At 43.9% G+C, this 487,587-nt stretch overlaps 6 protein-coding genes, 1 non-coding gene and 1 pseudogene across 15 annotated transcripts; 3 read left to right on the top strand and 5 right to left on the bottom strand.

Annotated features, from left to right (window-relative positions):
• Positions 1-292: 292 nt before the first annotated feature.
• dcun1d3 (defective in cullin neddylation 1 domain containing 3) lies at positions 293-52,300 on the bottom strand. 2 transcript variants are annotated; one of them, XM_078240855.1, is made up of 4 exons: positions 51,788-52,300; positions 19,378-19,462; positions 10,361-10,902; positions 293-3,089 (listed from the first exon to the last, which is right to left on the bottom strand). In XM_078240855.1, exons 3-4 carry the CDS (start codon positions 10,792-10,794, stop codon positions 2,567-2,569), a joined length of 957 nt encoding a protein of 318 aa, XP_078096981.1. In that variant the 5' UTR covers positions 10,795-10,902; positions 19,378-19,462; positions 51,788-52,300; the 3' UTR covers positions 293-2,566. The 2 variants fall into 2 exon arrangements, with proteins under 2 accessions (XP_078096981.1, XP_078096982.1); XM_078240856.1 differs by having other exon boundaries at positions 19,378-19,488; positions 51,788-52,282.
• Positions 52,301-52,505: 205 nt separating this feature from the next.
• lyrm1 (LYR motif containing 1) lies at positions 52,506-72,171 on the top strand. 6 transcript variants are annotated; one of them, XM_078240851.1, is made up of 6 exons: positions 52,506-52,595; positions 61,747-61,905; positions 65,537-65,597; positions 65,690-65,721; positions 67,744-67,853; positions 68,935-72,171. In XM_078240851.1, exons 2-6 carry the CDS (start codon positions 61,747-61,749, stop codon positions 68,978-68,980), a joined length of 408 nt encoding a protein of 135 aa, XP_078096977.1. In that variant the 5' UTR covers positions 52,506-52,595; the 3' UTR covers positions 68,981-72,171. The 6 variants fall into 6 exon arrangements, with proteins under 6 accessions (XP_078096977.1, XP_078096980.1, XP_078096978.1 ...); XM_078240849.1 differs by having other exon boundaries at positions 52,550-52,851; XM_078240850.1 differs by lacking the exon at positions 52,506-52,595 and adding an exon at positions 52,979-53,099.
• On the top strand, positions 56,205-56,276 carry trnag-ucc (transfer RNA glycine (anticodon UCC)). Its single transcript has one exon. It is a non-coding gene; the product is annotated as a tRNA-Gly (tRNA).
• Positions 68,990-255,241, bottom strand: dnah3 (dynein axonemal heavy chain 3). The gene is made up of 60 exons (XM_078239899.1): positions 255,132-255,241; positions 246,589-246,867; positions 241,269-241,394; positions 239,926-240,106; positions 237,325-237,514; positions 236,143-236,338; positions 232,490-232,615; positions 228,609-228,804; positions 227,610-227,789; positions 225,851-225,987; positions 224,138-224,243; positions 221,093-221,271; positions 213,381-213,565; positions 210,617-210,740; positions 199,778-199,931; positions 195,846-195,990; positions 192,024-192,235; positions 190,427-190,518; positions 186,525-186,639; positions 183,745-183,861; positions 182,571-182,750; positions 179,757-179,893; positions 176,801-177,002; positions 174,518-174,610; positions 168,637-168,747; positions 166,021-166,135; positions 163,237-163,435; positions 159,185-159,293; positions 152,422-152,535; positions 147,528-147,704; positions 146,360-146,451; positions 144,494-144,713; positions 142,799-142,933; positions 140,310-140,421; positions 138,618-138,859; positions 133,430-133,530; positions 133,231-133,336; positions 130,675-130,804; positions 124,181-124,417; positions 123,996-124,096; positions 121,360-121,654; positions 119,798-119,977; positions 111,570-111,693; positions 110,494-110,650; positions 107,837-107,980; positions 103,943-104,609; positions 100,389-100,554; positions 99,093-99,309; positions 96,235-96,417; positions 94,800-94,998; positions 91,037-93,178; positions 89,051-89,276; positions 84,651-84,895; positions 83,928-84,044; positions 83,615-83,772; positions 80,526-80,693; positions 76,096-76,238; positions 72,424-72,628; positions 69,714-69,851; positions 68,990-69,343 (listed from the first exon to the last, which is right to left on the bottom strand). The coding sequence occupies exons 1-60, from the start codon at positions 255,239-255,241 to the stop codon at positions 68,990-68,992; spliced, it is 12,291 nt and encodes a 4,096-aa protein (XP_078096025.1).
• Positions 255,242-280,788: 25,547 nt separating this feature from the next.
• LOC144510858 (lipid droplet assembly factor 1-A-like) lies at positions 280,789-303,016 on the top strand. Its single transcript, XM_078240844.1, has 5 exons — positions 280,789-281,093; positions 291,467-291,594; positions 296,347-296,515; positions 299,056-299,194; positions 302,230-303,016. The coding sequence occupies exons 2-5, from the start codon at positions 291,499-291,501 to the stop codon at positions 302,318-302,320; spliced, it is 495 nt and encodes a 164-aa protein (XP_078096970.1). The 5' UTR covers positions 280,789-281,093; positions 291,467-291,498; the 3' UTR covers positions 302,321-303,016.
• A 4,533-nt stretch (positions 303,017-307,549) lies between these two features.
• LOC144510456 (melanin-concentrating hormone receptor 1 pseudogene) lies at positions 307,550-308,962 on the bottom strand (annotated as a pseudogene).
• A 9,602-nt stretch (positions 308,963-318,564) lies between these two features.
• wdr90 (WD repeat domain 90) lies at positions 318,565-397,863 on the bottom strand. 3 transcript variants are annotated; one of them, XM_078240846.1, is made up of 44 exons: positions 397,742-397,863; positions 394,460-394,595; positions 392,096-392,193; positions 391,181-391,357; positions 387,141-387,279; positions 384,482-384,652; positions 382,401-382,524; positions 379,985-380,055; positions 379,374-379,483; positions 375,388-375,618; positions 374,591-374,653; positions 373,928-373,996; positions 371,825-371,935; positions 371,328-371,473; positions 370,063-370,120; positions 368,900-369,018; positions 368,352-368,513; positions 367,587-367,714; positions 363,698-363,814; positions 362,281-362,516; positions 361,618-361,757; positions 361,179-361,309; positions 358,945-359,075; positions 355,209-355,370; positions 354,510-354,638; positions 352,985-353,112; positions 352,655-352,692; positions 350,693-350,821; positions 348,746-348,925; positions 347,522-347,619; positions 343,768-343,864; positions 341,817-341,938; positions 339,067-339,223; positions 333,625-333,815; positions 330,745-330,913; positions 330,554-330,665; positions 329,869-330,040; positions 328,577-328,699; positions 327,669-327,849; positions 327,096-327,226; positions 326,453-326,596; positions 323,792-323,917; positions 322,840-322,924; positions 318,565-319,158 (listed from the first exon to the last, which is right to left on the bottom strand). In XM_078240846.1, the coding sequence occupies exons 2-44, from the start codon at positions 394,476-394,478 to the stop codon at positions 318,968-318,970; spliced, it is 5,616 nt and encodes a 1,871-aa protein (XP_078096972.1). In that variant the 5' UTR covers positions 394,479-394,595; positions 397,742-397,863; the 3' UTR covers positions 318,565-318,967. The 3 variants fall into 3 exon arrangements, with proteins under 3 accessions (XP_078096972.1, XP_078096971.1, XP_078096973.1); XM_078240845.1 differs by having other exon boundaries at positions 397,708-397,842; XM_078240847.1 differs by lacking the exons at positions 382,401-382,524; positions 387,141-387,279; positions 391,181-391,357; ... (1 more) ...; positions 394,460-394,595; positions 397,742-397,863 and having other exon boundaries at positions 384,482-384,509.
• A 9,214-nt stretch (positions 397,864-407,077) lies between these two features.
• cfap70 (cilia and flagella associated protein 70) lies at positions 407,078-479,109 on the bottom strand. Its single transcript, XM_078239898.1, has 28 exons — positions 479,098-479,109; positions 477,288-477,377; positions 473,822-474,005; positions 470,202-470,300; positions 470,018-470,097; positions 466,640-466,813; positions 463,698-463,871; positions 462,127-462,221; positions 458,707-458,812; positions 453,111-453,245; positions 451,551-451,673; positions 448,225-448,305; positions 444,971-445,062; positions 443,268-443,328; positions 441,938-442,132; positions 438,372-438,503; positions 435,232-435,357; positions 432,748-432,881; positions 432,107-432,222; positions 425,994-426,164; positions 425,078-425,221; positions 421,156-421,406; positions 419,221-419,373; positions 416,972-417,142; positions 415,174-415,263; positions 413,989-414,090; positions 410,477-410,524; positions 407,078-407,366 (listed from the first exon to the last, which is right to left on the bottom strand). The coding sequence occupies exons 1-28, from the start codon at positions 479,107-479,109 to the stop codon at positions 407,286-407,288; spliced, it is 3,420 nt and encodes a 1,139-aa protein (XP_078096024.1). The 3' UTR covers positions 407,078-407,285.
• Between the last annotated feature and the right edge of the window lie 8,478 nt (positions 479,110-487,587).

Genomic DNA, 487,587 nt, shown 5'->3' with positions numbered 1-487,587 from the left:
TGATCACAATCCCACCCAGGCCCTATTCCTGTAACCCTCATTTACCCTGCTAACCCCGACATTAGGGTCAATTTAGCACGGCCAATGCACCTAGCTCGCACATCTTTGGAGTGCGGGAGGAAACCCACGCAGATATAGGGAGTGTCTGCCAACATAATGCAAGTCTTTCTTTAACCTGCCAAACATTCCCACTGGCATCTTTACATGCATAGCAAAAACAAATCTACAGCAACTATCTGCGGAAGCAAGATAAAACTGTGGAATTAAAAAGTAAGTTATGGACGATCAAAGCTATAAAGAATGCAATTGACTCTTTTAATTGGAAAATAATCAGTACGTAAAACATACAAAGCATTTCAACTTTAAATAAATCCATTATTTATACAATATCTGAATACATAAAATGTACAATTGATGGTAACAAGACAAGTGTATTGGTAGAAACACCATTAGCAGAACATTGTTTATTTCAGTAAGTTACCTACAAGTGAAGTAAGGAGAAGATAGAAAATTAAGTGTAACACAACTAAACAAACTAACAAGACTCACAACAACCCCACTGAATTGCAGCCCAGAAGTGTAAGCACCAAAACTTATTCTATAAAATATACATGTAGCACAAGCTAAATGCACAGATTATATATCAGAGGTTTTTTTAAGAATTAAATTTGCAATCCTGCTATAGAAAATTCAGGGTTGTCGTTTTTTGTGTAAAAATCCAAGGAAGGAGGAACTTGCAATCCAAAAGGACAGTACAGGCAAGGTTCAAAGTCCGAGAGCAACTTCGAATGAGGGGAAAATTAAAATGTTAGAAAAATGTCATTCTTTTCTGTTTGAAGCTGGAAATCATTCATTTGATGCATTTGTTAAAAACAAAATTGGCGTATCACACCAAAAGTTGCAGAATGCAATGACATGGAGGGCAGAAGCAGACTTTTCCACATATCACAACTATAAATTTCTTTGTAACAAAAATACAGTAAAATGGACATTTTTTGAATTTTTCACAAAACCTTGAATGGACACCAGAGGGAAAAAGGGCTGAACCTCATCAGATTAATAAAAAGTTGTAGTTCAGTAATAAATTCAAGAAAAAAATAAATCACATTTCAGTTGATTTTAGTTAAGGCAACAGTATTTGCAGGACTGATCCCATTCCTTTATGCCCTGCTGCCTATTGCTTTTCGAATACTCTTGGTGTTAAATCTGTGCCGAGACTCTGAATATAGTGCAATGAGCTTTGTCAACAGGCCACCTTGACACACCCCGGTAGCAATGGTGCTCCCTCCAGTGAGATGCTAAGGCAGCCGTAAGATTTGATTTTATCTAAAAAGGTAGGTCTTTGAACTCACTAGTAATCGAGGCAAAAAATCATCAATGGGGCTTTTATGGTACCTGCAGGTGCAAACTACATCAATGCACGTTTTGTGCCCCAGTGGACTGGGTTTGGTGAATATGATCATGTCACAATGTGCACTTTCTAAATTGGAACAATGGACTGTCGCAAGTTGAAACACATCAATGCTTTTAGATACAGATTCCAGATCACCGGTGATTTTATCAAGGGGAATTCAAAATAACCCATATGTTTATTAGGTGTACACAAGGATACAAACTTTACAGAGATGAGGCCACACGTGAAATGTGTGTACATGTACTGCAAACCCTGGAACCTTGTACAGTGTACAAGAGTACAGTGTACAAGAGTACAGTGTACAAGAGTACAGTGTACAAGAGTACAGTGTACAAGAGTACAGTGTACAAGAGTACAGTGTACAAGAGTACAGTGTACAAGAGTACAGTGTACAAGAGTACAGTGTACAAGAGTACAGTGTACAAGAGTACAGTGTACAAGAGTACAGTGTACAAGAGTACAGTGTACAAGAGTACAGTGTACAAGAGTACAGTGTACAAGAGTACAGTGTACAAGAGTACAGTGTACAAGAGTACAGTGTACAAGAGTACAGTGTACAAGAGTACAGTGTACAAGAGTACAGTGTACAAGAGTACAGTGTACAAGAGTACAGCGCTAACACAACTACCAGTTAGATTATACTGAAAGACGGCGTGGCTGCTTGAACTGTAGGAGTCTTGCACTTTGAACATCGCGACACTTCTCCAATTCTTGATCAGTAAACCGGTAAATGTTTAATACTGTCTTTCATTTGATACGACTCCCATTGCTACAAGCAGCATCACACACACACCAGCCTCTTCATCGTTCAATTTGCTGAAAAAGTGAGCTCGGGCACTGTTCAACTTTTTTTAAACCAAGGAATTCCATAACACCACAATTAAAATAGCAAAGACAAAACTCTGCAATAACAATGTCAGATTACTTCACACTAGTAGTATTCAAAGGCTGAAACGGATGCTGCTTTTTATTAGGGCAACTAGTGAATTACTGCATACTTTTGTGAACAAGCATCTTAAAAAAAGTATTACCCAATTGCTTAAAAAGTGCCTATAAATTATTACAGCATCTTGGAGCCCTTTTAGCAACAAGGCAATTGGAGGTGGTGAGGAGCAGTAACCTACATACGCTGTCATTATCAGTTATTGCTCACTACTCATTATCTGTTACTTGGTAGTCTGTAGCAATTTGTCCTAACATTTCCACGTTTGCAGCAGCCTCGGTAACTAAATGCAATGCTTCTTCAGCAAGAACCTCCTTTCTTCTTCTTTCCATTTCCCATTCTACAAATGTGTCAAACAGACTCGGCCAAGCCTCATCCTCGCTGTAGTTTGTTAGATCGGGACCTATCACCTGAATAAAATTTAAGAACATGTTCCACGTATCCCGAGAGATTCCCTTTATTCCAGGCGGGTTCTCAGTTAAGAAGCTCAGCCACTGGTCCAATATGAAAGGAATGTTCTGTGTGAACACCAGTTTCCAAAGAGCAACAGCTATTTCCCTCCGTAGCGATCGTTGGCCTTCCTCAGAATCTAGCCCAAACTGAAAGGTAAATCGATACAAATCTTTGAACTTGTCTTCAACTTTGGCTTCATTCATAAGGCTTGGGAATCTGGCACGGATTCCGTCAATACTGTCTGCATTTAATGCCTTACATCCTTCCACAAATTCTTTCCTATAGCACAAGAATAAAAGAAAATCAAAAGGCTTGAACCACACGCAAAATTTGGCTGAAGTAAACAAAATGTTTCTGATGCAGTTATTTTAGAAAGTTAGAGACAGGACACTCATTCAACTCAAGTGACAACCATTATGTACACAATTAAGTTAATTAACAGGATGCTTTTAACCCAATATTCAGAGCAACATACATTTCAGCAAACTAATAAAAGAATCCATTAATATAATGAGAATGCAAGTTTCAGTGCTCTGAATACAACTCTGGCTGGTCCAATGATTGAACTCATTGGAATGTCCATCACACTTTACTTATTCGTGGGACATGGGCATCGCTGGTTGGCGAGCATTTATTGCCCATCCCTAGTTGCCCTTGTTCAGAGGGCAGTTGAGAGTTAACCACATTGCTGTGGCTCTGGACTCACATGTAGGCCAGACCAGGTTAGGAATTTCCTTCCCTAAAAGGACATTTGCCAGAATGATCAATGTCAATTTTTAAAAAGCTGTGCCAGACAAAACTGCCCCTGCAGTGGAAGATAACGACAAAGGTGTTACAGCCAATCAAAATGTAAAAACCTGTTCATCCTCTTCGACTAGTTTTTATAATTCTCTGCTGCGCTCAAAATCGCAAAAATAAAGTGACTTGGTGAATTATGCAAAAACTAATGCAAGCTTTTCTCCGTAATACATGGCCGGGTCTCACTATACAGTTGATTATTTTGATGAACTGGGTCGCCACAGAAGGCAGGTCATTGAGTGTATTTAAGGCAGAGATAGATAGGTTCTTAATTGGTTTGGGGGATCAAAGGGGAAAGGTGGGAGAATGGGGACGAGAAACCTATCAACCACGATTGGATGGAGGAGCAGACTCGATGGGCCGAATGGCCTAATTCAGCTTCTATGTTTTATGGCGTTCCTCCCTCCGTACCCCCCCCCCCCCCCCCCCCCCACCCACCCACACAAAAAAAATTGAACTCCTGTCACCTTCAGATGGTGGTGAAAGATATTTAAAAGTTACTGGATTGCGGGGCTGAATGAAGTTTGCTTCAAATCTCAGTACAGATGATCGAACCTGCATTTATGTAGCACCCTTCACAACTATGGGAGTTCAGCTAATGAAGCACCTTCGGAAATATAGTCACTTGTAAAATAAGCAGCCAATTACGTGCACAAGATCACAAAGAGAGTGGTGAAAGAAACATCAGTTGCAGGTATTGATTGAAGGATAAATGATGCCCCGAACACTGAACTCTCGATTGTTTTCAAATAGTGCGAGGATCTTTCACAACAACCGCAGAGGATGGACAGGGTCTCCGTATAACCAGGGATCATTCAGACACTCAAGCCTACTCTTGCATTCATTCAATTAGATCATGGTTGATCTAAAGCTCAACTCCATCCACCCATCTTGCTTTCCTAACTCTGAATATGCTTGCTTAACAAAACGCTCATCAATCTCAGTTTTAAAACCCACAGCTTGGTTTAAAACCCAGCCTCAAGAGTTCCAGACTTCCAATACCCTTTGTATGAAGCGCGCTTTGTGAATTCAACCCAAAATGAGCCAGCACCAATTTTCAGGGTACACCCCCCAACATGACTGAATTTTACATCCAGATTGAAAGGAAGGGTGGGTCTAAGATTGGTATTTCAAACTTAAATAAGGGCAATTATGTAGGCATGAAAGTTGAGCTACGTGAAGTGAGCTGGGATACTAGGCTAGAGAATAGATCAAGAAACAGTGGTAGGCTTTTACGGGGATATTTCAGAATACTCATTGTATATTCCTGAGCCATTATCCATGGTTAACTGAATTTAAGGCAAGCATCAAACTTAAGAAAAAACATGTAACTGTGCAAAAGGTGAGTGGTGGGTCAGAATATAAAGAACAGCAGAGAATGACTACAAGGTGAATCAGAAGAAAGAAATTAGAGTGAGAGAGGAAGCTGGCTCAGGATGTGAAAACTGCAAGTGTTTTTACAGGTATTCAAACAGGAAGAGGGCAAATGAATGTTGGTTCTCAGGAGTGTGAGAATGGGGAGGTAATAGATAAAGAAATGGTGGATGAAATGAACAAATATTTTGCTCCAAATTCACTACGGAGGATACAAGAGGCATTGCAATAATAGGTGTAAATCAGGATGCGGAGGGGAGAGGGGAACTTGGTGAGGTTACAATCATTAGGGAAGCAGGTACTGAACAAACTGATGGAGCTGCGTGCAAGCTGACAAGTCCTGATGGACTTCATCCTAGGCTCTTAAAAGAGGTGGCTAATGTGTTGTGTGTTAGTTCCTAAAATTCTACAGATTTTGGAAAGGTTAATCAAACTTGGTAGTAAATGTAACCCAGGAGACAGAAAACAGGAAATTAGATGCCAGTTGCTTAGCATCTGTCATGGCAAAGGTATTATTTTTATTTATTAGTCACAGATCGGTTTACATTAACACTGCAATGAAGTTACTGTGAAAATCCCCTCGTCGCTACACGCCAGCACTTGTTCGGGTACACTGAGGGAGAATTTAGCACGGCCAATTCACCTAACCAGCAAGTCTTTTGGACTGTGGAAGGAAACCGGAGCACCCGGAGGAAACCCACGCAGACACGGGGAGAATGTGCAGATTCCACACAGACAGTGACACCAGCCGGGAACCAAACCCGGATCCATGGCACTGAGAGGCAGCTGTGCTAACCGCTGTGCCACATTAGAACTGATTAAAGAAGATATGGATGGGCACTTCTAAAAGCTAAAGGTAATTGGGAAGAATCAACATGGTTCTATCAAAGGAAAACCATTTTACTAGAGTTCTTTGAAGGAGTAACATGTGCTGTGGATAGGGGGAGCCTGTAGATGTACTTGGATTTCCAGAAAACATTTGATAAGGTGCCACATCAAAAGACATTGCAAAATATAAAAGCTCATGGTTTAGGGATAGTAGATTAGCATTGGATAGAAAGTTGACTGGGCTGGCAGAAAACTGTATACAAAGAAAGAGTCTTCGTCTGATTGGAAGGTTGCGATGTGTGGAGTCCCGCAGGGGTCTGTGCTGGGGCATCAACCTTTTACAATTTACGTCAATGACTTAGATGAGGGCAGCAAAGGCATGGCAGCCAAACTTGGAGACAGCATAATGATAAGTAGGAAAGTGTGTTGTGAAGGAGACATATGGAGTTTGCAAATGGATGTAGATAGATTTAGTGAGTGGGAAAAATCTCTTGACAGATGGAGCATAATGTGGTAAAGTACAAAGTTGTTCACATTGGCAGGAAGAATAAAAAAAAAGCAGAGTATTATTTAAATGGAGAGCAGCTGCAGAATTCCAAGGTGCAGAGGGACCTGGGTGTTCTAGTGCATGAGTCACAAAAAGTTAGTCTGCAGTTGCAGCAAGTAATCAAGGCGGCTAATGGAATGCTATCTTATGTTATGAGAAGGATTGAATATAAAAGGATATCATGCCTCAGTTATACAGAGCATTGGTGAGAAAAATCTTGAACACTGTGCTGTTATGGTCTCCTTATTTAAGGAAGGATGTATCTGCATTGGAAGTGGTTCAAGTGAGGTTTATTAGATTAATACCGGGAACAAGCGGGTTGTCTTAATGAGAAAAGGTTGGACACAGACTGGGCTTGTTTCCACTGGAGTTAAGAAGAGTGAGGGGGTGACTTGATTGAAGTCTATAAGATCCTGAACAGTCTCGACAAAGTGGATGTGGAGAGGATGTTTCCTCCTGTGGGTGAGTCCAGAACTAGCGGGTACCGTTTTAAAATTAGGTTTAGGACAGGAATGAGCAATTCTCTCTGGGGGTTGTGCGACTTTGGAACACTCTGCCTCAGAAGGCAGTGGAAGAAGGATCATTAAATATTTTTAAAGGCAGAGGTAGATAGATTCTTTGCGGGCAAAGGAATCGATAAAGGCTATCAAGGGTAGATGGAGAATGTGGACTCAGAGCCGCTATATTATTGAATGGTGGAGCAGGCTTGAGGGGCCGAATGGTCTACATTCTGCTCCTATTTTATATATTCAGGATCATCCCCCCCACTGGAGGAAATAGTTTCTCTATACAATCACAGGATGGTACAGAACAGAAGGCCCTTCAACCCATGTGTTTGCGCTAGTTCTTCGGTGGAACTGACCAATTAGCCCCACTCTTTTCCTTATGTTTTTCCCTTTAGCTTTTTATCTAATTTTCTTTGTGTGTTACTTTAATTATTCATTTGTGGGACGTGTGTGTCACTGGCTGGGCCAGCATTTATTGCCCATCCCTGGTTGTCCTTGGAGGGCACATTGCTGTGGCTCTGGAGTCGCATGTAAGCCAGATCGGGTAAGGACGGCAGATTTCCTTCCCTAAAGGGACATTAGTGAACCAAATGGATTTTTCCGACACTTGACAATGGTTTCATGGTCATCAGTAGATTCTTAGTTTCTGATTTTTATTCTGGACTATTAAATCTGCTTCCCTCACTCTTTCGGGCAGTGCATAACCAGAGTAAAATAACTTGCTCAGTTAACAATTTCCTCATGTTGCCTCTGATTTTTCTGCCATTTGCATTAAATGCCTGTTCTCTGCCGAACGGACCCAAGATCCCTTGGGGACGAGTGACCATAATATGATAGAATTCTTTGTCAAGGTGGATAGTGATGTAGTTGATTCTGAGACCAGGGTCCTGAATGTCAATAAAGGTAACTATGATGGTATGAGGCATGAATTGGCCATGAGGGACTGGGAAACATTACCGATAGGAGAGACAGTGGACAAGCAATAGAAGGCATTTAAGGAACAAATAGGTGAACTCCAAAGTTGTTTATACCTGGTTGGCGCAAGAGTGATAAGGGAATTGTGGCCAAACCATGGCTGAGGGAAATTAGAGACAGTATTACATTCAAAGAAGCATACAAATTTGCAAGAAAAAGCAATAAGCTTGAGGATTGGAACAGTTTAAAATTCAACAAAGGCAGACCAAGGGATTGATAAGAAAGGGAAAATAGAGTATGAAAGTAAACTAGCGAGAAACAAAAACCTGATTGTAAAAGTTTCGACAGGTACGTAAAGAGAAAAAGATTGACAAAAATTAATGTAGGCCGCTTACAGACGGAAACGGGAGAATTCATAACAGGGGACAGAGATTGGCTGAGGAACTAAATTCATACTTTGGTCTATTCTAATGTATCAGAAGTTCTGAGAAAGTTTTAGTGAGGAGCTGAAGGAAATCGGCATCAGTCGAGAAATGGTTTTGGGGAAATTGATGGGATCGAAGATGGATAAATCACCAGGTACTGGTAATCTTCATATTAGAGCACTTAAGGAAGTGGCCCTGGAAATAGTAGATCCATTGGAGTTCATTTTCCAAAATACTTCGGACTGGTTCCTACAGATTGGAGGGTAGCTAATGTAAGCCCACTATTCAAAAAGAGGTAGAGAAAGAAAACAGGGAACTATAGATCAGTGAGCCTAACGTCAGTACTAGGGAATCAAGGATTTTGTAACTCAGCATTTGGAAGGCAGTGGTATAATCAGACAAAGTCAGCATGGATTTACAAAAGTGAAATCATGCTTGACGAATTTATTGGAATTCTTTGAGGATGTAACTAGTAGAGTTGACTGAGGAGAACCAGTGGATGTGGTTTATTTAGACTTTCAGAAGGCTTTCGATAAGTTCTTACATAGCAGATTACTATATAAAGTTAAAACACATGGGATTTTAAAAAATAACTTTGTGTCACAAGTAGGCTTACATTAACACTACAATGGAGTTACCGTGTAAATCCCCTAGTTGCCACACTCCGGCGCCTGTTCGGGTGCACCGAGGGAGAATTTAGCATAGCCAATGTACCTAACCAGCAAGTCTTTTGGACTGTGGGAGGAAACTGGAGCATCCGGAGGAAACCCACGCAGACACAGGGGGAACGTGCAAACTCCACAGAGTGACCCAAGCCGGGAATCAAACCCAGGTCCTTGGTGCAGTGATGCAGCAGTGCTAATCACTGCCACCATGCCGCCCATCGCAGGTATTGTCTTGAGATGGATAGAAAGCTGGTTCGCGGATAGGAAGCAAAGAGTGGGCATAAATGGGTCTTTTTCCGATTGGCAGGCAGTGGCTAGTGGGGTTCCGCAAGGATCTGTGCTGGGACCCCAACTGTTCACATTACATATTAATGATTTGGAAGAGGGAACTAAATGTATTATTTCCAAATCTGCAGATGATACAAAGTTGGATGGGAGGGTGAGCTGTGAGGAGGATGCAGAGATGCTTCAACATGATTTGGATTGGCTGCGTGAGTGGGCACATGCATGGAGGATGCAGTATAACGTAAATGTGTTATCCACCTTGGTAGCAAAAAGAGGAAGGTAGGTTATTATTTGAATGGGTATAAATTGAGAGGTTGATACTCAGTGAGACTTTGTGTCCTTGTGCATCAGTCACTGAAAATAAGCACGCAGGTACAGCAGACAATAAAAAAGGCAATGGTATGCTGACCTTCATAGCGAGAAGATTTGAGTATAGGGATAGGTATGCTTTACTGCAATTGTATAGGGCGTTGGTGAGGCCACACCTGGAGTATTTCGTGCAGTTTTGGTGTCCTTATCTGTGGAAGGATGTCCTTGCTATAGAAGGGAGTACAGCGAAGGTTTACCGGGCTGATTCCTGGGATGGCAGGACTGATGGATGTGGAGAAATTGAGTTGGGTTAGGATTATATTCGCTGGAGTTCAGAAAAATGAGGGGGGGTCTCATAGAAACTTATAAAATTCTAACAGGACTGGACAGGGTAGAAGGATGTTCCCGATGGTGGGGGTATACAGAACCAGGGGTCGTAGTCCAAGGATACAGGATAAACCAATTTAGGGCCGAGATGAGGGGAACTTTCTTCACCCACAGAGTGGTAAGCCTGTGGAATTCACTAACACAGAAAGCAGTTGAGGCCAAGGAGGAAGTAGATTTAGCTCTTGGGGCTAAAGGGATCAAGGAATGGTGGTGGGGGGGGGGGGGGGGGGGGGGGAAGGAAAGAGAGACAGGAACAGGTTACTGAGTTGGATGATCAGCCTTGATCATTATGAATGGCGGAGCAGCCTCAAAGGGCCGAATGGCCTATTCCTGTCTCTTATTTTCTATGTAATAAGAGAGGGCCTTATTGCAAGTGTCCTTTCAGTCAGAGTGGAATATTCCATCTCGTCCAGACTGATCCCATCAGTGAGCTGTCTGCACTGGAATCATTGCAACCTTAAAAACAAACTTGCTGCAGTGATCATTTTCAAATGTCACCTGAACTCCTTACCTGGTAAACTTGCACATAGTGGCTGCTTGAAATTTCCACGCTAATAACAACACTATGAATTCAGTAGGATCCACAGAAAGGTCGTTGCAAAACCACTCCATTCCCTCCTCTAAGATGGCATCCTCATGTGTGTCCTTATACCTGCTAAACAATTCTTCAACTCTTTTAAGTGAGAATTCCTCGCGATATGAAAAGGATTCTTCTTTTTTACTGTCTCCAGAGTGAGCAAGTTGGGGCTGGGTTGATTCCACTATGTCAGTTTTCTTTGTTCCATTGGCAAGTATATCGCCAGAAGCCTTTGCACACATTGAGCTAAATTCTTCACCAGGGCTGGCAGTTTTCTTAACGTGTGATTTGCTACCAGATTCTTTATCTCCAGTTTTACTACCCAGAGAAGAAGGGGGGTTTTTGCACTTGGTGACACACTGGCCCATGTTTCTTAACTGCAGCTCTAAAGCAGTCCCCTTCCTGTCACACTCCCTCTCTGCTCCTGTTGCTCCATACACTTCAACTTGCCATCAGGAATGCTGTTTAAAAAGAAACTGGGGAGGAAAATAAAAATGAACATTAATTAGTATTTCACTATTAAGCTAGAATTACCATCTTAATCTTGTAGTGGGCATTAAAACAGTTATCAAAAACATACTGTGGCCAGAAGTATAAAAAGCTCGATACAATTGAAATATAGTTTTTGACACAGACCCAAATCTAAGATTCCCTCACCTACCTATCCTTCAAAGTTAAATCTTGGATGACTGGAATTTTGGCCAAGTTCATTCTCAATATATAGAAACCCTACAGTGCAGGAGGCCATTCGACCCATCAAATCTGCACCAACAATAATCCCACCCAGGCCCTATCTCCGTAACCCCACATATTTAACCCGCTAATCCCTCTAACCTATGAATCCCAGGACACTAAGGGGCAATTTAGCATGGCCAATGCACCTAACCTGCACATCTTTGGACTGTGGGAGGAAACCGGAGCACCCGGAGGAAACGCACGCTGACACGGGGAGAACGTGCAAACTCCACATAGACAGTGACCCAAGCCAGGAATCGAACCCAGGTTCCTGGAGCTGTGATGCAACAGTGATAACCACTGTGCCACCATGCAATCAGAAATAACATTTTTTTTTTAAAAAAGACCGTATCTCAAAGAATTTATTCAGTCTAAATAAACAGATAGAGAAGTTTAAATGTGGCAAATGCTGAATTAAGATATCTAAATCATAGAAACCCTACAGTGCAGAAAGAGGCCATTTGGCGCATCGAGTCTGCACCGACCACAATCCCACCCAGGCCCTACCCCCATATCCCTACATATTTACCCGCTAATCCCTCTAACCTACGCATCCCGGGACACTAAGGGGCAATTTAGCATGGCCAATTATCCTAACCCGCACATCTTTGTACTGTGGAAGGAAACCGGAGCACCTGGAGGAAACCCACGCAGACACGAGGAGAATGTGCAAACTCCACACAGACAGTGACCCAAGCCGGGAATTGAACCCAGGTCCCTGGAGCTGTGAAGCAGCAGTGCTAACCACTGTGCTACCGTGCCACCCTCAGTTGATTAGTTGATAAAGTTGATTAGAGTGAAAATTTCAATTAGGCAGTAACTTTTTTTAAAATTGTGGTTTGTTTGACAATAGATTGGGAGTTTTGACATGTGGCACAGTGGTTAGCACTGCTGCCTCACAATGCCAGGGACCCGGGTTCAATTCCGGCCTTGGTCACTGTCTGTGTGGAGTCTGCACACTCTCCCCGTGTCTGCATGGGTTTCCTCCGGGTGCTCCAGTTTCCTCCCACAGTCCAAAGATATGCAGGTTAGGTTGAATGGCCATGCTAAATTGACCCTAGTGTCAGGGGGGGGATTAGAAGGGTAAATATGTAGGGTTACGGGAATAGGGCCCGGGTGGGATCGTGGTCAGTGCCGACTCGATGGGCCGAATGGCCTCCTTCTGCACTGCAGGGATTCTATGATCTACAATGATTGTCAGTATCTGGAGCAGCAATCAACATATCACAAGGATCGTTTTTAAAGTGGGTAGCAAAGAATATTGTCTCAAGGTTGATTGTTCCATTTCTTCCTTTGCAGCCGAAAGCGCACAGCTCAATGTAACATTACAAAGTGTAGAGCTTGGTGTAGCTGCCAGGCTGCATTGACGCTAACATCGATGTACAAATACATGCACATCAATACAAATGATTTAATCAGATCACAACTTGTGTATCAACAATCTGTACATAATGACTGACAATGAAATGATTGCTGGTCATTTTGTCTCAAGAATCTATATTTATCAAAATTCACACAACATCCTACGAACTTTCCATTATTTCTACCGTTTCAATGTCCTTTAAGTTTATTAGTGTCACAAGTAGGCTTACATTAACACTGCAATGAAGTTAGTGTGAAGATCCCCCAGTCGCCACACTCCGGTGCCTGTTCGGGTACACTGAGGGAGAATTTAGCACGGCCAATGCACCCTAACCAGCACGACTTTCAGACTGTGGGAGGAAACCGGAGCACCCGGAGAAAACTCATGTAGACATGGGGAGTATGTGCAGGCTCCGCACAGACAGTGACCCAAGCTGGGAACTGAACCCGGGGAACAGTCCCTGGCGCTGAGAGACAGCAGTGCTAACCACTGTGCCACCCCAACTGAAGCATGTAGGAACATTGCAGGCAAACTCAAGGACCATAAGAAAAAGCAGAATTAGGCCATTCGGCCCATCGAGTCTGCTCCGCCATTCAATCATGGCTGATATGATTCTCATCCCCGTAACCCTTGATCCCCTTATCAATCAAGAACCTATATTTGCATTAAAGACACTCAATGACCTGGCCTCCACAGCCCACCGAGTTCCACAGATTCACCATCCTCTGGCTGAAGAAATTCCTCCTCATCTCAGTTTTAAAGGAGCGTCCCTTCACTCTGAGGTTGTGCCCTTGAGTTCTCGCCTTACACTAACACAGCCGTGTCACATTTCTTCCTTCTGCAAAGTTAGTTCCTGAAAGTTAACAGTGAACACAACTGCGACAACCCTTCCCTCACGTTAAAACTTTAGATCAACGACCCTACCTGCTCATTTCGTTGGTAACAGTATACCATCAATTGCACGGTTAACCACTTGGATGGAGTTGGGTGTACTTTAGTTTATTTCTTTACCACGAACAAGCGAGTGGATATCGTGTTACTTCTTTTGACACAACAACAAAGACAAATTTTCACATTCACAAGATGGGACTTGTCTCCCGTCTTGAATAGATCAGGTTAGATACCACGCCAGACTGAAATCACGGTCCAAGAACTATTTCCTTTGCCCAGTTTGCCCAAAAGCTGACCAGCAAATTGCAAATGCAGCTCCCTAACTTGCACCACATTCAGACCTTAGCTTTCAACGTTCATGCCTAGCTCACTCCAAATTTTATTCAAGTTGTGACACACTACTGACTTACGACAAAACTCATCTATTCACATTTAAACGGTCAAGTATGTTCACCACAGTCAATACTATATTTCTAAAGGTGTAATTAAAATAGCAACAAGTGCCATTGATCTGGGTTTTAGACACGAAACTCATTCTGAGCTGAACTGAGTATCAGCCTAACCTGCTCAACCTTTCCTCGGGTTGTCCCTGGACAAGCCTCGGTGAAGAGAATCTTTTCACCCTGCTCTGGAATGTTCTACCAGAAAAGGTGATGGACAAGAATTCCAGAAATAATTTTAAAACGTTGAGTTGAAGAGAATAATAAACATACAGGGTTATAGACAAAAAGCAGGGGGTGTGGCATTAAGGATGACTGTTCGTTCTAAATGCTAGCACAGGAACAATGGGTCAAATTGCCTCTGCGTTGCAAGTGGAGTCTACTTGTACTATGAAAATATAGAACAAAGGACAAAGAAAATTACAGCACAGGAACAGGCCCTTCGACCCTCCAAGCCTCATGCTGCCCGACTGAACTAAAACCCCCTACCCTTCCGGAAAGAACAAAGAAAAACATTTTTAATTCCAGATTTTTTTTATTGAATTCAAATTTCACCATCTGCCAAACCTGGGTCCCCAGATCTAGGTCTCTGGACTACTAATCTAATGACTATATCACTATGCCACCACATATCCAATTTATTTTACTGCCATTAAATCGAGGGAGTTCGCCGAGTACTGAGGCTCCAATTTCCAATGAGTTAATCTAGGTGCTGCCAAAGCAGCAAAGAAACATAGAAACATAGAAGACGGGAGCAGGAGGAGGCCATTTGGCACTTCGAGCCTGCTCCGCTATTTATTACGATCATGGCTGATAATCCAACTCAATAGCCTAATCCTGCTTTTTCTCCCCATAACCTTTGATCCCATTTGCCCCAAGTGCTATATCCAGCCGCCTCTTGAATACATTCAATGTTTTGGCATCAACTACATACTGTGTTAATGAATTCCACAGGCTCACCACTCTTTGGGTGAAGAAATGTCTCCTCACCTCCATCCTAAATGGTCTACCCTGAATCCTCAGACTGTGCCCCGTGGTTTTGGACTCCCCCACCATCGGGAACATCCTCCCTGCATCTACCCCGTCTAGTCATGTCAGAATTTTATAACTTCCTTTTGCGGAATGAAGAAGCATTATTCTCTTATTTCTCAGCCAAACTGATTACAGTGTCAACTGCAATAGTTTTGCCATGACGTAGGCAACACCTGGTGTTACTCAATACAGGTTGCTGTTGTGATTCAGGTCAATTTTCTTCAATCCAGCCCTCAAATCTCCTGTTTTATTGTGCAATCTCACTCCTCCCACTAGGTGTGCTAACGCTTTCTCAGAAATTCCACTACAGGTTTGCAACACCAGATACCTCTTTTCAAAATCTCACACCTTTACTTTCCAAACCAGGTAAATCCACAGCAGCTGACTACAGGTGAGTCACTTGCTGCAGAATACCCAGTTTCTAACTTGATCTGGTAGCCACAGCATTTAAGTGGCTCATCTAATTGTGTTTCTGGTCAATGGTAACCCTGGGATATGGATGGGAGGAGGACTGGACATTGCAAAGGCCATGGAGAGTCTCTCTCCTAATGGAGATTGATGGGTACCTGGCTCTTGTGACGTGAATATTCCTTACCTACACCAGCCCTAACCCAAACGCTGTCGCTGTGTTACTGCATGTCATGACGTGAAGATGCCGGCGTTGGACTAGGGTGGACACAGTAGGTCTCACAACACCAAGTTAAAGTCCAACAGGTTTATTTGGAATCATGTGCTTTCAGAGCACTGCACCTTCATCAGGTGACTCACCTGAGGAGGGAGCAGCACTCTGAAAGCTCATGATTCCAAATAAACCTGATGGACTTTAACCTGGTGTTGTGAGGCTTCTTACTGCATGCGGGCAAAGACTGTTTCAACATTTAAGAAATTGCATATGGAGTTGGACACTCCACTAAGGGCAGCACGGTGGCACAGTGGTTAGCACTGCTGCCTCTCAGCACCAGGGAGCCGGATACAATTCTGGCCTCAGGTCACCGTCTGTGCGGAGTTTGCACATTCTCCCCGTGTCTGCATGAGTTTCCTCCGGGCGCTCCGGTTTCCTCCAACAGTCCAAAGATGTGCGGGTTCGGTTGATCGGCCTTGCTAAAATGACCCTAGTGTCAGGGGATTAGCAGGGTAAATATGTGGGATTACAGGATTGGGGCCTGGGTAGGATTGTGGTCGGTATAGACCAGATGGGCTGAATGGCCTCCTTCTGCACTGAGGAGTTTCATAGAATCCCTACAATGTTCTCAGACTCTGACAATGGGCCTCAAACATGGGCCATGCTAAATTGCCCCTTAGTGTCCTGAGATGCGTAGGTTGGAGGGATTAGTGGGTAAATATGTAGGGATATGGGGGTAGGGCCTGGGTGGGATTGTGGTCGGTGCAGACTCGATGGGCCGAATAGCCTCTTTCTGTACTGTAGGGTTTCTATGATTTCTATGAACAGCCGGAATCTTCCTGTGTTCTACAAAGGACACAAGCCAGTGAAGAAATTTCTCCAGCGGTCAACATGGATTTCAGTTTCACTCGCCTTCTTGATAACAAAGTCAGGCAAATCTGGAACAGCCCGATTAGTTTTGGAGCACCAGAGCTTCACCAGTACAGGCAGGATATTGTTAGGACTCTAGCCCTCGCTATATCCAGTGCATTTAGCAGATTCCCAATGACACAGAGCGAATCGGATTGGCTGCAGAGTGTGATGGCGGGGATCTCTGGGAATCGGATTGGTTGCACAGTGTGATGACAGGGATCTCCGGGATGGGAATCAGACCTTTAACACTTCTGGTTGAGGTTTTGTAGTTCAGGCTGCGGCCCACCATCGCTGAGAATGGAAAAAGCTCCTGGAGCTTCCTCCATCTGTTAGTTCATTAACTGTCCACCACTATTCACAACTGACCCTTGGCCTGATCCGCTGGTTGTGAAATTGCTTGGCCTGCTTCAGCTTGCTAACTTCAGTTTAGCCCAAATACAGTCCTGTGCTCTAGTTCCACCAGGTTTGCATTTCGTTTTCAGGAAGCCCAAATATGCCTCCCAGAATGCCCTTCCCCCATTTCAGTGTTACGATCCCAGTTGATGTTACTACTGGACAAGTCAAGTCACAGGTTGGAACCTGGCTCGATAGATCCTAACTATTTTTTGTTTTGAAACATGGAAAGCAGCTACTGAACAGAGTCACAGGAGTCAGCTAATGCACTCTTAACAAAATAATAAAATCACTAAACAAGATAAACTACAACACTCCTTCACTGCACATACACCTTTACAGAGGAAGACACAATTACAAAATCTAGCCTAAACTTCAATGTTCACAGCAAGTACACAGTCCACATAAACCAGGTACCCCACACTGAAACCAAATGACAAATGCCACCTGAAACAACTCCTACAGATTTCCCACCAAATCCTCCAGGCGCTTATCACACCGAGAGCAAACTGGTCTCACCAAAACTGACTTTCATATGAGGATTTCCAACCTCCAATCAAAGAACACAACTTGGAATTTTCTCCTAAATGGCACTCTCTCTCAGATGTCTTCACCAAGGATCCACCTCCAGGGTTTCAACCTCTCCTTCCGATGTTCTCCTCCCCAAGAGTGCCATGTGCATTTAAGCTTCACATCCACGAAATCTTTCTATTACCCAGCTGTGCCAACAGAAAGCATGGCTTCACAGGCCCATAGTAAGGATTCATCAGCCTTTGGCTGTCACCTGGGATTTTCTGGCTGTTCACAAGCCCATGTTATTCCAGGTCTGCACCCTGCAGCCCTGTCTTTTAACTTGGTGCCTCTGCGCCCCACCCTTAACTTCACTCAACAGAATCTTTTTCCAGATTCCTGAACTTTCCCGTTGACTAGGTGGTCTTCTTGGAACTTCTTTCTGTCCCTCTCCCTGGTTTTGAGATTTTGTATTTGGTTTAGGACCTGCTCTTTGCAGCTCCTGCTCACATCCACCTTCTTCTGGCACCTTCTGCCGAAAGGCATTTTCTTCTGGGTCATCTGATCTTTTGCTGTGTTTCATTTTTGATTCTTTTGCCCTCTTGCACAGGCGTAGGGCTTGCTTTAAATCTTTTTTAAAAATGGAAAAAAAACAAGCCACGTGTGTAAGACCATGTACTAGTTTTTCATCAAGGATCCCTACCAACTGCGCATGTGTGGCCATACTCCAAAGGTTTCCAGACTGGCACATGCGCAGAGATTGCTGAGGCCTACTGGGACTTATATTTCCCAGTCTCCAAGGCCTGGTCTCCATTTTAAAGGAAAGTATTTCTTTTTTTCCTTCTGGAGTCTGTAACAACTGAACCAGAGTTGGTCATCCAGCTTGACATTGGAGAAGCAAGAATAACTAGACCAAGAGCTTAAAGATTGAGGTGATGTATAATGTTACTGGCAGCCGACAGCTTATCATAGATGTCCAGCTCTGAGCTGATAGATCGGTTCTTAATCTAATGGTGGTAGTGCCACACAGTGTGATGGAGGACATCCGCAGAATGGAGATAGGTGTGGTCACAAAGCTGTGGAACATCTGTAATAGGTAGATTGGGGAGGACAAGACCAAGCCATGCCCTTGCGTTGGCTCTTTTACCAGACTTGGATAATTGCAGCATCCCAATTACCCTTAAAAAAAAATGACCAAAGAATACCCACATAAGCATTAAAGCAGGACAGTAAGAGAGAATTTAAAACTGTAAATTGACCTGGGAGACTCAAAGCAATGCCATTAAGTGACCTGAAATTAGTGTGCGGGAAGCAACTGTTGGCAACCACATCAAAATTACACAAAATCATGGTTACAAAACCATATTTTTAATGGGAGGTGGGCACCGCTGGCCAGGCCAGCATTTATTACCCAGCTAAGACCACTTAAGGATCAACTACAATGCTGTGGATCTGGGGCCATATGTAGGCCAGACTAGATAATGACAAAGGATTTCCTTCCCTGAAGGACATTAATGAACCAGATGGTTTTTTTTTAAAAAAACGCAATTGACAATAGTTTCATGGTTATCATTAGACTTTTTATTGAATTCAAATTTCACCATCTGACATGGGTGGGATTTGAACCCGGGTCTCCAGACCATTACCCTGAGTCTCTGGATTACCAGTCCAGTGATAATACCACAATGTCACTGCCTTCCCAAGGTTCTGTTAAGTGTGGAGAGAGAACTGTGCCATTGGATATGTATTCAGGCGTCACAAAAAGCATTGTTGAACGTATTGATAGATTCCTAAAAGGGGAACTGACTGCTCAATATGTAACTGTGAAATTTGTTTGAATATTTGGGGGGCGGTGGGGGAGAGAGAGAAGAGAATTCAGACCCCTGAATAATATCACAGAGTTGGCAGAGAGGAACACAAACCAGCTTTGTACTTGCCTGAACAACTTATCCATATGACTTTAGTTAGCTGAAACTTACTGACATACCAGAATAAGCAGCTCGGGACAAACCAGTTGGAAAGCAGATTACAGAAGACATGCTGCGGTACTTACAGAAATAAATGCTGCAGTTCCTGCTGGTCTCTGTAGCATATCGGTTCGCTGTACACGCAGAGTTATGACGTCAGCACATGCAATGCTGTGAAACACAAGTGGAGAAAGAAACTTTTCAGTACGAACGCAACACTAAATAGTGCCCCATTCTTATTTTAGTAAAGAGGTGTATTTATTTACATTAGATTTCAATCTCAGCATGCTTAGTTTTGTCACAGAATCAATTCTGCTGCAGGACCTTTTGCACAAACATTTGAAAAAAATGTGCATAATCTTCATTTTCCCTTTTCTATTCTTCCTTTCACCATTTATTATCAAACTATTAATGATGTAACAATTGAGAACCATTTAGTTGCAACTAATTTGGACAACAATCCATGTATAGGCAATTATGTCAATACCTCCTGAACCTTGTTAAAGAAAGTTTAATTAGTGAATGTTCCCCGATATTTATAGAAAGACCACACTCTGCCAATAGCTCAGAGGGTGGTTAAGACAAGGATTACTGATTAGGCAAGGTACACATTCAATTCCCTGCCAAAACAGATTTCAACTGAGCAGCATTCGGGGAGCTAAAATTGACCCAGCATGGCCAGTCTGAGGAAGTGGGTTGGGGGGGAAAAAAGAGGAAGGAATTGAGTCATGGTTCTGCTCCTAATTGGTAGCCAGTAACCCCCATCCCCACCACTGAAAGTACACGCATCAGAATCATCATCCAAGGACAAGCTGGTGCTCAGTTGTGATTCCCACTGCAGCTACATAGCGTTCTCACACTGACTGTCCAGGTTCAACACAAGAATAATAATTGGGGTGAAAAGGGGACAAGTACCAGATGATGATCAGTGCCCAGGGAACTGTGTCCCAATAAGGAGTCAACATCTGTGTTAGAACGAGAAAAAGGTGAAATTGGAGCTAAGTTAAAAGCAACAACTCCAGCATAAAACCAAATCATTTCACACAAGCTTTTCATCCTGAAGCAACAGGTATTCATGCTGGTTTTACACAAAATCTCAAGTCTCTTTAACTGAGCATTTAATTTCCTTAACCTATGCCCTCTAGTTTTAGACTCTGCTACCTTTGGATTAGCTAGATAGTCAACATCTTTTCCCAAAGGTAGGGGAGTCTAAAACTAGAGGGCATAGGTTTAAGGTGAGAGGGGAAAGATACAAAAGTGTCCAGAGGGGCAATTTTTTCACACAGAGGGTGGTTAGTGTCTGGAACAAGCTGCCAAAGGTAGTAGTAGAGACGGGTACAATTTTGTCTTTTAAAAAGCTTTTAGACAGTTACATGGATAAGACGGGTATAGAGGGATATGGGCCAAACGCGGGCAATTGGGACTAGCTTAATGGTTAAAAAAAAGGGTGACATGTACAAGCTGGGCTGAAGGGTCTGTTTCCATGTTGTAAACCTCTGACTCTGTCGAACTGGTGGACTTCCATTTATCAAAAGCAGGTCATGTCTACAAATCTCTCAGGTTCTAGAAGATATCAACATAGATCCATTTAACACCATTGTATGCTATGCAATGCTGCACAAATTAGGTTTGAAATATATTATGAAATGAAAACCTGTATCACATAGGAAGTAAAAAATACTAAGTGACAGGGTTTCACACAAAACGTACAGTTCCTGGAATAATTAATTCAAGCACTAACATTGGTTTTTAAATAATACATTTGATTCAGTTAGTACCTTTCCCTTAATTAATTCCAAGATGAAATTGATAGAAAGTAAACAGAATCCAATCAATACATTCAGGGTTCAAGGTTGGTACCATAGTCAACAAGCTAACGCTGTTTCAGAATGAGCTTATTATTTTTATTCAATCGTTTGTGGGACATGGGTGTCGCTGGCTGGCCAGCATTTATTGCCCATCCCAAGTTGCCCTTGAGAAGGTGGTGGTGAGCTGCCTTCTTGAATCGCTGCAGTCCATGTGCTGTGGGTTGACCCACAATGACATTAGGGAGGGGCTATATTCATTGGAATTCAGAACAATGAGGGGAGATCTTATAGAAACATATAAGGTTATGAAGGGAATAGATTAGAAGTAGGGAGGTTTCCACTGGCGGGTGAAACTAGAACTAGGGGACACGGCCTCAAAATAAGGGGGAGCAGATTTAGGACTGAGTTGAGGAGGAACTTCTTCACACAAAGGGTTGGGAATCTGTGGAATTCCCGGTCCAGTGAAGCAGTTGAGGCTACCTCATTGAATGTTTTTAAGGCAAGGATAGATAGATTTTTGAACAGTAAAGGATGGGCTTCTTTTGTGCAGTTACGATTCTATGATTTTATTCTAAGTTTAAAGAATATTTATTAGTGTCGCAAGTAGGCTTGCATAACACTGCAAAGTCCTGTAGTCGCTACACTCCGGCGCCTGTTCGGGTACCCCGAGGGAGAATTTAGCACGGCCAAAGCACCTAACCAGCACGTCTTTCGGACTGTGGGAGGAAACCGGAGCACCTGGAGGAAACCCATGCAGACACGGGGAGAACGTGCAAACTCCACAGAGTGACCCAAACGGGGAATCGAACCCAGGTGCCTAGCACTGTGAGGCAGCAGTGCTAACCACTGTGCCATCCTAAGAAATTAGTAGGGTAGATAAAGGGGAACTAGCAGAATGTGGGATTTCCATACACAAGGTTTTAGATGTGATTTGTCACATGTATTAGTATAGAGTTAAAAGTATTGTTTCTTGCGCGCTATACAGACAAAGCATACTGTTCATAGAGAAGGAAAGGAGAGAGTGCAGAAGGTAGTGTTACAGTCATAGCTAGGACGTAGAGAAAGATCAATTTAATGCAAGGTAGGTCCATTCAAAAGTCAGATGGCAGCAGGGAAGAAGCTGTTCTTGAGTCGGTCAGTACGTGACCTCAGACTTTTGTACCTTTTTCCCTACGGAAGGTGGAAGAGAGAATGTCCGGGGTGCGTGGGGTCCTTAATCATACACAAGATTGGAACTCATGGAATTAGGATGACATATTAGCCTGGATAGAGGATTTGCTGACAGACAGGAAGCACAGTAAGGATAACTGGGGCATTTTTAAAATGGCAGGCAGTGAAAAGTGGAGTGCTGCCAGGATCAGTGCTGGTGTCTCAGCTGCTTACAATCTATATTAATGACTTGAGTGAGGAGACAGAGCACTGTCTGTAAGATGATGATGATGATACAAAGCTAGGTGGAAATGCAAGCTGTGGAGCAGGACGCAGACTGCAAAGAAAAGCAGACAGGTTAAATGAGTGGGTGCAAAGTGACAGAGTATAATGGAGTGTGAGGTTACTCAATTTGGTCTAAGAATAGAAACGCAGCATTTTCTTTAAAAAGGTGCAAAACGTGTAAATGTTGAACGTTCAGAGGTACTTGGGTGTGCATGGTCAAGGAATGCAGAAAGTTAGCATGCAGGTACAACAAGCAATTATCAAGCAAATTGTATGTCGGCCTTCATTGCAAAGGAATTCAAGTACAAGAATAAAGAAGTCTTGCCACAATTGTAAGGAGCTGGTGAGCTGCAGCGGCACAGTGGCACAATGGTTAGCACCGCTGCCTCTCAGCGCCAGGGATCAGAGTTCAATTCCCGCCTCGGGTCACTGTCTGTGTGGAGTTTGCACATTCTCTGTGTCTGTGTGGGTTTCCTCCGGGTGCTCCAGTTTCCTCCCACAGTCCAAAGATGCGTGGGTTAGGTGGATTGGCCATGCTAAATTGCCCCTTAGTATTAAGGGGATTAGCAGGGCAAATACATGGGGTTACGGGGAAAGGGCATGGGTGGAATTGTGGTCGGTACAGACTCGATGGGCCAAATGGCCTCCTTCTGCACTGCAGGGATTCGATGATTCTATGAGACCACACCTGGAATACTATGCGCAAATTTTGTCTCCATATTTAAAGGAAGAATAGACCTGCGTTGGAGACAGTACAGCAAAGGCTCACCTCACTGGTTCCTGCTCAGGGGGTTATCCTTTAATGAGAGATTGGGTAAACTGGGTCTATATTGTCTGGAGTTTAGAAGAATGAGAAATAATCTGATTGAAACAGTCTTTTAATGGAGGGGCTTGACAGGATAGATACTGATGCATTGTTTCCCCAGGCTGGAGAAATCGAGAACGAGGGGGCCACAGTGCAAGGCAAGTGTTTTTTTTTTTTTACGCAGACGGTGGTAGGTGCCTGGAACTCACTGCCGGGGAAGGTACTGGAAGCAGATACAATAGTGACTTTTAAGGGGCATCTTGACAAATACATGAATAGGATTGGAACAGAGGGATATGGTCCCCGGAAGGTTGGGGTGTTTTAGTTTAATCGGGCAGCATGGTCGGTGCAGGCTTGGAGGTCCGAAGGGCTGTTCCTGTGCTGTAATTTTCTTTTGTTCTTTGAGAACAAGGGGACCAATCATTTTGGACTGGAGGAGGAGAAATTTCTTCACTCAAAAAGGTTTGTAAACTTTGGAATTCCCTACCCCAGAGGGTCATGGATGTGCCATCATTGAATAAATTTTAAGGCCATGAGAAAGAGATTACAGAGAATCAAGGGATATGGGGAGCGGGCAGGAAAATGGAGTTGAAGCTCAAGATCAGCTATGATCATAATGAACAGCAGAGCAGGCCCTAAGGCTTTCTCCAGCTCCGATTTCGACCATTCTTATTAACACAAGCCTTGGTTTTTCAGAGCACAGGAAAGGGAGGGATGACACCTCGATTTCAGTTCCTGATCATTCGCCAGCAGTTCCCATCATTAGAACTCGCGTTGTGATTCAACCAGGAGTTGAAAAGTCTGCTAACATTCGGAATTAAGCTTACACATCGAAAAAAAATCCAACTCTGCAATGTTAGATCAGTCTCTCCGACATCACATACACAATAATCTTCAAGTTTAGCAACTTACTTTGCACACAGCAACATTCCACAAATAAAAGCAAGATGAATAATCAGTGTTTGCCTTATTGGTGGTGTTTATCGAGGGAGGAATGTTGACTGGACTGCAACAAAATTCTGCTCTTCAAATAATACCCTGCAATTTTTACATTTACACTGGAACCAACAACAGTTTAGACTGCAGCAGGATGATGGTACCTCTGAAAATAAAACACCCCCCTAGTACTGTATTAAAAAGGTATGGGGGAGGGAGCCAACTGGTGGTGATTTAACCTGATCATCACATCTCACACACCCGTCCAGCCATGAGGCAAGGTTGAGAAGGCAGGGCCTCAAGAGTAACCTCAGGTAGCACAGTGGTTAGCACTGCTGCCTCACAGCTCCAGGGACCCGTGTTCAATTCCCAGCTTGGGTCACTGTGTGGAGTTTGCACATTCTCCCCGTGTTTGCGTGAGTTCCCTCTGGGTGCTCCGGTTTCCTCCCACAGTCCAAAGATGTGCGAGTTAGGTGGATTGGCCATGCTAAATTCTCCTTCAGTGTACCGGAACAGGCGCCGGAATGTGGCAACTGAGGGATTTTCACAGTAACTCCATTGCAGTGTTAATGTAAGCCTACTTGTGATTGATAAATAAACTTCAGCTTAAAAAGCCAGTACAGGAATTGAACCCACGGCATCGTTCTGCATCACAAACCACCCGTCCAGCCACCTGAGCTAAATGTCTCCCTGCACTGGAATATATCAGTGCTGAACCCGGGCGTTGGGGTTCAACTCAAGAGCCTCCTGACCAAGTGACAAGAATGCTACAAGAAAATTTGGATAAGCAACAGAATGCTACCAAGACTTGTGGATTGCTAGCTCGGAAAAGCAGCCAGCATAATCAAAGACCCCACACACACACTCTTCCATCAGGAAAAAGATACAAGTCTGAGGTCACGGACCAACCGACTCAAGAACAGCTTCTTCCCTGCTGCCATCAGACTTTTGAATGAACCCATCTTATATTAAGTTGATCTTTCTCTACACCCTAGTTGTGACTGTAACACTACATTCTGCACTCCTTTCCTTCTCCCCATATACTCTATGAACAGTATGTTTTGTATATGGCACAAGAAACAATATTTTTCACTGTGTACTAATACATGTGACAAAAGTAAAATCAAAGCAAAATACCTTTAGGAGAAAGAAATTGTCAGAAAAATTATGAAAGGAAAACCTCAAAAGGATTACTCAAAAGAAAGACTGTTTTCCTGTTTGCCCATACCATTCACTGCTAAATATCAGCAATGGACCAATAGATTACATTTTAAAACCTTTAAAGACTTTACAATATTTGGTGATATTATAGTTTCTAAGCACATTATTCAAAGACTTCTTACATAACGTTTTTCCAAATAATCTAGCTGACGACGAACAAATTTAAAAATACTGTTCAGCTTACACACGATTGCCATAAACTGACACAAAAAGATGTTATGATAAAATTTAACACAACATCTATACCACAGCATCGGACTAAAACTACTCCTTTCTTCCAAGGAACCGTGGTCATTTGGATTGTTCAAGTGCTTTAGACTAATGCATTAATAGCCTACAGGTGAAATATTATTCAAATGACGTGTTTTCCCTTGCAGCAGCTGATGACAAATTTAGCAACAGGTTCTGATTTCTGTCAGACTGGCTCCGTGACTCAATTAAGAAACCATATTTGGAACTGAAACAGTCATGTGAATTGCTATACCGCATCTTTGCTGACAGATTTCCAATATTGCAGCGACTTCAAGCGAGGAGGTCAAATGACACAAGTCCTTTTAACCACAGTGTAAAAGTTGAATCAGAATAAAACTGCACCTACATCTGCTCGTTGTGCAAAGGGAAGCAGCAGCAGCAGTGACTAATCTCATTTATTCTGAACGATAGCTCGCATAGTTTCTCACGGGATAAATAGAATATTCCACAGTGTTATTTTTCTAATGAAAAATCATACGCTGAGGCTTCAATATTTTCATAGTTGGATCCACAAGAGTCCAGAAAGAGGCCATTCAGCCCAACTGTTGCATGCTGCCACATGAGCCTCCTCCTATGCTTCTTCATCTAACCAGTCAGCATAACCTTCTGGGCCTTTTCTCTTATCTGGTTTTCCTTTGAGGAGTGCCTTCTGTACAGAATAAGCCAATTAATTACCGACAGTTACAATTAGTCATAATTTATCCAGGCTATTTTTTTGACGAGAGGGTGGCTTTTATACTAGAGAATGATCCCTATTGTAATGTTCTCCATATAAATTGTGAATTGCTTGGTTGTAACTCATTTGCACAGTGTAAGCATCTGAAGTACAGCTATAATCCACAATGGGGTGTTTTTCTATTTAAAAAAACCTCATTTATCAGGTTAACTAAGCAAAATTAAATTTTATGATGGTCAAATTATGCATCATTTCCTAATCCAGTGGATAACTTTCACACCCAATTGTTCAATCTGGAACAAAAATAAATGCATTGCTATAATCTGAACCAAATACCTTGCTCACTTGACTAAAATTCAAAGCCAGAACTATTTTGAACCGGAAAACATATCACCCAATAGCTGTTCACATTATTTCCTTTTTAACAGGCTTCAGTACCTAGTAAATTTTGAAAGTTGGTCATGTTTCCTTCTTTCACAGGCACCTGCTTTAGGGGGTATCTAAATACAGGTTCAGATGCTATTTGAAATTGTCTTTGTTTTGAAGGTCATTCCCCAGCAGAATGCCAAAGCTACCACTACGTCAGACTCATTTAATGGTACGTATGTAACCTTTCTTCATTCTGGATGAGAGTTTGGAACAAAATGAGATTTTTCCTAGAGTAAAGGAACATATTTGTTTTGTGAGACATGAGCACTGCTGGCACGGCTGGCATTTGTTGGCCATCCCAAATTGCCCTCCAAATCCCAATTGCTTTTGAATTGACCGGCTTGCTAGGCCATTTAGGAGGGCAGTTATGAGTCAACCACCTTGGATGTGGAATCACATGTAGGCCAGACTAGGTAAGAATGGCAGATTTCCTTCTCTAATGGAGATGAATGAACCAGTTGGGTTTTTTTTGACAGGTGTTGATGGTCACCATTCCTGTGACTCTCAATTCTAGATTTAACAACTAAATTTAAATTCCACCAGATACCGTGGTGGGATTTGAACTCTTGTCCCCAGAGCATTAGTCGGCAACTCTAGATTACTTCTGACAATACCACTATAGCTATGACTGTAACACTACATTCTGCACTCTCTCCTTTCCTTCTCTATGAACGGTATGTTTTGTCTGTATAGCGCGCAAGAAAAAATACTTTTCACTGTATGCTATACATGTGACAATAATAAATCAATTATCTCCAACAATGCACAAACTCTGGAGAAAACACAGATTTTTTAGTGCAAAAAAAATGCAGTAAAACTGAAGACACCCAGCCCACTGACTAAATCAGTTGAAGAAATGCTACACAAATTGGAAGTTGGACACAATGCAAAACAGAACTTTAAGTGAGCAGTGATATTTGAATTCAATCACTATTGAAATTACAAGTTTCACCCAATTATTGCAGGGATGTTACCACTACAATACCATATTTTGCTAAATGGGGGTAATTGCATGAAGGGACCATATCATGGTAATTAAAGGATCCTCGTAATATTTTCTGCAATCTAACGCTAATCATTTGCGTAAATATTTAAGTTGAGACTGCCTGGCTGTTTGAGATTATAAAAGCAACATTTCTGTCTCAATCGTGATGCTTGTAAATGAAGGTATATAAAAAATAAAGTCAGCAAAATCTGGAAACGCACAAGTCAGCTAGTATTGATGGAAAGAACAGAGAAGTTTGTGTTTCAGGTGAGGGCCCTGATTCAGCATTGTATATCAAATCCAAGAGAAGCTATTGGCTTTTGCTAAGTAGTGCTAGAAAATTATGTAATGATGTAAACCCTTCTCAAAGACGATTAGAGATGAATAACAAATGCTGGATCTGCCAAAAACATCCACATCCCGTGTAAGAATATATATGTGTATTTTTAAATTCACATTTGAAACTCATTCCTGGGTCACTTTAATTCTCCATAATCTTCATCTGGTGTAAGTCGCCTTACCCTCTTACCACTTTGCATGTATTCCTGATGCATCATTAAAATCTACTATCATTGTTGAAAAATGCTCTTGCCTTTTGAAAATTGCCCCATTGTGTTCTCTTTCTAGCCCCGTCAAATTTTGAGAGAATGCCATTATAGGTGGATGCCATAAAATTAGCAGTTACACGTAGCTGACCAGTTTAAAACTTCTCAAATTAGCTCTGCATCAGCTTTTGACAAGTTGAACCCAAAGGTTTAATGACATCCGAATGGTACACTGAACTTTTAAACTGCAACCAAAATACAAATTCTAGCAGAATACACAGAAAATACTGCAGATGCTGCAAATCTGAAACAAGGACAGAGAAAGCTGGAAAAAAAACTCAGCAGCACTGGCAACATCCATTGGGAGAGAAAACAGTTGATGTTCGAGTCCGCATGATTCTTCTTCAGAACAAAAGAGAGGGGAAGATGTTGGATTATATATTGTATGACAGGGAGTGGAACAGCGATTAGTGGGAGCTGGGCAAGATTGCAACAAAGATGTAGCAACATTTAAGAACAAGTGACAGATGGGGATGGGGGGGGGGTGGAAAGAGGGTTTTTGCACAGAAACAAAAATGTTTGGGATATTAAAAAAAAGTTAAGATGGAGGAGAAAGGTCAGAGTTTAAAGTTGTTGAACTTAATGTTGAGTCCTGAGGGCTGTAACGCGCCAATCGGAAGATGAGTGCTGCTCTTCCGGTTTGTGTTGGGAAGTATTTACGGATTCTGGGGAGGGACTGGAACCTGGAGCTTCTGGCTCCAAGATCGGAACGCCACCCACTGCACCACAAACCCCTGCTCCAGTTACGCGTAGCTGATGTCAAGAGTGGGAGAGAATTCTGGTCAGCCACGTGATAGAAGAATATTGAAGCCGCTACCATCACTATCCATAGCTCCAGACTATAACATGTAGGAAAAACAAAAAAAAAGTGCCCACAGCAACTTTGACTGAGAGTGAACTATAACACACCGCCAATACCTACAAATAATGGAAGTGCAACAGCCCAGGCACGGATTCATGGCGATACATACAGCTTTGTAAAACTTTAGTAGCAGAAGGCAGAGATTCAGACTTCACATAGCTCTTTTTTATAACTCTGCAACAATCTTTGACCCAGAAGCAGTACAGAAAGAAAGAATTGCAATTTATTTTTTAATCATGCTGTAATTGGTTTTAAGAATGTTTGAAAAGGACTATTAAGAGTTTGCACCAATTGTTATGGGATCAATTGTAATTTTCTTGTATAATAGGTAATACTAGTGAACTGGCAACCCTTGACCTGGAAACAATAACAGGGAGGAAGTTCACATATGAAAGCTAAACACAAAGGAGAGCTGCAGACAAAGGAGAACTGCAGGAGAGGGGAGAACACAGAAGGCATATTTGCAAGCAGTGTACCACAGGACAGAAAGCCAAAGACAGGGTTTAAGGTTAGAGCAGAGATTGTGAATGGGGTTAGTTCTGATTTGTTTTAACGCAAAAATTACAAAAGAAAAATCATTGGCAATTTCTTCATTTGGGATTTATATTTTTGGTAAATTTAGTTTTCAGTTCCTCTATAGGGATTGTAACAGTCATGCCTAGCCTGTTATGATCACCATTTTGAGATCCTTGCATGCTGTGATATCATACGGCATTTTACACACATTTATTTAAATTCAGCCTGGCTGTGTTCAGTGCAATCTGGCTGCCACAGGAGGTCTGAAATCATTGACTGTGGGAAGTTTCCAATCTAAAACCACATTACAACAAAGTCAAATTTATTTTTTGCCTTGTCCCATTGCCCGTCTTTTCATCTCTTCCATTTCTGTATTGTTAGAAGTCTCACAACACCAGGTTAAAGTCCAACAGGTTTATTTGGTAGCACGGGCTTTAAGAACGTTGCCCCTTCATCAGGTGAGTGCTGCACTCACCCGACGAAGGGGCAGCGCTCCAAAAGCTCGTGCTACCAAATAAACCTGTTGGACTTTAACCTGATGTTGAGGCTACATGCTGTGCCTACCCCAGTCCAATGCCGGCAACTCCACATCATTTCTGTATTGTCAGAGACCTTCCCTTTTGCTCTCCTCCGCAATTGCTTCAACATGTTACATCTTTAACCACTTCTGAAGATCATCAACCTGAAACATTAACTCTTGTTTCTCTTCACAGATGCTGCCTGACCTACTGAGTATTTTCACCATTTCCTGTTTTTCTTTCAGATTTCCAGTAATAATACTTTTTTTTAAAATCGTATTTATCAGATTGTTTGTTTGTTCCTGCATTATTACAAAGAGGACACAGAGTTTTGGATCAAGAAACAGTATAACAATTGATAAAAAGCTTTTGTTATAAAGGAGGAGATGAAAGCAGAAAGATTCGATGCCAAACCAAGCAAGAGTAGGACCAAATAAACCTGTTGGACTTTAACCTGATGTTGAGGCTACATGCTGTGCCTACCCCAGTCCAATGCCGGCAACTCCACATCACATCACAACTATTGGTGACCATAAGCTTGGTCAAGGGGATGGGGAAAATCTTACAGGAGGCGAGGAAGGGAGAGAGGAGAGAGACTTCAGAGTTTGGGGCCCAGGGGGCTATAAACAAGATAATGAACGCTGGGTGATGGGAGCAAGATGTTTGCAAGATGCCAGACTCAGCAAACTGGAGCATTCAGGGCTACTGTCACTTACGTGGATAGATGAGGGCAAGGTCAAGGATTGAGACATGAGTAAGAATGTTAAATTGGAGCCATCTCATGATTGTAAGTCAGTGAGGAGCGATGGGTGAGCAGGACTGGATGTGGGCAGAGATACATGGAGTTTTGCAAGAGGTGATATTTACAGAGTGCAAGATTGGGAGGTCAGCCAGCACAGGAATTAGAATAATCAAGTCAAGATGACAAATCCATGAGAAACAGTCTTTGTAATGGAGAGGATATGGGGTCAGAAGCTTGGCTCAGGGTTAATTTGGAGCATACAGCTATAAATGGTCAGTCAGCTTCACCCTGAGGCTGTGGCCAAGGAGGGGGATGGAATTAGAAGTTATGATGTGGCATTTGTGGCCTGGGCTGAAAACAATGGATCTGGTTTTACAAATGTTTAGCTGGAGCAAAGTATGGCTTATCCAAGGCTGGATGTTAGACAAACTCAGTAAGAAGTCTCACAACACCAGGTTAAAGTCCAACAGGTTTATTTGCTAGCACAAGCTTTCGCAGCACTGCCCCTTCATCAAGCGAGTGGGAGTTGTGTGACAAACGGACAGACAACAAAGTGGCGGCAGAGGGGGCAAGAGATGGAGATCTGGGTATCATTAGCATTCATGTAGAAAAAGTGATGCAAGTCTGTGGATCATGTCACTAGGGGCAGTTAAAGAGGAAAAAGTGAAACTACACTTTATTCCCAACCAGTATAATTTCCTACTAAAATTCACAAACATCTTTGCTATCAATTTGATATAACGATACAGTATAGAATGTGGGAGTGTGCAATTAACTAGATACAGAAACATGATTAGAGACAAAATGAATCAGAACAAGCTACATCATGAAACAGGTATTTCTGAATCAGATATCCTTTGGTAGTTATATCGCAGGCACTGGCAGATCTCATTTATCTCACCTACTGAATTGTAAGATCTAATCCTCATTTTTACAGTACCACAATGTTAAGGGACTCAGAACAAAAAAGGCCACAACAGAGTGATCCAAAATTAGTTCCTCTTTACAGCTTCCATGTAGCAACAAAAAAAAAGCTCAAATAAATTCTCACTTTCCCCATCCTTGGAATACATTCAACACTTTTCACAAAGGGTACACAAAGGCTAAAATTGTTTAATATAAATTGAAGGTCAAGGTTTGTACAGACTCTGAAGTGAAACCGAGTGAGACTCTCACATCCAGGGAGTCTCATCCTGTTTTGTTCCAAGATCAGTCTGAGTCTCAACTTTGGTTTCAATCTACACGATAACTACAGTAACAGCACAAAGAGAAACCATTCCCCACTGGCACCTCAGTTGTCATGTGAAAACACCATTAGACTCTTCTGGAGACTGAATACAAATGTGACTCACTAACAGTCACTTCATCCAGGACTGCTGTTTCACTGCACCAGGGGTATTGAGATTCCAGAGTTATTTTGATCCTCAAGTTCTTCCTTTAACACAAGCGGAGAACCTGAGTGACCATCGAGTACCTCGACAGTCTATGTTCCCTAAATTCTCCCCCAAATAAACATATTGTAACATGAAAGATAAAAGATATACACTTGTCAATTCCACATCACAAAAGCACTTGGTGAAAACATTCTGTCAATAGTACCGCGACTATTACAATGTGATTAGGATCTTCTGAAAATAGCTATTTTCTCCTGGTTAGGATGCTTCGGAGCAGTGAGACGCTCTAAAAATTGAGATTGCTGTGACAAGCATAAAAGCATAAGAAAAATATTAACAAGTTAATATGACAGATCTGGTTTGTGATGTACAACACTAATTTTCCAGGGCCAAATCTGATTTACAGAATTCAGAGTTGACTCGTTTGCATTCCAAACAATTTCCAGCACTGGTGTAAACAGGGTGCAGTCAAACCAAGAGTCATATTGATGCTTCTGACATTAATTAGATTGCTGGTCCTCAGAAGTGTGAAATATTTTAACTTGTTTACTCTCTTAGGCTGCCTTAGAGTATTGCGTTCAATTGTGGTCGCCACATTACAGGAAGAACGTGGAGGCTTTGGAGAAGGTGCAGGAGAGGTTTACCAGGATGCTGCCTGGATTAGAGGGTGTGAGCTAGAAGGAGAGGCTGGACAAACTCGGGTTGTTTGCTCTGGAGCGACGGAGGCCGAGGGGGGACCTGATAGAAGTCTATAAAATTATGAGGCGCATCGATAGGGCTGACAGTCAGAATCTTTTTCCAGAGTTGAAGTGTCGAATACTAGAGGGCATGTGCTTAAAGAGAGAGAGGGGAAAAGTTCAAAGAAGATGCGAGGGACAAGTTTTTTTTACACAGTAGGTGGTGTCTGGAATGTACTGCCAGATGCAGGCAGATCTGATAGAGGTGTTTAGATAAGCACATGAATATGCAAGGAAGAGAGGGATATGGACCAAGGGCAGGCAGAAGGGGTTAGCTTAATTTGGCACCCATAATGTTGTGCCAAAGAGCCTGTTCCTGTTCTAAATTCTAGATCAAAGGCAAAACAATCAAAATGAAACTAGATGGACAAGATCAGCCTGACCACAAAATAAAAGTTGCACTATTCCTTCTGTTCAGGATATCCCCACCTTACTGGCAACACCATCAAGAGGAGACTGGCAAATAGGAAGATCCTAATCGCAAACCTAATATTTTTAGTATTTTGTTCCAAGATGGATGTAGAACTACAATTTAAAAGGGACCACACCTTGTGACGGAGCGAAAATGCACACAGACAGCAAGTGACATGCTTGCCTTTCATATCCTCTTGTAAGGCAAGATATTATTCATATGCAAATACTGCTGATTTCAAAGCAAACCAAAAACACAAACACAAACTGACTTTAATCTTGAAAACTGCTAATTCATGGCCAATGACTTGGAACACTTGCAAATTGAAGCTTGTCTGGCAAGAAACCTGAACCTGAAGAAGGGGCTTGGAGCTCCGAAAGCTTGTGTGGCTTTTGCTACCAAATAAACCTGTTGGACTTTAACCTGGTGTTGTTAAACTTCTTACTGTGTTTACCCCAGTCCAACGCTGGCATCTCCACATCAAGAAATCATCCAAGTTTGATAAGATTTACATCAAAGGGCACAAGAGGTATATTTCAAGCATTGTGCTTCAGAGATTACTGAGGTAGACATATACCAGCTCACTCCCTTGAAACAAATTAATCCAAGCTAAGATCAAGTGTAGTATCGATGTGCTGCACTTGTTTGAAGTCATGAGGTTACACTAAGGCTTCATTTGAAGCAATTTTTTAAAGCGGCATCTCGGCCTTTTGGCTAAGTTGCAAATGAGATCAAGCCTTGGAGAGGGTGCAATGCCTGCCCCAATCAGCTTGGACCATGTAGATCAAGCCCCAGACAGGAAGTGAGGCCTGTCTTGTCAGCTTGGATCGGGAATGTCTCACTTGCTGAGACTGATTGTATTGAATTGGATATATAAACAAAAAAAATTAATCCAAGCGTTGGATCAAGCCCAAGATGGGGTGCAAAGCTTATATGGTCAACTTGGATCTTGTCTGTTTCTCTTGTGGGGACCATGAATTGGATTCAAATTGAATTTGATTTTTGCAGCAAGCAGGGAAATGAATTCGGGCTGGTCCAGTCCATTCAGAGCATTGGCTCTGTAACTTTAAGAATGGAGAAAAATATTTTTTTAAATAAAAAATTAGTCCTCAAAAATATATATATATATTCATTGGCACTACAGACTGGAGTCTGAGGGGGTGAGAAAAGCACCATGCCTTATATTTTTATCAGTAAAGGAAATAGATGCTAACACTTCTACAAACAAGAGAATCTCCCGATGTTGATTTTCATTTATTGCCTACTTTGCAGGATTATCATAGAATCCCTACAGTGCAGAAAGAGGCCATTCGGCCCATCGTGTTTGCACCGACAACAATCCCCCCCACTCCCTAGTCCCATAACCTCACGCATTTACCCTGACACTAAGGGGCAATTTAGCATGGCCAACTAACCTAACCCCACATCTTTGGAGTGTGGGAGGAAACCGGAGCAACCAGAAGAAACTCACCCATTAGTTACAAGTAAGGCTTACATTAACACTGCAATGAAGTTACTGTGAAATTCCCCTAGTCGCCACACTCCGGCGCCTGTTTGGGTCAATGCATCTAAGTAAGAAGTCTCACAACACCAGGTTAAAGTCCAACAAGTTTTTTTGGTAGCACAAGCCACAAGCTTTCGGAGCACTGCTCCTTCATCAGGTGAGTGGGAGTCGTGTTCACAAACAGGGCATATAAAGACACAAACTCAATTTACAAGATAATGGTTGGAATGCAAGTCTTTACAAGTAATCAAGTCTTAAAGGTACAGACAATGTGAGTGAGAGAGGGTTAAGCACAGGTTAGAGAGAATGTCTTCCCTTATGTGTGTTCTCTTCCTGTTGGGGAACACTTCAGCAGTCACGGGCATTCAGCCTCTGATATTCAAGTAAGCGTTCTCCAAGGTGGCCTTCACGACACATGACAACGCAGAATCGCCGAGCAGAAACTGATAGCCAAGTTCCACACACATCAGGACAGCCTCAACCGGGATCTTGGGTTCATGTCACACTATCTGTAATCCCCACGACTTGCCTGGGCTTGCAAAATCTCTTTAACCTGTGCTTAAACCTCTCTCCACTCACATTGTCTGTACCTTTTAAGACTTGATTACCTGTAAAGACTTGCATTCCAACTATTATCTTGTAAATTGAGTTTGTGTCTATATGTGTCCCGTTTGTGAACACGACTCCCACTATCCTGATGAAGGAGCAGCGCTCCGAAAGCTTGTGGCTTGTGCTTCCAAATAAACCTGTTGGACTTTAACCTGGTGTTGTGAGACTTCTTACTGTGCTTACCCCAGTCCAACGCCGGCATCTCCACATCAATGCGTCTAACCAGCACGTCCCAGACTGTGGGAGGAAGCCGGAGCACCCGGAGGAAACCGACGCAGACACAGGGAGAATGTGCAAACTCCGCACAGACAGTGACCCAAACCAGGAATTGAGCCCAGGTCGCTGGCACTGTGAGGCATCAGTGCTAACCACTGCCACCTAGGTTTAACTCAGTTTGGAGTTGATATATTCTGGTTGTGCTCATTCTTCCAAATTTTACAATTGTACAGAGGGCTGTGTTAATTAAGGGAACTGAGTAGCTGAGTGTTTCTGTTTCATTCATGAGCAACATGAGAACACTGCATTATTTTTGACTTAATTAAGCTCATCCTTTGTCCTCCTGCGATGGAGGCAGTGGAGAGAAATGGCCAGAGGTGTGCTGTGCAGGATCTAAGAACACTTGCTTAGTGTGACATTGAGAGGCAAGCAAGAACAATCTGATAACAATACTGGCAACTGGTAAAGAATTTTGTGGCACCACCAGTCCGTGTGAAATAGCACTCGCTTATTTTGTACTTCTTCCCCTTGGTGCTACTTTATTCATCCAAAAAACGTGGAATTTCAAATGGAAGTCATAAATTATGAAGATTGGATAAATGATTACAGTTCCTCACTTTGCAGAGATACAACATTTGGATAAGTATAAAATAATTTCCACTCGCATAACTTTTCAGATAAAGTTAGATAAAGATAGTGAATGAAGCCCAATCCATCACGCAAACCAGCCTTCCATCCATCGACTGTCTACATTTCCCGCTGCCTCGGCAAAGCAGCCGGCATAATTAAGGACCCCACGCACCCCGGACATTCTCTCTTCCACCTTCCGTCGGGAAAAAGATACAAAAGTCTGAGCTCACGTACCAACCGACTCAAGAGCAGCTTCTTCCCTGCTGCCGCTAGACTTTTGAACGGACCTACCTTGCATTAAGTTGATCTTTCTCTGCACCCTAGCTATGACTGTAACACGACATTCTGCACTCTCTCCTTTCCTTCTCTATGAACGGTATGCACGCAAGAAACAATACTTTTCACTGTATACTAATACATGTGACAATAATAAATCAAATCAAAAAAGAAGAATGTTAATGGCTAAGGACAGGAGGCTATTCAGCCATTGTGTCTGTGCTGGCTCGATGCTAGAGAAATTCACTTGGTGCCATCCCCTGTCTAAGTCCGGCAAAATTAAAACTTGTAAATTTAGTTTCATTTCTGCACTGCAATCAGTGCAACCCCCTAACTGAGTTAATCACAGCACATTCATAGCAAGGAAGTACAATATTTATATCAGTAAATAGCTGCAAGTAAACATCCTGTTATCTTGACAATCAGTTTTACTTCTGCTATCTTTGTAATAGTTATGACATTTTACACACAGTGCGAGGACGACCTCTGAAGCTAAGCCTTAAGGAATTTTGAAAGGAGTATCTTAAAGTAGCAGCAAATGCCAAGGGGTTTATTGACTGAATTATAGGGCTGAGGACCCAGGCAACTAAGGCATGACCACCACTGACACAGATCAAAAAGTTCAGAATTGGAGGAGTGCAAAAGTTCCAGAGGGGTGAAAAGCAGATAGAGGGAAGGGTAAAGTCACAGAGGATTTGACAACAGGGTTAAGAATGTTAAAAATCAAGGCATTTCTGGGAGCTAATGTGGTCAGCGAGCATAGGGGTAATGAGTGAATGGGGCTGCAAAAATCAATTGTTAAATTAAAACTAAGATTGATATATTTTTTGTAAGCAACGCTATTATGGGATATTGGACAAAGGCAGGTATATCTAGTTAAATTGTAGATCCGCAGTGATCCGTCTCAATAAATTAACTGGCCTACTTGTGTTCCTAGTTCCTCAACACAAGTTTAGGATATGGATAGCAGAGAGTTAGATGATTTCAAGCTTATTGACAGTAAAATATAGGAGGCTGGTCAGGACAGAATTGAAACAGACTTGGATGAGGGCTTCAGCAGTAGAATAAAGAGGCCGGGCTGGAATCAGGCAGAGCTACAGAGGTGGAAACAGGAAGTCTTAATAATGATAGAGATATGTGGGGTCAAATTTGATACCAAGGCCGCAAACAGTCTAGATCAGTCTCACACAGTTGCCAGAGAGAAGAATGGAGTTGGTGACTAAGGAATGGAGTTCGTCAGGAACTGTGAACAGTGATTTCAGTCTAATATTTAGCTGGAGGAAATCTCCACTCATCCAAAGATGTGTGGGTTTGGTGGATTGGCAATGCTAAAATTGCCCCTTAGTGTCAGGGAGATTAGCAGGGTAAATACATGGGGTTACAGGGGTAGGACCTGGGTAGAACTGTTATTGGTGCAGGCTTGATGGGCCGAATGGCCTCCTTCTGCACTGTAGGGATTCTATGATTTCAGCCATGATCTTATTAAATGGCAGAGCAGACTCAAGGGGCCGAATGGCATCCTCCTGCTCTTTGTTTAGAAGTTCGTATTCAGTACTTGTTGGACAAGCAACCTGATAGAGCTATTGGAGGTGGAGAGAGGGGTGCTGTGTTCGCAGAGCTAGATGTCATCAGATTTCTAAACTCCTCTGACCAGCCATCGAGATACATTTCACATTTTAAATTCATCTCCATTTAATTTCCCTATTGATAGCCGCACTGCAGCGTTCCCCCATTTGGCTCTAAACGGTGTGGGAGATCCAACCTGTACCCTTTAAAGTAAACTAAAGCAGCTATGGACAAATAATTTCTAATTACAAGAAGATTCTCATGAATAACACTTAACAGATGTTTTGAATGATATCCATAATGGTACTTTTGTATCGTATCCAACTATTCTCAATGTGCTGGCTTCAACTGAGAGCTCTATTCCATGTGTGATTGGTACTCCATCACCCAGTGTTACTGCGCACGTGATATCAACAATTACAATTCACAATTCAACAACAGATAATGGTTGGCAGTAAAAGGGAGTGCACAAATTAAAGATGTGGTTATGATCCCTCTGAAAATCATGTGACTCCAAAAACAACACATTTCAGCAGGCTAGTATTTTTATTTTCTGGATACTTTCACTATTTTTTTTGCCCCAAAAACATTGATTCATATTAGATTCACAACAAGTTTGGGGCTAGTTGAATAATTTTTGATCCTATCAGTTGAGAAGTCAAAAAATCTAAAATATTATGCACAGAATTCACCATCCATAAATCGAGGAGTATTAAAGTCTACTTTAGTCAAACTGAAACCCTGTAACAATTTGCGTTTTGCCCACCTTCCCTCAACGTGTTACTGTCACCGACCAGTCCTGTAAACAGGCTACATGGGGGCTGTGATTTTTACTACCAAGTGACTTGTTAAATAACAGCATGGCCCAAGAATCATTAGAGAAGCCCTATTTCAACAAACTTCTGAAATATATAAATGAACTCGTGTGTGTGTGTGTGTGTTGGGGGGGGGGGGGGGGGGGAAGCTAATTTTTTAATACAAAATATGTAAATGAATAGAGTGTAGTTCTCACATCAGGAACAGTTAATTTCCTAAGCTCCTCAGTTACATAAACAACTTGCACTTATTTAACACCTTTCAATGTCCCAGCACATTTCACGTAGGTGCAATCAGATAAAAACGGATGCAAAGGCAGAGATGATCAAGGCGGTGACCAAAAAGCCTGGTCAAAGAGCTAGATTTCTAAGAGAAGCTGGAGCAGGGATGGCAATGTTTAATAGGGAATTCAGGATGCTAAGTGGTTGAAGGCATGGGCTTTCAACAATGGGGCACAACAAATCATGGGTGTACACAGCAAGTCCAAGCCACAGTGTGTGTGTTCTGGGGAGGGGTGGATTGGAAGGCAGGAGTAGTTTACAGAGATGGGAAGGCAATTAAAAACAAGTGGATATTTTTCACTGGCAGCAATGGGAGACCAGATACAAAAGAGTGCAAGTGAGGAAGCAGTTAAAAGAGCTGGCACGAGAAAGCAAAAAGAAACATGCATGCACTCCCCAAGACACCGACCTCCTCAGAAGACAAACACGGGACATGGCGGAAAGAGTACCCTTCGTCGTCCAGTACTTCCCTGGAGCAGAGAAGCTACAACATCTTCTCCGGAGCCTTCAACATGTCATCAATGAAGACGAACATCTCGCCAAGGCCATCCCCACTTCTTGCCTTCAAAGAACCACATAACCTCAAACAGACCGTTGTCCGCAGCAAACTACCCAGCCTTCAGGAGAACAGTGACCACGACACCACGCAACCCTGCCACAGCAACCTCTGCAAGATGTACCAGATCATTGACACAGATGCCATCATCTCACGTGAACACCATCCACCAGGTACACGGTATATAATCTTGTGACTCGGCCAATATTGTCTACCTGATAGGTTGCAGGAAAGGATGTCCCGAGGCATGGTACATTGGCGAGACCATGCAGACACTACGACAACGGATGAATGGACACCACTCGACAATCACCAGGCAGGAGTGTTCTCTTCCTGTTGGGGAACACTTCAGCAGTCAAGGGCATTCAGCCTCTGATCTTCGGCTAAGCATTCTTCAAGGCGGCCTTCATGACACACGACAACGCAGAATCGCTGAGCAGAAACCGATAGCCAAGTTCCGCACGCATGAGGACGGCCTCAACCGGGATCTTGGGTTCATGTCACACTATCTGTAACCCCCATGACTTGCCTGGGCTTGCAAAATCTCACTAATTGTCCTGGCTGGAGACAATACACATCGCTGTAACCTGTGCTTATCCCTCTCTCCACTTGCATTGTCTGCACCTGTTAAGACTCGCATTCCAACCATTATCTTGTAACTGAATTTGTGTCTATGTATACCCTGTTTGTGAACAGAACTCCCACTCACCTGATGAAGGAGCAGCACTCCGAAGGCTAGTGGTACCAAATAAACCTGTTGGACTTTTAACTTGGTGTTGTGAGACTTCTTACTGTGCCTCCCCAAGATAGGAATGAGGTTTTACCCACCAAGCCGTTAATTAAGATACAATCCTAATTAAAATGCCTCCTCTGTAATGGGGGTGCAAATGTCTGCCCTAGCTAAGCCTGGCTGTGCAAATGGAATGATTTGATTTATTATTGTCACATGTATTGTGACACAGTGAAAATTATTGCTTATCGTCTGCTGTACAGACAAAGCATACCGTTCATAGAGAAGGAAAGGAGAGAGTGCAGAATGTAGTGTTACAGTCATAGCTAGGGTGTAGAGAAAGATCAACTTAATGAGAGGTATGAAATGAAATGACACCTGACCCCGAGGTATCACAAGGACACCAACTTCTCAATCTCGAGAAATGTTTGAGATGGAATGTTTGCCAGTCCACTGAAACCAAATTTAATGAGATTACTTATGAAGTTTGTTTCAGTTAATAATACCATACATAACACACACAAGATTAAACTTTTATATTAATAGCCAAGATGGAGCATATTAGTAAAGTGATCTCAGTTGATCTAACATTTGCAGTTCTAATACTAAGCTATGGTGTAGATTAGAAACATTAGATTTTTTTTCAATCCTGTCCCTGTTTCACATTCCACATAGTCCTTCACATCTGCAAGAGAATAGGCTTATTAGCAATAGGCAGCATGGTTTTGAGAAGGGGAGATCATGTCTCACAAACTTGACTGAGTTCTTTGAGGAAGTGACAAGAAATATTGACCAGGGCAGGGCAGTAGATGTTGTATACATGAGCTTTAATAAAGCCTTCGATAAGGTTCTTCAGAGTCAGAGGTGTACAGCATGGAAACAGGCCCTTTGGCCCAACTTGTCCATGCCGCCCTTTTATTTAAAACCACTAAACTAGTCCCAATTACCCGTGATTGGCCCATATCCCTCTATACCCATCTTACCCATGTAACTGTCTAAACGTTTTTTAAAAGACAAAATTATACCCACCTCTACTACTACCTCTGGCAACTCGTTCCAGACACTCACCACCTTCGGTGAAAAAATTGCCCCTCTGGACACTTTTGTATCTCTCCCTCTTACCTTAAACCGATGCCCTCTAGTTTTATACTCCCCTACCTTTGGGAAAAGATATTGACTATCTAGCTGATCTATGCCCCTCATTATTTAATAGACCTCTAAGATCACCCATAAGCCTCCTATGCTCCAGGGAAAAAAGTCCCAGCCTATCCAGCCTCTCCTTATAACTCAAACCATCAAGTCCCGGTAGCATCCCAGTAAATCTCTTCTGCACTCTTTCTAGTTTAATAATATCCTTTCTATAATAGGGTGACCAGAACTGTACACAGTATTCCAAGTATGGCCTTACCAATGTCTTGTACAACTTCAACAAGACGTCCCAACTCCTGTATTCAATGTTCTGACCAATGAAACCAAGCATGCCGAATGCCTTCTTCACCACTCTGTCCACCTGTGACTCCACTTTCAAGAAGATATGAACCTGTACCCCTAGATCTCTGTTCTGTAACTCTCCCCAATGCCCTACCATTAACTGAATAAGTCCTGCCCTGGTTCAATGTACCAAAATGCATCACTTCGCATTTATCTAAATTAAACTCCATCTGCCATTCGACAGCCAAATGGCCCAATTAATCAAGATCCCATTGCAATCCGAGATAACCTTCACTGTCCACTATGCCACCAATCTTGGTGTCATCTGCAAACTTACTAACCATGCCTCCTATATTCTCATCCAAATCATTAATATAAATGACAAATAACAGTGGACCCAGCACCGATCCCTGAGGCACACCGCTGGTCACAGGTCTCCAGTTTGAAAAACAACCCTCTACAACCACCCTCTGGCTTCTGTCATCAAGCCAATTTTGTATCCATTTAGCTACCTCACATTGGATCCCGTGGGATTTAACCTTATGCAACAACCTACCATGTGGTACCTTGTCAAAGGCCTTGCTAAAGTCCATGTAGACAACATCAACTGCACTGCCCTCATCTTGGTTACCCCTTCAAAAAACTCAAATTTGAGACACATGATTTTCCACTCGCAAAGCCATGCTGACTGTCCCTGATCAGTTCTTGCATCTCTAAATGCCTGTAGATCCTGTCTCTCAAAATACCTTCCAACAACTTACCCACCACAGATGCGAGGCTCACTGACCTGTAGCTCCCAGGCTTTTCCCTGCAGCCCTTCTTAAACAAAGGCACAACATTTGCCACCCTCCAATCTTCAAGCACCTCACCTGTGACTATCGATGATTCAAATTCTCCGCTAGGGGACCCACAATTTCCTCCCTAGCCTCCAACATGTCCTGGGATACACTTCATCAGGTCCCGGGGATTTATCTACCTTGATGCGCCTTAAGACTTCTAGCCTTCTCTGTAATATGTACACTCTCAAAGCACCACTATTTATTTCCCTAGGTTCCCTAACATCCATGCTTTTCTCAACAGTAAATACTGATGAGAAATATTCATTTAGAATCTCACCCATTTCTTGTGGATCCGCACATAAATGACCTTGTTGACCCTTAAGAGGCCCTACTCTCTCCCTTGTTTTTTTTTCTACTCTCTCCCTTGTTACTCTTTTGGCCTTTATGTATTTGTAAAAGCTCTTTGGATTCTCCTTTGCCTTATCTGCCAAAACAATCTTGTGTCCCCTTTTTGTCCTCATGGCAGGCTGGTACAGAAGGTGAAGTCATGAGATCCAAGGTGAGCTAGTAAGATGGATACAAAACTGGCTTGGGCATAGAAAGCAGAGGTCTAACTGGAGGTCTGTGACAAGTGGTGTTCCACAAGGATCAGTGCTGGGGCCTCTTATTTGTAAAATATGTAAATGATTTGGAGGAAAGTCTAGGTGGTCCGATTAGTAAATTTGCAGACGATACAAAAATTGGGCGTAGTAGTGGATAGTGAGGAGGATTGTCAGGGGATACAGCAGGATATAAATCGGCTGGAGACCTGGGCCAAAAGATGGCAGATGGAATTTAACGCGGACAAATCTGAGGTAACGTGATTTGATAGAACCACTGCAGAAAGAAAGTATACAGTAAATGATGGAGCCCTTAGAAATATTAGCATACAGAGGGACCTAGGTGTGCAGATCCACAGTTCCCTGAAGGTGGCAACTCAGGTGGACAATGTAGTCAAGGAGGCGTATGGCATGCTGACCTTCATCAGTTGGGGCGTTGAGTATAGGAATTGGAAAATCACGTTGCAGCTTCGGTTTGGAGTATTGTGCACAATTCTGGTCGCCACACTACCCAGAAGGATGATGATGCATTGCAAAGGGTACAGAAGAGATTGTCCAGGATGTTGCCTGGTTTGGCGGATATGGACTATGAAGAAAGGCTGAACAAACTTGGGTTGTTTCCGTTGGGGCATCGAAGGATGAGGTTTACAAGATTATGTCAGGGTTGGATAGAGTGGATAGTCAGAGTCTTTTTCCCAGGGTCGAAGGGTCAATTACTCGGGAGCATAGGTTGAAAGTGAGAGAGGGAAAGTTTAAAAGAGATGCAAGGGGCAAGGTTTTCCACACAGAGGGTGGTGAATGCCTGGAACGCGCTGCCAGAGGTGGCGGAGGAAGCAGATTCTATAACAACGTTCAAAAAGCATTTGGGTAGATACACGAACAGGCAGGGAATAGAGGGATATGGACCATGTAGAGGCAAGAAAATATTAGAGGGACATCTGTGTTGGCACAGACTTGGTGGGCCAAAGGGCCTGTTCTTGATCTGTTCTTTGTTCATCAGTTTAACAGAAACAAGTATTCTCAGTATTGATTGCTCATTTACAGCATTTAATTTCTTCTTGCACTCCTGAGAAATCTCAAGACATAAACTCGAGTCCTACACTTTCCTGAATGAACTTTTGTTTTGTATTAGTTTTTCCATTACTGTTTAATGCGTCACAATTAGCCTCTGAACAAACAAAACAATTACAAACTCTATAGCATAATAAATGGAGAAATTGGCTTGCTTTTCTGCTACAATCAGATTTTTTTTTCAATTAGTGCTCAAAAGTGGGTGGTAGAGATTTTCACTTTGGGTACTTGCTGCTACATCGAGCAATCCCAGGTTAAGAAAAGCATGGGATAGATAGGTCAGAATAAAGCTTTGCTCCCCTGTCCCTTAGCCCCAATCTAAAGAACCCCCAACTGCAAAGTGAATTTTCCATTTCCACACCTGCCATGCTTGGGAGTCTCAGTACAGTTGCCACTCAATCATAGGTTTAGTTCAGTGAACTTGAATCCAGGAGTTTTAAGATTAACATTAATATTCAATTACTTAACATCCCACTGTTCAAAGGTGCATTCAAACCCAGATACCCAAGAATACAACGATTTACAAATACATTGTCCCCTAGTCCCCACTCATAAAAGTAGTCGCAATCTGCATTCACATCCATTTCTTCAACATCACCCTGGAAGCCCTTCAAGATTGCCTTCAGTTGATCTCGTTATTAATTGTCCAAGGGCAGAAAAACATAGCTCAAGAGGGAGTCAAAAGTTTGAGACTTTGAAGCCAATTGAGATTTGGGTTTAATCTAATATCCTGGCATCAATTGCGCACACTATGAAAAGTGTGAGGTAATGTATTTTGGGAGAACTGGCAAGGGAATAATCAATGAATGGTCACAGGATATACAGAGGATCAGAGGGAATTTGGTGTGCATGTCCATAGATCTCTGACCTAGATAAAGGTGGTTAAAAAGGCAAATGGGATATTGGCCTTTATTAACTCAGACATTGAATACAAGAGCAGGGAGGTTATGATGGAGCTGCATAAAACATTGGTTAGACCACAGCTGGAGTATTGTGTGCAGTTCTGGTCACATTATAGGAAGGATGTGATTGCACTAGAGAGGGTGCAGAGGAGATTCATCAGGGTGCTGCCTAGGCTGGAGCATTTTAGCTATCAAGTGAGACTGGCTAGGCTGGGGTTGTTTTCCTTGCAGCAGAGAAGGCCGAGATATATAACATTATGAGGGGTATAGAAAATGAGGGGCATAGATAGGGTGAATAGGAAGGAATGTCTCCCCTTAGTAGAGGGGTCAAAAACCTTTTTCACCAGAGGGTAGTGGGAATCTGGAACTCACTGCCTGAAAGGGTGGCAGAGGTGGGAATCTTAATAACATTTAAGTATTTAGACAAGCACTTGAAATGCTATAACATACAAGACCACAGACCAAGTGCTAGAAAATGGGATTAAAATAGATAGTGCCTGTGCCGACTATGAAGCACTTATGGGCTGAAGGGCCTCTTTCTGTCCTGTAAAACCCTATGACTAATTTCCAAAATGCAAACTTTTACTTATACATGTTCAATAGCAATGAGAAGCATCATCACAATATATTAATTCCCAGAAGAATCCAGAAGATTTTATTGAAATTTGATTCTACTGCATAAAATATTGTAGCACATTTAACACTTCATTGGAAAGATATCTTAAAATCCACAAAATGAATTTATCATACCATATACACTTTACTGATACTCAGTGGTAGCGCCTACACCAAGGCCATCTACACAGACATGCATCATTTGATAACATCACAACTAATTCTTGACCTAAACTCTACATCCCCATCCAACACCCTTAATTTCCTTATAAGTCCAAAGTTCTATACATCTCAACATTGAATATATTCAACAACCAAACATCCAAAGTTCTCTGGGATAGAGAATTCCAAAAATTCACAAACCGAGAGTGAAGAAATTTGTCCTTACTTCATGCTCCATAAATCTAAACACTCATCTTGAGAAACAGCCTCTACCATATCAAACAATCGCACATATTTCAATGAGATCACCTCCCATTTCTGAGCTTCTTGATTTATTATTGGCACATGCATCAGGATGTAGTGAAAAGTATTGTTTCTTGCGCGCTATACAAAGCATACCATTCATAGAGAAGGAAATGAGAGCGTGCAGAATGTCGTGTTACAGTCATAGCTAGGGTGTAGAGAAAGATCAACTTAATGCGAGGTAGGTCCATTCAAAAGTCTGACAGCAGCAGGGAAGAAGCTGTTCTTGAGTCGGTTGGTACATGAGCTCAGACTTTTGTATCTTTTTCCCGATGGAAGAAGGTGGAAGAGAGAATGTCCGGGGTGCATGGGGTCCTTAATTATGTTGGCTTTGTCGAGGCAGCGGGAAGTGTAGAGAGAGTCAATGGATGGGAGGCTGGTTCGCGTGATGGAAAGCTCCAGAGAGTAAGGCCCAATCTACTCAATCGCTCTTCATAGGACAACTCTCATCCCAGGAATCAATCTAATGAACCATCAATGTACCCTCGCTTAAGGCAAGAGATCAGAACCATACACAGTATTCCAGGTGAACTCTCACCAAAGTCACCAATTGCAGCAAGAAAATTGGGCAGAATGTTAAAAAAAGCAAAGAATGACTCGGAGATAAATATGGAAGGAAAAATTAAGAGTGCGAGAGAAAACGAGCTGGAAACATAAAGAAACACAGTAAGAGTTTCTGCAGATTTGTAAAACAGAAAAAAAAAGTTAAAATGAGCAGTGATCCTACAGAAATCGGGTTTGGGGAGTTAATGGAAAACAAGGAGATGTCAGATGAATTGAATAGGTATTTTGCATGGTTTTTCACATTTTGGATACAAGTAACATCCCAGGAATCATTGTTAAATCAGGAATTAGAAGGGAGAGAGGAACAAGAAATTGCAATCACCAGGGAAATGGCACTTGGCAAATTGTTGAAACTGCGAATCTTAAAAAGTGGTGTTAGCAAGGTTGTTGGTTTTAATTTTCCAAAATTCCCTAGGTTTGAGGAATCATAGCATCCCTACAGTGCAGAAAGAGGCCATTCAGCCCATCGAGTCTGCACTGACAACAATCCCACCCAGGCCCTATCCCCGTAACCCCAATATTTACCCCGCTAATCCCGACGCTAGGGTCAATTTAGCATGGCCAATCAACCTAACCCACACACCTTTGGGAAAGCTCCACGAGATCGGAAAATAGCCCAAGTAACTCCTTTAATCAAAAAGGGAGGGAAAGCAGGAAACTGTAGACCAGTTGGCTTAACATGTCATGTAAAATTGTAAAGTTAAAGCGGATTGCGGATAGTGTCTTGAGATGGATCGAAAGCTGCTTAGCACATAGGAAGCAGAGAGTATTTTTCTGATTGGCAGACAGTGCCTAGAGAGTTTCCGCAGGGATTTGTGCTCGGACCCCAACTGTTCACATTATATATTAATGATTTGGAAAAGGTAACTGAATGTATTATCTCCAAATTTGCAGGTGATACAAAGTTGGATGGAAGGGTGAGCTGTGAAGAGAATGCAGAGATGCTTGTGATTTGAATAGGCTGTGAGTGGGATATGGATGGCAGATCCAGTATAATGTGGATAAATGTCAGGCTATCCACTTCAGTAGCAAAAATAGGAAGGCAGATTATTTGAATGGGTGTAAATTGAGAGAGGTGGATACTCAGCGAGGCCTTGGAGGACTCGTGCATCAGTCGCTGAAAGTAAGCACGCAGGTACAGCACACAGTAAAGGCGGCAAATGGTATGGCAGCCTTCATAGCAAGAGAATTTGATATAGGAATAGGGATGTTTTACTGCAATTGTACAGGACGTTGGTGAGGCCACATCTGGAATATTGTGTGCCGTTTTGGTGTCCTTATCTGAGGAAGTATGTCCTTGCTATAGTGGGAGTACAGCAAAGGTTTACCAGGCTGATTCCTGGGATGGCAGGTCTGTCATATGAGGAGAGACTAAGTCGGTTAGGATTATATTCACTGGAGTTTAGAAGAGTGAGAGGGATCTCATAGCAATTCATAAAATTCTAACAGGATTAGACACGGTAGATTCAGAAAGAATATTCCCGATGACGAGGGAGCCCAGAACTAAGGATCATAGTTTGAGGATAAGGGCTGAGGTGAGGAGAAATTTCTTCACCCAGAGGGTGGTGAATATGTGGAATTCACTACCACAGAAAGTAGTTAAGGCAAAAGCTGTGATTTCAAAAAGGAATTAGATAGAACTCTTGGAGCTAAAGGGATCAAAGGATATGGGGGGTGGGAGGGGGAGGACATGATCGAAGGGCCAAATGGCCTATACCTGCTTCAGTTTTCTGTCATAGGGATAATGCTGGAAGTTGTTATTAAAGATGTTATAAGAGGGCACTCATAATTTCAAGGTAATCAGGCAAAGTCAACATGGTTTTGTGAATGGGAAATCATGTTTAACCAATTTATTGGAGTTCTTTGTAGTAGTAACAGGTGCTGTGGATAAAGGGGATCCAGTGGATATATTGTACTTAGATTTTCAGAAGGTATTTGACAAGGTGTCTCATCAAAGGCTGAGAAAAATAAAAGCTCAGTGTAGTGGGGAACGTATTGGCATGGATAAAAGATTGGCTAGCTGACAGGAATAGGCATAAATGGGTCATTTTCTATTTGGCAAGATGTGAAGAATGGTGTGCCACAGGAATCAATGCCGTGGCCTCAATTCATTGCAATTTATACAAATGATTTGGATGAAGGGACCATGGTATGATTGCCAAATTATCCAATGACATGTAGTCAGTAGAAGTGCAAATAAGGGTATACGGTGGTTAGAAAAGAATATAGATAGGTTAGGTGAGTGGGCAAAGATCTGGCAAATGGAGCATGATGTGGGAAAATATGAGACTGTCCTTTTTGACAGGACAAATGAAAAAGCATATTATCTACATGGCGAGAGATTGCAGAGCTCCGAGATGCAGAGGGATCTGGGTGCATCAATCACAAAAGGCTGGTATGTAGGTGCAGCATCTAATTAGCAAAGCTAACAGAATATTATTGCAAAGGGAACTAGATACAAGAGAAGGGAGGTTATACAGCACATGAATAAGACCACAACTGGAGTACTGTGTACAGTATTAGTCTCCTTATTTAAGGAAAGCTGTTAATGCATTGGAAGCAGTTCAGAGAAAGTTTACTAGATTAATACTTGGAATGGGTGGATTGTCCTACAAGGAAAAGGCTGGACAGGTCAAGCTTGTATCTGCTGGAGTTTAGAAAACAGAGGCAATTTGATTGAAAAACAAGATCCTGAAGGGACTTTGACAGAATGGACTTGGAAAGGATGTTTCCACTTGTGGTGGGAGTATCTAAAACTAAGGGCCACTGTTTAAAAATAAAGGGTCACCCATTTAAAACAGAGGAAGGAAAAAAAATTCTCAGATGGTTGAGACACTTTGAAATTCTCTTCCTCAAAAGGTGGTTGAGGCAAAGTCTTATAATACCTTTAAAGCACATTGACAGAAGTAGATAGATTCTTGATAGCAAAAGGGTGAAAGGATATTATAGATAGGCAAGAATATGAAGGTATGGTTAAAATTAAATCTTATTGAATAATGGAACAGGCTTGAGGAGCCAAGTGTCTTACTCCTGTTCCTAACTTAAATATTTTAGTCGTCCAACATCCTTACAAAAAATTGTCAACACAATTAGGCTTCATAATCGCTTGTTGTACCTGTATGTTAACTCTGTGGTTGTTGTACAATGGCACACAAATCCCTCTGAACAACGATATTTAATAGGTTCTCATCATTTGAAAAAAAATCCGTTTGCTATTCTTCCTACCAAAGTGAATAACTTCCAATCATTATACTCCATCCCCCATCTTCTTTCCCACTCACTTAGTTAAACCTTTGCAGACTTTGTCCTCCTCACTGTTTACTTTCCCACCTAGCTCTATACTGTCAACAAAACGGAATAGATTACACTCAAATGGTATGGAACAGGCCCGAGCAATGATCATTGTGGGCCTTCTAGAGCAACATTCTGCCAACCTGAAAATCACCCATTTATTTTTATTGTTTGCTGTCCCTTAATCAATCTGTAACGTTCTAATACATTCCACCAACCCTATGAGCATTTATCTTGTGCAACTCTAAACACGTGACACTTATCAAACAAGAAAATCCAAACATGCCACAAGGGCTTGGGGAATTCACCTGGTGTTCAGGCTACTATTTATTCCCTTACACCACTTAAACAGATCATCTGGTCCTTAACACACTTCTGATTATGGGACCTTGCTGCATGCAAATTGGGCACTGAACCCACTGCATTACAAAAATGCACTTTAAAAACAATGCGTTGCCTGTAAATTGCTTTGGGGCACCCTGAAGTTGTGAAAGCTTTGCATTTCTATAACCTCTCATTTTCAACGATGTCTACGGCACACATTTATAATCTACATGAAAGCAGATTTGAACTACTTTTAAAATACAATTTTGAAGCTTCAGCAACATACTGTATGCAGAACATTTGCAATATGAATTATATTATCCACCTCATGGCAATATGAATGACAGGGATCAATAATCCCAGGAGTGTTAAATTCTCATCTGTAGTATAGGTGTGGTCAGGGTATTATACAACTTGAAAATAAACTGCTCAACATCGTTTGCTCTCCATCCCCTCCCCCAAACTTCCATCTTCATTTTAGTGTTGGTGCGTGGGACCATTGTTTATGCCTAAAATCGATTACAGTCATGAAAGATAACCCACCAAATGATCTATCTTGGAAGTTCTCTATATTTTTTTTCCCCAACTGAAGAATCTTCAAGAACCAGAGCTTAGAGAAAGGTGCAATTTCTGATGTTATTTCTCTGTGCCGTTCCTTTTTCATTGAAAGGAAAATTGAATCCCTCCGATTTCAGATAAAACACTAAAAAATTAGGCCAACATTTAGCACACAGACCGAATTTCGATGCCCAGGAGCGAGAGAAAAGTTGCCAAATCACATAGATTAGATTAAAAATGTGCCACGTTTAAGGGGGCTCATTTGTGACCCAGGCTGGTGTTAATGGCTGAGATGGGGGGGGGGGGGGGGAAACAATTGTCATTGCTACCCATGCAATAATCTAAGTGGACATTAAAATCTGGGAAAAGCAGGAAACTTACAAATAATGTGAGCGTAATCAAGTCATCATCCTGTTTGCTGGAAGAGCGAGCGAAAGGCCGATGGTTTTAATTGTGTTGCGGGTTCAGAGTCAGAGAGGGTTGGTGCGCAGGCACCGAAACAACGACAGGCTTCCCTTCGCCCCTGGAGAGGAAAGGCAGGCAGGCAGGCGGCCTAGGCCTTCTTTACGCCATCACGGCCCATAGACCCGCTCCCTTCAGCGACATGCCGCCCCGCACGGCCACCAACCGACAGTAACGCGACCACCGATCTCCAGAAACGCACGGACGATAAAAAGCTCCAGCGCCGTTCCGCGGATAATTTAAGGAGACAGAAACTTCCCCTCATCACTTCCTACTGCGCCGGCCACCCAGCTTTTCGCCTGCGCATTACCTCATCAAACCTGGCGGTCAGACAACAGTGACGCGCCGGCGCTTGTTCCTGGGGAAGGGAAAGTGAAAACACCGCCCTCCCTTACTCACCGCTCACTCAGCGGCCTTTACCCACTGCGGGGCGGAACGCCGGAGCGGCGCATGCGCCAGCCCCCCCCCCCGTCATCATCGCCATCTTCGATGGAGGTGCGCATGCGCGGTGAGTCCTGGCGTCAAGCCCCCATCCGTCGCGGCTGAGGTGTACGCATGCGCATTAGTCGAGCCGCCAATGGCGGTGGAGGAGAGCGGGTGAGGGGAAACCTGAGGTGCGCGTGCGCAGTGCGACCCTTTCGTCGGGAGAGTGAGGTGTGCGCCTGCGCAGCAGCCAGCCGAGCCGCCCATAATTGCACTCTGACGAAGGGTCGTCCAGACTCGAAAGGTTGGCTCTATTCTCTCCCTACAGATGCTGTCAGAGCTGCTGATTTTCCAGCATTCTGTTTTCTTGTTTAAGATTTCAGCATCCGCAGTATTTTGCTTTTATCACCAATAATTGTGGTGGGGAGAAACGTAAGAGATTCGCGTGCGCAGTTGGATGTGTCGGCTGTGGGGTGCGCGCGCGTGCGCACTAGAATCTGGAGCCACGGCGGGGAGGAGAGGTGCGCCTGCGAAATCTGGAGCCATGGAGAGAAGGAGAGGTACGCGTGCGCACTGGAACAGAGCAATGGGCGGGAGATGTGAGGTGCGCGTGCGCGGTGTTCAAATCCGAGCGCGCTGGAATGGTGCCATGGAGGGGAGAGATGCGCGCATGCGCGGCGCTCGCCGCCAGGCTGTTGTCCGTTGACTCATCTTCCCCTTCAAGCTGAGAGCGAACCGCCGCCTCGGTTCAATATATTCGGCTTGTTTTTAAATCCGCGGCCCTGGGGCGCAGTCGGCCACCTGGCAGGTTAATCTAGTTGTTTATTTAAATTGAAATGAAGCGCGGCTGAATGTCTGGACAGCGACTAATGCTTCATCTGAAAGGCCGGGCTGCGGGAGAAGCGAATCCAAGTGTTGTGGCTTCTGTTTTTAACACCACTGTTAAAGCTGAGCGTGTCTTTACATTCCGGGTTTAACCCCCCCAGGATGTACCTGGCTGTACTCGGGCCTGAATGAGGCTAAAACCACCCACACCCAGTGTATAAATCATGATTCATAAATAAAATGCTGCAAAAGCTCAGGAAGTCAGGCAGCATCTGTGGCGAGAGAATCAGAGTTAACCACACCTTTAACTCTGATGCACTTGGGGAGGCTAATAAAGTAAAGGTAATGGGTGGCACAGTGGTTAGCACTGTTCCCTCACAGCGCCAGGGACCCGGGTTCAATTCCAGCCTCGGGTCACTGTGGAGTTTGCACGTTCTCCCCGTATCTGCATGGGTTTCCTCCGGGTGCACCGGTTTCCTCCCACAGTCCAAAAGACATGCTGGTTAGGTACATTGGCCATGCTAAATTGATGTGTAGTGTCCAAAGATGTGGCGGGGTAAATGTGTGGGTTACAGGGATAGGGTGGGGAGTAGGCCTGGAAAAGTAGTTAAAGTAGAAGTTTATTTATTAGTTACAAGTAGACTTACAATAACAGTGCAATGAAGTTACTGTGAAAATCCCCTAGTCACCACACTCCCACGCCTGTTCGGGTACAGAGGAAGAATTTAGCATGGCCAATCCACCTTGCCTGCACATCTTTGGAATGTGGGAGGAAATCGGAGCACCCAGAGGAAACCCATGCAGACATGGGGAGAATGTGCAAATTCCACACACAATGATCCAAGCTGGGAATTGCTGTAAGGCAGCAGTGCTAACCACTATGCCACCAAACAATTGGTCTATTGGAGGGTTGGTGCAAACCCGATGGCCTCCTTCTCCACTGTATGGATTGTATGATTACACCCTGGATCGTAGGGACCTTGGGGCGCATATCCACAGATCCCTGAAGATGGTAGGGCTGGTAGTTAAGGTGGTTAAGAAGGCATATGGGATTCTTGCCTTTATTAGCTGAGGTATAGAATACAAGAATAGGGAAGTATAGGTTAGGTTACAACTGGAGTACTGTGTGCAGTTCTGGTTATCAGAAGGATGTGATTGCACTGGTGCAGGTGCAAAGGAGATTTACCAGGATGCTGCCTGGGTTGGAGGGTCTGAGCTAAAATAATTTGATAGGCTAGGGCTGTTTTCCTTGGAGCAGCAAAGATTGAGGGGGGGTCTGAAAGAAATGTGGTTATGGCTTAGGGTGGATAGGAAACCCTTTTTCCATTATTAGAAGGGTCAATAACCAGGGAGCATAGATTTATGGTCAGGGGTGGCAGGCTAAGATGGGCATTGAGGAAAAGCGTTTTCTCACACATGGTGTGGAAGTCTGAAGCTCACGGCCTGAAAGGGCAGTTGAGTCAGAAGCTCTTACATAAGAACATAAGAAATAGGAGCAGGAGTAGGCCATCTGGCCCTTCGAGCCTGCCCCGCCATTCAACAAGATCATGGCTGATCTGAAGCGAATCAGTTCCACTTACCCGCCTGCTCCCCATATCCCCTAATTCCCTTATCGATCAGAAAACTATCTACCCGTGATTTAAACATATTCAACGAGGAAGCCTCCACCACTTCAATGGGCAGAGAATTCCAGAGATTCACCACCCTCCTGAGAGAAGAAGTTCCCCCTCAACTCTGTTCTGAACCGGCCCCCCCTTATTTTGAGGCTGTGCCCTCTAGTTCTGGTTTCCCTTCTAAGTGGAAAGAATCTCTCCACCTCTACCCTATCCAGCCCCTTCATTATCTTATATGACTCTATAAGATCACCCCTCATCCTTCTAAACTCCAACGAGTACAGACCCAATCTGTTTAATCTCTCCTCATAAGCTACACCCCTCATCTCCGGTATCAACCTGGTGAACCTTCTCTGCACTCCCTCCAAGGCCAATATATCCTTTCGCAAATAAGGGGACCAAAACTGCACACAGTACTTCAGTTGCGGCCTCACCAGTGCCTTGTACAGTTGCAGCAAGACCTCCCTGCTTTTATATTCTATCCCCCTCGCGATAATGGCCAACATTCCATTCGCCTTCTTGATCACCTGCTGCACCTGCAGACTGAGTTTTTGCGATTCGTGCACAAAGACACCCAGGTTCCTCTGCACAGTCGCACAATGTAATTTTTCTCCATTTAAATAATATTCCAATTTACTATTATTTCTTCCAAAGTGGATAACCTCACATTTGCTAACGTTATATTCCATCTGCCAGATCCTCGCCCACTCGCTCAGCCTATCCAAATCTCTCTGCAGACTTTCCGCGTCCTCCACGCAATTCACTTTCCCACTCACCTTCGTGTCATCAGCAAACTTGAATACCCTACATTCAGTCCCCTCCTCCAGATCTTGTAGCTTTTAACAAGTATTTAGATATTCGCTTGCAATGCCATAGCCTCCATTTAGGCCACACGTTGGAAAATTGTGATTAGTCAGATCTTTGACTGGCGTGGACATAATTGGCCGAATGGCCTGCTGCTGTGCTGTAAACACCTATGAATCTAAAAGCATAGGAGCAGTAGGCCATTCAGCCCATCGAGCTTGCTTTGTCATTCAGTATGAACAGATTCCAGCATCTGCAGTAATTTGCTTTTACCAGGATACTGTATGCTTTATTAGCTGTTCTCTCAACCTGTCCTGCCACCTTCAATGATTTATGCACAAATACACCCAGATCCCTTGCTTCTCCATCCTCTTTAGAGTTGTATGCTTTTGTTTTCTATTGCATCTTCGTGATCTTCTTACCATAATGAATCACTTTACATTTTTCTGCATTGAACTTCAACTGTCATCTGTTCACCCATTCCACCAACATGTCTGTCCTTTTTGAAGTTCTTCATTGCCCTCCTCACAGTTCACAATGCTTCCAAGCTTTCTTTCATGTGCAAACTTTAAAATTGTGCCCTGTACACCAAGGACCATGTTATTAATATATATCTCTGAGGAACACTACTGAAAACCTTACTCGAACACGAAAAGCATCCTATTGCACAAGCGATGGTGGTATAGTGGTGAGCATAGCTGCCTTCCAAGCAGTTGACCCGGGATCAATTCCCGCCCATCGTATTCATCATTTGTCACCTTATCCACGGCTTCTTGCGTTTCAAAGCATGTGGGCACAAACAGTTCGAAAGCAATGTTTGCCGGTTGTGAATTAAAATGGACCACTACCCTCTGTTTCCTATCACTGAAGCCAACTCCATATCCATGTTGCTACCATCCCTTTTATTCTATGAACTGTAATTTTGCTCACCAGTCTGTGTAGCATTTTATCAAATGCCTTTTCCATGCACACCCACATCAACAATATTGCAATCATCAACCTTCTCTGTTACCTCTTCAAAAAAACTCCAGCTAGTTGGTTAGACATGATTTTCCCTTAAGAAATTTATGCTGGCTTTGCTTAATTAACCTGCATTTGTCCATGTGATTTTCATTTTTTCCCAAATGATTATTTCTAGAAGTTTCTCCATCACCTAAGTTAAACTGACTGGTCAGTAATTGTTGGGCTTATATTTATTCCCTTTTTTTGAAGACGGGTGTAATGTTTGCAGTTCTCCAGGACCATGGCCAGTACCTCTTCAATTTTCATTCTCATTTCTTTGGCTGCATCTCATTCAGTCCAGGTGCCTGATCAACTTTTAAGCATATTTAGCCTGTTCAATGCCAGGATCTTTTCAATTTTAAGCCCATCTATTGTCTGAATTGCCTTGTCTTTTATCATGGCCAAGGTATTTTCATCTTCCTTCGTAAAGATAGATGCAAAGCGGGAGGCAATGGCCTAGTGGTATTATCGCTAGACTATTAATCTAGAAACTCAGCCAATATTCTGGGGACCCGGGAAGGAAATCTGCTGACCTTACCTGGTCTGACTACATGTAGCCACAGCAATGTGGTTGACTCTCAATTGTCCTCCAAGGGTAACCAGGGATGGGCAATAAATGCTGGCCAGCCGGCGACACCCATGTCCCACGAATGAATAAAAGAAAAAGCATTAATTTAGTACCTCAGCTATGCTTTCTGCCCCCATGTCTCCCATCCCTAATCTGCTTTTACCACCCTTTTACTAGCTATGTGCCTATAGTAGACTTTGGTTTTACTTTTCTGCCAGCTCCCAGTCTCTTTTCATATTTTCGCTTTGCTTCTCTGATTTGCTTCTTAACCTCTCCTCTGAACCTTTTTTATTCAGCTTGGTTTTCAATTGTATTTTCTACCTGACATTTGTCATTAACACTTTTGCTTCATAATTTTAAATTCTATCTCCTTTTTCATCCAGAATTTGTTTACCCCATCTTTCCCTTTCGAGGGAGTATATCTTGCCTGTGCCCAAACCATCTCTTCTTTGAAGATAGTCCATTCATCAGCTATCGTTTTCCTCCCAACCTTCGACTCCAATTTATTCAACCCAGATCCATTCTTGCCCTATTGAAGTTGGCTTTCTCCCAGTTAATTATTCTTACTCTGGACTGTTCTTTCCCATTGTCCACCTAAAACACATGATACAATGATCACTGTCCCCTAAGTATTCGCTTATTGACATTTGATCTACTTGGTCCATGTCATTTCCAAAACCCAGTGTCAACCAGTGCCTCCTTCCTCATTGGACTGGAAACACACAGCTGAAGAAAATTTTCCTGAACATACTCTGGGAACCCTTGTCCCTCTCTGTCCTTGACAGTACAATTAGTGAAGGTTATGGCCGACTATGGCAAGGTTTGCAAGACATAGCAGGCTACAAGATGAAGGCAGGCAAAATCGCTGACTCCAATGCACCCCTCCCCCATGATCTCGATGCATTTTATGCCCGTTCTGATCAAGAGGTCAGCAGGAGGACGCCCTTCATCTCGGAGGCCTCGGACCAATCTGTATCCGAGATCATCATTGCTGATGTCACAGCCTTCTCAAAGGTCAACCCACGGAAAGCAACTCGCCCAGTTGGGGAACCCAGATGAGCACTCGGATCCTGTGTGGACCAGCTGGTGGGGGTATTAGCAGATATCTTCAACCTCTCTTTACACCAATCTGAGGTCCCTACCTGCTTCAAGAGGACGACCATCATCCCGGTACCAAAGAAAAGCCAGGCAGCATGTCCTAGTGACTATCGTACGGTGGCTCTAACATCCATCATTATGAAGTGCTTTGAAAGGCTAGTCATGGCACAAATCAATTCCTGCCTCCCAGACTGCCTGGATCCACTATAGTTTGCCTATCAACGCAACATGTCCCCAGCAGACACCATCTCCCTCGCCCTACACTCAAACCTGGAACACCTCGATAACAAAGACACTTATGTCAGACTCCTATTCATGGACTACAGCTCCGCCTATAACACCATTATTCCTACGAGACTCATCTCCAAACTTCGTGACCTGGGGCTGGATCCTGAACTTCCAAACCCACAGACCGCAGTCAGTAAGGATAGGCAACAACACCTCCACAATCGTCCTCAACACCGGGTGCTCCGCAAGGCTGTGTCCTCAGCCCTTTAGTATACTCCTAATACACCTCTGACTGTATGGCCAAATTCCCTTCCAACTCGATTTTCACATTTGCCCATGATACCATTGTTGTGAGTCAGATCTCAAACAATGACGAGACACAGTACAGGAAAGAGATCGAGAATCTGGTGAACCGATGCGACGACAGTAATCTCTCCCTCAATGTCAACAAAACAAAGGAGATGGTCATCGACTTTAGGAAGCATAGTGGAGGGCATGCCCCTGTCTAAATCAATGAGGACGAAGTAGAAATGGTTGACAGCTTTTTAGATGTCCAAATCATGAACAACCTGTTCTGGTCTGTCTGTGCGGATGCTATAGTGAGGAAAACCCCACCAATGCCTCTATTTTCTCAGGAGACTAAGGAAATTTGGCATATCCACTACAGTTCTCACCAATTTCTACAAATGCACTATAGAAAGCATTCTTTCCAATTGTATCACAGCTTGGTGTGGCTCCTGCTCTGTTCAAGACTGCAATAAACTACAAAGGATTGTGAATGAAGCTCAGTCCATCACTCAAACCAGCCTCCCATCCATTGACTCTGTCTACACTTCCTGCTGCCTCGGAAAAGCAGCCAGCATAATCAAGGACTCCATGCACTCCAGACATACTCTCTTCCACCTTCTTCCATCAGGAAAAACATACAAAAATTTGAGGACGCTAACCAACCAACTCAACAACAGCTTCTTCTCTGCTGCCATCAGACTTTTGAATGGACCTACCTCACATTAAGTTGATCTTTCTCTGCACCCTCGCTCTGACTGTAACACATTCTGCACTCCTTCCCTATGTACGGTCTGTATAGCGTGCAAGAATCAATACTTTTCACTGTATACTAATACATGTGACAATAAATCTAATCAAATTATCCCAGTCTATGTTTAGATAATTGAAGCTCCCCCCATTATAAATACTGTATAAATTTTGCACCTCTCTGCAAATTTGTTCCTCTCCATCCTTACCACTAGCTGGTGGCCTATGGATTACACCGAGCAATGGAATTGCAACTTTTTGTTCCTGACCTCTCACCAAATAGATTCTGTTCATGATCCCTCTGGGACATCCTTTTTTTCCAGCACTGCAATATTCTCCTTTATCAATACCATCAGCCCCCTTTGCTTCCTTTCCTTTCTTCATGAACACTTTGGGTGGGATTCTCCAGCCACGTGTGCCCCAAGACCAGAAATTCCCACCCGAGCTCAACGGGCCTTTAAATGGTCAGCCAAATTCTCTGTCTCGCCTGTTATGATTCCCACAACAGGTGAGACAGGAGAATTCCGGCTCTTGTATCCTGCAATATTTAACATCCATTCTTTGAGCTAGTTTTCTGTTATAGCCACAACATCATGTTTTTAAGACTGTACCATGTACTGCTAATTACATGGGAGATGATTTAACATTTTTGACAATGGCTTCATTGTTCCTCTTGAGCCAGTAAACTTGATAAATTTAAAAGAACCAGATATGGCCACTGTTGGCTGAGCAGCAATGATTCGCAATTGTATGGCATCTTTAACAAAATAAATGTCTCCAGGCAAGACAGAAACAGATGTCAAGTCTTCAAAGGGAGAAATTAGTAATGACTTTTAATGATAGATAGATGTAGAGGAAATACAAAGAGGTAAATTAACATGGGTCGTCACTGGGATTGAGTGGGGGACATACGTGGGGAAAATGGTTGCATCATAGGGCCAATCAGAATGAGGGGAGCATAACCAAAAGAGAAAACGCTGGAAAATCTCAGCAGGTCTGGCAGCATCTGTAAGGAGAGAAAAGAGCTGACGTTTCGAGTCCAGATGACCCTTTGTCAAAGCTTTGTCAAAGGGTCATCTGGACTCGAAACGTCAGCTCTTTTCTCTCCTTCCAGATGCTGCCAGACCTGCTGAGATTTTCCAGCGTTTTCTCTTTTGGTTTCAGGTTCCAGCATCCGCAGTAATTTGCTTTTATTTTATGAGGGGAGCATAAAGCAGCAGGAATAGAATAGGGAAGCATAGAGTGGTTCATATATGACTTCCAGTTTCATGGGTTTAATGGTGGATTTGATGGGTGAGCAGGATTTTATAAAGAATAGGAAATGTGTGGCAGATTTGAAATTGGGAGATTTCAGTAGATGAAAGACCAGGATTCAAGCCTTGGCTAAACTAAGTCTCGACTGGACAAAGTTATGGGGATGATGGAATCAATGGAAGCTCATGGGCGGCACGGTAGCACAGTGGTTAGGCACTGCTGCTTCACAGCTCCAGGGACTTGGGTTCGATTCCCGGCTTGGGTCACCGTCTGTGTGGAGTTTGCACATTCTCCTCGTGTCTGCTTGGGTTTCCTCCGGGTGCTCCGGTTTCCTCCCACAGTCCAAAGATGCGCGAGTTAGGTTGATTGGCCATGCTAAAAATTGCCCCTTAGAGTCCTGAGATGCGTAGGTTAGAGGGATTAGCGGGTAAATATGTAGGGATATGGGGGTAGGGCCTGGGTGGGATTGTGATCGGTGCAGACTCGATGGGCCAAATGGCCTCTTTCTGCACTGTAGGGTTTCTATGATTCATGCTTTATTGAAAGAATCACTGACAGTCAAAGGCAGTTATGGGGTCAATGTGGAGAGGTGGGAACTGGGTGTTAGTAGCATATTGTGTTTACATAAAATGTCAGGGGTGATTGGAAGGAAGCATATCCTAGATAAGTTAGGCAAAATTTCTTGGATGAAGGGTGAACAGTTATATTCGAAAGAATTTATTTCTAGTCTTGTCATTCTAATATGTATAAAGGCATTCAGCAGCCGTTTTCAATATTCAGTTTTTGTTTTCCCCTCTCCTGCAAGCATGTGCAGAGAAATATTTAGCTTAAATATTGTATGCTCATTTGATGATAGTGGAATGTAACTTGTGTGATCTGACAAAGTTACTAATTACATAGTGTAACCACTGAATCAGATCAATTAGCACAATTGGTTATGTGCCTGTCTGAACTTTGACCTGCCCCTTTTCATCTAACTTTCAGCATAATCTTTGAAATTATTACTGATTGTCTCTTCATTTCAACAGATGACAGTGGCAACAAGATGTGACGTGCTTGGTCTTTATCGAAGAATCTTCAGAATAGCAAGGACGTGGCAGTCACTGTCAGGCGTAACAGAGGACACTTTGAAAGAAAGGGACTACATCATTACAGAAGCCAGAACATTGTTCAGAAAAAATAAAAATGCAAGTCACAATGTTTTAATTTATGACAAATTTATTGCATTTTTGTGGGTAAAATATGTAATCAAGATATTTATTAGCAACGTAACAGATAGTGTTGCTATTGGTGCCTCTTCAGACAAAATAAAAAAAAGCATTATCTTACTCAGTCTTCAATTTCTATTTATTGAGATATTTTTGTTTTAAACCAAAGTGCTGACAGAAATCAGTGGAGTTAGTTGGAAGAAGTTATTTAACCTGGCCATAGGTGGTCATTAATACAAAGTGTTACTTCTGTCACAGATTTTAATTTCATATTTAGCCTCACAACTCCTTTTTAAAGGCAGTTCTGACATGATGGCTTCAGAACTGTTGAGATTACATTAATATAAATTGCTAAATGCAATGATCCAGATTGAAATTTAAAAAGATGCTGTAAATATTCAGGTCAGACAGTATCTGTTGACAGAGTTAACATTTCAGGCCAATGACCTTTCATCCAAACTTGGAAAAGTTAGAGGTGTAATAGGTCTTGATCAAGATATTTCAACCAATGCCCCTGTAAGACTTTTTGTCATTTAATCTATCCCATCTTCCACATGATCACAAATCTTTGTTTTGTTACTTGTCCCACCCATCCCTTGGTCTCTGCTTTTTCCCAGCTTTGATTAAACATTATTGACCAATACGTTGGCTGGAATTCTCTGACCTCGCCTGCGGCTGGGATTCTCCAGTCTCGCTGCAGTGAATGGAGATTTGGCTGAGTGCCAAATTCTCCCTTCTCGTTGACAGCGGTAGCGGGGTGTCATAACTGGAGAATTCCAGTCGTTAACTCTGTTCTCTGTCAACAGATGCTGCCTGACCTGCTGAGTATTTCCAGCGTTCTCTGTTTTTATTTTGGATTTCCAGAATCTACGGTATTCTGCTTGAATGTCAGATTGAACTGGCAAGTATTGCTGTACTTAGAGGACAGACATTTCAAAATTTTATCTCTGGAACTTTTATTTATTTCTTTTACAATAAAGTTGATGTACTAAATGAGTCGTTGCATCTGTCTCACTAGAAAAGTGGTTGCGTAGTAAAGGAAGAATCATAGAATCCCTGCAGTGCAGAAGGAGGCCATTTGGCCCATCAAGTCTGCACCGACCACAATCCCATCCAGTCCCTATCCACATAACCCCATTTATTTACTCTGCGAGTCTGCTGACACTAGGGGACAATTTAGCATGGCCAGTCCACTTAACCTGCACATCTTTGGACTGTGGGAGGAAACCGGAGCACCTGGAGGAAACCCACGCAGACACGGGGAGAATGTGCAAATTCCACACACTGACCCAAGGCCGGAAATGAACTTCGGTCCCTGGCGCTGTGAGGCAGCAGTGCTAACCACTGTGGCACCCTAGAGGCAGTAGCGATATTGACTAGGATAAAGAGGAAGTACTTCAAATGTTGGCGATCCTCAGAGTAGAAAAATCACCAGGTCCAGATGTGATATCCTTTGGATTACTAAAGGAAGTAAAGGTGAGAAATTGTGGAGACTGTGGCTACAATCTTCCAGTGTTCCTTGGATATGGAGATAGTGGCAGAGGACTAACTTGTTGCAAATGGTACACCCTTGTTTTAGAAAAGGGGAGAGTGGTCAACAGTTGATGGATTGATCCATCAGCTTAATGTTGGTGGTAAGGAAACTTTTAGAGATAATCTGGGACAGAATTGACACCCAGGAAAGTAGAAGGTAATAAATGAAAGTCATCATACAATGGACTTGTTAGAAAAAAATAATGCCCATGAGATTAAAGGGACTGTAGCAGCATGGGTACAAATTGGCCAAGTGACAGAAATGTGAAGTAGTGAAACATTTCTCAGACTGAAGGGAGGTATATATAAACTGTTGTATTCCTAAGGGGTCAGTATTAGTAAAGATGCCCTTTTTGATATATTAAATATTCTGGACTTGGATATAAATGGCATCATTAGAAATAAGGTATGGATTTAAGTGGGTTTAATTTAGTGGTTGTGTGTAAGAAGAGTAACTCTAGTTAGATTCAGCTTACCGAATCTACTCCACCAACAGCTACCACTAAAGATGGGTTAACCCCATTTTCCTACAGGAGTTCCAGAACACGGAATATTAAGAGATCTCAAAGGACCACTCAAATATAACCTGAAAAGTGGTAAGACTTTAGGCCTCATTTACCTCCCCAAGCAGTGCATTCCAGATAGCCACCACCCTCTGAATAAAAAAGGCCTTTTCTCAACTCCCTTCTGAATCTACTGACCTTTATCCTAAAGCAATGCCCTCCCGGGACGGACCCCCCAATGAAGGGAAACAACTGCTCCCTACTTGCCCTATCCGGGACTCCCACAGTCTTATACACCTCAATCATGTCCCTGAGGGAAACCCAAAAGAGAAGTACTGACGCATCACCCTCACAATACTTGGCGCACTCTCACACACGGATAACCTCCCCCTCCAGTTCCCAAAGGGCCTGAACGTCTCCCTTGTTAACCACTACCACTCTAGGCATTTACAGAATATGTAGGGGTTCTACCCAATGCAGTACACAAGCCCCCCCTCCCTTAGGCCCCCTGTTTACCTCCTCGAGTGTCTCAGCCCCTCTTTTTGTTTTTTTCTCCACACAAATACACCCTCATCCACCACTCCGCACAAAAAAAAGACTAACAAGAATAAAAATAGAAAAGCTCCAGGGAACAAGAAGACAACAAGCGACAATATAAGGGCAAGGCATCACAAGGGGCAACAAAGGTTGGACGTAAGCCAAACTAAAAGTGGCAGAGTAAAAAGAAAAGGGGACATATCCTCTCTCTGTCCTACCCCAAAAATCTAGTTAGATTCATGTTAGACAAAGATATTTTTTGTATGTGTGGGATTTTGATCCATTCAAACTCTGCTTCTGCTGTGCTTAGAGAAGTTTACAGCATGAAAAGTAAACATGAGGTTAGAGAAATAATGAGCCATTGCTTAGCAACCAGGGACACCTTTAGGGCAGGAAGGCTTTCTGAGTGTACTTTTAGCTGAATTCCTAGCAGTTGGTTATGGGAAGCTTTGCTCGAAGAAAACCTAGAGCTTGATTCCTTATCAAAACAGCGGAGCGGAAGCTTTGTTTGAAAGGATAGTTGGGGACCTGGAGCTGGATTCTTAATGAAACAAGATTTGAAAGCGTGATTTTTTTTTTTGGGAGTGGAGTTTGGAAACACTTGTGTGACAATCACCTGGGAGGATTGTGAGAAGAAATCCGTGGAAGATCGGTTAAGTGGTATCAGCCATTTGGTTCCAGAGTGGGATGTTATTTTTGAAAACTGGTATACATTTGTGAACCTAGGGGACAGTAAAGGAGTCTTCTTGTATTATAATTAAACTTTTTATGTTTAATAAATGTTTTTTTTCTTGTTGTTAAAAACTAATTAGCAGTCCTGTGACTCTCTTCCTCCTCTTCTTAAATAAGTAAAACCTTTATGGTCTTCTGAGTCAGGGTTCCATTCTGGGACCTTCCTGTCTACTAGTAACACCAACTGGGATTGTAACATCTCTCTGACCTACCGAATTATTTCTAGAATTTTCTTTTATGGTAGCATACGTTATATGCTTTGGTTTTTATTAATTAGCTGTGGTATTAATAAACCTATTTTGTAGTTAACAGATGTAGAAGCAATTAAAATCTGCATACAGGAATGCCAAGCAAGGATAGAAATGGGTAAGAATCTTAAAACTCTATCAATGTTTTACTGTAATTTCTTAACGAGTGAGTATAACATTTGGTTTTTAAATTGGTTATTGCTTTTGCAGGACTACATTACAAAATTCCTTACCCAAGACCAGTAAGTTACCATCTTTATATTATAAACATGTTGTAAAATGTTTGCTCTTAAGTTTTGCTTTCATTGAGCACTGACCTGTCTCCTATTAACACATTCTACTATCTTACCTTCATGCCAATATCAGCACCTTAACACTGCCTTAACGCTTCCTTTGTCTTGTGCCCTAAGCATCTTTGTCAGATCTTTAGTTCACACCAATCACTGACATTCTACTTTGCCCCACCTCTCTCATACTGCAGAAAAACCATCACATTAACTCTGAGGAAGATTCGTATGGACACAAAACATTTCTCTCTTCACAGATGCTGCCAGGCCTGCTGAGACTTTGAAGCATTTTCTGTTTTTATTTATGTTGTAAAACTGGTTTGTTAAATAGATCAATGAAGTTAATTATCACACTGCTGAACGTTCAGTATGAGCCACTAAATAACTGAGCATTGTCTTTAGAGTTTCCTTTGCTAACCTTGCAGTTACAAACAAAGAAAAACATCTGTCGATTACAACTGGAATTGACCAGGATTGTTTTTACACACAATTAGTATCTAATCATCCTGAACACTGCAATTTAATGGAGAAATAATCCATTTGCAATGTAGTATGTAACTATCCTCCACTGAATGCATTTTGATGGAGAAGTTGCTTCTATCAGGACAAATGGAGATGGGACAAATTGCTGTAGTTTTTCTTGTAAGTTCTGTACTTCCAAGAAACTCCTTTGAAATTGACTCTATAATGTACTATTTAAATAGACTCTGAGCAAGTCGATTTTGTTTGCTGTGCAGTTAGTTAGTAAATCAATGTTGAAGCCTAAAGTTAATTTATTAGTCACAAGTCAGCTTACATTAACACTGCAATGAAATTACTGTGAAATTCCCCTAGTCGCCACAGTCTGGCACCTGTTCAGGTCAATGCACCTAACCAGCACATCTTTCAGACTGTGGGAGGAAACCGGAGCACCCAGAGGAAATCCATGCAGACACGGGGAGAATGTGCAAACTCCGCACAAACAATGACCCAAGCCGGGAATCGAACCCAGGTCCCTGGCGCTGTGAGGCAGTAGTGCTAGTCACCGTGTCTGCCATAAGTCCCACTCTGCCTCCAACTCGTTGAACACAGTGATGTTAATACTGATATGTGTTGGTGCTAAGCCTCTGAATCTCCTTCTAAGCGTATACTTTGGTTCCTTTGTAGCAAATGTATAAATAATGATATGGGTAGGATTGTAGTGCAATGTGTTTTATCGTGTGTACAATATACACCAATTAGAGCATTGTCCTGAAAATCTCTGCACTTGAACAATTTGCTTTCCATGTACAAATTTGCATAAGAACCCCAAGGCAGTGAGGGTGCACATCTGAGCAGAAAGAAAACAATTGCCACAACAAATCACTTACCTCATTAAGTTCTACATGTGATCCTAAAGGCTTATAGTAATGGTTAAGATTACCTCACACCTTTGTTGTCATAGGTTCAATTCCCAGCACAGAAACTCAGTTCATTAGGACTGTTATTTTACAGCCATACTGTTGTTTCAAGAACATTGACTTAATTGCTGACATTGACTGATAATCAAACACGCTGAATCAGAATGCCACCCTTTTCGTTTCAGGCTTGTACAATGATAAGGAAATGGTGATTTGAAATAAAATAAAAAGCACTTTATCAAATGCAAGATTGAAGAGGGCTGTAAAAATTGGAATATATTTTTGATTAAATTTGCTGATCTTGTGCTACCAGAAGGAAGAAGCTGTGTTTTAACAGAGTATGGGTCAGAAATGAGCTATAACACTGTAACCTCAATTTTCTGACCTTTTGCCCCTGTTGAATAAGGGGAACACTGGATGTACTATTATTCCTTAATTCCATGTGCTTAGGTGCCAAATGTATCAGTCAAAATGCTGAATTGAAAAACATGCAGCTGATTAGTACATAAAATGGACAGGATTATTTGTGAATATGATCTACTTTTTGAAATATAGTTTCATCTCAATATACTTTTAACTTGCTCCATATTATCTACAGATTCATTTACCTCCAATGGGGCTTGCTGATAAAAAAGGACGCAAGTTTAGAATGCAAGAAAGACTGAGGAAAATTGCCAAACCGGTGTATCTACAATCACATGAAGAGATGTAATGATGACTGTGGTCAAAAACCCTTGAAACAATTTTCTTTGATCACGTAAACACAAGTTGTTATTTAAATGGTTCACGTTGTATTTCTGTTATAAAGTTCCTGCTATAAAAAGAAAACAGCTTCCAGCAAACTGAATTAGGAAATTTATACGTTATAGGACTATCCTGGGAGAGAATTATTTGAACATAGTTTATTGGAGAATATTTTCAATACCAAAAACATTTTGAAAAATGGGCCAAATATCGAGTTCCTGTGCTACACTATGGGCTTTGCCTCAGCATCTCTGGGTTTGTTATGTTCTTGTTGCATGTACATTATATAATAATACAGTGGGAAAATTCAGATGGCACTGAGGATTTTCGCAATGTTTGTGGGTCAACCTCTTTAAGGTTTAATTTTTTTGTGCAAAATATACTTTAAAAGTGCATATTGCATCACAGTATAGTATTTGCCTGACTTTGCTTTTCCTTCCTTCCTTGCTTTATTTGTATTCACTTTCAGGGGGTTAGCATCGTTGGTAATACCAGCATTTATTTCCATCCTTGGTTGACCTTCAGAATGTGATGGACGGCCTTCTGTTCGAGCAGTTGCAGATTGACTGGTCACAGACTCGGTGGTTAAGGTGCCCCCACAATGCTGTGGGGTGCTGAAGGTCTTAGAGCACTACCAGCAGTTGCCATCACTCCCGGTTGCGCTGCCAGCAATGGAGAGCTGCTGGTGGGATGTCTGCCCTACTCGGGCCTTGATCGTTGGGAGACCTGAGGCTGCCCAGATAAGTGCTTAATTGCACTTAAATAGTGCACTCAGAGAGAAGCATTTCAGAGCTCCACTGGTTCTCCAACTCAGGGAGGGGGCAGGGAGGGCAGTGCACAAGCTAAATTCTGCCCAATCCATTATTATGGTCTTCAGAATTTTGTTACACATCCATCTTTTTCTCATGACTTTTGTCAAACGTTAATCATTTTAGTATTTTGTTATCAAAGATAAATCATTGTTGCTTTGTATCTGAGTAAATGAACTGTGTGCAAAAAAATACTTTGACATAAAATTATTTACTTCTACTTCCTAATTTCCAAGGTGCATATACATAATCACTTCGCAAATTTGGACATTCAAAGATTAGCAAGACATTCTAGTCATCCAACTGACAAAGAGCTGCCACACCACGATTTATCCAATGCTGTTCTGGTTTATCGGATGAAATCTCTATTGAAAGAACATAATTTGTTGAGTGACCAGTTGTGGATAAGGTACCTCTGCGAGCACTGGTTTTATAGACTGGACAGTAATAGATTTTTAGATGCAGAAATGTTGCACTGACTCCTGGTTTAAGCCAGATAATGGGCAGAGAATCAAACAAAATTTTGGGAAGTGATTCCCCAATAACCATATTTTCTCTATCCCAACGCGCACCTTCCAAAAACAGACCCTTAACATAGGCTCCATCTGCTGGTTTTTTGGCCATATCATTTTCTTCCTTCATGACCTAGAAAATATAAAGGAAACAAGTCTGGGGTAATCTACTTCTGCAGAAACAAACTACTTTGGCTACATGCCAAGAACAACAATCTTGCGTCAGAATAGGAAAACTTCAGAGCAAAGAAAAACAGGATCACTGAACACTTCAATTTAAAAACATGTTTTGAATAAGGACACAGGTTTTAAATGTAAACATGCTATCAAAACTGCAAATGATCAAATATCCTATTCTTATTCACAATTAGACTCCTATTGACAAGTGACTCCAGCAGAAGCATACTCAAGAAAGGAATCATGATGTCACGGAGCTGTGGGTTGAGGGAAAAGTACAGGGACTGGAGGGGAAAATCCTCAAACAAGTAGAATACCTTTCTTACCTCAAATTCAAATCCAATGTGATCAATGGGTATGGTATATTTTCTTGCATAATTCTGTGAGACACCAGTCAAAAAAGATTGAGTGAAATAGAATCCAGATAACCAAAATACATTGGGCGGTCCTCGATTGATCCATTCCTATAGACAAAAGACATTTAACAAAATGGCACTATTGTTACATTTATATCAAATGACAAAGTGAAGTTTTTCCACAAAAACATTTTTACTACTTCACATGCTAGAATGCACATGCACAAAGGAAACAAGAACACAAGAAACAGAAGCAGGAGTGGGCCACCAGGCCCCTCAAGCCTGCGCCACCATTCAATACGATCATGGCTGATCTATGCTAGCCTCAGCTCCTTTTCTGTGCCAATTCCCCATAGCCCTCTATTCCTCGATCTAGCAAATATTTATCCACTTTAAATACTGCCAATGATCCAGCCTCCACCACCCTTTGGGGCAGAGAATTCTGGAAATTCACCATCATCTGCGAGAAGAAATTTCTACGACCTCTGTTTTAAATGACCGGCCCTTTATCTTGTAGCTATGTCTCCTTGTTCGAGACTCTCCCACTCATAAAACATCTCACCATCTATCCTGTCAAGCCCCTTCAGGATCTTATATGTTTGAATAAGGTCACCCCTCACTCTTCTAAACTCCAAGGAATACAAACCCAGACTATTTAGTCTCTTGATAGGACAACTCTCTCATCCCAGGAATTAGCCTGGGGAATCTCCATTGGACTGCCTCCAATGTTCTATATTCTTTTTAAGGTAAGGGAATCAAACTGTACGCAGTATTCCAGGTGAGGCCTCACCAAAACCCTGTACAATTGCAACAAAACTTCTCTACTTTTAAATTCCAAACCCTTTGCAATAAAAAACAAAATGCTGTTTGCCTTCTTAACTACTTGTTGGACCTGCTTGCTAGCTTTTTGTGATTCATGCACTAGAACAACCAGATCCCTCTGTACTTCACTTACCTGCAATCTCTCTTCATTTAGATAATCTGTCTTTTGATTCCTACCAATGTATGACCTCACACTTCCCCACATTAAACTCCATTTGCCAGGTTTTCGCTCAGTCACCCAATCTATCTATATCCTGTTGCAGAATCACAATATCCTCATCACAACCTGCCCTTCCACCTATCATTGTATCATTGGCAAATTTGGAAACCTTACATTCTGCTCCTTCCTCCAGGTCATTCATGTAAATAGTGAACAATTGCAGGCCAAGAACTGATTCCTGCAGTATTCCACTTGTTACAACTTTCCACTCTGAAAAGGTACTGTTTATTTCCACCATCTCCATTTTCAATCCATGCTAACACACTTCCTCCAATTCTGTGGGATTTTACTTTATGTACCAGCCTCTTATGCGGCACCTTGTCAAATGCTTTTTGAAAATCTAATTACACTACGCCTACAGGTTCCCCTCTATCCTCTCTGTTACATCTTCAGAATTTGAGCAAATTTGTCAAACATTCTGTCCCTAGTTTTTTAAATTTCACTCAGCCATATTGGCCTACATTAGGAAGTAAGTCTTCCTGGAGAAAGGTATTATTTCTTTAAAGGAATGCTTTTCCATTAAATGGTGCATTCTGCAGAACTGAAATTGTATTAACATAATACAGTTGCTCTCATTTACCCTGGCTGTTTCAGCGATTATATGAATTCAGCTTCTTGAACATAATCCCAGTCATTATTCCAACCCAGTTCCACTACTATTATCTTCTCCTGCCCAAAGAAATTTATTCAAAATATTTACATATATATGGGAAACAAAACAAATATCTATTAATTTAACTTTATTTGAATTTTTTTTAAAAGAGCCTTGGTGAGAGTATTTCCCTCTATTCCTAAGTTCTCACTAATCATGGAAATCCATCCATTTCAGGTTGAAAAGGAGTTAGTCTATGATCGTTGCTTTCTTTCTCATTCCCCCCCCACCCCAGACAAAATACAATGGATACACAATGGATAAAAAGTAGTCGTTTATAATACCTTTAGTTGTGTATCTCACAAATCCTCATTAAAAATCTTGATCTGCTTCTTAATTTGCAATAAATATTCAATGTTTTATACAAAGGATTTATTGTGCTTGGCAGGGCAGCAAAATTATATTCTAACTACTAACTACATTATGTTTGAAGCAAACGGTGCGGGGAGTGGTGGCACAGTGGTTAGCACTGCTGCCTCACAGCGCCAGGAACCTAGATTCGATTCCCAGCTTGGGTCACTGGTCACTGTCTGTGTGGAGTTTGCACATTCTTCCCGTGTCTGCGTGGGTTTCCTCCCACACTCCAAAGATGTGCGTGTTAGTTAATTGGCCATGCTAAGTTGACCCTAGTGTCAGGGGGGATGAACGGGGTAAATGTGTGGGGTTGCGGGAGTAGGGTCTGGGTGAGATTGTGGTCGGTGCTGACTCGATGGGCTGAATAGCCTCCTTCTGTACTGTAGGGATTCTATGATTCTATTCATGATTCATACTATATCTGTATACATTTTAGAGTAAATTGTACATTTATATTAAAATATACCAATGCGTAGACAATTTCTGTTCATGGATTTGTATTTATGAAGGCAATTTTTTTCTTCAGATAGTTAGCGATGTGAAACAATTATCTAAGCCTATCTCGATATGAAGATAGAGGTCATTCACTCAAGTGAGATATTCTGCTATAGTTTTAAGTAAATATATTATACCTGGAGGAAATTTAACCTTGCAAGAAGGTCGACCATATAACTGCCAAGGGGTTTCAGAGATGGATAGGATTTAGCTGCCCACATGGCTGGAACTTTGCCCACCAGCATGCTGTCAAACACATTCTCCAGTTCAGCAGACATTACCACAAGACCTTTAATGGCTTTGCGTATGTTTATAAGACTGCTGTGTACAACCTGGGTAAGCCTGAAAAGGAAGATACTGCAGTTAGTAAAATATTTTCACAAAATATTTCAGCTCAAATGTTGAATATTCTTATTAAACCCTTCATGACAAATATTTAATTAATTCTTAGCAGAACTTTTAAAATTTCTTAACATCCATTTCCGATACTGCGTGGTACGATGGATTTTGTCCGCATTTTTCTTTCCTTTTTGCCTGAGGAACCACATTCCTCAGGATAATAGAAGAAAAACCCGCCTTTCAGTGTCAGTGTTTCCTTTCTTTGGGTGACTGGCACATACTATCCTTGAAGGTATTCCAATCAGCCAGCGCAGCTAAGGACTATTAATAGTACAGTGATCATTTTAATAATTGAATAGCATGCAGTATAAAACCACCTTTTTCACCCAAATCATCTAGATTACCAGAAAAAGACATGGGGCTGGATTTAATAGTGTCTGTAGACTCATCTGCCGGCAAGAGTCCTGCTCCACTTCTTTTTGGGAAGGCCAGCTACATCATGCCACTCAGGCACTGAACGGGGCTAGGCGCACCTTCCCTGCAATCAAGGGCCTCCAGGGTGGAAGTCTCACCTGCCAAGAGGTGCTGGCCAATCTAAGGCCAACAGCTCTATTGAACAGTGGTGCTGCTAAGGAGACAGTGGTGTACACGGACTTTCAAAAGGCATTCGATACAGTACCACAGAAAAGCTCTAGCTCATCAAATAAAAGGGTCAGTAGCAACATGGATATAAAATTGGCTGACTAATAGGAAACAGAGTAATGGTCAATGGATATTTTTTGGGCTAGAGGAAGGTTTGTACTGGAGTTCCCTAGGGGTCGGTATTTGGACACTTTTCCTGCTGTAATTGATCTAGATCTTGGTGTGAAGGGCACAATTTCAAAATTTGTGGATGTCACAAAAATTAGAAGCATTGGAGACTGAGGAGGACAGTGTAGAACTTCTAAAGGACAGGCAAGTTGGTGGAGTGGGCAGATGGTGGCAGATGAAATTCAATGTGGAGAAGCGAGAGGTGATGCATTTTGATAGGAAGAACATGGCCAGACAATATAAATTTAAGGAGTAAAATTCTTAAGGGGGAGCGTAGGAGCCTGGAGATATATGTGCATCATTGAAGGTAGCAGGACAGTGGAGAGAGCAGTCAGTAACATACTGTATCCTGGATTTTATTAATAGGGGTATAGAGTACAAGAGCAAAAAGATTGTGCTGAACTTATACAAGACACTAGTTAGGCCTCAGCTGGAATACAGATTATCTAAATGAAGAGAGATCGCAGGTAAGTGAAGTACAGAGGGATCTGGTTGTTCTGGGCACCCCACTATAGGAAGGATGTAAATGCATTGGAGAGAGTGCAGAAGAAGTTACAAGAATGGTTCCAGGGATGAGAAACTTCAGTTAAGAGGATAGATTGGAAAGGTTGGGACTGTTCTCAAAGAATAAAGAAAATTACAGCACAGGAACAGGCCCTTCGGCCCTCCAAGCCTGCACTGACCATGCTGCCCGACTGAATTAAACCCCCCCCCTACTCTTCCAGGGACCATATCCCTCTATTCCCATTCTATTCATGTATTTATCAAGACGGCCCTTAAAAGTCACTATCATATCTGCTTCCACTACCTCCCCCAGCAGCGAGTTCCAGGCACCCAACACCCTCTGTGTGAAAAAAAAACTCCTTGGAGGAGATTTGATAGTGATGTTCAAGTTCATGAGGGGGCTGGATAGAGTAGATGGGAAGAAACTGTTCGTAAAAGACTCCAGAACGAGAGCACAGATTTCAAGTGATTTGCAAAAGGAAAAACATGTTGATAATTTTCTTTCCACACAGTGAGTGGTTTAGGTCTAGAATGTTCAGCCTGGAAGTGTGGTGGAAGCAGGTTCAATCGAGACATTCAAGAGGGCATTAGATGATTATTTGAATAGAAACAATGTGCAGGGGAAAGGAGAACGGCATTGAGTCATGATACTGATTTGGAGAGCCAGTACAGGCACAGTGGTCTAAATGGCCTCCTCGTGCACCATAACAATACTGTGACCCTGCAGCTTGTAATCTTAACCTGCAGATTCACTCTGGTAGTTGATGTACTCATTCAAAGTGGGAAGAGGGTTCATATATTCATAATCAGGGTCCTATTTCACTAATAGGTTCTTAGTTGCAGTTTAATCCAGCCTTGGGTATCAAGCTGCTATGGCATGTTATTAATTGCTCTCTCCACCTGTCCTGCTACCGTCAATGATGCACATATATCTCCAGGCTCCTATGCTCCCCCTTAAGAATTTTACTCCTTAAATTTATATTGTCTGGCCATGTTCTTCCTATCAAAATGCATCACCTCTCGCTTCTCCACATTGAACTTCATCTGCCACCATCTGCCCACTCCATCAACTTGTTTGTCCTTTAGAAGTTCTACACCGTCCTCCTCAGTCTCCAATGCTTCTAATTTTTTTGACCATGTAAAAGCAGGTGGTTGACTCTTAAATGCCCTCTGAGATGTCCGAGCAAGCCACTCAGTTCAAGGGCAATTAAGGATGGGCAACAAATGCTGGCCCAATCAGCAATACCAACCTCCCATGAACAGAAAGAAAGATCTATCAGGAAGGCTATTGAGCCAAGAGGGAGCCAGGGTGCTCCTCTGGGCCTCACAAGGACAGTCACATCCTTCCCTGTTGTAGAACGTGCCTGAAATCCCTGCACAGTCAATAACCTGCAAGCGAATGGTTGGCCAAGGCTGGCCTGTCTTCAAAGATGAAAGCCCCTCTGGTCTCTACACTCTACACCCGAGCAGCAAGTGGATTAACATTTAAAATTGCCAACGACCTGCCATTGCCAATGCGGGATGGGAAATTAACTCACTGGAGTGGTTTCCCCATCCCATTCAAATCCCTCAAATATCAGCCTACATTCCAAACTGTTGTGTACTAATTAGTAGTTTGTTTAACATTTGCTCATAGTATTTACACAAATGTGTCACATTGAGAAGAGATAAAGAATGAATTTCAAACAACATCTCTCAAACTTGTGTGGATTGATGAGGATATTTTACTCATAAGTGATAAATCATCACCTTGATATAATGCTCCAATTAAGTGCAGCATTAGTTCCTTTGTTCTGAATGTCATATCTCTATACAAAAAGAATTTGGGACTACAGTTCACTGGATAATAAAGCCACCACCTTGAGATGAAAAGGCCATATTAATAAAACGAACAGATTTGTACATTTTGATCACAAGGTATAGGAAGTAAAACCAACAGCTGATAGTATAAATCCCTAATTGGATCTCAATATCGGCCCCCATACGAGAGAGTATATCCTGACTCTGGAGAGACTTTAACACAGATTCACTCGGATTCTGCCCGATAGAAAGAAATACACATATTAATTTTTTTTAAAGCTAGTGCTTTCTTCTTGAGAACAACGGCAATTATAGGGAAATGGATAAATGTTTAAATGTTTATTTTTGTTGCGCACCTGTTGAATCTAATAAGTTCTTGTCTGAGTACCGTGTTCATGGACTCCTCATACACCACTGGATATTTATTCATCACATCTTCCAAATTAAACTCATCAGGTAGTTTGGACATAATGTCTGCAGCAAGGTCTTCAACAACTTCCTGAAATTATGTCGATACGTTAGAAGATTTTAAAAAAGTTTCAATGTAAGTATGACATTGTAGCAGGTTTTAAAAAATATATTTTTGATATTAAATTTGGAAATGTATATCTTCAGACCATTTGTTCAAACATTTTATAGGTTGCATATTGTACCCCAAAATAATACAAAATAAAGCTACTTGACTGTTAAGAATAGACCTATTACAGTAAGATACACCTATAAGATAGTCAAAAGAAAGAACTTGTATTCCTAAAGATTACATCTCAAGGTGTTTGAGAGACAAGAACTATTGTATCATTAGTAATATTGGAAATTGTAGACATTGGGTGGAATATTCCTGCCATTCCCGTTGGCGGGATATTCTGGTCCTGCTGCAGTGGCCAAAGATTTGGCTGAATGCCAAATTCTCCATCCTCGCTGGCAGTGGTGATGGGGCATGAAAGGCTGGAAAATCCCAGCCAATATTTTGATTTCACTTCATTTTTCTATAATATACTCCATTCGGAGTATTGGCACAGTGTCAGGGACCTGGGTTCAATTCTGGCCTCAGGTGACTGTGGAGTCTGCACGTTCTCCCCGGGTCTGCGTGGGTTTCTTCCGGATGCTCCGGTTTCCTCCCACAGTCCAAAGATGTGCTGGTTAGGTGCATTGGCCGTGCTAAATTCGCCCTCAGTACCGAACAGGCACCGGAGTGTGGCGACTAGAGGATTTTCACAGTAACTTCATTGCGGTGTTAATGTAAGTCCACTTGTGACACTAATTTGATTTGATTTATTATTGTCACATGTATTAACATAGTGAAAAGTATTGTTTGTTGCGCGCTATACAGACAAAGCATACCATTCATAGAGAAGGAAAGGAGAGAGTGCAGAATCTAGTGTTACAGTCATAGCTGGGGTGTAGAGAAAGATTAATTTAATGCAAGGTTAAGTCCTGGCAGCAGCAGGAAAGAAGCTGTTCTTGAGTCGGAATACTTTACTTTTTATAGTCTTTATGTTTTTAAGTTTAGTCATTTTCTTTTGTCTCCCATGTATTATTCATCCACAATGAACAAACTGCACCAATTGACGTTAAAATGTTACAGGTTTTTTTTTAATTGGCATAGCTGGGCCATAAGGATAAGTCAAGTTAATCATGGATGCAATGCTTAGTGCCAGTCTAACTAAATGGATATGAGCTTGGTGCTGGGAAGAGCAGTGGAATTTGGGGCTACAGTTTACTGGATAATAAAGCTGGCACCTTGATATGAAAAGGCCATATTAATAAAACTAACAGATTTGTACACTTTAATCACAAGGTGTAGGAAATAAAACCAACAGCTGATAACAACTATGTATAAATCCCTAATTGGATCTCAATGTTGGCCGTCATACTAGGGAGAATATCCTGGCTCTGGAGAGACTTTAACACAGATTTCACTACGATTCTAGATCAATTGGGCCAGTGGGCTGATGAATGGCAGATGGAGTTTAATTTAGACAAATGCGAGGTGATGCATTTTGGTAGATCGAACCAGGGCAGGACTTACTCAGTTAATGGTAGGGCGTTGGGGAGAGTTACAGAACAAAGAGATCCAGGGGTACATGTTCATAGCTCCTTGAAAGTGGAGTCACAGGTGAACAGAGTGGTTGAAGAAGGCATCCGGCATGCTTGGTTTCATCGGTCAGAAAGTTGAATACAGGAGTTGGGACGTCTTGTTAAAGTTGTACAAGACATTGGTAAGGCCAATTGGAATACTTTGTGCAATTCTGGTCCTATTATAGAAAGGATATTATTAAACTAGAAAGAGTGCAGAAAAGATTTACTAGGATGCTACCGGGACTTGATGGATTGAGTTATAAGGAGAGGCTGAATAGACTGGGACTTTTTTCTCTGGAGCGTAGGAGGCTGAGGGGTGACCTTATAGAGGTCTATAAAATAATGAGGGGCATAGATCAGCTAGATAGTCAATATCTTTTCCCAAAGGTAGGGGAGTCTAAAACTAGAGGGCATAGACAAAGAACAAAGAACAATACAGCACAGGAACAGGCCCTTCGGCCCTCCAAGCCCACGCCGCTCCCTGGTCCAAACTAGACCATTCTTTTGTATTCCTCCATTCCCACTCCGTTCATGTGGCTATCGAGATAAGTCTTAAACGTTCCCAGTGTGTCCACCTCCACCACCTTGCCCGGCAGCGCATTCCAGGCTCCCACCACCCTCTGTGTAAAATACATCCTTCTGATATCCGTGTTAAACCTCCCCCCCCCCTCACCTTGAACCTATGACCCCTCGTGAACGTCACCACCGACCTGGGAAAATGCTACCCACCGTTCACCCTATCTATGCCTTCCATAATTTTATACACCTCTATTAGGTCACCCCTCATCCTCCGTCTTTCCAGTGAGAACAACCCCAGTTTACCCAATCTCTCCTCATAACTAAGCCCTTCCATACCAGGCAACATCCTGGTAAACCTCCTCTGCACTCTCTCTAAAGCCTCCACGTCCTTCTGGTAGTGTGGCGACCAGAACTGAGCGCAGTATTCCAAATGCGGCCGAACCAACGTTCTATACAACTGCAACATCAGACCCCAACTTTTATACTCTATGCCCCGTCCTATAAAGGCAAGCATGCCATATGCCTTCTTCACTACCTTCTCCACCTGTGACGTCACCTTCAAGGATCTGTGGACTTGCACACCCAGGTCCCTCTGCGTATCTACACCCTTTATGGTTCTGCCATTTATCGTATAGTTCCCCCCTACGTTAGTTCTACCAAAATGCATCACTTCGCATTTGTCTGGATTGAACTCCATCTGCCATTTCTTTGCCCAAATTTCCAGCCTATCTATATCCTTCTGTAGCCTCTGACAATGTTCCTCAATGTTTAAGGTGAGAAGGGAGAGATATAAAAGTGTCCAGAGGGGCAATTTTTTCACAGAGGGTGGTGAGTGTCTGGAACAAGCTGCCAGAGGTAGTAGTAGAGGCAGGTACAATTTTATCTTTTAAAAAGCATTTAGATAGTTACATGGGTAAGATGGGTATAGAGGGATATGGGCCAAATGTGGGCAATTGGGATTAGCTTAGGGGTTTAAAAAAAAGGGCGGCATGAACAAGTTGGGTGGAAGGGCCTGTTTCCATGCTGTAAACCTCTATGACTCTATTCTGCCTGATAGAAATACATATATTAAAATTTTTTAAAGCTAGTGCTTTCTTCTTGAGAACAACACCGATTATAGGGCAGTGGATAAATGTTTAAAATTATGAAAGGATTGGAGAGATAAAAGCAGACTGTTTTTGATAATTGAGAGGTCTAAAACAAAGCGTCAGCGTCATAGATGCAGTCCATTTAGAACCGAGAGCAAGCACCTCTCTTCAGTTCTGAAGAGGAGTCATATTTGGACCTGAAACATTAATTTTAAGTCTCTCTCCACAGATGTTGCCAGACCTCTTTAGCTTTTCCAGTACTTCCTGTTTAATTTCAGATCTTCAGCATCCGTAGTATTTTGCTTTTAAATCAGGGAGCAAGAGAACTTTGTTACTAAGGTGAGGAATTGGAATTCAGTTGCAGGGGTTAGTGTTTGAGAAAGAAACTAGGCCACTGCTGATTTTGCGATCAACAGTGAAAACAGCCTCACTGATCCACCTAGTGGTGTCCCTCTAAACTTTATTTATTAGTGTCACAAGTAGACTTACATTAACACTGCAATGAAGTTACTGTGAAAATCCCCTAGTTGCCACACTCCAGCGCCTGCTCAGGTACACTGAAGGAGAATTTAGCATGGCCAATGCACCTAACCAACATGTCTTTCAGACTGTGGGAGGAAACCGGAGAACTTGGTGAGTCCATCTCATAGAATCCCTACAGTGCAGAAGGAGGCTATTCGGCCATCAAGTCTGCACTGACAATAATCCCACTCAGGCCCTATCTCCGTCACCCCCATATTTACCCCTCTAATCCCCCTGACACTAAGGGGCAATTTAACATGATCAATCAACCTAACCCGCACATCTTTGGACTGTGGGAGGAAACTGGAGCACCCGGAGGAAACCCACGTAGATATGGGGAGAACGTGCAAACTCCGCACAGTGACCCAAGGCCAGAATGGAACCCAGTCCCTGGCACTGTGAGGCAGCAATGCTAACTACTGTGCCACCCAGTAAATTCAAACTTTTACAGTGTCCATTTACAAGCCATTAACTGGTTAGTAAATATATTTTAATTATAAACAATTAAAGCCAAATATGTTTTAAAACTTAAAAACATCAAATCATTGATCGTGCGGCTTCTAATTTGATTGTCTTACTTGAGGAGATTTACCAGCTCCACCTCCTTGTCTAGGGAGAGTGAGCAACACCCCTTCAAAAAGCTGATTTGTCTCCTGGTTATCTTTAGTGATATCAGCATTCTCATGAAGTCCAAAGACCTCCGGATGGGCTATGGTTGGTAGACTTCGTAAGTAATCAACGTACGACTGAAAATCAGAAACAAAACAAATCATTAAAAGCATTGAAATGGAGGTACACATGGCCATCTAAAATAAAATGATCAAAAACATTTTACTCAGTGCAGTATGTGTAACTGAAACAACTATCTCCTTCGTTTTGTTTAAATTGAGGGAGAGATTATTGTCATCGCACCAGTTCACCCAATTCTCTATCTCTTTCCTGTACTGTTTGAGATCCGACCCGCTATGGTGGTGTCATCAGCAAACTTGAAAATCGAGTTGGAGGGGAATTTGGCCACACAGTCAGAGGTGTATGAGGAGTATAGTAAGGGGCTGAGGACACAGCCTTGTGGAGGACCAGTGTTGAGGACGATCGTGAAGGAGGTATTGTTGCCTATCCTTACTTTTTGTGGTCTGTGGGTTCGGAAGTCTAGGATCCAGTTGCAGAAGGAGGAGCCAAGCCCTTGGCCACAAAGTTTGGAGATGAGTCTCGTAGCAATAATGGTGTTAAAGGCGGAGCTGTAGTCCATGAATAGGAGTCTGACATAAGTGTTTTTGTTATCTAGGTGTTCCAGGGTTGAGTGTAGGGCCAGGTAAATGGCGATAGATAGGTACTTGATCAATAAGGGGATCAAGGGTTATGGGAAGAAGGCAGGAGAATGGGGATGAGAATAATATCAGCCATGATTGAATGGCAGACCAGACTCGATGGGCCGAATAGCCTAATTCTGCTCTTATTTCTTATGGTCTTAACTTTGTGACCTTCTAATATTCACTCCCCCTCTATATAGTTCTCCATTTTTGATGGTCTTGACATAGCCACTTTAGCCAAAAAGTTTTAAGTCCCAGGCAGTAAATTTTGCTTACTGGTCTGCCAAACAGTCTTGACTGGGGACTTTCCAATTTCTTACATTCAAGGTTTGCAAACTTCTTTGTGTTTTTATACATTATTTTATGGGATATTGTGCTTTTTTTGTAGCATCATAGTCCTCTATCTTTTGTCTATTTGACCTAAGGCTTGTACAAATGGTCTGTTCCACAAACACTACCAGAACCAAGAGAAAATGCGGGCGTGAGAACCTCCCCTCCAATTTTTCTCGTGCTCTGCACAGAGCTTCCTGGAGTTCAGTTCCACTAAATAGAGCTAAGATCTGAACTAAGCAGGCTGGGACTTAAAAACCTCCATCTTTCTCCACTTGTGACCTATGTTTTACTAAAACTAACCTTTTAACTGCAAATTTTAATATTAAATGTGTGGATCAACTGGACAACAGTGCTAATAATTAAAGGTAATAATTGCATAGAATTGTAGAATGATTACAGCACAGAAGGAGGCTATTCAGCCCATCACATCTGTGCTGGCTCTCTGAAAAAGCAGTGCACTGAACATCGCTCCCCTTTCTTCTCCCCATTGTCCCATGACTTTTTCCTTATCAGATGATCCAATTTCTTTTTGAAAGCCTCAGTTGACCCTGCCTCTGCTGCACGCAGACAGTGTATTCAGATCCTAACCACCCTCTGCCTGGAAAGGTTTTTCTTCACCTCAGCATTACTTCTTTTTTAATTATCTTAAATCTGTGCCCTCTATTTCTAGAACCTTCTGCCAATGGGAACAATCTCTCTCAATCTGCTCTGTCCAGACCTGTCATGATTTGAGTAACTCTATTAAGCCTCTCAGCTGCTTCTTCTCCTAGGAGAACAGTTCTAACTTCTTTAATTTCCGTATCCCTGGAACCATTCTTATGAATCTCTTGGCATCTTCTCTAATGCCTTCACATCCTTCCTAAAGTGTGGTGATGTAATCTTCTATTGGAGGCTGAACCACTGTTTTATACAGTTTTAACACAAGTCCCTTATGTCCATGTGCTCTATGCCCCTGTTGATAAAGGCCAGATGCCGTATACTTTATTAACTGCTCTCTCAATCTGGAACTCACTGTCTAAAAGGGTGGTGGAGGCAGGGACCCTCATAACATTTAGCAAGCATTTAGATATGCAACTGTGATGCCAAGGCACACAAGGCAATGGACCAAGTGCTGGAAAATGGGATTAGAATAGTTGGGTGGTTTGTCTTTGACCAGTGCAGAAGTGATGGGCCGAAGTGTCTACCTCAATGACTCTATGCTGACTACCTGGAGATTGAAGGGAAGTACACTTGAAAGATGCAAGTTCAGATCATAAGAAGATGCTATTGTTACATTTTCTATATTACACAGTGAGTACAACACGTACATTACCCGTTGTAAAGAACTTTTGAGATACCAAAGGTGTTACATGATTGTAAATTAATTCTTTCTTTACATCCCTAGGTTTTGCTATTGTGCAAGTAGTGCAATGTATCAATTCCCATAAAGTTCAGAGCATCCAGGGAGTGACTGAGCCCAGTTATCCTAAGGAGGTATTTGTGGCAGTCCTTACTTGCCTACCCTTTTCTCCTCAATTCTCTTACAGGACAAGGAAAGGAACAGTTTTATTTTACAGCGCCATCTACACTTTCTCATCAGAGGAAGGAGAGCCAGGGATACTGCATTATAAAGTTATGATGTGTAACTAAGAAATAACAAAGAACAAAGAAAAGTACAGCACAGTAACAGGCCCTTCGGCCCTCCAAGCCTGTGCTGATCATGATGCCCTAATTAAACTAAAAAAAAACTTTTACCCTTATTCGGTCTGTATCCCTCTATTCCCCCCCTATTGTACACATCCAGATATCTCTTAAATGTTGCTAATGTGCATTAGGGTTAGGGCCAGGGTTAGGGAGGTGCTTCCACCACCTCCTCTGGCAGCGCGTTCCAGGCATCCACTATTCTCTGCGTGAAAAACATCCCCCCACACATCTCAAACTTTCCCCTCTCACCTTGAACGTGTGCCCCCTTGTAATTGACACTTTTCCCAAGTGTTTGCCTCAAGTTTGAGTAAATAAGAAAATTCTTTCAGTGGATTGCTTACCTGATATGAACCGTGTGGTGGGACATAGTAAATCTCACCCGGTGCAAGCTTATATTTGTCTTCGGATATTACGTCTTTATTGTAGATAATGGACAGAAGTGACAAAAGCAAGCGTCTGTCTTTGTCGTCTGTAACTCTACCTCCATAGTTACATTCACCTTTAGAAGTTGAGGAATGCACAAACGTTGATGAAATTTGTGGAATGACAATAACGTCACCAACCTCTATTAATTAATTTAAAATAGATTTTCAACCATAAAATGCTTGAATGAATATTAGTGAAGGAGCCGATTTATCTGTTGTAATCGTGTACCTGTTAAATATGTGAGAGCTTCTAATGGTACATCTTCATATTCGTTCAGAAACATTTGGATCTGTCTCATGCTTATTCGGAGATCAGACTCATTAAATTCATAAGGGATATTCCAACCTGTTAAGAAATTATATTGCAAAGCAACAAAATATCTATCGTGGTAAAGATTGAAATCATCATACACCCTAAAGATGTAAATGCTTAAAACTGATAAATATTAGCTCCTTTACATCTAGATTGAGTATTGCATAGAAAATTGACAATTATACAGTTTATTCATAGAATCATAGAAATCCTACAGTGCAAAAGGAAGCCATTCGGTCCATCGAGTCTGCACCGACCACAATCCCACCCAGGCCCTATCCCCATAACCCCACATATTTACCCGGCTAATCTCTCTAACCTATGCATCCCGGGACATGAAGGGGCAATTTAGCATGGCCAATCCACCTAATCCGCACATCTTTGGACTTTGGGAGGAAACTGGAGTACTAGAACCTAAAACATGTTAATATATTAATCTTGGGGAAAGACATATTTGTCAGACATACAAATTATGTTATCCTTTGGAGATATTTTTAAAAATGTTTTTATTAATGATTTTCAACTTTATATTCAGTACGATACACAACAAATTCCCAGGATTCAGCATATTCCATATATAAACATATAAAAATATGAAGATATTTTTAACTATCTGTTTCTGTAATAGTGGAGACTCACCTAAAGGACCAAAGTTCCTTCTCTCTTGAACTAGAGCATGAAAAAAGCAAAGCCCAAAGAGCAGTTTTTCCCAGATTTCAGGTTTGTCACAACTGCTAAAGAAGGTGGTATCTGAGATTGGATCATTGAGGTATGAACGCAGCATGTTTGCCCTCAGGCCCTTTGGAGGCTCATTTGTCATCTTCACCCCATTCTGAAGAATGCTGACAGGAAACTTGTCTGATGGGTAACTGGTCAACCACAATCTGAAAAGCCAAGTCTTGTTAATTGGCGCATGTATCGTAAAATATTTTGAATTATTCACACAATAAATGCATAATAACCCGCATCTTGAGAATTTATAGCCATGAATTTCCGGCCTCACCGCGCCAGGCGCACATTGCGCCAATCCCAGAAAATTGCCCGTGGGCCTAAAACCGGATTTTGGGCCCAGCGTCAAACAGTTTGCAATCGTCCCAGTCCCTTCCTGCTGGCCCAAACCAGATCTCACCCAGAAAGGCCGCAGGGCTGATTAGCAAGTTTAGCACATAAGACCATAAGACCAACAGACACATGAGCAGAATTAGGCCACTCGACCCATCGAGTCTGCTCCGCCATTAAATCGTGGCTGATATTTTTCTCATCTCCATTCTCCTGCCTTTTCTCCATAACTCCTGATCCCCTTATTAATCAAGAGCCTTGATTAATAATTATTATTATTGTTAACCAACACATGATCATCCCCCCTCCTCCACCCCCTCCAGGAATGCTCCCACCTCCCCAGCAATAAGTCACATGGGCGCGAATCACTACTGGTCCCTTGAAGCATAGCTCAGGATTGTCATGGAGTGTGAGGGCATGAGCGAGGAGGTGAGTACCGCTTAGCACTAACCTCCAGGGTGCAAAAGGGCAAGTCAGCCACTGCCATGGGGTGGGCTGGGGGTTGGGCTCGGCCAGAGGTCCTCAGGTCGGGATTCGCCGCCGGGTTGGGGCTCGTGTGGGGGAGCATTCTCTCTGCCTGACAGAAGACCTTTGAGGGATTTCATATGAGGTCAAGTTCAAATCCCACTAACGTCGCACTGGTTACTCTGCTATCTGTCTGCCTAAAAGGCTGTGCGGTTTATTTTTGACATTCCATCCCAGGCCCCGCTAACAGATACAAGCACAGGCATGTGACGGCCATGTACGGGGGTGCTCAAAGGCCATGGGGATATGGCTGGGCATTGCCCACCTGGCAGTGCCAACCGATACCTTGGCAGAACCAGATGGGCAATGCCAGGGTGGCAGGGGGCTGTGTCAAGGAGGTGGGGCCTGAGTGGGGGTCATGAAGGTGAGGTCATGAAGGCATGGGCATAACGGGAGGGCATGCCGGGGGGGGGGAGGGGGGGTCATGAAGGGGGATCCTTTGGGAGGGCCCAATGCCAGCACTCCATGTTGGGGTGGGGTGGGGAAACATGCTGTTGATACGGGTGGGGGGGTCCCAATGTCAGTGGGGGGGGGGAAGGAAGGGGTTTTCATGTGCACTGTGAGATCAGAGTGCCCTTCCAAAGGTCCCTGATCACTTTGCAGCCGGGTTCACAGGCGTATTTAGGCCCTGCCCCTCCTAGGACCGGCACGAAACTCACCACTCTCCCAAAAAATGACTTTTTAAAGTTTATTTATTAGTGTCACAAGTAGGCTTACATTAACACTGCAATTAAGTTACTGTGAAAACCCCCTAGTCGCTACACTCCGGCACCTGTTCGGGTATACTGAGGGAGAATTTAGCACCTAACCCGCACATCTTTGGACTGTGGGAGGAAACCGGAGCACCCAGAGGAAACCCACAGGGAGAACGTGCAGACTCCACGCAGACAGTGACCCAAGCTGGGAATCAAACCTGGGTCCCTGGCGCTGTGAGGCAGCAGTGCTAACCACTGTGCCACCATGTTGCCCTTTTTTTGAAATGACAGTTTTTGGGAAAATTATATATATATATGGCATTCCAAAAAGCCGAAAATCACGAGCTAAAGTTTACATCTCTGCATTTAATAATGGACACACTTCTCTGAAGAGAAATAGGCCACTTCAAGCCTGATCCAACCATTCAAGTAGATTATACCTGCTCTGTGCATGGCCAACGTAATTATAATGTGGAGATGCCGGCGTTGGACTGGGGTAAGCACAGTAAGAAGTCTCACAACACCAGGTTAAAGTCCAACAGGTTTATTTGGTAGCAAATACCATAAGCTTTCGGAGCACTGCTCCTTCGTCAGATGGAGTGGATATCTGCTCTCAAACAGTGCACAGACACAGAAATCAAGTTACAGAATACTAATTAGAATGCAAATCTCTGCAGCCAGCCAGGTCTTAAAGGTACAGATAATGTGGGTGGAGGGAGCATTCAACACAGGTTAAAGAGATGTGTATTGTCTCTAGACAGAACAGCTAGTGAGATTCTGCAAGATCAGGGGGAAAGCTGTGGGGGTTACTGATAATGTGACATAAATCCAACATCCCGGTTTAGGCCATCCTCATGTGTGTGGAACTTGGCTATCAGTTTCTGCTCAGCAACTCTGCGCTGTCATGTGTCGTGAAGGCCGCCTTGGAGAACGCTTACCTGAAGATCCAAGGCTGAATGCCCGTGACTGTCACGGGCATTCAGCCTTGGATCTTCAGGTAAGCGTTCTCCAAGGCAGCCTTCACGACACACGACAGCGCAGAGTCGCTGAGCAGAAACTGATAGCCAAGTTCCACACACATGAGGATGGCCTAAACTGGGATGTTGGATTTATGTCACAATATCAGTAACCCCCACAGCTTTCCCCCTGATCTTGCAGAATCTCACTAGCTGTTCTGTCTGGAGACAATACACATCTCTTTAACCTGTGTTGAATGCTCCCTCCACCCACATCGTCTGTACCTTTAAGACCTGGCTGGCTGTAGAGATTTGCATTCTAATTAGTATTCTGTAACTTGATTTCTGTGTCTGTGCACTGTTTGAGAGCAGATATCCACTCCATCTGACGAAGGAGCAGTGCTCCGAAAGCTTATGGTATTGGCTACCAAATAAACCTGTTGGACTTTAACCTGGTGTTGTGAGACTTCTTACTGAACGTAATTATACTCAGGATATCTTTAAGGCAAGTTCACTATTCAATAATGCTACCAAAAACAAAATGTGTAAGATTACAGAAATGTTTCCTGAGCTCTGGAAGATCAGGCAAACAGGCGGTCGCTGAAGCCATAAAATGGTAAAGCTTCAATGAACCTGGACTATTGAACTTTCGACAACTTGAAACAGATTGATCCTATTTACCCTGCCCCACTATTACTATATCACTTTGAGCTGTACCTGTACAAGGTATTGGCGAGGCCACATTTAAAATACAGATTTGGTCCCTTTATTTAAGGAAAGATATAGTATTATTGGAAGCAGCACAGAGGAGGTTTATTGGGATGATCCCGGGAATGGAGGGACTGCCTTACGAGGAGAAATTAAACAGGTTGGGTCCGTACTCCTTGGAGTTCAGAAGAATGAGCAGTGATATGATTGAAGTATATAAGATTCTTAGGGGGTTAGACCGGGTAAATGTTGGAAGAATGTTTCCACTCATGGGAGAGTGTAGGACCAGAGGGCTCAGTCTCAGAATAAGGGGGTGCTCACTGAATGTTTGAGCCTCTCAGTTGCAGTCCAACAAAGGAAACACAAGTCCTGCTTCTTCATAAACTCACTTTACTTTCTGATTCAACTCCACATACACATCTCCAACACCCAGTGCCCACCTGTAACCTCTTTATATATCTTAATGACTTCCATTAAATGATTAACATCCAGTTTAGGACTTAAGTGGACGGTAACTGTTAACCCATTCCTAACATTTAGGATGGATTTCTTCGCTCAAAGAGTTGCGAATCTTTGGAATTCTTCACTCCAGGAAGCTGCGAAGGCCCAGTCCTTGAACACTTCCAAGGCTGAGATCGATAAGTTTTTAATCAGTCGGGGAATTGAAGGTTACAGAGATAAGGCAGGAAAATGGACTTAGTATGTGTTATATCAGCCACGATCTTATGAAATGGCGGAACAGGCTTAAAGGGCTGAATGGCCTCCTCCTGTTCCTATCTCTTATGATAATCTGCAATGTTCTGATAAAAGGTCTAATTATCAATTCCTCATATTTGCATTTCTTCAAATGAAAGCAAGTTCTTCCTTTGCAATTTGTTTTTTGAAAAACACACTGCTATCCTACATGTCCATGTCACATTTCCACCTCCCCTCAGCTAGCACCGCTCAGTCTTCCTAAATCTAATCTCAAAATGCAATAAAAATCGTTCTAAGTATCAGATTAGCTCAACACTTTACAGGGGAAAGCATTCACGTTTATGACAGTGATAACCAATATTAAATTATGAAGGCTCGACAGAAGGAGAAACATTTGGACCTGAAGTTCTTGTTGGTGTTTTCTGGTATTATCACCTCCTCACAGATTTTCTCCAAAGTTGGCATCCAGCTAGTTGCAAGGTGGCAGTTCTGTAATACGACCCAGGATCCACTCTCCAGAGCACCTTCTATCATTTGTGCAGCAATAGGTCCTTGGCCCTGGCCCAGTGATATCGTCTGAGTGTTTTCTCCACCCATGCCAATATCATCTGCAAACTTAAGCAAGCCTGTGAGCACGCAATAAAACATTGATGAACATAACGGCGAGAAACTGTACCCTGTACACCACTAACATTCATAGAATCCCTACAGTGCAGAAGGAGGCCATTTGGCCCATCGAGTCTGCACCGACAATCAATCCCATCTAGGCCCTATCCCCGTAACCCCACATATTTACCCCACTAAACCCTCTAACCTACGTATCCCAGAACACTAAAAAGCAATTTAACATGGCCAATCAGCCTAAACAGCACATCTTTGGACTGTGGGAGGAAACCGGAGGAATCCCACGCAGACACGGGGAGAATGTGCAAACTCCACACAGACAGTCATCCGAGGCCGGAACTGAACCTGGATCCCTGGCGCAGTGAGGCAGCAGTGCTAACTACTGTGCCACCAAATGTCCACAAGTTTGAAAATTGTATTAAGTGTTTGGAGGCAATAGTCCCTTCACCAAAATCCCTTTATTTACAATTCCAACAGCCGTACGCAGAGTGCTCGCAGTCAGCAGTCTACCTTCAGGAGTGCCAGAGGAACTGACACTCCCGGTTAAATACAAGCAGAAGACTCTCTGATTGGCCCATCAATTGACTCCTTAATCAGGGAGTTCATATTCCATTAGGCCAAACTCAATGGCCCGATTGAAGTCATTACAAAAATTTGTACGTTTTTTTCTCAATTGTGCAACACACACATCGCTGACATTAGAACATGGGCAGAATAAATAAAAGGGATGAATTTCCACCGGGATCCTTCCGTTTGCACAAGTTTTGTGGGAGTGTCGTGGAAATCTCAAGAGATGGCGTAAGACCTTTATATAGTTTCTCTGGAGTTTCGATAGCATTCTGATCTAAAAAAACTACAGAAGCGCTGAGGAAATTCGACCCCAGAGATGGAAGTTATCACTCAAAGCAAAACGGGAAACTGAGCTTAAAAACAATACACTACATCAAAACCTATATAATTCATAAATGAGCACAAAATTACAGTTTAAGTTTATTTATTAGTGTTACAAGTAGGCTTATATTAACACTTCAGTGAAATTACTGTGAAAATCCCCTGGTCGCCACACTCCGGCACCTGTTCGGGTAACACTGAGGGAGAATTTAGCACAGCCAATTCACCAAACCAGCACGTCTTTTGGACTGTGGGAGGAAACCGGAGCACCTGGAGGAAACCCAGGCAGACACGGGGAGAACATGCAGACTCTGCACAGACAATGACCCAAGCCAGGAATCGAACCTGGGTCCCTGGCGCTGTGAGACAGCAGTGCTAACCACTGTTAGTTTGCTATTTACATTGTTTTTTTATTCAATCTTGGGATGGGAGGTGGGGGAGAAGTCGCTGGCTCATTTCTGTGAGGACATTTAAGAGTCAACCACATTGCTGAGGCTCTGGAGTCACATGCGGGCCAGGCCAGGTAAGGACGGCAGGTTTCCTTCCCTAAAGGACATGGGTGAACCCGATGAGTTTTTAAGACAATCGACAATGGTTTCATGGTTATCATCAGTCTTTTTATTGAATTTAAATTTCACCATCTGCCATGGTGGGATTCGAACCCAGGTCCCCAGAGTCTGGATTACTAGTGCAGCGACCATACCACTATGCCATTGCCTCCCATAAAGTTTTTCAATATTACTTACCAGTATAAAGAAAACATTACTCTGATTGGATTAAAAGACTAAAATATTTTTCCTTTGAATCCAATGTAATTGTTTTCCCAAAAGTGTAACAGTTAATGGATGAATGATTAAACTAACCAGGTTACCTGCCATGGGGTCAGCTCCAGGGGAAAGAATGAATATCAGAGGTGCACAGCAATGGGAATCATTGTAACTGCCACCAAGATCAAACGTTGGAGGTTCAACAAATGTCTTTCCCATCGTATTGGCAATAAACTGCTGCACTGCTGGAATGATCTTGTCTGGTCTGAAGCATCGGATAACAACCAAGTGATCCATTCCTTTCAGGGAACTCCATTCATCTGGGAGGGCTGCTTCGTGAGGTTTGGCAGAATCATAAATCTCCTTCCACTTTTCTACATTGAGAACCACATGATCCGTTAGACCATCCAGGTTTGGCAGACTGGACGCTCGGACGATCTCTGACCAGCATTTTTCAGACAGCCACTCAGGAGCTGGGTTAGAGTACGGATTATCAAGGGCTACACCACCAGTCAGCAGAAAGCGCCATAGCTCCTCGTCCACTTCCCCGTTCCCTTTCATGATCCCCACGTTAAGGAGCAGCGAAAAGAGCAACTTGTCCTTTTCGAACAGCGAGCGACAAATATTGTTGTAGATGCTCAGTGTGAAGTGTTCCATTATAGCCAAGATTCTCTTGGCCACATTTTCACTCTTTTTACTGTTTGCGATCGACTGCACGTACAGGTTAATGAACCAGGTTAGTGAGTACTGATACATCGACTCGATGTGAGCCAAGTCAGAGATGCAGAAAAAGACAATGGATGAGTGGACGGCAACGGGCTTGTAGCCCATTCGCGTGATATCGATTTCTTTCTCTGTCGCAGTTGCAATTTGTTGCTTTTCAGATATTTCCTCCGAGAGCAACTTGGAGGAAGATAACACTTTAATGGCAGTTTCGTCTTCCAAGATGTTTCCCTGCGACGAGGACAAGACCTCAAGGATTTTGTCCTCTATCTCCTTGAGTTGTTTTTTGTTTTGCGCGCTCTCCAAGATCAACATGTTCTTCTTTTCTTCCAACTCAGGCTTCTCTTTGGCAGCCACGATGCCCAGCAACTGATCTTCCAGGCCCAGGGGGGTAATCATGAAGTTTAAAAGACAAACCTTTACTGCTACCTCTGGGAGGTAATGTGGACTTCTTAGGCGGGTGGTAATGTAGAATTTGAAATCATGTGAATACTCAATTACATTTTCCCCCAGCTTCATGACCTCTACTCCATGTTGCTTATACGTTTGTTTCAGCAGTACCGGCTCAAGCATGGGATCCAGCTCCTCACCGATATTTTCTAGTAACAGTGGGGTGCCAAATTGGATGGCATTCTCTAAAATCCTTACATAGTTGGAGTCTGACAGTTTTATCACTCCAAGTCTGTTGTTTTTTTCCATATTCTTGACCCATTTGTTAGCTTGACCTTGAGGATCAATCATTAAGGGCCACCTTCGTGAGTTGGAAGTGATTATCCCATTGTCAATGGAAAAAGCATCAACTGGGAGCCCGGCAATTTGCCAAGCGCGGATTTTTACAGGATCTCCTAATATGCCACTCAGGGAGAAGTAATCAGAACAAGGGATTAACTTCTCCTTGCACAGGAACTGCCACTCACTTTGGCATTCGTGACGGTAATCAACGGTGAAAGCCCCTAGATAGGCGACAGTGCCTGATGACAGGAGGACATCACCAGTTAGATCTTTGTACTTTATTCCCAAAAGTCGGGCAGCTTCGGTCCACCTGTCTTTCTCTCCACCCAGCCCGCCGATCAGTTTCTCCGCACGCACAAGTTTCTGTGAGCACAGCTCTATGTTGTCTTCCAGATCCTTCTTTCTGTTATTCATAATTTCAAAGTCATCATTCAGTGCCTGCAGTTTGTCCTCCAAAGCTTTCAACTCTCCACGTTTAACATTCAACATCTCCATCTGCACAGCAAATTCCTCCTCGGCTATCCTCAGCCGCTCTCGCTTTGGACCAACCACCTTTATGACCCGTTCATACACCTCCATGGCTCGAATCCATTTACACAAACCTTCACAGGCCGACGATACGTTCTTAATGACGGACGGCTGAAAGTCCGGATGGTCGATAAACCTTTCTCTGATTCTCTTCATGATCAGAGGCGAAATGTTGTCCTTGTCAAATGACTTCAGGCTTTCAAGGAATTTAAGATCACCTAGAAGTTTCTTAGACGGGCCCCAATAATCCTCAATCATTTTGCCTGTGTGGAAATTAGGAAGAAATAATCAAAACCTAAGAATCGTACTCTCAATTATTTTTTGTCTTCATATCTTGTAATAATTTCAGCTTGTTCCAACTTGAGGAATCACTTAACTATAATAATCAAAACCTTAATCTGCATCAATGCAAACACAGTGGCTACAAGAGCAGGTCAGAGGCTAGGAATACTGCGGTGAGTAACTCACCTCCTGACTCCCCAAAGCCTATCCACCATCTACAAGGCACAAGTCAGGAGTGTGATGGAATACTCCCCACTTGCCTGGATGGGTGCAGTGCCAACAACACTCAAGAAGCTTGACACCATCCAGGGTAAAAACAGCCCGCCTGATTGGCACCACATCTACAAACATTGAATCCCTCCACCACCGACGCTCAGTAGCAGCAGTGTGTACTATCTACAAGATGCACTGCAGCAATTCACCAAAGATCCTTAGACAGCACCTTCCAAACCCATGACCACTTCCATCTAGAAAGACAAGGGCAGCAGATAAATGGGAACACCACTACCTGCAAGTTCCCATCAAAGACACTCACCATCCTGACTTGGAAATATATTGCCGTTCCTTCACAGTTGCTGGGTCAAAATCCTGGAATTCCCTCCCTAACGGCATTGTGGGTCAACCCACAGCATGTGGACTGCAGCGATTCAAGGCGGCAGCTCACCACCACCTTCTCAAGGGACAACTGGGGATGGGCAATAAATGCTGGCCAGCCAGTGACGCCCATGTCCCACGAATGAATAAAAAATATATATTATTACCAGTTTGTCAGAGAAATATATCTGGTGGGGTGGGGGGAATGTTTGTAAAATCGCCTAGGTTGCAAACACTTTTTAGATAAATACGTATTTGCCACTCCAATTGAAGGGTAAAAGGTGGAATAATTGTTCCGACTTGAGGAATCACTTAACTACAATAATCAACATCTTAATCTGCTTGGGGCTAAAGGAATCAAGGGATATGGGAGGGAAGGGGGGGGATCAGGATATTGAATTTGATGATCAGCCATGATCAAAATGAATGGTGGAGCAGGATCGAAGGGCTGAGTGGCCTCCTCCTGCTTCTAGTTTCTATTAATACCACTCATCTTCAAACTAACAGCCACCAGCTCAGATATTGAGACTGCAAATAACTTAGAGAATACCATAGAAGCATTAGCTGCATATGCAGGGCCACCCATTGACTGTAAAATACTTTGCGGCATTCAGTGTTGATGAAAGGCACTATATAAATGCAAGTCTTCTGTTCCCCAATGTAGAACAACACATGCCACTGAGCTGGGCCATCACCACTGTAGACAAGGGGTGGGATTCTCCGACTTCCCAGCTGCATGTTGCTCAGCGGTCGGAGGTGGTGCGCCATTCGTGGGTGGTAAGATTCTCCGGTCCCGCCGCGGGACTGGAGAATCCTGCCAGCGTGAACGGCCAGAGAATTCGGCCAAGGTTTTTGCCGTCCAGTTTCAAGAGCTGGTTCAGTGGATTCAAATCAGATCTTCCGGGACAGCATTCCTTAGGCTTCCCTGACTCCAAATATCATTCTGTTAATGTAAAACAGTTGCGATGAGAGGGGTAAATTAATGTTATGATGAAGTAAATCCAATACCTGATCCAGTTGGATCTGGTTTTCGTTCTGGCTTTATCCCTTTGATCACACAGATACTTTCCATCACCAGCTTTATGGGACCCGGTGGATTTTGCATAGTCTTCACAACTGTGATATCAGCAGGCTTCAAAGTATCGAGGGCAGATACAGCAGCCTCCAGTGCTGGCATGGCTTCTGCAAGATCTCCCTCACATTCATCCTGCCATGAGAAATTCCAAAAGAAATAAAGTAAAACATTATATTCAAGTGAAGAATATCTTGCTGGTGATGTGTTAAATACCCTGTGTTTCAGAGAAAAAGACAAGCTCCACTACAACCCCTACAGTGCAGAAGGAGGCCATTCAGCCCATCGAGTCTGCAACGAACACAATCCCACACAGGCCCTATTCCCATAACAATATGCATTTACCCTAGCTAGTCCCCCTGACACTAAGGGGCAATTTAGCATGGCCAATCCACCTAATTTGCACGTCATTGGACTGTGGGAGGAAACAGGAGCACCCGGGGGAAACCCACACAGGCACAGGGAGAATGTGCAAACTCCACACAGACAGTGACCCAAGCCGGGAATCAAACCTGGGTCCCCGGTGCTGTGAGGCAGCAGTGCTGACCACTGGGCCACCGTGCTGCCACAATGAACACAGAAACATCAGCAAATACTTCTCATCAGCAGTTCATTTCTTAGAACATAATTTCAGTCCCCAGTTTGCTTCCTACATCACAATAATGTGTTAACCCCATTCAATTAAGTCTGCAAAATGCTTAGTATCACTAAACAAAGTAAAATAATCAATGATTCCTTAATTTAAGCATAATTTACCATTTTGTTTTAATAACTGATTGATTAAGTTAGCTGCTTACCCATTAACTTATCTTTAGATCTAATGGGCACATCTTTAGGGAAGGCGATGACCTAGTGGTATTATTGTAGACTTATTAACCCAGAAATTCAGCTAATATTCTGAGGACCCAGGTTTGAATCCTGCCACAGCAGATGGTGGGATTTGAATTCAATAAAAAATATCTGGAATTAAGAATCTACTGATGACCATGAAAGCGTGGTCGGAAAAACCCATCTAGTTCACTAATGTCCCTTTAGGGAAGGAAATCTGCCGTCCTTACCTGATCTGGCCTACATGTGACTCCAGGACCACAGCAATGTGGTTGACTCTCAACTGCAATTAGGGATGGACAATAAATGTTGGCGACGCCCATGTCCCACGAATTAATTTAAAAAAATCTTGACAATCCTATTTAATATCCTGGGCTAAACCACAAATTTAAGTGGCATGTCACAGAAAACATTTGTATTTAATGACATTTTTCATGACTATAGCAACATCCTAGAAGGTAACTTGGAAAATCCCAGTTAAGATCAGCCTTGTGTGAAGGAGATTAGTAGTGATTAATAACAGGAAGGCTGGCTGTGTCGCACCTTAATTTCCTGTGCGGCAGCGGCAGCCTCGTTGGCCACTGCTTCATCTGCTGCGACCAACTCCCTTGCGGCATCAACTTCAACCGTCTCCTCTTCAATTTTTACCATCATCTTGTCAGTCTCGGCGGAAGTCTTGATCAACTCTGGCTGCAGGTCTGTCAATTCCTTTTGCATCACAGACACCTAATGGCGGGTCACAATTCTCTCTGCGTTACTGATTTCTAATAGAACGTGACAACTGGAAATAGCCACGTTATATATTCACAAGGTCATATACGATTGTATATGAAACATAATGCAGTACAGCGACCCAGTATGATGGGGAAATAATTAACCAGTCCTTTCTTAAAGGTGATGTTTCGAGTCCAGATGACCCTTTGTCAAAGCTTTGACAAAGGGTCATCTGGACTTGAAACGCCAGCTCTTTTCTCTCCTTACAGATGCTGCCAGACCTGCTGAGATTTTCCAGCATTTTCTCTTTTGGTTTCAGATTCCAGCATCTGCAGTAATTTGCTTTTATCCCTTCTTAACGGTAATTTAAAGGTAAAGTCGCCATTGTCCCAGATGACCATAGGCTGCTCTCCTCTTTTGGAGGGGGAGAGCTGACTGGCGGTGATTTAACCTGAGGGTCACCGCACCTCAGGCGAGGGGCAAGGTTCAGAAGGCGGGGACTTCATGAATAACCTCAGCCGGTACGGGAATCGAACCCACTCTGTTGGCGTTGCTTCGCATCACAAGCCAGCTGTCCAGCCAACTGACCTAAACCAACACTCCCACTGGGCAGTCAGTGGATAAATAATTGAGAGACCCAGGTTCAAATCCCACCCCGGTCGATTGTGAAATTTGAATTCAATTAAAATCTGGAATTAAAAATTTCTGAGGGGTATAAAATGCAGGAGACCCAAGGTTTCTCGACCTGAGTTAAAATAATTGACTTTCACCTTCACCACAGAGGTACCTAACTCGCTGGCCAGAATTCTCCAACCCCCTCGCGGCTGGGATTCTCCAGTCCCGCTGCAGTAAATGAATATTTGGCTGAGCAGAAAATTCTCTGTTCTTGCTGGCAGCAGGTACAAGACCGAATAATTCCAGCCACAGAGCATATTTCAAACCTCTTATAAAAAGCACCAATTTTAATTTTTATTGATTTAGAAATGAACCAGGTAGTCTATTTACATAAAAACAGGAAGTGCTGGAAAAACTCAGCAGGTCTGGCAGCACCTGTGGAGAGAGAAACAGAGTTAGCAGGTGGAAGTATCCAGGCCCCAGTGGCTGGTGTCCCCACTGCTGAGGCAGCTCCCATCAGCCGCTGGCAGGATCCCCTGGTCCCGCCAAAGTCAATGGCGGTTTACATTCCTTACCCGTGCTGCCATTAGTGAACCCAGTTTGACTTCGATGGGACCAGGAAGTGCTGGAGAAGCCCCCTCCCCCACTAGCGTTTCAAGTCCAATATGACTCTTCAGTTCCAAAGATGAATCACATTGGACTCAAAACATTAACTCTTGTTTCTCTCTCCACAGACGCTGCCAGATCTGCTGAGTATTTCCAGCATTTTCTGTTTTCATTTTGCATTTCCACTGTTTGCAGTATTTTGCTTTTGTTTTAATCTATTCACATCATCTCTCTTTCCCCCGTTATACCGTTTTAGCTTCCCTCTGTGCTTTCTATATTCAGCTGCTTCTCCACAGTTTTAAGAACCTTACAGTTGTCATAAGTCCTTTTTCTGTCCATTTTAACCTCTATATGTAGTCAAGCTCTAGCTTTGGCTGTTTTGTCTGGACCCCTAATAAGAATGTGCTGACTCCATACCCAAGCCATCGCCTCTTTGAGGCTGCCCAATTAGTGTTTTGCCTAACAAATTTGATTTGAATCTACCTGGGCCAGGTCCCTTTTCAACTCACTGAAGTTAGGCCTCCATTTTTATGCTTTATCGCTATGAAGACCAACATTTGCCTTCCTTACTGCCTGCTGTACCTGCGTGCTTACTTTCAGCGACTGATGCACGAGCACTCCAAGGTCTCGCTGAGTATCCACCTCTCTCAATTTACACCCATTCCAGTAATAATCTGTCTTCCTATTATTGCTACCAAAGTGGATAACCTCACATTTATCCACATTATCCTGCATCTGCCATGCAGATGCCCACACACTCAGCCTGTCCAAATCACACTGAAGCATCTCTGCATCCTCCTCACGGCTCACCCTCCCACCCAATTTTGTATCATCTGTAAATTTGGAGATAATACAGTCAGTTCCCTCTTCCAAATCATTAATATATAATACATAATGCTAGTAATCTAGCCTTGACCTTCCTTCGTTATTGGGCTGGCAACATAATATTCATGTCCAGAAGCGGCACTGTCACTATCCCAGTCCATATTAGGGTAATTGATTATCACTAGTTCTCATATCTTTCTGCAATTTGCCTGAAAATTGCTCCACTATTTCTTTCCCAATATGTCGCACCATCCAAACGCCCAACAGCTCCCCAACTGTTCTTTATTCTAACCAAATAAACTTTAGTCGTTAACCCCCTCAACAATCTCATTCCTCACCAGTGCTGCAAATGGCATTTTTTATCAATACTGACATCCCCTTATTTCCTTATTAACCAGGTCTGATGCCGCACTAGAATTATACATCACTGCTAATCCTAGGTTCCTTAATTACGCTCCTATTTTCACATCACTGCAAAGTACATCCCTCCTGTGCCAGGAGTAAAATCAGTAATTTGTTTTCTCTGCATTTTGAATGTTCTTCTCAAGTCCTTGTCTATAGAAAATAAAATCAGTCATTTCAAGCGACCCTGGTAAAATAATCAGAAATGGAACGAGAGACTGCGTCAAAAGTAAACTCACCTGTGAAGATGCAAAATCTAGTTTCTCTAGACCAACAAGGTAACGATTTCTCATCAGATCAACTTCCTGCCTCTTTTTATTAAGCAGAACTTTGAAGGTCAGGATTAATTCCAGGTAGGAAGTGGGTGTCACATAGTTATGTCTCCTCAACGTTGAGAAATATTTAGCCGAAAGGTTTCTTGCACTCTCTTGGAAATACTTGCATAGTGCAACAACTCTGCAAAAAACATGGGCATCTTCAAGATTCATGTTTACAGTGTACTTGTCTCTGTTTCACATCACATGTACTTACAAATGATGAACTATTTTATGCACAGATTTATAAAGTGATTATTATATTACCACATTGTTGATTAATCACAATTTTAAAAATGTTTCTAAAGTAGCCTTTGCATTTCTTTCTGACGGAATGGCACACTTTTAAAAAAACTACAAATGATCACGCAACAGAAAATTGTGCGAGATCTCCATGAAATAGGTTTACTCTGGAAACTGTGGGTTGAACTATGGCAAAAGTATGGAGCATTATAAATTAACTCAGCAGAAATTTAACTTCCGACATCAACTGAAACACTTTAAGGCAGGGAAGTCAATTTCTTTGCATATAAACTAACTTAGAACATGTGTGAAAAATGCCAATGGTTGTAGAGATATCTGTGTGACTGCACAATGATGAGTGACATCCACACTGCAGTTTTCCCTAAACACCGCGAGTTCTTTTTAAAAGCTAAAAAACTTGCTGTAACTTTTGCAAGCAGAACTTCATAATCAACCATGCAATACTTCCATCTGTATTGCTGGAGATGCCGGCTGGGGTGGGCACAGTAAGAAGTCTCACAACGCCAGGTTAAAGTCCAACAGGTTTATTTGGAATCACGAGCTTTCGGAGCATTGCTCCTTCGTCAGATGATGAAGGAGCATCTTCACCTGATGAAGGAGCAGCGCTCCGAAAGCTCGTGATTCCAAATAAACCTGTTGGACTTTAACCTGGTGTTGTGAGACTTCTTACTGTGTCCATCTATATTGTAACTTATTTCTGTGTTATCCCGTCAGTCTTCATTGAGAATATGATGCAGAACATGCCATAAGTGGCCATTACAAAACCACCATCTCTTCATTGATCTCATACTTTAGTTTGCTTTCCACCATCAATGAATTTTCGGTATGAATTGTCAGCTGTGCATTGTGCAGCATTCGCTATGACTTAGTACAAAGGCTACGTGGATGGACAAATCAAAATGCTGCTGTATAGAAATGTGTTGCTGCAATGAAATTAAATGTCACCTGCTGACTTACTCTTTCCTGACTTCATATTCCAATTCTACATCTTCCAAGAACTTGTGTGCCACCATTTCTAAAGCATCACTCGGCCAAACTTTGAACCAATCAATGGTGCAGCAATTTATAAGTGATGGGAACATTCGCAGACGATTCCGAAAGGCATCTCCAATTGGACTCATGACTGCAAAAAGAAATTTTCCCATAAGGCATTTCAGGAAAAGCACGGCAAGAACAAAAATATGATGGACTGAGATCTTGGTTGGAATTCTTTGATCTCATTCGCCCCGCCAGCGAGTGCGGAGAATTTGGCGCTCAGCCAAAATTTCATTCACTGCAGCAGGACCGGAGAATCCCAGCCACGGGTGAGGTTGGAGAATTCCAGGCCTTATGGTGCGAAAATAATTTATTTTGAATCCGAATACTGATTTCCCCACATTGTTAAATCCATAGCTGAAAAGTAAGAGATTAATTCAGACAGGAAAAGCATCAGTTTTAAACAAGCAGAGTAAGAATACAAAGTACAGTAAAAGTAAAGTTTATTTATCAGTCACAAGTAAGACTTACATTAACACTACAATGAAGTTACTGTGAAATTCTCCTAGTCACCACAGTCTGGCGCCTGTTCGGGTCAATGCACCTAACCAGCACGTCTTTCAGAATTTGGGAGGAAACTGGAGAACCTGGAGGAAACCCACACAGACACGGGGAAAACGTGCAAACTCCACACAGACAGAATGTTCAGAACAGATACAGAGAGGAACCATGTTTGACTAATTTGGTGGAATTCTTTGAGAACATTACATTTGCAGTGGACAATGGGGAACTTGTGGATGTGGTGTATCTGGATTTCCAGAAGGCATTTGACAAGGTGCCGCACCAAAGACTGCTACATAAGATAAAGGTGCACAGTGTTATGAATAATGTATTAGCATGGATAGAGGATTGGTTAACTAACAGAAAGCAAAGAGTGGGGTAAATGGGTGTTTTTCTGGTTGGCGATCAGTGACTAGTGGTGTGCCTCAGGGATCAGTGTTGGGACCGCAATTGTTTACGATTTACATAGATGATTTGGAGTTGGGGACCAAGTGTAGTGTGTCAAAATTCACAGATGACACTAAGATGGGTGGAAGAGCAAAGTGTGCAGAGGACAGTGAAAGTCTGCAAAGGGATATAGATAGTCTAAGTGAGTGGGCGAGGGTCTGGCAGATGGAGTACAATGTTGGTAAATGTGAGGTCATCCATTTTGGTAGGAATAACAGCAAAATGGACTATTATTTAAATGGTAAAAAATTGCAGCATGCTGCCGTGCAGAGGGACCTGGGTGTCCTTGTGCAGGAATCTCAAGGAGTTGGTTTGCAGATGCAGCAGCTAATTAAGAAGGCAAATGGAATTTTGTCCTTCATTGCTAGAGGGATGGAGTTTAAAAACAGCGAGGCTATGTCGCAGCTGTATAAGGTGCTGGTGAGGCCACACCTGGAGTACTGTGTACAGTTTTGGTCTCCTTACTTGAGAAAGGATAGGCTGGCACTAGAGGGGGTGCAGAGGAGATTCACTAGGTTGATTCCGGAGTTGAGAGGGTTGGCTTATGAGGAGAGACTGAGTTGACTGGGCTATACTCATTGGAATTCAGAAGGATGAGGAGAGATCTTATAGAAACATATAAGATTATGAAGGGAATAGATAAGATAGAAGCAGGGAAGTTGTTTCCACTGGTGGGTGAAACTAGAACTAGGGGGCATAGCCTCAAAATAAGGGGAAGATGATTTAAGACTGAACTGAGGAGGAACTTCTTCACACAAAGGATTGTGAATCTGTGGAATTCCCTGCCCAGTGAAGCAGTTGAGGCTACCTCATTGAATGTTTTTAAGGCAAGGATAGATAAATTTTTGAAGAGTGAAGGAATTAAGGGTTATAGTGAGCGGGCAGGTAAGTGGAGCTGAGTCCACGAAAAGATCAGCCATGATCTTACTGAATGGCGGAGCAGGCTCGAGGGGCCAGTTGGCCTACTCCTGCTCCTAGTTCTTATGTTCTAGACTCAATATACTGGGGGGAGTAATTTTCCCATCACACCAGCCACAGGAATCGTAGTGGGTGGGGGGACGGACCAAGCAACGATCCGTTGACCTCGGGTGGGATTTTCTGGTCTCTGGGTGAGCGCGGCCGGAAAATCCCCCCCATCAACTCTGTTTTGCTCCCCATAGATGCTGCCAGAGCTGCTGAATGTTTCCTGCAGTTTCTGTTTTTATTAAGGATTTTCATTCATCAGATAGTTGAGCAGCCCAAAATCTTTCCTTATGAAGTCGATTTGTTTAAGTAATGATCCTTGGTCAAATGAGGTATTGGACTGAAATCCAACAGTACATTTTAATTATATGGTGCTTTATCACCATCGGTACTTAGGTTTGTGGAAGATGCTTGTCTTTAACAAAAGGAAGAGTGAAATAGGCTGCTACCCAATCTCAGAGCAGGCTGCTCATTCCAATAAACAGCTCTTGCCAAGTTACCTTAGGTTGATCTGAACGAGATTCAAATTGGAACTGGATCCACTCTTGTGATACCAGCAGTTTTAATTTGGAATTAATTGAAGCTATCAATGTAACCACATTGTATATCATAACTGAATTAACATTTAGAACACTCCAAACTGAGAGAGATATTGATGGACAGAAAGAAAGATTACACATATTTAGCACCTTTGGGGTGGCACGGTGGCACAGTGGTTAGCACTGCCGCCTCACAGCACCTGCAACCCGGGTTCGATTCCAGCCTTGGGTGACTGTGTGGAGTTTGCATGTTCTCCCTATGTCTGTGTGGGTTTCCTCCGGGTGCTCCGGTTTCCCCCCACAGTCCCAAGATGTATAGGTTAGGTGAATTGGCCATGCTAAATTCTCCCTCAGTGTACCTGGACAGGTGTCGGAGTGTGGCGACTAGGGGATTTTCACAGTAACTTCATTGCAGTGTGAATGTAAGCCTACCTGTGACGAATAAAAAAATAAAATAAAAAAATAATAGAATCATAGAATTCCTATAGTGCAGAAGACTTGGCCCATCGAGTCTGCATGGACCCCCCTGAAACAGCACTCTGCCTAGGCCCAAAGTTTGCGCATTCTCCTCGTGTCTGCGTGGGTTTCCTCCGGGTGCTCCGGTTTCCTCCCACAGTCCAAAGATGTGCGGGTTAGGATGATTGGCCAGGTTAAAAATTGCCCCTTAGAGTCCTGACATGCATAGGTTAACGGGATTAGCGGGTAAATATGTGGGGGTAGGGCCTGGGTGGGATTGTGTTCGGTGCAGACTCGATGGGCCGAATGGCCTCCTTCTGCACTGTAGGGTTTCTATGATTTCTATGATTTCTAACCTGCACATCTTTCAGACTGTGGGAGGAAACCAGAGCACCCGGAGGAAACCCATGCAGACACAGGGAGAGTGTGCAAACTCCACACAGACAGTGACCCAAGCTGGGAATCAAACCTGGGTCCCTGGCGCTGTGAGGCAGCAGTGCTAACCATTGTGCCACCATGCCGCCCCGTGAAGTGTAGTCACTGTAATAATGTAAGAATATGAGATCTTACCCAATACAATGTGCAGGTTAGCTTTTACTTTTTCAATAAAGTAATTATACAATGAAAGTGGAGTGGCTTCGATTCTCTTCCCATCCGTCCTAGCCACACTTTGCATCTTCTCAAGGAGTTCAGCTTTCTCGTCTGCTGGGAAGATATTGGGTACATCTCCTGTGTTCAACAACATGTTGATGTCTTCCACGAATGACTCATCTTTAATTTGGCTGTCATTGAACATAAAGACAGTCTGTTTGCCATCAACTCCAGTCTTGATCATGATCTTTTTAACGTCATCCCTCCATTCACCTTTGCCATAGTTCTTTGTAATTTCAATTTGGAAGAGGTTAAATTCATTCATGAACGTGGACAGTTTGGTAGCACTCTGCCTGCCACTCCCACCAACACCAACCAGGAGCAAGTGGCCATTGTCCTGCTTTAGTACTCTGCATATTCTGGAGATGTGCTCTATAGCAAAGCGGAACATAACCAGGGACATTGGAGCCTTACTGACATTGTTGTACTCTGACAGGTAGTGCTCCATGATTGATGTAAGTTGCTTTAAGTCTATAATCTCATCATAAGCCTTTATACTGGCATCTGGCTTTAGATAATCTCCAAAAAACAGACTGCGGATATTGTCATCAGTAACTTTTCCCGATGGAGTTAAATGGCTCAAAACCTAGAGGGTGCGGATGGAAACAGATTGCATTAGGGTTTGGTTGTGTGTTTTTCATTTGGATTATTTTCACAGTACACTCATAAAACAAAGGTGCCAGGGGCAAGTTTTAAAGGAGATGTATGAGGCAAGTTATTTACACAGAGGGTGGTGGGTGCCTGGAGCTCGCTGCCGGGGGAGGTAGTGGACGCAGATACAATAATGACTTTTAAGAATATAAGAAATAGGAGCAGGAGTAGGCCATCTAGCCCCTCGAGCCTGCCCCGCCATTCAATAAGATTATGGCTGATCTGAAGTGGATCAGTTCCACTTACCCGCCTGATCCCTATAACCCCTAATTCTCTTACCGATCAGGAATCCATCTATCCGTGATTTAAACATATTCAACGAAGTAGCCTCCACCACTTCAGTGGGCAGAGAATTCCAGAGATTCACCACCCTCTGAGAGAAGAAGTTCCTCCTCAACTCTGTCCTAAACTGACCCCCCTTTATTTTGAGGCTGTGCCCTCTAGCTCTAGTTTCCTTTCTAAGTGGAAAGAATCTCTCCACCTCTACCCTATCCAGTCCCTTCATTATCTTATAGGTCTCTATAAGATCACCCCTCAGCCTTCTAAATTCCAACGAGTACAAACCCAATCTGCTCAGTCTCTCCTCATAATCAACACCCCTCATCTCTGGTATCAACCTGGTGAACCTTCTCTGCACTCCCTCCAAGGCCAATATATCCTTCCGCAAATAAGGGGACCAATACTGCACACAGTATTCCAGCTGCGGCCTCACCAATGCCCTGTACAGATGCAGCAAGACATCTCTGCTTTTATATTCTATCCCCCTTGCGATATAGGCCAACATCCCATTTGCCTTCTTGATCACCTGTTGCACCTGCAGACTGGGTTTTTGGGTCTCATGCACAAGGACCCCCAGGTCCCTCTGCACAGCAGCATGTTGTAATTTCTTTCCATTTAGATAATAATCCAATTTGCTATTATTTCTTCCAAAGTGAATAACTTCGCATTTGTTAACATTATACTCCATCTGCCAGATCCTCGCCCACTCACTCAGCCTGTCCAAATCTCTCTGCAGGCCTTCTATGCCCTCCACACGATTCACTTTTAAGGGGCTTCTGGACAAATACATAAGTAGGATGGGAATAGAGGGATATGGTCCCCGGAAGGATAGGGGGTTTTAGTTCAGACGGGCAGCATGGTCGGTGCAGGCTTGGAGGACCAAAGGGCCTGCTGTAATTTTCTTTGTTCTTTGTTCAAAGAGAAAGGAAAACAATCAAACCAAACAATTGCTCTGGAACTGGACTGCTTTCTAGCCTTTTTAAAGGGCTTTGAGGGATTAACCACATTGTTGCTCTGCCACTTAATACAATCATGGCTCACCGGACACTCCAATACCTTTTACACCCACTAATAGGAACCAAGACCGAAATTCTTCCCAAAAAAATTCTAAATGTTGAATTCATGTGAAAACTGGAGTAATTCACGTAGGTTTTTTCAGTGTGAGTTCAGGGAAGAATCTCCCACACTTTGTGCACTGCAGAGGCCGCCAGCATGAATATCATTATAAAGCTGTGGGCGGACCTATTCCCGCTGGAGAAGCCGGCAGCATAGTGCTGAGTGGGCCACTGCGCATGTGACGATCTGTCAGTGCCGATATGTGCAGTGGCCCCGCACCGCCGGACTCCCGATTGTTAGCCAGCTCGATCGCTGACCAGACACGTGACCCCCCCTGTATTTCCAGCTCTCCGAGCCCCCCCCCCACGGCCTGATCGCTGGCCCCCTGACCATTCCCAAGCCAGCCCCGAACCCCCCCTCCCAGCCTGCCCAGATCTCCAGCCCTCGCCCTCCCCTGACAGTTATCCCCCCATGCAGCACCGACCCCCCCAGCAGGCTGACCCCTCCCACCCCTCCAACCGCACCCCCACCCCAGATCGCTGGCCACCCTCCTTCCCCCACCGATCCTGTCAGCAGAGTGGCAGCGGGACTCCCCCACCCCCACCGATCACCCCACAAGACCCGCCCCCATCAGGCCCCATCCCCATTAGACCCCGCCCCCTTGGCCCTGCCCCATGTCCGATGGACAATGGCAAGATGCCCCCTGGGCATTTTCATTTTACCTCTTGGACAGTGCCAGGTGGCTCAGGCTGGCACTGGAGTTGCCAGCGGGCCCAGAGATTTCAATCCTGGGCCCACTAATCAGATTTAAATGAAATTCAAATGAATATGTAAATATTTTCCGCGTCTTCTCGTCGATTTCCGGTGTGGAGTTGATGGCGCCGGAAATCCGGCGCTGGGAGACGCTATCGTGGCGGGAACACATGCGTGAATCTTGCAATCAGCCGACAAGAATCTCCCGGTCCGCTGCGCTAACAAATGAGTGCGGTGGGATTGGAGAATGGCGGCCCTAGCTTAAATTGAAGGCTAAACTGTAAATAATAACGCAATTAATAATATAGTGGTCAAATAATTTTGTGTCACAATTGTTGGATAACTTTGGGGAAATTGGCTACAACCAGGGCAGCATCCTTCTCTCTCTGTGCCAGTTTACGTTTCATCGTTCTATGGATTACCACCCTGGCATGGCAGAAAGACTTGTGCGCTCCGACAATTCCTCCAGCAATGCCATTGGGAGCTCTTCGTTCCTCATAGAGCCAGCCATGATGGCAAGGTTGGAGTGAGCTGCTAAGCAAAGTGCGATCCAAATGTCCTTGACAGCGGAACAGATTTAAAGATTCAGTTGATGAGATTAGGGGGTAAGGAATGAGCAGAGATTTGTGGTGAAGTCCTCATTCCTGCTCTTTGTTTTAGTTTCCCCAAGTAGAATCATAGAATCCCCACAGTGCAGAAGGAGGCTATTCAGCCCATCAAGTCTGCACCAACTCTGACAGACGCCCTCTTCTCCCACCCTATCCTTGGAACCCCACACATTTACCATGGCTAATCCATCTAACCTACACATCCTTGGACACCAACGGGTAATTTAACATGGCCAATCCACCAAACCTGCATATTTTTGGAATGTGGGAGGAAACCGGTCCTCCCGGAGGAAACCCACGCAGACACGGGGAGAACATGCAAACTCTGCACAGTCACCCAAGGCCGGAATTGAACCTGGGTCCCTGGCGCTGTGAGGCAGCCATGCTAACCACTGTGCCACCCCAGTAATACCAGTGCAATTTCCAACATCTAGGAAACAAAATCATAAGAAGCACTCGCAGTTACCTTATCGACAGATTGTTTGAAGAAATTTGATGTGGTTTCTTTAATTATGTTGAAGAATGTCTGCCTATCATCATCCGCTATCAACCTGTCATAAAACACCCTGTAAACTTCGTGAATCCAGAGACGAATCAGTTTTTCCCCCTCCTGGAAAAGGAAATTATTCACAGCATTTAATTAAAACACTTCATTAGATCCACGTTATAGGAGGGATGTGCAAGCACTGGAAAGGGTGCAGATGAGATTTACCAGGATGTTGCCTGGGCTGGAGAGATTTGGTTATGAAGAGAGATTGGATAGACTGGGGTTGTTTCCCTTGGAGCACAGGAGACTGGAGGGGGGGAGTTGGGATTAGAATAGTTAGGTGGTTTGTCTTTGACTGACATGGACGGGATGGACTGAAGGGCCTTTTTCTGTGCTGTGTACGTCTATGATTCTAAGAATTGTTCAGAGTAAAAGCTTCAGTATTGAAAAAAAGCAGTACACAAGATAAGTGCTGCTGTAAAAGTAGCTAACATGTTGTGTATCACACAGCTTTCGTGTTTGAGGGACTCCAATCTTTGCAGAATAAATGCTTGCTAAAGGACCCCTTATAAAGCACAGAAACTAATATTGCCTCAAAGCAGGCTTGCTCTTATGGCATCAGATATGAAGTTCACATGACACTGAATCCACTGCATGCTATTCCATATGGCTTCCCCTCTGAGTCACAAGATTCCTGGTTCATGTAGTACAGGAATAAAGGCTGACGCTCCAGTACAGTACCGAGGGAATACAGCTGTCCAAAGTCCCAGCTTTCGGACGAGACATTAAACCTGCCTCGAACCATCTGCCAACAGAGTGAATGTAAAAGATCCCATGGCACTATTCCAGAAAAGAATAGGGGAGTTACCCTCGGTACCTTGGCCAATATTTCTCCCTCAATCAACATCACAAAAACATATTATCTGGTCATTATCACAGATTTGTTTGTGGGAGACATCCACCTGGTGGTCGTGAAAAGAGCTATATAAATGTTATATATTATATATATTAAATAAAGCCCTTGCTGCATCTACCTCTGTAGAAAAGCTTATCTGAGGCTGTGCCAAATACTGGGCCTACTCTACACAAAAAAAATCAACCTTGACAATTTCTGAGGGGACAGTCTATATATTGTCCAAACAAGTGCATTTTATTTGAGAACAGGTTGGGATCCTCCATTTTGTTTCAAAGCACTTTAATTTATTCTACCTAGGTAGAAACATCTTCAGCATGTGGCACAATACTTTTGTGAGGATTTTAAAAATATTTTGGGGGAGAAATGGTAAAAAAGGCTGTGTGTGTATAAATGGGTTAATTAAGTTGGGGAGAAAGGTTTATTGAGACAACTTGTCTGGGAGAGTTGGGAGATAAAAGGTGCTAAATACATGCATTTGTAATAAGAGGCCATGGTGAAGTAGATTTATAAATAAACAAGTTAGGCTCAGAAATTTGCATTAGGAGATAGATAGGGACTTGGTTCTCAGCTGTTAAATTTCAAAGGATGGTAAGGGATTTTTACAATTTATAAAGATTTTATAAGTAAACAAGGGAAGTTTATTACATTTTATTTGGCCTAAAGGGAGAGGCATTGGAAAAACATGAAATATTTTATATTTTAGAAAAGTTGAGTTCAACGAGGTGCTGAGGACAATAGGATTGGAGATAAAAGGGAAAATGATATTTAAAGAAAGATGTTGAGCTGAGTTCTGTTGAGAGAAGGTGAGAAATCTGTAGCAACCATCCAGAAACCAGGGAAGTTTTTGTTTCAGAACACATTCTTGCTTCTGAATTTTCTTGGATTTCCACAACAGGGTGGAAGCGAGTGAAAGGTGGTGTGGTGTAGCTTTACTAAAGTGACAGCAGTTTTGCCTTGGGTAATATTACTGGAATTTTAGAGAGAAAGATCTATAAGGGTGTGTTGCCAAGAAGGTGATTACTTGTGTGTTCTGACCAAGTGGGTTTTTTCGGGGCGATTTCATAAGACTATTTTAACTGTATAATTTTAACCTTGAGTGCATAAGTTTTATTTTCTTCTTGTTATTCAATCCTTTAATTTTTAGAATCCTAAAAGTGTTACTGGAATGCTATGCTTCTGGGATCTGTAGATTTTTCCTCATATGTAGAATACAAAAAAAGGTTATGATTAGTTACTCAGGTTTCCCTCTGGGATTTGGCCTGCTAAGCAAAAAAAAACATCTGTTATGGTCATATCACCTTTTATGTCACTTCAAGCTATAATTAAGTAATCCTGCCTCTCAAATATGGTACTGCTCTCTTTTGATTAGGGTCTTTTTAGCACTGGCATGATGGGCCGAAGGATCTCTTTCTGTGCTGTAAACTCTATGGGGGGAATTTTCCCGTACTGCCCACCACCGGGAATCATAGAGGGTGGGGGGAGGGACGAACCGTGGAAAGGTCCGTTGACACGGGTGGGATTTTACGGTTTCGGGTCGAGCGAGGTTGTAAAATCCTACCCTGTGACTCTATGACATTTTTAATTGTAATTCTGTAGGTGGCTGGTGTATTTTTGTAAACTGCGCAGTTGCCTTTTACTTTACATAATAATGACTTGCCTCAAATCCAGTTCAAGTTTTACCATGTGCTTTCAAAGACTGTAAAAGAGTTTCATCACCCACCTTCAGATGAGTGCTTGGACACAACAGCACTCCTTTGATCACTCGAGAGAAATCTCGCAGGTTGAATATATAATGAGATTTGGAAGGAGTGGGGAGAAAATTATCCACTGCAGCCTTATACACTGCCATGGTAGCTTGTACCATCATCTTGCCCATTCTAAAATATAAGAGAATTCAACTTTAAACTCATGCTCCCAGTCAACATCAACAAGAACAACAAATATTGCACATTTAATGCTTATAATGCCCCAAGGCACTTCACAGGAGTCTTTTAAATAAAATTTGACACCAAGCTGCATAAGGCAATATCAAGTCAGATGGCCAAAGTCTGGTCAAAGAGGTAGCTTTTTAACAAGTGTCTTAAAGAAGGAAAAGGGAGTTGCAGCAATTCAAGAAGGAAGCTCACCACCACCTTCTCAAGGGCAACTAGGGATGGGCAATAAATGCTGGCCAAGCCAGTGATGCCCATGTCCCATTTGTTATAGAAAAAAAGGTGGAGAGGCAGAGAGGTGTAGGGGCCTAGGCAACTGAAAGTACAATCAGCAATGGTGCAGCGATTAAAAGCAGAGAATCTGACGAGGCCAGGATTAGAGGAATGTGGTTACCTCAGAGAGCTGTGGGACTGGAGGAACTCACAGGGATTGCAGAAAGGCAAGTTCAAGGAGAGATTGGAAAACAAGGTGAGAATCAAGACTTTGCTTGACCAGGAGTGGGCTAACAAGCGCAGGGGTGATAGGGGAATGGAACTTAGTGTGAGTTAAGGCACAGTGTGCAGAGTTTGAAATAGCTCACGTTTATGGAGGGTGAAAGGTGAGAAATAGCCAGGAATGTGTTGGGATAGCCCAGAGTCAATCAAGGCATAAATGAGAGCTTCAGCAGCAGACGAGCAGAGGCAGGAACAAAGTCAATATTTAGCTGATGGAATTGTAACTTATCCAATACTGGATTTTAGTCTGACGGCACAGGAACACTGGAGTGACTGACAGAGGTCTAAAGGAGTTGAGTGCCATCGGCTCACATGCAAAAGCTGAAGACCCCCATTCCATTTTGTTTCATTGAACGCTGTTGATTCTTACCGTAGAAAGGTGTTTTCAAATCCTTTTTCAAAATGCCAATCCGAAATGGAAGTAAAAATCTTCATCATGGTGTCATCATCAAATGAATCAATGGAGATGATATTCAGATGGCGAGTAAATCGCCCTGTCAGGTAGAGCAGAAGAGAATGACTTCAAAATGTCCGGAGAAATTGGCGGACAGCAAGCTGAATTTTATGGTTTGTAATTTGGAAATACTGCTTTGAGTTGTAGTTTATATCAACACGGTCTTTTAATTGGTAGGAAACTCGATACCTATAAATCAAATGTCAAAGTCCACCACTGATTTTGTGCACCCATTATTTTTCAGTACCCCAATCACATTTTTACTACTATTTTCCCATGGAAAGTATCAACATACATAGTTAACACTTGCTGCCTCAGAGCGCCAGGGACCCGGGTTCCATTCCAGCCTTGGGTGACTGTCCGTGTGGAGTTAGCACGTTCTCCCCGTGTCTGTGTAGGTTACCACTGAATGCTCCAGTTTCCTCCCACTGTCTAAAGATGCGCAGGTTAGTGGATTGGCCGTGCTAAATTGACCTTAGTGTCCAAGGTGTGTAGGTTAGGGGGATTAGTGGGGTAAATGTGTGGGTTATGGAGATGGGGTGGGGAGATGGGCCTGGGTGAGATGCTATGTCGAGAGACAGTGCAGACTCAATGGATCAAATGGCACTGTAGGGATTCTATGATTCTATTCTATGATACATGGGAAGACGGTGGTGTAATGGAATAGTAATTCTGAGGCTCAGGGTAATGCTCTGGGGACCCATGTTCTCATGGCAAATGGTGGAATTTGAATTCAATAAAAATCTGGAATTAGAAAAAAGGTCAAATGTAACCATTGTTGATTGCTGTAAAAACCCAACTGGTTCACTATCCCTTTAGGGAAGGATATATGCCATCCTTACCCTACATGTGACTCCAGACCCACTGTGGTCGACTCTTAACTGGTCTCTGAATTGGAACGACAGGGGTGGGCAACAAATGCTAGTCCTTCCAGCAACGCCAACAGAATAAAGATTTTTTTAAAAATGGGAATTATTTTTAAATGGGCTGTTAACTTAAAACTTGCATCGAAGCGGTTAAATTGGGAGCACAGTGGATCTGACAGCTGTGTACTGAATGCAGGCACGGCCTTTGAAACATTAATTCAAGGAGAGACTCACTCATTGTCACTGCAGCAATCATAGAAATTTAAGACAAGTGGGTTGCACTCTGAGGGAGGCAGAGAGGGTAGGGTAACATTGTCTAGTCTGAAAGCTGACTCTGGAGTCAGGCTTTTCAAAAGGAGAGAGTAAAGGACACGGACAGTAAAGCAGCAGAAAGCTGCGAGAGGATGAGAAAGGGACAAGAGATGGAAAGAAAATAGGGTCTGCCTTGGGATGCTGAGAAACGATTCTGTTTCAGTAAGACAGGCTGGCAGGATGGATAACCTTGTTTGTTTTTGTACTGTTGTGCAAACGTGTGTTATACCATTAACTTAGTTGAATTGTGACTATGCCTCTGTCATGTCACCTTTTAGTGGTGCTTACATTTTACAATTCCATTTAAACTTTCTCCATCTAATATTAGCTCGGTCCACATTGAGAAAGATTGAAGAAACTTCTGTGAAAGACACAGGGCAGAATTTTACACTCCCTATCTGTAATTTCACGGGGTTACAATCCCCTGGGTGACCTTCCCATTGCCTACCTGCACACCCCCAACCTGTTTGGAATTTTCCAGGGGGGGCAGGTGAGTGAGGCCTCGGGTGTCCAGACTGCCCTGATCCCAATTAAAGCCCATTAGGTAGCCAATTATCGACCACGAAGGGCTGCTTCCTGCCCAGTCGCAGTTTTGAGGCTGGCAGGAGGTCGTCGTTGGGGGGAGGGGAGTGCGAGGGAACCCGCAGGTTACACTGCTCATGTTCTGGCAGAAAAGGAAGGGGGGGAACCTCCTCATAAGCCCCCTTTCCTAATCAGCATTCCCCCCCACATTTCCCCTCCAAAATCTTCCCACACCAAATGCTTCCTCCACCTGGCCTTTCCAACCTGACCCCTCCCGGATACCCAGGGCCTCTCCTCCAGTCACCACAGCTGGAATCCTGGCACTTAATTTAAGCCTGGGCCCTGGCACGTAGAATCTGGGGGCTACCTGTAATCCCAGCAGTGGCCACGACTCCGGTTGGCGCTGCTGGGACTGCAGAGCTGTTGACCAATCAGACTGGCTGGCAACTCTTTGAAGCAGGACTTCCTCCTGAGTGAAGGAGAAATCCCTTCTTCAGCCAATTATTGCCCCTCGGAGTGTTAAATGGATGTAGATTGCTGGGATTTGCAGGGATGCTGACTTTACCAGTGGCAGAACAGGTCCCAACAGCTGAAATATCAGTGATGCTGGCCAAACAGTACAGAATGGGTCCAGTCAATTTGTGCAAGATGTGCAATAGTCTGCCAAAATGGGGCAGCACGGTGGCACAGTGGTTAGCACTGCTGCCTCACAGCGCCAGGGTCCCAGGTTCAATTCCGGCCTCGGTCACTGTCTGTGTGGAGTTTGCACATTCTCCCTGTGTCTGCGTGGGTTTTCTCTCACAGTCCAAAGATGTGCGGGTTAGGTTGATTGGCCATGCTAAATTGACCCTTAGTGTCAGGGGGATTAGCAGGATCAGATGTGTGGGGTTGCAGGAATAGGGCCTGAGTGGGATTGTGGTCGGTGCAAACTCGGTGGGCCGAATGGCCTCCTTCTTTACTGTAGGGATTCTATGATAATCAAGGTCATTGAACCCGATAAGGTATCTACATCAGACCGTTTAACTACATATTTCACTTATTTTTGACTGAATGAAACAAAAGGGTATGCTTGTTCCTCTAGGTGGGACCAACATGCACTTTTTGTTGGCCTGTTAACCCTTGTGCATGATAGACATCTTGCACACAATGAAATACCCAGAGGTGGACATACAATAAAACACACCGTGTTTAAGCAGTGGGTTCGGCCTTTTGGCTAAGATAAGTGTAGTATTGACATGCTGTGCTTGGTTGAAGTCATTAGGTTACATTTTAGCTTCATTTGAAGCAATTTTTAAAAGCGGTATCTCGGCCTTTTGGCTAAGATGCAAATGAGATCAAGTTTTGGAGGAGGAGCTATGCCTACTCCAATCAGCTTGGATCATGTAGATCAAGCCCAAGACAGGAGGTGAGAGCCCTGTCTTGTCAGCTTGGATCAGGAATGTCTCAACTTGTTGAGGCTCTGAATTGGACTTGATTTGATTGAATTGGAATAAAAATACAAAAGAAAAAGCAGTGGGCCCTCAATCAGTGGGGTGTCCTGTGTTAGCCGGTGTCTATGGGGAACCAATCAGAACGTGAGAGCTCTGAATGTTCTGATAGGCTCAAAATGAGCCTATCAGCAGGCAATGCAGAACAATGTTGGGCTCTGATTGGTTCAATTGTAAAATCCCTACAGTACAGAAGGAGGCCATTCAACCCATCTAGTCTGTACTGACAATCCCATCCAGGCACTATCCCCCGACCCACACATTTACCCTGCTAATCCCCCTAAGGTGATTTAACAGGGCCAATCAACCTAACCCACGCATCTTTGGGCTGTGGGAGGAAACCGGAGCACCCGGAGGAAACCCATGCAGACACGGGGAGAACGTGTACACTCCACACAGACAGTGACCCGAGGTTGGAATTGAACCTGGGCCCCTGGCGCTGTGAGGTTAACCACTGTGCCACCGTGCTGCCCTGAGTCTACTTAGACCTGGAAACGCTGATCCAAATTCACTGAGGTGACTTTTTTCAGGATAAATATTTTTCCACGGCAATTTTAAATAACAGTTGTGTTATTTATGTTGAAACCCTAAAGCAATCGTTTATACTGGACTTTGTATTTTAAAAAAGACAAAATTCTGAAAGTCTGCTGAGGAAAACCTCAGGACGGAGAAGTCGCAGCAGAAGAGTGGGTACAGCATGTCCCGCACGCGCCCCTCCCCCCGCAGGCTCTCGGCATTCCCAGGTAAAGGGCCTGCCACTTGAGCCTGGGCAGGTAGAAGATCGTGGGCTGTTGGTTAAACAGCACAACGGCAAACAAGAAGCCCGCTCCGCAGCTGGTGTGTGAGCAAATGTGCAGCTCGCTCTTACCGCCCCAGGTCCCGCTGTCGCATTGCCCCCGGCACCGAAATCCACTTCCAAATCCCTCCCCCTCTTCCCCTCCAGGACATCGGGGCCTGGGCATCTGAGCACTCCCTGGGAAAGGGCTGCTCCCCAGGACAGTGGCAATCTGGGACAGTGGTTTACAACCAGCGTGAGAACCTTGCAAATGTACCATGAGGGAATGCTAGGTTTGGAGGCGTTCTTCATTTAAGTAGTTTGTTGCAGGAGAATGTGTCAGTATTTTCGCTGCCCCATAGCGCGGTGGAGTCTGAATCATTAAATGGTTTCAAGAAGGAGATAGTGAAGGGATATGGGGAACAGGTGGGGAGGTGGATTTGAGACCAGAGAGAGATCAGCCATGATCTGATTGAATGATGGAGCAGGCTCGAAGGGCTGAATTTGCCAACTTCTGCTCCTAATTCCTATGTTCCTATGTTGCTTCTCTTAGAATGAGTTGGGCCTTAGATTTTGATTTCCAGAGAATGTGTCAGTAGTCAGAGATTCTTCCCAGAGAATGTGTCAGTATTTACATTTTGTTTGAAGCAGAGTGTGTCAGTGTTTGGAAAGTATCCCTCGAGGATGTGTCAATATGTAGAAGAGATTGCCCCATGGTAATTGCAATTATCACCCCAGGAGAATGTGTCAGTATTTAAGGATTGTTTCCAGAAGAATTTTCAGTATTTCGAGAATGTTACCCGGAATATTTTGCGGTATATAGAGGATTTTGCCAGGGGAATACTCAACAGCTTTGACCTTTTTAGCAAAAGAATGTGCCAATGCTCAGAGATTGTTTCCCGGAGAATGTGTCAGTTTTAGGAGATTATCCCACAGAATGCGTCAGTATTCTGAAATTGTTCCCCACAGTATTTTTCATTATTTAGAGATTGGTCCCTCGTGTCAGTGCTTCGAAATTGTCCTAGGATATTCTGGTCACCCTATTATAGAAAGGATATTATTAAACTAGAAAGAGTGCAGAAAAGATTTACTAGGATGCTACCGGGACTTGATGGTTTGAGTTATAAGGAGAGGCTGGATAGACTGGGACTTTTTTCTCTGGCGCGTAGAAGGTGATCTTATAGAGGTCTATAAAATAATGACGGGCACAGATCAGTTAGATAGTCAATATCTTTTCCCAAAGGTAGGGGAGTCTAAAACTAGAGGGCATAGGTTTAAGGTGAGAGGAGAGAGATACAAAAGTGTCCAGAGGGGCAATTTTTTCACACAGAGGGTGGTGAGTGTCTAGAACAAGCTGCCAGAGGTAGTAGTAGAGGTGGGTACAATTTTGTCTTTTAAAAAGCATTTAGACAGTTACATGGGTACGATAGGTATAGAGGGATATGGGCCAAATGCGGGCAATTGGGACTAGCTTCGGGGTTTAAAAAAAAGAGCGGCATGGACAAGTTGGGCCGAAGGGCCTGTTTCCATGCTGTAAACCTCTATGACTCTATGGTATGTAACTTTGAGCTTGCTACCAGAGAACGTATCATTATTTACAGTTTGATTCCGGGGTGCCATGTCAATATTTCCAGTTTGCTGCCCAGAGACATTTCATTCAGTCTCTCACAACAGCAGGGATTTGGTCATTTCAATGAGCAGCAAGAACTAAGAGTTTGACCTCACTTGATCAAAAGCAATGGAGCAAAGTTTGTAAGAGATACATCACACTATTTGAAAAAATATACTTCTTTTACTGTAAATATTTACTGAATTGTCCCTGATGTTAATTGAGATTTTCATATTTATATTCTTATATAGTCCCCCTCTGATTGAAATAAAACCTGTGAGGAGGAAGAAGGTGGATAAGCTTGGTCTGCTAAAAAAAACATGTTTATTCGCAATTTGGGAGCTGCACAGCAATGTATCCGTGACATTTCTCCTCAGAATGTAACAGTTATTGTGTTGCATTCCCAGTTCTGTTTTTTATTTGTTTCTATTTTGTGTTGTATTAAGTGTGGCGCTGGGTGTTATTTTACAGTGAAATGTATCCAGTTTGCCACCTTGCTCTGCAGAAAGCCACGTGAAAACTGATAACCAGGTGTTTACACTTCATTAAGGATAATTGCCTTGTCGGAGTGTTTTAAACGGTTTGAGTAATGTCCAAGAGACTTTACAATAAAAACAGTGCGTGTGAGTTAGGGATCGAGATTGAGAAAAGTGTGTGAGTCACTGACTGAGTGTGTATGTGAGGGCAGAGATTGGGTGGAGAGTGTGTGCGAGGGAGATGGAGGGTGATTGGGGGGGGGGGGCGGGTATGCATGTGTGTATATGTGTGTGTGTGTGTGACTACATGAAAGAGGTGGAGGAGTCTGTGTGAGTGTGACAGAGTCTGTATGTGAGTGAGGGATTGAGAGAATTGTGTGTGTGAGGGAGAGTTTGAGCATGTGGGAGATATTAGAGCGTGTGAGTGTCATAGAGTCATAGAGGTTTACAGCATGGAAACAGGCCCTCCAGCCCAACTTGTCCATGCCGCCCTTTTTTGAAACCCCTAAGCTAGTCCCAATTGCCTGCATTTGGCCCATATCCCTCTATATCCATCTTACCCATGTAACTGTCAATGGAGATTTTTATGGATTGAGTGACTGAGAGTATGCAGAAAAACTCAGTTGATTGTGGTCTAAAGTTTGTACAAACATTGCGTCAAGTTCTGGATTGATTTTTAAAAAAACACAGGACCAAACTCTGAGCCAACAGCAACGTCACCCGAATAACAACATGATTAAACAACGGGGAGGTGTGAGATGATGCAAGATTCATGGCCTGACGGTGAAAGTAGAGAGTGGTCTGGTTTGAAATCTTCCAGGAGGTCGTCCTGGCTTTCAATTTCATTTGCAAGAGACTCAAGATTATTTTAAGTTTACATTGACTTGTAATGCTCAAGTGCATCTTAGTGCAAGGGTGGATAGAAACCGAACAGCATTTTATTGTTCCTCAGCTCTCTGCATTGTATTTCTTGAGGATTAGTGTTTGTGTCACAGAGGAAAGGACCAGCCAATTATATATAATCATGAGGGGGCTCTTTGTGTCAATCTCGTTACTTTTAAGGCAAGCTGAGTAAGTGATTGGCTACCCTGTGCTTCAGTGTTCTCTGATGATATGTCAGACTAACTCCCGCAATATTATCGCTGTTGATTAGGTAACTGTGCTGAAAGGTCAGGAACTATCATGTTAGCAGAGAACTACAGGCTCTGTGTGGGATCACAGTATCATTTTAAACTAGCATTTTCTGTCTAATGAAATCTGACATGTTCAATCAATGTTGATTCTTTTTTAGAAACTTAAAAATAACCTTCATCCAGAGCATGTACTGAATTCTCCTTAGATATTCTGGCATAATTTCTTCACACCAGGGGTAAACATTGACTAACTAAGACCAACAACTATTGTATATTTGAAAGGCAAATGTTATTGGGGGCGAGCTGTTACACCATGGGGGGTCTCCAGAAATGAAGATGAGCACGGGATCCCACAGAGTATAAGTCCGTCACAGGAAATACCAAGCTTCCTTTAGACAAGGGCACAAATTGTGATTTGGTTCAAAACAACTCATGTATTTTTCCTTTTGCTACCTGTTAAATGGTTGTGGCAGGTGTGTACAGAACAAATATCCCAATATTAACCATGTATATGTGAATTCAGTAAGAAGTTTAACAACACCAGGTTAAAGTCCAACAGGTTTATTTGGTAGCAAAAGACACACAAGCTTTCGGAGCTGCAAGCCCCTTCTTCAGGTGATTGTTCACTCACCTGAAGAAGGGGCTTGCAGCTCCGAAAGCTTGTGTGGCTTTTGCTACCAAATAAACCTGTTGGACTTTAACCTGGTGTTGTTAAACTTCTTACTGTGTTTACCCCAGTCCAACGTCGGCATCTCCACATTATGTGAATTCAGACAGGAGAATCTACCTGCTCCCAAAATCAACCCATGAGGGAGTTCAGATGCACTTTTACAAATATTATCCCAGTTTGCAAAATGATTCAATCTTGTCATTAAGAAGCCAAGGAACTAATGCTACATTCTGTTTAAAACCAAAACATTTGCCATAATCCTCCAATACAGGATGTGCATTACAACTTTCTTACCTGTTATGTCATTCCTTCCTCCACCAGGAGGCCCCATCGCTGAGAGAAGCAAGACGTTGATAATGGTCAGCTTTGATGTATCCTTCTTATCATACCAGTGACCATGATCGATCAATTGTCGAAGGAGCTCGATTGGTGGCTGGGCTCCATAGATTTCCTTTGCAGGCATATTGAGATCATCTGGAATCAACACATGAAATACTTGAGTGGGAATCTTTTTTATAAAAGGGGGAAAAAGTGTATTCATGCAGTATCTCCCAGCGCATCCCACACCTTGCAAAATCCATCCGAGCGAACCAGGATTTAGGACAGCACTATTGACAAAGCGACACTCCCCCAGACCTCCCATAGAAACCCCGATTTACACTCCACTCCGGGAGTGGGAGTTGAACACATACAGTTCTAATTTGCTGGGGGAAAGTTCTGTACCATTTGAGTTAAGCTACCAAAATGAATGAGAAAAATAAAGAGAAAAAGGTTGACAAAAACGAATGTAGGCCCCTTACAGTCAGTCCTGATCGCTGGGCCTGATCCATGGTTTTGGGTCATCTGACACCACACCCCTCACCTCCAACCTGACACCTGGACCCACTTTATGAGACCATAAGACATAGGAGCAGAATTAGGCCACTCGGCCCATCGAGTCTGCTCCGCCATTCAATTATGGCTGATATTTTTCTCATCCCCATTCTCCTGCCTTTTCCCCATAGCCCCTGATCCCCTCATTATTCAAGAACCTATCTATCTCTGTCTTAAAGACACTCAATGACCTGGTCTCCGCAGCCCTCTGCAGGAAAGAGTTCCACAGACTCACCACTCTCTGGCTGAAGAGATTCCTCCTCATCTCTGTTTTAAAGGATTGACACTTTAGCCTGAGGTTGTGCCCTTTAGTTCTAGTTTTTCCGACTAGTGGAAACATCCTCTCCACGTCCACTCTATCCAGGCCTTGCAGTATTCTGTAAGCTTCAATAAGATCCCCCCTCATCCTTCTAAACTCCAACCAGTACAGACCCAGAGTCCTCAACCGTTCCTCTACAACAAGCTTTTCATTTCAGGGATCATTCTTGTGAACCTCCTCTGGACCCTTTCCAAGGCCAGCACATCCTTCCTTTGGTACGGGACCCAAAACTGCTCACAATACTCCAAATGGGGTCTGACCAGAGCCTGATGCAGCCTCAGAAGTACATCCCTGCTCTTGTATTCTAGCCCTCTCGACATGAACTTTACTGAAAGGTGCCGCAGAATGAACAATGCTGAGCCTATGACAATGAGGGTCCCCAGAGCATTACCCTGGATCTCTGTATTACCAGCACAGTGACAACATCACTACGTCACTGGCTCCCTCTAATGGTGGTGAACCACCTTCTTGAACTGAATGGCCTTGCTAGGCCATTTCAATGATAGCAGTAATATTAATGACAGCAATAGTAATTTTAAAAATCTCAAATTTCCATTATTAAGCAGAAAGTAGACGGAGCAATCTACTTAGTATTCAGTAGATAGATTCTCAAGGAAAGAAAGATTTTTATGGCATCAAGCCGACTTAAAATTTAAACCCTCACCGACAAACACAATGGACTCCTTCCCGATGGGCGGACCATAAACTCCCTTTCTCCTCCTGTCCAGTTTGGACATGATGATATCTTGCGTTTGGTTGGCTGAGGTCCTGGCGGAGAGGCTGATGCAGTTGGGGATGTAATGGTCTTTGGGAAGCTGCATGAGGAAGTTGTTTGTAATGGCGGATTTGCCCGTGCCAGTGGGCCCCACAATTAGCATGGGCACTTTGTGTGAGACAAAAGTGTGTAGGAAGAAACTTTGCCGGGCAGTTTCCATAGTGGGAATGATAAGATCAGAAACCTGTAAACCGAGAGAAATTAAAGAAATAAAAATCTAGAATGTTACAGCTATATCCTAATAAGGTGAGGTATTACAACATTTTGATTTCATCATTTAACCAAAACTCTTAATGTATTTTTTATGTTTGGGTTTTTTTAATGTTTGGAGTATCTCAAGTAAAGGCCAGATTGTAAGATTTAAATGCTGAGAAGACCATAAGAAATAGGAACAGGAGTAGGCCATTCGGCCCCTCAAGCCTGCTCTGCCATTCAATAGGATCGTGGCTAATCCAACATTCCTCACGTCCACTTTCCTGCCCTTTCCCCACAACCCTTGATTCCCTTACTCATCAAAAATCTATCTCAGCCTCAAATACACACAAGGACTCTGCCCCCCACAGCTCCCTGTGGCAAGAGTTCCAAAGACTCACAACCCTCTGAGAGAAGAAATTCCTCCTCATCTCAGTCTTAAATTGGCACCCCTTTATTCTGAGACTGTTCCCTCTGGTCCCAGACTCTCTCATGAGGGGAAACATTCTCTCCGCATTTACCCTGTCAAGCCCCTTAAGAATCCTACATGTTGCATTGAGATCGCCTCTCATTCTAAATTCCAATGAGTAGAGTCCCAATCTGTTTAACCTTTCCTCATGAGACAATCCCTCCATACCAGGGATCATCCTAGTGAACCTTCTCTGAACTTCCTCCAATGAAATAATAGCTTTCCTGAAATAAGGGGACCAAAACTGCTCACAGTGCTCCGGATGTGGATTCACCAGTACCTTGTACAGTTGCAGCAAGACTTCCCTACTTTTATACTCCAACCTCCTTGTAATAAGGGCCAACATTCCTTTGCCTACATGAGTACCTGCTGCACCTGTGCTAGCTTTCCGTGTTTCATGCACAAGTACCTCCCAAGTCCCTTTCTACAGTTTTTCTCCAAATAAGTAATACTCTGTTCTTTTGTTCTGCCTTCCAAAGTGAACAACTTCACATTTTCCCACATTGTACTCCATTTACCAACTTTTGCCCACTTACTTAACCTATCAATATCTCTTTGTAAACTTTCTGTCCCTCTCGCAACTTGCCTCGATATTAGCAAATTAGATGGCCAAAACCTGAGGAGCTATATCAATGAATCGGGCTAACTGGCCCAGCCTTTACAAGACTTACCCCCCCATAAGCTAAAATGCTTTCAAACTAAATTGTTCCCTCTTATGGATCAAAAGAGATGATTCCCATAAGATTTCTGGAGGTTTAACAATATAGGATCAGCAATGATCAGAGAGGTTCAGGATCAGCCAGATTTAGAGCCTTTATGAACTCTTTATTGAGGTCAAAAATGTTTTTTAAAGTTTGGATATCAAGGAAAGGGGAGAGCTTGTGGTGCAGTAGACGGTGTTCCTAACTCTGAGCCAGAAATTCTGGGTTCAAGTTCCACTCCAGGACTGGATCGTCACAGAAATTATGTTCGTAACTTGATCAAACAGATTAGGTATCAATCTGTAAACCTTCCAATGGATGCCAATGACAGGTGGTAAAAGGGGGAGAAAGATCTAAAGGTGTGCAGGTTAGGTTGATTGGCCATACTAAATTGCCCCTTAGTGTCAGGGGATTAGCAGGATAAATGTTGGAGTTGCGGGGGTGGGGCTTGGGTGGGATCATTGTCAGTGCAGGCTCAATGGGCCAAATGGCCTCCTTCTGCACTGTATGGACTTTATGATTCTAAATGTTGTGGAAAGAAATATGATCAATACCCATAGCCCCAATCGACAAGGCGCATTTTAAAAAGTATGTTGTCATGGCAACTCCTTGAGGTGGGGGAGGTTTGGCTCCGTTGGCTGTGTGGCCAGTGAGCATCAGATTGGTGAACAAAGCACGGGAGGGTTTGACCCCTGTTCCTTCTGGGGTGGATTTGGGACCTGCGTCTTTGCCCTACTCAAGCTGGAGATGGTGACGCTGTGGGTTTGAACTGCCCTTGGGCAAAGAACTCAAGAAGGTTGCAAGGAAAGTCTAAATATGGGTGCAAAAATATACCAAGAATAAGTGTAACTATAAATGAGGCAGCTTTGCCAGAAGTATCTGAAAAAGCAATAAAAAAATCAATTGGCCTGTGGTCATGGAGACCATCAAGGATTATGCTGATCTCAGCCAAGAAAAAAGATAATTAAACTGTTATTTTCTTTTATTTATTCATTCATGGGACGTGGGCATCGCTGGCTGGCCAGCATTTATTGCCCATCCCTAGTTGCCCAAGAGCAGCTGAGATTCAACCACACCGCTGTGGCTCTAGAGTCACAAGTAGGTAAGGACAGCAGATTTCCTTCCCTAAAGGACATTAATCCCCCAAATCATAAAGATCTAACCTTGGCTCCAGCAGGAATGTCTTGGTCTTTTGAGATGTAATCAGTCCACAGTGTCCACTGCCCGCTGCCAGTCTTTTTGAAATAGTAATCATAAATACTCCCTGTGACAGGAAAAAAAAACATTAGCCTCTCAGCCACGCTGTTTTAATTAGGGTTCCTGCATTTGACAAGTTTTATATTCTAACCTCTTTCAGGAAATATGTTGTTTTTTGTCAGTTTGACACTCTTTGGACGGGGATTGTGGTCGTCCATTCCCAAAATCAAATTACGGAAGAAAACATCAAATTTCTTGCGGCTTTCCCCATTGATGGTGGCACCAATAGCCCACACAGTCGCAAAGAGAAATAGGCCCTGTAGCCAGAGTGTGATTTGCTGACTTGACATTTCTTCATTGTCATCTTTTCCTGATTGAGCTATTTCATCTGTAGGTGAGAAAAAGACACGCCGATTGTTAGCAACATATTTCTCAATTGACGTTTGGTTTAGCCATAGAACCTGGAGAAAGAGAGAGAGAGTGAGAGGTGGACCACACACAGAGCACAGTAACTGGAGGTAGAAGGAATTCAGGGAAGAAGAGGAAAGTGGTTTCTGATGTCCAACTCATAAAAGGGTTTGACCCCTGTTCCTTCTGGGGTGGATTTGGGACCTGCGTCTTTGCCCTAGATTCCATAGAGGAGGTGGTGGTGTAGTGGTATTCTCACTGGACTAATCATCTAGAGATCCAGAGTTATGCTCTGGGGATCCAGGTTCAAATCCCACCACCGCAGATAGTGGAATTTGAATCAAAAGTCTAATGATGACCATGAAACCATTGTCGATTGTTGTAAAAACCCATCTGGTTCACTTGCGTCCTTTAGGGAGGGGAATCTGCCGTCCTTACTTGGTCTGGCCTACATGTGACTCCTGTGGCTGACTCTTAAGTGGCATCTGAAATGGCTGAGCATGTCACTCAGTTAAAGGGCTGTTAGGGATGAGCAACATATGCTGGCCCAGCCACCGATGCCCACGTTCCATGAAAGAATAAAATAAAACCTAGGCGTATTTCATTTCTTTGCATTTGGTGATTTAGTGGCAGCACCTCCAAGAACATCCCCATCCTCAACAGAAACATAGAAAATAGGTGCAGGAGTAGACCATTCGGCCCTTTGAACCTGCACCACCATTCGATATGATCATGGCTGATCATGCACTTTCAGTACCCCACTCCCTCTTTCTCTCTACACCCCCTAATCCCTTCAGCTGCAAGAGCCACTTCCAGCTCCCTCTTGAACACATCTAATGAACTGGCCTAACTGCTTTCTGTGGTAGAGAATTCCACAGGTTCACAACACTCTGAGTGAAGAAGTTCTTCCTTTTCTCAGTCCTGAATGGCTTATCCACCCTTATTTTCAGACTGTGATCCCTAGTTCTGGAGTTCCCAAACATTGGGGACATTCTTCCTGTCTAGTCTGTCCAGTCGCATCAGGATTTTTATGTTTCTATGAGATACCCTCTCGTTCTTCCAAATTCCAGTGAGTACAAGCCCATGATAGCAGAGTGAGTGCAAAACACAAGGGTGGGCGATTCTCTCAGTCTGCTGCGCTGCTCGAGTAGCACAGCGGGCCAGGGACATCAGTCAGGGTTGTCTTGCAGGCCTCCTATTGGCCATCACGGCCTCTGTGCGTAATCAGCCGGCGCAGGGTTGATTATCATTTTGAAATCACTATTTCAGTATGATTCGCGGACCCAGGACGATACTCTCCTGGCCCGCTAGCGTCTCCCCCCTCGCCAGGGGTGGTTCATCCCAGCAGGGTTTACTCCTGCTCCCCACTAATGTGGAACAGGTGCCCTGACCCTGCTGAAGGGAAGAGAGGCCATAGAGGCTCACCTGGGAGGTCAGGGGCAAGGGGAAGTGCCCCTTAATCAGTGCTAGCCTGGCAGTGCCAGCCTGGCACCTTAGCACTGCCTAATGGGCAAACTGTAACTGCCCACTAGGCACCTACGTATTACCCACTGGGGATCGGGCTGTGCCAAGGGGGCAAGGCAGAGGGGGTGATCGGTTGGGGGGGGGGGGGGGGAACTAGCATTGGGATCATTGGGAGAGGGAGGGAGTGAGGGAAATTGGGGCTGCGGGGGGGGGGGCGGGGGGAGGAGGCGGAGGAACATCAGAGCTGGTCAGCGGGACCGGGATGGGGGGTTCGGGGAAATCAGGGCTGGCCGGGTGGGGAACATAGGGACTGGTCCGGTGGGTAACATGGGGACTGGCCCGTGGAGGTCCAGGAGGCCAGCGATCAGGAGGTGAGGGGAGGTGGTCAGAAAATCAGTGATGGGGGGTTGCAGGGCTGTCCAGTGAACGGGGCTGGCAATGGGGGGGGGGAGGGGGGTGGAGACAACACTACGCATTCGCCAATTTCCACTCTAACAGATTGGCGCATGCGCAGTGGCCCGCTCTCTGGCGGGAATAGGCCCCACCCCTATATTTTCAGAGTGAATCCTGCTAAGGTGGAGATTCATCCTGGAAATCACGCTAAAAACCCAACGGGATTTACTCCTATTTTCTCACACGTTGAGAACTTAAGAATTTTTTTGTGAGAATCCCGACCAAGAAGTCTTTGAAACCATCTTCAGCCAATAGCGACAAGTGAATAATTAATCTCAGCTCATTCCTGTGAACCCCAAAAACACAGGAGCCAGTCTTCAGCCAATTGGATTCACTCCACGTGATAGCAAGAAATAGTTGATCATGTTGGGTACCGATAAGGATATTGCCCCTGACAACATTCTGACTGCTTAGCTAAAGACTTGTGCTCCAGAATTATCTGCGCCTTTGGTCAAACTGTCCAATTGCAGCCACAATACAGACATTTAACTGACAGAGCGGAAAATTACCCAACCAAATCCTGTCCTCAAAAAGCAGGACAAATCCAATCCAGTAAAGTAACAGGTCGTGTTGTCAACAGTGTCAATTGTGATTAAGCACAATTACTCACCAATAGCCAGGTCTCCAGTGTTTTGTTTTGCTTCAGGGCAGGACCATTCAGTTCCAGGTTTCACTGCAGCCTTGACCCAAAGGTGGACAAAAGAGCTGAATTCCAAAGCCTATAACTTCCCTTGATATCAAGGCCACCATTGACTGAGTGAGGCACCAGGAGCCTAGTAAATTGAGATCAACAGGCATCAAGGGGAAAACTCTCCACTGGTTGGAATCATTCCCAAGCACAAAGGAAGATGGTTGTGGTTGTTGGAGACCATTCATCTCATCCACTGGTCATCATTGCCAGCGTTCCCCTGAATAGTGTCCTAGGCCCAACCACTTCAGCAATGACCTCCCATCCATCAGAAGGTCAGAACTGGGGAGTGTTCCCTGATGACGCCACAATGTACCATTTGCGACTCCTCAGATACTGAAGCAGTTTTTGCGCGTATCCAGCGAGACCTCAGTTTGGGTCGATAAGCGGCAAGCAACATTCGTGTCATAACAGTGCCAGGCAATGACCATCTCCGACAAGATGTCAACGGCATTGCCACTGCTGAATCCCTCAGTGTCAGCATCCAGGGGGCCTCATCATTGACCAGAAACATAACTGGATCAGCCACATGTGTGGCTACAAGAGCAGGTCCGAGGCCGGGTCTTCTTCAGGGAGTGACTCGTTGACTTCTCAAAGTCTTTCCACCACTTATAATCCACAAGTCAGGAGTGTGATTGAATAGTCTCCACTTGCCTGGATGAGAGCAGCTCCAACATGTCCTGGACAAAGAAGCCCACTTGATTGGCACCCTGTCGGCCATGTTAAACAATCACCTCTGCCTTCGGCACTCTGTAGTCGCAGTGTGTACCATCCACACAATCAATTGCAGAGATTCATCAAGATTCTTTGGCAGCATCTTCCAAACACACAACTTCCACCCCCTAGAATTAAAAGGGCAGCAGGCACATGGAAACACCATTAAGGGTATGATGCCATCCAAGTCACACAGCACCCAGACTATGTTTGGAAATATGTTTCCGGTCCTTCATCTTTGCTGGGTCAAAATCCAGTAACCATTTCCCTTGCAGCACTGTGATATACCGTCATCGTATTAACATCCACGGTTCAAGAAGTTTTTAAGTTTAAGTTTATTTATTAGTGTCACAAGTAGGCTTACATTAACACTGCAATGAAGTTACTGTGAAAATCCCCTCGTCGCCAGACTCCGGTGCCTGTTCGGGTACACTGAGGGAGAATTTAACACGGCCGATGCACCTAACCAGCACGTCTTTTGGACTGTGGGAGGAAACCGGAGCACCTGGACGAAACCCACGCAGACATGGGGAGAACGTGCAGACTCCACATAGACAGTGACCCAAGCTGGGAATTGAACCCGGGTCCCTGGCACTGTGAGGCAGCAGTGTTAAGCACTGTGCCACCGTGCCGCCCTTGGTGAAGGCTCCTCACCTCAACCTTCTCAAGTACATTTGGAAATGGGCAATGAATAGCCCAGTGATGCCCATTTCCCGTGAATGAATTTAAAAAAATCTCTCAATATAAAATGCTACCAGCCTGACGACCTCATTCCAGCATCATCAGTAAACCCGGGATATAATTTGTATTAATTTAGTCTGGAACATTTTTCACCTCTAGAATTCTCAGGAAATATGGAATGAATTGTAAATCAGATTACATAAAGGGAAGACATTGGTCTCCAATGTGCCAGGTAACTGAATAAAAAGAGTCGGACAGTTTCTGGGTGTCACCTCCCAACTGCCGGATGCCCATCTGAACCAGGCTTCAGGCCTCTTGAAATGTCAACCATGGGACTGATGCCTGTAAGACCCTAATGCCAAATTCAGCAACTACTGGATAGCTTACACACCTCACACGTTTCACTTAGTGAGTCCAGATCAACAGCAGCAGTCCTTAAAGGGGCAACTGGAGGCTGCCAATAAAAAGGCAAGTTTTGTCTCTTATACTTTAAGATAGAGTCAGCACTGTAACACTGTGGCTCCTTCTGGCCCCTTCTCTCCCCTATCTATTCAGGACAAATCATCCCGGACAAAGCAGCCCGCTTTATTGGCACCCCAACCATAAACATTTCACTCCCTCCACCACCAACATACAGTGGCAGCAGTGTGTACCATCTACAAGATGCACTGCAAGAGCTCACCAAGGTTCCTTAGACAGCACCTTCCAAACCCATGACCATTTCCATCTAGAGGGACAAAGGCAGAGAAACCACCACCTTGAGGTTCCCCTCCAAACATATCACCGTTCCTTCACTGTCACTGGGTCAAAATCATAGAACCCCCCTCCTTATAGAGACATATAAGATAATGAAGGGGCTAGACAGGGCAGAGAGATCCTTTCCACTTAGAAAGGAAACAAGAACTAGAGGACACACCTCAAAATAAGGGGGAGTCAGTTTCGGACAGAGTTGAGGAGAAACTTCTTCTCTCAGAGGGTAGTGAATCCCTGGAATTCTCTGCCCATTGAAGCAGTAGAGGCTACTTCGTTAAATATGTTTAAGTCACAGGTAGATAGATTTCTGATCAATAAGGGAATTAAGGGTTATGGGGAGCGGGCGGGTAAGTGGAACTAAACCACTATCAGATCAGCCATGATCTGATTGAATGGCGGGGCAGGCTCGAGGGGCTAGGTGGCCTACTCCTGCTCCTATTTCTTATGTTCTTATGTTCTTAACACCTCAGGTAACTACACCTCAGGGACTGCAACAGTTCAAGGAGGCAGTTCACCTCCACTTCCCAAGGGCAATTAGGAATGAGCAATAAATGCTGGCCTATCCAGCGATGCCCACATCTCTTAACTAATAAATTTTAATAAACTGCCACATCTCTCCCCATTATCCCCAGGACTTAATTGCTTATGAATAATTCAAAAAATATTACTTTTACAATATTACAAAATATACTCTTTAGTTTTTCTTTCCTGCTCTCAAGTCTATAATAATTAAAGTGAATATAATATTTACCAAATCATGATTTTTTTTAATACTTGGTTTTAAAAATTAGCATGTGGATAAATCATTGCCTCCCTAATTTCCACAGCTCCAGAAATTTATTGGACTCTCTGTGAAAATTAAGTGACTAATCCTTAACACACTTGTACACAATTATTACCAACACATTTCTGACTGTCTCACAGAATTGTTACAGTGCAGAAGGAGACCATTTGGTCCATCATGTCTGCACCAGCTCTCCAAATGAGCATCGTGACTCAGTGCCATTCTCCTTTTCCCTGTACCCTGCACATTGTTTCTATTCAAATAATCATCTGATGCCCTCTTGAAGGCCTCGATTGAACCTGCCTCCCCCACATTCCCAGACAGAGCATTCCACACCCCAACCACTCACTGTGTAAAGAAGTTTTTTCTCACATCATATTTGCTTCTTTTGCAAACCACTTTGATTCAGGGCACTGAATCCTTGTACGATCCTTGTACGATCCTTGTACGAGTGGGAACAGTTTCTCCCAATCTACCCTGTTTGGCCCCCTCACGATTTAGAACATTTCTATCAAATCTCAAATCCCCTCTTCTCTCCAAGGAGAACAGTCCCAGCCTCTCCAATCTACCCTCATAACCTGACTGCAACCCGTCGAAAAATTCTAAAACAAAGGCATTTGGCGGGTAGCTGAAATTCAGGCAATGCTGGAAACGTGCTACACCACTGCAGTAAGATCCAGATTTAAATAAGGACACTCACCCATTAAACATGTATAGAGCCTCATCATACTGTAGGCAAGGTGCATCGGAGATGTCTGCACAAAGAACTTACAGTGCAGTCGGGTAAAATCCAAAGAAGGCTGGATCAGCCAATGGAACATGTCATTGATCTGAAAATGAAACATCTCAGCTGTTTATCTGGAATATATTTGCAATTTAGAAAACCTTCAAAATAACTCCGCAAAGATCAGCTTCTTATCTATTGATTCAACTTTGCATGATGGATGGAATCTCCCATTTGAGATGAAGATCATAGAATCATAGAAACCCGACAGTGCAGAAGGAGGCCATTCGGCCCATCGAGTCTGCACCGACCACAATCCCACCCAGGCCCTACCCCCACATATTTACCCGCTAATCCCTCTAACCTACGCATCCCAGGACTCTAAGGGGCAATTTTTAACCTGGCCAATCAACCTAACCCGCACATCTTTGGACTGTGGGAGGAAACCGGAGCACCCGGAGGAAACCCACGCAGACACGAGGAGAATGTGCAAACTCCACACAGACAGTGACCCGAGCCGGGAATCGAACCCAGGACCCTGGAGCTGTGAAGCAGCAGTGCTAACCACTGCGCTACCGTGCCGCCCTGATGAGGAGGAAATTCTCCTCTCAGAGGTTGGTTAGTCTTTGGAATTCTCTTCCCCAGAGAGCAGTGGAGGCTGTGGTTCACTGAGTTTATGCAAGGCTGAGTTAGACAGATTCTTCATTGACAAGGGAGTCCAGGGTTATGGGGACAGGAAGGGGAGTATCATTATGGTCACAATCAAATCAGCCGTGGTCTTATTGAATGGCAGAGCTGACGCGATGGGCCAAATGGCCTACTTCTCATAGAATCCCTACAGTACAGGCCCATCGAGCCTGCACCACAATCCTTGGCTTGGGTCACTGTCTGTGTGGAGTTTGCACGTTCTCCTTGTATCTGCATGGGTTTCCTCCGGGTGCTCCGATTTCCTCCCACACTCCAAAGGTGTGTGAGTTAGGTTGATTGGCCATGCTAAATTGATCCACGTGTCGGGGTTAGTAGGGTAAAGATGTGGGGTTACAGGAATAGGGCCTGGGTGGGATTGTGGTTGGTGTAGACTCGATGGGCCGAATGGTCTCCTTCTGCACCGTAAGGATTCTACGATTCTATGTCCTTTTGAAGTTTAATACTAACCTCCTCACAGTTCACAAAACTTCCAAGTTTTGTATTATCAGCAAACTTTGAAATTATGTCCGGCATACCAAAGTGTTTAATATAGTTTAAAGTTTATTTATTAGTGTAACAAGTAGGCTTACATTAATACTGCAATGAAGTTACTGTGAAAATCCCCTAGTCTCCACACTCCGGCGCCTGTTCGGGTACACTGAGGGAGAATTTAGCGTGGCCAATGAAACTAACCAGCACGCCTTTCAGACTGTGGGGGGAAACTGTAGCACCCGGAGGAAACCCACGCAGACACGGGGAGAACGTGCAGACACCGCACAGACAGTGACCAAAGCTGGATATAGATCCCATCTATAGAATATCCAATAACTTCAGAGGGAATTGGATTGCCTAGTTTACAATCCAGTTCAAAATCATTAAACTGCACTGAATTTTGTAATCGGAGGTTTGATGTATTGTGTGAAGATGTTGAACAGCAGTGAGTGAATTGCATAAATGAAAGAAATTGGGGAGTTACAACTGACACCGGGGGCTCAAAAATCTAAGGATACGGGTAAACTTTTTAGGACTGAGATGAGAAGAAATGTCTTCACCCAGAGAGTGATGGAATTCGCTCCCACAGAAAGCAGTTGAGGCCAACATGTTTTCAAGAAGGAGTTAGACACCTTAAATGGTGTAAGCTACAGAGCTATGAACCACGTGCAGGAAGGTGGGATTAGAAAGGACACCTGGGTGTCCATGGGCTGGCATGGGCAGGATGGGCTGAATGGCCTCCTTCTGTGCTGTAGTTTTCCTGTGGTTCTATGATTCTATAGCTCTTGAGGCGAAAGGGATCAAAGAATATTGGGGGGGAGGGGTGAGATCAGGCTATTGAGTTGGATGATCAGCCATGATCATACTGAACATCAGAGCAGGCTCAAAGGGCCAAATGGCCTTCTCCTGCTCCTATTTTCTATGTGAGAATTACAGGTAAAGGAAAAGTTTAAATTTATTTATTAGTCACAAGTAGGCTTACATTAACACTGCAATGAAGTTACTGTGACAATCCCCAAGACGCCACACTCCGGCACCTGTTCGGGTAACACTAAGGGAGAATTTAGCACGGCCAATTCAACTAACCTGCACATCTTTGGACTGTGGGAGGAAACCAGAGCATCTGGAGGAAACCCACGCAGACACGGGGAGAATGTGCAGACTCTGCACAGACAGTGACCCGAACCAGGAATCGAACCCGGGTCGCTGGCGTTGTGAGGCAGCAGTGCCAACCATTCACATTTGCTGATTTACCACTTGTGGTATCACCGATTGCCGTCGACAACATTGAGCTGGACAAATTCTGTTGGCATTTATCACATCAAATTTAGATATTTTAAAATATCGAGTTACCAGTTCTTTATGTTCCGCGGTGACGGTTGGAGGTAGAGTATCCATATAAGAATCTTTCAGTGGTGCCCAACCCAGCTGATGAGGCTCCAGGTAAATCATGCCACACCTGTTAAAAAGGATAGCACTTTAATGCTCGACAACTGTGGTGGGATTCTGTGCCGAGTACTGAGGCTTTGATAATCGCACAGCTCATCATTACCTGCTGACAGTCGCTGGGGAGGCCTGCTCCAAATCTGCCGGCTCAAATATCAAATTCATCTTGGGACTCATCTGGATAATTTCGCCACTCATCAAACACAACTGGAAGACAACATGGAGTGTAAACTATAGAGAGCCACACACAAGTGTAGTTCCTGAGGCAGCCAGATGTGCTTCTGGTTATCATTTGCATTTAGTGACAGACTTGGCTGGCTTATGGCAGATGTATTTTTTATTCATTCAAGGGACATGGGCGTCGCTGGCTGTCCAACATTTATTGCCCATCCCTAGTTGCCCTCAGAGGGCAGTTGAGAATCAACCACATTGCTGTAGGCTCTGGTGTCACAGGTAGGCCAGACCAGGTAAGGACAGCAGATTTTGTTCCCTAAAGGACATTAGTGAACCAGATGGGTTTTTCCGACAATGGTTTCATGGTCATCAGTAGATTCTTAAGTCCAGATATTTATTTTTTATTGAATTCAAATTGCACCATCTGCCGTGGTGGGATTTGAATCCGGGTCCCCAGAACATTAGCTAAGTTTCTGGATTAATAGTCTAGCGATAATGACACGAGGCCATCACCTCCCCATGGAAATTAATGACATAATCTAGAAGGAAAGAAACAGTTTGGTCCAGTATTCTTATTTCCCCATTTTTCCTTCTGGAAATGAATTCAGCTTCTTAAGCAAGGAGTAAGAAGAGCTAAAAGGGGTCACGAAAAAGCATTGGCCAGCAGGATTAAGGTAAATCCCAATGCTTTTTATACATATATAAAGAGCAAGAGGGTAGCCAGGGAGAGGGTTGGCCCACTCAAGGACAAGGGAGGGAATCTATGCGTGGAGCCAGAGGAAATGGACAAGGTATTAAATGAGAACTTTGCGTCAGTATTCACCAAAGAGAAGGACTTGGTGGATGATGAGTCTGGGAAAGGATGTGTAGATAGTTTGGGTCATGTTGAGATCAAAAAGGAGATATTTGGGTTATTGAGAAACATTAAGGTAGACAAGTCCCCAGGGCCTGATGGGATATACCCCAGAATACTGAGAGAGGCAAGGGAGGAAATTGCTGGGGCCTTGAGAGAAATCTTTGTATCCTCACTGGCTACAAGGGAGCTCAGTAAGAAGTCTAACAACACCAGGCTAAAGTCCAACAGGTTTATTGGTAGCAAATGCCACTAGCTTTCGGAGCGTGCTGCTCCTTCATCAGGTGGAGTGGGAGATCTGCATTACAAGGGAGCTCCCAGAGGATTGGAGAATAGCCAATGTTGTTCCTTTGTTTAAGAAGGGTAGCAAGAATAATCCAGGTAATTACAGGCCGCTGAACCTTACATCAGTGGTAAGGAAATTATTGGAGAGGATTCTTCAAGACAGGATTTATTCCCACTTGGAAATAAGTGGACGTATTAGTGAGAGGCAACATGGTTTTATGAAGGGGAGGTCGTGTCTCACGAACTTGATCGAGTTTTTCGAGGAAATGACGAAGATGATTGATGAGGGTAGGGCAGTGGATGTTGTCTACATGGGCTTCAGTAAGGCATTTGACAAGGTCCCTCATGGCAGACTGGTGCAGAAGGTGAAGTCGCATGGGATCAGAAGTGAGCTGGCAAGGTGGATACAAAACTGGCTCGGTCAAAGAAGACAGAGGGTAGTAGTGGAAGGGTGCGTTTCTGAATGGAGGATTGCATCAAGTGGCATTCCTCAGGGATCAGTGCTGGGACCTTTGCTGTTTGTAATATATATGTAAATGATTTGGAGGAAAATGTAACTGGTTTGATTAGTAAGTTTGTGGACGACACAAAGGTTGGTGGATTTGCAGATAGCAATGTGAACCATCAGAGGATACAACAGTATATAGATCGGTTGGAGACTTGGGCGGAGAGATGGTAGATGGAGTTTAATCCTGACAAATGTGAGGTAATGCATTTGGAAGGTCTAATACAGATAGGAAATATACAGTAAATGGTAGAATTCTTAAAAGTATTGATAGGCAAAAGGATCTGGGTGTACAGGTACACAGGTCACTGAAAGTGGCAATGTAGGTGGAGAAGGTAGTCAAGGAGGCATACGGTATGCTTGCCTTCATCGGCCAGGGAATTGAGTTTAAAAATTGGCAAGTCATGTTGCAGCTTTATAGAACCTTAGTTAGGCCATACGTGGAATATAGTGTTCAATTCTGGTCGCCATACTACCAGAAGGATGTGGAGGTTTTGGAGAGGGTACAGAAAAGATTTACCAGGATGTTGCCTGGTATGGAGGGCATTAGCTATGAGGAGAGGTTGGAGAAACTTGGTTTGTTCTCACTGGAACAACGGAGGTTGAGAGGCGACCTGATAGAAGTCTACAAGATTATGAGAGGCATGGGCAGAGTGGATAGTCAGAAGCTTTTTCCCAGGATGGAAGAGTCAATTACTCGGGGCACAGATTTAAAGTGCGAGGGGCAAGGTTTAAAGGAGATGTACAAGGCAGATTTTTTACACAGAGGGTGGTGGGTGCCTGGAATCCGTTGCCGGGGGAGGTAGTGGAAGCGGACACGGTAGTGACTTTTAAGGGGCATCTGGACAAATATATGAATAGGATGGGAATAAAGGGATATGGTCCCCGGAAGGATAGGGGGTTTTAGTTAAGTCGGACAGCATGGTCGGTGCAGGCTAGGAGGGCCGAAGGGCCTGTTCCTGTGCTGTAATTTTCTTTGTTCTTTCTTTTACTTCATAGAATCCCTGTAGTGCAGAAGGAGGCCATTCAGCCCATTGAGCCTGCACCAACAACAATCCCAACCAGGCCCTATCCCCATGATCCCACGAATTTACTCTGCTCGTTCCCCTGACACTAAGGGGCAATTTAGCACAGCCAATCAATCTAACTTGCACATCTTTAGACTGTGGGAGGAAACCCAAGCAGACACGGGGAGAACGTGCAAACTCCACACAGACAGTGAACCCGAAGCAGCAGTGCTAACCACTGTGTCACTGTACTGCCTGCCTGACAGGCAAAGTTAGAGAGACCGACGATTAGAAAGTTAGAGATTCCTGCAGCGTTTGGAATGTGTCACAATGATGACCATTAAAATGGCCGCTTAGGACATGAATGTGAATCAGCTGTGATGTCTTCCACAGAGCTGCAGCAGGCTCTTTTGACTTCACGCCTGTGGAAATCCTTGATGGGAAACTCGGGAAAATATTAGGAGTACAGTTTTTCCTGATCTACTGGAAAGTATGGGACTGAACAGAATTCACTTGGGCCCAAACTCCAACCTTGGCAATGCCTTTTTCATGGAACTCACACTCACATCAGTTAATGGGATAGGAGGGAGCCTTACTGGAGGGATGGGCCGTACCAGAACCAGAATGAGATCAGTGTCCAAGCACAAACAGGGCGATGGAAAATATTTTAAACTAGCAAGACACGGGGAAGGAGCTGTAAGAAATGAGATGACACAGTGGCACAATGGTTAGCACTGCTGCTCCACAGTGCCTGGGGACCCAGGTTCAATTCTGGGCTTGGGTGACTGTCTGTGTGGAGTTTACATGTTTTCCCGTGTCTGCGTGGGTTTCCTCCGGGTGCTCCAGTTTCCTCCCACAGTCTAAAGATGTGCAGGTTAGGTTGATTGTCCATGATAAATTGTCATTTAGTGTCCCAAAATGTGTAGGTTAGGTGGATTGGCCATGGTAAAGGCACTGGGTTGGGTGGAAAGTTGGGCCTGGATAAGGTACTCTGTCAGAGAAAGTCAGTGCAGACTCGAAGGACTGAATGGCCTCCTCCTGCGCTGTAGGAATTCTATGATGAACAAAACAGGAAAAGAGAGCATCTGATAAGCAGATGGAGGACATAACCCAAACAATGGGACAAGAGTTGTAAAAGGTGGTTAAAAATACAATGCGAGGAACTGCTAATAAAGATAAGCTAAATTGTTTGAATAGCAATGTACACAGTGTCTGTAATGAAACAGGAGAGTTGGAGGCAATAACACAAAGAACCAGTTGTGAAGAGATTACTGATACATGGGTATAACATATTTAGATAAGATAGGAAGGGTAAAAGGAGAGGTGAAATAGTTATGATTATTAGGGATAATATGATGATACAACTATTAGTAATAGACAGAAATAGAGATAATGTGGATAGAGATAAAAGATGATAAAGGATAAAGCCGTGAATAGGGCTAGTCTACAGACCATCTAATAGAGGAGAGGAAGTCAAGAGAAAATATGTGGGCAAATTAGGGAACTCAGTAAAAAATATAGGGCGGAATTTTTCAGCCCCTAGCTGTGGCCCATATCCCGGAAGTGGAGATAGCCTGCCATCGGCCAGATCTTCCAGTCCCGCCAGTGTCCACAGGGCTTTGTATGCTCTCACCCTCTGCCACTAGGGGATGCACCGCAGGGGAATCGCCACCACCAGGACCACAAGATCCCGCTCGTGGGAAGGGCTGGAAAACTTTGGCCCTGGAATAATAATCATGGGGGTTTAAATTACCCCAAAGTTAATTGGCTGGAAAAGGCAGGTAAAGAAGATAATGGAATTGAGTTCCTACAGTGTGTCCAATACGCCTTTCTAACCCTGTATAGAAGGAGTCATAGAATCATAGAATCCACAGTGCAGAAGGAGGCCATTTGGCTCATCAAGCCTACACCGACAACAATCCCACCCAGGTCCTATCCCCGCAACCCCACACATTTGCCCTCCGAATCCCCCTGACACTAAGGGGCAATTTATCATGGCCAATCCACCTAACTTGCGCATCTTTGGACTGTGAGAGGAAACCGGAGCACCCGGAGGAAACCCATGCAGACATGGGGAGAACATGCAAACTTTACACAGTCAGTGACCAAGATCACAATTGAACCCGGGTCCCCTGGTGCTGTGAGGCATCAGTGCTGACCACTGGGCCACCGTGCCGCCCAGCCGTGAGTCCATAAAGGAGGATTCATAGCTGGTTGTAGCAACATTGGATGAAGCAGAACACACAAGGAAAGTAAAAGAAGGGAAACATCTGGGCACGGTGACCATAATATAACACACTTCAAGTTAATAACTGAGGACAGAATAATCAACTGGAAAGAAGTTGATTTTGAAGGACTGAGACTAGAACTTTGGATAACAAAATGGACCACAACATTGGCAAACTATTTCTCTGCAATTCTATAGGATTTCTTCACAAGCTCTCAAACTCTTCCAGAAATATCCACCTACTTTCTTGTTATCATCCAATGCGGTATTCATATTTTCAATCCAAACAGCATCAACCGGTCCATCAAACACAATCCACTTTCTTGAGTTGGTGACAGATGTAGCATGCAAGCGGAAGGTTGTGGCGAGAATCCCATCTGTCCACTCATGGCTCACAGGATCGAAGCAGCCATACAGCTGGCCCATGGTCACCGCCTTAGGGTTTATTATAGCATATTCAACAGCAAACTCATTCATCAACTGAGCTAAAAAAATAAAACAAATCAAACATGTAAGAGCTATTAGGAATAGGCAACAAATGCTGGCCTGCCAGCGATACTCACATCTCACATAACATTAAAAAGGAGCACCAGGAGATAGAGAAGTGGGTTACGTATAGAAGTATTTCAATCTGTAAAGGCCCTAAACATTCCCTTGCATCTACCTCTCCTTAACCACCGCCGACAATAATTTTGTTTTATTCATGGGACATGGGCGTCACTGGCTAGGAAGCATTTATTGCCCATCCCTAGTTGCCCTTGGAGGGCAGTTCAGAGCAAACCACATTGCTTTAGCTCTGGAGTCACATGTAGGCCAGACCAGGTAAGGACGGCAGATTTCCTTCCCTAAAGGACATTAGTGAACCAGATGGGTTTTTGCGACAATCGACAGTGGTTTCATGGTTATCAGTAGAATCTTAATGCCAGATTTTTTTTTAATTGAATTCAAATTCCACCATCTGCCGTGGTGGGATTCGAACCCGGGTCCCCAGAACATTAGCTGAGTTTTCTGGATTAATAGTATAGCAATAATACCACTAGTCCATTGCTTCCCCCAGCACTGTCAGAGTGCTGAGCAAAATTGAACTTGTAAGCGTGGTTCTAATATTCGACACCCCTATCGTCACCACCAAGACGTTGCCCTCCAGGCCACTCACCGTCCTGACTTGGAAATGTATCGGCCGTTCCTTCACTGTCGCTGGGTCAAAATCCTGGGATTGCCTCCCCAACAGCATTGTGGGTGTACTACACCGCATGGACTGCAGCGCTTTGAAGAAGGCAGTTCGCCATCACCTTCTCAAGGGCAGTTAGGGATGGGCAATAACTGCTGGCCAAGCTAGCAACGTCCACATGCCATGAATGGACAAAAAAAAGTACTAGTGACGGTGCCAACATGTGCAAAATGGTAACTGGGAACTCCCAGGGCTTAGTTCTGCCTTAGTGCCTTTACATAGAGCTTATACATTGTTTGAATGTCAGCAATTGTACTTTTATCAAAAGAAGCTGAAAGTTCCTTGCAATATAGAACAGACTGAAACCGAGAATTGTGGTATTACTAGTGCATTTTTAAAAATTAATTCATGGGTACCGGGCATCGCTGGCTGGGCCAGCATTTATAGCCCATCCCTAGCTGCCTGAGGGCAGTTGAGAGTCAACCACATTTTGCTGTGGCTCTGGAGTCACATGTAGGCCAGACCAGGTAAGGACAGCAGATTTCCTTCCCTAAAGGACATTAGTGAACGAGATGGGTTTTTCCGACAATCGATAATGGTTTCATGGCCATCAGTAGATTCTTAATTCCAGAAATTTTATAAACAACTGTCACACAAGGGAACACAAAATATTAGTTATGTAACTGTTAGCAGCGCAGATACTGATCTTATCTTGCAAATATTTAACGAGTCATTTGCTATATAAGTATCTAATAAATTGTTACCTGCATATAAATCACCAAGTGCTGCTGCTAACACTTTGAAGGCACAAGTTTTACCACCCAAAGGATCACCAACAATCATAAATCCATGACGCACCAGCATCATCTCGTAAATCTGATGGAGCAAAGTAGAAATTAACAGATCACTTCATTTCAGTCACTGGGTTAAGCCTCTTATTGGAACACTATTTTCAGGAAGAAGGGAGACCTACACAAGGATACAGATGCTATTTATAGAAATGTTGAGCGAATATTTGTTGAATTAGAGTCAGAGTCATAGAGGTTTACAGCATGGAAACTGGCCTTTCGGCCCAACTTGTCCATGCCGCCCTTTTTTTTTAAAACCCCTAAACTAATCCCAATTGCTCGCATTTGGCCCATATCCCTCTATACCCATCGTACCCATGTAACTATCTAAATGCTTTTTAAAAGAGAAAATTTGTACCTGCCTCTACTACTACCTCTTGCAGCTTGTTCCAGACACTCACCACCCTGTGTGTGAAAAAATTGCCCCTCTGGACACTTTTGTATCTCTCCCCTCTGACCTTAAACCTATGCCCTCTAGTTTTAGACTCCCCTACCTTTGGGAAAAGATATTGACTATCAATGTTCTGACCATATAATTTGAAAACAATATATTTGCAGCACAATTACTGTACCTCACATTGTAAGACTTGGGAATGAAATGTTTTCAGGCATTGAGGGTGGGCACGGTGGCGCAGTGGTTAGCACTACTGCCTCACAGCACCAGGGATTCTGGTTCAATTCTGGCCTCGGGTCACTGTCTGTGTGGAGTTTGCACATTTCCCTGTGACTGCATGGGTTTCCTCCGGCTGCTGTGGTTTCCTCCGAAAGGCGTCTTTCCTCCGAAAGACGTGCTGGTTATGTTGATTGGCCATGCTAAATTGACTGAGGATTAGCAGGGTAAATATGTGAGGTTACGGGGATAGGGCCTGGATGGGATTGTTGTTGGTGCAGGCTCAATGGGCCAAATGGCCTCCTTCTGCACTGTAAGGATTCTCTGATTATCAATTATTTCTTTCATAGTCTGATGCAACATTAACCTAACCCATTATTGCAGAAACATTAGGGTTGTTTAATGCTGCAAATGTATCTCTATCACGTTTTCATGTTTTTGCTTTCAGACAGAGCTGTTGATTATTCTGCCATTAACACTCATTCTGGACAACTGATAGTTCTTCATTAGAACATTCACTGCTCCCCTTTGCCTTTTGTTCTGTGACATCTTTCTTGTTTAGGGCTAGAATTCTCTGACCTCGCCCACGGCTGGGATTCTCCAGACCTGCTGCTGTGAATGGGAATTTGGCTGAGCGTCAAATTCTCCATTCTTGCCAGCAGCGGCAGCGGGACAGGAACGGCCAGAGAATTCCAGCCTCAATCTCTCCCTCCCTCTACCTAATCCCAGACCTCCCCTGTGTTCCACCTCCCTGTCTCCCTCTCAACAGCATAAAACCCATCACGGCGGACGGCACGGTGGCATAGTGCTGCCTGCTGCACACTGCTGCCTCACAGCGCCAGGGACCCGGGTTCAATTCCGGCCTTGGGTCACTGTCTATGTGGAGTCTGCACGTTCTCCCCGTGTTTGCGTGGGTTTCCTCCGGGTGCTCCAGTTTCCTCCCACAGTCCAAAGATGTGCAGGTTAGGTGGATTTTTTTTTATTCATTCATGGGACATGGGTGTCGCTGGCTGGCCAGCATTTATTGCCCATCCCTAGTTGCTCTTGGAGGGTAATTGAGCGTCAACCATTGCTGTGGCTCTGGAGTCACACGTAGGCCAGACCAGATAAGGACAACAAATTTCCTTCCCTAAAGGACATTAGTGAACCAGATGGGTTTTTCCGACAATCGACAATGGTTTCATGGTTTTCAGTAGATTCTTAATTCCAGAAATGTTTTAATGAATTCAAATTCCACCACCTACCGGGGCGGGTTTCGAACCTGGGTCCCCAGAACATTAGCTGAGTTTCTAGATTAATAGTCTAGCGATAATACCCCTAGGCCATTGCCATTACAATGGCCATGCTAAATTGCCCCTTTAGTGTCAGGGGGATTAGGAATGTAAATACATGGGGTTACAGGGATAGGACCTGGGTGAGAGTGTTGTCAGTGGAGGCTCAATGGGCCAAATGGCCTCCTTCTGTACTGTAGGAATTCTATGATTTCGACCTCCCGTAGTTCCAAAGAAGACTCATTCGACTCGAAACATCAATTCTTGTTTTGGCTGCCGGACCTGCTGAGCTTTTTTCCAGCACTTTCTGTCTTTATTTCAGATCTCCAGCATCTGCATTATTTTGCTTTTATTAAAAAGGGGGAAAGAAACTACTTTACCATCTGAAAGTGTCTGAGTGAGGGAGGGGTTAGAATTGGAAAAGGAGATAATAATCATTAAAAAATCAGCAGGATACCAACTTCTCCCTCCTGGAAAGGACAGACCAACAACCAGACAACAGCTCAAAACCATTTCCAAGTCACCTGAATAATCTTCTCAATAAACCAAGGTACAGGCTGAAGCTTCATTTTCTTGATGTTGGTCCTCAGTGCAACAAGGAAGACCTCACGTTCTGGTGTCGGTAGTTCCACGCCAGGGAACAAGTCTGATATAATTCCCTAGAGCAACAAGTCACAGAGATTGCATTTTAGCAATGATGGCATGGCTGCTTTGTTAGAACTCTGATTTGATTTGATTTATTGTCACATGTATTAGTATACATAGAGTCATAGATGTTTACAGCATGGAAACAGGCCCTTCAGCCCAAATTGTCCATGCCACCCTTTTTTTAACCATTAAGCTAATCCCAATTGCCCGCATTTGGCCCATATCCCTCGATAGCCATCTTGCCCATGTAACTGTCTAAATGCTTTTTAAAAGTCAAAATTGTACCCGCCTCTACTACTACCTCTTGTTCCAGACACTCACCACCCTCTATGTGAAATGTATTGTTTCTGGCACGCTATACAGACAAAGCATACCGTTCATAGAGAAGGAAAGGAGAGGGTGCTGAATGTGGTGCTACATTCATAGCTAGGGTATAGAGAATGATCAACTTAATATAAGGTAGGACATTCAAAAGTCTGATGGCTGTATGCTGATCCTCAGAATGCTACCAATGTTTTGACTTGAACACCTAGGCTTGGGCTAAAAGCTGAAAATGTAAATAATGCATTGGCTAGTCGACTAATACACAGGAACAGGAGCAGGCCATTCAGCCCATCGGGCCTGCTCCATCATTCAATACAGTCATGGCTGATTGAACACTTCAATTCCTTTTACACTCACTATTCCCATAGCCCTTCATGTTATTGTTAATTAGAAACCTATCAATCTCTACCTTAAACAGACTCAATCACTGAGCTTCCACAGCCCTCTGGGACAGAGAATTCCAGAGATTCACAACCCTCTGCGTAAAGAAATTTCTCTCATCTCGGTCCTAAGTGGCTTCCCCTGATTTTGAAATTGTGCCCGCTGGTTCTAGACTCCCCAACCAAGGGAAACATCTTATCTGCATCTACCCTGTCTATTCCTTTATGTATTTTGTAGGTTTCAATGAGATCAACTCTCATCCTTCAAAGGTCTGGAGAATACAGGCTCAGTTCACCCAATCTCTCTTCAGAAGACAGTCCCCCAATCTCCAGAACAAAAAACAAAAGCTAATTTGTCTTTGGGATGGCACGGTGGCACAGTGGTTAGCACTGCTGCCTCACAGCACCAGGGACCCGGGTTCGATTCCGGCCTCGGGTCACTGTCTGTGTGGAGTTTGCACGTTCTCCCCGTGTCTGCGTGGATTTCCTCCGGGTGCTCCCGCAGTCCAAAGATGTGCAGGTTAGGTGGATCAGCCATGCTAAATGAGCAGGATTACGGCGATGGGGCAGAGGGGAGGGTCTGGGCGGGATGCTCTTTAGGAGAGTCGGTGCAGAATCAATGGGTCAAAAGGCCTCTCTCTGGACTGTAAGGATTCTATGGTTTCAACCAAATTGATATCTTTACATTTGGCATTATCAATTTTAAACCTGAACATTGGAAATTGCCACTTCCATTTACCCGCACTATTTTCTTTTTACGTGTTAAATGATCACTTTCAGAGTTTTGCTCACATTTAATAAGTTGGCACACTAAGATTCAATTCCACTTGGCGGATTTTGATTCAAAGTTCTCTTCTTCAAACATACCTGAAATAGGGGAACATCCTGGGACAAGAACTTGGCCAAGTTCACATCCAGCAGGGCACGTAACAGCAGCACACTCTCATTTTCTTTTGGGAAATTCAGCTTCAGGTTGCCGGCTGCCGTCAGGACTGACTTCACTGCGCGCATTCCGTAATCATAGTGATGCTGCGAAGACAACTGTTCCGAGCACAGACGGTAGGTGGCCACAATCTTCTGGGAAAGACTAGAAGGTGAGGAACAAAAGTGAGGGGAAGAGTGTAACAAAAAAAACCCAGTATCCTTGCTGCAAATTCTACTTCATTTTATTTGAAACTATTATTTAAAGCCCCAATAGGACACAGTGGTTAGCACCGCTGCCTCACTCGGGTTCGATTCCCGGCTTGGGTCACTGTGTGTGCGGAGTCTGCACGTTCTCCCCTGTGTGGGTTTCCTCCAGGTGCTCCGGTTTTCTCCCACACTCCAAAGACGTGCTGGTTAGGTGCAGTGATCATGCTAAATTCTCCCTCAATGTACCCAAACAGGTGCCGAGTGTAGTGACTAGGGAATTTTCACAGTAACCTCATTGCGGTGTTAACGTAAGCCTACTTGTGACTAATACATAAACTTTAATATAAAACAGAATTAGGGGCAAGATAAAGAAGCACAACAGGCTTGTCAGCATCTTTTGCAGAGCAATTAGGGATGGGCAATAAATGTTGGCCTAGCCAACAACACCAACATCCCATGAATGAATTTTTAAAAAGGGCAATCCATTTGACAAGAGGGTTACAGCACCTTCAAGATTTAGGGCAGGATTTTATGGCCTCACTCGTCCCGAAACCATAAAATCCTGTCTGAGGTCAACGGATTTTCCCATTGTCCGCCCCTCGCCTGCTCCGATCCCCGTGGTGGGCGAGTGGTAAAGTTCCGGCCTTAATACGACAGATCCCTCCATTTGCATTGTAAGATTTTGTCATTACATGCTAGGATTTAAGTACCCCCAAGTTTATTTTTAAGTTGTAATGCCAGTCTCTCTGTGGAGCAGAAGTAAACTGTGCTCTGAGGGTAAAGTGCGGGTTATGGGAATATCAGCTTCGGGTTTCCAGTAATGTCCAGACTGACAAACTGACCACTTTTGACAGGCAACATCATCAACCATCGACACCATGGGCTGAAACTTACGGGGCTGGGGGAAGGGTTGGACATGTTGCTCCAACCTCCCCCGCCCCCCAGAAGGAGGGTTGGTGCTGCACTGCCCGACATTCAACAAGGGCAGCACGGTGGCACAGTGGTTAGCACTGCTGCCTCACAGCGCTAGGGACACGCGTTTGATTCCCAGCTTGGGTCACTGTCTGTGCGGAGTCTGCACGTTCTCCCTGTGTCTGTGTGAGTTTCCTCCGGGTGCTCCGGTTTCCTCCCACAGTCCGAAAGACGTGCTGGTTAGAGTGCATTGGGCCATGCTAAATTCTCCCTCAGTGTACTCGAACAGGCACCGGAATGTGGCGACTAGGGGATTTTCACAGTAACTTCATTGCAGTGTTAACGTAGGCCTACTTGTGACACTAATAAATAAGCTTTAGAGCTCAACAAGGCTACACTACAGCAATAATACAGGCAGCCTTAAGCAGGTGAGGGCCGGGCATCCGCCCCTCAGTGGCAGGAAGTCCCACCCTCGAGAGCTGATGGGCAGCCTAACAGTGCCAGTGTCGGAGCTCGGTAGTTTGCACTGCTGGGGTTGCAATGGGGCAGAGCACAATGGATCCTGGGCCTGTGAGTGGGATGTCCTCTCACTCATGTCATAAGAGCAGGATCAGCACTGCAGGGCAGATACCAATAAGGGATATTTAGGGCTACAATTTTTAAAAAGCCAAAATTAAAATTGCCTTTTACCTTCTTGAGTCAATAAACCCCATTGAATAAAGAGAAATTTCACCAATCAGAGCGTAGTCTGGAACCATCATAGCAACTGTACGGAACAAGGCCTGGAGAAATTAGAGCACCAAGTGAATTAGAAGAAACACAATTGAAAGATAAGTTATTAATACCCTGTGAAGAAAATAAACTCAATCATCAGTTTGATCCATCCAAAGGGCTGTTGTATTTTTGTACAATGTCCAAAAACAACCTGGATATGGAGTTCGTTTAGTTAATTGCAAATTCTTACTCCAAAAACAGCTAAAGAGATCGCACCAAAGATACTTAACATTAAACCTCAGCTTTAGCTTGTAGCTATCTTTAGCTCTAAGGAAAAAAAACTTCCATTGGGGACAAATGGGAAGGATTGTCATCGGGCGGAATTTTCCCATCCCACCCACGACGGGAATCGTAGTGGGCGGGGACGGACCACGCAAAGATCCATGGACCTCGGGCAGGGATTTCCAGCCTTGGGGCAAGCACGGCCAGAAAATCCTGCCCATAGAGTCATACAGCACAGAAAGAGGCCCTTCGGCCCATCATGTCTGCACCGGCCATCAGGGAAAATAACTTCCAAATGTGCAGCACATACTTAAAAAAACACACACACAAAATGATTGATTTCAATCCTCAAACAATTAGGAACACATTTTCATGAAAAATACAGTTAGAAAATCAATCTGTACAGTGTAATGTTTATAAATGCTTCTTGAACATCGCTATTGGGTTTATTTTTATGTATACTATATGCTACCATTTGCACATTTGAGTTAGCTACCAGGATTTGTTCAATCATAGAACCCCTACAGTGCAGAAGGAGGCCATTTGGCCCATTGAGTTTGCACCGACCACAATCCCACCCAGGCCCTGTCCCATAACCCCATGCATTTACCCTAGCTAGTCCCCCTGACACTAAGGGGCAATTTAGCATGGCCAATCCACCTAACCCACAGATCTTTGGACCGTGGGTGGAAACCGGAACACCCGGAGGAAACCCATGCAGACACAGGGAGAATGTGCAAACTCCACACAGACAGTGACCTAAGCCAGGAATCTAACCCGGGTCCCTGGAGCTGTGAGGCAGCAGTGCTAACCACTGCTACCGTGCCGCCCATAAAGTCAGAAATAAATATTTGAGTGGTACCTTAAGGTTGTCTGGAAGTTCAGCTCGACCTGCGTACCCAGGATTCATGGTAATAAAGACCGAGCATGTTGGGTTGAGAGATATTTCCGTCCCCTCAAAGTAAAACGTTTTCAGATGCCGTATGATCGCTTGTTGGATACTGAGAATCTGCTGGGCAACGACAGACAGTACTTCCACCTGGAAATCAAAATAACAATCCAACATTGTTATCACTGAGATTTTAAAACTCTGCACTGCTTCCTTTTTGGGTGGCACGGTGGCACAGTGGTTAGCTCTGCTGCCTCACAGCTCCAGGGACCCAGGTTTAATTCCTGGCTTGGGTCACTGTCTGTGTGGAGTTTACACGTTCTCCCTGTGGCTGCGTGGGTTTCCTCCGGGTGCTCCGGTTTCCTCCCACAGTCCAAAGATGCGCGGGTTAGGTTGATTGGACATGCTAAAATTGACCCTAGTGTCAGGGGGAATCAGTAAGGTAAATGTACAGGGTATGGGAATAGGGCCTGAGTGGGATTGTGGTTGGTACAGACTTGATGGGCCGAATGGCCTCCTTCTGTACTGTTGGTCTTCTATGATCCATCATGAGGATTGACCATAATTATTATTATATTGGAGTATTTCAGCTATGAAGAGAGGCTGGTTAAGCTGGGGTTGTTTTCCTCAGAGAAGGCTGAGGATGGACCTGATAGAGGTGTACAAAATTACGAGGGACGTAGATAGGGTAGATTTTCTCCTTAGTAGAGGAGTTAATAACCAGATTTAAAGTAAGGGGCAGGGGATTTGGAGGTGATTTGAGGAAAAAAACTTCTTCACCCAGAGAGTGTTGGGAATCTGGAACTCACTGCCTGAAAGGGTGGTAGAAGTGGGAATCCTCACAACTTTTAAGAAGCATTTAGGTGAGCATTTGAAACGCCATAGCATATACGGCTATGGACCAAGTGCTGGAAAATGGGATTAGAATAGATAGGTGTCTGATGGCTGGTGCAGACACGATGGGCCAAAGGGCCTCCTTCTGTGCTGTAAAGCTTTATGATATCCAAGGCTGGCCCAGGCACGATGGGCCAAAGGGCCTCTTTCTGTGCTGTAAAAGTCTATGGGTGCAATTTTACCAGCCGTTCAAGCCAAGTTCCCACTGCAGCGAGGTTGGAGAATTTGGCATCCGGCCAAATCTCCCTCCATTCACTGCAGTACGTTGGGAAAATCCCACCGGTGTGGATGTCTGTAACAATCCAGCCGATGACTCTACAAACACACGAACAATGTTGTTTTATAACAGGCTGATGCTGTTTTGAATGATCAGGACAAGTTCAGGAAGAGCAGAGAGCAGACTTGGGATCCGCTCTTCAGCCTGATATTGGGGTCCCGTGGTCCGCAGTAAATTAATATCGCTTTAATAGCACACCAGCAGGTATTTTTAAAAAATCTCCATATATCTTTAATTCATTCATGGGACATGGGTGTCACTGGCTGGCCAGCATTTATTACCCATCCTTAGTTGCCCTTGGACTGAGTGGCTTACTCGGCCATTTCAGATGGTAGTTGAGAGTCAACCACATTGCTGTGACTCTGGAGTCACATGTAGGCCAGATCAGGTAAGGACAGCAGATTTCCTTCCCTTCTAAAGGACATTAGTGAACCAGATGGGTTTTTCCAACAATCAACAATGGTTTCATGGTCATCAGTAGATTCTTAATTCCAGATAATTTTTATTGAATTCAAATTCCACCATGGCAGGATTCAACCCTGGGTTTCCAGAACATTGATTGAGTTTCTGGATAAATAGTCTGGTGATAATACCACTAGGCCATCGCCTCCCCTAATAAAGTAGCTAAAACTACACACATGGTCTGACCAGTGTTCTGTATCAATGTATTATCACTTTGCGTTGTTGCAGTCTGACCCAGTACATACGGCTAAAACCATTGAGAAGGCCAATAGCAGTTTCAGGGAATTATGTGTTTAAGTTTTAGTTTATCTTTGTATATCTTCATCCTTCAATATCTTTACATTAAGTGTTGGCGACCATTCACTGTTTATCCTCCTAAGGTATTGTCTTACGTGTATTCACATTATAGAAACATAGAAACATAGAACAGTACAGCACAGAACAGGCCCTTCGGCCCACGATGTTGTGCCGAGCTTTATCTGAAACCAAGATCAAGCTATCCCACTCCCTATCATCCTGGTGTGCTCCATGTGCCTATCCAATAACCGCTTAAATGTTCCTAAAGTGTCTGACTCCACTATCACTGCAGGCAGTCCATTCCACACCCCAACCACTCTCTGCGTAAAGAACCTACCTCTGATATCCTTCCTGTATCTCCCACCACGAACCCTATAGTTATGCCCCCTTGTAATAGCTCCATCCACCCGAGGAAATAGTCTTTGAACGTTCACTCTATCTATCCCCTTCATCATTTTATAAACCTCTATTAAGTCTCCCCTCAGCCTCCTCCGCTCCAGAGAGAACAACCCTAGATCCCTCAACCTTTCCTCATAAGACCTACCCTCCAAACCAGGCAACATCCTGGTAAATCTCCTCTGCATTCTTTCCAGCGCTTCCACATCCTTCTTATAGTGAGGTGACCAGAACTGCACACAATATTCCAAATGTGGTCTCACCAAGGTCCTGTACAGTTGCAGCATAACCCCACGGCTCTTAAACTCCAACCCCCTGTTATATTGTATCTGTCTCTTGTTTGCCCAATCCACCCCCAAAGTCCCTTGTGGTCTTACTTTTGTGTGACCAGTTTTTTGAGATTGTGTTCTCTATGTCTACACTTCCCGCTGCTTCGGAAAAGCAGCCAATATAATTAAGGACCCCACGCACCCCAGACATATTCTCTTCCACCTTCTTCCATCGGGAAAAAGATACAAAAGTCTGAGGTCACCTACCAACCGACTCAAGAACAGCTTCTTCCCTGCTGCTGTCAGACTTTTGAATGGACCTACCTTATATTAAGTTGATCTTTCTCTACACCCTAGCTGTGTCTATAACACTACATCCTGCACTCTCTCCTTTCCTTCTCCCCTATGTACTCTATGAATGGTATGCTTTATCTGTATTGCACGCAAGAAACAATACTTTTCATGGTATCTCAATACATGTGACAATAATAAATCAAATCAAATGTTTGTGTTCCCTTAGATTTGATAGAGGAATTCAAAATCATGAGGGATAGAGTAAATCGGGAGAAACTGTTCCCATCGGTGGAGGAATTGTGAGGGATGGTGGAATGATTCCAGGCGAGATTGGTGATGGACAATTAAGTAACTAACAGGAGGAGAAGGCTCCACAAATATCCCCAACCTCAATGTTGGAGGAGTCCAGAACATCAGTGCAAAAGAAAAGGCTGAAGCATTCACATCAATCTTCACCATTGATCCATCTTGGCCTCCTCTGGAGGTCCTCAGCATCACAGATGCCAGTCTTCAGCCAATGTGAATGAATATTTATTAATGCAGAAGGTTATAAATTCAAAGCCTGCTGCAGGAGTTAAGCATAGATGCTCGAGTGAAGTTGTGAGAGAGTGCTGCAGTGTCACAGATGCCAACGTTCAGGTGAAACTGGAGACCTTAAACTCCACCCTCTGCAAATTGCAATTCAGTGAGAATGTCTGAACCCTGATAAACAAGGAAAATGATCCAAATACAACATCTAGACATTGGCCAGAATTTTCCAGCTGTTCACAGTGGCAGGAAACCTTTGAACTTATATAATGTTTAAAACGATACTTGAAGCTTGTACATCTGATGTGCTAAATGGGTGGCATGGTGACACAGTGGGTTCAATTCCCGGCTCGGGTCACTGTCTGTGCGGAGTCTGCACGTTCTCCCCGTGCCTGCGTGGGTTTCCTCCAGATGCTCCGGTTTCCTCCCACAATCTGAAAGACGTGTTGGTTAGGTGCATTGGCCATGCTAAATTGCCCCTTACTGTACCCGAACAGGTGCCGGAATGTGGCGACTAGGAGATTTTCACAGTAACTTGATTGCAGTGTTAATGTAAGCCTACTTGTGACACTAATAAATAAACTTTAAGTGTAATTTTACCAAGGTGTAAATTTTAAATTTAAACTTTACATTTTGTAACGGTGGACCCCTGCCGCAGGTTTCCCGGGTGACGTGGGGTGGAGTCAATGGGAGATCCCATTGACAGTGGTCCCAGCACGGCCTCCTGTGGGGAGTTTAGAAAATCACCCCCTTATCTTCATATGTTTTTTGCAATTCCTTTGTGGGATATGGGCATTGGTGGTTAGGCTATTGTTTGTCCATCCTTAATTGTCCTTAAGAGCAGTTAAAACTCAACCACATTGTTGTGGATCTGGGGTTCCATGCAGGCCAGACCAGGTAAGGACAACAGATTTCCTTCCCTGAAGAACATTAGTGAATCAGATGGATTTTTAGTGACAATCAAAGATAGTTTCATGGTCAACTTTGCTAAGACTAGCTTTCAAATCCAGAAATATTAATTAATTGAATATAAGTTCCCCCAGCTGTCATGGTGGGATTTGAACCAGTGTCCCCAGAAAGTTGGCCTGGGATTCTGGACAATTTGTCCAGTAATCATAGAATCCTCACAGTGCAGAAGAGGCCATTTGGCCCATCGAGTCTGCACCGACTCTCTGACAGAGTATCTTACCCAGGCCCTCTCCCTCACCCTATCACTGTAACCCTACACATTTACCATTTACCAATCCATCTAACCTGAATATCTTCGGACTGTGGGAGGAAATCCGTGCAGACATGGGGAGAATGTGCAAACTGCACAGCGACAGTCACCCGAGGCCGGGATTGAACACAGGGCACTGGAGCTGTGGGGCGGCAGTGCTAACCACTGTGCCTCCTGTTATCCCTACATGTGCATTGCCAAGTATCATCTTCCCCACCAAGGTTTAATTACCTCTATTCTGTTGAACTCATCAAAGCAGGCCCAAGCCCCAGCTTGAGCAAGACCTTTGAAGAATTTCCCCATGGCTTTGTAATCCAGGCCATCGGAGCAGTTGAAAACGACACACTGTAAAGACACAGAACAAAGTGAGTGATGTAGAACACCAAACTAAACAACAACATCCAAAATAGGAGAGCTCTACGATTGAGATCAGTAGAAAAGGCACAATTACAGAGAGTTAATGGCACAGAGTTTGCTGGAAGAATAACAGCGAGTTAAACTCTGTCATTAGTATGTCAAAACAAATAGTACTTTGTGGTGAGGTAGAGATACCGCACAAATTGGAGATCACCACAGATTACTGGACAATTTGTACCACTGCCATTAAACTCGCCTGCCATCAATTTTCCATAACTTTGTGCTGTTAAAAACAAATTAAATTCATTGCTGACAATTAGGGCTCCTATTTAATGATGGGATAATGAGGTTTATGTTACTGTAGTTTTATTTTAGTTTATTTATTAGTGTCACAAGTTAGGCTTACATTAACACTGCAATGAAGATACTGTGAAAATCCCCTAATCGCCGCACTCCGGTGCCTGTTCGGGTACACAGAGGGGAAATTTACCATGGCCAATGCACCCAACCAGCACGTCTTTCGGACCAGTGCACCCAGAGCAAACCCACACAGACACGGGGAGAACATGCAAATTCCACACAGACAGTGACCCAAGCCGGGAATGGAACCTGGATCTCTGGTGCTGTAAGGCAGCAGTGCTAACCACCGTGCCACCCTAAACCTCCAAGACCTGAAAGGGAGCAATTGAAACAGTGAAACTTCACTCCTGTTGGATGTCAACCATCCCTAGAGAATTTTGTTTTTGAAAGTTTAGATTTTTAAATTCTGTTTTTTCTAAATTTTCCTTTGACAGGAAGAGAGATGGTTTACCCATCACTGACTAATGTGCCAATGTTTTTCAGAGCTGAAGGGACATGAGTTTTGCAGATTTGGGACCACTGTGAATCCAGTCAGTTTGTAGCTTGCACTGTGTTAGTAATCATCTTACTGTGATACAGATTGCACATAAGCACATGGGGTAAATGTTTGTCTTCATTGCCTGGGCAGTTAACTGCAAGAGCAGATCACCTGTCTGTTTAGAACTTTATTCTACAATGTTTTATTCTTTAAACTTCCCCAGACCACCATCCAGTTGGTCAACAACAACCACTATTTATATAGCACCTTTAACACAATGAAACATCCCATGGTGCTTCACGGGAACCAACACCAAACCACATGAGGATATATCCATGACCAAAGGTTTGGTCAAAGAGGTAGGTTTGATGGAGTGTCTGAGAGGAGGAAGGGAAGGTAGAGAGAGAGGGTTGGAGGGAGACAATTCCAGAGCTTGGGGCCCAGGCAATTGAAGACATGACCACCAATTATGGAGCAATTATAATTGGCAATGCACAAGGGACCAGCGTATGAGGATCATAGAATCCCTACAGTACAGAGAGAGGCCATTCAGCCCATCGAGTCTATGCCAACCACAATCCCACCCAGCCCCTATTTTCATAACCCCACACATTTACCCTGCTAATCCCCCTGACAATAGGGTCAGTTTAGCATGGACAATCAACCTAATCCGCACATCTTTGGAGTGTGGGAGGAAACCGAAGCACCCGGAGGAAACCCACGCAGACACGAGGAGGACGTGCAAACTCCACGCAGACAGTGACCTGAGACAGGGAATCGAACCCGGGTCCCTGACGCTGTGAGGCAGCAGTGCTAACCACTGTGCCACCGAGCACACATATCCTCTGGAGATTACAGAGATGGGGAGCAAATTCCCCATGGAGGAATTTTAAATCAAGGACGGAAATTTTAGGATCAAAACATTACTGACTGTGAAAATAAACATTTATCCCAGGAATGTTAGACAATGATCTTTCTCTTCTCTGTTCATTTTGAAATGAGGAGTCTTAGAAATCTTAGAAGAAATCTTAGAAACCCTACAGCACAGAGAGAGGCCATTCGGCCCATCGAGTCTGCACCGACCACAATCCCACCCAGGCCCTATCCCCATATCCCTACATATTTACCCATTAATCCCTCTAATCTACGCATCCCAGGACACTAAGGGCAATTTTAGCATGGCCAATCAACCTAACCCGCACATCTTTGGACTGTGGGAGGAAACCAGAGCACCCGGAGGAAACCCACGCAGACACGAGGAGAATGTGCAAACTCCACACAGACAGTGACCCGAGCCGGGAATCGAACCCGGGTCCCTGGAGCTGTGAAGCAGCAGTGCTAACCACTGTGCTACCGTGCCGCCCACCGCCCTCCGAGTCATCGAAAGAGAACACGTGAACTAACTGTGCCCCCCCAGCATGGGCTGGGGGGGCACATTTCATAACCCCTCTCACTCAAGGGGCTGATAACCAAATTCTGGAAAGGGAAAGTTAAATGTGAATTTTACGATGATATTGTGCTATTGTGATATATTTAACGTTTAAGGGGGGACTGCTTTAAAGGGCAGCATTTTTTTTCCAGTCAGTTTGGCTGGAAGGAATATAGCAGATGCTGGAAAGCAGGATACTTTCTCATTTTAGCTATGGAAGTGTTTGTTTAGCAGAAGGCTTAATGAGCTTTTGTTTAGCAAAGAGGACCCTTGGGGTGTTTTCTTGTTTAAAGTAATGGAAAGGTGGGTTCAGTGTACAGGGTCATAAAGATGTGTTAGACTGTAATGGGGTGAAAGTGTGTGACCGACTCACCCCTAATCTCAGGGTGCTCACTCACTCACCTTCACCTACTATGAGAGTGGTGAGTGTGTGAAAGTGAGTGAGAACCCTGATACTAGGAGGGAGCCAGCCATACGGACACTTCTCACCCTCACCACTCCCTCACTACACCCATGCTCTCTCATCTCAGTGCCCCCCCACTCTCTCACCTCACTGCCCCCCCACTCTCTCACTTCGCTGCCCCCCCCACTCTCTCACCTCACTCCCTGGAACTGTCTCACCTCTTCCCCCACCCCTCCTGCACACTCTCTATACCCACCACACTCTTTCCCCTCACTCAAACTCTCACTCACTCGCACATGCACACACACATGCACACACGCACGCACGCAGACACGTGGCACTGCTCCTGCTGCCTCGTGCTCTACTCTGGACACCTGGGCCCCTTTCTGGACAACAGGCTCCTGCTCCCTGGCACTTATTCGCTGGGCCCCCGCGCTCTGGCGCCTCTCCTCCTCAGGCCTTGCTGCCAGCCCTCCGTTTCCCAGCCCAATCTCCGCTGGTGTCCGTTGCTCCTCCAATCACAGATTGTTTCTCTCCCACATTTGCTGCTGATAGGCTCACTTCCTGTCAGAAGCAAACATGGGAAAGAAGTGGCCTGTGATTGGAGGAGCAGCTCCATGCAGATTCTTCTATTCAAACCCAGCCTACCTGTAAAACATCCTTTACAGTAAGTTCCCACTTAGCTGCGACTCACTTAATGTTGTTTCATTTCAATGTGTCAATATATCCCGGCTTGGGTCTCTGTCTGTGTAGAGTCTGCACGTTCTCCCCATGTCTGCGTGGGTTTCCTCCGGGTGCTCCGGTTTCCTCCCACAGTCCGAAGATGTGCGGGTTAGGTGGATTGGCCATGCTAAATTTACCCTTAGTGTTAGGGGACTAGCAGGGTAAATGCATGGGGTTATGGGGATAGGGCCTGGGTGGGATTGTGGTCGGTGCAGACTCGATGGGCCAAATGGCCTCCTTCTGCACTGTAGGGATTCTATGATTCCATCCATTTAACAATAGCGTCGTTTGCTTGCCTGTTCACGTGACCTTTCCTGTAGTGTTTTTGCCCTCGCCCTCAGTCCCTCTCCCTCCCTTGCCTCTCCTGCCTTTCCTCCCAGCTCCTGTTTTGACCTCACCCCCGGAGTCTATTCTCCAGCTGCTCCTCTCCTGGCTCCTGGCTTCAGCTGTGAACTCACACTGAGCTCCGTCAAGTGGCACAGGTTGGTCGGTGCAGGTAGTCCCGGGACTTTAGCTGCTCCCTCACCTACCAGCTTGATGGAGCCTGGTCAATCTAACAGTACTGTACTGGAGGTGAATGTAATCCTTTTAAAACAATTTACATTGCATTGTATATTGTATTCCCTTTATATTTAGTGATGTATTTTGTTTTGCGAGTTATTTCAGCTGGGAATGCACAGTGCTGCAAATGTATGGTGAAGTTTGAGAGGCATCTTGAAAGATACATGAATAAGCAGGGAATTGAGGGAGGACCTCACAGAGGTTTACAAGATTATGACAGGTTTGGATAGAGTGGATAGTCAGAGTCTTTTTCCCAGGGTCGAAGGATCAATTACTCAGGATCATAGATTGAAACTTTTCACAATATACATTAACAATTTGGAAGAAGGAACTGAAGGCACTGTTACTAAGTTTGCCGATGATACAAAGATGTGTAGAGGGACAGGCAGCACTGAGGAAGCAGGGATCTGCAGGAGGGCTTGGGCAGGTTAGGAGAGTGGGCAAAGAAGTGGCAGATGGAATACAATGTGGAAAAGTGTGCACTTTGGAAGGAGGAATGGAGGCATAGACTATTTTCTAAATAGGGAAATGCTCAGGAAATCAGAAACACAAAGGGACTTGGGAGTCCTTGTTCAGGATTTTCTTAAGGTTAATGTGCAGGTTCAGTCATACAAGAGCAGGGATGTACTTCTGAGACTGTATAAGGCTCTGGTTAAACCCCATTTGGAGTAGTGTGAGCAATTTTGGGCCCCGTATCTAAGGAAGGACATGCTGGCCTTGGAAAGGGTCCAGAGGAGGTTCACATGAATGATCCCTGGAATGAAGAGCTAGTCGTATGAGGAACAGTTGAGGACTCTGGGTCTGTACTCGTTGGAGTTTAGAAGGATGAGGGGGGGATCTTATTGAAACATACAGGATACTGCGAGGCCTGGATAGGGTGGACGTGGAAAGGATGTTTCCACTAGTAGGAAAAACTAGAACCAGAGGGCACAACCTCAGGCTAAAGGGACAATCCTTTAAAACAGAGATGAGGAGGAATTTCTTCAGCCAGAGAGTGGTGAATCTGTGGAACTCTTTACTGCAGAAGGCTGTGGAGTTCAGGTCATTGAGTGTCTTTAAGACAGAGATAGATAGGTTCTTGATTATTAAGAGGATCAGGGGTTATGGGGAAAAGGTGGGAGAATGGGGATGAGAAAAATATCAACCATGATTGAATGGCGGAACAGACTCGATGAGCCGAGTGGCCTAATTCTGCTCCTATATCTTATGATTTTATGGAGTGAGAGGGGGAAAGTTGAAAAGAGATGTAAGGGGCAAGTTTTTCACACAGAGGGTGGTGAATGCCTGGAACGCGCTGCTGGAGGAGGTGGTGGAAGCAGATTCTATAACAACGTTCAAGAGGCATCTGGGTAAATACATGAATAGGCAGCGAATAGAGGGAATTGGACCACGTAGAGGCAAGAAAATGTTAGATTAGAGAGGCATCTATGTCAGCATAGACTTGGTGGGCCGAAGGGCCTGTTCCTGTGCTGAACTGTCCTTTGTTCTTAGAATTACCACTCATACATTCCGGGTAAAAGAAAAAATGCCCAAAAAGAAAATGCTTCTGGCTTTACGATTCACTTCAAGTCACTTCTCTTAACATCGCGATTTTCAAGAATGGAATCACAGTGAGGACTTACTGTGGTTCATTTAACAGCATCTCAATAGGAGCATTTCTTCCACGAACCAGGTCAATTAAGATGGCAGTTTCTTTAAAATTCAGCTCCATAAGCAACCCGGGTGGGGTGGGGGGATATGTTGGGGTGGGGGGGGGAATGTGTTGGCGGGGGGGAACATGTTGGATCAGGGCGGAGGTATTGGGGCAGAGCAGGAGGTAGGGGGGAGATGTTTTGGGGCAGGCCAGGGGGTCGGGGGGGATGGCGTTTGTGGCTGCTGCACTCAAGGAATGGGAAGCAGGATGAGTTGCAGCTGCAAAAAAACAACAGGATCACCAGATCAATCGGAACAGAAGACATTCCCGATCAGCTGTACAGGAAACAACAGTAACACTGGGAGTAAAGAAACCACAGCCTGAGTGGCCTTATTCTCTGAGCTAAATGAGGAGACATACTGCCCCGCCCGTCACGGCAATCAGAACGGGCGAGGGGGCGAACCATGGAAAGGTCCGTTGAACGCGGGCAGGATTTTATGGTTCCGGGACAAGCGAGGCCATAAAATCCCACCCACTGAGTGCCTGCAGCAATAATGTGCGGCACGGTGGCACAGTGGTTAGCACTGCTGCCTCACAGCGCCAGGGACCCGGGTTCGATTCCTGGCTTGGATAACTGTCTGTCTGGAATCTGCACGTTCTCCCCGTGTCTGCGTGGGTTTCCTCAGGGTGCTCCGGTTTCCTCCCACAGTCCAAAGATGTGCAGGTTAGGTGGACTGGCCATGCTAAATTGCCCCTTAGTGTCAGGGGGACTAGCTAGAGTAAATACATGGGGTTATGGGGATAGGGCCTGGGTGGGATTGTGGTCAGTGCAGACTCAATGGCCGAATGGCCTCCTTCTGCACTGAAGGATTCTATGAAAATGAAACGATAGACAGTGATGTGAATACATATGAAAAATAGAAATGAGGGTGCGGGTAATGGGTCAAAGTTTAAACAAATGGAAATAGGAAATGGGTACATTCAAATTTTTAAAAACTGGTTAAAATAAAATCATAAAGCAGCAATGTAACATCCCATAGTCATAATTACCTGCTTGGCCACAGCTTTTGCTAAATCTTTTGTTGTTTCTGTTTTGCCCGTTCCGGCAGGTCCTTCAGGTGCTCCCCCAAGGTTTAACTTTAAGGCTCCCATCAAAGTCCTGAATGTATCACAGGAAAAGTATAACCAGGTGACGAAAGATCACTTAATATGTGAAACTCACAACACCGGGTTAAAGTCCACCAGGTTTATTTGGTAGCACGAGCTTCCAGGGTGCTGCCCCTTCATCAGGTGAGTGGCTGAGGGGCCACTCACCTGATGAAGGGGCAGCGCTCCGAAAGCTCGTGCTACCAAATAAACCTGTTGGACTTTAACCTGGTGTTGTGAGACATCTTACTGTGCCCACCCCAGCCCAACACCAGCATCTCCACATCATGTGAATCTCAGTGATGCTCGAAATTACCCACACTGCGTCATTTTAAAGGAGATTTAATTTCGCAAGCTTCAAGCTGCAACAGTTTTAGAAAGAGATTGTTAATGATTGGCAAAGGAAGAACAGGCTTCTATTTATACGATTTTATATTACGTAATTGAACTAATTGACACTGAATCTGTTCTATTTATACGGTGCTGCTTTGAATGACTGGCACTTGCAGAATATTCTGCCACCGACTGTCAAACTCCAAATACCAGATATTCTCTTCTGATACTTATATTTGTCATTAGTTGCATTGTTGGTGAGACACAGTGAGAGAAAACCTTGTTCCAGGAGGTCTTTCCTACCTCAGAGGGCAAAAGAAGAACTGCACTTCTTGTGAACTGTCCCTGGCATTCCCTCTAATTCCATCTTTTACTCTTGTTCTACGCTCTTAAAACTGAACTCCAATTCTTTTAAACTTTCGAATAATGCTCATATATTAAGCTGATCTTACCTGTAACTGCAACACTATATCCTGCACTGTCTTTCTTTATTTTTCTTTCCCCTCCCCACTCTTTCCCCCTATTTTATCCCCCCTTTCCTTACCTTTTCTCCCCCTTTGCTTCCCCTTCCCCCCACCCCCCTTTCTCAATTTTCCTTCTCTCCCACCCATCTCCTCCCTCCCCCCACATCTTCACCTGTCACAGTTTACCTTCTGGTTTCAGTTTCTCTGGCGTTTTGGCCATTCACACCTTCTATTCTCTCTCTGGACTGCCATTAGCAGCCTTTCCCCTGGTTTCTGTGGCTATGACTCATCTTTCATTCCCTCCCCCTGCAGTATAAATATCTCCCACTTTCTCTGCCTTTTAGCTTTGACAAAGGGTCATCTGGACTCGAAACGTCAGCTCTTTTCTCTCTTTACAGATGCTGCCAGACCCGCTGAGATTTTCCAGCATTTTCTTTCGTAAAGATTCCAGCATCCGCAGTAATTTGCTTTTATACTATATTCTGTACCCTCTCCTTTCCTTTTCCCCTATGTACTCTATGTATGGTATTTTTTGACTGTGTATAGTGCGCAAGAAACAATACTTTTCACAGTATCCCAATACATGTGATAATAATAAATCAAATCAAAACAAACTGCTGCCATTAGAAATTAAACCCCAGAGTGTAGAAAGGAACATTAGTGACTACATAACGCATCTCTCAGTACACATACAGTGAAAAAAGGAATTGATGTTGTTCCTATAATCACCTTTGCCCTTAGTCTCAGACTGAAAACTTACAATCATTGCAGAAAGATTGCCAAATATTGACAAATTTGCATCAACAAGAACTGAACTGAATCTTGCCAACATTGGTTCAGTTGCCACTTGTTATCAGGAGGAGACCGACATACCCTGACAGCTGAAATTGTTCCAATTTCTCAGATGGTTAATGAATGCATTGAAATGAAACATCTCCACATCGGTTGCCTGGTTTTGAGTTAAAGCCACAACCAAAAATAAAATGAGTTGAATCCAATCGACATATTCCATGAAACCGCATGAATTTTGGAAAGGTTCGATATTTCTGAAAGACGTTTTTGGAGGGTCTCCTTTCGGTAGTTTCAAACTAGAGTTTAAACAGGAGGAAAGTTAGGTGTGTCCCTTATTTAAATAGGACTGAGGTGGGCTTATCGGTAGATTAGCCAGTTTTAAACCTGCACACCACATGGTGTGAATCTTCCTCAATGACAGACTTTGTGAAGGTGCAATGGACCGCAACATCTGAGCTCCAGGACATTGAGGGAGCTAGGGCTGTTCTCTCTGGAGCGGAGGAGGCTGAGGGGAGACTTAATAGAGGTTTATAAAATGATGAAGGGAATAGATAGAGTGAACGTTCAAAGACTATTTCCTCGGGTGGATGGAACTATTACAAGAGGGCATAACTATAGGGTTCATGGTGGGAGATATAGGAAGGATATCAGAGGTAGGTTCTTTACTCAGAGAGTGGTTGGGGTGTGGAATGGACTGCCTGCAGTGATAGTGGAGTCAGACACTTTAGGAACATTTAAGCGGTTATTGGATAGGCACATGGAGCACACCAGGATGATAGGGAGTGGGATAGCTTGATCTTGGTTTCAGATAAAGCTCGGCACAACATCGTGGGCCGAAGGGCCTGTTCTGTGCTGTACTGTTCTATGTTCTATGTACCTGAGGGGTGCCCAGTGTATCTGAGGGGTGCCCAGTGTATCTGAGGGGTGCCCAGTGTATCTGAGGGGTGCCCAGTTTATCTGAGGGGTGCCCAGTTTATCTGAGGGGTGCCCAGTTTATCTGAGGGGTGCCCAGTGTATCTGAGGGGTGCCCAGTGTATCTGAGGGGTGCCCAGTTTATCTGAGGGGTGCCCAGTTTATCTGAGGGGTGCCCAGTGTATCTGAGGGGTGCCCAGTGTATCTGAGGGGTGCCCAGTGTATCTGAGGGGTGCCCAGTGTATCTGAGGAGTGTCCAGTGTATCTGAGGAGTGCCCAGTGTATTTGACGGGTGCCCAGTGTATCTGAAGGGTGCCCAGTGTATCTGAGGGATGCCCAGTGTATCTGAGGGGTGCCCAGTGTATCTGAGGAGTGCCCAGTGTATCTGAAGGGTGCTCAGTGTATCTGAAGGGTGCCCAGTGTATCTGAGGGGTGCCAGGGAAACCACGCACCCCCCCCTGCCCCCGCCCCACACCCTGGGTGTTACCAAGTGAGGACTGCTTGACATTTGCTTGGGAATTTCAAACTTTCTTTGAGTAATTGCCTTACACTGGAAACCATCCGAAATTGTGATTTAAATCGCAACTTTGGATCGTCCCAGCCGTCTCACCGCAATAGTTACCAGAAGAATCAAAACCACTTCTCACTTCTGGGTAACTATAGCAATGACCTTCCCCAATGAGCCCCCATGGGACTCCTCCCCTCCCCCCCCCCGCCAACAGAACTACTCCCACAAACACCCCCACTCCCCACAGAACTCCCCCTGCCCCTTCCCCCACTGACTGCCCTCCCCACACCCACCAGTTAGTGATGTAAAAAAGGGAAAATATCCTGCTTACATCCAAAGCTGTTGCCCTGGACAGAGGAACATGGAAACTCATTGTGCTGCTCAGATCTCGCATCGGAAATGTTTTTTAAAAGTTTATTTATTATTGTCACAAGTAGGCTTACATTAACATTGCAATGAAGTTACTGTGAAAATCCCCTAGTCGCCACACTCCGGCACCTGTTCGGGTACACGGAGGGAGAATTTAGCATGGCCAATGCACCCTAACCAGCACGTCTTTCAGACAGTGGGAGGAAACCGGAGCACCCGGAGGAAACCCACGCAGACACGGGGAGAACGTGCAGACTCCGCACAGAAGGTGACCCAAGCCGGGATTTGAACTCAGGTTCCTGGTGCTGTGAGGCAGCGGTGCTAACCACTGTGCCACCGTGCCACGCTCGGGCGAGATAGGAAAAGCTGGATTCCAAAGTGAGTGATTATGAGTCGCTTGGCAATCCGACTCAATTGCCACTCCACCAGAAGTTACGGGGCCAATTAAACTGCCTTGTGAAATTTACTAATCTTCCCTGTCGGCTGTTTCTACATGAGAAGCCCAAAAATCCCTCTGCGTCAATATGTAAATGTAAGTTTCTGTTTACTTGTGAAGAACAAAGTGTGCTTTGTTGTACCTGTAGCATCGGTCAGTGAGAGGTGTTATAACGAGTCTTGCAGAATTACCCAGGTATTCATAACCATAGGTTAGAACTGTCGTGATCATTCGCACAATGACATCATTCTCCTCCCAGTAATATCTCAGCTGGGAAATCCACATGAAATCGTTCAGACTTGTTACTTTAGCATCCGCCAGTTCAGAAACCACGTCACGTGCTGCAGGAATAGAACATCCAATCAGATAGGTCAGGCACCATTTAAATATGATTTTCCCCTCATTCTCTCCCTTCCTTTCCTCTGCCGAGCCTTGGGATTTATCCTCTGGAATACATTTCCATAGAAGTGCTCACACCCCAGTACGTTACTCCCATGGTTTCCAATGTGGGAGCCTCAATAAGAGTCTGTACTAACTCACCCAGGCAGAATCCTGTCCTCACTGGGCCATTATATACATGACGCCTATCAGGAGGAGTTCCTGTAAAGTAGTCCTGGCAATCTCGGCGCGTGAGTGGGCCGCGTGAGTGGCCCTCCTTCATCTCAGTGGGCCACAAGATTGAAATCGGGCTTGTTCGCTAATCATGACCCCATAAAAAAAGATTGAAAACATTTAATACATTCCAAATATTGCATAATAGGTTATAAAAAATGCTTAATATATTGATTAAGAGGTGTCACTGTGGCACGGTGGTTAGCACTGCTGCCTCACAGCGCCAGGGACTCAGGTTCAATTCCAGCCTAGGGTGTCTGTGTGGAGTTTGTACGTTCTCCCCATGTCTGCGTGGGTTTCCTCTGGGTGCTCCGATTTCCTCCCACAGTCCAAAGATGTGCAAGTTAGGTTGATTGTTCATGTTAAATTGCCCCTTAGTGTCCCAAGAGGTGTAGATTAATGGGGTAAGTATGTGGGGTTACGCGGATAGAGCCTGGAAGGATGCTTTGTCGGACAGTTGGTACAGATCCGATGGGCTGAAAGGCCTCTTTCTGTACTGTAGGGATTCCATGAATGCACAACTCTCATCAACTTCAACTGGTAAAAACAAAATAAATATTTACAGGTTTTTTTTTATTCATTCCTGGGACAAGGGCGTCGCTGGCTGGCCAGCATTTATTGCCCATCCCTAGTTGCCCTTGAGAAGGTGGTGGTGAGCTGCCTTCTTGAATCGCTGCAGTCCATGTTCTGTGGGTTGACCCACCATGCCATTAGGGATGCCAGGTGGTCCGTCCGGTTTCATTTCTTTGTTGAGACTTTGTAGTGATTGTTACAACTGAGTGGCTTGCTAGGCCATTTCAGAGGGCAGTTGGGAGTCAACCACATTGCTGTGGCTCTGGAGTTTGGACACAGAGAGAGCGCACGGCTCTCACCGTCAATGTTGTGAGCAATCAGCACTCACCTCACTTCACTTGCCTTTGCTTTACGTGCATCACTTCAATCAGACTGGTAGGAAAAAAACTATGTGGATGGAAAACAGCGGAATGTGGCAACGTTTGGGTAACGGTCAACGAAATGTCTCGTGGTCCACACTCAGAACCCAGGGCCGCATGTGGCACCTGGGCTGTCCACCACTGCTGAAAAGCATTCAGGGGCAAAGGCCAGTTCTGCTTCCCTAATCCACTGTGGCTGGTTATTGCTGTTTATTGTCACCCAGGGAGGGCGAAGGGTCCAGGAATCAAACCTAACCTGAAACATTAGTAATTAGCAGCAAACTCATGGGAACACCACCAACTGCAAACTCCCCTCTAAGGTACACACTATCCCGATTCAAAACTTTTATCATGTTACTTCACTGTTGCTGGGTCAAAATCTTGGAATCACCCCTCCCCCACCACCCCCCCCCCCCCTCCCTCCCCTCCCTAACAACACTGTAGGCATTGCTACACTCAGGTAGACTGCATCAGCTCAGGAAAGCACCTCAAAGGCAATTAGGGATGAGTAACAAATGCTGGCCTCGCTATCAACACTCATAACATCCGGAAAAATTCAAGAAAGTTGCAAGCCTCACAGAAGAAGCAAGCTCAGAACAGTAGCAGGTAAGTGTCGTTGTGGTTATAACACTGGACTTAACAGCCCACAGGGAAGAAACTCAAATTATATTGAAACTGGTTCAATAATTACCATCAAACAAGGGAGCTTGCTCTGTTCACAGTATGTTCCAATTCTCTTCCCGCACCGAGTGGTGCACTAAGGCAGACTTCTGTCTCTTTCTGTAGCTAGTTATTCCTGGAACCGGTCGCTAGTCTGTCACAAGGGGGCTTATAGTTTGAAGGGTGCCACTCCACATCAAGTGTGGCTGACCAGGAGTCTCTCCCGTTCTTACCGCCAGTCATTGGCATGTTTGGAAGGATTTGCAGGCGGACACACTCAACTTGTTTGGCCGCATTATGAACGCACCTTCCTTGGCCATCAAGTCCTGGGGTGGGACTCGAACCCAGAGCTTCTGGCTCAGAGGTAGGGACGCTTCTCACTGTGCCACAAGACCTCCACTCACAGTGTTTTGCTGACTCCCAATGCCCTAGTTGTCAGGCAACTCAGAGCAATAAATGTGGTTTTCCCAGTGCTGCCCCTATCACAAGAACACATTAGAGAAGGAATTCCTTTCATGCAGAGCTGCAAAATGAGCCGTCTGATCTACACAATGCCTGATATTCAGCTCCACTGCAGTCAATGGAATTAAATGTCAGGTGGCATCCAAGCCAATACTCCACATTTTGCTCCACTACACGAGACCTTTTTTTTAATATAATGTGACATTATTGAAACAAGCACTCACTGTTATGAATATGAGAGAATATAAGCGGTTAATTACCATGTACATCAATGACAGTGAGTGCTCCCAGAGTCATGCGCTCTCCACTCGATAGCTTTCCTCTCACGAGTTCCACAATTTCATTGATCTGTTCGTTGCTTTTATTCAGATAATCCTTCAAAACAATAAAGACATTTTGAAGTTCTGATCTAATAATTGAGAAAAAAATGCAGCTTTAAACAATAACTCAAAATTTCAATGATTTTATTCCTTCAGCTTTCATTCCCTGAAGAGGATAGCTTAGTCTGCATAGACTTCATCGAATCTACAGTGCAGAAGGAGGCCATTCAGCCCATCGAGCCCACACCGACAACAATCCCACCCAAGTCTCATCCCAGTAACCCCACACATTTACCCTCCTAATCATCCTGACACTAAGGGGCAATTTAGCACGGCCAATCAACCTAACCCGCACATCTTTGGACTGTGGGAGGAAACCAGAGCACTCGGAGGAAACCCATGCAGACACGGGGAGAAACTGCAAACTCCACACAGACAGTGACCCGAGGCCGGAATTAAACCCGGGTCCTTGGCGCTGTGAAGCACCACTGCGCCACCGTGCCACCCCAAGCAAGTCAGGCCTCTTGCTTCCAAGATTCCTCCAACTTTACTATAATATTGCTGTCAAAAGTGCCCAAGAGTCTCAATTATTTATAGATAGAGAATTTATAGAATCATACGTGGGCGGCACGGTAGCACAGTGGTTAGCACTGCTGCTTCACAGCTCCAGGGTCCCGGGTTCGATTCCCGGCTCGGGTCACTGTCTGTGTGGAGTTTGCACATTCTCCTCGTGTCTGCGTGGGTTTCCTCCGGGTGCTCCGGTTTCCTCCCACAGTCCAAAGATGTGCGGGTTAGGTTGATTGGCCAGGTTAAAAAAATTGCCCCTTAGAGTCCTGGGATGTGTAGGTTAGAGGGATTAGCGGGTAAAATATGTGGGGGTAGGGCCTGGGTGGGATTGTGGTCGGTGCAGACTCGATGGGCCGAATGGCCTCCTTCTGCACTGTAGGGTTTCTATGATTCTATGATACAGTGCAGAACAGGCCATTCGGCCTATAAAATCTGCACCAACAACAATCCCAGCCAGGCCCTATCCCCGTAACCCCAAGTATTTACCTTGCTAGTCCCCTTGACACTAAGGGACAATTTACCATGGCCAATCCACCTAATCCGCATACCTTTGGACGGTGGGGGGAACCAGAACACCCAGAGGAAACCCACGCAGGCACAGGGAGAACTTGCAGACTCCGCACAGACAGTGACCCAAGCCGGGAATCGTACGTGGGTCCCTGGCGCTGTGAGGCAGCAGTGCTAACCACTGTGCCACCATGCCACCCATTTACTGATACATCTACACCGTAAGTTTAAAGCTGGCATGAAGCAATTTTAGCTTTGTACCAATGCTAAATCTGTGCGTTGGAGCTCAGGTGTTAAAACCCAAACTGACTCCAAAGATTCCTCCCTCCAGTGAATCGGAATTAATTTTGTTCCACCGTCAGGTCAGGACCCAGCCACCGAATTCAAGCTAATTTAGATGTCCGGCATCTATTATTATAATTACTTTGAATCCACAATGCGTGAGAATGTACCCGATTAAAATGTTGATTTTGTGATAGTCGCAAAGCTTTGTTGTCGATACAGCAAACCTGTTTATGGTGACTACCATTCACAGGTTATTGAGGAGGTCGGGTGTTGCACAGACACTGCATCTCCAGGTTCTGTTTATCAAAACACAAAATCAGCTTCACAACTCCTGTCTGTTTGCAAAGGAGTTTGCAAACCTCTGTGGCAAATTCAGCGTAAACTTTTCCAATTGGAAATTGGCGCGCGTATTATGAGGGCTGTTTGTCTTCAGCTAGTGGACAAACATGGAAGGGAACAATGAAGTCCAGAAATTCCAATGAGGGCGGGGCTGAATTATTAATGGGAAAATGAAAAGTTAGTGATTGTTCTGCTGCTTTTATATTTCTCAATATAGAAATTCCAATCAGGTGCCGTCTTTACCACATTGTCCGCTAAATGTCACCCCTGCAGCTTTCCTGCTTCCTTCCACATTATGAAAATGTCACTGTACTACCAGGGTGGCATGGTGTCAGAGTGGTTAGCACCGCTGCCTCGCGGCGCCCAGGACCCGGATTCAATTCCAGCCTTGGTGACTGTGTGGAGTTTGCAGATTCTCCCCGTGTCTGCGTGGGTTTCCTCCGGGTGCTCTGTTTCCTCCCACAGTCCAAAGATGTGCGGGTTAGGTGGATTGACCATGCTAAAATTGCCCCTTAGTGTCCCAAGGTGTGTAGGTTAGGTGGATTGGCCATGTTAAATTACCCCTTAGTGTCCAAACATGTGTCGGTTAGGTGGATTAGCCATGCAAATTGCCCCTTAGTATCCAAATATGTGTTGGTTAGGTGGATTAGCCATGATAATTTCGCGGGGTTAGAGGGTAGAGTGGGGCAGTGTGTCTAGCTAGAGTGCTCTATGGAGGGTCAGTGCAGACCCAATGGGCCGAATGGCCTCCTTCTGCACTGTAGGGATTCTATGGATTTGAAACAATTTGTGCCTTGGAAAACAACAAGCATTTCCAGATATATACACACATAGGAACATGAGTTTGCTTCAGCTTACTGGTAAAGTTCCATCTCGAATTGCCTCAGAGACCTCACTTGTCCAGTAGACTGTGGACACTGATATCACCACCTGGCCAGGCCACTGAAGAACCCATTTTCTACGAGCCAGCTACAAATCCAGAAAATAAAACACACTTAAAATATTTTCAATCACCGGTGAGAGGTGCTATTTATGTTTGTGGTGCACAGAACACTTCTCAAAATTCAAAGTCCAGCCAAAACTCATTTTCTCAGACATACACAATATTTTTTCTCAAACTCCAACTGTGTGCAACTAGTTGGAGCTACTGTAACTCTCTATAACACATGACCAGTAGCACAGATACCACCACTCACACTCATTTGCTGAATCATCAAGAATCATACAGTTCAGAAGGTGGCCACTGGGGGCAGGACAGAGTAGATAGGGAGAATCTGTTCCTGTTCATAAAAGGATCATGAACGAGAGGGCACAGAATTTAAGTGATTTGCAAAAGAAGCAAATATGATGTGAGAAAAATCTTTTTTCACACAGCGAATGGTTGGGGTCTGGAATGCACTGCCTGGAAGTGTGGTGGAGGCAGGTTCAATTGAGGATGTTCAATTAGATGATTATTTCAATAGAAACAACATGCAGGGGTACCGATAATGGCACTAAATCATGATGCTCATTTGAAGAGCCAGTGCAGACACGATGGGTCAAATGGCCTCCTTCTGCGCTGTAACAATTCTGTGATTCATTGTGTGTGCTATATTGTTGAGCCTCAATTAGTCAGTAAGTTAATGATAAGGGAATACTGTTACAATCCCAATAACTGATAACTTTAAAAAAGAGATGTATTTCCCAGTCACCGACTCAAAGGACATGACAAGATTTCACATTTTGAGACTGTAACAAACATTTTAAAATCAACACAGACCAAACATTATTTCACAGGCAATTCAGAATTAAGAAAATAACGAATTAGTGAATTAATTAAGAAACAATAAGGAGGGCAGAACAAGTGATGTGCAGCGACTGTAGGATGTGAGAGTTCCTGGCTGCCAGTGTGATCCAGGGCAAAACATGCTTGCAGTAAGTATCTGCGTCTTGAGGTGTTCAGACTCAGGGCCTTTGAGCCATGGGGCAAATTGTGAACACTGCGACATATCAGGGAGGGGAAATGTTACGTTGCTCCGGGAGGTTATCAGGTCTCTTTTGTCAGTGGGCAGGAAAAGGAGGGCATGACTGCAAGAGAGGCAGGTAAGGGGATCGAGGAGGTAGAAATGAAGGAGCTTCAGTGCTTACGGTGCTTACAGCCTGTGCGGACAAGAGTGTCCTTTTCAAAGCTCCTTTTGACAGTTCCGCTGACTTTGGCAGCTCCAGTGAGCTTCAGAAATTTTTACACACATTGATGTCTAATTTTGAGAATCCAAAGGACACCTGACTTCCTGCAAAGTTGCCTCAGTATCCAGAGTATTTTAACTCTCCAAAATCCTCTGGCAGCTTTAGACCTTCTGCTGCTAGGTCTAAAACGCACAACTTGTATTTTTGACATCCCAGTAACGAAAATAAGATCAGCCTGAAGCAACTTCACTTTAACAGAAAAGATTTATTAGGATGCTACCGGGACTTGATGGTTTGAGTTACAAGATGTGGAGATGCCGGCGTTGGACTCGGGTGAACACAGTAAGAGTTTTAACAACACCAGGTTAAAGTCCAACAGGTTTATTTGGTAGCAAATACCATTAGCTTTCGGAGCGCTGCTCCTTCGTCAGATGGAGTGGAAATGTGCTCTCAAACAGGGCACAGAGACACAAAATCAAGTTACAGAATACTGATTAGAATGCGAATCCCTACAACCAACCAGATCTTAAAGATACAGACAATGTGGGTGGAGGGAGCATTAGGCACAGGTTAAAGAGATGTGTATTGTCTCCAGACAGGACAGCCAGCAAGTCCAGGAGGCAAGCTGTGGGGGTTACTGATAATGTGACATAAATCCAACATCCCGGTTTAGGCCGTCCTCATGTGTGCGGAACTTGGCTATCAGTTTCTGCTCAGCGACTCTGCGCTGTCGTGTGTCGTGAAGGCCGCCTTGGAGAACGCTTACCTGAAGATCAGAAGCTGAATGCCCGTGACTGCTGAAATGCTCTCCCACAGGAAGAGAACAGTCTTGCTTGGTGATTGTCGAGTGGTGTTCATTCATCCGTTGTCGTAGCGTCTGCATGGTTTCCCCAATGTACCATGCCTCGGGACATCCTTTCCTGCAGCGTATCAGGTAGACAACGTTGGCCGAGTTGCAAGAGTAGGTACCGTGTACCTGGTGGATGGTGTTCTCACGTGAGATGATGGCATCCGTGTCGATGATCCGGCACGTCTTGCAGAGGTTGCTGTGGCAGGGTTGTGTGGTGTCGTGGTCACTGTTCTCCTGAAGGCTGGGTAGTTTGCTGTGGACAATGGTCTGTTTGAGGTTGCGCGGTTGTTTGAAGGCAAGAAGTGGGGGTGTGGGGATGGCCTTGGCGAGATGTTCGTCTTCATCAATGACATGTTGAAGGCTCCGAAGGAGATGCCGTAGCTTTTCCGCTCCGGGGAAGTACTGGACAACGAAGGGTACTCTGTCCACCGTGTCCCATGTTTGTCTTCTGAGGAGGTCGGTGCGGTTTTTCGCTGTGGCGCGTCGGAACTGTTGATCGATGAGTCGAGCGCCATATCCTGTTCTTATGAGGGCATCTTTCAGCGTCTGGAGGTGTCTGTTGCGATCCTCCTCACCCGAGCAGATCCTGTGTATACGGAGGGCTTGTCCGTAGGGGATGGCTTCTTTAACGTGTTTAGGGTGGAAGCTGGAGAAGTGGAGCATCATGAGGTTATCCGTGGGCTTGCGGTACAGTGAGGTGCTGAGGTGACCGTCCTTAATGGAGAGCCGTGTGTCCAAGAATGCAACCGATTCCGGAGAGTAGTCCATGGTGAGTCTGATGGTGGGATGGAACTTGTTGATGTCATCATATAGTTGTTTCAGTGATTGCTCACCATGACTCCAAAGGAAGAAAATGTCATCGATGTATCTAGTGTATAGCATCGGTTGAAGGTCCTTCAACCGAGTTTTGAGTTTCATTTGCATATGGATTTGGTCATTGGTAAGTGATCCGTTTTGATTTGATTTGATTTATTATTATCACATGTATTAGCATAGAGTGAAAAGTATTGTTTCTTGCGCGCTATACAAAGCATACCGTTCATAGAGAAGGAAATGAGAGCGTGCAGAATGTAGTGTTACAGTCATAGCTAGGATGTAGAGAAATATCAACTTAATGCGAGGTAGGTCTATTCAAAAGTCTGACAGCAGCAGGGAAGAAGCTGTTCTTGAGTCGGTTGGTACGTGACCTCAGACTTTTGTATCTTTTTCCCGACAGAAGAAGGTGGAAGAGAGTATGTCCGGGGTCCTTAATTATGCTGGCTGCTTTACCGAGGCAGCGGGAAGTATAGACAGAGTCAATGGATGGGAGGCTGGTTTGCATGAAGGATTGGGCTACATTCACGACCTTTTGTAGTTTCTTGCGGTGTTGGACAGAGCAGGAGCCATACCAAGCTGTGATACAACCAGAAAGAATGCTTTCTATGGTGCATCTGTAAAAGTTGGTGAGAGTCGTAGCTGACATGCCAAATTTCCTTGGTCTTCTGAGAAAGAGAGGCATTGGTGGGCTTTCTTAACTATGGTGTCAGCATGGGGGGACCAGCACAGGTTGTTGGCGATCTGGTCACCTAGAAACTTGAAGCTCTCGACCATTTTTACTTCGTCCCCGTTGATGTAGACAAGGGCATGTTCTCCTCTACGCTTCCTTTGCCTCCGGCTTCAGGGATTGAGAGGACGGACTGTGGCCCAATGGCCTAAATAGATTTAACTTTTAATATGCTGAAAGATCTTCAATGAAGCAAACCTGATTTTGGGCCAGAGTTGTTTTAAAAATGCTGGGATTTCCTGTCGACAAGCTGGCCTGAAACTTATCAAAGGACACGAGTGGTGGGATTTTACAACCTAGTAAAATCCCGCCTGAGGCCAACAGAGATTTCCACTCTGGGGCAGGCGAGGTGGTAAAATTCGGGCCAAGGTATTGATAGTAACAGCTTGTCTCCAGGAGAGGGATGTGGTTACACAATGTTTGGAGCCAGTGTTTCCTTATATGGGCATTGGAATGTAAGCTTTATGTAATAAGGCTTAAACATGATGAGGTCTGGAGGGTCCAGAGCCTGTGTTGACTCTATTTGATTGGCCTAATCAAACGATGCAATTGGGTTTCTGATCAACCCACTGGCCATTTGCCAAGGAACTTTTGGGGTATAAGAATGCTAACACAAAGAGCTTGAGTTCTGTGTGAGGAACACAGGGACCAAGCTCACAGGAAGAAGAGACAACGTCTGGAAAGAAGAGAAAGGCTGACATCCATGAAGCAAAATCCTGGTCGGGTTTCATATGCAAGTGGAAATCAACCTTAAGTTAAATAACAGATTGTGAGTATTTGTTAATGCATTGCAAGTATTTACCATTTTCTTAAGTAGCTACAAAGTAAAGGAAATTGTGTTTAAGTGTCTAAAGTTGACTTTTCTTTATTCACTAGTAGAAGTTAAAACACACAGGTTTGGACAACAAAAGTCATTGGTGAAGCAGTTGAAGATGGTTGGGCCTAGGACACTACCTTGAGGTACTGCGGAAGTGATGTCCTGGAGCTGAGATGATTGACCTCCACTAACCATAACCATCTTTCTTTGTGACAGGTATGATTCCAACCAGTGGAGAGTTTTCCCCCTGATTCTGATTGACTTCAATTTTGCTGGGGCTCCTTGATGCCACACTCGGTCAAATGCACCATTGATGTCAAGGGCAGTCACTCTCACCTCTAAAGTTCAGCTATTTTGGCCATGTTTGAACCAAGACTGTAATGGCCCTGGTGGAACCCAAACTGTGTGTCAGTGAGCAGGTTACTGCTGAGTAAGTGCCACTTGATAGCACTGTTAATGTCTCCTTCCATCACTTTACTGATTGAGAGTAGACTGATGGGGCGGTAACTGGCCAGGTTAGATTTATTCTACAACATGACCAATCAGCAGCTGACATGGGATTCAATTCGGAAGTCCACTGACTTAACATTTGCCTTGTTCTTGGTAAGACCAATTATTATCTCGGCAAAATCAAGGCAATCATTAACTCTGGCTGCGTTTCAGTTTTGAAACCTCTTAGCCAGCTCCAGTTTTCAGCCACAAGGTTGTGAAGATGCAGTGTGGGATGTGTAGTGCTTCCTTAGTAGTAAGTTTTTTACACCGAGGGTGGTAAGTGCTGCCAGAGGAGGTGGTAGAAGCAGATACAACAGCAATGTTTAAGAGGCGTCTTGACAGATACATGAATAGAGGGATACGGACTGTGTAGAGGCGAAAGGTCTTGGGTTGAGAAAGGCGTCATGTGTCAGCGCAGGCTTGGTGGGCCAAAGGGCCTGTTCCTCTGCTGTACTATACTTTGTTCTTTTTTAGTAGCAAGGAAAAAAACCGATGGTTCACCATCCCTCCGGTTATGTTCGTAAACCTTGTAGCTAATTCAAGTGTGGGAAAGGCAGAAGCAGGGAAGCAAGCAACAATGGATTGCTAGGTTTGTGTTTATTTTGATTTTGCACATTTATTGTGGAATTATTGTAATTGACTTTGATCAAACAAGTACATCATGAGTATCAATCATAAAAAAATGAAACTGGATAAACAAATGGTCAAACAAAAATTCCATGGAAATAATAAGAATTGAAAGCAAAGTCAAGCCAGTTTGCCATATTAATATGAATACAACAAACATACATTTGCAAGATTTGGTGCCTTAATCTTATAAAACTGTATAAACAAAATGGACTAATAGTCATTGATGGTTAAGTCCTATTACCTGAACGTAGTTGGCAATACCTTCATGAATGACATGCTTTATGCTGCTAAGCATCATCTCTTCAACTTGCAAAAGCCATTTTTCCACCATACCCTAAAATCGAGAAACCACACAAAAGAAAGCTTCACTTTTATGAGATTAGAGGCAATTCAGTACGTATTGATTTTATAAAACTGATTGTCTGAAATGCACATCAGGAAATTCACGGGGACTGTCTCCACAATTTACTGACCAATAAATTTAATGGGGAACACACTGAAATGTTCCAATATGCGTTCTCAACAGGTGAGGTTGACCTCCGCGGGCACAATCTTGTAGAATCGACCCTTGGGTTTTCATTTCAAGAAAAATTAGGTATAGCTCTTGGGGCTAAAGGGATATGGGGGAAAGGTAGGATCAGGATATTGAATTTGATGATCAAAATGAATGGTGGAGCAGGTTCGAAGAGTTGAATAACCTACTCCTGCTTCTATTTTCTATGTTTCATAGTCAACGGGATGACATTGTGCAAATTACTGTTAAAATCAAATTAATAACCAGTCACTCACTGACTGCAATCTGGTTCCTGCAAATTGTGAAAATTAAGGGCCAGGTCAATTTCAGAAGTGGTGTCATGTAACTCAAAGCAACCTTCGCATAGAACCATAGAAACCCTACAGTGCAGAAAGAGGCCACTTGGCCCATCGAGTCTGCACCGATCACAATCCCACCCAGGCCCTACCCCCATATCCCTACATATTTACCCACTAATCCCTCTAACCTACGCATCTCAGGACTCTAAGGGGCAATTTTTAACATGACCAATCAACCTAATCCGCGCATCTTTGGACTGTGGGAGGAAACCGGAGCACCCGGAGGAAACCCACGCAGACACGAGGAGAATGTGCAAACTCCACACACAGTGACCCAAGCTGGGAATCGAACCCGGGACCCTGGAGCTGTGAAACAGCAGTGCTAAGCACTGTGCTACCGTGCCGCCCTCGGAGCTCGGAGCAATTTAATTGTTTTATTTTAAAAAGTAAACAGTGCCTGGGCTAGCACGTTATCTATTCATTCATTTTGAATCCAGCTTTGTGGATCCATATTCGGACCACCATTCCCAAGTTAAAACTTCAAGAAGAGTCATAGGGAAACATAGAAACCCTACAGTGCAGAAGGAGGCCATTCGGCCCATCGAGTCTGCACCGACCACAATCCCACCCAGGCCCTACCCCCACATATTTTTACCCGCTAATCCCTCTAACCTACACATCCCAGGACTCTAAGGGACAATTTTTAACCTGGCCAATCAACCTAACCCGCACATCTTTGGACTGTGGGAGGAAACCGGAGCGCCCGGAGGAAACCCACGCAGACACGAGGAGAATGTGCAAACTCCACACAGTGACCTGAGCCGGGAATCGAACCCGGGACCCTGGAGCTGTGAAGCAGCAGTGCTAACCACTGTGCTACCGTGCCGCCCCAAATTGGTGGACTTGAAACGTTAACTCTTTCTCCCTCTGTGGATACTGCCGGACCTGCTGAGTTTCTAGAAACATAGAAATTAGAAGCAGGAGTGGGCCAATTGGCCCTTCAAGCCTATTCCACCATTCAAGATAGAGTCAGAGGTTTACAGCATGGAAACAGGCCCTTTGGCCCAACTTGTCCATGCCGCCCAGTTTTTACCATTAAGCTAGTCCCAATTGCCTACATTTCGCCCATATCCATCTATACCAATCTTGCCCCATATCCCTTGATCCCTTTAGCCCCAAGAGCTATATCTAATTTCTTCTTGAAATCAGACAACGTTTTGGTTTCAACTACTTTCTGTGGGAGTGAATTCCACACATTCACCACCCTCTGGGTGAAGAAATTTCTCCTCACCTCAGTTCTAAAAGGTTTACCACTTATCCTCAAACTATGACCCCTAGCTCTGGACTCCTTCACCATTGGGAACATTCTTTCTGAATCTACCTTGTCTAAACCTGTTAGAATTTTGTAGACTCTTTCCAGCATTTTATTTTTTTTAATTGTTTTTAAAAACCCTGTTTTAGCAGATACAAGGGAAAAACAAGATGCCTGGAAATTGTCAATAACAGGGTGGTTGAATAAGTATTAATCAAATACTTTCATTGAGAAAATTAAGTGATATTTAAGGATTGATTTAGTTATTGTTTAAAAAGGTTATTATTAAACCTTAATCCTTAGTCCTCCATTTTGTAAAGAATAGCGAACCATGTCTATATTTTGGGTTGTTGTGTTATCTTGAACAGCAATAAAGACTCACGGGGAGCAATTATGTACCTTTGCTTTTGCAGGGTAGATAGCTTTGACAAATGGAACAATTTCATTCTCTGAGCTGATCATCCCCACTATTTGAAGCTGATCAGTGAACTGAAGTCTTGCTATCCCTTCAAAGCACTTCTTCAGATGTGGCTGGACTCGGAGTGGGTCTTTAGTCTCTGAAAGAATCTCCAGCAGCTCATCATTGGACAGGAAGAAGAACCTGGAGTGAAAAGCAATAGCACGACAAAGTGTACCAGCAAATTAACTCACCCTGATGATGCGAATGGTGGACTTTAATACAAAATGCAGAGTGCAATCGAGCTTTCATTTCTATTTTGTAAATTAAGGAAACTGCATTTTGCAATGAATTGTAATTATTTGCATGCCAAAAAAAGTCATAATTGTGCAATCCTTTTACTATTTTCTACTTTAATTGTAATGACGCTCTATAATATGCCGAGTTATGATTTATTTGTTTCATTCATATCGTCATCGCAATTTGCCTCCTACTACCATGATGAATTTGATCCATCCATCTATCCACCCACCCATCCGTCTGTCCATCCATCTATCCACCCACCCATCCGTCTGTCCATCCATCTATCCACCCAGCCGTTCCACTGTCCATCCATCTATCCACCCATCCATCCGTCTGTCCACCCAACCATCCATCTGTCCGTCCACTGTCCATCCATCTATCCACCCACTCATCCATCTATCCGTCCACTGTCCATCCATCCACCTGTGTCTGTCTGTCCATCCATCTACCTACCCACCCACCCACCCATCTGTCCGTCCATTGTCCATCCATCGTCTGTCCATCCGTCCATCTACCCACCCACCCATCTGTCCGTCCATTGTCCATCTATCGTCTGTCCATCCGTCCATCTATCCACCCATCCATCCGTCTGTCCATCCATCTATCCACCCAGCCGTTCCACTGTCCATCCATCTATCCACCCACCCATCTGTCTGTCCACCCAGCCATCCATCCAGCTATCCACCCAACCATCCATCTGTCCGTCCACTGTCCATCCATCTATCCACCCACCCATCTGTCTGTCCACCCAGCCATCCATCCAGCTATCCACCCACTCATCCATCTGTCCGTCCACTGTCCATCCATCCACCTGTGTCTGTCTGTCCATCCATCTATCTACCCACCCACCCATCCATCTGTCCGTCCAATGTCCATCCATCATCTGTCCATCTGTCCATCTACCCACCCAGCCATCCGTCTGTCCATCTACCCACCCAGCCATCTATTGGCAATCTGATAATTTAACTACCTGTTTTTACCAATGAACTCTCCCACTCTACCCAGCACTCCCATTTCTGACCCAAGGGAGTCCATGAGATATTTACCAGGGGAATGTCTCACTATGAAAATCTTCTGAGGCAGATACAAATGAACTACAATAGAACACATTTACACCTTAGTATTGTTGTAGTAGCGCAAACCAGAGTGAGGCCATAATGGCTCCTGAGGTAAGCAAAACTGTAACTAATTCAAATGTTTAACAAAAAATGCAGATGCTGAAGTCTTGCAAAGGCACAAGGACATCAAATTTAACGGCCTGAAAATCCTAATCCCAAGAGAGGGTGGCAAAACGGTGAAATGGTTAACTCGGCCGTTGGAATTTGAGGTAGAGTTCAGCTCCTCCTTCATTTAAATTCTTGCTCAAATTTCAAATGAGTGCTGGGTGGGTTATTGAGGGGTGATCTTCCCAAGAAAAATTCTAAATACCGAACGATCATGAAAAGGAGAGTTTCAGATTCATTTTTTTCGGCGAGACCAAATCTCATACCACTTTGTACAAAAATGATGCACAATCTGTTTCCCACCAGCAGGGGGAGGGGATGGAACCTAAGCTTGTCAGAAAGCTGGCTGCTTTCATATCAGTGGTAGGGAATCTATTGGAGAAAATTCTGATGGAGAGCATCTATCTCCATTTGGTGACGCAAAACTTGATCGGGAATGGTCAGCATAGCTTCGTCAGAGGGAGGTCATGCCAAACAAATTTGATTGAATTTTTTGAGGAGATGATCAGTGTGTAGATGAGGGTAGTGCAGTCGATGTAGTTTATATGGATTTCAGCAAAGCTTTTGACAAAGTCCCACATGGGAGACTTGTAAAGAAAATACATGCACATGGGATACAGGGTAATTTGATAAAGTCGATTTAAAATTGGCTCAGTTGTAGGAGAGGGTGATGACAAGTCTGCTTTAATGGCTGGAGCCAGTGTCCAGTGGCGTACCACAGGGATCTGTGTTGGGTCCCCTATTATCTGCCATTTATATAAACAACACAGATGTCTATGTGGGGGGTAAGATAAGTAAGTTTGTGGATGACACAAAGATTGGCCAGGTGGTTAACATTGAGGCTGTATGTCTTGGGCTACAAGAAGATATAGATGGAATGAGCGGATAAGTGGCAGATGGGATTTAATCCTGAAAAGTATGAGGTGATAACTTGACAAGGAAGTATTCAATGAACGGTATGATACTAGGAAGTTCTGTGGAACAAAAGGACCTTGGCATGTTTGTCCACAGATCTCTGAAGACGGAAGGGCACGTTAGTAGGGAGGTGAAAAAGGCAGATGGGACACTTGCCTTTAGCAATTGAGGCATGGATTACAGAAACAGGGAATAGCAGTAAACAGAATAGTTAACAGCAGATTTGAGTTTCAGTGAGACAAGGAGAACAGGACACTAGACACTGCTTAGTTAGGAATCAGTTACTGTATCAAAATCGTTCAATATTCTCTTCTGTGGAAGTGAGTGTTATTTTTATATAATTGCTAAGATACAAACAAAAAATTACAGAATATCCAAAAAGTATCTGCATATTTGTATTGTACATGAAAAGTTACAGTAAGATTTTCCCCCATATCTAACATACTGCCACTTATTTTAACTTAAAACACAAACTGCTGGAAATGCCATTTATTTTATTATCACCGTTTATTTTTACCTTGGGAAATAGAGTCTTTTCTTCTCCAGATATAAATTAAGTCCTTTCTGGATGTCCTCCAGCAGAACATTAGCCTCTAGCAACCTTTCCAACATGTTTGGCTGAGCTGTAGCCACTAAAACCCGGGTATCTTTTACCTGGGAATAAAACAGACGCGGTGTGAGAGGGGGCAGCTCTTAAATTCCTTGTGACTGTGCCTCCTTGTCAACACATTGAGGCTGGGATTCTCCTGTCTCGCACATCTCGTTACCGCTGCCAGCGGTGCTGAGTCAAATCTCCATTCACTGCCGCGGGCGAGGTCAGAAGATCCCGGCCTAAATGTTATACATGTGCAGGAGGGAGAATTTACTCTTACACAATGGGCGGAATTCTCCCACCCTGTCTGTGGTGGGTTTGGTGGTGGGTGGGAGGGGAGAATCCAGTGGGAGCCGAAAAGCCGGAATCCCACCAGCGTCCAAACAGGTTGCAATGCACCCAATGGCTGGTGAATGGTGAGTCAGTCTTCCCGCAGCTTGGTGGCGTGAATGCCATATGTATTCATCTGCATCTCATAAATACTCATTAACACAGCTGATTGCCGAGATCTCATCAGGCCTTCCAATCTTGTGTCATACCAACGGGTGATCATGGGTGGGGTTTTACAGCCTCGCTCGGGCGAGACTGGAAAATCCCGCCCGAGGTCAACGGAGGTTTCTGTTGTCGGACCCTCGCCTGTGGCGATTCCATGGTGGGCAAGGTGGTAGAGTTCTGGCCCATATGTTGAAAAACCCATTCCAAAAAAAGTGACATGCACAAGTCAGACCTTAGCTCATTGAGACTTTGAGGTGAGTGCAACTCACATAGCCTACTTGCCATAGCATTGCACTGCTCCCTCCTTTATGTCTGAATGCCACTCTCTTGGGCAGACAGATTCATGCTCTCCAACTCCATGCCAAGCTGGTCTTTAAGGACAGCACCATCAGGGGGGACCAAAGTTCGACTGGAAGTGGGGTGTGAGGTGAGTGACTGACGAATACAAGAAGGGCAATGTGGAAGGAGCACTCTGCAAAAGGGGGGTGGAAGCACAAGAGGGCAGGCAAAGGGGCAAAGAGATGGATGAGGATGACTGTGATGATATTTATTTTTACGTTTAATGGGAATGTTTAAAATTCAGCTTTATTCTACAGACAGTCAGTATGTCAGGAATGCAGCCCAGATTTTGGGAGCACAGGATAATTATTCATTTTAACCATGTAGTATTTACTTAGGATAGTGCTAATATTTGTTTATTTATAGATGGAGATTTCCCCTGAGGTTTTATAGAATTTATAGAATATAGAAACCCTACAGTGCAGAAGGAGGCCATTCGGCCCATCGAGTCTGCACCGACCACAATCCCACCCAGGCCCTACCCCCACATATTTACCCGCTAATCCCTCTAACCTACGCATCCCAGGACTCTAAGGGGCAATTTTTTTAACCTGGCCAATCAACCTAACCCGCACATCTTTGGACTGTGGGAGGAAACCGGAGCACCCGGAGGAAACCCACGCAGACACGAGGAGAATGTGCAAACTCCACACAGACAGTGACCCGAGCCGAGAATCGAACCTGGGACCCTGGAGCTGTGAAGCAGCAGTGCTAACCACTGTGCTACCGTGCCGCTGATTAGGCTGATTGATAACTCATGACCCATTCAATCAGATGCGGGTGTGGTAATGGGAGGAGCTAGGTCTGTAGCAGGGAAAAACTGAGTAGTTGCTGTTGGAAGTCTGCTGAAGTCAGAGGCATGTGCAGACTGTTTCAGAGAATTCACTCTCTCCATAAAATTGCTCTCTGAAAGCTTCAATACTGTTAACACAATTTATAGCAAGTATGCCTGGGTTTGCTAATTGTACTTATTTGAAAGTGGTTTTGCTCTATGTATGAATGGGGCTTATTTGGAACTGGAACAGTGATGTTAGAAAATAAAATTGTTTCCTTTCATTTTTAAATATTCAACCGTTAATGGTTAAGCTGCTTCATTTGTTAGAGCTATATTTAAACCGTGTTATTAAATGAAGTATGTTTTACTATAAAAGATCCTAAATTTGTCAGTGGAATCACTCCTGATAAAAACATCCTATTCTCATATTTATGCCAAAAATGAAAATTTGTTGGGGTCTAGTCTGGCTTCATAATGTCCCTTGGGGTTCTGATCCGGGACCCTAACAACGATGAACTATGGAAGACAAAGGGGAGACTGAAGGGAAGGATGATGGACCTTGACAAGGCTGCATGAAATGCTCTCAAACAGGAAGGTCAAAGGGATACCACGTTATTCACTGTAAGGGGATGCACAGAGACTTCGGAGGCAGTACGTAGAGGTCCAAGTGGGGCATGGGCACCTCACAGGCGATGGTTGGGGGAAGGGTGGTTGAATCGAAGAACAGATTTCTTCCAGATGCTGCGAGCCTTTTGCCAACGGGATCAGACATCCTTCAAAGTCTCGTGAGGACCAGGTGAAGGAGACAGCAATATGAGTGTGCTAGACTGGTGTTTATGTATGGCACCCAGATCTTCTAACCTGCTGACTGATGACACTGGATAAACCAGCTCCTGACCAGCCAGGTGTCCTCACGAGACCATGCAGGATGTCCGGATCCCAGAGGCAAAAGGCTTGCAGCCTCAAGAAAAAGTCTGTTTCTCGATTCAAGAGAAAAGATGCATCCATTGTTAGTTTGTATTATGATGCAGAAGAACCTGGAGATCCAGTCACTGGCCTAATTCCTAATTCAGCATTAATTTTCTTGTGTCCAAACTGAAGTTTCTAAAGTGACTGAGTGATTTACTTACTGCTTCCAACATAATGTCTTTCCAGTAGCCATCGACAATACCAAATTTCCGACCCTCCTCTGGCATCTGAGCAATGATATCCTCTGAGCTAAAGATAGGCTCCAGGTACAACCAGGTGGCCTGGCATTTTAACCAGGCATCTAGAATATTCTGCATCAGGACCAACTTCTCCTCCCATAGCTAGAAAATGGCACACAACATAAAAAACATCATTAGGAATAGTTAATGGAACGGTTAAGTAATGAACAGGACTCTGTCCCATCCACAATTCTTGTAGGAATTAGGATTTTGTAGAATCATAGAAACCCAACAGGCTGGCACAGTGGTTAGCACTGCTGCCTCACAGCACCAGGGACCCGAATTCAATTCCGGCATTGGGTCACTGTCTGTGTGGAGTTTGCGCATTCTCCCCGCGTCTGCATGGGTTTCCTCCGGGTGCTCCGGTTCCCTCCCACACTCCAAAGATGTGCGGGTTCGGTAGATTGGCTAAATTGCCCCTTAGTGCCAGGTGGACTAGCAGGGAAAGTGCGTGGGGTTCCGGAAATAGGGCCTGGGTGGGATTGTTGTCGGTGCAGGCTTGATGGGTCGAATGGCCTCCTTCTGCACTGTGGGGAGTCTATGATACAGAAGAGGCCATTCAGCCCATCGAGTCTGCACCGACTCTCTGACAGAGCATCTTACCCAGGCTCTTTCCCCCACCCAATCCCTGTAACTCTAATCCATCTAATCAACACATCTTGGCCAATCCACCAAACTTGCACATCTTTGCACTGTGGGAGGGAACCAGAGCACCCGGAGGAAACCCAATTCTTCACAGAATACATTTGTCAACAAAATGAAATTTGTAAGTGATTGCTGCTGTCCGGGCAAATTATTAAAAAAATAACTTTGATCAGTAGTTTGTTACAAAAGTAAAAGAAAAGAAAAAGAAAAATGGGTTTCTGAAATTACCTTTTTAATAGTTTCATGTATTTAAAGTGGTTCCTAACTCAATTTCACCCACGCTGTGAATCCAAATCTGAAATTAAGCTAATCAGCAGATATGGGTTTATTTTTAGCAAAAGGACATGCATTATTTCAGAGATCTTCATGTCGAGTTAGATAAACATTCACAGCGCATGTTGGGTTCTCATATTTAGCGTTTGTGCGCTCCTCCCCATCACTCTGCTCTTACCTTGCACTCTTCTTCAATAGGTTTGATAAATGGGGATCCACGCATAGTCTGGGTTTTAATGACATGATCATCCAACAGGACCTGAATATCATCCACTGCGGACAGGATGCTGATATTCTGGAAACACCGAGAGGTGACATTACAACATCTTCTCAGTAAGTGATAGATTCAGCACAGCTACACCACCATTACACTCACTTGAAGGCGATAAATAGCTCATAAGCTGCAGGCATGAGCTCAAATCACAGTAATGCTGATAATCTAAATCTATGGCAATGTCACGAAAACGCCTTTGCTTTAAAACAAAACGTAAGTTTGAGTTTTAAAATATACAGTAAGTTCGCCATTCAAGGTCCTCCCTCAGGAAGGGGATTCACAGACCATGGGGGCAATCTTACCATCTCGTTTCCCCACCCGCCCCGCAGTCAATGGACGGGGTGAGCCGGTAAGATTGCGAGAGAGGCGAGAAATTATTTTTCAGCTCTCGCAATCTTACCGGCACTGGATATCCGGCGAGGTCAGCCTCGCACCTGAGAATAGAATTTAAATATTACAAGTGAGTCATGGTCGCAATTGTCCTGGCTCACTTGTTTTTATGGAGGTCCTCGCCGGCGGGAATTATGCATAGTCCAGATCAACACGGATCTGTCATGATGGCCTCACCAGTAGGACCGGAGGCCATCGTGGCCCACTCAGGAAGCTGGGGGCAGGGGATGCCCCTCAGTCTGGCACTCTGGCTGTGCCAGCCTGGCACCCTGGCACTGCCCACCAGACCCACTGGCACTGCCCAGGCACCAGGCAGTGCCAAAGGGGTGTGGTTTGAAAGGGCAGGGTCTACTAGGAGGGGAGGGGCCTGAAGGGGTGGGACCTAAGGTGGAGGATGCTATGCAATCTGCAATTGGGATCTGGGGGGGAACAGTGCAAACTTTGCAACAGGCGATCGGTTGGTCCGTGTAGGGCTGGGGGGCGGGGGGGGGGGGGGGGGGGGGGGGGGGTGGTCGGAGCTGGTCAGCCCATGCAGAGGGCAGTAATTGTAGGGGGGTGGGGAGGGAAATGATTGGCAGACCAGGGGTAGCTAGGAAAAGGTGACTGACAGATTTCTCTGTTCTTGCACAGAACAGAGATATGCACATGCACGATTGCGCCCTCTGCTGCTTGCTGCTGGCCTCCCCTGGTGGCAGGAAACAGATCTTGCTTCATTTTTTCTTCAAAGTGAGGTAAGATTCAATTTTCAACACACCCAAAAAGGTCTTCTGTTTTAACGCTCGTTTGGCACTTAGAAATTTTTTTTTTAAGATCGCCACCCCCCTCCGCCTCCCCTTTTATCATCTTATGCTGAGAAGCCCATTGCACTGAAGGCAGTGGAAAATTTCACACTGAGCTTTGGCAGCCTATATACGTACTAATTCTGTTCTCACCTAACCTCCAAACATATAAGGTCCATTTCAACTTTTGAGAGGGCGAAGGGGCCACTGTAACTTTGAGACCCCGGTCTCAGTTGAATTTTGCACACAAGCTGTGAACACCAAACATGGGTCCCGAGTGCAGCTCATGGCAGACACAGGGGTTTTATTTTCTCTGTAGACCTAGGAGGGAGTTTTTCTGGTCTTTCTAACTCCACACATATACACAAAAACACGCTCAAACAGTTTTAAGCTTTCCTGACCATTTGCAGGTGAAAATCAGTACAGGTGGTCAGAGTACTCATATCGCAAACTCTGCCCTTTTATTCCTAAAGATTGCAATTGAGGTCCTAACTGTGTCAGTTTACATAGTAAAAGTTGCTGAGAACTTGTTTCAAACGGGTGATTCAGCTGCCCAGTGGCAAACCTCTGTGAAAGTTGGAGTGAGACAGTCAGAGTGAATGGCTATTTTTAAACCCTTGAGTTACTGGATAGCAATGCAGAATGCGAATCCTGATTCATTGTTTTCACTACTCCAGCCCAGGGTCATTGCTGAAGATGATAGAGTTCTTGAGGGTAAGTGTTCTGGTCCTGCCTGGCCGGGCAACTGTCACGGGCAGGGTGGACAATTTGACGGACCATTGAAAGGTCCATTGACCTCGGGTGGGACTTTCCATCCAACCCCCACCGTGTCTTTGGCGGCAGAGGCGGCCTGCCATTGGCCAGAAGATCCCGCCACTGTCAATGGCTTTTCCTGTTGTTTGCGCCCTCTGTTGCTGGGGAACCTGCAGCAGGGGTTTGCCAGCAGAATAACCAGAAGATCCCACGGGTGGGAAGGACCTGAAGATTTCGGCCAAGAGATCCAATTGTGACTGAGTTGAGCAAAATCTAGGCCTCACCAAAAGGAGCACTTACTGGACTACTGAAACTCTTCTAGTCTAAATAGAAGTTGTTTATAGTTCATTTTATTATTTATAGCTGGTGGAACTCATTACTTTTTGATTATTTCTTGACTTTGCACTATTGTTTTAATGTATACAATCTACAAAGATAAAAGAGACAGAGAAACACACACACTCACACTTCCAACACTTTTCAACTAGAGTCAATGGGCGGGAGTCTTCGGCTGCATTTGCCCCAAGACCGGAAATTCCCAACCAAGCTCAACGAACCTTTAAATGGTCCACTGAACGTTTAGTCTTGTCCGCTACAATTCCCGCGGCAGGCGAGACGGGAGTATTTCGGCCAATACAATCGCCAATATAATTCGGGATTTGGGAAAATTGTGCAGGATTAACAACCAAAACTTAAATGGTTGCCCCGATACAAAGTGAAGTGGATAATATCCCGAATTCTCTTGCTTTAAAAAATACTTACTGTGTCCCTGTACTTGGTAAAGTTGAAGACCAACTCAACCCATTCTGTTTTCATCTTGGCAAGTGCTTTCTCCAGTGAATACTCCTTGCTGGCTGCTACACCAATCTCTTCCAATCTAAATAGAAGTTGTTTACAGTTCATTTCATTTTTTATAGCTGGTAGAACTCATTACCTTTTGGTTATTTCTTGACTTTGCACTATTGTTTCAATGCATATAATCTACAAAGGTAAAAGAGACAGAGAAACACACTCATACTTCCAACCCTTTTCTTCCCAGGCCAGTGAATTCCATTTAGTACATTAATAATGTCTTTAAATCTCATTTATCTCCATAATTATTTTTAAATGTCCATCATATGTCACTCTATCACGATACAAATGTCTCTATAACACTTTAAAAAAGGGTAGCCAGTCTGACCTCTAATGGGCCTGAGAATCGGATAATAGAAAGGAGTACCCGATTCACCTGAGAGTACGAATTCAGGGGTCAGTTTAGTGCACTAGTGGGCATTCTGCCACCCAGGGGCCACCTGCGGCCCATCATGGTTCTGCATGTGGCCCATGAGACATTATGTTGACCATTGCCCATGCACAGGGTTGCCACATTCTGCTGGTTTCCATCCGCGTAGTTTCTTTCCTACCGGTATGACCAAAGTAAAATGCACGTAAAGCAAGGGCATGTGAGGTGAGGTGCGCACTAATTGCTCACAACATTGACTGTGAGAACAATGCGCTCTCTCTGCATCCAATCTAAGGTTAATGCTTCTTTTGCTTTCACCATTTTAAGTTGCTGACAGTTCTATTAATCAAAGGATCATAGAATCCCTACAGTGCAGAAGGAGGCCATTCGGCCATCAAGCCTGCACCGACAACAATCCCACTCAGGCGTTATCCTCATAACCCCACATATTTACCCTGCTAATTTCCCTGACACTCAGGGGCAATTTAGCATGGCCAATCCACCTAACCCGCACATCTATGGACTGTGGGAGGAAACCGGAGCACCCAGAGGAAACCCACGCAGACACGGGGAGAATGTGCAAACTCCACACAGTCACCCAAGGCTGGAATTGAGCCTGGGTCCCTGGCGCTGTGAGGTGGCAGTGCTAACCACTGTGCCATTGTGCCACCCCTATATAATAAGATATGAACGATTAACCATTTTCTATAACGCATCATGAAATATTAAGTGTATTCATGGGATCATGGTTGGTGAACAAGCCGTATTTCTACCTTGCGGCCCACTGAGATGAAGGAGGGTCACTCATGCAGTCCAGTCACTAGCCCAGGTTGCCCAGCACTGGTTTAGTAGCTCCCCTCTGCATTGCCTTCAGAGGTTGCATACTTCCCTTGCGTCTGAGTGACCAGAACAAGCAAGGATGCTCAAGGACGCAAAAATAGAAAATGCAGGAAAATCTCAGCAGGTCTGTCAGCATCTGTGGAGAGAGGATAGAGCCAACGTTTCAAGTCAGGATGACCCTTCGTCAGAGCTGAAGACAAGGAAAATCGGACAAGATTTATACGATGAGGCTGAAGGGTGGGGTGGGGGGTGGGGAGTTGGGGGGACTCTAATTGATACGAATGGCATAGACAAAAAGACAAAGGGAATGTAAATAGTGATGATAAAGGCTGAGAATGGTGCTGATAGCGTCCATTAAGAGATCGGAATATGTGAATGTTAGAACAAAGAAGCAGAGTGTCAAAGGACAATCTGAGGAATGTGGTAGTTGGCCCGAGTGGGGTGGGGAGTTGGAAAACTAAATGGAAAGTGAGATTATGGAAATGGGAAAATAAAAATAAGAATATAAAGTAATAAAAATGGATGACTTCTTTGCGCCTTGTTCATCCATTTTTATTACTTTATATTCTTATTTTAAATAAATATTCAGATTTATTTTGAATACCAGCACTCCAAATTAAGGAGCATCTTTTGAGCAGAACTCTATCTTGCAGTCCGCAACCATGTCCCTGAGCTTCCATTTGCTTGTCCTTTCAATTCTCCACTTTGCTCCCACTCTGACCTTTCTGTCCTCAGCCTGTGACAGTGTTCCAATAAAGCTCATACCCTCTACGCCAACCATGGCACTTTCATGCCCATACAATCTGTACGGAAACAATGAACCAAACACTCTGTACAGAACCAATGATGTGGAGATGCCGGCGTTGGACTACTCCGGAAGCCAGTGCTGCCAAATAAACCTGTTGGACTTTAACCTGGTGTTGTAAGACTTCTTGCTGTTCAGAACCAATGAACCAAGGACATATGGAAAAGTTTTAAAAAGCCAGTCATTCATTTAAAACTTCATTTGAAATCAAGTTTTCTCCAGCTCTATAAAGTGTCAATCATCTAGACCTTTAAAGTATCGATAGCAGAGACTGTAAGCACTTAACACCTCTTTATTTTGTATAAATTAAAGTTGAGCAATTGAGAAAATACATCTAAAAGCAACGGTTCACAAGCAACGGTTTCCCTTGGGTGCAGCTGATTCAACAAACTAATGCATGTCTGCGCTCTCGGGCAAGCCTCATTATGTATTCACAGTGGAGGGATGCCGGGAATGGGGCTGAAAATCCCGGAATCTGGTCCTGTGTGCCATTTTCAAAGCTCCAGCCATTAACTCTGCCTGACCTGCTGAATATTTGCAACATTTTACATTGTACATTGTCCTTTCCAATTTCCAGGATATATAGTATTGTGCTTCTTTATCAAAGGGGGTTTGTTGCCCTAGGTATGCCCATCCAACAAGGAATTACACAACACCAGACAAATTAATGTAATTTCAGTTCAATTCATAGAAACCATAGAAACCCGACAGTGCAGAAGGAGGTAATTCAGCCCATCGAGTCTGTACTGACAACAATCCCACCCTATCCCCGTAACCCCACATATTCACCTAACTAATCCCCCCAACATTAAGGAGTAAATTAGCATAACCAATCAACCCCAACCTGCACATCTTTGGAGTGTGGGAGGAAACCCACGCAGACACGGAGAGAACGTGCAGACTCCACACAGACAGTGACCCAAGCTACGAATCGAATCCGGGTCCCTGGAGCTGTGAGGCAGTAGTGCTAACCACTGTGCCACCCTCCACTGTGCCATATTAATTAAATAAATGTGTAACAAAACCTAATTTTACTAATGGTGTCTGCGTAACTACTTGTCATTAAAACTCCCATCTGTTTCCCTTACATCCTATACCAGGGCCAGATCGTGGCCCCAAGTCCACTGTTCAAAATGCTGGCAAGACAGGAAAGTGTAGTTGAAGATTCTGCAAGGGACAGCTCCTCCAATCACAGTCTCTTCCTCTCTCATACTTGCTGCTGATAGGCTCACTAATGAGCCTACCGGCAGCAATGTGGAGGGAATGGGAGAGGCTTTCAGGAGGGGGAAGAGATAGAGAGACTGAGGTGCGTGTGGGGGGAGAGAGAAGCTGCTGAGGTGTATGAGGCCCGAGGAGACTGCAGGGCCAGGGAAACTGCGAGGCTGCGGGGGGGAGAGAGTCTGTGGAGCTGCATGGGAGGAGGTAAAGAGAGGCTGTGAGGGGGTGGCAGGGGGTAGTGACTGATCGTGAGGTTCAGATGGGTGTGTGTGTGTATGTGTGGGAGAGGAAAAGAAAAAGAGCGTGTGTGTGTGAGAGAGAAAGAGAGTATGCATGTGTGTCTGACTCACTCCCAGTCTCAGAGTTCACACTTACCCTCACACCCACACGCTGACACTTACTCTCACCCATGTTCACAGTGGTGGGGATGAGTGAGTGAGCACCCAAGCCTGGAAGTGAACCAGACATACCCACTATCACCTTCTCACACTCACCTTTATTAATTAAAAGTAAAGTTTATTTATTAGTCACAAGTAAGGCTTACATTAACACCGCAATGAAGCAAACACATTTGCTCACCTCTCGCTGAAATTTGCAAGTCCAAATTCTAACATTTGTTGCAAGGTGGTGTCTTTATCTGGTTTCACCTCAAATCCAACAATTTCACTGATCTGAAAATAAACCGTCGGTCAGCACAGATTACAAACCCAAATACAAATTGTGTTTTTTGTTAAATGATTAAAATCTGCCAATTCTGAAAATGTTTTCATTTATCATTCAATCGGGCCCCTCTGTCCTGTGGAGGAGATTGGCTTGGGGAGATTTGCTCCTTTGGGGTATGTGTTTCATGTAATTATAAGTAACGTGGTGATTATAAATTGCTTTAGATCCTGGATCTTGTTCTTCATTAAACTTTTGCCTACAGCGCTCTTAAAGATAATTGCAACTGCTTACAACCTCCACAGAGGTGGAGTTTGCATTAGTTCATAAGTTCATAAAATGTAGGAGCAGAATTAGGCCATTCGGCCCATCGAGTCCGCTCCGCCATTCGGCCCATCGAGTCCGCTCCGCCATTCGGCCCATCGAGTCCGCTCCGCCATTCGATCGTGGCTGATAAGCCCCTCATCCCCATTTTCCTGCCTTCTCCCCATAACCCTTCAACCCATTACCAATTAAAAATCTGTCTCACTCCTCCTTAAATTTACTCACTGTACCAGCATCCACAGCACTAGGGGGTAGCGAATTCCACAGATTCACAATCCTGATTTGATGGTCTAATCATGATTCAGTGGGTCACAGATACGGACATTTCAATTTTCAGCAACAACGTGAATTATTGGTTCACTTAGGGATGATGGTGGCGCAGTACAAATGTCATTGGACTAGTAACACAGTAAGGAGTCTAACAACACCAGGTTAAAGTCCAGCGGGTTCATTTGGTAGCAAACGCCACTAGCTTTCGGAGCGCTGCTCCTTCGTCAGATGGAGTGGAAATCTGCCATTGGACTAGTAATCCAGGGACCCAGGCTAATGCTCTAGGGGCGTGGGTTCAAATCCCACTATGGCAGCTCGTGGAATTTAAATTCAATTAATAAAAATCTGGAACTGAAAAGCTAATCTCAATTGTTGTAAAAACCCAGCTGGTTCACTGCTGTCCCTTTTAGGGAAGGAAATCTTCCGTCCTTACCCAGTCTGACCTACGTGCGACTTCAGACCTACAGCAATGTGGTTGACTCTTAAATGCCCTCAGAAATGGCCTCGTACGCTGTTCAGTTCAGGGGGAATCAGGGAGAGACAAGATGTGAGTGTAGCCTTGCCAGCTACACTCACATCCCATCAAAGAATAAGATCATTATCAGGCTTGAATTTCGCTTTCAATTGCTTACATAGAAACATACATAGAAATTAGAAGCAGGAGTAGGCTATTCAGCCCTTCAAGCCTGCTCTGCCATCCATTATCTTGGCTGATCAAAATCAATATCCAAATTTCCCCTTCTCCTCAATCCCTTTAGTCCCAAGAGCTATATCTAATTCACTTCACTTTACACGACTGATGGAAGCTGAAATTCTGGCCGTGTGTGTGATTAAAATGGTCATGCATTCTTGGTCAGATAACAGATCCATGCATTCATCATGGTTTTGTATAGCCATGGTTTCCCAATTTCAAAAGTATTACCTCTTCCCAGTGCCTCTCCTTGATGCCAGGATTACAAATGATTGCGATGATAGGTAGATGAGGTTTAAATTTCTCAATCTTAAGTTTTGCATTTTCTGCCACACGCTTAGGCCCTGAGATGTCTACAAAGGTCTTGGTCAGTTTATACATTGTCCTCCACATAATTGAAACGTCATTAGCGATCTCTTCAGAGTCCAGGCCTTGAAAGGATCCTATAAAATGATGGGGATAGAAATCCCAGCAGAAGAATTATTGGAATGATCAGAACTATTCCAGTCATAATCCAAAGCTAGGCCACGAGCACTCCAGTCCATCTCAAAATTCAGATCTTACCAACACATTGGCCAGAATTTTCCATTCCCGCCAGCAGCGAATCCCTGCTGCAGGTTTCCCAGCAGTTGGGGGGGGGGGGGGGGGGGGGTGCATAGAACGGGAAATCCTGTTTACAGGGCGGGATCAGAAGATCAGAAGCCTTCACTGCTGCGAAACACACCACTGGGGTGCGTGGAAAATTCCACAAATAGGATGGAATTTTCCATTTTTACTTCCAGGTGCTGGAGCAGGAGGGAAAAGTGGTGTATAGCTCACCAGCTTTTAAACCATAGAATCCCTACAGTGCAGAAGAGGCCATTCAGCCCATCAAGTCTGCAGCGACTATCTGAAAGAGCATCCCAACCAGGCCCTACTCTCTGACTTACCCCTGTAACCCTGTGCATTTACCATGGCTGATCCACCTAACCTACACATCTTTGGACACTAAGGGCGTGATCTTACCAGCTGTTCATGCCGCCCTGCCACTGCAGCGAGGATGGAAAATTTGTGTTCAGCCAAATCTCTGTTCACTGCAGCGGGACCAGAAAATCCCCCCTGCGTGAACAGTCGGAAAATTCCACCCTCAGAGGCAATTTACCAGAACTAATCCACCTAACCTGCACATCTTCGAACACTGAGGGGCAATTTAGCATGGCCAATCCACTTTGCCATACTGTCCAGCACTTAAGAAGAAAAAAGTCCTGGAGGTGCAGCAAACGCGGGCGTGATCAGGAACCGAGCTGGGGACTCACTCAGACTTGCCTGGGCTTGTTCCAGCAGTCGGAGTTTTGGACCCGATGGAGTTTAAGACCTTTTCCCTTTCTCTGGAAGGTGCATAGTTATTGTTAATAAACCTTTGTTAGTTCACCGACCTGAGTTCGAGCCTTACCTCGCTACACTACAGACTAAAGGCAAAGTTAAAATTTCCCACCATAATAAACAAAATACTGTGGATGCTAGAATCTGAAACAAGAAGAGAGGATGCTGGAATGACTCGGCAGGTCTTCCAGCATCTATCAGGAGAGAAACAGCGTTAATGTTTCAAGTCATAGACCCTTCATTGTCCATAGACGGTTCTGACAAAGAGTCTGTGGATTCGAAATGTTGGCCAGAACTCTACATCTTGCCCGCCACAGATTCGGAGCGGGCGAGGGTCCGACAATGGAAATCCCCATTGATCTCAGGTGGGAATTTCCGGTCTCACCCGAGCGAGCCTGTAAAACCTCGCCCAATAACTCTGTTTCTCTCCTGATGGATGCTGGCAGACCAGCTGAGTTTTTCCAGCATCTTCTTGTTTAAAATTTCCCAAATTCTGGAAGGCATTGGGAAGTCTAGGACCCCTTTACCAGGCTCAGCCTCTCAGTGCCCCTTCGAACTGCATCTTCCATTGTAGGCTTACGGTTGACCCCATCCTCACCTCCATCGAGCGGCTCTGATTCCTGGCAGCTTGCTAACCTGGCTAAAAATTATAAATCATACTGGGGACGGGCTCCTAATGACCCCAAAATAATATTAGGTACCTCGTTAATAACAGCGGGTCTGTTCCAAATCCCGCTCCATCCCCACCCTAAGGAAAATGGCAAAGGGCATAAACATGGATGGAAGTGCTGGCCACAACACCTTAGCGACCATTGATTTCACTGTCCTGCTGCCTTCCCATCTCATCAGGATCAGGGAAATCTGGCTCTGGGAATTTTTAAAGCCTCTTTACTCAAATGTAAGTAGAATTTTGTACATTTGATTTCAACCAACATACGAACAGGAGCAGGAGTAGGCCCTCAAGCCTGCTCTGCCATTCAATAAGATTGAGGCTGATCTGTTTGTAACCTCAACCCCACATTCCTGCCTACCCCCAATAACTTATCACTCCCTTGTTTATCAAGAATCTATCTCGCTCTGCCTTCAAAATGTTTAAAAATTCTGCTTCCACTGCCTTTGAGCAAGAGAATTCCAGAGACTCATGACCCTCAGAGAAAAAAATCTCCTCATCCCTATCTTAAATGAGTGACCCCTAGTTTTAAATTATCCAACAAGAGGAAACATCGTCTCCACATCCACCCTGTCAATGCCCCTCAGGCTCTTATAGTTCTCAATAAAGTTGCCTCTTACTCTTCTAAACTCTAGTAGATGCAAACCTAACCTGCATTTCATATAGTAAACCATCTCTTATATACTACTAATGCATTTACATCTTTCCTGAAATAAGGAGACCAATATGTACTCACCCACGCTCTGTACAACTCCCTACTCTTTTCTCTAACTCCCCTCACAATAAACAATAACATTCTATTGGTTTTTCTAATTACTTGCTGCACCTGTACACGAGCTTTTTGTGATTCATGCACTAGGACACCCAGATCCCTCTGCACCTCAGAGCTCTGCAAGCACTCACCATTTAGATAATAAGCATTCTTCTATTCTTCCTACCAAAATGGACAGTTCGACATTTGCCCACATTATACCCCATTTCATATTGTTTTAAAATTATGCAGGGTTCAATAAATGGGATTTTCTTTAAATAGGAAAATGTCTGAATAAGAGAAAATGTCTACATCAATGGGGACAAAGTAGAAATGGTCAAGGGTTTCAAGATTTTAGGTGTCCAGATCACCAACAACCTATCCTGGTCCCCCCATGCTGACACTATAGTTAAAAAAGCCCACCAATGCCTCTACTTTCTCAGAAGATGAAGGAAATTTGGCATGTCAGCTACGACTCTCACTAACTTCTATAGATGCAGCAAAGAAAGCATCCTTTCTGGATGCATCACAGCTTGGTATGGCTCCTGCTCTGCCCATGACCACAAGGAACTGCAATGGTCGAGAATGTAGCCCAATCCATCACGCAAACCAGCCTCCTATCCATTGACTCTGTCTACACTTCCCGCTGCCTCGGGAAAGCAGCCACCATAATTAAGGACCCCCACACACCCCGGACATTCTCTCTTCCACCTTCTTCCATCGGGAAAAAGTCTGAAGTCATATACCAACCGACTCAAGAACAGCTTCTTCCCTGCTGCTGTCAGACTTTTAAATGGACCTACCTTGCATTAAGTTGATCTTTCTCTACACCCTAACTATGACTGTAACACTACGTTCTGCACTCTCTCCTTTCCTTCTCGGTAAACACAGTAAGAAGTCTCACAACACCAGCTTAAAGTCCAACAGGTTTATTTGGTATCAAGAGCTCTCGGAGAGCTGCCTCTTCATCAGGTGAATGGCCAGTAAATCAGTGATTTACTGTGCCCACCTTAGTCCAATGCCGGCATCGCCACATCATTCTCTATGAATGGTATGCTTTGTCTGTATAGCGCGCAAGGAACAATACTTTTCACTGTATGCTAATACATGTGACAATAATAAATCAAATCAAACCAGTGTTTGCATGGCAACTTTAAAATGATGGTGGTTTACCTTTTTCTTTGTATTGCTCTGGGAAAGAGACACTATTTGGCCCATGTTTTAACCAGGTTCCTTTTGTTAGTCATCCATTTTATCTGTCAAAACTCACCATTCATCCACATGTCTGACTTTGTGTAGAAATTATATGCTGTGTTCCACAGCTGTTCGTAAGGCTGCTTCTGTCCGACTGTGGTCAGTAATTGAGGGAACTGGGTCATCTTGTGTTCCAACAACTCCTCTTCTCTGTTTATAGCCTTTCAAGAGAAAGAGAGAGAGAGGGTTCATGGTTGACATGGCTGACACCAGATCTTCATTGATTAGGTTTTGATCTTTAAGTTATTCACAGAATAATAGAGTTAGATAGGAGACGATCAGCATCCAGAAGATGCAATGGAAAACACTGATAGAGTGTAAGAAAAGATTGAAATGGATCTGGGTCACAGGACAGCTTGGAATAGTAAATATAGCACTTAAGAGCAGGAGCCATTCGGCCCTTCGAGTATGCCTCGCCATTCAATAAGATTAAGGCTCATCTGGTTGTGGTTGCAACTCCACCTTGCTGTCTGCCCCCTATAACCCTTGACTTCCCTATCCATCAAAAATCAGCCGAACTCTGCCTTGAATAATTTCACTGATCCAGCCTCCACTGCTTCCCAGGGAAGAGATTTCCGTAGGCTAATGACCACCCACTGAGAGAAAAGATTTCTCCCCATCTTCATCTTAAAGGCAAGGCCTCTTATTCTTAAACCACGTTCCCTAGTTTTAGTGGAGTAATGAAACCTAATCTGCGCAAGGGGACCTTTTAAAAGATAAGTTCAAACGGCCCCCTCATGCCAGCTCCACCAAGCTTTGCCCTTCAACACACCCCTCATGCTACACCACATGATGCACCCATACACATCTTATGTCATTCCTCATGGCCCCTGTGCCAGGTTCTGCCCTTCCACACACCCCCATGGGCACCTCACACCCCCTATGAAAAGCTCTGCCATTCCACCCATCCCTACATCCTCGCATGCCAAGTTTTGCCCTTCCACTTTCTCCCTATGGTCCTTCATGCTCCCTATACCAAGTTCTGTCCATCCACTCACCCCATGATGCCACATGCCCCCATGCCAATCTATGGCACTGCCATCCTCATTGACCCATTATACACTTTGGAGAATCAATGAACCCTATAGTGTAAAGTGGGATGTGTAAACAAAAATCCTAAAAAAAAATCATTCATTGAGAAGCTTCCCCTCTTGAAACAAAGTCTGAAGTACAAGTTAATAAAAGTGTCAATCACCCAGGTCCTTTAAAGTTTACAAAACCACAAATCCTTGAAACCACTTAACTTGTCTAAACAAACATAGTGAAAATTACCACAGAGATCAGAGAGTATATTTTAATAGCTGCCAGGTGTCTCAGCCAAGCCTTGGGCAATTTCTCTCAAGGTAGGCCCTGTCGGGAATTTTCCCAGCTCCCTTTATTCATCTCAAGGATGAAAGTCCAGGCCACTGAGTCCCCTCGGGATCTTATAGGTTTCGATAAGACAAGATACACGTTCATCTTGGAGATCAGTGTTTCAACCTGAGTTTCACATGAGATGCTTTTATGTTACCATGTTAGTTTGAATCATGTAGGAGCAACATGTGTGTATCTGCTCCCTGTGCTCGTACTGAGAGAACTGGCTTCCTAATACTGCTGCTAAAACTCCATACCCACAAAAATATCCAAAATAGGAGCACGGATTTGATTTCCCTGAAGCTGAAATTGAACGATCGGTAAGATGGAGCATCCTTTACTGCTGACTGGAGGCTGCCAGATGAAGTGAGTTTAAGCTGTGTAAATCCAATAATAAAAATGTTGAGAACATAGAGAAGCAACACTCCATTTCGTGGACTCCAAATATCTGTTTAAACCTCTGGGGGGAAAGTTCTGCATAAATGGCCTCATATTGTGCACTATCTAGAATGGTTAATTGAATAGTTCCCATGAAAAACATATGACTGTGAACTCTCTCGCATAGCTTGCATTGAAATCAGCAATCTTTTACAGACAGGATAAGGAAACCCAGTTTAGGAAAATTCTCATCAAAGGAAAGCAGCCATGAACAGGCCTTCTTGTCCAAGCACGTAGTCCACTACCAGCCGATTGCAGAGCATGTAAATAGTATTAAATATTTTTTCCGATGAAAGAGAACACATGGTGCTGGGATGTGTGATGTTGTTGAATTCTGAGACACTGACCTATGCTTGTGACCATCTACAGGGTGGCACGGTGGTTAGCACTGCTGCGCCAGGGACCCAGGTTCAATTCTAGCCTTGGGTGTCTGTGTAGAGTTTGCACATTCTCCCCGTGTCTGCGTGGGTTTCCTCCGGGTGCTCCGGTTTCCTCCCACACTCCAAAGATGTTCAGGTTAGGGGAACTGGCCATTTTAAATTTCCCCTTTTGTCTCAAAGAAATGTGTAGGTTAAGGGGATCTGTGGGCTAAATACGTTGGGTTATGGGGATGGTGGGTGCGCCTGGGTAAGATGTTCTGTCAGAGAGTTGGTGCAGACTCAATGGGCCGAATGGCCTCTTTCTGCACTGTAGAGATTCTATAATTCTACAAGTTAAGTTCCTGATCTCTCCAGTACTTGAAAAATTCAGACGGGGAAGGAATGGGAATTCCAGGGCACTGTAACATATTATGTAGTGGCTGAACAGGATGCAATGTGGGCAGTTACTTTTCACCATACCAGTCGGGGATAGTGTAGGTAGTAGCAGCAATATTCTTCTCGTTGTTTAAGTTTGTCCAAATTGTAAGTGATTTCGAAGGTGACACTTTTTACACCTGAAACTGCATTAAGGAGTTTGATTATCGTGGGGCGAGAGTGCATGCTGCCGGCCCCCACTCTATGGTTAGCTTGGCAACTGGTGTGGGCGCACAGCACACGGTGTTTCTTCTATTTTCGCCCTCTGCTGCAGTCAACTCAGGATTCCCAATCGTGGCTTATGCCGTGATATTATGAGGGGGCAAAATGAGGAGGCAGGTCTTGAGAACTACCTCAGCCAGTCCACCACCTGGAAGTTCCCTCCAAGCAATTCCCGCCCCGACATGGAAATCTATCGCCCTTCCTTCACTGTCGCTAGGTCAAAATATTGTAATTCCCTCCATAACAGCACTATGGGTGTACCTACACCTCGGAGACTGCAGCAGTTCAAGAAGGCAGCGCACGGCCACCTTCTCAAGGGGCAATTGAGGATGGACAATCTGCACCACACTATTAGCCAACTGAGCTAACTGGTCCCTGATGGAGGAAAAAAAGGGAAGAAGAAATGGATCAAGTCACTAAATTGAACTCAATAATATTTGTTCCAAGGAGATGGGTGGCACAGTGGCACAGTGGTTAGCACTGCTGCCTCACAGCTCCAGGCACACGGGTTCGATTCCAGCCTTGGGTCACTGTCTGTGCAGAGTTTGCATGTTCTCCCCATGTCTGCATGGGTTACCTCCGGGTCCTCTGGTTTCTTCCCACAGTCCAAAAATGTGTAGGTTAGGTGGATTGGCCATGCTAAATTGCCCTGTAGTGTCCCAAGATGTGCAAGTTAGGTGGATTAGCTATGCTAAATTGCCCCTTAGTGTCCAAAGATGTGCAGGTTAGGGGGATTAGCCATGGCAAATGTGCAAGGTTACACGGATAGAGCAGAGTGGAGGGCTTGGGTGGGATGCTCTTTCGGAGAGTCGGTGCAGACTTGATGGGCTGGATGGCCTCTTTCTGCACTGTAGGGATTTTATGGTTGGTTCAAAAAGGACATGATTAATATTCTGCCATGGACATTCTACAACAGCAAGCTAAATGTCTGTGCGTGGTTGGCAATGCTGGGCAGAGCTGGGCAGGTCTTGTAAATAAATCGGCTCAGTGCGCACAAACGACCGAAGCCACGAGAATGGATTATTGTGGTTTTGGCTAGTTCCAAAAGCCTCTCCACATCAGAACGAGTTGCAAAATGTGCTCCTGAATAAAGAAGATGGACAGAATAATATGTAATTAGCTGCACTAAAAGGTTACGCACATCTGCCTCATCCATGGCTGCATCCAGATTGTTAGTTAATTCACTGAGCTTTTCCACATTATTCCTCATTTCGTCAATAGTTATAATTTCTTTCTTCTTGAAGCTGTCTACTTCTTTGCCATACGCCACCACCTTCTTTTGAAATTCTTTTATTCTAAAGAAAAACACAACAAATTATATTAGCAGAGATTATTTTTCAAAGCGTCATTTGAAATTCTGGGACATAAGAGAGTTTAAATGCAATAGCACCCTGAAAACAGCTGAGCAGATTACGATGTGTGATTAAGCTGCGCCTATTGACTACAAAGCAAGCAGCAGGTCGGCATGGTGGCACAGTGGTTAGCACTGCTGCCTCACAGCGCCAGGGACCTGGGTTCGATTCCCAGCTTGGGTCACTGTCTGTGTGGAGTTTGCACGTTCTCCCCGTGTCTGCGTGGGTTTCCTCCGGGTGCTCCGGTTTCCTCCCACAGTGAGAAAGACGTGCTGGTTAGGGTGCATTGACCCGAACAGGTGCCGGAGTGTGGTGACTAGGGGAAATTTCACAGTAACTTCATTGCAGTGTTAATGTAAGCCTTACTTGTGACTGTTAAATAAACTTTAAAAAAGGTCAATTACATCCTGGGACCCAAGCAGCAGCAAGCTCTGTTGTTTATTGGTCAGACACCTAAGCAAGGGACCAATGTCCCTTGAGTAGGTATAGCATCTCTACAGTGCAGAAGGAGGTCTTTCGGCCCATCGAGCCTGCACTGACTCTCCAACAGAGCACCTTACCCAGGTTTTATTCCTGTAACCCCCTTGTATTTAACCTGCTACTCCCCCTAACCTACACGTCTTAGGACATTCAGGGGCAATTTAGCATGGCCAATCCACCTAACCTGCACATTCTTGGAGTGTGGAAGGAAACCGGAGCACCCGGAGGAAACCCACACAGACACAGGGAATGTGTGCAAACTCTACACAAAGAGTGACCCAAGTCAGGAATCGAACCCGGGTCCCTGGCGCTGTGAGGCAGCAGTGCTAGCCACTGTGCCACTTGGACTGGAATCATGCATTGTCAGGCTGCTGCAGTCATAGCTGTAGATTGCAGCTAGCAAACAAGCTGGCAGGGTGTTGCAATCCTCCAACACCGTATTGCTTGTATTATTGAAGCGCTACCCCAGGGAAGTGGAAGTGTTGTCACGCAGCACGGATCGGCTGACCTCTCTCAGGAAGACAGCGTTCTTTCTCCTCTCCCCCGAGCCCACACTGCTGTCACGTTGCTGCAGTCGGGTCTAAGTCTGGAGTTGCTCCAGATCATCCTGCAGTTTCCCCAGTGAAATTCAGCAGCTGGCCACCAGCCATTCTGCAACACTTGGTCGGCACTGGGACAGCCAACCAAACACTCCAGATAGACACCATGGGAATGCCACAAGGATCATTCGTTCGGTTTTGTATCTGGAATGTTTATTTTATTTCTTATTTGTGACCCAGTGAATACGGAGATGGTTAATAGCAAACGATAGGGTGTGTGGGACAGTTTGTGAATGGGGAATTGGAATTCCAATACTGGTATCGCACTTGCGCGAGTTTTTCAATGCCAGCTACAAAGGCAGGGGTGATCCAAGCTGCCTCCCGCTCCTATTTTGATTTGATTTGATTTATTATTGTCATGTGTATTAGTACACAGTAAAAAGTATTCTTTCTTGCGTACTATACAAAGCATACAAGCATAGTGAATGAAAGGAGAGAGCGCAGAATATAGTGTTACAGTCATAGCTAGGGTGAGAGAAAGATCAACTTAAGTAAGTTTTAGAAGCATAAAAAGAGAGTAAAAGATAGAATTAGAAGGTGTGCTGGGCACAGCTTGCAAGAAGTCACCTCACTCCAGCACCATCTATAGCTTCCATCTATGCAGTTTGCTATATGGTTGGTGGCATGGACTGTCCTCCCATGATGGGCGTGAATCTTGACACCTACTCTACCAAGTACTCCTCCTGAACAGCCAAGGCCCCAGAAATGTTTTAGAATGCTAATTGTCTAATCTATTACATTATCATAGAATCACAGAATTGTTACGGTGCACAAGGAGGCCATTTGGCCCATCATGCCTGTACCGGCTTTCCAAACGAGCATTATGACATCATGACTTAGTGCCATTCCCCTGCCCTTTCCCCGAACCCCTGCACATCGTTTCTATTCAAATAATCATCTATTGCCCTCTTGAATGCCTCGATTAAACCTGCCTCCACCACATTCCCAGGCAGTGCATTCCAGATCCCAACCACTCACTGTGTGAAAAAGTTTATTCTCGCATCACATTTGCTTCTTTTGCAAATCACTTTGATTCTATGCCCTCTTGTTCCCGACCCTTTTAAGAGTGGGAACCATTTCTCCCTATCTACTCTGTCCAACCCCCTCATGATTTTGAACATCTCTATCAAATCTCCTCTTAACCTTCTTCACTCGGGCGGCACGGTGGCACAGTGTTTAGCACTGCTGCCTCACAGTGCCAGGGATCCAGGTTAGATTCCTGGTTTGGGTCATTGTCTGTGTGGAGTCTGCACGTTCTCCCCGTGTCTGTGTGGGTTTCCTCTCGGTGCTCTGGTTTCCTCCCACAGTCCGAAAGACGTGCTGGTTGGGTGCACTGGCCATGCTAAATTCTCTCTGTGTATCTGAACAGGCGCCAGAGTGTGGCGACTAGGGGATTTTCACAGTGACTTCATTGCAGTGTTAATGTAAGCCTACTTGTGAGATTAATAAATAAACTTTAAACTTTCCAAGGTGGACAGTCCCAACCTCTCCAATCTATCCTCATAACTAATGTTTCTTGTCCCTGGAACCATTCTTGTAAAGCTCTCTGCACTCTCTCCAATGTGTTCACATCCCTCCTATAGTGTGGCTCCCAGAACTGTGCACAATATTCCAGCTGAGGTCTAACTAGTGTCCTGTACAAGTTCAGTATAACCTCATTACTCCTGTACATAGCATCCCAGATGTTTTGATGTCAGACAACAGTCCTCAGTTTGTTAATAAGCCGGGCAGGAATCATGTGACCAGTTCACCTGGCTATCCTCAGCCGAAAGGAGAAACAGAAAGAGGCATTTGAACAATCAAAGAGTTGATGAAAAAGAATGAAGATATTAACTTAGCCCTTCTTAACTACAGAGCGTCACTGCTAGAAAACGGGTTCTCACCATCAGAACTATTGACGGCTGTGAACACAAAACTTCCAACTCTACAACAAACACTACAGCTTAACATTACCTCAGATGATTGTGAGAAAGTTAGGAAACGTAAGGATAAGTAGAAAGTCACACTTGTAATTTTAACTTCCAGCGCAGAGCACAAGGCTTGAAACCTACAGCCCAGGAGAAAGCATGGGCTCAACAAAAAGAAGGCATTGTAATAGAAAGAGTTTCAAGCCGAGATCTTATAGAATTGAGACCAACCAAAAAAATATCAGAAATTATGTGTGGCAGCATAGTGTGTGTGTGTGTGTGCGTGTGTGACTGAGTGAGTGTGTGTGTGAGTGTGTGTGTGTGTGTTGGGAGAATGGGGTTGGTACACTGGAGGCATCAGTCATGTGGTCAGCAGATAGCCCTTGTCACCCAGTAGCCACCCACTGGTTGGCCACGGTGGCTCAATCACAAACTGATTGATTGACACAGAGGCCGAATTGTTACGGCCATTCACATCGACGAGATTTTCCCATCCCGCGGCATTGGACAGAGATTTGGCTGGGTGCCAAATTCTCCGACCTGACTGCAGCGACAGTGTGGCGTGAACGGTGGGTAAGATCACGCCCAGAAAAAGGACGTCATGACTTCTGCCAGGGTACCGTGCACTGCCCTGCATGATTCTCTGTCCACGATCACATGCCAGCAATTCATAGAGAGTGGAATACAAACATACATACAAATTAGGAGCAGGAGAAGGCTTCTCGGCCTACTCAAGCCTGCTCCACCATTCAACAAGATCATTGCTGATCTGATTGTAACCTCAACTCTACATTCCTGCCTACCCCCGATAACCTTTCAGCCCCTCGTTAATCAAGAATCTATCTAGCTCTACCTTAAAAACATTTAAGGATTCTGCTTTTGAGGAAGAGAGTTTCAGAGACTCACAACCCTCTGAGAAAAAAGAAATTCTCCTCATCTCCATCTTAAATGAATCACCCCTTATTTTTTAAACAGTGGCCCCGAGCTCTGGACTCTCCCACAAGAGGAAACATCCTCACCACATCCACCCTGGCCACGCCCCTCAGGATCTTAAAAATGAAATAAAAATTGTGTTAAAAGCTCTCCTAAAAAAACATACACACACACACACCTCACACAAAAGTGAAAGGGCTCAGAGCAGAGGAATGCAACATGGCCGCATGTGATGTAGCAACTGCTTTTAATTTAGTGTTTGCATAATTTCCAGTGCAGGTGATTTAACGTTGACCCTCGCTACACTGTGTAATGAGGGTCAACTGCTGAGAATGTATTCTGGGCATTATATGTCACCAAAGAACACATTTTGAAGAGAAACTACATCATTATCACAGTACCAGCCCAGGAATGCGCCAAGACTTCAGGCCTTATATCGCCTCTGTCGCACCATTGTTCTGCATCACTTCATCCCAGGCAAGGTCAGAAATTTAGGTGGAAGGTTAGGTGCATTGACCCGGACGGGCACCGGAGTGTGGCGACTAGGGGAATGTCACAGTAACTTCATTGCAGTGTTAATGGAAGCCTTACTTGTGACACCAATTAATAAACTTTGAAAAAAAAATGCTCTGAGCTCCGACAAAGGGTCACCCAGACTGGAAACATTGGCTCTATTTCTCTCTCCACAGATGCTGTCAGACCTGCTGAGATTTTCCAGCATTTTCTGTTTTTGTTTCAAAAATCGACCTTCTTTTAAAAAAAAGCTGCACTTCATAAAGAAGGACAGTTATCTGGCAACAAATTTAAGGAAGGAATTAACGAGTAGATTCTGTTGATGTCAGAAAGCACTGGGAGGATTATCATTGCGATTTGCAATGTCTGAAACCTGATATATCATTGCTTCATAATTTGCTAACGTCCAACAGGTTTATTTGGTAGCACAAGCCACAAGCTTTCGGAGCGCTGCTCCTTCATCAGGTGAGTGGGAGTTGTGTTCACAAACAGGGCATATAAAGGCACAAACTCAATTTACAAGATAATGGTTGGAATGCAAGTCTTTACAGGTAATCAAGTTTTACAGGTGCAGACAATGTGAGTGGAGAGAGGGTTAAGCACAGGGTAAAGAGGCGTGTATTGTCTCCAGCCGGGACAGTTAGTGAGATTTTGCAAGCCCAGACAAGTCGTGGGGTTACAGGTAGTGTGACATGAACCTCATGAGGATGGCCGCAACCAGGATCTTGGGTTCATGTCACACTATCTGTAACCCCCCACGACTTGCCTGGGCTTGCAAAATCTCACTAACTGTCCTGGCTGGAGACAAGACACGTCTCTTTAACCTGTCCTTAACCCTCTCTCCACTCACATTGTCTGTACCTTTAAGACTTGATTACCTGTAAAGACCCGCATTCCAACCATTATCTTGTAAATTGAGTTTGTGTCTCTATATGCCCTGTTTGTGAACACGACTCCCACTCACCTGAAGAAGGAGCAGCGCTCCGAAAGCTTGTGGCTTGTGCTACCAAATAAACCTGTTGGACTTTAACCTGGTGTTGTGAGACTTCTTACTGTGCCCACCCCATTCCAACGCCGGCATCTCCACATCATAATTTGCTGCCAGCTATCACTCCCTGTCCGAATTGAAGTTTTACAATAAAAGAGATTATTGTGACTCAGTTTAGCTCTGACGAATGAAAGTAATGCGGGAGAGTATCACACATAATTTCTTGAATCTTTATAAAGCCCTGTATCTAACAAAGAATTGTTTCCCTATAAAGGTTAATTAGCTGCTGCTGAAAAGGCTTCTTACACTCGGATTACTGAAAAAACATCATGTACTGTTTGACATCAGGGCGTGTTGCTAAGCACACATTTGATGTTCTCACAACGCACCTTGTAACCCGGATTCAAAGGCCTCGGATAACAAATGTTTGCAAAGGGTCATCTCTTTAAAGTCTATCAATCACCATATTGCTTTCAATTTTTGAAAAGATTTCAATTAAAGCCAAACTAAATCTGAAACCATTTAAACTGCACAATAAGAGAAAAAATATTGACATTTCTGAAATGGTGGCTCCAGGTCTGAGCACAAAACACCTATTATCAGCAAGTGATAAAAATCAGACAAAAATATGAAATCAATTCAAAATGAGCGAGGTTCATGCATCTTTCTTCATCAGCAGCACATGAATGAAGGCCAAAATCTGCTGCCATGCCCTTTTCAAAAAGATACACAGCAATTGTATTTGATAGTTCAATTTTACGGGTCATCAGTGGGTAGGAAAATGGGTGGATGGACTCATAAATTAGGGCACCATGCCAATGGTGGCGTACCCACTGTCAGCCATGAGTGTATGGACGGTGAAGAAGGTGTCACCCGCCTGTGGCCCAATTAAAGGTCTCATCCTGCCCTCTGCTCCCATTTAATGAGGTGCACCCAATGTGTAGCCTGGCAGGTCTAAGCCTGCAAACTCCTGGTTCATAAAAAGGAAGGTGGGGGAGTGGGAATACCACCTTCCCGGGCTCCCTGTACCAATTGGAGGCCTGCCCCCATGGCATTGCTTCCCCATGTTTGCCTTCCCAGGCCCCTCCTCAGTCCAACACGGCCCACACAACACTCTCTCCATCCCTCACTGGAGCCTGTCAGGACTTTCCTCAATCCCTGTGTCCATTGCTGAACTCTATTTCCTTGGCCAATCTGCAGTACCAATAATGGCCATCTGTCCTGTCAGGCTCTGCCAGTGTACAGAGCTGCTAGCCTCTGGTTGGCCAGTGTACAGAGTTGCTAACCTCTGATTGGCCAGTGTATAGAGCTGCTAGCCTCCGACTGGCCAGTGCACTGAGTGCTAACCTCTGATTGGCCAATGTACAGAGCTGCTAGCCTCTTATTGGCCAATGTACAGAGCTGCTAGCCTCTGATTGGCCAATGTATAGAGCTGCTAGCCTTTGAATGCAGTAAGAAGTCTCACACCAGGTTAAAGTCCAACAGGTTTATTTGGTAGCAAACACCATAAGCTTTCGGAGCGCCGCTCCTTCGTCAGATGGAGTGGAAATGCTGGCCTTTGAATGGCCAGCAGCTCTATGATTTGCAACTTCATATTAATTGAAAGGCTGCTGCATGAAAAATTAAAGTGGGTGGAGCCAGTCAAGTGGAGGTGGGCTTGTTCCTGGAAATTTACAATGGGGTGTGAGGAACCTGCTCTCAGAGTAAAACTCAGCCCAAACTCTTTGCTAAGTTGCTATGTAGCAAGATATCTAAAGCACTTTAGAACTTAAAGCCCACCAATTTTACGTCTAATATGGGTTTCTTTAAAAGATTGCCTGTACATTAAAGGAAGGGCATTCTAAAATAAAACTGAGGATGGAATTCTACCCTGCCCCGGCTCCCACACCAGCAGGTTCTGAGGCAGGAAGAAATAGCAGGGATTGGATTCCCCCCGCGATCCCACCCACCCCAACATGGTGGTGATTTTATGGTAGACCAGGCAGGACATTGGACAGGAAGCCCAACCTTGTCCTAGTTAAGGTATGGCTATCTGGCTATCTGGCTGCATGGCTATTTAAGGGCCTTTTAACGCCCAGCCTCAATTTTAGGCTGGTGGGCAGATGACAGTTATTTGGTTTCAGACAGGAAGGGGAAGAGGGATGCCACCATCAGAAGCACCCTTTTGAATGGGGGCACCCTCCCTTTAAGGCCTGGTAATCTCCAGATCTCCCTCCCTCCCGGCCTATCCCCTGAGATCCCCATCATGACTGCACAGACGTTCCTTGGACAACAGTGGTTAGCATTGCTGCTTCACAATGGAGTTTGCATGTTTCCTCCCACAGTCCAAAGATGTGTGGGTTAGGTGGATTGGCCATGCTGAATTGCCCCTTAGTATCTCAAGGTATATAGGTTAGGGGGATTAGCGGGGTAAATATCTTGGGTTATGGGGATAGGGCCTGGGTAAGTTAAAAAAGGTGGTTTGGTGCAGACTCGATGGGCTGAATGGTCTCCTTCTGCACTGTCGAGATTCTATGATTACCTTCCCCACCCTTGGATACCATGTCCCGAAATTTGGTCCTAGGCAGTTCCCTGCAATGCCTCTTCCGGCCACTGCTGTGCTGTGCCTGGAGGGACTGGAGCACTGTCAGCCAATCTGATTGGCAGGACTGCCTCTTAATGATTGGTGGAAGTACTGCCTTCTGCCAATCAGAGCTCATTAGAGCTCAAATTGGCAGCGGGGCTGCTGGAGTCAGCAGGGATGAATTCCCCACCGACTCTTTGGATAGAGGGGCCCCGAGTCAATCAGTTCCTGCTGGTAAAATGTGAACATATAGACAAGGCGACATTATAGAGAATATACCCACTTAGAGCACATTTTGTATATTTACAAACTTCAACCTATTCAGAATTAACACAAGAACACAAGAAATAGAAGCAGGAGTAGGCCACCAGGTCCCTAGCCAATCTTGCCATTCAAGGGCAGCACGGTGGCACAGTGGTTAGCACTACTGCCTCACAGCGCCAGGGACCCGGGTTCAGTTCTGGCCTTGGGTCACTGTCTGTGTGGAGTTTGCAAATTCTCCCCATGTCTGTGTGGGTTTCCTCCGGGTGGTCCGGTTTCCTCCCACAGTCCAAAGATGTGCAGGTTAGGTGGATTGGCCATGTTAAATTGACCCTAGTGTCAGGGGATTAACGGGGTAAATATTTGGGGTTACGGGAATAGGGTCTCAGTGGGATAGTGGTTGGTGCAGACTTGATGGGCCGAATGGCCTCCTTCTGCACTGTAGGAATTCTATGAATATGATCATGGTTGATCTGTGCCAGCCTCAGCTCCTTTTCTGTGCCATTTCCCCATCGCCCTCTATTCCTCAATCTATCAAATATTTATCCACCTCCACTTTAAATATTTTTAATGATCCAGCCTCCACCATCTTTTGGGGCAGAGAATTCCAGAGATTCACCACCCTCTGCGAGAAGAAATTTCTACGCACTTCAGTTTTAAATGACCAGTCCTTTATCTTGTAGCTTTGTCCCCTTGTTTAAGACTCTCCCACTAATGAAAACATCTCACCATCTACCCTGTCAAACCCCCTTCTGTTTGAATAAGGTCACCCCTCACTCTTCTAAACTCCAAGGAATACACACCCAGACTATTTAGTCTCTCTGGATAGGACAACCCTCTCATCTCAGAAATCAGCCTGGGAATCTCTTTTGGACTGCCTCCAATGTTCTACATCCTTTTAAACGTAAGGGGACCAAAACTGTACACACTATTCCAGGTGAGGCCTCACCAAAACCCTGTACAATTCCAACAAAACCTCTCTATTTTTATACTCCAACCCCTTTCCAATAAAGACCAAAGTACAGTTTGCCTTCTTAACTAATTGTTGGATCTGCTTGCTGGCTTGCGTGATTTTTTTCTTTATTTATTAATTGTGGGACATGGGTGTTGCTGGCTGGCCAGCATCTATTACCCATCCCTAGTTGCACTAGAATACCCAAGTCCCTCTGTACTTCACTCACTTGCAGCCTCTCTCCATTTAGATAATAATCTGCCTTTTGATACCTCCTCCAAAATGCATGACCTCACACTTCCTCACACTAAACTCCATTTGCCAGGTTTTCGCTCAGTCACAATATCCTCATCACAACCTGCCCTTCCATCTATCTTTGTATCATTGGCAAATTTGGAAACCTTACATTCTGTTCCTTCCTCCAGGTCATTAGAGAACAATTGCGGGTCAAGAACTAATCCCTATGGTCCTCCACTAGTTACATCTTTCCACTCTGAAAAGGACCCATTCATTCCAATTTTCTGTTTTCTATCTGACAGCCAGTTTTCAATCCGTACTAACGCATTTCCTCCAATTACATAGGCTTTTACTTTCTGCACAAGCCTCTTATGCAGCAGCTTTCAAATGCCTTTTGGAAATCTAATTACACTACATCTACAGGTTCCCCTCTATCTAATCTCTCTGTTAACATTCTCAAAGAATTCGAGCAAATTTGTCAAACATGATTTATCTTTCAAGAAACCATACGGACGAGGTTTAATTATATTCAGCTTTCCGAAATGATTAGCTATTTACTCTTTGATTAGCCATAGAATAGAATAGAAGTTTCATAGAATCCCTATAGTGCAGAAGGAGGCCATTCGGACCATCTAGCCCGCACCGACAACAATCCCACCCAGGCCCCATCCCCATAACTCCATGCATTTACCTTGCTAGCCCCCTGACACTAAGGGACAATTTATCATGGCCAATCAACCTAACCTGCACATCTTTGGAGTGTGAGAGGAAACTGGAGCATCTGGAGGAAACTCATGCAGACAAGGGGGGAACGTACAAACTCCACACAGACAGTCACCCAAGGCCAGAATGGAGCCTGGGTCCCTGGTACTGTGAAGCAGCAGTGCTAACCACAGTGCTGCCCCCCAGCATCTTGCCAGTAGTCGATGTCAAACTAACTGGCCTATAGTTCTCTACCTTCTGCCTTTCTCCCTTTTTGAACAAGGGAGTCACATTGCTGTTTTCCAACCTTCTGGTACCCTCCCTGAATTTAGCCAGATATGAAAAATTTCAACCAATGGGTCCACTATCCCTGCAGCCACTTCCATTCTAGGTTTTATTGGCACTTTTCCCTGTTACCTTGCTACAATGTCACCTCACAGAGGATAACTCTTTATTTCCCAAGTATAAGTAAGAAATGTTTACAAATACAGACCGGTTCCTCAAATCCTCTTCTACGTCATCTCTCTTGTTCAGCAGCCGGTCCCGATGTAAATCCAGCATCAGTACAATTTGTTCTGGCCAGTTGAAGACCTGACTGTTCAGCCTTAGATCATCATCTTTAAGATAAATAAAAATCTAACAATCAGAAAAGGGTCAACCAAAACACAACCAGGAAAAAGTCACAGAGCTGAAAAGAGGCCATTCAGCCCATCGTGTCTGCATGGGCTAAGAAAAGAAACAAGTCCGTCATTTCAATCCCACTTTCCAGCAGCTGGTCTGTATCACCTGATGAAGGAGCAGCACTCAGAAAGCTTGTGAATCACAGAATCATAGAAACCCTACAGTGCAACAAGAGGCCATTCGGCCCATCAAGTCTGCACCACCAGCTATCCCACCTAGGCCCTATCCCCATAACCCCACATATTTCACTCCACTAATCTCTCTAACCTACACATCCTGGAACACGAGGAGCAATTTAGCATGGGCAATGCACCTAACTCATACATCTTTGGACTGTGGGAGGAAACCGGAGCACCCAGAGGAAACCCACGCAGACACGGAGAGAACGTGCAAACTCTACATAGACAGTGACCCAAGCCGGGAATCGAACCCGGGTCCCTGGAGCTGTGAGGCAGCAGTGCTAACCACTGTGCCACGGTGCTGCGCCATGTGAGTTTAAATAAACCAGTTGGAATATAACCTGGTGTCGTCTGACCTCTCGTCTGGTCTGTATCCTTGCAGGTGTCTCAGATGAATGACATTGACTTATACTGGTGTCAGCATCGGGTTTCTGAGACTAAAGTATTAGCCAAAAAGTAGAGGGTCGACATTTTCGTGAGTAATATTTTGGAGGGGTTGAAATCCGCCCTCTCCCATCGTCCCACTATCACAGACTTGCTAGGTCAGAGACTGTGCCAGCCAGTCCCACACCCAAAAGTAGCACAAAAGGGACCAAAATTATCACCTGTTGACATATGGCATGGGTGGCATGGTGGTTAGCACTGCTGCCTCACAGCGCCAGGGGCCCAGGTTCAATTCCAGCCTCAGGTCACTGCCTGTGCGGAGTTTGCACATTCTCCCCCTGTGGGTGGGTTTCCTCCAGGTGCTCTGGTTTCCTCCCACAGTCCAAAGGTGTGCGGGTTAAGTTGATTGGCCATGCTAAATTGACCCGAGTGTCAGGGGATTAGCAGAGTGAATATATGAGGTTGCGAGAATAGGGCTTGGGTGGAATTGTGGTCGGTGCAGACACGATAGGCCGAATGGCCTCCTTCAGCACTGTAGGGATCCTGTGATACGCGGGCATGAGGAGCCTTCAATGGTGTGTTATTCTATCAATCAGTAGGTTTGCACCTGGGGCAAGTTTCACTTCAGCGGCACCAGAGTGGTAAGTATAAAGAGTTTGGGAGTCAAATTATACACAAGATCGGCCGTTACTTCAGTATATACCACATATTCACATCGGCTTGCATGGGTTCTCAAAGCAGCTACTGGAGTGTAGTGTCGAATGTGCAGCTTAACATGGCGAACATTCTGCACCGGCACCATTCCACAAAATCAATGTTCGAGTGGGGGATATTCCAAGTATAAAGGCAGAACTAATTGCCCATCAACTAATAGTGACACAGGATCAGTAACGTATACCTGACCAGGCAGATGGAGATTTAATTTTAACAAGAAACCATATTTGGATAGTGGTACCCAAGGCAGTAGAATTGGAAAAGGCAGCTCTGAAGTGACAGAATGAGTTGAACAAAATGAGGTAGATTTTTATGCCCCTCCCTAAACTGGGGAATCAGGCAGGTTGAAGCACACGCCAGTAAAGGAATCCATCTACCTGCCCACTGTTCCCAGGCACCTGAGAACACCACCACCTGAAAGCTTCACTTTGAGCTACTATATCGCCGTTCCTTCACTACTGCTGGGTCAAAATCCTGAAACTCCCTCCCTAACAGCGCTGTTGGTGTACCAACACCACATGGGCTGCAATGGTTCAAGAAGGTAGCTCACCCACATCTTCTCAAGAGGCAATTAGGGATGGGGTAGAGACAACATATCAATGAGTGAATAAACAAAAAAAAGTTCAATACACCAAAAATCCCTTCTAATACATCGGTGGGCAGAATAACGGTAGATGAAATAAACTGTGGGACATGTAGTGTACTGCATATAGGAAGGGAAATCAGATGAAACACATCTATTTTATTTATTCATGGGACATGGGTTTCGCTGGCTGGCCAGCATTTATTGTCCATCCCTGCTTGCCCAAGGGCAGTTAAGAGTCGCCCACATTGCTGCGGCTCTGGAGTCATTCGGCCTATCGAGTCTGCACCGACCACAATCCCACCCAAGCCCTATTCTCACAACCTCACATATTCACCCTACTAATTGCTGTGGCTCTGGAGCCAGACCAGGTAAGGACAGCAGATTTCCTTTCCTGAAGGGACATTAGTGAACCAGATGGGTTTTTCTGACAATCGACAGTGGTTTCATTGTCATCAGTAGATTCTTAATTCTAGATATTTTTTACTGAATGCAAATTCCACAATCTGCCGCGGCAGGATTCGAACCCAGGTCCCCCAGAACATTAGCTGAGTTTCTGGATTAATAGTCTAGTGATAACATCACTAGGCCACCGCCATGAAACAACTCTAGCCCATGAAACAGCTTTAGAAATGGCTACGTTAATGTAGAATCGATGGCTAAAAGAATGCAAATACTCAAATAATTCTCTAAAAGGAGCCAAACATGTAATTTACCTGATAGTGTGGCATAGTCTAACAAAAAATCCAATCTGTCTGCTGCTTCAAAGATTTCCTCTTTCAGTTTGGTAATAGTCACCTCGTTGGATTTTTTTACAAAACTGTCAAGATCCACCAGCTCTTCTGTGGTCTCAGGTATCTCACTGATCCGATCTGATATTTCTTCGTAGCGATGACAAATACTGGAGAGGAGAAAACAGCATTCTTTACACTTGGCATTAAAAGGTCACATTGTTGTTCCTTTAAATATTAACAAAAAAAACATAAACAGTAGTTAAACTATTTGAAAGTCTTCTTTTCCCATCCTGTGGAGTCCACTTCTTATAAGGACCAAAAATCTGTGGAAGACATTTTTAAAGTAAAGTTTATTTGTTAGTCAAAAGTAGGCTTACATTCACACTGCAATGAAGTTACTGTGAAAATGCTCTAGTCGCCACGCTCCGGCACCTGTTCGGGAGCACTGAGAGAGAGAATTTAGCATGGCCAATTCACCTAACCAGCACATCTTTGGACTGTAGGAGGAAACCGGAGCACCTGGAGGAAACCCATGCCGACACGGGGAGAACGTGCAAACTTCACACAGTCAGTGACCCAAGCTGGGAATTGAACCCAGATCCCTGGCACTGGGGCAGCAGTGCTAACCACCGTGCCACCCACATTTGCTGGAATAATAACAAGTATTTCTACTTCTTTGTATGATTCGTGTTTGGAGTTCTCGTGGTGCAGTGGTTAGTGTCCCTTTCTCTCAGCCAGGGAGTCCCAGGTTCAAGTCCCACTCCAGGACTGTAATGACTTAAGGATATTATTAAACTAGCAAGAGTGCAGAAAAACTTTACTAAGATGCTACCGGGACTTGATGGATTGAGTTATAAGGAGAGGCTGGATAGACTGGGACTCTTTTCCCTGGAGCATAGGAGGTTTAGGGATGATCTTATAGAGGTCTATAAAATAACGAGGGCCATAGATAAGGTAGATAGGCAATTTTTTTCCCCCAAAGGTAAGGGAGTCTAAAACTAGAGGGCATAGGTATAAGGTGAGAGGAGAAATACAAAAGGGTCCAGAGGGGCAATTTTTTCACACAGAGGGTGGTGAGTGTCTGGAACAAGCTGCCAGAGGTAGTAGTAGAGGCGGGTACAATTTTGTCTTTTAAAAAGCATTTAAACAGTTACATGGATAAGATGGGTATAGAGGGATATGGACCAAATGCAGACAATTGGGACTAGCTTAGTGGTAAAAACTGGGCGGCATGGACATAAGACCATAAGACTATAAGACATAGGAGCAGAATTAGGCCACTCGGCCCATCGACACTGTTCCACCATTCAATCATGGCTGATTTTTTTCATCTCATCCCCATTCTCCTGTCTTTTCCCCATAACCCCTGGTCCCCTTATTAATCAAGAACCTATCTATCTCTGTCTTAAAGACATTCAATGACCTGGCCTCCACAGTCTTCTAGGGCAAAGAGTTCCAAAGATTCACCACTCTCAGGCTGAAGAAATTCCTCCTCATCTCTGTTTTAAAGGATCGTCCCTTTAGCCTGAGGTTGTGCCCTCTGGTTCTAGTTTAGTTTTTCCTACCGGTGGAAACATCCTCTCCAAGTCCACTCTATCCAGGCCTCGCAGTATCCTGTAAGTTTCAATAAGGTCCCCCCTCATCCTTCTAAACTCCAACGAGTACAGACCCAGAGTCCTCAACCGTTTCTCATACAACAAGCTCTTCATTCCAGGGATCATTCTTGTGAACCTTCTGTGGACCCTTTCCAAGGCCAGCACATTCTTCTTTAGATCCATCCAAAGATCTGTGGGTTAGGTTGATTGGCCAGGCTAAAAAATTGCCCCTTAGTGTCCTGAGATGCGTAGATTAGAGGGATTAGCGGGTAAATGTGTAGGGATATGGGGGTAGGGCCTGGGTGGGATTGTGGTCGGTGCAGACTCGATGGGCCAGATGGCCTCTTTCTGCACTGTAGGATTTCTATGATTCTATGTTATGGGGACCAAAATGCTCACAATACTCCAAATGGGATCTGACCAGAGCCTTATACAGCCTCAGACGTACATCCCTGCTCTTGTATTCTAGCCCTCTCAACATGAATGCTAACATTGCATTTGCCTTCCTAACTGCCGACTGAACCTGCACGTTAACCTTAAGAGAATCTTGAACAATGACTCCCAAGTCCCTTTGTGTTTCTGATTTCCTAAGCATTTTCCCATTTAGAAAATAGTTTATGCCTCCATTCCTCCTTCCAAAGTGTATAACCTCACACTTTTCCACCTTGTATTCCATCTGCCACTTCTTTGCCCACTCTCCTAGTCTGTCCAAGTCCTTCTGCAGCCCCTCTGTTTCCTCAATACTACCTGTCCCTCCACATATCTTTGTATCATCTGACTTCAGCTCCTTCCTCCAAATCGTTAATGTATATTGTGAAAAGTTATGGTCCCAGCACTGACCCCGGAGGTACACCACTAGGCACCGGCTGCCATCCTGAGAAAGACCTGAGGCGGATGGGCCTTTTTCCATGTTGTAAACCTCTATGACTTCAACGAGGCCCATGAAGTTGGTCTCTTGGAGTATGAGCTCCCTGATTGAGGTCATAATTGCCTGCCCAATCAGGGAACTGATACTCCAAGAGCCCAACCTCATGGGCCTCGTTGAGGTCATTACAACAACTTGATGGCCAAGGAAAGTGTGATCATAACATGGCCAAATAGGTTAAGCATCAACTTGTAAATCCTTTTAATGTACATCAATGGCAGGCGCTAAAAACAGGAGAGATTCCTGGTCAGCCATATGATGGAAAGAAAATTTGAGCTGCTACCATTGCTCCAGACTACAACACGCATAAGAAAAATGCATGTTGCTACTGGAGTGAATTTGGGACCTCCCTCCTTGCCCTATCCCTGGTAGACATCACGGCACTGTGGATCGGAGGAGCCTTTGGGCAGGGAAGTGAAGAAGGCCCCATGACCTGCCGGTGCTCTCTGCAATACAATTATTTCATCACTTCTAAAAAATATCAAGCTATGTGACAAAGGAATTTTCTAGCTCTGCAGTTGGAGACAAGGAAAACACATTGCAGTTTTCATTTGTGATTCTGCTTTGTAATCTGAAAATACATTTCAATAAATGTTTGCTGATGCTTCATCCTGAACCACTTTGTTGGAGTTTTCGTCAGTGGTGGTTTGCTATTTGTGAAAATCCGAAGGACTTGCATGGGGAATCACTGATTGACCTCCCTGTATTTCTTTCGACACCAATCAAGTAAACAAACTCAAATTAACTTAGGGACAAAGTAAAAGGGGCGGCTCCCCAAAAGGAAGGGGGGAACAGCCCGAACCAAAATCAAAGTCGAAAGGAGACTTAAAACGTCAAACCAAAAGGTGATTATCGGGGTCGATAATACACCCCAGCCCCTGCGGCGCCGAGCGGCCGCGGAAGGCGTCAACCGCGCCCGTGGACACCGCATGCTCCCTCTCCAGAGACACCTGGCCGCGAATGTAGCCGCGGTAGAGAGGCAGACAGTCGGGATAGACGGCCCCGTCGATCGCCCGCTGCCTGGACCTATTGATGGCGCGTCTCGCCAGGCCCAGGAGCAGGTTACCTCCCTGTAGGATTGTTGAATATGAACTCCCTGGAGATTGGTAATTAACTAACCAGGTGGAGCTCATATACAAAGCTCTGTATAAAGCAGGCCCCTGAGTGGGTCCATTGTGCCTTTTGTCTTGATTGGGACCTGTTGTATTCACCACAGGCTTGTGGTTTTTCTTTACTTTATTTTGTGCAATAAAGCAGTGTTCCTTTACAGCAGATAACTCCTGGAGTTGTTATACCATTGCCTTCCAATCTCCAGGGCAGGGCAGGGCAAGAAGGCAGATCCCAAGTCTACCTCATCCGAGCATGAATCAAACTTGCGCGGTTGGCACAAAACTGAACCATACAATAGCTATATAGTCAACTGAACTAACTGGTCCCCTTTAGGAAAAGTATAGGTTCACCCAGACTACGGCCGGAATCTTACCACAGTTCAGACCAGCGGGATTTTCCCATCCTGCCGCAGTGAATGGAGATTTGTTTGGCCGCCAAATTCTTCGACCTCGCTGCAGCGGGAGTGTGGCATGAATGGCAGGTAAGATCAAACCCTACTTTGGCATTGTTAATCAAGGATAGTTTAACGGCTGCGGAAAGGCACTTCGTGGGGGATCTGCACACTGAGGTAATATGGGCTGAAGTTAGAAATAGGAAAGGAGCGGTCACGTTGCTAGGAGTTTACTATAGGCCCCCAAATAGTAATAGAGATGTGGAGGAAGAAATTGCTAAGCAGATTATGGATATGTGTGGGGGTCACAGGGTAGTTGTCATGGGGGACTTTAACTTTCCAAATATTGATTGGAACCTTTGTAGGTCAAATAGTTTGGATGGGGCAGTTTTTGTGCAGTGTGTGCGGGAGGGTTTCCTGACACAATATGTGGATGGGCCGACTAGAGGTGAGGCCACATTGGATTTGGTACTGGGAAATGAACCGGGCCAAGTGTTAGATTTGGTTGTGGGAGAGCAATTTGGAGATAGTGACCACAATTCGGTGTCTTTTGTTATTGCAATGGAGAGGGATAGGGCCGTACGGCAGGGCAAGGTTTACAATTGGGGGAGGGGTAATTATGATGCGATTAGGCAAGAATTAGGGGGCATAAGTTGGGAACAGAAACTGTCAGAGAAAGGAACTAATTAAAAGTGGAACTTTTTCAAGGAACAAATACTGGATGTCCTTGATAGGTATGTCCCTGTCAGGCAGGGAGGAAATGGCCGAGTGAGGGAACCATGGTTCACAAAAGAGGTGGAATGTCTTGTGAAAAGGAAGAGGGAAGCTTATGTAGGGATGAGGAAACAAGGTTCAGATGGCTCGATTGAGGGTTACAAGTTAGCAAGGAATGAGCTGAAAAAGGGGCTTAGGAGAGCTAGGAGGGGACATGAGAAGTCCTTGGTGGGTCGGATCAAGGAAAACCACAAGGCTTTTTACTCTTATGTGAGGAATAAAAGAATGACCAGGGTGAGGTTAGGGCCGGTCAAGGACAGTAGTGGGAACTTGTGTATGGAGTCAGTAGAGATAGGCGAGGTGATGAATGAATACTTTTCTTCAGTGTTCACCAAGGAGAGGGGCCATGTTTTTGAGGAAGAGAAGGTGTTACAGGCTAATAGGCTGGAGGAAATAGATGTTCGGAGGGAGGATGTCTTGGCAGTTTTGAATAAACTGAAGGTCGATAAGTCCCCTGGGCCTGATGAAATGTATCCTAGGATTCTGTGGGAGGCAAGGGATGAGATTGCAGAGCCTTTGGCGTTGATCTTTGGGTCCTCGCTGTCCACGGGGATGGTGCCAGAGGACTGGAGAATGGCGAATGTTGTTCCTCTGTTTAAGAAAGGGAATAGAAATGACCCTGGTAATTATAGATCGGTTAGTCTTACTTCGGTGGTTGGTAAATTGATGGAAAGGGTCCTTAGGGATGGGATTTACGACCATTTAGAAAGATGCGGATTAATCCGAGATAGTCAGCACGGATTCGTGAAGGGCAAGTCGTGCCTCACAAATTTGATAGAATTTTTTGAGGAGGTAACTAAGTGTGTTGATGAAGGTAGGGCAGTTGATGTCATATACATGGATTTTAGTAAGGCGTTTGATAAGGTCCCCCATGGTCGGCTTATGATGAAACTGAGGAGGTGTGGGATAGAGGGAAAGTTGGCCGATTGGATAGGTAACTGGCTGTCTGACCGAAGACAGAGGGTGGTGGTGGATGGAAAATTTTCGGATTGGAGGCAGGTTGCTAGCGGTGTGCCGCAGGGATCAGTGCTTGGTCCTCTGCTCTTTGTGATTTTTATTAATGACTTAGAGGAGGGGGCTGAAGGGTGGATCAGTAAATTTGCTGATGACACCAAGATTGGTGGAGTAGTGGATGAGGTGGAGGGCTGTTGTAGGCTGCAAAGAGACATAGATAGGATGCAAAGCTGGGCTGAAAAATGGCAAATGGAGTTTAACCCTGATAAATGTGAGGTGATTCATTTTGGTAGGACAAATTTAAATGTGGATTACAGGGTCAAAGGTAGGGTTCTGAAGACTGTGGAGGAACAGAGAGATCTTGGGGTCCATATCCACAGATCTCTAAAGGTTGCCAGTCAAGTGGATAGAGCTGTGAAGAAGGCCTATAGTGTGTTAGCTTTTATTAACAGGGGGTTGGAGTTTAAGAGCCGTGGGGTTATGCTGCAACTGTACAGGACCTTGGTGAGACCACATTTGGAATATTGTGTGCAGTTCTGGTCACCTCACTATAAGAAGGATGTGGAAGCGCTGGAAAGAGTGCAGAGGAGATTTACCAGGATGCTGCCTGGTTTGGAGGGTAGGTCATATGAGGAAAGGTTGAGGGAGCTAGGGCTGTTCTCTCTGGAGCGGAGGAGGCTGAGGGGAGACTTAATAGAGGTGTATAAAATGATGAAGGGGATAGATAGAGTGAACGTTCAAAGACTATTTCCTCGGGTGGATGGAGCTATTACAAGGGGGCATAACTATAGGGTTCGTGGTGGGAGATACAGGACGGATATCAGAGGTAGGTTCTTTACGCAGAGAGTGGTTGGGGTGTGGAATGGACTGCCTGCAGTGATAGTGGAGTCAGACACTTTAGAAACATTTAAGCGGTTATTGGATAGGCACATGGAGCACACCAGGATGATAGGGAGTGGGATAGCTTGATCTTGGTTTCAGATAAAGCTCGGCACAACATCGTGGGCCGAAGGGCCTGTTCTGTGCTGTACTGTTCTATGTTCTATGTTATGCAATGCACTATGTTAGAGTGCTAGACCAGAACCCCAAGGCACATTATGAAGCTAGGCTAGACCTCAACAATTTTTCGATTTTGGCATAAATGTGAGGAAAGAATGATTCGCCTCAGGACTAATTCCACTGACACATTAGGATCTAATAAAAGTCAACCATATTGCTGTACTTCTGGAGTCATATGTAGGCCAGACCAGGTAAGGATGGTAGGTTCCCTTCCCTAGGGTATTAGTGAACCAGATGGCGTTTTATGAGAATCGACAATTCATGGTGGTCATCAGCGTTTTAATTCCAGATTTTTATTGAATTCAAATTTCATCATCTGCTGTGGTGAGATTCGAACCTGAGTCCCCAAAGCATTAAGCTCAAGGGGCCCTTTAGTTTGTGAATCTGTGGAATTCCCTGCCCAGTGAAGCAGTTGAGGCTACCTCATTGAATGGTTTTAAGGCAAGGATAGATAAATTTTTAAACACTAAAGGAATTAAGGGTTATGGTGAGCGGGCGGGTAAGTGGAGCTGAGTCCACGAAAAGATCAGCCATGATCTTATTGAATGGCGGAGCAGGCTCGAAGGGCCAGATGGCCCGCTCCTGCTCCTAGTTCTTATGTTCTTATGTTTTACTGGTGGCAATCAGGTTTCTCATTCCTTCCCCTCTAGCAGGCCATGTGAATATTGCAAGCTGTCCCAGAGGTGGTGGGATCAAGTGCCGCCCTCCTGTAACACAATTTTCAAATCGCAGCCCCGTCATTCCCCCCCCCCACTGGTAATTGAAAGTCCAGCCCTGGGGGCCTCTGAAATTTACTCACATGCAATTTATACAGTTACACCTTCTTCAAATGCAGTCAGTCACGACCGTGTGAAAAGCCAAGTGAGAAATTCAGCTGTTACTGTACCTCATGTTGAGATTCCGATTTTCCTTCACCACTGACTCAATTAAAGTTTCCTTCAGCTTCATACTGCGAGCACAGAGGTCTGCATTCAGGCTGACAGCATCCAGGCAAAACATAGCAAGTGGCACTGTGATGTGCATTAAAGCTATTTCATCGCACAACTTCTGCAAGCCCTCTATTTTCTAGCAGCAAGAGACAGTAGTTAGCGAAAGTGTATGACATTCATAGAATCATACAGTGCAGAAGGAGGCCATTCGGCCCTTCGCATCTGCATCAACCACAATCCCATCCAGGTCCTATCACGTAACCTCATGTATTTACCCGAGCTAGTCCCCCTGACACTAAGGGCAATTTAGCATGGCCGATCAACCTAAGGTAAGAGGGGAAAGGTTCAGTGGAGATGTGGAGAGTAGTGGGGGCCTGAAATGCACTGCCAAGTGAGGTGGTTGAGGCAGACACGTTAGCCACATTTAAGGCTTATCTGGATAGACACATGAACAGGTGGGGTATAGAGAGATACAGGGCCTAGATAGGACAACGTGATCGGGGCAGGCTTGGAGGAGCGAAGAGCCTGTTCCTGTGTTGTACTGTTCTTTGTTCTTCTTTGTTCTTTGTTCCAACTCGCACATCTTTGGAGAGTGGAAGGAAACCAGAGCACCTGGAGGAAACCCACGCAGACATGGGGAGAATGTGCAGAGTCCAGACAGTGACCCAAGCCAAGAATCAAACCCAGGTCTCTGGCATTGTGAGGCAGCAGTGCTAATCACAGTGCCACTGTGCCACCCATTCTCTCAAATTCCAGCTCAGGGTTTGGGGATGAGGTCAGTATATGGCGCCTGTACGGGTACACTGAGGGAGAATTTAGCATGGCCAATGGACCTAACCAGCACGTCTTTCAGACTGTGGAAGGAAACCGGAGCACCCAGAGGAAACCCACGCAGACACGGAGAGAACATGCAGACTCCACGCAGACAGTAACCCAAGCCGGAAATCCAACCAGGTCCCTAGAGCTGTGAGGTAGCAGTGCTAACCACTGTGCCACCCTTGGTAGTAGTATTCAACAAACAACAAATATTACAAGTTGATATATAACATCAAATATTGAACATTGCCCAATGAAGCAGTCTGGCAGATTATCTGCGCCCAGGAACACTTCAAAATCTGACCATTAGGATGTACACAGAAGCAATTTGGGAAACTCATCCACTGATCCTGCCCCACCCTTTCTCAGGTGGAAAAGCATTTCATTTCCATTTGTGCCCCACAGCCCATGACCTAGCCAACATTGTAAATCAGTTAGCCTGATTCTCCAAGTTAAAGAAACCCAAAAATAAAGGGCGGGATTTTCCTGCTGCATTCGTCCCAAAACCGGAAAATCCTGCCTGAGGTCAACAGACCTTTATATGGTCCGCTCCCCCCACCACCCCCCACTCCAATCCCCTCCCCCCCCCCACCCCTCCCACTACCACCACCACCACCCCCACCCCCCCTCCCACCATCCCCAACCATGATTCCGGTGCTGGGCAGGATGGGAAAATTCCACCTAAAGTCTCATTCTGGACTAAGCCGATGGATGCAGGTGACATCAGCACTTGCTGTTTGCACTGGTTCATTCCCTACATTTTAGAATGCATTGGAATTCAGCAAATGTAACTCCACTATTCAAGACGGGAGGGAGAAAGAAAAGAGGGAACTGCAGGCCAGTTAGCCCGTCATTGGTAAAATACTAGAACCTATTTTTAGCAGGTCTTCACAATACATTTAGAAAATCATAGTATGACCAGACAAAATCAACATGGTTTTACAAAACAGAAATCGTGTTTGGCAAGTTTATTAGGGGTGGCACAGTGGCACAGTGGTTAGCACTGCTTCCTCACAGCGCCAGGGAGCTGGGGTTCAATTCTGGTCTCAGATGACTGTGTAGAGTTTGCACATTCTCCCCATGTCTGCATTGGTTTCCTCCGGGTGCTCCAGTTTCCTCCCGCATTCCAAAGATGTGCGGATTAGGTGGATTGGCCATGCTCAATTGCCCCTTAGTGTCAGGGATTAGCAGGCTAATTACGTGGGGTTACGGGGACAAAGCTGGGGCTTTGACAAAGGATCATCGAAACGTCAGCTCTTTTCTCTCCTTACAGATGCTGCCAGACCTGCTGAAATTTTCCAGCATTTTCTCTTTTGGTTTCAAATTCCAGCATCCACAGTAATTTGCTTTTATTCTTATGTGTCCATTTTACTATGTGTTTTTTTTCTGGGAGTCTCCTTGTTCCCAGTTCAGTTGATTTGCAAGGTTAATCACTTGAGAGTGAGTAAAAAAAAACAAGAAACCTGCTCCTCTTTCGTCTGAAATGCGGGAATATACAAAACACTTGCAAACTCATCATTGCTGCATCCTGTCTAATGTCACTCTGAATGTCAGAGAGCGCAGAAGATCGGGTGTGTGCAGTGTAACCCAGCCACGTATCATTGGCTTACTTACTGATAAGCCTCTCAGGGTTTGGTTCACGCTAACAGAGCGATACAGGGCTGACGTTGGTTCATGTCTCCCTGCTATCACCCCAATGAGATATATTGGATTCTGTTCTGCTTATCCTCATTGTTTGACCAAAACTGAGACAATGCTCTTGTCAAATGACATAAGGAGACACCAAACCACAGAAGGGAGCGGTGCAGGTATGATTTTATCCATCTATACTGTTCCGTGCATTAGATGCAAATTGTATAGAAGAACAAGAGTCAAGTCAAACTAAATCCTGCCGAATTTCTAAAGTATTTTCTAAAACAGAAACCCATAAATGTATATGTACCCAGTTACATGGGTACGATGGGTATAGAGGGATATGGGCCAAACGCCGGCAATTAGGACTAGCTTAGGGGTTAAAAAAAGGGGCGGCATGGACAAGTTGGGCCGAAGGGCCTGTTTCCATGCTGTAAACCTCTATGACTCTAAATAGAATATTTGTTGGCTCTGTTTTTGGAATAAACTATGAGCTGAAACCATGTAAGAAGCTACATATTTACAGAGGTTTCAAACAGGAGCAATATATTTACCGTTATGAATGCATCCATTGAATGTTTTTCTGACAAAAAGGTAGTAATTTCTTGTTCTGATTTGTTGTTCAGAAGATCATTGTATATTTTATACACATTGAGGTAGCTAAAAGAAAGAGAAAATAAAATATTTAGAGTACATAATAAAAGTTATGTAGAGTTAAATATGGTGAAGTAAGCTTGTATTTTACATGGCATAATGGGATCACAGAAGGGAAAGATACAGATATGATATTACATCTATGTGCTTAAATATTTCAAATTCAGACAGACTACTTTGTGTTGTTCCATACAGATATCCCTCATTTAGCACGGTTAATATAGTCCTAAATAAAACTGTGTACTAAATGAAAAATGTGCTATCCAATGAGAAAACATTTAATAAGGGTAAGTTACATCCTGATCTGTAATTTCTACTTTATAAACCTATTGACTGCCTCGAATCATACCAGCCCAAACATCCTCTTACTAATAACTTACTAACACTTAACATAGCGATAATTAAACATTCCATCACTACATCTCCACAAGTAAGTCTTAACATGGCGATAGTTAAATATTCCATGACACCTTGTGATGATAGTAGGCAGTTGCTATAGATATATATATATATCTTTTATGTTTAAGGGCACTGTTTACAAATTCGGCTCTATTCTGCAGGCAGTCAGTGTATCTGGAAAACATTTGGCTCAGATGCTGGGAGAGCAGGATAATTACTTATTTTAGCCATGTAGTGTTTACTTGAGATCAAGCTAGTGGACTTTTGTTTATAGATGGAGATTTCACCTGGGTTTTTGATTAAAGGACTGGAATGTGGGTTTAGGTATGCAGGGTCATGTGATGATGTGATTAATGGGGGAGCTAGGTCTAGCGCAGAGAAATAACTTTTCTGGCCGGGATTTGTTTGAAGACAGAATTCTACAAGCTGTTCTGAAACACATTTTCCCCTTAAAAGCTTCAAGACTGTCTACACTCATTATAGCAAGTACGACTACGTGTGCTAACTGTATTTAAAGTGGCATTTTAAGTCTGTAAGAGGAATGTCGCTTATTTGGAACAGAAACAATGATACGTTAGAAATTTAACTTGTTTCCTTCCATTTTTATATATTGTTCAACTGTTAATAGTTAACTTGCTTAATTTGTTATAATTATAGTTAAATTGTGTTATTGAGTCATGGAGTCATAAAGGCATGGAAACAGGCCCTTCGGCCCAACTTGTCCATGCGCCCTTTTTTTGTAAACCCCTAAGCTAATCCCAATTGCCCGCATTTGGCCCATATCCCTCTATACCCATCTTACCTATATAACTGTCTAAATGCATTTTAAAGGACAAAATTGTACCCGCCTCTACTACTACCTCTGGCAGCTTATTCTAGACACTCACCACCCTCTGTGTGAAAAAATTGCCCCTCTGGACACTTTTGCATCTCTCCCCTATAACCTATGCCCTCTAGTTTTAGACTTCCCTACCTTTGGGAAAAGATATTTGAACCCGGGTCCCTGGCGCTATAAGGCAGCAGTGCTAACCACTGTGCCACCATGCCACCCCAAGCAGGGCAAGCCTTGTCCAATGGCAATAATGTGGGGCTCTCGCCAATTCTCCAGCCGGTGGGCGAGACCCTGTCATTAATGTTAAATTCCGCCCATATCGTTAATAACGGTGGACTATTTGTCTTGTTTTCAAATATACAAACAAATAATGCGGGTTTACCTTTGTGGCCCAATGATATTCGCACTAAAGATTTCATGTGTTTTGCCGATAATTTCACTGACTAATAATTCCTCTTCTTTGACTGTGTGAATGGTGAGATTTCTCTCTCTAATGTCTGGAAAAAGTTCACACTCCACCTGTCACAGAAAACAAAAATAATGCACCAACAACTTAGTCTGATGTCATGAACATTGTCTATCATCATTAAAATGTTGAACAGCCCTGTTATTCCTGATGACAGATCACAAGCAAAAAGGGGAAAGGGTTTTTTTAAAAACACAATGAGCAAATCTTCCTTGTAATGACTTCAATCGAGCCATTGAGGTTGGCCTATTGGAATATGAACTCACTGATTAAGGATCTAATTGGTGGGCCAATCAGAGAGTCTTTGCCTTGTACTTAACCAGGAGTGTCAGTTCCTCTGACACCCATAAGACCATAAGACCTAGAAACGGAATTAGGCCACTCAGCCCATCAAGGCTGCTCCGCCATTCAATCATGGCTGATATTTTTCTCATCCCCATTCTCCTGCCTTTTCCTCATTACCCCTGATCCCCTTATTAATCAAGAACCTATCTATCTCTGTCTTAAAGACACTCAATGACCTGGCCTCCACAGCCTTCTGTGGCAAAGAGTTCCACAGATTAACTACTCTTTGGCTGAAGAAATTCCTCCTCATCTCTGTTTTAAAGAATCATCCCTTTAGCCTGAGGTTGTGCCCTCTGGTTCTAGTTTTTCCTACCAGTGGAAACATCCTCTTCACATCCACTCTATCCAGGCGTTGCAGTATCCTGTAAGTTTCAATAAGATACCCCCCTCATCCTTCTAGGTGCCAACGAGTACAGACACAGGGTCCTCAACCGTTCCTCATATGACAAGCTCTTCATTCCAGGGATCATTCTTGTGAACCTCCTTTGGACTCTTTCCAATGCCAGCACATCCTTCCTTAGATATGGGGCCCAAAACTGCTCACAATACTCCAAGTGGGGTTTGACCAGAGCCTTATACAGCCTCAAAAGTACAATCCTGCTCTTGTATTTTAACACCCTGAGGTAGACTGCTAACTACAAGCACCCTGTGTACTGCTGTTAGAGTTGTAAATAAAGGGATTTTGGTGAAGGGACTTCTGCCTCCGAAGACTTATTACATCCCTGCAACTGACTACTAAACAGTTTGACACTGGAATAGAAGAGATTATCTGTCTCCTCTCTCTGGCTGATAGTGTTGGGAGAACCCAAAGGTTGAAAAGGCTACAAAAAAGGACAAGTTTCTAAGAACTGGTGTAACAGTCCAAGGGAAAATTAGAGGGGAAAAAGCATTCCTACTTTGTACAACAGAGGCTAATTTCCAGTGTGATTAATTTTCAATGTGAAATGGCATAGCTGCTGCTTTGCCCATGTGAAAGACCAGTGCTCACCCCACTCATTCCGAGAGTATGATTTCACTGTTACATTGGTGATTCCCCAACTTTCCGGAAGTCATTTCATCTTCATTGGTCTTTACTCACCAAGACAAGATCTTCCCTGCTGTCAAACCTTCAATGCACCATGGGAACAGCTTATGCAGCTGTAGCATTGGACCATCGGTGAGGTACAAGAGGATCAGCCACACAAACACACATTTTAATCTCTTGTATCTGTACACAAACAGCAAAAGCTGTATATCTAAGAAGTAGGAACAGGAGTCGATTCACCAGACAGAGAATCGAGCACATTATTAGCTTCTTTAAACAAAACCAAGGACTAAGATCGTTAGATACCTTAATAATCCCATCGGAGCTTTTAAGAATTTCCTTGAAGCAGCGATCAATTAGATCCCAGCACTCATCCAGACTTGGTTCAAAAATGATTTTAGGTTCTTCCACTTTCAGTTTGAGGATCATGATTTGTGGCCTAACATATCGCATCTCATTGTATTCTTCTCCAAAATCGTTTCCATCCTGTCAGTAGCAATAATTGCCGTTACCAAAGGCCTGTACTAGCATCTGCAAAAGATATTGCTAGCGCTTCCCGGGAAAATGCATTTTTTGATTAAGTTTTCGAAACCTAATAAGTTTACAAAGAAACTACTTATTGCCTCGTAATTTTTAGGGTGTTACCACCCTATTTACGCAGGCGGGAAACCAGAGAGTCTTTCGCTACAGCTTTGCATCATATCTGGTTATTCCTGACTGAAGTTCTCTTTATGCCTCTGGGTCGCTGTGGAGATGTGCCACGCATTCCACCCACATAGTTGAATGACCTTTTAATCAAAGGATTAGATACACACTGACTCATGACCCCGCAAATGCCAGTGTTGACAAACAATAGTCTGTATTTAGGAGTAAAGATAGGCATCAAGATATTGCACTATGCATCTTTTAGCTGCAGTACATCAATCTTCTAGTATAAATGCAAATTCTTCTTCAAATATTAGATTTAAATTCATGGCAATCCCCTAAAGGGAGGATAGGGTTCAGTCTCATTTATACAGTGAGCAGCTGAAAATGTACTTGCTGTGATGTCAAATTACAAACAGAACCACAAAGAAACTACTTATTTAATGTAGAGTTTCACCAGACTATCAAAGCTGAACAGTATAGCATTTGTTACAATTATATACTTTACACATAATATGACCTAAATAGACAAATATGACTATAACACTACGCCTGTTCAGCTGAACAAAACCATCCCTAATATTTGTTCAGTAAATTGTGTATTTTAATGCCCATTAATTCATGCATATCTCACGTAATTCAAGAAAATTTCTATAGTACCTTGTGTACGGTAAAAAAAGCGAGGAGATCCTCCAGAGAGTTGACAACGTGCTCCCTGAGTTGCAAAGACATGATAGCAGCAGCACATGAAAAGAATTCTCTAACCCGTTGAGTGGAATCGCAATCGTTCTGCGGCACCAGGTGCATCCACTTCTCTTTGTGAGTAAGGAAGAGAGAAGCACAGGTTGGAACCCACCTACAAGCACAAATTAACCAGTTTGTTTAAGCTCCAAGGCAAAGGAATGACTGTATGTCCCCCACAGACACTGAATTCTCGAAAGAGCGCAAGCAAATTCCCGATTAAATAAAGTCTTGATTAACTTCTCTTCCGGAAAGCTCAGACAAACCAATCCCTAGGGCTCTGTCTGGTAAGGTTTCAACAGAGGCTCAAGCCAACTTCATGGTCAAGCCACACTAAAGTAAGAGTGAGCTTCGATGGGCAGCTCACAGGTTGGATGGTGCAATCGAACGGCTCTTCCATGACAAGAATTAGCAATTTCATCTAAAGGAAAAGCTAGGTTTTTAAAATTCATTCGTGGGACATGGGCATCGCTGGCTGGCCAGCATTTATTGCCCATCCCTAGTTGCCCTTGAACTGAGTGTCTCACTCGGCCAAATCAGAGAGCAGTTAAGAGTCAACCACTCTGGCTCTGGAGTAACATATAGGCCAGACCAGGTAAGGATGGCAGATTTCCTTCCCTAAAAGACATTAGTGAACCAGATGGGTTTTTCCATCAATCGACGGAATGGTCATCAGTAGATTCTTAATTCCAGATATTTTTGATTGAACTCAAATTCCACTATCTACCATGGTGGGATTCGAACCCGGATCCCCAGAACATTAGCTGCTGTCAATCAGAGCAGTGGAAGGACAGGAGAGATGAGGACCGTGAATTGCACAAGCAGCAGCTTGTCCTTTCCTCCTGCTGATCCCACAAAAACATTTGAAACTTCTCACCTTCAGTATTTTTGTTGTGGTCACCAGTGGCCTTTTTGAGTCTTTGAGTCATAGAGGTTTACAGCATGGAAACAGATCCTTCAGCCCAACTTGTCCATATTGCCCAGTTTTTATCATTAAGCTAGTCCCAGTTGCCCAAGTTTGGCCCATATCTCTCTATACCCATCTTACCAATTAACTGTCTAAATGCTTTTTAAAAGGCAAAATTGTACCCGCCTCTACTACTACCTCTGCCAGCTTGTTCCAGACATTCATCACCCTCTGAGTGTCAAAATTGCCCCTCTGGACCCTTTTGTATCTCTCCCCTCTCACCTTAAACCTATGCCCTCTAGTTTTATACTCGCCTACCTTTGGGAAAAGATATTGACTATCTAGCTGATCTATGCCTCTCATTATTTTATAGATCTTTATAAGATCACCCCTCAGCCTCCTATGCTCCAGGGAAAAAAGTCCCAGTCTATCCAGCCTCTCCTTATAACTCAAACCATCAAGTCCCAGTAGCATCCTAGTAAATCTTTTCTGCACTCATTCTAGTTTAACAATATCCTTTCTATAATAGGGTAACCAGTGATCCTACTGCCCCATGTGCAGTGTCAATGGTGGGCCCTGCGTGTTCCAGCCTCAACGCTGCATTGTGTTCCATTGCTTGATTGGCAAGAATTAATGAAGTTCCTGCCTATATCTAGCGTGATCCTCGGATGCCTACATCCAAAACTACTCTAAAATTGTGGCAAACTGTACCTTGGCAACAGAGTGGCAAGTCCTCCACTGTGACTTTGGCCATTATATAACCCTTCACCCAACAGGAAATGGGGGAGGTACCAGGAGCAAAATTAGCCCCATTGCAAACTCCCTTTATTTTACATTTCAAGCCATGGAAATTTTTCAATCACTCTGCGACAATTATTAACAGCCAGCCAAGTCTGATGGGGTGCAAGTCTCCAATATCTGTTGGCTGCAAAACGTCAGATTAAATGAGTCTGATCATTCTCACAGCATTTTAAAAACATTTTCATGGGTTATGAGTGTCTCTGGCAAAGCCGGCATTTGTTGTCAATCCCTCATTGCCCTTGAGGAGAGCAATTAAGAGTCAATCACATTGCTGTTGGTCTGAAATCATGATGTGGAGATGCCAGCGTTGGACTGGGGTGGGTACAGTAAGAAGTCTCACAACACCAGGTTAAAGTCCAATAGGTTTATTTGGTAGCACGAGCTCTCGGAGCTTGAGGAAGGAGCAACACTCTGAGAGCTTGTGCTACCAAATAAACCTGTTGGACTTTAACCTGGTGTTGTGAGGCTTCTTACCGGACTGGAGTCACACATCAGCCAGACCTTTAATCACACTTTGTTTTGATGTTTTAAATTTCCTTTTTTGATTTGATTTGATTTGATTTATTATTGTCACATGTATTAGTATACAGTGAAAAGTACTGTTTCTTGCACAGACAAAGCATATCGTTCAGAGAGAAGGAAAGGAGAGTGCAGAATGTAGTGTTACAGTCACAGCGAGGGTGTAGAGAAAGATCAACTTAGTGTGAGGTAGGTCCGTTCAAAAGTCTGATGGCAGCAGGGAAGAAGCTGTTCTTGAGTCGGTTGGTACGTGACCTCAGACTTTTGTATCTTTTTCCTGAAGGAAGAAGGTGGAAGAGAGAATGTCCGGGGTGCGTGGGGTCCTTAATTATGCTGGCATAATTTGACATTCTGTTCACTTTGATGTAGTATCCCTTTAAGAAATTGAATTTTTAATTTATCCCACGATTAACGAAAAGAAGCAAATAGGTTACACCAGATAAGAATGGAAACTTTCCTTCCCTAAAGGACATTAGTGAGTCAGATGGGTTTTTACCAACAATCGATGGTAGTTTCATGGTAACAATTACTGGGGCTAGCTTTCAATTCCAGATTTCTTTTATTAATTAAATTTTATTAATTGAATTTACATCCCATCAGCTACCATGGTGAGATTTGAACCCTTGGCCCCAAAGTAAAAGCCTGTGATTACTAGTTCAGTGCCATTACACCATCATCCTGCCCGGTTTTCCCTGCTAGTGTGAGTTTATAATAAAGAATCTGCCGGCCAAGGCAACAGCTATTGCAGAAAACAAAAAGATTACAAGGTTCCAGTCAGGGTTTACTTTTGCATTTGGGGTAATAGTATAATTTCAGGCAAAATAGAAGGAACTTTAACTGATCATTCACTTCACCACAACTACATGAGGATGATACTAGATTGGTAATGTTAAAAAAAAGTTTTTATTTCGCTGGGACCCCTTACCTCAAAAAGCCCCAAGAGTCATCAATAAGGCTCCTTTGACAGCACCTCCCAGCCCACGATCTCTACCAACTAGAAGGACAAGGGGAGCAGATGCATGGGAACACCACCACCTGGAGGTTCCCCTCCAAATCACTCACCACCCTGACTTGGAAATATATCCCTGATGCGGAGATGCCGGTGTTGGACTGGGGTGGGCACAGTAAGAAGTCTCACAGCACCAGGTTAAAGTCCAGCAGGTTTATTTGGTATCACGAGCTTTCGGAGCGCTGCTCCACCATTAGGTGAGTGGGCCTACTCACCTGATGAAGCAGCAGCGCTCCGAAAGTTCGTGCTTCCAGATAAACCTGTTGGACTTTAACCTGGTGTTTTGAGACTTCTTACTGGAAATATATCGCCATTCCTTCACTGTCGTTGGCTCAAAATCCTGGAACACCCTCCCTAACAGCACCCTGGGTATCCCTACACCACGTGGACTGCAATGGCTCAAGAAGGCAGATACTCAAGGGCAATTAGGGATGGGCAGTAAAAATGTCAGCCTAGCTAGTGACACCCACATCTCACGAACGAATAAGAAAAAGGATTGTAATGATGAAACGATTATTGTGGTTTTACATATTTTTACCTACATATAAAACATACTATACTGACATGTTTTCAAGGATACTACGAGCCTCTGCACACTGCTTCTTTACAAGATCTTCAAACTCCTGAGGGAGCATTGGGAGGTCTTCATTCTTTATTTCCTTCAGACGAACAAATCGCAGATTATCGAATCTGAATGAAGCAGATGGTTGATTTATTAAAACAGGGCAGCTTCAAGTTCAATTGTACCTTCCCATTACCATTTAAGTTCAACTGTTTGATAGTTATGTCGAGTGACCAAAAGAAATTCCCTGCACATTTATTTCCTTGGCGTCAATTGCAGGGTGTCATGATCCAGTTAGGGATGGTTAACATTTAAAGAGAAATCCAAATACTCTGTTTTAACCAATAGGACTACACCACAATATTTCACTTCCATAAAAACAAAATAACTTTATTGTATATAAAACAAATTAAGCAAAGCAAGCACTATTAACTTAATAATATGGTTTGTCATTATGTATATTATGCATTCAGGTTTGCTTCCTGCACTCCCCAAGAAGACACATCAATCTTAAAGTGGTGTCCTTCTATATAGGCCACCCATAAGTATACCACAGTCCTCTGGAGATTTCTCCTTAGCTCCAGTTATTCACAGAGGTAAAACTTTCATTTGCCATCTCTTGACTTTGGAACCCCCTCAGTCCCTTGTTCTATTTAATTTTTAATACTTCTAAGCTAGTCTACTTGTTGCTCTCCTTGGCACAAGACTCCAGAGGAACACTGTAGATGCTGCCACTTGTTTCAAACTAGCTAATTTTCCAGCTTCTGATTCCTCACAAAATCCAAACTAAAATTAAAGTTTCACCTGCATTCCACAGGGTTAATGATGAAGTTAGTTTTTTTAACTCTGCTTACACTGCAGGCCTAAGCAACTAACACTTACTTTGGTTATCTCTTGGTGAGATGCAAACCCCATAAGGTCCAAACTGCAAATAAATATTTTCAGCAATAATACCCAGATAAATCGAAATCAAAGATCTTCTCTAGACTCCACCCATTTCCATCGTGACATTGCCTGCTCTGGGCTGTCCTCATACCAACCATTAGGTAAATTATCTTTCATTTACAATTTTTTCTTTGGTCTGATGAAGTAAATGTTTTTTACAACCTTTGAGGTTCACTGAATGCTTTTAAACTAATTTAGCTCTAATTCCCAAGACAAAACATCTCTCTGGACTGCCATTACTGCAAAGTGTGCAGATGTCATAGACATTCTGGGAGTAGGCCCCATGGCAGGGTGGGAATATTGAATGTTTCCCGTCACGGAGGCCGGCGAAAAAACATGCAAAAACTTCCAGCCCCAACCTCATTAATTATGCAACTGGGTGTTTGCACCATATTCCATGGTAGGGCAGGACTGATGGTTCATAGTCACTGTCGTATCTGGATGCCATAGTGAAAATGTGCCCAACATCCACTGACCCACTAACAAACAAAGAAGGTGGACTCCCTGAAAATGAACATGTATCCCAGGAACATTCTGAGGCTCATAGATGGACCCCCACCAGGACACCGAATCTGGAAGGTCCACCTCCAGATGCTCCCCTGACCCACTGCTGTGATGTTCCGAGGTCGAGGCGGTCTCCATCCTGAACTCCAGACACAGCCCCAGGCATTGCTCAGGGCGTGACTCGACTTCTGTACGCCACATTGTTCCAGAGGTGTTTCACGCCAGCGTTGTTTTCCTGCCAGTGTTGTGGGAAAATGGGTGTGTGTGAAAGGTTCTGGTTGGGCCTTCATCTGCATCCTATGAGCAGGATGTAAATTAGTTTCACGTTGGCCACCAGCGGGTTTTCTGACCCACCACAGCGGGCACCAGCGGAGGATCCGACAGGAAATTCACACTAGCATGAAACTGATGGGCAGAGGTTTCTGTATTTTTAACTAAGTATCAACTCAGATGGGAAAAGAGATGCACTGACCCTTGGCGTCACCACCGGCTATTCACACCATAGCTGGAATTTTACCGCCCCCCGCCCACCACGGCAATTGGAATGGGCGAAGAGCGGACAATGGAAAGGGCTGTTGATCTCAGGTGCAATTTTCCGTTTCCAGGATGAGTGAGGCCATAAAGTCCCACAACATATTTTTTGAAACTTAGTTACAAACATGCTGGGGGCGGGTCCCACAATATCACACTGGAGCCATTAATAGATTGGAGTGCTATTTTTAAAGCTCACCCCGATCTAACAAAAATAAAAATATAAACAAGGATCCCCCCACAGCGACCCATCCCCCACATGCAAATGGAGAAATCCCCCCAGTGCACATTGGGACCAACACCCCCATGACACGGGGACATCCCCCCATGGACACGGGTGACCCCCATGCCCACAGACATGAAGACCCCTCCTGTCCCCATGGTCCTTCCCAATGGAAACCCCCCATGGAACTGCCCCCTTGCTGCCAGGACATGACTCTCCCTCCTGGGAGCTGTACTTATGTATGTGCTCCGGCAGCGATGTGATCGTTTTACAAAACCTGGAGTAAACCCCTTCTATGTGAAGTCAAGCTCGTAGGGAGGGAGGGTGGGGGAAAGGGGTATCCTTAAATGGGTGGACAATGCAGTGGGGAGACCCGCTAAGTAAATGTTAATGTATGGTAATAGGGTTCCCAACCTTTCATGGCAGGAACCCCATTACATCATTGGCAAGGGGCGGAGCCATTCGAGCGGGGAAATCTTGCCGCGTGAAGGCTGTTTTGGGAGCCCCCCCCCCACTCCAATTCTCCGCTTCCACCACCATTCCTGCCTGCCAAAAACATCACCAAAATTGAACAGTTTGGGCAATTGTTAGATTGATATAACTGCTGATTTATGTTACTTGTAAAGTAATTTGGATAAAAGGTGAGCAAAAAGAGTAATAGAATGTTATTGTTTATTGTGAGGGGAATTGATTACAAAAGTAGGGAGGTTATGCTTCAGTTGTACAGGGCAGTGGTGAGACCGCATCTGGAGTATTGTGTACAATACTGGTCTCCTTATTTAAGGAAAGGTGTAAGTGCATTGGAAAAAGCTCAGAAAAGGTTTACTAGACTAATACCAGGAATGGGCGTGTTGTTTGATGAGGAAAGGTTGGAGAGGTTAGATTTGTATCCACTGGAGTTTAGAAGTGTAAGAGGTGACTTGATGAAACCTTTAAGATCCTGAGGGGTGACTGGGTGGTAGAGGAGAGGATATTTCCTCTAGTAAGAGAATCTGGAACTGTATAAAAGTAAGGAGGTCGCTCATTTAACACAAAGATTAGGCCTGATAAAAGGCTCAGTTAATGAGTTCCAGCTGGCCAGGCCACTGCCTGTTACCAGGCGAACTCATACTCAACGATCCCACCATTTAACACAAAGTTTCATTTAAGACAAAGATTAGGCAAAATGTTTCTCTCAGAGGGTCGTGAGTCTCCGGAACACTCTTTCTCAAAAGACAACGGAAGCAGATCTTCGAATGTTTTTAAGACAGAGTGAGATTAACAAGTGGGTGAAAGGTTATCAGGAGTAGGCAGGAATATGGAGTTGACATTACAAACAGATCAGCCATGACCTTATTGAATGGTGGAGCAGGCTGGAGGGGCCGAGTGGCCTACTCCTGCTCCTAATTTGTATGTTGGTATGTAAGGATTTCACAATCAAACTCAAAGTCGGCCGACAGTTGATTGTCTTACTTTGTATCCCAGAGCTCCTGGAGTAAAGTCATCATTGGATTGACTATGAAGAGATGAGATTCATTCCAAGTCTTTGCTTTGAGGTATGCATTGTGCCAAGGAACCGGAGCACGAATAACTCGATGAGGAAAGGGCCGAGGCACAGATGAAACAAAAAGCCGCATGCGCTCAGAAGGATCCTTTAAGATGTAGTTAACTGAAAAGAATTGCAATAAGCATTGAATTAATTTCACAGACATCTATCCACTGTGATCAAAATATACAAGTTGAAGTAAAATTTTTCACCAGATTCCACTCGGTGTCGAAGTATTTCTGGTCTTTGAAAATTAATTCCTTTTATATGGAAAAGACGAAGGAGACCTCTAAAAATCCGGTTCTCCAACTCAAAGTAATGTTGGGTGAAATTCTCCCATTTTGAGACTAAGTATGATGATGGGCAGCTCCCACAGTGCCTGTCCCGCCAACCAGAATGGCGGGATCATTGAGTTTGAGTTCCCCTGGGTACAGGCAGTGGCCTGGCCAGCTGGAACTCATTAATTGAGCCTTTTATAAGGCTGGCCCAGGACTGTGCCTGCTGAATGGTAGTCCCTGGCAGGGACTAGTGTGTGTACACCACTGCAGTGGTTTTACCTTGCATTCTGTAACAAACTATGCTCCTTTCCAGTCGGGTTTCCTGAGTCATTCCACCATCATTGGAGGAATTGCAAGGGATTTTACGCCATCAGGTTTCTGACTTTTTGGCTCCCGCCAACTTCACCATGCCGGTCACCAAGCCCACCATAGGCAGGTTGGGAGAATGATGCCCATTATTGTGGCGCCATTCATTGTTAGTCAAATTCTGTTTAGATCGGTTTTTAGGTGTTTTTGATGCTAATTTCCATAGTGTCTTGCAATTTAACGCAATTGTCACACTGGAGACGATTCAGGAACAATGTGGAAATTATTTAGGTAATTCACACACCCAGCTGGTGACAGAAGCATAATGGCCAAAATTCTCCGATGTCACCCACCCCGCCACCAGTGCCAGCGAGAACGGGGAATTTGACGCTCAGCCAAATCTCCATTCACAGCAGCGGGACTGGAGAATCCCAGCTGTGGACAAGGTCAGAGAATCCTGGCCAGAGGATTTTATTGACTTGTAATAGGTGGATTTTATGCATTTGGGAATTAAGGTTACCTTACCAATGGCTTTCCTAAGGCTGCTGTCATAGTCATTGTGAACCTCCTCGAGCAATTCATCGCGTAGCTCTTGCAAATCCGGAACACTTCGAAGCTCCTTTGGCAAAAGTTGTTCTATTCGGTCTATTTGTTCAGGTTTCTGTGGCTCAATCATATCAGGCTGGATGCCATGGTCAATGTAGTAGATGTATCTCTGTGAAAAATATCAAGGAAGATTAACTCTTCTGGTGTCAAACACCATGGTTTCTTCATTCATTCATAGGAAATAGAAATTCTTTGCAAATCCTCACCCATTAGTGAAGGGTATGGCTAACACTTTCAATGAAACACTCTCTTGTTTACAATACAGTACAATTTAACTTTCCTTATGAGCAATGGGTGTATGGCACAGAAACTGGCATTTGGCCCAACCAGTCCCTGCCAGTGCTTGTGCTCCACTCGAACCTCCTCCCATCTTTCCTCATCTAAATTAATTACCTATTCCCTTCTCCATTAAATGTCTGACTGGCTTCCCCTTCAATGGCCGATACTCTTCATGTCAACCACTCGCAGTGGTAGAGAGTTTCCACATTTTTACCCTTCTTTTGAGTAAAGAATTCCTGATTGGATTTCTTGGTGACTACCTTGTATTGATGGCCGCTAGTTATGCTCTTCCTCATGAGAGGAAACCTTCATTCGATCAAAAATGTCATAGATTTAAGTATCTCTATTGGATCACACATCAGTCTCCTCTTTCCAGGCCCCCTCCAAGAGAAGAGGTCCAGCCTGCCACTCCTTTCAATGTTATATTAACCTGTGCATTTCTGGTATCATCCTTGTGAATCTTCTCTGCACCCTCCCCATTGCCTATATATCCTCTTCATGGTATACTGACTGGAACTGCACACGATACTCTAAGTACGGTCTTAACCTTGATCCATGGACTGGGGTGGGCACAGGAAAAAGTCTCACAACAGCAGGTTAAAGTCCAACAGGTTTATTTGGAATCAGGGGCTTTCATCACTCACCTGATGAAGGAGCAGCGCTCTGAAAGCTCGTGATTCCAAATAAACCTGTTGGATTTAACCTGGTGTCGTGAGACTTCTTAATGTGGTTTGATCCAGGTTTAGCGCAACTTCCCTATTTTTCAAGCCTATTCCTCTAGAAATAAAGTCTAGTCTTTACTTTGTTTTTTTAAAATGGCTTTGTGTACCTGGGGCATGCCAGCTCTAAGCACACTGCTGATTGGCTTACGTAGCTCAGCATGGGGGGTCTACCTATTGGCAAGGCTGGCACCATTTAAAGCTAACCTGCAATACCTGAAGTCAGTTAAACAGAGAGTAAATTTTGGTTGGAACAGCTGATGCAACTGGTTCAAGAAGAATCTCTAAGCACGAAGAGGTGTGAAAACAGCACAACAGCCCAGAGGGCATGCTCTGAGTTTCTCCAGTGCTGTACTGTACGCCTTGGGGCAGGACAGGAAGAGGAGGAGAGCAGTCTCTCTCCCTCAGGGGAATAGGAGATCCTCCAGATGGATATTATGGCATTATTCTGGATCTCTGGATTAATATTCCAGTGACAATACCACTGCACTACTGCCTCCCCAGTATCTGCTGTCTATTCTTTTATGTATTTTGTAGGTTTCAATGAGATCAACTCTCATTCTTCAAAAGTCTAGAGAATACAGGCTCAGTTTGCCCAATTTCTCTTCATAAAACAGTCCTGCCATCCCTCGAACAAGTCTGGTGGATCTTCATTGCATTCCCTCTGTAGCAATAATATCCTTTCTGAGGTAAGAGGACCAAAACTGCACATGGTACACCAGGTGCGGTCTTACCAAGCTCCTATACAATTGAAGCAAGACCTCATCACTCCTGTACTCAAATCCTGTTGTGATAAAGGCTAACATTCCATTAGCCTTCCTAATAGCTTGCTGCAATCCATGTTAGCCTTCAGTGACTCATGGACAAGGACACCCAGATCCCTTCATACATCTACACTTTCTAATTTCTTACCATTTAGGAAATACTCTGCACATCTGTTCCTTCTACCAAAATGGATTACCTCACATTTTTCCACGTTATATTGCATGTTCAGGCCCACTCACTAAGTCTGTGCAAATCCTCTTTACATCTTCCTCACCAAACACATTCCCTCCTAACTTTGTATCATCTTCAAACTTGGAAATATTACATTTGGATTCCAAATTATTAACATATATTGTGAACAGCTGGGGCCCAAGTATTATTTCTTGCGGTACCCCACTTGCCATAATCTGTTAATGTGAGAATGACCCATTTATCCCTACTCTTTGTTTTCCTGTTAGCCAATCCTTAGTCCATGCCAGTATGTTGTCTCCTATGTGCTTCTAATTTGCCAACAACCTTCTGTGGGGGTATTTATTATTTTGTACCTTGTGGACAGGCTCTGGGGAATATTTTTTTTTAAGTTAAAATTTATTTATTAGTCACAAGTAAGGCTTACGTTAACACTGCAATGCAGCTACTGTGAAATTCCCCTATAAATTCCCCTATAAATAATGCTGATGCTTTCTCATTTCATTCTATTGCTGGTTCAGTAAGAGAACGCTAATCCCTCTTAAAAAGTGTGTACATAAAGAAAAACCTCATAGTCTCGATCAGAAGGCATTCCTTCTAGCTGAGTGGTCTCTTCCTCCTGTTCAACTATTAAATTAATTTGTTCCACTGGCGTCATAGGTCGGCTTCCAGGAAATTCCTCCCCTGTTGAAGGTGTCAGACCCGATGCTCCAGGGCGACCCAGTCCTCCAGGCTTGTGTGTTGAAACTCTGAAATGAAAAAACAGTTTTATAATTTCGACATTCATTGCCATTTACCATCGCGGGTTCAAGTGCCTATGGTTGCCATCTCAGACCCATTTCTTGTCTCGACTCCCAAACTGGCTAAAGGTCCGGCCATCTTAGAATCATAGAATCCTACAATGCAGAAGGAGGCCATTCGGCCCATCGAGTCTGCACCATCCACAATCCCAACCAGGCCCTATCCCCATAACCCCATACATTTACCCTAGCTAGTCCCCCTGACACTAAGGGGCAATTTAGCATGGCCAATCCACCTAATCCGCACATCTTTGGACTAGGAGGAAACCGGAGCACCCAGAGGAAACCCACGCAGACACGGGGAGAATGTGCAAACTCCACACAGACAGTGACCCAAGCCGGGAATCGAACCCAAGTCCCTGGCTCTGTGGGTCAGCAGTGCTAACCATTGCGCCACCGTGCCGCCCATAAACTAGAACTAGGGGGCATGGCCTCAAAATCTTCAGACCACCTATCAGTGAACCCTGTCTTTATACTGGAATCCGCGTCCCATATTTTGTTGATTTCAGAACTTGGCTATCGCGGAATCCTTCATCCTTTGCTTTCGTGCAGAGTTGCCTGTGTTTGTTAAGGAAGTAGTTGGAAACGACAGTCCTCCCAAAGATATTTTAGGGAAGCAGCCACTTGGTCTGCTAGTGAGTCTTTGCCATGGAATTGAACCCCCATCAATATTAGAAGTCTATCCACATGCGAAATGCATGCACAGTCAAGTAACTTAGATGCTAGTACAGGCACCTGGATTTCAAAGTTAAATATTTCCACTCTCTTATAGTATTTATCAAAGTCCATAATACATTCCTTCATGGACCGATCGTTTGTTTTCTTAAATCTATCAAAGGTTGACCTTCTTCATATGCTTTCAACAAATGATCCTTTCTGTAAAATATCCAAAAACTGTAATAGAAAGATCAATTTCTCATCAGTGTCCACGTCATCCACATCCAAATCTGAAAATAAAGGCAAAATACTGCGGATGCTGGAATCCGAAACAAAAACAGGAAATGCTGTACGAAGGGCCACCCGGACTCGAAACGTTGGCTCTATTCCCTCGCCACTGAGACCTACTGAGTTTCCTCAGCATTTTCTGTTTTTGCTTCAAATCTGAAGATACTTTACTCCGAATCTTACTCCTTTGTTGGTAATGACAAAACCAAAGCCATACATTGCTTCCTTCAGGGCAAAAAGAAACCCTTGCCCATACCGTGACTTCACTTTCCCATTGCTGATGTGGTTCCAGCTCCCAAAAAAAAGCAGTGGATAGTTAAAAACCTGAAATTTTGCAATATCTTTCAGCCGTTCTATAACTGAGTTTTTCAGCAGAAGTTTGCATCCTTTTATCACAATGAATGGAGGTGAGAAACTTCTTATTCAGCAACCAATCACCAAAACTTAATGTTCATCCTCTGCTACCATGTTAATTCCAATAATTGTATGTTGAGGAAGAATGGGCGGAATTTTACCGGCACGTCCGCCCGAGGTTGGTACGATCCCGTCCACGGCCAACGGAGAATGCCGTTCTCCGAGCCTCGCCCACCCCCGGAATCGGGGCAGGTGTGCCAGTAAAATTCCGGCCAATGAGTCTGAAACTAGCCTGTACTTTAAAACAGGTTTATTTTCAAGACAGCAATGCAAAGTAACAGACTCTCCCACTTCCTCCTCCTCCCCTTGGTGTTCCAGATTTTATTGAATTCAAATTTCACCATCTGCCATAGTGGGATTCGAACCTGGGTCCCCAGAGAATTACCTTGGGTCTCTGGATTATTCGCCCATGACAATATCACTGTGCCAATGGGTCTATTTGGGTCTCAAGAAGTCCAGTCCAGTCCAGTCCAGTCCAGTCACTGCCTCCCCGCTGCACCCCCTTGATGTTCCAGCTGTCCCCAGGACAGGTTGTTGGTGATCTGGACACCTAGAATTTAGAAGCTCTCGACCATTTCCATTTCATCACAGGGGCATCTCCTCCACTACGCTTCCTGAAGTCGATGACTATCTTCTTCGTTTTACTGACAATGGGGGAGAGATTATTGTCGTCGCACCAGCTCACCAGATTGTCTCTTTCCTGACCTCCTGGCTCCCCCCACCACCAATCACATTATGAAGGTTCCTCCTTCAGACCCTCTAAAAAGTGGCATTAAAATTTGTTCGGGCTCCTACCTGTCACAGGTAATGAGGTCCACGGCCCAAAATTCCTGGGCTCCATGGACCTCTCCACTTGAGTGCGATCTGTTACCACACTGCTCCCAAATTTCTAGACCTCGGTAACTGCGACACTTCCCATTTTTTAAATTGTCGTCTTACGAGTCAAGTCTAACAGTAAAAAGATAAAAATCCCTTCGGACCACGATCTGCAGCATTTTGTCAAAATTGTTCCTGAGTACCAAGCAGATATAGACTTTAATAATGGAAGAGGAAACATTACAAAGAACAAAGAATAAAGAAAATTATAGCACAGGAACAGGCCCTTCGGCCCTCCAAGTCTGCGCCGACCATACTGCTCAACTTAATTAAAACCCCCTACCCTTCCGGGGACCATATCTCTCTATTCATGTACTTGTCAAGACGCCCCTTAAAAGTCACTACCGTATCCACTTCCACTACCTCCCCCGGCAATGAGTTCCAGTCATCCACCACTCGCTGTGTAAAAAATCTGCCTCGTACAACTCCTTTAAACCTTGCCCCTTGCACTTTAAGCATGTGCCCCACAGTAATTGACTCTTCCACCCTGGGAAAAAGCTTCTGACTATCCACTCTGTCCATGCCTCTCATAATCTTATAGACTTCTATCAGGTCGCTCCTCAACCTCCGTCGTTCCAGTGAGAACAAACCAAGTTTCTCCAACCTCTCTTCATAGCTAATGCCCTCCATACCAGGCAACATCCTGGAAAATCTTTTCTGTACCCTCTCCAAAGCCTCCACATCCTTCTGGTAGTGTGGCGACCAGAATTGAACATTATATACCAAGTGTGGCCTAACTAAGGTTCTATAAAGCTGCAACATGACTTGCCAATTTTTAAACCCAATGCCCCGGCCGATGAAGGCAAGCATGCTTAATGCCTTCTTGACTACCTTCTCCACCTGTATTGCCACTTTCAGTGACCTGTGTACCTGTACACCCAAATCCCTTTGCCTATCAATACTCTTAAGGGTTCTGCCATTTACTGTATATTTCCTATCTGTATTAGACCTTCCAAAATGCATTACCTCACATTACAAAAGCTCATCAAAACCAGATTAAATTCAACAGTCATTTGAATTCCTAATCTCGATAGATACAAAAATACCTGTCCTTAATCCATTCTGAACTCATTGGGCAGGATTTTATGGACTCGCTCATCCCGAAACTGTAAAATCCCGCCAGAGGTCAACGGACCTTTCCATTGTCCACCCCTCGCCCGCTCCAATTCCTGCGGCAGGCAGGGTGGTAAAATTCCGGCCAATAAGTTTTCTTATGGTGTTGAACAGTTGACTGATAAGGGACACTGGCGCCAGAATGGAGTCTCAATGACGGACACAGATTGCAGAATCAGGCCTTGTCCTTTAAGCTCTATCCCAACCATCGCAGTTGCATTGTTTGTAAGTACAAGAAATTATTTGTAGTTTTCAAAACAAAAGCAATAAATTTGCATTTAAGGAAATTTTAGTCAGAAGCGAAAGGACAAATTACCTTTCACTGATACTCTTGCTTCTTTGTGAAAGTTTTTGTCTTTTCTGAGCAGGTTGATATGCTCTTGTAGCTGAATGCATCAGTTAAGGTCAATCCAGGAAAATATTTTACCACAGCGGCCATTATCCCTTCAGTGGAAGCTAATGTTTCAGAAATTACCCATGGGGCAGCATTTTCTGGCCGCGCTCGCCCCCGAAACCAGAAAATCCTGCCCGAGGTCAAAGGACCTTTCCATGGTCCGCCCCGCCGCCCACTTCAATTCCCTTGGCAGGCGGGATGGTAAAATTCCAGCCATAATGTCTTGAGGAACATTAATGAAAAATAATGAAAGCTTCTCCCCTTTAAAAGACTTTGGCTAGGAATTCCTTCAGGGATCCTCCCAATTAACCAGTAGATCAGCAAATACCCTGTTTCCGTACATAAAGGGGATCCATCTTGATCTTCCAAGATAGCCAAAACTGAGAAAACACGCTCCCTATCGGTACCTTTGCTCACTCGTATCCATAAGTTTCCCCTTTCCATAGCAGCTTCTGATTGGTACCACTGACATGTCCAAAGGACTGGATGCACTGTGAAGCTAAGGTCAGCTGCTGTGCAAATTCCATGCTAGCCCTAAGTTCCAGTGAGGTAACAACTCAGCATTTACCCAGCACCATCATGTAACAAGATAATCTGAAGCACCTCACAGATAAGGACTGGTCACCAACAGTAAAAGATGAATTAGAAGCAAAAGTTTAGTTGATTAGATTGCTTTTGAGAAAGCTTTCAAAGAATAAAATAGAAGATGGAGGGTGCTGGAGAAGCATTTCCGATTGGTAGTAATCTTGTGTGAAGGTCTTGGGGTGCAATAGGTAACATCTCTGTCTTTGAGCCAGAAATTCTGGGTTCTGACTCCCACTCACGACCTGATGGCCACAGGAAGCGTGTGTACAGCATGGCCAAACAGATTGATTATCAACCTGCACATCCTCCCACCATGCCCAGGGCAGTCAGGAAGAGCAGGGGGGTTTTCTGCTCAGCGAGAACCCCACGTGTGCACACTAACCTCCCCAAGTTTAAGGTTAAGCTTATTTAATAGTATCACAAGTAGGCTTACATTAACACTGCAATGAAGTTACTGTGAAAATCCCCTAGTCGCCACACTCCGGCGCCTGTTCGGGTACACTGAGGGAGAATTTAGCATGGCCAAATCCACCTAACCAGCGCATCTTTGGACTGTGGGAGGAAATCGGAGCACCCGGAGGAAACCCACAGACACGGGGAGAACATGCAGACTTCACACAGACAGTGACCCAAGCCTGGAATCGAACCCAGGTCCCTGGCGCTGTGGTACCCTGGTCAATATTTATCCCACAATCATCATAAAATAAACAGTCTCTCTGCCTATTATCACCTTTCAGCTTGTGGGAGCTTGCAGTGTGCAGATTGGCTACTGTGTTACCTATGCTACAACACTGCCTACCCTTCATTAACTGTGAAGCGCTCTGGATGGACTGTGGTAATGAAAGGTGTTATGTAAATGCAAGTCTTTCTTTTTTTCCAAAGGGTAAGGCTATGCTGTCTCAAAGTTGTATTATTGATAGTGGAACTAAGTGTGAGGGCAACATATACAAATCGAAGAACCTGTTTGAGGTTTTAGTTTGTCAAAGCTGGTATTTTCTCTTTCACTCAAAGAGTGACACTCTACATGCAACTTTCAGGAAATTTCTGGCATTAATAGCTAACATATAAGGTATCCCTCTGGCAATGATGTCAACACCTTCCTTAGCTATTGTGGTACTTTCATCTATTTGTTGTCGATGGTGACTTATTTGATTGATGAACTATCACTGTGGGTCAACCCACAGCACGTGGACTGCAGCGATTCAAGAAGGCAGCTCACCACCACCTTCTCAAGGGCAACTAGGGATGGGCAATAAATGCTGGCCAGCCAGCGATGCACGTGTCCCACAAATGAATTTTAAAAACTTATTCTGATGGGATTTACTTTAAGCTTCTTATTCATAGAATCTCTACAGTGCAGAAGAAGGCCATTTGGCCCATCGAGTCTGCACTGACCACAATCCCACCCAGGCCCTATTCACATAACGCCTCATATTTAAAGTTAATTTATTTGTCATTAGTAAGGCTTACATTAACACTGCAATGAAGTTACTGTGAAATTCCCCTGGTCGCCACACTCCAGCACCTGTTCAGGTCAATGCACCTAACCAGCACATCTTTCAGCCTGTGGGAGGAAACCAGAGCACCTGGAGGAAACCCACGCAAATACGGGGAGAATGTGCAAACTCCACAGGGGCAGTGACCCGAGGCCAGAATTGAACCCGGGCGCTGGGAGGCAGCTGTGTTAACCACTGTTCCACCATGCTGCCCACATTCAAGAAAGGATAAATGGCCTTGCATTCTTTGTCCTTCCAGTTTTCGTTCAATGTCATTGAATATTTTTTTTGCTTTTCCCTGACATAGCACACAAATGTGACGAGGGCTGCTTGAAAAGAAGCAGTTTCTGTACATGGTATGTGAAGGCAAAAAAATTGAAGAAACCTATAAATAAACAAGTCCCAAAACTGGAGCGTTCCGTATATTGTCCCTTCAAAACAAAAGTGTTCAACGTATATTTTCATCATTAAATATGATGACGCAATTATGACGCAAGCTCGCATAAAAACATCCCATTGACCTTTTAAGCCACTCTGCCAATGATGAATCATGATTTGTATTTCTCAGGGATAAAGAAAATGTATCTACTGACATGGCATTTTGGTACTATTTCTCCGTTTGTGAAAAGATACGATAATATTTCGTTGCGCAGGACGGCATTGTTGTAGCTGTCTTGTCAGCTCGGAACGCATTCTTCAAATTTTTAATTTTCAGGTTGCTTGCTGTCGGTGTGTAGTTATTGCCGATTGATTCACTTGGACTTCGATAGTAGCGTTGCTCTTTGAATGGAATTGCCAAAGGCCATGATATATCCTGCATTATAGGAGGATGACGGCTGTGACGCAATACAGTCTTGAAAAGAAAAAAAGGTTGTAGATTACAGAACCTTCAATAAAACCGCATGCCATTAACATTTTCAAATGCATCCCACATAAACAAATGTTATGAGCCACACACTGGTCGCTCTGTTTTGCTGTACAAGATTTTATGCAAATATGAAAATCTATTCAGAAAAACATTACTGTCACCCAATTCTTGTTAAGTATGACAACCGGTGATTACATAAACATCCATCTAAAGGTCTTCAAAGTTTACTTATTTATTAACACTGCAATGAAGTTACTGTGAAATTCCCCTAGTCGCCTCAGTCTGGCACCTGTTCGGGTCAATGCATCTAACCAGCACGTCTTTTAGACTGTGGGAGGAAACTGGAGCACCCGGAGGAAACCCGTGCAGACATGGGGAGAACATGTAAACTCCACACAGACCCAAGCCGGGAATCGAACCCAGGCTCCTGCCGCTGTGAGGCAGCAGTGCTAACCACTGTGCCAGCGTGCCACCCATGTCTTCCGGGTTACCAGTAGAATATTAAGAGAGTGTGCTAAGAGTTACACTAACATCTAATTTAAGATTATCAGTTGAGTTTGCAATGTGGCTCACTTACATTTGCTAGAAGCTACGTGTATTTATAAGCAGGGACCTGTGCTCTGCAGGCAAAAGGAACATGTCCCGGGTTGGGGCCTTTTTTGAATTAAACAAAAGTGTGGAGACAAGAGTTCCCTGCTAGTTCTCCATGGCAGTGTTTCAACCAATCAGAGTCAACTTGACAATCATTCAGCACCCTTTTCTTATGCAGTATAAATTGTTGCTCCTTTTGAAATTTGGCATTCTTGCATCTGTCCTGATGAGTGCACAATGAAAAGCTTTAACAGCATCACTTTTCTCAGTAATTCTCAAGTTTTGTACTGCCGAGCAACTAAAGATCATTGTAGCAGTAATGGATTTGTTTTTCATCTATGGGATGTGAACGTCGCTGGTTAGGCCCAGCATTTATTACCCATCCCCAGTTACTCTTCAGAAGGTGAGCTGCCTTCTTGAACCACTGCAGTCCCCAATATTAAACCCAGTCCTAATGGATCGTGGAAAGGGAGTGGTCATGACCGCAGCAGCAATTTGAGGTCAATCAATTATGTACCTCAACTCTAAGTCAAGATATGACTCCAAATAATCTGCTCAATTTAAGTTTCAAATTGTCAGTCATGATTATGCATGGTTTGGTGTTGGCTGTAGACAGCAGCAAGCCACTGGAGCATGTCTTTGTGGCTACGCTGCGCCTCATTGGCCAAATCCTGACATCAAACATCCTCCCACAATCATTTGACCGTAGTTCCTGATGGATAGTTTCAAAACAACATTAATGGCTGCCTCTGTTCTCACAGTCTAAATGGTTTATGGAGAAGCCGGTCAGATGGACGAACTGCAAGGTCACCTTGTGTTGCTGGCAACTTTCCATGGGGAACATGATAGGAACCAACTGACCCGGCTCTCTGTATAACCCTTCATAAACTGGTTCAAAGTTGCTGTTGTGTGAACTGACTTCAGTGACTGGCTGTGAATCATACAGTAAATAAACCTTTTGGCAATTTAGCCTTCTGAAATGACAGAGAGACAGCATCGTGAAGGTTCTGAGCATACTCCCAAAATTATTTGCCCAAGGCGCGCCGGACTAAATTATTCTCATAATAGGGCAAAAAACCCCAAAACAGCAACCACTGCAAAGAAAAACAGCAGGTAAAATAAACCTAAAAAAACCCAAACTCCAGTATTCAAAATTTCCGCACAAATACTGCCAATCACTACTCCTTCTAACTACTGTATGTAATTCTTGGTGAAACATACAAGACATGCTGGAACCAGGTGATAATGTGTTTAATTCAGGACTGAAATATTTTCCAACGCTGCAAAGTCATAATAAACCAAGTATAAGAAACAATACTAAGGCCTATTTGTCTGTTGATGTCCTCTCATATTTCTTTACGATACCATGCGTGCCGTCGTAACAGTGATGTGTCAGATGGTTCGATCCTGATTCCTGGCTTTTAAAGAAAAACAGTGAAACGTAACGGACAGCAGTATCGTAAACACTTGAAACAGGAATTAAAAAGCACAACTAATGTCACAAATAAAATTCTGGCTGGTTCTCACATATCAGATGCTTCTATACAGTCAAGGTGTGGGTTGCAAGGTTTAATAAGTATTTATTTCCTCTGTGTGAGATGATAACCTGGCCAAACTACTTTCTTGGCTGTCTGTCGCTATGACTCTCAGCAGTAATGAACTTTGGCTGCGGCCATAGCAACTTGCATCTAATAAATGCAACTAAGCTGACTGCACCGTTGATATTCATAGACTCATAGAACCATACAGCACAGAAAGAGGCCCTTTGGCCCACCGTGCCTGTACCGGCCATCAAGCCCCTATCTATTCTAATTCCATTTTCCAGCACTTGGTTTTCCAGCCTTTTATGCCAAGGCATTTCAAGTGCTCATCTAAATGCTTCTTATATGTTGTGAGGGCTCCCACCTCTAGCACTCTTTCAGGCAGTGAGTTCCAGATTCCCACCACCCTCTGGGTGAAAAGAAATTCCTCAAACCCCCTATAAATCTCCTGCCCCGACCTTAAATCTATACAAAGGGGAAAAGTTTCTTCCGATCTACTCTATCTATGTCCCTCATAATTCTGTACACCTCAATTAGGTCTCCCCTCAGCCTTCTCTGCTCCAAGGAAAGCAACCTGAGCCTAGCCAGCCTCTCTTTGTAGCTGAAATGCCCCAGCCCAGGCAACATCCTGGTGAATCTCCTCTGCTCTCTTTCTAGCGCGATCACATTCTTCCTATAGTGTGAGACCAGAACTGCAAACAATACTCCAGCTATGGCCCAACGAGCATTTTATGCAGATCCATTATAAACTTCCCACTCTTATGTTCTATGCCTCAGCTAATAAAGGTAAATATCCCCTATGCCTTTTAACCATCTTATCTTCCTGTCCTTCTGCATTCAGGGACCTATGGACATGCACCCCAAGGTCCCTCTGATCAAAGTAAAGTTTATTTATTAGTCACAAGTAGGCTTACATTAACACCGCAATGAATTTATTGTGAAAATCCTCTAGTCGCCACACTCTGGTGCCTCTTTGGGTACGCTGAGAGAGAATTTAGCACGGCCAATGCACCTTAACCTGCACATCTTTGGAGTGTGGGAGGAAACCGGAGCACCCGGAGGAAATCCACGCAGACACAGGGAGAACATGCAGACTCCACACAGACAGTGACCCAAGCCGGGAATTGAACCTGAGTCCCTGGAGCTGTAAGGCAGCAGTGCTAACCACTGTGCCACCGTGCCACCCTGCTGCTCTGCCTCTGTACTTCCTGTGTATTCCTTTGGCTGGTTAGTCCCCCCAAAAATCATAACCTCACACTTTTCAAGGTTAATTTCCATTTGCCGCTGAACTAAAAACAAAGCACATCGGTGCTACACAATGGACACTGGATACTAGTAAATTCCATAGGAGCCACTCAGTTCACTGAAAATCCTTCATGCCAAACCGAAAGCTTTGATCGTTCCTATTTTCTTTTGTTCAAACGTTCCTGAGTTCATTTGATAACATGATTGTTTTGCGTTCTGAAAAGACTAAACATTGACTGATACAAAAAACTTCAAACAAAAGAGCAAAATAAACCACCATTGTGCCACATTCCTGAAGAAACTAATAGGTTAGTGACTGCTTTGAAAAGTGCCACATTCTTTTTGTGAGTTTCGCTGAGGCTTACATTGGAATTTACGAAAATACCAAGTAAGTGATTTGTGTCTGAATGCACTAAGGTCTCCAATGAGCCTGAATCAGCAGCACTGGAGGATTGAACATTATCATAGAAATCATAGAAACCCTACAGTGCAGAAGGAGGCCATTCGGCCCATCGAGTCTGCACCGACCACAATCCCACCCAGGCCCTACCCCCACATATTTACCCGCTAATCCCTCTAACCTACGCATCTCAGGGGCAATTTTAACCTGGCCAATCAACCTAACCCGCACATCTTTGGACTGTGGGAGGAAACCGGAGCACCCGGAGGAAACCCACGCAGACACGGGGAGAATGTGCAAACTCCACACAGACAGTGACCCGAGCCGGGAATCGAACCCGGGACCCTGGAGCTGTGAAGCAGCAGTGCTAACCACTGTGCTACCGTGCCGCCCGGTAGGGGTGTGATCTTACCGGCTGTTCACGCCCCGCTGCTGCCGCAAGTGAGGACGGAAAATTTGGTGTTCAGCCAAATCTCCGTTCACTGCAGCAGGACCAGAACATCCCACTGGTGTGAGTGGCCGTAAAATTCCCCCCTAAACCTCAAAACAAAGTAAGATAGCTTGATGGTACATAGGATGGGTGCATAAACACAGCGACATTGGGGGATTAGAATGTATTGACAGGAAACAGGGATAGTTTTAAGTGATCTATATTTTTATTGTTGAATATTAGAAATAGGGTATAGATATATGTGAGTTTAATTTAGCATTTTTGTGTAAAAAAGGGTACAACTTTCGTTATATTCACATTAAACAAAGGTGTTTGCGTGTATGGGGTTTTTTTTAAGAGTCATAGAAATAGAAATCACTACAGTGCAGAAGGAGGCCATTCGGCCCATCAAGTCTGCACCATCAACAATCCCACCCAGGTCCTATCCCCACAACCCCACACATTTACCCGCTAATCCCTCCAGCCTACACATCCCGGGACACTAAGGGACAATTTAGCATGGCCAATCAACCTAACCTGCACATCTTTGGACTGTGGGAGGAAACCAGTGCACCTGGAGGAAACCCACACAGACATGAGGAGAATGTGCAAACTCCACACAGACAGTGACCCAAGCCGGGAGTTGAATGCACGTCCCTGGAGCTGTGAGGCAGCAGTGCTAACCACTGTGCCACTGTGCCGCTGCTTTGTTTCAGTTCAAACTGTGTTGCTATTCTGCTGAAAGTTTAAGATGGGAAATGTAAACATAAGCTTGTGAAAGAACGAGAGATGATGCTTAGCAACCAGGAGTCACTTTCAGGGAAAAGACCTTTTTGAGTTTAGTATTAACTGAAAACTAGAGTAGAAGGAGCATAGCAGTGAGAGAGGGAAATCTCTCACAGCTTTGCCAGAAGAAAAGCTATATAATGGAGTAAGAAGCAGGAAAGCAAGTGCCAGAAATCTAAACAGCAGCTGGTTAAGGAAACTAGAGAAATGAAGAGAAATTTCCAGGAAGTCTGAAGTTAAAGCAAGGGGAAACTGGAATTGGAAGTGTTCACTGAAGTTTCAGACTGAGCTGAGAAGAAATTGGCCAGCAAGAAGCCAAAGATATCTAAAATGATCCAAGGGTTTGTGATATTTTACTACAGCCTGTAAAGCGATAGTTAAAGCAATTGTGAAGTAATTAGTGACTGGATTTCTGTGGGTTTGTGAAAAAACTTAAAAGCATTCAAGACAACAGGAATACTGAAATGAAAGTTGGAAAACCTGGAGGTGGATGCTTGTTAAAACAGTGGAGTGGAAGCTTTGTTTGAAAGGATAGTTGGAAAACCTGGAGGTGGATTCTTGATGGAAACAGCTGAGAGAAAGCATCGTTTGAAAGAAGATTTTAAAGCATATCTTTTTTGAAAGGGGAGCTTAGAAATGCTATGAGGGGGAATTGGAAGATAAATCTACTGGAGATCAAGTGGGTGGCATCTGCCACTTGGTTTCAGAGTGGGGTGTTGTCTGACCACAGTTAACCTGTTGAATTACAGGGATTATGGCCAGAATATGGCCCTGGAATCGGGGCGGGTGAGGCTCGCAGAACGACATTTTCCATTGGCCTCGGGTGGGATCTTGCAAGCCTCAGGTGGGCGAGGCGGTAAAGTTCCGGTCTGTGTGTTCACTGAAAACATTATTGTATGAGGTATATTCTGTAACCCTTAAGATCTTTGTACATTTGTGAAGATGCAGGGGAATTAAGGAGCATTGTATTATAGTCAAACTTTTTATGTTTGATAAACGTTATTTTTTGTTAAAGCTAAATGGTAGCCCCGCGACTCTGTTCATCCATGTTTTCAAAAGAAGGGTAAAAGTTACGGTCTTTTGAGCCAGGGTTCCATTCTGGGATCTTTCCATCCAGTAATAACATCAACTGGGATCGTAACAGTATATTTGCGTTGAAGATTGTAAACATGGATCACCAGAGGAGATGTTAAGAATGGAAGTAAAGATTATGAAAGACAAGTTGATTTCTCCAAGGTCAGAAACTGAAAGTACATGTGGTCACAATGGTGTCATATAAAATGCAAAGAAAAATATGTCAAATGAAGTTATTCCTCTCATCTACTAGTTCATAGCAGAGTCTAAAGGTAGGTGATGGTGTAGTGGTGTTGTCAGTGGACTAGTAACCCAGAGTAATGCTCTGGGGACCTGGGTTCGAATCCAGCCACGGCAGATGGTGACATTTGAATTCAACAAAAAAAAATCTGGAACTAAAAGTCAAATGATGACCATGAAACAATTGTTGTAAAAACTCATCTGGTTCACTAATGTCCTTTAGGGAAGGAAATCTGCCACCCTTACCTGGCCTGGCCTACATGTGACTCCACAGCAATGTGGTTGACTCTTAACTGCATTCTGAAATGGCTTTGAAAGCTATTCAGTTCAAAGGCAATTTGGATTAGGCAATAAATGCTGGCCAAGGCGGAGACATCCACATTCCATGAATAAAGAAAAAATAATAATACAACTTTTCATCAAAAGATTTTGTGTTCCTCTGTTCTAACGACACAAAGCACTGGAAGTCTAGACAAATCCTCTTTTTGTAAGCCATACATATCTGAAGTCCAGAAATCCAGCAATCGGAAGATATTCATATCCTTAAGCACAATAAAGGTATTTGAAATGGTGGTGGATTTCAATTGCATGAATGCCTTTTGTTTCCAAGTACTTTCTACCAAATGTAATAGATTTCCTTTCCTAAGATCAGGCTAACCTGTCCAACAAATATATTTTGTCAATGTTTTTGTTGACAACGAGGGTTATGGGGCACGTCAGCCCCAAAGCAGGCAGTGCAGTGGACAGCCTGGCCAATCTTAATGGTCAACACCTGCCCGAAGCCAGCCCTATCCAATTCTTGGCCAGTCGGCAGAAAGAGGAACTTGGTTGCACAAAGTCACAGTTGTGGGAACTGTCCCTGAGTTGGTTGGGTGGGATCAGGAGAAGGGGGCGGAGCTGAATAAGGGAGGTCAATGACTCCCAAATCACCTCCTAACTTCTGCTGCTCCTCAACTATTACTCTGTTCCCAAACCAGTTGAAGTGACAGGCTAGATACTAATTATAGAATCATAGAATCCCTGCAGTACAGAAGGAGGCCAGTCAGCCCATCGAGTCTGTACCGACCACAATCCCACCCGGCCCTATTCCCGCAATCCCACACATTTACCCTGCTAATCCCCCTGACACTATGGGCAATTTAGCTTGGCCAATCAACCTAACCTGCACATCTTTGGACTGTGGGAGGAAACCGGAGCACCCGGAGGAAACCCATGCAGGCACGGGGAGAATGTGCAAACTCCACACCAACAGTGACCGAGGCTGCAATTGAACCTGGGACCCCGGTGCTGTGAAGCACTGTGCCACTGTGCCAGCCCTAACGCTGATCGTAATAATAGGTTTATTTACAAAATGCATCATTACCTATGTCTGTTTCCTACCTACTACTTCAGGGTTCCAGCAGTCTTTCTTTATAAGTGCTCTAAGTATTCAGTTAAACAATCCCCTTCATCTCTGTCTTTTGGATAAGTTCATGGAAGTTAGTAAGATAGAGGGTTATAGGTAAGCCTAGTAGGTAGGGACATGTTCGGCACAACTTGTGGGCTGAAGGGCCTGTTTGTGCTGTAGCTTTTCTATGTTCTATCTCTTAGCAATATAATTAAAAGTTAAAGTTTATTTATTAGTCACAAGTAATGCTTACATTAACACTGCAATGAAGTTCCTGTGAAATTCCCCTAGTCACCACACTCCGGCACCTGTTCGGGTCAATGCACCTAACCAGCACATCTTTCAGATTGGAGAGGAAACTGGAGCACCCGGAGGAAACCCACGCAGACACGGGGAGAATGCGCAGACTCCACACAGACAGTGACCCAAGCCAGGAATCAAACCAACGTCCCTGGCGCTGTGAGGCAGTAGTGCTAACCGTTGTGCCACCGTGACACCATTAACAACAAAGAACCTAAAATAGCAGCCAGAAAGATACACCACTCCTTCATACATGTTGCAAGTCCTGCTTAACAGCAGCACAACTTACCAGCTTGCCAATAAGCCATTCTTTGGGTTTCTCTCATGGCCACTGGGCAGCTGGTGCTTTCTGCCCATCTTAGGTGGGTGGCTAACTTTGGCAGATAGGGAAGACGCCATGCCTCAAGCTGCGGCCAGCAACTGCAATTTCCATTTGTCCCACCCCCAGGCATCTTGGTAAGGGTTAAAATTGCTCCCATGTGTTTCAGAAGAAACAACTGTCAGCAACCGTTTAACCACGCACTATTATAAAAATGCTGCTAAATAAGGCACTGTTGTCAAGCTTAATCCATCATATTCAGGTACATTTTATAACATAGAAGGCTAAAAGAGATACCTTTGATCAACATGATTCCTCCGTTCTGTCAAGGGGATTGGAACACATGTCCTCATTTGATGCATCAGTTTATTTATGTTTAAGGCCAAAGTTCTTATTTCACCCCCAAAACATGCAAAAACATGTGTTACACATACAGGTTTAACATATATATGTTTGCTCTCGGTACTTTCTCTTCACTGACACGCCCATGAGTAATTTATATGGGATAAAAGCAAAATAATGTGGATGCTGGAATCTGAAACAAAAACAGAAAATGCTGGAAAATCTCAGCAGGTCTGACCGCATCTGTGGAGAGAGAATAGAGCTAATGTTTAGAGAATATTGACTCTATGCTCTCTCCACAGAGGCTGTCAGACCTGCTGAGATTTTCCAACATTTTCTGTTTTTGTTACTTAAATGGGAGTTGTCTCAAACTGCGAGTAGCACAAAGTAAGGTCGAGGAGTAGAACAATTAAATTCCCTTGTCAGCCCATGTACCTCTTCAATCTCTCCAAAGGCAGACGAGAGTAACACCAGTTGAGATGAGATTAACACCGATTGAGGCTGAACTGGGTTTGTTTAATTTTTCATTCCACAGCGAGGATAAACATACTGGATAATAGGTTCTGACTGAAGCTGCATAGTTCGATTGGCATACTGTACATTCACATAATAACACAAGGAACACTTGGTGCTATCAAAGTTCGGTGGGTCATCTTACTTAGCTTAAAGAGAATAACATTTCTCTGCATTTCTGTTGTAAAACACAATGATTAAACACCTCTCCTTTCACAGACTCCTGCAGAGTCTGTCTAACTGTTTCTGCGACTCTGTTCCCAGAACCCGACAGACTTCCTTTCTGGTCTTTTCGCTCCAACTTTTGAAAGTCTTTCCCACAGACTAATACAAAGGTGCACGGAGTCTTTCTGAAAATCAGGAAAAACCATTGAATCATGCAGATAGTCCAGGCTGTGAAAGGAATAACCTCCTGTTTAGTATATTGACTGCCTTCTGTCTGGTTGCCCCTTCTTTGAAACTTGTGAGAGTACCCCTCAGCTTTTGATTAAAAGTAAATTTTCCAAAATCCCTTCGCTGGAAAAATAACCTGAAAACTCAGAAACACAGTGGGGTGAAGAGTGGATTGTGAGTGGGGGTTGGATCATGAATAAAGCTGCCTGAAAACATTGCTAAAGCACCAGTGGATCAGAGTCAGAACCAGCATTCTGATGTGGTTTTCATCAATTCATTTTTAGATAGTAACTTTAAATAATTAAGTATAAAGCACTGTACCCCATAATATCCTTGCAAGTTATTTCTAGAAATTGACTGATCTTCACTTATGATAATAAAATGACATGTCTGATAGCTAAATCATAATCTCACTACAAAAATTATTTTACCTTATACAACTCTGAAGTTTCGCTACAGTGGTCGGGAGGCAGAGGTGGTAACCCAGGCAACCCTCTCGTATAACTACTGTGAAGTATAGGAAGTTCCTGTGACTAAAGTCAATAACAGAGGATTATTTGCTTCTCAACAATTCAGTACATGAATCTTCACTAATAAATCTACTCTAGTAAAACTCAACTTAAGAATGAATAAGACAGAATTGTTGATACAATGGCTGATCTTTGGTTCTAAATTGATAACTTTCAGTGACAAAAGATGAGGAGCTATTACATGAGGCATTTTATGAGTCTTGACCTCTGAACATACAATTTATTGGTTTTCCATTAGCTTGTGACAAACCAGTCAGTCAGTTTGATAACATATGGGTATCCATGGGTAGGATCTTACAACCCCTCCCACAAGTGGGATCTTACAACCCTTCCCACTTATGGGACCCCACTGGTGGGATCCTCCGTTCATGCCAAAGTCAAGGGACTTCTGAATGACTCGCCCTCTTGCAGCCCTGACCCCACCACGAAGGGAGCGTACAATTCCATGCCGGGGTCTTTTTGCAAATTATACTTCAGAGAAACTTGAATTGGCAGAAAATCAATAGGGAATGACTCCCTGCCAAAAGTCCAGTGAACTAAACAATTGCACATATATATCTGTCTTCTTTTGTCGATTTTCCCCTTAAAAACAGCATCTGTGTTCTTCAGTGAGATGGCTCCAGGGTTCATCCCTCTACCCTCGGGCCTGAACATATACAATTGGCGATCCATCCAGTGCAGACCCCTCTAACTGATTCTCTAAACTATATGGATTGACAATTTCTGAACAGGTGCCTGAAAGTTTAAGGTTGAGTGATCATGGGGGCTCAGGATAGCTCTTCTCCTCTTCCACTGTTACCTATTATAGACCTGAGCAGAGAGGTGACGGACATGATTCGCAGTTAGTGGCAAAGCGTGGTAGTGGCAGATGAGTGGGAGTTCATTCAGAGTGTATGAGGGAGACATTTCTGTAAGAAAAGAAAAACAAGAGGACGAGATGAGAAAACACCAAGAAGTGTATCCTCCAGCCTTTATTCTTTTGAGTAGTGAGGATTTGCTTGAATTGTATAGAAGCTTGGTCAGACCGCACCTGGAGTACTATGTGCAGGTTTGGTTCCCTTACCTCAGAAAAGGTATTATTGCCATAGAGGGAGTGTAACGAAGATTCATCAGACTTGTTCTGGGGAAGGGGGGACTGTCTTGTGAAGCGAGATTGGGCAAACTGGGCCTGTATTCTCTGGAGTTTCGAAGAATGAGAGTTGATCTCATTGAAATCTACAAAATACTTAAAGGAATAGACAGGGTAGATGCAGATAAGATGTTTCCCTTGGCTTGGAAATCTAGAATCAAGGGGCACAATTTCAAACTCAGGAGGATGTCACTTGGGGCTGAGATGAAGAGAATTGTTTTTACAGGGGATTCCGAATCTTTAGAATTCTCTACCCTGAGGGCTGTGGATGCTCAGTCATTGAGTTGTTTAAGGTAGAGATTGATAGATTTCTGATTAACAATCACATAAAAGGTTATGGGGAGAGTGGGTGTAAAAGGCAGTGAAGGTGAATGGGTCATGGTTCCCTGATATGTGTGTGAGCCTTCTTTGGAAGAAGGAAGTGTGCCAGTGGTTGGGTGCTTGGTGAAATTCGTGAGCATATGTGTGTCAATAGTGTGTGAAAGATGGCAGAATTATAATGACAGTAGCAGGCACACCTGGAATACTGTGAACAGTTTTGGTCCCCTTATCTAAGGAAAGATATACTGGCGTTGGAGGCAGTCCAGAGAACGTTCACTAGGTTGATCCCGGGTATAGATGGAGTTTCTTATGAGAGGAGGTTGAGTAGGTTGGGCCTGTATTTGTTGGAGTTGAGAAGAATGAGAGTAAACTTTATTGAGACATATAGGATTCTCAGGGAGCTTGACTGGGGAGATGCTGAGAGGTTGTTTCCCCTTGTGGGAGAGTATAGGACCAGAGGACATAATCTCATAGTAAGAGGTCACTCATTTCAGACAGAGATGAGGAGGAATTTTTTCTCTCCGCGGGTAGTGAATCTGTGGAGTTCTTTACTGCAGAGGGCTGTGGAGGCTGGGTCATTAAGTATGTTCAAGGCTGAGATAGACAGATTTTTAACCAGCAAAGAAATCAACGGTTACAGGAATAAGGTGGGAAAATGGAGTTGAGAATTATCATATCAGATCAGTCAAGATCTCATTGAATGGCAAAGCAGACATGAAGGGTCAAATGGCCAATTGCTGCTGCTACGTCTTATGGTCTTATAATGTAGCTGTAGCAGCAGTAGGAGGTTCAATGAAGTGTGCTGCTGAGGTTACAGGAAAGTGATAGGAAACAACTGAGATCAGACTTGTTGGGCCACAGGAAGTGGAGGGCAAGGGGTAAAAGAAGGGAGTTGGATCCTTAACTTTGCAACCCTACTCAGGTCATAAAATTTCCTTCAACTTTGCAGCCAGATCCTAGGTATAATACCCCTCACACTGACCTCTGTCCATTAATGCTTAGCAAATTGCCTTGATATTCCTCTGCCTCCCCGTTGGAAAAAGCACTTCCCAGTTACCTCCTGAATCCCACAACAGCATCTGAGATTCAGAGAACTTTGCTGCCCCTTGCTTCATTTGAGACTGAATCACAAGTAAAAGCACAAAACACAGGCTGCCTTTAAATAGCATCGTAGACACACAATATCCCATGTTGACAGTAAGTGAGTTGATTATAAAGCAGCACAGGATAGCTTACCAAATTTAAACCAACAAGGTACGCACACCCATTATACACGTCCTCCTCGCTAATGGAATATCAGTTGCTACACTTGTTTTCTCCCCATTATGTTGAGCACATTCAAGCTTTGGCAAGTAAATCAAGAGCAAATCAACCTCAAGTCCACTTCTAGTCTGGGAAGCCAATTTATATACAGACACCTCTGAAACAAGAGCTGCATTTGTTGCATTTCAAGGGATTCAAAGCCTGACGCATTTCAACATCATTATGTGTGCCTGATAATGTCACGATGCATCAAATCCATTCACAAGCATAAGAAAACTTAAAGCTTCCAGATTCATTTCAGCGATAATGCAGAAATAATAGCCTAGGAACCAGAATATTGCAGCTTCTAAAAAGAATCAAGATATCTGGTTTTAGCAGTCAGAGCAGAAGAACTGACTTCCAATGTCATGTGCATTCAGAAATCCTCCTTCTGTTTATAAGGAGTGGTAATCTCACAATTACTTTAAAATCTTAAATGGCTTCTATTGCCTGCTGGGCGATTGAGTCAAAAGTCCTTGCAGTAGAAACTTAACCCCACAGAATCAGTCGACGGTAATGCTTCCTCTGTAGCCTATCATTTTCTTAATAAAAGCGTAGTCAAGCAACAGCCTTAATCCAATTCCGTGGAGTTGAAAACTTTAGGAAATTAAGCAAAATGACAAATGTACAAAGCCCAGCAGTTCTTTGATTGCTGCTTCCATATTTGCTGCTATTAACCTCCAAGCCTTGAAATCACAAACAAATTATATTAAATTGCAATTCAAGTTTGAAAAATGATTTGCTTGCATAGTTTGTGAAGAAAATTATATTTCAATCAACTCCTTGATTTGTTCTGCAATCACTTTGTACTTGCAATAATTTATTTAAACTAACGTTGAAATGTTGTGATTTCCTAACGGGGGAAATTAAATTGATCAGAAAATCCCATGAAAATAATATTTCAATATTATAGAATATATTATAGAAAGGATATTATTAAACTAGAAAGAGTGCAGAAAAGATTTACTAGGATGCTACCGGGACTTGATGGTTTGAGTTATAAGGAGAGGCTTGATAGACTGGGACTTTTTCTCTGGAGCATAGAAGGCTGAGGGGATGATCTTATAGAGGTGTATAAAATAATGAGGGGCATAGATCAGCTAGATAGTCAACATCTTTTCCCAAAGGAGGGCATAGGTTTAAGGTGAGAGGGGAGAGATACAAAAGGGTCCAGAGGGGCAATTCTTTCACACAGAGGGTGGTGAGTGTCTGGAACAAGCTGCCAGAGGTAGTAGTAGAGGCGGGTACAATTTTGTCTTTTAAAAAGCATTTAGATAGTTACATGGGTACGATGGGTATAGAGGGATATGGGCCAAATGCGGGCAATTGGGATTAGTTTAGGGGTTTAAAAAAAAAGGGCGGCATGGACAAGTTGGGCTGAAGGGCCTGTTCCCATGCTGCAAACCTCTATGACTCTATGACTCTAATATGCAATGAACGGGAATGATTTCAAGCTTGCAATCTTATCTCCCAATTCTAATTACTACCATAAATCACTTTAGCCTCACTCTCAAGTTTGCTATTTGAATCCACATTGCTTTTGTGATCATTCCCAGGTATCAGTTTCTCTAAATAATTGAACAGTCTGGCAAAGAAGTGGAAGGCAGATGTATTACAGTCTTGGTCGCAATAGATGATATACTATTATGCAGGCAAAGAGGCCACTGAATTAGAGTTTTCCCAGGGCTCAACAACAGCAATAACTTCAGCATGCTAAAACAACTCAAACAGGAGGCCACAACCTGTTGTGAATCTGTGGAATTCCCTGCCCAGTGAAGCAGTTGAGGCTACCTCATTGAATGTTTTTAAAGCAAGGATAGATACGTTTTTGAACAGTAAAGGAATTAAGGGTTATGGTGAGCGGGCGGGTAAGTGGAGCTGAGTCCACGAAAAGATCAGCCATGATCTTATTGAATGGCGGAGCAGGCTCGAGGGGCCAGATGGCCTGCTCCTGCTCCTAGTTCTTATGTTCTTATGTTCTAACCTGGCATTAAGCCACGTAAAGAGATAGATTGGGGCTAATGAAGGTAGGTTTTAAGCTGCATCCTAAAAGGAGCTGGATCAGAGGAAGAGAGGCAAAGATTTTAGGGAGGGAATTCCAGAGTTCAGGGCCTTGACAGCTGAAGACCTGACTGCCAATGGTGGAGTGATTAAAATCAGTGATCTTCAAGAGGCCGGAGTTGAAGGAGCAGAGATAACTTTGAAGGATTATGTGGCAGGAGGAGGTTACAGAGATGGTGAGGCCATGGAGGGATGTGAAAGCAAGAATGAGAAAATCAAGGCATTGCTTAACCGGGAGCTAAAACAGGTCAGCAAGTGCAGGGCTGGGAGGTGAACATGACTTGGTGTGAGTTAGGACCCCAGTAGCAGAATTTTTGGATGACCTCAAGTGTACAGAATGCAGAATGTGGGAGGCTGGTCAGACCAGGGGTGTTTTGGAACAGCTAAGTCTGGAGGTAACAAAGGTATACAGGGTGGACTTGCTAGATGGATACAGAACTGGCTTGGTCATAGAAGACAGAGAGTAACAGTGGAAGGGTGTTTTTCGGAATGGAGATCTGTAGCTAGTAGTGTTCCGCAGGGATCAGTGCTGGGACCTCTGTTGTTTGCAGTATATATAAATGATCTGGAGGAAAATGTGGGTGGTCTGATTAGTAAGTTTGTTGATGACATGAAGATTGGTGGAGTTGCTGATAGTGCCGGGGATTGTCAGAGGATACAATAGGATATAGATAGATTGAAGAGTTAGGCATAGAAATGGCAGATGGAGTTTAATCCGGACAAATGCGAGGTGATGCATTTTGGAGGATCAAGTTTAGGTGTGAATTATACTGTAAATGGCAGAACCCTGAGGAACATTAACATACAGAGGGATCTGGGCGTTCATGTCCGCAGTTGCCTAAAAGTGGCAACGCAGGTGGCCAAAGTAATTAAGAAGGCATATGCCATGTTTGCCTTCATCGGCCGGGGCATTGAGTACAGGAGTTGGAAAATCATGTGGCAGCTACATAAAACCTTGGTTATGCTGCATTTGGAGTATTGCGTGCAGTTCTGGTCGCCACACTACCAGAAAGACATGGAAGCTTTGGGGAGAGTGCAAAGAAGATTCACCAGGATGTTGCCTGGTCTCAAGGGCATTGACTATGAGGGGAGGTTGAATAAACTAGGGTTGTTTTCACTGGAAAGATAGAACTGAGACCTGATAGAGGTCTACAAAATTATGAGAGGCATAGACAGGGTGGATAGTCAGAGGTTTTTTCCCAGGGTGGAAGTGTTAATTCTAAAGAGGCAAAGGTTCAAGGAGAGAGGAGAAATGTTTAAGGGAGGTGTGCGGGGCAAGCATTTCACACAGAGAGTGATGGGTGCCTGGAACATGCTGCCAGAGGAGGTGGTGGAAGCAGGCACATTAGCAACATTTAAGAGGCATCTGGATGGATACATCAAAAGGGAGGGAATAGAGGGATAAAATCCGAGTAAAGTCAGAAGGTTTTTTTTAGTTTAGTTAAGGCATCATGATCGGCACGGGCTTGAAGGGCCTGTTCCTGTGCTGTACTTCTCTCTGTTCTTTGTATGCATGGCTGAGGGTTTCAGCAGCAGATAAGCTTAGGCAGGAGTGAAGGGAAGCCATATTACAGAGCTGAAAATAGGTGGTCTTAATGATAGCGTGGATATGTGGTCAGAAGCTTATCTTGGAGTCAAATGTAACATCAAGGCTGCAAACAATCTGGTTCAGTTTCAGAACATCGCTGGAGCAGGGATAGACTCAGCCACTAAGGAATGGAGTTTGTGGCAGGGACCAAAGATGATTTCCTAGTTTTCAAGGGGGCAGTTCGTTATGGATGTCATGTCAAAGTGTTGCATCTGCTCCAGTGTAATTATCAGTAATGCAGTTTGCTGATCCACCTCATCTTACCCACAGCACACAAATGTTATATTCCCATTCACACTGTTGGTGCCACTGTGTTTAAAACATAGCAAAACATTGAGCAGGTTGTCTATCCTTTACTTTAAAGAGGCACTAGCCACATTGTGACATCAGTCACATTGCTTCTAACACACTCCTGTGTGGATCCTTTAAGGATCCATCTGCAAAGTAAGGGTCACATGATCCAAGGAACTAATTGGGGAGCAAGGTGTGGGATCACCCTGGTGAGCTCAGGTTTCTGTTCCAGAAACTTCTCAGAAGTTGACTGGCAGCCATGATGCTGCAAGCCTCTGTATTATAGTTGTACATAAATAAACCTTGCAGTTGTTAATATGTAACTGGTGAATGGGAATTATTGCATTGGCAATTAGGATGAAGGAAAAAAAGCGGTCCCAAGATCGTGAGTACAAAGTCACGTTGAAGTTTGGTTCAAAGTTGAGAAACGTGTTTGCAGATAATGCCCCTATTCAGATGGATAGACCCTTTTGATGCCTGGGAGCATTGGACACAATACATTGAATGTTTGGGCTACTATTTTCAGGCCAATGGAATAGAGAAGGAGGGGAAGAGAAAGGCAATCCTTCTGAGTGCATGTGGGACCCAGGTCTACAATTTAATACTAGCCTAACTTTCCCAAACACACCCAACTCCAAGTCATTCATTCGAGTTGATTTGGTGAAAACACACTACCACCCAAAGCCATCGGTAATATTGCAGTGATTAAAGTTTAACTCAACTGGGAGAGCCTCTGGGGAAACTATTGCAACTTATGTTACCAAGTTAAAACAGATCTCAGGGCACTACGATTTCAGAGTCACTCTCAACGAGATGCTGCGGGACCATTTAGCCTACGGGGTAAATATTGAGACCATCCAAAGGAAGCAATTAGCTGAGATAAATTTTAAGAAGGCGCTGGAGGTAGCGCTGGGATTGGAGAGTGCTGAAATGGGTGCACAGGAGCATCAGAACACGCAAAATGGCAAAGTTCACCAGTTAGGGCAGGAAGCTACAGTGGTATCAAAAATGAAGATGTAATTTTAACACAGGAAGCAAATGCAGCCACGAATAGAGCGAGAAGATCTAAAAGAACCAATTAGTTGCCTAGGATCAAAGTGTTACCAGTGCAGGGGTAATCATTCCCCTGAAACTTTCAGGTTCAAAGAGACAATGTTTTTTCTGCCATAGGAAAGGTCACTTAAGGCACTGATATAAAGGTAAGTCAAGTCTATCCAGTAACAGTTAGTAATACATCAGAAGTGCAGAATATGGAAGAGTCCAGAACTAAGGATTTAAATGTTCACTCATTGTTCAATGTGAAAGTGGGCAAGATAACCCCCATCACTGTGAGGCTTGTGGTAAGCGGTAGGCCCTTAAAGATGGAAGTTGATACGGGAGCCTCTGCCACAATGATAGGAGAACATACATTTCACTATTTACAACGAGTCCAGCTGTTGAGTTTGAAAGGTCCTGCAGCAAAACCAACAATTTACACAGGAGAAGCCAAGGGTACTACCACAGCACCTGTAAGCTATCGGCAGTAGCGTCAGGCCAAGAGCCAAGTCTTTTTGGCCATGACTGACTCAAGGTAATCAAGTTAAACTTGATGGAGATCTACAAAGAACAGGAAGGGAGACTACCTGAATTAATGAAAAAGTATGAGAACACAGTTTGCGAAGAGTTTGGTAAAATAAAGTGCTTCCAGGCAACACTCGTCATTTTTTTAGAGCAAGACCAGTACCAAAAGCCTTGCGCGAAAAGTTGACAGGGAATTGGAAAGATTGGAAAAACTGGGCATTATCCGGCCAGTTCAATTCACGGAATGGGCAGCACCCATAATCCCCACAATAAAGGCCGACAAGACCGTCCATTTCTGTGGAGACTAGAAATTAACAGTTAATCAGGCAGCCAAGTTAAATCAGTATTCAATCCCGAAGATTGAAGACTTGAATGCAAAGCTGACTGGAAGTCAGTGCTATGCAACACTGGATATGAGCCACGCAAATCAGCAGCTTGAGTTAGACGATGCTTCCTGAGGTTATGTGACAAAAAATACGCACAAAGTTTGTTTCGGTATAGGTGCCTACCTTTGGTGTGTCATCGGCATGTACTATTTTCCAGAGAACAATGGAAAATCTTTTGCAAGGACTGCCACGAGTTGTAGTAAACCTGGATGTTTTGATAACTGGATCAACAGAAGTTGAGCATCTAGCTAACTTAGAGCAGGTGCTAAAGAGACTGCAAGAAGCTGGACTTCATCTCAAGAGGAGAAATGTACTTTTCAAGCCACTGATGAAGCCTAAATTGGGTGTCACATAGGTGCACAAGGATTAAACCTCATGGAAGACAAGGTCAGAGCAATAAAGGAGGCACTGGCCCCCAGAAACCCATCTGAGCTCAAGTCATTTTTAGGAATGGTGAATTACTATGGGCGTTTTCCATTGACTCCTTTGCATATGTTGCTACAGAAGCACTAGTGCTCGTTTTGGAAGACACCCCAGAGCGAAGCTTTTAACAGAGTAAAGCAATTATTACATTCATTGAGTTTATTGGTGAATTGCGACCCATCTAAGGAATTGGTGTTAACCTATGACGCATCTCCACTGCATTGGTGCAGTGTTGTCCCATGATGGATGATGGATCTGAAAGACCTGTAGGGTACATCTTGAGAACCCACTCAGAGGCGGAAAAAGGCTACTCTCAGTTTGAAAAAGAAGGATTGTCAATAGTATATGAGATAAAGAAGATTCACCAGTATGTGTACAGGAGGCACTTTACTATTGTAACAGACCACAAACTACTCTTGGGTCTTTTTAAAGAAGATAAGGCTATTCCACCAATCGCATCAGCAGGAATTCAGTGTGGGGCATTTATTCTGTCCGCCTACAAATACACATTCAAGCAGCGACATATCGCGAATGCTGATGCGTTTAGTTGTCTGCTTTTACCAGAGAGTGTAGTACCTTCTCCATTACTGCAGCAAATAGTTATGGCATTGAATTTCTTGGACAGGTTGCCAGTTTAGGCGCAACAAATCAATTATGAACTGATGTCTCCAGCGAAACAGATAGAGCTAAATTGTCTGTGCCTGAAGAGGTGCATGTCATTGTGGTTTCAGCTGACAGCAATCCTGTGGAAGTGCCCCAGACAGAGGAGTTATGCTACTCTAAAAGGATTTGGAAACTCCCTAAAAGCCTTAATTTATAATTGACTAAGTTCATGTACTAGATGTGTAATTATCTTGGACTGTGTAAATTGAGTATTGGCATTTGTTTGAAAGGACATAAAGGGGGAGGGATGAGGTGATTCTCCCTTTAAGGATCCATCTGCAGAGTAAGGTTTATATGACCCAGGAAACCAATCAGGGAGCAGGATGGGGGATCATTCAGAACCTTCTTGGAAGCCATGAGGCTACAAGCCTCAGTATTATGGTTATATATAAATAAACATTGTAGTGGTTATTCACCTAACCGGTGGACAGGAATTATTACACCTTAGTCTACAATTTTCACATCCATTTTTGCTCATGGAGACGGGTCCTGGATGGATGGTGGCTCCATATATGGTGTGTCTACTTGACTTATAAGAAAGAAGGAAGTATGTCTGTGCATGCCTGTGAAAGTTTACGGGATGTCTGGGCCAATGGTGAGTTTTTGTAAGGTGGCTCAGGTTTAATCATAGGATCATAGAATCCTACAGTGCAGAAGGAGGTCATTTGGCTTATCGAGTCTGCATCGACCACAATCCCACCCAGGCCCTATCCCTATAACCCCTTGCATTTACCCTAGCTAGTCCCCCTGACACTAAAGGGCAATTTATCATGGCCAATCCACCTAACCTGCACATCTTTGGACTGTGGGAGGAAACCGGAGCACCCGGAGGAAACCCACGCAGACACGGGGAGAATGTGCAAACTCCACATAATGAAGTAATTGGGGCACAAAGTGTGCCAGTAGCAACAGAAGGTGATTCAATTAAATGTGTTAATGTGACTGCATGAAAGCGATGGGGAGCAATAGAGGGAGTGTGTCCGCTGTACATCTCGTGCAAGGTAGCAGCAGGAATAGGAGTTGGGAGTCTGCAGCTCTGCTCGGATCATGACACTTCCCCCAACACTACAGCCAGATCCGAGGTTCAATGCTTCTCGTGTGGATCTGTTTGGCCGGTTCTGCCCGCTGGGGCCAAGCAACTTGCTTGTTACTAAGTTCCCCTATAATTACGAGTATGGATGCATCAACATTCTAGATGCACTCCCCGACATTGTATTGGAATATATAAACAGATACAAAATACGAAGAGTTAACAAATGCAGATTTTTTAAAAACTGAGTGTTTTTTTCAGGGAAACACCTAATTACATTCGCAATATTGTTACTTTTACGTTTAGGAAATCCTTTACAATGCAATTTTGAATATACTGAAATGATGTGTTATAGATTGAGACATGTTATACAATAAATTCCACCCTATGCATTGATGCAATTTTGAGATTGACAATTTAGTTTGCTGCAATTATATTTCATTTTCGCCATTTGAAAGCGCGAATTTGCGTGACATTCAGAATTAAAACGTTAGCTGGCAGAAACATTGCTGAGAAAAACAACAAGCAAAGGAAGTCGTGCACAAGGGGTTTAGGTTCCTACCTCCTCATCTTCCATCTTTGGAAGCAGCAATTGAAGAAATTAATTTCTTCCAACAAAACTCAGTCCCTGAATGAAGATTTCAGTCTATTAGGTCACCAATACGTGGGACAGTCGCCGTTTTGTTTCGTCACAGAAAGTTGTAGCTGTGTGTCTTTCTGACGGCTCAGTGTGCACACTCTGCAGCCTCTCAAGCTGGGAAGCAACTTTTTCCAAATGCCTCTTTTATCCAACTTACTGAACGGCCAGAATTGCATTGTCAGGATATCTGCTCTGAATGAACCGTTTCGTGAGTATTTTGTTTTGCCAACTTTCTGATTGTTTTTAATTTTAAAAAGAAAAGTTAACTTCAATGTATTTCACCAAAGTTGTGGTCTGTACCCCAAGGTTGTCCCTGTATCGGAATCCCAGCCCTGCACTGTGTAACATCCGGGCACACAGTTGCTATTTGTTACTGCGTCCCTGTTGCTAGGTTCCCGGGGATGTTACATATTAATACCTTCGTCCTTGTTCTGAAGAGGTGATTCCCAAACTTTTCGTAGATGCATCCCTTTGCAACTGGTAATCGAGGACCCACCATCGAAATTATAAAGCGTTATAATACTAACAATATGAACGCCATTGATGTAAAGTGTGGTTTAAGAAAACAGGTATCACTTGTAGATTATCAGTGAGCTGGCTGTGACCCTCCTGCTCATTGAACAGTGAGATGTTTCCCTCACCTCTCAGCGGGCAGCAAGCCAGCCTCATAATTACTTTCACATTATTTCCTGGATCATCTCTACAGAACGCCTTCCCCACCCCCCGCCACTTTCCCAAAGAACATGGATCAGTTAAAGCCACATGTGTCTAAAATGAATACAGCTATACATATACATGCTCCAACTGGCATTGGTGACGCAGCCAATAAATTAGGAGGGTTCTTTCTGTATTCACATAGGACAATGTGGTTACAGTCTGCATAAAATTCGTGATAATGACATTGCCTGTGCCTGCTAAAGTAACAAAACAGCTTTTTTTCAAAGTCAAAATGCCGGTGGCACAGTCGTTAGCACTGCTGCCTCACAGCTCCAGGGACCCAGGTTCAATTCCGGCCTCGGGTTATTGTCTGTGTGGAGTTTGCACGTTCTCCCCGTGTCTGCGTGGGTTTCCTCCGGTTTCCTCCCACAATCTGAAAGGCGTGCTGGTTGGGTGCATTGACCCGAACAGGCGCCAGAGTGTGGCGACCAGAGAAATTTCACTAACTTCATTGCAGTGTTAATGTAAGCCTTACTTGTGACTAATAAATAAACTTTACATTACATCCTACATTATGTGAAAAAGATGAACTTTTTCTCATCTTCCTTCAGCTGTCTGCAGCATTTGACATGGTCGGTCACACCATCCACCTCCATGTCTTTCCACTGTTGTTCAGCTGGTTCCATTCTCACACGTGCAGTCAAGGTCAGAGATTCAGCTGCAATGGCTTCTCCTCCTGCTTCCACACCATTACCTCTGGTGATGCCCAAGAATCTGTCATTGGCCCCATCCTATTCCTCGGTGATATCATATGAAATTTGTTTTTTTCCACATGGAGGCCAATGACACTTGGCTCAGCTTCATCACCACCTCTCTCAACCCCTCCACTAGCAGAGATTTCCTCCAACAAAATATTGGGAAGATTGAAACCATTATCGTTGTCGCCTGCAGCAAACTTCACCGACTCCGTCGCCCCTCCCTGCCAACTGTCTATGGCTGAATCAGTCATATTTGCCTCCAAGATAAGCTTCTGGCCACACGTCCACACCATCACTAAGACCACTATATCCATCTCTGCAACATCGTCCAATTCTGCTCCTTCCTTAGCACATCCGCTGCTGAAACTCTAATGCATACTTTTATTACCACTAGACTTGACTTACTCCAACACACGCTTGGCCCAACCTCCCATGTTTGAATGTCTGTAAACTTGAAACCATATTAACACTGCTTCTTGTGTCCTAACTTACATCAAGTCTCATTAATTCATGCCCCTGTTCTTCCTAGCCTACATTGGCTCCCTATGAAGCAATTCCCCAATTTCAGAATTCTCATCTGTTTTCAAATCTTTCCAAGGTCTTGCCCTTCCCTATCTTCACCAGCTCTACAACCCATCTGTGCTCCATCTAGCCTCTTGAGCATCCCCGATTGTAAGCTGTTTGTTTTGCGGAGGGGGGGGGGGGGCGGTTCTGAACCTGTTATTATTATGGGAATGGGCTGACCAAAAGTTCAGTCATGAGGCTAGTTTGAGATAAAGTCAGAATAAGTTTATTAAGTTTTCAGGTAAACTAAAACAATAAATGCAGGCAGTGATTTACAGTCTAACTCGGGTTCTATGCTTTCTGTATTGACTTGACAGCAAGTACATGACGATTCGTTTCTCGCAGCTTTTAGTCTTCAGATTCTTCTCTGTTTCTCTCTCCCTCCTTTGTCTCATGATTTGTTCTTGTCTTGTTTTCCAGGTTTGTCCAGCACACAGAGACAAAGTCAGGATCTCTTTTATCCTGGCTCTTATCCAATTAACCCCTTCCTCATTTGAATCATCTTCAACCTAGTGTTCCTTGACCAACCTAATATCTTTCATGTGAACTTCACGCCATTACATAATGGGGCAGGGGGATTCTCTGGGTCCATTAGCTCCCGGCGAGTGTTGTGATGGCAGCAGAGGGGTGGGGGTTTTCTACGGGTCGGCTAGCTACCTGGCCCGGAGAATTGGGAGACGGCGGAAAACGGGTTCCGCGTCAGTCACCAAAGCCATTGCGACCCTCCCAGGCCTCGCTGCTGGCCCCAATCGGGTTCCCAACCACAGTGGGCGGAAAGCCTAGAAATATTGAAATAGCCTCCTTAGCATCTCATCGGCTAGGATGCCGATTTCAACGGCCGTCAAGATGCTCGCGCCCCTTCAGCTGGAAGTCATGCGGGCAGGAATTGATACAGGTCCTGAAAAGCCTGAGCACTGAGGGGGTGCAGGGAGGTAAGACGCCGCTTGAAACTTATAATGGGGCGCACAGGGGGCCTTACAAAGCACCTGTGGGTAACGGTGCCCATACTGGTGGCTCGGGGGTTCTTCCCCCCCCCCCCCCGCTCCATTCCCACAGGAGTGTCCTGGCTGAATGTCCTTGTGCTGTGGGGGAAGAGTTCAGAGAAATCACTAAAATGCCACTCTCAGGCAACTGACCGGTCATCCAGACTTGAAATGTTGGCTCTCTTCTCTCTCCACTGATGCTGTCAGAGCTGCTGAGATTTTCCAGCATTTTGTTTCAGATTCCAGCATCAGATTCCAGATATTTTGCCTTTATCTGACCTGTCATTATGTAGCTTGCTGTCAGTTGCATCTTTCACTTGTGATGTTTTCCACCCCAATGATAATGTCATGCACCCGTCCATCTGCGAATCTGCATTACTCTCAAAGGAAATCATGGGTACACTGGGCTTGCCCATGATTCAGTCAGCTGAATCATGACCTGCTGGCACACCTCCATGGACTACTCATAGTCAGTGGGGTTGTCAAGCACATTTGGAATCTTTGATTTGATTTATTATTGTCACATGTATTAGTATACAGTGAAAAGTATTGTTTCTTGCACTATACAAAGCATACCGTTCATAGAGAAGAAAAAGGGGAGAGTGCAGAATGTAGTTACAGTCATAGCCCTTGCCCTCTCACATTAAGTAGTAAAGGCAGTGTCAGTAATCCTAGTACCCGACAGATCCGGCAAAAGCAAGACAGAGAGCAAGGGAAGTCCAGATTAAACTGCATTTATTTCAATGCCTGAGGCCTGACGGGCAAGGTCAGGGCATGAATGGGTACGTGGGACTGGGATATTATAGCAATTACCGAAACATGGCTAAGGGAGGGACAGGACTGGCAGCTCAATGTTCCAGGGTACAGATGCTAAAGGAAAGATAGAACAGGAGGTAAGAGAGGAGGGGGAGTTGCACTTTTGATTAGGGAAAGCATCATGGCCGTACTGATAGGGGATATATCCGAGGGTTCGGCCACTGAGTCTATATGGGTAGAACTGAGAAATAAGAAGGGGGAAATCGCTTTGATAGGGTTGTACTATAGGCCCCCAAATAGTCGGCAGTAAATTGAGGAGCAAATATGTAAGGAGATTACAGATAGCTCCAAGAAAAATAGGGTGGCAATAGTTGGAGATTTTAACTTTCCTAACATTGACTGGGACAGCCATAGTATTAGAGGGTTGGATGGAGAAAAATTTGTTGTGTATTCAGGAGGAATTTCTCATTCAGTATGTGGATGGCCCGACTAGAAAGGGGGCAAAACTTGACCTCCTGTTGGGAAATAAGGAAGGGCAGGTGACAGAAGTGTTAGTGAGAGGTCACTTTGGGACCAGTGACCATAATTCTATTAGTTTTAAGATAGCTATGGAGAATGATAGGTCTGGCCCAAAAGTTAAAATTCTAAATTGGGGCAAGGCCAATTTTGATGGTATCAGGCGGGAACTTTCAAAAGTTAATTGGGGGAGTCTGTGGGAAGGCAAAGGGGCGTCTGGTAAGTGGCATGCTTTCAAAAGTGTGTTAACCAGGGTTCAGGGTAAACACATTCCTCTTAGAGTGAAGGGCAAGGCTGGCAGAAGTAGGGAACCTTGGATGACTCGGGATATTGAGGCCCTGGTCAAGAAGAAATAGGCACATGACATGCATAAAAGCAGCTGGGATCAAGTGAATCCCTTGAAGAGTATAGGGGGTGTAGGAGTTGGGTTAAGAGGAGGGCAAAAAGGGGACACGAGATTGTTTTGGCAGATAGGGCAAAGGAGAATCCAAAGAGCTTCTACAAATACTTAAAGGGCAAAAGAGTAACAGGGGAGAGAGTAGGGCCTCCTAAGGATCAACAAGGTCATCTATGTGCAGATCCACAAGAGATGGGTGAGATCCTAAATGAATATTTCTCATCAGTATTTACTGTTGAGAAAAGCATGGATGTTAGGGAACTTGGGGAAATAAATAGTGATGTCTTGAGGAGTGTACATATTACAGAGAAGGAGGTGATGGAAGTCTTAAAGCGCATCAAGGTAGATAAATCCCTGGGACCTGATGAAGTGTATCCCAGGATATTGTGGGAGGCTCGGGAGGAAATTGCGGGTCCCTTAGCCGAGATATTTGAATCATCGATAGTCACGGGTAAGGTGCCTGAAAATTGGAGAGTGGCAAATGTTGTGTCTTTGTTTAAAAAGGGCTGCAGGGGAAAGCCTGGGAACTACAGGCCAGTGAGCCTCACATCTGTGGGGGGCAAATTGTTAGAAAGTATTTTGAGAGACAGGATCTACAGGCATTTAGAGATGCAAGGACAGATTAGGGACAGTCAGCATGGCTTTGTGAGTGGAAAATCATGTCTCACAAATTTGATTGAGTTTTTTGAAGGGGTAACCAAGAAGGTAGATGAGGGCAGTGCAGCTGATGTTGTCTACATGGACTTTAGCAAGGCCTTTGACAAGGTACCGCATGGTAGGTTGTTGCATAAGGTTAAATCTCACGGGATCCAGGGTGAGGTATCTAAATGGATACAAAATTCACTTCTTGACAGAAGCCAGAGGGTGGTTGTAGAGTGTTGTTTTTCAAACTGGAGGCCTGTGAGCAGCGGTGTGCCTCAGGGATCAGTGCTGGGTCCACTGTTATTTGTCATTTATATTAATGATTTGGATGAGAATATAGGAGGCATGGTTAGTTAGTTTGCAGGTGACACTAAGATTGGTGGCATAGTGGACAGTTATCTCCAATTGCAACAGGATCTTGATCAATTGGGCCAGTGGGCTGACGAATGGCAGATGGAGTTTAATTTAGATAAATGCGAGTGATACATTTTGGTAGATTGAACCAGGGCAGGACTTACTCAGTTAATGGTAGGGCGTTGGGGAGAGTTACAGAACAAAGAGATCTAGGGGTACATGTTCATAGCTCCTTGAAAGTGGAGTCACCGGTGGACAGAGTGGTGAAGAAGGCATTCGGCATGCTTGGTTTCATCGGTCAGAACATTGAATACAGGAGTTGGGACGTCTTGTTGAAGTTGTACAAGACATTTGTAAGGCCACACTTAGAATACTGTGTGCAATTCTGGTCACCCTATTCTAGAAAGGATATTATTAAACTAGAAAGAGTGCAGAAAAGATTTACTAGGATGCTATCGGGACTTGATGGATTGAGTTATAAGGAGAGGATGGATAGACTGGGACTTTTTTCTCAGGACCGTAGGAGGCTGAGGGGTGATCTTATAGAGGTCTGTAAAATAATGAGGGGCACAGATCAGTTTGATAGTCAATATCTTTTCCCAAAGGTAGAGGAGTCTAAAACAAGAAGGCATAGGTTTAAGGTGAGGGGGAGAGATACAAAAGTGTCCAGAGGGGCAATTTTTTCACACAGAAGGTGGTGAGTGTCTGGAACAAGCTGCCAGAGGTAGTAGAGGCGGGTATAATTTTGTCTTTTAAAAAGCATTTAGATAGTTACATGGGTACAATGGGTATAGAGAGATATGGGCCAAATGCGGGCAATTGGGATTAGCTTAGGGGTTTTAAAAAAAAGGGCAGCATGGACAAGTTGGGCCGAAGGGCCTGTTTCCATGCTGTAAACCTCTGTGACTCTATGATTCAATGACTCAAGACTGACTTACCTGGTGAAGGAGGGGGTTAGCCAAGGAGCATTAAGTGAACGAGCACATTAGCCAGTATCAGCTGATTCAGTGTTCGCCAGTCAGCCCATGTGACATAGAAGAATTGCTTGTTGAGTCAATCACTCAAGGCCCCACTACGTATCCCGCTCTTCTGTTTCAGCCCCATAATTGCTCAATCTGGCCACATCTACAGGGCAGTGGATTTCTAAACCCACAGCAAACCCGCTTCTCCCCCCACCCCCCAAGACATGAGGTGCTGCATGACAGCCCATTGCTCCTCGGCAGTGGCTATGCTTCCCCAGCATACAAGTTCCTGACACAGCTCATACAGGAAGGCGCCACGGTCCCTCCTGAGACACCCTCCACTGCGCGCCCAGGCAAATGAAGGAGCTCAGCGGAGCCCATCATGGGCACCTCGCTGCTGCACATACGGGCTCTCCATGTGGTTGGGAATGTGAATGATATCTGAGTTGAAGCACCAAGATCATCTGCCAGGTTACCCGGCGGGGCGAGTGGGTTGTCAAGTGAAGTAGGAGCGCTGGAATGCCCTGGCATTCTTGGGGGAGATGGGGTGCTTATCAGCCAGGCATGAGTGGAAAATTTCCTGTTCCTGGTGTGACCCAAACTGCAGTGTGGAGTTTGATAACATCTAGTAAGGTTAGGGATCACCCAATCCAGAGGCGGGTCTGAGGGAGCAGGGGTCAGTGTCTGTGACCCTGCCATCTCACTCTTGGAGGAAGCAGCTCCTGCAAGCTGTGTTGGTCAGCTGCAATGGAGAGAATCATCAGTCTTCAAACACTATATGAGTCAGTGATAAGGGAGGACTTGAGGGCAACGGGGTATTTGCCGCCGAAGACTGCACCTTCATAGGGAGATGGTGTAGCACCGGTGCCAGGCTTTAGCTCACCTGGCACCTAGAGGAGGGGGAGGACACCCACTCCCAGTGGCCGTGAAGGTCATGGCTGCCTTGAACCTTTATGCATCTGTATTGTGAAGTGACAGATGCTTTGTATGCCCGGGCAGGTGTAGAAGCTTCATTGCCCAGCAGCCCCCCTGCCTCCCTCCGATCCACATACTTGGAGGACCCTTGATTTCCGCCCCCCCCTCCTCATTCTGAGCTCCTTCCCACTCCCATCTCCCAATCCTTTGGCCTCCATCTCTCCCGCTCCCACAACATTCCTCCCACTCCCCCCACCTCCAAGGGTCAGCATGACATCACACCAGGATGATGGTCCTGGGTTGCAGTGTTAGCAGTTCTCATCGCAAGGCTGGAGGGTGATGACAACTTGCTGTGAAGAAAGCTGTGGTGCTCCTCAGCATTCAGCATCTGAAGTTTGACTCCAACCTTTCTGGTGACAGCACACTTACCTCCCAGCTCATTGATAGAATGAGGGATTCGCTCAATTCCACATAACAGTAAGGAGGTGGGAATGGGGGTGAGGGTGGGGAGGCTCAAGGGTCAGATGGTCAGAGTCCTGGACTGGTGATGCTGCCAAAGGCGGGTGTGTTGCTCTCAAATACACCCAATTAGAATGAGTGCGGAGGCCTTGTGAGAAGATCAGAGGTCCAAGCAGTCAACATAGCGCCCCCTCCCTGATTCCTTTTCCCTTAAGAGACAGACATTACATTGATAGGCCAGTCGGTATGTTGGTGACGTGTGTTTATTAGTTACAATGTACAAGTGGTGTCCCCTTCTCCCCAATTACACTTGTGACACTTCATCCGTGCCTACTTATTGGTCCTCTATCTTCCTCTTCGTTTGTTCCCTCTCACTCTCCTGGACCATGAGGGGCCCGGCTGACTTTCGGGTGTCACAGGTGACAATATGCCACCCTGTTCTACCCACTGCTCAGGAGAAAAGCCACTGTCAGGAAGGGGGATTTAGAACGACTGGTGACGGCTTGAGTCTCCATGGTTGAAGGCCCCGGGCTGGGCTCCAGCACTTCCTCTTCCCTCGGGGTGCTTGTTAACCCCTGGGTCACTCCTTGCAATGGAGGGGCAGTTAGAATGAGCTGCAGAAGCCTCTCCGTCATCCAGCACTGCCAGTCCTGGAGGCTCACCATTGTCTGCCCCATGGTTCTGATGCCTTCAGCCATGGTCCTTAGCGATTGGGCAATGTTGTGGATGGCCTCAGCCATGGTCGTGTGTGACCGGGCCAAGCTCTGATGCCCATCAGCAATCTCCCTCAACGCCAGCGATATGTTCGTATGTGACCGGGCCCTGGTGTCCTGGGCCAAAGCCATGGACATCACTGAGTGGGCCCCACCTTGGAAGTTATTCATCATGGTACGGACATCTTGGCCCAGGCTTTCCACTGCGGACGCCACCCTTGCAGTTTGCCTGGGTACCACTCAATGCTGGCACAATCTCCTGTGAGATGAGGCTGCTGGACGAGTCCAGTTGTGCCTGCATCTGGTGGAAGGTCGCTGACATCCCCTCCTGTAAAGCCTGGCTCTGCTTTTACATATTGACCATTGCTGGGATAAACTTTTCCAGAGGCTCGACATCTGTCTTGAGACCAGCAGTTCTCTGGGAGACATCAGCCTTCCAACTGGCCTCTTCCTTGGATGTTCCAGCCTCCACCCAATGTGCAATAGCAGCAGTGTGCTGCTCACCAGACAGTGCCACAGAAGCCTGTCCATGAACATTTTCCACCGAGGTGAGTGTCTCTGCGCTGGTGCATGGTGCTGGTGAACGCAGTGACAGGATGTCTGTGGCCCGCAGTGCTCGCTGGGATGGGACGACAGGATGCAACCCCAGATGGCCTGGCCTCATCCGATGGAGATTCTGCAAGACAAAGGACATGGGGTCAGCTGGTGAAGATGTCAAGGGTGTAGGAGATGACAGACTCACTTTTTTTTTAACCTGGCCAATCAACCTAACCCGCACATCTTTGGACTGTGGGAGGAAACCGGAGCACCCGGAGGAAACCCACGCAGACACGAGGAGAATGTGCAAACTCCACACAGACAGTGACCCGAGCCGGGAATCGAACCCGGGACCCTGGAGCTGTGAAGCAGCAGTGCTAACCACTGTGCTACCGTGCCGCCCCGGCACGGTAAACATGCAAAACTCTGCTAGCCAGCAGCTGGACGCCAGTAGATTAGCGTAGTATTCTGGGCTTCCTTTCTTTGTAACATTAGAAATGTGAAGGCAATCCAGCTAATACTTGGAAACTATATATTTTTAAAAATGCTTTGCATTTTATATTTATTTGGCAGTAAGTAGGAAATTGAAATGGTGTGAAGTAGCTTCCTGAAGCTGCTGTTATATTCTAAGCTGTCACGGCGCTGGTTTATGTGGTGTGCAGCTAGCTATAGTGCATACTTTGTGTCGTCGTCAAACCAAAATGAAACTGCAGCAACATAAAATGTTGGTCTATTATATATTTTTTAATCTTGAGGTTTGGCTATACAGTTCTTATCTTAATTACACATAATAAAATAATGAAGATCTACAGCATATGATTTATATCCCATAAATTATTGTGAGTGCAACAAGTACATGAGATAAAAATAATGTGCGTATTGTTATCATGAACATAGTGCAATATACTAATGTTAATTAGGTAAAGAAGTAGTATTTAATGATCTATTATATGCCTTTGTAATTTTGTTTCAGAGCAGCTGAAGGCAGTGAGACTGTTTATTGTGGGTTGTGAGTATTGAATGTTTATGTTTTGATCATTTTCTTTCATTTGATTTTTTCTTAGTTACAGCACACCTCATACATAGTTGGTGTAAGGTATAGTACATCCACTTCCACCGACATCATTCAGATACAAAATAAACCTCTATCAATCTTTCATTTCCTTCACGTTTTTACGTGTCCAGATCACCAACAATCTGTCCTGGTCCCCCCCATGCCGACACTATAGTTAAGAAAGCCCACCAACGCCTCTACTTTCTCAGAAGACTAAGGAAATTTGGCATGTCAGCTACGACTCTCACCAACTTTTACAGATGCACCATAGAAAGCATTCTTTCTGGTTGTATCACAGCTTGGGATGGCTCCTGCTCTGCCCAAGACTATCCATCACGCAAACCAGCCTCCCATTCATTGACTCTGTCTACACTTCCCAATGCCTCGGCAAAGCAGCCAGCATAATTAAGGGCCCCACACACACCCCGGACATTCTCTCTTCCACCTTCTTCTGTTGGGAAAAAGGATATAAAAGTCTGAGGTCACGTACCAACTGACTCAAGAAAAGCTTCTTCCCTGCTGCTGTCAGACTTTTGAATGGACTTACCTTGCATTAAGTTGATCTTTTTCTACACCCAAGCTATGACTGTAACACTACATTCTGCACTCTCGTTTCCTTCTCTATGAACGGTATGCTTTGTCAGTATAGCATGCAAAAAACAATACTTTCCACTGTATACTAATACATGTGACAATAAATCAAATCATTGTATTCTGTTACAATGTGATAATCTGATAAATGCTTTTGGGCAATTAATTCCAGAATCTGTTATACAAGGATTGAATATTCCCAAATTATTTGCCTGACGCTGTATTCTGAAAGGACTGGTAGTGTTAAGCGTTTTCAAATCAGTTTTTTCTCTCTGAAAATGTCCACAGCTGCAATTAAGATGGAAGAACTTTCATTGTTATAGAACCCTTCAGAACCTCAAAGTGCTTTATAGCTATTGAAGTCCTTTTTGAAGTTGGTTGCAATTTGGCAAAACATTGAAGACAATTTGTGCACAAAACTGTCTGACAAATAGCAAAGAAATGAATGAGATCATCTTTTAGATATCGGTTGAGGAATTGGCTAGGACACTGGGAAAATTTCTCTGCTATACCTTGAAAATTCCAAGCAATCTTTAAAGTCCACCTGAGAGGGAGAAGTAGGGCCTCCACTTAAAGTCTTTTCCAAAAAACAGAACCTTCAACAGTGCAGAACACCCTCGGTACTACACTGAAGCACCAACTCTGATTATGTGCTCAAAAATTTGGAGTTGGACTCCAACCTATGGCTTTTTGACCCAGAGGCAAGGGTAATGCCATTAAGCCAGGACCAACAGTTTTGGATAACAAAATAGAGAAGCACATACGATGGGCTGAACTGATTGCTCGGGTTTCTATAGGATCTACACAACTCATGCTCACTCATCACAGAAAATTTTAAGTCTAATGGGAGTATTTCAAGTCTGAGGTTTTTTCCTGTATAGAAAATGCAGTTTCAAAATTTCCAGACCATGATGACTGTGGATTCCCACTACACCAAGTAGAAATCCTGTTGCTGTCAGGCGTGGGTATACATAGTTCCCAAAGGTTGCAATGGCCAGACTTTAGCTTGGCCTGAATGGATCAGGAGGTGCCCAACTTAGAAAGTCAGTAATTTCTATCAGTAATTGCATTCTAAAGATGCAAGGTAAGTGAACTGTAGCAATTCCAATATCTAACAGGGTCCATGATTATCATGACATCTTATGCTAGCCCAAAGGTGATGTTGCCACCTCCTTTGTGGTGGACAATTGGCGGAAACAGGGGGAATTGAGAGTGAGAATCCTCAATTGGAAGAAATGAGAGTGAGAATTCTCAAGTGGGAGGAAATGGGGGATGAGAGTGAGAATCCTCGAGTGGAGGGAAATGAGAGTGAGAATTCTCAATGGAAGGAAATGAGACTGAGAATTCTCAAGTGGAAGGAAATTGGAGGGGAATGAGTGAGAATCCTCAAGTGGGAATAAATTGGGGAGAAATGAGAATGAGAATCAAGTGGAAGGAAATTGGGGAAAATGAGGGTGAGAATCCTCAAGTGGGAATAAATTGGAGGGAAATGAGAGTGAGAATCCTCAAATGAAAGGAAATTGGGGGAAATGAGGGTGAGAACTTTCAAGTAAAGTACAATCTTGTCTCAGTGTTTTCGGGGGAAAGTGTTTCCTTTATTGTGAAGAGGGACACGGCTCCTGGGGAAGGAGACTGTACCTCAGCTGGAGATCCCCGCTTCCTCTCTGACTGATGTCCATCAGGCGGCGAAGACACATCCCTCCCGATCCCGGAACAACCGCCGCGGCTTCCGGCACTCGGCCTTTCTCTCGGGAGGAGAGTGAAGTTTGCGGGGGAGGGGAGGTGATTAAAGCGGGACTGTCGCCCCCTCCTCACCTACCGCGGCCTCCATTAGCGGAGAGAGAGAGGGGGGAGGGAAGGAAGGAAGCCCGGCCTCCCCGGCACGGCAGCAGCAACAGCAAGGTGGGTCAAGATGTCGGATCTCGGGTGAGGAGTTGGCGGGTGACTGTCTCTGACAGGAACGGGCGGGATTGCGGCTTTCGGAGCCCCCCCTCCGCCATTGCCCAAGGGCCCGGACTGCAGGCCCTGAGGCGGTTGGTTGCTAAGGGGATCTCGAGCGCTCCTCTCCCCGTTGCTATGCGGGGCCCAGTGATGATGGAAGCTGCCTCCCCCTGAAGGAGCTGAACAAAACTAAACCACAACAAACTCTCCTCAGACCCAACCATCATCTGTGAAACGTGAAATGGACTGGTGGGGAGTTGACAGGAACAAGTAAAAGTTTATAGTTTATTTATTAGCGTCACAAGTAGGCTTACATTAACGCTGCGATTAAGTTACTGTGAAAATCCCCCAGTTGCCACATTCCTGCGCCTGTTCGGGTACACCGAGAGAGAATTTAGCATGGCCAATCCACCTAACCAAGACTGTGGAAGGAAACCGGAGCACCCGGAGGAAACCCACGCAGACACAGGGAGAATGTGCAAACTCCACACAGACAGTGACCCAATCGAACCCAGTTCCCTGGTGCCGTGAGGCAGCAGTGAAGGAGATGAACCTGATTACAAAATTAAACCACAACAAACTGTCCTTGGGTCCAACCATCATCTAAAATATGAAATGGACTGGTGAGGAGGTTGGCACAAACAAGTAAAAGTTTAAAGGTTTATTTATTAGTGCCACAAGTAGGGTCACATTAACACTACTAAGGGTGGCACTGTGGTTCGCACTGCTGTCTCAGAGCGCTAGGGAGCCAGGTTCAATTCCAGCCTCGGGTGACTGTGTGGAGTTTGCACGTTTTCTCCATGTCTGCATGGGTTTCCTCCCACAATCGAAAGATGTGCAGGTTAGGTTGATTGGCCATGTTAAATTGCCCCTTGGTTTTATTGGGATTAGCAGGGCAAATACGTGGGGTTACCGGGATAAGGCCTGGATAATATTGTGGTCGGTGCAGGCTCGATGGGCCGAATGGCCTCCTTCTACACTGTAGGGATTCTATGATTCTACTGTGAAAATCCCCTAGTCGCCACATTCCAGTGCCTGTTCAGATACACTGAGGGAGAATTTAGCATGGCCAATGCACGTCTCTCAGACTGTGAGAAGAAACCGGAGCACCCGGAGGAAGCCCATGCAGACATGGGGAGAACATGCAGACTCCGCACAGTCACCCAAGCCGGGAATCGAACCCGGTTCCCTGGTGCTGCGAGGCAGCAGTGAAGGAGGTGCATCTAATTACAAAATTAAACCACAACAAACTGTCCTTGGGTCCAATCATCACCTGTAAAATATGAAATAGACTGGCGGCGAGTTGACAGAAACAAGTACCTGGTACCCCCCACCAATGGCAAAATAGGTGGTAGCCATCCCATCAAGCTACAAAGGTCATCCAGACTCAAAACGTTGGCTCTATTCTCTCTCCACAGATGCTATCAGACCTGCTGAGCTTTTCCAGCATTTTGGTTGTGTCAACATCACAGACTAACATCCGCATTCCGCCAACGTTTATATGATTAGTGTGAGCTGAATCAGGCATGACCCACTGATTTGGCAATCATGATAGTGAAAAATTTATAAATGGAAATAATCCAAAGATGTCCCTGATGCTGTGAAGCAACAGTGCTAACCACTGTGCCACCGTACGTGTAATTAGGTTATGATGTGAATGTATGAATGAAAATCTCACTTTTTAACCCTGTGTATGCTTTATCTATACAATGGCCACCACTGAGTTGTATACTAGCTGTGCTTTCCAAATATATTAGTGAGACTGTTACGCAGGGTGATAATTCCTTCAGTCCAGCAATGCACATTGAAATTGGTGGGCTGGACAGAAGAGAATAGGAAATTTCCCAATTCGACAGACCTGCCTTGTTAGAAGGGTGCAATTTGGATGGAGTTGGGCCCTTTGGCCCCACAAACAGTGTGTGGGTAGTCACAGTGGTAGTCGAGTGTTCAGGCAGGCTTCTGACTTGCATTGTGACATTTTAGTTCTCTCCAAAATGTACGAAAAGCTTCTTTACCAGAGGCATCCATGTGCCAAGAAAATCTTTCATGAAGTGATTAATAGAGATTATTACATTGAATAATTGTCCACCACTGGCAATAGTCCAACCCAAATCCCCTAACATCTTATTTCTCCAATTATAGGCAAGCTTATGAAACATTCTCCATAGAGAGTCACCTCCTCACCACTTTCACACCCCTCCACATGATCCCTTATACCCTTCATGCCAACTTGTGCCAACCCTTCCACTCTGCTTGACCCTTAAACCCGAGATACCAGCTCGCTCCGTATCCACTCTCAGCAGATTTCAGAAGCCATGTTGAGATGAAATCAAATAAAATTCTAAAACTCTAATACAGCCTTCACTATATCAAAAAAACTCACATTCTTGAAAACCCATTCAAAGCTTTTAAATCTCAAGTGGCTAATCTCTCCTAAAAACAAACATACTTGGTTTCATATCACACCAAATGCAGCTAAAACCTTAATAGGCTTTTTAAACTGTCAATCAGACTGTGAACATCGGCCACTGCTGAGATGATTATAGCATTTGGAAGTAGCCCTTAGAGAAATGTCAACAAAGAAATACTGAAACTGCTCCGACAGATGCTGCATCACCTATCTAGCTGACTGTTTTTAAAACTCTCACTGTCAGCTGCAGCCAGGTTTTATTTTGAAGATTAAATAATGGGGGATTTAAAAACCTTCGGGTCATGACTGTTATCTGCCCAAAAAGAGCATTTACATTTACTCCACACATTTGTTTGAAGGTTAAGGCCCTTGCAGCAGCCAAAATTGCATCGGTTTGAATTCAGTATTGAGTTCGAATGGCCCTGCTGAGTTCAGGTGACTATTAGTCTGCGTTAAGGAAGTATTAAGCATTGTGGATTAAGGGGAACCTGTGGATATGGCATACATAGATTTCCAGAAGGCATTCGACAAGGTGCCACACCACAAGTAACTACAGAAAATAAGAGGTCATGGTGTAGGGGGGGTAATATATTAGCATGGACAGAGGATTGGTTAGCTAACTAGAGTAGACATTAGGTCATTTTCGGTTTGGCAGGACATAATGAGTGGAGTGTCACAGGAATCAGTGTTTGGGCATTACCTATTTACAATTTATATTAATGACTTGGATACCGGAACTGAATGTACGGTTGCAAAATGTGCTGATGCCACAGAGATAGGAAGGAAAGTAGGCTGTGACGAGGACATAAGGAGTCTGCAAAAGTGTATAAATAGTTTTAAGTGAATGGGCAATAGTTTGGCGGATAGAATATGGGAAAATGCAAACTTGTCCACTTTGGCAGGAATAATAAAAAAGCAGCATATTGTTCAAATGGGAAGAGATTCCAGAACTCTCGGGTACAGAAGGATCTGAAAGTCCAGGTACATGAATCATAAGATGTTGGTATGCAGGTACAGCAAGTAATTAGGAAGGCAAATAGAATGTTGGCCTTTATTGCGAAGGGAATAGAATATAAAAGTAGGGAAGTTTTGCTACAGTTCTATTGCTGAGATTACATTTAGGGTACTGTGTACAGGTTTATTCTCATTTAAGAAAGGACATAGTTACATGGGAAAAAGTTCAGGGTAGGTTCACTCGACTGACTCTGGGATGGGAGAGATTATCTTATGCAAAAAAGTTGGACAGGTTGGGCCTCTATTGGAGTTCAGAAGAATGAGAAACAATCTTATTGAAACATAAAATCCTGAGGAGATTTGACAGAATGGATGCTGAGAGGACGATTCCCTTGTGAGAGCAGATAGAACCAAGGGACACAGTTAAAATATGGGGGGGAATTTTCCCATCCTGCCTGCCACAGGAATCATAGCGGGCGGCGGCGGACCGTGCAAATGTCCGGTGACTTCGGGCAGGATTTTCCGGTTTTGGGGTGAGTCGGAAAATCCTGCCCAAGGTGTCTTCCATTTAAGACGGAGATGGGAAGAATTTTTTTTCTCTGAGGATCTTGAGTCTGTGGAACTCTCTTTCTTAGAGACTGTTGGAAGCTGGGTCATTGAATATCTTTAAGGCTGAGTTGGATTGATTCTTGATTGACAAGGGAATCAAAGGGTATCGGGGTAGGGAGGAAAGTGGAGATGAGATCGCCATCAGATCACCAATGATTTTATTGAATGGCAGAGCAGGTTTGAGGGGCTGAATAGCCTACTCCTCCTAATTTGTATGTTTGTATGTAGGCTTTCCTTGTATGTGAATCACACCCTGCCCCCTTTCCCCTATAGTAAAATGGGTTTTTGATTTATTATTGTCACATGTATTAACATACGGTGAAAAGTATTGTTTCTTGCGTGCTATACAGACAGAGCATACCGTTCATAGAGAAGGAAATGAGAGAGTGCAGAATGTAGTGTTACAGTCATAGCTAGGATGTAGAGAAAGATCAACTTAATGCAAGGTAAGTCCATTCAAAGGTCTGACAGCAACAGGGAAGAAGCTGTTCTTGAGTCAGTTGGTACGTGACCTGAACCTTTTGTATATTTTTCCCGATGGAAGAAGGTGGAAGAGAGTATGTCCGGGGTGCGTGGGGTCCTTAATTATGCTGGCTGCTTTGCCGAGGCAGCGGGAAATGTAGACAGAGTCAATGGATGGGAGGCTGGTTTGCGTGATGGATTGGGCTACATGCATGACCTTTTGTAGTTTCTTGCGGTCTTGGGCAGAGCAGGAGCCATACCAAGTGTGATACAACCAGAAAGAATGCTTTCTATGGTGCACCTGTAAAAGTTGATGAGAGTCATAGCTGACATGCCAAATTTCCTTCGTCTTCTGAGAAAGTAGAGGCGTTGGTGGGCTTTCTTAACTATAGTGTCGGCATGGGGGACCAGGACAGGTTGTTGGTGATCTAGACACCTTAAAAACTTGGAGCTCTCGACCGTTTTTACTTCATCCCCGTTGATGTAGACAGGAGCATATTCTCCTTTACACTTTCTGAAGTCGATGACAATCTCCTTCGTTTGTTTGCTAGAAATGGGAGTGTGACTTCCACGTCCAAGGCCAGGTTGCCATTTTGGAAGCTCCGTCGAGTCTCCAGCACTGCAAAAATCCAGGCTTATGATATAGAAATATTTCTGTGGTAATTATTAGTGATTCTATTACCACCAATTCTAAATTTAAGCACATGGTTAGTGATATTATCTAAAGTGGCTGCAATAAAAAAACAGGGGAATTCTAATGTTAAATAGTTACCCAGCAATTATTTAGTTGTTCAACAAAATCAAAGGCTTGGAGTTTGCACAAAATAATCACAATTTGGAGAACACCCTGAAGCTAAAAGCAATACTCAATTACTTATTATAATGTAATCCGAGATGAGAGATTGTGTTACAGCTTTGTGGCGTAGTGCAATTATCACTCTCCATAACGGATAAAAGAGAATATCACACAAATTGTAGAATAAAATTTAAACTGCGATTGGGCACAGCCATAAAAAAGCTCAAAGGTAATAAAGTTGATTGTGTGTTGATCCTATTGGAATCACAGGTAGAAAGAACAACAAACAAAGAACAGTACAGCACAGGAACAGGCCCTTTGGCCCTCCAAGCCCGCGCCGCTCCCTGGTCCAAACTAGACCATTCTTTTGTATCCCTCCATTCCCACTCCGTTCATGTGGCTATCTAGATAAGTCTTAAACGTTCCCAGTGTGTCCGCCTCCACCACCTTGCCCAGTAGCGCATTCCAGGCCCCCACCACCCTCTGTGTAAAATACGTCCTTCTGATATCTGTGTTAAACCTCCCCGCCCCCCCTCACCTTGAACCTATGATTAATCTTAAAATTTGAAAAGCATGCATGTGAAAGAACTTGAGGCACTGAATTGTAGATGACCCTGTACTGACAGTCAAGAGTTGGATCTTTATGAATGAATGTTGCGGGCACTTCTCCTATATTGTTCATGAAGAGTTTATGTTTTGTCTTTTTAATGGAAGGAGAATGGTGGTGTCACTACTGAACTCGTATTGTTATGTTACATCTTAGATTATACGTTCTTGTGAAGATCAGAAGCATGTAACAAAGGCAAAACAGTTAATGAAAGATTTGAAGTTTCTCTCACACTGAGATATGCAAAACAGCTCTGTTGTAAAGCCAGTGAATTTCTAAAGTGTATCTAGAACAGTTTTCTGACAGGTGGAATTTTTCATTACATATTGATTTGATTTATTATTGTCACATGTATTAACATACAGTGACAAGTATTGTTTCTTGTGCACTATACAGACAAAACATACCGTTCGTAAAGAAGGAAACGAGAGAGTGCAGAATGTAGTGTTACAGTCATAGCTAGGGTGTAGAGAAAGATCAACTATATAATGCAAGGTAGGTCCATTCAAAAGTCTGACAGCAGCAGGGGAGAAGCTGTTCTTGAGTCGGTTGGTATGTGACCTCAGACTTTTGTATCCTTTTTCCTGATGGAAGAAGGTGGAAGAGAGAATGTCCGGGGTGCGTGGGGTCCTTAATTATGCTGGCTGCTTTGCTAAGGCAGCGGGAAATGTAGACACAGATGTGAGGCTGGTTTGCGTGATGGATTGGGCTACATTCACGACCTTTTGTAGTTTCTTGCGGTCTTGGGCAGAGCAGAGCCATACCAAGCTGTGATACAACCAGAAAGAATGCTTTCTATGGTACATCTGTAAAAGTTGGTGAGAGTCGTAGCTGACATGCCAAATTTCCTTAGCCTTCTGAGAAAGTAGAGGTATTGGTGGGCTTTCGTATAGTGTCGACATGGGGGTCCAGGACAGATTGTTGGTGATCTGGACACCTAAAAACTTGAAACTCTCGACCCTTTCTACTTAGTCCCCGTTAATGTAGACAGGGGCATGTTCATCTTTATGCTTCCTGAAGTCGATGACAATCTCCTTTGTTTTGTTGACATTGAGGGAGAGATTATTGTTGCCGCACCATTCACCAGATTCTCTATCTCATTCCTGTATTCTGTCTTGTCATTGTTTGAGATCCGACCCACTACGGTGGTGTCGTCAGCAAACTTGAAAATCGAATTGGAGGGGAATTTGGCCACACAATCATAGGTGTATAAGGAGTATAGCAGGGGGCTGAGAACACAGCCTTGTGGGGCACCGGTGTTCAGGTTGATCGTGGAGGAGGTTTGTTGTTTATCCTTATTGACTGTGGTTTGTGAGGTAGGAAGTTCAGGATCCAGTCGCATAGGGAGGTGTCGAGGCCCAGGCCATGGAGTTTGGAGATGGGTTTCGTGTGAACAATAGTGTTGAAGGCTGAGCTATAGTCAATAAATAGGAGTCTGACATAGGTGTCCTTGTTATCTAGGTGTTCCAGGGTTGAGTGCAGGGCCAGGGAATGGCATCGGCTGTGGACCTGTTGCGGTGGTAGGCAAAATGTAGTGGATCCAGGTAGTCCGGGAGGCTGAAATTGATTCGTGCCATGACTAGCCTTTCGAAACACTTCATAATGATGGATGTCAGAGCCACCAGCTGATAGTCATTAAGGCACGCTGCTTGGTTTCTCTTAGGTACCGGGATGATGGTCGTCTTCTTGAAGCAGATAGGGACCTCAGATTGTTGTAAAGAGAGGTTGAAGATGTCTGTGAATATCCCCGCCAGCTGATCCGCGCAGGATCTGAGTGCTCGTCTGGGTACCCCATCCGGGCCAGTGGCTTTCTGTGGGTTGACCTCGAGAAGGCTGCTCTGACATCTGCAATGGCGACCCCAAATACAGGTTCATCTAGGGCTTCCAGGGTGGAGGGCATGCTCTTGCTGACCTCTTGCTCAAAATGGGCGTAGAATACATTGAGCTCATCAGGGAGGAGTGCGTTGGAGCCGGCGATTTTACATGCCTCCATCTTGTAGTCTGTTATGTCTTGCAGACCATCTTGTAGCCTGTTATGCCTTGCAAGGTCTGCAAGACATAACAGGTTACAAAATGAAGGCATGTAAAATCACCAGCTCCAACGCATCCCTCCCTGATGAGCTCAATGCATTCTTCGCCCGCTTTGAGCAAGAGGTCAGCGATGCGGCTGTGCTAACTATGTTAGGGGTTGTGGGTTTTACACAAGAAGAAAGGACATAGTTTGCTCATGTCGATTCAAACTAATAACAACAAATTTATTCCAGGAGGTCTTGCCTTATCAAAGTACTGAAAGTAAAACAACAGTTTGTGGCAACACCCTAAGGACATCACCATCAAATCAATTGATCAGGTCTCAAAGCAACCTGCAACCCTTTTAAATATATAACACATTAATGATGCTAGATGCGAATGATGAACAGTTTCAGTGGTGCTCATCCAGCTGGCTGGAATGGCGGGAACTCACGTCCGATTCAGTGCTCGGAAGCTCATTAATTATGCACATGCGAATATCGTGCTGAAGCAGCTGGTGTGTTGGCAGCTAATTCATCTGCTCACTGTCAGCTGGCAGGTTCGAAGATCCAGGCACAATATTTAAACTCCAGTCCAACACACACATCTTGATTTCTCTCCAGTCCACCTGTCTTCGGGAGACTGCCGCAAATGTTTGGCGACCAGAAGAACAGGGCTTGCAGTCTCAAGAAGAAGGCAGCACCACGCTTCGTCCACCTGACCTTCGAAGCCTTCATCAAAGGACTGCGGGTGCACAGGCATGTCCTGTATCCCAGGGATAACTCCAGGAAGAACACCAACCTCACATCCCTGGCATGGGGGGCTGTCGCAGAACAGATCGGTGCAGCTGGCAACTGTACCCAAAGTGGGGTCCAGTGCAGGAAGAGGATGAATGATCTCATCCGCTCTGCCAGGGTAAGTCATCCTTCAGCTCCCTCCACTATCAAACTCTCATCACGGCACCAAGCACTCAAATGGCTATTCTCTTCACGGATCTCTCACAACCATTAGTGGGGGACACGTATCAACGCTCGCTTTGATTTGATTTATTATTGTCACATGTATTAGTATACAATGAAAAGTATTATTTCTTGCGCGCTATACAGACAAAGCATACCGTTCATAGAGAAGGAAAGGAGAGAGTGCAGAATGTAGTGTTACAGTCATAGCTAGGGTGTAGAGAAAGATCAACTTAATGTGAGGTAGATCCATTCAAAAGTCCGATGGCAGCAGGGACTTTTGAGTCGGTTGGTACGTCACCTGGGACGTTTGTATCTTTTTCCCGACGGAAGAAGGTGGAAGAGAGAATGTCCGGGGTGCACGGGGTCCTTAATTATACTGGTTGCTTTTCTGAGGCAGCAGGAAGTGTAGACAGAGTCAATGGGTGAGAGGCTGGTTTGAACTTTCACATCACCACCAACCCATCTATCACATTGCTCGCACTCCACCCTCTGACCCTTCTGGGGAGGACTCGCCACACACATGCATCTTATCTACTTCTGCTCCATCCCTTCTCATCACATGCCTTTCGTTCATCTTCATATTGGGCAAAATGCCACACAACATAAGGAAATGAGCACAGACCTGAGGAAAAGGAAGGCCAACATCATTGTCCTCAATGAGTTTGAGGAGTTCGCAGCCAAGCTGGCTGGCGAGTAGAGGATCAGATCACAGCTCCATTACTTCATCAAATCCTGGCAGTTCCAGTTTTGCCACTTCTCAGCTTGATTCGGGCCTTCCACATTGTTGAAGTACCTGGTAACGGTAGGATTTTTTTCCAGGTCTTCCTTTTTAATGTTGATCTTACTGGAGTTCCATTGGCGATATTCCCTTGCTGTCCTTGTCCTTCAGTTGTTTCACTTGCTACTCCTTGCAGTCACTGGGCTTTTCACTTCTTGCTGCTTTGGTCGTGGTTTTCCATTGCCACCATCTGTTATTGTCATTGTGAATCTTGGATATGGTCATCATGGGGCTAGATTTACAGATAATACTCGTGGTGATGCTGTTGGTAAACTCTCCCTTTTATTGAACATTAGGCTAACAATGTACAATATAAACTCAGTACGAGGCTCTATATAGAACCATCTCTTGCCATGCTCTGCTGTCATGTGGTCTTGTGTCACTCATGATGTAAAATATATTTACATATTTCACATTAACTCCTTATACAGCAAGAATTAGTCTTTTGGATGGTTAGACGTGTGCCTGATCCGATGGACATGCCTATATTTTGAAATACTTTTTACTTCACCATTTTATTGTAATCAGGCAAGAGAGAAATGTAATTACATGAAATTCCCAATTAATAGTAGTTCAGAATGTTAGTTGGTGTGAGTTATTTATGTTTGCTCTGGTACTAAAATTTTAGCAGAAACCATAGCTGCGCATTTCAAGCCACCTATAATCCCAATCCATTTTATTGTGTTTAACAAATGAGATCTATGCATTGCTTTTTTAAAAAAAACTCCTTTCTTCTTTCTGTACAGATTCATCCTGCTGGAAATAACTGCAGGGCAAAATGTCAAATTCTGAAAGGCTACCACTATCAAGAGAAATGCAAGACCTACAGAATCGATTCAATACAATGATGCATACAATCAACAGCAACTCAAAGGTATGATGCCCTTCATGTATATCTTCATAACTTCCAAACTAAGAGCAGGAACTAAGGGTGATTCAGACAACATGTATAAGTATTAAGAGCATTGTGCTATTGTTGTGATCCCGTGGAGGTCAATACTTTTAAAGAGATATGAGTTTCCCTTGACTGACTCTAAGGATCACATGTGATTTTAAGATTTTACTGTAACCCATACATAATCACCATAGGCTAAACATTACTTAGTAGGCAACCTCTTTAACCCTCTCTCCACTCACATTGTCTGCACCTGTAAAGACTTGATTACCTGTGAAGACTCGCATTCCAGCCATTATCTTGTAATTGCGTCTGTGTCTATATATGCCCCGTTTGTGAAACAAATCCTGCACTCACTTGATGAAGGAGCGGCGCTCCGAAAGCTCGTGCTACCAAATAAATCTGTTGGACTTTAACCTGGTGTGGGACTACTTACTGTGCCTACCCCAGTCCAACGCCGGCAACTCCACATCCTCTGATTGTGACTGACTTTTCTCTACACGTTTATTGAATCAGTATATTCAACATCTTTATTTATGGTGAGTACAAATTCAGAACAGGAAACGGGAGATGGAGAATTAGTGAGTGGCTCTGAAAGGCAGAAGCAGCACCGGTTATAAAGTGTACAGCGCAGGAACTTGACAGTGTTAAAAGGTACATATGTAAATGCAATGATAGTAAATAAAGCCAATGAGCTGAGGGCACAGAGACACATGGCAGCATAATATCATAGGTATGACAGAAACTTGGCTTAAGGAGGGGCAAAAGTGGCATCTCGACATCCCTGGATATAGAGTTTTCAGGCAGGATAGGAAGGGGGATAAAAAAAGGTGGAAGTGTAGCTACGCTTAACACTGAATTTAGGGTAATCAGTCAAGTTCATAATGTGGCAGGTTGAATCCAAAATTAGCTCAGTGACAGGAAACAGGATAATAGTCAATGGATGCTTTTGTGAATGGAAAACACAAATTCCAACAACATTCCTTATCAACAAACCCAGAGCTTTTTGGTCTTCCATTCTCTCTGTCCCAGATCCAAGCAGCCTAACCTATCTATGCGATAATCACTGATATTCCGGGAAGCCTGTGACCAAAACATTATAATGGCTTCCTCTACATCCTTCTCCATGACAGCATGAATCACATGGGCCTTGTGTCCAAGTAGAAATGCCAATTAGCTATTTTTTTAGACCCAACTCTATCCTATCCTGGAATCAAAGAGACAGTTCAAAGTGAGCCCTTTTATAATCTGACATTCTTATCACTTCCCTGGAACTTTGAGGTTCACAATCTGTCCACTGACTTCACAGCTATATTCGCAATTGTCCACAAATATGAATACCTTGCACCTTTCTTCCCAGTAACACAATCCAGACCTTTCTTTAATTGCCCTAACCCAGGCTTTCCTTTAATCGCCCTATCAGCCAGGCTTGTTGTCAGGAAGACTTCAGCACAGGTCACATGACCCCCTTCGTTTTATCCTAAATTAAAAATACAGTCCCAAAATATGAGACCCTTATAAACCCAGTGAGGGTAACACAATGTAGACTATACCAAACTTTTGATTTGATTTAATTTATTATTGTCACATGTATTAACATACAGTGAAAAGTATTGTTTCTTGCGCGCTATACAGACAAAGCATACCGTTCATAGTGAAGGAAACGAGAGAGCGCAGAATGTAGTGTTACAGTCATAGCTAGGGTGTAGAGAAAGATCAACTTTAATGCGAGGTAAGTCCATTCAAAAGTCTGACAGCAACAGGGAAGAAGCAGTTCTTGAGTCAGTTGGTACATGACCTCACTCTTTCAGACTGTATCCTTTTTCCCGAAGGAAGAATGTGGATTGGAAAATGTCCGGGGTGCGTGGCGTCCTTAATTATGCTGGCTGCTTTGCCAAGGCAGCGGAAAGTGTAGACCGAGTCAATAGATGGGAGGCTGGTTTGCGTGATGGGTTGGACTACATTCACGACCTTTTGTAATTTCTTGCAGTCTTGGGCAGAGCAGGAGCCATACCAAGCTGTGATACAACCAGAAAGAATGCTTTCTATGGTGCATCTGTAAAAGTTGGTGAGAGTCGTAGCGGACATGCCAAATTTCCTTGTCCTCCTGAGAAAGTAGAGGTGTTTCATAACTTTCATAATCTTGGAGATCTTTATCAGGTCATCTCTCGGTCCTTTTCAGCCTGTTGAATCTTTTCTGAGCATTAATCTCTTAATTCTGACCTGATCCTGGTAAATCTTTTCTGCACCGTCTCTATTTAATACTATTCACAGTATAACCAACTTACCAGCGCAGAGTCATATTGGACTCAAAATGATTATCTCTGTTTCTCCCTGGACCAGCTGGAGTCTTCCAGAATTTTATGTTTCTATTTATGCTGTAACCAAGGTTTTATACAGGTTGAACATAAATTCTTTGCTTTTCAAAATTTTGCTGCAGAAATGAATCGCAGTGCTTTGCATGATTTTTTCCAATTCCATTTCCATTCCAGCACCCACTGGTGCGCTGAAGCAGAATCTTGTCTATTGCCATAGCTAGTAATTCCTGAAACAGGTTGCCAGTCTGTCACCAGAGGCTTATAGCTTGAGGGGTGCCACTCCACACCAAGCGTGGCTGACCAGGAGTCTCTCCCGTTCTTATCGCCAGCCACTGGTGTGTTTGGAAGGATTTACAGATTGATGCACTCAACTTGTTCAACGGTGTCATGAATGCACCATCCTTGGCCATCAAGTCCTGGGGATTCAAACCCAGAGCTCCTGGCTCAGAGGCTGGTACGCTAACCACTCCATCACAAGACCTCCCTTTGCATGCTTCTTTATGGTCTTTTAATCTGTGTCACTACTTTTAGTGATTTGTACATGCTAACAACAGTGGGGTGGCGCGGTGGCACAGTGGATAGCATTGCTGCCTCACAGCACCAGGGTTCAATTCCGGCCTCGGGTCACTGTCTGTGTGGAGTTTGCACATTCTCCCCGTGTCTGCATGGGTTTCCTCCAGGCGCTCCCGTTTCCTCCCACACTTCCAAGATGTGCGGGTTAGGTTGATTGGCCATGCTAAATTAATTCTAGTGTCAGGGGGGATTAGCAGGGTAAATATATGGGGTTACAGGAATAGGGCCTGAGTGGGATTGTGGTCGGTGCAGACTCGATGGGCCAAATGGCCTCCTTCTGCACTGTCGGGATTCTATGATTCTAACTCTGATTTATATGCCAAAATTGTTTTGTACCAACGTTTTAATAGGTCGAGGAGGTAATTTTACAGTTTTTGCTTTTCAATTTTTATTCTGAGCTAGTTAAATTAATTAGGAAGAAGATGCTGCAATTAAATATAGTAAGTTGAAGCTTCATTATGGACTAATGGAATATGATTTCATCCTCATGCTTCTCCAATTTAGTGAGTTCTGCTTCTTAGTGGTACTGTGTGGGCCGTTGTCAGTCGAGGGCTTGGTACTTTACAGCAGAATAAAAGGAATTGCCACTGAACTGCTTTTATTTATAAGTTAATGGTTCATCCCAAAGTAGTATTGCAGAGAATTGGGAATATGATATCCGTGCACCCTTTCAGCCACAATTGGTGCAGGCAAGGGGAAGATAAGTTGAGGAGTTGAAGATAGAGGCATGTGAAATCAGTTAGAGATAATCTTTTTTAGTGCAGGTAGTCATGATGTGGAGTTGCCGGCGTTGGACTGGGGTGGGCACAGTAAGAAGTCTCACAACACCAGGTTAAAGTCCCAACAGATTTATTTGGTAGCACGAGCTTTCAGAGCATTGCCTCTTCATCAGGTGAGCTGCCCCTTCATCAAGCACTCACCTGATGAAGGGGCAGTGCTCCGAAAGCTCGTGCTACCAAATAAACCTGTTGGACTTTAACCTGGTGTTGTGAGGCTTCTTAGTGCAAGTAGTACACAGGGCCTTAGAAGAGCAAACCAAAGGGAAAAATTACCTTTTCTCATTCCTGCAATCTTTATTCTTCTGTCTTTTAACTGCAATTTGATATTTCTTCACCCTACCAGAAGGACATGGAGGCTTTAGAGAGAGTGCAGAGGAGGTTTACCAGGATGTTGCCTGGTATGGAAGGGCTTAGTTATGAGGAGAGATTGGGTAAACTGGGGTTGTTCTCACTGGAAAGACGAAGGATGAGGGGTTACCTAATAGAGGTGTATAAAATTATGAAAGGCATAGATAGGGTGAACGGTGGGAAGCTTTTTCCCAGGTCGGTGGTGACGTTCATGAAGGGTCATAGGTTCAAGGTGAGGGGGGGAGGTTTAACGCTGATATCAGAAGGACGTATTTTACACAGAGGGTGGTGGGGGCCTGGAATGCGCTGCCAGGCAAGGTGGTGGAGGCGGACACACTGGGAACGTTTAAGACTTATCTAGATAGCCACATGAACGGAGTGGGAATGGAGGGATACAAAAGAATAGTCTAGTTTGGACCAGGGAGCGGCGTAGGCTTGGAGGGCCGAAGGGCCTGTTCCTGTGCTGTATTGTTCTTTGTTCTTATGTACTTTGTGTATAACTTACATAACTTTTTGAAAATACATTATTATTATTAACAAGTGCAAGAAAATGAATTAATCCTTAGCCTTTTTGGAGAAAGTCAAAATTAAGTTGGAAACCAATCACGCAAATGTTTTACTTTGCTAAACTAAAATTATGCCATCTCAATTGTACAAAGAGTGAATTCACACCTTTGCATTCTAATCTCTGTTCTCCCATGTTTGTTTTGTAGGTTGCAGCTTTCATGAACTCCTCTGTGGGTCAGTACCTGGATGACCACCCTTTCCTTGCCTTATTACTACTAGTTTTTACCATAATGTCAGCTGTGCCAGTTGGTTTGTTCCTGATCTTTGCAGTGGTTACATCACTTTTGGCCTGCATTGGTTTCATTGTGATGGAAGGTACTGAAAGTTTCATGAATATGTTACGATCCAGTGAGGGACCAGTAACGATTTGTAAAACAATTTACAATATATAATTTATACTCTAATAGTCTGAATTAACATGAGGTAAATATGAAATAACAGGTAAACTGTGATTGCACACACCACACTGCACATTTAAAGGGCAGGTGCGACCAACACAGATTCCATGCATTTCTCAGCAACTTGTCCAGATGTCAACAATCAGTGTTACACTTAATCTTGTCAATCTCAAAAAGTCTTGTTAAAACTCTCTGGGCGGGATTATGTGGTCTCGCTCAAGCAAGACTGGAAATTCCTGCCCGAGGTCAATGGACATTTCTGTTGTCCGCCCCTCGCCCACTCCGATTCCATAGCAGGCAGGGTGGTAGAGTTCCGCTATCTAACTCCCTCATGAAGGACTGCAACGCTTAACTTTTGAAGATTTTGTCTCCGAGTCCCCTCTCCAACCTGGATTGCCTCAATGACTGCTCACCTCCCGATGGTTCAATCTCTTGTTCTGAGACTGCATTCCGTAGGATTCACAAAGCTGCGTCCCTACCTCTAATTATTGGCTCAATTCCTTTCATTCATGGGACATGGGCGTCGCTGGCTGGTCAGCATTTATTGCCTATCCCCAGTTGCCCGAGGGCAGTTCAGAGTCAACCACATTACAGAGGCTCTGGAGTCACATGTAGGCCAGACCAGGTAAGGAAGGCAAATTTCCTTCCCTAAAGGACATCAGTGAACTAGATGGGGTTTTCCGACAATCAACAATAGTTTCATGGTCATCAGTAGATTCTTTCAGATATTTTTTATTGAATTCAAATTCCACTCTCTGCTGTGGCGGGATTCGAACCTGGGTCCCAGAACATTAGCTGAGTTTCTTGATAGTCTAGTGACATCCTTGACCCCAGCACTAAGGAGCCAGCATCCCATCCTGGAGACATGTTTATGGCCACAGAAACGCCTGCCTGTTCCCGTAACTAACAAATCCCCTGTCACTACTGCTCTTCCCCTATTATTTCTCTCCTCCTGTACAGCAGAGCCTTCTCTGATGCCACAAATTTGCCTCTGATGTCACTACCCTGAAGAACCAACACCCTCACCAGTATCTAAAAGGAAAACTGATTGGTGAGCGGAACCCCAGGGGGCTCCTGCACTACCTACCTAATTTTCTTGGTGCCTGGTGGTCACCCATTCCCTTTCTGTCTCCAGGCTCCTAAGCTATGATGTGATCACTTCTCTGAACGTGTTATCCAAGTAGCTCACAGCTTCACGATGCACCATAGTGATCCCAGCCTCCACTCGAGCTCCGAAACCCAGAGCTCTAGGTTCTACAACTGGTGACACTTCCTGCAAATGTTGTCGTCTAGGACACCAGAACCATCCGTGACTTCCCACATACTACAAGACACCCACTCCACATGACAGAGCTGTCCTGCCATAACTTTAAGTTGCTTCCCTTACATTAACTTTATTTTACATTGTTTTATGTATGCAACTTTATTTTACCTGCCTCGACTTTATTTCCCGATTGCTTGTGTTTCTTATTTAAATGCAACAAGCTCCTTCTTTTGAAAGCAATGTGTTTTCTACATCTCAGCTCATGATAACTCTCCCAAACGGCAGTTTCTCAACAACTAATGAACTTGTGTTCCTCTTGTGATGTTAGGTTCTAGGTGCTGCTGACTGCCTGTCCCAGGGTCCTCCGCTCGCACTCCCCTCTAGGTGCTGCTGACCGCCTGGCTTGGTGTTCTCCATTTGCAGGCTCCTCTGTATATATTCATATTGTGGAGATGCCGGCGTTGGACTGGGGTAAACACAGTAAGAGTTTTAACAACACCAGGTTAAAGTCCAACAGGTTTATTTGATAGCAAATGCCATTAGCTTTCGGAGCCCTGCTCCTTCGTCAGATGTGAGTGGATATCCATTCCATCTGACGAAGGAGCAGCGCTCCGAAAGCTAATGGCATTTGCTACCAAATAAACCTGTTGGACTTTAACCTGGTGTTGTTAAAACTCTTACTGTATATTCATATTCTGACCACAAAGGCATCAGAGCAGCACCCTATTGTAAATAATTGTAAATAATTTTTATTCTCTGTTAATTAGTTGCTTAATTCTAGATACAGTAATTACTGAGATAAGGGCAAAATACTGTGAATGTTGGAATCTGAAACAACAGAAAATGCTGGAAAACTCAGCAGGTCTGACAGCATCTGTGGAGAGAAAAATAGAGTCAATGTTTCTAGATCAACCTCGAGGGTCTATTCTGTCTCCACAGAAGCTGTCAGACCGGCTGGGTTTTTTCAGCACTCTCTGATTTTGTACTGTAATTACTGCTTTGCATTTAAAGCAAAAATACATCTCCCTAACATGAAGATAAACATTTGATCAAAAATGAAATCCAAATTGTGAGTCCATAATATCTGCAACAAGTGGAAAAAAACAAAAGTTTAGTTCTCAAGTCTCCCACATTGACGGATTGTCATTGTAAAACATTCAGTACCCTGTATAATTTAGTTCTTTGTCTGCCAGGCCTGTTGCTGTCAATAGGAGGAGTTGTCCTTCTTTGTTTTCTGTGTGGGCTGGTTCTCATTTCATTGGTCATCACTTCTTTCCTGGCGATCTGCATTTTTACCTTTTCCACGACAATGAATTATTATCACCATTCAAGGTAAGGGCGTTTCACTAATACTATTTAATTTCTAGTAGAGAATTTACTGTATTAACTTAACAATGCACTTATCGAAGCAAGGTGGCACAGTGGTTAGCGCTGCTGCCTCACAGCGTCAGGGATCGATTCCCGGCTTGGGTCACTGTCTGTGTGGAGTCTGCACGTTCTTCCCGTGTTTGCGTGGGTTTCCTCCGGGTGCTCCAGTTTCCTCCCACAGTGTGAAAGACATGCTAGTTAGGTGAATTGACCATGGTAAATTTTCCCTCCGTGTACCCGAACAGGCGCTGGAGTGTGGTGACTAGGGGATTTTCACAGTAACTTCATTGCAGTGTTGGTGTAAGCCTACTTGTGACTAAACTTAAAATAGCTCAAAACATAAGTTAAGTTTAATTTCAGATAGGCAAATCTCACTCGTGTTGCTACTGCAGAGTAGCAGCGTCATCTAGCTTCACCTATTGCTTAAATTTTGACACACACATATTGCAGGATTCCGAACGAGCTGTTTGATTTTCACATGCAAGGTGAATGTCTTAGAGCATTGCAGGGTTTTGGACCAACCCAGACATACACACCAGTAAACCTGACAAAGGGATAGGCAAACAGGAGCAGAAAATAATCAAGAAGGCTAATGGAATGCTGGCCTTTATATCTCGAGGACTGGAGTACAAGGAGGCAGAAGTTATGCTGCAGCTACACAAAACCCTGGTTAGACCCCACTTGGAGTCACTGTGAGCTGATCTGGGCACCACACCTTAGGAAGGGCATATTGTCCTAGAAGGGAGTGCAGTGTAGGTTTACAGGAATGATATCTGGATCTCAGGGTTTAATTATGAGGGGAGATTATACAAATTAGACCTGTTTTCTCTGGAATATAGAAGGTTAAGGGATGACCAGCTCTAAGATACTAACAAGAAAAGACAGGGTAGATAATGATAAACTATTTCCACGTTTTGGAGATATTGCATAGTCTAATAATTAGGGCCAGACCATTCAGGAGGGATGTTAGGAAGCACTTCTATACACAATTGGTTTGGAACTCTTCTCCACGAATGGCAGTTGATACCCGATCAGTTGCTAATTTTAAATCTACGATAGATACATTTTTGTTAAGCAAATGTATTAAGGGATAAGGGCCAATGGCAGGTACATGGGGTTAGGCTGCAGATCAGCCCTGGTCTCATTTGAATGGCGGAATAGGCTTGCGGGGCTGAGTGGCCTATTCCTGTTGGAACAGTCATCCTTAACAAGCATGACTATATCAACAAAACATATATCATTCTTAATGACAGGTCCAAATTTATACCCATGGGACATTCTGCTCAAAATGAGCGGACAGCCTTGCTCGAAGGTAAGCTTGCTGGACTTGTGTAAGAGCAATGAACTTTGTTTTTCTGGCCAACAGAGAGATCTAGCGGGTAGATTAGCGGGTAGGGCCTGGGTGGGATTGTGGTCGGTGCAGACTCGATGGGCCGAATGGCCTACTTCTGCACTGTAGGGTTTCTATGATTCTATGATTCTATCTGATGTCAGTAGGAAGGGAAACTGGACAGGCTGTGGAAACAGGCTAGCATTTCACTATCACTCATTTGGAACTAATGCCCCAAGAATAATTTTGTCCCCACGATGTAGGCAACTGCTCTCTGTCAAGGTCTGAGGTGAAAAATAAAGGTATCACAGTCCAATCCACTGGATGGAATAATTTGGATCAAACTAAGTTCCAATTTTTAAATTGATTCACTACGGACAAACAAAACACTTTGGAAAGTAGGGGGAAAACCTATAGCAGATAACGGGATTATAGGAAAAGGAGTAAGCCATCAAGACCCTTAAGACTGTTCCTTCATTCAGTGAATTCACAGCTGATTTGTGACCTAGCTCCATATACCTGCCTCTTCCCTGCATCCAGTAATATTTCATGGTTAACAAGAATCTATCAATCTGTTTTAAAATTAACAATCGATCTCGCACCAGTTGCCATTTGAAAAGAGCGCCAAGCTTCAACTACCCTTCGTAGGTAGAAATGTTCCCTAATGTGAGGAAAATGGAAAAGTCGAGATCCCCCCCCCATCCTGCCTTTACTTCCCTCTGGCCTAGGATCCATCCCTGGACCTGGATCTCGGGTGGCTGCAGTGCTGCCAGCAGCAGGTGGCACGAGGGACTGCTGGCCTCTGATTGGCCGGCAGGTGGGTCTTTCTCCTCCCAGAGCCTCAATCGCTGGGAATGCCCGAGGGTGACCAATTCAGTGCCCGAGGGTGACCAATTCAGTGCCCGAGGGTGACCAATTCAGTGCCCGAGGGTGACCAATTCAGTGCCCGAGGGTGACCAATTCAGTGCCCGAGGGTGACCAATTCAGTGCCCGAGGGTGACCAATTCAGTGCCCGAGGGTGACCAATTCAGTGCCCGAGGGTGACCAATTCAGTGCCCGAGGGCACTTGATTCCATCAGGCCTCTCCCACGGAATTGACAGGATTCCCTGCTGGTTCTCCCACTGAGTGAGGGCCCTGTCAGCTGACAAATTCATGGTCATGTTTCTCACGTTTCCTGTTTTTGTTTTAGATTTCCAGTATCTGTATTGTCTTTTTTATGTGTTTGCAATGTGGAATAATATGCATTTGTTCCAGATCTACTGTTGAAAGCACTAAATTCTTAAAGTAAAAAGTTTTAAAAGTTTATTTATTTGTGTCACAAGTAGGCTTACATTAACACTGCAATGAAGTTACTGTGAAATTCCCCTAGTTGCCACACTCCGGCGCCTGTTCGGATACACTGAGGGAGAATTTAGCACGGCCAATGCATCTAACCAGCACGTCTTTTGGACTGTGGGAGGAAACCCACGCAGACATGGGGAGAACATGCAAACACCACACAGACAGCGACCCAAGGCCGGAATTGAACCCGGATCCATGGCGCTGTGAGGCAGCAGTGCTACTGTGCTGCCCTCCCCCAGGTGTAATTTTAGTTGCACAGATTAACACAGCAAATGTATTTGGATGAAACAGTGCAGATTATTATTAATGTTTTAACCTTCTCCCAAGCACTCCAAGTAAGGAAGAAGAAACTGCTGACTACTCAGCGATTTCATATCCAGATGACCCTGAATCCAAATCCACCCTGAAGAAGGAATAGATTGCAAAGTAACACTAGAATTTCTGTGGGTAAACTGTATTTATGTAAGAATTATTTTCACTTATTTTCCTTCCGTGAGAAATGCTTTATTTTACCTTCGAATACCCTCACATCTTTGTTAACAGCGGGTATAAGTCCTCACAATTTGTTCAACAATTTGTTTATTCTCATTATGAATGGGAACCTTTGTACACTTTAAACTTTAACCTAATATTTTAATATTACAACTTAATGTGGAAATGTAGTTCTTGGGCACAGTACGCCATGTGTTGTATCTGCACCAGCGATGATTAAGGTCATACCTGTGGGTTCTAACTGCTGTGTGATAATAACATTTTCAATGTTATTAATAGAACAGACGCACAAAGCAATATTAATGCACTTGATCCACGATAGCTTCCTTTATACCTTTTGTAACAATAGACTTGTTAAAAATACAGTTGTTTAGTAAATATTAACAAGTTAGGTTGTAGTTTAAAAATTAAGAATTGTAGGTTGGAGGGAGAGCGTTTCTGCTGTTTGGATGCAATAATATGAGAATTCTAAAGTTAGGGGGATTGAGGAAATGGTGTGAATGCAGGCAAATACATACAAGCAAGACCTGTTGCAACTAATATCTCAACTTTTGTAATCTCTTTTCTTGGTAGAGGTCAAAATCCAAACAATAAACTGACTATTTTCAGTCTTTTGCATGTTTGTTATTGTTCTGTATAACTTGTTGAAACGGATGTATTTATATATAACTTGTTGAAACGGATGTATTTATATATGAAACTGTTTCATGATTTTCACATGTGATGAAATCCGTGGTAATGGAGCACTGGGAGGCCCAGATACACGAGTGTAAAGCCATCTTTGCCTTTGACAGTGAAACCCCTACCAGCCAGACGCCCCTGAAGAGCTGGGAACTCGTTCCATTCTCAGTCAGTAGAATTAGTGCCTGTTCCAGTGCAACACGAGGGAAGGCTGTTCATACAGGGCCTAGCAAGCAGCATAGAATAGAGAAGGAATATGTGGTACCATTTTGTAGAGCTGGGTTTGTGCGAGGTCCTTGGAATTGGGAGCAACCAGAGACAGCCCAGCATTAAAAGTGCATCATGGTTCCTTTAGTCTCAGACTCTCTGCTACTGCTCGCAGACTCCTGGTGCAATTCGGCACGGTAACTTTAAGTGAACAATATGTACATATTGCAATTTCAAAACTCTCCAACACCATTTGGGCTATAACTTCTTTGGAGTGGCAATCAACATCAGATTACCATTCTGCGTCCAATTACCTACACAATTACTTCCATCCCTTTCTTGACTTTCCAACTGTTGGGTGAGATCCGGGCAGCATAGCAGCTTCCCAGCGTGGCGGTCCAGGAGAGTCGGACTGAAGGAGCACATGCCCTCTTTTTTAGGGCACTAGTTGTCATAAACCAGGTAAGCTTAAAGGTTTCATTGAAATTGACAGGCCAAAAGGTAACTGGATAGGATTGGGGTGTGGGGAGGATGGAGATTGCATTTGAATATCAGGGTGGGGTTAGACATTGGGAGAGTGGGGCGGATGAGACCTTAGGGTGGATGTGTTGTTGGAGGTGGGGTCCAGTCAAGTCGGGCCTGTGGGTGGGGTGGGAATGGATCAGGTCACGTTGGGGGAGGAGGGGGCAGGAGGTGATCCCATTGAGTTGGCGTGTGAGAGTCGGGCCGGCAGGGGAAGGATGTGTGGAATTTTGTCTGGATGGGAATCCAATGGCAAAGTCAGGTTGTGCGGGTGTCCTGTGAGGGGTGGGGTCGGGGGTCTGAGGGGTGTCCCATGGGGGTGGAGGAGTCGGGCTGGGTCTTTACATTAGTTAGCCAGAAGTTAGATGAGGTTTTACTTCTAACTATTTCGGAGTGACTGTCGATGTAACCCTGGAGGAACCATCCCATGTTTGCAATTTAAGTTACATTTTCGGATGGTCCCTAGAATTATTGCCCAGAAGAAGTTTGGCTTCTGGGCAATTGTGAAGTTCCAAGAGGGATTCCCCAGCGTACCTTTGAGATCTCTCCCCCCTCCCCTCCACCCCCCCCCCCTCCCAAATTTGACGCTGGGAGTTCGGAAGTTACATAGTTTGTGGACACCCTCCCCCTCAAAATTCCCAGTAATTATTGCAGTCAAAATGAGCACAAAACGTCAGTGTCTTTCATCCAGACCCTGTTATTTTAGGTCAGAAAATGCACGTAGATCAAAGATCTTAAAGAGGAGAAGCAGAGAGTGAATTAAATATGCGGCATAATACGCACAAGCATTGTGCCAAATAATCCTTACTTCCAGATCTAATTGGACCTGTAATCTTGTACCAGGGAGAATTATATCATAGAATCCCTACAGTGCAGAAGGAGGCCGTTCGGCCCATCGAGTCTGCACTGACCACAATCCCACCCAAGCCCTATCCCCACAAGCCCATGCATTTACCCTAGCCAGTCCCCCTGACACTATGGGGCAATTTAGCGTAGCCAATCCACCTAACCTGCACATCTTTGGATTGTGGGAGGAAACCGGAGCACCCGGAGGAAAGCCCATGCAGACACGGGGAGAATGTGCAAACTCCACACAGACAGTGGCCGGAATTGAACCCGGATCCCCGGCGCTGTGAGGCAGCAGTGCTAACCACTGTGCCACCTTGCTGCCCCTACCCGCACAATTGTAACTACTATCTCATTTTACTCTAATGGAAGAAAGTTACAGCTTAAGTTTTAATAATATAGCTCGCTGACTAAATTACCGGTAAATGAATAACTAGCCAATAGTCAACAAATTATGGTTATTTACCATTAACATTTTATTAATCAGCAATTGAAGACCCACTAATACTTGGCTATCACAAAGAATCAGAGAAATTACACACAATACGGGGAGATTATTCAGTGTCTGTGATGACGTTCTGCAAGAGCAACCCTTCTAGTCCTTTTCCCCATGGCCCCGCCATTTAAAAAAATGGAATATTAATTTATATTATTTGTCATGTTCGTTTATAAATGATGTGGAGATGCCGGTGTTGGACTGGGGTGGGCACAGTAAGGAGTTTCACAACACCGGGTTAAAGTCCCACAGGTTTTTTTGGAATCACGAGCTTTCGGAGCACTGCCCCTTCATCAGGTGAGTGGAGAGGTAGGTTTCACAAACAGAGCATACATAGACAAAGATAATGGTTGGAAGACTGAGAATTGAATAGTTTTAAACTATCATATTCAAAGTACTTAACAGCATATGCCATTACATAGAAAAGTTGCAAGTAGCACAGTGGTTAGCACTGCTGCTTCACAGCTCCAGGGACCTGGGTTCGATTCCTGGCTTGGGTCACTGTCTGTGTGGAGTTTGCACATTCTCCTCGTGTCTACGTGGGTTTCCTCCGGGTGCTCCGGTTTCCTCCCACAGTCCAAAGATGTGTGGGTTAGGTTGATTGGCCATGCTAAAAAAAAGTGCCCTTAGTGTCCTGAGATGTGTTGGTTAGAGGGATTAGTGGGTAAATATGTAGGGATATGGGGGTAGGGCCTGGGTGGGATTGTGGTCGGTGCAGACTCGATGGGCCGAATGGCCTCTTTCTGTACTGTAGGGTTTCTATGACTTCTATGATCCATTGTATGGGTAACATCTGATATATATAAAACAGCATTCTTACTGGGACTCAAAGTAAAATGCCAATACAGTTGCTGCAATTTTCTTGCAATTATGTCTTTGTCTATATATGCCATGTTTGTGAAACCTACCTCTCCACTCACCTGTTGAAGGAGCAGCGCTCCGAAAGCTTGTGATTCCAAATAAACCTGTTAAAGTCTATCATGGTGTTGTGAGACCCCTTACTTTGTTTATAAAGATGCATAAAATGAGTAGGACTCAGGCAAAGGGTAAATTTCCACTAATACAAAGTGCTTCAGCTTCCAAAATTAAGACTCAACCACTTGCTGGTGTATGTTTTAATATGCAGTTGATAGAATTGATAGTTTAAAACTATCATATTCAAAGTACTTAACAGCATTTGCCATTACATAGAAAAGTTGCAAATATACATTGTATGGATAACACCTGATATTTACAAAACAGCATTCTTACTGGGAGCCAGAAAGTAAAATGCCAATACAGTTGCTGAATGATTTTAGGTTTCAGTTTGGCCAGAGTGAGTCTAATCACTGTGATGGAATTAACATTTTAAGACCAATTTACCAGCACATTGGACTTGATATTGAACAGAATTTGATTTACCCAGGGGTATATAGTCAGCTTCATGCACGCAACTGGGAATGATGAAAAATAAATAAATCTACAATGAACAAACACATTGGAATTAATCTCACTGGTTGGAATTGAAGCAGCCTTTGACTTGTCCTCCTCCCATTGCATTCTGCTAATCTTTTCTAAAAATCTGTAACTCATCGATTTTTACACTTCACAAAATATAAAGGTAAAGTTGCCATAGTCCCAGATGAGCATAGACCTTTGATGGAGAGAGCTGACTGGTGGTGATTTAACCTGAGGACATTAATGACCCAGATGTAATTTTATGATCATCGATGATAGTTTCCTGGTCACCGTTACTGACAGTACCTTTCAATTCCAGAAGCAGGGCCTTCATGAATAACCTCAGCCGGTACGGGAATTGAACCCGTGCTGTTGGTGTCACTCTGCATCACTAACCATGCGTCTAGCCAACTGAGCTAACCAACCCCCATAGTTAAGTATTACTTTTTGTTTAACTGCTGCAGTTTACATTGTGATTTCCAGAATTTACTGATTGAATTCAAGGTTGAATTAAATTCCACCGGCTGCCATGGTGGGATTTGAACCCATGTCCCTAGACAATTAGCTTGGGCCATTGGATTATAAATTCAGTGATATTACCATTGGATCACAATCTCCCACATGCTGTGACCCTACAAAGGTAGCAGCAAGTGAAACACAACAGACTGTATCTGTGAGGAGAGGGGGTTCAATAAAAAATCTGAGTTAAATGTGGTAGGAATAGAAAGGGTTGTGGGCAATAGTATGGAACAGTTACCAGCGAAGTCTCCCCATCAACAACTGTTAACTCAATTGGATTCAAGTGAATACAAATCTGGAAATGTAAAACAACTTGCGCTTCCGCCCACTTCACCTCATCGCCCGGAGTCCACCTCCAGAGAGAGCTGCAATGTTGCAGTGTGATTGGGAGGATTAATTGAGTGAAGAAGACCTATGGCTGCAGCGCCGCTGTCCATGGTGCTGATCTTAGTGGCACGCTGCTTCTTTCCCAACCCAAGCCACCGCCGCGTTGATGCCCTTGGGTCCGGCGTGCGGCCGCACTGAGATGACAAAACTCTTCCTAAAGTTGCCACAGAGGATGATGTAGATGAAAGGATTGAGGCAGCTGCTAGCATAGCCCAAGCCCACGGCCGCGATGTAGGCGTAGTAGAAGGGCACAGAGGTCTGCCCCTGAACGAGAAATGTCAACCGCAGCAGGTACAAGGGAGCCCAGCAGATGAAGAAAGCCAGGCAGATGACGGTGGCGATTCGAGCCACTCTCCTGCTCCGCAGCCTGGCTGTCTTGTGGGAGATGAGAGCCCCCGGGGAGTTCATCTTGAACAGGATCCTCCTGTAGGCTATTGCGATGACAGCAAAGGGCAGGGCGAATGCCAGCAGGAACTGGTAGGGGATGAACCAGTAGATATCAGTCTTTGGCTGGGGGAGTTGGATCACACAGCCTGATGTGCCCCCCGGTTGCCGGATGAGCCTGGTGTACATCCAGACCGGGGTGCCGCTCAGTAAGGACAGCACCCAAAGGAGACAGATGGTCAGCAGGGCGATGCCAGGTCTCCGGAATCGAGTCGATGCCAGAGGGTGGACGATGGCCAAGTAGTGGTCAATCGTCATTGCGGCGAGGATGTAGGCGCTGGCAAACTGGGCATTACAGTCCAGGGCTGACATGATGACACACATAAACTCTCCAAAGCACCAGCCCCTGTCCCCCAGCAACTGGGGGGTGAGGAAAGGCATCCCCAAGATGAAGAGCAGGTCGACCGCCGACAAGTTGATGAAAAAAATATCTGAAACCCTGCTGCCGGCGGATTTCAGCTTAAACCTTTTAGTAGCAGTGTAAATAACAATTCCGTTCCCAATTATCCCAGACACCCCGATTATAGCGAAAATCGGTGGCACGATGATGCTGGAGTAAAGGGGATTGGTCTCATCTGAAATAAAACACAAACACGTTACAATCCAGAGTTTGATATTTAGATCAGGGAGCGGGATATCAACTCATGTTGGTTCGTGAGATTAGCAAATCATTCTGCTTTACTCAGTGCTCCCCTAACTCCAGTTGCCCAAATCCAAAGGCCAGATTTATAATTTAGAAATTTAACAATTAAGAAAAACTATTCCTAAAAAACGCACAAAACGATTTTCTCGATAAGAGCCGGGATCACTCCGGGGATTCGAAGCACTAAATGTTTTCCGAACTACTCCAGAAACAGCGAGGATAGAAATCAGTGTGCATTGAGTTGTAGCGACTGACACTCAAGACAAAAAACTCCGAATTATGTCTCATTATTTCATGGAAGGAGTGTTAAATTTTAAAAATAAAACCTTCTTACCTCGTGTTGTGATGTTGCTGTACAAAGTATCTGAACTGTTTGATGTAGCCATTCTGTTAAAAGGCGCTTTCTCCTCTCTAAGTTTCCCAGGAGACGGATATTTGATACTTCACCATCCGTTTTTTTTTGTATTTTTATTCCAATTCAATCAAATCAAGTCCAATTCAGAGTCTCAACAAGTTGAGACATTCCTGATCCAAGCTGACAAGACAGGGCTCTCACCTCCTGTCTTGCGCTTGATCTACATGATCCAAGCTGATTGGAGTAGGAATAGCTCCTCCTCCAAGGCTTGATCTCATTTGCATCTTAGCCAAAAGGCCGAGATGCCGCTTTTAAAACCCATCCGTTTAGACAAGAGTCCGCGTTACTCTCTGACAGTTCTCTATCAATGGGCTCCCCAGGGTTCGGCTCCACATTTCTATTTGTACTTGTATCCTTGCGTAACTGTATTTAGATTTGGAGACCTTTATTCTGCCTTGAACAGGAAAGGTAGTCTAGATTAAATTTTTATTAACTCACAGGATGTGGGCGTCGCTGGCCAGACCAGCATTTATTGCCCATCCCTAATTGGCCATGAGAAGATGGTGGTAAGCTGCCTTGAACCGCTGCAGTCCCTGTGGGGTAGGTACACCCACTGTGTTGTTAGGGAGAGGGTTCCAGAATTTTGATCCAGTGTAGGAACTGCGATATATTTCCAAGTCAGGATGGTGAGTGGCTTGGAGGGGAACTTGCAGGTGGTGGTGTTCCCATGTCTCTGCTGCCCTTGTCCTTCTAGATGGTAGTGATTGTGGATTTGGAAGGTGGTGAGTTCCTGCAGTGCATCTTGTAGATACACACTGCTGCTACTGAGCATCAGTGGTGGAGGGATTGAATGTTTGTGGAAGGGGTGGCAATCAAGTGAGCTGCTTTGTCCTTGATGGTGTCAAGCTTCTTGAGTGTTGTTGGAGTTGCACCCATCCAGGCAAAGTGCATAATATTCCATCACATTCCTGACTTTTGCCTTGTAGATTGTGGAGAGGCTTTGGGGAGTCAGGAGGTGAGTTACTTCCTGCAGGATTCCAAGCCTTCGACCTGCTCTTGTAGCCACAGTATTTATATAGCAAGTCCAGTTCAGTTTCTGGTCAATGGTAACTCCCAAAATGTTGATAGTAGGGGATTCCGTGATGGTAATACGATGGACTGTCAATTAGTGACAATCATCCTTGTATTGACTTGTATTTCAGGGACTCAGGAATGCCATGGACAAGACGGGTTTGGATCAGACATTAGGAACCAACCTGAAGAAATTTGTCAGCTCAAGATTAGGACAACGCAGATTAATGTGTGTTTTTTGTATACAGGAAATAGGAGCAGGAGTGGACCACACAACCCTTGGAGCCTGCTCCACCATTCAATATGATTATGACTGATTGGGGCTTCAACTCCATTCTCCCACTCACTCCCCATATCCCTTAATTCCCTGAGAGAAACCAAAGATCTGTCGATCTCCACTTTAAATGTATTCAACCATGAAGCATCCACAAACCATTGGGGCAGAGTTCCAAACGTGGACAACACTTTGACTGAAGTAATTTCTCCCCATCTCAGTCTTAAACGATTGACCCCGTATCTTGTCATTGGAAGTGAGGGTGGAGAAGGCAGTGGTGAGGGGGTTAAAACAGATAGTTGATGGTGAAGAAATGCCATGTATGATCTTGGATCAGTGCTTTTCATAAAGAGAGACTGGATAATGTTTTTTTATTCATTTGTGGGACACGGGTGTCGCTGGCTGGCCAGCATTTAATTGCCCATCCCTAGTTGTCCTTGAAAAAGTGGTGGTACAACTAAGTATCTGGCTCAGCCATTTCAGAGGGCAGTTGAGAGTCAACCGCATTGCTGTGGCTCTGGAGTCACATGGAGGCCAGACCAGGTAAGGACAGGAGATTTCCTTCCCTAAAGGACATTAGTGAAACAGATGGGTTTTTCCAACAATCCGCAATGATTTCATGGTCATCAGTAGATTCTTAATTCCAGATGTTGTTTATTGAATTCAAATTCCACCACCTGCCGTGACGAGATTCGAACCTGGGTCCCCAGGATATTAGCTGAGTTTCTGGATTAATAGTCTAGCGATAATACCAGTAGGCCATCACCTCCCTGATCACAATGGATTGCTACTCTAGTTGTGTGCCAGTTTTTTGATCTTCCCCATCCCTTAGACTTTAGGGAACAAACAAATAAAAATCCATTCAACCAAATAAAATAACAAATGAACCAAGATAATAAATGAAGTTTAGGTTTGAAATCATCATTCTTGTATGACAACGGAACAGGTTAGGAATAGGTCTTTCTACCGATGTCATTGGTACTGACATGTTCCATTACCTCATTATTCAAAGCACAGAAATAGAATTTTAGTGGCCTCCATTGATAATTATTTATCAACTTTAATATATAATTATGACCAGAGTATTAAGGTGCACCTAAGCTCCATATGTATTCAAATTATTTTTCTAATAAAACAAGTCTATTAACTTAACCCTTCAATTCAACAGCACTAAACTTTGACATCCTCTCTCCCTCCACACCCATCAATTTTCACTCAAATCACACAAAGTCTAAGACATTAAACTGGGTCACACCTTGAAAAGGTTTGGGAAGCACTGTGATAAAGGGTTCCCTCATCCAGTTAAGGGATTCCCTCTATCAAAGATTACTTGTGATTGTTAGGAACACAAAGGTAGGTTTAAGGGATTTCTATTTATTGTGGTAAACATTAGAAATAAAGTATAGTTTTAAGTGTGTTCAATTTTTATGTGGAAGGAAGGATAAAATCTACAGTTAGATTCATGCTGGACAAAGGTGTTTGTATGTGTGGGGGTTGGTTAAGTACCAACTGTATTTCTATTGTGCTTCGAGAGGGCTACGGCGTGAACAGTAATTAAGCCAGCGGAAGAATGCAACTGTTGCTCAGCAACTAACGGCTCCTTTTAATGGAAGAAAGCTTTTTAGTTCTTAGTTTAGCTGAAGGTGTTGGCAGTTGATGGACACCAGGGAGCGAACATCTCTCAGCTCGGCCAGAAGAAAGAGTGGACAGAATGGGAGCTGCAAAGAGGCAGGCTCCCCAAAGAACCAGTTACTCTCTGGATAACTAGGGAATTGGAGCAGAAAGAGTGTCTTAAGATGACTGAAGTTAAGAAACGAGTTAACAAACCAAGGTATTGCTCAGAAGATTCAAGAGTAAACAAAGTGTTCAGAGCTAAAGGGGCAATTGCAGTAACCAGATTGAAAGTGGGAAATCAGACTTCAAAGATTACAGAATACTACAGTGCAGAAGAGGCCCTTCAGCCCATCGAGTCTGCACCGAAGGCTGAAAAGCCCTGATCTACCCACCTAATCCCATTTGCCAGCACTTGGCCCATAGCCTTGAATGTTATGGCGTTCCAAGTACTCATCCAGATACCTTTTTAAAGGATATGAGGCATCCCGCCTCCACCACCCTCCCAGGCAGTGCATTCCAGACCATCACCACCCTCCGGGTAAAAAGGTTTTTCCTCAAATCCCCCCTAAACCTCGTACCCCCTCGTAACTGACCCTTCAACTAAGAGGAACAGCTGCTCCCTATCCACCTTGTCCATGCGCCTCATAATCTTGAGCACCTCAAATCAGGTCACCCCTCAGTCTTCCCTGCTCCAGAGAAAACAACCCAAACCTATCCAACCTCTCTTTATAACTTAAATGCCCCATCCCAGGCAGCATCCTGGTGAATCTCCTCTACACCCCCTCCAGTGCGTTCACGTCCTTTCTATAATGTGGCGACCAGAACTGCACACAGTACTCCAGCTGTGGCCTCACCAAAGTTCTATACAACTCCATCACAACCTCTCTGCTTTTGTAATCTATACCCCGATTGATAAAGGCGAGTGTGCCATATGCCTTTTTCACCACCCTATTAACCTGCCTTTCCGCCTTCAGAGATCTATGAACAAATGCGCCAAGGTCCCTTTGTTCTTTGGAACTTCCCAGTGTCAGACTTTTCATAGAATACTTCCTCGTCAAATTACTCCTTCCAAAGTGCATCACCTCACACTTTTCAGGGTTAAATTCCATCTGCCACTTGTCCACCCATTTGACCATCTCGTCTATATCTTCCTGTAACCCAAGACACTCAACCTCATTGTTAACCACCCAACCAATCTTTGCATCATCGACAAACTTACTGATCCTACCCCCCACATAGTCATCTATGTCATTGATATAAATGACAATCGGGGGCCCAGCACGGATCCCTGGGTACGCCACTGGCCTCCAGTCACTAAAGCAGCCATTTGTCACCACCCTCTGTCTCCTATCACTAAGCCAATTATCAATCCACCTTATCAGATCACCCTGTATCCCATGTACCTTCTTAATGAGTCTCCCATGTGGGACTTTGTTAAAGGCTTTGCTGAAATCTATGTAAACTACATCAACCGCACTACCCTCATCTACAGACTTAGTTACATACTCAAAAAATTCAGTCAAATCTGTGAGGCATGATCTCCCTCTGGCAAACCATGCTGATTATCCCTGATCAAACCTTGCCTCTCCAAATTGAGATAGATTGTCTCCTTCAGAATCTTCTCCAGTAGCTTCCCAACCACAGACGTGAGACTTACTGGTCTGTAGTTCCCTGGCTTATCTCTACAACACTTCTTAAATAATGGGACCACATTAGCTGTTCTCCAGTCCTCTGGCACCTCCCCGGTGGCCAGAGAGGAATTAAAAATTTAGGTCAGAGCCCCTGCAATTTCCTCCCGTGCCTCCCACAACAGCCTGGGACACAATTCATCCAGACCTGGAGATTCGTCCACTTTTAAGACCACCAATACTTTGGCACTCCCTATGACAATTGGCTCTAGAACCTCTCAGTCTCTCCTCCCGAGTTCCATAACTATCTCCTCATTCTCATGGTTACACTTGTAAGTTTTAGGGCAAATCCTCCATGATTAAAAAACCCAGAGATAAGGAAAATGGCCGACTGGTTGTCAGGCCACATGAATATGCAAGAGGCTGGGAATAACAAGAAGGTCGAGACAGGGATAATCTAATCAACAGGAAACAAAGGAGAAACCATGACCAGCAGACAAGAAGTAAATAGCCCAGCAGAAGGACAATTAGAACAGAGATCATTCCATCCACAGACAACATCAATGACTCATCTCGCTGATGGGATTCCAATCAGGATGACTCAGAGAACATTTAAAAGACATTACAATGTCAATTAAGGGCGGTCCCGACAGTTCCGGCCTTTTGTCCCAGTCAATCGAAACTATCAATGATCAGAAACTGTTTTTGTGTGAGAAAATCACTGGTTCAGGTTTTAAAAAGGGACAAGCAAGCTCTGGTCTCGCTCTCTTTTCTCTTCGGACCAGCATGGCAGCACTCTTCTCTCTCTTCTCCTGTTGCTGCCTGCCTCTCGTTCATCTCCAGCACGCAGCCCGAAGCCCACTGAGCAATTTAAACTAGGATTGTGAGTATCCACTGGTAATTCGCAAAATTCCCGAGATCATCATAGTGGATGAGGCTTTGGGGAAAGGGGGGGGGGGGTCTTTTGCATGCACCTTTCATAGTTTAAGACACTGGTAAACTTGTGTAAAGTAAGCATTCCGTTGTGTCCGTTTTAGTATCCCTTCCATAGCTATAGTCTTATAGATCATAAGGCATTGTGTGTTACTTTCCTGGTGTTTGGTGATCTTGACACACAAATATATATATATCTTTGACTTCCATTGGAGTCCGTTTTGATCTTTTCAATTTCTCACCAATGATCTCTGACCAAGTCACCATATTAAATATCCCTTACCATAATTCCGGAGTCTAGAACTGAGGGTACCCTGGGCGCTTCGAAACCGCCCACTCAGGAAAGGCTGCCAGGTAGTGGATAGGCAGCAGTTTCCTTTTCTCTCTCTTGGGAGCGCTACTCTAGTGAAGTAGGCGCAAGGTGGCCGTTGTTCCATCGGCGAGAGAGAGAATCACTCGGGCATTGGTGGGGTTTGGGTAATGGAGAACCAAACCTAAAATAAGCCCAGTGGAGTTACAAAGAGGGATCCCGCTACACACTGTGTCCCTATTCTGCTAACAGTCTGGGCCACCTCCCCTTGCCAAACCAGTTTAAACTCTTCCCAACACTAGCAAAACCACCAGCAATGATGTTAGTCCGGCTCTGGTTCGGATGTAGGCTGTCCCACTTGTACAGTCCCACCTTCCCCAAAAACAGTCCCAGTGGTCCTGGAATCTAAAACCCTCCCTCCGGTACAAACTCTTAAGCCACGCATTCATCTGTGCTATTCTCTTATTTCTGTACTCACAAGCTCGTGGCACTGGGAGTAATCCAGAGATTACAACCCGAGAGGTCCTTTTTCTTAGCCTATTGCCTAACTCCCTGAATTCTTGGTGCAAGACTTCATCTCTCTTTCTACCTATGTCATTGGTACCAACATGTACCATGACCTCTGCCTTATCACCCTCCCCCTTCAGGTGCCAGATCCTGGCACCAGGGAGGCAACACACCATCCTGGAGTCTCTTTCACGCCCACAGAAGTGCCTATCTGTGCCCCTGACTATGGAGTCCCCTATGACTATTGCTCTTCTGCACTTTGACCCTCCCTGCTGAACAACAGAACCAGCCGTGGTGCCACTGCACTGGCCTCTGCTGTTGTTTTCCTCCAATAGGCCAACCCCCTAACAGTATCCAAAGCGGTATACCTGTTAGAGAGGGGACAGCCACACGGAATTTTGCATTGACTGCCTGCCCTTTCTAGCAGTCGCCCATCTATCTTCCTGCACCTTGGGTGTGACCACGTCTGTGTAACTCCTGTCTATGACACTTTCCGCCACCGTCAAGATAAAGAAGTCCTAAAGGGGTGGTGTAAAATCTGGATACTGGATCTACTGTTAAAAGTGGAGCAGAAGTTTTGTTTAAGAGTCAGATGGAAAACCTGGATTGGATTTTGGAATGCAAACCACGAATGGTAAACATTATTGTGAAATGCTATGGAGATGTCGGCGTTAGACTGGGGCGGGCACAGTAAGAAGTCTCACAACACCAGGTTAAAGTCCAACAGGTTTATTTGGTAGCACGAGCTTTCGGAGCGCTGCTCCTTCATCAGGTGAGTGCAGGATTGGGTTCACAAACAGGGCATATATAGACACAAGGGAGGCAATGGCCCAGTGGTATTATCGGTAGACTATTAATCCAGAAAACCGGATAATGCTCTGGGGACCTGGGTTCGAATCCCACCACGGCAGATGGTGGAATTCGAATTCAATTTTAAAAATCTGGAATTAAGAATCTACTGATGACCGTGAAACCATTGTTGATTGTCAGAAAAACCCATCTGGTTCACTAATGACCTTGAGGGAAGGAAATCTGCCGTCCTTACCTGGTCTGGCCTACTTGTGACTCCAGAGCCAAAGCAACGTGGTTGAGCCTCAACTGCCCTCTGAAATGGCTTTGCAAGCCAGTCAGTTGTAACAATCGCTACAAAGCCTCAACAAAGAAATAAAACTGGACTAACCATCTGGCATCGACCTAGGCACCGGAAAAGACAACTGCAAAACAAACAGCCCTGTCAACATTGCAAAGTCCTCTTTACTAACACATGTACTCTGTCGCCCTCATAAGAACAGTATGGCACTCGACTCATCGATCGACAGTTCTGAAGTGCCACAGCGAAAAACTGCACTGACCTCCTCAGAAGACAGACATGGTGGACAGAGTACCCTTCGTCATCTAGTACTTCCCCAGAGTGGAGAAGCCACGGCATCTTCTCCAGAGCCTTCAATATGTCATCGATGAAGACGAGCATCTAGCCAAGGCCACCCCCACATCCCCACTATTTACCTTCAAACAACTGCGCAACCTCAAACAGATCATTGTCCGCAGCAAACTACCCAGCCTTGAGGAGAACAGTGACCATGACACGACCCAAACCTGCCACAGCAACCTCTGCAAGACGTGCTGGATCATCGACATGGATGCCATCACCTCACGCGAGAACACCATCCACCAGGTACACAGTACTCTTGCAACTCGGCCAACGTTGTCTGCCTGATACACTGCAGGAAAGGATGTCCCAAGGCATGGTACATTGGCGAGACCATGCAGACGCTACGACAATGGATGAATGGACACCGCTTGACAATCACCAGGCAGGAGTGTTCCCTTCCTGTTGGGGAACACTTCAGCAGTCAAGGGCATTCAGCCTCTGATCTTCGGGTAAGCGTTCTCCAAGGCAGCCTTCACGGCACACGACAGCGCAGAGTCGCTGAGCAGACACTGATAGCCAAGTTCCGCACACATGAGGACGGCCTCAACCGGGATCTTGGGTTCATGTCACACTATCTGTAACCCCCACGACTTGCCTGGGTTTGCAAAATCTCACTAACTGTCCTGGCTGGAGACAATTCACATCTCTTTAATCTGTACTTAACCCTCTCCACTGGCATTCCAGCCATTATCTTGTAAATTGAGTGTCTATATATGTCCTGTTTGTGAACCCAATCCTCCACTCACCTGATGAAGGGGCAGCTCTCCGAAAGCTCGTGCTACCAAATAAACCTGTTGGACTTTAACCTGGTGTCGTGAAACTTCTATTAGTGAAAGATTTTAAAGTGTGTTTTTTTTGGGGGGGGGGAAGTGGAATTTGGAAACCCTCAAGTGACAATCATCTCGAGGAATTCTGAGGAGACATGCACACACGTTTACTTGGGGTTCAGAGTGCAGCGTGTATTTGACCACAGTCATCATGTGCTTAAAAGGATGTTTGTTTTATTGAGACCGTCTAAGATGTACTTTGTAATCCGTGTTAATCTTAAAATCTGCGTATAATCGTTAAGCTAAGGGGGAGTAAAAGAATCCAACATTTTCATGCTTTTTTTTCTTGTTAAAACTAAAGGGAGGGGAGGCGATGGCCTAGTGATATTATCGCTAGACTATTAATCCAGAAACTCAGCTAATATTCTGGGTTTGAATCCCACCACGGCGGATAGTGGAATTTGAATTCAGTAAAAAATATCTGGGATTAACAATCTACTGCTGCCAGTTGTCAGAAAAACCCATCTGGTTCACAGATGGCCTTTAGGGAAGGAAATCTGCCATCCTTACCTGGTCTGGCCGACAGCCACAGCAATGTGGTTGATTCTTAATTGCCCTCAGAAATGGGCCAACAAGCCACTCAGTTCAAGGGAGACTTGAAGGGATGGGCAATAAATTCTGGCCAGCCAGCGACACCCATGTCCCACAAATAATATTTTAAAAAGCAGTCTTGTGATTCCACATTCTATGAAAATAAAAAGTAAAAGCTCCAGTCTTTTGAGCCAGGGTTTCATTCTAGAATCTTCCCGTCCAGTTGTATCAACCGGGATCTTAACATGATGAAGGGGTCCTTGTGATTTTTACCATTTGTTCATTTTATGGTTCACAAGTGGAGTGTGATCTTTCTGCTCTAGCCCACTGAACTGCACAGTAAAGACAACTTGCCCCATGAACCGCACAGTACAAATGATATTCCCTGTAGGCTGGCCAACATTTTACTACAGAACCGTAAAGAACATATGCACTTATTTTCACATGAGTAAATAAATACAATTAAGCAGAACTGTTAATCACAAAGCCCGACTCGACACCCATATTGTAAATCAATAAAAAGTTTTATTCATGGATAGTACAAAAATCACTTTATAATAAAAATATTAAATGATCGGTGTTACTTCACAAGTAGAATCTCACAATAAAACTTTACCTGGCTAAACAATTTTTAAAAATCTCAGTGCAACCATTTATTAAAAACTTCATGTGAACAGTGCACCAATTACACCATTTCAGAATGATTTTAACATTAATATTTTACATTGCTTAGTATTTTCTCCTGTAGTAGCAGATGCCCTTTCCTAAGCAATCTTGAACACTGTAAAACTGCATTAGAGTTGAACTACATTACAAGTGATTTTATCATTGAAACCTGTGATATCAGATAGCTTTATAAAGGGGTTCTATTTGTAACAGCAGTGAAACGCTCAGGTTTGCTGCGGGAACTCAGAGATATTGTACTAGGGTGAAATTGCTATTTTGTACGTTCTGGACCTCCCAGACCAGCACCTCGTTGTATGCAACAGACAGGAGGAATTTCCCAGATGGTGTGAATCGACTGAAGTGAACGGTATCATTATGCGCCGTGAAATCCTGGCATTTTCCAGATGGGTATTGAATTAGCTTCAGAAGTCTCCCTACACAAAACCAGAAACATGAAGAATAACTTTAAAATTCTAGAATGTGTAACAACATCGGCACAAAATGTATTAAAAAAGAAAAGTTTCGGCTTCAAATAACTTCTATTTAATGCACCAATCACCTATTGGTATCGCAATCTCCTCTACGCTGAAACAAAAAAAAACACAATTTTTAAACAAATCTTAATACATTTCAGTTTAAATTGCCCCATTCCCATTAAAATGACGAAACAGAACAGGACTGATCCCAGTTCTCTGCTGAATTGGCTGACTGACACAGGCCATTAGAATTGGTCTGTATGCCCAGTCTGAGAGGGGAAATTTTAAAAAATTCCCATCTTGCAGATGACACTAAGATTGGTGGCATAGTGGACAGTGAAGAAAATTATCTCCAATTGCAATGGGATCTTGATCAATTGGGCCAGTGGGCTGACGAATGGCAGATGGAGTTTAATTCAGACAAATGCGAGGTGATGCATTTTGGTAGACTGAACCAGGGCAGGACTTACTCAGTTAATGGTAGGGCATTGGGGAGAGTTACAGAACAAAGAGATCTAGGGGTACATGTTCATAGCTCCTTGAAAGTCGAGTCACAGGTGGACAGAGTGGTGAAGAAGGCATTTGGCATGCTTGGTGAATATAGGAATTGGGACGTCTTGTCGAAGTTTTACCAGACATTGGTAAAGCCACACTTGGAATACTGTGTGCAGTTCTGGTCACCCTATTATAGAAAGGATATTATTAAACTAGAAAAAGTGCAGAAAAGGTTTACTAGGATGCTACCGGGACTTGACGGTTTGAGTTATAAGGAGAGGCAGGATAGACTGGGACTTTTCTCTCTGGAGCGTAGGAGGCTGAGGGGGTGATCTTATAGAGGTCTATAAAATAATGAGGGGCACAGATCAGCGAGATAGTCAATATCTTTTCCCAAAGGTAGGGGAGTCTAAAACTAGAGGGCATAGGTTTAAGGTGATAGGGGAGAGATACAAAAGGATCCAGAGGGGCAATTTTTTCACACAGAGGGTGGTGAGTGTCTGGAACAAGCTGCCAGAGGTAGTAGTAGAGGTGGGCACAATTTTGTCTTTTAAAAAGCATTTAGATAGTTACATGGATACGATGGGTATAGAGGGATATGGGCCAACGTGGGCAATTGGGATTAGCTTAGGGGTTTAAAAAAAAAAGGGCGGCATAGACAAGTTGGGCTGAAGGGCCTGTTTCCATGCTGTAAACCTCTATGACTCAATGATTTCTAATTCCTAGGCACTTGCAGCATTTAAAATGGAACTGCATTACATGTGCCTTGTCGGGTCTTTTTTTGTGTTTCGGGGGCATTTGCAGAGGTGCAATAAACCAGAAACAGGGGTAAGATAGAAGTTCATAGAATCCCTACAGTCTAGAAGGAGGCCATTTGCCCATCGAGTCTGCACCAACTCTCCAACAGAGCATCTTACCAAAGTCCTCTCCCCTGCCCTATCCCCATATATTTACCCCACATATTTACCCCGCTAATTCCCCCTAACCTACACATCTTAGGAAACAAAGGGGCAATTTAGCATGGCCAAACCACCTAACCTTTGAACTAGATAGGCTAAAGATAAATTAGATTATTGGAGGTAGCATATGCTCCAAGTCCGTACCAAGTTGTAGTAATTTTATTATTCATGCCAATGAAGCAATTTGGCAAACTGCATGTTAACACAGACCCTGTGCTAGCTATCAGTTTGCTCCTTGGTCTCGCGCTGCTTTGCCTCCTAGTTTGCAGCGAGCTGTGAATAACAGGATAAATATTCAAAGGGATAGCAATCTTGCAGGGCCATGGAAAGGCGCAAGTGTGAAAAGGGGGCTCATTTCACAGCCTTCTCTCAAACGCTCCCCCCCCCAGCGCGGCCAGCCAGGCCCCTCCCCCCCAGCGCGGCCAGCCAGGCCCCCAGCGCGGCCAGCCAGGCCCCTCCCCCCCAGCGCGGCCAGCCAGGCCCCCAGCGCGGCCAGCCAGGCCCCTCCCCCCCCAGTGCGGCCAGCCAGGCCCCTCCCCCCCCAGTGTGGCCAGCCAGGCCCCCAGCGCGGCCAGCCAGGCCCCTCCCCCCCAGCGCGGCCAGCCAGGCCCCTCCCCCCCAGCGCGGCCAGCCAGGCCCCCAGCGTGATGGGCTAACTAGCCTCCAGTGCTGCAACATTTCATGATTTCTAGAAGGAGGTTTTGCACCATAGCTTTAAGGTTTAACTATAAAACAGCAAATATTTATATCATCGATATTTAGAACTAACAGGTTGGAAAGACATTTAAAGCAGCCTGGAACTGGTTCATCGGACAGTAAAGCAGCTGAGACAAATGAACAGAAAGCAGTCGGCTGGTCTGATGGGAAAGTGCTCTATACATCAGAGCCATCCCATGTAGGCATCAAGGTTACATATTTCCATTTATGTTAAAACCACGTGTTTGTACAAGGTAATATCTAATAGAGGTGTACAAGATTATGAAGGGGATAGATAGGGTGAACAGTGGGAAGCTTTTTCCCAGGTCGGAGGTGACGATCACGAGGGGTCACGGGCTCAAGGTGAGAGGGGCGAAGTATAACTCAGATATCAGAGGGATGTTTTTTACACAGAGGGTGGTGGGGGCCTGGAATGCGCTGCCAAGTAGGGTGGTAGAGGCAGGCACGCTGACATCGTTTAAGACTTACCTGGATAGTCACATGAGCAGCCTGGGAATGGAGGGATACAAACGATTGGTCTAGTTGGACCAAGGAGCGGCACAGGCTTGGAGGGCCGAAGGGCCTGTTTCCTGTGCTGTACTGTTCTTTGTTCTTTGTAACAATAAAATCTATTTAAAAATGTCACACTGGATCACTATATTACCAATGGGACTACCAAAATGATATTCAATCTTGAGACTCTTTCTGAACCAAGCACTGGAGATGGCTGTTGTGTGTTCAGTACTTTAATCCTCCATCAATTCCATCATGGAAAAGGCAGGGGAATGGCATTAAGACACGATGTTCGTTTGGAGTCAGCACAGACACAATAGGCCAAATGGCCTCCTTCTGCGATGTATCTGTGATGTAGAACATTTTCTTCCCGACTACATTCTGATCTCTCTATGCCCGTGAAGCATGCACAGCAGCTGTAAACAAACCCAGCTCTGCCAATGCCATTCTAAATCCAGCTGATAGGAAATGCTGTAAATTAACTCTCGCCTGTAACAGAATTCTTCAGTAACTCAGCATGGTTTAAATTCCCTTTCCACCATAGTGTTTTGCTGGGCCTTACTGAAGGCTTATTTTTCCTTTGCCTTGCTTTGTGCAAGTCAGGGCGGCACAGTGGCACAGTGGTTAGCACTGCTGCCTCACAGCTCCAGGGACCCAGGTTCGATTCCTAGCTTGGGCCACTGTCTGTGTGGAGTCTGCACGTTCTCCCCGTGTCTGCGTGGGTTTCCTCCGGGTGCTCCGGTTTCCTCCCACAGTCCGAAAGATGCGCTGGTTAGGTGCATTGACCGTGCTAAATTCTCCCTCAGTGTACCCGAACAGACGCCGGAGTGTGGTGACTAGGGATTTTCACAGTAACTTAATTGCAGTGTTAATGTAAGCCTACTTGTGACACCAATCAATAAACTTATTATCTGGGTGGAAAACGATCTGCAAGCACCCCTGGTTCACATAATTACAGAACAAAACTCGCTCTTACCATTGGTCCCAACAGCAATAAGCTGCCCTCCCGGAGAGAGACTCAGACTTGTAGCCCAGTGAGGCAAAGCTATCTTTTTAATTGTCTGCAAAGAGATATAACAAAAAAAAGAGACTTTTGGTTATACAACGGGTGATGAGGCAACAGCTTAGGCTGAAGAGTTTCCAGAAACCTGGTCTTTATTACTGTAGGCATTGGAACTACGTTTTCCCATCTCTGTTTCTATTTTTTTTCCGCCTGAATGTTGGTTCAACTGTCTCCCCTGACAGCAGTCTCCAACCCAAAGGGAAAGTGGCCTATTCCAAGAATCTACAGCGTATTGCGGGCCGAATCATGTCCACATTATAACGCAAAGCAGCAAAGTCACTGCAGCGAGGGGCCGGAAAACTATAGCATTTATAATTGCAGTGAAACGCTAGATGCTTCATGACCTCTTCAAACAGGTGGAAATATTGGACCTAAAGCGGGTAGAAATATTAGTTTTTCCTGTTTACCTTCTATTACATTTAAGACTGTGGACCAAAGCACTTGTAATTAAATCACCGAAGTGACCTCAGTATTTCAATATTTGATGCAGTTACTGAAGGATACAAGGTCTATAACAACAGCAGAACGTAACCCTGTTGCATTTGTTTCATGTGAAGTAAAGTTAAGGACTATAGAGGAGGCACCTCCTCTACAGTCCTTAACTTTGCTTCACATGAAATTAATGCAACAGGGTTACATTCTGCTGTTGTTATAGACCTTGCATCCTTCAGTAACTGCATCAAATATTGAAATACTGAGGTCAGGAACATATTTCAAAAAGCAGAATTCCCACCACTGCATGTGGGCAGCCAGTTTACATTTCCAAACTCCTTGGTACTGACAGTCAGTGCAGCCGTAGCACAGAAGAGACCACAGGGTTTTGTTTCAAAAGGTAGTTTAGATAAACAATTTTGTTGACATATACCTGTTTCCTATACAGACTGTACAAGATAATCTCTGGCTTCTCTCCAAATCCCACATATACCACTGTACCACTCTGACTGGGTGAGAAGGCAGCCAGGCTTGGGGGGAGGCTACTTTTGTCTGATACCTGAAAGAAATTTTTAAAGTAGTTAAAAATCAGTGTACATCATAGAAACTAGAAGCAGGAGGAGGCCATTCGGCCCTTCGAGCCTGCTCGGCCATTCATTTTGATCATGGCTGATCATCAAATTCAATGTCCTGATCTCCCCCTTTCCTTCCCATACCCCTTGATCCCTTTAGCTCCAAGAGCTATATCTAATTTCTTCTTGAAATCACAAAATTTTGGCCTCCACTAGATTCTGTGGGAGTGAATTCCACCCATTCACCGCCCTCTGGGTGAAGAAATTTCTCCTCATCTCAGTTCTAAAAGGTTTACCCCTTATCCTCAAACTATGACCCCCTAGTTCTGGACTCCCCCACCATCGGGAACATTCTTTCTGAATCTACCCTGTCTAACCCTGTGTGAATTTTATAAGTCTCTATGAGGTTAGATGACCATCCGGAACACTTTCTGATGTTTTTATTTAGTCTGCAGAAAGCCTGGTCTGTCATAGAATCCCTACAGTGCAGACGGAGGCCATTCAGCCCATCAAGTCTGCACCGACACCAATCCCACCCAGGTCCCATCCCCGCTTAGCTACCCTTCAAATCCCTCTAACCTATCACATCCCGGGACACCAAGGGTTAATTTAGCATGTCCAATGCACCCTAACCAGCACGTCTTTCGGACTGTGGGAGGAAACCGAAGCACCCGGAGGAAACCCACGCAGACACGGGGAGAACGTGCAGACTCCGCACAGATAGTGACCCAAGCCGGGAATCGAACCCGGGTCACTGGACCTGTGAGGCAGCAGTGCTAACCACTGTGCCGCTCTTATTCTTAACATGGGAAAAGCACATGCACAATGTAGCCAGGCAGATTTCTTTGTGGGTTCAAACCCCACTGCAGAGATTTGTGTTTATAATATTATTTGACACTTCAGTGCAGTGTCAGCTTATCAATGACATGGTAACCTGAGGTTCCACCTGCCAGCCGAGACGGGCATAAAAGATCCAAAAGGACTTTCCTCATGTTATGGCCAATACTCATCAACATTATTAAAACGGGTGATTTATTTAATTACTGATCACAGTGTGTGCACTTGTGAAAATGTCTCTCTCTCTTCACGCTTCCAACATGGACAGCCCTGGCTCTAAAGCAGCCACACCCTCCTTCATCAATGCACACAAGAGGTTTGTTCCATCTTGCCTGGTCATTCTGCTGACTTTACACAGCCCTTACACACCCATAAAACCAGAACCAGCAGTTGTCTTCTGTATTTGTAAATGTGGAGGTCACATACTATAGATTACACCAGTCACATAGGAAAATGTCGGGTTGGCCATTTTGTTGGGAAGAATTAAAGAGAAGTATATTATCTAAATGGTGAGAGATTGCAGAGCTCTGAGACTCAGAGGGAGTTTGATGCCCGAGTGCATGTGTCACAAAGTTCAAATGCAGGTGCAGCAAGAAAGTATGAGTTTATTTATTTATTAGTGTCGCAAGTAGGCTTACATTAACACTGCAATGAAGTTACTGTGAAAATCCCTTAGTCGCCACACTCCGGCTCCTGTTTGGGTACACTGAGGGAAAATTTAGCATGGCCAACGCACCTAACCAGCACGTCTTTGGACTGTGGGAGGAAACTGGAGCACCCGGAGGAAACCCACGCAGACACAGGGAGAACGTGCAGACTTCACACAGACAGTGACCCAAGCCGGGAATCAAACCCAGGTTCCTGGTGCTCGGAGGCAGCAGTGCTAACCCACTGTGCCACGGGCTAACAGGATGTTCTCATTCATTGCAAAGGGAATTGATTGCAAAAGTAGACAGGTTATGCTTAATTTGCACAGGGCATTGGTTAGGACACATCTAGAGTATGTGTACAGTATTGGTCTCCTCATTGAAGGAAATATATAAATGCATTGGAAGCAGTTCAGAGGAGGTTCACTAGATTAAAACTGGAATGAGCAGGTTGTTATGAGGAAAGATTGGACAGGCTAGGATTGTATCCACTGCTGTTTAGAAGAGTGAAAGGTGACTTGGTTGAAATATACAAGAAACTGAGGGAACTTGACAGGGTGGATGTGGAAAGGATGTTTCCTTGTGTGGGGAGAATCTAGAAATAGGGGTCACTGTTTAAAAATAAAGGTTTGCCCATTTAAGACACAGAAGATGATTTTGTTTTCTGAGGGCTGAGGCACTTTGGAATCCTCTTCCTCAAAAGGGGTTCAGGCAGAACCTTAGGATATCTTTAAGGCAGAGGTAGATAGACCCTTGATAAGTAAGGGGGTGAAAGATTATCGGGTGTAGGTGGGAATGTGCAGTTAAGATTAAAATTAGATCAGCCGTGATCTGATTTAATGGTGGAACCGGTTTGAGGGGAGGAATGGCCTACTCCTGCTCCTAATTCATATGTTTGTGTGGTGTCTAACCTTTAAACCACAATGTTATACCACATAGATGAGAAAAATTATAGAATCTGGTTTTACAGGCTTGGAAAACAGATCCCAGTCTATAATTTAACCACTCCCCCAAAAAATAAACAGAAATTAGCCTCACCTCGGGTTCAGTAGGTGCTGGGAATGTCAGCCAATCAATGAGCTCACATTGGTCTTTATGCCAATCGGTGGCCCAAACACTAACACGGCGATCTGAACTGACAGCCAGCCACATTTCACATCCATCAAGTCCAAAAGCGTCATACTGGAAAAGAAATGCAAAATAGCCCAGTGCTTTGAGTTCAGATCTACATCCTAGGGCAACTGTGACCCATTTTAGGTGAAATCAACATGGACACTAGCAGCACAAGATAGAATCCCTACAGTGCAGAAGGAGGCCATTTGGCCCATCGAGTCTGCACCGACCACAATCCCACCCCGGCCCTAGCCCCGCGACCCCATGCATTTACCCCAGCTAGTCCCCCTGACACTAAGAGGCAATTTAGCACGGCCAATCCACCTAACCCACACATCTTTGGAGTGTGGGAGGAAAAAGGAGCACCCGGAGGAAACCCACACAGACACGGGGAGAATGTGCAAACTCTGCATAGACAGTGACCCAAGCCAGGAATCGAACCCGGGTCCCTGGCACTGTGCTCACCATACTGTAACCAATACCTACCCTTCCTTTTTATTTCGAATATACATTGGACTTCTTGATTTCTAATTTTATGCCATAGCTTTTTCATTCCTACTGAAGTCACCTTTTTCCGTGCACATTCAATTGTAGTAATTGGTGAACCTTTATGATCACTGATGACACGGATGGTGATTCCTGTTCGACAACTACTCACAGCCATCAGACCATCTTTACCTCCTGAAATGATGACTTCACCTAGGGATAAATGTAAAACATCTGTCAGTGTTAACCACACCCCAGAGACCAGGACTACTCAATGTAGTGGCGATGACAGGAATGTTGATGTGCATTCTGGGCATAAGCCACGCACGAGTGCGGTTGAGGAGGAACTTCTTCTCCCAGAGGGTGGTGAATCTCTGGAATTCTCTGCCCACTGAGGTGGTGGAGGCTACCTCGCTGAATATGTTTAAAGCGCGGATGGATGGATTCCTGATCGGTAAGGGAATTAAGGGTATGGGGAACAGGCGGGTAAGTGGTACTGATCCACGTCAGATCAGCCATGATCTTATTGAATGGCGGGGCAGGCTCGAGGGGCTAGATGGCCTACTCCTGCTCCTATTTCTTATGTTCTTATGATTGTGATCAGCACTTGAATCTGTGTAGCACATGCTCTAGATTAGTCATCAGTGGAACGTACCATCCATGGAGTACGCAATTGCATTGACTGCCACAGGATGAGGGTGAATCTTCAATTCCATCTCAGTCTTCAACATCCCAAAGAGCCGTATCGTGCCATCACTATATCCTGCCACAATCTGTTGTTTATCAGCACATTCCCTTGAGTTCACTGCAGGGCTCCATGCCATACACAAGCAGCTCTGAGACAAAATGGAGGTGGTTATCAAAGTGTGAATGCTTTCCTTCTCCATCCACCTTAGTCTCTCTAAATCCGAGTGATAAATTCTAATTAAAAAAACTGCTGTACACAATCAACAAATGCTTCAAATGTCTGGTTAAGAGAATGAAGAAAAACATGACTCTGCCCAATAAATGTTGAATGCTGTTGGATGACTAAGTAACATCACCTTACTTTGCGCTGGCGTTCAGGCGACTGAGGAGGGATCTCAGAGAGACTATAAAGTTTTAACAGGACTAGACAGGATAGATGCAGGGAGGATATTCCCGATTTTGGGGGAGTCCAGAACCACAGGTCACAGTCCGACGATTCAGGGTAGACCATTTAGGACGGAGGTGAGGAGACATTTCTTCACCCAAAGGGTGGTGAGCCTGTGGAATTCATTACCACAGGAAGTAGTTGATGCCAAAACATTGAATGTATTCAAGAGGCGGCTGGATATAGCACTCGGGGCGAATGGGATCAAAAGAATGGGGAGAAAGCAGGATTAGGCTATTGGTTGGACGATCAGCCATGATCGTGATGAATGGCGGAGCAGGCTCAAAGGGCCGAATGGCCTCCTCTTGTTCCTATCTTCTATGTTTCTACGTTACTTTACATTATTGATGAAAACTCCCTTCATTTCACGATTTCGACAAACTGTCCCTTGCCCCACTTGAGGCGCATTTATTTCTCTTTTAGTAACATACCTGATTAAGAACATGAAACTGGACAACCAATTCAGTGGTATGCATCACCCACACCCTCAAGCTGCCATCCTCTGCACAAGTGGCAAAATGACTTTCGTCAGGGCTAAAAATCACTTGGTTAACCTGAAGGAAAAGGAAAAGCAAAATGACTGATCAAAATGCTCCAGAATCTCCAGCTTATTTACACTTTATGAGAGCAACATCTAAATTCTGCCAAGAACCAGATGCTGAAACTGCTTGCTTGGGCCTCCAATGAGAGGTTTTGAAGTGTAATGACACAAGAAATAACTGCGTATGCATTAGCCACAGACAGCTCGATGCACTGCAAAGCCTAGCTTAGAAATTACTTTTCACATTGAGAGAGATAATTTCACATTTCAAAATACAAGTCATTCTAAACAATGTTCTTTTATTTATTCTGGAGCGTATTGAATCCCTTCTCTGGTCCGAGGCTGAGACAATGCTCTCAATTAGCCACATTAAGCTACTCGGAATTTAACTTGCCCAATACTGAGGGTTACTCTCACCCATTTAATTTCAATTCTTTTTTTACTAACGTAGTAATTCCAGCAAGTTATCCTTAACCTTCTGTTATCCAGATAATAGGTAGATGACCAGATCTGATGGTCAACAAAGCAACCCGCCAATTCCTATCTCTTCCCTTTGCAGCTCTGATGAAATTGAGCAGGGCACTTATTCAGCTTTCAGTTGCCCATTGCTCCACATTGGAGTATTAGTGCTTTATCATAGAATCTACAACTTTGTTTTTTAAAAAGCATTTAGATAGTTACATGGGTACGATGGGTATAGAGGGATATGGGCCAAATGCGGGCAATTGGGATTAGCTTTGGGGTTTTAAAAAAAAGGGCGGCATGGAAAGGTTGGGCCAAAGGGCTTGTTTCCATGCTGTAAACCTCTATGACTCCATGACTCTATAATCCTACAGTGCAGAAGGAGGCCATTCGGCCCATCAAATCTGCACAGACCATAATCCCACCCAGGCCCTATTCCTGTAACCCCACGTACTTACCCTGTTAATCCCCCGATACTAGGGTCAATTTAGCCTCGCCAACACGCCTAACTCACGTCTTTCGGGCTGTGGGAGGAAACTGGAGCACCCGACGGAAACCCACACAGACACGGAGAGAATGTGCAAACTCCCCACAGACAGTGACCCAAGCCGGGAATCAAACCCAGGTCCCTGGCGTTGTGAGGCAGCAGTGCTAACCACTGTGCCACCATGCCGAGCTGTGACTGATTTCATCGTGTAAACAATTCCAAAGTTGCTTAACCTTGTTTCTGTGGCCGCTGATTAGACGGATGCTGGTATTTTCAGCCCAGTTTATATACCATAGAGTGCCTGCTGTGGTCCCCACGATACCCATGTCCATGATATCATCAAAGACTGCACTAACTATTGTACCGTCCAGGATCATTTCATGTTCCAGGAGCACCGAACTTGATCTGAAAGGAATGTAGATGAATTGTCATACAAGACAGGCACAAATACATCGAGACAATGCATTACATTATAAAACCTGAACAGTTTTTAAGTTTTATTTATTAGTGTCACAAGTAGGCTCATTGCATTAACACTGCAATGAAGTTACTGTGGAAATCTCCCAATCGCCACACTCCGACACCTGTTTGGGTACACTGAGGGAGAATTTAACATGACAATGCACCTAACCAGCACGCCTTTCGGACTGTGGGAGGAAACTGGAGCACCCGGAGGAAACCCATGCAGACACGGGGAGAATGTGCAGACTCTGCATAGACAGTGACCCAAGCCAGGACTCGAACCTGGGTCCCTGGCGCTGTGAGGCAGCAGTGCTAACCACTGTGCCACCGTGCCGTCCCTCCATATAAACTCAGCTTGTGAGCGGTACAAGATTTAATCTTTCCTAATACCATTATTAATTTCCATTTCAGTACAAATATAACTTTGACCGAAAGCCCCAAACACAGCACTATCACCTTGCTCTTGTGCCCTCAAGTCTCATCTCCTGAACTGCAACGACTGCCCACAGCCGGATTTTCTTTGTGTTACTGCCAGTCATCAGGCGATATCTTCGACACTGCACAATCCCTGCAACAGAATAATTGCCCAGTATATAACATTATATCACACAGCATTAGGGATCGTACCATATTGTACTTATACTCACCAATCTCCCCTTCATCGGCATCCCAAGTCATAAAACACCTATTCTGCTGGGTGTCCCATGCACAGATCTTCCCCGTGTTGGTAGCAGTGTAAAGAACTGAATCACCATTATAGCACAATGCAGAGAGTTCATCAGCACCCACCTCATCTGGGATTGAGACTCTGTGGACCTATAACACAATCACCAACAAGCTTCAGAACTACTAGGTCAAAAATCAAAACTTCCTGTGCTCTCAGGAACTGATTAACTAAGTACTGGAGATAGATTGGGAAGCTACGTTTAACAGGACGAAAACTCAAGTTACCAGACTCAACTCAAAGATCTTCAAGATGCTGGTTACAAACCAGCATTTAGCACAAATCAAGTATCTACCCTTTTCCTTAGTATTACGATCTATTTGTCTTCTAACTTAAAAAGAAAATAATTTTGACTGGGAAATAAATTCAGTATTTTCATATCACTGGTTTTGCCTGGTAAAATATTCCATACCCTCACAACATTATAGTACACTGTCGATCATCTTGTTTGGATACACTGAGTATTATTCAATTGAGTAAATTAAACCAAGAACTGCAAGGAGCTAATAAATATTGCTGTCTCTCTCTGTGTTGAGATTAAAAATTAAAGGGATCGATGACACTGGAACTTCACACACAAAGTTAAAGTTTATTTATTAGTCACAAGTAGGCTTACATTCACAATGCAATGAAATTACTGTGAAAATCCCCTAGTCGCCACATTCCAGTACCTGTTCAGGTACACCGAGGGAGAATTTAACATGGCCCATTCACCTAACCTGCACATCTTTCAGAATGTGGGAGGAAACCGGAGCACCCGGAGGAAACCCACGCAGGACATAGGGAGAATGTGCAAACTCCACACAGACAGTGACCCGAGCTGGGAATCGAAGCCGGGTCCCTGGCACTGTGAGGCAGCAGTGCTAACCACTGTGCCACCGTGCCACCCAAAACATTTCATTTTTCACAGGAAAACCAGGAATTATTCAATTTATATAAGAACATAATACACTTTGTTACCTAAAGTTTGAACTTCAAGGCTGCCCATAAAATGTTGAATTTGCAGACTTTGTGCAAATGCAGTTAGCGCGCTTTTTCTTTGTGCAAGTCTTCTATACTTTGCACCTATTCTTACTTTGATATTCATAGGCCAGATGGCAAGAACAAAAGGCCATTATATCTTGAGTGGTAACAGAACTTTGCAGCTTTGGGGATTGAGGTTGGAATTTGAAAAAATACTAGGGAGGGAAGATCTCAAAAGCAAGGAAGACAGGAAGAACTAAACATGACAAACTATCCCACTACAATACTGCTTAAAACATGCTTACAATCTGAACCGCACAACAGCAGAATATTTCAAATGCAAAACGGACAGTGACAAAGCAAAGTAACTGACGTGTGATGGAATAATGATCCAAGGTGATCAAGTTCAACCTTCAGTCCGTGCAGAGATAGCTGAACTCAGGGTGTGCGGCACACTAAAGGGTTTGGACAAATATCTTTACGGGACTCCACTAACCTTTACTAGAAAGTGTGCATAGCACATCAGATGCCCTTCTGACACTTGCCAATTAGGCTCACAAATGAAGAATGTCTTGAGCAACAGGAGGTAGTAATGCAATGGAGCTAGTATAGTCAGGGGAGACACAATTGTCTGTAGTTTGTTTAAGAGGCCACCCTTTTAAGGTGGAGATGAGGATTGTTTTTGTGTATCGTTAGTTTGTGAAATTCTCTCCACTAGAAAGCAGTGGAGGGCTAGCTATTAAATTTATTCAAAGCTTAATTACATAGATTATTGTTTTTGATGGATAAAGGAGTCAGGAATTATGGGAGGCAGACATGAAAGCTGAGTTAAGACAACAACCAGACCAGCCATGATCTTAGTAAACGGCATAGCAGGCTCAAAGGACTGAATGTCATACTCTTGCTCCCAAGTCCTATGAGAGATACTAGCTTTGACAGAACTAGACCCCAAAAAATATTGGATAGAAGCAAATTGCTGCGGATGCTGGAATCTGAAACCAAAAAAGAAAATGCTGGAAAATCTCAGCAGGTCTGGCAGCATCTGTAAGGAGAGGAAAGAGCTGACGTTTCGAGTCCAGATGACCTTTTGTCAAAGACCCAAAACATCAGCTCTTTTCTCTTCTTACAGATGCTGCCGACCCAAAAAATATTACTGTCCTGAGCACAATGTAGGGGGAAATGGGGGCAGAATACGTACAAACTAGGAGCAGTAAACCATTCAGCCCTTCAGGACCACTCTGCCACGTAATAAGATCACGGTTGATCTGATGGTAACCTCAAATCTGCATCCTGCCTACCCCTGATAACCGTGCCAAGAATCTGTCCACCTCTGCCTTAAAAATATTTGAAGACTCTACTTCCACCACCTTTTCACAAAGAATTGCAAAGACTTACAACCCTTAGCGCAAAGATTTCACCTCATCTCAGTTATAAATGGGTGACCCCTTATTTTTAAACAGTGACCCCTGGTTCTAGATTCTCCCACAAGAAGAAACATCCTCTCCACATCCACCCCGTCAATATCCCTCAGCATCTTACTTGTTTCAATCAAGTTGCCTCTTACTCTTCTAAACTCCAATGTAGAAGATTCCAGTTCAGCTACAGGTGTATAGTTTCCGATTTCTCTTGGGTCATAATTAACAAGGCAGATAGAGAGGATTTTTGACAAGTTTGTCACTACATATTTAGAAAGCTGCATCAAAGCCTGAAATGAGATGTCCTCCCCCGTCAACAGTCGTCTTGCAGCATGGGACAGCTTAAAGCGAGTGTTCAAAATACACAAACTCGGGACAAGCCCCATCATAAACACTTAGTTTTCAGGAAGTACATTATCACTAACCTTGAGTTGTACTTCATTAGCAGTCTGTTCTAGCAGCCAGAAGTGCACTCCTCCTACCCCAACGCTGGCAAATTCATTGACAGCAGTTGGGTCAAAAGCTAAATCATGGACAGGATTTGATACTCTTGTCGTTGCTAACAGCTCATAATTCCTGGTATCCCATAAGGCAATTGTGAGGTCCCTGTAATCTCCTGAAACGATTAAATCGATCAACATTAGAAACCTTTGCAGGGCAGATCTTGCAACACATACACCTTATTTCAACGGTGAATAACGCAGTACCATTTCTGTATCCACAATAAGTTAAAAACAGGTTACAACAGACCTGCGTTTTAGGTTGATTGTGGGACAAGTTCAAATTTCAGCTTGCCCCAGTTACAAATAAGAGCTACTGAACGTTAAAATAAAGCAATATAAAGTGGATGTGCAGTCCAGGTTGGCTATTACAAAGGAACCCTAATATAATCACTTAGTGTACAGCTCTGCCTTAATACTACTCAGGACAGTATCAATGGAAAATTGTACAAGTGCCTTACTGTTCATGGCTTGGTATCGCAAATAATGCTTTGCTCGTTTGTTCCGATCGATGTCTCACCTTGTTTAAGATCTCTTTTTTTTAGCCACTTTAAATGTGAACAGTCATCCAACTGAACATTGTGGTGGGGGGAAGGGGGGAACTTTAACCTTAAAACTGGGCAGATGTTTGTTGAGTGGGAGATTGAAGTGTTTAAAAAAAAATCTCAACCTGACTGCAACCCCATCCACTTTCAGTTTTGACGGAGGCAGGTTGGAAATTTAAATTATAAAGAGGCTGTCTCTCTCGTACCTAGCCACCATTTAAAGTTTAACCCAGGCTGGCTGCATTTCCTGAGCCACAACAAACCAGCAGCTACAGGAAGGTGAGCACTGCAGAATCTGGGGCAGGTGCCTTTCTGCTTGAGGAAGCAATGGCCTAGTGGTATGATCGCTAGATGATTAATCTGGAAACTCAGCTAATGTTCTGGGGCCCCAGGTTCGAATCCCGCCACGGCAGTTGGTGGAATTCGAATTCAATTAAAAATATCTGGAACTGAGAATCTACAGATGACCATGAAACCATTGCCGATTGTCGGAAAAACCCACCTGGGTTCACAATATCCTTTAGGGAAAGAAACCTGTCACCCTTACCTGGTCTGGCCTACTGTGACTCCAGAGCCTCAGCAATGTGGTTGACTCTCAACTGCCTGCCAAGGGATGGGCAATAAATGCTGGCCAGCCAGCGACGCCCATGCCCACAAATGAATAAAACAATGTGCTGGGTCCAGCATATCTACTTTACCACACCCCACTATCAGACAAACCAATCCTGGCCTCTGATCTCGTCCACTTGACGCAGCACCATTTTGCTCAACTCTGCTTTTTAATCGCTCAGGCCTCCAATCTCCCCCTCGCCCCACCCACCCTCCCACCAAAGCCTCAATTCCACCCCCTCAGCCACCAACAGGGTCAGGGACCCTAACCAGACATACGGCCTCTTCTGCAATGTTCCCCACCTGTCTGGAAGACAAGGTTATCAATTAGTTTGTCGTCTGGCCAGGGATGCATACCGCGCTTCTAAAATTTGACTGCCTGTCAGGAACCCCTATTTCCAGGCATCACGAGTGCAGTTTCTCCCTTACCTCCTTCCTGGCTGCTCAGAAACTTTAAATTCCCAGTTCACTGTTTCTTTCTCTAATGTTGCTGCCTGACCCACTGGGTTAGTTCAACATGTTTTTATATTAAAATTTGCAGCACCTGAAATATTTTGGCTTTGCTCTTGGAAATCTCAAAATCCCTACAGTACAGAAGGAGGCCACTTGACCTATCAAGTCTGTACTGACTCCAACAGAGCACCTTACTCAGACCCACCCGCACCCACACCACCCCCCCCCCCATCTCTGTAAATCCACGTATTTACCCCACTAATCCTCCTAACCCACACATCTTGGGATACCAAGGGGTAATTTTGCATGGCCAATCAACCTAATCTGCATATCTTTTGGAGTGTGGGAGGAAACCGGAGCACCCGAAGGAAAACTCACACAGACATAGGGAGAACGTGTAAACTCCACACAGTCACCCAGGCTGGAATCGAACCCGGATCCCTGGAGTTGTGAGGCAGCAATGCTAACCACTGTGCCACCGAAATGTCTCCGTCAATAATAGAAACAACGTGCATTCTGACGCATCCAGAAAAAACATCAATCTGAAGGAAATTAGGCGGGACTGATTCCAGAGAGCTTACTCAGAGTTTGCTTCTGCTTTTGTTATTCTGTTTTTCCTTTGGGAAAAAAATCTTGCTGAGAGAGGGTATATTAGTCATAAGCCATGTTTATCATAGCTAATGTATTTTTCCTTTTCTTATGATAGATTGGCCTCTACTTTCTCAGAAGACTAAGGAAATTTGGCATGTCAGCTATGACTCTCACCAAATTTTACAGATGCTCCATAGAAAGCATTCTTTCTGGTTGTATCGCAGCTTGGTATGGCTCCTGCTCTGCCCAAAATCACAAGGAACTACAAAAGGTTGTGAATGTAGCCCAATCCATCACACAAACCATCTTCCCATCCATTGACTCTGTCTACACTTCCTGCTGCCTCAGCAAAGCAACCAGCATAATTAAGGACCCCATGCATGCTGGGACATGCTCTCTTCCACCTTCTTCTGTTGGGAAGAAGATACAAAAGTCTGAGGTCACGTACCAACCGACTCAAGAACAGCTTCTTCCCTGCTGCTGTCAGACTTTTAAATGGACTTACCTTGCATTAAGTTGATCTTTCTCTACACCCTAGCTATGACTGTAACATTAGAAATAGAAGTGGCAAAGTTGGAGAAGTTGGAGAGTGGCAAATGTTGTGCCTTTGTTTGAAAAGGGCTGCAGGGAAACGCCTGGGAACTACAGGCCAGTGAGCCTCACATCTGTGGTGGGTAAATTGTTGGAAGGTATTTTGAGAGACAGGATCTACAGGCATTTAGAGACGCAAGGACTGATTAGGGACAGTCAGCATGGCTTTGTGAGCGGAAAATCATGTCTCACAAATTTGATTGAGTTTTTTGAAGGGGTAACCAAGAAGGTAGATGAGGGCAATGCAGCTGATGTTGTCTACATGGAGTTTAGCAAGGCCTTTGACATGGTACCGCATGGTAGGTTGTTGCATAAGGTTAAATCTCACGGGATCCAGGGTGAGGTATCTAAATGGATACAAAATTGGCTTCTTGACAGAAGCCAGAGGGTGGTTGTAGAGAGTTGTTTTTCAAACTGGAGGCCTGTGACCAGCAGTGTGCCTCAGGGATCAGGGTCCACTGTTATTTGTCATTTATATTAATGATTTGAATGAGAATATAGGAGGCATGGTTAGTAAGTTTGCAGATGACACTAAGATTGGTGGCATAGTGGACAGTGAAGAAAGTTATCTCCAATTGCAACAGGATCTTGGTCAATTGGGCCGGGGGCTGACGAATGACAGATGGAGTTTAATTTAGACAAATGCGAGGTGATGCATTTTGGTAGATTGAACCAGGGCAGGACTTACTCAGTTAATGGTAGGGCATTGGGGAGAGTTACAGAACAAAGAGATCTAGGGGTACATGTTCATAGCTCCTTGAAAGTGGAGTCACAGGTGAACAGAGTGGTGAAGGCGGCATTCGGCATGCTTGGTTTCATCAGTCAGAACATCGAATACAGGAGTTGGAATGCCTTGTTGAAGTAGTACAAGACATTGGTAAGGCCACACTTGGAATAATGTGTGCAATTCTGGTCATCCTATTATAGAAAGGATATTATTAAACTAGAAAGAGTGCAGAAAAGATTTACTGGGATGCTCCCAGGACTTAAGGGATTGAGTTATAAAGAGAGGTTGGATAGACTGGGACTTTTTTCTCTGGAGCGTAGGAGGCTGAGAGGTGATCTTATAGAGGTCTATAAAATAATGAGGGGCATAGATCAGCTAGATAGTCATTATCTTTTCCCAAAGGTAGGGGAGTCTAAAACTAAAGGGCATAGGTTTAAGGTGAGAGGGGAGAGATACAAAAGTGTCCAGAGGGGCAATTTTTTCACAGAGGGTGGTGAGTGTCTGGAACAAGCTGCCAGAGACGGGTACAATTTTGTCTTTTAAAAAGCGTTTAGGTAGTTACATGGGTAAGGTGGGTATAGAGGAATATGGGCCAAATGCGGGCAATTGGGATTAACTTAGGGGTTTTTAAAAAAAGGGCAGCATGGACAAGTTGGGCCGAAGGACCTGTTTCCATGCTCTAAACCTCTATGACTCCATTGTGCACTCTCTCCTTTCCTTCTCCATGAATGGTATACTTTGTCTGTATAGCACACAAGAAACAATACTTTTCACTGTATGTTAATATATGTGACAATAATAAATCAAATCAAAATCCTTAGGGTTAAAATAAGGATCAGGGCAGAATAAAACTGGATAGGAGCGGTGGAAAGCGAGGTAGTGAATTCTCTGCCTGAAAGGCAAGTCCTTATTGATTATTCCCAGAACCACTGAAAAATCCCATGATTTTCTACTATGAATAGGGTGTGGAGACAGCACCCCTTGTTTGCCTCAGCTGAAAAGGGGATCGAACCCCATGCTGTTGGTGTTAATCTCATCCACACATTAATTTCAATGTAGTCAATTTTACTCGAATTTCATTAACAAGCTTCTCCTTCCATTTTCAAACAGGGACAGCTGAATAAAATTAATGCTTACAAAGAGAAGTCGGAACAAGGCAACACTGTGGCCCCACTTTCATTTCATTCTTCTAGAAAATCAGCTTCAATTCCCATTGTAGCATCTAGCTGTTTCAAAGCTATCTATATTAATACACAACACTGCTGCAGCTGGATCATGGGAGAGTGATACCTGTTCAACAGATCCCTTAAAGTGCTTGCTGATTTATAAGTATACTAAACAGATAAAGATCGTGATAGAAGAGGAAGCTGGAACAGTAACCTAACAAACAAATTAGTCCAATGGTTCACAATTAACTCAATTTTCAAAAAGATTAAATATCAAAAAGTACTGCCTAATATGGTAAAAGTCCAAACGTACTTAGCCTTGATCTGGTCATTAGGAGGTGCATAAAAGAAAGTTCATAAGCAAGTTCATCCTTCCTATAACTTTTGTGGCATGGACTGCTGGATCACCAAAGAGCCATCCATTAACAAATGTATTTTTAATTTGCTGAACCAATCTATTCCTTGTTGCACCCAGCAGGTTCAAATATTACCCATTTAAAAAGAAAATCCAAATACCTCATCCCAGGGTGGGAGAATCAGTCAAAATTTGCTGAAACACTTTGATGTTTATTATTGTGACCATTAATTAAATACAGCCATAGCATAAATCTCTTCCACTTCTATAATTAGATCCTGTAAAGTACAATATCGGAAACAAAACTGTCCCAAGTACTTCTAAACCTACCAGCAGACATCAGGAACCGGTCATCTCTGGAGTAGGCCATAGCTTGTACCTCAGTCACGTGCTGAGAGAGTACCTTCTTACAGCAGCCACTGGTCACATTCCAAATAAAGATACTGCAACCATTCTTACCCCAACTTCCTGAAGCTGAGGCGAGATCCTTCCAGATAAAACAAACACCAATAATTATAAGGCAAATCCTCCATTTTCTGTGAAAGAATAAAATCACTACCTGAAGGATTGTTGCACCGTTTTTAATTTTCTGGAGCGGCAAGGTGGTTAGCACTGCTGCCTCACAGCGCCAGGGACCCGGGTTCAATTCCTGACTCGGGTGACTGTGCAAGCTCCACACAGACATTCTCCCCGTGTCTGCGTGAGTTTCCTCCGGGTGCTCCGATTTCCTCCCACACTCCAAAGATGTGCAGGTTAGGTGGATTGGCCATGCTAAATTGCCCCTTAGTATCTCAAGGTATGTAGGTTGGGGGATTAGCGGGATAAATACTTGGTTACGGGGAAAACAGGTCTGGGTGGGATTGCCCCTTAATGTCAGGGGGATTACGTGGGGCCTGGGTGGGATTGTTGTCAGTGCAGACTCGATGGGTCAAATGTCTTCCTTCTGCACTTTAGGGAATCTATGAGTCTAAGGAATTCCCCAAGGCCCAATTTATTCAACTCAAAGCTGAAGAAATGTGAACAAAACCCGAAAACTTCTAAAAATGCTCATCCTCCTTGGTTCTGAGGGGGCAGCGGACAGAATGGGAAGACAGTTAATCCTATCTTTGTTATTGCTGTTCCTCTAGGAGGTCATCTAATGTTTTCAGTTTGAACCTCAAAGTTGCACTGATAATGGAAAGAGCATGGCTTAAACCTTGTCTGTAACATTTTGAAAGGGTCACAAACTTGTCATTTGCGCCATCTGATTAAATTAATTGGTTCCCAGATGACCTTGGTGCACAGGTCCCAAAAGGAGTGATAAATAGAACAGAATGGTGAGTGTATTTTCTTTCTTCAAGTCAAGGTTTATAGAAGTATGCTGCAATACTATACATATTGATTGTTACAATTTCAGTTGGCGTTACTACTGGGCGGGAAGATTCCAGAATGGAACCCTGGCTCAGAAGACCGTAACTTTTACTTCTTTTAGAAAGTGTGGAGGAACAGTCACAGAAAAAAAAAGGTTAAACATGAAAGTTTGATTACAACAAAATACTCCTTTACTCCCCCCCCCTTAGCTTCGCAAATGTACTGTTTCAAAGATAACACCCCCACTCCGAAACCAAATGGTTGATACCACTCAACCAATCTTGTGGATTTCTTCTCTCAACGCACCCCCCCACCCCCCAAATGATTGTCACACAAGTGCTTCCAAACTCCACTCCCAAAGACACACTTTAAAATCTTCTTTCAAACAATGCTTTCCATTAACTGCTTGCATTAAGAACTTGCTCCAGGTTTTCCAACTATCCTTTCAAACAAAGTTTCTGCTCCAGTGTTTTAATAAGGAATCCAGTTCCAGGTTTTCCACCTCTCCTTCCAGGCTTCCTTCGTCTTAAATGCTTTTACCCAAACTCCGAGGTCCAGCCACCTATTTCCACAATTATTTTAATTCAAGTTCCACAGGCTGTAGTAATATCTCCAAATCTTAGAATCACTTTAGGTATCTTTTTGATTTCTCACTTGCCAACTTTTTATCTGTCAGGCTTCACTGAATAGTACTCTGTTCTAGTTCCAGTACCTCTTTGTTCCTTTAACCTCCGACCTATTGGAAACTTGATTTCATACGTACTTTAATTAGCTGTCCTTTAGATTTCTGTACTGGTTTTTTTAATACTTTATGGTATGGCTTTTCTTCTAGCAGTTGAGAGCTGTCTACTCTCTTACTTCTTAGCCCCAACTACTAGAAATTCATAGAATCTTACAGTGCAGGAGGCGGCCAATCGGCACATCGAGTCTGCATCGACCACAATTCCACCCAGACCCTATTCCCATAACCCCCACATATTTACCCTGCTAATCACAACACTAGGGTCAATTTACCATGGCCAATCAACCTAATCTGCACATCTTTGGACTGTGGGAGGAAACCGGAGCACCCAGAGGAAACCCACACAGATACGGGGAGAATGTGCAAACTCCACACAGACAGTGACCCGAGGCCGGAATTGAACCCGGGTCCCTGGCGCTGTGAGGCAGCAGTGCCAACCACTGTGCTACCTTCAGTTGAAACTAAATTCAAATAACATTACTTCCTATCCTGAAGATGCCCCTGCTTACTAAGCAACATCTTTTTACTTCTCCCAGCTTGTTTACTTTACACACTGTAACCCTCTCTAAGCACAATAGAAGCAGTTTGAACTGACCAAACCCCCACACAAAACCCTGTCTAACATGAATCTAACTGGAATTTTACTCCTCTTGCACAAAACCACTAAATTAAACCCACATATCTCTAATATTTAACAATACAAATATAGCTCATCTAAAACTACCAACATAAAATAATATGTTGGTAGTTTTTCTACCTCCCTTCTCCAACAAACTTCAGAGCACAAAGACAACTTTACACATTCTGCAGATCCACAGATTAAAAGCACGACAACTTCAATGATAATAATTGTCACTTAACCTTGAGGAAGTAGTCTTTCAATCTGTGCTGAAGACAATTTTATAAATGAGTAGATTAGCAACCAAATGGAACATCATTCATGGAGGTATGTAGGGGTATCCCTGTCACTCATGAGTGACAAGCGTACCTGCGCATCATGGCTAACTGCAAGAGTGGAGATCTCCTGTGTGTGACCAGTTAAGTGTCTCTGAGCTCCAGAATGCAAGTCTTCAATCACCACCAAGCAGCCGCAGGAATATGCAAAGAGTGCTGGGAGAGTCAAACAGAAAGAAGGACCATCAAAATAATAGCAGAGACACTGTCTAAACTTTTGAAAATGTATCAGGTCACTAGTAATTTATTAGGTCACTAGTAAACAAAATGCAACAAGCTGATTAGCCAGATGCAGGTTACAACTAGTTGTAAAAGCTGTATTTCACTGGTTGTTTTGGTACATGAAAGGAGAACATGAAACTGTTATTGACATGAATTTGTAGATCAGCCCATCTCTACAATAATCATTTTACCTAAAGAAATCTGGCGAGGTTTCATCAAGCTTTCATTTTGACAGGGCGGCATGGTGGCACAGTGGTTAGCACTGCTGCCTCACAGCGCCAGGGACTCTGGTTCGATTCCCAGCTTGGGTCACTGTCTGTGGGGAGTCTGCACACTCTCCCCGTGTCTGCATGGGTTTCCACGGGGTGTTCCGGTTTCCTCCCACATTCTGAAAGATGTGCTGGTTAGGTGCATTGACCCAAACAGGCACCGGGCTGAGGCAACGAGCGGAATTTCGCAGTAACTTCATTGCAGTGTTAATGTAAGCTTTACTTGTGACTAACGAATAAACTTCTTGTTTCTACTGGGATCAAAGGTTATGGGGAAAAAGCAGGATTAGGCTATTGAGTTGGACGATCAGCCATGATTGTAATGGATGGTGGAGCAGGCTCGAAGGGCCTCCTCCTGCTCCTATCTTCTATGTTTCTATGAATTGCAAAACAATTTTGTTCACTAACTTCCTGCTGATAGGGACAATTCAACAAGGACTAGCAATCTTCCACTATCTTGTCCAAGTGATTGTTCTTCATCTGTGCACATTTTCAAACATCAGCGGTTATTTCACTGTATAATAAATATCACAGCCTTAAATCCAACCTGACATCAATGTAGTTGCTCTTTCCAATAGATGTCACTGGAAAATGGGCAAAAACTGAGCCTGGCTAATTTTTTTCTCCATTACTGTGTCTAGTGATATCCTCATTATCAGTTCTCGGAGATCAGCTAACTTAATACAGACAGAGATTAAATCTCAATCCCAGTTTGAACAGCTCACCACAGAAAATGTTGCTTGATTAAACATAATTATATTTAATTTGCGTTTTAATCAAGCAACACCATGTCAGGTTTATTTTTAGCACTTTTGTAACAGTACACAGCTAATACATTTTGGAAAGCACAGCTAGTACATGACTCAGTGGTGGCCATTGTACAGGTAAAGCAAGGGTTAAAAAGTGAGAATTCATTCATATATTCATATCATAACCTAATTACATGCATGGTGGAACAGTGGTTAGCACTGCTGCCTCTCAATGTCAGGGACCCGGGTTCAATTCCGGCATTGGGTCACTGACTGTGTGGAGTTTCCACATTCTCCCCATGTCAACCTAGGTTTCCTCCTGTGGGTTTCCTCCCACAGACCAAAGATGTGTAGGTTAGATGGATTAGCCATGGGAAATGTGGGGGCTTACGGGATGGGGCGGGGGAAGAGGGCCTGGGTAAGATACTGTCAGAGTTGGTGCCGGCTCGATGGGCTGAATGGCCTCTGCTGCACTGTAAGGATTCTATGATTAATGCCCACCATAGTTGATGGAAAAGGTAAACTGAAAGGAAAGCCAATGCAGATGCAAACAAAGGTATCAATTTAATATGCATCTCAAGGTGGGTACAGCAGCCATAAACATGGCATAACATTTTTCACATAATGAGTACTTCCTTTCCAGATCATACATATTTCTCATTATGACTGATTACCCACAATCCAAATAATATCACCTTTCCCACAGGTTTACTGCATCCATTTTGGGTCATGTTCTAACAATTACCTGTATCAGGATTCCAGGCCATATTTCCTCTTCCATTTCCATTGTATCCAATTACTACTTTCAGCTTCAGATCCTCCTTCCCATCAGGAGGGACCGCCTATAAAGCAAATTCACAGAGTTCATTAACATTACTACATCACCATTAACTGCAAGCGATACTAGAGCAAACTGAATGTGGAATAAACCGCAAAGTGAACTATGCTAGATGTCAAAATTCTTTGTATTTTCGAATCAGTGCTGGCCCCCAATCAGCTAACCCACCTGCTCTGTGTGTGATGCAGATTACCAGATCAGATTATTACCAGAGGCAGTGTTATTCAGATCCAAGAAGAAACCAAAACCATACTCAGGTAGATGTTAGAGATCATATGGCATTATTTGATTTGATTTATTATTGTCACATGTATTAGTGTACAGTGAAAAGTATTGTTTCTTGCGCACTATTCGGACAATGCATACCGTTCATAAAGAAGGAAAGGAGAGAGTGCAGAATGCAGTGTTACAGTCATAGCTAGGGTGCAGAGAAAGATCAACTTAATGTAAGGTAGGTCTATTCAAAAGTTTGATGGCAGCAGGGAAGAAGCTGTTCTCGAGTCAGTTGGTACATGCCCTCGGACTTTTGTATCTTTTTCTCGATGGAAGAAGGTAGAAGAGAATATGTCCGGGGTCTGTGGGGTCCTCAATTATGCTGCTGCTTTTCCGAGGCAGCGGGAAGTATGGACGGAGTTAATGGGTGGGAGGCTGGTTTGTGTGATGGACTTGGACAGAGCAGGAGCCATACCAAGCTGTGATACAACCAGAAAGAATGATTTCTACGGTGCATCTGTAGAAGTTGGTACTAGTCATAGCAGATATGCCAAAGTTCCTTAGTCTGCTGAGAAAGTAGAGGCATGGTGGGCTTTCTTAACTATTGTGTCAGCATGAGGGACCAGTACGGGTTTGATAGCGATTTGGACACCTAAAAACTTGAAGCACTTGACCATTTCTACTTTGTCCCCATTGATGTAGACAGGGACATGTTCTCCACTACGCTTTCTGAAGTCGATGACAATCTCCTTCGTTTTGTTGACATTGAGGGAGAGATTGTCATCGCACCAGTTCACCAGATTCTATATCTCTTTCCTGTACTCTGTCTCATCATTGTTTGAGACCCGACCCACTACAGTGGTGTCATCAGCAAACTTGAAAATCGAGTTGGAGGGGAATTTGGCCACAGTCATAGGTGTATAAGGAGCTGAGGACACAGCCTTGTGGGGCACCCGTGTTGAGGATGATCATGGATCCTTACTGATTACTGATTGCGGTCTGTAGGTTAGGGAGTTCAGGATCCAGTCACAGAGGGAGGAGCCGAGCCCCAGGCTACAGAGTTTGGAGATGAGTTTCGTAGGAATAATGGTGTTAAAGGCTGAGCTGTAGTCAATAAATAGGAGTTTGACATAGATGTCTTTGTTATCTAGATGTTCCAGGGTTGAGTGCAGGACCACGGAGATGGCGTCTGCTGTGGACCTGTTGCGACGGTAGTCGAACTGTAGTGGATCCAGGCAATCCAGGAGGCTGGAATTGATTTGTGCCATGGCTAACCATTCAAAGCACTTCATAATGATGGATGTCAGAGCCACCGGACAAGAGTCATTAAGGTACGCTGCTTGGCTTTTCTATGGTACCGGGATGATGGTCGTCTTCTTGAAGTAGATAGGTGCCGCAGATTGTTGCAAAGAGAGGTTGAAGATGTCGGCGAATACCCCTGCCAGCTGATCCGCAGGATCTGAGTGCTCATCCGGGCCAGTCGCTTTCCGTGGGTTGACCTTCAAGACGGCTGCTCAGACATCTGCAATGGTGACCTCAGATACAGGTTCGTCCAAGGCTTCCAGGGTGGAGGACGTGTTCTCGCTGACCTCTTGCTCAAAACAGGCGTAAAATGTATTGAGCTCAGCAGGGAGGGATGCATTGGTGCTGGCGATTTTATACACCTTCATCTTGTAACCTGTTATGTCTTGCTGATCTTGCCATAGACGGTGGGGGTCGTGTGGCTAGCCTAGGATTCTAGCTTGGTCCGGTACTGTCTTTTGACATCTTTGATGGATCTCCTTAGATCATATCTGGCTTTCTTGTATAGGTCAGGGTCGACTGACTTGAACGCCTCAGACCTGGACTTCAGCAAGCAGTGGAAATCCCTGTTCATCCATGCTTTCCAGTTGGGAACATGCGGATTTGCTTCTCTGGCACATAGTCTTCTACACACTTACTGATGAAGTCAGTTACTGTAGTGGCGTACTCGTTCAGGCTGGTCACAAAGTTTTTAAATACTGACCAGTTTACTGACTCTAAGCTGTCTCGTAGGAGGTCATCCGATTCCTCAGACCAACACTGCACGACTTTCTTGGATGGATGCTCCCATTTCAGTTTTTGCTTATAAGCCGAGAGCAGGAGCACAGCCTTGTGGTCCGAAGTGTGGGCGGGCGATAGAGAGGTAGAAATGTTTGATATTTGTGTAGCAGTGGTCTAAGATGTTTGGGCCTCTGGTGGAACAGAAGACCTGTTGGTAGTATCTTGGTAGGAAGTTCGAGCTTGGCCTGATTGAAGTCCCCGGCCACGATGAACAAGGCCTCGGGATGTTTCGTCTCAAGGCTACTTGTAATGGCATATATTTTGTCCAGCGTGGTCTTCACGTCTGCGTGGGGTGGGATGCAAATTGCTGTAGGATAATAGAGGTGAACTCCTGCAGAAGGTAGTAGGGACGGCATTTTAGCATCAGGTATTCTAGGTCCAAACAAGAAATTCGCCAGTGTTGCTACATCTAGGCACCAAGAGGTGTTGATTAGGAGGCAGACCCCACCTCCCCTACCTTGCCTAAGCCGCTGTGCGGTCCATTCGGTGGATTGAGAAGCCCTCTGATTGCAGGGCACAGTCCAGTGAAGCAGAAGTGAGCCTAGTCTCCGTGAAACAGGAGTACACAGCAGTGTACCCCAAAGCAGAGACAAATTCTGCATTAATACTTGAAAAGTTAATTTGAAAATACAAGACTAATAACCTGGTGGGAATAGCAAATATAGCACTGCAGAAAAGGGCCGGGTATGTCTACTTTTAGTAGGTTCTCACGGAGAGGAGGAAAAGCATAAGAAGCAAGTGATTATGCAAACAACTGAAGGCTGTTTGTTCAGCTAGCTCCTGGGAGTAGATCATCTGTCACTGTTCAATGGGGAGAATAAAAGAAAAGTGGCTTGTCACTTATTTGGCTCGAAGCTTAACACATGCAGATCTGATGTTGCCACAGTGAACCTTGGCCAAATGTTCCTGCCTTTTTGAAAACTAAATGTATGCACAAAAAAAAACATGCAATCTCCATCTCTATATTCCACAGCAATATGAAGATAAGGCTTCAAAGATGAAGGGCAAAAAAGGCTTCAATTCTAAATGGTTGTCTGGCAGACAAAAGGAACTCAACCGATGCTCTGCTAGAGATTGATAGTGGATGATGCTTGGTCAACTCCAAACAAATCAGCACAATACAGACTCCTCTCAGCCAAAACACATTCTCAGGTCTCGTCCAAGTCTGGATTCCTAGTCCAAGAGAAGACAGACAGGGTTCTTCACTATTCTGGTACTTGCTCGATCAGGGTTTACGTATACTTGGATAGAACCAAGTGAAAACGTTCTCAAAACCATAAATGTACCAGCCATTTAAACTGACTCTGAGCCTTCTACTAGTATTGCAATTATACACAAACACAGGAATTAAAGGCATTAATTGTACCTGAGATACAGACGAGGTTTTGAATCGAGCAGCAAAATGCTTGTATGAATCTGGTCGTGTATAATTCTGTGGAAAATCCCCATCTCCAACCAGGGATGCTATGAAAGAAGAGTGTGTTAAATTCAACATGCACTCAAGTCAAGGTCTGCAACTTCATGTACTTTTGAGATCAATAGCAATGGGCAGAGTTTCGATGAAAAATATACTCTTCGCAGATACATTTGCTCATATAAATGTACAAAGAGGATATTCTAGATATAAATCATAGATACACAGGAGGAATAATCATGCTACCAATGTTAGATACAGAGATAAATGTGACTGCACTGAGTGATCTGAATGTACTTAGTGGAGCTTTACAAAAACAATATGGCATTATTTCACGCATGCAAAACCCTCTATTGGAGGATCTGGATACGGAATTGTGAAAAACTTCATATATTAATGAGGTGGGAAGAGTGTCTTCAACTCTGTTAAAGCTGTGATGAAAGTTCAGACACAAAGTCAGATATAAACAAACATGGAGGAAAAAAACCAAAGCACAAATCTCTCTCAGTATCGGCTCCCCTTTCCTCATGTACTTTATTGCCGATAGGCAGTTGATAGCTGACAGTGATATCTGTTTTCACTGAATACTTGATGTAAAATTTATAATCTAAGCTCTCTCGCAGGGGTACTGGAGCCAATGGTGCAAGTCTACATCACCAAGTCCAAAGAGTCATAGAATTAAATGTCACTTCAGTTTATGTAGCTCTAAATGCAATAGATTCCTTCCAATTGCAACAATGTTTCGTGTGACCAACTGTTGTCTGATGATCCAATGTTTAAAAAAAGTCATGATGTGGAGATGCTGGCGTTGGACTGGGGTAAGCACAGTAAGTAGTCTCACAACACCAGGTTAAAGTCCAACAGATTTATTTGGTAGCACAAGGTTTCGGAGTGCTGCTCCTTCATTTGATAAGATAACTTGCAGTGCGAACTATAAACTAGTTTACATACACTCTACTTTCAACGCTGAAAACCTGGTTCAAAATAACTCTTAGGCAGACTAGAGTAAGAATCAAGTTTCCAAAAGAGAGGGATCTGTTCACACCAGCTCTGCAATTTCTCCCAATGGCTGCACTGGTTAATTACAGAACAGAGGATAATGATTGGATGTGGTGAGGTGGAGCAGGGAGATGCAAGGAAGCAAGGGAAAGGAGCGATTTGCACCTGCTGAGTTACCTGGTTCTTCCGGCTCTTCCTGGTGCTCCTGAAGAGAAACAGTCCTCAAAAGAGGGGACACATCCTCTCCACAATGCATGCTTTCATGGACTTGAAGAAACGAGTCACCAATTCCTCGAATGGTGATCGAGTCATCTTTTTGATTGTGGTCATCTTTATGCTCAGCATCAGATAAAAACACTTGGAAGGAAAGAAATCCAGCAGAAATTGTTAGAATGAGCCGAATCAATCAACAGGAAGTGTTATATTTGTGCTAAGTATCACCTGATATTTGCCACAAATCACATATTAAACAACAAAATAGCAACTGTGACAGCTAAGCAACAGAGTTGTTTGAACAGATCAGGATGGCCCGTGACTTCCTGAGTGGCAATCAGCAGCAGATTACCACTCATTAGAGACTTAGCCATGTTTAAAATGAATAGCGCTTGTCTCATCCAACCTTCCTGAATCAGGGCAGGTGAGATTGAAGAAGCGAAGCACATCCCCATCTCTAGCCACAAAAGGAGGTGTGAAGGAGGACACGCATCCCCTGCCCCCCACCTCCTTTTTTAAAAAAATGGTACTCGCTGGCGGCGGGGGGGGGGGGGGGGGGGGATTGCCATTTCTGTGCGCGTATACAGATTCTGTATTTTCCAAGGTTATATTCAAAAATTATCTTATTGAATAGACTGAGTAGACTGGGACTATACTCATTGGAATTCAGAAGAATGAGGGGAGGATCTTATAGAAACATACAAGATTATGAAGGGAATAGATAAGATAGAAGCAGGGAGGTTGTTTCTACTGGCGGGTGAAACTAGAACTAGGGGGCATGGCCTCAAAATGAGGGGGAGCTGATTTAGGACTGAGTTGAGAAGGAACTTCTTCACGCAAAGAGTTCTGAATCAGGAATTTCCTGCCCAGTGAAGCAGTTGAGGCTATCTCGTTGAACGTTTTTAAAGGCAAAGATAGACAGATTTTTGAACAGTAAAAGAATTAAGGGATATGGTGAGCGGGCAGGTTAATGGAGCTGAGTTCACGAAAAGATCAGCCATGAGCTTATTGAATGGCGGAGCAGGCTCGAGGGGGCAGATGGCCTACTCCTGCTCCTAGATCTTATGTTATCTTTCACAGAATAATCTCTTTAGAACTGATTTTCTAGTTTGAATGCAAGGAGCAGATTGTTGTGACTGTGTACAATAACCGAAAAGGAGGAACTTCATAATTCAAATCTATCTACCAACAAAGTTTACCTTAGTTGGAAAAGTAAATTGAAATCCTCTCAACTTTTATAGTTAAAAAAAATAATTGGGGGTATCATGTGCTGTAAGAGCAGAAACAACTGCATTTTCACAAGCTCTGGTCCTACTCATCTTTTAATCCTTTTATTTATCCTGATGCACATCCCACAATTATCTAATTCTGGAGTTAATCCAGATGATGGTGGGAATCTGGAACTCACTGCCTGAGAGGGTGGGAGAGGTGGGAGTCTTCAACATTTAAGAGGCATTTAGCTGAGCACTTGAAGTGTTATAGCATGCAGGGTTATGGGCCAGGTGCTGGAAAATGGGATTAGAACAGATAGGTGCCTGATGGCTATGTAGACACCATAGACCAAAAGGGCCTCATTTGGTGCTGTAAAACTCTTATGACTATGAGATTTTAGGAAAGGACATCTCAACATAACAACTGCCTCTACTTGTTGGCAGTTGCATCCAGAATCTCATCACTAAAGTCATGTCACTTTAATGAGGCGTGAATAGCTGACTGAAATTGTTTGAAGGCCCAGCTTTACCCAAAACCAGTATCACGTTTTAACAGCAGCTAATAGCAGCTAAGTACAGCATCCACAATGATTGTGATGGAACATGATATATCCTTATCCTCACCCAATGACTTGGGGGGGTGGGGGGGGGGGGGGGGGGGGAGACGATGACACCTTGAATTGCCCTCGGTACTACTCACCATCCTGTACATTTCTTTCAATAGGACTGACATTGAGCTGTGGCGGGGAGGAAATGGGGACTGGCGCTGACTGGCGAGGCATCCCATTGTTTTGGAGCAGCTCACTTGCTTCTGCAACTGAGGGAGATTCTGAAATTTAAAAAAAGGGGGGGAAATTAGATTCATTGCGTAAAGGTTCAGTATCAATGCTGCTTATGAATTCAACTCAATGGGGGAATATATCCTTCTAGACAACATATGTGATTTTCAGAACAAAAACAGAAAATGCTGGAAAATCTCAGCAAGTCTGACAGCATCTGAGGAGAGAGAATAGAGTTCACGTCTCGAGTCAGGGTGACCCTTTGCCAGAGCTGATTTTGGATACAGGTTTGAAATCTGTAATTATAGTCATGATTCTGTGGGGAGAGTAGAGGGTCAGATATTTCCCCTGCACTGTGTAAGATGCTAAGTGACAGGCAAAAATGAAGGAAATGGAAGCCCAAGGTGTCTCACCCAAGGTGAGCCCAAGCCCAGCATGAGTCTACAGGCAAGTGTTGGTGCAACCACAGCACTTAACCTCATTTGATGGCTGATGAAGTTGAAACATGTTCTACATGAGACATTATAAGGAAGGATGTCCTCTATCATGTGCCTACACTATCCACACAGGTTAGCATGTGTCAAAAGAAAATGGAGCCAAATTTTAGATTACAGTTGGTCATTATTGTCACTGGGTGTGCCAGCTCTAGAGCATGTCAGCTACAGGTAACCTTCCAAAAGATAGCATGGCTCTAATGTGAAGTTGTACGAATTAAGTAATGGCATGGTGGGAAAATTGGTTTCTATTTGGTACAATATAAGGAAAACTGATCAAGCTATTTCAAAATGCCTGACCCCTGTAAGACCTGATAAGGCTGACTTCTCATAACTTAAGGCTGTATGAGTAAGACAAGATAAGGTCAGGGATGAAGGAGTCACCGACCTTTTTCTGTTCCATCAAAGGACAAGATATGGATATGAATGATGAGACAAAGAGTTCTAGGAGGTCAGCAAGTTATGACATGATTAATGACAATGCTTATGATTCTATTACTAATCGAATTCCTGAATATGCGTGACGCAAACTGATAACGATTATGTATAAATACTGAACTGATTCTGTGTGTAATTGTGGACTTGAGGAGGAATTAGCAAGTTGTACCAACTGCTCTCTGAACTCAAGTTTCAGCCAAAACTGCATGCAGTCTTTCATAAATAAAGGCTAATTATTTTGTCGGAATGAACTTTGTTGAGTTTTTCTATCACAGTCAAGAAGCAGGAAAGTTTCCACTTCAACACTAACATCGTGGGTGACGGTGTGGAATTTGCACATTCTCTCCGTGTCTGCATGGGTTTCCTCCGGGTGCTCTGGTTTCCTCCCACAGTCCAAAGATGTGCCGGTTAGGTTGATTGGCCATACTAAATTGGAGAGGATGGTTCCAAAGATGATAGATTTTAGCAATAAACATTAGGTTGGAGAAGCTGGGGTTGTTCTCCTTGAAGCAAAGGAGATTGAGGGGAGATTTGACACAGGTGCATAAGATTATGACAGGAGCAGATAAAGGGGGAACAAAACAAAAAGCTGTTTCCATTAGCTGACTTAAAAGGACCAGGGTCACAGATTTGAATCTTTGGGCTAGAGATGCCAGGGAGATATGAGGAAGAAGTTTTTTTTAAAAACGCAGTGAGTGGCAATGACGTGGAACTCACGGTCTTTGGGGGTGGCGGAATCAAGTGCAACGAATGGTTTCAAACGAAAATTGAATGAGCACTTGAGGGAAGTAAACTTGAAGGGCTATGGGGAGAGAGTGAGGGACTGGGACTGAATTAATGGATCATTCTACAGAGAGCCGATATGGGTTGAATGCCTCCTTCTGTGCTGTTATGACCATATTCCACTAAGTTTTAACATTACTCAATAAGTTTTAAGTGGTGAAAACTCACCAGCTCCATGAAGGGCAAATGGCTGAATTGAGGGAAGGCTGCGAAGGAAGAAAAATATAAACAATGAACAATCCATGAATAAACAACATGCCCTAATCATTTAAACTCCTTTCTAAAACAGCGTGCTGACATTCCTTACAAAATGGAACAATGTAAACTGTTCCAAAGAACAGAAACACTCAGAACTGTGTCATTCCAGAAAACAAAGACCAAAACATTTAAATCTTCCCAAAATAGCTAGGAGTCCACAAGCCCCTTTAAGTAGCCACCACATCCCAGAAGGACCAAAGGATTTCCCAGTGCACCGAGTACCAATTCCGCTTTACTTACTTGGTCTCCTGCTCTAGTGCAGAAGCAAGAAAATCCCAAACAAAGATTGCATCGCCAACAGTGATTACACTTAGCTGGTCTGGGGTGAATGCAGCTTGCTGAATTGGTTCAGAGTGACCAATGAACACCTGGTAAAAAAGAACATAAACACATGCAGTCTATAAAGCTGAATGACATGCTGAAGAAGAATCCATTTGCACAGCATCTCAATCGATCCAATCAGCTGGAAAATAAGACAAGTATTTCTGAGACAGACATCCAGCTATACAGAATCAAATGTTGTTACAATGAACATGAAACTTTTCTAGTAGGCAATATGAGTTGGTTTAAGACAATACATTATCAGATGTGAGTACCTATCATTTGTATGTGATTATACATATAGTGCATTTGTGGCTATAGGTCATAAGCAAGATTCTTCATTTTCAGTCTGCTTTGAGTTTCATTCCAGTTTCTCTCTTCCTCTGCTAAGGCATTGCTGGGGTAGAGTTTCAGACGTCAGAAGCCCACTTATCCAGCCAAAGTGTCCACTCTTTACATGTGGGCCTAGACAATATATTTAAATGTTGTTTATCTGTGTGATGCATCAAAACCAAATAATCTGGCTATTTCTGAGATCACCCACATATAACCACAGCTGGAAAGTTGGACAAACACCAGGGAATGGAAATCTTGGCAACTTCTTGAAACTAAGTCCAGTTACAATGTCAACAATGCTGCCTTGGCTGATATGAAGCAACTCACCACAGACTGAACAGAGAACTTTAGCAATTTACAAGGTTTCGAACTTTAGCAAGTAGTGCATTAATGCACTGCCATCAGGGGACATTTCTGACATTTTCTGATTTTTCATTTAAAATTGACTAATCAACATTTCCTTGCTAATGATTTACACAAGGTTAGAGTTACCTGTTTCAGTTTATAGTTAGCTGTCCTTCAGATGTATTCTGATGATAAGAACACTACAAATGCATAACACAGAGACAGTATTGAAATATATCTTAAAACTACGACCGTGAACGCTTGGATATAATTCCATCTGGGAACTCAATTATGATCAGTGCTTCCCCTCCCAGAACCCTACAGTGCTGAGGTGTAATGGAACTTCATCATGGCGTACTAGAAGGGTGATAGCCACATTGCGCTTCCATATCCTAATGAGCTGACAAGCTCAGTTGTGATTATAGGCACCAAGTAGAATCACAGAGATGGTCAAAAATCAGAAGTCACACCAAATCCCTCCAAAGCTCTTGATGAAACACAAAAGTAGTAATGATAAAATGTCCAAAAAGCTCAACTCTGATCGATCCTTTTATCTTTGGATGACATGCATCAGATTTCATGTGGGGGGAGTGAGGAAGGAGCGAAACCGAATTTTGAAAACTCGGTTCCTTCTTTATTCTTTCTCCACCTTAATGTATCTGTATATGAGATGTTAAACTAAACCCAGACTTCACTTGTGTATTTGTACTGAAGTAATGTCGGTCTAACATGTTCGGATAATATTAATACTGGAATTCCATACCTGGAAATTATTGTCCTGTTTCATGTGATAATCCCAGATTTTGATGACGTTTTCCCCAGTTGTCAGCAGATGCCGAATGTCCTCACTCACAGTTAAAGATGAGGAGATTGTCTTGTGTACATTACAAATCTATTGGAAGAAGAAAGCTCAATTACTGCAAAGAATTTATTTTCTGTAAAACTCTGAGAATAAGCATGCCCGCTCTACTCCACTAAGACTCTAGTTTAGAGCCTGTAATAATTCATTCAATATCTAATGCTTTTTCCCACTCTCAGATTATTAAAGATGATATTAGCATTGACCAAAGAGGATGAGGTACTTGAAGTAAATCAAAGTATTGCAATCAAAGGCTGTGAGCAACATATTAAACCATGTTATGACCAAACAATTAAAAAGGCCAATTTAGCCAAATGAAAACCCAACATTTTAATTTAAAATAAATCTAAACTGACACGAATGCCACTTACAAAGATCAGTTAACTTAGTTCAGGGAATTAATCTAGAATATTCCTGAACTGTGACAATTACTTAACCAACTAAGTCACCAGGCAACTGTAAACAAAGCTTTAAGAATTCTAAATATATTTTCCAAGTGTTGTAGCTTAAACTGTAGTATCCCTTTACAGTGCACCAATGCAATTATAGCATGTACCCCTAACTATGTTTTACCAAGAAATATCCTCAACATCAGGTATGTACCTCTCGAATCAATTTCCCCGTCCTTGCATTTAGCCACAATATCTTATTAGAGGAGGTAGTCACTAGCAGCTGGCTGATTGCAGCAGACGGATAGCAGACTTTGAGAGCAGTGTCGAGGGTGGTTGTCTCCAGGTCCAGAATACTGACATCTACAAGCATTATCTACAAGAAAAAGGGTATAGATGAAAACAGACTCTTGTTTTCTAGTACAATGTAGCTGGTACAAACAAACCTATGTGGTAGCTGGCACACCCTGGGACTGAGCACCATCCATGAACTGTGGCAAGGCTCACTTAAATTAGAAAAAGTTTCAGGTCACTAATGAAACCTGAATAATGTACACTTTTAAAGGAGTTAACTATTGCTAATAAAAGCAAATTACTGAGGATGCTGGAATCTGAAACCGATAGAGAAAATGCTGGAAAATCTCAGCAGATCTGGCAGCATCTGTAAGGAGAGAAAAGAGCTGACGTTTCGAGTCCTGATGGCCCTTTGTCAAAGCTGAAAAAACTATTGCTAATCATTGATTTTATCATGTTTGCTTTAATACGTGATGCAGATGATGCCAGAAGCTTTTCTTCTTTGTTGTAAGTATTAACTATGATAGTTCAGTCACATTCAATAAATCAATACCATATGCTAATATGGAGTCCATATTAGCTGTAAAGTGCCTAATCAGAAGGTGAGGTGCTGTTCCTCCAGTTTGAGCTTCACGGAAACATTGCAGTAGGCCCATAACGGACATGTGGGCATGAGAGCAAGATGGTAAGTTGAAATGGCAAGCAATGGGAGGTTGGTGCCATGTTTGCGGACTAAGTGAAGGTGTTCCACAAAGCAACCACGCAATCAGGCTGCGAACTTTCTCCTCCACCATGACCCCCTTTTTTAATCCAAAACCTTTTTGTCCAAATGCAACCATTTGCCCAACAGCCCCCACCTCAGTCACTTGTTCTATCATTTTGCTATTTTACCTCTATGCCTCAACACTGCCATTAACACATCCTTGCCTTATGCTCTAAATGTCTTTTCCGAACTCTTCCAGCTCACACCTATCCCAGACCTTCTACTTCATTCCGCCCTCTCCACCCCCCTCTTCTGAAATACGTGCTAGTTAGGTGCATTGACCCCGAACAGGCGCTGGAGTGTGGTGACGAGGGGATTTTCACAGTAACTTCATTGCAGTGTTAATGTAAGCCTACTTGTGACTAATAAATAAACTCTTTATAAAATCCATCACATTTCTCTCTCTCTTTAGCCCTGAAGAGTCTCACTGATTTTAAACATTTAACTGTTTTTCTCCGCAGATGCTGCCAGACCTGAGTTTTATCAGCATTTTCTGCTTTTATTTCAGCACTTCAGAATCTGCACGGTTTTGCTTTTAGTTTACTTGCTTAAAGTCAGACAGAGTTGGTCAGAGGCCAGCCAGCACAGTCTCACAGTGCATCATTACTGGAGCTCCTCATGGAAGCTTTTCCATCTATTTTCAGCTACCTTATTAATGATAATTCTCCAGTCATAAGGACAGAAGTGGGACTACCTGCTGATGATCCCCATGTTCAGATTCATTCACAACTCCTCAGAAAACAAAACAATGAAGCAAATGTCAGCCCACACTAGGACCTAGCTAATCTCCTTCTCGGTCTGACAAGTGGTATGGAATAGCCATGCCGCATAAATGCAAGCTGCTGACCTTCTACAAGAGAAGTCTTAACCATCACACCTTGACCTTCAATGGGATCACTCTTCCCATGGTTAGGCACTTATTAATATGATGGGTGGCTGAGGGGAAAAGAGGGGGAGTTTAGGTTACCCAGCTGTATTGTTACAACTGCATAGAGAAATTCAGAATCCACGTTATTTACGGAAAGAACCAAGTCACAGGATTCCACTCTGAAAACAAATGAATTTAATTGTACAAGAATCAAGTAATGCAAATGTGACGAAATAAACATTGTTACAAATAACTACCAATGCTTTACATTGGAAAACACAATAAAGACAACCATATACTGGAGGCAAAAGTCGAACTAAACCTGCACCTTTTTCACAATGACTCCCCCAGAAAGTCTTTGGCTACTTGTAAGGTTCTAAGATTATACACTGAACTTATCCACAGCTTCCCTGTAGGATTCTGAATTTCACTCGCAATTCCAAAAACATTCCATCTATGGCTGTTCCACAGCTCTTGGCAGATTCCAACTGAACAGCTTGCTTTACTGTGACGGTTACTGTGGGATCTTCCTCTGGTTTCAGGTTAGGCAAAATTTTCCAGCCTCTCTCTCCCTCACGAAAACCGCCTCCAAACTGAACACAAACTCCCACCCTTATTCCATGCAGTGAATGATAAAGTTATTGTTTTCTTTGCTTAAGGTGCAGGACTGGCTAACATTTATCTCTTTGATCTCTCCTACTCAGTGAGCTGCAAGTATCTTTGTCTGTTCCTGAGCTGAGCTGCTTGCTTTTGTTAGCAAAAACACAAATTAAACGAAGGAACCTCCCTAACTCCAAACAGACCATCTCCACGAACGTGGCTTGCTTGGGATGTTCCAAACAGAACTGTAAACTGTTACCTTCGAAACCAAACCTTTCTAATCAGCAGCCCACATCAATAACTTATATTTCTAATGGAGTCAACTTGCTGGGTTCATCCAGAAACGCGGACTTTTATAAACTGCTTTTAGCTTCTTTTCATCTGAGAACTACATATATAGTTTGAATATTTTGTTGAGATAAATGAAGACCTCTTTGTTCTCCCTCAAGCTCCAAGATGAGTGATCTATTGTTTCAAGTTTCCTCCCTTCTAATTCTGACATTATTAACTCAATGCAGATCACTCTTATTAAGTGTCGCTACTTGGTGTTTTGGCAATTTTTAAGACCAGAATTTTAACTACCATATTCTTACAAACTTAACCACCCCTCCCCCCCCCCCCCCCCCTCCAAAAATCGAAAGTTACCTCGAAAATATTTCTATAAGGCATGAATATTACAATATCAGCAATGCGGCCACAAGACCATAGCAGAGGCCAGGAAGGAGTGGGTCAGCTCCTGACTTCTCAAAGCCTGTCCTCCATTTACCAGGCTCAAGTCAGGAATCTGATGAAATACTCACCACTCATCTGGACAGTTGTAGCTGCAACACAAAGCATTCCTGTGGGAACACTCACTGCTGAGCACCCCCCAAAGGCATGCATCATTGTGGCTTGAACAAATATCTGTTCCTGCATCCCTGTTGGGTTAATATCTCTAAAATTCTTATCTAACACCACCATGCTATCATCATCATGAGGAGTGCACTGGTTCAAGGAGAAGAATCACCACCACCTTCTCTGGAAAACCAGGAATGGGCAATAAAAGTGCCCTTGCTTCACATCTTGCGGGAAAATCAAAATAGATACTTTGTATAGAATTGTCACATAAGATTTTACAGCACTGATGCCTCACAAGCCGAATAATTCTCCTAACCTTACTGCTGCTTAAAAATAGCAAGGAGAGAGTGAACATTCTTCCACAGGAAGTGAGAATTTTTATAGAATTATCAAGTGGCGTTTTTGTCCAACTAAAGGCCAGAATAACATCAGCCGAAACTGGGGATGGGTTAAACAGACTTCCCACCCATTTGAAGCTACAAATGACTTGCACAAGAAACCTCTGCTCAGAAAGAACAAATTAATTTAGTAGACCTTTAATATGTTATTACAAGAATAAAATTGCTCTGGCGCACTATGACAAATTACCTCATCCAGTGAGCGAGCATCCATCACAGTGACTACGTATTCGGATGGGCCCACGAAAGCCAAGTAACGGCTATCACTGCTCACTGTTAGTGCATCTGGACCATAATGGCTGCCTCTTGCCACAACATTACCTGGAAGAATAGTGTATACATAGTGACTAAAACAATTCAGATAAAGACTAAAGCATCATTTGGCGCATACAGCTTTCATTGTATAATGAAGTTAGTAAACCATCTCCACTTTTTCTCTGTTTGAACACGTTAGACAAATTGTCCTTTTAGCTCTTAGGAGCAAAGCATCGTCTGAACAGAACGCGACGGAAAATCTGGCAGGGAGAACCCAACTTTTAATTTTTCATGCAATTAACTTAAATGGACAGAAAATTGAGGACCTCCATTAAGGATCTTCCCACTCTATTGGGTCCAAGCGTGCACTCCTCTCAACATCTATAGCTTACACTGAGATACCGCTTTAACATACTGCCCAAAGGCATTTCACTTTTGACCATGAACCACGAGGAGATATTAAGGCACCAAAAGAGGTAAGTTTTAAAGAGCGTCATAAAGGAGCAGAGAGTGGTAGAGAGGCCGAGGGGTTTAAGGGAGGAATTCCGGAGCTTAGGGTTGAGGCAACTAAAGACAAAGTTGTCAAGCAGCAGTTAGAAATGCGCAAGGAGCCAGAATTGGAGGAGCTCAGAGATCTCTTAGAGTTTTAGAGCTGGAAATGATAACAATGATAGGGAGGGACAAGAGTGGGGGGAGATTTGAAAAAAGCGATGAGAATTTTAAAATCAAAGGGGTGGCCTGACCAGGAGTTAATGTAGTTCATGAGTATAAGGATGATGGTTGAGTGGGACTTGCTGCGAGTTAGAACAATAGCAATGGCTTTGAATCAGTTCAAGTTACGGAGGAAAATACAAAGATGGCCGGGGCATTGAGTTTAAAAATTGGCAAGTCATGTTGCAGCTTTATAGAATCTTAGTTAGGCCGCACTTGGAATGTAGTGTTCAACTCTGGTCACCACACTACCAGAAGGATGTGGAGGTTTTGGAGAGGGTACAGAAAAGATTAATCAGGATGTTGCCTGGTATGGAGGGCATATGCTATGAGGAGAGGTCAGAGAAACGTGGTTTATTCTCACTGGAATGACAGAGGTTCAGAGGAGACCTGATATAATACATGGATAGGATGGGAATAGAGGGATATGGTCCCTGGAAGAGTAGGGGGTTTTAGTTCAGTCAGGCAAAATGGTCGGTGCAGGTTTGAAGGACCAAAGGGTCTGTTCCTGTGCTGTAATTTTCTTTGTTCTTTGGTAACATTGGAATAATCTAATCCAGAGGGGAAAAAGGGAGAGATGAGCGGTTTCAGCAAGATGATCTGAGACTGGAGCAGAGACAGGTAATGCTGATGAGGTGGAAATAGGCGCTCTTGGTGATGGAGCATGGTCAGAGGCTCATCTCAAATAACATGCCACGGTTGCTAATGGATTGGTTTGGCCTCAGACAACAGACAGACAGAGGGATGGATTCAATGGCTGGGAAACAGTTTCTGGCGAGTCAGAAAATGGCTTCCCAATACTTGGAGGAAATGTCTGCTCATCCAGCGCACACAGTGTGATAAATCAGAAACAGTGGCAAGATTCACCGAAGTGCTAATAAAGTCAAGATGGGTGTTGGAGAGTACATGTAGAACCTGATGTTGTGATTTCAGATGATATCATCAGTGGGCAGCATGCAATTATGAAATGGCAGGGGGCCAAGCTTAGATCCTTGGGGGACTCCGGAGGTCACAGTGCATCCAGAACTTGCACATATATGCTGTACATTTGAAAACCCCTGGACATTCCGAAGTGCTTTATAGTGTTGTCACTTATAATGTAGGTAATGTTGCAATGCGTCATGCCCAAAGTGCCAGAAGATCAGCCATGATCTTATTAAATGGCAGAGCAGCCTCACAAGGCCCAATGACCTACGCATGCTCCTTGTTCACATTTTCAAAGAAAATCATTGGCTGCAGTCATTTGGTCTCACATAGCACTCAGTTACCTGTGAAATCCATATCCACTCAACCCTTTCCTAGGCTTCCCTCCAACCCTCTCCTCACAAACATCCCATATCAAGTATCAGCTGACCTTGCAATTTAGACAGTCGTCACTGGAATGTACTGGAATATACTGCAAGTGCTTAAGTGATTATCACTTGGATTAAAACTCTGAATCTAAACCATGTAACTTACCCAAGATCCTGATAACATGGTGATCCTCCTCTCTTGCGTTGTACAGAGCCAATGACCCCAGAGATCCGGCACTGTACATGTACTCGCCGTTGGGGGAAAACACAAGTCCAATCACCTGTCCTCTGTGCTGCCTGGAGACCACACACACATGAAATATGAGCAAAATCTGAGACTGAAACCTCACTCACAAGAATTCAGAGCAATAGACTATTCCCCTCCTCAAGCCTGTTCTGCACTTTGTTAAGATCAAAGCTGATCTGATTGTGGCCTCAACTCCACCTTCCTGTCTACCTCCCTTAACCTGCGACTCCCTTTTTGATTTATCCACTCCGTGGCAAATTCTGCAAACAGGTTTTGCCACTGGATTGTACAATATGTTTTGAAATTTTCAAAAAATGTTCATAACCTAAAACGTACTGCTGTAGAATTGAACACTCACCTCTGTTCAGTCAGGAGACTGGAATTTCCCACATTAAAAATTCTCACCACTCCACTGCTGAATCCACAAGCAAAAACCTGTTGTGTAGGGTGAAATGTCACAGCACACGGAGTCTCTTCAGCACTCACAAAGTCATATAACTATTATACAGAAAAACATGCAGTCAGTTACAAGGCAGCTGCAAATATGAACTGTAGGTCAACATATTCATTTCAACTGAAACAAATCTTCTCGCTCTTAACCTAATTAACACAACTCAGAAATCTGAAGATGGCAACATTTAAAATCACTTAAGAGTACAATCCTTTCTTTTGGGGAGGAAGAAAGGTGAGAGAGAAAAAATAGAGGTAGATAAAAGGATTGAAGAAACACATCCCTCAGAAAACTAACCATGGAGCAACCTACAACAGCAGTTATACTATCTCACAAATCATGCAGCTATGCAAGGGAATTGCAATCAAAATTTAGGCTATAGGCCCATTTCATGTTTTATGTATATTTAGAAACCCAAGAACCAATTACAACAGGTAAAAATAATCAGCTATTTTTAGAAAAAGTAGGTATTTTTCCCCAAAAGGAAACCCTCCAAATAAAGAACGAAGATAGGCACTCAGTACTTATACAAGTTAAAAATCCTTCACTCTCCAACATGACCATACGCACCTGTTGCATAGAATCTAGGTCCCACACACGGATGGTGCAGTCTTCAGATACAGTAACAAGATGTCTCCTTATTCCATCCACTGAGAAAGCCAGAATTCTGCTTGTATGCGACCTCATTAGCGTAGTATAACCTCTGCTGGGTATATCCAGGTATCCTAGATTACCTGTCGTGGTTGCAGCCAGCACTTTCAGTCCCTTAGGATCAATGCTGACAAAGCTGACACCACCTTCATGTTCTACAGATAGATGCAGGAGTTTAAGTCTGTAATGATCAGCCAGTTATAAAATTATACCATCCCGAAATTTCAAAACCTACTTTAAAAAATACAATAGTGCTTTCTCTTTAAAGGAGTAAAATGCTATCAATGTCAAGAACAATATATCAGAAGCCAATTTCATACTTACTTCCTTTTCGGTCAGAACAAGCATTCCCAGGTTAAGTAATATACTCCTGTAGATTTTATGCTTACTTGATACACTATGAGAAACAGTTCGCACTTCCCCACATACTAAGGTACAGGTTGGTGTACACAAGATTTAGAGATCACCAAGCGTACACAGGAGTCTTACTGAAGCTAAAACTGCACAGCTTACATTACAAAGCACTAGACTCTTCCCACAGATTTTCAAGCTATAACTCGACCATCTGTCAGAACATTGGCACATAGGATTCTCTGCAGCTAAGTCGGAAGGATTTCCAGCTTCAAGTGATAGATTTATTGTTCCATGTTCCATCAATGAGTCTGAAATATCGAAAACTACCTGATTCAGGTATTTGATTGTTAAAGACACTCTGAACTTCCAATACTAGCAAAATCATCTCAATCAAGGATAGTCATTACGGGGCCATTATGACAACCAACAATCATGAACTTCAACCTTGCCTCACGAAAACCAGATCTTGGGAGCACCTCCTGAATGACGTACTGAGCAACAAAACTTGTGAGCGCATTGCCACCATTTCACTGACCGTAACACGGACATTCACAAAAGCTCATTCAACTCCACTTCCTAGAAATGCAGAGTTCCAACAGCAGCTTCTTGCTTTTCTGCAAAAAGACTCATCAGCCATGAATACATGCAAAATTATCATTTTCAGCCTCCAGCTAAACCCTTCCAACAGGAGTTGCCCCATTTTGATTTTTCTCACCAACAAGTCAAACATTCCCTTCACCAAGAAGAACCTACACAGGTTGGCTTGCATCATGTAATCTAAACTTTGGTACTCTCTAAAGAACTGTCTTATGAATGGTGAAGCAGAGACCTGGAAGCAAATTGCCTGTCTGTTCCAATACTGGAACAACGTACAGGGAGTGACAGGGGAGGAAAGACTGAACCTGACAAACCAATGTATGTTTATAATAACTTGTACAGAACCACAGCCAAGCTACTGAATAAAGTAGAGATATTAGGTCACCTGCTTCAAGAAAGACAGTGGCGAAATCCAAAGGCCAGAGACGCAAGTAACCATCATCAGATCCTGTGGCACAGAAAGCAGCAGAAACACTGATACTATTGATGGCAATACCAGCACCTAGAATTTAAAAAAAATAGCTCATTCATTCTACATGTCTGAAAGATCATCATAAAAAAATGAGTTCCAAACATGAGACAGATCAAAACATTCTTAAAATGGATGGATGTTTCCTCCTAACTTCTCTTGCACCATTTAAACTAGTGTCTGCACGTTGCTACAATGCATGATTAGGCAGCAAAGGAAGAACGTAATGTAAGTTTGATAGTTTTGCTGTGAAAATGGAAAGGCATTACGGCGGCGCGGTGGTTAGCATTGCTGCCAGGGGGCCGGGTTCGATTCCCAGCTTGGGTCACTGTCTGTGCAGAGTCTGCACGTTCTGCATGAGTTGCCTCCGGGTGCTCTGGTTTCCTCCCACAATCCAAAATACGTGCTGATTAGATGGATTGGCCGTGCTAAATTCTCCCTCAGTGTACCCGAACAGGTGGCGACTAAGGGATTTTCACAGTAATTTCATTGCAGTATTAACGTAAGCTTACTTGTGACACTAATAAACAAACTAAAAAACAAACCCATTCTGTCAGGGTCTAACCAACATGAGACTTACACAAGGGGGGCCTAGACTATGTGGAGCACGAACTATTTTATAGAGTAGAGAATGAATCGCAAATAAATCAAATGAGCAATTCATTATTAAATATACAGTGCATCGGAAATATTTCTGAAAGATACATTTTTTATTACAAGTGAGGACAATCACAGAATAGATCCCAGACAAACAGAAAACTCATTACATCTTGTGTATTACATAGAAACATAGAAGACAGGAGCAAGAGGAAGCCATGAGCAGGAGGAAGCCATGAGCAGGAGGCGGCCATTTGGCTCTTCGAGCCTGCTCTGCCATTCATTACGATCATTTGCTTTGATTTATTGTCACATGTATTAACATATAGTAAACAATATTGTTTCTTACATACTATACAAGACAAAGCATACCGTTCATAGAGAAGGAAAGGAGAGTGCAGAATGTAGTGTTACAGTCATAGCTAGGGTGTAGAGAAAGATCAACTTAATGCAAGGTAGGTCCATTCAAAAGTCTGACAGCAGCAGGGAAGAAGCTGTTCTTGAGTCGGTTGGTACGTGACCTCAGACTTTTGTATCTTTGCCCGACAGAAGAAGATGGAAGAGAGAATGTCCGGGGTGTGTGGGGTCCTTAATTATGCTGGCTGCTTTGCCATGGCAGCAGGAAGTGTAGACAGAGTCAATGGATGGGAGGCTGGTTTGCGTGATGGATTGGGCCACATTCACGACCTTTTGTAGTTCCTTGCGATCATGATGATCATGGCTGATCATCCAACTCAATAGCCTAATCCTGCTTTTTCCCCCATAACCTTTGATCCCATTCGCCCCAAGTGCTATATCCAGCCGCCTCTTGAATACATTCAATGTTTTGACATCAACTACTTCCTGTGGTAATGAATTCCACAGGCTCACCACTCTTTGGGTGAAGAAATGTCTCTCCGTCCTAAATGGTCTACCCTGAATCCTCAGACTGTGACCCGTGGTTCTGGACTTCCCCACCATTGGGAATATCCTCTCTGCATCTACCCTGCCTAGTCCTGTTAGAATTTATAGGTCTCTGACGAGATCCCCTCTCATTCGTCTGAACTCCAGTGGAATATACTCTGGATTGTACATAGCGGAAGTGACAATTTCAGCAATCGCTGCTCATACATCAGTCCCACCATCCCCAAAATCAGCCTAATAATTGAGACGTAGTCTGCAGATCCCACTTTTCAGACCAACCTCCCTTAACTTACTTTCTGAAGCTTTACACTGAGGTTATATTTTAAATTCTACGTCATATCGGAGATACAGAGAATCATCTTGGGCAGACTAATGCAATCATGCCCCATCCACTTAGATATTGGCTAGAATTCTCCGGCCGTTGCAAGGGAGGACGGAGAATTGGGTGCTCAGCAAAATCCCGGTTTGCTGCAGCAGGACCAGAAAATCCCGCTGACGGGAACGGCAGGAAAATTCCACCCATTAAGTGCAGCATAGCACCACCTGCTGGATTTCATAATGCATTACAATGATCAACCCTCCTCCCAGTTATCTTTAAAAGGCTGAAAGCACAAGTACAAACAAAGCACTGTGGCTGATGAAGTTCACGTTATGATACAAATCTGTGGTTTGCCCCATCATGGAATCTAAATACACCACGAGCCATTCCAAAGGTTGTGTCTCCACTATTCACATCTGGTGTTGATCACTGCGTGCAATGCTTCCGCACATCAACCTTTTACCAAGTCAGCGGAAACTGCAATGTCTGTAGGTTTCTCAATGGCATCATTTGCAGAAGTGGTGGGTTTGTGTGTGTAAAGGCCTAACTAACAGGTGTTACAAGATCCAAACATATCTCGGTCGAAAGCAGAGGGGAACTAAACTCTCAGTATGCCTTGTGAGTTTTGTTTATATGCAAGTCGTTAGAAAGCAGCGCATGCGTAATCCAGCGTTTTTGTAATTCTTCGGGCTGAGGATGGGCCCAGCGTGCCTGTGTGAAAATAATATGCTGCAAAAATTGGGTAATGTGACCCAGGAGCCGAGCACCATAATTGGGAGTTCCCGCCAGAGGTCAAAGAGAAGTTAAGGAGGGAAGAGAGGGGCAAAGAAAGTGGCTCCCAGCAACAAAAGGGCTGCGGTTTGCAGACTTTTAAGGCTCAGAAGAACCCTCGATATCAAAGGTAGCAGAAGGTCGGTGATTCCGTGGCGTGGGCTGTTGGGGCAAAGGTACTGCGTTGGAGTACTGGTGTTCTACTTGGCATGGCTGAAGAGCTTAAATGGTGGCTTGTGAGTTAGTACACGAGTGCAGACTCGGCAATCCAAGGGAACAGATCTCCTCTTTGGGAGGAGAGATTGAAATCCTGCATGGTGGATTGGCCATTGAGGCCGTCTGGGTTGGAGCGATCTTTGGGAGAGAATTCCAAGGCAAGATCTTCAAAAGGTGAAGACTAGAATCCCTCGTGAGAGAGACAGAGTTTCAACGCGGTTGGTTGGCTCACTGTTCACTGACATCTGGGTGGGTTGTTGAGAAATCCATCGAATCAGCCTTGGTCACATCGGCCATTTTGTCTGTTAATTCACATGCATCTCGTACTCACCCTGGATGTTAGCGTATTAGATAGAAATTGTAAACTGTTTTACCTCTCTGGCTTTGTTCAGTGAAGCTTATTTTTTTTCTGTTCAAAACCGGTGAAATCTTGTGGCTTTATTCTATTAGCAAGCATCTTGAATCTCAAACTTTGTCTACTTTAAACAGAAAGTTATTCGTCCCTAACTAATTGTATCAAAAACTTGGGGAGGTCTGGTCGAGGATCAAAACCCATTTATTCCTGTATTTCCTTTTCATGCACTAAAATTTAATTTTAAACAGAATTATTTCCTCTGCTCAATGACTTTTGAGATTCCTTCAATTTCATCTCCTTTTGAACAGGGAAATTTCAATCTCTTTTGGCCCATCATCATAATTCAATCCTCTTAATCGCAGGAATCACCGATTCATCACAATTAGAGTGGGAGAGAAATCTAACCCATTACTCCGCCATGAACAATCAAAATACATTTTAGTCTTTCAGTGGAATATACTTCAGATTATACATACTGGAAGTGACAATTTCAGTATAAAACACAGCTATATTGCTGCAATGGACTAACCTTCCAATAATTTCAATGAGTCAATTCATACTGATTTTGTGAAGTTAGATTTAGTTGTACGTTTGCACACACAGCTGCAGATAAATTAAGCTTGCACAGAAATATAGCTTCTTACCTGAATTAAGCATTGTTTCTCGTTGGTGTGAATGCTTCTGCTGTGATGGAAACAAGCGACGTGCATTCTTAATCACAACATTTTTGTAATCGATTTCGATGATGTGCCCACTTCTACTGCACGCAAAGCTGCAATTGTGCAAAATAATTTAAATAAACGCACAGTTTATTCAGATTGATTACCATATCTAATTTCTCAACTTGATTAATGAAGAACGAAAGACTTACATTTTGACAGGGCGTTCCATGACCATTTAGCAGCCAATTAAATATTACATTTTGTATTGTAGGAAATGAGACAATCAATTTGCACAAGCTCTTTCATGTCCACTTGACAGGGCTTATCTTGTCTCATCCAAACACAGCACTTTCAACAATGCAGCACTCACTCAATACTGCAATATGTCAGCCTACTTATTTTGTGAAGTCTCTGCAGTGAGACATGAACACACACGCAGACACGGGGAGAACGTGCAGACTCCTCATAGACAGTGACCCGAAGCCGGAATCGAACCTGGGTCACTGGCGCTGTGAGGCATTAATGCTAATCACTATACACTTTTTGAGACATGACTAAGAAAATGGGTAGGTCATATATTCACTCCCTGTGTAAATAAATGTGTTTTAAAGTCCTTTAAAGGATACGTCTAATATGTAACATATGCGAGCTAGAAGGCTGGTCAAAATAGTTCAAAGCACTACATAGATTAGATGACATAGAACTGATCTTATCAAACGTTTTGTTTTTGTTTGCATTTTCCCTTACAGCATTCGGTCAGCAGGGTCTTTATCAGCCAGTTGCCCCTCTTCAAACGCTACATCTGTAAATTCCAAACAATGATATTCACCCAGGTTTACTGGGCAAGATCGCAAAGCCCCACTTCGAACGCGCCACAGGCGAATATTATCTCTTCCACATGACACCATCCTGTCAGATAAACAAGCCAATCACTGTACAGTTAGAGTCAACAGATTGCATTCCCACTTGGAAAATAAAGTGAGTGAGATCACGAACAAAGGGATCTAACAATACAGGTGAACAAATTAATAACAGCATCAACAAAACAATTAAAAATGCTCACAAAGAACCGGGACTTATTTCTCGGGGTATAAAAGTCAGAAGCAATGAAGTTATGTGAAAATAGCTGTTTCTTTAGAAAAAAAGACTTGGAGATGTCCCCAAATATCTTTAAAGTTATAACTGGGTTTGACAGTGTAGATGTGGAGTGAATGTTCGTGACAGAATCCAGAACTAGGGGCCACAAGTACAAGATAGTTACAAACAAATCAATATTGAAATATAGAGCCTCTTACCTAGTGTCATCAAAAGAAGCTATTTTCATCACCTGAATGTCAACTTCAGTGTGAGCTTTCGCCAACACCACTACTTCACCATCCCGATTCACTTTTGCTGTGTTCCAAACCACAACCATCTGCAGAGAAAGATTGTCAATAACTTTAAGGACAACTTGAATTGCACATCCCCCATTTTTAGTACCCCAAATTAAAACAGTCTACAATTGTCTATATTTGCAGTTTTATTTCTGCCCTTTCCATTTACATCATGGGACCTTTACCACTTCATCTGGTCATTATTGTCTTTGCCTGGTAGCTTCTCCTTGAAGACACCAAGCAATTTGATGTCATGGATTTGAATCCCATGCTGTCACCACCGGCATCTTTTTGAGTCTTGTTAGACTCTTTAGCCTAGATTATTTTGACTCTCATATTTCAGATCACTCTTGTAATGATGTCCTAATTCTCCAAACCTTCAACCAGCCATCTGTGGATTGAAACGTAGGGAAGATTCTGATAATGTGTCCTAGAAATGAACAGCAATCAGCAAACAATATCTCTATTCAGTGCTGAACTACTGCCATACCATCATAACATCTCAATTAAATCTTCGGAAATTGCACTTGAAGGATCACAGTAGAGTTTGGGGTGCAATTTGCACTGGGGTTCCCCCAATCTCCCACTACAAATTCAGCAGAGAAGAGAAGCATTATGAAATTCTAGGTCAGTTACTGAGATTCCCCCTTAGAAATTGCTGGTGCCCATTTAAAAACATTTTTAAAGAAGCAAATCTGTAAGAAAAATAAAGAAGAGAATAATCCAACAGTCAAATAATGGCACCCCACCTCTTATCCGATTCTGAGTGGACAAAGCACAACCCCAAGGGAGAAGTTGATCTATTCTACATACACAGGACACTTTTATTCATCCAGATATTCCAAACTGTCAGAGATTTCTTCTCTAACTTTTAATTTAATGAAGTTCTCAAATTGTTTTTCAGGTGTACCAAATTTTGTGTGCATTAATGTCTGATAATTTTATTCTACTAATATTATAATGTTACCAATATAAAATACTAAGCAACATACTGAATTGAACCACCCAGAATGCAGTGAATGATTTTGGTTATCAGTGAACACGCTTGACTGAAGGTGTTTATATAAGCACTGAGAAGTACTTACTGTTTTACCACGACTGTCCTTTCCTACACCACAGAGAACTTTCCCATTGAACGAAAAGCTGAAGGAAAAGAAAACACTTTCTTGTAAACTTTCCTGCCAATTGGGCAAATCCTAACTAGCCAGGAGTACTGCCTTTAATTGCATCAGCATATAAATATTTACTGTGAACCGTTACTCAAGCAATGCTCAGAATCAATGAATATTCTAACTGTAAGCCCCCATAAATGATTCAAATATTTGAACATAAAACTGCTACATGAGACACCAAAGCCTTTATTTGTGGAACAATTTAACTGCTAATTTCCTTTTGCAACACTTAACTCTGCAACCACATTGGAGTGTTCAGCATTCTAAGACCAAAATTTTAACAGTCATTAGAACAGTTATGAGTGGGCAATATTTTGGAACATGAAACATCAAGATACTGCAGGAAAGTTATGTTCTACACACACTAAGAAGTCTCACAACGCCAGGTTAAAGTCCAACTGATTTATTTGGAATCACAAGCTTTCGGAGCGCTGCTCCTTCATCAGGTCATCACAAAAGTCTTACTGCGCCCACCCCATTCCAACACCGGCATCTCCACATCATGTCTACGCACTGGTCATGGAATTAGAGTAATAAGGGGAATCACATTTAAAAGGAAATCAAACATTTGAATAAGAAAAAATATCAAATAGTGAAACGGCTTTGAGTGGGTAGCTCCACTGTGCAGATGGCAGGTCTGTACAGGTCTGGTTATAGTAATTGATCAAAACTCCCATCATGCTGCAAATAAGACACCTGAAGTTACTGTTGACTTCAACTTGTCCCTTATTTTATATACAGTCACTTTAAAATTGTTGGCATTATGAGAAACGTTTTGTCCAAAATGCTTCTCAGCATTACATCACAAATGGAAATAACGGAACGTTAATGATTTAAAATGTACAAAAGGGTAAAAATGTACAAATAATTCAGAATTGTGTGTTAATTCGGTGTATTAAGCATCACTTTATTAAATATATTGGCTATCAAGATAATTGAAACTGCGTAAATAAGTGCGTAAATTCAATCCATTTAACACAATAAATATCCTGACTAAATCTTTAATAATTAATTGAAGACAGTATTTAAATTTAGTACACGTAACAGATATTAACTGTTTGGATTTTCTAACTACAAGCAATTTGAGAATTAATATGAAAAACCCTTTGATCATTTTGTTCACTACACTTATAATCAACAAAGCAAGGGGGAACAGCAGCGATGTATTTCAGCCTTACCTGAGAGATGACACTGAATGTACATGGGTCTTGAACATTGCCAGACAGTTCCCTTTGTTGAAGTTCCAGACTCTGATCAGACTCACATTCCCAGTCTGTGCTGACGCGAGTAGTGTTGAGTTGCCATTAAAGGACAAAGCAGAAACCTGCCAGAAAGACAACACAAGAGAAACTGATGGTTTTGAGAAGAAAGCTGACATTATATATGGCACTTTGATAGGGTACCACAGTGCTACCACAGATACCATGCGCTATCCACAGGGTTTAACTGGACCTAGATCTGCACCTGTTAGCCATAAAAGAGAGACAGAAGCAGATAGGAACAATTTAAAATCAAGACCAGCTGTTCTAACAAAGCAGACACTGATCGATCAAGAGTGGCAGATGCTTGGAAGCAGGTCGTAAGACCCCTAGACAAAGAAGAGATCTAAGGAATATACTGAAGTCTTTCTGAAAACAGCAATGTAGGCATTATAAAAAGAATGCATCTCGCATACCTTGTCTGTATGTCCGATGAAAAATCTCTGCTGTCCTGTGTCAATTTCCATCACCACAACTATGGCATGACAAGGATAGACCACAGCTGATCCAGATTTAGTCCATGCTGCCTAAGAAGGTAAAACAAACATTCTAAAATATATTTTACAGTAGTTACCAAAGGTTTACCAACATACATGCATGCCATTTATGGCCTGAGGTTTTTTTTAAAAAAACTGTAGCTAGGTAATCGAGCCACCTGAAGTCAAACATTTTGGAGATTAAAAATTAAAATTAAGCCTTTTGCAAACAAACTTTTTTCATTTGGTGACTGTGATTGAGAGACAAACGTGTAAAACAGGCCTGAACTCCCCCATAGTGGCATGATGTCTGGTCAAATCTTTGGGGGTGGGGCACAAAAAGAGTCCCATGCGTGGGTGAGGAGATTCCTGTGTTGGGGGAGTGGGAACAATAGAGGGCTGGTCTGGGTCTGTACATTGTTACCCAGAATGTAGAAGCACTTTTAATTCTAACCTTACCTTGCTGACTATTGATGCAACCCAGTTGGAACCATCCAAAGCTTGCAATTTGAATTGCATTTCCGGATGGGTCCAAGCACAGGGCAGTTGCCATGGGGGAACTTTGCATTTTTGGACAATTGCCATGCAAACCTTACCTGAAAAGTTCCAAGAAAGGTTCCCCAGCGCATCTCTGGGATAGCCTCTCGTTCCAACACTGGGGAGCTCGGAAGTTACAGATCAATGTGCCAAGAGTTGCAGGTTGAAGCATCTCAGTCAGAGATACAGAGGAAAAAAAAAGATACAGGACAATTTAAATTGGGAAACTGCATTATGGAAGGTTTTTTCCGAATGATTAACACATGATTTTTGTGCAAGCAGCTCTCCTACTTCAGAGAAAAATATGCACAGATGTGCTTTTTGCTAAATCAATGAGTAGGCCGGTGTTATGGCAAAAGAGCAATAATGCTATTTCAGTGACAACGGTGGAAAGTCCTAGCAAAGAAGAATTGTATATTTTGAAATGTGTTTACAGTATCGGTGAGATAGTACAAGTGATTCCATGTATTGCACAAAGATTATTTCCCAAGTATATTCTGTATAATTTTTTGGAGTCTAAAATGCGCCTGTGAGGCACAGTCCAATAGGGCAAAGTAAATGTGTCACTGTTGGTTTCTTGTGTCACAGATGATTGCAGCCGCTGGCTCTGTGACAAAATTTCTGTGACAAAAACTGATAGCCAAGTTCCGCACACACGAGGACGGCCTCAACCGGGATATTGGGTTCATGTCACACTATTTGTAACCCCCACAGTTGCCTGGACCTGCAGAGTTTCACTGGCTGTCTTGTCTGGAGACAATACACATCTTTTTAGCCTGTCTTGATGCTCTCTCCACTCACGTTGTTTTGTTTCTTAAAGACTTGATTAGTTGTAAGTATTCGCATTCCATCCATTATTCGTGTAAATTGAGTTTGTGTCTTTATATGCTCTGTTTGTGAACAGAATTCCCACTCACCTGAAGAAGGGGCTTGGAGCTCCGAAAGCTTGTGTGGCTTTTGCTACCAAATAAACCTGTTGGACTTTAACCTGGTGTTGTTAAACTTCTTTCTGTGACAAAAGACAGCTGACAACCTCTCCACAACTTTGACTTTGCCTACGTGGGTAAAAATACGTCCTGGACAAAAAGAATACCATGGGGAGGAGATGGCCTAGTGGTATTATCATTAGACTGTTAATCCAGAAACTCAGCTCATGTTCTGGGGACCTGGGTTCGAATCCCGCCACAGCAGTTGGTGGAATTTGAATTCAATAAAAATAATCTGGAATTAAGAATCTACCGATGACCATGAAACCCTTGTGGATTGTCGGAAAAACCCATTTGATTCACTCATGTCTTTTAGGGAAGGAAATCTTACCTGGTCTGCCTACATCTGGCTCCGGAGCCACAGCAACTACCTTCCAGGGGCAACTAGGGATGGGCTATAAATGCTGGCCAGCCAGCGATGCCCATATCCCACGAATGAATAAAAAAATACAAAGGGGAAAAGGCAAAATCAAAACAAAACTATTTTTTCTATGTTGCTTTGGGTTCAAAAGGAACTTACACATTTCACAGTGCACCCTCCATACCCAATAATCTTCTTTAGTCTTAATATAGGGTCTGGCTGCAGTCCCTGAAAGGAAAAAGATTGAACAGAAGAGATGAATACACAATAAAGTTCAAACCTAAAATATGTAGGAGCAATTTAAATAGGAAATTATCTAACTTTCCTCTCCCAAGTTGCTCAGAACAAAGGTAATTTGTAACCAGACAATTAAAAGAGCAGCCACGCCTCATTTACAGTGGGATCCTGTGGAAGAATTTCACTAAAGGTTAATATTAGTTAATGTGTGATCCTACATGCAACATGAATGGGCATTACATGCAAGAGAAGAAACAAGGTCAGACTCTAAAATAGTTCCAAACGTTGTGGAAGTGAGGGCAACAGTGATGTACTTTGAAGACATGGAGGGTTGCCACTGGAAAATAGTCATGCTAATACAAGGTTTAAGCAGTGTAAGGGTATTGTTTGGAGACACACATGGCTGATGGCTCCTTTTAAGAGCTCTACTAGATTCCTCATTTTGAATATGCAGTGTTCCTAAGAATATTTCTTAATACAATGCAGTTTGCTAAGCTCATCCCCTGTAAAAGTTTTCAAAATTAAAATATTTCAGACACAAGATCTGTCCGGTTGGCTGAGGAAAATCTTCAGGTCGTGACCTACCTGAGGGTCTTTAAACGTCTGGCAAAGCAGCCTGCTGGGAGTAGGAACCTTTGTGCATATAGTCTGAAAAACAAAGGCATTGTGGCCTTGTATATTATGCAACACAAAACTGGGAACAGAGACATTTATACTTAGTAAGGATGCAGTGGTGCTTTAGTACGTGATGTACGATATTGATGCAATATATAAAAATGCTGCGGTACAGAAAATAATAGAGGGTCACTGTGTTTCTCCACACAGAGATTCCAATCTTATTTGAAGAAGTAGCTTCTCCATTTTAAAAGAAGGGAAACAATATTATTTGTAGCAAATCTGCTGATGACTACTCCCCCAGAACAGCAAATGATACTGCTCCGGCAAAATACATAAAAACTCAAAGTAGATAAAAATTGCCATGGATTCAGCACTCGACAAATTCCTAATCACAACTGTTGCATAATGCTGTAGAATAGTGCTGTGCAGAATCCAAGGATTTCCCATGGAAAGGGGGTAAAGCGGGTTGGTGGGGGTGGAGTGGCAGCAGCATATACCTTAACCACACCATCACAAGCCCTTGCAGCCACTGTCAAAGTATCAGTGACAAAGGAGAGGGCCATGAATTCTTCTCTTCACCCCAATCCTTTGGCTGAGGTGGTGTATAGCGGAGAAACTGGGTCACATTCCTGTGCAGGTTTGCTTGGTTTGATATGGCCGAAAATTTCACAACTAACACTGGACTTAAAATGAAAATTCAAGTTGTTAATCCAAATATAACAGTGATAAAAATACAAGGAGCTTTTCAGTGTTTTACGGCTCACCTCCTCTGTATCACTGCTGCATCTTTGGACTGCAACTTTGCCACTTTGACCTGCAAAAACATGAATTCCGCCATCATCCACCGGAGCCACTTCCGTACACTCATCACTTTCAGTTGTGGCTTCATCCCCACGTCCTCTGTTGTATTTGTCACTATGAGGTGATACAGTTGTGTCCAAGTGTATTTCAGGGATGCTCGTAATGATCCGAGAAGATCTCCGTCTACAAGTTGCCTGGAACAGGAAGCAACTCTTGAAGAATATAACAAGTAACAAAAGTGCATAATTGCTTGGATTATTTGAAGAGTTCTCAACTTCAAGAAATAATTTTACTTTTGAGCATGATTATTTCAGAAGATCCCATGAAATCTGCAATTTAACAAAAGGTTAATGAATGTCAAATCTAGGTGATGGACTGAAACTACTGCAATCACAATGGAAATTAAGAAAAATTACGACAGTCAATAAGATTCCATATAAAGACAATTAGATTACATTTAGTTAAATACAAACTAGGCCTAAATTCCCTTAAATATAGGAGTTGATTTTGTAGGATTTTGAAAGGAATTAAGTTTTTTTAAATTCATTCGTGGGACACGGGTGTCACTGGCTGGCCAGCATTTATTGCCCATCCCCAGTTGCCCTCGAGAAGATGCTGGTGAGCTGTCTTCTTGATTCGCTGCAGTCCATGTGCTGTGGGTTGACCCACAATGCAGTTACGGAGGGAATTCCAGGATTTTGACCCAGCAACTGCAAAGGAATGGCGATATATTATATTTCCAAGTCAGGACGGTGAATGGCATGGAGGGGAACTTGCAGGTGGTGGTGTTTCCATGTATCTGCTGCCCTTGTCCTAGATGGAAGTGGTCGTGGGTTTGGAAGGTGCTGTCTAAGGATCTTTGGTGAATTGCTGGAGTGCATCGTGTAGATAGTACACACTGCTGCTTCTGAGCGTCGGTGGTGGAGGGAGTGAATGTTTGTAGATGTGGTGCCAATCAAGCCGGCTGCTTTGTCCTGGATGGTGTCAAGCTTCTTGAGTGTTGTTGGAGCTGCACCCATCCAGGCAAGTGGGAAGTATTCCATCACACTCCTGACTTGTGCCTTATAGATGGTGGATAGGCTTTGGGGAATTGGGAGGTCAGTTACTCGCCGCAGTATTCCTAGCCTCTGATCTGCTCTTGTAGCTACTGTTTTTATGTGATGAGTACGGTTGAGTTTCTGGTCAATGGCAACCCCAAGGATGTTGACAGTGGGGGATTAAGTGATGGCAGCACCATTGAATGTCAAGGGGTTAGAGAGAAACGTTTTCTGCTGGTGGAGGAACTTAAGAGAAGGGGACAGGATCTTAAAATCAGAGGCAGGGTCATTCAAGAGAAAGGGTGGTTGAAGTGATGGAACTATCTCCTACAAAAAGTTGCATGTACTAGTTAATTAATAAATTTAAACCCGAGATTGATAAGACTTTTTCTAGTAAACAATATTAACCGATGATAGAAACCAACATGGTTGGATGGAGTTAGGACTATAATCAGCCAAGATTTCACTGGATGGCCCAATCCTGCTCTTACACTCCTAAATCTTGACATTAACTAGATTTCCCCCCCTCTCCCAACACTCAAGTGTGAGACATTATACACTTACATCAGGAAACACTTGGAAACTTATTTCACTTTGCTGTTTTTTTAAAAAGCATAACAGTTAGTGTCTATATAAATTCTTCTCTGTTCAATGCTAATTCCCCTGTTTAAAACAACATGGATTAATTGCCACATTGAAATAGCATCAAGTGTTCCCCTTTTAAAGTGGCTTTGTTTTAAAAGAGCTTCATGTTTTGTCTGTGTTCTATTTAAAGTCCAGTGTTCCCTGTATTAAAGGGTGCGAGCAGTGTGATGAGGTCTTGTATGCCCAATGCATTGATATTGATATTCTGAGTAGAATCACTGGCTTAAGATTGTGTTGGCGTCATCTTGGCCCTTACTGTACATTCAAGGAACATTGTTTATTTGCTGCATTTCCAAGTATCACCATACTAAACTTAATTTTTAAATGGTACTCTGTCTTAGTAGAGAAACTCCATGAGATTTTTCCTTGCTGTACAGGGGCTCTGTGCTGTATAGTACCTGTGATTGAGGGACCGGTTACAAACTTGATGCTTTCAAGACATCTTTGCAAGCAAGAAGCCTGCAGACAAGGTAGCAATGTTAAAGTCACTCACTGTATTGCAAATGTCTCATTTAAATTTATGCAGTATTTCTATTATATTCAGTGATTTATTTTAAGTTATTCCAGCTGGGAATGCACAATGCTGCAAATGTATGGTACAGCGTTTCAATGTGTACATAGGTTTTTCCGTGCAAAAATTGTCCTCAGGAACCCAGCTCTGGTTTGAACATTGATTCCTACGGGAAACCATGCTTCACTTAAGTGGCGATTTTCAGGAACACAATCACCATTTTAAGTGAGGACTCGCTGTACAGGTAGAAATTTGAGCAATCAATCTGTAAGCTAAATATGCTGCAAAGGAAACCAAACCCACTGGTGTTAGCATAAAGCTCGCCAATTCTATACACTCTGCATACACTGTGTGTATAAGGTAATCCTTTTTGAATGATCGATGAATGATAGCCAGGGCACTGAGATAACTTGCCATTCCTTAAAAATAGTGCCACAATATCATTTGACACCCACCTGATTAGGGACTTACTCTGATATCTTATCCAAAACATACAATATATAGGCTTTTAACGATGACATGCACATTGTACTTTCATTAGTCAGCCTCAATTTCTCAGAATTGCATGCTTTCCTTATAATTGGGCACAAGGGGTCAAATCGTAGGAGTTTAAGACAGACCAACTCATTGCATCTGATGCCAATGACATTTCAAAATGGCATCCACCCAAACCCAAGCTGGCAGTTCCCATTTATACTCAGAGTGTAAGGTGTTCCTGAAGGGACTTTTTGTGGTTTTAAAGGTCAACTTATATGCCGGTATCTCTGGTATGTGCAAACACTCAATAATAATTCAAAATCATCTGCTGGCTAAACAGTGTACCTCGCGCCCTTTATTTCTGAGAATTTCCAACTATTGCGGAAAATCTCTGATCAGCCCCAAGAGGGTGGAGTAAATTTAAAAATCTTGCATACATGTTAACTCATCAGTTTTTTGTACATTTCCTATACTTAAGTGAGGAAGTGCTGCAGTCTTGGAAATTGTATAGTTTGGATTTAGATATCAAACAGAACAAGTCTCCCTGCTCAGGTAGGTGTCAAGTGATATGTGGCACTATTTAAGGAACAAGTTTTCTTTATGCCCTAGCTATCATTCATCCATCATTAAAAAACCAATAACAGATACATTTGAATTATTGAGAAATCTTGCTGGACATAAAGTGGTTGCCACATTAGGCTGCAGTGGCGTCGACATTGGCTCAGTGGCAGAACTCTAGCCTAAATCAAAAGGTTTTGTTTTCAAATCCCACTCCAGAACTTGAGCACATCATTCCAGCTGATACTCTAGTGCAACCAAGGGAGTACAGTATTGTCAGAGATTCCTTTTTTTTTTAAGAAAGATGTTAAACTAAGGTACAGTCTTCATTCCCAGAGGAACATAAAAATTGCATGCCATTTTTTAAAAAAGTCCTATCACTGTCCTGTTGAACATTTATCCCTCACACATCACTTAAAATTGCTCAAGTGGTCATTTATCTCAATGCTGTTTGACTTTGTTCTACTCACATTGCCTTCTACACTGCTCAAGATACAACTTAATTTCAAAAGGTCATCATTGAATGTGAAACGGTTTGAGATGATCTAACACAATGAAATACATTATTTAAATGCAAGTTGTTTCCTGCATACATTAGAATAGTGACTGTACTTCAAGAGTTGCCCACTGAAAACACTAGACATCTTGGGGATGAGATAATACACTCTAAGTTTTTTAAAACCTTGAGGAGACCATGTGCCAGCTTTTCTCAGGTACTCACCATCTCTGGGCTAGTAATTTGCTGGATGAGGGAAACTCGGTCTTGGACTGGCTTGCTGACACTCACAGTTTGCGGACTTGCTCTAACTGGAGTGCAATGCGTTGGATGACCTAGGTTAAAAATAAGAAAATATAAATCGGTGAAATTGCAGCAGAAAGAGGTGCTGACTTTTGATTCAGTTGATGAGGGGCAAATTATTACATATTTTTGACTGACTCAAAGGCGTGGGCAGTTGTGTGTGCAAAGATGGGTTGGACTAAATAAATGCATCATTTGAGACTTTTTACAGGATTAGCGGTATCAGTATTAAACCTATTCATGATTATTTCATCCTGGAATGAAATTGTAAACAATTAAATTTCCAAAATCTTCCAGCTATAGACTGCATTCGTAATGTAAAATGGAGAAACCTTTGGCAGCCTACCACAGGATCTGTAAGAATCAACCTGCAGTTCTTCACATTGCCATAAGTTGTACACAGACCTAAGAGCTGTAAATGCTGCATCTTTGAAATTTCTCTGAGAATTTAAAACATTAAAAGTATAATGCATAACGAACACTGTTCAAGTCTTTCACAATTCTTTGCGTTTCATGTTAACTGCATTTCTAACCTTTCGTGTGTGTGCTGGACTGTCCCTTTTGAATGGAGTCGAATGGCATCTTAATTCCATCTGATGGGAACCTGGAATCAAGCAGATAACCAGATAAAATCTAGCTGTAGCAACACTAAGCTAGGTGTAATGGTGCCAAACAAAATGCAATCTGTTGCATCAATACATTTAATGGGAGGCATGATAAGCACAAGAGGAATAAAAGAATACAAGGGTACATGGATAGACTTAGATGAAGCATGGTGTGAGGAGACTCATCTGGAGCATAAATACTGATGGGATCCATACCCCAAATTGGATGTGGGCAAGTCTAACTCAAGTTTGAGACTATTAAAATTTTAACATCCCACCAGTCCAAATCTGCCCATTTTGGGGGTTAAAATCTTTTTACTCCATCTTTCAAATAATTTGCCTATTCACAAGACACAAAAGATTCATGACTCAAAGAAATGCAAATGCGTTACAGCAGACTCCTGGTTAACAGCTGTCCCTCAATCTACAGCTCATTGATTTTTGGACCGTTGCTGTGCGCAGGCGAGCTACTGCATTTGCCTACAAAGCATTAGTGGCTGTAATTAAAAACTAAGTCATGGGCTATAAAGCATTTTGAGAAAGATTTGAAGTTGTGAAACTCGTTCCTTTGTCACAGCCACCATACCGTTGCAACCGATTCCATTTCCTTCCTCCACCACTACCTCATTTTGAACCAGACTGTTAACAGCCTTGTGTTCGGTTCCATACCCCTTCACGGAGGTCTGCAGATTTCCTTCACCATATCCTGCTCGGCACCAAGTCCCACTTGCCTTTCAGTCCTGTCCTTGCTGACGAACATGGGTTTAAAGTTCTCAATTTTTGATTGAAATCACTTCAATGTTGCTGAAAAGACATACTGCCCTTTGAACTCATCAGGACAGACATAAGAATGCCAAATTTCAGCAATCACAACAATTTACACTGCAGGAGAAGAGGGCATTGATTGGTTGACATGTCGACTCTGACTGGTCGAGGTGTTGCCGTGGAGAAAGCAACAAGGAGCTATAGGCTCCAAGCTTCTGGGTCACTCAAAAAAAGCACCAGGCTTGAACATATTTTTATTTCAAGAGAACAGGTCCCTGCATATGAATGCAAGTTGCTTCTAGTAAGCATAAGTGAGCCACATTACAAGCTCAACTGATTACCATAAGTTGGTTGTTAGGATAGCTACTAGCACACTCAGGATTGTGCAGCAAGTGCTGCCCAATCACAGAATCTCTTTTCTCGTAGTATAAATAGTTGTAACTAACTGAAATTTAGCATTCTTGCATTTGTCCTGATGAGTGCAAGACAAAAAGCTTTGATATCATGTCTCTTTTTTCAGCAATATTCAAGTTCTGTAGTCAAGTGACTATTTAAAATCACTTCCTGTTTTGTCATTCTCTATATCACTGCAACTTCCTTCAGTCCTATCTGTTTCTTCGAATCCAGCCTCTTGCTATCCGCAAGATAGGCATGGTAACACGGTGGTTAGCACTGCTACTTCACAGCTCCAGGGACCTGGGTTCGATTCCCGGCTTGGGTCACTGTCTGTGTAGAGTTTGCACATTCTCCTCGTGTCTGCGTGGGTTTCCTCCAGGTGCTCCGGTTTCCTCCCACAGTCCAAAGATGTGCGGGTTAGGCTGATTGGCCATGCTAAAATTGTCCCTTAGTGTCCTGAGATGCGTAGGTTAGAGGGATTAGTGGGTAAATATGTAGGGATGTGGGGGTAGGGCCTGGGTGGGATTGTGATCGGTGCAGACTCGATGGGCCGAATGGCCTCTTTCTGTACTGTAGGGTTTCTATGATGATTTCTATGATCCACCAACCATCAGCCACCAAGGCCGCAAGCTCTGAAATTCCCTTCATACACACCTCTCTACTCCTTTCAAACTCTTTTTTCATCAATCTCTTGGGCACCTCTCATAACTCCTCCTTTAGCACAGCATCTTTTTTTGTCCAAATGCACATGTGACAGATAGCTTGGAACACTTTCCTACATTTAAGGAAAGCCGATGTTTACTTGTTGGGGTGCAATTTTAATATTCTAAACTGATAAATCTGTGCATTGCTGAGGAAGTGCTCTGGTGCCAGAGACACTTCCTTTTGGATGGAATATCAAACCGAAATTGCTCCACCCCCACCTCCTCAGGTGATCATAAAACGTTGCATCGCACTATTCAAAGCAGAGTAAGGATCAGGGGGAAATCGAGTGCTTCTGTCAATATTGCTTCCTCAACCAACATAACCAAGCTGCAAACATGTGTCTGACGATACTTCAAGATATTCAATTGCATATCAAGCACTTTAGGAGGTCTCAAAGATCTGATAATGAGCTAAATGAATTTGAATTTCTTCAAGTATTGCATCGCTGCTAACTCTCTTGAGGTACAATGAGCCTGACCTGATATAATCATAAATATCATGCCAATTTTCTCCTTTGGGCACCAGGAAAGCCATTTCTCGTGGCATTGGGGAGACATCATGCAGCACTAGTCCTGCCCGTTTGGCCTTAAAGGCGGTCACACCTAAAACAAAATGCAGATAAAGAATAATTTATAGAGATGGCACATTGGCATGATTCAGCACACAGACCACGGGCCCTTTATTTCAGAAACTATAAAACGAGGAGCCAGACCTGATTTCACCATATCACCCAGCCATATCTGGAGATCTCAAATCTTCAACCTTCTCTCATATCTCCAGTAAACCATTTTTAGTGTCATAATTAAGAAAGCAAAGAAGAAAGCAAGAAGTGCACGATCCAAATTAAGTAGAGTGCACAATCTAAAGCTAAACATGTACCATTTTGAATGAGCTATGAAACTGAAATGATCAGACCCAAAAATCTACAATATTTTCACATCTCCCGAGTGAATACTGCATCTTTGGCATCATCATTATTCTAGGTGACGAGATACATAACTCATGTTCATGCTAGCTGAGCAAAACAACAAACAACTTGTTTTAACCTAGCACTTTTAAAGTAGTAAAACATCCCAAGGCATTTCACTGTAGTCTTAATAAACAATCCAGATGTTAGGTAATCAACTTGAGCATTAACTCCATCTCCACAGATGCTGCTCAGTCTGTTGAGTTTCTCCAGCAACTTAAACTTTGACACTGAGCCACAGTAGGTGGCCAAAAGCTTGGTAAAAAAGATAAGTTTTAAGATGTGTCTTTCAATGGTCCTTGTTAGTTTTCAATTTGTTTCCCTTCATCAGAAGACCAGAAGTGGGAATGGTCGCTGACGGCAGCAATTGTTAGAATGTAACCGGTGACAACTTTGATTGGATGTAATGTGACCAATGGAGACAAGATGCAAGGGTCAACTGATCCAGTAAAACCAATTACAGACTGATCTAATAGTCAGCTGACCAGCTGATTCACTATAAATAAGGAACTATGTAGAATTGTGGAGAGTTTGGAGTGGCCCAGGGCGAGGCCCCAAATTTGGAGTAATGATGTTTCTTTATTAAACCCTTTCTTTGATTTATAAGTTGGAGTGAGTTTTGTTGTATTTTCATTATCTGCATTTTGAAGAGTCCCTTCTGAAGGAACAGCAATGTTCAGTAACATTCACAACTTCTCAGGTACCAAAAAGGTCTGTGCCCATAATGCAGCAAGACTGCACAACATTTAGTGAAAAGTATTGTTTCTTGCGCGCTAAACAGACAAAACATACCATTCATAAATAACGAAAAGAGAGGGTGCAGAACATAGTGTTATAGAATTTGTTGAATAAATAATGAGGAGAAAAATAGGAGACAAAATTTACTGCAAGCAAGCGTAAAGTTTTGCATATACATATAGTTGGTGAAAATATCTAAGGAAGAAGCTGGAAGGGATTATGTCTAAACAACGTAGGGTAACATGCTGTAACTAAACTGTGTAGTATGCTGGTCAAGACGCTTCTCAAGTGCCATGTCGTGTCCTGGTTGCTATGGCTGAAGCAAGCAAAGAGTGGTTCAAACAACAGCCTCAAAGGTCTAAGTTATGAGAAAAGACTGGAGGAACTAAGGCTTTTCAGCCCAAAGAGTCTGAGGTGTGATCCTTAATGATCTGAAAAAGAATAAGCTGAAACATCACATTAAATAGCAAGAATAGGATAACTAGTTAAAAGGAAATTTATGTTATCAGGAAATTCCTCTTTGCCACAGGGTGGACAACAAGAAAGCGTAGGGCATAATTTAAGAAACAATGAAAAATTAAATGGGGGCCCGGGGGGGGGAGTGGGGGGGGGTTGATTGTTTTGGATGGACAAACTAAGATATCAAATTGCCTCCCTCACCAGTAGTTATCATAATCTTATCACCAATGTGTGCATTTTTCTTAATTTATCCCTATTTTCTTGCATAGAACTCACCAAACCTGACCAAATACCGATGTTTCCACGTATAAATTATGTAGCTAGGATTATGCATTCTATGAATGTTAGATCAATGTCCACCTCACTTGGTTTTTGATAGCAATGTGATCACTTACTTGGCTCAAATATCAGGTCACTGGTGAAGATATTCTTCACAAACATATTGGAGCAGAGCTTAATGCTCTTCAGGTGGCTGTAGTGTCGGTTCAGATAAAATGACAGAAGATGCTGCAGATCCATCATCAGACATGTCCATTTCACACCTGGGGGGGCAAGGCCTACCAGGTCTGCACCCAGAAGTAAAGGAAAAGATTACATGCATTCTCCCAAGCAATTCGATGAATACACATTTGATAAAATATGTACCTAGTAGCAATGGTAAACACTATTTCTCCTCTAAAATAACAACTTTAGAAGCATCAAAACAACTGTTATAAATGAATAAGGATACAAAGGATTCAAATAAAGAGGTTGAAAAGTAGATGCATTTATAATGAAAATAAAATCGGAATTTAGCTCTCAATCTCATCACCTTCTGAAATACAAGTGCACTGGACTTACAGCAGATTAATTTAAACACAGAACCAAATCATCATACAAACTGCCTCCGTTCAAACCAAATGAAAGTTTTGAAGTGTTCTCAAGATGTGGGCAAAGCTATTCTCATTCTTATTTATTTCAAGGCGTGAACAGTTTCTTAGGCAATTGATTGGTCAACTGAGTGAATCACTAGTCTACTTCTAAGAACATTATGAGTTGTATATTTGCCAGACTGGGTACAAGTAGCAGTCCGTTTCTCGTAAGACACAAAAATGAGTTGTGTTCATACACAAAAATCCAAACAACCTCTCTGGTCAACATTCTGATGCCAATCCACGTGTTTTATTGGATTTAATTTCTAAATTTGCCATGGTTAAATGCAAACTCCTCAACTCTTTGGTACTCTGTGAAGCTAGTACCAAAATCAGTGCAGTGATACTAAATGCATTATGACACTAATTACATTAAAAGTAACCTGGAAAAACTAAGGTGTATCATTGAAGTCCGACAGCCACCAGTTCCTCAAAATTTCCCTGCATACTAAGATCACTGAGGTAACGGATTCCGTATGAATCCGAGCTCAAAATCAGTTAGAGTGGCAATGACCTTGTGTTTCTCCAGAGGATATGGCATCAAAACACATGACCCTCTATGAATTTACTCAAGAAGTTCAGGAATGTCAAATGTAGAATTGATATGCTTAATTTTATTAGAATTATTGGAAATAAGCAAAGTAATTCAACTTGTAAGCATCAAGAGGAATAACTGATTACACTACAACCTGTCCTTTCAGCAAGTTTCTAAATAAAAGAACCATAGAATCCCTACAGGGCAGAAAAAGGCCATTCAGCCCATCGGGTCTGCACCAACTCTCCAAAAGGGCATCCCATCCAGGCCCTCCCCTCCACTCTATCCCCGTTAAATGGATTGCTCAACTCAACACCAACCTAAAGCAAGTACCTATTTTTGTACCTCTGAGCCCGCAGTGTATGAGGCAGGTTATTAACTATAACTGATAGGGGTGATAATCAATTTCCTCAAACAACACATTTACCATGGCTAATCCCACCATCTTTGGACACTAAGCGGCAACTTAGCATGGCCAATCCATTTAACCTGCACATCTTTGAACGAGGTGCAATTAACGGAGCCGGGCATGAGGTAAGCCAAACAAATCAGGGCAGCGCCAAGGAATTTGTTGCGCCTGCACCATGTGGTGAAGCGAACATGTAAAACTACAACAAAAAAAAAACACAAAACAAGGAAATACAACAAATATAGCCAAAAAGCAACACCTCGCTCAATCAAATCAATGCATTGAGCACCAACAAGCTGATCAAGCACTGGTTCACCCACCATTTCACACCTTAAGAGCTCCTGACCTTGGCTGTGCCACCTACAAAGTGCAGGCTTGGTGCTTTCCCACAAGGACAAGTGAAAGGGGAATACCCACACAACAATGGGTCAATCTCGATGCTCTCAAGCAGTTTATCACAGAATCATACAGTGCAGAAGGAGGCCATTCAGCCTATCGAGTCTGCACCGACCACAATCCCACCCAGGCCCTATCCCCGTAAACCTAGTCCCCCTTGAAGCTAAGGGGCAATTTAGCATGGCCAATCTACCTAATCCACACATCTTTGGACTGTGGGAGGAAACCCATGCAGACATGGGGAGAAAGTGCAAACTCCACACAGCCAGTGACCCAAGCCAAGGATTGAACCCGGGTCTCTGGTGCTGTGAGGCAGCAGTGCTAACCACTGTGCCACCCATGTTAAATGTTGCAGTGACAGATCTGGGAAAATGTTGTGTGTAAAAGATATTTTTAAAAATACAAGAGAAGGGAGAGAGTCATTATGTAACCGATGACCTTTAAATAAAAATCAGCACAAGTCCTCATGTGCATTTCAGTTTTCGTTAATCGGAAGTAGAAATTGTGAAGGAAGATTTTGGATTCTGGAAGTTTCTGTTTCTACATGTTCCAGTAGTACTTTTTTTGCAAGGACACGTTCATAAGATCTCAGACACCAGACTGTTCTGTAACTGTACGTTGATGTAAAGTGTCATAGAATAAAATGTGTGAGTAAAGGTGCAATTACACAACGTTCTGGTAGTCTGTTCCGAGGGAACCATAAATAAACTGCTGCTTTTTCCAAAAGATGAGCAACTGAGATGCTGAAATAATAAAGGAAAGAACAGTAACAGTAAGCATACTGGGCACCCTGCCCAAAGTACCTTGCTTTGCAGTCTTTGCAGTGGTATTATACACAGAGCCTTCAACTGCACCACAAACAAAGGGGAACTGGAGCCACGTGGCTGTGGATTTGAACTCTTTGAAGAGGTTGGAGAATGAAATTCGAATGACTTGACTCCCCTAGAGAGAGAGATGGATTTAATAAATCATAGAAATACTGAAAGAATGATTCCCATAACAAAAATCCCCAGATAGGCATTTAGAATTAAAGACTGAGATTATGTCAAGATGATAAATGCTCTTGGTGTCACATACAACAGAGCTACCAGATTCAGTTCAGTGCCTGCGAGTCTTATATCACCAACTCCCTAATGTTGTTTATGAACACAGATTAAATTCTTCTTTGCCCTCACGCACACCCTCATGCAGACATGGCAGCAGTGCCTAGTCTTAGTTGAGCAACTCAGAGGAACCTACAATGCAGAAGGAGGCCATTCGACCCATCTAGTCTGCACCAACCTATCCCCATATCATGCATTTACCCTAGCTAGTCCCCCTGACACTGAGGGGCAATTTAGCATGGCCAATCCCAACCTAACCCGCACATCTTTGCACTGTGGGAGGAAACCGGAGCACCCAGAGGAAGCCCATGCAGACACGGTGAGAATGTGCAAACTCCACACAGACAGTGACCCAAACCGGGAATCGAACCGGGGTCCCTGGCGCTGTGAGGCAGCAGTGCTAACCACACAATGACACATAAGAACAGAAAGGCAAGTAGGAAATAGCATCAGCATACTTTACAAAACTATCTTCACAAGTTTGCAAGCTTGCTCATTCAGATGCATCATCAATAATCTACAGGAAATATTTTTAAGTTATTTAACTGCAAAGTACTTCAAAAGGATTTAAGGTTTTCTTTGCTCACCAGGAAACTAAGATCAATTTTTGTTCTATTAATTTAAATATCAACTGGATTTCTATATGACCATAAGACGTAGGAGCAGAAATAGACCATAGATTCCTCAGAAGAAACTCCTCCTTATCTCTGTCTTAAATGGGCGACCCCTTACTCCGGGTTTATGCCCTCTCGTCCTAGACTCTCCCACAAGGGGAAACAACATCCCAGCATCTGTCAAACATCCTGAGAATCCTGTGTCTCTCAATAAGGTCGCCTCTCACTCTTCTAAACTACAATTTGTACAGGCCCAACCTACTTAACCTCTCCTCATAGGAAAATCCCTCCATACCAAGGATCAACCTAGCGAACCTTCTCTGGGCTGCCTCCAATGCCAGTATGTATTTCCTTCGATTTGGGACCAAAACTGTTCACAGTATTCCAGATGCGGTCTACCTATTTGCCTTGTATAGGTTTAGCAAGATTTCCCTATTTTTATACTCCATTCCCTTTGAAATAAAGGCCAACATTCCATTTGTCTTCCCAATTACCTGCTGAACTTTCATGCTAGCTTTTTGTGAGGACCCGCAAATCACATCCTTCTGTCGACTCTTTGTACCAACCCAACAGTTGCCTTCCCAAATATGCTTGCACCATCCAAAACTTAGCAACAGTACATTCACTTCCCTCATCCAAGTCGCGTGTGGCCCCAGCACTGATCCCTGTGGCGCTCCACCAGTTTACAGATTGCCATACTGAAAATGCCTCTCCTATCCCAACTCAGTCTTTTGTCGGTTAGCCAGTCCTCTATCCATGCTAATATACTGCCTCAACACCACAAGCTCTTACCTTATGAAGTAGCCTTTTTGTGCAGTACCTTATTTGAAAATCCAAGTATGTTACATCTACTGGTTCCCCTTTATCTATCCTGTTCATTATCACCTCAAATAATTCAAATAAATTTGTCAGGCATGATTTCCCCTTCATGTAGCTGTGCTGACTCTGTTTGATTATCTTGTATTCCTAAACGCTCTGCTACTACATCTTTTATAAGACTCAAAGTGTTCCCAATGACAGATGTTAAGCTAACTGACCTGCTCTTTTTGTCTTCCTCCCTTTTTGAATAAGGGTGTTACATTGGCAGTTTTCCAATCTTCTGGGGCTTTTCCAGAACTTAAGAATTCTTGGAAGATTACCACCAGTACATCCACTATCTCCATAGCTACTTCCTTAATATCCTTGGACGCAACCCATAAGGTCCAGGGGACTTGACATTTAGCACTATTAGTTTCCCTAGTACTTTTTCTCTCCTGATAGTTATCATTTTAATTCTCCCCTGCCCCATCCTTGCTTATTTAGTATTTTTAAAATGTTATTAGTGTCTTCCATTGAGAAGTCTGATGCAAAGTATTTATTTAACTCATCTGCCATTTCCTGGTTCCCTATTATTATTTCCCCAGTCTCATTCTCTAAGAGGCCTGTGATTACTTTGGCCTCTCTCTTCCTTTTTATATATTTAAAAAAGCTCTTACCATCTATTGAAATCGAAGGCTTTTGTGACTCCTATCAATACTACATTGCCCTTGTGGTTTATCTTCTCCCTCTTTATTATGTTTTGGTCACCTTTTGCTGGTTTTTAAAACTTTCCCAATCCTCTGGCTTACCACTAATCTTTCCCACTTTCCTTTTTTTTTCAGTTTAATACTATCCTTAACTTTCTTGCTTAACCACGATTGATTTATCCCTTCCTAGAATCCTTCCTCACTGGGATATATATTTTTTGTGAGCCATGGACTATTTTCATAAAAATCTGCCATTGCCGATCAACCATCTTTTGTGCTAAACACATTTCCCAGTCCACTCCAGCCAACTCTACCCTCATTCCTTTGTAATTACCCTCAGTTAGGTTTAGCACAGTTGTTTCTGATACAAGTCAATTTTGTAATTTCTTCAAAAACCCCAAATAGGAGAGACAGAACTGTTTTTCCAGAAACCATGCTTGAATACCCCAGTAACCTAGGCTCTTTCCAGATCAGGGGTGCTTGGGTCACTGGCTGTGTGGAGTTTGCACATTCTCCCCGTGTCTCCCCTGGGTTTCCTCCGAGTGCTCTGGTTTCCTCCCACAGTCTGAAAGATGTGCTGGTTAGGTGCATTGGCCCGAACAGGCGCCGGAGTGTGGTGACTAGGGGAATTTCACAGTAGCTTCATTGTAGTGTTAATGTAAGCCTTACTTGTGACTAATAAGTAAACTTTAACTTTAAACTTCATTTATATGGAGGGCCTGCTAGGGTCCTGATATTAATGCAAGTGCGCAGAAAGCATGCACAACAAAAACTGTGAACAGAACTGATTCAGCAGCAATGACCCACCCCACCCCATCCACCCCACCTAAAATTCTAGATACAAGGCTCACATTTGAAGACTGCTTACATGGGACTGTGTTCCCAAATGTCGACACTACCAGTCATTTGTCAGTATCTTCAGACAAAGAAGAGTAAGGAGACAGAATTCAACATTAAAAAATCATTTTGAATAGCTCGTAGGAAATAGAATGAATCTTCAAACATATTTAAACCTAACTGGTTTGATCAGGATATTACAGTAGATGAAGGCAATTGGGAGTCTGTTACTAATTCTATTGAAGTCTAAAGCTTTTTTGGCTTCAATCAACACTGAGCATTAATAAACATATGGTTCTCCATTTTGCTTCACTATCACCAGAAACAGCCACACATACGACTGAATTACAATGGTGCAGTTCAATTGGCTGAATTATATCAGTGAACATTGCAGCTTTAACCTAAAGTAAAGTTTATTTATTAATCACAAGTAGGCTTACATTAACTCTGTAATCAAGTTACTGTGAAATTCCCCTAGTTGCCACACTCCGGCACCTGTTCAGGTACACCGAGGGAGAATTCAGCATGGCCATTGCACCTAACCAGCACGTCTTTCGGACTGTGGGAGGAAACTGGACACAGACACAGGGACAATGAGCAAACTCCGCACAGACAGTGACCCAAGCCAGGAATCGAACCCGGGACCCTGGCACTGAGAGACAGCAGTGCTAACCATTGTGCCACCGTGCTTTAATACCGAACATTAATACAGTAACTGCGTTAGATCATTCTAATGTTAAAGGAACAGTCATGCCAACAAATGAGGGTACTAATCATCACATACCTCAGTGACTGTATCGAAGTGAACCACAAAGTATTTGGATACAATTGGTTTGAAGAGCAGGTAGAGGTAGCGACCAACTAGTCCAAGGGATTGGGTGCTAGTTTTTGGTAACTGAATGTAGTTACCAGGAGGGATGGGGCCTCGGATACGATACACCGTGCACTTCAGGGTTTTATCCTGACAAAGAATCCAGAATAGACATCCATCAGTTAACTCTGCAAGCTCGAGATTAATTCATGCAACTATCGACAATTACGGTCGCAACCATCTACTGCATTACACAGAATTTATTAAATGTCCTTCCATTTAAGCACATTATTGCGGTCAAAAATCAATCAAGATGCACTTTCCATTGAAGGTAAGGAATAAACATCCTTTATGGAACAATGTCCCCTTTGTTTAGCTTCATTAACTGAAGAAGTTATTGTGCACAGATCTTTAAAAACGCACAAAATTGCATGAACATATTGCAGTGCTTATACAAGTTACGTGTAAACATTTTTATTTTAGATTTCCTTGTGGGCCAGGAGGATCAGTTGTGCTGCTTCAGGCCTCATATGGAAGGCTTGGGCCTGCCTTGTCCTGGTTCTCTACAATCCCAACTATGCCATAGACCCATTCTCGCAAATTTCCAGGTCTGCAGCAGAATTCCCAGTCCCGCCCACCAATCAGGGAGTGGAACTGGCCAGACTCGGACAGGAGTCAGAGAAATTGCTCAAGTGAAGATTGAACGGGTCTCAATATCCTCGGACACCCCCAACGAACATTCCACTTTGGTGCTTGCACGCACTATACCTGCTTCCCCCTTTTTCAAATCATGTAAAAGCTTACTGTCTCAGTTCACACATTAAAAACATTGAAAAGGAAAAATTACCAGAGGTGGCAAAATATTTCTGACAGGAAAACAAATAGTACCATAACAGCTGTGACATCCCCTTCTTTTGTTGACTTCTTCCATTCTTCCAATTTGAAGTGTTTGAAGATGTTCACATACGGACGCTGCCAAACACACTCTGAAACAGATTCAAGATTAACACGAGGTTAAGTGCAACTTAACAAAATAAAACCAAAAGGAAAGTACATACACTTTAGATGTCTTAAGAATGCAATGTATTTCACCTTGCCTGTTTGATTAAAAAAAGGAGGCTGTTTAGAAGTTAAAACAACTTCTTTAACTTTAGCCTAAATGTTCAGTGATTTTCTGAAGCTCTACACCAAAGGCAAGGTACAGCTTTGAGATCTTAGTCAAAACAATTGTTTTCCCAACAGGTCAATGAAAGGTAAACATTGAAAACAATTTTTAAAAACTTAAATAGCAGACAACATCCTGGAGCTGGTTGGTCCATCCGGGTGTGACCTCCCGAGGCATTGGGAATCAGCCTGCCACATCGTTTGACTCAGCCGCTGAAATCTTCATAGTCAGACTTTTGAAAAATGCTGAGAGGCGGCAGGCCCAGGAAGGACATGGTGCCATAGTGAGTATGCAGCAGAGAGCGAGTGTATGCATGTGTATGTTGTGATAATACTGTGCCTTTAAGAAACATATTTATATCATGTTTCTTGTAAAAGGCGATATTTTGTTGCAAGCAATTGATTTGTCTGAAAACAAATGCAGTTGCATGCTGAGACTGCAGGATATTTTGGCTAATGATGTGTTTGTTTAAACAGAGTTGATGCATTTGTGTTTACTTGGTTTTTCCCGTGGTTTCAGAATAGGGTTTTGATTAGGTTGATTGACAGAGAGTCATGTGCTAATGGGAGGAGCTACACTTGCAGGGAAACACACAGTTTCTCTTTAATTTTTAAAACAGTGAGTTCCAGCCTGAAACAAGATGTGTCTGTCTCTCTCATCAAAGGCTTTTTGGAAGCTCTCGGACTGTTAACCTGAGACAAGCACGTAAGCCTGTGTTTTGCTAACTGATTGTGAAGAGGGAGTTATGTCTGTAAGAGGAATATTGCTTGAATTGGAACTCGGAGGTCAGCAGTTAGAGTTCTTGGCTTCTTTAAGTATTGTTCAATTGTTAAAAGTTAAGCTAATTCATTTGTTATATTTAAACTGCGTTGTCTCTAGGTGCCCTGAGATGGGTGGGGTGGGGTGATGTGCTTTCCCATCGAATGTCTTCAGTACCTGTGATAGTAGTGTGCCCACATGAGCAAGGTTAGCAATGTGACCAGTACATGCGGAACCACAGTCAAGAAAGGGGATGATTATCTTCAAGAGGATTGTGGGAAAATAGCAATATGAAAATAAAATATGCTGTGCTGCACAATAGAGTGTCCTTTATACTTTTAAACTCAAGCCTGGAGCATTGTAAATGGGTCGATGGAACATTATTCTTTGGGGAGCTGAATGTAACGTTGAAATCTTAAATTAAAGGCTTGTGAACCAGCTCTCAATGGATTATTCATAGAATCCTTCCCAATACTCTGTATCCTTTGGTGGCACAGTAGTTGGCACTGCTGCCTCACAGTGCCAGGGACCTGGGTTCAATTCCAGGCTTGCTCACTGTATGTACGAAGTCTGCGCATTCTCCCAGTGTCTGCATGGGTTCCCTGTGGGTGCTCCGGTTTCCTCCCACAGTCTGAAGGACATGCTGGTTGGATGCATTGGCCATGCTAAGTTCTCCCTCAGTGTACCCGAACAGGGGAGTGTGGCGACTAGGGGATTTCACAGTAACTTCATTGCAGTGTTAATATAAGCCTGCTTGTGACACTAATAAATAAAATTTATAACTTTTAATTCTTTCCACAAACAATAGAGTAGCTGCTCAAAACAAGTTCTAGCAAAACCTTCTGTTTCTCTCACTTACGCTGAAGAAACATTCACTGCCTAGAATGACTTTATACTGAAGGGGTCATCAATAACTCTACTACAGAATACATTTATGAATTAGATGGAACTATGTTCCATTAAGATAAGGAATAGTTTCTTGGCAGCACTTTCAATAAATATGAATGGCAATGAAACAGAAATTAAGGATAAAAATTTCGTTGTGAATAACACGACTATCATACCAAATAACAGGCGATAGCCATTTAAGAAATGGAGATAAGCAAGTCATATGGTCAGCTCCTGAAACCAGTGGGGATAAAACTATAATACTGGAAAAAATTCACAAAAAGAGATGGCACATATAAATGTGCCAAAGAGCGGTCTACAACGATAAATTAAGATGGCGTGTGCAATAGGCTTTCGGAGGGAAGTCCTGCAAACACATTTTAGGTGCTTTATGTAGACTCAGTGGCACTCACAATGATAATGACTATTTTCTTTCTCACCTATTTTGGACTTATCCATGCTGGTCAAAGTTTCCCTCAACAAATGCTCTCTGTTTCTTTGACCCCAGTAAATCACTCAGTTAATGTGAGTATCAAGCCTTTCAATGCAAGAGAACATTTTGGCAGAATGGATCACCTGTAAGAAAAATAACATTGGGCAACTTCAAGAAAAATCCAAGCACAAATCTATGTGGCATCTCCCTAAAGGTCCTATATTTGGCCTTCAGTCCCTTTATCATGACAGGATGCCGCATAAAGATGCAACACTAGGCTATTCAGCGCATCGAGTTTGCTCCACCATTCAATGTATTTATGACTGATCGGATAATCCTCAACTCCACTTTCCCAATTTATTCCCATAACTCGAGATTCCCTTGCTGGTTAAAAATCTGTCTTTATTAGATTTGAACATACTTAATGACCCAGCCTCTACAACCCTCTGCTGTAGAGAATTCCACAGAATCACCACCCTCAGAGAAGCAATTCCTCCTTATCTCTGGCTTAAATGGGTGAACATAATGTGGAGATGCCGGCGTTGGACTGGGGTGAACACAGTAAGAGTTTTAACAACACCAGGTTAAAGTCCAACAGGTTTATTTGGTAGCAAATACCATTAGCTTTCGGAGCGCTGCTCCTTCGTCAGATGGTGTGGAAATGTGCTCTCAAACAGGGCACAGAGACACAAAATCAAGTTACAGAATACTGAATAGAATGCGAATCCCTACAACCAACCAGATCTTAAAGATTCAGACAATGTGGGTGGAGGGAGCATTAAGCACAGGTTAAAGAGATGTGTATTGTCTCCAGACAGGACAGCCCGCAAGTCCAGGAGGCAAGCTGTGGGGGTTACTGATAATGTGACAAAAATCCAACATCCCAGTTTAGGCCGTCCTCATGTGTGCGGAACTTGGCTATCAGTTTCTGCTCAGCGACTCTGCGCTGTCGTGTGTCGTGAAGGGCGCCTTGGAGAACGCTTACCTGAAGATCCAAGGCTGAATGCCCATGACCGCTGAAGTGCTCCCCCACAGGGAGAGAACAGTCTTGCCTGGTGATTGTCGAGCGGTGTTCATTCATCCGTTGTTGTAGCGTCTGCATGGTTTCCCCAACGTACCATGCCTCGGGACATCCTTTCCTGCAGCGTATCAGGTAGACAACATTGGCCGAGTTGCAAGAGTAGGTACCGTGTACCTGGTAGATGGTGTTCTCACGTGAAATGATGGCATCCGTGTCGATGATCCGGCACGTCTTGCAGAGGTTGCTGTGGCAGGGTTGTGTGGTGTCGTGGTCACTGTTCTCCTGAAGGCTGGGTAGTTTGCTGCGGACAATGGTCTGTTTGAGGTTGCGCGGTTGTTTGAAGGCAAGAAGTGGGGGTGTGGGGATGGCCTTGGCGAGATGTTCATCTTCATCAATGACATGTTGAAGGCTCCAGAGGAGATGCCGTAGCTTCTCCGCTCCGGGGAAGTACTGGACGACGAAGGGTACTCTGTCCACCGTGACCCGTGTTTGTCTCCTGAGGAGGTCGGTGCGGTTTTTCGCTGTGCCGCGTCGGAACTGTTGATCGATGAGTCAAGCGCCATATCCTGTTCTTATGAGGGCAACTTTCAGCGTCTGGAGGTGTCTGTTGCGATCCTCCTCATCCGAGCAGATCCTGTGTATACGGAGGGCTTGTCCGTAGGGGATGGCTTCTTTAACATGTTTAGGGTGGAAGCTGGAGAAGTGGAGCATCGTGAGGTTATCCGTGGGCTTGCGGTACAGTGAGGTGCTGAGGTGACCGTCCTTAATGGAGATGCGTGTCTGTCCAAGAATGCAACCGATTCCGGAGAGTAGTCCATGGTGAGTCTGATGGTGGGATGGAACTTGTTGATGTCATCATATAGTTGTTTCAGTGATTGCTCACCATGACTCCAAAGGAAGAAAATGTCATCCATGTATCTAGTGTATAGCATCGGTTGGAGGTCCTCTGCGATGAAGAAGTCTTGTTCGAACCTGTGCATGAAGATGTTGGCATATTGAGTTGCGAATTTGGTCCCCATGGCTGTTCCGTGTGTCTGGATGAAGAACTGGTTGTTGAAGGTGAAGACATTGTGGTCCAGGATGAAGCGGATGAGTTGTAAAATTGCATCTGGAAACTGGCAGTTGTCGGCGTTGAGTACTGAGGCCGTGCAGCAATGGCATAATCGTGGGGGATGCTGGTGTAGAGTGCTGAGACATCCATTGTGACGAGGAGTGCTCCTGGTTCAACTGCTCCATGTGCGTTGAGTTTCTGTAGGAAGTCTGTAGTGTCGCGACAAAAGCTGGGGGTTCTTTGTACAATGGGTTTCAAGATGCCCTCGACATAGCCGGAGAGGTTCTCGCACAGGGTCCCATTGCCCGATACGATGGGACGGCCGGGTGTGTTTGCCTTGTGTATCTTTGGGAGGCAGTAGAGATCTCCAAAGCGGGGAGTACGTGGGATGAGAGCACGGAGGGTGCTTTGAAGGTCCGGATCAAAGGTCTTGATCAGAGTGTTGAGTTGACGGGTGTGTTCTTTGGTCGGATCTGTGGGTAACTGTCTGTAGTGTTCCTCGTATCAGCCGTCCCATCGTATCGGGCAATGGGACCCTGTGCGAGAACCTCTCCGGCTATGTCGAGGGCATCTTGAAACCCATTGTACAAAGAACAATGTGTTGTTAAAACTCTTAAATGGGTGAACACAGTAAGAGTTTTAACAAAGCAGGTTAAAGTCCAATAAGTTTATTTGGTAGCAAATGCCATTAGCTTTCGGAGCGCTGCTCCTTCGTCAGATGGAGGGGAGTGGAGATGGAGCTAACCTGGTGTTGTTGAAACTCTTACTGTGTTTACCCCAGTCCAACGCTGGCATCTCCACATTAAATGGGTGACCCCTTACTCTGAGATTATGCCCTCTGGTCCTAGATTCTCCCACAAGGGGAAACAACCTCTCGGCATCTACTCCGTTAAGCATCCCTGAGAATCCTAAATGTCTCAATAAGGTCACCTTTCATTCTTCTCAACTCCAACATACTCAACCTCTCCTCATTAGAAAATCCCTCCATACCCAGGATCAAATGAGTGAACCTTCTCTGGACTGCCTCCAGTGCCAGAATATCCTTTCCCAGATGAGGAGACCAAAAGTGTTCAGTCTGCCAGATGTGGTCTAGCTACCCCCTCACACTCACTCACCCTCACTCCCCTCTCTCACTCCCCTCACCCTCACTCCCCTCATCCTCATCCTCTCCTCACACACTCACTCTGTCTCTCGGTGCTCCCTGTGTTGACACTCACTAATCCAGCCGCTCTCCGGTCCCGGTAAGCAGCCTGTGAGAGTCGCAGTTACCCAGGCCGGGCTCCCCGCTCTCCGGTCCCGGGCTCTGCGGGCAGGACTTTCAGTCCCGCCTCCGTTGCCGCGCGCGGCGCGTGAACCAACCGGCCATGCGTGCCGTCGACGTCATCGCGCAGCCGGAGCCCCGCCCCTGACGCTGAGCCGGGCTGTCTGCGCCTGCGCGAGGTTGTTGTCTGTGGGACAGAGAGTAAACACAGTAAGAAGTTTAACAACACCAGGTTAAAGTCCAACAGGAGTCACTGTTAATGAGGAAAGGTTGACATGCAGACAGTGATGTTGAGCAGCCTGAGCCCATACTCACTGGAGGCTGAGAGGCGATCTTATCAAAACCTTTAAGATTCTGAGGGGATGTTCCCTTGTGATTAGGTGGATTGGCCATGCTAAATTGCCCCTTAGTGTCAGGAGGACTAGCTAGGGTAAATGCATGGGGTTATGGGGATAGACCCTGGGTGGGATTGTGGTTGGTGTAGACTCTATGGGCTGAATGACCTCCTATATTGTACGGATTCTATTGTGGTTAGCACTGCTGCCTCACAGTGCCGGGGATCCGGGTTCAATTCCAGCCTCAGGTCACTGTCTGTGTGGAATTTGCATGTTCTCCCCATGTCTGCGTGGGTTTCCTCCGGGCACTCCAATTTCCTCCCACAGTCCGAAGATGTGCAGGTTAGGAGGATTGGCCATGCTAAATTGACCCTAGTGTCAGGGGATTAGCAGGGTAAATATGTGGGGTTATGGGGATAGGGCCTGAGTGGGATTGTGGTTGGTGCAGACTCGATGGGCTGAATGGCCTCCCTCACTGTATGACTTCTATGACTCAATGATTGTGGGAGAATCAGAAGCTGGTGAAGAGTTTAAAAGTTTTTATTAGTGTCACAAGTAGGCTTACATTAACACTGCAATGAAGTTACTGTGAAAATCCCTTAGTCACCACACTCCGGCGCTTATTCGGGTACACTGAGGGAGAATTTTACCATGATCAATGCACCTAATCAGCATGTTTTTCAGACTGTGGGAGGAAACAGGAGCACCCAGAGAAACCCATGCAGACACAGTGAGAACGTGCAGACTCCGTACAGTCAGTCACCCAAAGCCAGGAATCAAACCTGAGTCCCTGGTGCTGTGAGGCAGCAGTGCTAACCACTGTGTCATCGTGCCACCCATGTGGAGGAATTTCTTCTTTCAGAGGGTTGGTAGGTGTATAGTCTTTGGAATTGCCTTCCACAGAGAGCAGTAGAGGCAGGGGATTGAATCTATCCAAGGCTGGGTTAGACACATTTTTGATTGATAAGGGAGTCAAGAGTATTATGAGTCAGGTTAGAAACTCCAAAGTACTTAATGGTGACCGCCCGAACCATAAGTTTTGCATCTTGAATTTGGCTAGGATGAGCATGATATGTTTCAATTTAGGTTTGATTCAACAACCCACGAGAGAGCTTTCATCAAACAAGGTTTATTTAAGAATATAGTTAACATGTATAGAAAGAAAATTAGCAATACCTTTTATCAATAACAAACAAAACAGAAAGAAAACATCCACAATAATGTATTAACCCTTAATTGAATATTAAAGCTGTTCCAACAAACCAAAACCTTTCATAAAACCATTTTCACAGGCTTAACACAGCATAGATTAAAATCTCACTTGACTGGAATGGAGTCTTTTCGAAGCCTGCACTTTCTTTCCGGAAGGCAAAACGCTACCTTGAGATACCCAGCAGAATTTCCAAATAGAACAGGGAGACAGAGAGAGAGAGACTTCAGCCTGTCTCTTGCTCGATGCCCCTTCTAAAATTAAAAACTAAACTGCAGCCTCAGAATTCTCAAAACTAAAATCTTAAACTCACTGGGAAAAAAAACTATTCAAAAACACATGACCTTTTCTCCCAACAATGTAGGATCGTAAAACTAGCCCCAGAATAAAAACAAACAACCCAATTTAAGCCACTTAAGATGCAACAAAAGGACAATTCCAGTCAAGTCAGCGACAATAATGACATCACTGAAGCTGTGAGCTGCAGAAATCATGTTTTAAAAAAACTTTTCTTGAAGGGACACTAACGTCACAAGAGTTATGGGAAACTATGGGAAAATGGAGTCAAGGTCACAATCAGAACAACTATGATCTTAGAACATAGAACATAGAAAAGCTACAGCACAAACAGGCCCTTCGGCCCACAAGTTGCGCCGAACAATTTCCTTACCTTCTAGGCTCATCTATAACCCTCTATCTTACTAACCTCCATGAACCTATCCAAAAGTCTCTTAAAAGACTCAATCGAATCCGCTTCCACCACCACTACCGGCAGCTGATTCCACGCACCCACCACCCTCTGAGTGAAAAACTTACCCCTAACATCTCCTCCATATCTACTTTCCAGCACCCTAAACCTGTGGCCTCTCGTGACAACCATTTCAGCCCTGAGTAAAAGCCTCTGAGAATCCACTCTAACATGTTGAAGCCATCCCCTACGGACAAGCCCTCCGTATACACAGGATCTGCTCGGATGAGGAGGATCGCAACAGACACCTCCAGACGCTGAAAGATGCCCTCATAAGAACAGAATATGGCGCTTGACTCATCGATCAACAGTTCCGACGTGCCACAGTGAAAAACCGCACCGACCTCCTCAGAAGACAAACACAGGACACGGTGGACAGAGTACCCTTAGTCGTCCAGTACTTCCCCGGAGCGGAGAAGCTATGGCATCTCCTCCGGAGCCTTCAACATGTCATTGATGAAGACGAACATCTCGCCAAGGCCATCCCCACATCCCCACTTCTTGCCTTCAAACAACTGCGCAACCTCAAACAGACCATTGTCCGCAGCAAACTACCCAGCCTTCAGGAGAACAGTGACCAGGACACCACACAACCCTGCCACAGCAACCTCTGCAAGACGTGCCGGATCGTCGACACGGATGCCATCATCTCACGTGAGAACACCATCTACCAGGTACACGGTACATACTCTTGCAACTCGGCCAACGTTGTCTACTTGATACACTGCAGGAAAGGATGTCCCGAGGCATGGTACATTGGGGAAACCATGCAGACGCTACGACAACGGATGAATGAACAGCGCTTGACAATCACCAGGCAAGACTGTTCTCTTCCTGTGGGGAAGCACTTCAGCGGTCACGGGCATTCAGCCTCTGATCTTCGGGTAAGCATTCTCCAAGGTGGCCTTCATGACACACGACAGCGTGAACAGAAACTGATAGCCAAGTTCCGCACACATGAGGATGGCCTAAACCAGGATCTTGGGTTTATGTCACACTATCAGTAACCCCCACAGCTTGCATCCTGGACTTGCAGAATCTCACTGGCTGTCTTGTCTGGAGACAATACACATCTCTTTAACCTGTGCTTAATGCTCCCTCCACTCACATTGTCTGTATCTTTAAGACCTGGTTGGCTGTAGAGATTTGCATTCTAATTAGTATTCTGTAACTTGATTTCTGTGTCTGTGCCCTGTTTGAGAGCAGATATCCACTCCATCTGACGAAGGAGCAGCGCTCCGAAAGCTAATGGCATTTGCTACCAAATAAACCTGTTGAACTTTAACCTGGTGTTGTTAAAACTCTTACTGTATTTACCCCAGTCCAACGCCGGCATCTCCACTTCAGTCTTTTTTCTGACAGACATGTGAGATGGACATTTCCCGGTTTCCTCTCTTCAACTGCCGTGGCTTCTAGTTAAATTAAGAACAAAGGAAATCCCTTCCCTCTGGAAACTGCTCCCTGTTAAGCAATCATTTCTTCTTTTCTAAGCTTGTATTTAATCTTCATGCTACAATCCTCTCTAAGTACAATAAAAGCACTGTTGGAACTGAACCAAGCCCCACACATACAAACACCTTTGTCCAGCATGAATCTAACTAGGTTTCGCCCATCCTTCCACAGAAACATTGAATTAAACCCACTTAAAACTACACCTAATTTCTAATGCTTACCAATACAAATATTAATCTCTTAAAACTACCTTTGTTTTCCTAACAGAAGGCAGATGACAATCTCAAAATTGAAATGCAGCTTGGCTCATGGAACCGTATTGTATTCAGCTGGAATTAATTCAAAGACTTTCCTGTCCTGGAGGTTAGGCAAATAAAATTTCATGCCCTCCATAAAAGGTTAGCATGGAATATTAATACTTAAATACCATTTACAATAATTTATAATAAATATAAGTGGGAAATCGACAATGTGATTGACTCAAAATTGGCCCTCTGCAATGGCCCTAGCAAACCCAGTAAGAAGTCTCACAACACCAGGTTAAAATCCAACAGTTTTATTTGGCCGCACAAGCTTTCAGAGTGTCGCTCCTTCTTCAGGTGAGCAAACCCCTCAGACAATTAGGGATGGGCAATAAAGTTTGCCATGAAAAAACAATTTAAAATAAATCAATACTGCACAGCCATATTAGTTACAGTTATAAATGCACCATGTTAGGCATTTAGGTAGCACAGTGGCACAGTGGTTAATACTACTGCCTCACGGCTCCAGAGGTCCGGGTTCAAATCCAGCCTCAGGTCACTGTCTGTGTGGAGTTTATACATTCTCCCCATGTCTATGTGGGTTTCCTCCAGGTGCTCTGGTTTCCTCTCATACTCCAAAACATGTGCAGGTTAGGTTGATTGGCCATGATAAATTGCCCCTTAGTGTCAGGGGGATTAGCAGGGTAAATATGTGGGGTTACGGGGATAAGGCCTGGGTGCGATTGTTGTTGGTGCAGGCTTGATGGGCTGAATGGCTTCCTACTGCACTGTAGGGATTCTATGGTTTTGTGTTGCTAGCATTATGACGACATAATTTAATTATTTCCCTTAAAGATACCACTTCCTTTTTATGTAAAAAAAATGAGGGGAGATGGATGATCTCGATCTTTCCTGTCAATATCTGTGAAACCATTAATACGGAAAAACTATAAAAAGTTTGAAGTATTACACTGACTGATTTACCTTCCTTTTGGAGGTATTGGCCCTTTGCTCTCTGTAGTTAAGATTAGTAACTAGTTTTGACATTACAAGGCAGGAACTCACCTCCTATAAAGTCCTGGCGCCAGATCTGGAGAATTTTAAAATGGCTTCTCAGGTCTATCCGTGATAGATGCTGGATGAGTGGCTATGGAGGTGGCATGGTACGGCCACGGGGATTGGGTGGGTGAGGAGGTGTGTGGGCTAGAAGACCTAAAAGCTTCTAAACAACTGTAACACAAAGTCCTGAAATCCAAGGCAGGCCTCTTAACGAGTGCACCTTAAAATTAAAGCTTATTTATTAGTCACAAGTAGGTTTACATTGGAATGAAGTTACTGTGAAAATCCCCTAGTCGCCACACTCCGGCGCCTGTTCAGGTTCATTGAGGGAGAATTTAGCAATGGCCAATCCACCTCACCAGCACATCTTTGGACTGTGGGGGGAAACGGGAGGAAACCCACACAGACACGAGAAAAACATGCAAACTCCACACAGACAGTGACCGAAGCCAGGAATCGAACTGGCACTGTGAGGCTGCAGTGTTAACCACTGTGCCACCTGAAAGACGTGCTGGTTAGGGTGCATTGACCCAAACAGGCGCCGGACTGTGGCGACCAGGGGAATTTCACAGTAACTTCATTGCAGTGTGAATGTAAGCCTTACTTGTGACTAATAAATAAACTTTACTTTTTACCTTTGGTGGCCCTGGGGACTAACAAGTGCTAGGATCAGTTTTCAGGGTCAGTGGGTCTGACTGGATCCCACTCCCACTTTCTTGGAACCAAACCTGTGTGTAACAGGGCTAATTAAACCAAATGGGTCTGTCAAATGGGGAAATTTCCCAAATTAAGCTATGTAACTATCTCAGTCACAAAAATCTTGCTCCTGGTGCCAAATGTTGGTGCTTCATTGCATTGCACACTGTGCTACCATTTTCAAAATATACATCAGAGAGAAGTGAGTCTTTTAAAGTTTTTATTTATTAGTCACAAGTAGATTTACATTAACACTGCAATGAAGTTACTGTGAAAATCCCCCAGTCACCACTCTCCGGCACCTGTCTGGGTACACTGAAGGAGAATTTAGCATGACCAATGTGCCTAACCAGCACGTTTTTCAGACTGTGGGAGGAAACTGGAGCACCCGGAGGAAACCCACACAGACACGGAGAGAACGTGCAAACTCCACACAGGCAATGACCCAAGCCGGGAATCGAACCCGGGTCCCTGCCGCTGTGCGGCAGCAGTGCTAACCACTGTGCCACCCCATGAATAAGTCAGATGTATGAAAATGTACTGTTGTCAGTGGTGAAATTATGGGGGTGATTTTGAGCCTGCACGCTCCGTCTGCGAGAATGGCGGCACGCACTCAAAACCCAGAAAGCACGAATTGCGCCAGAGAATTTCTGAATTCGATCTTCCCGGCTTCTCACTAGCAGAGTGGTGTGAAACACACCGTGGGACCACAGAAAGCGTATTTAAATACATTAGCATGTCATTAGTGAACACTGTCTCCAAGATTTTTACCTCATTGGATATTCAACGTGTACAGGCATGACGTCACGCCGACGCTATTTACAACAGCTCTACATAAACGGGAACCTGCCACCTTCACCTCTGGGAGGGATTTCAGAGGACCAGCGTCCTGTGGAGAAGGGAGAGGCTGGGCCTGTCACTTTTCCAGGAGCAGCAACGCAGATGCCTAGGTACCAGCGAAGGGTATTCCGGCTTCAGTCATCGTACCTGCAGATGTCAGTGATGTATAAGGCTGTGTCTGTCCTGGGGAAGGTGGGTCACCTCTGCCAGACCCTGCAAGAGCTGGCGTCATGTGGAATGAGAGGACACCCATTGCCTATAGCCCTTAAACTCACAGCCACTGTGAATTTCTATGCAATTGGCTCATTCCAGGGCAGTACGGGCGACCTGTGTGGCATCTCCCAGTCGACCACGCACAAATGCATCTGGAAGGTCATAGTTGCCCTTTATATGAAGGCTCACATGTATATCAACACGGATTGGGACCAGGTGAGCCAAGGCCAGGGCCATGGGCTTCACCACCTTAGCAGGCTTGTCCCAGATGCACGGTTTGATTGACTGCACCCATGTGGCCCTGTGCGCCCCATGGCACCACGTGGCACCATTTGAGAATCACAAAGGATACACCTTCCTTAATGTGCAGCTCCTCTGTGACCAAACAATGTGCTTCATGCAGGTGTGTGCCTGTTTCCCGGGGTGCATCCATGGTAGCTGCATCATGGGGAACTGTCAAATCCCAGCCGTTTTTGAGGGAAGAGCGGCAGCTGGAGGGAGGGCTTCTCAGGGACGAGGGGTACCCACTCAGGAGGAGGCTGATGACGCCAGTGTGGAGGCCACAAACACCTGCTGAGACTCGATACAACAAGGCTCACACTTCAGTGCTTGTGCTGGTTGAACAGGCGATTGGCCTGCTGAAGATATGGTTCCGGTGCCTGGACCAGTCGGGGGTGCCCTCCAATACAGCCCCCAGAGGGTCTCTCGCATCATTGTAGTCTGCCATGCCCTCCACAACTTGGCGCTGCAGGGGGGAAACTACCTGAACATGGACAGATGGAAGAGCACCACATCTCCTCTGATGAGGAGGATGTCAAGGAGGGCAGTGAGGGTGACCACGCAGTGGAGGAGACAGAAGAAGCCCGGGCAATGGTCAGGGCCCAACTGGGCTGATGTGCGTGGGGCTTGGGTGGGAGCTGGATTGTGAGGAGCATGGCAGCTACTGGGGGAACATATTGATTGTGGGAGGAAGGAGGGAACCTGATGCCTGGTGTTGGCAAGAGCAAAGTGACTGAGTGAGAGATAGGGTTGAGTATGCAAGGGGGTCCAGTGGGAGGCTGGGGATGGTTCACTTACCCTGGCTGAGCAAAGAAGACCATTCAGATTCTTTCAAAACTACTGTCCCGTCCTCTTCTGGAGCGCACTTGCAATGACCAAGGATGCCACTGCATCCCTGGTGAGGGTGCTGACTCTGCTGGAAGGCCTTCTTCTGGAGTGGGGGTAGAGTGTGTCCTTCCTCTGCTCCACTCCATTCCATCCAGCATCCTGGTGAGGGCCCCCTCCAAAAAACGCAGTGCCGCCTTCTTGCCTGCCATCTCCTGCAGTCATTGTAGAACAAATGCTGGGGAGCCGTTTATCATAGAAATCATAGAATCATAGAAACCCTACAGTGCAGAAGGAGGCCATTCGGCCCATCGAGTCTGCACCGACCACAATCCCACCCCACATATTTACCCGCTAATCCCTCTAACCTACACATCCCAGGACTCTAAGGGGCAATTTTTAACCTGGCCAATCAACCTAACCCGCACATCTTTGGACTGTGGGAGGAAACCGGAGCACCCGGAGGAAACCCACGCAGACACGAGAAGAATGTGCAAACTCCACACAGACAGTGACCCGAGCCAGGAATCAAACCCGGGACGCTGGAGCTGTGAAGCAGCAGTGCTAACCACTGTGCTACCGTGCCGCCCTATATGGAGCTCCCCAGTGCTTGCAGCAGTTAAGTCACTGGGGGACAGGTGAATCAGATGGAAAATATTCATGGGCATAGAAATGATCATTCAAGAGGCATAAGATTTGGCCCAAAAACATGTCGGCACCAGGAAACACTCCATTTTTCGCAACGGGACCAATACTCCGGCAAAATTTTGCCCTTTATTTACAAAAATACACAAAGCAGAAAAGTTGGTCCATTAACTTATCACTGTAATGTCTTGCTCCTTTACCTTAGAACTTTGGGGAGGTGATGGCCTAGTGGTATTATCGCTAGACTATTAATCCAGAAACTCAGCTGGTGTTCTGGAGACACGGGTTCGAATCCCGCCACGGCAGGTGGTGGAATTTGAATTCAATAAAAAATATCTGGAATTAAGCATCTACTGATGACCATGAAACCATTGTCGATTGTCGGAAAAACCCATCTGGTTCACTAATGTCCTTTAGGAAAGGCAATCTCCGTCCTTACCTGGTGTGAGCCCACACCCACTGCAATGTTGCTGACTCTCAACTGCCCACTGAAATGGCCGAGCAAGGCACTCAGTTCAAGGACAACTAGGGATGGGCAACAAATGATGGCCAGCCATCGATGCCCATGCCCCACAAATGAATAAATTGAATAAATGTTGCTGATGAGGCTGAAGTATAACAGGTACATATGTAACAGTTTATTTCAAGTAACTACATATATATTGTATGCGCCAACTAATTGAACTTAAAAAAATGGCTGAAGAAAGGGGAAAAGATAATGAGATTGGCAAGACCACCAAACACAGCAGATAACACAAAGCTTCCTAAATCCATTTTATTCTGTTTCTGTAACATCATGTAACATCTTGGGGAACATTTGTAACTAAAGCAAGCTTTATGTTAGCCAAAATCAAACTTTTGACAGCTGTAATTATCAAAACAATCAGAACATAAACCATTGTAGACGGTCTAAAGAAGCACAGAATGAATATAAGAACCAAAGGATTACAATGGATTCAGAGTGAAGGGTTTCCAAAGCCAAGTGATTTCTGCAGCTGATGAATCTCATCGAGAAGCTTTTTATTTTGAAGGTTTAACTGTGGAAAACAAAACATACCGTAAATTAGCATTAATGTTAATATCGCCGGGAAAAAACCCCAACATGGGCAGGAATTTACAGCCTCACTCGAGCGAGACCGGGAAATCCCGCCCGAGGTCAACTGACATTTCCATTGTCCGCCCCTCACCCACTCCAATCCCATGGTGATGGGGCGGTAGAATTCCGGCGTACTTGTCACAGCTTTTCGTCTTTCACTCATCAGGACATTCACAAGAAAACAATGTGAGGGAAATCAGCAAATTTATACCAGGTGAGAAGAGAGTGCTAATTGGTTTTCAAGCGGATTCTGATTCGTAGAAGCTTGCCATGGAGAATGCACCAGTTGATGGTGACTGATCGTTAACTGGCAAGCATTGTTTGAAATTTAACTCAGGCAGCTTGACATGGATTCGTCATCCCTGAGGAATGAACCAGCAAATGGCTATCACTTATTTTGATTAGCTGAAACAGGCAAAATGTGTGTACCTGTTCTTTCTGTCTGCAGAAAATAGGGCCCTGTGCATTAATATATGTAGCTTCCAGTACATTCAGATGCACCACAATGCGAGCCTAACTGAATATTAAATTAGTTGTCAGTGTAATTCTGAGCACACTGAGGACGACACGGCACAGTGGTTCGCATTGCTGCCTCACAGCGCTAGGGTCCCGAGTTCAATTCCCGGCTCGGGTCACTGTCTGTGTGGAGTTGCATGTTCTCCCCATGTCTGCCTGGGTATCCTCCGGGTGCTCCAATTTCCTCCCACAATCCAAAGATGTGGAGGTTAGGTGGATTGGCCATGCTAAATTGCCCCTTGGTGTCAGAGGGATTAGCTAGGGTAAATATGTGGGGTTATAGGAATGGGGCCTGGGTGGGATTGCGGTTGGTGCAGACTCAATGAGCCAAGTGGCCTCCTTCTGCACTGTAGGGATTCCATGATTCTATGATTATTTAGCAAATGTCCTATTGATGAATCAAATCTAAAGTCGGATACTGTGTGCTGCATTTTGTGGGCATAGGCTGATCAGTTGTGGTCTGTATGTTTCCCATTGCAAACAATGGAAGGGACATGCTGTTTGATATGATCCGCCAGTCTTTGGGTTGTATGACTACTTACGAAGGCAATAATGATACCGCAACCCCTTCTCCCTCCCCAGTACACTTACAGTTTTATAGTTTTCCTTCCAAATCATGCAACATTCTCTGGTGAAGAATGTTTGGGGCTGGACAACTGAATAACCTTGGGGCTATGAAGATTTTGAACAAAAGAAGCCTGAGTTGAGACAATCTTTTCCTCTCTGAATATTGCCTTGTCTAAATTTGCTGATTCCTCACAAATGCTAAGAAAATAAACTTGTCATGGGCAGAAAATTTGTCATACAAATCTGAGGCCTGGGCTGATTGTAAGTGAACCCACTCTGCTTCTGGTCTTTAAGATAAGTCTCCAACCTAGACTTACATCACAGCTATAAATGCATATATATGCTTGAAGAAGTGTGTTCAGCTTCCATTACCATTTACATGCAGTCATAATTATTTTGAAGTATTGTGTGCAGTTTTGGTGTCCTTAACTGAGGAAGATATAGCAAGATGTCCTTGCTATAGAGGGAGTACAGCAAAGGTTTACCAGGCTGATTCCTGGGATGGCAGATCTGTCATATAAGGAGAGACTCATTTGGTTAGGGTTATATTCATTGGAGTTTAGAAGAATGAGAGGGGATCTCATAGAAACTTATAAAATTCTAACAGGATTTGACAGGATGTATTCAGAAAAAATGTTCCTGATGGTGGGGGGGTCCAGACTAGGGGGTCATAGTTTGAGGATAAGAGGAAACCCTTTTAGGACTGAGGTCAGGAGAAATGTCTTCACTCAGAGGGTGGTGAATCTATGGAATTCACAATCACAGAAAGTAGTTAAGGTCAAAACACGTGTGATTTCAAGAAGAAATTAGAAATGACTCTTTGAGCTAAAGGGATCAAGGGATATGGGGGAAGGGGGATCAGGATATTGAATTTGATGATCAGCCATGATCAAAATGAATGGCGGAGCAGGCTCGAAGGGCCGAATGGCCTCCTCCTGCTTCTATTTTCTACGTTTCTATTGAAACTACGAGTGAAAATATAAACTGTCCAACCACAAAACTGTTGTTAGAACCTGCAAAGTTTTCCTTGGTTAGACCGTAATTGGGTAGAATTCTGTCGAAAAGATATATTAGCTTTGGATGAAGTGCAGTGGAGATTTACCAGAATATTACCAGGGTCCCAAGGACTAAATTGGGAGCGGAAATTACATAAACTACATTTGCATTCCCTGGATTATTGATGGGTGATTGGATTGAGGCTTTTAGGACTTTTAAAGAAATTGATAGGATAGAAATAAACTTTTTCCACTAGTGGGAGACTCTAAGACTCAAAATAAGTAAAGCTGCAAACCAGTCTCGCACAAAAAGTGATAGGGTGAAACTCTCCCACAATAAGCAATTGATGGCAAACCAGCCTCCCATCCATTGACTCTGTCTACACTTCCCGCTGCCTCAGCAAAGCAGCCAGCATAAGTAAGGACCCCACGTACCCCGGACATTCTCTCTTCCACCTTCTTCCGTCGGGAAAAAGATACAGAAGTCTGAGGTCACGTACCAACCGACTCAAGAACAGCTTCTTCCCTGCTGCTGTCAGACTTTTGAATGGACTTACCTCGCATGAAATTGATCTTTCTCTACACTCTAGCTATGACTGTAACACTAATTCTGCACTCTCTCGTTTCCTTCTCTATGAACGGTATGCTTTGTCTGTATAGCGCGCAAGAAACAATACTTTTCACTGTGTGTTAATACATGTGACAATAATAAATCAATCAATCAATCAATGATGCAAGTTCAATTAATAATTTGAAATTTATAGATTTTTGCTCACAAGTGTACGAAGGGATCATGGAGCCAAGGCGTATGAATGGGGTTAGAATACAGATCATTAATGATTTCACTGAATAGTGGAACAGGCAGGAGGGGTTGCCTAGCTTACTCCTGTCCCTTTGTTGCTTTCTGTTGCAACCTCTACAATAAGCTGGTAGAGTAGGAGGTAAACAAAACAATATCAGCCTTAAAACAAACCTTTAATGTATACTTATAGGTTTGCTCCGCTTCTAGTTTTCTCTCTGTCTGAAAAAATGAGAAATAAATCAAATTAATGTCATCAAATCCAGGACAGACACAGCAAGTGGCAATTAGGGCTGCATTGGAATGCACCAAAAAACAAACACTGGTGTTAGAATGTATCCGGTGATTGGATCTGTTGTAATGTGACCAATGGTAACAAGCTGTAAGGGTCAGCTGACTCAGTAAACCATGTCACCAATGACAGAATGATGTGATGATCAGCTGACCAGCTGACTCAGTATAAATTAGAACTTAGTGGGAATTGTGAAAAAACTTGGAATGGCCCAGGGTGAGGCCTCAAGCTTGGAGTAATGAAGTTTCTTTATTAAACCTTTTCTTTGATTGATAAGTTGGAGGAAGTTTTGTTCTATTTTTATTGTCTATTTTCATTCTTATTGTCTTTTGGTCAACAACTGGACCATCCAATGAAATACAAACTAATTTTTCTCTGGATAAAAGTTATAATCATGCCCTGTCTTTTGACAGATAAAAAAGCTACAAGAGTGGATTGAAGATTATCAGTGAAATACATTTACAGCAAATCATATGTCCATTTGCCCTTTTTAAAAGAGCAAAACTGATTTCTTGTTCTGCCGAAAAACTCTTAAGATTAGAATTATTCCTATTAACAGTGTAAGACGCTAAAGATTTATGACACGATGGGGGTCATTTTCACCTTCACAGTTTGAGTACACTGCTCATTATAGAACTTGCCCATTATCATTTCCAATCATTTGATTGGGGGATTACGTTTGCAACAAAAGATTTTGAAGATTGTCAGAAGTGCTTTCCTAATACCCCTCTGAGCTAGAAGTGAATTATTAAACAGTGTGAAAGCAGAATACTTTTTTTGAACATCATGTTTCCTGAACATTAGGCAAAGGCATTAAACCAGCAAACATGTTTTTTTAACGGTTTCAGAACTAGGTGCAAATCCCAGCATGGCAGCTGGCTGAATTTAATTCAATTAATAAAATAAGTCAGGAATTGAAATCTAGGCCGGGATTCTCCCAAAAAAAAATCCAAGTTCCCAACGTGCGGGCAAACGGGAGTATTTCCTGCTGGTCTATTTAGCGCACTTACTAGAGTGAATCTCCAACACACTGAGCACTGCAGAGTGTCTCAGTGGGATTCACTCTGAAAATCAGGGGCTGGAGCCTATTCCCACCCAAGAGGCTGGCAGCATGGCGCTGAGCAGGCCACTGCGCATGCGTCGATCTGTCAGTGCGGAGATCGGCGCATGTGCAGTGGCCCCCCCATTGCCGGCCTCCTGATCAATGGCCTTCTGACCCCCGCACCCCCTGATCGCTGACCTCCCAGACCTCCCCGGACTCAACCCCTATGTCACAGCCTCCATCCCTGCCTTGACACCGCCCAGTGCCTGGTGGGCAGTACCAGGGTGCCAGGCTATCACAGCCCAAGGGACACTCCTCCCTTACCCTTGACCTCCCTCGGGGGCCCTCAGTGACCTCTGTTCCCCCCAGCGGGGTCAGGTGCCTGTTCCCCATTAGTGAGGAGCAGTCATAAGCACTGCTGGAGGGAACCACTCCTGGTGCGGAGACGCTAGCAGGCCCGGAGAATACCACCCCAGGCCTGCTAATCATATGAAAATGTCCATTTCAATGACATTTCCATATGATTATCAGCTCCGTGCCTGGGAGATATGCGGAGGCCCGGGCGCCCAGCATGAATTCCTATGAATTGGCTGCCAACGATGTCTACTTGAGCAGCGTGGCAGGCTGGGAGAATCCTGGCCCTAGCCTCGGACCATGAAATTTTCATTGATTGTCACAAAAGCCCACCTGGTTCACTAATGCCCTTTAGGGAAGGAAATCTGCCATCCTTACTTGGTCTGGCCTATGTGTGACTCCAGGCCCACAGCAATGTGATTGACTCTTAACTGCCCCCTGAAAGGGCCAAATTAGCTACTCAGCTCAAGGGCAATTAGGGATGGGCAACAAATGCAGCAACAGCCATCAAGGCATAAAAGTATTACTTGTTGTATAAATGTCAAGTCATACATGAGAACTATAAGAAATCCCTTTCCTATTTTCTCCCTTTCTCTCCAAAAGATGCTATGTCGTTAGAAATTGTACCAGGAACGTTGGATGAGGCAGGGAAGGCGTAATACCTAGCGGTATTATCGCCAGACTATTAATCCAAAAACTCAGCTAACGTTCTCTGTCCCAGGTTCGAATCCCACCACGGCAGATGGTGGAATTTGAATTCCATAAAAAATATCTGGAATTAAGAATCTACTGATGACCATGAAACCATTGTCGATTGTTGGAAAAACCCATCTGGTTCACTAATGTCCTTTAGAGAAGGAAATCTGCCATCCTTACCTGGTCTGGCCTACATGTGACTCCAGAGCCACAGCAATGTGGTTGACACTCAACTGCCCTCGAAGAGCAACTAGGGATGGGCAATAAATGCTGGCCCAGCCAGTGAGGCCCATGTCCCACAAATGAATAACAAGAAAGGTACCTGAAGTTAAGTGATCGTTTTTAAATTTGGCTGGTATGTCTTTTCATTGGAGGCTATCATACTATAGGAAGCAGAAGCAACCAAAATCCTGTCTTCACTCAATGTTCAGAATGGTTTCCTTCTTTGCTGTAACAATTCTGTGATCCTGACAAGGCCCATAATGGGTTGCACATCAATTAATTTGCACAATACAAGGTCCAATAAAGAGCAAATGATCAGTTGATCTGGTTTGGTGGCATAAGTTGAGTGTAAAATACTGCTAAGACCTCTGCTTTGAATGGTACCATGGGATCATTTATAGTGAACTGAACCAGGAGTATCTTTGTTGAATAATGTATCCGAAAGATTGCACCAGAAAGATGCTGCACAATCCCAGTATTTTACTCGGGAGTCAGCCTAAAGCAGGTTTTCAGTTCTGAAGTCGCAGCTTGAATCCGCCTGCTTACGCAAATTGAGACTAAATGGTAGCAACCTACTGTCTCCTGGTAAAATCAGCCAACTCAGCACAGACCAAAGGTTGAGTTTGGATATTCTCAATCTGTGTAACTCCACAGAACACCATCCACTTTACCTATTAATTTTTTGAGGGGAATGAGTTTTGAAAATTTGAGTGAATTAGCATTTAAAGTTAATTAATTAGTCATAAGTAAGGCATTAATACTGCAATGAAGTTACTGTGAAACTCCCCGAGTCACCACACTCTGGCGCCTCTTCGGGTCAATGTACCTAACCAGCACATCTTTCAGAATGTGGGAGGAAACCGGAGCACCCGGAGGAAACCCACGCAGACATGGGGAGAACATGCAAACTCCACACAGACAGTGACCCAAACTGGGTATCGAACCCGGGTACCTGGCGCTGTGAGGCAGCAGTGCTAACCACTGTGCCACCATGCCGCTCATAGCATTTAATGATCAAGATGACCATAACTAATTATATCTGTCACAGTTTGAAATCCTTTCCACTCATAAACTCCGTACCTTCAAGCACACCAGTGTGAGATAGCCCCAGACCTCTGCATTCATGTTGCAGAGAATATTTGCTTCACAGAGTGCATCTTCAGCATTCGTCAATTCGTTAAGCTGAGTAGGTACAGAAAAGAAACGTAAAGTTAACCCCTTGGTTTTGAGCAAGGCATTGCAAAAGCACCTATCAAAGATCAAAGATAATTAGCCTCAACGGTGCTTGGCATCCCTTGAATCATGTATGTAGAGGTAGAATCATAGAAACCCTACAGTGCAGAAGGAGGCCATTCGGCCCATCGAGTCTGCACTGACAACAATCCCATTCCAGGCCCTATCCCCACAACCCCACACATTTACCCCACTGATCCCTCTAACCTTCACATTCCGAGACACTAAGGGGCAATTTAGCATGGCCAATCCACCGAACCTGCACATCTCTGGATGATGTGGAGATGCCGGCGTTGGACTGGGGTAAACACAGTAAGAGTTTTAACAACACCAGGTTAAAGTCCAACAGGTTTATTTGGTAGCAAATGCCAAATTTGGTAGCTAATGGCATTTGCTACCAAATAAACCTGTTGGACTTTAACCTGGTGTTGTTAAAACTCTTACCATCTTTGGATGCACGGCACTTGCACAATTTTTTCAGAAAGTTATTTGCCATTTATTTTTTATGAATGTTCCTTCTAATATTTACACCTCTCATGCACAATGCATCAGTCTTTGGGAAGCTTAATTTAAGACAATGCAATTCCAATTACATTTTGAAAATTACTGTTGTGTTTATAAATGGAGCAATTCATTTGATTAAGAGGTTTAAGAAATTGCTATTTAAGCTCCACGATCTGGAATTTGCTCCTTGACCTCCTCTACCCTCCTTTAAGACCCTTTCCCCCTTAAAAGCTATCACTTTGGCCAAGTGTTTGGTGACCCTCTCCTTGCATCTCTCTCTTTGGCTTAATGTCCATTTTGGTCTCATTAAGCCTCTGAGCTGATTTTCAATTTTCAAGGCACTGTATAAATCCAAGTTATTGTTACTGCAAACTAATGGTTGGACAGATATTAGTTTTAAATTATTATGGGTGATCTGGCAGCACAGGAGTGAGCTGCCTTCTTGAACCTTTGCCCATTAACTCTGTTCCTCTCTCCGCAGATGGTGCCTTACCTGCTGAATACTTCCAGTACTTCTTGTCTACTCACCCTATAGCAGGCTATGCCAACTCCTAACCAGGACAAGCTGGATGGTGCTCTCTGGGAGGCAAAGAGGTAGGTAGATTTGGCTGATTTATACTGAAAAAACACATTAGAAACTTAATCAGCTGGTTTATAAACATGAATAAACTGTAAAAATAAATAAAGCTGCACTGTAACACTGGTCATGTCTGGTTTTCAATGTCTAGTGTAATTCATTTTTTTATGTCAACAACCAATTGTATAAAGTACTGAGGTGAAAATATTTAATATAGTCCTAAACCTCAGGGAGGCGATTTTCAGGCTGTCTTTCGCCTGGTGCAAATTCTGTTCTGTTGGGAAAATTCCGGGATTTGCACTGGACACCGCACAGTTTGGGATGTTCCATGGGCCCTCCAAGCAGATTGTATTCTACTTCACATCCAGTGAGAGCATGAACCGGATTACCATTCAGTTAAATACATTTTAATATTTAAAATTGGCTTGACGTTGAATCTTAGGGTCAGAGAGGTCTACAGCACAGAAAAGGCCCTTCAGCCCATCGCATCTGTGCTAGTTAAAACAACCACCTAGCTATTCTAATCCCATTTTCCAGCACTTCGCCCATAGCCTTGTATGCCTTGACATTGCAAGTGAATCTCTAAATACTTCTCAAATGCTATGAGGGTTTCTGCCTTCACCTCCCTTCCCCACGGACATCAGCTTCCTGTTTCCCATCCCCTGTCATGTTTGCCACATAGACAACCCATCCCTGCCACTCATCAATACTAACTGGGATCAGGACCCTCCCAACGGTTCTCCCTTCAGGCCCCGTCCCCTTGGCAGTGCCCACTGAGTTTCTGGATTACTAGTCCAGTGACAATACAACCACCTCCCCTTCACCTTTGAAAAAACATTGTGCTGCCCAACCACCAAGTGTAAACTGCTGAAAAAAGCCTGGATACTTTATCGACACTCAATTTTGGAATTACTACTTGGCGTACCAGCATAACTTCTCTTGGGCAACTGAATAAATTAGATCAACAAATTGAGGGATAAATTAAAAGAGTTAAAGAGGTACTGCATCAAAGTAAACAGAATCTTAAAGGAAACTTAAAACATTTACTGGAAAATAGTGGAAATCACTACCACAGAAAATAGTTGAGGCCAAAATGTTGTCTGATTTCAACAAGAAATTAGATATAGCTCTTGGGGCTAAAAGAATCAAGGGAAATGGGGGGGAAGGGGGGAATCAGGATATGAATTTGATGATCAGCCATGATCAAAATGGCGGAGCAGGCTCAAAGGGCCGAATGGCCTACTCCTGATTCTAGTTTCTCTGTTTCTGTAGATTTCTACATCAAAACAAAATATGATCAAAGGGGCCAATAAAACACCCCAATTCCTGCAGTGCCCACCAGGCACAGAACTTTGGAAATTTAATTTCCAAAGATATTGCAGGTGTTTTCAATGCACTTTGAATTGTAATATTCCATCTTAATCTTAATATGCAATAGATGCATCATTATACCTTCTAGTACAGTACAGCAGATTGGATTCTTATAAATTATTACAATTGCATCACAAATTTAATCATTTAGCAATATCATAAGATAAATGTTATTTTAATATTGCTATATATGTGAGACAAAATGTTATGTGGGAATGACTAAGATTAAATCATTTCTTCCCTGGGTACAAATGACAATAATACGGTAAATCACCAATAAAATGTTATCTGAACTCTTTAGTGAGATCATTTCATTTTAATCATTCAAACCTATGTATATTTCCTGTGAAACTGAACCAATTACTAAACTATCCTTACTGATTGAATTTTTTCTTCCTGCAGATAGATGGAGCCCAGTCTCAAGCAGATGGTATGCATGTCGAATGCATCATTCATATAACACAAAGCACGTTCATAATATTCCTTCGCCTTGCTGTAGTTTTCTTTCATGTAGCTTAGATGTCCCAGCAAGGCCCATAGATCTGGATTCTGAAACATCAGAGTTGTCAGGAAATTCAATCTTCAGGCTTCCAACAAAAGATAATTAATGTGAAAGTGATTGAGTTTAAATAAATAGACCATTAAAAAGTATTAGGAAATAGAGACGTGCAAACAAGCATCATAGGTCTGGATTTTGCAGTAGTAACAATGATGGGTGTTTACCATCTTTACTCCTCTGAAACTGACAGCAACTTCTGGAGTCCATACTTTCACAATTTAAGGCAGAAATCCAGATGTTGCTGACAGTGAGTTCAGCTTCTCCATAGGGTGTGATTTTGAAGACATCTAAGAATGCAATCAAGAGGAAATGATTGAACCAACAAGAACTTGCCCTTGTTCACCATTAGTCTCATTGTAAAAGCCCCTTGAAATGTTATACCTTGTCAAACATGTGAAAAAACAGGAGTAGACCATACATCCCTTCAAGCCTGCTCCGCCACCCTGGCTGAAATGATAGTCACCTCACATCTGCATCCTGTCTACCCCCGATAACCTGTCACCCCCCCTTGTTTACCAAGGACTAACCGCTCCGCCTTAAAAATATTCAAAAGCTATGCTTCCACTACCTTTGCAAGAAGAGAATTCCAAAGGCTCATAAATTTCTGAGTGAAAAGATTTCACCTAATCTCTGTTAGATGGGTGATCCCTTATTTTTAAACAGAGACATCTAGATCCAGATTCCCCCACAAGAGGAAATATCCTCTCTACATCCACCCTGTCAAGACCCCTCAGGATCTTATATCTTATACCTCAGGAATAAGGTACAACTAAGTTTTTACTGGTGTTCTAAGTTTATAATTACTGTTGAATAGCATAAATGACCCCGTAAAGCTAATTGCATATTTATGAAATGTCAAATTTCTTGGGGGAAAAAAAACACATTTAAAAAAATTGTTTACAAGTTTATAATGTTTGGCTTCCAGCTTAAACCCATGACCTAATCTTTATTGCACTGTTTGCAACATAATATATTAAAAGATGAAGGATAGTCTGCTTTTTGAGACAAGATGAAGTGCCTCTCTTTTCCCCTGTCTGAAGTCTGGAGACTGGAATCTATCAAGAAATAAGCCTTTTCTCTGAGCTTCTACTGTTTGGGGGGAGCTTTCTCTGGAAGTTGCTGCAGGAGATTTAGAAGACAGGTGACTGTCTGGATCACTCTCCAGAAGTGTCAAAAGGCTGGAAATCTAGTACCTACATAAGCATCTTTGATTTCTGTGCTAACTAGTTCTAAAGAAGGGATTCATGTCTATGGGCAATACTGCTAAATTGGAACAACAGAGAAAGCTAGCTGTTCAGAATTATATTTTGTCATGTTTAAGCCTTTTAATTGGTAAAGGTTATGCTAATTCTTATTGTAATATCCTACCCCATAGTCTAGTAGCCATGTCCTTTAGGAATCAGCCAGTCCGGTCATTGGTGGTGTTGTCAAGCCATTTTTGATGATGGACATTGAAGTCGCCTGCCCAGAGTTCATTCTTTACCCTTGCCATCTTCAGCACTCTTTCCAATTGGTGTTCAACATGGAGGATTACTGATTCATTTTCTGAGGAGGGTAAAATTGTAGGTGGTTTCTTTGCCTATCCTCGCCCTTTATCTGTCATCAGCCAGCTTTCCAGTGAGAATAGACTCCGTCCACTCCCCCTACTGGCGTGAATCACACTTTGCCTCATTTTTTGCACGGGGTTGCATAAGATCGTGTCTGAGAACTCGCTGAAAAAATGGGTGTGATTCTCTCCCGTTTTCACGCTTTTTTGGCACTTAGAATTTTCTTGGTAAGGTCACCCCCTTAGTCTTTTTTGGGGGAAAATTGCACCCTTTGAGAGGCAGTTGTCATTACAAAAGACATTAGCCCACTGGTGTCACTTGACCACCGTTTTTATATTTGTCACAATTTCTGCAGCATATCTGAGTGTAAGATCACTTCAGCAAGATTGGCGCAGAAACCAGCATTAATTTCAGTATACATCCTGCTTAAATGGAATTGAGGAAATTCCAGGCCCAGAACTGATTTATCTGCCAACTGATCCCTTAACATACCAACTAATTTAGACTGCTTTTTCACTTACTTGATGGTCAATTTGTCCTGCTTCTGCAAGAGAGTCCTCTGCTTTTCCGAATTCCTCATTAAATATGTAAAGTCGAGCCAGAACCACATGATATTCACAACTTAGACCATTTTCATTGGAAAGCAACTCATGTGACATGGCTCTTGTTGCAAACTAATGGCAAAGAATAGGAAAAAAAATTAGCTTTACTGAGTTAACAGTGTGGTGACATACCACAATTTGGCCAACTTGTTACAAGAGAGAAACAACAGCGAGAGACATTTAAATAAGTTAATTGAAAACAAAATGGTTGAAATTTGGAAACTGCAAATGACTTTGTTGTTTCACTAGAATGCTGTGAGGAATTAGAGAAGCTTGCAAGTCACACTGCCCTATAAAAAAATCAGGACTTTCATAGTGAAGGTGAGAAATGGAGGGAGATTGATATTTGGATTTGCTCAAACATTTCTCAATGGATTTCTTAGCCTTCAGTTACACAGTAGCGTTGGCAGAGGCCAGGCAATAAGATTATGACTTGTCACAGACCGTGACCAAGGTTGGGTGGAAAGTACATAAAAGTTGAAAAAAGTGCAATAATTGAAAAACAAGACCGGCCAATGGATGAATAAGGAAAGAGGACACGGAAATGAATTTCTACAGGGTTCCAGCAAACTTTCACTGCTGAGCTGGCAAGACACCAGTGAAAAATGTTACAGTGGGCAATCCGTGGAATTTCTACCCCAAAATTGCAGGATGGGAGACTTGATGAGACATGACACAATTCTTAATGTATGGGTTGCTCTTAATGCCAAACAATTATTTAATTTTAAAGGTGAATGCCACTAAGTAATCATTCCAGTATCTTGTGAGTGAGTATAGAGACACAGATGTACGTAAAATATACTTATGTACAAAATATATATTCAACCATAAGTTCATAGCCTAAACTAAATTAAAATGTTTTACGAGAATAAAAGTTCTTCGTCATCTGGTATGAGAACCTGCAGCTTTTTATGATTTCTTACTTTACATAATTATTAAATGTAGATTTGTTTCTGCTTATTAAAATACAGACACTTTGAAGAGTTTCTCTGAGTCTTGATATTAACAATGATGTGACACTTCACTGAAACCTGTCTATAGTCTGGAAATTAAGAATATGATACTGAGAGTTCAATCGGTAACAGAGAGGTAACAGGTAATTTATCTGGGTGAATGAAAGTACTGTAAAATAAAACATAGCCATCATGGAATATTGCACAAAAATTGCTCTCAAATATTTATTGTGTTCATTCATTCGTGGGACATGGGCATCGTTGGCTGGCCAGCATTTATTGCCCATCCCTAGTTGTCCTTATGAAGGTGGTGGTGATGGAATCGCTGCAGTCCACGTGCTGTGGGTTGACCCACAATGCCGTTAGGGAGGGAATTCCAGGATTTTGACCCAGCGACTGCAAAGGAATGACCTATATATATTTCCAAGTCAGCATGGTGAATGGCTTGAAGGGAAGCTTGCAGGTGGTGGAGTTCCCATGTATCTGCTGCCCTTGTCCTTCCACTGTAATAATCTTACCGAGGCTAGTCTTCCATCACCAGTCACCACTTTATTTACAGTGATACCTGAAAGTCTTTTAATGGCTACAGAGTGCAGGTCGGTCCCAGGTCTATCGACTGCCGGCCTGAGTGTGACACAGCTGATTTTAAACCCCCCCCCCCCCCCCCCCCACCCCCCCCCCCCCGCTGCTCTTTCCCTATTGGGCAAGCCTCCATTCACCTAACTGGGAAGCTCATATTCAACAAGGCCAACGGGGAGATATATTGATGATCCCCTCTGGCCATCATAACAACCACATTTCATTTCCTTTCTAGAGGGGTGGGAAATTAACCTACTGCTGTTTCCAAGATGTGATTAGTTGCTGCAAGTCTTTCTGTTTTTAATTAAGATCCATAACTGACCTGCAGAGCATTAACCTCCAATAGAAACTTTGCTGCTTCCATGTAGATACTTCTTGTACAAACAGGAATGGTCTCTTTTGGAGGGGGTTCAATAACAGGATTGGGTGCAGGGGATGGAAGGGGTGCAGGGGATGGAAGGAGTGCAGGGGATGGAAAGACTGTAGAGGCTGCAGTGGGTACTGGCTCATCCTGTTGCATGGATTCCACGACATTCTCAAGGACATCGGTAATCTTTGTTGGGTCCACAATAGCTACAAAAAGCAGAACATTTTCAATCGTCTGATACTCTACAGCTTGGCATAACATTTTTGATTTCAATCTAAAGCAAAATCAGTTCATTTCATCACTGGTTAAACTTCACAAAGCCTCAGTTCAGTTCATGGCATGTGCTTTTGCAAAGACTGATTCTAACCACACAGTTCACCCGGACACCTTGTTGCCATCTAGCAGCAGAGGTCCCTGATGGAGATCTCGCTATGTGGGAGTTCAACCCCTTATCATTGAGGCTCTGGGATAGAGGGTGCTGCATGCAATGGTTCTATGGAATTGTAGGATGCATTGGTTCATGGACTCCCAAGACGCCTGCGCTTTTCGCGGTCTTGTGAACTCTATGGACCACGTATATGTAAATTGTAATGGACTGCGCCCTCTTTTCTGTTACTTAAAAAATCTTTTATTGCAACTTTGTTTGCACTTCAGTCCCATGCTCCTGAGATATGGGCAACCAGTGCATAGAGGGCTGGGGAAGGAGGAGAACCTCCTTGTGAATCTGCTCCTGGGCATGGCCAAACTTGCCATAAACAGGTCCAGGCAGCAGGCGATTGGGGCCCTCTTGCCTGCCTTTTTTCCTCAGCAATATTCACGACTAGCTGTCCCTAGAGAGGGAGCACGCTGTGTCTGCCGGCACCATTGAGGCCTTCTGTACCCAGTGGGCATCATGGGGAATGGGATATTTTATTGACCTCTTTAATCACATTATAATTTAATGTTTCAAGCTTCCTTTCTGATTGTTTTTGTTCGATGCAGTATCATTTTAAGGGGATACTCTTTTCATTTATCCCTCAGTTTGTTTAAATTAGTTTAATTGGTTTAAACAAAATAGTATAAATGGACAGTAATTAGCATTGCTGCCTCACAGCGCCAGGGACCCGGGTTCAATTCTGGCCTCAGGTCACTGTCTGTGTGGAGTTTGCACATTCTCCCCGTGTCTGCGTGGGTTTCCTCCGGGTGCTCCGTTTTCCTCCCACACTCCCAGGATGTGTGGGTTAGGTTGATTGTCCATGCTAAATTGACCCTTAATGTCAGGGGGATTAGCAGGGTAAATATGTGGGGTTATGGGGATAGGGCCTGAGTGGGATTGTTGTCAGTGCAGGCTCGATGGGCCCAATGGCCTCCTTCTGCACTGCAGAGATTCTATGATTCTGTGACACAGAAGGGACGGCCTCTTTAAATTGGTTGATTTGATCTTTGTTAATTTGTCCCATTTACTTGTTAATTGTTTTCCCAAAAAGGCATAGAGTCATACCTCCGTGCCATCTACAGATCCAGGCAGCGGGCAATCGAGGGGGTCGTCCAACCCGACTGTCTGCCTCTCTACCGCGGCTACATTCACAGCTGCGTGTCCCTGGAGAGGGAGCATGCGATGTCCGTGGGCACCGTTGATGCCTTCCGTGCCCGCTGGGCACCGCAGGGACTGGGGTGTATTATTGATGACCCCTTTAATCACATTTTAACTTGATGTTTTAAGTTTCCTTTCCACTTTGTCTTTTGTTTCGGGCGGTTCCACTCCTTTGAGGGAGCTGCCCCTTTTGAGTTGTCCGAAGTTAATTTGATTTTGTTTATTTGGTTGGGAAAGAAAAAGAGTCATCCCTCAAGGACTATCAATTAATTGGCATCGTTTCCAACTTCATTTTTAATTTATTAGTGTCACAAATAGGTTTACAATGCAATGAAGTTACTGTGAAAATCCCCTAGTCGCCACACTCCGGCGCCTGTTCGGCTACACTGAGGGAGAATTTACCATGGACAATGCACCCTAACCAGCATGTCTTTCGGACTGGGGAGGAAACCGGAGTACCTGGAGGAAACCCACGCAGACACGGGGAGAACATGCAGACTCCGCACAGACACTGGTTAATTTGTTAAATTTGTTCTCAAAAGAATATAAAGAAGGACATGCCTTTCATGATTGGTGAGCACCTGGGGGACTGAAGAGCTTCATCAACCTCCAAAACCACACTTTTATTTTGTTACGTAAGTTTTTTTTTGAGTTTTGGTTCTGTACAATGCCTCTTTAAGGGGCGATCTGTTAAATTTCATCTGTTGATTGTCTATTTGTTTTTTGTAGTGCTCAAAAGCATATGAAGAGTGTCAACTGGGTTGGTAGTTCGAAGGCAGAGGTCTGTAATGCTGCATCTTGTGAATAAACCTAGCCTCAAGGAATAGATCTGTGGGTGGAATTTTCCTACCCACCCGCAGGAGTGTTTGGGACCTTGGTTGCTGAGGAGGGAGAAGGTAAAAGGACAGCGTTACATCTCTTGCATTGGCATGGAAAGGTGCCATGGGAGGAGATTGGTGTGTGGGGGGTGATTGAGTAGTGGACATGGTCGAGGACCCTGTCAACCCTGGTGGGGATGAGGGCGGAATTCCTTGGTTAAGGTGAAAAGAAGACATCTCAAAGTGCCGTTGTGGATGGGTGCATCATCAGAACAGATAAGGTGTAGATTAAAAAAAAGTTTTTAAAAGTTTATTTATTAATCACAAGTAGGGCTTACATTAACACTGCATTGAAGTTACTGTGCAATTTCCCTAGTCGCCACACTCCGGCGTCTGTTCGGGTCAATGTACCTAACCAGCATGTCTTTCAGACTGTGGGAGGAAACCGGAGCACCCAGAGGAAACCCATGCAGACACAGGGAGAATGTGCAAATTCCAGACAGACAGTGACCCAAGCCGGGAATTGAACCCAGGTCCCTGGCGCTGCGAGGCAGCAGTGCTAGCCGCTGTGCTACTGTGCTGCCTGTTAGAATAGAATGGAATCCTTACAGGGGAGAAAGTATAGTCAAGATAGCTGGGGGCGGTGGAGGGGGGGGGAATGGGGGTGGGGGTGGAGGTTATTGATCTTTTCGTGAATATTAGTTGATAGTCTAGCATGAAAAATGGAGTCAAGCAAGAGAAGGGAAAAGTTGGAGATCGACTTGCCGCCCTCAGCAACTCTTCCAAGCAATCTTCAACATGGAGGAAGGCAGACGATAATCAGCAGAAAGGTTCCTTACTCGTGTTTGACCTGATGCCATGAGATTCCATGGGGTCCAGGGTCAATCTAGAGGACACCAGGATCATTAACTCCCAACTCTACACCACTAATTGGTCCTGCTGGTGGGGCAGCATATCCCTAGTGATAATGGTGAAGGAGTCTGGACCATTGGCTGGCAAGTTTGATTGGATGAGTATGTTGAAGTCAGGCTATTGCTTGACTAGTCTGTGGGATAGCTCTCCCAATTTTGGCACAAGGACCCAGGTGTTAGTGAGGAGCATTTTGCAGGATCAACGAGGCTGGGCGTGCCTTTCTTGTGTCTAGTATGTAGGTCGAGTTGAGTGGTCCATCTGATTTTCTTATTAGACTTTTTCTTGCAATCATCCACAACCGAGTGGTTTGCACGGCCATTTCAGAGTGCAGTTAAGAGTCAACCACATTGCTGAATGCCTGGAGTTGCGTTCAGGCCAGACCAGGTAAGGGTGGCAGATTTCCTTTCCTGAGGACATTAGTGAGCCAGGTGAATTTTTACAACAATACAGTAGCTTAAGGAGTGCTAAAAAAAAGTTATGACAAGACCACAGTTCCTCTTCACAAAGGGGCAAGATATAAATGGTTAGAAATATTATGAAAGGGAGTTGACGAGAGAAGTAACTGTTAACTGACCTTTAACAGAGAATTTTCTCTTTTTCGTGCTTATCGAAGATGCAGGTTTCGGAATCGCATCCGCTCCAACAAGGCTTGGGACAGACTGTGAACTATGGGATTCTTGGGCCGCAGGTTCAGCTTCATCATTTACAACTGGCTGATCTTAAAGGGGAGTAAACAAGATTGTGTTCAAAAAAAGAATAAAATGAGCATAAGAAATAGGAGCAGCAGTAGGCCATACTTCCCCTTGGCCTGCACCGCCATATCATCCTACACTTTCCTACTTATCCCTTGATTCCCAGAGTGCCCCAAATCTATCCATCACAATCCTGAATATACTCAACACTGATCATCTTCCAGCGGGTAGAGAATTCCAAAAGTTCACAATCCCCCCGAACGAAGAAATTTCTCCTCATCTCAGCCGAGTAATCTAAAGACCTAGGCTAATGATTCAGAGAAATGAGTCCAAATCCCATCGTGGCAGCTGGGAAACTTTAAATTCAATGAATGAAATAAAACCGAGAATACAGGGCCAAAAACTAGTCTGAGTATTGGTGACCACAAAACTACTAAAGAGCCATCTAAGTTCACAAATGCCCATCGGAGAAGGGAATCTGCCATTCTTACCTGGTCTGGCCGACATGCAATTCCAGACCCACAACAATGTGGGTGTCTCTGAATTGGCCTAGCAAACTACTCCGTTCTCAAGTGAAATTCAGGAAGGACAATAAATTACCGGTGATGTACACATCCCGGGAATTAATATTCTTTTAAAATCCAAAAAGCTACGGTGACATCTCTCTTTTCAGCAATATTAAAAATGCTAAATGGCTGAGAGGTCAGGCTGCCCGCTGAAATGGCTGAGAGGTCAGGCTGCCCGCAGACACTTGGGAGGACATAATAAATTTCAGGGAAATAATATATGCCCTCTCACCTTTTTTATCGTTCTCAGGTTCAGCTTCTGGAATCTCAGTTTCCTTCCTCTTATCAACGATCACCTCATCCAAAGACTTTTTCAGCATCTCAGCTGCTGTTTGAAGCTTTCTGGCCTCAGCGAAGGCCATTTCGGAGAGAATCGTACGCTCCTGACTTTCATAGAACAGCCCTGAAATACACAATTGTTCCATTTAAAAACTAGAAGCAGATTAAGTTGTATGTTGTTAAAAAATAAGAACATGGAGGTGATATCTAGATTTGATCAGACTCCCGTCAGAATTAAATTGTGTCGTGTCCTTCCCCTGCCTGCCAAATTAATTAAAAGCAAATACTTGGGTAATTAAACTGCTTTTAAATGCAAGCTACAAGTTAAATCATAAGCTCAAGTATTCTCTCTCATTCAAATCTACTTGTTCTCATTGAATGGATGTCGGCACCTTTTAGCTTGACTGGCAAGAGGGCTACTATTTAAACCTAGCTGTTTCATTTGTTGATTTTGCATACCCTGCGCAGGACTGGTAAAGTCCAGCATTTTCACAAACCTCAGCATGTACTCTCTAAACAACACACAATGATTGAAATGGGTCTTGGCTCAGAAGGACACTTTGCCTCTGCACATACCACCAACCCTGCAATTTGAAGGTACAGAAAAGTTAAGGTTTATTTATTAGTCACGAGTAAGGCTTACATTAACACTGCAATGAAGTTACTATGAAATTCCCCTAGTTGCCACAGTCCGGCGCCTGCTCGGGTCAATGCACCTAACCAGCACGTCTTTCAGAATGTGGGAGGAAACCGGAGCACCCGGAGGAAACCCACGCAGACACGGGGAGAACGTGCAGACTCCGCACAGACAGTGACCCAAGCTGGGAATTGAACCCGGGTCCCTGGTGCTGTGAAGCAGCAGTGCTAACCACTGTGCCACCGTGCCACCCAGAAGGGTGATTCTAGCTGAAATATTGCAAGGGGAGGCATAGCTGAGTCACCAACATAAGGAAAATAGACACAAATTTAAACTCATGTATTCTCAAAGGCAAGTTTGTGAGTAACGTGGCAGTCTGTAATTATGCATTAATTAATGTAATGTATGTAAATGTATGCAGTTGAGAACAATGAACCCAAACAAATCCTATTATTTGACATCCCACTTTTCAAAATTCATGTTTATTGCGTTCACGCTTATACAGATGTGTATGTATTGTCATGACTACTTAGTGGCAGACAATACCAAGAATGTGACTAAACAAACAATTTAGAAGCCACCAGCATTTCAAAAGGTATTTCTCAGGATCTGAGTCTCCCAGGAATGAGATTAGTAGTTTTAGACAGACCAGAAGAATACATCGTCCAGCTAATAGGAAACACCTTAGACGATTGTACCACCCAGGAGAGGCTATATATGTCAACCTTTAAGAGCCATAGAAGACATGAATACACAGAGAGGACCATTAAAGGGAAAATTGTTTAATTGCCAATTTTTTGTGGAATCAGTTTCCATCTAGTAGCCTGTAAGCTGGTTCTAGTTAGCAAGCCAGAAGCAAGAGTGCAGAAACCTCCGTGGAGACAGTTAAAATTGTATCTTTGCTGAACCAAGAAGAGGCGTTTCCCAAAATAACTTCTCAACTATATACAGTGTGGTAACTATAAGCTGGCCTTTACTTAAAGTTTTAAAGTTTATTTACTAGTGTCACAAGTAGGCTTACATTCACACAGTAATGAAGTTACTGTGAAAATCCCCTTTATTTACAGAGATCTATTGAAATGGATATTGTTTGAGACGAGGGAAGTCCTGAAAGAGTTCAGATCTCGTAAATTTATTTTGGATCAAAAAGGTCAATTTCTACTTAAACTGTACGAGTGTGTTTAGTAGTTTCTGTACGCAACTGTTGTAGATTATGTGTGTATATGTGTCTTTTATTTATTGCAATAGTCTTTATTAGGTGTTATACTACGACTGGGTTGGTTATTGTTGCTAACTGGGTCTTGCATGTGACTCCTCACCCCATCCCTATAAACAAAATTACACACCACTATGAACCGGTGTTCCAGGTTGGGACATTCTTGCAGATAACATCAGCCGGGTTCATGACAATATGAATTTGTGCACCATTGTGTGCATGTGAGTGAAAGTGACATTTGTGCCTTGTGCACAAACTGCAAAAAAAAGAATTTTATTTATCTAGCCTCAGCCATTCTGGGCAACACATACTGAAAGAGGGGTAAGTTATAAACTATCTAATGAAGCACACAAAACAAGAAGAATAAATGTTCAAAATAAGCAGGATTTCCCGGCGCCCCCCACCAGCATGATTTTCCAGTCCCGCCGAAGTCAAGGGAGGTTTGAACGGGTTGCCGTGTCCACCACAAAGAAACCTGTTGCCACGGGGCCAGAAAATCTCGGCCAAATGTAACTATATACTTGCAATACATTGAAAGCGTAGGAAGATGTGGCAGGAAATACACCAAACGTCTTTTATTTAAAACTCAGTGTTAACTGTAGTGCAATCACACAAGGAAGAATCTTTGTAATAGGTAAACTCAATCACAGCAGTGCATCAGAAGTAAGAGCAGGAGTAGCCTATTTGACCCCAGATAAGAAATCATAAGGAAAATGAAGGGGTTGCCAATCTCAGCTCTTCCTCATTTATAGGATGATGTCTGCTCAGGGTGGCAAGTTTCTGCCGTGGGTCTTCATGAGACTGAACAGGTCAATTCTCAACCTATTTAACTAACCAGGCGTGGGTTGATATCGGAGATTTGTTTTGGCAACGTTCAAGGATAGACCAAGTCTCTTGCACGCAGAATTGAAGAGATTGAGAGTGATTTGCAAATCCTTTGGTCAATAACGCTGCAGTTATTCGCAAAACTGTAAATCATGTAAGTCCATGCAGGTCAGTTTGGTTTTTGGCACAAAGGTGACTGAGATTGAGTATTTCATCTAAGCGGTATTTAATATTCACACCAGAGAGCAGATGATCTTTGCTGAAATGAATAGGCACTGTCAGGTAAATTGTAAATAGCATGGAGGCTATCACACTGCCATACTTGGCCCCAGTCTGGATGTTGAAGGCATCTGTTTCAGATCGACAAATCAAGACAGTTGCAGCCATAAGACATAAGACAGTTGCAGACCGCAAGGAACTACAAAAGGTCGTGAATGTAGCCCACCCATCACGCAAACCAGCCTCCCATCCATTGACTCTGTCTACACTTCCCGCTGCCTTGGCAAAGCAGCCAGCATAATTAATGACCCCCACACACCCCAGGCATTCTCTCTTTCACCTTCTTCTGTCGGGAAAAAGATACAAAAGTCTGAGGTCATGTACCAACCGACTCAAGAACAGCTTCTTCCCTGCTGCTGTCAGACTTTTGAATGGACCTACCTTTCATTAAGTCGATCTTTCTCTACTCCCTAGCTATGACTGTAACACTAATTCTGCACTCTCTCGTTTTCTTCTCTATGAACGGTATGCTTTGTCTGTATAGCGCGCAAGAAACAATACTTTTCACTGAATGTTAATACATGTGACAATAATAAATCAAATCAAATCAAATAACATCATGAAGCAATTACAGAATTGAGATAAAGTTTCTTAGACATCGAAATCTTTACAGCCTGATCCACACAGCCTCACGATTTGCCAAGTCAAATGTTTTGGTCAGGTTGATGAATGTGATAAAGAATGTGATAAAATGCTCCTGACATTTTTCTTGGATTTGTCTGGCAAACAAAGACCAGGTCTAAAGCCACAATGTAGGCAGAATTCTCCCATGCCCCACCGGCACATTAAATGGCGGGTGGGAGTGAGGAATTGGGAAGGAGGCCCAAAAATTGGTTTAATGCCAGCGTGAATTTCCCATGGTAGCTTCTACTGGTGTCTGCCATGGCAGAACAGGAAACACACTCGAGGCTGGCATGAAACTGATTTGCATCCCGCTAATGGGATGCAGATGAAGGCCTGACTAGAATCTTCCACCCATGCCCAATTCTCTATGACACCAGCAAGAAAACACGTTGTTGCGAAACACGTTTGGAACAATGTGGCATGCAGATATCGGGACTCGCATGAAGAATAGGGCTGCCTCCAGAGTGTGGAATGGAGGCCGCTTGCAGCCTTGGACTCTGCAATAGTACAGCAGTAGGTGGGGTAGCATCTAAAAGTGTATCTTCTAGATTCAGTATCATTGAGGAGATCTATCTTCCAGCCTCAGAGTGCTCCCAGAGATCCATCTTCATCTGCAGATGGTCTATCTTCTTTCTTCCATAGTGGGTCAGTGATGTTGGATGCCATTTCAATATGGCATCCAGAGTTGATGACAGACTATGCACCATCAGATTTGCCCTGCCACAGAATATGGCGCAAAACACCCGGTTGCATAATTAATTAGGTCGGACTGGAAGATATGGCGTGGTTTCCCGTCGCCCTCTATAGCAGCAAACACTCCATGTTTCCGCCCCTGCCATGGGACTTAGTCCAAGTTGGGAGAATTCTGTCCTGTGTCTCCAGGAAGATTTCCTCAGCCACAGAAAATACAGTCATACAGGACATATGATGGGAACAGAAAGCCCAAGAGATCCAACAAAACACTGATAATCAAGACATGGAAAGCTCTTTGAAATGACCACAGCCATCTATAGACCAAGACAAAATCCCCCTCAATCGCAGGATGGTGTTTCTCTTCCTGCCATCCGTCACTCTGAAAAGAACATTTCCAACAATTCCTCATCCGTGAATCCACAGTTGCATTTGGGGGAGATGGTAGTGTAGCAGTAATGTTACTGGATTGGTAATCCAAACATCTAGGCTAATCTTCTGGAGACATGGGTTCAAATCCCACCAAGGCAGTTGGTGGAATCTGAATTCAATTAATCAATCTGGAATAAAAAGCTAGTCTCATGGTGACCATGACAACTCACATCATTGTTGCAAAACCCTATTTGGTTCACTACCTCCCTTATCTGGTCTGGGAATAAAGAAAAAAAAAGTGGCAACTGGCACTCTCTGGGCTGTCCCCCAGTACCCTGTGATATCAACATCCTGGGTTACCACTGACCAGAAACTGAACTGGACAAGCCATATAAATACTGTCCCTACTAGAGTAGGTCAGAGGCTAGGAATCCCTGCAGCGGTGGGCTCACCTCCTGACTCCCCAAAACCTATCCACAATCTACAAGGCACAAGTCAGGAGTGCGATGGAATACTCTTCAGTTGTTTGGATGCAGCTCCAACAATATTTAAAAAGCTTGACACCAACCAGGACAGAGCAGCCCACTTGATTGGCACTCCATCCACATACATTCCACTCCCTCCACCATTGGCACACGGTAGCAGCAGTGTTTACCATCTACAAGATGCACTGACAGAACTCACTAAGGCTTCTGAGACAACAGCTGCCAAACCCACAACCGCAACCATCTAGAAGGACAAGAGCAGCAGACGCATGGGGACACCACCACCTTGAAGTTCCTCGCCAAGCCATTCGCCATCCTGACTTGGAAATATATCACCGTTCCTTCACTGTCACTGGGTCAGAGTCCTGGAACTTGCTCCCTAACAGCACCTGGTCTGTATTGGTTCAAGAATCTCTGGCATCTCCACATCTTGGTTCAAGAAGGCAGCTCACCAGCACCTTCTCAATGGTAAATAGAGATTGTCAACAAATGCTGACCTAGCCAGTGATACTCACTTCCCTTCCACATGATTGAAAAAAAATCCATGGGTGCATCTCATCAATGTGGGAGCTGCAACAAGCAATCAAACGGATGATAGCAACAGTCTGGGGACCCGAAGGTATTCAAGCTGAGGTCTTCAGAGCTGGTGGGCTTATGTTCACATCAAAACACCATGCACTCATCCTACAGATTTGGGAGGAAAGGAACTGCCCCTTCCCGACTTCAGGACTGTGACAATTTTAATTATCTTCAAGAAGGACGGTAAATCATACTGTGGAAAGTGTAACGGTGTTTCCCTTTTATCTGCGACAGGAAACATCCTGACATGCATTCTCCTGATAGGATTGTAATAATGTGAGGAATTGAGTTGTGCTTTCTGCTTGCAACACTACTTTAAGAGAAATTGATCGTGAATTGAATTGTGAATTGAGTCTTACCTTGGATTGTCCAAGCTAACACACTAGTCGGTTCAAAGCACCTGGCACTCTCAAAGAAATTGTCAGCATCATCATAGCGTTCATTCATAGATGCTAAAATACCACAGAGAATAAGGCTGGAAAAAAAATCATCAGATTCAGTCGAACAAAGAAATCATAATAAATGCTGTAAAATCTATTCAACATAGTATCAACTTTACAACTAATTATATTCGCCGTATGTTTTGAATCAAGGTAATCACCAAGTCAAGTAACAGTGTACACTCATCCGCTGTGCTGATCTCTGTATTGGTGCTTGGGAAGGTCCAAGTGACTGACTCAGCAACTTTGGGAGAGCGATACCCTCCCACCACCCACATCTGTGCAAATGCAGGGCCCAAATGGTGAGAAGGGAGCAGCAAGCAATGCACTGTCTAATTGAAATGAGCTCTATCACTCAAAATGGTCCGAGTCTTCCAATGATGTCATTGAGCAGGCTGTGCAATTGCTCCATGCACCGCCGACTTTATATATGCTCCAGAACAAAATCAAGGCCCAAAATCAAAAGTGAAGCTGCCCTTTTCTTAGCTTAGCTGTGTAAATTATGCTGTGTCTAAAACATTGTTCGTAAGCGTGGCATGATTAGCACGCTTGATTCTGACCTGGATATGTGTTCCTGGTTTACAGCAACAGCCTCACGGAAGCATTCCTCCGCTTTAGCATGGTCATTTAACAGAAGCTGGAAAGTGCCATAGTCAAACCAGTGTTCAGCATTGTTCCTGTCACGTGCTAACCTCTGTAAAAGAAAAAGTGTTTTGTTAATTGAGAAATAGTTGAGCATCTTCACATCCCCCTGCTGAAGACAATGAGGGGAAATCTTGTTGTGCCTGTTTTCCACATGGAAAACAGAGGAGGGATCCAATCTAAGGTCCAACCTCCCACACCCGATCAGCATCAGAAATGCATCCAGTGCTATTTTGATTTAGATGCTAATGGGGCATCCCTGGTGTTGGTGTCAGCCTATCACAGATATCAGGTCCCTTGAATTTGCTAACAAGGAGTCTAATGCCTGTTTTAAGAGCCTTTTCTGAAATTGGTAAAGATAAATAAGATGTGTTCGTACTTATTCTTCTAATTGCACTGAGCCCAGATCAGGGGCAGTCTGCCCTCATAAAAAAATTGGAACAACAGCTTCCCGAACACCTATTTAGGTGCCGTCAATCTGAGGACAAAGGCCAGTGATGAAAAGAAAGGTCTTTATTTTTGACATGCTGCTTCAATATTGTCAGTGATGGAGGCACTGTTTCAATATGTTTTATTTGAAGACAAAGGAGTAAAAAGCCTGTTTGATATCTGCTGAAGTTATTAACCACACCCTCTCCGAAGCCAACAATAATTATTTCTCTATCACAGAGCACCTTGCCTGATGATACACCATTCAATCCCAAATTGGAATAAGAGAAGCTCTGGCCAAGCCAGTGCCTTCCATGTTAGAATGTAACCGGTGACAACTTTGTATTGGTTGTAATGTGACCAATGCGAACAAGATGTAAGGGTCAGCTGACCCAATAAACCATGGAACCAATTACAGACCGATGTAATAGTCAGCTAACCAGCTGATTCACTATAAATAAGAAACTGTAGAATTGTGTAGAGCTTGGAATGGCCCAGGGCGAGGCCCCAAGTTTGGAGTAATGATTCTTTAGTAAACCCTTTCTTTGATTTATAAGTTGGAGTAAGTTTTGTTGTATTTTTCGTTATCTGCATTTCTGAAGGGTTCCTTCTGAAGAAACACCCTTCCTGTTCCTACGCCATCATTCTTAATACCCACACTTCCTTCTCATGTTATTCCACCTATTGTTTGGCACTGCCATATCTCTCTTTTACCAGTTCTCTCCAAGAAGTCCACAGAGAATTTCCAGACTTTTGTTTAGGATGCCACAGTTATTACAGTGAAGGCAGAGCAGGACAGACTCATCCACAGTGGACACCACCCATAAATAAATGTGAAGGCCACTGACTAACAAATCAGATTCAAGCAGCCAGGACTGGATTTAAGAAACTGTCCACATTAAGGGGGTGATTCTCCCATCCTGCTGAGCTGCTTTTGTAGTGCAGTGCGCCAGGAAACTCGAATGGAGGCTGTTTCGCGGGCTCCCCGCTGGGCACCACGGCATCCGCGCGTCTCTGGCAGCCAGATTTCCGGTGCTGTCAGCTCTGTGCCAATCTGGGCCACCTGGCATGTCCAAGAAGCAAAGTGCCCGGGCATCGGGCAGTGCCAAAGGGGTGGGTAGGGCCTAATGGGGGCACAGGGCCTCTGGGGTGATTGGTGGGGGTAGGGGGGGTCCCACTGTCAATCTGCACTTGGGCTGAGTGACAGACGGAGGGAAGCCAGGGATCAGGGATGGCCACTGGGGTGAGGGAGGGGGGAGGGTCAGCCTGCTGGGATGAGGGTAGGAAGGGGTCGGGGCTCCGGGGGGGAGGGTGGTTGGGTCGGGTCTACATCGAGGCTGGCTGGGGGTGGAGGGGGGGATTGTCAAGGCTGGGGATGCTTGGGGAGCTAGCGATTGGGCCATGGGGCGGGGGGGGGGGGGGGGGGTCGCACGGTTGGTCAGCGATCTTGGCATTGACAGATCACCACATGCGCCGTGGTCCACTTAGCGCTATGCTGCCGGCCTCTTTGGCGGGAATAGGCCCCATCACCTGATTTTCACCGTATTTCACACACTGGTGCACAGAGTGTGGGAGATTCATTTTGAAACTCCAGCTGAAAAAGCCAGTGTGATTTACTCCAGTTTTTTTTGAATTCGACATGTAGAATTTTTTGGGGAGAATTGCTCCCTAAATTTCTGCATCTATTATCTTTACAATTACAAGACCTTCGGGTTGTTTTTATTTCACTTGCCTCTTTACAATTGCTGCTGCCTATATGGTCTTGACAGCACCAGCTTGTCCTCCTGGCTGCTTTTTCACACCATGTAGTGCCCTCATATGCACCGAGTGCATGCCTGCAGAATGCAAATTAAGCTCAACAGGGGAATTGGCCGCTGGGGATGTGACTGTAACCAAACTGTTCTCAAGCAAAACAGAGGAATATTCAACCTATAGATTCCCCGGATTATCAGTCTAGCCACACAATCTCTCACCTCTTGGTGGTATTTTTTTGCTAGTTCAAAGTCCTTGTTCATTTCAGCTTCTTTGGCAAAGTGTTTTAACTGTGCAGATCCAAGGAATGATTCTGGAATAGGATCTGGAGGATCCACATGCAACAGCTAGATGAAGAAAAGGGACAATAATTTAGGCCCAAGTCAGAAATATTCAAAGTTCTGCTTAAAATGTTGATAAATTGGAGGATCTAAATATCACAGCTTCCACCAATCTCACATGTCAAGAATTAAACAACTGCATAGTTTCTGAGCTGTACATGCAGTGTTTTTTTAAAATTCATTCGTGGGACATGGGTGTTGCAGGCTGGCCATCCCTAGTTGTCCTTGTTCAGAGGGTAGTTGAGAATCAGCCACATTTTGCTGTGGTTCTGGAATCACATGTAGGCCAGACCAGCTAAGGACAGCAGATTTCCTTCCTAAAGAACATTAGTGAATCAGATGGGTTTTTTTCTCACAATCGACTATGGTTTCATGGTAGATTCTTAATTCCAGATTTTTTGAATTGAATTCAAATTCCACCATCTGCAGTGGCGGGATTCGAACACAGGTCCACAGAACATTAGCTGAGTTTCTGGATTAATTGTTTCGCAATAAGACCACTATTATCATTATCATTACCACGCCATTGCCTCCCCTCATATATCTTCATTTCTGCAGGTTTTTATGAAACTAAGGTAGAATAATTAATGCATTAATTGTGGTTAAGATAAAGTGAATGCAAGTTGATTGACCTAAATTTGATTAGGCTAAGTTGATTAGCCTAGTATATATATATATATCCACAGGTGGCGTTTCTGAAACTCTTAAAATCAGGATAAACTCCTAAAGCAAACCATTCAGGAAGCAGAAATATCGCAGATTAAATAGCTTACTTTACCAGCTGTACAGGAATGTATTTTGGCAGAAGCATACATCATGATGGACAGTTGTGACTGTCTAAAATAATAATTTTAGACAGCGGAATAAGTTCTGATAAGAATGAGGTCCTTATGGTTGCACATGTTCAGCAATTTGTTCAATGAGCTAAAGGTCATAAAGTGAACAACCAAATATACCTCAGTGATCCAAGGGTCACAAGCCAAAATTTGATGAGATAAATCAACTGTCAATTGTGACCATAATAGGGCAATAAAATGACTGTAAAACTATCTTATCTGTCACTTCAGTAAAACAGGAGACAATCATAGAAACCCTACAGTGCAGAAGGAGGCTATTCGGCCCATCGAGTCTGCACCGACCACAATCCCACCCAGGCCCTACCCCCACATATTTTGCTCACTAATCCCTCTAACCTATGCATCTCAGGACTCTAAGGGGCAATTTTTAACCTGGCCAATCAACCTAACCCGCACATCTTTGGACTGTGGGAGGAAACCGGAGGAAACCCACGCAGACACGAGGAGAATGTGCAAACTCCACACAGACAGTGACCCGAGCTGGGAACCGAACCCGGGACCCTGGAGCTGTGAAGCAGCAGTGCTAACCACTGTGCTACCGTGCCGCCCCACATCCAAGTGTCCCCAGTGTGAGGTTGTTGTCAACTGCTAATTACAATGTCTATTAGGTTTGGTCTAATTAGGGTTTGGATGGAATTTTGACAAATAAAATATGTTGAACTGACATCCAATTAGAGCCAAAACTTAATATAGACAGATATATAACAATAAATCTGCTCGCCCTCACCGCTCACACCCATATCCACCTGTCATCTCCATGTCACCCCATAACCCCATCCCATATCTGTAGTAACTCAGCCAGTATCAACTATGGACAGACCTCAGGAGCCATTTGGAGATGAAAATTAATTCAATTTTAACAGTCTCAAGTGAGTTTCGAAAGCTCCAAACCAATTATCTCAGCAGGTGGGCTGAATTCATATTTTGATTGACAATTATAAAAGGCTATTAAAGTATTTCATATCTTTGATGGGATGATCCAATAGGAGGAGTCTTGTTTTTATAAGAGATTGACCACTTGATGGGATTTCAAATCTTTGAATGAGTTTTGTGAATGATAGTTTTTCTATTATCAAGTGCTTATAGAAACATAGAAACTAGAAGCAGGAGGAGGCCATTCAGCCCTTCGAGCCTGCTCCGCCATTCATTTTGATCATGGCTGATCATCGAATTCAATATCCTGATCCCCCCTTCCTCCCATATCCCTTTAGCCCCAAGAGCTATATCTAATTTCTTCTTGAAATCAGACAATGTTTTGGCCTCAACTACTTTCTGTGATTGTGAATTTCATAGATTCACTACCCTCTGGGTGAAGAAATTTTTCCTCACCTCAGTTCTAAAAGATTTACCCCTTATCCTCAAACTATGACCCCTAGTTCTGGACTCCCCCACCATTGGGAACATTCTTTCTGAATCCACCCTGTCTAACCCTGTTAGAATTTTATAAGTTCTATGGGATCCCCTCTCACTCTTCTAAACTCCAGTGAATATAATCCTAATCAACTTAGTCTCTGCTCCTATGACAGACCTGCCATCCCAGGAATCAGCCTGATAAACCTTCGCTGCACTCCCTCTGTAGCAAGGATATCCTTCCTCAGATAAGGACACCAAAGCTGCACACAGTACTCCAGGTGTGACCTCATGTTTTTTCATTATCAAGTGCTTATGAGTGAGAGCTTTGTTAGACTGTTAGAAGTACAGTTATTAATATGTTTGATAACATGCTAACTCTTTCTACTTATCTCCCCCTCACCAACCGTCCCTCATACCGACCCTTCTGCTTACTGAACCCTCAAGAGTTGTCAGCTGTACTGACTGGTACTATCAATATTTCAAAAACACAAAAGCTTGTCCACTAAACTCATGTATTTTCAGTGTTAAGTGAAAAGATGGGATCATTGCACTGACAACTTCTATTTCATACAGAAATTCGATGGCTGTCTCTATAGAGTTTTGGCAAAAGTGTGCAAACCAAGATGGGACTGCCGCAGGTTTTTGATTGACTCTGAATCATCACCACCATTATTTCCTCAAACAGTGCTTTGCAGTAGTACTGGACTATATCTACTGACATGTTTGGTAAGCTCAGTAAACTTAACCATCCGTTAAAAGGTAACAAAAATTAACAGGTACGAAGCTTTTCCCACTGCATCTGTTCCTTACCTTGTGCAGGCAACAATGCATCTGATCCACCAAGAAAATATACAATTCATTAAGGAATATCTGAAGCTGTTCTTTATCCTCAAAGGCCACTGTCTGCAAGTACTTCTCCCGCACAATTTTCACAACCGCATGCTGGAGTAGGAAATTAAAAGTTAGGATTCTACAAGACATTATCTCTATTACGACGCGGAGGTGATTTTTCCCTCTGCTCGATTTTGGAAACACCCAAAGGGATATACCTCACCTCGTAATCTTGTACGAGTGTGTGTGAGGTAGTAGGAAGTTACTGGTTTTGGTAAATTAAAGCAGGATCTGACACTCTCTATCATGAATAATTAACAGGTCTTTATTTTTAAACTGGTGACAACCTTATTAAAACAATTATCAAACTGAATAAAATCCCAATAAAATGCTGTTCAAATATTACAAGACTCCTTCAGGAATAATGAAATAAATCATTACAGAATTCAGTCACTCTCAGCTAATATACAAACAGGCGTCTCTTGGAAGTATGAACTTTCTCCAGTGATGGTCTCATCTGGAACACTTTCTGAGTTGGTATCTCTCTGGTGATGGTGATTTTATGAAGTCATACATGAAACTGCAATATTTTTCATGAGAGCCTCACCTTCCCTCCTTCTGATTCAAGAGGTGGCAAGCATATACTCTGACAGTTACCCCCCTTGTCTGGGTTTATATACCTGGAATTACCTCACAGTATTCCTGTGATCTGAGTGGTTTGAGGTTGTCAACAACCCTCACATTTGAATTTCATTGGTTCTGTGTCTCTGCAGGCTTGCTTTAAACTCATTGGTCCAATTCAAAAGCCTGTTTTGGTTCGGTTGGAACACTGACTGCGAGGCTGTGATACAAATGTTGCTTCTGCAGCCTGCACTCTGCAATTTAAAATCCACGCATAAAGACGCCTGCTTTTTAAAGAGACAATGCTATATGATTTCTTCTTTTTGTTTGAGCATTTCTTTTTGCTATTTACATTTGTCAAACGCCACATTTTTAACCTTACATATGCAACTTCACAACACTGTAAAAAAAATTAATTAATACATAGGCTATGATTTGCTAATAATGACAGTGAAACTGTCAGCATTCATCTCATTACAACTGTGAAACTGACAGCAACCTATGACGTCCACACATGAAGAGTAAACACAGAAAGCCAGAGATGGCTGTCAATGATTCCCTGCTCCTCTACGAGTAATGTTTTTGAAGTTCCCACAATTAAAAATCTTTATAAATTGGTTGAATTAAAGTGATCTTTCACTTTTTAAATGCTCTTTGTACAAACCTCCCCAAAAATTAGCACATTGTTGAATGTGATGTAACTGGAGTTTTAACTCCATACTACGCCCTCAACACTGCTCAATAACCCCTCTGGCTCTGAAAAACTAATTTTATATTTGTAGAATGTCAAATTTCTCCATTATGCTAAAAATTCCACATGTGCTTAGTTTTTATTTTGAACATCTGTTTATGCTATTTCAGCTTCTATCTTAAACACTTGATAAGCTGAGGTAGGAGATGAGTCATGATCCTATTGAATGTTAGGCCAAGCTTGAGGGGCTGAATAGCCTGCTCTCGCTCCTAATCCTTATGTTCTTAGAACAAGGATTACACTTCAAATTTAATTAATTGACTGTAATGTGCTTTGGTGTATCCAGAGGCAGTGAAAGGGTGCTGTATATATGCAAGTTCTTTATTTTCTTAAACAAATAGTGTTTTAACAGTCAGTCATGCTAAAGTGGAGAAATGCTATAATGTTCTGTGTTATAAACTCAGCTTACTTTAATTCTCCACACATTCAGTCCAACTGCATGCATAACTATCCTCAAGCACGACATGAGCAAAATGTTAGAATGTTGGTGGATATCCAGAGATATTCTAATCCAGTGGCCATTGATTCAGATATATCTTCAAGGTGTAAAGGTGACTTACATCTTGTTGGTGGCCTCTAGGGAATATTTGCAACACCACTGGGCCATTCAGATTTTTAACAATTATTTCATTGGACGTGGGCATCACTGGCCCATCCCTTGAAATGTGTGGCAGGCCGTTGCAGAGAGAAGTTAAGAGTCAACCATATTGCTGTGGGTCTGGCATCACATGTAGACCAGACCGGCTCAGGACGTTAGATTTATTTCCCTAAAGGAAGGGCATTAGTGAACTAGATAGGTTTTTAATAACAATCGATGATTGTTTAATGGTTACAATTACTGAGACTAGCTTTCAATTCCAGGTTTATTCATTGAATTTAAATTCCACCATGGTGGGTTTTGAACCCATGCACCCAAAGCATTATCCTGGGTCTTTGGATCACTAGTCCAGTGACATTATCACTCTGCCACCATCTCCACCAAGGAGAAGAACTAAATGGCTATGGCATCTATTAAGGAATAGCATGATGAGAGGCTGTGGCTGAAAACAAAAATACTTAGGGCTGGCATAATGGCACTGTAGTAGGCAATGCTGCCTCACAGTGCCAGGAACCCAAGTTCAATTCCAACCTTGGGTGACTGTCTATGTGGAGTTTACACATTCTCCCTGTATCTGCGTGGGTTTCCTTCGGGTGCTCCTGTTTCCTCCCACACTCCGAAGATGTGGAGGTTAGGTGGATTGGCCATGGTAAATTTCCCCTTAGTTGTGTAGGTTAGATGGTAAACATGTGGGGTTACAGGGATAGGACAGGGGGAGAGGGTCTGGGTAGAGATACCCTACACTGTAGGGGTTCTATGATGCTAGCCACCACAGACCATTGGAATACTGAGAATCTACATCATTCTCACTGAGGGTGGAATTTTACACCCTGTCATGACAGGGGTGGGGCCAGAAAATATGGAAAACTTTTCAAAACTCCATTGACTTCAGCTGGAATGGAAGATCCTGCCGGTGGGAAGGGCTGTAAAATTCCACTTTTAATTTTCTTCAATCTCCTATCTTTCCCAGTACAAATAATCACTGGGCAAGGTAACCCTTCAATTTTTAATTCCCCATTTGTCAAGTTGGCAATGCTCAACTCCAGGAAAGCATCAGCATTCTGGACAACCAGCCCCTTGACAAGGTTAAGCAGGAAAAGTCAATTGGATGGCGCATTCCCACTATAAATACATATCTGGATGATAAATCATAGAATTCCTGCAGTGCAGAAGGAGGCCATTCAGTCCATCGAGTCTGCACCGACCACAATCCCACACAGGCTCTATTCCCATGACCCCACATATTTACCCTACTAATCCCCCTGAGACTAAGAAGCAATTTATCATGGCCAATCAATCTAACCCGTACATCTTTGGACTGTGGGAGGAAACCGGAGCATCCGGAGGAAACCCACGCAGACAGGGGGAAAATGTGCAAACTCCACAGAGACAGTGATCCGAGGCCGGAATTAAACCTGGGACCCTGGCGCTGTGAGGCAGCAGTGCTAACCACTGTGCCACCGTGCCACCCAAGTATATGGAAGGCATATATGGAGTATATCCTAAACATAGCTGCTGGATTTTCAGTGTTGTCACATTCTAATACTTAAAGCTAGATATACAATCAGTTTTTACCTTAAGCTGTTCCTTGAAGGCAAAGTATTTTCCTGAGGTGTTCAGCTCAAATATAAGTTTATGTTTACGTTCCTCCTGATCCTGTAATTCTTGTGAGAGTTTTCCTTCAGCTAGTTTCCGTCCAAACATCTCCTGATATTCGTCCATGATGATTTTAGCCACACTGATTATCTGGTTGTGGTAATCTGCAACAGCCTGTGATATTCAGAAATCAGTCATGTAATAAACACTTCCTGGAATAAAGCTTACTCTACTTTCTGAATAAAATGCTATGTCGGGGGGGGGGGTGGGCAGCATTGTTGTCTCACAGCGCCAGGGACCCGGGTTCAATTCCAGCCTTGGGTCACTGTCTGTGTGGAGTCTGCACGTTCTCCCCATGTCTGCATGGGTTTCCTCCGGGTGCTTCCGTTTCCTCCCAGTCCAAAGATGTGCAGGTTAGGTGGATTGGCCATGTTAAATTGTCCATTAGTGTCCCCAAGATGAGTAGGTTAGGGAGATCAGGAGGGTAAATATGTGGGGTTATGGGGTTAGGGCAGGAGCATGAGCCTGGGTCAGACTCTCTGTCAGAGAGTTGGTGCAGAATCAATGGGCCAAATGGCCTCCTTCTGCACTGTAGGGACTCTATGATTGTAAAGGATATCATAGCAGAGCATTTAGATAAGATAATCAAGCAGGGTCAGCATTGTTTCATGAAGGGGAAATCGTGCTTGACAATCTATTAGAATTGAGGTGATAATGAGCAGGATAGATAAAGGGGAAGCAGTACATGTAATATACTTGGGCCTGAATTTTCTGGCTGGTCCCACTGACAGTGAAACTTTGCTGCAGGTTTCCTAGCAGCAGGGGAGCATAAAACAGGAAACCCATTGACAATGACGAGGAGAAGGAGAGGTTGGATAGACTGGGACTTTTTTCCCTGTAGCGTAGGAGGCTTAGGGGTGATCTTAAAGAGGTCTATAAAATAATGAGGCGCATAGATCAGCTAGATAGTCAATATCTTTTCCTAAAGGCAGGGGAGACTAAAACTAGAGGACCCAGGTTTAAAGTGAGAGGGTAGAGATGCAAAAGGGTCCAGAAGGGCAATTTTTTTCACTCAGAGGGTGGTGAGTGTCTGGAACAAGCTGCCAGAGGTAGTAGCAGAGGCGGGTACAATTTTGTCTTTTAAAAAGCATTTGGACAGTTACATGGGTAAGATGGGTATAGATGGATTTGGGCCACATGCAGGCAATTGGGACTAACTCAGTGGTTAAAAACTGGGCGACATGGACAAGTTGGGCCATGGGCCTGTTTCCAGTTTGTAAACCTCTATGACTCTAATTTCTCCACTCACCTTATCTGCTCCACTTGTTCTACGAGGGAATAGTGGCCGAGGAGGAATCATCTCTGCAACCCTGTGTGAGAAAGAGACAAATAATTAATGAGGGATTTATATTTTTTTTATTCATTCGTGGGACGTGGGCGTCGCTGGCTAGCCAGAATTTATTGTCCTAGTTGCCCTTGATCAGAGGACAAGTCAATCACATTTTGAAGTGGCTCTGGAGTCACATGTAGGCCAGACCGCGTTAGGACGGCAGATTTCCTTTCCTAAAGGATATTAATGAATCAGATGGGTTTTTCCGACAATCGGCAATGCTTTCTTTATTAAACCCTTTCTTTGATTTATAAGTTGGAGTAAGTTTTGTTGTATTTTCAAAAGCTGCAAGTTGAAGAGTTCCTTCTGAAGAAACACGCAGAACTTAATTTACATTGGCCTCGGGCGGGATTTTACGAGCCTCACCCGAGGTATACGTGTCTGCATTTGGAACCTGTAATTCTGAGACAAAAAGAATTGATCCAGCTCTATACTATTCTCCATGTCAAAGCTCCATTGGTCTGGTGGCGTGGCTCACCATCAGCCTGGCAGGCGGGTGGAGCCACAGGAAACCAGCAGTCAGGAATCCCAACTTGTTCTACAATAAATCCATCATTCTGAGTTTATTGAAAGCAACCTGGTTAAAGTTTCTTTCATTCTGGGTCTAACAGAAGTGAAGGTAAACAATTGGCCATTTTGGTGAGTGAATTAAACTTTTCAACTAATGGTGACCTGCAAAGTAGTGGAACTAGATAATCTCCCACTCCTCCCACGCTGGTTATAACAGAGGTTATGGTTGGGCACTTCGATAAACTGAAGGAAGAGTCAGCATGGTTTTTTTGAACGGGAAATTATGTTTAACCAATTTATTGGAGTTCTCTGAAGGAAAAAAACATTCTCCGTGGATAAAGAGGAGCCCGTAGACGTGATGTACTTGGATTTTCAGAAGGCATCCGATAAGGTCAAAGGTTACTGCCGCTGATAAAGCGTAGGGAGTAACATATTACCGTGGATAGAAGATTGGCTCGCTGGCAGAAACCAGGGAGTACGCACAACTGGATATTTTTCTGATTGGCAGAATCTGACAAGTGGAATCCCACAGGGGTCTGTGCTGGGGCCCTAGCTTTTACAATTTATATCTCCCACCTGAGTCAAGCATTCACCTGAACTCCTCTGGCGGGTTCTGCCCGTCAGGTACGTGTTGTCGGAGACTTGTGATTCAGGTCAGTTTACCCTCATGCCAATGTGAATGGATAGTCTAGCGGGGAGTGAGGACTATCAGGCATAAAGGGCTGATATGGGTTTCCTCCAGGTGCTCCGGTTTCCTCCCACATTCCGAAAGATGTGCAGGTTAGGTGCATTGGCCATGCTAAATTCTCTCTCAGTGTACCCGAACGGCACGGGGAGGCACGGGGAGAACGTGCAGACTCCATATAGACAGTGACACAAGCCGGGAATTGAACCCTGTGAGGCAGCGGTGCTAACCATTACATCACCGTGCCACCCATCATTTCTATGCGTTTGTTCAGTACATGATGGCTCCCCCTCGAACCCAAGATGTATTCCTACAATATGTGGAATGAAAAATATATATTTTCTATCTTATCAGCATTTCATGAACAAGATATTAATTTGCACATCTGAAAGAATTATGAGTGCTCTCTGTCCTGTCTGAGATGTACCTTTTAACCAGCTCCTCACGGAGTCGCTTCTGCACTAAAGGCTTTTCCAGAGTGAACTCCAGAACGATGTATGACTTTGCTTCTAAATATTGCTGAAATGTAACAGTAAAGCAGTTTTTGAGTGTATGAACTCATTAACATGACAGTTAAAGATAAATAGATTATTGAATGAAAGGAAGATCGGCCACATCAAAAGAAATCTTAGACCCACAATTCATGCATTACATTCGGATGTGGCTACCCCCCTTGGGAGTCGAGATCACAGTCTGTTACACCTGATTACTGTAATGCTTTATTATCAGGCACAATGCATTCACTGCTTGGCATTATAGCAGGCCAGCATCTGGCACACTGGTAGCCTGTGCACAAAATGTGTGCATACAAGAACACAAGGAATTGGATTAGGAGTAGGGCATGCGGCCGACAAGCCTGTCCCACCACTCAATCACTGATCTCAGGCTCCAACTCCACTTTCTCGCACACTCCCCATAACCCTTGATTCCGAGAAAGCAGAATTCTGTCTATCCCGGCCTTAAATATATTCAACAATGGAGCATCCACAAATCTCCAGAGTCCAGAATTCGGAAGATTCGGTTCTGAATGATTGGCCCCTTATCCTATGACAGAGCCTCCCTGTTTCTGATTCCCCAGCCAGTGGAAGAAATCTCTCAATGTCTACCTTATCAAGCCCCTTCAGAATCTTCAATGAGATCACCTCTCATTCTTCTAAACTCCAGAGAGTATACAGGCCCATTTTACTCAGCTTCTCAAAGGACAATCCAGGGAGCAATCCAGCAAACCGTACTTACTTAAGTAAGTAAGTCCTTACTTAAATATGGAGACCAAAACTTCACAATGCGGGTGGCATTTTCTGGCCCTGACACCAATGGCCATCATCAGATGCAGGAAGGGAAAATTTGCAGAGCCTCTCGTCCGGCCCGCGATGATGCCCACCAGTGTCAGGGCCGGAAAATCCCAGCCTGTGTTCCAGATGTGATCTCACCAAAGCCATGCACGATTATAGCAAGACTTCATTATGCTTGAGATGTGGTGCTGTGGTAATTTCACTGGACTAGTAATCCCTGCGGACAAGGGTTCAAATCCCACCACACCAGCTGTTGGAATTTGAATTGAATTAATAAAGTAATGGTGACCATGTCAACGACTGTATCATTGATAGTCGTAAAAATCCATCTAGTTGACTAATGTCCTTTAGGGAAGGAAATCTGCTGTCCTTACCTGGTCTGGTTTACATGTGACTCCAGACTCACGTCAATATGGTTGACTGTTAACTACTCTGAAATGGCCGAGTGAGACACTCAGTTCAAGGGCAATTAGCGATGGGCAACAAATGCTGGCATTGACAGTCACGCCCACATCCCATGAAATAATAAATAAAATTAAAAATCTCTTGCAATGAAGGCCAAATGCCATTTGCCTTCCTAGTTGCTTGCTGCCCCGGCATGCTAACTTTCACGCAATGCTGTGTAAAGATGACATTATTCCTTCCCTGCAGGACATTTGTGCACCAAATGGGTTTTTACAACAGTCACTGATAATTCTATGGTCAACATTATGGAAACAAGTCTTCAATTCAGATTTATTAACAATTACATTGATTAATTAATTGAATTTCTTCAAATCGATCCTGAGGTTATCAAACATCTATATGTACATGCACTTTCCGACCTTTATCCAGGACTCTAGAGTAGATCTTTCCAATTTCCTCTTTGCAGGCATCCAACTAGAATAGAAATGTCTTCTCTTCCTACTCCTCACACCACTGTCTTTCCAGAGTCCTCCAATGGTCCATCGACGGCACTTTCCTCTTCTCATTTGCAAGGTGTGATGCCGAGATGATCCTCAGGCATCCACTAGTCTGCTGATGACCCACAGCTCTACCCTACTGCCTCCATGGCATCAGATTACTCATCATGATCTCCAACTCAAGTGAGCTGTAATTTCTTCTTTGGAAAGACCAGAGTTATTGCCCTTGACTCTTAGTCCTCACTTCTGACTTTCCATTCTACTCCTGGACACAAACTCAGGATATACCAGGCTGTTGACAACTTTGGGTTTCTGTTCAAACCTGAGCAGTTTTCAATCCCAGATCATCTGCATCACAACAACTGCCTACTTCCACTTTTGTTGCATAATTTTGTTCCATCCACATCTCTGCCATAAATACCACTGAAACCCTCATTCTTGTCTTTGTGATCTCCAGAAACAATTACCCAAACACCTTCCTGTTTGTGAGTTCATTTTCCACCCTCTATATATTTCAGCTCACCCAAAATTCTGCTACTTATATTCTACCCTGAACCTTTTAAAAAAAAACTTTACTCCATTCTTAAAGTTTCAAAGCCAATGCTCAGAGTGGACCGGGCAAATCCAAACCTATTCCTTGCTTGCTCCAAAATCCAAATTCAAATTGAATCCAATTCAAGCTCCCCATAAGAGAGACAAACAAGATCCAAACTGATAAAATAAGGCATTGCACCCCATCTTGGGCTTGATCTAACCCTTGGTCTTAGCCAAGAGTAATTTTCTATCCTGAACCAGCCACATGCTCATCATCCTTATCTCATTAAGCTGCATTGATTCTCAGTTACACAATGCCTCATATTTAAGATTCCTAAAATCCCTACAGTGCAGAAGGAGGCCATTCGGCCCATCGTGTCTGCACTGACCACAATCCCACCCAGGCCCTATTCCCATAACCCCTCATATTTACCCTATTAATCCCCCTGACACAAGGGTTAATTTATCATGGCCAATCTGATAAAAAAATCAGACCCCGCACATCTTTGGACTGTGGGAGGGAACCGGGAGCACCCGGAGGAAACCCACGCAGACACGGGGAGAACGTGCGAACTCCACACAGATAGTGACCCAAGCCGGGCATCGAACCCGGGTCCCTGGCGCTGTGAGGCAGCGGTGCTAACCACTGTGCCACCGTGCCGTCTCTCCTTATCCGTTTGCTCAAATACCTGCAAAAATACTTTTATTTCTGTGACCTCCTATAGTGCTTCAACCAGTGCATTGGATGAGGAATTGTTCCATGCAGAGGTAAAGGAACAAGAAAGGGGGTTATTTCAGTGGAGAAGTTAACATGGGGTTTGGATAGTAATGGGCAATTTTGCATTTATGAGACTGGCAGAATGACTAGAATGACTTGGAAAAGGAAAACCCCTGTACAATTTCAAAGGCAGCTGCATCTCAATACAAACCTTTTACTACTTTAACATACGTACCTCTCCTTCCACATTAACGACATTTGGCATTTCTTGATCTGGTGCGTGGTCCCCGATAATCAACTTCAAATTTACCGAGTTCTACAGGAAGACAAAAAAAAATTATACAGGCAGTGAAATGCAATCTTTTGGATCAGAAGAAAACTTCCCAAAAAGAAGCAAAACCAGTATACCTAGTTTAACACAGCCAAGAATTATTTTTCATCCTCTAAAAGAATGGCAGAGTCCTGTATTAGCCTCTGCATCAGAAAAACCATCTTCATCCTCTAAAATGTATTGTTTAATTAAATATCACAAATGCTGACCAAGTCCAAATCCAACTTTTGTCCGAGGAACAACCTTTGATGGAGTTCTAATTTAGCTTCAACTTACAACATAATTGGGGTCACCTGAAGCTATATTCAAATATGAATGAGGATTTTCAGAAACCTTTGATTCAAAGCACGGTAGCACAGTGGTTAGCACTGCTGCTTCACAGCTCCAGGGACCTGGGTTCGATTCCCGGCTTGGGTCACTGTCTGCGTGGAGTTTGCACATTCTCCTCGTGTCTGCGTGGGTTTCCTCCGGGTGCTCCGGTTTCCTCCCACAGTCCAAAGATGTGCGGGTTAGGTTGATTGGCCATGCTAAAAATTGCCCCTTAGAGTCCTGAGGTGCGTAGGTTAGAGGAGGGATTAGCGGGTAAATATGTAGGGATATGGGGGTAGGGCCTGGGTGGGATTGTGGTCGGTGCAGACTCGATGGGCCGAATGGCCTCTCTCTGTGCTGTAGGGTTTCTATGATTCTATAACATCTGGATCTTTTAGGTTATGCACAATAAGAAGTCTCACAACACCAGGTTAAAGCCCAACAGGTTTATTTGGTAGCATGAGCTTTCGAAGTGCTGCCCCTTCATCAGGTGAGTGGGAGTTGTGTTCATGAAGGGGCAGCACTCCGAAAACTTGTGGCTTGTGCTGCCAAACAAACCTGTCGGACTTTAACCTGGTGTTTGTGAGACTTCTTACCGTGCTTACCCCAGTCCAACGCCGGCATCTCCACATCTTTTAGGTTATACCAAACATAGAGGCCTGTCCTGCTGACATGGAATGTCAAACCTTTTGGGTTGTTAGGCAAGATCGAAGTGCAATAACTTTATTCTAATCCTAAAATGGAGTTAATAAATGTAAATGCGAATTAGTAAGATTTTCCACCTGTTCAGGACAAATTTGTGCAGTGCAATCAACTCATTCTTCTGAGTGAGTGTGAAGTTCAATTTGTGCTGAAGTCATTTTGTCTTTTATTTTATTTTAAATACCCATGAGATCCAAGGAGAAATGGCAAGTTAGATCCAAAATTGGCTTGGTGGCAGGAAGCAAAGGGTTTTGGTCAACTGATATTTTTGTATATTTTTAATACATATAAAATGATTTTGATTTAAATGTAGGGGGCATGATTAAGAATTTTGCAGTTGAAACAACATTTGATTGTATGGTCAAAAGCGAGGGAGAAGCTGTCACCTGCAGGAAGATAGCAATATGGACTGAGCAAGTGGCCAGAAAAGTGGCAATGCAACCAAAAGAGAAAATGCTGGAAAATCTCAGCAGGTCTGGCAGCATCTGTAAGGAGAGAAAGGAGCTGACATTTCGAGTCCAGATGACCCTCTGTCAAAGCCCAAAATGACAATGAAATTCAGTCCAGGTAATGCATTTGGGGAGGGCAGGCAAGGCAAAGGAGAGCACAATAAATGGTAGGATTCTGAGAGAGTGAAGGAACAGCAGGAACTGCTGCCTCACAGCACCAGGAACCCTGGTTCAATTCCGGTCTCGGGTGGAGTTTGCACATTCTCCCCGTCTCTGCATGGGTTTCCTCCATGTGCTCTGGTTTCCTCCCACAGTCCAAAGATGTGTGGGTTAGGTTGATTGGCCATAGTAAATTATCCTTTGGTGTCAGCGGGGACTAGCAGGGTAAATAAGTGGAGTTACGGGGATAGGACCTGGGTGGGATTGTGGTTGGTGCAGACTCGATGGGTCGAATGGCCTCCCTCTGCACTGTAGGAATTCTATGATACTAGCTGAGAATGCAGGCCCACAGTTTTCTGCAGGTACTGGTTAGGTGCATTGGCCATGCTAAATTCTCCCTCAGTATACCCCGAACAGGCACATAATATAAGAGGAAGGAGGTCATCCTAGCACTGTATAAAACACTAGCTAGGCCACGGTTAAAGAATGGCATGGAATTCTGGTCATCACATTACAGATCGCATCTGAGAGGATACAGAAGAGATTTACAAAGCTGTTACGAAGAATAGAGATTTTTAGTGATGAGAAAATTCTGCACAGGTTAGAGTTACTTTCCTTGGAACAGAGAGGCTGAGTGAAAATTTAATTCAGGTGTACAAAATTATGAAGGGGATAGTTAGAGTGGATAGGAAGGACCTATTTCCCTTAGCAGAGAGGTTATTAATCAAGGAGCACAGATTTAAAGTAAGTGGCAGAAGGATTAGAGGGAAGCTGGAGAATTTTTTCCAGCCAGAGCATTATGGGTGTCTGGAACTCACTTCCTTGAGGGGTGGGGGAAGCAAGAATTTACAGAATTATGGACCAAGAACTGGAAGATGGAATAAGGCTGGGTAACTCTTTTTAGGCTGGCATTGGTACAGTGGGCTGAAGGGCCATTTGCTGTGTGTCTATCTCAGCAGGTGTAAGCTCTCAAAAGGGCTCCAACAATGATGAGCAGACCAGCACTAAGTCTCTTATAAGCTACTTACAGGGAAGACAAGTAACTGTAACAGAGCACTATCAGGAGAATAACAGTGAGAATGATAAATAGCCTTTATTGGCACATTGAATGAGGATAATCAACAGCTTTGATAGCTTTGCAACAAAAACAGAAAATGCTGGAAAAACTCAAAGACTGGCATCATCTGTGGAGAGAGTAAATATTAATTTTTTGAGTCTCAGTGACTTTTCTTCAGAGTATTAATAGCTTTGTGCTGGTACAGCTCCACTGAAACACTCGCCTCAAAGAATCCCGACAGTGCAGAAGGTCTACACCGACTCTCTGATAGAGCGTTTTACCCAGGCCCTCTCCCCCACCCTATTCCCATATCCCTGCACATTTTACCATAGCTAATCCACCTAACCTGCACATCTTTGAACTGTGTGAGGAAACCGGAGCACTCAGAGGAAGCCCACGCAGACACAGGGAGAATGTACAAACTCCACACAGACGGTTAGACAAGGCCGGAATTGAACCCAGGTCCCTGGCGCTGTGAGACAGCAGTGCTAACCACTGTGCCACCGTGCCGTTTGTGAGAGCAAAATAAGATTAGGTAACAATAGCAATCATACCTTCTTAAATACTTCCTTCGTTCCTTTATCATCCTTAACCTTATTAAGGGCATTTTTGGTATGCAAAGACTGACCCTTCAATGCACCTGGAATGCCAGCAGTTTCCTGGTTCTTATGCTTTGTCTGAATCATACACAATAGAGACATTAATAGCAAAGCTCATGTCATAAAGAAGTATAAATTTCAATGCAATGAAAGAGATCTTTCTGAAAACTTGAGCATTTTCTGAAAATTCACTGAAGCAATGAACATTATTTTGCTCCTGGATTTAAGTTGGAAGTGATGGCATTAATTTTCTCCCCATATTCATTTCTCCAGTATTTTTTTCCTACTTTAGTGTTCTGTAACACACATGCTGGGTGCAACCGTATCGTTCGCCGCGCTGGTCAGTCAGCATGCCGTGCTGGGAAGATAGTATACAAGGGGAAAAATCGGATTCGCACCGGATATCCTCCCAGCCCTGTTTTGCTGGCGAGAATGGGTTCACACCCAGCAAGGAAGCAAAGCCTATTAACATCAATTTAAAAGGACTTACCTGGCCTGGAATGGCTGTTTCCGCCCCTCACTACAGTAGAATCACTAGTCTGCAATAGAGGGGACTAGGCGCCATGGCCACGCAGTACCCATCGGGCAGTGCCAGTCTGACAGTGCCCACCTGGTACCTTGGCACCACCCAGTTAGGTACCATAATTGTGCCGGGGCAGTGGCAAGGGGGTGTGGCCTGAATGGGGTGGGGCAATGAAGAGGAAGAGTATGCACAATGCGGGGGGCTTAAGCAAGGGGGAGCTTTACAAGGGGGGTGGTCAGCAGGGGGAGCTCTGCAAGGGGGATGGTTGGTGGGGGTGGGGCATGCAAAGGGGATTGTGCAGGGGGGCTGTACAAAGTGGGGGTCGTGCAGGGGAGGAACAGTGCAGGGATGGGCCACAGAGTGGGCCGTGAAGTGGTAGGCCATGTTGGCGGTCCACCAGAGGATGCATCAGGAGGGTCTTGATGCCCCAATGCCTGCAACACATATTGATGTGGGAAAGTGGCAATGCCTCCAATGATAGGGGTGCTCCATTGTCCATGGGTGGAGGGGGGTAGTGGGAGGAGGTCTCCCAGGTCAGAAGGAGATCGGGGGGCTCTGCACAGTGGCACCCGAGCGTTCTGCAGCTAGCTTCCCTCACTGGCACAAAGCTCCCAGATGTCAGAAAAACTGACAAGAGTGTCAGAAGATTGCAGTGCGGAACTCACCCAAAAGATCGGTGTGGAACACTCCCATTTTCACATTTTTATGACACCTGGGGCACAATCTTACAAAAAAATTCTAAGTGCCAAACGAGCGATTTTCGGACCTGTTTTTTGGGCGAATTTGAAAATGCAATCTTGCCATGGACAGGGGGTTTACACTGCCGCCAATGATGGGGGGGGGCGGGTGGGGGTGATGTCCATGGGGGCGGTGTGGGATGGTTCACTGGGAGGTTGGGCCACCTGAGCAATGGCACCCGAAACAGTCTGCAGCCGACTTCACCAGCGAGCTTCCCCAAAATAACGCACATTGTATTACTCCGTCAATGTTACCTTTTCAAATATTTCAAACTCATTGTAAGGATGTATTGAATATGCTCCTCGAATTCGCTTTACACCTGGATACAATAAAGGAGCCATATTTACATACGCCACTCCATGGAACGAGACAGCTCCTTCTTCGTCTGCCTACAGAAATAAATTAACAGATCACTTTAAAGATTCCAAGAAATCGAAACAGAATGTTTCTTCATAGAACATAGAACATAGAACAGTACAGCACAGAACAGGCCCTTCGGCCCACGATGTTGTGCCGACCTTCATCTGAAACCAAGATCAAGCTATCCCACTCCCTACCATCCTGGTGTGCTCCATGTGCCTATCCAATAACCGCTTAAATGTTCCTAAAGTGTCTGACTCCACTATCACTGCAGGCAGTCCATTCCACACCCCAACCACTCTCTGCGTGAAGAACCTACCTCTGATATCCTTCCTATATCTCCCACCATGAACCCTATAGTTATGCCCCCTCGTAATAGCTCCATCCACCCGAGGAAATAGTCTTTGAACGTTCACTCGATCTATCCCCTTCATCATTTTATAAACCTCTATTAAGTCTCCCCTCAATCTCCTCCGCTCCAGAGAGAACAGCCCCAGCTCCCTCAACCTTTCCTCATAAGACCGACACTCCAAACCAGGCAGCATCCTGGTAAATCTCCTCTGCACTCTTTCCAGCGCTTCCACATCCTTCTTATAGTGAGGTGACCAGAACTGCACGCAATATTCCAAATGCGGTCTCACCAAGGTCCTGTACAGTTGCAGCATAACCCCACGGCTCTTAAACTCCAACCCCCTGTTAATAAAAGCTAACACACTATATGCCTTCTTCACAGCTCTATCCACTTGAGTGGCAACCTTTAGAGATCTGTGGATATGGACCCCAAGATCTCTCTGTTCCTCCACAGTCTTCAGAACCCTACCTTTGACCCTGTAATCCACATTTAAATTAGTCCTACCAAAATGAATCACCTCACATTTATCAGGGTTAAACTCCATTTGCCATTTTTCAGCCCAGCTTTGCATCCTATCTATGTCTCTTTGCAGCCTACAACACCCCTCCACCTCATCCACTACTCCACCAATCTTGGTGTCATCAGCAAATTTACTGATCCACCCTTCAGCCCCCTCCTCTAAGTCATTAATAAAAATCACAAAGAGCAGAGGACCAAGCACCGATCCCTGCGGCACTCCGCTAGCAACCTGCCTCCAGTCCGAAAATTTTCCATCCACCACCACCCTCTGTCTTCGATCAGACAGCCAGTTACCTATCCAATCGGCCAACTTTCCCTCTATCCCACACCTCCTTACTTTCATCATAAGCCGACCATGGGGGACCTTATCAAACGCCTTACTAAAATCCATGTATATGACATCAACCGCCCTACCTTCATCAACACACCTAGTTACCTCCTCAAAAAATTCTATCATGCTACCCTTGATCTTTTTACTGGCTGATCTATAATAAATAGAAAGCTTTTAATTTTCAGTATCCATTCTATGAATGACATAATCAGAGAACTTCATATTTCTAAAGCAACATGTTTGAGATAACAAATAAATCCACTTAACAGAAGGAACAGAAACTCTAGGAGACACTATTTCAATATGTAATGATCTAAAATTGAAATGTTGCTTAACATGTTTGATATTTTAATTTAAAATATAATCACCTGCGATCCTACATGAGCGTTCCTTGTTCAAAGAGTTCATTGGTAATCAAACTACTGATTTGATTTTTGATTTGATTTATTACTGTCACATGTATTAGTACACAGTGAAAAGTATTGTTTCTTGTGCGCTATACAGACAAAACATACTATACATAGAGAAAGAAGTAAGAGGATGCAGAATGTAGTGTTACAGTCATAGCTCGGGTGTAGAGAAAGGTCAACTTTGTTACAGAGTTTAAAAGAGTTTGAATAAAAGTTTTAAAAGCATAGAACGAGAGTAAAAGATAGAATTAGAAGGTGGTGAGGCCGGCTGCAGACTGCTTGGGACGTTATTGCTCAGGCGTCCCAATCTCCCAGTGAACCACCTCACACCGCCCCCGTGGACATCGCCCCCTCCCCCCCCCCCCCCCCCCCCCCCCCCGACCCCCCCATCATTGGCGGTAGTGTACACCCTCTCTCCCCCGCCCTTGGTAAGATTGCATTTTCAAATTCACCCAAAAAACGGGTCTGAAAATCTGAAAAGCTGGGCACAGCTTGCAAGAAGTCGCCTCGCTCTGCGCCATCTTGGATTCCATCTCTTGTGTAATCAAAGATGTCTAATTACTCTAATATTTCATGGGAAAATGTAATTAATTTCATGATTCATTTTTATTTATATATTTTTTGGATAATTGCCTAAATTTTCTGAATAGGTGCTGGCAGTGAGATAGCTTGTCACCAGCGTGTACTTGGACAGTTTAACCAATATTTATTCTGCAGATTCATTCCTATTTTCATATCATTTGCATTGCTGAACAGTTTACTGTCCTAAATGAAAGGCAGGGCAGTGGGAAACACCACTTTGTGAAATACAAAACGCAGAAATAAACTTACTTTGAGAACAAAGTCTTCAATATTTTGTGCTCTTTCAATTCTTTAAAATCATGCTCAGTGGAGAAATGGTATTGTACATACAGATAACAGTTATCCTTTATTTAAGCCACATTGTTTAATTGTATAATCATGTATTCCCAGCACTCGGCAATTGCAGAGGAGATGGTGTACGACTATTAAACAAGCAATTGCTTTGAAGTGGAATACGAGATAACTGTTAAAATATTGGTGTGTTTTATGGTCATGTTGTGGTGGAATTAAAGTGATGGACACAAAATGGTTGCCTGGCACACAAAATGGTTATCTGGGAAGGGACATTGACAGGCACTGGCTTTTAGCACAGACAGTTACACAAAAGGTTAAAAACATGCAGTATCCGAAATACTGCAGGAAGCTGGTCAGAGCTTGAGGCACTTTAGATAAGAGCAGACCCAGAACAATGAGTCTGATAATAAGGTCAGCCACTGATGGGGACATAAATACATAAATGTAACAAGATCAGCCACTGAATGTATAGATCGAAACCAGTCATTGATAGAGGACATAACTGCATAAATGTATCCATTCTATGAACAACGATATGTTAACTGTCCATGTCCGTACCTGTCTGCTTGTAACGATGTGTTAACTATCGATGTCCGTATCTGTCTACTCAACTTGTAACGATGTGTTAACGGCTAATGTCCGTACTGCCTATTGTCTAAAAGGTATAAAAATGATCAACTACCATTGTGTAATTGAGAAGGTAGCTGCCAAGTACTGCGGAGTACCAGCGCTTTCTCCCGAAGCTTCGTGTCCGAAATAAAACTGTATTGTTGAAACCTCCAAGTCTGAATCCGAAGTGGTAAATTTCCTACAACAGTCATTTGACATTCTGTTACAAAGTAAAAGCTATTGATATTGTTAATGGAAGCAGTTTAACATGTTCACTTCACTAACTGACTGCACAAAGACAAGTTTCTCCTGGCTTTCTCTTCAGCAGTATTACCAGTGTGAGCAGGTCTACATTCTTCCTTCACTGTGAAATTGAATAATCTTACTTGAAACTTTAGAAGACTGGCATATGTTAATATTTAAGTATAGGGTGAAGTCAGCGATAGGAATCCGCTACACTCACTTGCTGGATGGTTCAAACGAAGAGGAGTTGGGCGCAATCTTACCGGCCGTACATGCCATGCTCCGCTGCAGCGAAATCGGAGAATTTGGTGCCCTGCAGTGGGATGGGAAAATCCCGCCCCATGAATGGCTGATGTTTATATTAAGAAAGAAGGTTTAAATGAATCATATTGGGTGGGATTTTACAGCCTCGCTCAACCCAAGACCGGAAAATCCCGCCTGAGTTCAACGGATCTGCCCATTGTCCACCCCTGACCCGCTCCGATTCCCGTGGTGGGCGGGGCGGTAGAATTCCGGCGATTGGTTTTTTTTTCATTTTCTACAGAATTTATTTGAGGACGCAGAGAAATAATTACAGGACACTAGATAACTTAGTATTTCAAGGAACCTTCAATGTCTTTCCCATGTTACTTCTTGCCGGCACCAACATTTGCTTTAGCTGTGCCCCGGACGATTGTTATATTGGGTGATTTCTATCAGTAGGAACATTGAAGTGCAAGTGTAGCTACGGAATTAGAACAAATGAACGTGATACAGATTATCTGTTAATATAATGAGGCCAATTATGCAACACAAATTAAAAAGGATCTGCTGTTCTCTCCACAGATGTTGACTGAGTTGCTGTGCATTCCCAGTACTTTATCATTTCAATTATGCAACCTTCGGTGTAAAAGGCCAGGAACACTCCCTGCACAATCCATAGAAGCATAGAATCCCTACAGTGCAGAAAGAGACCATCCAGCCCATCGAGTCTGCGCCACCCTCTGAAAGAACATCCCACCCAGGCCCTCCTCTCTGCCCTATCCCTGTAACCCCGCGTATTTACCATGGCTAATCCACCTAATTTACATATCTTTGGATACACTTGCTACATCGTGAAAGATTAGTTTATTAACAGATTTATGGAGTTCACAGCACTTATCAAAAGATGCACAGTGAATCTAAAAACTGGAATTTTGGATGCCAGTAGTCAGTCTGGGCTGTTTGGCTACCTATCAAATGTTGGCAGCCTTTTTAGCAGGGAGGATGGGAGCACAGGAAAATCTGTAGCTTAGGGCAGGTTTGGCAAGCAGGGTGTAAGGGAGGGCCAGATCAGGTGAGAAATTGATTTCAGGAGATTACTGCCACTCCAGGATCTCTATTCGACATTGTGTGAGTGCAGTGATTTCACTAACATTATAGATGCACTCACTTATTTAATCTCTTCTTGGGGCCTTAGTGAGCCTCGCTGGAATGTAACCAATGATAACATTGGGTCTGTTGTAGTGTGATCAATGGTAACAAGCTGTAAGGGTCAGCTGACCCAGTAAACTGTGTAACCAATGACAAAATGATGCGATGATCAGCTGACCAGCTGACTCAGTATAAATAAGAACCTGTTGGGGAGCTTGGAATGGCCCAGGGTGAGGCTGCAAATGTTGGAGTAATGAAGTTTCTTCATTAAACCTTTTTCTTTGATTTATCTGTTAGAGTAAGTTTTGTTTCATTTTATTGCCGATAACTGAAGAATGCCTTCTACTGGATGAACAAGCCTTGTGCAGGTTCAGTCTGCCAGTGAGATTTTTCATCATCATTGATACCATTGAACTTCTGGCTGGCTCGAAATCCAGGCCCTCGAGTATCAGCCTGTTAACAGCCTAGTTCTGGTAAACCATACCATGGGATTGTAGGAACTCTCGAGGCACGAGGAGCACTCTCAGACCAATTTGAAGTCTTGCCCCTATTTCACAGTTGAGCTACTTCAGTTAGCATGGGGACATCTTGATACTGGAATAGAAAGAATGACCATACATGTTCCCAATTAACATGGGCAATTGTAAATTAAGAGAGCCATCCCACTCTCATATAAGTAGTGTGTATGGCAAAAAAAGAAACCCTCGCAATACTTTCCATTCCCTTCTTTCAATTAGGTGCAGAAATAATGAACTAACCTTTTCCACTTTGCTGGTCCTTCCTCCTGCCTTGGCTGGAGGGGCTAATGGCAGACGTTTGATCTCCACAGGGAAGTACATGGACTCAGCTATGTGCTTCTGCAGTCTGAAAAATATATTTCATTGAAATATTATTTTAAAAATTGCTCTTAGATATTTCATTTTCTCTTTTTTCCCTTATTTCTAACCAGTGAATAACCAGCGCTAGAGCAGGTGAACAGAACAGCACCTTCTCCATTCTAACAGTCTCAAAGCAGTTTTCCAAACAAAAGCCAAAGGTGTTTGACTTAACAAAGGGTCATCTGGCTTTGACCAAGGGTCAACTGGACTTGAAACGTCAGCTCTTTTCTCTCCTTACAGGTGCTGCCAGACCTGCTGAGATTTTCCAGCGTTTTCTTTTGGTTTCAGATTCCAACATCCACAGTAATTTGCTTTTATCCAGTGTTTGATTTAAGTCTTCCAGCTGACAGAACGACTGAAAAGAGACAGAGTAGGGAAGGAGGGGAGCAAAAGATAAGGAGAGAGGTAGAAAGTAATTAGGAGAATAAGGATCACAATATAAGGTTTGGACTACATGAAAAAGGACAAGGAAACATCAAAGGTGAATATACTCTAATGGGTGAGTTCAAAAAGGATCTGATCAAAGCTTCAGGCTGAAATGGTAACAGCGGCCTGGATTGTGTAGGGAACCCTCATTCACCTGTGATCTTCCCCGAATTGACCAATTACTGGCCAGAGGGCAGGCTCATCTTTTTTTTAAACGCTCAACAGCCTGGCCACCACAGTGGGAGGGAAAACCCCTCCACAGGCTAACATGCACTGATCCCAGTCAGGTTAGGAGAGCCTCTATGTTTGCCTGCTGAACCCCTACAGGTCTGTCACTGAGAGGCCACCTCCAGGAAGAGGCCTGCCTTCTTTGGGGACCTGAAGGCCTTCGGCAATAATTAGTTGAATCAGTTACCGGCCACTTCTGGAAGGTTAGCCCTGCTGCCCCTCCATCCCATCTAGCGGATAATGGTCTTAACAGCACATTTGCCAGCATCCCAAAATTCTCTTCCTGGACCCATTAGAGCCTAAAGATTCATCCCAAAGTATGGCAGGTAAAACAGTGAATATGTAATGGAAGGTCTTCTTGGAAGAAATAACCTGAGTACAGACTAAACGCATATCTATGGGTGGCACAGTGGTTAGCACTGTTGCCTCACAGTGCCAGGGATCTGGGTTTGATTCTAGGCTTGGGTCACTGTCTGTGTGGAGTTTGCACATTCTCCCTGTGTCAGCATGGGTTTCCTCCGGGTGCTCCGGTTTCCTCCCACAGTCCAATGATGTGCAGGTTAGGTGGATTGGCCATGCTAAAAGTGCCCCTTAGTGTCAGGGGGACAAACTAGGGTAAATGCATGGGGTTATGGGGATAGGGCCTAGGTGGGATTGTGGTTGGTGCAGACTTGATGGGCCAAATGGCCTCCTGCACTATCGGGATTCTATGGTCTATGAGGGGGAGGAAGGGCATTAAAAGCTAAAGCTGATTAAATAAATTATATTAAAATTAAACAAAAATGACTGGGAAGCTTACAAAAATGTCAGGTTTGTAACACATGTGGAATGCAGAAAGTGCAGAGCAGAAGAAAAATGGATATAAGGGGAAAAAGCGAGTTTGTGAGATAACATTAGCGGCTAACATAAAAGGAAATACTAAAGTCTATTACTCATCATGCATGCCACATGGGGCAAGCCTGCCAGTATCTGGGTTAATAACAGCGGAGGCAGAATGAGGCCATTTTAAGTGGTCATTAATTGGCCTTCCCACCCAGAACTTAATTCTGTCAGGGATGGGAAGATGGTGGGGTTCCAGTATGCCACCACCCTGCCCAAGTAAATGCTCTTCCCATCTCCCAAATCACCACCAGCCCAAGATTCAGGCCAGAGACTTAAGAGGCTGGGAGCTTTTTTTACTCAGTTCAGCCACAAGAAGATTTGGCAACGACAGTTTTGCTTATTTATATTCCCAACAAGCAACAAAGAACCCGAGTTTAAAGAAAGGAAAAGATACAATAAAATAAAATAATTTTTTGCTGCACAGTGTCAGGTTTCAACAAAACCAAGTTTCCCTGATTTCCAAAATACCACAGCTAAGGAAGGGAAATTAGATTCCAAAACCTGGAGCTTTGATAAAATGAAATGATTCAGTCATCCAGACAGGGCTCAAATTCCAGGGGGGCGATTCTCCCAAAAAATTTCTAAGTGTTGAATTTGTATAAAAACTGGAGTAAATCACGCTGGTTTTTTTCAGCGTGAGTTTCAAAATGAATTTCCCACACTCTGCGCACTGCAGAGTGCACTAGTGTAAATCAGTCCAAAAATCAGTGGGCAGGACCTATTCCCGCTGGAGAGACTGGCAGCATAGCGCTGAGCGGGCCACTGCGCATGCGCCGACCTGTCAGTGCCGAGATCGGCGCATGCGCAGTGGCCCCTGTCTGCCGGCCTCCCAATTTCTGGCCAGCTCGATCACTGGCCAGCCCCGCAACCCCCACATCGCTGGCCCTGTGAATCGCCCCCCCCCCCCACGGCCCGATTGCTGGTCCCCCAAGAAGACTCACCTAAAGAAGGAGTGGCACTCCGGAAGCTTGTGCTACCAAATAAACCTGTTGGACTTTAACCTGGTGTTGTGAGACTTCTTACTGTGCTTACCCCAGTCCAACGCCGGCATCTCCACATCATGGCCCCCAAACATGCCCAGGCCAACCTCAAACCCCTCCCCAGAGCGCCGGTCTCCCGATGGGGAGCTATACTAAACCCTGCTGGAGTCAAACACTCCCGGTGGGGGGGATAGAGGCTAGCGAGCCCGGAGATTTCAGTCCCGGGGCAGCTGATGATATTTAGATAGTATTCAAATTCTAATTTAAATAAATTATTCAGCTCCGCGCTGATTTCAGTGGGACTGTCAGACAGTAGAGAAATACAGATCAGAAAGAAAATTACAACAATCAGATGCTGCTGTGTTTCCCTCTTTTTCACAGAGAGAGAGAGAGAATGTAGAAATACAGTTTTAAACAACAATTTGAAAATCAGTCTTCCATGGAGGTCAAAGGCCAAATGAAGAGAAGGTTAGAAATCACAATTTAAGTAATTATATTGAACTTTTTTATTTTTAGAATAAATGTATTTTGTAACATTTTTACACATCACCCTCAGAAAAGTACATCCTACTGTTGTTCCATTTCCTATAGCTTGGTGACCTCTCGGACTGACAAGTAAAGGCAATTTTGCTCTGTGAAATCAGGTGAGATTTCAAGAACTAATTTCACACAGAACCTTACGGCCAACCAGCCCCATCAGTTAAGGCTAGATTCAATTCTACAGTCCAGAGATGAAAAACCACTCCATGTCTCAGTTTCAGACTGTATTTAAATTACAAGTTACCTCAGCAAAGCCTCGGGCTCCATAAAGCAGCGTCTCTCTATGTTCCACATGACATGCTTCTTCTCACTTTCTGCTTCTGTCCTAAATGCCAAGTCCTGAATAAGAATTGAGAGAAATAATCCTGGGTTAATCTCTTGTTGTGCATAGAATGAGTCTCGATATCTAATAACATATTCATATACAGTCCCCACCACTCATACTGTCCACCCTGACTCTGAACAGCAGCCTACATCAGGCAAGCTGCACTAACCATTTGCTATTATGGTAGGTGTCAATTACAAAGGTGATGCTTCAACTTTATTAAACAGTTCAAGCAGTGTGGTGACTTGAGCCAGGCTAATGAGGTTGGCTTGCTAGAGTATGAACTACCTGATGAGTCCTCCATCAATAGGTCCAGGCAGCGGGCGATCGACGGGGTCGCCACCATGTCTGGCCCTCTACCATGGCTATATTCGCAGCCAGGTGTCCCCGGAGAGGGAGCATGTGGTGTCTGGGGGCACAGTTGACGCCTTCCATGCCCGCTGGGCACTGCAGGGACTGGGGTGTATTGTTGACCCCGATAATCACATTTTAATTTGATGGTTTAAGTTTCCTTTCTGTTTTGTTTTTTGTTTCAGGTGGTTGACCTCCTTTTAGGGAGTTGTCCCTAAGTTATTTTGATTTTGTTTATTTGGTTGGTACACAAAAAGAGGTACCAGATGAGTCCTAATTGATGGTTAAATCAGGGAGCCTCATGCTCTCTATTTAAAGCAGGTGTGTCAGTCTCCCAGCCTGCATTCAGCAAGGAGCAATTGGAGAGCTGGCTGTGTACAGATGTATGGTGTAAATAAAGTAACTTGGTGACGGGACTTTCGCCTCCGTGGAGTTATTACAAGCAGCTACACACACCTCCTTAAAATGTGGTTACATGTCAATTCAAGCAGTTCTGTAACGTTCAGTCACTCCCTAGCTTCTGACAGCTGCTTACAAACAAGCGGCAAAGGTAAGACTTGACTTGTTTAATTCTGATTCCCACAAATACTTCCCATCACAGACTGGCGGGGCGAGGCGGGATGGGGTGGGGTGGGGGCTGGAAGCTGCTTCACTGCTCACAAACTGCTAGCCAGCCTTGCCTCCAACAAAATAACAAACTACACTGGCTGTCTGCCTCAGTGCATCAACAGCTGACCTGCTTCTCCGGGAAAGCTTACCCAGTGGCAGAAATGTGTCAGGGAGCTTTCCTAATGAGGATGCTCCCTAATTTCCCGCCCCTCCCGGCCTGTCACCATGGGACCGAGAAAGTTTAGCCCTTATTTTCCAAGGAGTGTGCGATCTCCTTCACCCTCCTCACAAAATGTACCACCTCACACTTATTGACACCGAAGTTCATTCAAACTCCCATATTGCAAGTGTATCAATGCAGAATTCCTATTTTTTGTCACAGCCCATTTAAACATTTATCCACAGCCCCCAATTTTGTGCTGTCCACAAATGTTGCAATTATCCATACTTACGATTTCCAAGTCCAAACAGTTTAAATAACAGTGGCACCCAGCATCTAGTGGAACACCATTTCGCACTTTCCGTCCTACCTCTTTACGATTTAGTTCCCCGTCCTCATCCTCAAAAGGACAAATCTCGATGAAGGAATCTGGGATATTCTGGGCTCCGACCGCAGTGATGTTGTTCACTGGCCACCTCTTTGGTCTGACACTGGGCTCTTTTTCTCCTTTTAAAATCCCATTGGTAAACGTCACACGAACTTCCTTCTGAAACACAGTCCAGTGGAAGGGTCACTAAAATAATGAGATTGAGTTACTGGAATCTAGTTAAATAATTTATTAAATATACAGTTTTGGTCACCTAGTTACAGGAAGGATGTAAATAAGGTTGAAAGAGTGCAGAGAAGGTTCACAAGGATGTTGCCGGGACTTGAGAAGCTGAGTTACAGAGAGAGATTGAATAGGTTGGGACTTTATTCCCTGGAGCATAGAAGATTGAGGGGAGATTTGATAGCGGTGTATAAGATTTTGATGGGTATCGATAGAGTGAATGCAAGCAGGCTTTTTCCGCTGAGGCCAGGGGAGAAAAAAACCAGAGGGCATGGGTTAAGAGTGAAAGGAGAAAAGTTTAAAGGGAATATTAGAGGGGGCTTCTTCACGCAGAGAGTGGTGGGAGTGTGGAATGAGCTGCCGGATAAAGTGGTAAATGCGGGGTCACTTTTAACATTTAAGAAAAACTTGGACGGGTTCATGGATGAGAGGGGTGTGGAGGGATATAATCCAAGTGCAGGTCAGTGTGACTAGGCAAAAAATGGTTCGGCACAGACAAGAAGGGCCAAAAGGCCTGTTTCTGAGCTGTAATTTTCTATGGTTCTATGGTTCTAAACGTAGGAGCTTAACCTAAATGCATTGGCTTGAGAATTAAATCATGCACAGGGAAATTTCAGGTTTTAGCGAAAGCCACCATTAGAAAAGGAAACCAAATACAGAATAGAATCATGAAATGATTACAGGACAGAAGGATGTCCATCGTGTCTGTGCTGCCCACTGCAACAGCAGTTCAGTCAGCCGCAACTTCTCCAACCTTTCCTTGCAGCCTTTTCTCCTTGGATAATTATCTAATTCCCTTCAAAAGCCACGACTGACTGCTTCCACCACACTCTCAAGCAGTGCATTCCAGTTCTAATCATTCACTACGGAAAACAGTTTTTCCTCATGCCCACTTTTGGTTCTTTTGTCATGTATGTTAAATCAGTGGCCTCTGATTCTCAACCCTTCTGCCAATGGAAAGAGTTTCTGCCCGTCTAACCTGTCAAGACACGTCATGATTTTGTACACCTCTATCAAATCTCCTCTGATTCTTCTCTTCTCCAAGAAGAATTGTCCCTGCTTCTCCAAGCTATCTGCATTACTTAAGTCCCTTATCCCTGGAATGATTCTCACAAATCTTTTCTGCACCCTCTTCAATGTCTTTCATCCTGTGTGATGCCCAGAATTGGCCTAAGGTCATGGTTTACCAGGTATCAGTGATCCCCGTGCTACTAAATGCTTGGGAGACTTGGACAACCTACAGCAGGAACCTCAAAGCACTGGAGAAGTGCCATCAATGGTGCCTTTGCAAATCTGGTAGCAAGATCAAACCAATGCTTTACATTTTCGCTCGTAAAAGGATCGAGAATGAGAAGGCATGGATTTAAAGTGATTTGCAAAAGAAGCAAACGAAATGAGAATAAACTTTTTCACACAATAGGAAGCACTGCCTGGAATTGTTGTGGAGACAGGTACAATGGAGGCATTCAAGAGGGCATTAGATGATTATTTGAATAGAAATGATGTGCAGGAGTAGAAGGCAAAGGCAAGAGAATGGCACTAAGTCATAATATTCAGAGCTGGTGTAGTCACGATGGGCCGAATAGCCTCATTCTGATTCTGCAATTATAAAACATAACTTCCTTGCTTTTGTACTCTATGCCTCCATGTATTAAGCTCAGGATCCCATATACTAATCTTTTTCTCAATCTACCCTGCCACTTCAGTCGTTTGCCACACATACCTCCAGGTCCCTCTGCTCCTGCACCTCTTTATTCTTTGCTTCTCATTCTTCCAGTCCAACTGTATCCCTCACAAAAATCCTTCAATAAAATCTCCATATAACATCATACATTAAGTTTTTCAGCAGTAGGAAAAAGGTCAGTATTGAAGTGTGTGATGTTACATAGAGGGAAGAAAGCAGGTACAGGAAGTACACTAAACCGAGCATCAAGCAGCCACCCAAGCTTCCATCTGATCTTCAAATTTAGAGTGGAGGTCTCCTTCTGCGACCAGGTTCTGAGCAGTGCAGTTGCTTCAGGAGTCTTGTGTCAGGTATACATACAATACGGCCTGCCCAATGGAGCTAGTTTTGAGTGATTACCGCCCCCCAGTGATGGGTCATGTTGGCTTGGGTGAGGACACTGCTGTTGGACCATCTTTCTTGCTACCAGATTTGCAAAGGCACCATTGATGGCACTTCTCCAGTGCTTTGAGGTTCCTGCTGTAGGAATTGTCCAAGCCTCCCAAGCATTTAGTAGCACGGGGATCACTGATGCCTGGTAAACCATGACCTTAGTCCAAAACTAGGGATCATAACTTTAACTTAGTCACTAATAAATCTAAAGTTAAAAAGTTTATTTATTAGTGACAAGTAAGGCTTACATTAACACTGCAATGAAGTTACTGTAAAAATCTCTTACGGAATTCAGAAGAAACTTTGCTACTCGGAGTAGGAAGAAAATAGATTACACTACCACATGGAGTGGTTGAGGCGAGTTGCATAGAAGCAGGTAAAGTGTAGTTAAGTAAATACGAGGAAGAAAGGAATAGGAAAATATATTGATAGAATGGGATGAGGTAAGGTGGAAGAAGGTTCATGCAGAGGGTAAATACTGGCATGAACCTGATGGGCTGAATGGCCTATTACTGTGCTTTAATAGCTTATGTAAGGAAGCCTGACATGGCTGGTACATTTTAAAACTATGGGTTCCTTTACTTACTGAAGTAGATGTGGGTAGAAACAGAGAAACTATATAGTTATGTGGCGCAGCAGCGGACCAGCTCTCAGGTACTGAGAAGACAGACTCTGTTGTGATCCTGAGGAGATTTGATTCTTCTAGCTGGGTTTCAGAAAGCAGGGGTTCTGGGACAGACACGGCAATATCCACCAGAGACTGTATAAAAAACACAAACATGCAAAGCATAACTAATACAACATTTTACTGCTAACACTTGCTTTAGTTTGACATATGTAACAAATTAGGGAGGCACGGTGGCGCAGTGGTTAACACCGACACCTCACAGCGCTAGGGACCCAGGTTCGATTCCCGGCTTGGGTCACTGTCTGTGCGGAGTCTGCACATTCTCCCCGTGTCTGCATGGGTTTCCTCCGGGTGCTCTGGTTTCCTCCCACAGTCCAAAGATGTGTGGGTTAGGTGGATTGGCGATGCTAAATTGCACCTTAGTGTCAGGAGGATTAGCAGGGTAAATATGTGGGGTTATGGGAATAGGGCCTGGGTGGGATTGTGGTCGGTGAGACTCGATGGGCCGAATGGCCTCCTTCTGCACTGTAGGAATTCTATTCTAAATTAATATTAATAAAGAGCTCACAGGTTCTGATAATCTGGCTTCCAAGCAAGAGTGTAGTGGCTTAATTTATTGCTCACAAGTGGGACAGGCTTTTTCTATTGGACTCACCCCAGGGTATTCTAACAACCAAGAGCGACAGGCAATCTGTTAACAATGCTCTCTGATGCCCAATAACATTGTGAGGTATATGGAAATCACATGCGATGAAACGTCCTCAAATTTATTTCTTCCTTCCTCTGGGGAATTTCCTTCCTCTCCCCATAAAAGAGCGCATCCTCTTCCCTGTCACAAGGAGTTATATCCAGAAAGCCAATTGGTAAAGGATATAATTGGAGCCAATCTTTACATATTTATTGACACAAATACAGATTACAAGGAAGCACCTCCAGCCTGTGTCTATGTTTATTTATAGCAGCACAAGTGAATCTCTAGTTAATGCCACCATCTGCTTACAATTAAACATAACTAATACGCAAACAACACAATCACCAACAACCTGTCCTGGTCCCTCCACGCCGACACTATAGTTAAGAAAGCCCACCAATGCCTCTACTTTCTCAGGAGGCTAAGGAAATTTGTCATGTCCGCGACAACTCTCACCAACTTTACAGATGCACCATAGAAAGCATCCTTTCCGGTTGTATCACAGCTTGGTATGGGCTCCTGCTCTGCCCAAGACCGCAAGAAACTACAAAAGGTCAAGAATGTAGTCCAGTCCATCACTCAAACCAGCCTCCCATCCATTGATTCTGTCTACACTTCCTGCTGCCTCAGGAAAGCAGCCAGCATAATCAAGGACCGCTCGCACCCTGAACATTCTCTCTTTCACCTTCTTCCGCCAGGAAAAAGATACAAACGTCTGAGGTCACGTACCAACCGACTCAAGAACAGCTTCTTCCCTGCTGCCATCAGACCTTTGAATGGATGTACCTTATATTAAGTTGATCTTTCTCTACACCCTAGCTATGACTATAACACTATATTCTGCACTCTCTCCTTTCCTTCTCCCTATGTACTTTATGAACGATATGTTTTTGTCTGTATAGCACGCACATACAATACTTTTTATTGTATCCCAATACATGCAACAATAATAAATCAAATCAAATCAAATGATCTTTGTCAGTATCCCAATGAGCACCGACATCCTACAATTTGTGATGCAAGATGTTAATAATGTATTGGCACACCAAAGCAACACTTGAATGCATTTTCTTAACTCTGAGCATTTCTGCCATGTGGAAAAACTGACAGTATTTCATATCTTATCCATTAAAGAATGTTACATTTATATAGGGCAAAGGAAGGAAATAGGTCCATCAAAGTTAACTCCAAGCAAACCTTCTGTTCACAAAGCAGCACCAATGACAAAATTATAAGCAGTCTGACCAAATCAAAAATACCTTCTCACTTCTAAGTATAAGTGCTATTATCATTGAAATAATAACTTTGAGGCCTGGACAAGAACAGGAATTTAAATTCCATTGCGACAGCTTGTGTATTCAATTTCAGTTTTTTATATAACTGGCACCAGTAACAAGTGATCATGAAATTGCTGGATTATTGTACAAACTCAACTGGTTCACTAATGTCCTTTCATAAATAAGTCTGCCTTTCTCAAATAACCTGGGTTATGCGTGACTTGTGTCCCACACCAACATGGTGAGGTGGCCTAAATAGCCAGTTCATCAAGGGCAACTGGGAAAGAAAGACATGTCGGTCTTCCTAGCAACACCCAAACTCCAGAAATGAATAAGTAAAAAAGACTTTAGGGTTTAGGTTTAAGGTGTGAGGAGCAAGGTTTAAAGGAGACGTACGAGGCAAGTTTTTTTTTTACACAGAGAGTGGTGGTTGCCTGCAACTCGATGCCAGGGAAGGTAGTGGCAACAGATACGATAGTGACTTTTAAGGGGTGTCTGGGACAAATACATGAATAGGATGGGACTAGAGGGATATGGTCTCCGGAACGGTCGGGGGTTTTAGTTCAGACAGGCAGCATGGTCGGTGCAGGCTTGGACGGCTGAAGGGCCTGTTCCTGTGCTATAATTTTCTTTATTCTTTGGCGGATCGTCCCTTTGTATTCTAGTATAAAATGAGTGATAACGAATTGTCAGGCTATCTTACATAGATGTAAAGCGGGATGTCAATTCACCTTTATGCTATTGCACAGATTCAAGAGCTATCCCATTGGGTGAATGCAAGAGTTTTCGTCAATGAAATAAATTCCAAAGTGAACAGATCCTCAACACAAGAATATTCATCTCAATCCAGGAAGCACAGGTTTGGGACATCTTAACTTACTTTTAATTGGTTGTTGACTGGTTGTAAGGGAAATTGCTACTCAACAGCAGAAAAGGTATATCATCAATACTTCCCAGCACCATCTGACATATCCAATCCAGGGTGCGAGCGACACTCAGTGATAAATTTGAAAATGCATTTATTTATTTATTAGTCACAAGTAAGGCTTAACTGCAATGAAGTTACTATAAAATTCCCCTAGTCGCCACACTCCGGTGCCTGTTCGACTCAATGCACCTAACCAGCACGTCTTTCAGTCTGTGGGAGGAAACTAGAGCACCCGGAGGAAACCCACACAGACACGGGGAGAACATGCAAACTCCACACAGAGTGTGACCCAAGCCAGGAATCGAACCTGGGACCCTGGCGCTGTGAGGCAGCAGTGCTAACCACTGTGCCACCGTTCCGCCCTATGTCATGGTGGGTAGAAAGAAGAATGTCAAATCATATTAATGTTATCACAAACATTGGTCTATATGCATCATTACCTTTGTTTCATCTGTTACAACTTGCTCCAAAGGATTCCCTAAAGGGTGGAGTGTTAAGGTTCTTGTAAAAGTACATTCTCCTAAGAATAAGAGAATTTGTAACATTAGCTCTTGTGTGCCTCATGGAATGGGTTTGACTGAATAGTTAAATGATGTCACATGTGTTTCTGGTGATAGCACACACCTTGAGTCAGAGGCAACAGGTCCACTGTGGCTTGGCCCAGCATAATAACCTTCTCATCTTTTTTTTTCTTCTCTTTAGGTAAAACCTCAATGACGGTCACTGTAGTTTCAGAGAAAGGAAGAACAGTTCAAAATAAGGCATGAATAATTCTCTCAGCACACTTCTCACAGTAGAACAGCACAAGGATAACAGGTTCTGAAATGACAAATGTAACTTTCGTCTCTAATACCTACTTCTAGGTTTGGTGTCAATTTTTGTCTGTTTATGATTTGGTGAAGCAGCCTGGAATATGTCCTATCTTTCAGACACCATATAAACGCAAGCTACTGTTAAATAATTTACTGCAAAATGTTTGTTTCAGGAGATTTTGCAGTTGTAATGATGGTGAAACTGTCAGTGTTTGTCATCATTATTCTATGAAATTGACAGCAACTTTGGGCATCTGCACATGGAAACCATGGAGTCAAACATGGAAACCAGAAGTTGCTGCAAGTGATTCCCCAGTCCTCCACACGGTGCACTGCTAAAATCAATGCAGATGGAAATCAATTAAAGATCACTGAATAGGCAGAAATATCCACTTTTTAACACTATTACTCTCGACATAAGTATTCTCGATAAAGAATGAGGTGTAACTGGAATTTTCAACAGAATACTAAGTCATAATTGTCAGGAAACTGAGGGAGTTTTACATAATCTATATTTGTAGGTATTACTGTATAGTGCGATAGTGTATAGGATATAGTTTTAAGTAAGTGTTTTAATTTTGTGTTTCTGCATTTGAAAGGGTTAATGACTTCAGTTTGCTTGCATGGTAATGAGGGTTTACAACATGAACGCAAGCAGGGCATAAAGGGAAACTAGCTTATTGCTTAGCAACCAGGGGCCACCCTAGGACAGAAAGAACTTTGAGTTAGTTGTAAGCTTGAGCCAGAGAAAGCCGGACACGAGGAAGGGAGCTGCATAAAGCAGAATTCCGAAAAGAATAAAATAAAGTACCAGAAACCAAGGAGTTGGGATAAAAAGAATGTCTCAGGAAGACAGTTAAATTAAAGGAACGAAGAACAAGAAGTGGAACATGGTCCTGTTCGGTGAAGTGAATGTAAAAAGCAGAGGAAATGCTCTGAGTTAAAGAGACAGTTGCAAAAACCAGGTTTAAAGTCGGTTTAGCGAGAAGCCAGACATCCGAGGTAAATCAGAAGTTTGGTGACCTTAATACAGTCTGTGAAGCAGTGGGGTTCTGTTGGTGTGGCTTGGTACCCGAGAGGTTGTGTGGAAGCTTGAATGCACGTAGTAACCCAAGGCAGAGGAATGCTGAAAGGAGAGACTAAAATCCTGGAAGTGGTTTCCTGGTGAAGGCATTCAAGAGAAAGCAGTGTTTGGGAGAAAATGCAAAATGTGTTTTTTTTTAAGTGGAGTTTGGAAATATTCGTGCGGAAGCTCGAGTTCCAGTGAAATCAGTTGGCTCACAGCATGACAAGCATCAGGGGGGATTCGTTAAAGTTATTTGGTAGTTCATCCACATCTCTGAACAAGAAATAAAAGTTAGGATCAATTGAGCCAGGGTCCCACTCTAGAACCTGATTGTCCAGTCGTAATACCAGCTGAGACTGTAACGTAATTTCTGCTGAACAACATCTCTGGCCCTGAAAAACTAAATTTATATTTGTGGTATGTCAAATTTCTTCATTCGATGATAAATATCCTAAAGATTTTTTAAATAATAGAAATTACTATTTTTCTCAAATTTATTTACGATAATTGCATGTCTATGTTGTAACTTTTACTTTGCTCTCTGTTCTGGGCAGCACGGTGGCACAGTAGTTAGCACTGCTGCCTCACAGCGTCAGGCACCCGGGTTCAATTCTCGGCTTGGGTCACTGTCTGTGCGGAGTTTGCACATTCTCCCCGTGTCTGCGTATGTTTCCTCCGGGTGCTCCTGTTTCCTCCCACAGTCCGAAAGGCGCACTGGTTCAGAGCATTGGCCATGTTAAATTCTCCCTTCGTGTACCCGAACAGGCACCAGAGTGCGGCGACTAGGGGATTTTGACAGTAACTTCATTGCAGTGTTAATGTAAGCCAGATTGTGACACTAATAAATAAACTTTAAACTTTAATTTTTAAAAGTGAATGATAAAATCGGTTTACGAAAAAAAAACATGGCTATTAGTGTGATAACCCCCATGACTGGCATGGGGAATCACTGATTGACCTCCCTGAGTTCCCTGGGGATTGGTAAATAACTAACCAGGTGGAGCTCGTATACCGAGCCCTGTATAAAGCAGGCCCCTGAGTGGGTCCATTATTGTATTGTCCTGATTGGGACCTGTTGTATTCACCACAGGCTTATGGTTTTTGCTTTGTTTATTTTGTGCAATAAAGCACTATTCCTTTACAGCCAATTCCTGGAGTTGTTACAGTTAGAAATCTGAAAAAAAAGAAAATGCTGGAAATATTCAGAAGGTCGAGCAACATTTGATGAAAGAGAATTAATGTTCCAGATCAGTAACCTTTCATCAAAACAGCTGACTAAGATGCAGCATTTTGGTCATATTCAGAGAAAAATAAAGTCAACTCTGAATGTATGGGTGATACCATTTGTAAGGGGATTCAGAATGACTTGGGAACAAAGATCAGCAGATCGGGGTAGATAATATCGAAGTAGATAGGATACAGAAAGAGTTATAAAGCACCCAAAATATACGGCTTGCATAGAGGTACTTAAAACCACTATTAGAGAATTTAGACATGTATTTTTGGAAACATATTGTATTAAAAGCATATACCTTTGTTAACAACATAATGCTCGTAAGGCATGATGGGGTGTAGTTAAGTAAAAAGAATCACATTCCTTAAAACACAATACTGATGCTGAGCAAAGGAAAAAAATAATTCTTGTCAGTAGTCTCCAGACAGCCCTTATGAATGGGATACACAATGAACCAAGGACACCGGATAAGGGGGTCTGGAAAACATCAGGAGACAAAAGTAAGACCCTTAAGATCCACAAGCTGATCACGCAGTCCCATGCTGCCCAGGAGTAGGTGTTATTGCCAAGGTATATATACTTATAATGATTGGCCCAAACCCAGCTGGGGTGGGCAAATAGTTTTTGAAAATTGTATAATTGAAGAACTAAGAGTATTGTAATTTCAGAGTTAATTTGGAACTGCTCCAAATCGCTCTCCCTCGTACGTTGACTAAGCTTGGAAAATAAAGAACGTCTTTTACCAGAGTACTGTCTCCGTGAGTCTTTGTGTTAGCTGAGCTGTAATTAAGAGGGGAATCCCCCACATGAAAGCCAGCAGAATACATAGTCTCTGAAAAACACTCCTACACTATGTTTCCACTTGATCATATCTGCAATACTTAGAATTCCAGTTGTAGGCTAAGTTATTGCTGTGACTAAATACTTGTCATCTGGCCCGATATCATATCACTGTATTTAATATTCCTGGGTTCAGTACTATTCGAACTTATCCTGCACTTCCTGCTCAAGGGGCAGAAATTGAGCCAAAGCTCAATTCTAATATGGCCCAATATTATTCATGTGCACGAAGGCAAGGACAGAACAATATATGAATGTTTGTGATTCAGTGTTAAATAAAGCAGAAACTCACAAATTACAGGTTTATGCACCAGGTTGTCTAATCCATGAATCCCATCCAATGTGCAGTCGAAACTGGTTGTGAAGTTGTACTCTACTTCATTTTCTACCATCTGCAATTTCCCCGAGTCTCCAAGCTGGAAGTTATTATACTCCACACGGACATAGGTCACTGGATTATCTCCTTTACTCCCTTTCTGCAAGAAAAATAGAACAGACGAGACATGACCGATACAATATTTTTAAATTTAAATGTGGCTTTTGAAAGAAAGACCTGTATTTATATAGCACCTTTCATGACCACCGGACGTCTGAAAGCGCTTTACAGCCAATTTAGTATTTCTAAAGAGCAGTCACTGTTGTAATGTCGGCAACGCAGCAGCCAATATGTGTACAGTGAACTCCCAAAAACAGCAGTTGTGATAATGGCCAGATGATTTTTTTTGGTGATAAGTACTGTCTAGGACACCAGGGAAACTCCTGCTCATCTTCACAATAGTGCATAGGACCTTTTACACTCAAGCAAGAAGGCAGATAGGGCTTTGGTTTAATGTATCATCCAAAATACAGCATCTCCAACAGTGCAACACTTTCAGTACTGCAATGAAGTGCCAACCTTGATTTTTGCACTCAAGTCCTGGGATGCAACTTGAACTCAGAACCTTGTGATTCAGAGGTGAGCATGCCACCTACTGAGCTACAGCTTACACAATAGTTCTGACTGCACGATAAACACAATAGCTCTGACTGCACGATACTGCTTAAGTGTTAATTATGACATCTTGTAGAAATTGTTATACTAAGTTAAAATTAACGATGGCAGCTGGTTTTAGCACACTCCTGTGTCATTTTGACTTCATTACCCATTAATCTACATCATGCCACCAGTAGTGAATGATTAACAGAGGAGTTAAATAGGAGGGAAAATGCTGCAGTACCAAAAACTGTGTTGGAGTACCAAATTTTTATATCATGATTAAGGGATCCTATAACTGCATCCAATCACTTCACAGACACTGAGTGCCTGCTTTCATCCACGCCAGCTGCAATGTGTAGGAGACAAGCGTACATTTACTGTTCGGATATTCTAACATACTTTTTAACCAGTATTTACATGAGACCATAAGATATAAGAGCAGAAGTATAAAATGCTGGTTAGGCCACAACTGGAATAGTGTGTGTAGTTCTGGTCACCATGACGGCGGCACAGTGGTTAGCACTGCTGCCTCACAGTGCCAGGGACCCAGGTTTGATTCCCAGCTTGGGTCACTGTCTGTGTGGAGTTTGCATGTTCTCCCCGTGTCTGCGTGGGTTTCCTCCGGGTGCTCCGGTTTCCTCCCACAGTCCAAAGATGTGCGGGTTAGGTGGATTGGCCATGCCCCTTAGTGTCAAGGGGACTAGTTAGGGTAAATGCTTGGGGTTATGGGTATAGGGCCTGGGTGGGATTGTGGTCGGTGCAGACTCGATGGGACGTATGGCTGCCATATTATAGGAAGGGTGTGATTGCACTGGAGAAGGTGTAGAGAAGATTTATCAGGATGCTGCCTGGTCTGCATTATGAGAAATGATCGGAAAGGCTTGGCTGCTTTCCTTGGAGTAGCAAAGGTTGAGAGGGGGCCTGATAAAGGTGAATAAGATTATGAGGGGCATAGATAAGATGAATAGGAAGGCACTTGAAATAACTCCTCCGAGGCTTCACCAAACTTAGACTTATTTATGTAGTCAGTAACACTCACACAGGTGCTTCCTCATACAGAGTATAAGCCCAGAGTGCCTGTAACCCTGACACTCCACATTATGTACACATGCAGGGCTCCCATATTGGACAAGCCACTACTACCTTAATCAGGGAGCTCATATTGTAAGAGGTCCACATTGTGGGCCTCATTACAGTCATTACAGCACTTTTTCCATTAGTAGAAGGGTAATTAACCGGGGGCAGAGATTTAAGGGAAGAGATAGAGGGCCAAGAGAAGTGGGAGACTGGAACTCGCTGCCTGAAAGGATGGTTGAGTCAAACTCTCTTAACATTTCATAAATATTTAGATATTCATTTGGGCTGCTGTAACCTCCAGAGCTATGGGCCAAGCGCAGGAAAATGGGATGAGTACAGTCAGATCTTTGTTGACCTGCTTGGACATGATGGGCTGAATGGCATCCTTCTGGGCTGTAAATGTCAATGAATCCATAAAAATAGGCCATTTGGCCCATCATGTCTGCTCCATTATTTAATGAGATTATGACTGCTGTGATATTCTAATCCTTAACTCCATTTTCCCGCCTTATCCCCATAATCCTTGATTCCCTTACTGATTAAAACTCTGTCTATCTCAGCTTTGAAAATACTTAATGACTCAGTCTCTACAGCCCTCTGCTGTAACAAATTCTACAGATTCACTAATCTCTGAGAAGAAATTCCTCCTCATCTGTCTTAAATGAGCAACCTCTTATTCTGAGATTATGCCCTCTGGTCCTGGAATCTCCCACAAGGGAAACAACCTCACAGCATCTACCCTATCAAGTCCTCTGAGAATCATATATGTCTCAATTAAGTCACCTCTCATTCTTCTAAACTTCAATGAGTGCAGGCCCAACCGACTCAATGTCTCCTCATAAGAAAATTGAGTTCATGATCCAGTTGTTGAAGTAAGGAAGCATTTTTATCAAAGTAAAATGTAGTGGCATTCTCAACTTTTGAGTCAGAGGTCTGTGGGTTCAGGTGCCACTCCAGGAGATGAGCCCAAAAAAAGGCTGGCACCCCAGTACAGTACTGAGGGAGTGTTCAACTGGCAGAGATGTTATCTTCTGCATGAAATGTTAAACTGAGGTCCCGGCTGCCCTCTCTCTAATGAATCTGCTAGCACTAGCACATGGTGGCACAGTGGTTAGCACTGCTGCCTCACAGCGCCAGGGACCCGGGTTCGATTTCCAGCTTGGGTCACTGTGCAGAGTCTGCACTTTCTCCCCATGTCTGCGTGAGTTTCCTCCGAGTGCTCTGGTTTTCTCCCACAGTCTGAAGACATCTTGGTTAGTGCATTGGCCGTGCTAAATTCTCCCTCAGTGTACCCGAACAGGTGCCGGAGTGTGGCGACTAGGGGACTTTCACAGTAACTTCATCACAGTGTTAATGTATGCCTACTTGTGACACTAATAAATAAACACTATTTCAAACAAACATCACAACAATGCATTATCTGGTTATTATCACTCTGATGTTTGTGGGAATTTGCTGTGTGTAAATTAGCTGTTGTTTTTCCTGCATTACAGCTGCAGCAGTATTTAACTGCCTGTAATGCACTTCCGGCTGTCATATTGATTGTGAAAGCTGCAATATAAATGCTAATCTTTCTTTTTCTTCATGGGGCATCAGCTCACAAATGCAGCCACCTTTTGTTTAAGCTGTAGATATACGAATTGTAAAAGTGCCTTAATATGTCCCAATTATAAAAGCTCTGATTGCCTTGGAGAAAGATACATACCAAGTTCCTGGCCTTCAGCACTGTGATTTGCACAGGCATTGGATTGCGTGCCTTGTATTCGGTCTCAGGGTTCTCCATGTGCACAGCCACCTATGGGACCGCAGTATGTCAGAGATTTCTTTTATGGTGATACAGGAACTGTTTTCAGAAAGAATAAATAAAAGGAGAATCACTAATGGCAGAAAATAGAATTCAAATGTACACAATATTTTACAATGAATGTACTTACAATAAAAAGATTGAACCACGATGGCACAATGGTACGACAAAGTACAGTCTTTTCACCTCGGTTTGAATCTGATCCAAAACAACAGAGGAAATTAATGTAATCTCTCTCCAAGTACTGCATAATGTTAACCGTGTTCCTAATATGCAAGTTGGCATTAATTTCATTCAAAGAAGCCATAAAGGTAACCTGTGGGTTTTTTTATTCATTCGTGGGACATGGGAGTCACTGGCTGGCCAGCAATTATTGTCCATCCCTAGTTGCCCTTAAACTGAGTGGCTCACTTGGCCATTTCAGAGGGCAGTTGAGAGTCAACCACATTGCTGTGGCTCTGGAGTCACATGTAGGCCAGACCAGGTAAGGATGGCAGATTTCCTTTGCTAAAGGACATTAGTGAACCAGATGGGTTTTTCTGACAATCGACATGGCCATCAGTAGATTTTTAATTCCTGATATTTTTTATTGAATTCAGATTCCACCATCTGTTGTGGCGGGATTCGAACCCAGGTCCCCAGAACTTTAGCTGAGTTTCTAGATTAATAGTCTAGTGATAATGCCACAAGGCCATTGCCTCCCCTTAGTTCAATACCGGTCACAAAGATTAGAATGTATTATTTTAGAACTGAGTATTAAGGAGTTGTCATGCGGTAGACATTGATTTATTGAACAGACTATGCTTTGATGTTAACATTTCTGAAAATTCAAAGATATTCTACCCCCAACACCAAAAAGCTTCACCTTAATAAAAAAAGCATTGTACTCATCATCCTCATTTACATTTGTATATAGTCCCATTGATCACTTTGTCAGAGCTCTGTGCGCGAATTGTTTTCCTACTCTTTTCGGAAAGGTGCACAAAAATATTGCCTAACCAGGGGAGGAATGTGGTAGCTTTTGTTTGTAATTTAACCCCCCCACCTTTCCTTGTCATAGTCTACACTATCCATTGCCCAAACAACAGAACTTGGATATTCCCAGATCTCCAACAATCTCACTGCATAGCAGAGAAATGGTCCTGGTTGATTAACACTTAATTTTGTATTTGTGTTTAAATTGGATTAAGTTTATTTATTAGTGTCACAGTTAGGCTTACATTAACACTGCAATGAGATAACTGTGAAAATGCCCCAGTCGCCACACTCCGGCACCTGTTTGGGTACACTGACGGAGAATTTAGCACAGCCAATGCACCTAACCAGCACGTCTTTCAGACTGTGGGAGGAAACCGGAGCACCCGGAGGAAACCCACGCAGACACGGGGAGAATGTGCAAACTCCACACAGACAGTGACCCCATTCGGGAATCAAACCCCTGTGAGGCAGCAGTGCTAACAACTGCGCCACTGTTATTGGGGGGGGGGGGGGGGAGCGGGGAAACTCCACAAACACTTTGATTATTTGCCGTGTGAAATGTTTCACCCAATATCTTTCTGCCTGTTGGCCCACAGCACGGTGAGGATGTGCTGGGCTGGAGCAGGCAGGGAATCATTGTGCAATGTCCCTGAGGGGGATGGACCCTGTTCACCATCAATATCCCCGGACCCTGCCTGGCCCTGAGGCTGTCACTCTCCCTCCCCGTCCATACCCCGGTTACCATCCGGATTCTCCACTGCTGCCTGGGCCGCTGGAAAGCCTGATCCCCACTCGGCGTCCGGCCGTCACCATGGCAACGGCAGCGCCGCAGGCGGCGGCGGCGGACAGTCAGCGAGCAGGAACAGCGGGCGCAGCCAATCAGTCAGCGCGAGCCTCCAGGGTAGCCAATGAGCGGGAGCAGTCGGGCGCGGCCAATGAGCGGAAGCGACGGCCGCACCCAATCAGCGAGCGCGGTGCGACCGTGGTAACCAATGGGCGAGTGCAATCGAGCACGGCCAATGAGGTGGAGCGGCGGGCGCAGCCAATGAGCATTAGGCCGTATCCGCAGCCAATGGGCGGGAGACAGGAGGTTTTGGGGGGATGGGGTTATGGCAATGAGCTGCTATCAGGTTGTGGTTGGTGAGCTGCTCCTCCTGGTTCAATAGGCAGAGCCCACATGTAAATTTGAAATAAAGAAAATGCTGCAAATATTCAGTGACTCTGGTATTTGTGGAGAGGGAGTTAACATTCTGCCGGTCAATAACCTTTCTACAGAACTAAAGGAAAGATGGGAATGTAATAGTTTTGTGCAAGGTGGAAGGAGAGACAAAGAACAAAAGAAATGAACTGCAAAAGTCATATGACCAAAGATTCCATGTTTACCAAAGGCAAAAGGAATGGTAATCTTTGTGGGAAAGAAACATTGGCATGAGGGAGGAGTTGGCTAAGGTAGACTGGGAGCAGAGATTTTATGATGGGGCAATTGGGGAACAGTGAAGGACTTTCAAAGCGATTTTTCACAGTGCTCAGCAAAAGTAGAAGGAAGGACTGATAAGGAAGGACTAGGACAAGGGATAATCAGCCATGGATATCTAAGGAAATAAAGGAGATATCAAATTGAAAGATAATGCACACAAAATGGCAAAGATTAGTGGGAAACTAGAGGATTGGGAAATTTTTAAAGGTCAATAGAAAACCATGAAAAAAGCTATAAAGAAAAGTAAGATAGATTGTGAGAGTAAACTAGCTCAATATTTCTATAAATATATAATATGAAAAAGAATGGCTGAGGTAAATATTGCTCCTTTAGAGGTTTAGAAGGGGGATTTAATAATGGGAAATGAGGAAATGGCCAAGGCATTAAACAAGTATTTTGTGTCGGTCTTCACAGTGGAAGACACACACAACATGCCAAAAATTGATGACAAAGAGGCTGGCAGGTAAGGGCCGAGAAAGGATCATTATCACGAAAGAGGTAGTGTTGGGCAAGCTAATGGGACTAAAGGTAGATAAGTCCCCTGGTCCTGATGGAATGCATCCCAGGGTACTAAAAGAGATGGCGGGGAAATAGCAAATGCACCAGTAGTAATTTACCAAAATTTGCTAGACTCTAGTGTGGTTCCTGCAGGTTGGAAAACAGCAAACATGACGCCACTGTTTAAAAAGGGAGGTAGGCAAAAGGTGGATAACTATAGGCCTCTCTTAACTTCTGTTGTGGGGAAAATGCTTGAATCTATCGTCAAGGAAAAAATAGCGAGACCTCTGGATAGAAATTGTCATATTGGGCAGACACAGCATGGATTCAAGAAAGGCAGGTCATGTTTAACTAATTTACTGGAATTCTTTGAGGATATTATGAGCACGGTGGACAACGGAGAACCAGTGGATGTGGTGTATCTGCATTTCCAGAAAGCATTTGACAAGGTGCCGCACAAAAGGCTGCTGCATAAGATAAAGGTGCATGGCGTTACGGGTAATGTATTAGCATGGATAGAGGATTGGTTAACTAACAGAAAGCAAAGAGTGGGGATAAATAGGTGTTTTTCTGGTTGGCAATCTGTGACTAGTGGTATGCCTCAGGGATTGGTGTTGGGTCTGCAATTGTTTACAATTTACATAGATGATTTGGAGTTGGGGACCAATTGTAGTGTGTCAAAGTTTGCAGATGACATTAAGATGAGTGGTAGAGCAAAGAGTGCAGAGAACCCTGAAGGTCTGCAGAGGGATATAGATAGTTTAAGTGAGTGGGCAAGGGTCTGGCAGATGGGGTACAATGTTGGTAAATGTGAGGTCATCCATTGTGGTTGGAATAACAGCAAAATGGACTATTATTTAAGTGGTAAAAATTGCAGCATGCTGCTGTGCAGAGGGACCTGGTGTCCTCGTGTGTGAATGGCAAAAAGTTGGTTTGCAGGTGCAGCAGGTAATTAAGAAGGCAAATGAAATTTTGTCCTTCATTGGTAGAGGGACGGAGTTTAAAAACAGGGATGTTATGTTGCAGCTGAATAAGGTGCTGGTGAGACCACACCTGGAGTACTTGTGTACAGTTTTAGTCTCCTTATTTGAGAAAGGATATACTGGTACTGGAGGGGGTGCAGAGGAGATTCACTAGGTTGATTCAAGTGTTGAGAGGGTTGGATTATGAGGAGAGACTGAGGAGACCTGGGACTATACTCATTGGAATTGAGAAGAATGAGGGGGGATCTTACAGAAACATATAAAATTACGAAGGTAATAGATAAGATAAAGTTGTTTCCACTGGTGGGTGAAACTAGAACTAGGAGGCTTAGCCTCAAAATAAGGGGGAGCTGATTTAGGACTGAGTTGAGGAGGAACTTCTTCACACAAAGGGTTGTGAATCTGTGGAATTCCCTGCCCAGTGAAGCAGTTGAGGCTACCTCATTGAATGTTTTTAAGGCAAAGATAAATAGATTTTGAACAGTAAAGGAATTAAGTGTTATGGTGAGCGGGCGGGTAAGTGGAGCTGAGTCCATGGAAAGATCAGCCATAATCTTATTGAATGGCGGAGCAGGCACGAGGGGCCAGATGGCCTACTCCTGCTCCTAGTTCTTATGTTCTTATATAGTTGGTGTATGTGAATGGCTAAATAATGAACACCTCTGCTCAGTCTGCAAGCTTGAGTCATAGAGTTTTACAGCACAAAAAGAAGCCCTTTGGCCCATCGTGTCTTACTTGCTTAGTCTGTAAGCATGACTGCAAGCTTCTTGTAGCCTGTTTTTTTAACTCATCACCTTGATTTCACACGAACGTCTCTGCCCTCGGCTTGCTGCCAGCTCGAGGAACTTTGACAGCCTTATTGTTCAAATAGGCACTAGAGGCTTCTGGACTCAACATTGAGTTCAAAAATTTCTGAAAGCAACATCACAAAGAAACAGATTAAAACCGGAACATGCAAAAGAAAGAAACAGAATGGGGACAGTTTAAGGTTTGAAATTGCCTTCTGAAAATCCAAATATACAATATTGACTGGTTCTCTTCTATCTTCTCTGGCTGATGCCTCCTTAAAGAACTCAAGTAAATTTGTCAGGCATGATTTCTCCTTCATGAAACCGTGCTGATTCTGCTTGGTCAGATCATGACTTTCCAAATGCACTGTTATTCCCTCAATGATGAATTCTAATATTTTTCTTATAGCGGAAGTTATGATAATCCAGACAGGGATTCTGTTCAATGTCAATCTCTTTTTCTCTCTAAAGCCCTTACATCCATCAGAAATTGCAGTGCCCTGATTTGGGCACAATACTCCAGTTCAGCCCGAACCCACTGTTTTATAAAGATTCATCACAACTTACTTGCTTTTGTTCTCTATTGTATATTTATAAAACTCAGGATCATGGATGCCTTTTTAAATCACTTTTTCAATCTGCCCTGCCATCTTCAATGACTTGTGCACTTATACCTGCAAGTGTCTCCTGCACCCCTTTAGAATTGTGCCCTTTAATTCATATTGTCTCTTTTTGCTCCTCCTCATAAAATGTATCACTTTCTTTGCATTGAATTGCAGCTGCCACCTGTCTACCCATTTCACCAGCCTGACTATGTACTCTTGAAAGTCTAACTCCTATCTCCCTGCAGGTTTCTATCTCGTTATAAAAGATATGCATTCATGTAGTGTCTTTCATGACCCTGAGATGTCTGAAAGCGCTTTACAGCCAGAGTACTTTTGAAGTGGAACCACTGTTGTAAGGTAAAAAATGCGACAGTCAACATGCGCTCAGCAAACTTCTGCAATCAGCAGTGTAATAATGATCCACGTCATCTGCCTTTTTGTGATGTTGACTGAGTGATAAATGTAGGGGCAGGACACCAGACAGAATTCCCCTCTGTTTCTTCAAAATCATAGTAAGAAGTTTAACAACACCAGGTTAAAGTCCAACAGGTTTATTTGGTAGCAAAAGCCACACAAGCTTTCGGAGCTCCAAGCCCCTTCTTCAGGTGAGTGGGAATTCTGTTCACAAACAGGGCATATAAAGACACAAACTCAATTTACATGAATAATGGTTGGAATGCGAATACTTACAACTAATCAAGTCAAATCATAGAAACCCTACAGTGCAGAAGGAGGCCATTCGGCCCATCGAGTCTGCACCGACCACAATCCCACCCCACATATTTACCCGCTAATCCCTCTAACCTACGCATCCCAGGACTCTAAGGGGCAATTTTTAACCTGGCCAATCAACCTAACCCGCACATCTTTGGACTGCGACAACGGATGAATAAACACCGCTTGACAATCACCAGGCAAGACTGTTCTCTTCCTGTTGGGGAGCACTTCAGCGGTCACGGGCATTCGGCCTCTGATATTCGGGTAAGCGTTCTCCAAGGCGGCCTTCGCGACACACGACGGCGCAGAATCGCTGAGCAGAAACTGATAGCCAAGTTCCGCACACACGAGGACGGCCTCAACCGGGATATTGGGTTCATGTCACACTATTTGTAACCCCCACAGTTGCCTGGACCTGCTGAGTTTCACTGGCTGTCTTGTCTGGAGACAATACACATCTTTTTAGCCTGTCTTGATGCTCTCTCCACTCACGTTGTTTTGTTTCTTAAAGACTTGATTAGTTGTAAGTATTCGCATTCCAACCATTATTCATGTAAATTGAGTTTGTGTCTTTATATGCCCTGTTTGTGAACAGAATTCCCACTCACCTGAAGAAGGGGCTTGGAGCTCCGAAAGCTTGTGTGGCTTTTGCTACCAAATAAACCTGTTGGACTTTAACCTGGTGTTGTTAAACTTCTTACTGTGTTTACCCCAGTCCAACGCCGGCATCTCCACATCTTCAAAATCATGCCATGGGATATTTTACATCCATCCAAGTAGGCAGATAGAGTCTCAGTTTAACTTCTCTGTCAAAAGACAGCACCTCCAACAATGCAGCACTCCATCAGCACTGCACTTTCTACCGAACAGTAAACAAAGTATAATCTTGTGGGGGAATAATCATAGAGTCATAGAAGTTTACAGCAGGGAAACAGGCCCTTCGGCCCAACTTGTTCATGCTGCCCCTTTTTTTTAAGCCACTAAGCTAGTCCCAATTGCTCGTGTTTGGCCCATATCCCTCTATACCCATCTTACCCATGTAACTGCCTAAATGCTTTTTAAAAGACAAAATTGTACCCGCCTCTACTACTACCACTGGCAGCTTGTTCCAGACACTCACCACCCTCTGTGTGAAAACATTGCCCCTCTGGACCCTTTTGTATCTCTTCCCTCTCACCTTAAACCTATGCCTTCTCGTTTTAGATTCCCCTACCTTTGGGAAAAGATATTGACTATCTAGCTGATCTACGTCCCTTATTATATAGACTTCTATAAGAACATCCTTCAGCCTCCTACGATCCAGAGAAAAAAATCCCAGTCTATCTGGCCTCTCATTACTCAAATCATCAAGTCCCGGTAGCATCCTAGTAAATCTTTTCTGCACTCTTTCTAGTTTAATAATATCCTTTCTATAATAGGGTGACCAGAACTGTACACAGTATTCCAAATGTAGCCTTACCAATGTCTTGTACAACTTCAACAAGATATCCCAACTCCTGTATTCAGTGTTCTGACCAATGAAACCAAGCATGCTGAATGCTTTCTTCAGCACTCCGTCCACCTGTGACTCCTCTTTCAAGGAGCAATGAACCTGTACCACTAGATCTCTTTGTTCTATAACTCTCTCCAATACCCTACCATTAACTGAGTAAGTCCTGCCCTGGTTCGATTTACCAAAATGCATCACCTCGCATTTATCTAAATTAAACTCCATCTGCTTTTCCCTGCAGCCTTTTTTAAACAAAGGCACAACATTTGCCACCCTCCAATCTTTAGACACCTCACCCGTGACTACCGATTATTCAAATATCTCTGCTAGGGGACCTGCAATTTCCTCCCTAGCCTCCCACAATGTCCTGGGATACACTTATATCAGGTCCCGGGGATTTATCTACCTTGATGCGCTTTAAGACTTCCAGCACCTCTTTCTCTGTAATATGTACACGCCTCAAGACATCACTATTTATTTCCCCAAGTTCCCAATTGATCAAGATCCCGTTGAAATCCAAGATAACCTTCTTCACTGTGCACTATGCCACCAATCTTGGTGTCATCTGCAAACTTACTAAATGCCTCCTAAATTCTCATCTAAATCATTAATATAAATGACAAATTTATTCAATCTATAATCCTCACCAATGTTGGGGATATAATAAATAGGGTGACCAGGTAAGTAGGTTTAGCCAGGACAGTCTTCATGAAACACCCCAAGGTCCCAACAATTCCCTCAAAATTCAAATGTCCTGATTTTCAACTTTATCTTTTTTAGAGAACCTTTAACCTTGAGATTAGGAACAAGGCACAACACTAATGCAATCGGAAAGTAGTCTAAGAAGATACAGCTGGGCTGGTCACCCTGGGATGATTGACAGCTGATCCCAGGGAGGCATCCTCAGTCAGGTTTACGCTCCAGGAGCTCTCGCAAGATTTGACTGGATCACTCTCCTGGATGTGATGTTGACAGCATCTCTGAGTAACCGTGAGCTCGCTGACAACAGCGGATGTACAGCAGGCGGTGCAGTTCCAGGTTAAAGCCCTCAATGAGGGGGCTGGAGAATAACAACTCAGTACTACACTGATTTGGAGCATAGGGTGACAGCAACTCCCTCGGATAAAATTAAGGAACAATCTGGCAGGGTGAGTGCAGATTGACGCCAGAGCTATGAGAGTACGCAAACAGGAGAGCGAGTTCTGCGCATACATGACATTTAAAAGACTGAATTGTGGGAAAAACAACACCCCAGCAGACCTGGAACAGCAGGAGTATTGTGTCCAGTTTTGAATGCTGAAGTTAGGCTGTCTTCCTTGGAGAAAAGAAGGCTGAGAGGAGATTTCATAGAGGTATCCAAACTCATAAAGGGTTAGGATCGAAGGGATAGGGAGAAATGGTTCCCATAGGTGGTAGGATCGAGAATGAGAGGGCACAGATTTAAGATAATTGGCAAAATAAACAATGGCGACACAAGGAGAAACTTCTTCGTGCAGCAAGTGGTTAGCGTCTGGAATGCACTGCCTGACAGTGCAGTGGAGGCAGGGTCAATCAAGACATCCAAAAGGGAATTAGCCAGTAATTTGACAAGGAAGAGTGTTTTAAAGTTTATTTATTAGTGTCACAAGTAGGCTTACATTAACACTGCAATGAAGCTACTGTGAAAATCCCCTAGTCGCCACACTCCAGTACCTGTTTGGGTACACTGAGGGAGAATTTAGCAAAGCTAATGCACCCTAACCAGCACATCATTCGGACTGTGGCAGAAAACTGGAGCACCCAGAGGATACCCACACAGACACAGGGAGAACGTGCAGACTCCACACAGAGGAAGACCCAAGCCAGGAATCAGACCCACGTCCCTGGCGCTGTGAGGCAGCAGTGATAACCACTGCGCTACACTGAGTGTATAAGGTTACGGGGAGATTGGCACAAAGTATATTGCTCATTGGGACAGCCGGTGCATTCACAATGGGCCCAATAGCCTCTGTGCTGTAATCTCAGCCTTTTGGGTAAGATCAAGCATTGGCCGGATCTAGCCCAGGATGGGGTGCAATTCTTAATCTTGTCAGCTTGGATCATGTTTGTCTCTCTTGTGGGGGCCATGAATTGGATTCATTTGGATTTTGAATATGGTTTTTGGTGCAAGCAAGGAATGGATTTGTGTTTGCCCATCCATTCTGAGCCCTGGCTTTGTAATTTGACGGATGGAGTAAAAAATAAAAAAAGGATTCAAATATCGGGATGATCCCATGAAATAAGGGACTGTCGGTTACCCTGCTGGGGCATAACGACTGCAGATTCCTGTTTCTAGGTGTTTAGATCACCAACAATCTGTCCTGGTCCCTCCACGCCGACACTATAGTTAAAAAAGCCCACCAACACTTCTACTTTCTCAGAAGGCTAAGGAAAACTAGAACTAGAGGGCACAGCCTCAAAATAAAGGGGGGTCAGTTTAGGACAGAGTTGGGGAGGAACTTCTTCTCTCAGAGGGTGGTGAATCTCTGGAATTCTCTGCCCACTGAAGTGGTGGAGGCTACCTCGTTGAATATGTTTAAATCACGGATTCCTGATCGGTAAGGGAATTAGGGGTTATAGGGATCAGGCGGGTAAGTGGAACTGATCCACTTCTGATCAGCCATGATCTTATTGAATGGCGGGGCAGG

The sequence above is a fragment of the Mustelus asterias genome, chromosome 23 (assembly GCF_964213995.1).
Source record: "Mustelus asterias chromosome 23, sMusAst1.hap1.1, whole genome shotgun sequence".
In the NCBI taxonomy this organism is placed as follows: Eukaryota; Metazoa; Chordata; class Chondrichthyes; order Carcharhiniformes; family Triakidae; genus Mustelus; species Mustelus asterias.
The sequence above is the reverse complement of the archived record's forward strand: the minus strand, read 5'-3'. Positions and strand labels throughout refer to the sequence as shown.

Excerpts from the sequence above, each read along its gene's own strand:
- dcun1d3 (XM_078240855.1), bottom strand. The coding sequence starts at position 10,794 with ATGGGCCAGTGTGTCACCAAGTGCAAAAACCCCCCTTCTTCTCTGGGT. Across the intron at positions 3,090-10,360 it reads ACTATGTGCAAGTTTACCAG|GAAAGAATTTGTGGAAGGAT; the intron begins GTAAGGAGTTCA and ends CTTGTGCTATAG.
- lyrm1 (XM_078240851.1), top strand. The coding sequence starts at position 61,747 with ATGACAGTGGCAACAAGATGTGACGTGCTTGGTCTTTATCGAAGAATC. Across the intron at positions 61,906-65,536 it reads TGTTCAGAAAAAATAAAAAT|TTAACAGATGTAGAAGCAAT; the intron begins GCAAGTCACAAT and ends CCTATTTTGTAG. Across the intron at positions 65,598-65,689 it reads CCAAGCAAGGATAGAAATGG|GACTACATTACAAAATTCCT; the intron begins GTAAGAATCTTA and ends TTGCTTTTGCAG.
- dnah3 (XM_078239899.1), bottom strand. The coding sequence starts at position 255,241 with ATGGCGTCTTCCCTATCTGCCAAAGTTAGCCACCCACCTAAGATGGGC. Across the intron at positions 107,981-110,493 it reads GTCCAAGCACTCATCTGAAG|GAGGGGGAAAAACTGATTCG; the intron begins GTGGGTGATGAA and ends TTCCTTTTCCAG. Across the intron at positions 89,277-91,036 it reads TGGAGCTGACCCCATGGCAG|GCTTGCTTAAGTTTGCAGAT; the intron begins GTAACCTGGTTA and ends GCGTGCTCACAG.
- LOC144510858 (XM_078240844.1), top strand. The coding sequence starts at position 291,499 with ATGTCAAATTCTGAAAGGCTACCACTATCAAGAGAAATGCAAGACCTA. Across the intron at positions 296,516-299,055 it reads TGGTTTCATTGTGATGGAAG|GCCTGTTGCTGTCAATAGGA; the intron begins GTACTGAAAGTT and ends TTTGTCTGCCAG. Across the intron at positions 299,195-302,229 it reads AATTATTATCACCATTCAAG|CACTCCAAGTAAGGAAGAAG; the intron begins GTAAGGGCGTTT and ends CCTTCTCCCAAG.
- wdr90 (XM_078240846.1), bottom strand. Across the intron at positions 362,517-363,697 it reads CACTGTCTTTCTTGAAGCAG|AACATGAAGGTGGTGTCAGC; the intron begins GTGACCTAATAT and ends ATCTATCTGTAG. Across the intron at positions 359,076-361,178 it reads CCATGTTATCAGGATCTTGG|GTAATGTTGTGGCAAGAGGC; the intron begins GTAAGTTACATG and ends CTATTCTTCCAG.
- cfap70 (XM_078239898.1), bottom strand. Across the intron at positions 458,813-462,126 it reads GAGCCCGAGGCTTTGCTGAG|ACTGCAGAAGCACATAGCTG; the intron begins GTAACTTGTAAT and ends TATATTTTTCAG. Across the intron at positions 410,525-413,988 it reads TCACACTGGTGTGCTTGAAG|ACAGAGAGAAAACTAGAAGC; the intron begins GTACGGAGTTTA and ends TCATTTTTTCAG.